This window comes from Sinohyriopsis cumingii, chromosome 12 (assembly GCF_028554795.1).
Source record: "Sinohyriopsis cumingii isolate HCF-2022 chromosome 12, ASM2855479v2, whole genome shotgun sequence".
Lineage (NCBI taxonomy): Eukaryota > Metazoa > Mollusca > Bivalvia > Unionida > Unionidae > Sinohyriopsis > Sinohyriopsis cumingii.
This window is the reverse complement of record NC_142972.1, coordinates 114,504,547-115,012,503: the sequence shown is the minus strand read 5'-3', so window position 1 is coordinate 115,012,503 and position 507,957 is coordinate 114,504,547. Positions and strand designations below refer to the sequence as shown.

At 36.1% G+C, this 507,957-nt stretch overlaps 5 protein-coding genes and 2 long non-coding RNA genes across 12 annotated transcripts; 4 read left to right on the top strand and 3 right to left on the bottom strand.

Moving 5' to 3' along the window:
* Positions 1-45,664: 45,664 nt before the first annotated feature.
* On the top strand, positions 45,665-129,068 carry LOC149787288 (protein NDRG3-like). 2 transcript variants are annotated; one of them, XM_089977824.1, is made up of 14 exons: positions 45,679-45,777; positions 67,940-68,007; positions 74,548-74,655; positions 78,219-78,318; positions 86,672-86,792; positions 87,033-87,095; positions 89,104-89,164; positions 93,701-93,787; positions 97,202-97,279; positions 105,210-105,310; positions 107,926-107,991; positions 110,203-110,302; positions 111,492-111,579; positions 123,710-129,068. In XM_089977824.1, exons 2-14 carry the CDS (start codon positions 67,969-67,971, stop codon positions 123,808-123,810), a joined length of 1,113 nt encoding a protein of 370 aa, XP_089833950.1. In that variant the 5' UTR covers positions 45,679-45,777; positions 67,940-67,968; the 3' UTR covers positions 123,811-129,068. The 2 variants fall into 2 exon arrangements, with proteins under 2 accessions (XP_089833951.1, XP_089833950.1); XM_089977825.1 differs by lacking the exon at positions 67,940-68,007 and having other exon boundaries at positions 45,665-45,777.
* Positions 129,069-142,780: 13,712 nt separating this feature from the next.
* Positions 142,781-188,475, bottom strand: LOC149787287 (uncharacterized). Its single transcript, XM_089977823.1, has 10 exons — positions 188,325-188,475; positions 186,857-187,052; positions 182,512-182,670; positions 181,692-181,829; positions 154,534-154,709; positions 152,680-152,791; positions 152,228-152,341; positions 150,560-150,694; positions 145,063-145,208; positions 142,781-143,321 (listed from the first exon to the last, which is right to left on the bottom strand). Exons 1-10 carry the CDS (start codon positions 188,327-188,329, stop codon positions 143,243-143,245), a joined length of 1,260 nt encoding a protein of 419 aa, XP_089833949.1. The 5' UTR covers positions 188,330-188,475; the 3' UTR covers positions 142,781-143,242.
* A 24,718-nt stretch (positions 188,476-213,193) lies between these two features.
* On the top strand, positions 213,194-231,605 carry LOC149787286 (uncharacterized). Its single transcript, XR_016425146.1, has 2 exons — positions 213,194-213,275; positions 226,226-231,605. It is a non-coding gene; the product is annotated as an uncharacterized LOC149787286 (long non-coding RNA).
* A 4,040-nt stretch (positions 231,606-235,645) lies between these two features.
* Positions 235,646-313,338, bottom strand: LOC149787283 (uncharacterized). Of its 4 annotated transcripts, none has more exons than XM_089977818.1 (10): positions 313,220-313,338; positions 311,534-311,729; positions 307,372-307,530; positions 306,545-306,682; positions 247,421-247,596; positions 245,573-245,684; positions 245,121-245,234; positions 243,710-243,844; positions 238,273-238,418; positions 235,646-236,186 (listed from the first exon to the last, which is right to left on the bottom strand). In XM_089977818.1, the coding sequence occupies exons 1-10, from the start codon at positions 313,222-313,224 to the stop codon at positions 236,108-236,110; spliced, it is 1,260 nt and encodes a 419-aa protein (XP_089833944.1). In that variant the 5' UTR covers positions 313,225-313,338; the 3' UTR covers positions 235,646-236,107. The 4 variants fall into 4 exon arrangements, with proteins under 4 accessions (XP_089833944.1, XP_089833948.1, XP_089833945.1 ...); XM_089977819.1 differs by lacking the exons at positions 235,646-236,186; positions 238,273-238,418; positions 243,710-243,844; ... (1 more) ...; positions 245,573-245,684; positions 247,421-247,596 and adding exons at positions 264,169-270,998; positions 273,361-273,506; positions 284,074-284,208; ... (1 more) ...; positions 286,991-287,102; positions 288,807-288,982; XM_089977822.1 differs by lacking the exon at positions 311,534-311,729 and having other exon boundaries at positions 313,220-313,328.
* On the top strand, positions 273,513-277,556 carry LOC149787285 (uncharacterized). Its single transcript, XM_089977817.1, has 2 exons — positions 273,513-275,731; positions 277,417-277,556. Exon 1 carries the CDS (start codon positions 274,332-274,334, stop codon positions 275,697-275,699), a length of 1,368 nt encoding a protein of 455 aa, XP_089833943.1. The 5' UTR covers positions 273,513-274,331; the 3' UTR covers positions 275,700-275,731; positions 277,417-277,556.
* LOC149787284 (uncharacterized) lies at positions 301,507-303,692 on the bottom strand. Its single transcript, XR_016425277.1, has 2 exons — positions 303,566-303,692; positions 301,507-303,481 (listed from the first exon to the last, which is right to left on the bottom strand). It is a non-coding gene; the product is annotated as an uncharacterized LOC149787284 (long non-coding RNA).
* Positions 313,339-320,585: 7,247 nt separating the features above from the next.
* Positions 320,586-496,588, top strand: LOC149787282 (NEDD8-activating enzyme E1 regulatory subunit-like). 2 transcript variants are annotated; one of them, XM_089977815.1, is made up of 20 exons: positions 320,586-320,670; positions 327,670-327,773; positions 350,796-350,856; positions 355,499-355,529; positions 358,072-358,143; positions 371,588-371,667; positions 379,151-379,260; positions 382,807-382,916; positions 393,766-393,828; positions 399,734-399,797; positions 404,587-404,678; positions 410,725-410,784; positions 413,833-413,893; positions 417,046-417,194; positions 465,508-465,588; positions 475,487-475,523; positions 482,058-482,144; positions 487,549-487,688; positions 491,313-491,383; positions 495,358-496,588. In XM_089977815.1, exons 1-20 carry the CDS (start codon positions 320,612-320,614, stop codon positions 495,515-495,517), a joined length of 1,692 nt encoding a protein of 563 aa, XP_089833941.1. In that variant the 5' UTR covers positions 320,586-320,611; the 3' UTR covers positions 495,518-496,588. The 2 variants fall into 2 exon arrangements, with proteins under 2 accessions (XP_089833941.1, XP_089833942.1); XM_089977816.1 differs by lacking the exon at positions 465,508-465,588.
* Positions 496,589-507,957: the final 11,369 nt, after the last annotated feature.

Genomic DNA, 507,957 nt, shown 5'->3' with positions numbered 1-507,957 from the left:
TTCGCAACTTCAAACATGCTACGAATGTATGCGGAGAACTTGCCATTCAAACCACCGAAACAAGACTAACAGAGAAATTGCGAATGCAACGAACTAACCGGTACCCTGTGTAATATTTGTATCAAATGCATCTTCGGTCTCATTGGACGTTTGTTTGGCGCATTTTTTTAAACCGACTATGACATATTAAAGAAAAAGACCGTTCCAGTGGCCTCGTGGTTAAAGCGTCCGCCCTGGATGCGAGAGGTCGTGGGTTCGAACCGCAGCCGAGTCATACCAAAGACTTTTTAAAAAATGGTTCTAACAGCTCCCTCGCTAGGCGCTCAGCATTAAGAGGTTAGTGTTAGGACTGGTCGGCCTTGTGTCAGGATAATGTGACTGGGTGGGACATCATGCTACATGGTTTGGGCATGATGCCCCATTACTGGACATCACTTTGAGCTACCACACTGCAGACATCGTAGCGATATGACTGGACATTTTTTTAAAGCTAAGTTAAAAATCTAAATCACACGCACAGAGAAAAACGATAATAGTTTTACGTTAAAGATGCAAATAAAACATACGTTTGTGGAAAGCATGCTTGTAAGATCTTGATAGAGATATTCAAGTAAATTCCTTGTGGCGTGTATACTGAACCGACACTACCGCCAACCCTTCATTTTCGACATGGAAAAGTCAATTTTTTAATATTTTCCTTTGACAAGGCGGCTCAGAAAATCAGTATGGACCGTATGCATGTTAAAAGTTCATTTGTATTATAACAAATCAGCAAACCTATCATCAGCCCTAAACCATCTCGATATGAGATACTGGACAAATTACACGCGAGGCTTTTCGTTCACCTTTAAAGGCCCTTGATATTCCGATTCGTCAATCTGTTTTTTTTTAAATAGTCTTTTTAAAATTATTGTTATTTTTTAACTAATGTGGAGATTGTTTTTCTCGTACTTGTTGAAAAATGTCTGAATTGGAATTTAAAAAAAAACAAACAAACAAAAAAGCTCAAACGCCGAAAATTCTGTGCAACTAGTTTCGCATTTATGCTTCTTCATGCGTGCTTTTTCAACAAGTACGATCACGATCCGATCGCACGTCATTGCTGGTCACGACAAATATTGCCGAGCAGTATGCCATTCGTATCCTAGGTTAATGGTGAATAAATTTCCTTCTGAATTATTTGTAAATTACGCCGACATATGTACGATGAATATGTTTGTCTCGCAGAAAATTACCGTTGTGGTCCGAATTCGTACAAATAGCTAAAGTAGTCCGAATAAAGTGCAGTTAATCTTTTCGCGAAGACATTTCTCGCCAACGAATCGTACAGGTTCTCTGCAAATAACTGGGTCTGCATACATTCTTTATATGTGGGCTTCCAGCTATATTAGTTGCTATGCCTTTGAGAAGTCCCCCTTCCCATACATTAGAGGCATATTTTTTCTCGCAGGAGGTCAGAATGGGTAATAGTGCAATGCACTGATACAGGCAGAGGTTCGTCAGATTGATTGCAATATCAGAGCGCTGTTCACATGACCAGTTTTTATGTATTTATTTCTCACACACATACACAAAACATTGATTTCAAAACATTTCGTGCCTGAAGAAGCATAAATGCGAAACTAGTTGCAAAGAATTTTCGGCGTTAGTAGTGAATGGGGATACTTTACGGACAATGGGAATTAGCATTAAAAACACCCCTGGGACACTTTACGGACAATGGAAATTTAACATGGCGAAAAATCGTGGGACACTTTACGGACAAGGGGAATTAACATGGGGAATAAATCGTGGGACACTCTACGGACAAGGGGAATTTAACATGGGAATAAATCGTGGGACAATCTACGGACAAGGGGAATTTAACATGGGATTTTTTTTTTTTAAATTTTTTAAAAAAAGGGGTAGGCAATGGAAAGGCTATCTCTTTTCGAGAAATATGGGGGCCCTGAAAAGGGCCTTTGGTTTATGTTAATATGCCCTTAACATAAAGGGCATTTGCGACATCTTCTTTTCCTCAAACTTCGTCTTACAGCAGGGCCATACATCAGAGTCCTCTTGAGGCAACCTTGTCTCTCTATATAGACTCTTCTTATCCACAGGCTGCTGTTGGTCCTGTGGACAACGGTCCACTTGGATCGGACATACATGAGCATGTCCGTCCTGAACATCATTGTTGACACAAGGGTTGAAGATTCAACGTCGGTCCACATGTTGAGGCTCCGAGTATAAGTGAATCAATGCAGTGAACGGCGCTTATTTATAGGGACAGGAAGGATTGAAACGGATTGAGTTCATTCACCAATCCGAACACGCGTTACAGAATTCAGTCAGCCCGCATCCAATCCGAAGAGAGTAGTCTGTGACGTCACGTAGTCTATATAGATTCGCTAGCGCTTGTGTGCAGTCAATCTATGCGACAGTGATTCAACATGACGGAAACTCAGAAAACGATCCATTGGGGTGCACCAGCAGGGGAGACTGCCCAAGGGAACTCGGTATTACTTTCAGAAGAGGTGAATTGGGATTTTGTGGATTTTCTCTCCTCGCAAGAATTTGTTCCGGAACCTTCGTTACCTTCTTCATTACCGCAAGTGGAAAATTTTAGACAGAGACAGAAAGAAGAATTGGAGAAATTTATACAACGACAAAAGGAAGCGGAACAGGGTTTTCTCCTACAGCAACAGCAACAAGAAGAAGAGGTAAGAAAAAAACAACAGCAGCAACAGCAAGAAGAAGTAGCAGCAAAGAAACAAGAGGGTGAAAATCAAACGGTCACGGTACTGTTGGACATTTTAGCGGAGTTAAGAAGTCTGAAACAAATGTATCAGACTTCTTTATCACGACCGAAGAGAATACGACCTTCCCGAGCTAAACACGTCAACCCTGTGACTAAGCCTACCGTACCACCCTTAGTGATTTCAACCCAATCATTATCAACATTACGCAGTCCAGAAGTAGGCCTTGGCCGTGGCAAAGGCATAAGGCAGCTAAAGTTGATTGCTTAAACTCACCCTTTCACCATGAAGAAAAAAGGCCCTTTTCAGGGCCACCCACATTTCTCGAAAAGAAATACAATTTCAATTTGCCAATAACTCAAAAAAAAAAAAAAAAAAAAAAAAAAAAAAAATAAACCCCACCCATTTTACCCTTATAGTACGTGTCTGTGTATGAGTGCGTGAGTGTACGTTCTTATTTTAAAATCACAACTCAAAGACACTTACCTTATATCATTCATTTATTCTTTTCTCCATTTTTTACAATCCAATTCACAATTCACAACACATCACTTTAATAAAAAGTTCATTGACTTCTTCTTTCTCCTTGTTTAGTCTCTCTGTTTTTTGAATTTCTTCACCGTCTTTTCCTCATTTTCTTCCCTTCTTCTTTTTTTCTTCTCCTGTTTCTTTGCCTCTTGTAAATAGAATTGTCTTTTTTCTTCCTCTTCTTCCTCTAAAGAATCCCTCTCTTCTTTCGAAGAATCCCTCTCTTCTTCTGAAGAATCCCTCTTTTCTTCTGACTCCTCTTGTTTCTTTTTTGGGCAATCTGGAGACCAATGTCCTTTTTCTTGACAATAATAACAGGTATCTTGACTTTTGTCTTTTTTAGTCCCTGTTTTTGTTCTTTTTTGACGGTCTGGACACTCTGAAGACCAATGCCCTTTCTTCTGACAGATATAGCAAGTATCTTGACTTTTATCTCTAAAGGAAGGAGAGTAGTCTGTCGGCTGGTCTGAAGAGAATTTTCTAATGACCCCTCGCAAAGCTCTGACGAAACGTTCCATCTGGTTAGTCTCTTCCATCGTTGTGCTCGGCTTGAGAGTGAAATGAATAGTGAAAGGACAAGACACACACCCTTTTATATACGCTGGTCTGCCATGACTATAAAGTAGTTTATGGTGTTTGAACTTGAGTCATTTGACTTTTTGCTTTCAAGATGAAACGATCCCATTCATTCGAGAAGAAAGAAGAAGAAAGAAGTAAGAGGCAGAAACGTGATCTATCGCCTCGTACCAGGGCTGAAATCTTGGCACAAATTCATGCCAGTGATTTTGAAGAGGACATGAGTGAACCAGAATCCGAACCCTCTAAACCAAGTCCACCACCCTTTGTCAACCCTGAAAAGTACTATTCCATTCGAGAGACGGAAAAGCGCTCCTCTAGAAAATTTAGAACCACGGCTTACAAATACACGGTGAAGTTTAAAGATTTCAAGGCTGAAGTACCGTTAGAGAAAGCAGAAGTGTTCATCACCGAGGTGTGGGATTCTTTGCTCACCGCACTCAAGCGACAATGTCAACCCAAAGAAGACGATCGCTTGAGACTTTCCATACAACACGACGGTTTGAAATCCCCTGTTTGGATCGAGTTTAGCACCCCTGCAGAATTGACTGCTTCCAAAGTCATGGACAAGATTCAACACGTACAACAATCTAATGATCAGTTTGACATCACCGATGGTAAAGCCACACTGGACATGACCCACGTCTCTCCTCCTCAAGGGACAGGACGCAAAAAGATGTTATTGGTGGACGACCTTCGCAACACCAAAAAGAGTCTCGTCCGAATTGACAACCCTCATGACCAGATGTGCTTAGCCCGTGCCATCGTGGTGGGACGAACCTATGCCAACAAGAACGACACGGTAGAATGGAAAAGAACCTGGGACACTATTCAACGTTCCGACCGAGCCAAACAACGAAATGAAGCAGAACTCCTGTTACAACAAGCCGGACTGCCCAAAGACACACCCTGCGGCATTCCTGAGATGCAAAAATTGCAAGATGTCCTAGCTCCACGATACACCTTAAAAGTGCACCCTCAAGAAATGCGCGGACCTCTATTGTTTCGAGGCCAAGATTTTAAGGACGGAAAATACATTCATGTTTATCATCACGATGACCATTTCGATACCATTACCAGTATCACCGGATTCCTAGTATACGGTTATTACTGTGAGAAATGTGACCATGGTTATAACAATCGAGAGCAACACAAGCATTGTGGATCGAAATGCACAGGATGTTTGGCCTCTTCACCCTGTCTGAGCGAAGAACCAGTGCCTTGTTCCACTTGTCTGCGCACGTTTGTCAGCCCTACCTGTTACCAACAACATTTGAAGACGCAAGGTTCACAGAAAAAATGCGCTTGTCAACTCCTGAGATTGTGCTCTACGTGTGGACAAGGCATACGTACCAATAGTGTCAAGGCACATGTATGTTCAGGAAAGAAAAAATGTCACATTTGTCACCACATCGTGGACTTGGAACACCAATGTTACGTGCAAAAATACCAACCCCCACCAGAGAAAGAGGACGGTCACAAGAAGAAAGGCAATTTCATCTTTTTCGATTTCGAATGCATGCAAGAGACTGGCATTCACATTCCTAATTTCTGCGTGGCTCATCGAGCGTGCGAGAAGTGCATTCAAGAACCTATCTTCAGTCATTGCCCTCACTGCAGCAAGATTCCTGGAGGGCGTGAAAAAATCTTTCGGGGACCGAACACGTTAGCCGATTTTGCCCAATGGGTCTTAGACCCCGTCGACAAGACGTGGAGCCAAGAGGACATCGAACGTTACGGAGATTGTCATCGTCATGCCACGGTGATGGCTCACAATTTCTCCGGATACGATGGACAGTTTCTTTTGAGGTACTATACGGAACAAGGCACCGAGCGTCCTAAAGTGACTTTGAACGGAGCCAAAATCATTTTCATGCAAGTGGGACAAGTACAGTTTAAAGATTCGATGAGCTATTTGGCCATGCCTTTGAGTCGAATGCCTAAAACGTTTGGAATGACAGAAATGGCTAAAGGGTACTTTCCACACTTTTTCAATACGGAAGCCAATCAACACGCCGTTCTACCCCATTTACCTGAGGCTCACTATTACGACCCCGACAACATGCGTACCGAACAACGAGAAGCTTTCTACGCTTGGTACCAGGCTCACGCCTCGGACCCTTTCGACTTTCAGGAAGAAATGCTAAAGTATTGTCGTTCCGACGTGGACATTTTACGGCGTTGCTGTGGAAATTTCGAGAACTGTTCATGGAACACGGAGGGGTCGATCCTTTGAAAGAAGCTTGCACCATTGCCAAAGCGTGTTCCTTAGTGTACCGCCAACGATTCATGCCTGAAAAGACCGTGGCTGTCATCAGTCCTCAAACGACCCACTTTGTCAAACGTCAATACTCGGTCAAAGCCCTACGTTGGTTACATTACTTGTGCGACAAGGAAGACAAGTGGATTCAGCATGCCCGCAACGGAGGGGGCGAAAAGACCATCGGAACGTATTCGGTCGATGGCTGGGACTTAGAAAACCCCAAGATCGTGTACGAGTTTAACGGTTGCTTATTTCACGGATGTCCCGTCTGTTACCCTGACCGTGGCACTAAAAATCAGTTTTTGCAACGAACCATGGAAGACTTGTACCAGGACACTTGTCAGCGTCGCCTAAAGTTAGAACAGCAAGGATACCAAGTGGTGGAAATGTGGGAACACGAGTACGATCACCGTATGAAAACCGATCCCGAGTTTAAACGTCTCGTGGAAAGTTACCAGTTCATGGACCCGCTGAACCCGAGGGATAGTTTGTACGGAGGAAGGACCAATGCCACCTGTTTGCTGTACCAAGCCGACGAAGAGAAAGGAGAAGAAATCAAATACTTGGACGTGTGTTCGCTGTATCCCTACGTGTGCAAATATTGTCGCTTTCCTGTAGGGCACCCGCAATTGCTGACGGAACACATCGACCTGGTCAACATTCGACAATACGAAGGCTTGATCAAGTGTAAAGTTTTGCCTCCCACGAACCTCTACCATCCCGTCTTACCTCACCATTGTCAAGGCAAACTGATGTTTCCCTTGTGCCGTACTTGTGCCGAAACGTGCAACCAAGACCAAGCTTGTCAGCACAGCCAGGAAGAACGGGCCTTGACGGGAACCTGGGTCAGCGTAGAATTGTTCAAAGCTTTGGACATGGGATACCAACTGTTAGAAGTGTACGAAATTTGTCACTTTCCCAAGACACAACAATACCACAAGGGTGACCCCAGTCAGAAAGGCATTTTCGCCGACTACGTGGATGCCTTTTTGAAACTGAAGCAAGAAGCCAGCGGCTATCCTTCCTGGTGTCACACTCCCGAAGACCAAATACAATTCAAAGAGAAATACTACGAACAAGAAGGCATCACTTTAGACCACATCGAGAAAAACGAAGGCAGGCGATCGTTTGCCAAAGTGATGTTAAATTGCTTGTGGGGTAAAATGGCACAACGACCGTGTTTACCCAAGACGGAATATTTGACAGAACCTTCCCGCTACTTCCAGATGATTCACGACAAAACCAAATACATGAAACACGTGGACGTCGTTCGAGAGAATTTGATCTTGGTCAATTACGAAGAAGATCTGGACTTTGTACAAGACGACCCTTTTGGAAATGTCATCATTGCGGCTTACGTGACAGCCCATGCTCGCTTAAAATTGTACGAAGCTTTAGAACTGTTAGGGGAACGCGTCCTGTACTTTGACACGGACAGCTGCATTTACATCCATCACCCGATTCAACATCACCCTAACATCGAAGGAGACCGTTTAGGAGCCTGGACAGACGAGCATCCCGACGACAAGATTTTAAGTTTCGTCAGTGGCGGTCCCAAAAATTACGGCTACGAATACCGTGACAAACAAGGAGAAGTGCACACGACGTGCAAAGTGAAAGGACTGACTCTGAATTATCGTACCAGTCGAGTGGTCAACTTTGGGGTATTGAAAGAAGCCTTGCAATCGGGAGAGGATGGAAACTTTAAAGTGACCACCTATCAACCGAACAAGATTGTACGTTTACCCACTCACCACATCGTCAGTCGACCCTTGGAAAAAATCTATCAAATTGTATACCAGAAGCGAGTTCGACTTCCCAATCATTTCACCTTACCGTACGGTCACGTCGGTATTGGTCTGTATATAAAAAAGGAACCCTAGGCAAGATCGATAGTTCATCGTGACTACCAAGACCGAGCGAACAAGATGAATACTTTGAAAGAGACATCGTTCCAGTTTGGGGATTGTAAAAAAGTTGTATCTTCCTCTAGTGTGACTAATATTGGATGGATAAGACCCATGCATTGCGACGGAAAATGTCCGGAAGGAAACTGCGATTGTCCATGTGGTTACCATTGTAATTGCGTAACGGAGTTTGCAGACGAGTGCGATTGTGAGCCTTGCGATGGATACGATGCTGTACCTTGTGACCTGAGCGATGCCGTAAAGCATCATGGGAACTTTAGTGCCCCTACCCCTATCATGGAAAGGGATGCTGTGCGTGTCAAACCTGTGGGATGCGAAAGCGATGCTGCTCGTCCTCTTGGACATTTTACTGGGTTTCGTTTTAAAGGGGAATGTTCACCTTCACGTCTACCCCCCTACGGATGTCATCCAGCCCTGAGCAAACTCCTGTTCCTGTCACCCAACCCTCATCGAAACGAACCTGTGAAAGACGAATATTCGTTTCCTGTGCGTTTGTCGGAATACTGCGACTTTGAAAATCGTCTTCAATCGTTCAAAGGAAAATGGCCTAAGTATCTGGGAGGACCGACCCTCGAAGAATTAGCCAGAGCCGGATTTTTCTACTTGGGCGAAGGAGATAAAGTCAAGTGCTTCAGTTGCGGTGTGTCACTTCACCACTGGGAACCGCAAGATTCGGCCTACGTTGAACATGCTCGATGGTCACCGAATTGTCATTACTTACCCTTAGTGGGACCGAGACATTGAAGTAACTTCTTACCATAATAATCTGTTCATGGATACTTTGCTAGAGAACATTCGTGCCTTGCCTGTGGAATTGAGAGAATGCATTTACCGAGAGCTGGTCAAAATACAAGTGAAACGTAAAGAACAATTGCATCCGTTACGTCACCGGTGTTTGAACCACTGGTACCTGAAGGCTATACAACTACTGATTGAGTTGAAAGTGTTCCATTGGACAGACATTGATCAACGACCTCCTGGTTATAAAAAGGAATGGTTTGGTATGGACGATTCTATCTACTACATTGTAAACGTACTGCATCGAATTCCAGAGGAAGAGTTAACGAATTACCAACATCTTTCACGCAATGTCAACTTGGTGAAAGAGGAAACTTCTGAACGAATTGTAATGTGTAGATTAGTGGTGAAACGATTTAGATTCGACAATGAATTAAAACCATGTTTGTGCAAAGAGTACATTTCTTGTGTCAGACCAAAGAGGATTTAGTATGACCTATTCATGGATACTTTACAAGAGAACATTCGTGCTTTGCCTGTGGAGTTGAGAGAACGCATTTACCGAGAGCTGGTCAAAATACAAGTCAAACGTAAAGAACAATTGCATCCGATACGTCACCAGATCTTTAACCACTGGTACCTGAATGGTATAAGAGAACTGATTCGTCAGAAATTCTTTCAATGGTCAGACATTGTTCAAAACTTTGAGGTCGCTAATGATCGACATGTTCATGATTATGGTTACTTCGAGATTCACCTAGTGCAACGCATTGAGGAAGACAAGTTAAAGGATTACAAACATATTTTACGTGGAATCTGCTTAGCGGAAGAGGAAACACCTAAACGAACTCTGACGTTTCGGTTACAGTATGCAAGATTTAGATTCCCTACTGGAGAACGAAGATCTCTGGCTAGAAAGTACGTGTATTGCATCCAAAAAAAAGAGAATATAAAAACAGGCTGCCATGCCACGGTTTATGTCACATGTCATCCAACAGATTCCGTGGAAGGAACTCAATGACCATATTCAAACCGTGGATCATTACCATCGATTATTACAAGAACTGTATCCATTCAATTTGGGACCACAAGTGGTGTGTTTCTTAGTCACTTGTTTTCTGGGATTTCGTTTACCAGCCGATTCTTTGTGGACTTTTTACGATCAGTACTTACCACCTCCATGGCCTTAAATGGTCACGAAAAACTCCTTTTGCTCAAAGCCTTGCGGTTTCATCTGGATACTTCTCGACCTCAACAGGAAAAAAAGATTCGTCAACTTTTAGCTACCCAAGACGTGTATGACGATGTGTGTGTAGCTTGTGACTTACACCCTCATTGGACAGATGTTCGTGACTGGAAAAAGGGGGGTTTTGAGGCTTGGACCCAAGAAGTGGCCCAGTATGCACAAGAGTTGTTCAAGGAAAAAAGTTACTTTTCAACCTGTGTTAGTGACGGTGCCAGAAGAACCCGTCACCGAGAACAACCACTCGATTCAGGACAGGACTGTCATGGACATTCCTGAAAGGTCATTCCGGGAGGACACTTGTGTGACAATACCTCATGTAGAGACTATAAGAACATTACACACTGTCCCTAGGACATCTTGGTTACCCAAAACATGTTGTACAGACACTTGTTTATATTCCACTTTGATCGCTTTGCTGTGTTTTATATTCCTGTACATCACTATTTGGGTTGTATGTATTTTTGTCTTTCGTGTTCATATTTGAAACATTCAATAAACGTGTTCTGAAAAAGTATATAAACTCTTGTCTTGTTTGTTTTTCGTGTCACAAGTGACATTTCTCACACCATGGCTACCTCTGCTGTCTCTGCTCCCTCTTCCTCTACTGTCAAAGTCATCGACGAACACTTAGATCGTGCCAGTTGGGAGGCTTTGTATCTTCGCCATCCCTTTAACATGCTCATTGCTGGACCTAGCGGTTCTGGAAAAACCGAATTCGTCAAACGTTTGATCGAACATAAACATCATTTGATCGATCGGCCCCCTCAACGGATCGTGTGGTGTTACAAAGAGTGGCAATCGGCGTACAGCCTCTTGCGAGAAAGTCAAGGCGATTCCATCGTGTTTGTGGAAGGCATTCCTAAAGAAGACGACGGCATCGTCTCTGACTCCCGTCAAACCCATTTGGTCATTTTCGACGACATGTTAGGAGAAGACGAAGAAGAAATTAAATTGTGGTTCACGCGCAAAGGGCATCACCGTAATGCCAGTGTCATTTACATCACCCAAAATTTGTTTCAACAAAGTAAAGCCCATCGCACCATCAGTCTCAATGCGCATTACGTGGTCTTGTTTAAAAGCCCTCGAGATAAATCGCAAGTGCAAGTCTTAGCCAAACAGTTAGGAACGCCTTGGCTGACTCAGGCGTACGACGATGCCACTCAAACACCACACGCCTATTTACTCGTCGATTTGAAACCTACGACCCCCGATGATTTGCGATTTCGTACCCACTTGTTTCACCACTGGTGCCAAGACGGAGGGCCTGTCCTGTACACGTCTCCGTCCTCGACTTCATTTCACTCCCCATGAAAAAAAAATCTATAAAAACCTCAGACCCTTTTTCGTCTGTCTCACACAGTGTGAACATGACGTCCCTTCAGTCGCATCTTCCCGTCAAATTGATTCGTGCCTTGTATGGCATCAGTCGAGAAAAAGATCCACAAACACGAGCCCGTGTCTTAGAAGCTAGTCTCAAAGAAGTCTTACGATGGTTCACGGTGACGGCACGTCAATTACTCCAAGGAATCATTCAGATTCCTCATCAAACCCAACGCTTTTTCGATCGAAACAAAGTCGCTTTGGTCCAACTGGCCGATCCCCGCATCGACACTCAAACCAAAAAACAAATCATTTTGAAACCTGGAGGGAGCGGTACTCTAGGAGGGGTCATCATTCGCTCACTCTTAAGATGGGATCCTAATGCCCCCAAAGTTATCCCCAAGACAAAAGTTCAACGAAGCCCCAAGAAGAAAAAGAAAAAGACCAAGTCCCCAAGAAGAATAACTTCTCCAGTGGCAGGACCCTCCTCTGACCAGACACCACCCCGGAAAAAGAAAAGAAGTCCCCAGAAAAAGAAACAGAGAAAAAGTCCCCAGAAAAAGAAAAGTCCACAGAAGAAGAAAACTAGTCGCAAGAGAGGCACTTCGGCCAGGACGCAACCTTACACTCGCAAACCACGACCTGCCACAGCGTCTCCGGCAGCCTCACGTTTGTCCACTTCTCCGTTGATGTCACCAGGAACTGAAGAGTACTTGGAGACGTTGATTACACCAAGAACTTCTCCGTTGATGACCCCCAAAAGAACTTCCCCAGTGGCAGGACATTCCCATTTAGCGGAAGTGGCTGCTGCTCACAAAGTACCTTCTCCCAAAATCAAAGTCCATGAAAGATCGGGCATGTTACAAAGTTTACTGGATTTGTCCAAGCAAGAACTGGCTCGATTTAGTCCGTTGCGTACCCCTGCACGACGTGTCATGCCTGTCCTCAAACTGATACGCCGTAAAGACAATCAGTGGCGACGCGTTCCAGTATAAAAAAGGCCTGTGACCGAGTAGGGTATCAGTGTTTTTAGGTGCTCCTAAAGACTCAAAGATGTCACCCTCCAGAAAACCCCAAGGAAAGAAAAGGAAAGGACTGCCACCACGTTTAGCCAAACATGGGGACCTGTTATCTGTCCTGTCCAAAGCTTCTCCACCCCTACGAAAAAAACTCATTCAAACGGCCTCCAAAGAGGTCATCGATACCGTGTGCGAATGTTGTTTGAACGTTTTGAAAGGCACGATCCCTTTGTCCAAACACCAGAAACAATGCTTAGGCAAACATCGTCACGTTCTTCGGAAAATGGTTCAAAAGAAAATTCCCATTCGTCAAAAAAAGAAGATGTTGGTCCAACGTGGAGGCATTTTACCTCTCTTGTTAGGCCCCATACTGAAAGGAGTCTTGGGAACCATGTTGGGAGGACTGGTGGGAGCAAGATAAAAAGGCCCTCGGAAGTCCCAAGATCTCAGAATTCACCCCTGACAACCCCATGGAAGGACGAAAACTAGCTTTAGTGCCTTACAAACGATGGATGGAATACCATCGGTGGCAAGAACAACGCACCCCGCATTTACCTCCCAATCCCAATTTGAGCGAGATGTCCCAGTTACAACACGAATTGCAATCCTTGATGGATCGCCAAGATTTGTCCGAAACAGAAAAATCGCAAAAGTACGGTCAACTCTTGCAACGACTGCAACTCTTTCACCAGAAAGCTTTAGACGAAACAGCTCTACCCACTCTGAAAGATTTTAAGACCTTGATGAAAAGTCCAGCACCATCACCAGTACCAGTACCAGTACCAGTGACCAAGACAGAAAAAGAAAAGAAGAAGAAGAAGGGTTTCAAACTCCACCAGAAAAAGTACGCAAGTTAACAACACCACCTACCTCCAGAATTGGATGGATTAAAAAGATGATGACCACCCCTTCTTCATCACAAGAGAAAAAGAAAGTGAAGACAGAAGTGAAGACAGAAGTGAAACAAGAACCGATATCCCCCGCTCAGACATCCTCCTCCTCTTCAACACCTATTGCCGGTCGCACACGCAAAGCATTGCAATCCAAGAACATACCCCAAGAGAAAAAGAGTAGCATCCTCCAAGAGTGAGTGCCTTATTAACACACCAACACAAAAAATGGAAAAAGTCTTAGCCAGCATTTACTACGATCCCTCCCATCCTGCAGGTTACGCAGGAGTTCAAAAATTGTATCGTGCTGCCAAAACGCGACTGAAAAGTCTCCGTTTACCTCAAGTGCAACGATGGTTACAAGAACAAGCTACCTACACTTTACACAAACCCATTCGACGCAAGTTTGCCAGAAGTCGCACCCGAGTGGAAGGCATCGATCATCAATGGCAAGCCGATTTAGCCGATGTCTCTCATTTGGCCAGCTACAATCGCGGCTACAAATATTTGTTTTGTGTCATCGACGTCTTTTCCAAATTTGCCTGGGTCGTGCCTTTGACTTCCAAATCGAGCAGCGAGTTAGTGCGAGCCCTGCAACGGGTGTTGAAACAAAGCGGTCGTCGCCCTCTTCGATGGCAAACGGACAAAGGCACCGAATTTCTGAACCAAGCTTTCCAAAAAGAATTAAAGAAACGTGACATTCATTTTTTTACCACCGAGAATCCCGAAACCAAAGCCAGCATCGTGGAACGTTTTCAACGCACTTTGAAAGAACGCATGTGGAAATATTTTACGCATCACCACACTCTGAAGTACATCGACATCTTACCGCACCTGGTGCAAGCGTACAACCAATCTTACCATCGAAGCATCGGACGTGCCCCGCAAGACGTGACTCCCGACAACGAAGTGCTGGTGTTTGAGCGCCTGTTCGGTACGTCCCCGACGAGGGCTGTCCCCAAGAAAAGTGGAGAGTTGGCCGTAGGAGATTGGGTGCGCACTGGCAAAACCAAACGCACTTTCGACAAAGGTTACTTACCTAACTGGACGACCGAACTGTTTCGCGTCACTGGACGAGTACATGGCCGTCATCCTGCTGTCTATAAATTGGAAGACATGAACGGAGAAGTACTCAAAGGAACGTTTTATTTGCCCGAGTTACAACGTGTCACCAAAAAAGAAGACGACGTGTACGACATCGAAAGCATTCTCGAACGCAGAACCCGTAAAGTGGGCAAACGACGTGTCAAAGAAGTCAAAGTACGTTGGAAAGGATATCCACCCAGTTTTGATTCTTGGATCGACGCTTCGCAAGTCATCGACTATAAAAAGAAGAAGTGACTATCATGCCCTTTCACACATCAGACGCAGCTACGTCGACCACTCCTTCTTCCCCTAGTTCTTCTGTGCAAGATTTACAAAAACAACCCTTGTGGGTGTGGTGTGGAGAACGTGTGCCTAAAACGCAAATCGTCTTTTTCTGCCAAATCTTCGTGGTGTATTGTGTCATCGGGGCAGCCATTGCCAATTTGAGTTTGCAACAAGGAGACAAACAATTGTGGACCATTTTATTGAGCAGTTGCATCGGTTACCTGCTTCCTAATCCCTCCCTGAAATTCTCCTCGAACGGAAACGTTGTGTCCAGTGCCAGTGCCAGTCACCACTCCAACAACCACAACCAGAACCCCATTTTGGGCGGAGACACGCCTCTGACGTCCACTAACCCCTCGGACAGCCACAGAACTCTGGAATTATGAGTCACGAAAACCAATTTTACTTAACCTTACCCAGTGACAGTTCCATGGAGGTGTTTCCCAACAACACGTTGTGCTGTTACACGGCTAAATTACCTCAGGCCATCCCCTTAGATCACGAAGCCCATTGGGAAGTGGCTTTAGTGGAAATCATTCACCCGACCCAAGTCCTCAATGTCCTTCCCAATCAAAATAAATTTGATGTGGAAGTTCATGACGTGCCATTGCAACAGGAATTGGATAAGAGAGCCATGTCTGACGTTAAAAAAACCTATAATGAGAAAACTCAAAAGTGGACCTACCACTTGTCCATTCTCCCAGGCTATTATTTCAGTGGTCATCATTTGGTCAGCGCCATAGCCTCCAAGTTTAATGGCATGTTTGGGAAAGCTTTTGAGCAGATCAAGAACAAAAGTGTCACCATGGAGTACCACAAAGTAGCTCGTCGCTTCTTGATGAAATTTGAGCAGAGTAAAATCGTGACCATTTTATTTTGTCCTGAATTGTTTGACATGTTGGGCGGAGACATGAACATGAGAATGGCCATGCTCAAGAAAAACGAATTACCAGTCATTCACGACAACACGACTTTTGCCCAGTATTTTCGTACCCCGGTAGAACTGAACCAAGGACTGAATTTGATCTTTGTGTATTCCGATGTGGTGGAATACAACGTGGTGGGACACACCTCCGTACCGTTACTGCGTGTCATTCCTTTCAAAGTGGATTCTGCCACGAACGCTGACGAGGAAGGTGGAAACACTTACCACGTCCACCGCGAATTTGTACATCCTCACTATTTACCGGTCAGCAAGTCGTATTTGGACACGGTCAACATTGCTATAAAAGGAGATTTGGGACAAGATATTCCATTCACCAAAGGAAAAGTCACGGTGAAACTCCATTTTCGAAAACGGTTCTCTCACGATTCGTAAGTAAGTCATGTATCCAGTGTACCAAGGGGTGGCTCGACAGCGAGGACACGGTTTAGGAGACATGTTAAAATCGGCCTTTCGTTCGGTGGCCCCGGTGTTGAAACCGATGGTGACACGCGGATTGCACGCCTTGAAAGATGCGTCACTGACGCAAGGCAAAGAATTTCTCCAAAATGTCATCATCGACAAACAAAACCCTAAAGAAGCCTTCATGAGGGCAGGCAAAAATGTCTTGCTGCAAACGGGCAAAGACATTTTGGGCCAACGAGAGACACCTATAAATGCCCTGCACGCTACCGAGTCTGGCATTCAGCAAGGACAAGGCAGAAAGAGACGACGAATAAGAAAACACCCTTTCACCAGACTTCAAGCGAGAAAGGCCAAGAAAAGAAGAACCGTTCGAGACTTAGACGTTTTCGATTATTGAAACACAGAACAAAATGATGCACCGAGAGTCTTGCGCCTGTTCCAAGACGGAACTGGATCTGTTTGCCATGCCCCCTACCATGATGACGATGCAAGAATCCCAATGGGTGGAATTTAATCCCGTCTCCTCATTGACCGATTCCGCTCCCATCGAGTTTGAAATCAAAGGACAGCCCGAAGATTACATCGATCTGAATAGCAGTTACTTGTACTTGAAAGTCCAAGTTCTAAAAAAAGAGGATAGTGGAGTAGATGACACTGACGAAATAGCTCCCGTCAACAATTTCATGCATTCCTTGTTCAGCTCAGTGGATTTGTACTTGAATAACAAACTAGTCAGCAGCAGCATGGATACATACCCTTACCGTGCCTACTTGGAAAATCTCTTGACGTACGGAATAGATGCCAAGGATAGTCATCTCAATGCCTGCGTGCTGTGGGTAGCTGACGAAGCGAACAAGTTCGAAAAAACAGATGGAAGCAATTCCGGCTTTGAGGCAAGAGAAGACAAAATCTTAAACAAGAAAAGTTTAGAACTGATGGATCGTTTGCATTTGGACATGTGGTTGCAAGAGAAATATTTGCTGAACGGGGTGAATGTCCGCTTGAGACTGAATCGCAGCAGTACCGCTTTCCATTTGATAGCTGCTGATGCTACTAAGGGTCCTAAAAGCACAATTTTAGAGGCCAAACTCTACGTACGACGCGTGGAAGTGTTACCCAAAGTGGGTAACGACATCAGTCAAACGTTGAGCAGAACGACCGCCAAGTATCCCATACGACGTGTGGAAGTGAAAACGTTCACCATTCCCGCTAACCAGCAATCCATAACCGAAGATCATCTGTTTCAAGGACAGCTACCCAAGCGTTTAATCCTTGGTATGGTCGAGAATTCAGCCTTCAACGGAGCTATCGCTAAAAATCCTTTCTACTTTCAACACTTCAACGTGAAGAAAATCGAAGTCAGTCGCGATGGCAAGACCTTGTGTACCCGACCTTTCGAACCTGACTTTGATCCCAAAAAAATGAATTACTTGAGATCGTACTTGTCCCTGTACGAAGCCACCGGCCAGTTAGGAGCCAACACCAGTCACGGCATTGAGTACGACGATTATGCAGGAGGCTATGCTTTGTGGGCTTTCGATTTCACTCCAGACCAAGGCAACGACGAGGGACATTTCCACCCTATAAAATCTGGCCAGATTCGTGTGGAACTTCAGTTTGCAGAAGCACTGAAACAGACAGTGAACGTCATCCTGTATGCCGAATTCGATAATACCATAGAAATCAACAGTTTGAGAGAAGTCATTCTAGATTATTAGAAGCTATGGAAGACTGTTATCCCTCTTTACCTAATGGAGAAACTTTGGAGATGGAATGTAAGGAGACCGTGAAAAAAGAAGAAGTGATCATGATGAAGTCGAGATGGCCAGAACAAGAAGCCCATTTAGTCTCCTGTTTTGCCAAACACTTGGTCGACAAAATGACGGAATTGATCAAGAAAAATTGCTATGGATGTCAAAACGATCATCCCAGTGAAATTCAACACGATAAATGCCTGATGTTAAGTCAAGAAGAAAAATTGGACGAGTATCTGGACGAAGCTTGGAGTCTCATCTCGAACAAAGACGTGTTGCACCAGTGGTATAAAGACTTGCGTGAACATTCTTGTCCACCATTAACCACTCAAGAGATCCATCGTATCGAAACTCTCCTGAATCAGAGTGAGGAAACAGAACGAATAACCGTTTATTCGTCAGACATTTTCAAGCAAAAAGTCAGGATCGAATTCACGACGTATTATTACCTGTGAAGAAGAAAAAAAACACACAAAACAATGGATACCTGGGAACTTTATTACCTTTTGAACCACAGTTCGTATACGGCTTCTTGGAATCCTGTCGTCTGTGCTAAAGATGAACTCCCTCATCGCAAACCTAAAGACCATCAAGCTTACGTGATCAACACGGACGACAGTCATCTCCCAGGAACCCACTGGGTAGCCGTCTACTTTCCTCAAGAAGGATGTGTGGAATATTTCGATTCGTACGGATTGCCCCCTTTGGAAGACGATATCATCGACTTTATGAGAAGAAATGCTCAAACCACCCGATTCAATAATGTGAAATTACAAGGCACAGATTCCTTGGTGTGTGGACAGTACTGTGTGTATTTTCTGCATCATCGCAGCCTGGGCTATTCCTTAGAACATTTAGTGACTCATTTCGATCCTCGTTCTTCTGCTAGAAACGATGTGAAAGTAGATCGATGGTTCTGTGACCATTATGCTTATCTTTTGTCTCAAGCTAGGAAACGTAGTGTCCATCAATGGCCTAATGATTTCCAACAGTGGAAATCACAATTTCATTCACAACGTTGTCAGCCCTGTTTAAAGTAAATTGTAGATTGAGAAAAAATGTTTGTGATTTGAAAAAATTGTTTGATGTTATAGTGTTGGATTATTGTTAAAAATGTTAGAAATGTTGTTGTTTAGTGTTAAGTGATTTTTGAATAAAAAAATGTTGTGTTTGGAAACAAAATGCCTTTGTCTTTTGTTTAGCTATAAGAATATTGGATTGATGCTCTTTGATTTCTTACTATCCCTCTCATGACACTCACTAAACGTTGCGGCTCGAAAACCGTGTGGGGATGTTTTCCTTCACGTCCGCGCTTTGACTTTAAGAACCGGTTTGTTCCCAGTCTAACCATCCATTGTCGACTCATCCTCCTAAGAAGATGTGCTCCAAACTAGCTAAGCTCAACGAAGCCTACGTGAATTTGCATAGGGTCAGACACAGTCTGATACCGAAGCCAGAAGAAATAGAGAATGTGAGAATGTTAAAAATCACTGAAGACCTGATAGAAGAGCTCTTCAGAGAAGAAATGAACAGGGAGAAAGAAGAATGGACAGAGAAGTACAGACTTCAGAGACAGCAGCAACAGCAGCAACAACAACAACAGCAGCAGCAACCTGAAGCTGACAGAGGCTTTGTCGATTGTCGTATCGAAACTAAAGAGTTCTTCTTCTCTTTCCGAAGAAGCAGACCTATCGCCAGAAAGTCTATCCTCAGAGGACATCGCATTCTTAGAAACTAAAAAAAGAATGCCATAGCAAAAACAAAAAAACAGCCCTTTTCAGGGCTACCCAATAGTCTAGAAAAGAAATAACGATCGATTTGCCAATGTGTGTAGGTAGAGTAGTGTGAAAATAAACACTAACTCTTTCTTAAAAAATGTGAGGGTATGTGTTAGTGTGTTTGTATGATTGTGTTTGTAAGTGATAAAGTAGGTTGGTGTGGATAGTAGATTAAAATGATGTTTGTTTTTTTTTTGGGCTGTTTGAGGTGTATATTTGGGGTTAGATTGGATTGCTTTGCGTATATGGATAGTCTATTGAAGTGATGGGTAGCATAAAAAAGTGAGTGAGTGTTTCTTTTAGGTCCGCGCGTTGTTGTTGATTTTGGTCATGATCTAGGTAAGATCCATTTTATGTTTTTTAGGGGGATGTTTTCCATCACGTCCGCACTTTCACTATAAATTGAAACTCGCTGGGCAGTCTAGCTACCCTTGTTGATTGATCAACACAGCCAGAAGAATGAATAGCAGAATAGTGAAACTGTTAGAACTCCAGATGCACCTGGAATATGCCAGGCGCATAGTAAACGAACTATCAGCGGAGGCTATCATAGAAGAAGCAAGAATGAAGAAAGAAGAGGAGGAGAGAAGAGAGAGGGAAGAAGAGGAAAAGAAAAGAGAAGAGAAGATGTCGTTCAATATTCCCGAAACAGAGGATTGGGGTGTTGAAGCGAATCATCCTCCCTCTGCGTTCCCCAGAAGAAAGGTGAAAGAAGACTGGGGAAGAAGATGCGTGTGCGGCGCCAGGCCAGGAAGGTGCAACCATTAGATAGGTGCATCAGGAGTTCAAAAAAACAGCCCTTTTCATGGCTACCCAATACTCTAGAAAAGAAATAACTATTAATTTGCCAATGTGTGTAGGTAGAGTAGTGTGAATATAAACACTAACTCTTTTTAAAAAATGTGAGGGTATGTGTTTGTGTGTTTGTGTGTTTGTGTTTGTAAGAGCTCAGGTATGTTAGTGTGAATAGTAGATTATGGGTTTCTTAGCGTATGTGAAGAGTATAGTTAGGGTTTTATTATATGAAATGAGAAAGTAGGGGGATGTTTTCCTTCACGTACGCGCGTTGTTGGGTCATGATCTAGGTAAGATTAATTTTATGTTTTTAGGGGATGTTTTCCATCACGTCCGCGCTTTCACTATAATAACCCACCACGTTCGTCGTTCGAACCATTCTACGGAATAATAAAAACGAAGATGGTGGTTGCAAGTGACTTGTTCAACAATTTGGTACATATATACAACTGGATAATAGATGGTATCTATGTAGTGGAGAGACTGGAAAAAGAATGGAAGATAGCAGAGTACCTGGACTACGCTAAATGTCTAAACATAGCAAAAGAAGTGATAGCAGGAATGATTGAAGAGGAGGAAAAAAGATTGAGAGGTATGATAAATCCCACCTATGTCAGAGTGGGAAGCCTAAAGGAAGCACTTGACAATGCAAGCAAAGTCAGGTGCTTTCTTGAAAAAATGTCACATGGGACAGAGTGCTCTTATGTGGAGAGAGGCCAGGAAAGACTGAGGAAAGGAGAGGAGTTGATGAGAAAAGTGATGGAGGTAGAAGTCAAGAAGATTAAAGAGAGATGGTATAAAGAAAGAAAAGAAGAAAATAGAAAAAAAAGGGATGAATTTGAAAGACTGAACACAAACTGGATGAAAATCCAAGAGAAGTTCCGGGCCATGGGCCACCCGGACTGGCTGCCGGAAACAGAAAAGAAAAAGAAGAAAGGAATGATGGACAAAATAAGAGGATGGTGGAAGAAGTTAAGAAGTTAAAAGAAGAAGAAGAAAAAACCCAAAGGGCCTTTTCAGGGCCCCCATATTTCTCGAAAAGAGATAGCCTTTCCATTGCCTACCCCTTTTTTTAAAAAATTTTAAAAAAAAAAATCCCATGTTAAATTCCCCTTGTCCGTAGATTGTCCCACGATTTATTCCCATGTTAAATTCCCCTTGTCCGTAGAGTGTCCCACGATTTATTCCCCATGTTAATTCCCCTTGTCCGTAAAGTGTCCCACGATTTTTCGCCATGTTAAATTTCCATTGTCCGTAAAGTGTCCCAGGGGTGTTTTTAATGCTAATTCCCATTGTCCGTAAAGTATCCCCATTCACTACTGGCGTTTTTGTTGTTTTATATATATATATGTATGTGTATATATATATATATATATATATATATATATATATATATATATATATATATATATATATATATATATATATATATATATATATATATATATATATATATATATATATATATCCCAGTTCTTATTTTTCGACAACATAATGGCATCAAATTATGATCCGCCGAGAGTAATGACGTCTTTGAAACATCAAACACTAAACATATCTGAAAAACAAATGAAAAGCAGCCTTCACGGCAGCTTCTTGAACAAATGTGTTGAGGAGGGGATCGTTCCATCAGGTTTACGACTGAAAATGAAAATATACATAGGAAGCGGAAATGAAGAATTTAAAAATTCTATTCACAGTTTGTTACATAAAGTCTCGCTAAACATATGCGAGGGATTAACAGAAGAACAACAAAAATTATCACTAAATGTAGGAAAACATGAAAATTTTAGTTATGAATTGAAGAAGAAACTAGATGGGCAAAGCCTTTTCAGTTTCGATCAAGAAGTATATCGGAAAACAGAATCACCAAAAATAATATACGTCTGAAGCAGAATGAAAACTAAACAATTTACGCAAGAGTAAAGAAAAAAAAAAGTCAATAATGGAGAACAGCATTTAATCCATAAACAACCGAAAAAGCAACGGCAGAAAAGCAGTAAATCATCGCAATAACAGAGTAATGAACAGCAAGAAAGGAATTATTAAAAACCCAAAGAAACGACAGCAAGGAACAGTAATACACATATAGCACATTCCAAAACATCAGTAAACCAAAGGGTCAACATAAATAGGAATTTTATAAATTCAAACAAGAATCAACATGATGAACAACAGCGAAAACATTTGACTCCCCAGGGCACAACAAAGAAGACATAATAATCATAATAATAATAATAATAATAATGAGGACTTTGTATAGCGCCTAATCTTTTGAAGCTCTAAGCGCTTTACAACATTAGACAACACCTATAAGATAAAAAAAAAAACATAATGATATGATTACAAAAACAAACACCATGAAATTAGAAAACATTAAAAGAACATGCTGAGAATATTTAAGGTAGGAAACATTATTAGGTCTTTAAGTTTGTTCTTGCAGTCGAAATAAGTGAGTTTTGAGAGCCCTCTTGAATGTGATCACTGTGTCTTTGTGTCTAAGTTCAGTTGCCAATTCATTCCACGTTGCTGGGCCCTGGTATGCAAAAGAACGCTGTCCATATGACTTTATTTTCATAGTGGGAATAATGAGTATACGATTGTCAGAAGAGAAGCGTAAGTATCTTGCAGGTGTGTACACATGGGTGAGGTCGGATAGGTATGTTGGACTAGAGTCCGACAGTGAAACGTAGCACAGAGAACAAATTTTGTGTTTGATTCTGGATCGAATGGATAGCCAGTGTAGGGCACAGAGCAGCGTGGAGGTGTGCTCTGATCGTGGTACTCTAAGTATGATCCGAGCAGCTGTGTTTTGAAGTTTCTGGAGCAGATATTGAGATGAACCAGACAGAATTGAGTTACAATAGTTCAGTCTTGAAAGTACTAATGAACACACAAGTGTTTTAGTGGCATCAACTGAAAGATACTTGCGAATTGAGCTGATGCGTCTCAGCTCAAGATATGCAGCCTTGCATATGTTCATGACATGTTGGTGCAATGTGAGAGTACTGTCCAGAGTAACACCTAGGTTTGGTACTGATTGTGTGAATTTAATGTTGGTGTTGCTGATATTTATTGTTTGAGGTAACGGATGTGAATGAGAAAGTCTTTGTGTTGTGATCAGAATGGCCTCAGTTTTATCATCATTCATCTGCAGCTTGTTACATGTTATCCATGATTTCACATCAGAAATGCACCTCTCTACACCTTGGATGGTAGCATCAACTTCAGTTGGGTGGCTAGATTTGTATATTTGGGTGTCATCAGTGTACAATTGGTGAGACACTGGATGATGATCTATGACACTTGATAGCGACTGAGTGTAAAGAATGAAGAGAACAGGCCCAAGAACAGACCCCTGTGGAACACCACAACATAGATCAACTGGGCTGGAGTGTATTCCATTTGCAGATACAATTTGTGTCCTGTTGACCAAGCAGGACTTTGAACCACAGTAAGGCTGTATCATGAATGCCAAATACATGCTGGAGACGGTGAAGTAATATATCATGGTCTATTGTGTCAAATGCTGCAGACAAATCAAGGAGGGTGAGGACTGTAATCTTTCCGCTATCCAACGCAGAGAGAATGTCATTAACTACTTTTGGAAGAGTAGTTTCAGTACTGTGGCAAGGGCGATATGCAGATTGTACATTGCTAAAAAAGACAGTTTGAATTTAGATGAGATACAAGCTTTGATAGAACAACCTTTTCTAAGATTTTTGAAATGAATGGGAGATTAGAAACTGGGCGGTAGTTCTTTAAATCGTTATGGTCTAGTGTTGGTTTTATTCAGCAGAGGCTTTACAATGGCAGTTCTGAAAATTTATGTAAACTCCCCTGATGAGAGAGAGGTATTAATAACATCAGTTAGTGAAGGCAATACTGGATCTAAGCACTCAAGCAGCAGTGATGTTGGAATTGGATCAAGTTCACATGACTTTGGTGTACTCTTCATCACGATTGTACGTACGAAATCCATGAGACAGGTTCAAATGCTGCTAATGGTTGCCACTCAAATTCTGTATCCCAACTGTATGGTGACGACGAGTCAATTGAAATTGTGGTGTCAAGCTTATCTCTAATGGTTTGTACTTTGTCACGGAAGAAATTTGCAAACATGTCCGGAAGGTCGACTGGAGAAAAGGTAGTTGGAAGTGGTGTAGATTTGTTCCTTGACATTAGCTTGTTAGTAATCTCGAAGAGCTCTTTGCAGCTGAAACTTTCCATGATCTTAGTAGTGTAGTGGGCTGATTTCGCTGCATGGACTATATTTGTGACATTCTTCTTTGCGGCTTCATAGAGTTGCTTATGAATAGTGAGTTTGGTGGAAAGCCAGAGCCTCTCAGCTTTACGGCGGTCTCTTTAGCAATGCGAAGCTGATCCCTAACACTGCTATACCATGGAGAACACTTTTGAATTGATACTCTGCACTTGGTAGCTGGGGAATGTTTGTCAAGCAATGAACGCAGACAGTTATCGAGTTGTTCTGTGGTAGGAGGTAAGCAAGTTGGTAGGTTAGCTTGGATGTCGTACATTAGTTTGGTTCTATTTATCATATGGAGGTTTCTTTTAGTAGCAGATAAAGGTGGACGGTTAGGGACTGATACGTCCAGATGGCATATAATGCAGAGGTGATCTGATGCAAGGTCATGGGATACCAGGGAGGACCGTAGAATGTTATCATCAGGTCTATGAAGAATCCAGTCTAAAATGTGACCATGTTTATGGGTGGGTTGGTTAACTGACTGTTTGAGGTTGAAAACATTAATAGACTCTATGAGTTACATTAATAGACTCTATGAGTTTTGATGTATTTGAGTTTCCAGGACAGTCAAAGTGAAAGTTGAAATCTCCAAGAATAATCAGGTTGCCACCTGTCGAATTTTCATAGTCCTGGAGATTCGGAAACTGCTCAACAAAATAAAATCAACAACAAAAAATACGCGGAAGCCGTAAAACGGAGGAATCAGAAAGAATGACCATGAAAAAGACACTGAACCTGATAAAGATTTTACAAGGGCTAATAGAGACGACATCACAAGACAAAACAAAAGGAGGTTCCACAGATTCAGACGTAGAGAGAGTGGAGAAAGAAAGAAAAAAAAGCGAAGAAAACAAAGAGAGGTAAAGAAACAGAGTTAAAGAAACAGTGTTAATCATCTCACGTAGAAAATTAACTGATACTGGCTATATACTGTTATGCAAAGGGCTAAAATTTTGTCCCAAACCAAAATGTCACATTAAAATTAAATTAGCTTAAGAAAGTTTTAATTTTTCTAGACGCCTAAAATTAAAATATTTTTTTTCTGATAAAGAATGCAACGATTCAGAGAGTAATTCGAATTATTTTCATTCTAAAAAAAATGATTATTTTGACATAATTAAATAATCGTTTACACCACCTAGTGGACGTGATTCATACTGAGATTTTTATATTGACGAGATCACAAAAGAGATATTAACTGGTAGTCATCAAAAGCAATATCAATAATATTTCTAAGGATGAAATTAAGTCTTTATATAATCTAATGAATGACGACAGTATAGTGATTAAAAAGGATGATAAGTCAAACACTATTATTATTATGAATCAAGAAGACTATTTTAAAGAAGTTGAACGTCAATTGAATGATGAAAAATACTACAAACACATTAACGAAGACTAATCAATAGAAATTAGATTAAAAAAATTCAACATGCATTAATGAGATCACTAAAAATAATAATTCCGTATACGAGGAATTTGATACTTTCCCTCTTAGCATACGTACACCTCAATTCTACAAATTACCCAAAGCTCATAAAAATCCTGACCATAATTTAACTTCAAATTATCCATGACGGCCCATTATGTCGGGTTGTAATTCAAATACTGAAAACCTATCCGAAGCTATTGATATTGTTTTACAATCTTTAATGAAATCACTTCCTTCATATGTTAAAGATACTACTGATTTAATTAAAATGTGAAAGTCTTTTCCACAGCTATCTTATAAGTCAATCCTGGTATCATTAGAGGTAACATCACTATGTATCAACATTCCGTATGCAGATGCTATTGAAGCGTGTAAATATTTTCTTGATAACAATCCTAATAATAGCACACTATCTAGTGAAGATAATTGTAAAATAATAAAACTTATATTGGAAAATAATTATTTTCAATTTAATAATACGAATTACATTCAAATAATGGGGACGGGAAGGTATAGTTCTATGGCTTTTTCATACGCTTCCCTTTTCATGGATAAATTAGAAAAAGATTTTCTTCAAAATGAAAAGTTTAATGCATCTACATGTTTCAGATTTTTAGATGACATATTTATGATCTGGAACCGTTCAAATGAATAAATAATTTATTGATCGCCTAAATCATCTTCACCCGACGATTAAATTTACTCATGCTGCATCTAGTACCCATGTTTAATTTTTAGATGTAAATGTAATAAAACATATTGATAACACTATCTCAACAAATATTCATGTCAAGGAAACTAATATCTAATATTCTTCATGTCGTCCCATGTCATGTAAAAACGGTATACCATATAGCCAGGCCAAAAGATACCGACACATTATTTCAGATGATTGTCAATTAGAAAATTCAGTGAATAAATTACAAACATTTTTCCAAAACAAAAATTATCCTACACATATAATTGATTCTGCGCTGAACAAAGCCCGTAATCTTACTCAACGTGAGGCTTTCAACACAGCAGAATGTAAAATAGAGAAAAATATAATTCCTTTCACAGCACAATATAATCCTTCATTACCTAATATAGATTGTATAATTAATAAATTTATCAAATAAAATCAGCATAAAATCACTCTACAAAAACTAAACCAATTCTCGCTTATAGAAGACCAAAAAATATGCAAGATTTTCTAATTAGAACTAAACAGACAGAAAATAAAAAAGACAATTTTCGTCATCTAAATGTAACAGACACTGGCGCTCTCAATGTACAAACATAAGAGAAAGTGCTTCTTCCAGTAGCGCTGATACAAAAGAGGTATTTTCACTACGTGATAAAACTAGCTGCATATCAACTGATGTGATTTATTTGATAACCTGTAAAAAAAATGTAACATGCAATATGTTGGACAAACACTTCAACAAGTTTCTAGGAAAATGAATAATCATTTCTTTCAATTAAAAAAAATATAGAGATCCTCTGCTTTCCTCTAATGATTCAACACACTGTAACACCAATAATCACTCTCTGCTCGATTTTTCTTTCATGCCAATAGATATTATGCATGGTGACATGAAAAGACTCATAACAGAAACTTATTGGGTTCGTAAGTAAGATACATCAGATCCTAATTGCTTTAATGACAATGCATTATATAAAATTGTATAATTATTTTTAATTGATATATTGTATATCGTTTATAATAACATAATTATATGCATGACCGTTTGTCTATATTTTATTTTATTATTTCACACACACACACACACACACACACACACACACAGTTGTTATTTATGCCAGAAAGGACGATTATAAAGTTAGTCCAGTTTCCAAAAACATATGTTAGTTCGGTTGCCCTTAATTTACATATTAAGTGTACTGTAGATTATTACAGTAAACAGATATCAGTCTGTGAGTTACTTTCTTGCGCTAGAATGTTGTTTTCTCACAAAATGAGGGAATCTAATCGGTCTACATCTTCCAAGTTGTTATTGGTCTAGTTCCCTGACATCTCTCTACTCCCTTTTGGTAGCGTTATACAGTTTCGCACTTTGCATAAGATTTTAAAGAAAAAGAATGTCCCCGGTTTTCCTCACTGGTTATACTGGCTATTTAAAAAAGACCTTGTATATCTTAGGTATAATTAAAAGAACCTTTAATTCCCTTTATTTTGATGTATGATTGATGGGTGTACTATGGGTTATAGAGTATACAGCTTGGCCTTACTTCAAATGTGAATCTTTCAAAAAAGTGCTAGCTCTACTTGGTCATTTTCACTTCCTGAACTTCAGAGGTAAATTGTATAAAAAAGAGCCGATAACTTTTTTTACATTTTACATATTTGGTAATTCATTCATTGCACATCCAGAAGATGGTATTGTCTAGTCTGGCAAAATTCATTTTCCCTATTTTAATAGCTGCTATGTATAGTGTACTTTAGACTAATTCAGGCTGATTTTTTAACACAAGGGAGCAATAATTTTAGTTAGCAGTGTGCTTAAATCATGTAAAATTTCCAAAAGTACAATATCCAAAGAAATATCATCCACATTACATTACTGTAGCATATAGGTATGCCAACATTCTCTCCATTGTGCATGTTTTAAATGCAGCAGCAGAGAAGGCGAACAGACCCAAGAATTCCGACAAAAAAAAAATAAAAAAAAAATAGAATCATCTCGTAGAAAGGTCCAGATTTTTACAAATAAACGTTTCCTTGAGATGTTTTATTTTTGTTGAAACCAACCCCATCAATAAAACCTTAGTTCGAAAAGGTAGCTGAAAAATAAAGTACTCTACGTGTTTATTTATTTTTTGTTTAATCTCCACGGACGACCAACGTTGGTAGGCGCCCTCTCTGCTGCTATATTAATTTTAAAAATCAAAAACGTTAAAAGATTTTATCAAGACCTACACGATATCTTTTTCTTGGATCATGTAAATTTATTGTTATATATCCATGCGGAGTAGCTTGCGCTTGTGAGAAGAAATTTCTGAATTTATTATAATCCATGTCACCACCACACCAAGTTTGATGAATATTTCTAAGTGTGTGTGTGTCTACACCATTAAACACAACTAAAATATTGCAGTTGTCTCTGATCACTTTCGGAATTTGTGTATACCGTTGAGTAACATAGATCACATCTGTATTTTTATGTCTACCACGAGAAAATATTCTGGCTGGATTTGATTGTTTATCTAGCATCACATCGTCGTATACAACTAAATTATTAATAAATCCGTCTAAAACATCTACGGATGGTGCTTCATCAATATCGGTTATAAACTCTATAACATCATTATCTTTGTCCAGTAATCTTGCGTTTTCATTGAAATCTTTAAGTACATCATAACACCTCTGATCATCGGCGGATGGTGCCACCAAATATAATTTATCCCATTTCAACCATCTCATTATCAAATTAAGTAATAATTGCGTCTTACCCGATCCAGATGGTCCTATGATAATCATTCTGATGGAATTGGGTAGCGCAGGATGATGCTTAACAGGTTCTCGTTTTCTTGTCGCTGAGAAATCAATTATATCCATATATTTTATAATATGAATTTATATTGTTTACGCTGTAGAGTTAAAACTCCAACTAATGATTTAGCTACGGTTACAACAAAAAATAAAAAAATAGCGTATGGTGGAAAATGTTCTGTGTGCGGTAGAAAGAAATTTTCGTTTTTACCTAATAAGCGCGGTGGTGATATTGCTAATTTGATGTCAAAGTTTCCAGGTGCCCCATGGGCTAAATACTCAGGAGAGAAACATCTACCAGGATATAAGTATTGCGGTCCTGGTACCAGACTTGATATCAGACTTGATAATCAGGATCAACCAAAACCAGGCGAGGAACCCATAAACGCTATTGATCGAGCTTGTCACGCTCATGATGTAGCTTATAAAAGTAAAAATCTACAAGATAGGCATATTGCAGATGTAAAATTAATTCATGCGCTAGATTCTATAAAAAATAAAAATATCAAAGAAAAATTAGCTAATTGGTTAGTAAGATCTGCGATGAAAGGTAAACTCGTATTAGGGTCTGGTAATATATAATGGAATTAATTTATTATTCACCAAGAGGATACTGGAGAGGCAGAGCAGCAATTGGTAAACTTGCTGATGCAGCAGCGGTTAAACATTCTACTGCTAAAGCGTGGTTATCCAAACAAGCAATATGGCAAATTTACCTACCACCACCGAAACGAATTCAGTATGCGTATTTCGATGTTAGTGTTCCTAATGAAGTTCATCAAGCAGATACTCTGTTTTTACCACATGATACTGTACGCAGAAAAACGTACAAGTACGCGCTAACCGTTGTTGATGTTGCAAGTAGGCATAAAGAGGCAGAGCCGCTATCAACGAAAACATCATCTGAAGTAGCCGATGCGTTTGAACGAATTTATCAACGAGGACTCAGACCACAAGGTGGTCTGCGATGGCCACAGCTGCTACAGGTTGATCCTGGTAAGGAATTTCTTGGTCCAGTATCATCGCTGATGAAACAACATAATACCAAAATACGACGAGGACATACTGCAATTCATCGTGATCAGGCAATTGTTGAGCGATTTAATCGAACACTTGCTGAGCGGTTATTTGGATATCAATACGCGAGGGAATTTATTCAAGATAAAAGATCTCGCGAATGGGTTGCAAGATTACCAAGCGTGATAGCTGCATTAAATAATGAGATTACACGAACAACCAACATGAAACCCATTAATGCAATTACAAAAAAAATATACCAACACAACGAAAAGATATTGAAAAGCAAAAAATATTGGGTGATATTACAGTTAGATATTTATATGAACCGGGTGAACTTGAAGGTGGTAAAGCGAGAGCGACTGATCCTATTTGGAGTGTTACCACACACAAAATATCCACTGTGACAAGATCCTCAGGTAGACCTGCAATCTACAGACTAGATTCGGCTGCTCCTCAACGTGGATTCACACGTGAACAACTACAAATAATTCCAGAGGATACACAACTACCACCGCGATCACTTAACTAGTGCCAGCACCCCGACGTCGATTACACTCGAGACAGGTCAACATGGTATTTTCTCGTGTATGACCGAGACTATTATCTTTTCTGTCTACGGTAAATTGTCTTGAATCATTACTCGAATACCTCCACAGCATTATACAATTACAACTTGCACAATGATTATTCTGCTGTTGTTTTAACTCAGTAATAAATTTAACATCAAGATCAGAGTCACGTTTATTTTTTTTATCAGATTGTTTGTATCCGATTAATTTTTTTCTTATTATATTATCATCGATGATGTTAAATTTATCAACGATTTCAGAAATTAAAATTCTCCGTAAGTGAGATATTTTTCTGACCCTCGATACCGCTAAATAAACTAAATTTGACCACTCGATGCGATCGTCTACAATCCAAACTCGTGTATCAGAAATAGTTAATCCCTGAGACGAGTGGATCGTCATAGCGTATCCCAAAACCCATGGAGATTTGTCAGCGTGTAATGCATCTTCGACCACACTGATATCAACGGCGACAATATCATTTAATACGAGATTCTGTTTTTCAGTCTGTCCTGGAATATCAACATTAATATTCTGTTTTCGTGTATCTGATGGTCTATAACACAACGGTACGGGTAATTCTGAGTATTTTTCTTTATGTAGTTGAAATAACTGCTGTTGTAAAGCGTCTCTGATTATTTTTCTGCTTGCTACTATGAAATCGGTGGGTCTCCATAAATTTAAAAAATCACTCATTGAGGTCTCTGAGATCACTCCGCGTATTATTTCACACTGAATTTTGTTTGATTGTAATCTGATTAATTTTTTAAATTCCTTTAAATTTTCATCGAGATCTCTATGATCATCATCTATTTCTTCGTAATAATCAACGAAATTTTTTAACCAATCATGTGGAGATGGTCCAACAAAAGGCGGCGGTTGACCATGATCGCGACACATTATTATAGCGGTATTTTTCGTCAGCAACCAATCAAGAAACGTTTCTAATGTATCCAATGACACCGTACATATCTCGTCCAAAATAATTATTTTAGGTATATATTTTTCTCCCATTCGTTCAGGAGTCCATGTATCCCCGCGCCACCGAAAGAAACTATGATACGTGCACGATTGTACTTGCCGTTGTTTCATCTCGTGTGCAAGTCTATGTGTGGGTGTCAGCACGATCATATCTGAATTTCTAAAAATATTAATTGCTCGAGTCGTTTTTCCGCATCCACCAGGTCCATTGAGATATAATGTCTTATATCTGGTTATTGGATCACTCACCGGCGGCGCTTTCGACATTTCTGATATTTTATTACCCTTACGATAAAAATCTCTCATTGGAACATCTGCTGATTCTGTATAATTGTGTAATAATTCTTTTTTTATTCTCCACGAACTCCATTGTTCATTATTACTTGTAAATTTCATAACAGATTCTAAATATTTACTCGAAATATAAAACGAATCTGTTGCGACTCTGACTGCGGTCTCAGGAAATCTATTAATCATCGATAATAAATTTATAGAAACATAAGCCAACATAGAAGATCTTAGATGAGTATACTGTGGGGAGACGTCATTTATGTAACTAACGATCGTACCCAATTTTGTTCCGTCGGATAAATAAACACCTTCTCGATTTACAAATATATTTCTCGCTGTTGTATCAGCAATTATAAAATCGTACTCGGCATCATCTAGAATTAATCGTGCGTGATGTCTTTTATGATCATATGCACCACCTTGAGTAAATTTACCTATAATTTTTCTACCGAGATCTTTTGCGGTTTTGAGTTTAATCTCGAGAATTTTAGGAACTTCTTTGATAATATCATCTTCGGAAACATCAGGACATTTTTCCTTAAATTCCTTAATAACTTCATCAAAACTGATAGAATCTGGCATGGGCAACCAAACTTCGGTCTGTGCGTGATATGATATAATTGCCTCACTAACCACCAGCGATGTCAGTATCGCACAATCTTGCATATATCGTAATAAAACTATAGGCACCCAACGTTTTTCACAAAAATGTCTGCCAAACCAAACATAACAAATCTTGTGAAGATTTTCGTTAAGCTCGAATGATTCAACACAAGCGAATCCAGTCAGATCAAAATCAGGTAATGGTCCATTAATTGCCACTCGCGTCATCTCGTTTGTGGGGTGACCGAATCTTTTAAAGTACACAGAACAATCTCCGTATCCTAGAAAACTTCCCGGATAACATGCAACCATATCAACCGAAATGATATCATTGTAATTATATTTGGTATTCCATAATCCGCAGTGTCCGTATTCACCGCAACTTGCGCGTACGTCCTCGAGTAAATCAAATCGTGTTGGTTTCCATGAATTTTTTTCTCTAGCGAAATGAGCCGCAACAGATGGAACGGTAAAGCAATTAGTTAGTAATTTGTCAGTATTTTCCGTGGAGTGCTTGCACTCTAAAAACTTCTCCGCAAGATTTCTCATCTCGTTATGGAGAGATTCTGTTCGATATATTTCACCATTTGGTCTGACAAACTGATCAAATCCACCTTCCTCATTACTTTTAAATAACCATACCGATACAGGATCGTTTTTACTTATTTCGTTGATAAAATCAAACATACTCATATCTGGGGGTAAAATCTAACAGTTCGATCACGTGGAAATATTGTTACTGCGCTAGTCCATGCATGCGCGTTATGATCAATAATATTTATTGGAGCTCCTTTCGATTTATATTTTGATTCGTACAGTACTTCTTCCGTTATTGTTGATACTGCTATTGGGAATTTTAATATTTTTCCTAATTCAGCAACATCTTTTATTGTAGCACCGTTATCCTTAACTGAATCAGCCCATGAGTTTATTTTTTCACGCCTTAGATCAGTTAATCCATTTCCACGCATCGCGTTTGTAAAGTGTTCTATTACTCGTTCGGCTACACAATTTAACCTTGAAAATTTCATTGGTGCCAGTTTATCAACGTTGGTTTTTTTTATATATCTCATAGATTCCATAAATAACTGCTGTTACAGGATACGCTCGCTCATAATACGGTTTGTCAATACCCGTCAACAGACCCGGTCTGGAATTTTTGCTTAATATGACAGCTTTATTATTACCAAGGACAGGATCATATTTGTCACGGATAATCCAACTACCTGTTTCTGTTAATACAATAAATTTTACTCTGAAGAAATATTTTTGATTGCCCTCGTACTCAGCGATGTAGTTAATGATAGTTGCCGCTCGATTGTCATTCATTGTGGCGTCCTTGACAGTATTGTGTATAATCTTGAACGTTGACCATGTATGAGATGCACCATCCGTGTAAAATTCTTTCTTGGCGTTGTGAATTTTCGAGATCAAACTTTTATTTTTCGGATCAACCAGATCTCGTACTGGTAAGTTAGGAGATAATCTGTCGAGATTAAATTTATATTTAGAAGGCCTAGTTTGGGATAATCTCTCAAACTCGTTCATATAATTAAAACAAATATTTAAATAAAGAATATTATATATACAATGTCTCAATGCAGATGGCTCATGATCGGTTCAGTAAATCGATGCAATAAATCCTGCAGAAAGGAATTTTGTTGGATGCACTTACAAAATATACGACGAGGAAGTCTAGGACCAATACCGTGTCTGCGATGTGGTGTTGGGGTGCGAGAAAAACAGAATTATGTGGAAAGTGCGGTGGAAAACGGTTCAGAGAACTTAAAAGATATTATGACAAAAAAAAATAATAATGGTGAAAACGCTATAAAATCCGTGGAGGATTATATATCAAGATTTCAGACAAACAATGATTTAAACAAATAATATTATTGTATAAATGGAGCAAAATATATTTGTCCCACATCCTGTCATTAAGAATTACGAATCAGATCGTAATGGCATGATTAGAAATTGCATGTTGAAGAGACCGGTTGGTACTGTTGATAATACTGGCTATCTTAGATTTACTGTTGGGAAGAAAAGACATCTCTGTCATCGATTTACGTACGAGTGTTTCTTCGGAGTGATCAAAGATGATCTTGTTATTGATCATGCTGACGGGAATCCACAAAATAACTCCCTATCCAATTTACAAGCTATCTCACAGAGTGAGAATATTATGCGTGGTAATACTAGAAGATGTAAGACAGTTTCTAGAAGGGTGATCAAGGCTACGAACACAGAAACTGGCGAAGAAATTATATTTTGTTCGATATGTTCTGCTGCGAAATACTTTAATATTCACCCATATTCAGTACAAAAAGTAGCAGAAAATATATATAAAACTGCTTTCTCCAAAAATATAAACAGAAAATTACATTCCAATATCAATAATTATCATCACTACCTTAAATTATATTATTATTTGAGGAGACCCAGTACTGTATAATCGTATACTACTGAATTTTTGATTATACAAAAGGGAGATTACTTTGTAATATATAGTTTTCTTTCTTAGATTTCTGATTTTTTTATGATCGTAATTAGTCAGTTTAACTAATTACGTCGTAATTAATTACTCGTAGAAGTATATTTATGGTTTTTAAATATATAAACATATTTTCCCATCATACAATATAGCGGATCCATTACGAGAAATCAGGGCAATGTACAACCGCTGTTATTGATCCGCAGGTAGCTGTGTATGCTGCATTTACAATCAGCTTAGAAACCGTTGTTATGGTACACAGGTGTATTTCACAATCCGCTATTGATTTCGCAGGTTTGTATTTGCAGTCTGCTTAGGAACTGCTGTTATAATACAGAAACCGTTATTTTAATGCAGAAACAGTTATTTAAGTGTAGAAACTATTATTATTCAGAAACCGTTGTTTTAGTGCAAATATATTTGAAATTAGTTCCTTTTCAGCTATTTATTAACTTCCGAAACATATGTTTGTAACAAGCTTCGATAGCTCAATCGGTATCGTATTGGACTGTGACGATCGCGGTCCAGGATCGAATCCCCATGGCTGACAACTGGTCGGTGGTGTGCGCATAATTGCGATTTTTATAATAATTGGGGGCACCGCAAAACCCCCTGCTCAGCAAAACTCAACCACATATCAACTGGTGGTTGATACATATTTTCGTATCACCCACGGGTTTGATTATTGTGGGTGGGGTTTTGCTGAGCGTATATGTTTGTATTGTCCTTCATTCATTATATGTTTGTAATGTTCTTCATTCATTGTATATACCCATTTCATTGTATATATTCATTTCATAATATATGTTGTGCCGTCCCATGCATAATCTGAGCTCGCTAATACACGCGATAGGGGCTCGTCATTCATTGTATATATCCATTTCATTGTATATATCCATAATCTGAGCTCGCTAATATACTCGATAGGGACTCGTCATTCATTGTATATATCCATTTCATTGTATATATCCATAATCTGAGCTCGCTAATACACTCGATAGGGGCTCGTCATTCATTGTATATATCCATTTGTATTTGTTGTGCCGTCCTTGAAACATCCCGACGAACTCGCTAAACACTCGATAGGGGTTCTATAGGGATAATTTTTTTTTATTTTAAAGATTTATATATTATATAATAAACCATGAAAATATCAAAGACATTATTTCTGCTATCAAAAAACTAGAAGAAAACGGAATTAATGTATCTGATAAACTAAATCCTGACAAAATAATATCTAATTTTGAAACGTTAGAAGAACTTAAAAATGAAAATACGTATGTTCTATCATCTCAATATAAGTTCATAAAGCGGATTCAGGCAGCTATGTTTCAGTCACTAGCTATGGTGAGCGATGATCAAGTAAAAGAATTTATTCCTCTTTCTGTCGCAGTAGAAAAGGTCAGATCGGGATTACGAAACGAAAAAAACAATCAGTACCCGCATAAGATACTTAAGAAAAATTATGTCAACAAGTAACGACCAAAGCAACCCTATCTGAATTATTATATATTTATTCTGAAATATTTTATTTATTCTGAGATTATATTTATTCTGAGATTATATCTATTCTGAAATATTATATATTTATTCTGAAATATTATATATTTATTCTGAAATATTTTATTATTTCTGAAATATTTTATTTTTTTGAAATATTAAAATTTTTTGAAATATTTTATTTTTTCTGAAATATTTTATTTTTTCTGAAACTGATGGGTTAGTTGGTACTCAGAATCATGCAAAATGATCAAATTTGTAATTTTGATGGGTTAGTTGGTACTCAGAATCATGCAAAATGATCAAATTTGTAATTTTGATGGGCTAGTTGGTACTCAATTTTATTCTGAATTATTATTTATTTATTCTGAATTATTATTTATTTATTCTGAATTATTTTATTTATTTTTTCTGAAATTGATGGGTTAGTTGGTACTCAGAATAATACAAACCGATCAAATTCATAACTTTGATGGGTTAGTTGGTACTCAGAATTATTTTTTTCTGAAACTGATTGGTTAGTTGGTACTCAGAATTATTATTTATTTATTTTTTCTGAATTATTTTATTTTTTCTGAATTATTTTATTTATTTTTTCTGAATTATTATTTTTTTCTGAAATGATGGGTTAGTTGGTACTCAGATTTATGTAAAATGATCAATTTCGTAATTTTGATGGGTTAGTTGGTACTCAGAATTATGTAAAATGATCAAATGTGCAATTTTGATGGGTTAGTTGGTACTGAGAATTATGTAAAATGATCAAAATTGCAATTTTGATGGGCTAGTTGGTACTCATATTTATTATTTATTTTATTTATTCTGAATTATTTTATTTATTCTGAATTATTTTATTTTTTCTGAATTATTATTTATTTTATTTTTCTGAATTATTTCATTTTTTCTGAATTATTATTTATTTATTCTGAATTTTGATGGGTTAGTTGGTACTCAGAATTATGTGAAATGATAAAATTTTCAGAAAAAAATAAAATATTTCAGAAAAGATGAATTTTTCAATACAATCACCTCATCAGATATTGTATATTTTGTACCAATATTTATTTATTTATTCTGGAATGTTATTTTTTTAAGTTGATCGACTTTAATACAGGAGTGTGCATAATTTAGAATCTGATCTCTGTTACAAATGATCTCGATAATACGTTTTTGACGGAGCTCATCTAACTGTTCTTGTGTTAATAAGAAATCCTCACTTCCGTATTCATCAATAACTAAATTAACATTAAATTGTTCTGTGTTTTGTGAAAACGCTGTTCTGATGGCGTTTTCAAGTACTTCTTTGTCATGTATAAAAACCCTCACGTGCTGGTACATTATATATATTTACTGTATCTTTAAAATCAAAGATCTATGATTTCACATACAGATTTATCACAAGCTCTTCTCCACGTATGTCAATTAAGCGATTAAGGTGATCTGTGAGCTTAAAATTTATTCGTGTTAACATAGTATTGTGACATCGCAGGTACACAGGATTAGTTGGTTCTTGCACGATTAAACTTCCAGGGGAAACTTGTGGCGTAAATGTATATAAAATATATCCTTGTTGAGCCTGATTTGATTTTCCGAGATCTAATTGATAGCTGCCATCGACTACGTCACAAACCAAATTGACCACGATCGTGCTGGTTATATTAACAATTCCCGGAGAAACGTGCCTGCCGCCGCCATGTGGATCATTATTATATCTTAAAACAGCTGAAGGTGGTGGCAGTTTTCTCCACGCATCGAGTATTTTAGGAACGTTTTCGTTGATAAGATCATTGAGATTTTTTTAGTTCAGTTGTGTCAAATTCTGGTAATGTAAATTTTAATAATTCCTCGGCGGTTTTTTTTTTGTAATGATTGGTAAATAGATCATTAAAAGAATAATTTAATCTTACACCTGTTAATTTACCTCCAGATGTAATTCTTGTGACCGATCTACCAACAATTACTGCATTATCATCACGAAAATATGATATAACTTTATTTAAATGTTGCATTGACTCAATTATTTGTTGTTTCACATCATCGCTGTAAAATTGTGTAATACTAGAAAATAAATTCTGTAAAATTTTAAATCGAGCTTGATATTCATCCTTAAATTTTTTACTTACTTATTGATTCAATTACTTCTTTGGTAATTATTTTATTGGAAATTTCATAATTAAAAATAATTCTACCAACGTGCTCATGAGCGGAGTTTCCATTAAGATAATTTAATCCGCTTGCATAATTACTCACATTCGTAAGAAAATCATTTAATTTCTTTTCTGGTGGTCCTTCATACACCGGGGGAACATCCGGCCAACCTAGTACGGATCTTATCGTGGATTGATAAATATCAACGGCATAATCGGGAGAATGTATCTCAACCGTCGAAGATAGCGTCGGCTCATGAACGTTAATCGATATTTTTGCTTCTTTTCCGGTTATTGATTTTATTCTACGTTGAAATTCTTCATTGATATCTTCAATCTCATAACTACCAGTGGGTATTCCAACATCTATCCAGTCAGGAGTACCATCTGGTTTGTTCTTGTTAGCAAATACAAGCAAATTATTTGCTGGTGTACCATTAAATGATTTTGATCTGATATTTGGTCAGCTGTAATATACTCTTAATTGCGCTAGTGCTATTTCCTTTACTGGAATTGCAGTAGGAAAGTTAATACTAAATTCAGGGTTAGTTGAACTTACCGAGATCATCGTTATCTTTGGCGGAGTTATGTTAGTCACGATCTGCTGGAGTAATTCTTTCATTATTAATACTTGTATCTTTAATACCAATACCTTCATGATATATTTTAGTCATCATTGAAAACTCAAAATCAGATATAATTCCATCACTGAGACTCGCTGATAACAACGAGGATAATTTCGAGTATGCTACCGTCGCTGTGTGTAATTTTATTATGTAATCGGATAATTTTTCGTTCGTGCAAGTACATATTTTTTTTGTGATGATATTAAACACACCTGCAATAGTTGTTGCTGCTGAAATCCAAATAGTTACGGCTACTGGTGCCATCATTGTCACCGCTGATAATATAACACCGGTTCTAGCAACAACAGCGGATACTGAATAAACAATCACATCAACGATAACTAATCGTCGTCGATATTTCTTTACTTTACTGTATACTGTTCGACTCGATCTTTCAACGCTGCCTGCCATTCATGCGCTTGATTGTATCTGTACTGTGCACCATCCGTATATTTTTATGCAGTAACCAATTGAGGTGTTTCAGCTACAAATTCCAAACACCACCAGTAAGATGTTGCAGTTAATTTCTTATCAGCTGCTTCCAAAATAAATATTTCTTCGGTTCCGCTATTTAATATAACAGATACAACCCCGGAAAACCTATCCGTTGAATGACGCCATGGATACGTTGTAAATATTTCAAATTTTGCAGCACTAAACACGCCAGTGACTGTTGCGGTATATTTGATAGTTTTATTTTGCTGCGACCACGTTGCAAATCCCGATGATACCATGTATACGATGTTTGTGATATGTCCGGGAGTTATTCCAGCTGGAATTTTAATCAAATTGGTTTTATTAACGATCTCAGGAATCCCCGCTACGATGTCTTGCTGTGTTCGTTTGATCGTGTCTAGGTTAGTTTTGATATCAACGAGTTTTATGTCAATAGTGTGCGGAGTGCCGAAGAATTCTTCTGTGGTTTTTTGAAAATTTCTGCGAAATCTTGCAAAAGCACCCACGTGAACGTCATACTCAGCCCGCAGCGTGAAAATTTACCATCTACGTTGTCGACGTATTTTTTTGTTGCTGCGTCTTCGTCGGATGTTGGATCTCTTAAAACTACTATTTTATTTCCGTTCATGCTGAGTTCACCTGTCATTGTGTCGCCGGTGTTTCTCACACGATTAGCAACGTTTCTTGCAAATTTCATCTCTGATGGTTGTAAACGATATACTTGAATCCCTGATTTTGCCGCTGTCAGTAAATACGGGGATATTATCCGTAACTGCGCCGAGTACTCGTCGAACTATATCATTCCATCTGATGTTGCTCGTTTTTAGTTTACCATATCGATCCTGAAAAATAACAACCTCATCTGGGTCAACTCCAGCAAGATTCATGATATCAGCAAGTTCATCTTTAGTTGCGTACTTCGACAGATCAACGTCGCCGGGTTTTTTCCCAACGCGTGAAGATCTTCTTCCGTAAATATCAACCATTATATTTTAAGATCCAAGATCTGTTTAAAACGCTTTACGCGCAACGAATCGGTTGCTTGTATAATCATGCACGACTTTATGTGGCGGTCTGGATGATTTTGATATAGCGTTAAGTACATTAATTACCCTACGGCCACATATTGGCGGATCTGTCATTGTTTGTGTGGGTAGCGTTGAATACCAAACTTTTGAACCAGAGGTTCTTGCGTGAAGTGGTGCGACGTACTTGATAAATTCAATAGGTGGAGCTAACCCGTATGAATCAAAATAAACGATTCCACGTGGATCAACCGCGTATGATACCCAATGAGTACCAGGTCCTGAATTTGAGTCGAGATTAATAATACCTGTTTCGAGTTTGTTTGGTCGGTCCGGCAATTGATCTCACATAAAAACACCTCTAAAGGCTTTTATTTTTAATTTTTTAGCAGCATCAAGTAAATCAAAATTTGATGCTGGAACGTCTAACGTGGAAGCCTCAGACCTCTTCCCCAGCGAGATCCCGGTATCTTAGACAGCGTCCCTTTTTTTGTATCCACTTCCTGTTGCTTTCTTTAGAGCCATTCCAGCAGCTGTTCCAACAGCACCTAACGCGGCTGCTTTTGCTACGGCTGGAGCATCAGCAGCTATTAACGCTGGAATAGCCGCAAGAAGTGGAAATATAACACCTATTTTAACCATGTCTTTGATGGCGCTCGGAGAAAGATGAAATTGAACTCCGGTTTTTGATTCTAGGGCTTTATTGAAATGTTTAATCTGATTATTTGTCAACGATAATTTGTTTGGACCACCACTAATCTGATCTCGTTTTAGTGATATTTTAGTTCCACATTTGTTGGCGGTTTTTGATTGAAGCTTTTTGACCTGACCAGGAGTCAGAGTAACATTAACATGACCATACGACATTTTTATATAAAATATATTTTTCTGAATAATTAAAGATTTTCCACTGGTGCATCAACGACTCTCATTCGACCACTACCACCTTCAAGGAACATAGGTTTATCGCTGAGTATGACCGCGATTGCTCTGTAGGTGCCGCGAATAAGAGGTGGACCAGCTATATCAGGAGGAGGGTTAGTAACACGAGCTCGAAAGTGTATATCAACGACAGATTGTTTGGATAAATCAAGATGTTCCAGTGAAAAATAATAAATCGGATATAATGTTGTAAAATCTAATTGTGATATTTGCAGCCCAGTATCGACGTTTTGATCACGTCCCATGAATGACATTTAACGATGATATGCACGCGCTACGTGATTTTGATCAAAATTTAACAATATATCTCAGCTGGTTCTTGATGTCCATTTATCCGCAAGGAAACTTCATTAACTCCAAGGTTGTCAAATATCATATGTGAACGTTCTTGATTATTTATCCTAGCATTATCTTGTAGCGCAATAAAAATATGTCGTGGTGCAGAAACACCTTGTTGTGATGCTATATGCCATGTAAATAAACCATTAACAGAACTTTGAATAGCATCTGTGGTTACTGTCAACCATGATAACAATGATTTACCGCCTGAATCCATAAAAGAGAGTAATTTTTGTTCTTCAGTAATTGATGGAGTCATTACTGGCATCCACAGTGAAAGTTTCGTTATATTTACTTTACCAGCATCAGCAGCACCAGCATCTCGCCAGATTGCATCATTATCATCACCTTTTCTTACGAGCACAACTGTGTGTTTAGCTCCAAAGATGACCTTTCTAACATTTCTGCAAAATCCAAGGATGTGAGATAATAGAATTGCACACGAAAAATTTCTATTATCCCCGACAACACCGCTCGACGTGTTGCAAATCCCAAGTTGAAAGTCGTATTAACACTTTTTATAATATCAAAATCGCCTGCTGGTCTTGGTTCACGATCGGGGTTGGCAGCTTCTGCCTGATTAGCAACTGCAGTATCCCGTGGTGTGAGTAACTTGGTATATTGATTATGGTTGGCGTTGTCGGTGATATCTTTAGCAAACATCATTGTTGGACCAGCTGATCTTGTAAAGTCGTCAGAATATCTCGCTAGACCAATTATTGTTGTAGCTACATCGACATCCTTCTGAACTGATTCAATATTTTTTCCGTCAATCATATATGTGGCGCTATCAAACAACGCCATAATCCCGTTGTTGACAAAACCAACACGCAAATTGTCACCATATGGCGTATCATTCCCCTTTACAAGTCTACCTTCTACTTCAATAAACGCCTCAGCGGTCAAGAAATATCTACTTGTATCCTGAACCTGTAATTCTATTCTCCCCCGCTGATTTGGTTGTATTGCATCATAGGAATAAAACTGATAATCACGTACCGATTCATACTTAAGGACAGGTGCCTCCATATCAAATGCTGTGTCCGATTCGCGCTTGAACATTTTATTATAATTACCATTTTTCCAAATGATGATCTAAATCATCGTCGACGAAGACCGCTTCCTGCTATTAAATTTGCTGTTATATTTTTTTCTGCTTCTTCAGATAATTCTGCTAATTTTTGATTTGCAGCATGATTTATTATTTTACTGACGTCTGCTGGCATCACCTCAGTACTTGGTAATTTTACTGGTTGTTGTTTTCGTCTTATTAATCGTGCTAGTCTATCTTTGATCGCCGAGAACGCCTTATCAGCAACTTTGACAATTGCACCAGGAGCTCTATCACGAACAATATCAATAGCTTTCATTGATAATTGTTTTGCAACGGGTGCTACTTTTGGAGCTATCCTGGTGAATAATCCCTGTATAACATCACCAAGTCCATCTCCGTAAGTAGCTCTGTAGATTGGTAATCGTGAGTTTACCGCTCTGACCTGTACAGGTTTGCGATGATTATTATGTATGATCATCTTATTTTATTTGTTATTTATCTAACAACTAGTCATCAACAAGTTCATCGATAAGCTCTCGGTAAACTCCGATATCCATAATACCGCCTTGAAATAATCGCCGACAAATATCAGCTGCTTCATTAATTATTTCTGGTGAATTATTTCCGGCACGTTTTCCTCCCATGAGAACTTCTAACCGTGACACATCATTAATAATATTATCAGGACATAAACCAGATCCTGTTTTAGGTTCATCTTGAGGTGTTTTAAATACTGATGGTTGCATTACCGGAGAAAGTACTTCAGTGGTGACCGGATATATGTCAGGTGAGTCACTTCTTCGAAATCCATGTGGTGAATCTACCGGTGAATATGTCATTGCCGGCGCAGAAATTTTTTTTACGTTGTAAAGGTGGAGGAAGTTGATACTGGGAGAGTTCTTCTTGTTTTTGTTGTCTTATTCTCTCTCTATGAAGTATTTCTACTTCTTCACGAAGAGTGTTGTATTTCGAATCATTATTTCTAGATTGTTTTTTGTTTGCATATATGCGATATATCCATTTAATAAGATTTTTATTATTTGTTTTTTCATAAGGGGGGTTTAAAATACCAGATTTGTTAGATATATAATCTAATATTTTTTCGGGTAATTTTTTTCTTTCAGTATTTCTAATTTCTTCAACAACCCCTTCTTTGAAATTTGCAATTAATTTTATATTTTCTTTTACTGGCCAGGGTTCAGGTGTATGTTCTTTTTCTACGCCTGTGACTTCAGTATAAAGTTTTCCAATATCTTTAAGTATTTCCTCACCTACAGGTGGAGGTTGAGCCGCAGCTATATCAACTGGAAGATCTCGTAAAATCTTCTTTGTTTGTTTAGTTCTTTTTGCTATTTTTTTAGTTTGTGCCGCAGTTTGTTCTAATACCGGAAAAATACCCTTTTTCCTCTTCTCATCTTCCTCCGCAATATCCCCCCATATAGTTTTTTCAACAGCTGCTGAAACTTTCTTAGTAGCTGCAGTAATAAGTTTAAACAGTTTTTTAGTATCTTCTTCGTACTCAACTTGTGCTTCTTGCTGCGCTTGTAGATTTTTTCTGAATGAGTCTCTGACAGGAAAAAATTTTTTTAATTGCTTCTAATCGTTCTCGTGCTATTCTTGCAGTATGAGATTCTGGATGTATCATTATTTTGATATAACAATTTTTTAATTAATAGCAGCAGAGAGGGCGCCTACCAACGTTGGTCGTCCGTGGAAATTAAACAAAAAGTAAATAAAGACGTAGAGTACTTTATTTTTCAGCTACCTTTTCGAACTAAGGTTTTATTGATGGGGTTGGTTTCAACAAAAATAAAACATCCCAAGGAAACGTTTATTTGTAAAAATCTGGACCTTTCTACGAGATGATTTTTTTTTTTTTTTGTTTATTTTTTTTGTCGGAATTCTTGTGTCTGTTCGCCCTCTCTGCTGCTAATGCAAACTACTTCACCTTATATACGTCACTCTCTCTAAAGTACATATTAATTGGTGAGCGCCCCCTTTAACAAAGAAGGGAACCATACTAAGGTTTTATTAGATCTTTACAGAAATAGCAGAGATTACTCCGAGTGTCGGTACTTCTGAAAGATTGTTAAACCTCGTTTTATTGGTGGGTTGAAAAAATTATATCCAATCAAAACTACTGTTAATATAGAAAATTTGCAAGTAAATAAATTGACATGAAAGTCACCTCGCATCAGTATTTCGCAGTTACCTTATAACTTTAGTTGTTAATTTCCTTTATAAGGGTAAGCATTTTAACTATGTATTAGAGATTGAAAATTAAGTGTACGTTAGATAAAACATGTTTGCATACAGACTTATCACCTTAAATTTGAAGCGACTGAAAAAATAAGGTTATTTGGCCTAGCCTTACAGTAGCTATCACGGGCTCGTTACAAAGAAAATCAAGTGATGGGGTTTCTATCCTGTAATAATATAACACTGTTACAGGTTAGAACCCCCATCCCTTGATTTTCTTTGTAACGAGCCCCTGTGGTAGCTATTATCGCAAAGGCTTTATGTTTTATAAGTGGCTGAGTGGTTAGCTTAGAAATTGTTTGCATTTTGTTTTAATAAATTATTCAGAATATTTATGGTGTACTTACATCAGGGTTCCTAAATTTTGTAATTTTTTAAGGTCATTCCCACCGGTTATGGATTTGCACAAGCCCTGCTTATATAGCTGATAAAAAAATTTGCAATGTCATTTTTTGTAGGTTGAAAATATGTTGTCTTATAGCTCAGAGTTCGTTAGGTAGATTAGCAGGATAGAGTTTTAGTATTCGCACACCCAGCTGTTTGTACTCACCCCACCCCTACCTCTGCACTGATTTAGAAACCAAAAGCACCAATGGAACATGAAAATCTAAAAGAAAAAGAGAATTTCAAAATTGGTGAAAGTCACCAAGATCAATTTAGATAACAGGGACATAGTGGCGGTGAAAAGGATTTCTGGTCAACAGGGACAGCCTTGGCTAGTGATTGTCAAATTCTGGGGTTTGGATTGTAGAATTTCAATTATCAGGAAGTGGAAAGATTTGCAGCACGCAAGGGAATTAGGCTGTTGGAGACTGTGACCAGGATGAACATTAAACTTGACAATAAATTAAGCAAACACTCAAAGATTGAAAGTGCATGGTACTTTAATGGTTACAAGTTTAGTAGGAAAAAAAATCAGGAAAAAGGATAAAATTTGACATTTATGATGAAATTGATGAAAAATTAGAATGTAAGTGTAATTTACAATGTTATGAGGTTATCAAATTGCCCAGACAGGTATGTGGGAGTTGCATTTCGCTGCATAATATTTTTGATTAATATTATTAATAGTTTTGCTTGTTTCATGGTAATCATTTTTTTTTTCTCCATTGGGGGTATATATTTACCAGTTTATTTATTTCCTGGTTAATTCATTCATTCATTATTTTCTTCATCAGCTCTGTCATCAATTCATGGATCCATTATATCCTCATTCACTCAGTCATGTTCTTCCTTAATCAAAACATTCACTAATTAATAAATCAAATTTCATTCATATGTATTTTGCTTAATCATTTATTGATCTTTTTCAAAAGTGCGCATCCACAATCAATTTCCAGTACCATCCTATGGCTCATTCCTTCTCCCTTCAACCACATCCACGTATACATATATACTCATTCATATCTGCCTTTTCTTCTTGTTTTTCCTCTTTTATTCCACTTGTTATTTATACTTGTATTTTCTGTGCATATTGGTGTGCTAAATTAATTTAGCTCTGGAAGGGTCTATTGAAGGGCAGGGATCGTCCTGGGCTTCGCCAATGTCGCAAATTGCGATTTTTTTTTCCTTATTGGCGACAAAAATATCCCATCTGGCGATTTTTTTGGCGACATACTTTTTGGTTATTTAATTTGTACATACAATCATGGATTTGGACTGAATAAATTTAAAGCCAGAACGAAAGGAAGCCACAAACTTGACTAAACAATGCATTGGAATCAATCTGTTACACAAACGATCCTTTGTTCTTATTGACAACCCTATCTTTACAGTGCATTGTTACATCATAATCTGCTTATGCTGACATCTGGGCTGAGTACTGTATGCTGTGATACAGTCAATCATGCTACCGCACTATACCTACAACTGACCGACTTCTGAAGACGCGAATAGAACAGATACAATTAATTGTATGGCTAATCCTTCTGTTTTTTTTAATACATATACCAATACAGTAGTTTTGCTGAACCTTCATAGAAAACTGATAACCTTTGAAGTACCGACTACTGTGTATAAATACAAAGCAAATGGAAAAAATCTCAATCACAATTACATCTGTCGCCAGTGCAGCATTATACTCATTGATCTTTTCCTTTTGCCATCAGTCCCGTGTTACGGCTGCAGAGACTTAAACTCCGCAACAAGAAATAGCAAAAAAAAAAAAAAACCACAGTTTTGCATAATTAATAATAATTATTTATCTCTCAAAATACAGGAGTGAAAGAATCCCTAAATTGGGTGTGAATTTACGCTTATATATACGGTCCAATATTGCCAGGTGTTGACTCGTGTAAGTTTCATTCGTGGGAATGGAGATCCTATTTTTCTTGTCGAGAAAATTGATACAGCATTCAGTGATCATTCTTGGGATTTAGGAAGCAATTTGCTACAAGCTTTGTGAAGCTAGCTATGAAAAGGGGGGGGGGCTGCTGAGAGGCTACTGGTGTCACATGTCAGCACTGAGGACTGTGAACGTGGATTCAGTAAGATGAACCTCATAAAAACTGACATCAGAAATAAGCTCTGCATCTCATCTCTCGAGAATTTAATGAGAATTAACATGTACAGATGTGAAAAATTAGACTTTGAAACTGCATTGAACAAGTGGGCAGCCCTAAAATCGCGACGGATCTTCATGTAACACTTTGTAACATTTTGTTAATGCTTGTTGTAATTAAAGTATTAACTAATCCATCTTTTGTAATTTTCATTGCCTGTTACATTAATAGACTAAATTAACACTTGGAAAAATGTACACTACTTTTTTTGGCGACACTTTTTGAAAATTGGCGACAAAATATTGAGGTTGGCGATTTTTTTGGCGACAGCTTTTTAAAAGCCAGGACCATCCCTGGAAGGGGCATACAAATGATCTAAGGTGGATTTGTTTCACTTGTCGTCCATTGCCCACTGTATTAATATATAACTGCCAAATCTACGGTATGTACTGTAACACCATGGATGGTTTTATGAATAGATGTTTGTATTGTGTGAGTGCCATGCATATGATAATACGATATATTCCGGCACAAGAATATGTACAAATAACATTTCTGATGTTTTTATGAATAAAAAGAATTTTTTTTATCTATGAATGTTAGAGGGATGCAAGGTTTAGTTTTTGAGCAAAGGGACATTTTCCAGTTTGTAAAACATGAGAATGTGTCTATTGTATGCATGCAAGAAACTCATAGTTCAAAGACTGATGAAAAATACTGGGCTACTGAATGAGGATACACATGTATATTTAGCCACTGCAGGAGTGTCAGTACTCTTTAGAAATTCTTTTGAATCTATGATCCGTAGAGAAAGATCTTACATTCAATGGAGATTTATTATGTTGGATATTATAATTAATGGAATTAGAACAATGCTCATAAATTTATATGGGTATAATGATCATAGGTCTCGCTAGGATTTTAAAACTTGGAGTCCATGACTCCCGTTTTGGTAAAAATAGGGGTCCCACCAGCAAAAGTTGCAGTCAACTTCCAGAAAAATTTGCAGATTAGAAAACTATTGGTTGCCACTGAGTTTAATTTCTACATTCTTTATAAGAATGACATATCTTGTTTGTCAATCAGAGTGAGACTGAATTTTGTCAATCAGAGTGAGACTGAATTTTGTCAATCAAAGGAACGGTCTTAGTCCAGAAACTAAGCCAGGCAGGACACACTTTCTCACACTTGGCTACTGTTTCGTCCAAACTATCAGTTATAGAAACTTTAGCACTCTTCTCAATTTCATCAATTGCCATTTAACTCCAAAATCCTTATCCAAATTTGTAAATGGCATTTTGTCCAAGTCTCAACATGTCTTGATTCTGAGGTCATGTGCACTACTTAATCAGCTACACTTGGAAATGAACACAACAATGAAATCTAAAGTTGTTTATTTGATTTACTCTTATACATGATCACATGTATATCTCTGAATTCAATCACTGTTAAATATCAGCACATTTTCCCACCCAGCAGCCAGTCAAAGTCTTTGAACTTGCAGCCCAGCTATTGCATCATAATATTTTGATGGACTCTTATAATGGCAACATGTACATCAATGTGTCATTCAGCCACTGAAATTTGTCATTGTAAATATCATCACAACTAATTGATAAACACATTTTCCCACTAAGCAGGTGGCTGAAGCAGGACTGGAAAGTCTTTGAAATTTCCACCCACCTATTACATGTGTACAGAGGACTCCGCATAAGTGATTTTCTGCATCACAGATAAAAAATTGTGTCCAAATAGGCATGATTAATTGATTCCGAAACCTCTGATGATGATAACCCAATTTTTTTTAGAAATCTAAAGGAAGAAATGTGAGCAATAGAGAACTAAAATGTGTGGAGACCGAAATACTGTTCAAGACCTAGATTTGGATACTTATATTTTACATGACAAAACACCAACAGTCTAGAACAGCAATCCAAGTCCTGAAGTAAAATTAAACTACCTGTGGAGAAATTCTAATCAAAACTTAAAGATGTATAACTTGATGCAAAAACTTCCTTTGAAACAAAATAGATTACTTTCTTGTATCTGATGATATTAAATGAATACATTTGATGCAGTTATCTTTCCAGGGTATAGAACTGATCATTCAACTATTGTTTTAAGTGTGACTTTTTCAGAGTGCCCAAGGGGAACATGATATTGGAAAGTAAATGCTCAGCTGTTGAGGGATAATAATTGCATTGACTTGATTAAAAAGTATATTGCTGACAATGTAAATCCATATTATGTATGGGAAAGTAAAGAGGACTCTCTTCATGTTTATATTTCCTGTAATGATCAAATGTTCTTTTGAAAATGAAAATAGGATCTGAAACTATGATTATTTTGTTAGGAGAATAAAAGAAAAATGGGACAAATTAAAGAAAATTGAACAGGAAATATTAGAAATTCACAGGGGATTGTTGGATTACATAGATGGGGAAGCTAAGGAAAATTGAGAAAAAAAGAAAGCAGAACTAGAGGAATCTAAGACAAAATACATAAATGGTGTTATATTAAGATCCAAAGCACAATGGTATGAGATGGGAGAGTATAGCATGAAATACTTTTTAAATCTTGAAAAAAGGAAGTATGTGAAAGATAATAAAGGAAATCATTTTAGATGATGCGACAAATATATCAGACCAAATAGATATCTTAGGAGCCAAAAAATAGTTCTGTATCAAATTATACATAAGTGGAATTGCTCTGCCTGATCTTAATGATATTGAAGAAAATTAAAAAAGATTTTATTTTAAAAAATAATCATGTGATGGTCTGCTGATAGTAACGAGTAGAGCAGGTCTCTAAAACAGATGGAAAATGGGAAAAGTCCTGACTCATGTGGCAGAATTCTTTAAATTCTTTTGGAAGACTATTATTGGGGGATTTCTTTGCTGACCAATGAATTATTGGATGCATGAAAGACAGATTTATTGGAGAAAATATCAGGCTATTATATGGTATCATGGATCAACCAGAGAATGAAAATAGAAATGGCTTATTGTTGTTTCAGCTCTTTTGTAATGATTAAGTGTTGTGTTATAAATAATGGAAATATGTCATCATTTTTTAGACTTGGAAGAAGGTGTCGTCAAGGGGATCCTCTTGCGTTTTATTTGTTTATTATCTGTGTTGAGATTTTAGCTATACTTTTAAAGCAAAATGTGAATTATGGAGACTTGTCTTTGATGTCAGTGAGTGTAAATTAGGTCAATATCCCGATGATGCTTTTATTCTTCTTGATGGATCTCAACATTCTATTAAAGCAACTATGAATATCTAGCAAGTCTTTTTTTCTCTTATCTGGACCTAAATCTATATATAAAAAAAATGCTTTTTTGATTGGGAACAAGAAAAATCAGTGAAAGAATATGTCCTGATATGGAACTAAACTGGTCTTCTTCCAACTTTACACTCCTTGGCATTTATTTTTCTTTAGACTTAGAATAAATGGTAGAAATTAATTAAAGAAAGAAAATAACAAAGGCAAAAAGAATTCTGGCAAGCTGGAGTCCAAGACATCCTTTAGTTGTAGGTAAAGTATTTGTTGTAAAAACTCTTGTTTATTCATTCATTTATATTCAGCAACAATTGAGGCATAACTATATCAGAACTTATTTAAGTTTGTAAGGGGTGGAAAAGTAGAGATAATTAAATGTGATATACTAGTAGCCCTGGAGAATGAGGGAGGATTAAATATGATACACATTTGTTCTTTCATTTAACTTTCATAAACAAGGTTTAACTTGCAAAATCCTTACATTTTTGCTTTTAAGTTAATAGTTTAAGCGCGTGAGAACATTGACAAATATACTGATAAGTTAAACAAAAAGAAAGACCAATTTCTTCAATAATGGGCCTTAATCATGAACATGTGCAATGTGGTAAACAGGAACCAGTACTGTAATATTGTGAAGTTTGTCACCTATACACTGTATACTTGTGTAAAAAGAGATTGTGTTATATGCATGTGTGCATGCATGTCATTTCTATTTTGTGCATTATATTTTTTGTCCTTCAGTTAATTGGTAACCAGAAACGTTTAATTGTAAGGTAACCTTGGGATGTTGTTCCTCGACCTGGTGGTCAACCTATTATGGGGATAATGTTTTAAAAAAATGTACACAATTTAGTCACTTCATCAATTTACATTTTCACTGTTGTCACTATGGGTCCCTAACACTTGTGACTTTTTGGCGCTTCAAACCAAACGGAAGCTCTCACTGTAAACAAGTACATTGCTCATTGTCCTGGACTGGTTTCTTTTTTGCAGAACAGTTCATTTCATTTAAAACTGTTTGTCTGCATCCAATATTTGCATTGTCTCATTTTAATATTTCTGAAAGAAATTGAACAAAGTAAAAAGGAAGAAGGGGCCCCGAGTGGACGATTGATCTAAAGTGCTCTCTGTTACGGATCACTGCCATTTCACCTCTGTCTGCGTGGGTTCGAGTCACCCATTCAGCCAATGTGGGTATGTGGAAAGCTTGTCAGTAGCTTCTCGTGGGTTGGTGGTTCTTTCCAGGGGGTTTCCGGGTTCTTCCTCCACCATTAATAATGGCCGCCATGTATAGCCTATCGTGTGCTGAAAAATAGCATTAAACCCTACAACAACCAAAAATAAATAAAAAGGAATAACTCTTTAAAGAAATTTAACTTCAAAATTTATGGAACTATTGAGATTATCAAAGATGGTGAACTACCATCACAAATGTTGCTTGAAAACAGAGACTCATTCAAGTAAATGTGGCAGCAATGTTAATAAAGAAACTCCTGTTTGATTCAAAACACTAACAAGTTGACAGAGTTTGGTACCCCTAGTTACAGTCAGGTTAGAAACAATCAAATGTTGAATTAAATGACTAAGTTTTGTGAATTTTTTTTATCCCTGATTCTTTTTGTTTGTAAATTTTTTATTGGGGTACAAACAAACAAACAGGAGGGAGTACGAATATTATAGCATTTGTTTTTTCTCTTTTTTTTCACAAGCCTTACGGGCGACATTTTGGCAATATGAAAGTGGCTCAATCTAAAGCTGTCGTGCAAGTCCAATAAGTCATGTAGGCATTTATTACCTACTATTTCAGGAATGGGTGTCTATTTTAGAATTTGATAAAACATACCTTATATGGCAAGTATTTACTTTATTTAAATCCTCACAGATCAATATGCCTTTGAAGGTCTTTACAAATGATGCTGATGGGTAATGGCTGATTTGGCCTAGACCTATTCAGACCAAATTACAGGATAATTTGGCCTTGGTTTATTCAGACCAAATTACAGGCTTTTTAGCCTAGGCCTAAATTACGGGCTGATTTAGATCATGTGAAATATAAGGTTTCATCTTAGATTCAAATGTAACATTTACAGTTATTTCAAGCATAATATTTGTCATTATTTACAGGTATATGGAGCAGTTCAAAACTGCATTCAAGGAAAGAAATCTTGTACAACTGTATACAAAATCAAATTAAATAATGTACGACAGTTTATCTTGCCAATTGACTAGCAAACTATTTTTAATGTTGCTTATTCACTTTCGTGCAAAATTGAAATAGTTCACTTTATTTAATTGAGTATGTAATAGTGTAATTAACAATGATATTTTGTTTGAAAACAGGACCAATACGGTATAAGCAATCATATACTGGTCTGAGTATATTGCTGCATTTATTAGATTTATGTAGAATTTATTTTTATCACGTATATTGTACTATATTTTGATAGTGCTAAATAAAACTTATATCTTAAAAATGAAACTGAATTACTTTCAAATCTATGATCTAATTCAATACAGTATCATACATCACTGATACAATATCATACATCACTTATTCAGTATCATATGACACTGATACAATATCAAAGTCATATTACTCTAACAAAAGTCCTGAAATAGCTCATGCAGTAAATGTTTCTTTGTCAATATATTCTGGTCTGAGTATGTTATGGATTTTGTTATATTTAGGCAGATTTTTTTGTACTATAACTGTTATGTCTCTATGGTCTTTAAGTAATAGAAGAACATGAAATCAACAAATTTAGTAAAAGTTGTCAAATAATTTATTCCCCAAGAATATAATGTGAAAATTTGAAAGGTACTTACAGTATTTTGAATTAAATTCCAAATGACCCTAAATGTTCTATCACAAGTCCAAAAGTATAGTGTTTCAAATGAATTCTAAGCCTTGAATATGCTGATGTACCAATAGAGTGAGCTGCTGTGCAAACAGTTTTGATGTATCACAGATATATAATCCAGAATGTCTTTTAATGAATTCACAATAATTCTGAAATAGTGTTTTAGTTCAAAAGTCTGTAAGTACATGATTCCAATAAATAATTTAAATTAATAAATTATTATGACTATGGTCTTGAACAAAATAATAGAAAGAGTGCAATCGAACAATTTTTATAAAATTGAACAAATAATTTATTTCCTAAGAATACAATGTGAAAATTTAAAAAGAACTTAAGTATTGCAAATTAAACCCCAAATAGTCCAGAAAGTTGATGTGTCTGTAGTCTTCAATGTACCAGGAGTCTGAATTGTGATGATGTACTAACAATCTTCCAATTAATCACAGTAATATTATCCAGGATGTCTGAATTCACTATAGTTCCAAATTAATGTTTATGTCCAAGAATATTATTTAAGATCACTTTGTATTTCCAGCGAATAAGAACCTGAATAAATTATTCCACCCAAATCAAATATGGAGCACAACAGTAAGACTGATTCCTGCTTCAGATGGTATTGCAGGAACAAGTAATTTCTCAAGTAAACTAGATTATAATATCCTCTACTTGACCAAGATCACAATTAGCAGTCTCAGGAAATGTTATGACTTAACACATTAATCCCTGGAGGTTTTTGTCATTTTTGCCTGAAATTCAAGTAGGAAACACATTTTGAAAGCTATTTCTGAATACGTCCTAATACATCAACTTCCAGGTAATTTTCCAATAACCTAATGCCTTGTTATGTTAGAATCATTGTTTTTTATTGGCTGTTTGGCTCGCGCATGAGCAGAAGGGTAAAAGTTGGAGTTCTTTTTTTTTTTTTTTTTTTTTTGCTTAACGGACCCATTATTTTCCTAAGGTTCATCGGCCTGTTTACAGTTCATACTGGTCTGCCTTAGATCTGAGACCAAAAAGTCTAAAATCCGGACACAAAATCGATTCTGACCATAGACAAATTTTGGGTGGAAAAAGTTGGGTCCAAAAAATGAGGTTTTTCCCTCTGTATTTTGTAGTGCAACTAGAAATTCCAGATTATTTGGCATCATTGTAGAGCTACATCTGTCTACCTTTCTATAATACCACCCACTTTAGTGTATCATACATGACCTTGACGCTACAGAGTTCAGCAGTAGGCTACTACCTCCTGCCACATGAAACTCGCCACCAGGGGATAATGTGTTAATGGAATCTTACATTCTAGAAGATTCTGAGTTTGCCAATAAAATCTGTTACTAAAATTATAATAAGGATGTGGTAAACATCAGGTTGTTGTTGTTGTTGTAGGGTTTAATGCCATTAAAACATCAGGTTGGCTAGGTATATTTATGTGGGAATTCCAGTAACCATGACCCAGAACCTAATAAATATGTTTGCTTTCATTGATAGGGATCCTAATATTAAACCCACACTCCTAAACAAACTATTAGCTATGTATTTTTTGTTTACCAAAATAAAACATAATCGGTCTCTCCAGTCAAGAACATAGTGAACTTGATTTTGGACAAGGTCAAGCACAAAATACATCTATATCTTATAATCAATAGAACATTGCACCATCTGCAAAAAAAGTGTGGTCAATTAAAGCACTTTAGTTGTAAATTTCCAATTTAGTCAATTTAATACCATTCAAGAACACTAAATATAATGCTGATTTTAAATAATTTTGTGATCTCATTTTATGGAAGGGTGATTATGTGTATTATAATAAAATCACATTTCTAAAATCAGACTCTAATAGATTTACTCTTTAAATGACATGTTGATTAATATTTGCAAAATTTTCAAAAGTTAGAATGAAATAAAGTTTATTTACTACTTCAAGAAGTCAACCACTAATCTATATTTTAATACTGTTACTGATCAACAAATCTTTAAATATGATATAAAACAAATATGATTCATATGAAAAAAATCAATAAAAACCATGTCCCAGTTTATAAAACATTACTCTTTTGATATTAAAAGTTGACCAAACTGATCTGTATTATAAAAAATTTCAAAGTATTTTTCACAGATATTAATTCAAAGAATAACTTTGTTTTCTTTTTATTATAAACATTAAAAATATTTTTGGGAGATGGGGTTAAAATGTCTAAATGTGATAGCTTATGTCTATTTGGTTCCAATTTTGGCTAGAAAATTATGAAGAAAGCTGAAAATCAACCTTTTACATTCTGTTATTATATTTGTGAAAGCAGTAATAACTACTAAAATAAATCGGGTATGGGTGTTCCATTGTTTTTTTTATGTTTCATATGGTTTGAATCAACCTGGCATTTGGTCTAAATCAGCCCATAATTAATCTGGTCTGAATCAGCCATAGTGCAAATCAGTCAGCATATGGTCTGATAGGCATGGAATATAGCCTTCACTGCTACAAATAGAAGAAATTTTTTTTAAGAGGATTTTTGGGGTGGGCTATAACTCCTAACATTTTAATCAAATGTAGCAGAAAGTATTATGTCCTATAGACCTTTCAAATGCTATCAAAAATCTTTGTATGAAATCCTTTTTTATTTTTGAAATGATGAAGAACTACTGCCCAATATTTCTGTTGCTAAAAATATAAAAAGTTGAAAATTATTTTTCAAAAATCATTCAGAACAATTGTTTATAATTTTCAGAGGGCCTGAAAATTTAGTACCAATGATGCTGATATATTGCCAAATACACTGAGGATAATGGGTAAACATCAGACAAATGTTTGGATTGATCACAGGGAATCAAGTCTGTCCATTTGTCTGGAGTTAGCACTTAGGGTAGTGTAAGTGTTTAGGACATTCTCTCAGACACTGTTGTCTGGAAATACATCTTGGGTTTGCTTCATCCATCATTGAAAAGTAGATCACTGTGGTCATATTTCATGTTATTTCTATTTTTCCATTTATGTTAAGGTCAGTTTCTGTAGGTTTTGGTTTATATTTAGCTCAGTTTCTCTGATACTGTTGTTAGTGGAATCATGTATAAATATCGGAAAAGAGATGTGTCATAAGGAGCACAGCTATGTGAAGTCAAAACTAGGGCACTGTGATCTATATTTCCCAAAACTGTTACTTGTATCAACCTTTATGTTTAGCTTAGTTTTTTTGTACACTTAACATGTTGGTATTAAATGCTTGGTGAGAACTGGTGCACATTTTAGTGTGGTAATTCACTATGATCAATAGCCCATGCTCCAGTGATCTGCATTACTCATTCTGTTTGCGTGGTTACTTTTCTTATTTGCTGTTATTGTGGAGTGTTGTAACAAGCACATCACCACTTAGCAAACAAAAATTCATACCTACATAGGCATTTATTTAGCAAGCAATATAACTTGTTGAAATTTGACAGGAAGCAACCTGCAAGTTAGCAGTAATACAATACCTGCCACTGTTGTAAGCCTAAAACTGTTGTAATACAGTGTATATGTCATTCAGCTGAGCAATTCCAGTGTTTTGTTAATCCATGGGATTTTACTTCAGTGGACATTATGCAAGCATTTCATATTAAAAAAATTCTTAACAAATCTGATGAAATAGGTTCTGGATATTAAAATATTTATGATAAAATTAGATACAGAATATAGATTTATTTTTTATTGCTGTTTTGACAGTGACAAGACAAGGTCCATAACTCTCTAAATTAAGGACATGATCTATACAATGACGGATTCATTGCTATGACAGAATGGCTGGAAATAAAGTTGGATTATTGTAATGTTAACTGTACAAATGGAATACAAAGCAGTATTTCATTTATATTTGGTTGGCGTTCACCTGAATCCTCAGAGTTGATTCTTACAACTTGCAAAAAATTTGCTTGTATTCAAAAAAAGGGGTGAGGCACTGAAATATTTTAGAGCAAACAGACATGATCTTTGTATATCTGAAAAAGTATTCTCATTGCGGGTAGGCTAATAATATTGTTGGGATCATACATCCTTTGCTTTTTGCAGTCTTTAGCAATCTTAGCATAATGGTAGACTTTTGTGGCAGAGATAAATGATACATTTATATGGAATAATTTATCTAGCGGTACATTTATAAGGAATAATGTGAGTATTTTGTGGTACATTGATATGTAATAATGTGAGTATCCTGTGGTCATTTCATTGGTCCATAAAGATTGGTGTGGCATCCGTATCATCCACATTTTACAAAATATGCATTTTTATTGATCAATTTTATTATCATGCTTCATGCCAAATATTCTTAACATTTAGATCTGAACAGTTATTGATATATTTCTGATGATAAATATAAAGATTCATTGCTCGGACCCTCCTCCATGGTCAAAACAGTGTATAATGGCCTCCCATTTGATTACCACAAAATGGTCATTATGAACAAATGTTTTTTTTATACAAGGTAAATATGCAGATGTGTTTAAACAGGACCTATTGTATTTGGCCTTTTTTACAGTGGTGTTGCAATATGTAGGTAGATGTGTCTCCCTTCCAAAGTGGGGGAGGACCTTTTGTCTGACTGTATGTTCATCACATACACGTTAAAGCAAAATACACTGTAGTCATAAAAAAATGTATTGAGCAAAACCAAGCTAAATTTAATGTTTACATAACTCTAATTGATCCCAAGATCTTGTTAGGTTCTGGTAACTGACCTTATTGTTTTCTTTTTTTAAAACATTTGTAAACTTGACAAAAACATTAAAAGCACATTTAAGCAGAAACTACTGGGGTTTGAAAAATAAAATTTGGTTGAATATTTGCATGATTGGATTTGATTTTAAAGTCATTTTAGTAAATTTTATGTTTATTTGTCAGATTAATACATTTTTTTTTAACCTAGATTTTCAGACCTATATTTTTTATATTTAAAAACTTTTTAGCCTGATTAAACAAAATGCACTTGAACTATACAAACTAAGTTTGGTAAACATATTTCCATTTCTATGTATTATTCAGGTTCAATTTTCATCCCATTACACCAGTCATGTTTTTTTAAAAATACTTTTTGACATTTTTGACACTTATTTTTTTTAGCACAACTCATTAGAGCCTGACCAAAAATATATTAGGCATGCATGTTTTCAGACACATGCATGTTTAACATATCCTAATTTTTACAAAGCTAAAGCTTTCTGTGTCAGTGAAATTGTATTCATTGCATTAAATTGACTTAACCATTTCATTCAGATGAGGGAAGTCTGAAATCTGGACTTAAAAATCAGGGACTTTCTGTATTGAAATTTGTATTGTCTATGATATATTTTTGCTTTCCTTCTGTTCATATCAGTGTCAAAGAATGACAGTAAATGATTAATTGTCATGGCCATATGTTGGGAGGTGAGAGATTTCCTGTTTTTTATTTTTGGGGGGTTGTACATTATATGATAGTTCTCTGCCTGTCCTCACTATTGTCTTGTGTTGAATTAGTGAATGGCTGTAGGAGATATTTCAGTGTCTGACCAGAGACATACATGTGTTTTGTTTGGCACATAGTCGCTACTCTGGTTGTGTCACAGACAGTGTGGACAAGTAGACCGAGCCATAATCTAGCTTTATGGTATGTTGTGTGCTGGTGACATGGTCCGTATATGTAATGCAATTACAACAGAGTCACGGAGAAAACATTTTAGTATTGACTCATATATGCAATAAAAGTGAGTGGATTTAACAGTTAAATACTGTTTTCATTAGAGGTTAGTGGATTTAATAGTTAAACACCGTTTTTATAAGAGGTGAGTGGATTCAACAATGCTGTTTTCATAAGAGGTTAGTGGATTTAACAGTTAATTACAATTTTCATATGGGGTGGATGGATATAACAGTTAAATAGTTTTCATATGAGGTAAGTAGATTTAAGAGTTAAATACTGTTTTCATATGAGGTGAGTGGATAGAGTAGTTAAATACTGTTTTCATATGATGTGAATGGATTTAACAGTTAAATACTGTTTTCATATGATGTGAGTGGATAGAGCAGTTAAATAATGTTTTCATATGATGTGAGTGGATAGAGCAGTTAAATATTGTTTTCATATGATGTGAATGGATTTAACAGTTAAATATGTTTTTATATGATGTGAGTGGATAAAGCAGTTAAATATTGTTTTCATATGATGTGAATGGATTTAACAGTTAAATAATGTTTTTATAAGAGATGAGATTATTTATTATAGGTATGCTGAAAGACTGCATCTGAATGACACTTGCTATACCTTTGGCAAACTTGAACCAATGCTTTTTCACAATAATTTATCACAATTTATTCTTTCTATTTTTTTTACAGTTTGTATTTAATTTTGTCAGAATTGTTTTTATTTGCTCTCAGTATGAATATTAAGGTTTGTCAAAAGTGTCATATAATATGTGCTAATATAATTGTTGTGTACATACTGTTACATTGATTTTTGTTTGTGAGCCTATGACTGTCTTGTAACAAGCATTTAAATGTAAACCTCCATAATCTAAGCCTGGTGTCTGGAAAATTTACTTGAAAATATTCACAATTCTGCAGACTGTTCATTCTTTTAAAATGTGAATTTCAAAAGGCTTAAGGTTTGGACTTTTCAGCTTATATGAAGAAAGAAAATGACATCACCGGAAATGCTGCTGTGTTATTATTGATACGTGATACATTGAAACCTGCATTAACAGAAGCTTGCATATTAAGGACAACAATCCCATATATTTATGATAATGTCTAAATCCTCATATAAAGGACATTTTCTTGGAAAATAGAAATATTTATGGTCCCAGTCAAAAATAAAACTTCTGATTTAAATACAGCTATACTATGGTAGTATTGAACCTAATTATGTTTTACAGTACGTTAATTTTTTTACATTTTCAATTAAAAACAAGAAAAGATTGATGTACAATCTTTTCATTTAAATTACAGCATTGGATAAAACCAGTTGTAACATAAATGATTTAGATATGAATGGGGAAATGGCTTAAAAGTGAATTTTTTTTTAAGCTGTAATTGGACAAATTAAAGTAGAATTAGTAAATGACTTGCTAATGTGTGCCACATTATCCAGTTGGGAATAACATATAACTTGGGTATACCTCTACTGCAACATGTGCTGGCATAACTGGGTTTATATTAATGGTGTGACAGTTAATCAGAATAATTAAAGATTGGTCAGTAAATTGACTGTAATTTTCATCAATTATAAAGGGTTATTTCATCTTCACTTTTTTAAACCTTTTAGTTTTAGTCCTCTGTATGAAATATTAAAATTTATATATCTTAAAGAATCACTAAATATTTTCCCAATATCTTGTGACTATGGCTGCTTTGACTAAGACTGTCCACAGGTGATGTTCGGCCCATCCCAGTTAGGCCAAGAAACAATCAGATTAAAATCGGGTCCCTACTGTCATACATGAAGATCTGACAGCGACTGCTTAGATGTCATGTTCTGGTGACCATTGAATTAGCCAATGGAAATGCAGCTTTCAGAAATCTGAAAGTGGATCAAATCATTTGGCACACATTGATGCTCTTCAGCCATACTACTCTGTCTCCCAAACGTAAAGATATAAAGACTGCATCTGATTGGCTGATAAAATTAGTGATTATGTTAATAACATAGGTCACCTAAACATGACCCCTAAGTGGTCACTACCAGATCTTCATGTAGGACATTGGAGATCTGACTTAAATCAGATTGGGCAAAAAAAGCAAAAAACGTGTTTCCTATTGCACTGGTTTTAAAATTAGGTAGATATTAGGTATTATTTTTTCAACATTATATATATTATAATTATTAGGATATATATAATATTCTAAGTTTATCAAGTACTGGGCTAAACCAGCTGAATTGGATGAACACATCAGTTTTGGAAAATTTATTTTTAAACCCTGGGGGGAAAAAGTGCTTGGGTCATCAATGAAGAATGGATGGTCGGCTGACTGGAAACACATATTTTCTTGGACCCTATATAGTCATCTTTGCTAACCAAACTTCCAAATATGATAACCCTATTTACAACTTGGTGTATCAAGCAGATATTTCTGTGCTTTGGGTCTGTGAATTTCATGGATGCGGTGGCAAGCCACCACATGAAACAAAATTAAGTTGTTCCAATTTGAACACTGTTCCTACATGATTGAGGCAAGGGGAGCATACAACTTTAATAGACTGATAAATAATCACTTTTCCACTGCCAGTCTATGTTTTTACAAATACATTTTACTCGAATATACCAGTTATGACTTCCCTCTGATATTACTAGTGATAATTTTGATGTTATGCTTACAAAGTTCATTTTTATGTCAGTTGCCTCCTACACTTTCAGCCAATGTACAATGCACCACTGTTACACGCTATTGGTTAGTTGGCATTACATACTAAGGGAGGCAACTCATGAAATCCAGTAGATGTCACTAGGACAAAGCACATAAATATGTTCGATCAGCCAAGGTGTACCCGGTAGAGAGGATCATCATATTGGAATCTTGGCTAGTGAAGATGCTATATGGTATGTGTTAAGTCTAAACTGACCCTTTCCACAAACTGGTTGTCATCATTGAATAAACTTTAAGAAGTAACTTTTGGCATATTTTTCATGAGTCATTTTGTTTATGAGCAAGTAAATTTGTAAGAATCTGAATTACGGAGAAGCAGACCAATGGCAGTTAAAAGTCTTACCAGTTTGAAAAAGTGCAATTATTCATTTTCTAATTGGTTTCTATACACCTATCAAGAATTGAATGGTCATACTTCATATATACATGTATTGCTTGATAAAGGATCCACCATATTTTTAAGTTTTAATCTATTTTATAATTACATAGATCTTTAGAGAAAAAAACAAATTTTTATAAGTACTTTGGGTTTGATTTTAGACTGTTTTTGATCCTTATTTATTATCTTTTGGTGCAAAAAAGTTCACTCCATATCACCTTTAAGGTGCATAAAAAGACCCAAGAAAATCAAGATAATAGATCATTGTCATTGACTTTAGACTGATCGAATGAATCAAGCACATAGTGAGCTTACTGAATATAGTGGACTTTTTTGCCAAAGAAGCACAATACAGTCAATTTCATTGGCTGACAGAAATGTCTTATTGATCTTGATTAGATTTGAGGCCATGTGGTCGGTGAGCATTCATAGAAATGTAAAGAAGAAAAGAAAAGATCTTCGGTCAAAACTTTGCTGCATTTTTTTTCCAAAGTGGCATATTAGGAGGGGGAAATGTCAGCACAACAATGTCCAAAATAAATTATAGTGGGCTGTAATTACTGGAGCATAAGGAATTCAGGATGGAAGGCTTGTGACTGGATTATAGTAGTTAGATGTGCTCGGGTCATAAATTTATTAATTACTGCAATAAATATTAACTGTTCCAGCATTATATAATTTGAATCTGTTGTAGTCAAGTCAGTGGTTTACTACAATTTATTTGTCCTTAAAAATGACCATGTTCTGAACAGTGAAGACAGTTATTTTAGTGGACATGTTATACTCTGAGTCTGTAACAATGAAGTCAAACCATATAAAGGGAAAGTTAATATTTATTGCAGAATGGGAAAGTTAATATTTGCTGCAGAATTTAATAAATCTTTGATGTCAGTGCCTGTGATAATAATTTGTGGCTGAATTTCTTTAAAAATAGGAAGTACATTTGTTACCTGACTTTTTTCTAAATAATCCCTTTTAGACCTAGTATGGGCGTTGAGGTCATTCTTTAGGGTCATAGCCAGAAATGTTTGTGAACTACTGGTCCACATGGTTGGCCATGGTAATCAGCATGCTTAAGTTATGATTGACACTGGTTATGATTTTTTAAACTCAAAATTTGAACATAAGAAGAAAATCTATAACTGCAACTGCTGAATGACAAGAGGAGAGTAGTAAATGGATGGTACATGTACATAATAATTTAGATGGAATGGAAGCTTTTGTCAATTAAGATCATGTATAAATGGTGTGTCACATCTCATGGCCATAACCCCAGCCTTAAGGTCAAGGTAAGAGCAATGGAAAATATAAATCCATGACTTGTATTTTTGTGAAGTGTTTAACTTTTGAACCACTGAAGATATTTTAAATTAGGTTTATGCCAATGTGAGATCAGATATGGGTGGTATATCATAGAGCATAACCAGAACCCTCAGGGTAAAGATCTTTGCAAGGGAAATATAAACTAATAATCTCAATCCATGTATGGATAGAACTGTTAAACTTATAAATCAATAAAGATATATATATATATATATATATATATATATATATATATATATATATATATATATATATATATACATATATGTGTGTGTGTATGTTTTTATGTAGGTAGGTACATAGGTGAGTATGTATGTTTGTACATAGGTACATATGTAGGTAGGTATGCATGTGTGTATGTATGCTAATGGATGATGTATGGATAACAATGCATGGTTATGAGTGATATGCAGTTCTTTATCCCTACTATCGTTTGTAGACGTAATCCATGACTAAAATGTAACAAAGTACATGTACATACATTTTAAAAGCCGATCAAAGAGGGTAGTGAGAATAACTGAATGTTATTTCAGCTTTATCCTTATCTCACCTGTAAATTCTAAGTATATGTTTGAGAATATTTAATTTGCACTTTGAGAAGAAATCATATTTACTTAATATTCCACACATACTTCATATGTAAGTCTTATGATGCTGCTGTCAAAGCAACAAATATACAACTGAGATACATATATCAGTATAAAGGAAATTGCTACAAAGAAAAAAAATTGAAAAAAATTATGTTATTGAGATTAATTTTAAGTAATGTTTTAAGTGTACCATAAATTCATTCACAGCACTTTTGAAGAAGAGCATGTACTATGCAGACTATACAATATAAATTTTCTTTCTTGCTCAATAAGCTAAACTAGATTCTTAGACCTTGTCTAATAAGAAATTCTGGTGTTTGCAATTTGATTTGACAGTGTGAATTCTGTGTAAGCCAGGTGCTTGCAGCTTGATTTCTATGTAAGCTAGATGCTGGCATCTGTAAATATTTTAGGTATTTTGGCTTCAGGGTATGGTGTATCTCAGTACTGTCAGATATTGAAGTACAATATCTCAGTATAGATATCAGAGTACAGTATCTCAATACAGACACCAAAGAACACAGCAGGTGATGCTATCAAACCTGAATGACTATTATTAAGTATGACAAAATCTATGTCATTGCACTTTCATTCTTAATTTTATCCACTTTTCAGAATTTAGACAGCAGCATATGATATAAACTCATTTTAATGATGACCTCATCAATTGACAATTGATCGTCCTGGGCTTCGCCCATGTCGCAAATTGCGATTTTTTTTCCTTATTGGCGACAAAAATATCCCATCTGGCGATTTTTTTGGCGACATACTTTTTGGTTATTTAATTTGTACATACAATTATGGATTTGGACTAGATAAATTAAAAGCGAGAACGAAAGGAAGCCACAAACTTGACTAAGCAATGCATTGGAATCAATCTGTTACACAAACGATCCTTTGTTCGTATTGACAACCCCATCTTTACAGTGCATTGTTACGTCATAATCTGCTTATGCTGACATCTGGGCTGAGTACTGTATGCTGTGATACAGTCAATCATGCTACCGCACTATACCTACAACTGACCGACTTCTGGAGACGCGAATAGAACAGTTACAATTAAATTGTATGGCTAATCCTTCTGTGTTTTTTTTTTGTTGTTTTTTTTATACATATACCAATACAATAGTTTTGCTAAACCTTCATAGAAAACTTATAACCTTTGAAGTACCGACTGTGCATAAATACAAAGCAAATGGAAAAAATCTCAATCACAATTATATCTGTCGCCAGTGCAGCATTTTACTCATTGATCTTTTCCTTTTGCCATCAATTCCGTGTTACGGCTGCAGAGACTTAAACTCCGCAACAAGAAATAGCAAAAAAAAGCAACAAAAGTTTTGCATAATTAATAATAATTATTTATTTCTCAAAATACAGGAGTGAAAGAATCCCTAAATTGGGTGTGAATTTATGCTTATATATACGGTCCAATATTGCCAGGTGTTGACTCGTGTAAGTTTCATTCGTGGGAATGGAGATCCTATTTTCCTTGTCGAGAAAATTTATACCGCATTCAGTGATCATTCTTGGGATTTAGGAAGCAATTCACTACAAGCATTGGGATGCTAGCTAAGGGGGGGGGGGGGGGGGCTGCTGAGAGACTACTGGTGTCACCTGTCAGCACTGTAGACTGTGAACGTGGATTCAGCAAGATGAACTTCATAAAAACTGACATCAGAAATAAGCTCTGCATCTCATCTCTCGAGAATTTAATGAGAATCAACATGTACAGATGTGAAAAATTAGACTTTGAAACTGCATTCAACAAGTGGGCAACTCTAAAATCGCGACAGATCTTCATGTAACAGTTTGTAACATTTTGTTAATGCTTGTTGTAATTAAAGTATTAACTAACACATCTTTTGTAATTTTCATTGCCTGTTACATTAATAGACTAAATTAACACTTGGAAAAATGTACACTACTTGTTTTGGCGACACTTTTTGAAAATTGGCGACAAAATATTGAGGTTGGCGATTTTTTTGGCGACAACTTTTTAAAAGCCAGGACCATCCCTGAATTGTACTGCATTTCTAAGTTCTGAATTTTTTAAACCCAAGGTTATAGAGTGTCTACTTAGTTTGGTCAACTATAATATAATTTTTATGTTCAGTCCATTTTTTAGACCTAGGTATTTGGAGTGTTATTTCATCTGAATGATCATATTCATTATTCATGAAAGCTGACATTTTTTGTGTTGCTGTCGGAAGATACTAACAATGTATACTGCTTTCAGGTCAAATTGTTTGCATCAGCATGAAATTGTTTTCAATTGAACAAAGAAACAGAATTTACCATGTTATATTCCTGTCCTTAATGATGACGCGTGCCAACTTTCTGATCTTGACCTACAAATGTTATGAAATTGTGTAATTTTTTTATATTACAAAAATGACCTGCTGATCTCCTAGTCCCACATCAGGGTTGATGATGTTAAAATCACATTAGGATGATAATGTTAAAATGAGATCAACAGATCACCACTTTCCAAACATATCCTCAGTCTTCAGACCTGTAACTTCAGTCCTGTAGCAGGACACATTCAGGCCTATATATATATATATATATATATATATATATATATGCTCTTTAATATTTGAAATATATCCCTAGATAGTCATTTAGTATCCTACATTTTAACGCTTCTGGCTATGTTTGGCTGGCCTGAATTACCTTTGAGTTGACATGTCATGCCATCTTGTTTTTTGTTTATGTTGATTTGCATTTACCTTTGTCCTTGTCAGAATACCAGATCCATTTATGTTAGCTTTCACTTCGTTCTTAGATATATTTACTGTGTTTGCATGTCAGTTTTAGTTAATTTTCTTATGGATTCCTTTTCAACAGGACTGTTTGAGCTTAGTGAACAGTACAGCATGGAGAATCAGCCTTTCTTGGGTTACCAGGATGGACAGGTTTGCATGAATATAGTACTTGATGTCTAGCAATGATACAGTTGTTGCCATAAGCAACAAAAATTAGTGCTTAGGCGTGAGTGACAGTTTTAAACCTGACATTATTTATAGCAGACTTGGGCAGAGCTGTTGCCCTGTTGAAGCAATTTGTGGATAACATTTATGCTTGTCATTCTTACTTGTTAGCATTATTATAAATTGGGAATCCCATGGCATTATGGCAAACCTAAATTTACCCAGTTTCTTTATGTGACAGAGTACAAAATATTGCTTATAATTTGTTTCTGGTAAATGTCATTAATGATTCTAATCTTTATTGTAAATCAAAAAATTTTCATGGCAAATATTTTTGGGACATTTAGTGACAATTTCATTTTGAAACAATTATTTTATATTGAGAGGATGTATGGCTATTCTGAATGAACTAATTGTAATAATTTTGAATTGAAAATGTCCTGAATTTATAGAACCCTTAACAAAGCTGGTTGACAGTACAGTCTGATGAAATAAGCTAGCTGGGATGTTTAGCCTTGGAGGCAAGACATTTAGTTTAGTCCACATGAAAGTGTCATTGTTTTATGTGTTAGACATCACCATCTTTACTTCTGAGTAGTAGGATAGATGATGATATTTCTGCTTTAATATCAATTCATGTTGAATGGTTTAACAGTATAAAATACAGAACTTAATGTGACTGGAAAACTAGTATCTATCTCCCTACTCCTTTAAATATTTGGGCTGCATGATAATAAAAAAGGTTCATATCCTTTTATAAACATTTGTAAGATGAAGATTTGCATGGCAGGGCATGCAGCATCTTTTGAGAACTTTTGAATTAATGAAGAAGAGAACCTAGAAAAATCATGCTGATAAAGTTGTAAAAGAATTGATGATAAACAGATAGTAAATATGTTCTAGTTCATGATTGAGTTGATATTTGTGAAAATTTGTGACAGTTAAATAATGGACTTAAAATCTGAGGAATTAACCAGCAGTTCATGCATGACACATGTGTAGGACTTAGAAGTTTCGATCTAAACTTATTTCATACATTTACCAGTGTTACCAAAAGTATATACAAGTTCATGAGATGTAGCTGTCTTATGTGGTATATATTTGGCAGTTTTGTCATTATATGCTTTCTTTATCATATGTTCTTCTTTGGTTGTTATTATATGTGATAGATTTATCATTATACAGTGTGCCATACTTTAGACATGTTTTATCATTTATTTATTGTACTTATTGTTTACTCTGATACATGTTTTGCATTTTCCTTTACACAAGTTATACTCTTTTTCTTTATATTCATTACTTATTTCATTATATGCTGTGCTTTTGTTATGAAGAGACTGATAACTTATAGATATTCAAGACCTGATTGCCATTGAGTTTATAATATTGTACAAGCAGGATTAAAGGACTCACACATCAAGTGCTTAATTTTTACTATATTGTACTTTTTTATTCCCTGCCTTTTTAACAAACAGCAGTATCCATAGTAATCTCATTTCTGTTGATCCCTTAGTCCATCTGTCAGCCACATTTTCATTTCCTGTCACCATTTGTCCATCTGTCGTCCACATTTGCACTTTCACTACTGCAACAATTATTTGAGATTAAGGGATGAACCTTTGGATACGTTTACATCATCATTGTTAGAAGGTGGGCTCATATTACATTGGGCCCTGTCTCCTAGTTAAAGGTCATAGGTCAGTATTTTATACGTCACCATCAGCAGGTGAGTTGTATACTACATTTAGGATCCTATATTCAAGGTCATGGGTACTATTACAGAAGCTTCTCTGTTCATTTATTTATGAACTGTCAAAAGTAAATGGATACAACTTAGTATACTTATATCAGATTGTTGCATTACACTTTTGGGGTCTTTAAGCTCAAGGTCACATGCCAATAGTTTCAGGTTTCATTAGATTCTGTATTCAGTCAAAAGTTGTTTGAAGTGGTGGGATCAGCCTTGGGACATTTAGGTTTCTTGATTTGATGGCATCTCATGTATGACAGCTAAATCTTCAAGATTCAGACCATTGATCAATTTCTTCCCTCATTCAGATGCTTGATCAATTTCTTCCCTCAATCAGATGCTTGATTAGATGAAACTTGACTACCTTCCATTGTCTGCCTGGTAACACTTTAGTTCCACTTCAAAAGTCAGTCAGATTTAATTCTGTAACTTGGTAGGCATGGAACAAAATTCATGGAATTTGCTTGTTATTTGCTGTCTGGGGCTAGAATTTTTATTCGAGTAAAGGTTGTTATTTCTAATTTTTGGATTTGGTTTTTTTATTCAAGTTAAGGTTGTTATTTTCTGTTTTGAGATGGGATTTTTTTAGAGTTAAGGTTGATGACTGGGATATATCAATATGCACTTGCATATGGAGAATTGCTCTTGTACTTTGAATTTTTCCTAACTACATGTAGGATGGCATCCAAATTCTTGCTTTTACAGTGATGGTCACATGTTTGTGCTGCAAATTTAAGGCAGGTTTTGCTGAATTTTGATGTAGGTACCTCTTACTAAGTTGATTTCTTGTTTTGCTTTTGTTTTGTCAGTACATGGTCCCAAATGAAAATAATCCAGACCATTTGTGGCCATCTTGAAAATCTTGTCTACTACTATTGGAGGGATGGCTTTAATGACATGGGTTTTCACTGAAACGCTTTTCACTATATACAGTATACTTGACTTGGCCTGAAACAAAAATGTGACAGTTGTGACTACCAAAATTTGAAAAATTCTTTTAATAGCTACTTTTCCAAAATGGATGGCCATATACAAATTTTTAAAAGGCTCTTTCTTGCAATACATGGCTATTACTGTATTGATCCAGATCTAACCTTTAAAATGGCTGCCTTGTTGGCCATTCTCAAAATCTTTATAAGGCTACTTCTCCAAAAGTTTTATCTGCATGGTTATTTTTGCTTAAATGCTATTATATCACTATACCTATTGCATGAATGATGGGATTTTCACTAAAAATACTCATTGCTGTATAAAGGTTATGAATGAAAATGTTTCCAATCTGATCACCAACATATCTGCACTTTTGTGAAGTAGTTTAGACCCTTATTGACCTTGGAGTCAGGTCAAAGGTCATTGGTTTAATTTTTTTTACTTTATTGAGCTGAAGAACACACTTGTAATTCAGTGAGCAGGTTGATAGTCAGAGCTCTGACATCAATTTTAAGGTCAAAGGGCATGACTTAAGTTTTGGGATCTGCTGGCATGGGAGCACGATAACACAATTATACAAGGGATTTTATATCAAAGTCAGTTTGTGGAATGACATTAATTTTGACTGCTCTATCTTGTGAACATGTTAGCTTGGGCACATAAGAAAATCTGTTTCTTACCAAACTTTGGTATGCTAGATTTCTCAAGAATGCCAGAGGTAGTTTTAGTACTCTGCTGTTGCAAGGAAGAAACAGTCTTGCCATAGATTCCTCGACTTTTTTTCAGGAGCAGGGCATCAGTCCATTTGAGGGACTCATTCTTTGTGTTCTTATTCAGTCTGAAAACTAGATCCGTCATTTATTAAATGATAGATACTAATAAAATGGTTGCTGGAGACTGGTTTGTTTACATCATGATATTAGATTATGTTTGTGTTTTGTAAATCTACCAGTTAGCAAGAGACTTGTTTTTACCACATTTTGTTTTGTCAGCGAGGTGAATTATACATTTTTGAATGAAAGATTTTGCTTTATGTAGAATCTTTGATTGTAAAAAGTGTTTATTTGTCAGAACTTGGGATGCCTTTCAGCATGGGTTGCTGGGTTTGGGAACACAGTTCTGTTTTAATGAAAACATAAATTGCAGCAGTTTTTTTTAGTTATACTTATAAGGCATTAACCTTCAGTGTATTGGTGTAGGAACTATCAAAATAGGATTAGATTGTGATAGAGACTTGAGATTGCCTGTTGTTTCTGAATACTGACAAACTAAGCAAGTACTTAGATATAATTGGTAACAATTTTATGGAAAAAAAGGAAAAGTTTGGAATTAAAGTTAAATCATTATTTTATGTAAATATTGAAAAATATTCTTCATTAAATCTTGCAGTAAAATTTGTTTTATATCAGCAACTAAAGTATGTCTCGTATTTGTTAATCATTTTAGTATTTGCAAAATAGAAATAACATATGGTGAAAAAGAAATTGAGGTTTGAGACCTGCAATCTGACTCCCTATGCAGTATTTGATTTTAGCAATACTCATTTGAATCCTGGAGATCTGTAAGTTACCTCTTCATCTTCATCATGAAAGCATAGCATAGAATGAAATACAAGTGTATTTAAAATATTTTGTTATAATTTTTGGTTTCTTCAAGCCTCTCAATGCACTACATTTAATGGCCATTGATAGACAAAATAATGTTTTATGAAATGATCTGTAGCTGCCATGCAGCATGAAAGGCACCTGCAGATACATGGATATGGGTGTGACATAACATTGGTAAATAACAGTGACATAAAGATGCCACTGTATGAAGACCATACTGTACAGTTGGTACTCATACGTTACTGCCTGATTGATATCAAGGCTGACTTGGATCAAGTTAATTAATATTGTTCACTGTCGTCATATCATACAATTTTGAGGTGATTTCATTGTTCTGAAGATAATCACAAATCCATTGAAGCTGATGCATGTTCTAGAAGATCATTGTCTGCAGTTGATTAGCAGTGGCTGTTGTAAAAGAAGCTATTGAGAATGCTATACACAGTGGAAGCTGTTGAGAATGCTATACACAGTGGAAGCTGTTAGGAATGCTATACAAAGTGGAAGCTATTGAGAATGCTATTCACAGTGGAAGCTATTGAGAATGCTATACACAATGGAAGCTTTTGAGAATGCTATACACAGTGGAAGCTGTTGAGAATGCTATACACAGTGGGTTGAGAATGCTATACACAGTGGAAGCTGTTGAGAATGCTATACACAGTGGAAGCTGTTAGGAATGCTATACACAGTGGAAGCTATTGAGATTGATGTACACAGTGGAAGCTATTGAGAATGCTATACACAGTGGAAGCTATTGAGAATGCTATACACAGTGGAAGCTATTGAGATTGATATACACAGTGGAAGCTATTGAGAATGCTATACACAGTGGAAGCTATTGAGAATGCTATACACAGTGGAAGCTATTGAGAATGCTATACACAGTGGAAGCTATTGAGAATGCTCTTACACAGTGAAAGGTATTTCCATTTATTCATCAGCCATTTTTAATATATTAGAGAATCATTTAAAGATCAAAGAGCTAAGTGCAAGATGTGTCCTGCATTTGTTCATAGCTTATTAAAACAGATACAGCTTGAAATCACCAAACAGCTGCTTGCCAAGTCTGAAAAAAGTGACCAGAGATGCTTGAATGGGATTATCACAGGTGATGAAAACATGGATTTATGTTTTTGAACCAAACTCAAGTGAAAATAATAAAGCTTGGGCCAGAAAAAGCGAGCAGCAACCATAGATGTCTTGATCAGACTTTCAAGACAATTACAGCTGCGTTATTTTTTAAACAATAGGTCTTTTTGTTCAGGTACCTGTGCTTGTTTCTACTTGTGTCATTGGCCATTTGTATACCTCCACAGTGTTGCCAAACCACCTATCTGAGAACCAGTACCCAAAGTGTCCATCTTCTTCATGACAGCACACAGGTTTATTAATCATGCTATCATGACAGACTTCATAAAATAGCACTTCATCCAGAATCATGCTGTCGTGACAGACTTCATAAAATAGCACTTCATCCAGAATCATGCTGTCATGACAGACTTCATAAAATAGCACTTCATCCAGAATCATGCTGTCATGACAGACTTCATAAATTAGCACTTCATCCAGAATCATGCTATCATGACAGACTTCATAAAATAGCACTTCATCCAGAATCATGCTATCATGACAGACTTAATAAAGGAGCACATCATCCAGAATCATGCTGTCATGACAAACTTAATAAAGGAGCACATAATCCAGAATCATGCTGTCATTCAGCACACAGATCTGATTTTATTTACCAGACATTGTTTCTTATCCTTGCCCCTTTGTCTACATGAATTCTTTTGAGATAATAATATAACCCGTATTTCAGTGTATGTGCCTTCCCAGTGTGTGGTGCATGGTTTAAACCTATCAGATAAGTCTGTTTTGGTTTGCTTCATAAGCATTTCTTATTCTGATATATAGAAGAGAATAATTTTAATGCCTATTTGTGTAACAATCCATTGATTAATTTTGCTTATGTTTCATTCATGGGCATTTAAAAATTCCTGAATGAGGCAAGGAGAAATTCCAAAGGCAGTTGTAAAATATATTGTATATTTGAAAAGCAAGATCTTGTTCTCTTTGAACTAGGTCTTATTTACTATGCATTTCAAACTTGTCAAATAAAATTTAGGAAAGATAAATATTTTGTCATATTTCACAAGTGCAATTTTCAATTCTATAAATACTTGACTAATTTTCAGCGTGCTAGTTCAATTCTATAAATATTTGACTGATTTTCAGCGTGCTAGTTCAATGGAGCAGATTACCAATATAGAGCTGTCCAGTATCCAGGTTCAGGAACCCAAACATCGTTCTTTCTTCAATGATGCCACCAATATTATAATTCAGGTATGTCTTCCCTGACCAGGTCACTGCTATATCTAATTTTAATCTTGTCTTTACTGAGATTCACTGGCTTAGTTTTATTTGGTCTTGCTTGCTGCTGATGTAGGCTTTTGTTGGCCACCATACTGGCTGCTAATTTTAACAAGCAATGAACCCCCCACCCCATTCACACCTTGCATGTGCACCTGGCGCTCAGGACCATCTCACACCATTCACACCTTGCATGTGCACCTGGCGCTCAGGACCGTCTCACACCATTCACACCTTGCATGTGCATCTGACACTCAGGACCATCTCACCCCATTCACACCTTGCATGTGCATCTGACACTCAAGACCATCTCACCCCATTCACACCTTGCATGTGCATCTGACACTCAGGACCATCTCACCCCATTCACACCTTGCATGTGCATCTGACACTCAGGACCATCTCACCCCATTCACACCTTGCATGTGCATCTGACACTCAGGACCATCTCACCCCATTCACACCTTGCATGTGCATCTGACACTCAGGACCATCTCACCCCATTCACACCTTGCATGTGCATCTGACACTCAGGACCATCTCACCCCATTCACACCTTGCATGTGCATCTGGCACTCAAGACCATCTCTTCAATCAAGACATGTAGGCATATACTACCCAATGCAACCTTTTTGGTAGATATAGATTCATACAAAGAAAGAAATCCATCTTGAATATGTGAGATGTACATTTTCAAAGTGTGTGCCATCAATCTTGGCAAAAGTGGTATACCAGCTTGATAGTATAGAAATTGTAGACTTTGACACAGACCAAAAATAAATGGTATACCACCTACATCTGTATAGAAATTCTACACTATGTGACACAGACCAAGAATAAATGGTAAACCATTAGGTCTGTATGACAATGTACACTATGTGACACATACCAAAAATAAATTATGTGGCCTTATTAGATGCATGTAATGGAATCAAAGAGAAAATAAATGATTCCCAGGTGTATTAAATTGAAAACAGAGAAAGATAATTTGCATATGATCTTCAGAGTTCTTAAAAGTGTAGAATGGGTTTATTAATTAGAACAAAAATAAAATATCTTACATGACATTTAATTTTCTCCTTTACTATTATCATTTTCTGTTTTTAGCAGGTGTTTTCTTCTGTCAGAAAATCATGTATAATGCAAGCAAATTATCAAAGATTAGGAACATTTTATTTTGGTTTGATTGTGACATTTATGTTAGAGAAACCATCATCTTGTCTAAAATATCTTAAGGATCCAGTCCTAATTCATTTGCATTCAGTCCTAATACACAAGGGAGCTGCATTAGCTCACCTGGACTAGCCGTAATGCACAAGGGAACTGCATTAGCTCACCCAGATTCAGTCATAATATATAAGGGAGCTGCATTAGCTATTTTTGTAAAGCATTGGACTTGAAAAAATCCTAATTTTAAGAATTTTGTAAAATATGATTTTATTCCATGCACATATTATTAGGCTGAAGATACCTATTATTTTTCACAATGGATTTGGAGAATGACAGTAAATTCCTAATTGATGATGCTTCTTTCTGGCATTGCTGTTAAGGGATAACAAACTGTGTGGCAGACCAGTTATTAAATGTACAGTATCTACATGGGCTAAAGTCATCGCCTTTGCCAATTGCTGCCATCTCATCTCTATCCACATGTGTTTGGGTCTCTGGTTTGACCAGTGTAGGTATGTGAGAAAGCTTGTCAGTAGTGTCCCATGGGTCAGTAGTTGTTCCAGGGGTTTTTCCAGGTTCTTTTCCACTAGTTATTCTGGGCACCATATATAGCCTATCATGTGATGAAAAATGGTGTTTATTACCATCACAACAACAACATGTACAGCATTTGGTATTTACATTTTAGCACTTTTGCAAGAATAATTCTGTTTCTTTCACACAGTTGATGACTTCCACAATGCACAAGATGTTGCCATATTTGTATGCATTTTGAAAGCAGTAATTATCCTTACCTGTGATATTCTCAAGTCTGTTCCAGTCATATAACAGGATGACAGTTGAAAGAGACTGAGATTTGATAGTTTTTAGAAAGTTTACATTCAAGTGGGATATATAATTTGATTTGATGTGAAAAGTATATGTCTTAGAAGCATCTTGGAATGTCATGATAACTTTTTGAGTTAATGTAGCAAATAATTTCTAATTATCATGCTATAGTAAATGTTTTAGGTTCTCAGAGTAGGTGGCACAAATTTGATAGCCTTAGAAATTGGTTCCAAAATCTGAATTGATCAGCTTTGATTATTGTATTGTTTAAAATTGTGCTTTTTAAATGCTTGACTGAGTGTATCATGTTATTATATCTATTTGTCTCTCTGTTCCTTATTTTGTTTCTACACAACAACTTGAGTTGTGTACCATCTACCATAACCAGAGTTTTGCAGATACTTGCATTTGGGGTAAGGAAGAGGAGTGCTGATTTCCTGGTCAAAAGGTCAAAGGTAAAGAAAAGTGTCACTGCAAGAAACAGAATGGCTTGCACATACTTACATTAGATAATCACAGACCAGGAGCAAAAATATGTGACTGGCTTGCACTTGTGGTAAAGACAAAGCCTGCTGTTTTGGAGTTCAAAAGGTCAAAATTAATAAGAATGTCATTGTGGATGAAAGAAGAAAATTGTTTGCTCACATTAATATTAGTTCTACCCCATAGACCTATACCACATTTTTGTGGATAGCATGTAAATGAAGAAAGGAACTAGCCTATTGGTTTTGGGGTCAGAAGGAGAAAGACCAATGGCACTGAGAAGAAAAATGGCTTGTGCACAATAACTTTACTTCAACATCACAAACTTTAGTGGACTGATTGCAGTTAGAGTATGATACAAGCCTGTTGATTTTAAGGTCAAAAGTTTTAATATCAAGGTCACTGACTGAAAAATGACAAATTTATTCTTTTTAAATTTTTTAAGTATTTTTAGTCATGTATCCTCAGCAAAATATGTGAATGGCTTACACTTAAGAAAATCTATTATTTTAGAGTCACAATGTCAAAGGTTAAGATCACTTGAGTTGATGGAAAAAAATGTTTTGCTTAATAACTTTTGTGCTAGACAACATATCTTGACCAAAGTTTGGAGGATTTGCACCTAAGGTAAGGAAGAGCTGTGTTGATTTGGGGGTCAAAAGGTCAAGGTCATTGTGAATTAATAAAATGTGTAAAATAGATTTTGTTGTGGCCTAAGTTCCTTGAGCAATCTTTGTGGATGTCTTGTATTTAGGGTAAGTAAGAAATCTATAGATTTTAGTGGCCAAAGGTGAAAGAACAAGGTCATAGTTATTTTAAGAAGAAAATAATGGTTTCTGCACAGCAAAATTGTTCAAGGTTGCATACCATGATCAAGGTCCAAGGTAACTGGGACTTTATGGTCAGGGATCTCCAGAGTAAACCACACCCTACTAGTGCCTACATTAAGGACTAAGATGCAGGTGTATTTAAAGCCATTGACGGTGCAGGTGAGCCTAGTTTGTTTTATTAAAAATGAATGATATGTTAAAATAATATTTTGTATTCTTTCACAGGAGGAAGATGTGGAAACACCACATGGCACTGTACATGTGGCTATCCAGGGAGACAGATCAAAGATAGCCATTTTCACCTACCATGATATAGGGCTGAACCGTATGTAGCTTACACATAATTAAGGTCTACCTCACATTCCAAAACACAAAATCTGTTCTATCTTCACAAAATCTTTGTAATCTGACACAAATGTTTTCCCATTAAGTTGGAAGATAAACGTGACACTTAGAATACAAAATTTGGGTCGTTGCCTCTTATATCAGTCCTTATCCACATACAAAATGGTTCACAAAAAATAAACTATTCTTTCTTCCTACATTCTTGGCAATGGTTTGGGTTGGTTTCATGACACCTGCCCTCTTGGGAATGGGCCAGGGATGCTAACTTTTGCATACATATACATTATTTATCCATTCTTGGTAAAGTTTTGACTGTAGTTATTGTTGGAAATAGTAACGGGAATGCATCTTGATTTGTATTACACCTTATCACAAAAGTATTTCACTGTGACCTACATTTTGCACTTAAATGACTGGTTACAGTTTGTGTTTTAGTTTGTTTTCAAGTACTGTACATGCTAGAATCATTTAACTATATGGTTGTATATATCTGTAATAGTACAACAACACTTATAACAAAAGATGGCCACTTTGGTGAACGATTAAAATTATTCTAGTTTAGGTTTGATTCATTTTGCCTTTAGTTGATTTTAAATATTACTCATCTACAGTTCTTGAAATTGATGAGAACCATATATTTTGAACCAGGGGGCTTTTCCTGCTGAGATGAGCAGTGTCTCTTGCCCCTCCCATCACTCATTAAAATCTCCCATTTACTAAAAATTATTATTTAAGAAATTCTGGAGCATATTTGTTTTTGTTTTTTTTTACCCACCTTGCTTTCAAAGTAGTAAAATTTCTTGTGATTGTATTACTGCAAACTCGCTAACCTTTCAAGCATGGCACTTTAATTGATAATTCAAGAGACAAAGACCTAAAAGTAATTTCTGGATTATTCTCTGTGTGATCAGTAGTAATTTAGAAAAGGTTACAGAAGTTAAATTAAAAATGATGGGACTGCTAATGAGCCCAAGCAATATAAACCAGCCAACATTACTTAGATTCTTTTGGAAGGGTCAGTCAGACCGCTCCAGTGGCCTAGTGGTTAGAGCTTCCGCTTTGGAAGGGTCAGTTTGGCTTTAAACTTTAAAGTTTGTGGAGATGGATCATACTAAACATGATCAGAAGTAGTTCAGATAGGATTAAAGACATTAATGGATTATATTTCAATTGGTCATTACTAAAAAAAACTAAATTGGCGTAAAACAGGTCCGTTAAGCTTCAAAATTTAAAGTTAGTTGATATAACCAAGCATGTGCTTTCTCCCAGTGCTAATACGCCAATATCTAAACAACTCAAATAAAACATGAAATTCAATAGTGGATTGAAACAGGACTTTTCATTTTATGGAATCGATTTCAAATGGACTTGAATATTCATTTTGCCATTCCTGTTCAGTTGATTTTAAAAACTTCCCAGATAACACCAGTCTTGAGCAGTTCTTGAAGGCACTCAGCAAGCAACAGGGCCTTATTTTGCACTTTATTGACTTTGGTTAAATTGGTTGTCAAAGTTAGTTTCTCAAGCACTTTCATTCCAGAATCATGAAACTTGTTAATATTGATCTCTGTTTGTACTACTTCCTTGAAATAAAAGAAGGTCACTGTTACCTGCATTTCACATTTATTAGCTTAGGTTCAGTTTATGCAATTAGCTCATGACCACATTTTTCTCTGCATACTGTGTGCAAATTATTCTGCCTAGAATAATGAAATTTTGTGAAGGGATACACCTTGATGAGTATTACTATATCCTGATTGCTAGAGTTGGATACTATTGACATTATTTTATGCTTCACCGACCTTGGCTATATTTTGTGTTCTATGTCAATTTCTCAGGTACTGTTCATGCTAGAATTATGAAACTTGATGATGATGTGCATTTTATATTTCATCTCTATTCTGGCATCAAGTCTTTTGTGTTTAGCTCATGACTGTGTACAGTTTTGTCATGCTGAGTTTTTTTTTACAATGGTGCAAAAAATCTTGATATGATTTGGTATCCTCTGTGATGAAATTCATGCCCAATTCTCCAGTTGGTGGCTGAGTATGGCAAAGCTGCATGCAGTCACAGTGTACAGTTGCCATTTTCCCTTTCTCACACATTTCACCTTGTATGTGACTTCACTCACTTTGGGTAAAGCCTCAATCACTCCCAGGGTTCTGTCAGAAGCTTGGGGACAAACCAGTCTTTTGTTAGGGACAAAATACATGCACCCTCTATTCAGTTTTGCATTCTTCCCATGGCAAATGGATGTTTTGATATTGCTTTAGTTGTGGCAATGTACCTTTTATATTTTGCCTTTCAAGAGCATGAGCTACTTCCTTCTGATCTCAGAGCTCCCATTCCAGGCTACACTCGGGCTTATGCTTCATACAGGTGGGGATTTGATACATGATATCCAGAAGGGTAGAAACATCGCTTCCCAGCATAATCATGTTTGAGGTATAGCTGGTTGGCTTGTGCTTAGCAGAACAGATATATATATGTATCCCAATCTCACTGAAGTATGCTTGAATAGCTACTAAGCATTATTTAAAAATTGCTGTTCAATCTTTTGACCATTTGATTTGATTGCAGATGAAAAGGAAGTGTTCTGGTTTTGTAGACATCAAGCAATCTGCAGACTTTGGTAAACAGACAGGTTTCAAATGGTCTGGGTGAATTAGTGATGGCACTACAAATCTAAAATTACTTTCTCTGCTTCTCTTTGTGTTTGTGATCACCAGCTAAATCTTAAAAGTGACAGAATCTGACCTTTTCTTTATATCTGTCTTGGAGAATAGCATTGAGAGATTCATAAGGGTGTTCAAACCATATAAATGCATCTGCTCAGCATCGCTATGACTAAGGGTACAGTGTCAAAGTCATAATTGGGGATTGTTTCAATCCAGCTTTCCATTTAACCATCTGGATCTTTGGTGTTAAGAAGCCAGCCTTAAGAAATATGACCAGTTCTAATTTGTAACCATAGATGGTAGTGCCTAAAGTTTTTACAAAATAAGCACAGCTAACAATTCTTTTCTTGTCACACAGTAGAGCCTTTCCTGCTTAGTGAATGACTGGCTCACATAGCAAATTGTTTAGTGAATGAGTGGCTTGCATAGATCATTTAGTGAATGGGTGGCTCACATAGCAAATTGTTTAGTGACTGGGTGGCTCACATAGCAAATTGTTTAGTGAATGACTGGCTCACATAGCAATCGTTTAGTGAATGAGTGGCTTGCATAGATCATTTAGTGAATGGGTGGCTCACATAGCAAATTGTTTAGTGACGGGGCGGCTTACATAGCAAATCATTTAGTGAATGAGTGACTCACATAGCAAACCATTTTCTCCTGTCTGTTGTTTCTTGCATTGTTCTGTAACTAATGTGGCTTGTTTTAATGTCAGATCAGCTGAGTGAATCTGACATTTTGAATGTTGCAATGTCGGTCTCTATCAGCAAGGCATCAAATGCAAGGCCGTATGGCTGGTTAATCAAGCACTGATATTTAATTTAAAAAACATTTTTAATTTAAAAAACAATTTTCTAATGATCTTCGTATCTAAATGAATAGCATCAGCCAATATATAATCAGCAGATAAACATACTCTTTCTCAAATGGCTTACCTGCAAACATTTAGTGATTAATACATTAAATTAGCATTAATAGTTGACTCTTTTGTATGGTGCAAAGATTAACATATTGTCAGCCCTAGTCTGTGTTGGGCATGTCAAGCGTTTTAACCTTGTATGCCCTTAGGGTATTTTCTGGGTCCATGTCTTGTAGATCAGACCATGATGGTACCTGATAGCCATAATTAATCTGTTCTCGCATCAGAAATTTAGCAGCTTAGAAAATAGCTCAAGGGCTGCACACAAAAAAAGAGCAATATCTGTTTCTTCTCAGTATGAGACCGCTCCGGTGGCCTAGTGGTTAGAGTGTCCGTCTTGGATGTGGGAGGTCGCAGGTTTGAACCCCGGCCAAATCATACCAAAGACTTACAAAAATGGTACTAACAGCTGCCTCGCTTGGCACTCAGCGTTAAGAGGTTAGTGTTTGGACTGGTCAGCCTGGTGTCAGGATAATGTGACTGAGTGGGACATCATGCTACATGTCTGCTGCATGATGCCCCAGTGCTAGACATCACTATAAGCTGTCACACTGCAGACGTCATAGCGATTTGACTGAAAAATTGTTAAACGCTAAGTTAAAAATCTAAATCACACACACACTTCTCCGTATGAGGTATTCAGTCTGCATCCCACTTAAGAATCTGTCACAAGTCCCACATGGGATGCCTCTCAGCATCTTCCATCCTCATGAAGATTTAGAAGACACTGTAAGGTCTTACATTTGGAATGAGAGACAATTCCAACCCAGAGTTAGAATCGTGCATACTCTCTCCAGTAAATAAGGCTATAATATTGAGAATGTCAATGACGAAACAGGACATTTTCAGGATCCCATTGAGGATAAGCCTTAACTCAACCTACAAAATGTGACCATCCGAAGTCAACTATCACCCTGCCTATGGGACATGAGGGTACCTAGTTGTATCTATCTGTGAGGCATGAATATACCATACACTGTCTGTGAACAACATCGTTCTTGCTGGATGTAAGGTATAATTTGTCTCATAAGGACAGCTTTACCAATTTGAGTTTTACAGATTGATGGACAGCTGGATGGATGACCACCATCATGGCATTTATCATCCACCATATATACAACTTCAGTGATCACGATACAGTCAGCTTGAACTGGTTAGCCTGCCAGTCAGCCATCAAAATATTTGGACAAGTGGTAGCTTATGCTGAACACAGTGAAACTATCGTCTGGACAAAACATTAAAATACCACATTATATTGAACTATCTTTCTTCACTGAGCGGGCCAGCCAAATCAAACCAGGCCATACCAGTAGAGATGTCAAAAGTTTAGAAAAGTCAATCGGGTACCCAACGATCCTGATGATTGGTTACCCAGGTACCTGATCAAAGAAAACTTACATTAAATGTGAACCTGAACTGCTTTTAAGTTCATATATGCCAGCCCCCTGAGAGGTATAATCGTAATTATTACTAATATAAGTGGGGGGAAAAGCGTAATCTGAGTATAAAAAGAGTGATATATATATGCCATGTGTTAATTACAGAAAACCATATGAAAAACATAAATTTATTTCTATTACTTTCCTGGATCTGCAGTTACATAAAATTCTTGTCACAAATCGGCTACATCCATGTGGATTAGTATGCGAATACAGGCACAAAACAAAATGATAAATTATTTATACACAAATTTCACTTTAATTAGTCTACATCAGTGTTTAACTTTAGCTCAGAGGTCGTAAAGTCTAGTCCACAAATTATGAATTTTGTAGAATTCTTGTCAACATTCGTAAAGCACTATTAATTTTTCCTTTTCCTGATGCAATATGTTCTTCAATTTAACAAAATCCCTCTCCCCTAACATTTTTCAGTCATAAACATCCACGAGTCACATCAATAAAGCCTGTTTCATTTGATAATATTTGGCACCATGTTTTTTTCAATATAGACTGGTATGCTACATATCAAACTATAATTATTCTGTGACAAAATGTTTCAAATTTAAGAACCCATCTTCAAAACATGTTATGTACATTTACTATAAATAGAATATTAGGAAATTGTTCGAGTACATAGCCAAATGGTCGCACACGGCGATGATATGAAGATCAGTAGATCGAGGTCTATGATGGATCAGTGTTACATGACATGAGCCTCAAACTGTACTTGTTATTTTGTCTTGCTCACTCGTGGCAGCGCCATATATAATCTTTGATCTGAACTTGGAAATAATGATGGTTTTGTTGGTTTTTTTAACATGCACTGTGAATGGATACCCTATAGCTAATTTTATTCTCTGGATAATTATGAACAGATGGGTACCTGAGTACCCAGATACTTGTTGACACCTTTACATACCAAACCTCGCATTCTAGAGTACTGCCATGGGAAAAATGTAGTACAGCATGATCATTCCCTTATGGAATGCTCTATCCATATACCCATGGTGTACAAAGGGTGGACAATCCCCATCTAAATAAAGGGGGGAAAAGGGAAATGCGTGAACCATCCAGTCATTCAGTGAAATGGGCAGAATTGAGCTTTAAGGCAGCTGTAGAAGAAATCTATTGTATGCTGCCACATATTATTACAGGATTGTCCCGCATCAAAAGCTTCCATCTCCAGTGGCAAGACAGGAAGTGGCTTAAAGTAGCAATACCCCTCAAAAACCATTAACTCAATATCACAATTTGTACAGATACCATTATGTCAGGTTGAAGAGCGTACTTGCTACTGGACATTACGACAGTCATTGGCAAGTGGATGTGTCAAGATATGGCTCTTCACATCAACGTTTTGGAAAGTAAGCCATTCTTAATGGATCCAACAATTGGTTAGAATGCTCATGTACACTTATGGTCCAAAAACTGTTGGATAATTTCAGTAGTGGTCACATACCTCCTAAAACATGGAGGAACAGTATCATAGGATGTTTGTGTCATGATACGGGATTAACTTCACAGGTGTGCCCAATACCGCCACATTCCAGAATGGGTCAGTATTTTAGCTGACTCATTGTCAAGGAGAGGACAACTACTTCTCACAGAGTGGTCTCCAGCATTCCAAATTCAATAGAGTTTGCACCCTATGGGGCTGCCCAATGATATATCTTTCTGCATATGAGGTGGAACAACAAATTGCTCACATTTGTCTCCCCTTTTCTGTACCCACAAATAACCCACCCTCATCTTCCTCTTTTATGGACCAAGAAACATGAGCCATCAATACTTTATCAGTCAAGCTGTTAGGGAATATGTGCCAACCCCTTTCTGTCTTAGTATGAAAGAACCAGTCCCCCTGCATTTCACATTAAATTCTTAGCATTGAGTAACAAGTCTCCTTACTTTAACATTAAATGCTTTGCATTGAGTAACAAGTCTCTCTACTTTCACACTAAATGCTTAGCATTGAGCAACAAGTCTCCTTACTTTCACATTAAATGATTAGTACTGAATAACAAGTCTCACTAATTTTCACATTAAATGTTTAGTATGGAACAAAAAATTCCCTTTCTTTTCATGTTAAATTCTTAAAGTGGATGAAATTTTAAAAAGTTAAGTAATTATGAATAATGTAACATCCTCCTGTTTATCTTTGTCTTTGTTTTTGTTTCAGTTTTCTCTTGCATGTCTATTATATAATATTTTGTATTTATTTATGTTTGACAGATGCATGTGTGTTCTTAGATGCATTAATTGATTGTTGGGTACATTTAATTTGGATTGTTTGTTTGTTTCTTTAATAGTTTTTTATTTTATTATATGCTGTTGGTAATGAAACATTTTATCAAGTGGCTGACCTTGTCCAAAATCAGTGAAAGTTTTGGTAAACAACATTGTTTTCTTCTTTTTCTCAGAGTAAGGATTATTGTCTTAAGCTGAGTTAAGGACATTATATTTTTTATAGCTAGATTTGTGATGATTGTCACATTTTTGGTGAGGGACTTTCTGATTATAACTAATGTCTTTCTGTTCCTTCTAGAATGATGTGCTTTTGACCCTCATCAGGGATTTTGTTTTTCATCTTTGTCATATAACATATGATTTTTCTGAAGGTCTGTCAATCATGCTTTAAGAACTATCAAAATCAATTTGTATTATTGTTGTGTCCAGTAGTTCATTTGGGCTGGAATTTATTTCTTCAAATTATTCAAGCGATTTTTCTCTGGAAACAAAAAAGTGCTCTGATAACATTCTTGGAAACAGAGACTTAGATTTATAGTGAAATACAAACAAAAGGATATAGTCTCGGGTTGTATGATTATGATCCAGCAAAAGACTGTTGGCACATTAGCATTATGAAGGTCATCACAGACAAATCAATGCTTTCAGCACTGGACTTAATTTGGATTTGTACTAAAGTTTATTCTGAACTTTAAATTATTATGACTTGTGTCTATAAATCTATAATTATTTTGGGAATTAATTTGCAATACCATAAGTCCTTTTTTTCTTTTTCACTCTATATTCTAGGGAAATAAATTAGTTGTTGATTTTTACAAAGCTTGTTGCATTTCATTCTTTTGTGTAACTTACTTTAGGAGCATAGACTCGTAACATTATGTTGATGTACTCTTGAAGAACCGTTTATTATGCTGTTTATTTTACATAATAGAAAACTTCAAGCTAGATTAGTTCTTTTCACTGAGTTACCCCCTCTAAATAAAGCCATTATTTTATTTTTATTATTATTATTATTATTATTATTATTATTATTATTATTATTAACTATTTCAGATGTAACATGTTTCCAAGGATTCTTTAGCTACATGGATATGCAACCAATTTTGCGACATTTTTGTGTCTATCATCTGAATGCCCCTGGACAGGAGGAATCATCACTTCATCTCAAACCTGAGTAAGACACGCACACACACAGAGACACACACACACACACACACAAAGAGACACACACATACACAGACACACATACATTAGCCCCAAATATAGGGTGCCAACAGTCCTAATTAGGTTAGGTAATTGGAAAATTGTACACCACCCTTTTTAATTTCATACCTTGAACAATAACATTTCAATACTTGTTGGTTTGTTTTATGGAAAAGAAATGCTTCAGTGGATTTCCTTTTGTATTTTTCAGTTTTATCTACCCAACTATGGATGAACTGGCAGAATCTGTGTTAACAGTTGTAGAATATTTTGGGTATGAACATTTTACTAATGATTATTATTATATATAATTACATATGTTTAGAATGTTTTATTTTTGCATTATATAGTGGTCACATGTTTGGAATGTGTGGACATATGTTTGTATATTTAGAAAATGCATATACTTGTGTTGATACATTTAGAATGTGTTACATGATCTTGATACATTTAGAATGTGTTTACATTTGTTTAGAATTTGCTTACCAATGTTTAGAATGTCTTACATAATGCTTATATGTTTAGAATGTGTGTTCATTTGTTTATGCATTTGCATTGTATGTACATATGTTTATATGTTTAGAATGTGTGTTCATTTGTTTATGCATTTGCATTGTATGTACATATGCTTATATGTTTAGAATGTGTGTTCATTTGTTTATGCATTTGCATTGTATGTACATATGTTTATATGTTTAAAATGCATATGTTTAGAATCTTTTGGTTAAATGTTTATGTTTTGAATGTGTATACATGTGTTTCTATGATTAGAATGTGTGTACAGATATTTATATATTCAGAATGTGTGTACATATGTTTATATATTCAGAATGTGTATACATGTGTTTCTGTTATTAGAATGTGTGTACATATGTTTATATATTCAGAATGTGTGTACATATGTTTATATATTCAGAATGTGTATACATGTGTTTCTATTATTAGAATGTTGTTGTTGTTGTTGTAGGGTTTAACGCCATTTTTCAGCACACGATAGGCCATATATGGCGGCCAGTATCAGTGGTGGAGGAAGAACCCGGGAAAACCCCGGAAAGAACCACCGACCCACGAGAAGCTACTGGCATTATTAGAATGTGTTTACATATGTTTATATATTCAGAATGTTTGTACATATGTTTATACAAAATGTGTGTACATATGTTTAGAATATGTTACATAATGTTAATATATACTGAATGTGTGTACATATGTTTATATATTAAAATGTGTGTACATATGTTTATATATTAAAATGTGTGTGCTATTGAGTGTCGATAAGTAGGACACATCAAAATGTACTGCTGTATATTAATGTCTTGATAATATTTTAGAATTGAAATTAGAATATTGGATGGAATTATGACAGAAATCCAGGCATTGAGACTTTAATAGGATGAAGAATATTGGATAGAATTATCACAAAAATCAGGCATTTTAATAGAATGTAGAATATTAGGTAGCATTATCACGGAAATCCAGGAATTCAGCCTTGAACAGAATAAAGAATATTTGAATGCAAATGTCTGTTTTCCAGTGTATAAAAGATTTAATAATTTTGTGAAATATTTGTCAGTTTATATTTTCATTCTTAATTTTTAAAATAGGTATTATTGAATTTTTTGTATTAAGATTTGTTGAACTATTGATCCCAAATTACCATTATTGGGCAATTGTTTTATGCAAGGGACAATCACTGGCAAAATACTGCTCCCATGTAAGAAATTGTGTGATCACCTTCTTCAGTATAATTATTGCTTCAGCATAAGAATTTATTATCATAGATAACATCACTATTAGATGGGCATTGAAATCATAAGTGGCATTAAGATTTACCTTAACTTCAGTGGAGCAGTCAGTAGTGTAAAGTACAGATTTTTTTATGATTGGATGAGTAGGGATATTTAAGACAACTAGAAAACATGGTGTTGTTACTGTATTGCTTGTAGGTTGAGTCTAGCTGCAAACTGCACAGACCCAGTATAATGTGCCAGCAGATCTTGGTCTATGCTGTTTATTGGGATTAATCAGTACAACAAACAAAATAAACCCTGGTCTGGTATATTATGTGATGGCAGATCAGGGTCTATGTTGTTTGCAGTTGGGCTTGACTTATAAGTGAGTACATATAGTATATTTTACATTGAGATTAAATTTTTGCTATCTTATTTTCAGGTAATGAATTTTTTTCAGAGTAATCCTATTTCTTTTGTGTGAAATTTGGTAAGTTTGAAGAACTGTACATTTTATGTTCATAGTTAATCAATGGTTCTTTCTATTTACAGTGTGAAAAGATTCATAGGTTTTGGTGTTGGTGCTGGAGCAAACATCCTTTCCAGGTTTGCTGTAAGTTTCCACAGACATAAAATTTAGAACCACGGTGTTATTCACACAATATTTCCTCTGTTTATTTGCCACACCAAAGGTACAGCTGGATATGGCGGTAATAATATTAATCCATAGACGAGGCAGTTTCTGCAACATATTTTTTTGTTGCCTAGTTCTAAAATCTGATGTATAGTTTATCCATGGGTACAGGCTGTGGCCTGTTAATTCTGGTGTTGCTAGGTCAAAGGTCAAGTCACTTAAACTGTAAATGTGATTTTTCCTTTAACATGACAAGCTGAGTTTCCTGAAAACAGTTTTCATGGTACTTCATGGATAGGCAACACTTGGACAAAGGCACCTCAATACTGATTGTCCAAATCAAAGGTCAAGGTAGCATGGTCTAAAATTGCCATTTTGGGTTCCACATCATGAGTTTAATTCAAGTTCATGAGCCATTTTGTATTAGTATTGTAGTTGTAATACATTTGAGATAGGGCATCTCAGTGTTGAATCTGCAGTTGATAGATCATAGGTCAAGGTCACCAGACATGCAATTGCAGAGTTATATTAAGTTTATGTTTATGATAGGTATGGTCAGTTAAGGATCCAGCAATTCTGAGGCTGTTTTTTTTATGTGTATGCATTAATCACTGGTACTATTAGGTAAATAATTACATATTTGCTATGTCAGGGCTTGTCATGCTAAACATGTAATTTTGGACTCCCAAACATGTGGACATGCTCAACATCCACACACATTAGTGATGAAACTGGTGAGTTATTGTCCAACTTTGCTATTGAACTCTTCTTCTGTGAACTGTTTTAAACTTTGTAAAATATTAGGAGATTATCAATAGTTTAGCTATCCATGCCAAAGCACAGAACTGATTTGAGTGCCATGTAGAATGTACCAAAGCACAGAACTAATTTAAGTGCCATGTAGAATGTAGCAAAGCACAGAACTGATTTGAGTGCCATGTAGAACGTAGCAAAGCACAGAACTGATTTGAGTGCCATGTAGAACGTAGCAAAGCACAGAACTGATTTGAGTGCCATGTAGAACGTAGCAAAGCACAGAACTAATTTGAGTGCCATGTAGAACGTAGCAAAGCACAGAACTGATTTGAGTGCCATGTAGAACGTAGCAAAGCACAGAACTGATTTGAGTGCCATGTAGAACGTAGCAAAGCACAGAACTAATTTGAGTGCCATGTAGAACGTAGCAAAGCACAGAACTGATTTGAGTGCCATGTAGAACGTAGCAAAGCACAGAACTGATTTGAGTGCCATGTAGAACGTAGCAAAGCACAGAACTGATTTAAGTGCCATGTAGAATGTAGCAAAGCACAGAACTGATTTGAGTGCCATGTAGAATGTAGCAAAGCACAGAACTGATTTGAGTGCCATGTAGAACGTAGCAAAGCACAGAACTTACCTGAGTGCCATGTAGAACGTAGCAAAGCATAGAACTGATTTAAGTGCCATGTAGAATGTAACAAAGCACAGAACTGATTTAAGTGCCATGTAGAATGTAGCAAAGCACAGAACTGATTTGAGTGCCATGTAGAACGTAGCAAAGCACAGAGCACAGAACTAATTTGAGTGCCCTGTAGAATGTAGCAAAGCACAGAACTAATTTGAGTGCCATGTAGAATGTAGCAAAGCACAGAACTGATTTGAGTGCCATGTAGAACGTAGCAAAGCACAGAACTAATTTGAGTGCCATGTAGAATGTAGCAAAGCACAGAACTGATTTGAGTGCCATGTAGAATGCAAAGAAACTTCCTTTAAATTTAAATCCATTCAGTAATAAAGAAATTTTGCTGAGATTATTAATTTATAACTAATAGTACTGGTATGGAAATGATATGAAGCTACCAAATCTGTAATTCCACTCATATGCCTTACATGGATACGGAAGTGATATGTAGCTACCAAATCTGTAATTCCATATATAGACTTAACTTGGATCTGGGAATGAGATATACATATACATTCTAGATAGTCACATAGGTACTTTAAACTTTTGTTTGCTATATTATTTATTCAGCAGATTTCGTAGAAGTTGACAAAATTTAAACATTGTTTCTGGCACCTCCAGCTGTTAGAAATGTCGTATGCTTTCATTTCCTTTCTCCTAGTGGTTAGAGCGTCTGCCTTGGATGCGGGAGGTCATGGGTTCGATCCCCGGCCGAGTCATACCAAAGACTTACAAAAACGGTACTAACAGCTGCCTCGCTTGGCGCTCAGCATTAAGAGGTTAGTGTTAGGACTGGTCGGCCGAGTGTCAGGATAATGTGACTGGGTGGGACATCATGCTACATGTCTGCGGCATGATGCCCCAGTGCTAGACATCACTATAAACTGCCACATTGCAGACATCATAGCGATATGACTGAAAAATTGTTAAAGCTACGTTAAAAATCCAAATCACATCACATCACATCCTTTCTCAGAAAATGAAATCTATTACCACTGTCAAGATGAGTAATAATTTATCCCTGATAGACTTTATTCTTTATGCAGTACTAGGATGTTTTGGTACTTACTTACTTACTTACTTACTGAAATCAAATTATACATTGTGTCTGAAATGAATAAAGTTGGACACCACAGAAAGCCTTATATATATTCACGCATATTAGTAAGGAACGTTCTATAAATATGTACAGTAATATATTGTTTCACAGGGATGGGGATTTTTGTGACACTTTAACTAAGAAACATTATATCCAAATTCATCGTTTATTTTTGAGAATGTTAATGTTCTTATCTATATTTATGTGCATGTCATTGATGACATGCATGTATGAGCAGATTTTACCATCCTTTGAAAGTGTCTGTATACATAGACCAGCCAGAAAGAAATTGTCAACATTCATATGTTTTTCAATTAGAGATTTTTTGTTGATATGTTTTTAGTGACAGGTTAATGCTCATAAAAAAAATACAATTTTGTCACTCAGAGTTTGTAGGTACACACTAATGCATGCTATGTAATATAAGACCTTGCTGGCTACAGGTTCAACAACTGCTATGAAGTCATCACCATCCTTGTCACTTCCAGTTGCAGAAAAAACAGTGGGACCCAGTGTAAGATGGAGGAATATTTTATTGTATGTTTTAGTCCAAAGGCCTAGTGAGCTTATGGCATTTTGTTTTCTAACTATCATGCATCATTCATCTGTTCATCACTGTTTGCTTGTGAATGTATTTGGTTTCATGTCAGATCTGATTTTGTTAAGATCTGCTATTTAAGATTATTTCACCAAGATCACAGGGGAGTTCAGTTATGGACAAGATTCACACATATTAATGAGGTGATCTGATTAGCTAGACTTGCGACTACTCTATAGACCCTATTTCTAACCAGATTTGGTGTGTAAGCTTATATCATTGCGAACTTGAATGAGTTTGACTGAGTAACATCAGTGAATATTAATGAGGTGATCTTATATCTGATTGGCTGAGTTTAGCGAATACTTGAGGGGCCAAATTTCTAGTATCATTATAGTGAGTTTAATTATAAGCAACATCCACATATATTACCGTAATGAAACTATCTGATTGTTTGACCTTATGAACACTGTAGAGGTCATTTTTTTTTATCAGATTTAGTATGTAACCTTATATTGTCAGGACCTTGGATGAGTTAGCAATGTGCAATATCCATGCATGTTAATGAAATGATTTTTCATTGGATTGGCTGAAGTAGTTAACACTCCAAAGGCTGTATTTCTGGTCAGATTTTGATCAGATTATTTTGGGTTAGCCTTTATCATCAGGATCTCACCAGAGTTCAGTTATGAGCTGGATCCACATATATTAGGATCCAGGCTGATCAGATGGTTGGAATCAAACCTACAGCCCTTTGGTCACTGCAGTCCATTGTGTACTTTAAGGGTGGGATTATGAATTTTTTTAAAAATTGAATTGTGTGCCTGGTCCCCAAGGCATATATATATGGTCTAGGAACAAAGAAAATTGAAACACACAAACATTAATAGACAATGTATTCTTCTGGCTTTCTCTACCCTTTACAGTTTCAATGTGTGTTAATTTTCACAAGCTGACTATGTCAGCTTTTCAAATGAATGATATCGGGCTGTAGTTAATAGTCTGTACATTGCCATATTTAAGGTATATGTGTTTGTATGTGATAATACATGTATTATGACTAGCTTTATTTGGTACAGCTTTATTTTGATAGCAGCTGGCCTCTTACAATGCTTGTGTGTGATAATACATGTATTGTGACTACCTTCATCTGGTACAGCTTTATTTTGATAGCAGCTGGCCTCTTACAATGCTTGTGTATGATAATACATGTATTGTGACTACCTTTATTTGGTACAGCTTTATTTTGATAGCAGCTGGCCTCTTACAATGCTTGTGTATGATAATGCATGTATTGTGACTACCTTTATTTGGTACAGCTTTATTTTGATAGCAGCTGGCCTCTTACAATGTTTGTATATGATAATACATGTATTGTGACTATCTTTATTTGTACATGTGGGAAAAGATAATTTAACTCCTAATTTTTTATTGTAGCTTGCTCATCCAGAGCATGTAGACTCTCTTGTTCTTGTGAACCCAACATCCACTCGACCAGGCTGGATAGAATGGGGATACCAGAAGGTATGTATTGGTCATTGTATATTGTTTATTAACATGCCATCTGTAGTTTTAGGACCTATCTAATCATTATGCTGAGAAGTGTTGTGTCTCAACCTTTGTCATGTATTTTTTTATAATGACATAAAAATATCAGGAATAAAGTAAAATTTGAATATTAACGATTAACGAAGAGTTGGTAGTTTTGGTCTAACCTAATTAATTTATCTGAAATTTTTCATTGCTCACTACACCACTTCCTCATTAACCCTGATCAGGATAACTTGCAAAACTGCTTATAATGTAATTGTTAACAAAAATAAAGAAATGAATAATAACAAAGTATTATTTGCATGAGCCACATCACACTAAACAGCTATTATAAACATACTTTAAATGTTTGATAATTGTTTAATATTAAAGGGGATTAAAAGAGAAATATATAGAAATCTATCAGATATATAAATGGTTATGCTAAAACTTAGTCCCAAGTAAAATGACTAACATCTTGACAATATTTACTGATGAAATAGATATAACAACAAGCATTTGCACACAAAAAATGTACTTTATGTGCTAACCAGACTGTATTTTGACTAGTTTGAGGGCCAAATATTTCTTTGACTTGGCTTTATTTTGTTATGCTTGAGGGCCCAATATTCCTTTGACCTGGTTTTATTTTGACTTGCTTGAGGGCCTAATATTCCTTTGACCTGGCTTTATTTTGACAAGTTTGAGTGCTTAATATTCCTTTGACATGGCATTATTTTGACATGCTTAATGGCCTAATATCCCTTTGACCTGGTGTTATTGTGATATGTTTGAGTGCTTAATATTCTTTTGCCATGGCCTTATTTTGACATGCTTGAGGGCCTAATATCCCTTTGACCTGGTATTATTGTGATTTGTTTGAGTGCTTAATATTCTTTTGACATGCTTGAGGGTCCAGTATTCAGTTGACAAAGCATTATTTTGACTAGTTTGATACTTAATATTCTTTGAGATTTCTTTATTTTGACAAGTTTGTGGGCTAAATATTCCTTTGACATACCTTTATTTTGACTAGTTTAAGGACCTAATGTTCTTTAACATTGGATTATTTTGACTAGATTGAGGACCTGATATTCCTTTGATAAGACTGTTTATGACTAGTTTGAGGACTTAATATTCTTTGACATGGCTGTATTTTGACTAGTTTGAAAACATAATATTCTTGGACATGACTTTATTTTGATTAGTTTGAGAACCTAATATACTTTGACCTAGCTTTATTTTTACTAGTTTGAGGACCTAATATTCTTTTTGACATGACTTTATTTTAACTAATTAGAGAGGGGGCCTAAAGTGACTGAGTGGTCCAAAGCGCTCACCATTACGGATCAATTCCATCTCACTTCTGACTGCATGGGTTTGAATCTCAGGTTCGGCCAATGTGGGTATGTGGGAAAGCTTGCCAGTAGCTTCTCGTGGGTCAGTGGTTCTTTCTGGAGTTTTCCTGTGTTCTTCCTCCACCATTTATACTGGCTGCCATGTAAAGCCTATCTTGTGCTGAAAAATAGCATTAAACCATACAACAACAGCAACTAATTAGAGGGCATAATATTCCTTGACATGGCTGTATTTTGAATAGTTTGAGGATGTAATATTCTTTGACATGACTTTATTTTGACTAGTCTAAGGACCTAATATTTTTTTGACATGACTTTATTTTGACTAGCTAGAGGGCAGAATATTCCTTTGACATGGCTGTATTTTGACTAGTTTGAGGATGTAATATTCTTTGACATTGACATAGCTTTTTTCTGACTAGTTCAAGGACCTAATATTTTTTCACGTGGCTTTATTTTGACTAGATGGAGGCCCTAGTATTCTTTGCCTTACTTTTAATTTAACTAGTTTGATGATCTAATAATCTTTAACAGGACTTTATTTTAAACATTTTTAGGGCCAAATATTCATTTGACATAGCTTTATTTTGACAAGTTTGATGACTTAGTATTCCTTTGACATGGATTTATTTTGAGTATTTTTAGGACTTAATATTCTTTTTGTCATGCTTTGTTTTGAGTAGTTTGAGGTCCTAATTTTCTTTGACATGGTTTTATATTGATGAGTTTCAGGGCCTAAGATTCATTTGACATAACTTATTTTTGACTAGTTTTGAACATAATGAATGAAAAGTCTTAAGGATATTAAAAAATAAGATAAGAATTCTTTATTTCAGACTGCATAGTCTATATGTCTAAATGAAAATATAAATATAACAAAAATATTTAAAGATAAAAGATAATATATATCTTATGTACCAATATACAGCACCAAACGTAGTCAATTAATTCATTCATCATTTCTAACCTGATTATTATCAGGTAGTCCCTAGCACTTGTTTTGTTTATGTTTCAAACCAAATGTGTGTTTCTTTTCTAACATGGCTGTCATATTTGCATGGATGAGTGTTTTTTTCAGACAACAGAAAGGGTTGTCATTCATCATCTTCATTGAGCTCTGAATAATCCCATAACTTTGAGTTTTGCATCCATTGGAACCCTTATACATAAGAATTAAACTGCTTGTTATTTTGTTCATTTCTTTCTTTTTTAAATATTAAAACTTGACATTGGAAATATTGATGCAAACGCTGTAGAGTATATGTAGTTCATGAATTCCACCCCTTCTTTACACAGAAAACTCCCATTTGGGTATAAAATACTACCTCATCTTTGCACGGACAACTCCTGTTTTGGTATGAAATTCCAACCCTTATCTGCACTGAAAACTCCCATTTGGGTATGAAATCCCACATCTTCTTTACACTGAACACTCCCGCTTGTGTATGAAATCCGACCATTTCTTTACACTGAAAACTCCTGTTTTTGTATAAAATCCCAACCCTTATTTGCTCTGAAAACTCCTATTTGAGTATGAAATCCCACCTCTTCTTAACACTGAAAACTCCCATTTTGGTATGAAACCTGAACAAGATGTCATAGTTAGGGATCTGCTTGTACAATCTGGTTAGAAATTATAAATTAGTGAAATGAAAAGTTTTGTTCATTCTTTTTTACATCCTTGCTGCTTGTATTTTTTTAAAATCACAGGGAATACAATTGCCATGCCAAATCATGAGTGGTGGTTGAGGGAGTAAACCCTATAGTTAAAGCCTTCAATAACAGTTGTCTTTGTCTGATAAATAGATTGTTCTGTGGAAATTGCAATGATATATTCAAAAAATAACCTGTAATTTCTAATGAAATGCACTAGTTTATACTGACATTAAATGCCACTGTCTTGGATCCATTTATCACTATTTGGATATTGATATAATGTCAATTAAGTCATTTAAAATGTCATTTAAAGTCGTTGTCTCGAGTCCATTTATCACTGTTTGGATAGGGATTATTAATTTTACTAAGGATCATTATCAACACTTTATTTCAGATGAACTCCTGGTATTTGTGGAGTGGCCAGGTCACCAATTTTACAGAGGAATACCTCCTTTGGCATTGGTTTGGATCGGTAGGATTTTTTGTTTATTAATGTTGTAGAATGTCCAACATGTCTTCCTTGAAAATAAAATATTAAGCATGTGTTGTAGATAAATAAACTTTCTTACTTGAAATTTTCAGGAAGCCATCAAAGTTAAGGTTTGTTGTTTCTCTTTAAAAGCTCCTGTGGACAAGTATTATCTGGTATTATAAAGATGTTCATCTTTAAAAGCTCCTGTGAACAAGTACTGTCTGGTGTTAATAGAGATGTTGTTTGTCTTTAAAAGCTCACTTTAGTAGAGTATGTTTGTCTTTAAATGCTGACTTGGACAAGTACTGTCTGGTATATAATGTGTGGCATAGTAGACTGTGGTGTTTGTCTTCAAAAGCTCATGTGGACAAATGCTATTCATTATAGAAGAGTATATTGATTGTTTTTAAAAACTGATGTGTACAAGAGCTATCTGGTATTTATAAAATATGTTTGTCTTTGAAAGCTCATTTGGCAAGTACTGTTTGGCATAGTAGAGATTGTTGATTGTTTTTAAAAGATCATTTAGACAATTATTGCCTGGCATATTAGAGTATGTTATTTGTCTTTAAAAACTCATTTAGACAAGTATTGCATGGCATAGTAGAGTATATTGTTTGTCATTCGCATAGCTCATTTGGACAAGTATTGCCTGGCATAGTAGAGTATGTTATTTGTCTTTAAAAACTCATTTAGACAAGTATTGCATGGCATAGTAGAGTATATTGTTTGTCATTCACAGAGCTCATTTAGACAAGTATTGCCTGGCATAGTAGAGGGTGTTATTTGTCATTCCCTGAGCTCATTTGGACAAGTATTGCCTGGCATAGTAGAGTATGTTGTTTGTCTTTAAAAGCTCATTTGGACAAGTACTGTCTGGTATAGTATAGTATGTTAATGATCATTATTTTGGCTTGAAAGTAGAAATGTGTAAATGAATGATAATCATAAATAGTATTCATAACAGATCTTGCAAATATTACCAAAGAGGATAATCATATTGGTATGTAATTGTATTGTCAGATATATATATTATAACACAATAGTTGGGGTCCATAGAACCCAGTAGTGTTATGTACTGAACCATGTTATAACCAGCCAGGTCAGTTACCTGAAGTTAATGAAACATGTCAAATAAAATTATTGGTGGTCACAGAGGGAAGTAATGAAAGTGAAAACAAAAATAAATGCTTTTGATTAGATGAAGAGAAAACTAGTCTGAAATACAGTTGTATATTGACAACTTACATTTTTGTGGTACAGTCCATAATGTGTTAAGTACTGTACATGTATATGAAAAATCCATGAATTTGAGTATACATTACATGTTATAAAATTCATGTATCAGTCACATCCTGTTAGAAAACAAAAATAACACAGATATATAAAATGGCAGTGTCGTTGGATCTATATGCTATTGTCAACTAACATGTCACTTAACAATTCATTATGATATTCATTGTCACCTGTTGTATGTGGCCATAGTTGGTTAAATTGGTTTAGTCATCTGGAGAGAGCTGTCTTGCCAAGACTTCCCATCGGATGAGGCTATTCATAGGAAAACTGAAAAGGTGAACAAATTAAAAAGATTTTACATACCTTTTTGTGAGATTCCCCACCTTCAATTAACCTGATTGCCATATATCTCTGATTTTAAAACATCGGAAATTTTATTTGCGTTTTATGCAGCTGTTGCTAGTGATCGTAGACATAAACTTTTTTCCTGCAAAAAGGAAACTTTCACAGTACAATAAATGTGTTCCAGTCACTTTCGAAAATGCAACAATCCATCAAATTCAGTTGCTTTTATTTAAGTTTGGACAAGACTTCCTTTGATGAAAGGTGCTTTGTTTCTATTGAAGATTGTAGTTGCCTCCTTTAATGAAGGTGCATGTGTTATTGAAGACACCACTATAATCCAACTTTAGTGGATCAAACAAATGAAAGGGTTGCCTCCTTGTTCTAGATAATTCATGACCATTAGTAATTTCCCATACTCATAGCATAAATATCTTCAGAGTTAGAAATTTTTGGCAATATCACACTGCCTTCATCAGTGACTGATGTTGATCATGTGACCAATAATGGTCACATGATACAAGGAAACTGGTCATACATGAACATTGTAGAAGTATGGGCCATTCCATCACCCCCTCTAAAATCAAGATGATCACAAGGTGATTGAAAAGGAGGGTGAAGGAGGCAATCAGAATATGACAGCGGATGCCAACACTAAACTGGGATGAGGGGCTTGAATTACCACCCATCTACAGCTGTCTTCTCGTATCACATGATCATTAGAGGTCTGGTGATCCACAGTAGTTGCTGATGAAGGCAGTTTGATATCTGTTTCTTATCTAGGAAATACATCTGCCCTTATCTATGTTATTCAGGCCTTTATTTCTGTATTTAGGCCTATTTAATTTGTATTCTGTTTCTTCCTTTCTCTTTCCATTCCAGTCTCTTCCCCCATCAAGATGAACAGATTCTAAATATGTCAAGACTTAGGCCACTAGTTTACATTTGTGATGACTTGCCTTCAAGATGTGACTAAAAACAAACTTTAAACAACTGAAAACATGTATTATTTTTTAATTAGTTTTCCACATGAATTATGCAAATTGTCAGTGATCAAAATTACATGACCTATTGTTACTGGATGTTCTGTGTCACTCACACAGTATTGTATACCTATTACACTCGGTGAAGGTGGGAGACATTTTTAGGAAACAGTGTTAGTTGAATAAAGCAGTAGCAGTTTTAACTGTTTCACAATGGAGAACCTGGGCATCAATGTGTGTTGATTACAAACTGAAATTAGGTGACAATTTGGGTGCAGCATCTGTTGCTGAACTAGACTGAAAGCTTGCCAGGGCCACATGAAAATACACATTTGAATGTAAAAATAAACAAATAATGAAAATCCTTATAAGTAAAATAACATTTGGTCAGATCTTATGTTTAAAGATATTACACTCTGAAGTTTGTTGCATATAGGCCGCTCTGTGATGTTGCTACAGTACCTCCACTCTAACAGTGTTTCTACAGTACCTCCACTCTAACAATGTTTCTACAGTACCTCCACTCTAACAATGTTTCTACAGTACCTCCACTCTAACAATGTTTCTACAGTACCTCCACTCTAACAATGTTTCTACAGTACCTCCACTCTAACATTGTTTCTACAGTACCTCCACTCTAACAATGTTCACTGTATGAATCAATGGAAGAATGCAAATGTGTTAATGAAAATACAAATCTGTTCATTTTTATATGAAGACAGTCATTAATTTGACAAAATAGACACTTTTAAGCATTATATGTACAGGCTAAATTTGCAGAAAGTCATAGTCCTTGCATTACTGTAAAATTTTGGATCTTCTTTTTATTGGTGCAGCCATTATTAGCATTGACACTGAATGGAGAAATGCGTCCATTAAAATAATTTGTCTTAAAAACCAAATTTTTATGAAAAAATGTACTTAAAAAAAAGTAGATATAAGGAAACCTTTCGCTGATAAAGTGGAAGCATTTTTTGTGTCACTTGTGGCTTCACCACTAATGACAGTACAGTGTTTCCACTTCACTCATGCATTATTTCCTTATACAATGTGGCTATGCTATAACGTACAAATTCCGATGTAACACTATTTTGGCGGCATAAAATGCAAATTAAATTTCCAATGTTTTGGAACTATGGCTTGGCTCCAGAAATTTAATACACATGTATTTTTATCATAGAAGAAATGTTTTTCTTTCTTAAAAGTACGAAAGGTAATGTGTGAAAAGTTTATTATCATTTTGGGGAAGACATCATGCATGAATTCTGATACAAGAAAACTGTGGCATGGTCCATACAGTTTCCTACGCATATATTTTTCTCGTTCACAGAAAAAGTTTTATCTTCTTAAAAGTATGAACATAATATATAAAATGTTTATTCAGGTGTCATGCTGGCTTCACAAATTTAGATTTATTTTCCTTGCTGGCAACAAAATATATCATCTGGCAAGTTTTTTGACATTGTTGGACATTTAAACTTGTACATACAACCTTGGGTTTGGAGTAATGACATTCAGAGGCACCATGAAAGAAAGGAGCTGCAAAATTGATATAAAATGCAGTGGATTTTATTTATTATTACATAAACAAATTCTTTGTTCATAAATGACAAACCATCTTAATGATGCATTGTTATATAATAATCCGCCTATTCTGACATCTGGCCTGAGTACTGTATGCTGTGAGATTTCCGTTCTTTTTTTTTTCTTTTGACATTTCTGGTAGCAGAGATCAACCATACCAGGCAATATTTCATAATAGATCTTTTGGAAGAAATATTGTCAGACTATTGGCCACTCGCTAGTAATTTAATATATTTATTTAGACTGACCTTTATAAGTGGTTGGTAAGTAAAATTCCTCTTCTTTTCACTCACAGAATTAAATCCTTCAGAATAAACATTTTCAGTTGTAATCTGTGTCAGAACAGAGCACCTGTTGGCCTTTTTTTTTTTTTAAATTTCTGATGCATGTGTGGAAGGTAGCATCACTCTGTTACCAGTTACGTAGATAAAAACTAATAAGAAACAAAAACACACAAAAAAAACAAAGTTACAATTAACCAAATCATGGCTAATTAGAAAAAATAGTTTTGCAGAAACTTCAAAGGAAACTGATTACCTTTGAAGCACCAATCATTCTGTGTAGATACCAAGCCAACGAAAACATGGTTAGAGCATCTGCCTTGGATACGGGAGGTCATGGGTTTGATCCCCGGCTGAGTCATACCAAAGACTTACAAAAATGGTACTAACAGTTGCCTTGCTTGGCGGGGCCCCGAGTGGCCGAGTGGTCTAAAGCGCTCTCCGTTACGGATCACTGCCATCTCACCTCTGTCTGCGTGTGTTCGAGTCTCGGATTCGGCTAATGTGGATATGTGAGAAAGCTTGCCGGTAGCTTCTCGTGGGTCGGTGGTTCTTTCCGGGTTTTTCCGGGTTCTTCCTCCACCATTAATACTGGCCGCCATGTATAGCCTATCATGTGCTGAAAAATGGCGTTAAACCCTACAACAACAACAACAAAAAAGCCTTGCTTGGCGCTCAGCATTGAGAGGTTAGTGTTAGGACTGGTTGGCCTGGTGTTAGGATAATGTGACTAGGTGGGACATCATGCTACATGTCTGCAGCATGATGCCCTAGTGCTAGACATCACTATAAACTGCCACATTGCAGACATCTTAGCAATATGACTGAAAAATTGTTAAAGCTACGTTAAAAATCCAAATCACATCACATCATCACAGAAAGCCGATTCCAATCTTTAGTAACAACAAAGAACCTTTCATCAGAGGAAGCCAGCACCAAATTTAAATAAAATCAATGGAATCTGATGGATTGTTGCATTTTCCAAAGTGACTGGAACACATTTATTATGCTGTGAAAAGTTTCATTTTTGGAGAAAAAATGTATGCTTTCAGTCGCTACCAATGGCGGCATAAAATGCAAATTAAATTTCCAAGGTTTTGGAACTATAGATATCTGGGCATCAAGTTAGTTCAGGAAAGGGTATCTTGCAAAGGTGCTTGTTCAGCTTTTTAATTTGTGCACATGTTTTCATTTCCTTATGAATTATTTCATCCCTAGGGTAACCTCGGCAAGATGATAGCTCTCTCCATCTGATCAAAATCTAGGCCAAATTAAGTACATGTACATGTAGCATGTAAACAACTATAGCAATGTGCTATTTGTGACAGATCTAGTGAATTGTTTAGTGACAAATGGTATAGATCAAAATGAGGACTACCAATTGTTTTTATACAGGTGTTATTTGTGTTTTCTAATGGGATGTGAGTCATACATTAATTTTATAAGATGTGATCTATAAATGAATTCATGGATTTATTATATACATGTACATGTATGGATGATGGTTTGTACTTCACATATATAAGTTGTCAATATATGGGTATTTTTCAAGACTAGTTTATCTTCATTTAATCAAAAGCACACATTTTTGCGCAAGCTTTTATTACACCCCCACCTACTCATAGACAGTTTGGTCTATAACACAGTCAGGTTCTATGGACCCCAACCCCTGTGTTAGCAGGGTCACACTGTATTTACTCAAAATATATCGATTTTCTCCATTTATTACTTCAGGAAGGAAGGGTATTCTGTAAGCTCATTCTTACTGTCTGATCATGGTTGATAAAATTTGAATCATAACACAGGGATACATAACATAGGTAATGGATTTTGGGTAATAACCACTGGGTAATGGTCATGGGTTGGGGAATATATAATGGATTTTGGGTAATAACTGCTGGGTACTGGTCATGGGTTGGGAATATATAATGGATTTTGGGTAATAACCACTGGGTACTGGTCATGGGTTGGGGAATATATAATGGATTTTGAGTAATAACCACTGGGTACTGGTCATGGGTTGGGGAATATATAATGGATTTTGGGTAATAACCACTGGGTACTGGTCATGGGTTGGGAATATATAATGGATTTTGGGTAATAACCACTGGGTACTGGTCATGGGTTGGGGAATATATAATGGATTTTGGGTAATAACCACTGGGTACTGGTCATGGGTTGGGGAATATATAATGGATTTTGGGTAATAACCACTGCTTACTGGTCATGGGTTGGGAATATATAATGGATTTTGGGTAATAACCACTGGGTACTGGTCATGGGTTGGGAATATATAATGGATTTAGGGTAATAACCACTGGGTACTGGTCATGGGTTGGGGAATATATAATGGATTTTGGGTAATAACCACTGGGTACTGGTCATGGGTTGGGGAATATATAATGGATTTTGGGTAATAACCACTGGGTACTGGTCATGGGTTGGGGAATATATAATAGGTTTTGGGTAATAACCACTGGGTACTGGTCACAAACTGCAGAATATATAATAGGTTCTGGAGTAGTAAGTTCTGGTCAGAGGTTGTGGAATATGTAATGGATTTGGGGTTACAACCTCTGGGGATGGGTCAAGGTTTTGGGGAATATGAAATGGGTTTAGTGTCTTTAAAGCTGGGTATTGATTAAGGGTTTGGGGAATATGTAATGTGTTTGGTGTTATAAAAGCTGAGTATTCATTAGGGGTTGGGAAATATGTTAACAGCTTTTGGGTTACATCCACTGAGTACAGGTTAGAGGTTGGGGAATATGTAATGGGTTTTGGGTTACAGCATCTGGATATTGGTCATGGGTTTGGAGAATATGTAATGGGTTTTGGGTTACATCCTCTGCTATTTGGTCAGAGGTTGGGGAATACATAATGGGTTTTGGGTTACAGCATCTGGATATTGGTCATGGGTTTGGAGAATATGTAATGGGTTTTGGGTTAGATCCTCTGGGATTTGGTCAGAGGTTGGAGAATATGTAATGGGTGTTGGGTTACAGCATCTGGATATTGGTCATGGGTTTGGAGAATATGTAATGGGTTTTGGGTTACATCATCTGGGTACTCGTTAATGGTTCAGGAATATTTAACAGATTTTTTTGGGTTACAGCTTCTGGACACTGGTCAGGTGTTGGGGAATACGTAATGAGTTTTGGGTCATAAACTCTGGGTATTGGTCCGGAGTATGGGAACATAAATTACATGTAATGGTGTTTTGAGTAATAAGCTCTCAGTCATGGGTTGGGGTATATGTTGTATTTATATTGGATTTTGGGCATTAAAAGTGGGGAGATTTTGTATGGCATGCCTTGAAAGTGATCTCATTAATTTTTTCTTTCAATTTGTGATTTGCAACAAACAACAAATTCTGGAAAATGTTAACTCCAACAAAAATAGTGAATTCACAATACATCAAGCATACAGCATCGACACTTGATTTACTAGCAGATAATAATTTGTTTGCAGGTTAATATACTGAGATAAATACTTATTATCCTTCAGAAAACTCGTTGGGACAACCATGATCTGATCACAGTCTACCAGGAGTACATCAAGGCAATCAACCCCCAGAATCTCTCACTCTTCATTGAGTCCTATCTCAAGTAAGAAGCTGATGCATCCTTCTTTTATTGCTGTTGCCATTTTTCCAATAATTGAAAAAATGCACGTGACTAAAATGACAGGACAGATCAGGAGACTTTTGAACTTTGGTCAGGAGTTTTTGACCTGAAAAGAAGGAATATTTTCAAAGACCCAATTTTTTGCTTGCATATGGACAAAAATTACAACTATTTACATTTTTTAAATATTAAAATATGTACTTCATCTCATCAAATCAGTCATTTCATGGTAACGTTTTATACTCTCTGTATTTGTACCATAAGCATTTTTAGCATTTCATAGGAGATCGTCGCCAGGATTATGTTTGTGGCAGTTCTCATCTTTGTTGATCTTAACACTTGGATGATGTACTGTGTTACTGGATCCTTGATTCCTCTGCAGTCAGCCTGAATTTTCCTCAGATTGGAAAATATCCTTTCACTGTCTACATTTGAATGTGGCAATGTTAGTACAAATTTACTGCATCCACCAAGAAATTTAGATTGTGCCTATGGGTAGATTGAAATTGCTGAATTCCTGCCAGAACAGCTAACTATTGGTACTGCCTGCATCCATATCGTCTTAATATCAGTAGTATTCTCCACATGTGGCACAAACTCATACAATATTCCATTACACCCTTTGTAACTTTAAGCTAATTTTCAGACACCTTTGTTGGCATCATCATTATCACTATCACCATTATTTAATAATGACAACCAAATCCAGAAAACAAATATCACTTGCTAGTATTATAGACAAAGACCTAATTCATCCCAGGCATTACAGATTACTAGGGCAACTAGTGACATGTAATTTGGTCTGGTTTACATTCATGTTTACAAAGGAGTAAATCATTTTCAGTGGTGTTTATATCAGTTTCTGTTATGTGTTCAGTCATAGTGTTAAAACATATTTTTTGTCTAAAAATCATGGTCACTGGTCACATTCTGCAGATGGTCGCTTACTACAGTGTTACAAATCTAGGTCTTAAATTATTTAACAGAAAGAAAGTGAAACCAACATTTTTAAGTAAAATCAACAAACAGTTTATTTTTCTTTAATAAAAAGTGCAAATTTAAGAGACACTTTCAGTATTGTGAATTAAACCTTAAATAATCTTTAATGTCTTTACATTCCAAATATATAGACTGTTCTTAATGAATTGCAGTAGTCTTGAATCTTCTGATGTTACATAATAATTATAAATATTTTAGTCATGGATGCAGATGTATGAACAGATGACGGAAAAGTGGTTGAAATTTAAATGTATAAATTTAACATGTCTTTTGAACCCTTCATCTACCATTTAATTTTCTATTTAAAATGTCAAAAAGTTTTGAAACTATTATGAGCTAGTGGGAAGAAATATAAGAAATATCATACAAATTATTGATCCCTTGATTTCATTGTACAGATTTCCTTACTAGTTTCCCTTTAAGTCAGAGTTTATGTTTTAAGTACACATAAAACATACGATATTTTTTACACCCACCTCACATGCATCCCTCATTTCTTCTATCTATTCTTCCATCTGGAACTTGTTTTTGCCACTAGTCCTGCAATTTTTCATGGATTGCTGTCAGATTTGGTAAATATTATGGTAATCACCTGAAAATGGTTTAGCAAATCTCTAATTTTTCTGTATTTTTACCTCACCTGGCAATGACTTTCAAGTGTGCTTATGGTATGGCCCTGTGTCTGTCAAGCAGCATCCATCATGCATTGTGCATCATGAAGCCATCCATCAACAATTGTGTCCACCCACTGGGTTTATATTATCAAAATCTTGGATGAGTTTAATAATGACATTAATAAGGTGAGCTTGCATTGATTTGGTTTTCCTTGTTACTACGCTGGAGGCCATATTTTGGATCTGATTTTTATCAAGCTTAAGATGTATGTTTATATCATTAAGTCCTTCAACAAGTTCAAGATCAGTTTATCACATGATGATCATGTGGCTGATTGAGCTGGTTACTGCTGTGGAAGCCATATTTCTGATTGGAGTTTGATCCAACTTGAAATATGAGTTTATATCATTTATTTCTTGAATGCCTTTGATAATAAGCAAGAATCATGCATATTAATGAGATAATTTTGCATCTGATTGGCTTACCTTCAAGATTCATGCATATTAATGAGATAATTTTGCATCTGATTGGCTTGCCTTCAAGATTCATGCATATTAATGAGATAATTTTGCATCTAATTGGCTCACCTTCAAGATTGATGCATATTAATGAGATTATTTTGCATCTCTTTGGCTTATCTTACTACCACTGTGGGTGTGTGGGCTGGGGGTCAAGTGTTCTAATGTACTTGCCTTTACAGATCACTCACACATCACATCTCTGTGTGAGTTGAGTCTCAGCTCTACCAGTCAATGTGTGTGTGAGAACATTTGCCAGTAACTTCCTGGGTAGCCTATCATGTGCTGAAAAATGGCATTAAATCCTAAAAGACTAAACTAGACCAATGGTACCTCTCTGGAGGCCAGATAGTTGTTTGCATGTTAAAGTAAGGTTATTGATATAAATAAAGATGACATTTTATTCTGTTATCATTGTGAATTGGGTAAGATAATTTAGTTTCTTATTATTATATCTTTTTCTAGGCGAACTGATCTGACTATTGTCCGTGAGCTGGATCCAATCAAGAAGAAATCTGCAAGAACTATAAAGTAAATGGACATTCTCTAACATTCTGTCTCTGTTTTAAAATGTTTATACAGATTAATTAATGTACATATTTGTAAAATGTACAACAGAAAGCATAACGCTATGTATGACAGTTTGAAGCACAGCTTAAGAATCCATTGGTCACTTAAATTCTCTTGTCAACACTGATGGAAGGAAAATACCTTAATACCCAACTCCTGACAAATTTCTTGCATTTTCAATGTTTATTGTTTGTGATGTGATATATCAGCAGGTCAGTAAGACATGAAGTCATAGATGATTTGCTCAGTGTTTTGCAGTCTTGCCTTCACCTGAAAAGTATCAAAATATTTCAAAAAGAGGTTGACCAAGTCTTTGGTGGGGTGAATTTGCTGTTTTGTTTATTGACTAAATATGGGATGCTACTAATTAATTAGAAATGCACCTGGGTTCATGCCTTTGCCTTACCTGGTTACGTTTTTAGCTCAATGGGCCAAGTGAGCTTACAGTATGTCCTTGCATCCATTGTGAATCGCTGTGATGCATCAGTGAACATTTGCTTTTTTTAACTTTTGATGAAAAACCACTTGACAGATTTTGAACTTAATATAGCAGAGATGATCCTGGCATGAAGTGCTTTAGACAAATTTTATCCTCCAGGTGCTTGTGGTCAACATAAAGCATCAACACATAGATTTCTCTCAGTTCTACACAGTTGATGCCTATCTGTTATAAAATGTGAACACACTTACTAAATACAGAAAAACCTTTAACTTATTCTCTCAAAGGTACCACAGCAGAACTGATACAGATATGGCAGAAAGGATTCTGGCATTGAGGACTTTCAAACAAGAAAGTCATCGTGATGAATAATAAAAAAAATGTTCTTCATCCTCAGGTTGGTTCTGATTGTCTGGTGAGGCAGAAGTTTTGTGAAGCTAGGTTGCCCAAATCTGAAATTTGGTTGTAACATGCTGCCAATCACCATATTTTAATATCAGTAATACAGAACCTGTTACTTTCACATTGCTGGTACTTTTCCAGCCAGAAAATACCAAGACATAATGAGATTTCATCCTCCCAGTTGAGTGAACCAGAAGATTCTAGAAATCAGATCACCCCTGGTCCACCCATCAGTAGGTAGCAGACCAAGGATTTTGTTTCACTGAGAGACACTGTGACATGTACATCTGAGTTTGCCCTGCACCTGAGGCTTTTTGACTTCTATTACTTAAATCTGAAGAACTCTTTATATTCTTTAGTTTCATATTTTAGTACAACTTTTCTTAAATAATATTATGACATAATATTCACCTTTGTTAGTGTCATGAGCTGACATCATGAAAATCACACTGTGACATAACACTAAGCAATTGCTCATGGCACTGCCAATGAGTAATCCTTGACTTTATATGCTACACCACCAACCAGTTGCATATAGCACTGTCAATGAGTAATCCTTTATATGCTACACCACCAACCAATTGCACATGGCACTGTCAATGAGTAATCCTTAACTTTATATGCTTCACCACCAACCAGTTGCATGTAGCAGTCGATGAGTAATCCTTAACTTTATATGCTACACCACCAACCAATTGCACATATCACTTTGAATGGGTAATCCTTTATATGCTACACCACCAACCAATTGCACATATCACTGTCAATGAGTTATCTGTAACTTTATATGCTGCACAGATTATTCAGCTTGTGTGTGTGTGTGATTTATATTTTTAACATAGCTTTAACAATTTTTCAGTCATATTGTACGATGTCTGAAGTGTGACAGTTTATAGTGATGTCTAGCATTGTTGCATCATGCCGCAGACATGTAGCATGATGTCCCACCCAGTCACATTATCCTGACACCAGGCTGACCAGTCCTAATACTAACCTCTTAATGCTGACCACCAAGCGAGGCAGCTGTTTGTACCATTTTTGTAAGTCTTTGGTGTGACTCAGCCGGGAATCAAACCCATGACCTTCCACTTCCGAGGTGGATGCTTTAACCACTAGGCCACCAGAGCAGTTTCAGCTTGTGTCAGTTGCACATGAAATTTATAAATCTTGTTAAATTATACATTTTTGCACATGAAATTTATAAAACTTTTGAATAATACATTATACCATTTGCTATAGGCAGTTCATGACACATTATTTATTCAGTCAGTTTAACAAATTTCATATTAAATAACACTCATGTAAAATCCTCAGTTTATCTTATTTTGTAGTTGCCGCACGCTTGTTCTGGTTGGAGATGACTCACCTCACATAGATGATGTAGTGAACATGAATGGTCGTATGGACCCACAGGAGACAGATTTTATGAAGGCAACAAACATGCATATACATATACACATGCATACAGCCTGCCTTAGATACTGAAACACTGTATTTCTAACGCATCTTCTGAACAACCTGAGAATGGCATATGTATCTTATAAAGCTATAGGGTGATCTGCCATTGAGACTTTAAGATATGTTCTGTATGGAATGGAGTTATAATTGAGTCTTCAAAAACAGGACATCTTTTTTCTCAGTAGGCATGGTGACAGTAGAGGTATATTTGTTTTAGTGTCATTATAGACACATGGAGAGACCAGTACTTATTGCATATACCTATATAGAGACAACTGGGCAGACAACTCTGTATGTTTGCTGTATACTTAATGTATTTATCTCACTGATTTGATTTATGCAAGAAATGTATTCTTGATTTTCATGATAGTCCCCTATGTAGGTCTTCAGTGTAACTATAAATATATATGGGCAAGCCTGTCAACAGATAACAACACAGCAACAATAGTGGATTCAACATTTGTTTTCAAAGGAAATAAAACTTATTTGCACAATTCAATACATTGAATAGTTTTCCTTTCATAGTAATAAAATGAAAATATTGATAGCAGACTTTTTTTAAAAAAAACACCAAAAAATAAATGCTATGTTTTGTTTTTTCAAAGAAGGTGAATCTTGCTAGAAAACTCTATAGGGAATTCCTGAGTAACGTGGAGGTTAACCTGTAATAGTCTTGTTTCCTGCAAGAGCAAGATATGTATGCCTGTTTTTGTTAATCCATACCAAAATATTCTGCCAACTAACAGAAGATTTTCTAGGCTGATTTAATTGGTCCTTTAACTTAAAGTATCTTTCCACTCAATTGAAAATACAGGTTTTCATATATATATATATATATATATATATAGTGAATAAATGAATGTAATCGTGATAATGATAATTTTTGTTACAATGAAACAGACACAGACATATATTTTTTTAATTCATTTAAATTTCTTGGTTCAAATTTTCATGATTTTATGAAAAATAATGTTTTAGTGATGACTTAATTTTGTAGGTTAGAGAAGGTTCCTTTCCTCCCACAAAAGGGTCGCTTTGCATCTTTAAATTTATTGTCTGCCCAAATGTCAAAATCCACAAAAAATGAGGAATTCATAGTTTATAATGAACAGCACAAAAGATAGATTTTTGATTTTTTTTTTCTTTCTTCCTTCTTTTCTAGATCCAGGATTGTGGTGGAATGCCTCTGGAAGAGCAGCCAGGAAAAGTGTGTGAGGCATTCCGACTCTTCTTACAAGGAATGGGCTATGGTAAGTATGATACATAGCCTGATGAAGTTTTATCCATACCAACCTTCGTATATTGTAAATATAACCTGCATTATCTTTTGAGATATTTTGCTGCATTATTATGTGTTAGCAACAAGGCAAGTTGACTTTTTCTAGTCACACTAATGTATACCCCTTCCTGCATTGAGAAAAGTTAACAAAATAAGAACACCTAACAAAACTTAAATATTTTTATATTAAATTTGTTGTGTTTAGTGTCAGTTTGGAAAAAACTTGATTCTCTGCTTGATAACTATGAGGATGAATCTGACTGTTACTGGTGGTTATTTATATCTCTCCATCCTCAGTTATGAAGTGGTATGGTTTACTGCTACATGTCCAAACAGTTAAAAGGGAGAGTTGGCAGGTGATTAGTTTGGTTTCCTCACTTTAAATTAACGTCTAGAAGATGGATTTGAATCAAACTTGAACATGTATTATCTCAGCCAAGGAAGAATCCTATAGATTTGAATCAAACTTGAACATGTATTATCTCAGCCAAGGAAGAATCCTATAGATTTGAATCAAACTTGAACATGTATTATCTCAGCCAAGGAAGAATCCTATAGATTTGAATCAAACTTGAACATGTATTATCTCAGCCAAGGAAGAATCCTATAGATTTGAATCAAACTTGAACATGTATTATCTCAGCCAAGGAAGAATCCTATAGATTTGAATCAAACTTGAACATGTATTATCTCAGCCAAGGAAGAATCCTATAGATTTGAATCAAACTTGAACATGTATTATCTCAGCCAAGGAAGAATCCTATAGATTTGAGGGTCAATAACGTAAGGGTCAAGGTCACTTTCACTGCTACTAAAATGAGATATTTTATTTAAATTTGATTTCTGTAATTAGTTTAAATTCAGGGGTTTGCATAATCTTGAAAAGTGCTTACATTTTGCTTGTTACCTTGTAAAGCGCTTGCATTTTGCTTTTTACCTTGAAAAGTGCTTACCTTTTGCTCATTACTTTGTAAAGTTATTGAATCTGAGGCTGGCTTCAAAAAAAGTGGAAGCTTTTAAATGCGCACATGAGATGAGCCTCAAACTGTAATCATTATTCTCTGTCTTGATCTGAACTTGGAAACACTTTTTTTTAAGGGGTACCCAGTTGTCCATTTTTGTACCCAGGTTATTATCAGTGGGCAGGTACCCAAGTAACCGGCTACCCTTTGGTATCTTTACATTGACACACATCCAGACAACATTGAAAACATTCCTGACAATTGAGATATTAATTTTCTTGACAAAATATTCCTGGAAATCAGTTGTCTGGAAATCGGGAGAAGTAATTCTTTTTTTAACGTCTGTATATTTGAGTCAATGACAGTACTTTCATAAAATATCTGTTTCTTGCAAGATAATTGAACAGGAAAGAAATGGACCTTTTACAGGAAAAAGAATCTTTCATTTATTTTCTTATCCTTTCCTCTTATCTATGCCACTCCGCAGTTCCTCATTGTACCAGTAGAGTAAGTAGCACAGTGTCTGTTCTCTGGTCTTTTTTTTTTTTTAAATCTGTTTGATTGTTCTCTTTGCATACCTTTCAATATTGTTCCCAGCCTTTTCATGAAAAGTGAGGAGTGTGGTATACACATTTCTGTCTGTGCCTAATGTTACTTTTTGTTCAATACTTTCAAGCCATTTGAGAATAAGCAATGATACATGGTATCCTTAAACATGATCATTAGAAGGTGTGTTACATACTGCGCTGGAGATACTTTTTAAAGATCAAGGCCATTGCTCAGTATTTAAAGTTTTCCATTACATTTTCCTTTCCACTCTGTAGCTTCCAAGCTGTTTAAGGAATGAAACTTTTTACACAGATACTCCATCTTTTGAATGTGTGTTGCATTTCCCATTGCAGGTCAATCAAGGTCACACTTCACTATTTTAAGAATTCCCAATTACTTTCCCTTTTTCTTTAAAACTTTAAAAGCTGTTTGACATTAAGAGATGGAACAATGTATGCTTGTAAATCATCACTAGAAGGTGTGTCATGTACTATATTGGAGTCCTATCTTCAGGGTCACTGTCTTGGTTTAAATGTGTTGTCACTTTCTTTTCCTCTCCTTAACTAAAGAGGCATTTGAGATTAAGGATTGAACTTGGTGTACTTATACTTCGTAGTGAACAGGTATGTGACATTGGGCATGATCGTGAACATGTATGTCATGTGACTTTTGGCATCATGTCTTCGATGATAAGCTCAATATTTAAGTTTTCTGTTAGACTATGCTTTCCACTCAGTAACTTTAGAGTTGTTTGAGATTAAAAGATGCAGCCTGGTATACTTACATATCACCAATAGCAAGTGTGTGGTGTTTAACATTGGGAATCCTATCATCAGAGTTAGTGTCACAGCTCAGTATTTTAAATTTTTTATCACACTTTAATTTCTACTTCTATAACTTCAGAACTGTTTGAGATTACAAGACGAAACTTGTAAATCATTGCTAGATGGAATGTTGCATACTACCTTCAAGGTCAAATCTTCAAGATCAGGGCCACTTTAGTATTTATGTTTCATACATCTTGTCCCATCAGCATTATAGCTTCGGAGATTTCTAAGATAAATAGATGAAGCATATCATTACTAGAAGTTTTATTCCACATTTGGGGTCTATTCCCAAAGGCACATGTTGCTAATGTTCTTAGGGTTCTTTTCTTTCTCCTTTATATTGTAAATAAAGGTATCATAGGCAATGAATGGTGAACCATGGTACACTTTTGCTTTTTAATTTGATGACATTTCATGTATCACAGTAGAGGGATGTTTCTTGAAGGTCAAAGTCAATGATACATTTATTCCCCCATTTCAGTTCTCTTTATTGCCTGTTGAAATAGGGCCATGAAATATAGTTAATTTCCATGCATCTGTCCAGAACCATTACAGCTGCTTCACAAGGAGGACAAGAAAAAGGCTGGGTGACAAAAATGCACCAACTTCTATTTATCAGTCATTTCTAGAAATTGGTGCCATAGAATTTATCAATGAATATTACTTTGACAGTATATTGTGTCCTTTTCTTGAGAACAGTATATTTATGACTTTGGTTCTTTGCATTCCCACTTAAAAACTTGTTGAGTCACTTTTTATCACCATCATGAAGTCATCACTTATAAAAATATTAAATTGTACACATGCACAGCCTCACTGCATATCAGCTGTTCTTTCTTTCTTGGTCCAAGGTATAAGTGGTCAATATGTTCTAACCCCTTTTGGAGAGGGTCCAGGGCGCTAACTTTATATATACGTTATTTGTACATTGTTTTTAGTTTTTGTGTCTGTTTTATAACCACATTGCATTTTTGTGCCATGTATGCATATTGTTATGATAGAAATCATGGAACTTAGAGAATACATCTTGATGTTATGCATCCTCATCATAAAAGTAGGTTGCTGTGACACACATTTCATGCTTTTCTAACTTATTTATTTTGGTTTTAAGTTCATATTGCATTCAGTGTTTTGGCTACTCTGTAGCCAGATAATTGTATGCATCAATATTATTGCCAAACACGTACTGCAGAGGAAGATAAGTGTGAGTTAGATTTCTTATTTTACTTGATGATGTTAAGTGTTCAGTTGATGACCACCTAGTATGTGTGGGTATGCATCTTGACTGATAAGTACTATACTTAGGTTTTTCTGGGAATCAGGCCTGCATGCATCATATTGTAAAGGAATGCGACCAATTGGGAACACTTGCAGAAACAAATTGGTCTAAAACATCTGCATCCTTATTGTAAAAATATGTCACAATAGCCCATATTTTATACTTGACTGACTTTAGTTAAATTTTAAGTTTATTTCCTAAGAATCAATAAACTAAATGATTGTATGCATCTGTATAAGTACGAAACCTTTACAACTAAAGGAGATCACTCTGACCAACACTTCACATTTTACTAGCATGCTTTTCATATTAGAATCATTAAACTAGATGAAAATTTCCATTTTTAGAAAGGAATCACCTCGGGATGGATCAGAAGCAATTTGCATGTACAAGTTTAACAGATACAGCTAATATAAGTTCAATTTTTAATGGGCTTCTGTATGATCAGTTCAAATAGGACACATTAGATTTTCTTGGTTGCCCCTGCAATTTTCAAACAATCGGGGTTTTTTCATTACTTTTGTATTGCTTTAAAGAAGAATGTGGACTAATGGCCCATCAGAAGGACTCTAGTTTTCAGAGCAGGGAAGATCCTTCATCTCTATTAGTACCACACACTTACAATAAAAAGGTCACTGTGAATGACCTTCAACATTTTACTGGCGAAAGTTTTTGTATATAGTTCATGACAACATATGTTGTTCTTTAAATACATTACCCAGGCATAATACCTTAGAAGAACTGCAACTACTTTGCAAAATCCAGCCTTCCCACCTACTTTCTAGGCTCTGCAGTTAGCACCCATCACATTTAAACATAATATTCCACCATCACTAGCACACAGTGCTATCATAGAAAAGAAGATATTGCACAAGTAGACCTGTCTGGTCTTCTGTTCATTTAATTTTCATCTGGTCAGTGGCACTAGACCTTTGCCCAGTTGGACTTTTCATGGGGATAACCTTGCTAAATAATACATTAATTGAACTGCTCTCTAGAGCTAAATTAGTTCACCTATCATACAAGTCATGCCTTCTCACTACTTTGGGAGTCTGCAGGAAAAGTCAGCAGCGCATTTCTTGGTGTACCTCTCTTCTTACAGTTCCAACATGATGGAACTCCCAACTGGCAATGGCATCATTGTCTCACCTTTCATACAGGACCTGCTTCCTAATTTGCATTAGTGATGGCAGGCAGACCAGCAAAATACATATCTATTGACCCATATAACAATCAGTTCTGACACAGTGGGTCAGTTTCACTCAGGAGAGTACCATCATTCTTTGCGAAGAACAGGCTCCCATCCATGTTTATCGAGACTTTTGTAATGAAATCACTGTCTGTTGCAGACACTTAAGCACAAGACCACCTACAAAATCCAGTATGAGCTTTGAAGTTGTATCTTTAAATGAGTTGTTGCATTGAGGGAATCATGTTTATTTTTACCTCTCAGACAGGGACAGGATCATATAACAGCACAGACCCTTCTGTCCTGGATTAAGTGGATTATTCACTCTATAGAGACTCCAGATCAATGAATTAGTTGTGCATTTTTTCTCACAAGGTTAGAGCAATTGGAACAAGCATAGACTTTGACCAGAACTGTTCTCTGACATTATCTATGCCTGGGAATGGAGATTTTAGTTCACATTCTCCAGTTTTTGCCTCCGAGATCCTTCATCCCAAAGGTCTCAGTTTGATCTGCTGGTGTCTGTAGCCATGGTACAATAGGTCACCTTTCCAGGTCATTCGACAGTTTCATAAAATATGGCTTCACGACTTCTGCTGGATTTGCAGGAAGAAAATGTTTCACTTTTGGAAGCTGCTCCATGACAGATGGATTATTCTCCTGTTAGGTTACCTAGAAGCTGTCTCACTTACCTTAGGGGACCAGAGGTGGCATTTCTGGGTAAGGGGATGCACCCTCCCTCCACTTTTTATGTATTCTCATAAAGTATTAAGTTGGGTAATGTATTCAAAAGCAGAAACTAATTGTTTTTAATAAAATGTTTTTATTCGTGAATAATTACCCAGTCATGATAAATACCCTCCCAGCCTCCTGCAGTTACATCCATATAGAGAGCATGCCTTCTAATTCAGTTCTAACTGATATATTCATGAGATTTGGCACCAATCCCTGTAGCAAGGGAATATCACTCAGCCCAACTGCCACTTAGGTGGACAGATAATTGTTAGCCTTTCATCTGAAAGTTTTTAACTAGGGAGGACTAGATTTGCAAGGCAGGTATAGTTTTCCTAAGGTATTATGATTGGCTAAGTATTTGCGAAAAAATCTATTTTACTAGAAAAAAATTTGGGGTTTTTTTGCATGCAGTGTACATACTATCCATCCCAGAATAATGAAAATTGGTGAATGAATGATAACTACATCATTTATTGTAATAATAGGTCTTAATGGCACATATTTTATGCTTCAGTTTGGTTAAATTTTGTGCGAGAACGGTTCATGCTAGAATTATAAAGTTTGAGGATGACATGTATCTCTGTTAATTCCACACTCTTTTAATAAATGTATGTTGCACACCTGCATTTCACGTTTTAGTAACATAATTTAAATATTTGTATTTACCCAATGACTTCATAGATTTTTGCATAATTAAAGATTTATATTATATGCCGTGATCACTTAGATTTCTTGCATGCTTTATATATTCTAACCAAAGCAGAAGACCCTTTCTGAACCATACAGTTGAAAGTAAGAATAAATATCGTTATTTAATTGTAAAAACTTCCCATATTAAAGCCTGTACATTGTGTATTGTGATAGGTTACTCTCTCTCTCAAAATGTTACTGAAGCGAAAGTCATGTTAACACTTGTTGTACTCACAAGAAGACTTTTTATGATGTTTACTTGGTCCCTAATGAAAATGGGGCAAATATGTTGTCCAGTATGTAGCCATCTTTGAAATCTTTTATTGCTGCTCCACCTGAATGGATGGTCATAGAAACATGGGGTTCTCATTAAAAGATTTTTGATGGCATATAGTTTGTACAAATGAAAACGTAACAGTATGATGGCCAGTGTGGCCACTACAGTGACCATCTTGGAAACCTGTTATCACTACTGTTCCTTTATGTAAAGTCATATGGCTAGGGGGTTTTCACTATAGGACTTCTAATAATGACTACTTAGTCCTAAATGACAATGCTGCTGCTCTGGTGACCTGTATGGCCATCTTGAAAGCCTTGTTATTATTATGCCATCCGAATGGAATCAACAGGGAGGTTTCACTTAAAGACTAGTATTAGTAATATATGTTATTTGTTATATACGTTGTTTAAATTTGATACAGGTGCATCAGAATTGAAAAGTTAGAAGATGAATAACCATGACAGAGACAGATATTGCATCACAATTTTCTTTCTGCCCCTTATGATCAAATAAAAATTATGCCCCATTATGAGAGAGAGAGAGATGTATTTACAATTGTACGGTAATCTTTTATTGTTCACTTACTTGATGACTGTGATCATACTCATGTACAAAAGTGCAGTACCATATTCCATTATCAATTGATACCACTAGGTAAGCAATTCCTTCTAGTTTTAGTTCTTGTCTCCATTGGTCACAAATCACGTGGCTTTGTAGTGGTATGAAGATGCTAATTAAATATGCTACATCTGTTGTCAGGTTTTCCAGAGTTGAGGTCAAGATTTTGCACACTAGATCAGATTAGTGAGGCTACCAATAGGGAAATGAGGCTAACCATGGGTATTATGAATATGGTACCACATAATAAAAGGAAATGGCAGGTGTTACTATTGTAAATTTCTCAACCATGACATCTTTTGAACTTGCTGATAGGACTGACAGCAATTTAAAGTAACATATAACATGAGCAAAGATCAAAAACAATTGCTGCCTAAGTACAGGAAGAGTACATGCACTTGAAAAAATAATCTTTTTTGTTGGGAATAGAGAAGTTATAATACTTGCAAAGAAAATTAGACATCATGCAAAATGATCATTCTTGGGTTTTAACCTAGTAAATGGAGTCTATATGGATATAACTACTGTGAATATTCAAACCCTGAAGGAGCATGGTATGTATTTTCATAGTTTACATTTACTATTTTTATATTTTCTCTCTTTGACAAAAGTTTTAGCTAAACAGGGGCAATAAGGTGAAGAAAACCCCCACAAAGACCTGGAATCTCTCCCTCTCTTATATATATATTGGGCCATATTTTATTTTGATCATGAGTGCAAGAAGAAAAATGTGAGGGAATAAATACGCATCTCTCTCTGTATCTCTCTTTCCCACCCAAAAAGAAAAATTTGGAAAAAGCATTTTAGCATCAATGATGCAATTTCCATATTGCTGGTAATCTGAAATAGCATATAGTGAAACTTTTAATATTTATGAAATCTGAAGTTATTTGAGTTTAATTCCACACAGCATCGCGAATTTTATCCTATCTGTAACTCAATTAATGTTCAGATCATCGTCATTATATATAGCTAAAAGTACATAATATATTTAAAATGCTTCTTGTGAAACCAATTAGGTGCTTTTAGTTAACATTTATTGATCCAGACGGGAAAGGTTATTGAGTTACAGATAGGATAAAATTTGCGATGCTGTGAGGAACAAAGTGAAAAAGACATTGCCAAGGTATCAATCTGGCCTTGTTGTATACTCAGCATCGACTTATATATGGATGAAGGATGGAAAATTTGCCAAATTTGCTCATTCGACTTATACTCCACATTGACTTAGTGGCTGGCAAATACGGTAGTTGGTTAAAATGAAAATGGTATCAATCTGATGTCCAGTTTGGCCACCATTGTGGCCATCTTGAAAATATTGTTATCACTAATCCCCTAGAATGGATGGCCATATCAATATGGTGTTTTTACTAAACAACTTTGTATGCTGTCTGGTTGGTCTTAGTGGTGCTATATCAGATATTCAGTATGCCTGCCTCTGTCGCTATCTTTAAAATCTTATCACTTTATCTCATGAATGAATGGTCATATCAGCATGGATGTTCTCAGAAAGACATCTTATGATGTCTAGTATGTTATAGATGAATGGTACCAATTCCCAATCTTTCTTCTGATATGACTGCCACCTGTAGCCATTTTGAAAATGTTGTTATTACTAATTCTAGACAGCTGGTCATATCGACAGTGTGCTTTAACTAAAGACTTCTTATGATGTCTGGTTGGTACTAAATAGAAATGGTGCTAATCTGATATCAAATCGGGCCATTGGTGCATCCATCTTAAAATTCTTGTTATCATTGCTCCTCCAAAAAGGAAAGTGATATCAAAGAGTGTGTTTGGTGATGCATATGTTAAAGATGTGTTGATGTTATGTACCAGTGTTTCTGCTATAATAGAGGCATGGTATCTCATAAGGATGTGCTGATGTTTTCTACCAGTCTGTCTGTTAAAATGGAGACACGGTGGCACATAAGGATGGTGTTGCCATTTTCTATAGCCTTTAATGTAGTAATAGTGGCTCATAAAGATGTGTTGATGTTGTCTACCAGTCTGTCTGCTAATATGGAGCCAATACAACATATTTCCCTTAGTTGTGACCCATTTAAACACCAGCCCAAGCCAACACAACATATTTTTCATAGTTGTGATCAGGTTAAACACCCACCCGAGCCAACACAACACATTTTCCATAGCTGTGATCGAGCTAAACACCAACCTATACCAATAAAACTTACTTTCCACAGTTGTGACCAAGTTAAACACCAAACCAACCGAACATGACTTATTTTCACAATTGTGACCAAGATAAAAGTCAGTCCAAGCCAGCATAACTTATTTTACATAGGTGTGATCAAGAAATATTTTTATATCAAAGAAGATTTGTTATTTGATAGATGAATGCTTTTTTCTTGACGAAATTGGAAAGATGGAAAATAACAAATAACATAACAATAAACTTTCTTTTGACATTTGCTTTCATATGTCTTATGCAAAGTAAAAATACAAAGTATTCAGCATCGTACATGAATGGGTGCCCACAGCATAGGTCATGGGGGGGGTGTGACCCCCCCCAGAAATCATACTGCAAATATATATATAAATGCTGACAAGTTTAAACATGCAAATGAAGCTGAAAATATGTCGCAAGATTCTGTTCAAAACACTTAGTAAATATTAGCTTTAGTTTCAGACTGCTTATGCATAGAACTATGCAACTAACTCTCCCAGCCATGACTGACTGACCCCACCCTGCAAAAAATCCTGCGTACGCCCATGCATACATGCAAGATTAGAAACATAGCTATGGCCAACGTATCACACATGGAAGATTATAAACATAGCTATGGCCAATGTATCACACATGCAAGATTAGAAACATAGCTATGGCCAATGTATCACATTTGCAAGATTAGAAACATAGCTATGGCCAATGTATCTTACATGTAAGATTAGAAACAGCTATGGCTAACATATCACACATGCAAGATTAGAAACATAGCTATGGCCAATGTATCATACATGCAAGATTAGAAACATTGCTATGGCCAATGTATCACACATGTAAGATTATAAACATAGCTATGGCCAATGTATCTTACATATAAGATTAGAAACAGCTATGGCTAACGTATCACACATGCAAGATTAGAAACATAGCTATGCCAATGTATCATACATGTGAAATTAGAAGCAAATATGGCCAATGTATCACACATGTAAGATTAGAAACAGCTATGGCCAATGTTGATTTGCAGAGACTACTAGCAACATATGGGACTTATTCCTTCCTTTAACAGTGACACCAAAAAGCACTCAAGACATTATCACCGAGTCAGATCCCTAATCTGCTTTATCATACTTTTCCATTTTCTGCCCTCCATTCCTTATGAAAAATTATACAGCATATTCTAGTCTTCTAAATCTGATTACATTTGATTCCATGTACAGTATTTAGTGAATACATGATCAGGTAGGTTTTTGGCCAGTTTTACGTCTGCCATTTTGTGACATTAGCCATACTCAAATATAATGATTACTCATTCTTCTTGAGCAAAGATTGTTATCTTTTTCTGAAAAAGAACACTTCATTTTTGTATGCATTTGGAATATTTACTAAATAATTGATGGTGGAAGTAAAATGATATTTGTTGGGCAGATTGGATTGAGATATGAATGACAGCTGTGATAGTTTACCATTTTGATTCAAATGAGATGTGAATTACGGCTGTGATAGTTTTTAATGACAGCTGTGATAGTGTTACCATTCTGATCGGAATGAGATATGTGTTACAGCTGTGATAGTGTTACCATTTTGAACAGAATGAAATACGAGTTACAGCTGTGATAGTGTTACCATTCTGATCAGAATGAAATATGAATTAGCTTTGATAGTTTTCAAATCTGATAGGAATGGGATATGAATTAGCTGTGATAGTTTACCAGTCTGATTGGAATGAAATATGAATCACTACAGCTGTGACAGTTTTACCATTCTGATCAGAATAAGATCTGATTTACAGGTGTGATAGTTCACTCAAGCCTGAATTCACAACAAAGGCTTATAATTCATTCTTTTGGATCTTTGTGTCAGCATTTTTTAATATGTACCTGTACATCATTATTAAGATAACTTATTTATTTTAACTAGTTATATTGCATGTCAGAGTGTAAACACTTTAACAATCCATTGATAAGCATATATATATATATATATATATATATATATATATATATATATATATATATATTGCCATTTCTTAGAAAACCCATCAGTAAATGGATATAGTTTTATTATTGCTGACCTTGTATAGGATATTGTCCATTTCTGCTGAGAAAATTGTAAATTTTATTTTATAATGTTGCTGACTTTGTATATTACATTGTCCTTTCAACTGAGATAATAGCTAATTATAGTTTACAATATTGTTGACTTTGCATAGGATATTGTCCTTTTCAGCTGAGAAAATAGCAAAATGTAGTTAACAATATTGCTGATTTGGATAGGATATTGTCCATTTCTGCTGAGAAATAGCTAATTATAGTTTACAATGTTGCTGACTTTGTATAGTATATTGTCCATTTCTGCTAAGAAAATAGCTGATTATAGTTTACAATATTGCTGATTTGGATAGGATATTGTTCATTTCTGCTGACAAAATAGCTAATTATAGTTTACAATGTTGCTGACTTTGGGTAAGATATTGTCCTTTTCAGCTGAGAACACAGCTAATTATAGTCTACAATTAACTTATTGCTGAACATAACCTTAATTACACATTAATGTTTTCATCATGTTACATCACTTATTTTCATTTCTTTATGCTCAATCTTTTATTTGATCTCAAAAGAAGGATGTAGTTGTATTCATATATGTGTGTATTAGTAACTGAAATTTAAAAGTGTTTGAATGTGATCCTTATATATTTGTTTTAAAAAAACAATCAAATTGGAAATGAAAATTGGAATAAGAGTTTCAGAATGATTTTAATAGGTCACCTTTTTTCCATTCCAGTGCCATCACTGAGGGGTCCCAGTCACCAGGCAGTCAGCCGACAGTCACATCAAGATAACGTCTTTGATCAGACTGAAATGGCATCCACAGCAGTGTGCTAGCTTAGTGTATTCTAACATTTTTATGTTGTATTTTACAAGCTGTTCTTTATAATAAGCTCTTGTTCGTCTGATTATACGCCACCAATACCGATGATTTTGTATTAACAGGATCCTATATAAAAAACTGAACATAAATAGAAATAGATGTTGATCAGTAATAAAAAGGTCCAGATTTTCCGGTGAATGTTGTTAAATGTGGATTGAACTTACTCGGATGGCCAGAATTATTTCAATCTCTGACGACGGAGAAAAGACGATGCACATAAAATGTTCTTCAAACATTGTTTCTGTTTATCACTAAAAATGTTTGTACTAAATGCTTGTTCATTGTATAATCAGAAAATTCCATTTATCTAAATTTTGTTATTTGTTTTTGATATTTACATCTTAGGACACAGAATTAGAAAATGTGGAAGATTTTCTAATATATATGATGATGACTTGGAATTTTAAATTGTGGATAAGCATATATATGATGCAAGTTTAGTGTTAGATACTTGAAAATCCAACACTGCAAGAGATTGCATTATAATTAAATACTTTATTCTTTTTAATTGTCAATAAGCATATATATATATATATATATATATATATATGATGCAAGTTTAGTGTTAGATACTTGAAAATCCACCATTGGAAGAGGCTGCATACTAATTTGATATTTTATTCTTTGTAGTGATATGGACATGATGGAAATGAGGTCTAAAACATTTTATTTCAAGACACCAGTAAAATTGTTGTTTTCAAATTTGACAACTTTTATCTTCGCCTTTAATATTGTAATAATATTGTTGATGTATTTGTATTTCTGCTTATGAAATAAGTGTACCATGGAGTAATTGGATACTTGTATCCTGTTCATCTGTCTGTCTGCTATCCTTTTTCATACATTAACTTTTGGTTCATCTACATTTACCAAACTTTGTGGATGGCTTGCACTTGGGATAATGAAGAAGCCTATGAATTATTGGGTCAATATGTGAAAGGTCAAGGTCATTGTGATTTAAAAGAAGAAAAATGGTTTCTATACAGTCTTATCATTAGTGCATTGTAAACCTGTATTATGAATAACTTGTACATTGGGTAAGAAAGAAGTGTAGTGATATTGGGATCTGATATCAGAGTACCTGTGAGTGAAAGAAGATAAATGATTTTCACATATTAACATTAGTTTTCACATACCTTGACCAAAGTTTGTGGAAAGTTTGCAGATAAGGTATGGAGGAGGCCTATTAATCTTGGGGTCAAATGGTCAAGGCCATTGTGACTGAAAGAAAAATATGTTTTGTACAAACAATAATATTGTTCCAGAGAACATTATATGACTAAACTTTGATATCTTACACTCTGGGTTAGAAAGAAATTTTTACCCTTTGGGGTTTGAAAGTCATGGTGAATCTGCTAAGAAAATAATGGTTTCCATACATAAGTTCATTTTAAGACTAAGGGTCAAGGTCAATAAGTCCTGTAGGTCAATAATCTCAAGAGTCAACTGTGCAATACTAAGGTTTGTTTGCTAATGAAATAATCCTGTTTCAGTTCAACAAAAGCATGATTTACCTTTTCTGGCGGTAAGAGCAATTTGAAATCATTAAAGCCCAAACTTAGACACATAATGTTTGCCTGTTTTGGAGGTGCTTGCTGTGATATTAGAGGCCAAGGCCAATTAAACTAGGGATATGAACCCTTCATGGTACTATCATCTTACAATGAACCATTCATGGTACATTCATCTTATAAGTAACCATTGATGGTACTATTGTCTTATGATAAACCATTCATGGTACTCTTGTCTTATAAAGAACCATTCATGGTACTCTTTTATAAGGAACCATTGAAGGTACTATTGTCTTATAAACCATTCATGGTACTCTTATGATGAACCATTCATAGTACTATTGTCTTATAATGAACCATTCATGGTACTATTTTCTTATGATGAACCATTCATGCTACTCTTGTCTTATGAACCATTCATTTTACTATTGTCTTATAATGAACCATTCATGATACTCTTGTGTTATGATGAACCATTCATGGTACTATTATCTTAGAATAAACTTCTAATGGTACTGTTGTCTTACAATTCATGGTACTATTGTACTTTTTTATTATACAGTACTGACCGCTCCAGTGGCCTAGTGGTTAGAGCATATGCCCTGGATGCAGGAGATCATGGGTTCGAACCCCGGCCAAGTCATACCAAAGACATCTAAAAATGGTACTAACAGCTGCCTCGCTAGGCGCTCAGCATTAAGAAGTTAGTGTTAGGACTGGTTGGCCTGGTGTCCGGATAATGTGACTGGGTGGGACATCATGATTCATGTCTGTGGCATGATGCCTTAGTGCTAGACACCACTTTAAACTGCCACACTGCAGACATTTTTGCAATATGACTGGAAAATTGTTAAGCTACGTTTTAAAATGTAAATAATAGACATACACACACACATTATACAGTACTGTAAAATCTGGATAATAAGCAAATACATGAAACATAAGCATGCATAGAAAATAAGCACGTATGGGAAATAAGCATGTATAAAAAAAAATAAGCCTGTATGGAAAATAAGCATTCATGGGAAATAAAGACCCATGAGCCATTGGTTCTTTATGTAGAAACATAAGTAAGTGTGTGTAATGTAAAGGATAAAAGAAAGTTTATGATATAAACTTTTATCTCTTGTCACTGTTGTCCTGTCCCTATTTAAGTGATTAGTGGGACTGTTTATCTGTATACATTCTTCTAATTTTAGCTTTTCATTTTTGTTTTGATACTATCTGGCCAGCTGTTCCCAGTTTCATTTCTTTGCTATAACTTGAGTTTGCTACCATCTTCATTTACCAAGCATTATAAATGGCATGTGCTTAGGGGGAGGGAAGAAGCTTATTGATTTTATAGTTGGTGTTCAAGGTTTCTGGATGACTTGCATGTTGGGCATGTGTGTGTGATTTGGATTTGTAACGTAGCTTTAACAATTTTTCAGTCATATCACTAGGATGTCTACAGTGTAGCAGTTTATAGTGATGTCTAGCACTGGGTCATCATGCTACAGACATATAGCATTCTTGTCCCACCCAGTCACATTATCTGACACCAGGCTGACCAGTCCTAACACTAACCTCTCAATGCTGAGTGCCAAGCAAGGCACCTGTTAGTACCATTTTTGTAAGTCTTTGATATGACTTGGCCAGGGATCAATCCCACGACCTTCCACATCTGAGGTGGATGTTCTAACCACTAGGATGCTGGAGCAGTTGCATGTTGGGTAAGAAAGAAGACTATTTAGTTTAAGGTTCAGGCTACTGACTGAAAGCAGAAAAATGTTTTTGCATAATAACTTCATTTGTAGACCACATACCTTGACCAAATTTTGGAGAAATTGCACAGAACATTTGATGAGGACTGTTGATTGTGAGATCAAGGTCATTGTGACTCAAAGAAAAATGGATCTGGGAAATTAATTTCTGTTCTAGAGTTAGTTCTTTCACCCAGCTTTGTGGATGGTTTGTGCTTAGGGGAATAAACCAACCTTTAATTATTGGTCAAAAGCTTAAAGTAAATCTAATAAGGAAATAATGGTTTCTACAGTCAAGTTTAGTTCAAGACTTCATACCTTGAGCAAAGGTCCAGGCTTTTGAGACCTGTTGGTCAATATTTGAAGACTCACCCTTGCCAAAGTAGTGCCTACATAGAAAACTATTTATACATGGGGTACATTTTGACATAAAATCAAGTTTTTCAAGAAAATACAATGCTTTATTGCTGTATTTTCTTAAGAAACAAATTGCTTTTGTTACAGTTCCATTTGTAGGTGTGATACAATGTGCCAATTTTGTTATTATTTGAAATTTGCAATAGGATAAAAATGACATGAACTGTATCATCTGCTTGTCTTTGTAAGTAGGTAATGGGTTCTGTGACACCTGTCCAAATTTATCTTGCTTGTTTGATATTTATTATTTGCCCCATGTTTGATAGAGCATATTATGCTACAACACTGTCTGCGTTTCCTTTACTGCACAATGACTACATTTCTCCAGCACCTATCTCTAAAGGCAAGTTCTTCTTGCAGAAAGAATGACAGCTATTGATCTTGAGGTCAGAAGGTCAGGGTCAATGTAACTGAAAGAGGAATAACAGTGTCTGTATCAAAGGTCAGGGTCATTGATACTTCAGGGTCAGTAATGTCCAGAGTAAGCAATGCACTACTAGTACCTACATATATGAATGATGAACGCAGTGATCATGCAATGTGCCAGTGGTTGATGGAGATGTTAAACATTCCATTTTATCTTAATTTCTGAAATACCACCATACATGTTTTAGAAGTGAGATGATTTTTCATTCCAGTGAAAATCAAGATTATTGTGAGAATTTCAATTTAGACTTCACACATTGTAAAGAAAGTGATGATTAGTTTATTAGATTGGCCTTCATGTTTGACTAGTCTGTTCTCAGAAATGTAAATGAATCCCTCACAAATAATACCTTTTGTTCCAAACTTAACATCCATTTTCCTTTAATTTGGTAGAAAACACTAGATATAAAGGCATATTAATTTTAAATAAATATGGATCTGCCATTTAATATAAGACTAGAGAATTAAAATGGAACAAGATTGAAATGACTTTTTCTGAGATAACAGAATTTGAAGAAATTTGTAAAGAAAGCACCCTAGTAGCCCATATGACATGCCAATTGCTCTTGCGTTTGGCTATTAGACATGTAACCAGAAGTTTGATCCAATACTCAAGGTTCTTGTTTGAGATAATTTTCATTTCATAATATTTAATATGTATGTAAACTTTACCTTTTCAAACTCAGAACAATAATTTCATCACTTGGTTGTAATTTTTTTTGCAGTAATCATTATTTACCTTCTTGCCTAGCTCACATTATTTTATGCATTTTTGTTGCCACATCAATTTATTTGTCCTTTGCCTCTTCTTTTTTTGTAAATATGTATGGTCCATCTAACTTTATGATGCCATAAAATTAGTACCTTGCAACATTTATTCATGTTCTGGCAATATTCTATTGTATCAATGAAAACTTTGTCTTTTCATGCTGTGTGGGGAGCAGTCTTTCATATCTAGACTTGTTCTGTTTGTGTTATGATGAACTATTAATTTTGTCTAATCATGGTGTTTATGGAGCCATCTTTCACACCTAGACTTTTGTTTATTGTGTGATCATGTACTATTATTTTGGCTGCTATTGCATTCCTCATATTATTAAAAGATTCATATGGGAATTTGTACTTTTTTGTATATGTGTGTTTGAGAGAGTTATTACTAAGTGGCCATTGAATGCTTTACAATGGATGCCATCACATACATACACCCTTGGCCAATGAATGCTTTAGAATAGATGCCATCACATACATCTTTGGCCATTGAATGCTTTACAATGGATGCCATCACATATATCTTGGGCCATTGAATGCTTTATAATGGATGAAATCACATACATACACCCTTGACCACTGAATGCTTTATAATGGATGCCATCATGTACACATTTGGCCATTGAATGTGTTAGAATGGATGCCATCATGTACATCCTTGGCCACTGGGTGCTTTAGAATGGATGCCATCATGTACACCCTTGGCCATTGAATGTTTAGAACAGATGCCATCACATACGTCTTTGGCCATTGAATGCTTTACAGTGGATGCCATCACATACATACACCCTTGGCCAATGAATGTTTAGAACAGATGCCATCACATACGTCTTTGGCCATTGAATGCTTTACAATGGATGCCATCACATATATCTTGGGCCATTGAATGCTTTATAATGGATGAAATCACATACACCCTTGACCACTGAATGCTTTATAATGGATGCCATCATGTACACATTTGGCCATTGAATGTGTTAGAATGGATGCCATCATGTACATCCTTGGCCACTGGGTGCTTTAGAATGGATGCCATCACATACATACACCCTTGGCCATTGAATGTTTAGAACAGATGCCATCACATACATCTTTGGCCATTGAATGCTTTATAATGTATGCCATCACATACATCTTTGGCCATTGAATGCTTTATAATGTATGCTATCACATACATACACCCTTGGCCATGGAATATTTTAGAATGGATGCCATCACATACACATTTGGCCATTAATTGCATTAGAATGGATACCATCACATGACACCCTTGGCGATTAATTGCATTAGAATGGATACCATCACATAACACCCTTGGTGATTGAATTCATACACCCTTGGCCATTGAACGCTTTAGAATTCAGATTATATTACCAACTCGAGTCTTTTTTTGTAGTCAAAACACAGCTAAATAGTGCAAAAAAAGTTGAAGAGAATATTTTATGCTATTTTTTTTTATCAACTTTTATGTTGATAAAATAGTTATGTCTGCAACAACAATACAATCCACGATATTGCCACCAAACATTTATACATGAAGCTTAAAGTGAAATTTTGTTCATTTTGTAACCAAAATCAGTAGCAAATTTTAATCCCAGGAGGTCTATAAAACTGATCGCTTGTAAAGGTAAGCAAGTTTATTTCATATTTCTTCATGTAAAGGAAAGAAAATGAGGCCTATGCCTTTTTATGGTTGCAACCTCTTTTCAAGTTTACTCTCTTTTACTTGCCCACATTGACATGGCCATTACAGGACAAGACTAGCCAATCCTACTCGCTCACATTGACATGGTCATTATAGGACAAGAAGACTAGCCAATCCTAAGGGCACATGTTGACATGGTCATTACAGGACGAGAAGATTAGCTAATTCTAATAAACCACATTGACATGGTCATTATAGGACTAGAAGACTAGTTAATCCTAATACATGTAGACCACATTGACATGGTCGTTATAGGACAAGAAGACTAGCCAATCCTAATAGCCCACATTGACATAGTCATTAAAGGACAAGAAGACTGGCCAATCCTAATCGCTCACATTGACATGGTCATTATAGGACTAGAAGACTAGCCAATCCTAATCGCCCACATTGACATGGTCATTATAGGACAAGAAGACTAGCCAATCCTAACAGCCCGCATTGACATGGTCATTTTAGGCCAAAAAGACTAGCCAATCCTAATAGCCCACATTGACATGGTCATTATACGACAAGAAGACTAGCCAATCCTAATAGCCCACATTGACATGGTCATTATAGGACAAGAAGACTAGTCAATCCTAATAGCCCACATTGACATGGTCATTATAGGACTAGAAGACTAGCCAATCCTAATAGCCCACATTGACATGGTCATTATAGGACAATAAGACTAGCCAATCCTAATAGCCCACATTGACGTGGTCATTAAAGGACAAGAAGACTACCAAGTTTACTGAATGTTTTGCTATGAGATTTAGGTGTAGATATAGTAATGGACAGCTGGATAGAAAGACGATGCTACAGACTCAGTACTAAAGACACTCCAGATACTGCTGTGTCTCTCATAAAGCTGATAGTCTTGAATTCCTAATCTGTTGGTTAGACATATTCTGTTATTGTAACAGCTTTTTTCACCTGATTTATTAGTTTTTTGGCAGTTGACAACAAGATTATAATGTGGATTCACTTTATATACATTTGTGTGTTTATAAACTAGCATAGCTGATTACACATTAGCCCTGTCTTTACCACATGTCAGTTTTGTTGTTCCAGTGAATACCATTAAAAAGTGTGAACACTGCACATCAACACACAAACACCAAAATACATCACTAGAGCAATGTGCTTCATCTACAACACATCACTTTGTGGCTTCAGTGTATGTTGTTGTAAAGAAGGAGCACTACATTGATACTAACACAAAATAAGTGAAATGTACAATTTTGTTTTATGAATAAATTAGGAAAGTTTGGAATTTACATGTCTGAATAAGGAACTGAATAAATTAGGAAAGCATGGAAAGTTGGGATTTACATGTGTGACTAAAGAATTTAATAAATTAAGAAAGTATGGAAGGTTGGGATTTACATGTGTGACTAAAGAATTAAATAAATTAAGAAAGCATGGGAAGTTAGGAATTTACATGTGTGTCTAAAAAATTGAATAAATTAGAAAAGCATGGAAAGTTAGGATTTACATGTGTGAATAAAGAATTTAACAAATGTGTGAATAAAGAATTTAATAAATTAGGAAAGCATGGAAAGTTAGGATTTACATGTGTGACTCAGGAATTGAATAAATTAGGAAAGTTAAGATTTACATGTGTGAATTAGGAATGGAGTAAATTAGAAAAGCATGGAAGGTTAGGATTTACATGTGTGAAAAAGGAATGGAATATATTAGGAAAGCATGGAAGGTTAGGATTTACATGTGTCAACAAGGAATGGAATATATTAGGAAAGCAAGGAAGGTTGGGATTTACATGTGTGAATAAGGAATGGAACAAATTAGAAAAGCATGGAAGGTTAGGATTTACATGTGTGAATAAGGAATGGAATATATTAGAAAAGCATGGAAGGTTAGAATTTACATGTGTGAATAAGGAACTGAATAAATTAGGAAAGCATGGAAAGTTGGGATTTACATGTGTGACTAAAGAATTTAATAAATTAAGAAAGTATGGAAGGTTGGGATTTACATGTGTGACTAAAGAATTAAATAAATTAAGAAAGCATGGGAAGTTAGGAATTTACATGTGTATCTAAAAAATTGAATAAATTAGAAAAGCATGGAAAGTTAGGATTTACATGTGTGAATAAAGAATTTAATAAATGTGTGAATAAAGAATTTAATAAATTAGGAAAGCATGGAAAGTTAGGATTTACATGTGTGACTCAGGAATTGAATAAATTAGGAAAGTTAAGATTTACATGTGTGAATTAGGAATGGAGTAAATTAGAAAAGCATGGAAGGTTAGGATTTACATGTGTGAAAAAGGAATGGAATATATTAGGAAAGCATGGAAGGTTAGGATTTACATGTGTCAACAAGGAATGGAATATATTAGGAAAGCAAGGAAGGTTGGGATTTACATGTGTGAATAAGGAATGGAACAAATTAGAAAAGCATGGAAGGTTAGGATTTACATGTGTGAATAAGGAATGGAATATATTAGAAAAGCATGGAAGGTTAGAATTTACATGTGTGAATAAGGAATGGAATATATTAGGAAAGCATGGAAGGTTAGGATTTACATGTGTGAATAAGGAATGGAATAAATTAGAAAAGCATGGAAGGTTAGGATTTCCATGTATGAATAAGGAATGGAATATATTAAAAAAGCATGGAAGGTTAGGATTTACATGTGTGAATAAGGAATGGAATATATTAGGAAAGCATGGAAAGTTAGAATTTACATGTGTTAATAAGGAATGGAATAAATTAGAAAAGCATGGAAAGTTAGAATTTACATGTGTTAATAAGGAATGGAATATATTAGGAAAGCATGGAAAGTTAGAATTTACATGTGTTAATAAGGAATGGAATATATTAGGAAAGCATGGAAAGTTAGAATTTACATGTATGAATAAGGAATGGAATAAATTAGAAAAGCATGGAAGGTTAGGATTTACATGTGTGAATAAGGAATGGAATAAATTAGAAAAGCATGGAAGGTTAGAATTTACATGTATGAATAAGGAATGGAATATATTAAAAAAGCATGGAAGGTTAGGATTTACATGTGTGAATAAGGAATGGAATATATTAGGAAAGCATGGAAGGTTAGGATTTACATGTGTGAATAAGGAATGGAATAAATTAGAAAAGCATGGAAGGTTAGGATTTACATGTGTGAATAAGGAATGGAATATATTAGGAAAACAAGGAAGGTTAGGATTTACATGTGTGAATAAGGAATGGAATAAATTAGAAAAGCATGGAAGGTTGGGATTTACATGTATGAATAAGGAATGGAATAAATTAGAAAAGCATGGAAGGTTAGAATTTACATGTGTGAATAAGGAATGGAATAAATTAAAAAAGCATGGAAGGTTAGGATTTACATGTGTGAATAAGGAATGGAACATATTAGGAAAGCATGGAAGGTTAGGATTTACATGTGTGAATAAGGAATGGAATAAATTAGAAAAGCATGGAAGGTTAGGATTTACATGTGTGAATAAGGAATGGAATATATTAGGAAAGCAAGGAAGGTTAGGATTTACATGTGTGAATAAGGAATGGAATAAATTAGAAAAGCATGGAAGGTTGGGATTTACATGTATGAATAAGGAATGGAATAAATTAGAAAAGCATGGAAGGTTAGAATTTACATGTGTGAATAAGGAATGGAATAAATTAGAAAAGCATGGAAGGTTAGAATTTACATGTGTGAATAACGAATGGAATATATTAGAAAAGCATGGAAGGTTAGAATTTACATGTGTGAATAAGGAATGGAATAAATTAGAAAAGCATGGAAGGTTAGAATTTACATGTGTGAATAAGGAATGGAATAAATTAGAAAAGCATGGAAGGTTAGAATTTACATGTGTGAATAAGGAATGGAATAAATTAGAAAAGCATGGAAGGTTAGAATTTACATGTGTGAATAAGGAATGGAATAAATTAGAAAAGCATGGAAGGTTAGGATTTACATGTATGAATAAGGAATGGAATATATTAAAAAAGCATGGAAGGTTAGGATTTACATGTGTGAATAAGGAATGGAATAAATTAGAAAAGCATGGAAGGTTAGAATTTACATGTATGAATAAGGAATGGAATAAATTAGAAAAGCATGGAAGGTTAGGATTTACATGTATGAATAAGGAATGGAATATACTAAAAAAGCATGGAAGGTTAGGATTTACATGTGTGAATAAGGAATGGAATAAATTAGAAAAGCATGGAAGGTTAGAATTTACATGTGTGAATAAGGAATGGAATAAATTAGAAAAGCATGGAAGGTTAGGATTTACATGTGTGAATAAGGAATGGAGTAAATTAGAAAAACATGGAAGGTTAGGATTTACATGTGTGAATAAGGAATGGAATATATTAGGAAAGCATGGAAGGTTAGGATTTACATGTGTGAATAAGGAATGGAATAAATTAGAAAAGCATGGAAGGTTAGGATTTACATGTGTGAATAAGGAATGGAGTAAATTAGAAAAGCATGGAAGGTTAGGATTTACATGTGTGAATAAGGAATGGAATATATTAGGAAAGCATGGAAGGTTAGGATTTACATGTGTGAATAAGGAATGGAATATATTAGGAAAGCATGGAAGGTTAGAATTTACATGTGTGAATAAGGAATGGAATATATTAAAAAAGCATGGAAGGTTAGGATTTACATGTGTGAATAAGGAATGGAATATATTAGGAAAGCATGGAAGGTTAGGATTTACATGTGTGAATAAGGAATGGAATATATTAGAAAAGCGTGGAAGGTTAGAATTTACATGTGTGAATAAGGAATGGAATAAATTAGAAAAGCATGGAAGGTTAGGATTTACATGTATGAATAAGGAATGGAATAAATTAGAAAAGCATGGAAGGTTAGAATTTACATGTGTGAATAAGGAATGGAATAAATTAGAAAAGCATGGAAGGTTAGAATTTACATGTGTGAATAAGGAATGGAATAAATTAGAAAAGCATGGAAGGTTTGGATTTACATGTGTGAATAAGGAATGGAATATATTAGAAAAGCATGGAAGGTTAGGATTTACATGTGTTAATAAGGAATGGAATAAATTAGAAAAGCATGGAAGGTTAGAATTTACATGTGTGAATAAGGAATGGAGTAAATTAGAAAAGCATGGAAGGTTAGGATTTACATGTGTGAATAAGGAATGGAATATATTAGAAAAGCATGGAAGGTTAGAATTTACATGTGTGAATAAGGAATGGAATAAATTAGAAAAGCATGGAAGGTTAGAATTTACATGTGTGAATAAGGAATGGAATAAATTAGAAAAGCATGGAAGGTTAGGATTTACATGTATGAATAAGGAATGGAATATATTAAAAAAGCATGGAAGGTTAGGATTTACATGTGTGAATAAGGAATGGAATAAATTAGAAAAGCATGGAAGGTTAGGATTTACATGTGTGAATAAGGAATGGAATAAATTAGAAAAGCATGGAAGGTTAGAATTTACATGTGTGAATAAGGAATGGAGTAAATTAGAAAAGCATGGAAGGTTAGGATTTACATGTGTGAATAAGGAATGGAATAAATTAGAAAAGCATGGAAGGTTAGAATTTACATGTGTGAATAAGGAATGGAATAAATTAGAAAAGCATGGAAGGTTAGAATTTACATGTGTGAATAAGGAATGGAATAAATTAGAAAAGCATGGAAGGTTAGGATTTACATGTATGAATAAGGAATGGAATATATTAAAAAAGCATGGAAGGTTAGGATTTACATGTGTGAATAAGGAATGGAATAAATTAGAAAAGCATGGAAGGTTAGGATTTACATGTATGAATAAGGAATGGAATATACTAAAAAAGCATGGAAGGTTAGGATTTACATGTGTGAATAAGGAATGGAATAAATTAGAAAAGCATGGAAGGTTAGGATTTACATGTGTGAATAAGGAATGGAATAAATTAGAAAAGCATGGAAGGTTAGGATTTACATGTGTGAATAAGGAATGGAGTAAATTAGAAAAACATGGAAGGTTAGGATTTACATGTGTGAATAAGGAATGGAATATATTAGGAAAGCATGGAAGGTTAGGATTTACATGTGTGAATAAGGAATGGAATAAATTAGAAAAGCATGGAAGGTTAGGATTTACATGTGTGAATAAGGAATGGAGTAAATTAGAAAAGCATGGAAGGTTAGGATTTACATGTGTGAATAAGGAATGGAATATATTAGGAAAGCATGGAAGGTTAGGATTTACATGTGTGAATAAGGAATGGAATATATTAGGAAAGCATGGAAGGTTAGAATTTACATGTGTGAATAAGGAATGGAATATATTAAAAAAGCATGGAAGGTTAGGATTTACATGTGTGAATAAGGAATGGAATATATTAGGAAAGCATGGAAGGTTAGGATTTACATGTGTGAATAAGGAATGGAATATATTAGAAAAGCGTGGAAGGTTAGAATTTACATGTGTGAATAAGGAATGGAATAAATTAGAAAAGCATGGAAGGTTAGGATTTACATGTATGAATAAGGAATGGAATAAATTAGAAAAGCATGGAAGGTTAGAATTTACATGTGTGAATAAGGAATGGAATAAATTAGAAAAGCATGGAAGGTTAGAATTTACATGTGTGAATAAGGAATGGAATAAATTAGAAAAGCATGGAAGGTTAGGATTTACATGTGTGAATAAGGAATGGAATATATTAGAAAAGCATGGAAGGTTAGGATTTACATGTGTTAATAAGGAATGGAATAAATTAGAAAAGCATGGAAGGTTAGAATTTACATGTGTGAATAAGGAATGGAGTAAATTAGAAAAGCATGGAAGGTTAGGATTTACATGTGTGAATAAGGAATGGAATATATTAGAAAAGCATGGAAGGTTAGAATTTACATGTGTGAATAAGGAATGGAATAAATTAGAAAAGCATGGAAGGTTAGGATTTACATGTGTGAATAAGGAATGGAATAAATTAGAAAAGCATGGAAGGTTGGGATTTACATGTATGAATAAGGAATGGAGTAAATTAGAAAAGCATGGAAGGTTAGGATTTACATGTGTGAATAAGGAATGGAATAAATTAGAAAAGCATGGAAGGTTAGAATTTACATGTGTGAATAAGGAATGGAGTAAATTAGAAAAGCATGGAAGGTTAGGATTTACATGTGTGAATAAGGAATGGAATAAATTAGAAAAGCATGGAAGGTTAGAATTTACATGTGTGAATAAGGAATGGAATAAATTAGAAAAGCATGGAAGGTTAGGATTTACATGTGTGAATAAGGAATGGAATAAATTAGAAAAGCATGGAAGGTTAGGATTTACATGTATGAATAAGGAATGGAATAAATTAAAAAAGCATGGAAGGTTAGGATTTACATGTGTGAATAAGGAATGGAATCTATTAGGAAAGCAAGGAAGGTTAGGATTTACATGTGTGAATAAGGAATGGAATAAATTAGAAAAGCATGGAAGGTTAGAATTTACATGTGTGAATAAGGAATGGAGTAAATTAGAAAAGCATGGAAGGTTAGGATTTACATGTGTGAATAAGGAATGGAATATATTAGAAAGGCATGGAAGGTTAGAATTTACATGTGTTAATAAGGAATGGAATAAATTAGAAAAGCATGGAAGGTTAGAATTTACATGTGTGAATAAGGAATGGAGTAAATTAGAAAAGCATGGAAGGTTAGGATTTACATGTGTGAATAAGGAATGGAATATATTAGAAAAGTATGGAAGGTTAGAATTTACATGTGTGAATAAGTAATGGAATAAATTAGAAAAGCATGGAAGGTTAGGATTTACATGTGTGAATAAGGAATGGAATAAATTAGAAAAGCATGGAAGGTTGGGATTTACATGTATGAATAAGGAATGGAGTAAATTAGAAAAGCATGGAAGGTTAGGATTTACATGTGTGAATAAGGAATGGAATAAATTAGAAAAGCATGGAAGGTTAGAATTTACATGTGTGAATAAAGAATGGAGTAAATTAGAAAAGCATGGAAGGTTAGGATTTACATGTGTGAATAAGGAATTGAATATATTAGGAAAGCAAGGAAGGTTAGGATTTACATGTGTGAATAAGGAATGGAATAAATTAGAAAAGCATGGAAGTTAGAATTTACATGTGTGAATAAGGAATGGAATATATTAGAAAAGCGTGGAAGCTTAGAATTTACATGTGTGAATAAGGAATGGAATAAATTAGAAAAGCATGGAAGGTTAGGATTTACATGTGTGAATAAGGAATGGAATAAATTAGAAAAGCATGGAAGGTTGGGATTTACATGTATGAATAAGGAATGGAATAAATTAGAAAAGTATGGAAGGTTAGGATTTACATGTTTGAATAAGGAATGGAATATATTAGGAAAGCAAGGAAGGTTAGGATTTACATGTGTGAATAAGGAATGGAATAAATTAGAAAAGCATGGAAGGTTAGGATTTACATGTGTGAATAAGGAATGGAATATATTAGGAAAGCAAGGAAGGTTAGGATTTACATGTGTGAATAAGGAATGGAATAAATTAGAAAAGCATGGAAGGTTAGGATTTACATGTATGAATAAGGAATGGAATAAATTAGAAAAGCATGGAAGGTTAGGATTTACATGTGTGAATAAGGATTGGAATATATTAGGAAAGCATGGAAGGTTAGAATTTACATGTATGAATAAGGAATGGAATATATTAGGAAAGCAAGGAAGGTTAGGATTTACATGTGTGAATAAGGAATGGAATAAATTAGAAAAGCATGGAAGGTTAGGATTTACATGTGTGAATAATGAATGGAATATATTAGGAAAGCATGGAAGGTTAGAATTTACATGCGTGAATAAGGAATGGAATATATTAGGAAAGCAAGGAAGGTTAGGATTTACATGTGTTAATAAGGAATGGAATATATTAGGAAAGCATGGAAAGTTAGGATTTACATGTATGAATAATTAATGGAATAAATTAGAAAAGCATGGAAGGTTAGGATTTACATGTATGAATAAGGAATGGAATAAATTAGAAAAGCATGGAAGGTTAGAATTTACATGTGTGAATAAGGAATGGAATAAATTAGAAAAGCATGGAAGGTTGGGATTTACATGTATGAATAAGGAATGGAGTAAATTAGAAAAGCATGGAAGGTTAGGATTTACATGTGTGAATAAGGAATGGAATAAATTAGAAAAGCATGGAAGGTTAGAATTTACATGTGTGAATAAGGAATGGAGTAAATTAGAAAAGCATGGAAGGTTAGGATTTACATGTGTGAATAAGGAATGGAATAAATTAGAAAAGCATGGAAGGTTAGAATTTACATGTGTGAATAAGGAATGGAATAAATTAGAAAAGCATGGAAGGTTAGGATTTACATGTGTGAATAAGGAATGGAATAAATTAGAAAAGCATGGAAGGTTAGGATTTACATGTATGAATAAGGAATGGAATAAATTAGAAAAGCATGGAAGGTTAGGATTTACATGTTTGAATAAGGAATGGAATATATTAGGAAAGCAAGGAAGGTTAGGATTTACATGTGTGAATAAGGAATGGAATAAATTAGAAAAGCATGGAAGGTTAGAATTTACATGTGTGAATAAGGAATGGAGTAAATTAGAAAAGCATGGAAGGTTAGGATTTACATGTGTGAATAAGGAATGGAATATATTAGAAAAGCATGGAAGGTTAGAATTTACATGTGTTAATAAGGAATGGAATAAATTAGAAAAGCATGGAAGGTTAGAATTTACATGTATGAATAAGGAATGGAGTAAATTAGAAAAGCATGGAAGGTTAGGATTTACATGTGTGAATAAGGAATGGAATATATTAGAAAAGCATGGAAGGTTAGAATTTACATGTGTGAATAAGGAATGGAATAAATTAGAAAAGCATGGAAGGTTAGGATTTACATGTGTGAATAAGGAATGGAATAAATTAGAAAAGCATGGAAGGTTGGGATTTACATGTATGAATAAGGAATGGAGTAAATTAGAAAAGCATGGAAGGTTAGGATTTACATGTGTGAATAAGGAATGGAATAAATTAGAAAAGCATGGAAGGTTAGAATTTACATGTGTGAATAAAGAATGGAGTAAATTAGAAAAGCATGGAAGGTTAGGATTTACATGTGTGAATAAGGAATTGAATATATTAGGAAAGCAAGGAAGGTTAGGATTTACATGTGTGAATAAGGAATGGAATAAATTAGTAAAGCATGGAAGTTAGAATTTACATGTGTGAATAAGGAATGGAATAAATTAGAGAAGCATGGAAGTTAGAATTTACATGTGTGAATAAGGAATGGAATATATTAGAAAGGCGTGGAAGGTTAGAATTTACATGTGTGAATAAGGAATGGAATAAATTAGAAAAGCATGGAAGGTTAGGATTTACATGTGTGAATAAGGAATGGAATAAATTAGAAAAGCATGGAAGGTTGAGATTTACATGTATGAATAAGGAATGGAATAAATTAGAAAAGCATGGAAGGTTAGGATTTACATGTTTGAATAAGGAATGGAATATATTAGGAAAGCAAGGAAGGTTAGGATTTACATGTGTGAATAAGGAATGGAATAAATTAGAAAAGCTTGGAAGGTTAGGATTTACATGTGTGAATAAGGAATGGAATATATTAGGAAAGCAAGGAAGGTTAGGATTTACATGTGTGAATAAGGAATGGAATAAATTAGAAAAGCATGGAAGGTTAGGATTTACATGTATGAATAAGGAATGGAATAAATTAGAAAAGCATGGAAGGTTAGGATTTACATGTGTGAATAAGGAATGAAATATATTAGGAAAGCAAGGAAGGTTAGGATTTACATGTGTGAATAAGGAATGGAATAAATTAGAAAAGCATGGAAGGTTAGGATTTACATGTGTGAATAAGGAATTGAATATATTAGGAAAGCAAGGAAGGTTAGGATTTACATGTGTGAATAAGGAATGGAATAAATTAGAAAAGCATGGAAGTTAGAATTTACATGTGTGAATAAGGAATGGAATAAATTAGGAAAGCATGGAAAGTTAGGATTTACATGTATGAATAAGGAATGGAATAAATTAGAAAAGCATGGAAGGTTAGGATTTACATGTGTGAATAAGGATTGGAATATATTAGGAAAGCATGGAAGGTTAGAATTTACATGTATGAATAAGGAATGGAATATATTAGGAAAGCAAGGAAGGTTAGGATTTACATGTGTGAATAAGGAATGGAATAAATTAGAAAAGCATGGAAGGTTAGGATTTACATGTGTGAATAATGAATGGAATATATTAGGAAAGCATGGAAGGTTAGAATTTACATGCGTGAATAAGGAATGGAATATATTAGGAAAGCAAGGAAGGTTAGGATTTACATGTGTTAATAAGGAATGGAATATATTAGGAAAGCATGGAAAGTTAGGATTTACATGTATGAATAATTAATGGAATAAATTAGAAAAGCATGGAAGGTTAGGATTTACATGTGTGAATAAGGAATGGAATATATTAGGAAAGCATGGAAGGTTAGAATTTACATGTGTGAATAAGGAATGGAATAAATTAGAAAAGCATGGAAGGTTAGAATTTACATGTGTGCATTTATGTGAAACGGATATAGAGCAGATCTGTAACAAATGCCATTACATGTCAAAAAATCAACACTGAACATTTTATATCATGACAATTGCATTCTGAATGGGAATCAGTTATCTCAGTTTCGGAACAGAATGTCTTAAATTAAAGGACAAGTAAATAAGTAATATATACTATAGTACAAATCACATGGGTCATGGATGCATATTTACTCATTTTAAATTAAATATAAATTGTTCTTTTAAAATTTAACACTACGGTAATTTCTTTAACCGAAGTCCATTCAATCCTGGTTTTTTAATGATCTGCACTTTAACTGTCATCAAGAAACTTCCAGACATAAATTATCAATCTCTATGGTCTTTTACAATGGTGGTCATGTACTTAACTTGGGTCAAAATAAGAGTGCATCGAGTGGAATCATCACAATTCAGGGTGGTATGAATTTGTTTATCAATATGTGTAGCTTTCATTTTGACATCACAGCATACAACATTCCATCCGGATTGTACTGGATCATACCTTTAGGTTCATTTCGTCAAAAATGTCTATGTATTTTAACACTGATTTTGCCATATGCACCTCTTGGGGCATCTAAATAATTACCTTCCATAGGAATGTGGATGTATACAAATCCAAATGAACTGAATACTTGCCATTTAAATGTATGTAGAATAATATTCTAAAAAATGACACACATTACTGAAATAGTTGGTGTTGAATGCCTACATGACCCATGTGACTTGTACTATAGTGTGTTAATTTTTTCAAATGTCTGGTTTAAAGAAGATAAAAACATGGATGTGCATGGACTTTATTTTCTCTATATTTGATCTCGAATAAAATATCCATGTAAACTTTATTTCCCATGCATATTGTACTGAAAATAAACTCCATGTAAACTTTATATCCCATGTGTAATATCTAGAATATAAACTCCACGTAAATGTTATTTCCCATGTATAAAATCTAGAATATAAAATCCACTCAAACTTTATTTCCCATGCATAAAATCTAGAATATAAAATCCACTCAAACTTTATTTCCCATGTGTAATATTTAGATACAAAATCATTTTAAAATTGATTTTCTCCACATTTTGTTGAAAATATTTTGATTTTTCAAATTCCAATATTCCAGATTCAGTTCTGGCACAAGATTAACATGACTTTTTTTTTGGCCATCTATTTTGCATGTCATGTCTTTCACATTTGTTAAAAAAAATTATTTGGAAAATATTATGTGCCAATTTTGGATAACAATTATTCCTGATCCACTTGGACTTTTTCCAGTGCTTGTGCAAGGTCTTTAATGAGATCATCAGGATCCTCTAGACCTATGCTGAAAGTATAGAAGTATAAATGAGGATATCAAGTAATGTGGTTTGTACAGAAATATAAATGAGGACATCAGGTAATGTGGTATGCATAGAAATATAAATGAGGATATCAAGTAATGTGGTATGTATAGAAATATAAATGAGGATATCAAGTAATGTGGTATGTATAGAAATATAAATGAGGATATTGGGTAATGTGGCATGAATAGAAATATCAATGAGGATATCAGGTAATGTGATATGTCTGTAAGGTAGGATAATATCACTGTGACTACAGTTAGGAACGTGATTATAGGCTGCATGTGTACAAGCCACTTTCTAAACATGTTGAAACCAAATCACAGCAATTAAAGGTAAAAATCAATATATTGAACCCAGTTTTCAGATAATGTCGGTTTGGACCCCTTGCAAAACAAGGTTTTCACATAATGTCAGTTTGGACCCCTTACAAAACAAGGTTCTCACATATCAGTCTGGACTTCTTACAAAACAAGGTTTTCACAGATTTTGATAGTTGAGCAGAAGAAGAAAATGACCAGTTTTCAACAGTTGAGCAGGAGAAGAAAATGGCCGATTTTCAACCATTGACCAGAAGAAGAAAATGTCCAATTCTAAATAGTTTAGTTCCTGAGACCAACCATCACATGAACAGAAATTAATTATTTTCTTGAATGCCACAGAACAAGAGCATAGACGAACCAAAAATAAACATGTAAGTAAATTTTAAGTTGATATAGACATGGAAGCAATACTTATACTTTTACTGTCTGTTGTAAGGGAAGAGTGTTTGCTATTGGTTTTACTCAATTTCTATTGCAAAGAAAGAGTACATGCTATTTGGTTTTGCTCAATGTCTGTTGCAAGGGAAGAGCACTTACTACTGGTTTTACTCAATGTCTGTTTTAAGGGGAGAGTACTTCCTATTGGTTTTACTCAATGTCTGTTGCAAGGGAAGAGTACTTGCTAGTGGGTTTTACTCATTGTTCATTGTAAGGAAAGAGTAGTTGCTAGTGGTTTTACCAGTGTCCATTGTAAGGAAAGAGTGGTTTCTAGTGGTTTTACTCAAGCCTTTCCTATTAATATGGGGAAGTAAAATCAGCTGATTACTAGTACTTTACATTCATGTTACTGGATACTCACTGAGCAGTTATCATCCCATACTCTATCACTTGATAATAATCATACCTTCTCATGTGTACCTTGTCATATGTTAAACCAAAAATTAGTTTGTTTTTTAATGATAATGTCATATTCAATGGAGTGGGTATATATCATTTTCTGTGTCCATCCTTCCTGTCCTGACACATCCCACCTTGTTTATCTACCCATTACAAATGTGTGTTTTTTCTGTGGAAGAACATTTTAAGGACTTCAATTACTGAAACTAAATCTGCTAAAGGAATTTCTTTAAAAGGCATTGGAAAATTCAGTTTTGAAAATTTTCTAAATTTTCTAACTAAATGTGATTGATCTATGACTCTGCTTCTATTAAAAACTTTCCCAAGCCTATTGAAGTTTTTTTCTTCAACTCTTCAATATTGCTTGGTCATAATGACACAGATTTAATTTTCATCATGTCTGATACATTTTATTTTACTTTCATTGTTGTTTTGATCCAGTAAGTCATAACATGACCAAGAAATTATTGACTATTTGTCACCGTGAACATAAATTGATAATATTTTTGTCTATCTTACAATCTTTCAAAGAGATATGTAATTCTGTCTTGATGTATCTATTTACCTGATTCTAACCAAGCCATCAGTTATATGGCCTTTCTTTCTCTCCTCATCTGACATTATCATAGGTCCATGGGTCATTGTGGCTGGGTGCTCTATCAGGCTCTCTACACCTCCCAGGGACACAGCTAGCTGAATCAGTCTCACATTCTGGGAATGCAGATGTCATTAATAAATTGGAATTGAAAATTCTAAATATTATAGTTGAAAAATAGAGCCATTCCAAGGTATGAAATTTGGGCTATATGTAATGAAAATAATATTGATAAACTACTGGTATATGTAATGATTGTATTTAAGTTGGTTACAATAAAATATTTATAATATAAACAAGCCATGACATGCATAAGTCAGCGTATAGTGGCAGGCATAAGTCAGTGTATAATGGCAGGCATAAGTCAGTGTATAGTTGCAGGCATAAGTCGGTGTATAGTGGCAGGCTTAAATCAGTGTATAGTGGCAGGCATAAGTCAATGTATAATGGCATACATAAGCCAGTGTATAGTTGCAGGCATAAGTCAGTGTATAATGGCAGGCATAAGTCAGTGTATAGTTGCAGGCATAAGTCGGTGTATAGTGGCAGGCTTAAATCAGTGTATACTGGCAGGCATAAGTCAGTGTATAATGGCATACATAAGCCAGTGTATAGTGGAATACACAAGTCAATGTATAGTGGCATGCACATGTCAGTATATAGTGACATACATACATCAGTGTATAGTGGCATACACAAGTCAGTGTTTAGTGGCATACACAAGTCAGTGTATTGTGACACACAAGTCAGTGTACAGTGGCATATAAAAGTCAGTGTATAGTGGCATACACAAGTCAGTCTAAAGTGGCATACACAAGTCAGTCTAAAGTGGCATACACAAGTTAGTGTATAGTGGCATGCATAATTTTCCTACAAAATGACTTTTTAGCTAGGATGACTATAAAGTCAAATGAATTTGTAGTATGTCCCTGCATCCATTGTGTGTCATAAGTCATCGGTCCCTAAACTGTAGCTATTTTTAACTTACCAATTTCAACCAAATGGCAGGGTGCATTCTGGCATCAATTCTGTTCAAATTTGTATAAATAATGCTGATCATCCATCAAATATGGCCACTGTTACTAAAATTAGAAAACTTTATGCAACTTTGCAAAATCTGCTCAACACAGTTTGACCAAATGTGTTAGAAAGCCTACTGTTGCAAGGTCTTTTATGTTGATACAAACAATGTCGATACTCTTTTATGTTGATACAAACAATGTTGATCCTCTTTTATGTTGATACAAACAATGCCAATCTTCTTTTATGTTGATACAAACAATGCCAATCCTCTTTTGTGCTGATACAAACAATGCTGATACAAAGAATGCTGATCCTCTGTTATGTTGATACAAAGAATGCTGATCCTCTTTTATGTTGATACAAACAGTGTTGATTCTCTATGTTGATACAAACAGTGTTGATTCTCTTATATGTTGATACAAACAATGCCAATCCTCATTTAGGTTGATACAAACAATGCCAATCTTCTTTTATGTTGATACAAACAATGTTGATTGTCTTTTATGTTGATACAAACAATGTTGATTGTCTTTTATGTTGAAACAAACCAATGCTGATCCCCTTTTATGTTGATACAAACAATGTTGATTTTCTTTTATGTGGATACAAACAATGCTGATCCTCTTTTATGTTGATACAAACAATGCCAATCTTCTTTTATGTTGATACAAACAATGCTTATCCTCTTTTATGCTGATATAAACAATGCTGATCCTCTTTGATGCTGATACAAACAATGCTGATCCTCTTTTATGCTGATACAAATAATGCCAGTTATCTTTTATGATGATACAAATAATCCCAATCCCTTTTATGTTGATACAAACAATGCCAGTCTTCTTTTATGTTGATACAAACAATGCTGATCCTCTTTTATGCTGATACAAACAATGCTGATCCTCTTTTATGCTGATACAAATAACGCCAGTCATCTTTTATGATGATACAAACAATCCCAATCCCTTTTATGTTAATACAAACAATGCCAATCCTATCTTCTGTTAATATAAACAATGACAATCCTCTTTTATGTTGATACAAACAATGCTGATCCTCTTTTATATTCATACAAACAATGTTGATCCTCTTTTATGTTGATACAAACAATGCCAATCCTCTTATGTTGATACAAACAATGCCAATCCTGTTTTATTTTGATACAAACAATGCTGATCCTCTTTTATGTTGATACAAACAATGCTGATCCTCTTTTAAGTTGACACAAACAATGCTGATCCTCTTTTATGTTGATACAAACAATGCCGATCCTCTTTTATGTTGATACAAACAATGCTGATCCTCTTTTATGTTGATACAAACAATGCCGATCCTCTTTTATGTTGATACAAGCAATGCTGATCCTCTTTTATGCTGATACACACAATGCCAATCCTCTTTTATGTTGACACAAACAATGCTGATCCTCTTTTATGTTGACACAAAAATGCCAATCCTCTTTTATGTTGACACAAACAATGTTGATCCTCTTTTATGTTGATACAAACAATGCCAATCTTCTTTTATGTTGATACAAACAATTCTGATCCTCTTTTATGTTGAGATAAACAATGTTGATCCTGTTTTATGTTGATACAAACAATGATGATCCTCTTTTATATTGATACAATGTTGATCATCTTTTATCTGATACAATTATGCTGATCCTCTTTTGCGCTGATACAGAGAATGCTGATCCTCTTTTCTGCTGATACAAACAATGCTGATCTTCTTTTACGTTGATACAAACAATGCCAATCCTCTTTTGTGCTGATACAAACAATGCTGATACAAAGAATACTGATCCTCTGTTATGTTGATACAAAGAATGCTGATCCTCTTTTATGTTGATACAAACAATGCCAATCCTCTTTTATGTTGACACAAACAATGCCAATCCTCTTTTATGTTGATACAAACAATGCCAATCCTCTTTTATGTTGAGATAAACAATGCTTATCTCCTTTCAAACAAAGCAATTATAATCCTTCTCAAAAACTGCTTCACACAATTGGCCATCATTTATCAGAGACCATCTTGACATCAAGACCATTCAAATTTCTGTACAAATGATGCTGTTAGTTATCTAAACTTTAGAAAACTTTCGATGGCATAAAACATTTTCAACAAATTTTCCACTTAGATTTTTCCTATGAAGATCTTTTAAATTTATACAAATTGTGTTCACAATTGTTTAAGATTTATGTCTTTAACCAATGTGCTAAATGTTATTTGTTGGAAGACGAAGTATTTTCAATGTAAAATCTGACTTAAGTTTTGTTTATGACTGAAACATTCTAGCTCTCGCTATCACATTCGCACTATATTTTTCATATATATGTATTTAGTATAGTGTTCTCTGTGTTATGTATATTTGATTTACTTGTATCTGATTTAATATATATTCTTTTAATTTAATTGTTTGTCAGTTTTAAAATTTTATTTTTCATTACATGATATTGTAATGTAAATTTATTCCCTAGAGATGATACTTTTTTAGAAAATAGTTTGACCTTGACTGTTAGTTTATAAACACCGGGTGTTGATCTAAATCCTGACCTTGTTTCAGAATTAGTAGCAACCTTCAAAAACAAGTTCTATTTTATTTTAAAATGATTGGTTGTTTTCAAGGTCATGATGGGACTTTGTCTTTAAGATGTAAACAATTTTTTTAATTTTTATTTAAAATGATTGGTTTTTGTCAGGATCACACTGGGTAAACGTGATCTGTAACAAGTACTTGCTTCTATACCCTTCGAGAAGATGATCACGTGACCCCTTGTTTATGTTTTAGAAAGACCATATAACCCATGTTTTAATCTCAGTAGAAGCTGGGCTGTTAAACTGTTAGTTGTATGTTGTGCTGTTTGGAGTTATTTCAGAGTACATGGTTTGGAGTTATTTCAAATTACTTGGATTCAAAAGGATTCATTCTGTTATTTTTCTGGAAAATACATGTGCTCATGTAATATTGTGGAACAAGAAAAGTTTTTTTTAAAACTTTATTCAGCTATCAGAAACTGGAGTGATAATTCCTGTTTCTACAAGGAACTGTAGACTTCAACACTACTGATGCAGCATACATCATCGTCTTCCATCTTGGATTCTTTGTTGGGATTCGAACGTGAAACAAGTAGAACATTTTGTTATTAGGACTACTAAAATTTTATTCTTGGGCCATTCTTGGATTATTTTTGGATTTGATTCTGTAAAACCTTAAGTTCATATTTTTTCATTTTTACAGAATTTTTCTAGGGAAATAAATTATTGTATTTTATCAAAGCTTATTGTTTTCACTCTTTCTTGTGTTACTGTTTATTCAAGTCTAAACAAATGACATAAGATCTGTTTTGATTTCATCTCATTTTATTTATTATAGTGTTCTCTGTTTTGATTTCATCTCTTTGTATTTATTATAGTGTTCTCTGTTTTGATTGCATCTCTTTGTATTTATTATAGTGTTCTCTGTTTTGATTGCATCTCTTTGTATTTAGTACATGTATAGTGTTCTCTTTTTTTATTTTCCCTATTTTTCATGCACTTCGATGAAATCTGAAGATACTACCATCTTTACAAAATTGTTTTAAAATATAGTTCATAATGTTATCTACATCCATACATCCATCCATCTGTCCATACATACATACATACATACACATGATAGCCAATTCATGATCTAAAATCTGCAAGTGTATTAGATAACAAATCGTATGTTTAAAAAAGTAATCTTAAAATTAATTGATATCAATATAGTTAATTCTGTCACTGTTTCTGTCCCTGTATGTTTGTCTGTATCTCATATATTTTCCCCTGTCTCATGTATTCATTTTCTTTCTTGTTGTTTAGTCTCCTGTATGGATATTAATGTTGTGTCATGCTCAATATTTTCACTCATGTACAGTTATTATCATATATTTCATTGGCATATCCCACAAGTGTTTTTCTCTTTCAATTTCGTTTATTAGATATTAAAAGGATTTTCAAAAAGGAACAATACTAAAGTTTATAACATTCTTTAGTAGAGATGCACAGATTGTATAAGTTTACAGAAATTATTTAATGAGACTTAAGTACTGCTTAATTCAAACCTCTGGGACAGGATGAGGGGTGTATGTGCCAGGGTTTCCAGACCCCCCAGAGTAAGCAAAATGTACACACACACAAGCATACAGTCACTTGTCACCTGAAATTTGATCATCGTTTTATTCTTGCATACATTTATTATTATTTATAATGCAGACTTTGAGTAAACAGACCCATAGACTTTTCCTCTGGTGCCCTTTTGAGGAAAGTCATGACCTTTTGAAATTTTCAAACCAAATCCCTGCCACAACACTCGACCTGATCCGACCCAGACATCAGTAACACCTCAACAAGTAAGTTTTTACTGGGTTCAATATTGAGGTCTAGCAGATTAAAGGATATGGAATATCAAAGTCATACACACCTCAACCAACGCCTTTCCTCCCTCAATCCCACCCTTGACCTCCACTGAGATCATCCCACTAAAACTTCTCATCTGCTTCTTGGCGATCTCGTGCTGAGGATGAGATTTCAGACCTGGATACATCACCTTCTTTATCTGAAATAGTAAAATGTCAAGTAGTTTGCACAGTTCATGCAAAAAGGATAATTACCTTATATATGTTTCAACTACAACCACTCATTCTTTGATTCAGACTCTGTCCAGTTGTGTCAGTTATTTCAATCTAATCTAGCTTTCATGGGTAAATTAACTTCATAGAACTAATGAGCCTTATTTAAATAGCTAAGTGAATCAAACTTCCAGGGTTGTTGATAGAACATAATGCCAATGATTATGAGATAATGGTCAGTGTAAAAGTCGTTTACTTATGTCATAAAGACAACAGTTAATTAAACCATCTGAGAAATTAATCCTTACATGAAACACATAAACATTGTATTATTACATCGCAGTGGCACACATATTTTGCATAAAAATCCTTACTTTTGTCCACAGTTATGGAAGATAATCCACGTTTAAAGAAAATCAATAAGGAAATCTAAGTATCACAAAGGATTCAGGTACTTATCATTTTCGTAGTATTTGTTATTCAACCAAAATTTATGCACTTTCAAATAATTTGTCCATGTTTCTGCAAATATGATGAAAATTGTACAATGTGAAAGTATGTTGATAAATAGTCTGGCTGTAACACACATACATAAATATGAGAAAGGTACCCAGACTGTAACACATACATAAATGTTAGAAAGGTACCCAGGCTGTAACACACATACATGAATATTAGAAAGGTACCTTAGTAGTCAGGCTGTAACACACATACATGTTAGAAAGGTACCCAGGCTGTAACACACAAAAATGAATATTAGAAAGGTACCCAAGTTGTAATACACAGACGTAATGTTAGAAAATTACCTCAGTAGTCAGGCTGCAACACACAAACACATGAATGTTAGAAAGGTACCCAGGCTGTAACACACATAAATGAATGATAGAAAGGTACATTATTGGTCAAGCTGTAACACACACAAATGCATGTTAGAAAGGTACCTTAGTAGTCAGTTGTTCTAGGGTTTAACGCCATTTTTCAGCACAAGATAGGCTATACATGGCGGCCAGTATTACTGGTGGAGGAAGAACCCTGGAAAACCCAGGTAAGAACCACCGACCCACGAGAAGCTACTGGCAGGCTTTCCCACGTACCCACGCTAGCCGAGCCTTGGACTCGAACCCACGCAGACAGAGGTGAGATGGCAGTGATCCGGAACGGTGAGCGCTTTAGACCACTCGGCCACTCGGGGCCCCTCTTAGTAGTCAGGCAGTAACATATAAGCATACTTGTCATAAAGGTGCCCAGGCTGTAACACACATACACGAATATTAGAAAGGTAACCAGACTGTAACGTAGATACATAAACGTTATAAGTGTACCTTAGTAGTCAGGCTGTAACACACATACATGAATGTTAGAAAGGTACACAGGCTGTAACACATAAATGAATGCTAGAAAAGGTACCTTATTAATCAGGATTTAACACACATACATATATGTTAAAATGGTACCCTGGCTGCAAAATGTTAGAAAGGTACCGAGGCTGTAACACACATACATGAATGTTAGAAATATACCTTAGGGTGTTGCTCCAGGAATGCAGCCACCTTCATGGCGTTGGATGAGTGTCTCTCCATCCTAACATGTAGGGTCTTGATGCCTCGCAATAAAAGGCTTGCATCATGTGGTGACTGCAATATGAAAATAACATTTAAAAAAAGGTCAGATGACAAAAGTGTGCATGTAGAACAATGCATCACTTTAGGGTGTAGATTATGTAATGCCAAGTAATTAGAAAGACAACATTATTGTTTTGCCTCACATAAATTTTTTTAGAAAAATTGTATAATTACTGTTGAAAATGGTTGCTAAATCAAAAAGTCCAAGCCATAATTTGATATTCTTGAGACTGTTTTGCTAATCCTCATACTTCATTCGTATTTCTAATTAATGTTGGATGATATAATATATATGGTATTAGTGTGTCCTGCCATTACTTGTTCCTCTTATATATTATGTTAAAGTTTACCAGCTGCACACCAAGCGATGTTTGGTATCTCTTCATATGTTTCCATAGAGACACCGTGCTGAAGGTCAGAGATCCCGCCGTTAGGTCGCTGTGACCGCCTAAATACTTCGTACTACAAATAAAAAGAATAAAACGCTTTGTCTTCAAGTTCTTTAATCAGATTATGGCACAGCCAACATAATCATTTTCAACATGGTATAACACATGTATTCAAGGATATGTGCAGGATAGGATATAAAAGAATCATAGGGGTATAATAGGTAACATAAATATATAAGGATAATAGATAAGATGGATATTACAAATATGTTAGGATAATATGAGCTGGATGAATAACATAAATGTTATGATAATAGGATGGATAACATAAATATATAAGGATAATGCAGGTAGGATGGATAACACAAATATGTTAGGATAATAGGGGCATGATGGACAACTCAATTATGTAAGGATAATACGGGAAGGACGGAGAACAGAAATATGTGAGTACAATAGGAGAAGGATGGATAACACAAAAAGGTTAGGATAATATGTGAAAGATGGATAACACAAGTATGTAAGGATAATATGGGAAGGATAGATCAGTGTGGGGGTCGGCAACCTGTTTTACATAGCATGCCACTTTTTTCTGGATTAATGACAAAATGAACGAGCAGGTGCCACCAGTAAGAGAGAGAGTAACACTTTTAAAATCAATATTTTTGCTGATTTTCATGTGCCACACAAAACCTCTTGAAGTGACACCTTGTGGCATGCATGCCGTAGGTGGCCAACCCCTGGATCAGTGTACAAGATAGGTAACCTTATGTAAAAAATATTCGGACCATGTGTATCTTAGTCTCTTTATCCATCTTTGCGAGTCTCATTGGCAGTTTTCTAAGCATATTCACTTGAAGGGTTCAAAGTCAATTATTAAAAAAATATTTTCATGACATTCAAAAAATGTTCTTGTACCTTTAATGACAACATTATGTTCAGCAGAAATAAAAGATACAAGAAGCAAAATCCTGAGTATGTAGAAAGTGGTTAGATAATGGCAGAAATAGCAACATCATATTCTTTAGAGAAAATGTTTTATTACTAAGTCTATCTGAATACCAGAAAAGGTTACTTGATTTTTTGTTTAAAGTGGTGGTGGAGGTGGTGGTGATGGGTACAACACTATAACATACATCTGAACTGAAATTTGATACAGATATTGTTTTGTTAATCTTGACATGTGTCCGTTAGTGAACCTGGAATTACATTTAAATCTATGGTGTCTTTTTTACTGATTTTTTGCACTGCATTTACCAGACTTAGAAAGGCATTCAAGCACATAATGGATAGAATAAAATACGATAATGCTGATGAAGCCCTATTGGTGTTTCTAAGTTATGTTTGTTGATTTGAATATCGAATTAAATCATGCACAACTAGTTTACATAACCAGTCATCAGTCATCGAGAAATCTGTAGAAATTTTTAAAAAAATAATAAAAACACTCTGCTCTGACACCAGTCAAAGAGAATAAAAAAAGAAAAAATTGCAAATACATGAACGGCAGGTAAAACAACATGTATATGTGGAATGAAATAATAGAAATCTCTCAAGCCAAAACAAAATAAAAAATGCATATATGGCCAAAGTCAAATTTTTTAGGTGACTATTGATTTAAAGGCAAGCTGGAAAGAAAATCAAAATTTCTAAGTGACTACTGATTTAAAGAGAAACTGGAAAGAAATTCAAATTTCTAGGTGAGTATTTATTTAAACTTAACTGGAAAGAAAATCTAACGTAAAATGCAGTATCATTACCAGGTACTAAAGGTAAACTGGAATGAAAATCTATCGTAAAATATAGTATCATTACCAGCTATTAAAGGAGATGTCAATGCCATATTTCATGGCTTGCTGCAGATATGGACTTGCAAAAGTGCCATCCACCATAGTTAGGACATTGTCCCCTAGGGATTTTCCCAGCTTTCCAAACTCTTCCAGGTCTAAAATAGCCATGGTTGGATTACAGGGGGTCTCCCCATATAGCAACTGTGTGAAAAAAATATATAGAATAACATAAATGGATACACCAAAGGATATGTGTTGAATCACACACACACACACACATACACACACACACACACAGCAGAAAGACAGATATACAAACAGACCGACCATATAAGAAGTATCAGTCCTTTCAAGTGTGCAACGGATCCAGCAGTGGTCTCTCATTATAGCAATGGACCGCTCCGGTGGCCTAGTGGTTAGAGCATCCGCCGTTCGATCCCCAGCCGAGTCATACCAGAGATTTACAAAAATGGTACTAACAGCTGCCTTGCTTGGTGTTCAGCATTAAGAAGTTAGTGTTTGGACTGCAACAATTTCACTCATACCGACTTTTACAACTTACACTCGGTTGTTGCACATCACCGAATTTTACAAAAAATGACACTCAGTAGTTGAATAATCAAAAGCAGAAATAATATATGTTAACCGATAAGTTAATAATTAATATGGCGTCTTGGAGAAAAAGATGTAGTTTTGACAAGGAATGGAATGATTGGTAACAAGAGTGTACGACGGAGACGTGTTCAAAATGGAAGTTGTACAATGGAGACATGTATTCGAAATGGAAGTTGTACGATAGAGACATGTATTCGAAATGGAAGTTGTACCATAGAGACATTTATTCTAAATGAAAGTTGTACAATGGAGACATGTATTCGAAACGGAAGTAGACAAAAAATTGCCACAATAAGTGGTACCTTATATGCAGTTAAAACCAAAATATATAAAAGCATAGATACAGTCAAAACTAATTGAACACATAAATGGATGCAAATAATATTGCGTTATCATATTAAATCATAATATTAAATAAGGAAATTTATAAATTCAAAACTGTGTTTGAAAGAAGAAAAAACAAATGCTGGGATTCTTTATGCCTTATGATTTTCTCATTGCTCGGAGCAATTTAAGGATGAGGAGTACTATCATGGCATTGTTTTAATTGATATTATTGATAACATTGTAATGATGATGGTATTATTTTAATGTTTAATTGATATTATTGATAACATTGTAATGATGACGGTATTATTTTAATTGATATTATTGATAACACTGTAATGATGATGGTATTGTTTTAATTGATATTACTGATAACATTGTAATGATGATGGTATTGTTTTAATGTTTTAACTGATATTACTGACAACATTGTAATAATGACAGTATTATTTTAATTGATATTATTAATAACACTGTAATGATGATGGCATTGTTTTAAATGATATTACTGATAACATTGTATTGATGACGGTATTGTTTTAATTGATATTACTGATAACATTGTATTGATGACGGTATTGTTTTAATTAATATTACTGATAACATTGTATTGATGACAGTATTGTTTTAATTGATATTACTGATAACATTGTAATGATGACGGTATTGTTTTAATGTTTTAAATGATATTGCTGATAACATTGTAATGATGGCAGTATTATTTTAATGATTTAAATGATATTTTTGATAACACTGTAATCATGATGGTACTGTTTTAGTTGATATTACTGATAACACTGTAATCATGACAGTATTATTTTAATGTTTTACTTGATATTACTGATGACACTGTAATGATGACAGTATTGTTATAATTGATATTATTGATAACATTGTAATGATGACGGTATTGTTTTAATGTTTTAATTGATATTACTGATGACACTGTAATGATGACAGTATTGTTATAATTGATATTATTGATAACATTGTAATGATGACTGTATTGTTTTAATGTTTTAATTGATATTATCGATAACACTGTAATGATGACTGTATTGTTTTGTTGTTTTAACTGATATTATTGATAACACTGTAATGATGATGGCATTGTTTTAATTGATATTATTGATAACACTATAATGATGACAGTATTGTTTTAATTGATATTATTGATAACTCTGTAATGATGATGTTATTATTTTAATGTTTTAATTGATATTACTGATAACATTGTAATGATGACGGTATTGTTTTAATGTTTTAATTGATATTACTGATGACACTGTAATGATGACAGTATTGTTATAATTGATATTATTGATAACATTGTAATCATGACGGCATTGTTTTAATGTTTTAATTGATATTACTGATGACACTGTAATGATGACAGTATTGTTATAATTGATATTATTGATAACATTGTAATGATGACTGTATTGTTTTAATGTTTTAATTGATATTATCGATAACACTGTAATGATGACTGTATTGTTTTATTGTTTTAACTGATATTATCGATAACACTGTAATGATGATGGCATTGTTTTAATTGATATTATTGATAACACTATAATGATGACAGTATTGTTTTAATTGATATTATTGATAACACTGTAATGATTACTGTATTATTTTAATGTTTTAATTGATATTATTGATAACACTGTAATGATTACTGTATTATTTTAATGTTTTAATTGATATTATTGATAACACTGTAATGATGACTGTATTGTTTTAAAGTTTGAAGTGATATTATTGATAACATTGTAATGATGACTGTATTGTTTTAATGTTTTAATTGATATTATTGATAACATTGTAATAATCACTGTATTGTTTTAATGTTTTAATTAATATTACTGACAACACTGTAATGATGAATGACGGTATTGTTTTAATGTTTGAAGTGATATTATTGATAACATTGTAATGATGACTGTATTGTTTTAATGTTTTAAATGATATTATTGATAACATTGTAATGATGACTGTATTGTTTTAATGTTTTAATTGATATTATTGATAACAATGTAATAATCACTGGATTATTTTAATGTTTTAATTAATATTACCGACAACACTGTAACGATGAATGACGGTATTGTTTTAATGTTTTAATTGATATTATTGATAACATTGTAATGATGACTGTAATGTTTTAATGCTTTAATTGATATTATTGATAACACTAATGATTATGGTATTGTTTATATGATATTATTGATAAGATTGTAATGATGACTGTATTGTTTTAATGTTTTAATTGATATTATTGATAAGATTGTAATGATGACTGTATTGGTTGAATGTTTTAATTGATATTATTGATAACACTGTCATGATGACTGTACTGTTTTAATGTTTAAATTGATATTATTGATAACACTGTCATGATGACGGTATTGTTGTAATGTTTTAATTGATATTATTGACAACACTGTGATGATGACGGTATTGTTTTAATGTTTAATTGATAATATTGATAGCACTGTAAAGATGACGGTATTGTTTTAATGTTTTAATTGATATTATTGGTAACACTGTAATGATCAAACTGGATGAAGAATTTCAAGAACTAAAATGATTGTTAGATATTTATAAGTATGAAACTACGATCCGCACATTACATAAAAGTTACCAGTTTCTACTAAGCTCTATTACGTTTGACTGCATCCGAGTTGCGTACAATAGATGTTTCATACGAATGTGACCTATCACGTTTGACTGCATCCGGGTTATATACCATAGATGTTTCATACCGATATGCCCTATCACCTTTGACTGCATCCAGGTTACGTACAATAGATGTTCCATGCCAATATGACCTATCACCTTTGATTGCATTCAGGTTACATACAATAGATGTTTCATACGAATATGACCTATCACGTTTGACTGCATCCGGGTTATATACCATAGATATTTCATATAGATATGCCCTATTACCTTTGATTGCATCCAGGTTACGTACAATAGATGCTTAATACTTTTATTACCTATCACGTTAAGAAACTCACATTTATGCACCATGTTTTAGCTTAAGTAGATTTTCATTACGATTTTTTCCAGCCGAAATTATAGATTTCATTCATACGATTATAGGTAAACAACCAACGTCTTATTTATTCGCTGGGCTTTAAAAACGAATGTGTCGATAAACTTAGCAATGTAAATCGACCACATACATACTATCTAACAGAGAAAAGTGTTTATTAATGAGCATGAAGTTTATAACATGGCCTACTAACTATACTCCAATATACAAATGAAAACTGGCAACGGTTTCAAATCTGGATTATACCTACAACAATTGCTACAGCAGCAGCAATATTGGAGATGCAATAACCGATGGTATACAAGTTCCTGAGCTATAGATTATTGTGTATGATAAGATAGTTTAGAACACCATTGAACTTTCCGATTCTTCGATACCAATTGCCACTGTTATCGGTGTTTTGCACGGTATTTAAATTTTCCCTGTTATCAGTATTTTGCACGGTATTTAAAATTTCCCAGTTATTTGTGTCAGTGTCCACGGTATTTCAATTTCCCCCTGTTAATTATACGTGTTCTCTTCCATGACATTTTAGATCGAACATAACGCTTGCAAAACAAAACGCTGCTGTGCTAGAAGATAAAAAAACGAACTCGAAAACTTTCGTCTCCAGTACGATACGATTACACCCTGAAGAATCAATCGATAAATAACGACTAGAGAAATGAAATTGCTCTTTTTATAGATCTTTACCGAATTTCACAACTGATTCTATTTGAATGATCTTGAATTATATTTTGATAATTTGTGACCAAAAAAAAAATACGTAAAGTAATCCAGAATGTTTTACAACCTAGCAATAGCAAAAATCCGAGTGACTACAGAAGAACTGCCAAACATGGCATATCCGCAGTGTTTTCAATAGATACGACGGTTGCACATTGTATACAGCCAGTGTTTTCATTGATACAACAGTTGCACATTGTATACAGCCAGTGTTTTTAATTGATACAACAGTTGCAAAAAGACACTAAGTATTTCTTTGATGAACAACGCAAGCACACAAAAGTCCCACAAGTTATTATCGCAAGTTTTAATACTCTTTATAAGGAAACAAACTGAATCTGGCTTGATTTAAGATGTACATTTCATAACAGATTACAGGGAAGATTCCTTTTAATACGTCGTTATCAGCTGTTCAACTTTTCTGTTCAATAAGACTTATGACATTTCTTCAACATAGGATAATTAAGATCGTTGTAGGTCGTGAGTATAAATTAGATAAGTGATTTGAACTGACATCTATAAAGGTATAAATGTTTCTGATAGATGACTGCAGCAATGTTGATGACGCAAAAGCGAAAGCAACTAACCTTACTAAAGTAGCTTTTAATTTGCGTCATTTTGTATATCATGAAAACGTTAGGCTCGTATAATACAACTGTTTAGGGTTTCCATGACACCATTAGGCTTATAAGTAGTAAATGGGGCCACCCTAGGGACAATGGGACTTAGCATTAAAAACACCCCTGGGCCACTCTAGGGACAATGGAAATTTAACATGGAGAAAAACGCTGGGCCACTCTAGGGACAATGGGAATTTAACATAGAGTTTGGGCTTGTCTAGGGACAAGGGGAATTGAACATGGGAATAGAGTTTGGGTTTGTCTAGGGACAAGGGGAATTGAATATGGGATTTATTTTTTTTAAAAAGTTTTTTTAAATTTAAATTTAAATTTAAATTTAAAAAAGGGTAGGCAATGGAAAGGCTATCTCTTTTCGAGAAATATGGCTGGCCCTGAAAAGGGCCTTTGGGTTTTCTTCTTCTTTATCTGCTTCTAATTTCTTCTTTTTCTCCACCAACTTCTTATTTTATCTCCAACACTCTTTCTCTTCTTTTCTTTCTTTTTTTTCTTCTCCTCTTCTTTCTTCTTCTCTTCCTCCTCTTCTTTCTTCCTCTTTTCATTTTCTTCTTTTTCAATTTTTTCATTCCATGCTCTCATCCTTATCCTTTCCTCTTCATCCTCCTTCTCCTCCTTTATCTCTTTCATTACACCACTTATCTTGTCCTTTACCTTTCTCAAGTTATTAATTTCCATCTTTACACGATGGGGACTATAGGAATAATGGTCTTCAACGAGTCTTATTAACATCTGTTCCATCATTCCTAAGTTGTCTAAAACGTCTTGCAATGTTTGTATTTTGTCCATTTGGTTAGAAGCCATCTTCTTTGTAGAATGGTTTGAACGACGAATACTGTGGGTTCTTATAGTGAAAGCGCGGACGTGAAGGAAAACATCCCCCTACTTTTCTCATTTCATATAATAAAACCCAAACTATACTCTCCACATACGCTAAGAAACAATAAACAAAATCCATAATCTACTATCCACACAATCGTACGTGATCGGTTACAAAACCCAAACTATACTCTCCACATACGCTAAGAAACAATAAACAAAATCCATAATCTACTATCCACACAATCGTACGTGATCGGTTACAAAACCCAAACTATACTCTCCACATACGCTAAGAAACAATAAACAAAATCCATAATCTACTATCCACACAATCGTACGTGATCTGTTACAAAACCCAAACTATACTCTCCACATACGCTAAGAAACAATAAACAAAATCCATAATCTACTATCCACACAATCGTACGTGATCTGTTACAAAACCCAAACTATACTCTCCACATACGCTAAGAAACAATAAACAAAATCCATAATCTACTATCCACACAATCGTACGTGAGCGGTTACAAAACCCAAACTATACTCTCCACATACGCTAAGAAACAATAAACAAAATCCATGATCTACTATCCACACAATCGTACGTGAGCAGTTACAAACACAAACACACAAACACATACCCTCGCACTATGAAAAAAGAGTTAGTGTTTATAATCACACTACTCTACCTACACACACAAACACACACACACACACATTGGCAAATCGATAGTTATTTCTTTTCTAGAGTATTGGGTAGCCCTTAAAAGGGCTGTTTTTTTTTTTGAACTCCAGATGCACCTATCTAATGGTTGCACCTTCCTGGCCTGGCGCCACACACGCATCTTCTTCCCCAGTCTCCTTTCACCTTTCTTCTGGGGAGCGCAGAGGGAGGATGATTCGCTTCAACACCCCAATCCTCTGTCTCGGGAATATTGTACGACATCCTCTCTTCTAGTTTCTTTTCCTCCTCTTCCCTCTGTCTTCTCTCCTCCTCTTCGTTCTTCATTCTTTCCTCTTCTACTATAGCCTCCGCGGCCAGTTCATTTAACAGGCGCCTGACATATTCCAGATGTATCTGGAGTTCAAGAAGTTTGCTTATTCTGCTATTCATTCTTGTGTTGATCAATCAACAAGGGTAGCTAGACTGCCCAGCGAGTTTCAATTTATAGTGAAAGCGCGGACATGATGGAAAACATCCCCCTAAAACATAAAATTGATCTTACCTAGATCATAACCAAAAACAACAACGCGCGGACCTAAAAGAAACACTCACTCACTTTTTTATGCTACCCATCACTATTTTAAAATTTTTTTTTTATAAATCACTTCAATAGACTATCCACATACGCAAAGCAATCCAATCTAACCCCAAATTTACACCTCAAACACCAAAAAAAAAAAGACATCATTTTAATCTACTATCCATACCAACTTACTTAACCACTTACAAACACAAACACATACCCTCACATTTTTTTAAAAAAGAGTTAGTGTTTATTTTCACACTACTCTACCTACACACATTGGCAAATGGATTGTTATTTCTTTTCTAGAGTATTGGGTAGCCCTGAAAAGGGCTGTTTTTTTGTTTGCTATGGCATTCTTTTTTAGTTTCTAAGAATGCGATGTCCTCTGAGGATAGACTTTCTGGCGATAGGTCTGCTTCTTCGAAAAGAGAAGAAGAACTCTTTGGTGTCGATACGACAATCGACAAAGCCTCTGTCAGCTTCAGGTTGCTGATGCTGTTGTTGTTGTTGCTGCTGTTGCTGCTGTCTCTGAAGTCTGTACTTCTCTGTCCATTCTTCTTTTTCCCTGTTCATTTCTTCTCTGAAGAGCTCTTCTATCAGGTCTTCAGTGATTTTTAACATTCTCACATTCTCTATTTCTTCTGGCTTCGGTATCAGACTGTGTCTGACCCTATGCAAATTCACGTAGGTTTCGTTGAGCTTAGCTAGTTTGGAACACATCTTCGTAGGAGGATGAGTCAACAATGGATGGTTAGACTGGAAACAACCCCGGTTCTTAAAGTCAAGGCGCGGACGTGAAGGAAAACATCCCCCACACGGTTTTTGAGTCGCAACGTTTAGTGAGTGTCATGAGAGGGATAGTAAGAAATGAAAGAGCATCAATCCAACATTCTTATAGCTAAACATACCACAAAGGCATTTTTTTCAAAACACAACATTTTTTATTCAAAAATCACTTAACACTAAACAACAACTCTAACATTTTTAACAATAATCCAACAATATAACATCAAACAATTTTTTCAAAACACAACATTTTTTATTCAAAAATCACTTAACACTAAACAACAACAACTCTAACATTTTTTAACAATAATCCAACACTAAAAGTTTCTCCACTAGGTAAAGAGGGATAACAGTCTTCCATGGTTTCTAGTAATCTAGGATGACTTCTCTCAAACTGTTGATTTCTATGGTATTATCGAAGTCTGCATACAGGATGACGTTCACCGTTTCATCAGGGTCTCGGTCTTTAAACTGAATTTCCACACGAATCTGGCCGGATTTTATAGGGTGGAAATGTCCCTCGTCGCTGCCTTGGTCTGGAGTGAAATCGAAAGCCCACAAAGCGTAGCCTCCTGCATAATCCTCGTACGTAATACCGTGACTGGTATTGGTTCCTAACTGTCCGGTGGCTTCGTACAGGGACAAGTACGATCTCAAGTAATTCTTCTTGGTAAAGTCAGGTTCGAAAGGTCGGGTACACAAGGTCTTGCCATCGCGACTGACTTCGATTTTGGACACGTCAAAGTGTTGAAAGTAGAAAGGATTTTTTTCGGCAGCTCCGTTGAAGGCTGTATTCTCGACGATACCAACGATCAAACGTTTGGGTAACTGTCCTTGGAACAGATGATCTTCGATCATGGATCGCTGTCCCTTGGGAATGGTGAAGGTTTTCACTTCCACGCGTCGTATGGGATACTTGGCGGTCGTTCTGCTCAACGTCTGACTGATGTCGTTTCCCACTTTAGGTAACACTTCCACACGGCGTACGTAGAGTCTGGCTTCTAGGATTTTGGTTTTGTAACCGTCACTATCAGCCATCAAATGGAAAGCGGCACTGCTACGATTCAGTCTCAGGCGGACATCCACCCCGTTCAGCAAATACTTTTCTTGCAACCACATGTCCAAATGCAAACGATCCATCAGTTCTAAACTTGTGTCGGCTCCCGTGATTCTCTTTCTTCGTTCTAGAAATCCATCATTGTTGTCTTTCTTTTCATCAGTTTCCAATATTTCAAACTTGGTAGTTCGTCAGCTTCCCATACCACACAGGCATTGAGATGAGTGTTCTTGGCATCTATTCCGTACGTCAAGAGATTTTCCAGGTAGGCACGATAAGGGTAAGTATCCATGCTGCTACTGACCAGTTTGTTATTCAAGTACAAGTCCACTCCACTGAACAAGGAATGCATGAAATTGTTGACGGGAGCTACTGCTTTATCGTCTATAGCACCTCCAGTCTTATCTAGAATTTTGACTTTCAGGTACAAGTAACTGCTATTCAGATCGATGTAATCTTCGGGCTGTCCTTTGATTTCAAACTCGATGGGAGCGGAATCGGTCAGTGAGGAGACGGGGTGAAATTCCACCCACTGGGATTCTTGCATCGTCATCATCGTGGGGGGCATGGCAAACAGATACAGTTCCGTCTTGGAACAAGCGCAAGATTCTCGGTGCATCATTTTTTTGTCTCTTTTCTCAATAATCGAAAACGTCTAAGTCTCGAACGGTTCTTCTTTTCTTGGCCTTTATAGCTTGAAGTCTGGTGAAAGGGTGTTTTCTTCGTCGTCTCTTTCTGCCTTGTCCTTGCTGAATGCCTGGCTCGGTAGCGTGCAGGGCATTTATAGGTGTTTCTCGGTGACCCAAAATGTCTTTGCCCGTTTGCAGCAAGACATTTTTGCCTGCCCTCATGAAGGCTTCTTTAGAGTTTTGTTTGTCGATGATGACATTTTGGAGAAATTCTTTGCCTTGCGTCAGTGCCGCATCTTTCAATGCGTGCAATCCGCGTGTCACCATCGGTTTCAACACCGGGGCCACCGAACGAAAGGCCGATTTTAACATATCTCCTAAACCGTGTCCTCGCTGTCGAGCAACCCCTCGGTACACTGGATACATGACTTACAAATCGTGAGAAAACCGTTTTCGAAAATGGAGTTTCACCGTGACTTTTCCTTTGGTGAATGGAATATTTTGTCCCAAATCTCCTTTTATAGTAATGTTGACCGTGTCCAAATAGGACTTACTGACAGGCAAATAGTGAGGATGTACAAATTCGCGGTGGACGTGGTAAGTGTTTCCACCTTCCTCGTCAGTGTTCGTGGCAGAATCCACTTTGAAAGGAATGACACGCAGTAACGGTACGGAGGTGTGTCCCACCACGTTATACTCCACCACATCGGAGTACACAAACATCAAATTCAGTCCTTGGTTCAGTTCTACCGGGGCACGAAATAACTTGCTAAAAGACTCGTTGTCGTAAACGATGGGTAATTCGCTTTTCTTCATCATGCTCATTCTCAGGTTCATGTCTCCGCCCAACATGTCATACAATTCAGGACAAAATAAAATGGACAGGATTTTACTCCGTTCAAATTTCGTCAAGAAGCGACGAGCTGTTTTGTGGTACTCCATGGTGACACTTTTGTTAACATGCTCCAAAGCTTTCAGAAACACGGCATTAAACCTGGAGGCTATGGTGCTGACCAAATGTTGACCACTAAAATAATAGCCTGGGGAAATGAACAAGTGATAGGTGGTGTACTTTTGTGTACGGGTTTTCTTGTCATATTTGACATTGCTATCCATCCACTGTTGCAATTGTTTGTCATGAACTTCCACATCAAAAAAAATTTGATTGGGAAGGACATTGAGGACTTGGGTCGGGTGAATCATTTCTACTAAAGCCACTTCCCAATGGGCTTCGTGATCTAAGGGGATGGCTTGAGGTAATTTGGCCGTGTAACAGCACAACGTGTTCTTGGGAAACACCTCCATGGAACTGTCACTGGGTAAGGTTAAGTAAAATTGGTTTTGGTGACTCATAATTCCAGAGTTCTGTGGCTGTCCGAGGGGTTAGTGGACGTCAGAGGCGTGTCTCCGCCCAAAATGGGGTTCTGGTTGTGGTTGGAGTGGTGACTGGCACTGGCACTGGACACAAGGTTCCCGTGGTTCCCGTTCGAGGTGAATTTCAGGGAGGGATTAGGAAGCAGGTAACCGATGCAACTGCTCAATAAAATGGTCCACAATTGTTTGTCTCCTTGTTGCAAACTCAAATTGGCGATGGCTGCCCCGATGACACAATACACCACGAAGATTTGGCAGAAAAAGACGATTTGCGTTTTAGGCACACGTTCTCCACACCACACCCACAAGGGTTGTTTTTGTAAATCTTGCACAGAAGAACTGGGTGAAGGAGGAGTGGTCGACGTAGCTGCGTCTGTGTGAAAAGGCATGATGGTCACTTCTTTTTATAGTCGATGACTTGCGAAGCGTCGATCCAAGAATCAAAACTGGGTGGATATCCTTTCCAACGTACTTTGACTTCTTTGACACGTCGTTTGCCCACTTTACGGGTTCTGCGTTCGAGAATGCTTTCGATGTAGTACACGTCGTCTTCTTTTTTGGTGACACGTTGTAACTCGGGCAAATAAAACGTTCCTTTGAGCACTTCTCCGTTCATGTCTTCCAATTTATAGACGGCAGGATGACGGCCATGCACTCGTCCAGTGACGCGAAACAATTCGGTCGTCCAGTTAGGTAAGTAACCTTTGTCGAAAGTGCGTTTGGTTTTGCCAATGCGCACCCAATCTCCTACGGCCAACATTCCACTTTTCTCGGGGACAGCCCTCGTCGGGGACGTACCAAACAGACGCTCAAACACCAGCACTTCGTTGTCGGGAGTCACGTCTTGCGGGGCACGTCCCATGCTTCGATGGTAAGATTGGTTGTACGCTTGCACCAGGTGTGGTAAGATGTCGATGTACTTCAGAGTGTGGTAATGCGTAAAATATTTCCACATGCGTTCTTTCAAAGTGCGTTGAAAACGTTCCACGATGCTGGCTTTGGTTTCGGGATTCTCGGTGGCAAAAAAATTAATGTCACGTTTCTTTAATTCTTTTTGGAAAGCTTGGTTCAGAAATTCGGTGCCTTTGTCCGTTTGCCATCGAAGAGGGTTACGACCACTTTGTTTCAACACCCGTTGCAGGGCTCGCACTAACTCGCTGCTCGATTTGGAAGTCAAGGGCACGACCCAGGCAAATTTGGAAAAGACGTCGATGACACAAAACAAATATTTGTAGCCACGATTGTAGCTGGCCAAATGAGATACATCGGCTAAATCGGCTTGCCATTGATGATCGATGCCTTCCACTCGGGTGCGACTTCTGGAAAACTTGCGTCGAATGGGTTTGTGTAAAGTGTAGGTAGCTTGTTCTTGTAACCATCGTTGCACTTGAGGTAAACGGAGACTTTTCAGTCGAGTTTTGGCAGCACGATACAATTTTTGAACTCCTGCGTAACCTGCAGGATGGGAGGGATCGTAGTAAATGCTGGCTAACACTTTTTCCATTTTTATTTTTTGTGTTAATAAGACACCCACTCTTGGAGGATGCTACTCTTTTTCTCTTGGGGTACTTTCTTGGATTGCAATGCTTTGCGTGTGCGACCGGCAATAGGTGTCGAAGAGAAGGATGTCTGAGCGGGGGATATCGGTTCTTGTTTCACTTCTGTCTTCACTTCTGTCTTCACTTTCTTTTTCTCTTGTGATGAAGAAGGGGTGGCCATCATCTTTTTAATCCATCCAATTATGGAGGTAGGTGGTGTTGTTAACTTGCGTACTTTTTCTGGTGGAGTTTGAAACCCTTCCTCTTCTTCTTCTCCTTTTTCTGTCTTGGTCACTGGTACTGGTGGTACTGGTACTGGTACTGGTGATGGTGCTGGACTTTTCATCAAGGTCTTAAAATCTTTCAGAGTGGGTAGAGCTGTTTCGTCTAAAGCTTTCTGGTGAAAGAGTTGCAGTCGTTGCAAGAGTTGACCGTACTTTTGCGATTTTTCTGTTTCGGACAAATCTTGGCGATCCATCAAGGACTGCAATTCGTGTTGTAACTGGGACATCTCGCTCAAATTGGGATTGGGAGGTAAATGCGGGGTGCGTTGTTCTTGCCACCGATGGTATTCCATCCATCGTTTGTAAGGCACTAAAGCTAGTTTTCGTCCTTCCATGGGGTTGTCAGGGGTCGATTCTGAGATCTTGGGACTTCCGAGGCCTTTTTATCTTGCTCCCACCAGTCCTCCCAACATGGTTCCCAAGACTCCTTTCAGTATGGGACCTAACAAGAGAGGTAAAATGCCTCCACGTTGGACCAACATCTTCTTTTTTTGACGAATGGGAATTTTCTTTCGAACCATTTGGCGAAGAACGTGACGATGCTTGCTTAAGCATTGTTTCTGGTGTTTGGACAAAGGGATCGTGCCTTTCAAAACGTTCAAACAACATTCGCACACGGTATCGATGATCTCTTTGGAGGCTGTTTGAATGAGTTTTTTTCGTAGGGGTGGAGAAGCTTTGGACAGGACAGATAACATGTCCCCATGTTTGGCTAAACGTGGTGGCAGTCCTTTCCTTTTCTTTCCTTGGGGTTTTCTGGAGGGTGACATCTTTGAGTCTTCAGGAGCACCAAAAAAACATTGATACCCTACTTGGTCACAGGTCTTTTTTATACTGGAACGCGTCGCCACTGATTGTCTTTACGTCGTATCAGTTTGAGGACAGGCATGACACGTCGTGCAGGGGTACGCAACGGACTAAATCGAGCCAGTTCTTGCTTGGACAAATCCAGTAAACTTTGTAACATGCCCGATCTTTCATGGACTTTGATTTTGGGAGAAGGTACTTTGTGAGCAGCAGCCACTGCCACTAAATTGGAGGGTCCTGCCACTGGGGAAGTTCTTTTGGGGGTCATTAACGGAGAAGTTCTTGGTGTGATCAACGTCTCCAAGTACTCTTCAGTTCCTGGTGTCATCAACGGAGAAGTGGATAAACGTGAGGATGCCGGAGACGCAGTCACTGCCGTGGCAGATCGTGGTTTGCGAGTGTAAGGTTGCGTCCTGGCCGAAGTGCCTCTCTTGCGACTAGTTTTCTTCTGTGGACTTTTCTTTTTCTGGGGACTTTTTCTCTGTTTCTTTTTCTGGGGGCTTCTTTTCTTTTTCCGGGGTGGTGGTGTCTGGTCAGAGGAGGGTCCTGCCACTGGAGAAGTTCTCCTTGGGGACCTGGTCTTTTTCTTCTTGGGGCTTCGTTGGACTTTTGTCTTGGGTATAACTTTGGGGGCATTAGGATCCCATCTTAAGAGTGAGCGAATGATGACCCCTCCTAGAGTACCGCTCCCTCCAGGTTTCAAAATGATTTGTTTTTTGGTTTGAGTGTCGATGCGGGGATCGGCCAGTTGGACCAAAGCGACTTTGTTTCGATCAAAAAAGCGTTTGGTTTGATGAGGAATCTGAATGATTCCTTGGAGTAATTGACGTGCCGTCACCGTGAACCATCGTAAGACTTCTTTGAGACTAGCTTCTAAGACACGAGCTCGTGTTTGTGGATCTTTTTCTCGACTGATGCCATACAAGGCACGAATCAATTTGACGGGAAGATGCGACTGAAGGGACGTCATGTTCACACTGTGTGAGACAGACGAAAAGGGTCTGAGGTTTTTTATAGATTTTTTATGGGGAGTGAAATGAAGTCGAGGACGGAGACGTGTACAGGACAGGCCCTCCGTCTTGGCACCAGTGGTGAAACAAGTGGGTACGAAATCGCAAATCCTCGGGAGTCGTAGGTTTCAAATCGACGAGTAAATAGGCGTGTGGCGTTTGAGTGGCATCGTCGTACGCCTGAGTCAGCCAAGGCGTTCCTAACTGTTTGGCTAAGACTTGCACTTGCGATTTATCTCGAGGGCTTTTAAACAAGACCACGTAATGCGCATTGAGACTGATGGTGCGATGGGCTTTACTTTGTTGAAACAAATTTTGGGTGATGTAAACGACACTGGCATTACGGTGATGCCCTTTGCGCGTAAACCACAGTTTAATTTCTTCTTCGTCTTCTCCTAACATGTCGTCGAAAATGACCAAATGGGTTTGACGGGAGTCAGAGACGATACCGTCGTCTTCTTTAGGAATGCCTTCCACAAACACGATGGAATCGCCTTGACTTTCTCGCAAGAGGCTGTACGCCGATTGCCACTCTTTGTAACACCACACGATCCGTTGAGGTGGCCGATCGATCAAATGATGTTTATGTTCGATCAAACGTTTGACGAATTCGGTTTTGCCTGAACCGCTAGGTCCAGCAATGAGCATGTTAAAGGGATGGCGAAGATACAAAGCCTCCCAACTGGCACGATCTGAGTGTTCGTCGATGACTTTGACAGTAGAGGAAGAGGGAGCAGAGACAGCAGAGGTAGCCATAGTGTGAGAAATGTCACTTGTGACACGAAAACAAACAAGACAAGAGTTTATATACTTTTTCAGAACACGTTTATTGAATGTTTCAAACATGAATACGAAAGACAAAAATACATAAAGCCAAAGGCTTAAGTACAAGAATAAAAGGCACATGATAACCATGAACGTGGAATAAAAACAAGTGTCTGTACAACAACCACATGTTTTGGGTAAAGTTCTAACCAGTTCTATAGTAGGGGGTAAGGTCACACAAGTGTCCTCCCGAAAGGGTCTTTCAGGCCTGTCCACGACAGTCCTGTCCTGGGTGACGGGTTCTTCTGGCACCGTCACTAACACAGGTTGAAAAGTAACTTTTTTCCTTGAATAACTCTCGTGCATACTGGGCCACCTCTTGTGTCCAAGCCTCAAAACCCTGGTCTCGGTGATGTCCAACATTTGACTCCTAACCAATCTGGTTTCTTCTTCGTCAACGACATGGTAAGTTACTTCAATGAACAATGAACTATCGATCTTGCCTAGGGTTCCTTTTTATATACAGACCAATACCGACGTGACCGTACGGCAACGTAAAGTGATTGGGAAGTCGCAGTCGCTTCTGGTATACAATTTGATAGACTTTTTCCAAGGGTCGACTGACGATGTGGTGAGTGGGTAAACGTACAATCTTGTTCGGTTGATAGGTGGTCACTTTAAAGTTTCCATCCTCTCCCGATTGCAAGGCTTCTTTCAATACCCCAAAGTTGACCACTCGACTGGTACGATGATTCAGAGTCAGTCCTTTCACTTTGCACGTCGCGTGCACTTCTCCTTGTTTGTCCCGGTATTCGTAGCCGTAATTTTTGGGACCGCCACTGACGAAACTTAGAATCTTGTCGTCGGGATGCTCGTCTGTCCAGGCTCCTAAACGGTCTCCTTCGATGTCAGGGTGATGTTGAATCGGGTGATGGATGTAAATGCAACTGTCCGTGTCAAAGTACAGGACGCGTTCTTCTAACAGTTCTAAAGCTTCGTACAATTTTAAGCGAGCATGGGCTGTCACGTAAGCCGCAATGATGACATTTCCAAAAGGGTCGTCTTGTACAAAGTCCAGATCTTCTTCGTAATTGACCAAGACCAAATCCTCTCGAACGACGTCCACGTGTTTCATGTATTTGGTTTTGTCGTGAATCATCTGGAAGTAGCGGGAAGGTTCTGTCAAATATTCCGTCTTGGGTAAACACGGTCGTTGTGCCATTTTACCCCACAAGCAATTTAACATCACTTTGGCAAACGATCGCCTGCCTTCGTTTTTTTCGATGTGGTCTAAAGAGATGCCTTCTTGTTCGTAGTATTTCTCTTTGAATTGTATTTGGTCTTCGGGAGTGTGACACCAGGAAGGATAGCCGCTGGCTTCTTGTTTCAGTTTCAAAAAGGCATCCACGTAGTCGGCGAAAATGCCTTTCTGAGTAGGGTCACCCTTGTGGTACTGTTGTGTCTTGGGAAAGTGGCAAATTTCGTACACTTCTAACAGTTGGTATCCCATGTCCAGAGCTTTGAACAATTCCACGCTGACCCAGGTTCCCGTCAAGGCCCGTTCTTCCTGGCTGTGATGGCAAGGTTGGTCCTGGTTGCACGTTTCGGCACAAGTACGGCACAAGGGAAACATCAGTTTGCCTTGACAATGGTGAGGTAAGACGGGATGGTATAGGTTCGTGGGAGGCAAAACTTTACACTTGATCAAGCCTTCGTATTGTCGAATGTTTTTCAGGTCGATGTGTTCCGTCAGCAATCGCGGGTGCCCTACAGGAAAGCGACAATATTTGCACACGTAGGGATACAGCGAACACACATCCAAGTATTTGATTTCTTCTCCTTTCTCTTCGTCGGCTTGGTACAGCAAACAGGTGGCATTGGTCCTTCCTCCGTACAAACTATCCCTCGGGTTCAGGGGGTCCATGAACTGGTAACTTTCCACGAGGCGTTTAAACTCGGGATCAGTTTTCATACGGTGATCGTACTCGTGTTCCCACATTTCCACCACTTGGTATCCTTGCTGTTCTAACTTTAGGCGTCGCTGACAAGTGTCCTGGTACAAGTCTTCCATGGTTCGTTGTAAAAACTGATTTTTAGTGCTACGGTCAGGGTAACAGACGGGACATCCGTGAAATAAGCAGCCGTTAAACTCGTACACGATCTTGGGGTTTTCTAAGTCCCAGCCATCGACCGAATACGTTCCGATGGTCTTTTCACCCCCTCCGTTGCGGGCATGCTGAATCCATTTGTCTTCCTTGTCGCACAAGTAATGTAACCAGCGTAGGGCTTTGACCGAGTATTGACGCTTGACATAGTGGGTCGTTTGAGGGCTGATGACAGCTACGGTGTTTTCAGGCATGAATCGTTGTCGATACACTAAGGAACACGCTTTGGCAATGGTGCAAGCTTCTTTCAAAGAATCGACCCCTACGTGTTCCATGAACAGTTCTCGAAATTTTCCACAGCAACGTCGTAAAATGTCCACGTCGGAACGACAATACTTTAGCATTTCTTCCTGAAAGTCGAAAGGGTCCGAGGCGTGAGCCTGGTACCAAGCGTAGAAAGCTTCTCGTTGTTCGGTACGCATGTTGTCGGGGTCGTAATAGTGAGCCTCAGGCAAATGGGGTAGAACGGCGTGTTGATTGGCTTCCATATTGAAAAAGTGTGGAAAGTACCCTTTAGCCATTTCTGTCATTCCAAACGTTTTAGGCATTCGACTCAAAGGCATGGCCAAGTAACTCATCGAATCTTTAAACTGTACTTGTCCCACTTGCATGAAAATGATTTTGGCTCCGTTCAAAGTCACTTTAGGACGTTCGGTGCCTTGTTCCGTATAGTATCTCAAAAGAAACTGTCCATCGTATCCGGAGAAATTGTGAGCCATCACTGTGGCATGACGATGACAATCTCCGTAACGTTCGATGTCCTCTTGGCTCCACGTCTTGTCGATGGGGTCTAAGACCCATTGGGCAAAATCGGCTAACGTGTTCGGTCCCCGAAAGATTTTTTCACGTCCTCCAGGAATCTTGCTGCAGTGAGGGCAATGACTGAAGATAGGTTCTTGAATGCACTTCTCGCACGCTCTATGAGCCACGCAGAAATTAGGAATGTGAATGCCGGTCTCTTGCATGCATTCGAAATCGAAAAAGATGAAATTGCCTTTCTTCTTGTGACCGTCCTCTTTCTCTGGTTGGGGTTGGTATTTTTGCACGTAGCATTCGTGTTCCAAGTCCACGATGTGGTGACAAATGTGACATTTTTTCTTTCCTCGACATACGTGTGCCTTGGTACTGTTGGTACGTATGCCTTGTCTACACGTAGGGCACAATCTCAGGAGTTGACAAGCACATTTCTTCTGTGAACCTTGTGTTTTCAAATGTTGTTGATAACAGGTAGGGCTGACAAACGTGCGCAGACAAGTCGAACAAGGCACTGGTTCTTCGCTCAGACAGGGTGGAGAGGCCAAACATCCTGGGCATTTCCATCCACAATGCTTGTGTTGCTCTCGATTATTATAACCATAGTCACATTTCTCACAGTAATATCTGTATCCCAGGAATCCGGTGATACTGGTAATGGTATCGAAATGGTCATCGTGATGATAAACATGAATGTATTTTCCGTCCTTAAAGTCTTGGCCTCGAAACAACAGAGGTCCGCACATTTCTTGAGGGTGTACTTTCAAGGTGTAGCGTGGAGCTAGGGCATCTTGCAATTTTTGCATCTCAGGAATGCCACAGGGTGTGTCTTTGGACAGGCCAGCTTGTTGCAACAGGAGTTCTGCTTCGTTTCGTTGCTTGGTTCGGTTCGATTTTCGAATGTTCTCCCAGGTTCTTTTCCATTCTACCGTGTCGATCTTGTTGGCATAGGTTCGTCCCACCACGATGGCACGGGCTAAGCACATCTGGTCATGAGGGTTGTTAATTCGGACGAGACTTGTTTTGGTGTTGCGAAGGTCGTCCACCAATAACATCTTTTTGCGTCCTGTCCCTTGAGGAAGAGAGACGTGAGCCATTTTCAGTGTGGCTTTACCATCGGTGATGTCAAACTGGTCATTAGATTGTTGTACGTGTTGAATCTTGTCCATGACTTTGGAAGGGGTTAGTTCTGCGGGTCTGCTAAACTCGATCCAAACAGGGGATTTCAAACCGTCGTGATCTATGGATAGTGTCAAGCGATCGTCTTCTTTGGGTTGACATTGTCGCTTGAGTGAGGTGAGCAAAGAATCCCACATCTCGGTGATAAACCCTTCTGCTTTCTCCAAGGGTACGTCGGCCTTGAAATCTTTAAACTTCACCGTGTAGGTGTAAGCCGTGGTTCTAAATTTTCTAGAGGAGCGCTTTTCCGTCTCTCGAATGGAATAGTACTTTTCAGGGTTGACTAAGGGTGGTGAACTTGGTTTAGAGGGTTCGGATTCTGGTTCACTCATGTCCTCTTCAAAATCACTGGCATGAATTTGTGCCAAGATTTCAGCCCTGGTACGAGGCGATAGATCACGTTTCTGCCTCTTACTTTCTTCTTCGTCTTCTTTCTTCTCGAATGAATAGGATCGTTTCATCTTGAGTGCAAAACGTCAAATGACTCAAGTTTAAACACCATAGACTAATTTATAGTCCTGACAAACCAGCGTATATAAAAGGGTGTGTGTCTTGTCCTTTCACTATTCATTTCACTCTCAAACCGAGCAAAACGATGGAAGAGACTACCCAGATGGAACGTTTCGTCAGAGCTTTGCGAGGGGTCATTAGAAAATTCTCTTCAGACCTGCCTACGGACTACTCTCCTTCCTTTCGAGACAAAAGTCAGGATACTTGCTATATCTGTCAGAAGAAAGGGCATTGGTCTTCAGAGTGTCCAGACCGTCAAAAAAGAAAAAAAACAGGGGCTAAAAAAGACAAAAGTCAAGATACCTGTTATTATTGTAAAGAAAAAGGACATTGGTCTCCAGATTGCCCAAAAAAGAAACAAGAGGAGTCAGAAGAAAAGAAGGATTCTTCAGAAGAAGAGAGGGATTCTTCGGAAGAAGAGAGGGATTCTTCGAAAGAGGAGAGGGATTCTTCAGAGGAAGAAGAGGAAGAAAGAAGACAATTCTATTTAAAAGAGGCAAAGAAACAGGAGAAGAAAAGAAGAAGGGAAGAAAATGAGGAAAAAACGGTGAAGATTTTCAAAAAACAGAGAGACTAAATAATGAGAAAGAAGAAGTGTACGAACTTTTTAAAGTGTTCTGTGGTGAATTGTGAATTGGATTGTAAAAAATGGATAAAAGAATACATGAATGATATAAGGTAAGTGTCTTTGAGTTTTGATTTTAAAATAAGAAGCTACACTCACGCACTCATACACAGACACGTACTATAAGGGTAAAATGGGTGGGTTTTTTTTTTTTTTTTTTTTTTTTTTGAGTTATTGGCAAATTGAAATTGTATTTCTTTTCGAGAAATGTGGGTGGCCCTGAAAAGGGCCTTTTTTCTTTATGGTGTAGGAGTGAGTTTAACCAATCAACTTTAACTGCCTTAAGCCTTTGCCACGGCCAAGGCCTACTTCTGATGATTGGGTTGAAATCACTAAGGGTGGTGCGACAGGCTTAGTCACAGGGTTGGCGTGTTTAGCTCGGGAAGGTCGTATTCTCTTCGGTCGTGATAAAGAAGTCTGATACATTTGTTTCAGACTTCTTAACTCCGCTAAAATGTCCAACAGTACCGTAGCCGTTTGATTTTCACCCTCTTGTTTCTTTGCTGCTACTTCTTCTTGCTGTTGTTGCTGTTGTTTTTTTCTTACCTCTTCTTGTTGCTGTTGCTGTTGCTGTAGGAGAAAAGCTTGTTCCGCTTCCTTTTGTCGTTGCATAAATTTCTCCAATTCTTCTTTCTGTCTCTGTCTAAAATTCTCCACTTGCGGTAATGAAAAAGGTAACGAAGGTTCCGGAACAAATTCTTGCGAGGTAAGAAAATCCACAAAATCCCAATGTACCTCTTCTGAAAGTAAGTCCGGGTTCCCTGGGGCGGTCTCCCCTGCTGGTGCACCACAATGGATCGTTTTCTGAATTTCCGTCATGTTGAATCGCTGTCGCATAGATTGACTGCACACAAGCGCTAGCGAATCTATATAGACCAACTGACGTCACAGACTAATCTCTTCGGATTGGATGCGGGCTGACTGAATTTTGTAACGCGTGTTTGGATTGGAGAATGAACTCAATCCGTTTCAATCCTACCTCTACCTATAAATAAGCGCAGTTCAGTGCATTGATTCACCTGTTCTCGTCGCTTCAAGATGTGGACCGATGTGCAATCTTCTACGCTTGTGTCTTCCATGATGTTCCGGACGGACATACCCATGTATGTCCGATCCAAGTGGACCGTTGTCCACAGGACAAACACCAGTCTGTGGATACGTAGGATCTACGTAGAAAGACAAGGATGCCTGAAAAGAGTCCTGATTTACGGTCCTACAGTGAAACGTAGCCTAAGGACAAGAAGAAGACCAATGCGGTACCCTTTATGTTAATGGATACATTAACATAAACCCAAAGGCCCTTTTCAGGGCCAGCCATATTTCTCGAAAAGAGATAGCCTTTCCATTGCCTACCCTTTTTTAAATTTAAATTTAAATTTAAATTTAAAAAAACTTTTTTTTAAAAAAAATAATCCCATATTCAATTCCCCTTGTCCCTAGACAAACCCAAACTCTATTCCCATGTTCAATTCCCCTTGTCCCTAGACAAGCCCAAACTCTATGTTAAATTCCCATTGTCCCTAGAGTGGCCCAGCGTTTTTCTCCATGTTAAATTTCCATTGTCCCTAGAGTGGCCCAGGGGTGTTTTTAATGCTAAGTCCCATTGTCCCTAGGGTGGCCCCATTTACTACTCTTATATAATGCAACCGTTTGGGGCTTCCGTGACACCATTAGGCTCATATAATGTAACCGTTTGTGGCTTCGTGACACAATTAGGCTCATATAATGCAACCGTTTGGGGCTTCCGTGACACCATTAGGCTTTTATAATACAACCGTTTGGGGCTTCCGTGACACCATTAGACTTATATAATACAACCGTTTGGGGCTTCCGTGACACAATTAGTCCTATATAATGCAACTGTTTGGGGCTTCTGTGACACCATTAGGCTTATATAATACAACCGTTTGTGGCTTCCGTGACACCATTAGGCTTATATAATACAACCGTTTGGGGCTTCTGTGACACCATTAGGCCTATATAATGCAACTGTTTGGGGCTTCCGTGACACAATTAGGCTTATATAATACAACCGTTTGTGGCTTCCGTGACACCATTAGGCTTGAATAATGCAACCGTTTGCGGCTTCCGTGCCACCATTAGGCCTATATAATACAACCGTTTGTGGCTTCCGTGACACCATTAGGCTTATATAATACAACCGTTTGGGGCTTCCGTGACACCATTAGGCCTATATAATGTAACTGTTTGGGGCTTTCGTGACACAATTAGGCTTATATAATACAACCGTTTGTGGCTTCCGTGACACCATTAGGCTTATATAATGCAACTGTTTGTGGCTTCTGTGACACCATTAGGCCTATATAATGCACCTGTTTGGGGCTTCCGTGACACCATTAGGCCTATATAATGCAACTGTTTGGGGCTTCCGTGACACCATTAGGCTTATATAATGCAACTGTTTGGGGCTTCCTTGACTCTATTAAGATTACTGTTATGTTCTGCTATTGAGGCAACAAGAGTACAGAGCATTTGTAACGTAAAATTACTTTATATCAGGGAAAGGAGGAATTGTAAAAATATTGAAACAGAAAATAAGGAATTAACTAAGATTGTCTCGCTTAAGTATCCGTTTGGCTATATAGTGTCCACGTGTCAATGAGATAATATGTTGAGGTTACATTGTCAACCAAAAATACTTACCGTCATACATAGACAATACTGCCATCTTCATTTTGATGTTATGCATTTCGTACTTATAAGACATAGTAACTTATGTTATTCGTACTTATAAGACCCACGCAAATTCAATTTTTGTACATACTTTTTGCATACGATCTTATTCCCCTTACCATAATTTTTGCTTTTTCTTCTAATCAGTCCTGGATGAATAATGTTTTGAAATTAACTAACGGAACTCTCTAACTGCAGCACCATTTAACTTATCCTTCAAAAGCCGTGGAATTTTCTCGTGTATATGTTTTATGTCTCAACATGGAATCATAAAGGATATCTATCAGTGTAATATTAGAGGTCTTATTCTATCATTCAATTTCTTGTCTGAGCCTGTAATATAATTCGTACATCAACTTCTTGCTGAACTCACGACAGTAAATTCACCTTAAATTGGTTTAGTTAATTATATTTTCTTGTTTATCTAACCAATGTTAAGTCGTCGTCATAAATGATAGATCTGCCTGACACTTGTAAAATGCATTTTCATCTACATATATTTTTTACTTTTGTTCTGTTCTTGAGATCTCCAATATGTGTGCCTATTACAACATTATTCATCAATCTGAACCTGGTTTTCTCGAAAACATTGTTTTCTTTTTGTGTCTGGTGAGTATTTAGTTCTATATAAAGATCGTGATCCTTTCTTTTGTTCAATCAAGACAATTATGTGTCTATTTTTTGTTATAAATATAACTGTATGCAAAGTTTAAATTTTGTGTAGTGAATTGCTATTTGTTTTTGTATGTCGATATATATATATATATATATATATATATATATATATATATATATATATATATATATATATATATATATATATATATATAGGAGCATTTAGTTTTGTACCCCCCGCCTCGGATGCGGAAGGTCGTGGGTCCGATCCCCGGCCGACTAATACTAAAGACTTATACAAATGGTACTAACAGCTGCCTCGCTTGGCGCTCAGCATTAAGAGGTTAGTGTTAGGACTGGTCGGCCTAGTTTCAGAATAATGTGACCGGGTGGGACATCATGCTACATGATGATGCCCCAGTGCTAGACATCACTATAAACTGCCACACTGCAGACATCGTAGCTATACGACTGGAAAATTGTAAAAACTACGTTAAAAATTCAGATCACACACACACACACACACACACACACACACACACACACACACACACACACACTTTTGTACCCTGTAATCATTTATCAACTTCTTTTGCAAGGGAGATAAATCATCTTCATCTGGAATTAAATTCTCTTGCGACTCATGGATAGTCCTTGAAATGGCCACGCATATGCAATGGAATCTCCAAGTTCACTTTTAAAATGCAACCAGTATCAAAGTCATATGGTATTTCAAAACAAATTTTCTGCTCATTAGATGTCCATATTTTTTCCAGCATGCATTGACTCACGTACCATTCGTAATGGTTTGTGTAATGCCGGTATATGACGAATGACCTTGATTTCGACCTTTGCAACTCAACATTGCATTTCACTTTACCATCATTGTCCTAGTAGTATAGTTTATTTGGTGTATCTATGCAGTGTCATGCTAATTTACCCCTAATTAAGTCTTAATCATAGAGAACATATGGAAGTCTTTCAAACGTTATAAACCAGATATCTTGAATCATGCATCATGACCTAGTCCTAGTCCACTAAAATAGAGAACAGGGGTCCACTTTGTAATTACTAATACGAGCATTCCTAAAATTTTAAAAATATAACATAACATAACCGCACTGGGTGACACCAACCCGAGTGACGCCACTGTATGATAATTTTAATCACTTAAACTAAAATAAAACTTTTCTTTGGGTCATATTGATATTTAAATAACTTTTAAATATTTTTTAATGAATCAGTACTTTAGTTTTAATATACACGGTGATATATTAGTGGTCACCTGATTCCATCACGTCACAGATTCGTTCTCAAGAATGAAATTCAAAATTGCTGCGACAGCGATACAGCTGAATTTTTTTATATGGAAAAGGCGCAAGCTGACATGATTGATGATCCTCAAGTACGGTCCACTGTCACTGAAACATTCAGGCATTTACCTTGCTCTTCAATGGATCTCAAAGTCGTTCAGTTAAATATATATATTTAAACTGTGTCTATTTACGGTCAGTAAATCATTTCTACTTTTCATACTTCTTAATGGTAGTTGTAATTATTTTCTAACTTGTTTCTTATTGGTTTATTTCGTAGAGAAATCTTCATTTTGATTTATTTAAATATTTCAATATATAGCTGTAAATATTTTGGATTTGTGAAGAAAATATTGTGTATTTAACCTTTGTTTTACATTTGTGCAAAAGCACATCTACATTCTCTAATGTATCAATTCATGGGGGCAGCCAACTCTGGACTTTTTGTCCACCTGACCCTTCCCAGGGGTTAGACCCATCGCTCTTTCTTACAGTGCATTTGGAGAGTTGTCGCATTGTTGTTTTCCTTTTTTTTGTTTTTTTGTTTTAAAGTCAAATTGACAGGGGTATCGCTGAAACACTTTAGGTTTCATGGCATGTAGAACCTCTCCAGACATTTTAAGCTGTGTAATCTGAAGTATCATCAACTAAAATACTTTGCAGAGATCTCATGTCACGCTTCGTTGGCTCAATACCTATGATACAATTACTCTGTCATACTTTATTTAATTGTAAAGAATATTTCTTAAAAATTCATACGATAGCAAAAGTCAAACGGATGTTTCCTGGTCTTGAAATGCAGCGTTTGAAAATTCTTTTTTTTTTTTTTGTTTCACTGTTCTAGCACTAATAACCTGTCAACTTTAATTTTTTTTAGTTCTTATTGTGTACCTGCTCTTTTTCGGCTCGAATTAATTTACTAGTCCAACTGCAACACTACGATAGTAATGGCTGCAAGGACAGTACTTTAATTCATTTCTCAGTGTGGTCATTTCATTTCTCTGTGTGGTCATTTCATTTCTCAGTGTGGTCATTTCATTTCTTTGGAGTGGGCAAAGCCTATGCAAAATACATCTTGCAGCTGTAATGAAAGTCACTTTTGGTCCTAGAGTTATACAGTTATTACTAATAGCAAAAAACAACCAATTAGACTTAGCAATTATTTGATGTAATACATGGGATGTGTATGAATGATCACACAGCAATAACGTGCATTAATGATGAGTCATAGTATGTTTGACCTAGAATTTCTGTGATCATTTTTATTGGGAAAGCGATCATACTAATTTTAAATTTTAGGAATGTGAAAACTTTACAGTTTTGATAGAGTAGATAGATATAAATAATGTTGGAACTAGCATTTATAATGTAATCATTTATTTTTTTATTTTTTGTGGGTAGGTGATGGCCCACGAGAAAAGAATCGTACTAATTTAAAGTCTGCAACAGTGCTAGCTCGGTATCTGTGCTAGTGTAAATACACACAGCCATGGCTTGAATACGATTTAACAATGTATTCATTTTGTCTTCCATTCGTTGCTAGTGAGTGAAGTCCACCCAAAAAAGACAGTACTAATCTAAATCAAGCTGCGGCTTATCTACTTATGTACCCTATCTGGGGTGAAAAAAGATATTCCTACCCTTGTATTTTCTTTGACGCTTTTCCTGTACTCCTCGACCGAACATCCAGAGGGTACCCACGAAACCTCCACTCCAAACTTGGTCATTATTTTGTCGAAGAGATCAAACGCGGCACTATAGCAAGGATAGCAAACAACCTTTGCGACAAAAGATAAAGTTGTAACGGATTAATATAACATTAACAAATATCGTCGTCGACATGAAATATTAAATTATACTCGTTCGTAATATTATTCAAATATACATAGCATTAATGTTAATCAACTTCACTAATCAAAACGTTGTTGCTTCTTTGCAAATTTTATAATGTTGGATGAACAATAGGGCATTTCAGGAAGAATACATTTCTATCATACGTGTTGAAATATTTATTCGGCTCTCGCAGGCATGCAAAACGACATGTAATTAGTTGGGAATATTTGTTTCTTGTTCTACAAACACGGATATATATCAAGATATGTGAAAGATAAACAAGCACGTAGTTTTGAAATAATGATGGCCATAATGAACAGTTTTGAAATGTCAATCATATCATTGATATCTGTATATAAAAATTTGGGAGTAAACCATTTTAGCGACTTGCAAAAGTTAGACTTTATTTATTGGAAATTTGATGCAATCCCTACTGCAATTCATCACTTTGTAATTCGATCCCCGCTGTAATTCACCACGCTGTAAATCGACTTCATTTATTGGAAATTGTATTTCACTATGGCTAGCATTCCTTAACTAGCTTTTATTAGCAACAATTATTTGACCACAATGACAGGTTGCGGAGACTGGCAATTCGTAGAATGTCTTTCTCTTGGATTAACATACCACGTGATCTCCTGCTTTAAGTAGTCCAGTCATGGCGGCGCTGACAGCCGACATTCCCGCCGAGAAGACAAGTGTTCCCGCCCCTTGTTCGATGGCGTTAATAGCTGTCTCCACTGCATCGGAATTCATGTGACCCAGGCGGGAGTAAATATAGCCACCCTAAAACGGCAGAACAGATAAAGCTTACAAGTGCGCAGATTTTCTTGTTCATTAATTTGTGTTTCTTGCCTGTTAGGCCTTATTACGTCCTGCTTGAGATGTCAAAGTAATATTTTAAATATAAAAACTGTAATAGACTATATTAATGAAATAGGTACGAAGGGGGCTATGATACTCTTCGACCAAGAAAAAGCCTCTGACCGATTAGAACACAACTATATACAAAAAGTATTAGAAAAATTTAGTTTCGGAGAAAACTTCCGAAAATGGACTGAAATCCTATACACAGGAATAACCTCATGTGTACAGGTAATGGGAAATGTACGAAAGAATTGTATATACAACGATCTGTGAGGCAAGGTTGTCCACTATCAATGTTATTATACGTAATAGCAATTGAAATTCTAAGTCACAAAATAAGAAAAAACGCAGGAATACAAGGTATACAAATTCCAAACCTAAAAGAGGAATTTAATATGCTCCGGCATGCTGATGATTGTACGAACTTTATAAGAGATGCAAAATTCATTACACACTTATAGAAATAATTTGAAAATTTCGGGAAAGCGTCAGGCTCAAAAATAAATCATGATAAGGCCGAAATTCTAAAAATAGGAAACTGGAGAGGGAACCATCCTGGGTTACCTTCCCACCTACTAAAAGATACAGTGAAAGCTCGAGGGGTATACTTTGGAAAAAAAGACATCATAGAAAACTACAAACACATAATCCAAAAAATCAGAGAAAATGCACACATCTGGGCCCTAACGCCACTATGTATAATGGAGCGGCCCAAGTGGCTAAAACCTATTTGTATTCTAATATAAATTACATAATTAGATCCAATGATATGGAAAACAAAATTTTAAGTAAGTTAGATAATACAATTATTGACTATATATGGAATTACAAGACCCATTATATAATAAAAGAGACTCTGTGTAGAGCAAAAAGGAGAGGGGGATTGGGACTGCCAAGCCCCCTACTACTAAAATTATCAAACATAATAAATAGAATGAAAAACGTGCAACTCTGTGCGGGGACAGCATGGAATGCACTATATATCTACTGGTTCGGCTTCACCATGAAGAACCGACCAGAGATATATAAAAATAATAAACTTATGAAGAAACTTGTAGTGCCAAGGAAATTTAGAAATATAAATGAAATACTTCTAAAATATAGAGATAAAACAGAGCTATGGCAACTAGATATAGGAAACACGTATGAGTGGTTAAGAGAAGATGTAACAAAAAGAATAAAATGTAAAGTAGAACAGAAGAACTGGGGGATAAACTGGGAAAGAACTTGGAAAAGCTGGGAAAAAATAAGATCTGTCAAAATTCAAAGTATAATTTTTAAATATCTGCACAACGCCGGGCTCACACGTGAAGAAGCTGTTAGAGTTCGTATGGTTAGAATAACGCCGAAATGCCCTTTTATGTAAAGCAGCAAAGGTTATAAAACTCCATACGATTGCCCAATGTGACAAAACCAAAAACAATAGACTTATGTTGATAATGGAAATATGTAAGAAGTATAATTATCACACAAACAATATTTTATACATAGATGTAAATTTCGAAAATAAGGTAGTTTTAAAAATAATATACTATATTACCACAGTTATGCTATCCTGTGGCCAGGTAATAGAAATTAAAAGATAAATATGTTTTTTTTATGGTTCTTACGGATGTATTAAAACATTACATAATTAATATAAATTTTCTATATAACACCAAAGCAGGGGGGAGAGATGGGGAGGAGGCCCCGGTTTACCGTCCACGTAGGGGGGTGTACCGTCAAGCACGGGCTGGAACCTCAATTTCATCTCTCACCTCATGGAAGTTACAAAAAATTAAACTAAATTATTTTTATTATAAAACAATGTGTTTTAAATACTTAGACAAACAACATGACATAGTATGACACTATACCAGGGGAGGGGGAGATGGGGAGGTGGCTCCGGTTTACCGCCTGCGTAGGGGTGTGTATCGTCAAGTACGGGCTGGAGCCTTGGTGTCATCTCTCATCTCATGGACACTATCAAACAAAACGAACGGACAAACGAAACATAAAAAAAGAAAGGGCAAAAAAGAGGAAGAATAAACCCCAGCCATCCTCTCATCCCCCAACCCGAGAAACACAGATTACCAAAATTCTATCTGAAAAATCTTATATTGTCTTATGGATCTCCCTTATTTTTTTTATTTTTTTTATATAGAGATTTCACTGAAAAACTTTGAAAAAAAGACGAAAAAATTGAAATTTGGAGAACTAAGTGGATACCCAATAAAATAATGGATAATATTATAAAAATCTGCTTTTGAACAATAAACGGTTTTTATATAAAATATTTCCCCCATTTTTATTTATTTTTTCTTCTTCTTCTCGACTTCCCCCTTCAAGTTTTTTTTTTTTATATAGGAAAGATATAGGGATACAGGGACCTGCATGTTGGAGAAGTAAGAGACGCAGACGTCGCAGGTCTATACCACAAGGCGTCACGCGAAGTGGCCAGGCCTGTGAAAGAACCTCAGAAAATCCAATATGCAGGAAGTGGACAAACATAACACACCAATGGGAAATAGGGAGAAAAAAAAGAAAAGAAAAAAGTGCCATGGGGTATCTACTGTAATGTAAAGGGCAAATACAGCCCTGATATATCTAGCCAATAACAAACAATAGACTAGATGTACTAATCATGTATTACAAACTTTATGTCTTTACCTTTGGAAGAGAAATATACCGATTGTGGTAGTAAATACAAGGCTATGTTCTACGATAAGAGAAGCATGCATAAAGAAATAAAGACCATGTGGCTTCTTATAGAATATATCCGTGTAACTTCAAAATTTTAATCAAGAGGAAAAAGAGAATCGTCACATCATAAGTGCATACATAAAAACAATAGGTTTTATTTATTTTCTATATAAAGTACCGATTCTCTTTAGAACTCATTGATTTCAAAATTCAAGATTCCAAACTCTAACATAAATAAATAACTCAACAAAAACTCCTTTTCTCAATAAACTGAATATAGATGGAAACTTGAGAAGAGATTTGACTCAGATGTTGTCCAAACATATATATCTATAGCACACATACAATATAGAAAATATTCGCATAGCATACACAGAACGTAGGGGACCCTTGGCAAAGGTCACTACTACTAATCAAGGGAAGAGACTACGACCAGGCTAAACTTAGATCGGACGAACAACCCTTTAGAGAACACTAAGGAAGAAAAAAATACCCTATCAAAAATTTGCTGATAAATAAATTTTTGGTAAAAATTGTTTTATGTAAAAGAATACAAACACAGGCACCTTCGGGGAAAACACAAATACATAAAAACACTTTTTTGGTTGGGGGGGGGGGCATCTGTCTGGTGCCCTCCCCCCCCCCAAGAGATGTCATCAGTGGCAAAAGAAATTCTCAAGCGATTCATCTTACACAGGGTTTACTGAACAACAACAACAATGCTTAATAATAAAACAAACAAGTGATTCTCGCGACTGATAATACTACAACAACATTACCGTGTGACTGATAATCCAACAACATTACCGTGTAATTAATTAACAACGCACGAGAACAGAAAAGCTAGGGGCCCCGAGTGGCCGAGTGGTCTAAAGCGCTCACCGTTACGGATCATTGCCATCTCACCGCTGTCTGCGTGAGTTCGAGTCTCAGGCTCGTCTAACGTGGGTATGTGAGAAAGCCTGCCAGTAGATTCTCGTGGGTCGGTGGTTCTTCCCGGGGTCTTCCAGGGTTCTTCCTCCACCAATTACACTGGCCGCCATGTATAGCCTATCTTGTGCTGAAAAATGGCGTTAAACCCTACAACAACAACAACAACAACAGAAAAGCTAAAGAACACATTTTAAGTTGGCGATGTTGGTTGTATTTCAAGAATCCTTTCTTCCTCATATCATTACAATTTGTTAACACTTTGCAAATATAATATGTTACGGTAAAATGTTTCTAATAATGTAAAACAGAATCGTTCTATAGCTGTTCTGAACAAGTAAGCCCTTTGGAGAGGGAACGAAACCGTCGTTAGAGTCGTTTTCAAGGGCCGCAGAATGCGAGAGTAAGGGGAGCAAACAACAATTCGGGTAATTAAGTAATTTTATTAGATAACTAAAGAACATCCTTTTTGTAAAACTTTGGATGTAAGTACCTCTTGAAGAATGCGTATGTAATCATCCACACTTTTGATCTTGTAAGTGGAGGAGATTTGGATGGGTGGTACCAGCGGTTCCGTATCATAACCAATGTGTCGTGATGACGTCACTCTCGAGTCAAGAGAAACGTCGTTAACATGAAGGCCATCTACACCCTTGTCCAGCACGGACATGGCGGGATTCCAATGGCGGCTGGAAGAAAGAAAGAAAAATATGCCTTACAGATTTAGTGGAGTGTCTCTTCTATAAAAGGTTAACCAAACAAATAGGCTAAATTAAATTTCACTGATGCATCTGCTATCAGAATTAAAATAATTTTCAACTTTAAATGTGCGACCACATTCCGTTGTAATTGCTGGAAGCGGTGTTTGAACTCGAGACCGCATAGGTGCAAAACAATGACTTTATCACTGAGCAATCTAGTCAGAAATCGAATCGACCCTGATACACAAATGCTCAATTGCAGCATTCGTTCTATTTGTATTACTCGGCGTAAATCATTCTCTCTCTCTCTCTCTCTCTCTCTCTCAACACTTCGTCTTCCAATAATGTAGATTCAGAAAAATTTCTAAATTGTCAATGGAGACGGTAGAGGCACATGGACACATACAATTAACCATACGACCTCTTTGCTATCTCGACGTGAGATAGCATATCATCGGTGGAGTATCGTACATACGTTAAGAAAGCTAAGATTTAAAGCATTCCATGTCAGTCGTGATGAATGTACATGTCATAAAGGACAGACTACAATGATTTCACGTGTATATAGAGGAAACTCAACAGGCAAATAAATCAAGAAAACCAAGCAATAACTATAGCTAAGGATTATATACTGATTTAAATTAAGACACTGATAAATAATCAGTAATTAATTTACTATTACATAATTGATTAATAATTAATAACTTGTAACTCATCCACCCCTTGTCGAGAATGGATTCTCATGTAGCTTATCACAGAGAAGGGGGCGGGGGGGCGACCAACGGCTTACGCAACATTTTGATAAATGGCGAAAACTTCCAAAGGTCTGGCTTCAAATTTACCAAATTATTTCAAATGTTATCTTCAAGTACTTAGTCAACGAAAATAGTATTCCCGAAATTTACATTTACATCGTTCCCCTTTCATGTCAAAGAATCTGCTGTTAGTGCAATTCAGGAAAAGTAACGAGAGAGAAGTGTTAAAATAATGAGTTTGCTATATTTTTTAGAATATCATAAACGTACAGACTCTAATTTTAGAGAGATTTATAATTTCAGCCTTCACCTTTAAGTTGGACATGGTTAAGTTACATGTGTATACTGGCTCAGCCCCTCTCTATCGCAGTAATAGCTGGTGATATACTGCATGTACCAACACAAATAAATACTCTGCAACTAATTATAGTGTTTTCCATCAGAAATGGAAACTGTCACAAAAACTTCTGCTAAAAAAACACACCCAAAAAAAAATGATGCATACCTCATCTTGCGGATAGGAAGAAGCTTGAAGCAGAAGTGAACAACGCCAACGAAGACTTGAAAATTCACTCTATGGCAGACGTGTACAAACGTTCTGTAAAATTGAATCACACTTGTGGAGGTAATAAAACAGCTTGATGTTTTGTCCGAGCTAACTACTTGAAATTTAGTGAGACCCTTCACAACCACTTTAAAATGTCAATCAAAAGTTAAGAATGGCTTTTGAAATGTGTTCTCTTTAAGAAATGGCAAGGAAGTTAGTTTAAAATAGTTAGTGAAATGTGTTCATTAGTCATCAATTCGCTCCTATGCAATATGCACTGAAAAGTGGAATAAAGTATTTATGAAGGGTGTGAAAAATGACCAGCCATGCAGAAGTTCGGCTTTCTAGTGACAGTAAATATATGCTTACATGTAGTAGCAATAAAATGTGGGTCAAATGATTCACGACATGTATGCATTTATTGCTCCTTTTTACAATACCTGAGAAAACAAATATCACCAGAAAAATGTTCAAACGGTACTTACACGGCAAAAGCAAATGTCCAAACAGTGCAGACACAGCAAAAGCAAATGTCCAAACGATTTTTAAGCAACAAAAGTAAAGGTCCAAAAGGTGTTTTACATGGTCAAAGCAAAGTTCCAAACGGTGTTTGCACGGCAAATACAAAGGTCTAAACAATGTTTACGCGGCCAAAGCAAAGGTCCACACGATGTCTACACGGCCAAAGCAAATGTCCAAACGGTGTTTACATCACAAAAGCAAAGGTCAAAACGGTGTTTACACGGCAAAAGCAAATGTCCAAACGGTGTTTACACTGCAAAAGCAAAGGTCCAAACGGTGTTTACATGGCAGAAGCAAATGTCCAAATGGTGTTCATGGCAAAAACAAATGTCCAAACATTTACTCTACAGAGCTGCGTGCTTTTTGCGTACATCACAACATTTACTCTACAACATTACATGCTTACTTAGTATGACAAATTTACTCTAGAGCATTACATGCTTACTGAGTACAACACAAACTTTACTCTACAGCACTGCATGCTTACCGAATACGACACATTTACTTTAAAGCATTACATGGTTACTGAGTACAACACATTTACTCTACAGCACAAAGTGATTACTGAGTATGACATTTTATCTACAGCATTACATGCTTACTGAGCATTAAACATTTACTCTACAGCATTGTATGATTACTGAGTTCAGCAACATTTACTCTTTAACATAAAGTGATTATTGAGTATGACAGTTACTATACAGCATTGCTTGCTTACTGAGTACAACACAACATTTACTCTAAACCATTTCATGCTTACTGAGTACGAAACAACATTTTGCGTTAAGATGGAAGAGCTCTATAAACAATTACTCAATGCTGAAACAAAAAATTTCATGAATAAATATAAAAACGTCTAATTTAGGATTTGACTAAATCAGATTACATAACTTTTAATTCTGAAAAAAGGTTATACGGTGGAACAATATTAGAAGCTGTTGTTTTTATTATCTTGATCGTGTAAACTTTTTTTTTTTTTGGTGGTTTTACAGCAATAGAGAAATCGATCTTCATCACGATCTCTTCCAGCTGAAATATAAATAAACAGTTGACATCAGTATTCAGTGGCTTCTAGGATTTATATAGCACCAGTCTCATGACACATATCTATACGTTCAAATACTCGGAGTATGGTATAAAAATGAGTCTTCACTTAGAAATTGAACAATCAATTTTGGAAATACTGCAAAATTATCTGTTCCAAAATCACCACCGTGGTTATCAAAAGCCCCAAATATATTAGATCTTTACCATTAAAAAATTCATCAACAATTCCTCTCCTTATTCAGAATGAATTCAATGAAATCAGAACTCCTGTTGTGACCCTACGCACATATATATGGTCATTTCGAGGAACTGGAAACTTGCAACATCCCATGGCACCATCTCGAGCCGTATATCAGATAAAGCCCCAATATGTACCGAATAAATTAAAGACGGACAAAAAATCTACGAAATACATTTAGTATCTTCAAAAGAAGTATATTTTCTAATTTCCTTTCTGCACCGAAAGGCTTCCAAGACCATAGACTTCACATTCTGTTTAATATCACAAATCGTACATAAATAAGTTTTTCTCAAACAATTTTATCAAATTTACTTTCTTTTCAATTCTATAAGGACCAACGATTTTGGCCCGAAGAGCCCTTTTTTGTGGTAGCTGTGGTAAATGCACAAGCAGGATACAAATAAGGGATTTCAATCTCAACAGGATTAACAGTTGCAATAGAATTAACCAAAAAACTCTATCCAGCTAAGTCCTTGCCTAGTAATAAATAATTACCACCAACAGGTAAAGAATTCATTGCTCCAATTATCACGGGTTCAGAGACTAGGTCTGATGACACATGGAAGAGGAAAATGACCAAAGTCGCAATCTACTCCCTGAAGAATAACATTTTTACTAGAAGAAGACCTCTCAGATAAAGACGATGCACCTGATAACAAAATACTCTGAGAAGCCCCTGTGTCGCTTAATATTTGAATAGGAATATGCTTGGCAGAATCACCAACAAGCGATATAGAACCTTTCAACTTGATTCTGTCATAATTCTCCAAAATAGAACCAGACTGGGGTCTGCTTAAATGAGGCAAAGTATTGATTTCAATACAAAACCCTGACTTTCATCGCTTTAATATAAGAGCATTTGGAATAACTCTGTATTGGTTCTGTTGCTCATTTTTCAATCTGTAGCAATCAGAAATTACGTGACCTTTCTTCTTACAATAGGTACAGGTAGGAAGAGATAAGGATTTCTTGTCAGTCTTATCTCACGCCTGATTTCTAAAAGTTGTTCCAGACTGAGATTTGGAAGTACTTGTATGCAACTTAGAGATGATTTTGTACCCAAAAAACCTGCTGAGAGGAAGGATTACCGACAAATTAAACTTTGTGAGTCGAGGAATAATTATCAGCTATACAAGCAACACTTTCTAAGGTTTTGACCTCTTGCTCATTCAGATAGGTCTTGACGTCAGTATTGATATAATTTAAGAACTCTAGCTAATAAGATCTTCCAGAAATGATCGTAATGTTTAATGGGAATTAGCATTACAGACCCCCCCCCCCGGGTCACTCTAGCGTCAAGGGAAAATTAACATGGAGAAAAATCGTGGGTCACTCTAGCGTCAAGGGGAATTTAACATGGAGAAAAAACCCTGGGTCACTCTAGCGTCAAGAGGAATTGAATATGGAGAAAAAATCTTGGGACTGTCTAGCGTCAAGGGAAATTGAATATGGGATTTATTTTTTTTTAAAAAATAAAAATTTTTTAAAAAAAAAAGGGGTAGGCAATTGAAAGTCATTCTCTTTTCGATAAATATGGGTGGCCCTGAAAAGGGCCTTTGGGTTTATGTTAATGTATCCATTAACATAAAGGGCATCTGCGGCATCTTCTAGTCCTCAAGCTGCGTCTTACTCGAAGGCCATAAATCAGTGTCCTCTTGAGGCAACCTTGTCTTTCTACGTACACTCTTCGTATCCACAGACTGGTGTCTGACTTGTCGACAACGGTCCACTTGGACCGGACATACATAAGCATGTCCGTCCTAAACATCATGGAAGACACAAGGGTGGATGATTCGACTGTGGTCCACGTCTTGAAGCGACGAGAACAGGTGAATCAATGCACTGAACTGCGCTTATTTATAGGTAGAGGAAGGATTGAAACGGATTGAGTTCATTCACCAATCCGAACACGCGTGACAAAATTCAGTCAGCCCGCATCCAATCCGAAGAGAGCAGTCTGTGACGTCACGTGGTCTATATAGATTCGCTAGCGCTTGTGTACAGTCAATCTATACGACAGTGATTCAACATGACGGAAACTCAGAAAACGATCCATTGGGGTGCACCAGCAGGGGAGACCGCCCAAGGGAACCCGGACTTACTTTCAGAAGAGGTGAATTGGGATTTTGTGGATTTTCTTACCTCGCAAGAATTTGTTCCGGAACCTTCGTTACCTTTTTCATTACCGCAAGTGGAGAATTTTAGACAGAGACAGAAAGAAGAATTGGAGAAATTTATACAACGACAAAAGGAAGCGGAACAAGCTTTTCTCCTACAGCAGCAGCAAGAAGAAGAGGTAAGAAAAAAACAACAGCAACAACAGCAAGAAGAAGTAGCAGCAAAGAAACAAGAGGGTGAAAATCAAACGGTTACGGTACTGTTGGACATTTTAGCGGAGTTAAGAAGTCTGAAACAAATGTATCAGACTTCTTTATTACGACCGAAGAGAATACGACCTTCCCGAGCTAAACACGTTAACCCTGTGACTAAGCCTACCGTACCATCCTTAGTGATTTCAACCCAATCATCATCAACATTACGCAGTCCAGAAGTAGGCCTTGGCCGTGGCAAAGGCTTAAGGCAGTTAAAGTTGATTGCTTAAACTCACCCCTACACCAAAAAAGGCCCTTTTCAGGGCCACCCACGTCTCTCGAAAAGAGATACACTTTCAATTGCCAATAACTAAAAAAAAAAAACAACCCATTTTACCCCTATAGTACGTGCTTTTGTATGAGCGCGTGAGTGTACGTTCTTATTTTAAAATCAAAACTCAAAGACACTTACCTTATATAATTAATTTATTCTTTTATCCATTGTTACAATCCAATTCACAATTCACAACAGAACACTTTAATATAAAGTTCATTTACTTCTTCTTTCTCCTTGTTCAGTCTCTGTTTTTTTTAATTTCTTCACCGTCTTTTCCTCTTCTTTCTCCTCATTTTCTTCCCTTCTTCTTTTCTTCTCCTGTTTCTTTGCCTCTTGTAAATAGAATTGTCTTCTTTCTTCCTCTTCTTCCTCTGAAGAAACCCTCTCTTCCTCTGAAGAATCCCTCTCTTCTTCTGAAGAATCCCTCTCTTCTTCTGACTCCTCTTGTTTCTTTTTTGGGCAATCTGGAGACCAATGTCCTTTTTCTTTACAATAATAACAGGTATCTTGATTTCTGTCTTTTTTAGCCCTTTTTTTTTCTTTTTTGACGGTCTGGACACTCTGAAGACCAATGCCCTTTCTTCTGACAGATATAGCAAGTATCTTGACTTTTATCTCGAAAGGAAGGAGAATAGTCCGTGGGCTGGTCTGAAGAGAATTTTCTAATGACCCCTCGCAAAGCTCTGACGAAACGTTCGATTTGGCTAGTCTCTTCCATCGTTGTGCTCGGCTTGAGAGTGAAATGAATAGTGAAAGGACAAGACACACACCCTTTTATATACGCTGGTCTGCCATGACTATAAATTAGTCTATGGTGTTTAAACTTGAGTCATTTGACGTTTTTCACTCAAGATGAAACGATCCTATTCATTCGAGAAGAAAGAAGAAGAAAGTAAGAGGCAGAAACGTGATCTATCGCCTCGTACCAGGGCTGAAATCTTGGCACAAATTCATGCCAGTGATTTCGAAGAGGACATGAGTGAACCAGAATCCGAACCCTCTAAACCAAGTTTGCCACCCTTAGTCAACCCTGAAAAATACTATTCCATTCGAGAGACGGAAAAGCGCTCCTCTAGAAAATTTAGAACCACGGCTTACAAATACACGGTGAAGTTTAAAGATTTCAAGGCTGAAGTGCCGTTAGAGAAAGCAGAAGTGTTCATCACTGGGGTGTGGGATTCTTTGCTCACCACACTCAAGCGACAATGTCAACCCAAAGAAGACGATCGCTTGAGACTTTCCATACAACACGACGGTTTGAAATCCCCTGTTTGGATCGAGTTTAGCACCCCTGCAGAATTGACCGCTTCCAAAGTCATGGACAAGATTCAACACGTACAACAATCTAATGACCAGTTTGACATCACCGATGGAAAAGCCACACTGGACATGACCCACGTCTCTCCTCCTCAAGGGACCGGACGCAAAAAGATGTTATTGGTGGACGACCTTCGCAACACCAAAACAAGTCTCGTCCGAATTAACAACCCTCATGACCAGATGTGTTTAGCCCGTGCCATCGTGGTGGGACGAACCTATGCCAACAAGAACGACACGGTAGAATGGAAAAGAACCTGGAGAACTATTCAACAATCCGACCGAGCCAAACAACGAAACGAAGCAGAACTCCTGTTACAACAAGCCGGACTGTCCAAAAACACACCCTGTGGCATTCCTGAGATGAAAAATTGCAAGATGTCCTAGCTCCTCGCTACACCTTGAAAGTGCACCCTCAAGAAATGCGTGGGCCTCTGTTGTTTCGAGGCCAAGATTTTAAGGATGGAAAATACATTCATGTTTATTATCACGATGACCATTTCGATACCATTACCACCATTACCGGATTCCTGGGATATGTTTATTATTGTGAGAAATGTGACCGTGGTTATAATAATCGAGAGCAACACAAACATTGTGGATCGAAATGCCCAGGATGTTTGGCCTCTCCACCCTGTCTGAGCGAAAGACCAGTGCCTTGTTCAACTTGTCTGCGCACGTTTGTCAGCCCTACCTGTTACCAACAGCATTTGAAGACGCAAGGTTCACAGAAGAAATGTGCTTGTCAACTCCTGAGATTGTGCCCTACGTGTCGACAAGGCATACTTACCAATAATGCCAAGGCACACGTATGTCGAGGAAAGAAAAAGTGTCACATTTGTCACCACATCGTGGACTTGGAACACCAATGCTACGTGCAAAAATACCAACCCCAACCAGAGAAAGAGGACGGTCACAAGAAGAAAGGCAATTTCATCTTTTTCGATTTCGAATGCATGCAAGAGACCGGCATTCATATTCCTAATTTCTGCGTGGCTCATCGAGCGTGCGAGAAGTGCATTCAAGAACCTATCTTCAGTCATTGCCCTCACTGCAGCAAGATTCCTGGAGGGCGTGAAAAAATCTTTCGGGGACCGAACACACTAGCCGATTTTGCCCAATGGGTCTTAGACCCCGTCGACAAGACGTGGAGCCAAGAGGACATCGAACGTTACGGAGATTGTCATCGTCATGCCACGGTGATGGCTCACAATTTCTCCGGATACGATAGACAGTTTCTTTTGAGATACTATACGGAACAAGGCACCGAACGTCCTAAAGTGACTTTGAACGGAGCCAAAATCGTTTTCATGCAAGTGGGACAAGTACAGTTTAAAGATTCGATGAGTTACTTGGCCATGCCTTTGAGTCGAATGCCTAAAACGTTTGGAATGACAGAAATGGCTAAAGGGTACTTTCCACACTTTTTCAATACGGAAGCCAATCAACACGCCGTTCTACCCCATTACCTGAGGCTCACTATTACGACCCCGACAACATGCGTACCGAACAACGAGAAGCTTTCTACGCTTGGTACCAGGCTCACGCCTCGGACCCTTTCGACTTTCAGGAAGAAATGCTAAAGTATTGTCGTTCCGACGTGGACATTTTACGGCGTTGCTGTGGAAAATTTCGAGAACTGTTCATGGAACACGGAAGGGTCGATCCTTTGAAAGAAGCTTGCACCATTGCGAAAGCGTGTTCCTTAGTGTACCGGCAACGATTCATGCCTGAAAACACCGTAGCTGTCATCAGCCTTCAAACGACCCACTTTGTCAAACGTCAATACTCGGTCAAAGCCCTACGTTGGTTACATTACTTGTGCGACAAGGAAGACAAATGGATTCAGCATGCCCGCAACGGAGGGGGTGAAAAGACCATCGGAACGTATTCGGTAGATGGCTGGGACTTAGAAAACCCAAAGATCGTGTACGAGCTTAACGGTTGCTTATTTCACGGATGTCCCGTCTGTTACCCTGATCGTAGCACTAAAAATCAGTTTTTACAACGAACCATGGAAGACTTGTACCAGGACACTTGTCAGCGGCGCCTAAAGTTGGAACAGGAAGGATACCAAGTGGTGGAAATGTGGGAACACGAGTACGATCACCGTATGAAAACCGATCCCGAGTTTAAACGCCTCGTGGAAAGTTACCAGTTCATGGACCCGCTGAACCCGAGGGATAGTTTGTACGGAGGAAGGACCAATGCCACCTGTTTGCTGTACCAAGCCGACGAAGAGAAAGGAGAAGAAATCAAATACTTGGACGTGTGTTCGCTGTATCCCTACGTGTGCAAATATTGTCGCTTTCCTGTAGGGCACCCGCAATTGTTAACGGAACACATCGACCTGAAAAACATTCGACAATACGAAGGCTTGATCAAGTGTAAAGTTTTGCCTCCCACGAACCTATACCATCCCGTCTTACCTCACCATTGTCAAGGCAAACTGATGTTTCCCTTCTGCCGTACTTGTGCCGAAACGTGCAACCAAGATCAGCCTTGTCAGCACAGCCAGGAAGAACGGGCCTTGACGGGAGCCTGGGTCAGCGTAGAATTGTTCAAAGCTCTGGACATGGGATACCAACTGTTAGAAGTGTACGAAATTTGCCACTTTCCCAAGACACAACAATACCACAAGAGTGATCCCAGTCAGAAAGGCATTTTCGCCGACTACGTGGATGCCTTTTTGAAACTGAAACAAGAAGCCAGCAGCTATCCTTCCTGGTGTCACACTCCCGAAGACCAAATACAATTCAAAGAGAAATACTATGAACAAGAAGGCATCTCTTTAGACCACATCGAGAAAAACGGAGGCAGGCGATCGTTTGCCAAAGTGATGTTAAATTGCTTGTGGGGTAAAATGGCACAACGACCGTGTTTACCCAAGACGGAGTATTTGACAGAACCTTCCCGCTACTTCCAGATGATTCACGACAAAACCAAATACATGAAACACGTGGACGTCGTTCGTGAGGATTTGATCTTGGTCAATTACGAAGAAGATCTGGACTTTGTACAAGACGACCCTTTTGGAAATGTCATCATTGCGGCTTACGTGACAGCCCATGCTCGCTTAAAATTGTACGAAGCTTTAGAACTGTTAGGGGAACGCGTCCTGTACTTTGACACGGACAGTTGCATTTACATCGATCACCCGAGTCAACAGCACCCTAACATCGAAGGAGACCGTTTAGGAGCCTGGACAGACGAGCATCCCGACGACAAGATTCTAAGTTTCGTCAGTGGCGGTCCCAAAAATTACGGCTACGAATCCCGGGACAAACAAGGAGAAGTGCACACGACGTGCAAAGTGAAAGGACTGACTCTGAATTATCGTACCAGTCGTGTGGTGAACTTTGGGGTATTGAAAGAAGCCTTGCAATCGGGAGAGGATGAACACTTTAAAGTGACCACCTATCAACCGAACAAGATTGTACGTTTACCCACTCACCACATCGTCAGTCGGCCCTTGGAAAAAGTCTATCAAATCGTGTACCAGAAGCGAGTTCGACTTCCCAATCATTTCACCTTACCGTATGGACACGTTGGTATAAAACATTGGTTGTAAGAGGATAGTCACCCGCTAGAAGGATGACTTCGCCACAGCAAGAATCGAGTGAGAAACCCGATGAGAACTCCAAGTTCAAACCTTACCATTTTCCAGTCTTCTTACCTGACTATTGTGATTGTGCCCGTCGATTGGACACGTTTCAGAAATGGCCTACGGATAGGGAAGGATTACCTTCTTCGCATGTTTTAGCTAGAACAGGATTTGTCTACTTGGGACCTGAGTCAGGATTGGGATACGAGGTACAGTGTTTCGCTTGCGGACTGAAGTTACGAATGGATCTATGTATCTATAAAGATTCAGCTATTCTGGAACATACTCGATGGTCTCCGCACTGCCCTTACCTTTCTATGGCCTTTCCACCCATCACACTACGGTACAATTATGACGGTACCTTAGAGACGGTACCTTCCAAAACAAGACATAAAAAACATAAAAAAGGAAAGATGTACAAGCTGGAGACTGCATTGCGACTAGTATAAAAAGGGGCTATGGTCAAGATCGATAGTTCATTGTGACTACCAAGACCGAGCGAACAAGATGAATACTTTCAGAGAAACACAAAACAAGTTGTTTTGAAAGGCACAATTCAAGTGTGGGGCTTCTGAAGTGGAATGCGATTGTGAGCCTTGCGATGGGTACGATGCTGTACGTTGTGACCTTAGCGATGCCGTAAAGCATCATGGGAACTTTAGTGTCACTACCCCTATCATGGAAAGTGATGCTGTGCTTGTCAAACCTGAGGGATGCGAAAGTGATGCCGCTCGTCCTCTTGGACATTTTACTGGGTTTCGTTTTAAAGGGGAATGTTCACCTTCACGTCTACCCCCCTACGGATGTCATCCAGCCCTGAGCAAACTCCTGCCCATGTCACTCATCCCTCATCGAAACGAACCTGTGAAAGACGAATATTCGTTCCCTATGCGTTTGTCGGAATACTGCGACTTTGAAAATCGTCTTCAATCGTTCAAAGGAAAATCGCCTAAGTATCTGGGAGGACCGACCCCCGAAGAATTAGCCAGAGCCGGATTTTTCTACTTGGGCGAAGGAGATAAAGTCAAGTGCTTCAGTTGCGGTGTGTCACTTCACCACTGGGAACCGCAAGATTCAGCCTACGTAGCACATGCTCGATGGTCACCGAATTGTTATTACTTACCCTTAGTGGGACCGAGACATTGAAGTAACTTACTATAATCTGTTCATGAATACTTTACACGAGAACATTCGTGCTTTGCCTGTGGAGTTGAGAGAACGCATTTACCGCGAGCTGGTCAAAATACAAGTGAAACGTAAAGAACAATTGCATCCGTTACGTCACCGGTGTTTGAACCACTGGTACTTGAATGCTATAAAAGGACTGATTCAGTTGAAAGTGTTCCATTGGACAGACATTGATCAACGATCCCCTAGTTTGAAAAAGGATTGGTTTGCTCTGGATGATTCTATCTACTACATTGTAAACGTACTGCATCGAATTCCAGAGGAAGAGTTAACGAATTACCGACATCTTGTTCACAATGTCAACTTAGTGAAAGAGGAAACTTCTGAACGAATTGTAATGTGTAAATTAGAAACTAAACGATTTAAATTCGACACTGAAGTAAAACCATGTCTGTGCAAACGGTACATTTCTTGTGTCAGACAAAAGAGGATTTAGTATGACCTATTCATGGATACTTTGCTAGAGAACATTCGTGCCTTGCCTGTGGAGTTGAGAGAACGCATTTACCGAGAACTGATCAAAATACAAGTGAAACGCAAACGCAAAGTTATTGAACCGTTTTTAAATTATGCTCTGTTCCAAAGTATAAGAAGACTGATTATGAGTGGATATTACATCAGGCACAAAGGTAAACGAGGCTATTGGCCTCCACTCAAGGATTCCAAAAACAGTGTATATACTTATGGATACTTTACAAGAGAAAATTTAGGGCTTGCCTGAGGAGTTGAGAGAAAGGATTTACCGAGAGCTGGTGAAAATACAAGTCAAACGTAAAGAACAATTGCATCCGTTACGTCACCAGATCTTTAACCACTGGTACCTGAATGGTATAAGAGAACTGATTCGTCAGAAATTGTTTCAATGGTCAGACATTGTTCAAAACTTTGAGGTCGCTAATAATCGACATGTTCATAATTATGGTTACTTCGAGATTCACCTAGTGCAACGCATTGAGGAAGACAAGTTAAAGGATTACCAACATTTGTTACGTGGAATATACTTAGCGGAAGAGGAAACTTCTAAACGAACTCTGACGTTTCGGTTACAGTATGCAAGATTTAGATTCCCTACTGGAGAACGAAGATCTCTGGCTAGAAAGTACGTGTATTGCATCCGAAAAAAAGAGAATATAAAAACAGGCTGCCATGCCACGGCTTATGTCACATGTCATTGAACAGATTCCGTGGAAGGAACTCAATGACCATATTCAAACCGTGGATCATTACCATTGATTATTACAAGAACTGTATCCATTCAATTTGGGTCGACAAGTGGTGTGTGTCTTAGTGACTTGTTTTCTGGGATTTCGTTTACCAGCCAATTCTTTGTGGACTCTTTACGATCAGTACTTACCACCTCAATGGCCTTAAATGGTCACGAAAAACTCCTTTTGCTCAAAGCCTTCCGTTTTCATCTGGATACTCCTCGACCTCAACAGGAAAAAAAGATTCGTCAACATTTAGCTACCCAAGACGTGTATGACGATGTGTGTGTAGCTTGTGACTTACATCCCCATTGGACAGATGTCCGTGCCTGGAAAGAATGGGATTTTGAGGCTTGGACCTAAGAAGTGGCCCAGTATGCACGAGAGTTTTTCAAGGAAAAAAGTTACTTTTCAACCCGTGTTAGTGACGGTGCCAGAAGAACCCGTCACCCAGGACGGGACTGTCGTGGACAGGCCTGAAAGACCCTTTCGGGAGGACACTTGTGTGACCTTACCCCCTACTATAGAACTGGTTAGAACATTACCCAAAACATGTTGTACAGACACTTATGTTTATTCCACGTTCATGGTTATCATGTGCCTTTTATCCTTGTACTTAAGCCTTTGGCTTTTATGTATTTTTGTCTTTCGTATTCATGTTTGAAACATTCAATAAACGTGTTCTGAAAAAAGTATATAAACTCTTGTCTTGTTTGTTTTCGTGTCACAAGTGACATTTCTCACACTATGGCTACCTCTGCTGTCTCTGCTCCCTCTTCCTCTACTGTCAAAGTCATCGACGAACACTTAGATCGTGCCAGTTGGGAGGTTTTGTATCTTCGCCATCCCTTTAACATGCTCATTGCTGGACCTAGCGGTTCAGGCAAAATCGAATTCGTCAAACGTTTGATCGAACATAAACATCATTTGATCGATCGGCCACCTCAGCGGATCGTGTGGTGTTACAAAGAGTGGCAATCGGCGTACAGCCTCTTGCGAGAAAGTCAAGGCGATTCCATCGTGTTTGTGGAAGGCATTCCTAAAGAAGACGATGGCATCGTCTCTGACTCCCGTCAAACCCATTTGGTCATTTTTGACGACATGTTAGGAGAAGACGAAGAAGAAATTAAACTGTGGTTCACGCGCAAAGGGCATCACCGTAATGCCAGTGTCGAATACATCACCCAAAATTTGTTTCAACAAAGTAAAGCCCATCGCACCATCAGTCTCAATGCGCATTACGTGGTCTTGTTTAAAAGTCCTCGAGATAAATCGCAAGTGCAAGTCTTAGCCAAACAGTTAGGAACGCCTTGGCTGACTCCGGCGTACGACGATGCCACTCAAACTCCACACGCCTATTTACTCGTCGATTTGAAACCTACAACCCCCGAGGATTTGCGATTTCGTACCCACTTGTTTCACCACTGGTGCCAAGACGGAGGGCCTGTCCTGTACACGTCTCCGTCCTCGACTTAATTTCACTCCACATAAAAAAATCTATAAAAACCTCAGACCCTTTTCGTCTGTCTCACACACATTTTGAACATGACGTCCCTTCAGTCGCATCTTCCCGTCAAATTGATTCGTGCCTTGTATGGCATCAGTCGAGAAAAAAATCCACAAATACGAGCTCGTGTCTAAGAAGCTAGTCTCAAAGAAGTCTTACGATGGTTCACGGTGACGGCACGTCAATTACTCCAATGAATCATTCAGATTCCTCATCAAACCAAACGCTTTTTTGATCGAAACAAAGTCGATTTGGTCCAACTGGCCGATCCCCGCATCGACACTCAAACCAAAAAACAAATCATTTTGAAACCTGGAGGGTGCGGTACTCTAGGAGGGGTCATCATTCGCTCTCTCTTATGATGGGATCCTAATGCCCCCAAACTTCTCCCCAAGAAAAATGTCAAACGAAGCCCCAAGAAGAAGAAAAAGACCAGGTCCCCAAGAAGAATAACTTCTCCAGTGGCGGGACCCTCCTCTTACCAGACACCACCCCGGAAAAAGAAAAGAAGCCCCCAGAAAAAGAAACAGAGAGAAAGTCCCAAGAAAAAGAAAAGCCCACAGAAGAAAACTAGTCGCAAGAGAGGCACTTCGGCCAGGACGCAACCTTACACTCGCAAACCACGACTTGCCACGGCGGTGACTGCGTCTCCGGCAGCCTCAAGTTCATCCACTTCTCCTTTGATGACACCAAGAACTGAAGAGTACTTGGAGACGTTGATCACACCAAGAACTTCTCCGTTGATGACCCCAAAAAGAACTTCCCCAGTGGCAGGACCCTCCAATTTAGTGGCAGTGGCTGCTGCTCACAAAGTACCTTCTCCCAAAATCAAAGTCCAAGAAAGATCGGGCATGTTACAAAGTTTACTGGATTTGTCCAAGCAAGAACTGGCTCGATTTAGTCCGTTACGTACCCCTGCACGACGTGTCATGCCTGTCCTCAAACTAATACGACGTAAAGACAATCAGTGGCGACGCGTTCCAGTATAAAAAAAGGCCTGTGACCAAGTCTGGGTATCAGTGTTTTTGGTGCTCCTGAAGACTCAAAGATGTCACCCTCCAGAAAACCCCAAGGAAAGAAAAGGAAAGGACTACCACCACGTTTAGTCATCATGGGGACATGTTATCTGTCCTGTCCAAAGCTTCTCCACCTCTAGGAAAAAAACTCATTCAATCGGCCTCCAAAGAGGTCATCGATACCGTGTGCGAATGTTGTTTGAACGTCTTGAAAGGCACGATCCCTTTGTCCAAACACCAGAAACAATGCTTAGGCAAACATCGTCACGTTCTTCGCCAAATGGTTCAAAAGAAAATTCCCATTCGTCAAAAGAAGAAGATGTTGGTCCAACGTGGAGGCATTTTACCTCTCTTGTTAGGCCCCTTACTGAAAGGAGTCTTGGGAACCATGTTGGGAGGACTGGTGGGAGCAAGATAAAAAGACCCTCGGAAGTCCCAAGATCTCAGAATCGACCCCTGACAACCCCATGGAAGGACGAAAACTAGCTTTAGTGCCTTACAAACGATGGATGGAATACCATCGTTGGCAAGAACAACGCACCCCGCATTTACCTCCCAATCCCAATTTGAGCGAGATGTCCCAGTTACAACACGAATTGCAGTCCTTGATGGATCGCCAAGATTTGTCCGAAACAGAAAAATCGCAAAAGTACGGTCAACTCTTGCAACGACTGCAACTCTTTCACCAGAAAGCTTTAGACGAAACAGCTCTACCCACTCTGAAAGATTTTAAGACCTTGATGAAAAGTCCAGCACCAGTACCAGTACCAGTACCAGTACCACCAGTACCAGTGACCAAGACAGAAAAAGGAGAAGAAGAAGAAGGGTTTCAAACTCCACCAGAAAAAGTACGCAAGTTAACAACACCACCTACATCCAGAATTGGATGGATTAAAAAGATGATGGCCACCCCTTCTTCATCACAAGAGAAAAAGAAAGTGAAGACAGAAGTGAAGACAGAAGTGAAACAAGAACCGATATACCCCTCTCAGACATCCTCCTCTTCAACACCTATTGCCGGTCGCACACGCAAAGCATTGCAGTCCAAGAAAGTACCCCAAGAGAAAAAGAGTAGCATCCTCCAAGAGTGCGTGTCTTATTAACATACGAACACCAAAAAAATGGAAAAAGTGTTAGCCAGCATTTACTACGATCCCTCCCATCCTGCAGGTTACGCAGGAGTTCAAAAATTGTATCGTGCTGCCAAAACTCGACTGAAAAGTCTCGTTTACCTCAAGTGCAACGATGGTTACAAGAACAAGCTACCTACACTTTACACAAACCCATTCGACGCAAGTTTTCCAGAAGTCGCACCCGAGTGGAAGGCATCGATCATCAATGGCAAGCCGATTTAGCCGATGTCTCTCATTTGGCCAGCTACAATCGTGGCTACAAATATTTGTTTTGTGTCATCGACGTCTTTTCCAAATTTGCCTGGGTCGTACCCTTGACTTCCAAATCGAGCAGCGAGTTAGTGCGACCCCTGCAACGGGTGTTGAAACAAGGCGGTCGTAACCCTCTTCGATGGCAAACGGACAAAGGCACCGAATTTCTGAACCAAGCTTTCCAAAAAGAATTAAAGAAACGTGACATTCATTATTTTACCACCGAGAATCCTGAAACCAAAGCCAGCATCGTGGAACGTTTTCAACGCACTTTGAAAGAACGCATGTGGAAATATTTTACGCATCACCACACTCTGAAGTACATCGACATCTTACCGCACCTGGTGCAAGCGTACAACCAATCTTACCATCGAAGCATCGGACGTGCCCCGCAAGAAGTGACTCCCGACAACGAAGTGCTGGTGTTTGAGCGTCTGTTTGGTGCGTCCCCGACGAGGGCTGTCCCCAAGAAAAGTGGAGAGTTGACCGTAGGAGATTGGGTGCGCATTGGCAAAACCAAACGCACTTTTGACAAAGGTTACTTACCTAACTGGACGACCGAATTGTTTCGCGTCACTGGACGAGTGCATGGCCGTCATCCTGCCGTCTATAAATTGGAAGACATGAACGGAGAAGTGCTCAAAGGAACGTTTTATTTGCCCGAGTTACAACGTGTCACCAAAAAAGAAGACGACGTGTACGACATCGAAAGCATTCTCGAACGCAGAACCCGTAAAGTGGGCAAACGACGTGTCAAAGAAGTCAAAGTACGTTGGAAAGGATATCCACCCAGTTTTGATTCTTGGATCGACGCTTCGCAAGTCATCGACTATAAAAAGAAGTGACCATCATGCCCTTTCACACAGACGCAGCTACGTCGACCACTCCTTCACCTAGTTCTTCTGTGCAAGATTTACAAAAACAACCCTTGTGGGTGTGGTGTGGAGAACGTGTGCCTAAAACGCAAATCGTCTTTTTCTGCCAAATCTTCGTGGTGTATTGTGTCATCGGAGCAGCCATTGCCAATTTGAGTTTGCAACAAGGAGACAAACAATTGTGGACCATTTTATTGAGCAGTTGCATCGGTTACCTGCTTCCCAATCCCTCCCTGAAATTCTCTTCCAACGGGAACCACGGGAACCTTGTGTCCAGTGCTAGTGCCAGTCACCACTCCAATAACAACAACAACCCCATTTTGGGCGGAGACACGCCTCTGACATCTAGTAACCCCTCGGACAGCCACAGAACTCTGGAATCATGAGTCACCAAAACCAATTTTACTTAACCTTACCCAGTGACAGTTCCATGGAGGTGTTTCCCAACAACATGTTGTGCTGTTACACGGCCAAATTACCTCAGGCCATCCAGTTAGATCACGAAGCCCATTGGGAAGTGGCTTTAGTGGAAATGATTCACCCTACACAAATCCAAAACATCACTGAAAAGCAAAACACTTTTGAGGTCGAAATCCTGAACCGACAATTGCAAGAAACCATGAATGAAATGGGGTTTTCAGGGGACACAAGACCATCCATCAATTCACCCTTCAATATCTACACCTTGAAAATTCCGGCAGGGTTTTATTTTAGTGGCCAACATTTGGTGGACACCATTGCTTCCAGGTTGGAGTTAGCCTTTGGCAAAGCCCTGAACAGAATCAAAAAAAGTGTCACCCTGGAGTACCATAAAGTGTCTCGTCGCTTACTGATGAAATTTCAGGATACCCAAATGTTGTCCATCAGTTTTAATCGTGACTTGTTTGACATTTTAGGTGGAGACACAAAAATGGCTCCAAATTTTAAACCGAAGATCAACAGCAATACGGAATTTTACAAGTTTTTTCGATTCCCTGTAGAACTGAACCAAGGACTGAATTTGATGTTCGTGTACTCCGATGTGGTGGAGTATAACGTGGTGGGACACACCTCTGTGCCGTTACTGCGTGTCATTCCTTTCAAAGTGGATAGTACCACGACCAGTGACCAGGAAGGTGGGAACACTTATCATGTCCACCGCGAATTTGTACACCCTCACTATTTGCCCGTCAGTAAGTCTTATTTGGACACGGTCAACATTGCTATAAAAGGAGATCTAGGACAAAATATTCCATTCACCAAAGGAAAAGTCACGGTGAAACTCCATTTTCGAAAACGGTTCTCTCACGACTCGTAAATCATGAATCCAGTGTATCGAGGGGTTGCTCGGCAGCGCGGACACGGTTTAGGAGATATGTTAAAATCGGAATTTCGTTCGGTGGCCCCAGTCTTGAAACCGATGGTGACACGCGGATTGCACGCCTTGAAAGATGCGGCACTGACGCAAGGCAAAGAATTTCTCCAAAATGTCATTATCGACAAACAAAACCCTAAAGAAGCCTTCATGACGGCAGGCAAAAATGTCTTGCTGCAAACGGGCAAAGACATTTTGGGCCGCCGAGAAACACCTATAAATGCCCTGCACGCTACCGAGCCAGGCATTCAGCAAGGACAAGGCAGAAAGAGACGACGAAGAAAACACCCTTTCACCAGACTTCACACGTCTAAAGCTAGAAAGACAAAGAAAAGAAGAACCGTTCGAGACTTAGACGTTTTCGATTATTTAGAAAGAGAAAAAAATGATGCACCGAGAGTCTTGCGCTTGTTCCAAGTCGGAACTGGATCTGTTTGCCATGCCCCCCAAGATGATGACCATGCAAGAATCCCAGTGGGTGGAATTTCATCCCGTCTCCTCATTGACCGATTCCGCTCCCATCGAGTTTGAAATCAAAGGACAGCCCTAAGATTACATCGATCTGAATAGCAGTTACTTGTACTTGAAAGTCAAAGTTCAAGATAAGGATGGAAATGCTATAGACACTGAGCCAGTAGCTCCCGTCAACAATTTCATGCATTCCTTGTTTAGCGGAGTGGACTTGTACTTGAATAACAAACTAGTCAGTAGCAGCATGGATACTTACCCTTATCGTGCCTACCTGGAAAATCTCTTGACGTACGGAATAGACGCCAAGAACACTCATCTTAATGCCTGTGTGGTATGGGAAGCTGACGATGCAGGCGAATTTGAAACATTCAAAACTGATACAGCCAAAGACCACAATGCGGGATTTGTAGAACGAAGAGACAGAATCAAAGACGGACACAGTTTAGAACTGATGGATCGTTTGCATTTGGACATGTGGTTGCAAGAAAAGTATTTGCTGAACGGGGTGGATGTCCGCCTGAGACTGAATCGCAGCAGTACCGCTTTCCATTTAATAGCTGATAGTGACGATAATTACAAAACCAAAATCCAAGAAGCCAGACTCTACGTACGCCGTGTGGAAGTGTTACCTAAAGTGGGAAACGACATCACTCAGACGTTGAGCAGAGCGACCGCCAAGTATCCGATCCGACGTGTGGAAGTGAAAACCTTCACCATTCCTAGGGGACAGCGATCCATGATCGAAGATCATCTGTTCCAAGGACAGTTACCCAAACGTTTAATCGTTGGTATGGTCGAGAATACAGCCTTCAACAGAGCTATCGCTAAAAATCCTTTCTACTTTCAACACTTTGGCGTGTCCAAGATCGAAGTCAGTCGCGATGGCAAGACCTTGTGTACCCGACCTTTCGAACCTAACTTTGACAAGAAGAATTACTTGAGGTCGTACTTGTCGCTGTACGAAGCCACGGGACAGTTAGGAACCAACACCAGTGACGGCATTACGTACGAGGATTATGCAGGAGGCTACGCTTTGTGGGCTTTCGATTTCACTCCAGACCAAGGCAGCGACGAGTGACATTTCCACCCTATAAAATCTGGCCAGATTCGTGTGGAACTTCAGTTTGCAAAGCCACTGGACGAGACAGTGAACGTCATCCTGTATGCAGAATTCGATAATACCATAGAAATCAACAGTTTGAGAGAAGTCATTCTAGACTATTAGAAGCTATGGAAGACTGTTATCCCTCTTTACCTAGTGGAGAAACTTTGGAGATGGAATGTGAGAAGACCATGGAAAAAGAAGAAGTGATCATGATGAAGTCAAGATGGTCAGAACAAGAAGCCCATTTAGTCTCCTGTTTTGCCAAACACTTGGTCGAAAAAATGACGGAATTGATCAAGAAAGATTGCTATGGATGTCATAACGATCATCCCAGTCAAATTCAACACGATAAATGCCTGATGCTGAGTCAAGAAGAAAAATTGGACGAGTATCTGGACGATGCTTGAAGTCTCAACTCGGACGAAGACGTGTTGCATCAGTGGTATAAAGACTTGCGTGAACATTCTTGTCCACCATTAACCACTCAAGAGATCGATCGCATCGAAGCTCTCCTGAATCAGAGTGAGGAGACGACACGAAGAAACGGTTATTTGTCAGACATTTTCAAGCAAAAAGTCAGGATCGAATTGATGACTTATTATTACCTGTGAAGAAGAAAAAAAACCACACAAAACATGGATACCTGGGAACTTTATTACCTTTTGAACCACAGTTCGTATACGGCTTCTTGGAATCCTGTCGTCTGTGCTAAAGATGAACTCCCTGATCGCAAACCTCAAGACCATCTGGCTTACGTGATCAACACGGACGACAGTCATCTCCCAGGAACCCACTGGGTAGCCGTCTACTTTCCTCAAGAAGGATGTGTGGAATATTTCGATTCGTACGGATTGCCCCCTTTGGAAGACGATATCATCGACTTTATGAGAAGAAATGCTCAGACCACCCGATTCAATAATGTGAAATTACAAGGTACAGATTCCTTGGTGTGTGGACAATATTGCGTGTATTTTCTGCATCATCGCAGCCTGGGCTATTCCTTAGAACATTTAGTGACTCATTTTGATCCTCGTTCTTCTTCAAGAAATGATGTGAAAGTAGATCGATGGTTCTGTGACCATTATGCTTATCTTTTGTCTCAAGCTAGGAAACGTAGTGTCCATCAATGGCCTAATGACTTCCAACAGTGGAAATCACAATTTCATTCACAACGTTGTCAACCCTGTTTAAAGTAGAGTGTGAATTGAAAAAAAATGTTTGTGATTAGAAAAAAAATGTTTGTGATTTGAAAAAAAATGTTTGATGTTATATTGTTGGATTATTGTTAAAAATGTTAGAGTTGTTGGTTAGTGTTAAGTGATTTTTGAATAAAAAATGTTGTGTTTTGAAAAAATGCCTTTGTCGTTTGTTTGGCTATAAGAATGTTGATTCATGCTCTTTGACTTCTTACTATCCCTCTCATGTCACTCATTGAACGTTCCGGCTCGAAAACCGTGGAGGGATGTTTTCCTTCACGTCCGCGCTTTGACTTTAAGAACCGGGGAAGTTTCCAGTCTAACCATCCATTGTCGACTCATCCTCCTACGAAGATGTGCTCCAAACTAGCTAAGCTCAACGAAGCCTACGTGAATTTGCATAGGGTCAGACACAGTCTGATACCGAAAGCTGAAGAGATAGAGAATGTGAGAATGTTAAAAGTCACTGAAGACCTAATAGAAGAGCTCTTCAGAGAAAAAGTTAACAGGGAGAAAGAAGAATGGACAGAGAAGTACAGACTTCAGAGACAGCAGCAACAGCAACAACAACAACAGCATCAGCAGCAGGAACCTGAACCTGACAGAGGCTTTGTCGATTGTCGTATCGACACCAAAGAGTTCTTCTTCTCTTTCCGAAGAAGCAGACCTATCGCCAGAAAGTCTATCCTCAGAGGACATCGCATTCTTAGAAACTAAAAGATTGCCATAGCAAACAAAAAAATACCCAGCCCTTTTCAGGGCTACCCAATACTCAAGAAAAGAAATAACCATTAATTTGCCAATGTGTGTAGGTAGAGTAGTGTGAATATAAACACTAACTCTTTTTTATAGTGTGAGGGTATGTGTTTGTGTATAGGATTGTGCGTTAGTAAGTGCTCACGTACGTTGGTGTGGATAGTAGATTAAGATCATGTCTTTCTTTTGGTGTTTGAGGTGTGGGGAGAGTAGATTTAAGGTTAGATTACTTTGCGTATGTGGATAGTATATTGAAGTGATTAATGAAAAAAATTTAGAATAGTGATGGGAAGTATAAAAAAAAGTGAGTGAGTGTTTCTTTTAGGTCCGCGCGTTGTTTTTTGGCCATGATCTAGGTAAGATCAATTTTATGTTTTTAGGGGGATGTTTTCCTTCACGTCCGCGCTTTCACTATAAATTGAAACTCGTTCGGCAGTCCAGCTACCCTTGTTGATTGATCAACACGAGAATGAACACCAGACTAACGAAACTGTTGGAACTTCATGTGCATCTGGAATATGCCAGGCGCCTGTTGAACGAACTGGCCGCGGAGGCCATTGTCGAAGAGGGAAGGATGAGAGAGGAGGAGGGAAGAAGAAACAAAGAAGAGGAGGAGAGAAGATACAAAGAAGAGGTGGAGAGAAGATACAAAGAAGAGGAAGAGGAGAGAAGAAACAAAGAAGAGGAGGAAAAGGAGAGAAGAAATTTCAGAATCCCAGAAACAGAAAATTGGGATTCTGAAGCTATTTATCCTCCCTCTGCTCTCTCCCCAAAAAAAGTAAAAAGCAACTGGAGAACAAGATGTGTATGTGGCGCCAGGCCTGGAAGGTGTCATCATTAACCAGGTGTCCATGAAGTTCCAAAAAAACAGCCCTTTTCAGGGCTACCCAATACTCTAGAAAAGAAATAACATTCAATTTGCCAATGTGTGTAGGTAGAGTAGTGTGAATATAAACACTGACTCTTTTTTAATAATGTGAGTGTATGTGTTTGTGTGTTTGTGTTTGTAACTACTCACGTAAGTTTGTGTGAATAGTAGATTATGGGTTAGTTTAATGTTTCTTAGCGTATGTGGAGAGTATAGTTTGGGTTTTATTATATGAAATGAGAAAGTAGGGGGATGTTTTCCTTCACGTCCGCGCGTTGTTTGGTCATGATCTAGGTAATATCAATTTTATGTTTTGGGGGATGTTTTCCTTCACGTCCGCGCTTTTCGTATAAGAACACACAGTATTCGTCGTTCAAACCATTCTACAAAGAATAAAAAAGAAGATGGCTTCGAACCACCTTGACAAAATGCAAAAATTACAAGACGTTTTGGACAATTTAGGAATGATGGAGCAGATGTTAGTGAGACTCAATGAAGTCCACTATTCCTATAGTCCCCATCGAGTAAAGATGGAGATCAATAATTTAAGAAAAGTAAAGGACATAATAAGTGGTGTCATGAAAGAGATAAAGGAGGAGAAGGAGGATGAAGAGGAAAGGATAAGGATAAGAGAATGGAATGAAAAAATTGAAAAAGAAGAAGAAAATGAGAAGAGGAAGAAAGAAGAGGAGGAAGAGAAGAAGAAAGAAGAGGAGGAGAAAGAAAAGAAGAGAAAGAGTGTAGGAGAGAAAATAAGAAGTTGGTTGAGAAAAAGAAGAAATTAGAAGCAGAAGAAGAAGAAAAACCAAAGGCCCTTTTCAGGGCGACCCATATTTATCGAAAAGAGAATGACTTTCAATTGCCTACCCCTTTTTTTAAAAAAAAAATTTTTATTTTTGAAAAAAAAAAAATCCCATATTCAATTTCCCTTGACGCTAGACAGTCCCAAGATTTTTTCTCCATATTCAATTCCTCTTGACGCTAGAGTGACCCAGGGTTTTTTCTCCATGTTAAATTCCCCTTGACGCTAGAGTGACCCACGATTTTTCTCCATGTTAATTTTCCCTTGACGCTAGAGTGACCCGGGGGGGGGGGGGGTCTGTAATGCTAATTCCCATTGACGCTAGGGTGACCCACTTCACTACTGACATGAGTTTGTCCATTTTTTCTACAACTCTTAACCTTTGTCGATATACCTCGGATACCAACTCATAATCTTCTAAGTTACAGTCCTTAACCACATCACAATCAGCAATTTGTTGTACTGAAACAAACATGTAGAATTCGCAAGCTTTCTGTAATTTCAAAATCCAATACTCCCTTGGTCATTTCAAGCTTTCAGCAATCTAATGAGGAAAGTATTAATCTACTTCTTTTTTTAAGAGGGCAATAACATTATATTAATGTACCTGAAATTGTAAGGTGTGTGTGTGTGTGTGTGTGTGTGTGTGTGTGTGATTCGCCTTCCAGGTTTAATTCATTTCATATATATTGTATTATCCTTTCTTATCCCCACATTTGTATTTTTATTTCCCTCTCATCCGTTCTATCTGCATCTGCGTCTCCCTTTCATCTCTCTCTCTCTCTCTCTCTCTCTCTCTCTCTCTCTCTGCATTTGCCTCTCTTTTTCCTCTTTCTAAATTTGATTTTCTTTCTGAAGCTGAAGTTTTGTTAATTCCAATTCCATCTGGTTTATTAACCATAATTCCTTTAATTTTCTATCAAAACAAAAAACAGACTTACTAATCAAACCCAAAGCACTATCATTCAAAATGTTATTGCCCACCAAATACTGTACCAAAATGATCTTTAAATTTCCAGCTATGTTAAAGATGCTTTTTCTTCCAAAATATCATAATGTCTAACAAGCTCACACAACTCGTCCTTTTCATAGACTCGAACCCCTTCTGGATAGGATCTGAAACGAAGTTCTCGAAATTAGACGACATTGTGAATGTTTGTTTATTTAACCAAAGATTTATTCGATGTGTGAAATTGAAATGGATTTAAATTTCGAAAATAATTTTTTATGTCTCTGAGATATTTTTAAAAATTCGTATTCCGGACGAGCCCCCAATTTCAGTTACCACTCTATGGTCCTAAACTATGTAAAAGATAAGAAGTGAAACTAACAATGTAAATAAAATTCAACAATAATTTGTTCGCTAGAAAACAAAGTGAAAATTAAAAAAAAAAAACTTCAGCGAATAATTTTACTTTCATTCATGAGAATTAAATTATTTGTTAAATTATTATTTAGGAGTCGGATCTCACGTGATTCCTCCCCCCTCCCCGAAAATTAAATGGTCAGTCTTTTTTAGGTGCATTATTTTAAATGTTTCCTGTGCCTGAAATGCTTTTTTTTAATGGTGTTTACTATATGCTTCACGTATTGTGTAGACTTTTGATGTAATAATGACATATTAATACTGATTTTAACAAATTAGTACAACAATTATAACTATTGTTATCCATGTTGTAACGTAACACGAAGAGTAGAAACTCGGACAGGTTAGGGTTACGTCCCTTGAATCTTTGAACACTATGGAAGGGAAAGGCAAAACTAATGTTGACAAAAACAACAAATACGATAGGCAGTTAAGGTATTAATGGCTTTAGTTTTTCATTGGGTGGAGAAAATAATGCATTTATTACTAAATAAATAGTGAAAAATTATATTAAAATAGTCTGCTATGGTCTATTAGTGCAAATGAGGTTGGGTGATTCGAACGTGCAGGGAAACGATAAAAGCACTGTGTCATTTAAAATCCCACGCGAACTATTTCATCTACATCTATCTTGATCCTCTATATGGTTTAAACATTACGCGTGACACCACAAAATGTCATTAGGTGATTAAAGTTTTGCTAATATTTGTAAAGATGAAATCCCACCTCCAACCCCCAATTAAAAAAAAATTAGGTGTAGAGGCACCACACCATTTTTACATTCGTTGCTGTTCGTCGTAGGCAGACGGTTCGCGGTAGTAAGAAAGTTAAGCATTGAAGTGTGAAGAAAACTTTTGTCTGCTAGTATTAGAAATATTGCATATAATATAGAAGAAATAAACCTATTGCTGCTGCAGCTGGATTCATGCGGCAACTTCTGTAAACTTTCAATGTGTCCTGACAGAGACGTCCAGTTGTTGCAAAAAATTTATTTTCAAAGTACATAATAGCCATGTCAAAGTACGTAATAGCCATGCCCAGAAAAACAAGAGCTTATGTAGCAGAACAGAAATGAGCACCAATTTTCAGACTCGGAGAGGATTTTAATAAAATAAGATAAGAATTCTTTATTTCAGACTACAAAGTCCATACATCTAAATTAAATATAGATATAAGGTAAAAGTATTGCTAACATAAAAGATCATATATATATATATATATATATATATATATATATATATATATATATATATATATATTATGTACAAGTATGCAGACACATCTACATGTTCTACATTTTTAAGAATGAAATTAGGCAGCAAAGTTTTCCATCTGCTAATAATTATGAGAATTCAAACAAATGTCATAGTTCCACAGAGATTTCAATATACAATTAGATATTTTTGTCATCATTGAGAATACATACTTTCTCATTACTTCATCAAAACTAAATACATTATAATGTACAAACATGCTGGAGGCACTGTTCCATTGTTGTTGTTGTTGTTCTAGGGTTTAGCGCCATTTTTCAGCACAAGATAGGCTATACATGGCAGCCAGTATAACTGGTGGAGGAAGAACCCTGGAAAACCCAGGGAAGAACCACCGACCCACGAGAAGCTACTGGCAGGCTTTCCCACGTACCCACGCTAGCCGAGCCTTGGACTCGAACACACGCAGACAGAGGTGAGATGGCAGTGATCTGGAATGGTGAGCACTTTAGACCACTCAGCCACTCGGGGCCCCCCACTGTTCCGTCTTGAAAGGCCTAATAGAAAATGAAGACTATTATTATAACCAATTATTAGTTTTCTTTTCATACATTCACTAAAGTTTGTCCACAGAGGAGCACAATACATTGTGCAGCAATAAGATTTGAATAATTTAATTTTGATTTTCAATGAACAATTCTTAAATTTATGTAGAAGCATAAGATGTACAGGGGGAGGAGATGGTAATTTGAAAGACGTTTACAGAAAGAATACGGGGGAGGAGATGGTAATTTGAAAGAAGTTTACTGAATGAATACAGGGGGAGGAGATGGTAATTTGAAAGACGTTTACTGAATGAATACAGGGGGAGGAGATGGTAATTTGAAAGACGTTTACTGAATGAATACAGGGGGAGGAGATGGTAATTTGAAAGACGTTTACTGAATGAATACAGGGGGAGGAGATGGTAATTTGAAAGACGTTTACTGAATGAATACAGGGGGAGGAGATGGTAATTTGAAAGACGTTTACTGAATGAATACAGGGGGAGGAGATGGTAATTTGAAAGACGTTTACTGAATGAATACAGGGGGAGGAGATGGTAATTTGAAAGACGTTTACAGAAAGAATACGGGGGAGGAGATGGTAATTTGAAAGAAGTTTACTGAATGAATACAGGGGGAGGAGATGGTAATTTGAAAGACGTTTACTGAATGAATACAGGGGGAGGAGATGGTAATTTGAAAGACGTTTACTGAATGAATACAGGGGGAGGAGATGGTAATTTGAAAGACGTTTACTGAATGAATACAGGGGGAGGAGATGGTAATTTGAAAGACGTTTACAGAAAGAATACGGGGGAGGAGATGGTAATTTGAAAGAAGTTTACTGAATGAATACAGGGGGAGGAGATGGTAATTTGAAAGACGTTTACTGAATGAATACAGGGGGAGGAGATGGTAATTTGAAAGACGTTTACTGAATGAATACAGGGGGAGGAGATGGTAATTTGAAAGACGTTTACTGAATGAATACAGGGGGAGGAGATGGTAATTTGAAAGACGTTTACTGAATGAATACAGGGGGAGGAGATGGTAATTTGAAAGACGTTTACTGAATGAATACAGGGGGAGGAGATGGTAATTTGAAAGACGTTTACTGAATGAATACAGGGGGAGGAGATGGTAATTTGAAAGACGTTTACTGAATGAATACAGGGGGAGGAGATGGTAATTTGAAAGACGTTTACAGAAAGAATACGGGGGAGGAGATGGTAATTTGAAAGAAGTTTACTGAATGAATACAGGGGGAGGAGATGGTAATTTGAAAGACGTTTACTGAATGAATACAGGGGGAGGAGATGGTAATTTGAAAGACGTTTACTGAATGAATACAGGGGGAGGAGATGGTAATTTGAAAGACGTTTACTGAATGAATACAGGGGGAGGAGATGGTAATTTGAAAGACGTTTACTGAATGAATACAGGGGGAGGAGATGGTAATTTGAAAGACGTTTACTGAATGAATACAGGGGGAGGAGATGGTAATTTGAAAGACGTTTACTGAATGAATACAGGGGGAGGAGATGGTAATTTGAAAGACGTTTACTGAATGAATACAGGGGGAGGAGATGGTAATTTGAAAGACGTTTACAGAAAGAATACGGGGGAGGAGATGGTAATTTGAAAGAAGTTTACTGAATGAATACAGGGGGAGGAGATGGTAATTTGAAAGACGTTTACTGAATGAATACAGGGGGAGGAGATGGTAATTTGAAAGACGTTTACTGAATGAATACAGGGGGAGGAGATGGTAATTTGAAAGACGTTTACTGAATGAATACAGGGGGAGGAGATGGTAATTTGAAAGACGTTTACTGAATGAATACAGGGGGAGGAGATGGTAATTTGAAAGACGTTTACTGAAAGACCATGCATACTGATAATATTTGTTGATGTTAATAAAGCTAGCAGATTAATCCTTTTTTTTGTTGTTTAAAAATATAATTTGGTGCTTAATGATACCCTTCACTCCCTGCCAAGCTTCATCTAGTTAAAGGATATTTTAGGGGTCTTGAGTAAATATTTTTATTTTGGATTCAGACAAAATGTCAGTTAAATGTAGGAGTTATTGTCTCAGTTTCTTTTCAAACTCAGTATGTACATAAATATTCATCTGGTGCTGAATATAGGCTTTAGGCAAAGAAGGGCAGACACTTGATTACATGTTCAGCTAAATATGGGAACTATCTAAAAAATTTATGTGGAAAGTTATTTGTTCACAAAAATAATCACTCACACATGTGGCTAAATTAAGTTCATTACAGTTGTGTATGTTGATTCCAGATCTTCAGAATTTGTAATATATGCTGGATATGTGTGACTGACATTTTGACCAATTATAAAATGCCCAAATTGGACAATGGGAGTTTCCTCTGTAACACAGGAGGAGAGACATATTGGAACTATCATGGTCAGACACCTAGTTTGTATCACACCCGGGCAGACATACCACTAGACTCAAAGAAGGTTCAGACCAGCCAGTAGGTGGCCTCATGTAACTCCTCCTACTTTACTTGGACAGTCATTTTGGAAGTTGCCCAGATTTACATCTCAATAGCACTTTAACCGCATTCCCAACCTGGCAACCAGCTTCTTGAGTCACATGACCCACTAAATGTAATGGGAGGGGAGACAAAATCTAACTATCATGGTCTTAAGTCGAACCTCGTTCATCAGTCTCACAGGTAGGTGTATGTACCTTGAAATAAAAAGGCCAGGACCATTTAGGCTGGTTTGTAAGTGTCCTCATATTCTTAGATTTCTACACTTCTAATCTTTAAGAAGCTCAATTTAAAGGGGCCCCTGCCCCCTTAAGGAAAATTGATAATTTTTTGATGGTGCAGTCAGCCACATCTATTATACTTTTCTGTTTCTTTGTGTATATTTAAGTAATTTTTATGCATTAGATTCATTATATTTCCTTCCATTTTCCATATATCACATAGTGTTGTATGTAATGCTCTTTGGAGAGGGAGGTAACTGTGTTTTGTACCTCCATGTGAGAACTGTTTACATCATGACAAAGTAGCATATTTTGGACTTTAACTTACTAAATATGGGAACAAAATGGTAACCATAATATATTGTCTTGCACTTTCTGTAGCTGTCAAGGTTTGCACCCCTATTTTTATGAATAATATTCACATTTCAATACAGCACACCTAAACAATTGCATAGCATGTCAACATGCATTCTTTAAAGTAATTTAACTCCACAGGAGCAGATAGAATTCAGAGGAATCATACATAAACATACTGTTGTGAATATTGAATGTCACCAGTGGAACGGTCTTAGAAATAATGATGCATATGGCATATTGATTGCTATATTTTGGTGAGAAGAATGAAAGTTTTAGCACACCAACATAGTTTCTACCTTCATGACCCCACTCTGACGTTGACATAAGAGATTCATATCTCACTCTTGGGTGATAATAGAAAATGTTTCAATGTTATCTATATATTTTGAAATTTCTAGGTTCAGTTAACAAAGGGGGAAAAGCTTAAAATTAAGTGGCAGCTTCATGCATTTGACAATACACATACAGTTTCTCCTCTGAAAGTCTTATGTTTTCACTGAATGTTAAAAGTACATCAATATCAATTGTTTCTTTTCTTTTTGGAGGTCTCAGTTTGCATGTTAAGAGATTAGGATTAATCGGTTAGTCATGCTGAAGGAAACAATAGCTTCAATCTCATCCAGATACTCATTCTGATCTAAGTGTACAAGAGAGTGACTTTGACAGACAAATTTAGCTTCTGCAGGAGTTGTTTTATGGTATATGCTTATCAAAGGCCAAGCTGGTGAAATGCTTTTTACCTTGAACTGAATTTTCCACTGTAAATATTTGTTCTATACCGTATCTTATTATTTACTGTGATTTTGTAAACTCCAGAAAACATTAAAGTCAATTGTAAGTAAATTGGTGTCTGAGAAGAAATTTCTATATTAAATTGTATTGAGTAATTTGTATATGTATGGTCAATTTCATTGTCTATGTATCAATGAATTTATCTGATATGTCACTTTGTAAGTTTTAGGGTCCCACACATCAGTATATCAATATTCCAGCATTGTCTAGTGTTAATTGATTAAACTTTGACTTTTCCAGACTAGCTAGACTTGTGTTGCGATTACCCCCCCTCCCCCCACAACACACACTGACACAACACTGATGCTGCTATTAGCATCTCCAGAATGATAATGAAAAGTTAGGAACCGCTTCTTTCATATCAGTCTAAGAGTACTTCTAAAGCACATGATTTACTTAAATGTGTGATTTCTTTAAGTTTGCTAGAAGTGTTTATAGAAACTTTTCACTTCTGTCACTGACAAGTAACATATCATTTCTGTCATTCCCTCCTAAAATTATAACTTCCAGATCTCTTCTTGACATTCATGAAACATTGTAAAGGAATTTTGATTTTGTACTGATGCTGTGGTGGTAAACAAAGACCAAAAGCATTGTAGGTTGCAAACAATATGAAATCTTTCAAGAAATGCAGTCAGTCATAATTCACAATATAAATAATGCAGTGCTTTTTGCCAGAAAGAGGTAACTTTTTTAAAAGCATAATACCATTTTTAGTTTTGTGCACAAAAAGCTTTCCTTTATACCATTGTACTAGATAATGTCTAAATATGTGATATGTATACAACTTTTGACATAAACCATTTTCAGCCAAATTCTTTAGGTGGCAGGGTCCAGTTTCGTAAATTGGCCCCTGGCAAATTTCTTAACTTAAGGCTATGGTGTGACTTTTGCAGCTATTATTGTTTACTATTTATAGTTATGGATATATATGTGAACTGGGTGTTTCGGGCTTGTGTTGTTCTTGAAATTGATATCAGGCATGTACACCTTCCATAGTTACTCTGCAGTATGTTGATAGTGAAATACCAGTAGTTGGCTAGGAAGAAGAGCTAGCCTCCCATAGCAGTAGACAGGTGGGTTCAAGGCAAGTAGAGTATCTCAAAAACGGCTTGGATGACAACTATTCTGAATTGCATCAGACTATTTAGTAGACAAAGTTTTTCAAAATTTTCATCCAGGGAAAGAGCTTGCGTTTCCACTGTGAGCACCACATGCTGTCAAAAATGGCATTTGGATGTGAAAAATGCATGTATAAAATAGGGGTTGGGGTTCATAAACTTCTTTTGTTATGAACTGCCATTAACTTCTCTGCTCAAGTGAATACTATTCTTATGCTTTGTTTTAATATAGGTATCTAAAAATATGGACCTTTTTGACCTTACTTGTGTATTTGATTTTTTATGATTTTTTGTACTAGGTCGCTGATTGCGGCATTAAATTTGTACATAAAAACTGGCCCCTGCCCCCTTAGTAATAGGAAGCTGACATTTGCAATACTAACATTAAAGGGTAGAAGGATTTTTTGATTTGAAGCATATTGGTAATTCCAAGGCTGTTTTACAACTTCAAAACTTGAAGTAAAGATTAAATGTGGAAAAACATTGGAGTTAACTTTCCAATGTCAGATGATGGGTAGGGGTTAGGGTTGGGATGGGAATACATTGGAGTTACCAGTAACTTTTTTAATGTAAGTTGGTGGGATGGGGTTGAAGGTTCAGATGGGAATACATTGGATTAACTTTTTAAGGTAGCTTGATGGGAAAGGAGATAGGATTAGGATGGGAATACATTAGAGTTAACTTTTAATGTCAGATCATGGGATGGGTTAGGGTTCTAAGGATGGGAATACATTGGAGTTAACTTTCCAATGGTAAATTATGGGATAGGGGTAAGGGTTGGGATGAGAATACATTGGAGTTGACTTTTCCAGTATAAGATGATGGGGTGGGTTTAAGGTTAGGATTTGAATACATTGGAATTAACTTTTTAATATAAGACGCTGGAATACACTGGAGTTAACTTTCCAATGACAGATGATGGGATGGGGTTAGGATGGAAATAGATTGGAGTTACCTTTATAATATAAGATGATGGGGTAGGTTTAGGGTCACGATGGGAATACACTGGAGTTGATTTTTTAATGTTACCTGATGGCATAGGGCATAGGATTAGGGTTAGTATGGGAATACATTGGAGTTATGGCATGTTGATATTATTAATATGCAGGATTGACTGCTTCTTCTGGAATAAATGTCTGACACAGGTTTGCAAATTTTGTTTGAACTCTTGGTGAGTGATACGTAAAGTTTTTCTTAACATTGACATATTGTTCTATGCCATGTAAAGTTTTTCTTAACATTGACATATTGTTCTATGCCATGTAAAGTCTTTCTTTACATTTACATATTGTTCTGTGCCATGTGAAGTTTTTCTTGACATTGACATATTGTTCTATGCCATGTAAAGTTTTTCTTTACATTTACATATTGTTCTATGCCATGTAAAGGTTTTCTTGACATTGACATATTGTTCTGTGCCATGTAAAGTTTTTCTTTACAGTTAAATATTGTTCTTTTTTCTTTACATTTACATATTGTTCTGTGTCATGATTTTAATCAGCTTGAATATTGAAAATTATGTTTTCATGGGTGTCTGAATGACAATAATTTGGAGCAATATGACAATTCAGAATTTTGACATTATGATTGCTTGTCATATGACAGGTTTGAAGTTGTTCCTTTTGAAAACTAATTCAGCATTTCATAGTTGAAAATGCTGCCAAACTTGTTAGGTAAACAAGATGAACACAGAAATATAAAGCCACACTGTGTTGAAGTAATAATGAAACTATTTTTTAGAAGTTGGTGGAAAGATGAATAGATGTAAATTCTTGATCAGCGGGTAATGTCAACAGTAGATATATGTATTACAGTAGTGTTTTATAGCACCTCAGCACAATGGTACTATATGGTGCCAACTTAAGGCAAAAAAAGTTAAAAAATGTAAAGAAGAAAAGTTGCACAGATATGTTAAAAAATAAACCCTTCCAGATATGTGCCAGTTTGTGCTCTGAACAATACTTGTGTTCGAGTTCAAGACCCAGCCTTTGTTATGACCTTAGGAGAATCTGGAAATGAGTTGTTCACAGTTTGGGGTAATTCTCCATTAAGACCATGGAGTTTTTTTCAGAAAAGGTTATTATGAATAGGTCAAGTTAGGATGTATGTATGGTTATTTACATCAAAATTATTCATTCCTATATTTACACCTGCCTAATAGAATCACATTTAGTTGTGTTCAGTTATAATTTGAGAGGAATTATTGATTCAAATTATTCATTGGAATTAGAAAGTGCTCATTAACCTTCTGAATGAAGACATTAGTTTGGGATTATTGAGGACTCATTGTGGATAATATCATGGTGATACATCAAGACTGTTGGAACATTGGTACAGTTGAGTCTGTTGGTTCATCAGCACATTCAAAACCTGGAATTCATTTGGAACACTGTACTTTTGGACTTGTGATAGAACTTTTAGGATTATATGGGATTTAATTCACAATGCTGTAAGTTCCTTTTAAATTTTCATTTTGTATTCTAGGAAAATAAAATATTTGTTAAATTTTGCTAAACTTCAACACATATTAAGAGAGAGATACATTTTTGAAAGTGAATGAAAACATTCACGTGTAAAACAAATGCCTGCTGAAAAATGTTGGAGTAATTGACTGGATGAAATAATTGCATATTTAAACAGAGCATTATGTTGGTAATTGGATTTTCTACTGGAAATTTCCAGAAGAACAATTTCATCTAGCTAATGATACTAACTGTTATAGAGAAAAATTTTATTCCGACTTAAAACTACAAAGCTGGAAGCTCACAAATGGCACAGAAACTGACTGAACTCTTCCAGTCAGTATGGACTTGGGCAACTATATCCCTGTGACCAAGTTAAACACCAAACCAAGCGAACATGACTTATTTTTCATAATTGTGACCATGTTAAAAATCAGCCCAAGCCAACACAACTTATTTTACGTAGGTGTGATCAAGAAATATTTTTATATTAAAGAAGATTTATTATTTGATAGATGAATGCTTTATTTCCTGACGAAATTGGAAAGATAGAAAATAACAAACAACATAACAATAAACTTTCTTCTGACATTTGCTTTAATATGTCTTATGCAAAGTAAAAATACAAAGTATTCAGCATCATACATGCATGGGCACCTGCAGCATAGGTCGGGGGGGGGGGTCACGTGACCCCCCTGGAAATCATACTGCAAATATATATATAAAAATTCCGACAAGTTTAATCATGCAAATGAAGCTGAAAATATGTCACAAGATTGTGTTTAAACACTTAGTAAATATTAGCTTTAGTTTCAGACCACTTACGCACAGAACTACGCAACTAACTCTCCCGGCCATGACTGACTGACCCCACCCTGCAAAAAATCCTGCGGGCGACCATGCATACATGCAAGATTAGAAACATAGCTATGGCCAATATATCACACATGTAAGATTAAAAACATAGCTATGGCCAGCATATCACACATGTAAGATTAGAAACATAGCTATGGCCAATGTATCGCACATGCAAGATTAGAAACAGAGCTATGGCAAACGTATCACACATGCAAGATTAGAAACAGAGCAGTGGCCAACATATCACACATGCGAGATTAGAAACAGAGCTATGGCCAACATATCACACATGCAAGATTAGAAACATAGCTATGGCTAACATATATATGCAAGATTAGAAACATAGCTATGGCCAACGTATCACACATGCGAGATTAGAAACAGAGCTATGGCCAATGTATCACATATGCAAGATTAGAAACATAGCTATGGCCAATATATCACACATGTAAGATTAAAAACATAGCTCTGGCCAGCATATCACACATGTAAGATTAGAAACATAGCTATGGCCAATGTATCGCACATGCAAGATTAGAAACAGAGCTATGGCAAACGTATCACACATGCAAGATTAGAAACAGAGCAGTGGCCAACATATCACACATGCGAGATTAGAAACAGAGCTATGGCCAACATATCACACATGCAAGATTAGAAACATAGCTATGGCTAACATATATATGCAAGATTAGAAACATAGCTATGGCCAACGTATCACACATGCGAGATTAGAAACAGAGCTATGGCCAATGTATCACATATGCAAGATTAGAAACATAGCTATGGCCAATGTATCACACATGCAAGATTAGAAACATAGCTGTGGCCAATGTATCACACATGTAAGATTAGAAACATAGCTATGGCCAATGTATCACACATGCAAGATTAGAAACATAGCTGTAGCCAATGTATCATACATGTAAGATTAGAAACATAGCTATGGCCAATGTATCACACATGCAAGATTAGAAACATAGCTGTAGCCAATGTATCATACATGTAAGATTAGAAACATATCTATGGCCAATGTATCATATATGCAAGTTTAGAAACATAACTATGGCCAAAGTATTACACATGTAAGATTAGAAACAGCTATAGCCAACACTGATATGCAGAGACTACTAGCAACATATAGGACTTATTCCTTCCTTTAACAGTGACACCAAAAAGCACTCAAGACATTATCACCAAGTCAAATCCCTAATCTGATTATCATACTTTTCCATTTTCTGCCCTCCAGTCCTTATGAAAATTTATACAGCATATTCTAGTCTTCTAAATCTGATTACAGTTGATTCCATGTACAGTATTTAGTGTATACATGATCAGGTAGGTTTTTGGCCAATTTTACATCTGCCATTTTGTGACATCAGCCATACTCAAATATAATGATTTTTTAAAATGTTTACTCATTCTTCTTGCGCAAAGATTGTTATGTTTTTTTGAAAAAGTTTACTTCATTTTTATATGCATTTGGAATATTTAATAAATATATGATGGTGGAAGTAAAATTATATTTTTTCGGGGGACATTGCAAAGATTTTTAAAGGTTGGTTTCACATTCTTCCCTCCGTTGCACATGGCAATAATGGCTGCATTACTGTCAGGTCAGAATACTTTTTAACCAATACCCTATTCATCTTCACATGAAAATCAAAGCAGACATAGATGTGATTCATGAGGTGAAACTTCTGTAATTTTTGCACTTTATATTCTGTAACACTTCCAGATTCCCATGTGAGCCACAACCTGATCTGTCAGCAGTTAAGATCTATGCCTCCTGCTGAGAATTTTCTGGAAAACTAGTTTAACTTGCTGCTTATTTTCGTGCAAAACTTTGTTTTCTATCTTTACAGATGACAGTTTTACTTCTTCAGATTGGATTGAGATATGACTGACAGCTGTGATAGTTTACCATTTTGATTTGAATGAGATGTAAATTACAGCTGTGATAGTTTTTAATGACAGCTATGATAATGTTACCATTCTGATTGGAATGAGATATGAGTTACAGCTGTGATAGTGTTACCATTCTGATCAGAATGAAATATGAATTAGCTTTGATAGTTTTCAAATCTGATAGGAATGGAATATGAATTAGCTGTGATAGTTTACCATTCTGATTGGAATGAAATATGAATCACTGTACAGCTGTGACAGTTTTACCATTCTGATCAGAATGAGATCTGATTTACAGGTGTGATAGTTCACTCAAGCCTGAATTCACAACAAAGGCTTATAATTCATTCTTTTGGATCTTTGTGTCAGCATTTTTTTAATATGTACCTGTACACCATTATTAAGATAACATATTTATTTTTACTAGTTATATTGCATGTCAGAGTGTAAACACTTTAACAATCCATTGATAAGCATATATATATATATATATATTGCCATTTCTTAGAAAACCCATCAGTAAATGTAGTTTTATTATTGCTGACCTTGTATAGGATAATGACCATTTCTGCTGAGAAAATAGTAAATCATATTTTGTAATGTTGCTGACTTTGTATATTACATTGTCCTTTTCAGCTGAGAGAACAGCTAATTATAGTTTACAATGTTGCTGACTGTATAGGATATTGTTCATTTCAACTGAGAAAATTGCTAATTATAGTTTACAATGTTGCTGACTTTGTATATGATATTGTCCTTTTCAGCTGAGAAAATAGCTAATTATAGTGTACAATGTTGCTGACTTTGTATAGGTTATTGTCCATTGTTACTGATAAAATAGCTAATTATAGTTTACAATGTTGCTGACTGTATAGGATATTGTCCTTTTCACTGAGAAAATAGCTAATTACAGTTTACAATGTTGCTGACTTTGTATAGGATGTTGTCCATTTCTACTGAGAAAATAGCTAATTATAGTTTACAATGTTGCTGATTTGGATAGTATATTGTCTATTTATGCTGAGAAAATAGCTAATTATGGTTAACAATGTTGCTGACTTTGGATAAGATATTGTCCTTTTCAGCTGAGAAAATGGCAATTAATAGTCTACAATTAACTTATTGCTGAACATAACCTTTAACTACACATTCATGTTTTCATCATGTTACATCACTTATTTTCATTTCTCTATGCTCAATCTTTTAGTTGATCTCAAAAGAAGGATGAAGTTGAATTCATATATGTGTGTATTAGTAACTGAAATTTAAAAGTGTTTGAATATGATCCTTATATATTTTTATTAAAAAAAACAAACAATCAAATTGGAAATGAAAATTGGAATAAGAGTTTCAGAATGATTTTAATAGGTCACCTTTTTTTTCCATTCCAGTGCCATCACTGAAGAGTCCCAGTCACCAGGCAGTCAGCCGACAGTCACATCAAGATAACGTCTTTGATCAGACTGAAATGGCATCCACAGCAGTGTGCTAGCTTAGTGTATTCTAACATTTTTATGTTGTATTTTACAAGCTGTTCTTTATAATAAGCTCTCGTTCATCTGATTATGTGCCACCAATACCGATGATTTTGTATTAACAGGGTCATATAAAAAAAAACTGAACATAAATAGAAATAGATGTTGATCAGTTATGAAAAGGTCCAGATTTTCCGGTGAATGTTGTTAAATGTGGATTGAACTTACTCGGATGGCCAGAATTATTTCAATCTCTGACGACGGAGAAAAGACGATGCACATAAAATGTTCTTCAAACATTGGTTCTGTTTATCACTAAAAATGTTTGTACTAAACACTTGTTCATTGTATAATCAGAAACTTCCATTTATCTAAATTTTGTTATTTGTTTTTTATATTTATTTACATATTAGTACACAGAATTAGAAATTGTGGAAGATTTTCTAATATATATGATGATTTGGAATTTTAAATTGTGGATAAGCATATATATGATGCAAGTTTAGTGTTAGATACTTGAAAATCCAACACTGGAAGAGATTGCTTACTAATTAAATACTTTACTCTTTTTAATTGTCAATGCGCACAATATATATATATATATATATATATATATATATATATATATATATATATATATATATATATATATATGATGCAAGCTTAGTGTTAGATACTTGAAAATCCACCGTTGGAAGAGACTGCATACTAATTTGATATTTTATTCTTTGTAGTGATATGGACGTGATGGAAATGTGGTCTAAAACATTTTATTTCAAGACACCAGTAAAATTGTTGTTTTCAAATTTAACAACTTTTATCTTTGCCTTTAATATTGTAATAATATTGTTGATGTATTTGTATTTCTGCTTATGAAATAAGTGTACCATGGAGTAATTGGATACTTGTATCCTGTTCATCTGTCTGTCTGCTATCCTTTTTCATACATTAACTTTTGGTTCATCTACATTTACCAAACTTTGTGGATGGCTTGCACTTGGGATAATGAAGAAGCCTATGAATTTTTGGGTCAATATGTCAAAGGTCAAGGTCATTGTGATTTAAAAGAAGAAAAATGGTTTCTATACAGTCTTATCATTAGTGCATTGTAAACCTGTATTATGAATAACTTGTACATTGGGTAAGAAAGAAGTGTAGTGATATTGGGATCTGATATCAGAGTACCTGTGAGTGAAAGAAGATAAATGATTTTCGCATATGAACATTAGTTTTCACATACCTTGACCAAAGTTTGTGGAAAGTTTGCAGATAAGGTATGGAGGAGGCCTATTAATCTTGGGGTCAGATGGTCAAGGCCATTGTGACTGAAAGAAAAATATGTTTTGTACAAATAATAATATTGTTCCAGAGAACATTATATGACTAAACTTTGATATCTTACACTCTGGGTTAGAAAGAAATTTTTACCCTTTGGGGTTTGAAGGTCATGGTGAATCTGCTAAGAAAATAATGGTTTCCATACATAAGTTCATTTTAAGACTAAGGGTCAAGGTCAATAAGTCCTGTAGGTCAATAATCTCAAGAGTCAACTGTGCAATACTAAGGTTTGTTTGCTAATGAAATAATCCTGTTTCAGTTCAACAAAAGCATGATTTACCTTTTCTGGCGGTAAGAGCGATTTGAAATCATTAAAGCCCAAACTTAGACACATAATGTTTGCCTGTTTTGGAGGTGCTTGCTGTCATATTAGAGGCCAAGGCCAATTAAACTAGGGATATGAACCCTTCATGGTACTATCATCTTACAATGAACCATTCATGGTACATTCATCTTATAAGTAACCATTGATGGTACTATTGTCTTATGATAAACCATTCATGGTACTCTTGTCTTATAAAGAACCATTCATGGTACTCTTTTATAAGGAACCATTGAAGGTACTATTGTCTTATAAACCATTCATGGTACTCTTATGATGAACCATTCATAGTACTATTGTCTTATAATGAACCATTCATGGTACTCTTGGCTTATGATGAACCATTCATGCTACTCTTGTCTTATGAACCATTCATTTTACTATTGTCTTATAATGAACCATTCATGCTACTCTTGTCTTATGATGAACCATTCATGGTACTATTATCTTAGAATAAACTTCTAATGGTACTATTGTCTTACAATTCATGGTACTATTGTCCTTTTTTATTATACAGTACTGACCGCTCCAGTGGCCTAGTGGTTAGAGCATCTGCCCTGGATGCAGGAGATCATGGGTTCGAACCCCAGCCAAGTCATACCAAAGACATCTAAAAATGGTACTAACAGCTGCCTCGCTAGGCGCTCAGCATTAAGAGGTTAGTGTTAAGACTGGTTGGCCTGGTGTCCGGATAACGTGACTGGGTGGGACATCATGATTCATGTCTGTGGCATGATGCCTTAGTGCTAGACATCACTTTAAACTGCCACACTGCAGAAATTTTTGCAATATGACTGGAAAATTGTTAAGCTACGTTTAAAATGTAAATAATAGACATACACACACACATTATACAGTACTGTAAAATCTGGATAATAAGCAAATACATGAAACATAAGCATGCATAGAAAATAAGCACATATAAAAAAAATAAGCCTGTATGGAAAATAAGCATTCATGGGAAATAAAGACTCATGAGCCATTGGTTCTTTATGTAGAAACATAAGTAAGTGTGTGTAATGTAAAGGATAAAAGAAAGTTTATGATATAAACTTTTATCTCTCGTCACTGTTGTCCTGTCCCTATTTAAGTGATTAGTGGGACTGTTTATCTGTATACATTCTTATAATTTTAGCTTTTCATTTTTGTTTTGATACTATCTGGCCAGCTGTTCCCAGTTTCATTTCTTTGCTATAACTTGAGTTTGCTACCATCTTCATTTACCAGGCATTATAAATGGCATGTGCTTAGGGGGAGGGAAGAAGCTTATTGATTTTATAGTCAGTGTTCAAGGTTTCTGGATGACTTGCATGTTGGGCATGTGTGTGTGATTTGGATTTGTAACGTAGCTTTAACAATTTTTCAGTCATATCACTAGGATGTCTGCAGTGTCGCAGTTTATAGTGATGTCTAGCACTGGGTCATCATGCTGCAGACATGTAGCATTCTTGTCCCACCCAGTCACATTAACTGACACCAGGCTGACCAGTCCTAACACTAACCTCTCAATGCTGAGTGCCAAGCAAGGCACCTGTTAGTACCATTTTTGTAAGTCTTTGATATGACTTGGCCAGGGATCAATCCCATGACCTTCCGCATCTGAGGCGGATGTTCTAACCACCAGGCCGCTGGAGCAGTTGCATGTTGGGTAAGAAAGAAGACTATTTAGTTTAAGGTTCAGGTTACTGACTGAAAGCAGAAAAATGTTTTTGCATAATAACTTCATTTGTAGACCACATACCTTGACCAAATTTTGGAGAGATTGCACAGAACATTTGATGAGGACTGTTGATTGTGAGATCAAGGTCATTGTGACTCAAAGAAAAATGGATCTGGGAAATTAATTTCTGTTCTAGAGTTAGGTCTTTCACCCAGCTTTGTGGATGGTTTGTGCTTAGGGGAATAAACCAACCTTTAATTATTGGTCAAAAGCTTAAAGTAAATCTAATAAAGAAATAATGGTTTCTACAGTCAAGTTTAGTTCAAGACTTCATACCTTGAGCAAAGGTCCAGGCTATTGAGACCTGTCGGTCAATATTTGAAGACTCAGCCTTGCCAAAGTAGTGCCTACATAGAAAACTATTTATACATGGGGTACATTTTGACATAAAATCAAGTTTTTCAAGAAAATACAATGATTTATTGTTGTATTTTCTTAAGAAACAAATTGCTTTTGTTACAGTTCCATTTGTAGGTGTGATACAATGTGCCAATTTTGTTATTATTTGAAATTTGCAATAAGATAAAAATGACATGAACTGTATCATCTGCTTGTCTTTGTAAGTAGGTAATGGGTTCTGTGACACCTGTCAAAATTTATCTTGCATGTTTGATATTTATTATTTGCCTCTTATTTGATAGAGCATATTATGCTACAACACTGTCTGCGTTTCCTTTACTGCACAATGACTTCATTTCTGCAGCACATATCTTTAAAGGCAAGTTCTTCTTGCAGAAAGAATGACAGCTATTGATCTTGAGGTCAGAAGGTCAGGATCAATGTAACTGAAAGAGGAATAACAGAGTCTGTATCAAAGGTCAGGGTCATTGATACTTCAGGGTCAGTAATGTCCAGAGTAAGCAATGCACTACTAGTGCCTACATATATGAATGATGAACGCAGTGATCATGCAATGTGCCAGTGGTTGATGGAGATGTTAAACATTCCATTTTATCTTAATTTCTGAAATACCACCATACATGTTTTAGAAGTGAGATGATTTTTCATTCCAATGAAAATTAAGATTATTGTGAGAATTTCAATTTAGACTTCACACATTGTAAAGAAAGTGATGATTAGTTTATTAGATTGGCCTTCATGTTTGACTAGTCTGTTCTCAGAAATGTAAATAAATCCCTCACAAATAATACCTTTTGTTCCAAACTTAACATCCATTTTCCTTTAATTTGGTAGAAAACACTAGATATAAAGGCATATTAATTTTAAATAAATATGGATCTGCCATTTAATATAAGACTAGAGAATTAAAATGGAACAAGATTGAAATGACTTTTTCTGAGATAACAGAATTTGAAGAAATTTGTAAAGAAAGCACCCTAGTAGCCCGTATGACATGCCAATTGCTCTTGCGTTTGGCTATTAGACATGTAACCAGAAGTTTGATCCAATACTCAAGGTTCTTGTTTGAGATAATTTTCATTTCATAATATTTAATATGTATGTAAACTTTACCTTTTCAAACTCAGAACAATAATTTCATCACATGGTTGTAATTTTTTTTGCAGTAATCATTATTTACCTTCTTGCCTAGCTCACATTATTTTATGCATTTTTGTTGCCACATCATTTTATTTGTCCTTTGCCTGTTCTTTTTTGTAAATATGTATGGTCCATCTAACTTTATGATGCCATAAAATTAGTACCTTGCAACATTTATTCATGTTCTGGCAATATTCTATTGTATCAATGAAAACTTTGTCTTTTCATGCTGTGTGGGGAGCAGTCTTTCATATCTAGACTTGTTCTGTTTGTGTTATGATGAACTATTAATTTTGTCTAATCATGGTGTTTATGGAGCCATCTTTCACACCTAGACTTTTGTTTATTGTGTGATCATGTACTATTATTTTGGCTGCTATTGCATTCCTCATATTATTAAAAGATTCATATGGGAATTTGTACTTTTTTGTATATGTGTGTTTGAGAGAGTTATTACTAAGTGGCCATTGAATATTTTAGAATGGATGCCATCACATACATACACCCTTGGCCAATGAATGTTTAGAACAGATGCCATCACATACGTCTTTGGCCATTGAATGCTTTACAATGGATGCCATCACATATATCTTGGGCCATTGAATGCTTTAGACTGGATGCCATCACATACACCCTTGAACACTGAATGCTTTATAATGGATGCCATCATGTACACATTTGGCCATTGAATGTGTTAGAATGGATGCCGTCACATACACCCTTGGCCACTGGATGCTTTAGAATGGATGCCATCACATACATCTTTGGCCATTGAATGCTTTATAATGTATGCTATCACATACATACACCCTTGGCCATGGAATATTTTAGAATGGATGCCATCACATACACATTTGGCCATTAATTGCATTAGAATGGATACCATCACATAACACCCTTGGTGATTGAATGCTTTAGAATAGATGCAATCACATACATTCATACACCCTTGGCCATTGAATGCTTTAGAATTCAGATTATATTACCAACTCAAGTCTTTTTTTGTAGTCAAAACACAGTGTTAAATAGTGCAAAAAAAGTTGAAGAGAATATTTTATGCTATTTTTTTTATCAACTTTTATGTTGATAAAATAATTATGTCTGCAACAACAATACAATCCATGATATTGCCACCAAACATTTATACATGAAGCTTAAAGTGAAATTTTGTTCATTTTGTAACCAAAATCAGTAGCAAATTTTAATCCCAGGAGGTCTATAAAACTGATCGCTTGTAAAGGTAAGCAAGTTTATTTCATATTTCTTCATGTAAAGGAAAGAAAATGAGGCCTATGCCTTTTTATGGTTGCAACCTCTTTTCAAGGTTACTCTCTTTTACTTGCCCACATTGACATGGCCATTACAGGACAAGACTAGCCAATCCTACTCGCCCACATTGACATGGTCTTTACAGGACAAGAAGACTAGCCAATCCTAAGAGCACATGTTGACATGGTCATTACAGGACGAGAAGATTAGCTAATTCTAATAAACCACATTGACATGGTCATTATAGGACTAGAAGACTAGTTAATCCTAATAGACCATATTGACATGGTCGTTATAGGACAAGAAGACTAGCCAATCCTAATAGCCCACATTGACATAGTCATTAAAGGACAAGAAGACTAGCCAGTCCTAATCGCTCACATTGACATGGTCATTATAGGACTAGAAGACTAGCCAATCCTAATCGCCCACATTGACATGGTCATTATAGGACAAGAAGACTAGCCAATCCTAACAGCCCGCATTTACATGGTCATTTTAGGACAAAAAGACTAGCCAATCCTAATAGCCCACATTGACATGGTCATTATACGACAAGAAGACTAGCCAATCCTAATAGCCCACATTGACATGGTCATTATAGGACAAGAAGACTAGTCAATCCTAATAGCCCACATTGACATGGTCATTATAGGACTAGAAGACTAGCCAATCCTAATAGCCCACATTGACATGGTCATTATAGGACTAGAAGACTAGCCAATCCTAATAGCCCACATTGACATGGTCATTATACAACAAGAAGACTAGCCAATCCTAATAGCCCACATTGACGTGGTCATTAAAGGACAAGAAGACTACCAAGTTTACTGAATGTTTTGCTATGAGATTTAGGAGTAGATATAGTAATGGACAGCTGGATAGAAAGACGATGCTACAGACTCAGTACTAAAGACACTCCAGATACTGCTGTGTCTCTCATAAAGCTGATAGTCTTGAATTCCTAATCTGTTGGTTAGACTAATATTATTGTAACAACTTTTTTCACCTGATTTATTAGTTTTTGGCAGTTGACAACAAGATTATAATGTGGATTCACTTTATATACATTTGTGTGTTTATAAACTAGCATAGCTGATTACACATTAGCCCTGTCTTTACCACAAGTCGGTTTTGTTGTTCCAGTGAATACCATTAAAACGTTGGAACACTGCACATCAACACACGAACACCAAAATACATCATTAGAGTAATGTGCCTCATCAACAACACATCACTTTGTGGCTTCAGTGTATGTTGTTGTAAAGAAGGAGCACTACATTGATACTAACACAAAATAAGTGAAATGTACAAGTTTGTCTTATGAATAAATTAGGAAAGTTTGGAATTTACATGTGTGAATAAGGAACTGAATAAATTAGGAAAGCATGGAAGGTTGGGATTTACATGTGTGACTAAAGAATTTAATAAATTAAGAAAGTATGGAAGGTTGGGATTTACATGTGTGACTCAAGAATTAAATTAAGAAAGCATGGGAAGTTAGGAATTTACATGTGTGTCTAAAAAATTGAATAAATTAGAAAGCATGGAAAGTTAGGATTTACATGTGTGAATAAAGAATTTAATAAATGTGTGAATAAAGAATTTAATAGGAAAGCATGGAAAGTATGGAAAGTTAGGATTTACATGTGTGACTCGGGAATTGAATAAATTAGGAAAGTTAAGATTTACATGTGTGAATTAGGAATGGAGTAAATTAGAAAAGCATGGTTAGGATTTACATGTGTGAAAAAGGAATGGAATATATTAGGAAAGCATGGAAGGTTAGAATTTACATGTGTGAATAAGGAATGGAATATATTAGGAAAGCATGGAAGGTTAGGATTTACATGTGTGAATAAGGAATGGAATAAATTAGGAAAGCATGGAAAGTTAGAATTTACATGTGTGAATAAGGAATGGAATAAATTAGAAAAGCATGGAAAGTTAGAATTTACATGTGTTAATAAGGAATGGAATATATTAGGAAAGCATGGAAAGTTAGAATTTACATGTGTGAATAAGGAATGGAATATATTAGGAAAGCATGGAAAGTTAGAATTTACATGTGTTAATAAGGAATGGAATATATTAGGAAAGCAAGGAAGGTTAGGATTTACATGTGTGAATAAGGAATGGAATAAATTAGAAAAGCATGGAAGGTTGGGATTTACATGTATGAATAAGGAATGGAATAAATTAGAAAAGTATGGAAGGTTAGGATTTACATGTGTGAATAAGGAATGGAATATATTAGGAAAGCATGGAAGGTTAGAATTTACATGTGTGAATAAGGAATGGAATATATTAGGAAAGCATGGAAGGTTAGAATTTACATGTGTGAATAAGGAATGGAATATATTAGGAAAGCATGGAAGGTTAGAATTTACATGTGTGCATTTATGTGAAACGGATATAGAGCAGATCTGTAACAAAGGCCATTACACGTTAAAGTCAACACTGAACATTTTATATTATGACAATTGCATTCTGAATGGGAATCAGTTATCTCAGTTTCGGAACAGAATGTCTTAAAGGACAAGTAAATAAGTAATATATACTATAGTACAAGTCACGTGGGTCATGGATGTGTATTTACTCATTTTAAATTAAATATAAATTGTTCTTTTAAAATTCAACACTACGGTAATTTCTTTAACCGAAGTCCATTCAATCCTGGTTTTTTAATGATCTGCACTTTAACTGTCATCAAGAAACTTCCAGACATAAATTATCGATCTCTATGGTCTTTTACAATGGTGGTCATGTACTTAACTTGGGTCAAAATAAGAGTGCATCGAGTGGAATCATCACAATTCAGGGTGGTATGAATTTGTTTATCAATATGCGTAGCTTTCATTTTGACATCACAGCGTACAACATTCCATCCAGATTGTACTGGATCATACCTTTAGGTTCATTTCGTCAAAAATGTCTATGTATTTTAACACTGATTTTGCCATATGCACCTCTTGGGGCATCTAAATAATTACCTTCCATAGGAATGTGGATGTATACAAATCCAAATGAACTGAATACTTGCCATTTAAATGTATGTAGATTAATATTCTAAAAAATGACACACATTACTGAAATAGTTGGTGTTGAATGCCTACACAACCCATGTGACTTGTACTATAGTGTGTTAATTTTTTCAAATGTCTGGTTTAAAGAAGATAAAAACATGGATGTGCATGGACTTTATTTTCTCTATATTTGATCTTGAATAAAATATCCATGTAAACTTTATTTCCCATGCATATTGTATTGAAAATAAACTCCATGTAAACTTTATATCCCATGTGTAATATCTAGAATATAAACTCCACGTAAATGTTATTTCCCATGTATAAAATCTAGAATATAAAATCCACTCAAACTTTATTTCCCATGCATAAAATCTAGAATATAAAATCCACTCAAACTTTATTTCCCATGTGTAATATTTAGATACAAAATCATTTTAAAATTGATTTTCTCCACATTTTGTTGAAAATATTTTGATTTTTCAAATTCCAATATTCCAGATTCAGTTCTGGCACAAGATTAACATGACTTTTTCTTTGGCCTACTATTTTGCATGTCATGTCTTTCACATTTGTTAAAAAAAATTATTTGGAAAATATTATGTGCCAATTTTGGATAACAATTATTCCTGATCCACTTGGACTTTTTCCAGTGCTTGTGCAAGGTCTTTAATGAGATCATCAGGATCCTCTAGACCTATGCTGAAAGTATAGAAGTATAAATGAGGATATCAAGTAATGTGGTTTGTACAGAAATATAAATGAGGATATCAGGTAATGTGGTATGCATAGAAATATAAATGAGGATATCAAGTTATGTGGTATGTATAGAAATATAAATGAGGATATCAAGTAATGTATGTCTAGAATTATAAATGGGGATATCAAGTAAAGTGGTATGTATAGAAATATAAATGAGGATATCAGGTAATGTGGTATGCATATAAATATAAATGAGGATATCAAGTAATGTGGTGTGTATAGAAATATAAATGAGGATATCAAGTAATGTGGTATGTATAGAAATATAAATGAGGATATTGGGTAATGTGGCATGAATAGAAATATCAATGAGGATATCAGGTAATGTGGTATATCTGTAAGGTAGGATAATATCACTGTGACTACAGTTAGGAACGTGATTATAGGCTGCATCTGTACAAGCCACTTTCTAAACATGCTGAAACCAAATCACAGCAATTAAAGGTAAAAATCAATATATTGAACCCAGTTTTCAGATAATGTCGGTTTGGACCCCTTGCAAAACAAGGTTTTCACATAATGTCAGTTTGGACCCCTTACAAAACAAAGTTCTCACATATCAGTCTGGACATCTTACAAAACAAGGTTTTCACAGATTTTGATAGTTGAGCAGAAGAAGAAAATGACCAGTTTTCAATAGTTGAGCAGGAGAAGAAAATGGCCGATTTTCAACCATTGACCAGAAGAAGAAAATGGCCAATTCTAAATAGTTTAGTTCCTGAGACCAACCATCACATGAACAGAAATTAATTATTTTCTTGAATCCCACAGAATAAGAGCATAGACAAACCAAAAATAAACATGTAAGTAAATTGTAAGTTGATATAAACATGGAAGCAATACTTATACTTTTACTGTCTGTTGTAAGGGAAGAGTGTTTGCTATTGGTTTTACTCAATGCCTAGTGCAAAGAAAGAGTACTTGCTATTTGGTTTTGCTCAATGTCTGTTGTAAGAGAAGAGCACTTACTACTGGTTTTACTCAATGTCTGTTTTAAGGGGAGAGTACTTCCTATTGGTTTTACTCAATGTGGTACTTGCTTTTGGTTTTGCTCAATGTCTGTTGTAAAGAGAGAGTATTTCCTAATGATTTTACTCCATGTCTTTTGCAAGGGAAGAGTACTTCATAGTGATTTTACTCAATATCTTTGGTACTTGCTATTGGTTTTGCTCAATGTCTGTTGTAAGGAGAGAGAGCACTTCCTATAGGTTTTACTCACTGTCTGTTGTTACGGAAGAGTACTTGCTAGTAGTTTTACTCATTGTCCATTGTAAGGAAAGAGTAGTTGCTAGTGGTTTTACCAGTGTCCATTGTAAGGAAAGAGTAGTTTCTAATGGTTTTACTCAAACCTTTCCTATTAATATGGGAAAGTAAAATCAGCTGATTACTAATACTTTACATTTATGTTACTGGATACTCACTGAGCAGGTATCATCCCATACTCTATCACTTGATAATAATCATACCTTCTCATGTGTACCTTGTCATATGTTAAACCAAAAATTAGTTTGTTTTTTAATGATAATGTCATATTCAATGGAGTAGGTATATATCATTTTCTGTGTCCATCCTTTCTGTCCTGACACATCCCACCTTGTTTATCTACCCATTACAAATTTATTTTTTCTGTGGAAGAACATTTTAAGGACTTAAATTACTGAAACTAAATCTGCTAAAGGAATTTCTTTAAAAGACATTGGAAAATTCAGTTTTGAAAATTTTCTAAATTTTCTAACTAAATGTGATTGATCTATGACTCTGCTTCTATTAAAAACTTTCCCAAGCCTATTGAAGTTTTTTTTCTTCAACTCCTCAATATTGGTTGGTCATAATGACACAGATTTAGTTTTCATCATGTCTGATACATTTTGTCATTTTACTTTCATTGTTGTTTTGATCCAGTAAGTCATAACATGACCAAGAAATTATTGACTATTTGTCCCTGAGAACATAAATTGATAATATTTTTGTCTGTCTTACAATCTTTCAAAGAGATATGTAATTCTGTCTTGATGTGTCTATTTACCTGATTCTAACCAAGCCATCAGTTATATGGCCTTTCTTCCTCTCCTCATCTGACATTATCATAGGTCCATGGGTCATTGTGGCTGGGTGCTCTATCAGGCTCTCTACACCTCCCAGGGACACAGCTAGCTGAATCAGTCTCACATTCTGGGAATGCAGATATCATTAATACATTGGAATTGAAAATTCTAAATATTACAGTTGAAAAATAGAGCCATTCCAAGGTACGAAATTTGGGCTATATGTAATGATAATAATATTGATAAACTACTGGTATATGTAATGATTGTATTTAAGTTGGTTACAATAAACTATTTATAATACAAACAAGCCATGACGTGCTTAAGTCAGTGTATAGTGGCAGGCATAAGTCAGTGTATAGTTGCGGCATAAGTCGGTGCATAGTGGCAGACTTAAATCAGTGTATAGTGGCAGGCATAAGTCAGTGTATAATGGCATACATAAGCCAGTGTATAGTGGAATACACAAGTCAATGCATAGTGGCATGCACATGTCAGTATATAGTGACATACATACATCAGTGTATAGTGGCATACACAAGTCAGTGTTTAGTGGCATACGCAAGTCAGTGTATAGTGACACACAAGTCAGTGTACAGTGGCATATAAAAGTCAGTGTATAGTGACATACACAAATCAGTCTAAAGTGGCATACACAAGTTAGTCTAAAGTGGCATACACAAGTTAGTGTATAGTGGCATACACAAGTCAGTGTTTAGTGGCATACACAAGTCAGTGTATAGTGACACACAAGTCAGTGTACAGTGGCATATAAAAGTCAGTGTATAGTGGCATACACAAGTCAGTCTAAAGTGGCATACACAAGTCAGTCTAAAGTGGCATACACAAGTTAGTGTATAGTGGCATACACAAGTCAGTGTTAGTGGCATACACAAGTCAGTGTATAGTGACATACATACATCAGTGTATAGTGGCATATAAAAGTCAGTGTATAGTGACATACGCAAGTCAGTCTAAAGTGGCATACACAAGTTAGTGTATAGTGGCATGCATAATTTTCCTACAAAATGACTTTTTAGCTAGGATGACTATAAAGTCAAATGAATTTGTAGTTAGAAAGCCTACTGTTGCAAGGTCTTTTATGTTAATACAAACAATGTCGATACTCTTTTATGTTGATACAAACAATGTTGATCCTCTTTTATGTTGATACAAACAATGCCAATCTTTTATGTTGATACAAACAATACTGATTCTCTTTTATGTTGATACAAACAATACTGATTCTCTTTTATATTGATACAATGTTGATCATCTTTTATCTGATACAATTATGCTGATCCTCTTTTTGCACTGATACAGAGAATGCTGATCCTATTTTCTGCTGATACAAACAATGCTGATCTTCTTTTACGTTGATACAAACAATGCCAATCCTCTTTTGTGCTGATACAAACAATGCTGATACAAAGAATGCTGATCCTCTGTTATGTTGATACAAAGAATGCTGATCTTCTTTTATGTTGATACAAACAGTGTTGATTTTCTATGTTGATACAAACAGTGTTGATTCTCTTATATGTTGATACAAACAATGCCAATCCTCAGTTAGGTTGATACAAACAATGCCAATCTTCTTTTATGTTGATACAAACAATGTTGATTGTCTTTTATGTTGAAACAAACCAATGCTGATCCTCTTTTATGTTGATACAAACAATGATGATTTTCTTTTATGTGGTTACAAACAATGCTGATCCTCTTTTATGTTGATACAATCAATGCCAATCTTCTTTTATGTTGATACAAACAATGCTAATCCTCTTTTATGCTGATATAAACAATGCTGATCCTCTTTTATGCTGATACAAATAATGCCAGTCATCTTTTATGATGATACAAACAATCCCAATCCCTTTTATGTTGATACAAACAATGCCAATCTTCTTTTATGTTGATACAAACAATGCTGATCCTCTTTTATGCTGATACAAACAATGCTGATCCTCTTTTATGCTGATACAAATAATGCCAGTCATCTTTTATAATGATACAAACAATCCCAATCCCTTTTATGTTAATACAAACAATGCCAATCCTATCTTCTGTTAATATAAACAATGACAATCCTCTTTTATGTTGATACAAACAATGCTGATCCTCTTTTATGCTAATATAAACAATGCTGATCCTCTTTTATGCTGATACAAACAATGCTGATCCTCTTTTATGCTGATACAAATAATGCCAGCCATCTTTGATGATGATACAAACAATCCCAATCCCTTTTATGTTGATACAAACAATGCCAATCTTCTCTTATGTTGATACAAACAATGCTGATCCTCTTTTATGCTGATACAAACAATGCTGATCCTCTTTTATGCTAATACAAATAATGCCAGTCATCTTTTATGATGATACAAACAATCCCAATCCCTTTTATGTTAATACAAACAATGCCAATCCTATCTTCTGTTAATATAAACAATGACAATCCTCTTTTATGTTGATACAAACAATGCTGATCCTCTTTTATATTCATACAAACAATGTTGATCCTCTTTTATGTTGATACAAACAATGCCAATCCTCTTATGTTGATACAAACAATGCCAATCCTGTTTTATTTTGATACAAACAATGCTGATCCTCTTTTATGTTGATACAAACAATGCTGATCCTCTTTTATGTTGACACAAACAATGCTGATCCTCTTTTATGTTGATACAAACAATGCTGATCCTCTTTTATGTTGACACAAACAATGCTGCTCCTCTTTTATGTTGATATAAACAATGCCAATCCTCTTTTATGTTGACACAAACAATGCCAATCCTCTTTTATGTTGATACAAACAATGCCAATCCTCTTTTATGTTGATACAAACAATGCCAATCCTCTTTTATGTTGACACAAACAATGCTGATCCTCTTTTATGTTGATACAAACAATGCCAATCCTCTTTTATGTTGATACAAACAATGCCAATCCTCTTTTATGTTGATATAAACAATGTCTATCTCCTTTCAAACAAAGAAATTATAATCCTTCTCAAAAACTGCTTCACACAATTGGCCATCATTTATCAGAGACCATCTTGACATCAAGAGCATTCAAATTTCTGTACAAATTATGCTGTTAGTTATCTAAACTTTAGAAAACTTTTGATGGCATAAAACATTTTCAACAAATTTTGCACTAAGATTTTTCTTATGAAGATCTTTTAAATTTATACAAAATGTGTTCACAATTGTTTAAGATTTGTGACTTTAACCAATGTGCTAAATGTTATTTGCTGGAAGACCAAGTATTTTCAATGTAAAATGTGACTTAAGTTTTGTTTATGACTGAAACATTCTCTCACTATCACATTCGCACTATATTTTTCATATATATGTATTTAGTATAGCGTTCTCTGTGTTATGTATATTTGATTTACTTGTATCTGATTTAATATATATTCTTTTAATTTAATTGTTTGTCAGTTTTAAAAATTTTATTTTTCATTACATGATATTGTAATGTAAATTTATTCCCTAGAGATGATACTTTTTTCAGAAAATAGTTTGACCTTGACTGTTAGTTTATAAACACCGGGTGTTGATCTAAATCCTGACCTTGTTTCAGAATTAGTAGCAACCTTCAAAAACAAGTTCTATTTTATTTTAAAACGATTGGTTGTTTTCAAGGACATGATGGGACTTTGTCTTTAAGATGTAAACAATTTTTTTAATTTTTATTTAAAATGATTGGTTTTTGTCAGGATCACACTGGGTAAACGTGATCTGTAACAAGTACTTGCTTCTATACCCTTCGAGAAGATGATCATGTGACCCCTTGTTTATGTTTTAGAAAGACCATATAACCCATGTTTTAATCTCAGTAGAAGCTGGGCTGTTAAACTGTTAGTTGTATGTTGTGCTGTTTGGAGTTATTTCAGAGTACATGGTTTGGAGTTATTTCAAATTACTTGGATTCAAAAGGATTAATTCTGTTATTTTTCTGGAAAATACATGTGCTCATGTAATATTGTGGAACAAGAACAGTTTTTTTTTAAACTTTATTCAGCTATCAGAAACTGGAGTGATAATTCCTGTTTCTACAAGGAAATGTAGACTTCAACACTATGGATGCAGCATACATCATCGTCTTCCATCTTGGATTCTTCATTGGGATTCGAACGTGAAACAAGTAGAATATTTTGTTATTAGGACTACTAAAATTTTATTCTTGAACTATTCTTGGATTATTTTTGGATTTGATTCTGTAAAACCTTAAGTTCATATTTTTTCATTTTTACAGAATTTTTCTAAGGAAATAAATTATTGTATTTTATCAAAGCCTATTGTTTTCACTCTTTCTTGTGTTACTGTTTATTCAAGTCTAAACAAATGACATAAGATCTGTTTTGATTTCATCTCATTTTATTTATTATAGTGTTCTCTGTTTTGATTTCATCTCTTTGTATTTATTATAGTGTTCTCTGTTTTGATTGCATCTCCTTGTATTTAGTACATGCATAGTGTTCTCTTTTTTTTATTTTCCCTATTTTTCATGCACTTCGATGAAATCTGAAGATACTACCATCTTTACAAAATTGTTTTAAAATATAGTTCATAATGTTATCTACATCTATACACCCATCCATCCATACATACATACACATAATAGCCAATTCATGATCTAAAATCTGCAAGTGTATTAGATAACAAATTGTATGTTTAAAAAGGTAATCTTAAAATTAAGTGATATCAATATAGTTAATTCTGTCACTGTTTCTGTCCCTGTATGTTTGTCCATATCTCATATATTTTCCCCTGTCTCACATATTCATTTTCTTTCTTGTTGTTTAGTCTCCTGTAAGGATATTGATGTTGTGTCCTGTTCAATATTTTCACACATGTACAGTTATTATCATATATTCCATTGGCATATCCCACAAGTGTTTTCCTCTTTCAATTTCGTTTATTAGATATTAAAAGGATTTTCAAAAAGGAACAATACTAAAGTTTATAACATTCTTTAGTAGAGTTACACAGATTGTATAAGTTTACAGAAATTATTTAATGAGACTTAAGTACTGCTTAATTCAAGCCTCTGGGACAGGATGAGGGGTGTATGTGCCAGGGTTTCCAGACCCCCCAGAGTAAACAAAATGTACACACACACAAGCATACAGTCACTTGTCACCTGAAATTTGATCATCGTTTTATTCTTGCACACATTTATTGTTATTTATAATGCAGACTTTGAGTAAACAGACCCATAGACTTTTCCTCTGGTGCCCTTTTGAGGAAAGTCATGACCTTTTGAAATTTTCAAACCAAATCCCTGCCACAACACTTGACCTGATCTGACCCAGACATCAGTAACACTTCAACGAGTAAGTTTTTACTGGGTTCAATATTGAGGTCTAGCAGATTAAAGGATATGGAATATCAAAGTCATACACACCTCAACCAACGCCTTTCCTCCCTCAATCCCACCCTTGACCTCCACTGAGATCATCCCACTAAAACTTCTCATCTGCTTCTTGGCGATCTCGTGCTGAGGATGAGATTTCAGACCTGGATACATCACCTTCTTTATCTGAAATAGTAAAATGTCAAGTAGTTTGCACAGTTCATGCAAAAATGATAATTACCTTATATATGTTTCAACTACAACCACTCATTCTTTGATTCAGACTCTGTCCAGTTGTGTCAGTTATTTCAATCTAATCTAGCTTTCATGGGTAAATTAACTTCATAGAACTAATGAGCCTTATTTAAATAGCTAAGTGAATCAAACTTCCAGGGTTGTTGATAGAACATAATGCCAATGATTATGAGATAATGGTCAGTGTAAAAGTCGTTTACTTATGTCATAAAGACAACAGTTAATTAAACCATCTGAGAAATTAATCCTTACATGAAACACATAAACATTGTATTATTACATCGCAGTGGCACACATATTTTGCATAAAAATCCTTACTTTTGTCCACAGTTATGGAAGATAATCCACGTTTAAAGAAAATCAATAAGGAAATCTAAGTATCACAAAGGATTCAGGTACTTATCATTTTCGTAGTATTTGTTATTCAACCAAAATTTATGCACTTTCAAATAATTTGTCCATGTTTCTGCAAATATGATGAAAATTGTACAATGTGAAAGTATGTTGATAAATAGTCTGGCTGTAACACACATACATAAATATGAGAAAGGTACCCAGACTGTAACACATACATAAATGTTAGAAAGGTACCCAGGCTGTAACACACATACATGAATATTAGAAAGGTACCTTAGTAGTCAGGCTGTAACACACATACATGTTAGAAAGGTACCCAGGCTGTAACACACAAAAATGAATATTAGAAAGGTACCCAAGTTGTAATACACAGACGTAATGTTAGAAAATTACCTCAGTAGTCAGGCTGCAACACACAAACACATGAATGTTAGAAAGGTACCCAGGCTGTAACACACATAAATGAATGATAGAAAGGTACATTATTGGTCAAGCTGTAACACACACAAATGCATGTTAGAAAGGTACCTTACTAGTCAGGCAGTAACATATAAGCATACTTGTCATAAAGGTGCCCAGGCTGTAACACACATACACGAATATTTGAAAGGTAACCAGACTGTAACGTAGATACATAAACGTTATAAGTGTACCTTAGTAGTCAGGCTGTAACACACATACATGAATGTTAGAAAGGTACACAGGCTGTAACACATAAATGAATGCTAGAAAGGTACCTTATTAATCAGGATTTAACACACATACATATATGTTAAAATGGTACCCTGGCTGCAAAATGTTAGAAAGGTACCCAGGCTGTAACACACATACATGAATGTTAGAAATATACCTTAGGGTGTTGCTCCAGGAATGCAGCCACCTTCATGGCGTTGGATGAGTGTCTCTCCATCCTAACATGTAGGGTCTTGATGCCTCGCAATAAAAGGCTTGCATCATGTGGTGACTGCAATATGAAAATAACATTTAAAAAAAGGTCAGATGACAAAAGTGTGCATGTGGAACAATGCATCACTTTAGGGTGTAGATTATGTAATGCCAAGTAATTAGAAAGACAAAATTATTGTTTTGCCTCACATAAATTTTTTTAGAAAAATTGTATAATTACTGTTGAAAATGGTTGCTAAATCAAAAAATTCTAGCCATAATTTGATATTCTTGAGACTGTTTTGCTAATCCTCATACTTCATTCATATTTCTAATTAATGTTGGATGATAAAATATATATGGTATTAGTGTGTCCTGCCATTACTTGTTCCTCTTATATATTAAGTTAAAGTTTACCAGCTGCACACCAAGCGATGTTTGGTATCTCTTCATATGTTTCCATAGAGACACCGTGCTGAAGGTCAGAGATCCCGCCGTTAGGTCACTGTGACCGCCTAAATACTTTGTACTACAAATAAAAAGAATAAAACGCTTTGTCCTCAAGTTCTTTAATCAGATTATGGCACAGCCAACATAATCATTTTCAACATGGTATAACACATGTATTCAAGGATATGTGTAGGATAGGATATAAAAGAATCATAGGGGTATAATAGGTAACATAAATATATAAGGATATCAGATAAGATGGATAATACAAATATGTTAGGATAATATGAGCTGGATGGATAACATAAATGTTACAATAATAGGATGGATAACATAAATATATAAGGATAATGCAGGTAGGATGGATAACACAAATATGTTAGGATAATAGGGGCATGATGGACAACTCAATTATGTAAGGATAATACAGGAAGGACGGAGAACAGAAATATGTGAGCACAATAGGAGAAGGATGGATAACACAAAGAGGTTAGGATAATATGGGAAAGATGGATAACACAAGTATGTAAGGATAATATGGGAAGGGTAGATCAGTGTGGGGGTCGGCAACCTGTTTTACATAGCATGACACTTTTTTCTGGATTAATGACAAAATGAACGAGCGGGTGCCACCAGTAAGAGAGAGAGAGTAACACTTGTAAAATCAATGTTTTTGCTGATTTTCATGTGCCACACAAAACCTCTTGAAGTGACACCTTGTGGCATGCATGCCGTAGGTGGCCAACCCCTGGATCAGTGTACAAGATAGGTAACCTTATGTAAAAAATATTCGGACCATGTGTATCTTAGTCTCTTTATCCATCTTTGCGAGTCTCATTGGCAGTTTTCTAAGCATATTCACTTGAAGGGTTCAAAGTCAATTACTAAAAAAATATTTTCATGACATTCAAAAAATGTTCTTGTACCTTTAATGACAACATTATGTTCAGCAGAAATAAAAGATACAAGAAGCAAAATCCTGAGTATGTAGAAAGTGGTTAGATAATGGCAGAAATGGCAACATCATATTCTTTAGAGAAAATGTTTTATTACTAAGTCTATCTGAATACCAGAAAAGGTTACTTGATTTTTTGTTTAAAGTGGTGGTGGAGGTGGTGGTGATGGGTACAACACTATAACATACATTTGAACTGAAATTTGATACAGATATTGTTTTGTTAATCTTTGTCCGTTAGTGAACCTGGAATTACATTTAAATCTATGGTGTCTTTTTTATTGATTTTTTGCACTGCATTTACCAGACTTAGAAAGGCATTCAAGCACATAATGGATAGAATAAAATATGATAATGCTGATGAAGCCCTATTGGTGTTTCTAAGTTATGTTTGCTGATTTGAATATCGAAGTAAATCATGCACAACTAGTTTACATAACCAGTCATCATTCATCGAGAAATCTGTAGAAATTTTTTAAAAAATAATAAAAACACTCTGCTCTGACACCGGTCAAAAAGAAAAAAAAAAGAAAACATTGCAAATACATGAACAGCAGGTAAAACACATGTATATGTGGAATGAAATAATAGAAATCTCTCAAGCCAAAACAAAATAAAAAATGCATATATGGCCAAAGTCAAATTTTTTAGGCGACTATTGATTTAAAGGCAAACTGGAAAGAAAATCAAATTTCTAAGTGACTGCTGATTTAAAGAGAAACTGGAAAGAAATTCAAATTTCTAGGTGAGTATTTATTTAAACTTAACTGGAAAGAAAATCTTTCGTAAAATACAGTATCATTACCAGGTACTTAAGGTAAACTGGAATGAAAATCTATCATAAAATATAGTATCATTACCAGCTATTAAAGGAGATGTCAATGCCATATTTCATGGCTTGCTGCAGATATGGACTTGCAAACGTGCCATCCACCATAGTTAGGACATTGTCCCCTAGGGATTTTCCCAGCTTTCCAAACTCTTCCAGGTCTAAAATAGCCATGGTTGGATTACAGGGGGTCTCCCCATATAGCAACTGTGTGAAATAAATATATAGAATAACATAAATGGATACACCAAAGGATATGTGTTGAATCACACACACACACACACACACATACACACACACACACACAGCAGAAAGACAGATATACAAACAGACTGACCATATAAGAAGTAGCGGTGCAATGTATCCAGCAGTGGTCTCTCATTATAGCAATGGACCGCTCCGGTGGCCTAGTGGTTAGAGCATCCGCCGTTCGATCCCCGGCCGAGTCATACCAGAGACTTACAAAAATGGTACTAACAGCTGCCTTGCTTGGTGTTCAGCATTAAGAAGTTAGTGTTTGGACTGCAACAATTTCACTCATACCGACTTTTACAACTTACACTCAGTTGTTGCACATCACCGAATTTTACAAAAAATGACACTCAGTAGTTGAATAATCAAAAGCAGAAATAGTATATGTTAACCGATAAGTTAATAATTAATATGGCATCTTGGAGAAAAAGATGTAGTTTTGACAAGGAATGGAATGATTGGTAACAAGAGTGTACGATGGTGACGTGTTCAAAATGGAAGTTGTACGATAGAGACATGTATTCGAAATGGAAGTTGTACCATAGAGACATTTATTCTAAATGAAAGTTGTACGATAGAGACATGTATTCGAAATGGAAGTAGACAAAAAATTGCCACAATAAGTGGTACCTTATATGCAGTTAAAACCAAAATATATAAAAGCATAGATACACTCAAAATTAATTGAACACATAAATGGATGTAAATAATATTGCGTTATCATATTGAATCATAATATTAAATAAAGAAATTTATAAATTCAAAATTGTGTTTGAAAAAAGAAAAAACAAATGCCGGGATTCTTTATGCCTGATGATTTTCTCATTGCTCGGAGTAATTTAAGGATAACTATCATGGTATTGTTTTAATTGATATTGTTGATAACATTGTAATGATGATGGTATTATTTTAATGTTTAATTGATATTATTGATAACACTGTAATAACAAAAGTATTATTTTAATGTTTTAATTGATATTATTGATAACATTGTAATGATGACGGTATTATTTTAATTGATATTATTGATAACACTGTAATGATGATGGTATTGTTTTAATTGATATTACTGATAACATTGTAATGATGATGGTATTGTTTTAATGTTTTAACTGATATTACGACAACATTGTAATAATGACAGTATTATTTTAATTGATATTATTGATAACACTATAATGATGATGGTATTGTTTTAAATGATATTACTGATAACATTGTATTGATGATGGTATTGTTTTAATTGATATTACTGATAACATTGTATTGATGACGGTATTGTTTTAATTAATATTACTGATAACATTGTACTGATGACAGTATTGTTTTAATTGATATTACTGATAACATTGTAATGATGACAGTATTGTTTTAATGTTTTAAATGATATTGCTGATAACATTGTAATGATGGCAGTATTATTTTAATGATTTAAATGATATTATTGACAACACTGTAATCATGACGGTATTATTTTAATGTTTTAATTGATATTACTGATGACACTGTAATGATCACAGTATTGTTATAATTGATATTACTGATAACATTGTAATGATGACTGTATTGTTTTAATGTTTTAATTGATATTATCGATAACACTGTAATGATGACTGTATTGTTTTATTGTTTTAATTGATATTATTGATAACACTGTAATGATGATGGCATTGTTTTAATTGATATTATTGATAACACTATAATGATGACAGCATTGTTTTAATTGATATTACTGATAACACTGTAATGATGATGATATTATTTTAATGTTTTAATTGATATTATTGATAACACTGTAATGATGACTGTATTGTTTTAATGTTTGAAGTGATATTATTGATAACATTGTAATGATGACTATTGTTTTAATGTTTTAATTGATATTACTGATAACATTGTAGTGCTGACTTTGTATAGGATGTTGTCCATTTCTACTGAGAAAATAGCTAATTATAGTTTACAATGTTGCTGATTTGGATAGTATATTGTCTATTTATGCTGAGAAAATAGCTAATTATGGTTAACAATGTTGCTGACTTTGGATAAGATATTGTCCTTTTCAGCTGAGAAAATGGCAATTAATAGTCTACAATTAACTTATTGCTGAACATAACCTTTAACTACACATTCATGTTTTCATCATGTTACATCACTTATTTTCATTTCTCTATGCTCAATCTTTTAGTTGATCTCAAAAGAAGGATGAAGTTGAATTCATATATGTGTGTATTAGTAACTGAAATTTAAAAGTGTTTGAATATGATCCTTATATATTTTTATTAAAAAAAACAAACAATCAAATTGGAAATGAAAATTGGAATAAGAGTTTCAGAATGATTTTAATAGGTCACCTTTTTTTTCCATTCCAGTGCCATCACTGAAGAGTCCCAGTCACCAGGCAGTCAGCCGACAGTCACATCAAGATAACGTCTTTGATCAGACTGAAATGGCATCCACAGCAGTGTGCTAGCTTAGTGTATTCTAACATTTTTATGTTGTATTTTACAAGCTGTTCTTTATAATAAGCTCTTGTTCGTCTGATTATACGCCACCAATACCGATGATTTTGTATTAACAGGGTCATATAAAAAAAACTGAACATAAATAGAAATAGATGTTGATCAGTTATGAAAAGGTCCAGATTTTCCGGTGAATGTTGTTAAATGTGGATTGAACTTACTCGGATGGCCAGAATTATTTCAATCTCTGACGACGGAGAAAAGACGATGCACATAAAATGTTCTTCAAACATTGGTTCTGTTTATCACTAAAAATGTTTGTACTAAATGCTTGTTCATTGTATAATCAGAAACTTCCATTTATCTAAAATTTGTTATTTGTTTTTTATATTTATTTACATATTAGTACACAGAATTAGAAAATGTGGAAGATTTTCTAATATATATGATGATTTGGAATTTTAAATTGTGGATAAGCATATATATGATGCAAGTTTAGTGTTAGATACTTGAAAATCCAACACTGCAAGAGATTGCATTATAATTAAATACTTTATTCTTTTTAATTGTCAATAAGCATATATATATATATATATATATATATATATATATATATATATATATATATATATATATATATATATATATATGATGCAAGTTTAGTGTTAGATACTTGAAAATCCACCATTGGAAGAGGCTGCATACTAATTTGATATTTTATTCTTTGTAGTGATATGGATATGATGGAAATGAGGTCTAAAACATTTTATTTCAAGACACCAGTAAAATTGTTGTTTTCAAATTTGACAACTTTTATCTTCGCCTTTCATATTGTAAGAATATTATTGATGTATTCGTCTTTCTGCTTATGAAATAAGTGTACCATGGAGTAATTGGATAATTGTATCCTGTTCATCTGTCTGTCTGCTATCCTTTTTCATACATTAACTTTGGTTCATCTACATTTACCAAACTTTGTGGATGGCTTGCACTTGGGGTAATGAAGAAACCTATGAATTTTTGGGTCAAAATGTCAAAGGTCAAGGTCATTGTGATGAAATAGAAGAAAAATGGTTTCTGTACAGTGTTATCATTAGTGCATTGTAAACCTGTACTATTAATAACTTGTACTTTGGGTAAGAAAGAAGTGTAGTGATTTTGGGGTCTGATATCAGAGTACCTGTGAGTGAAAGAAGATAAATGATTTTCACATATTAACATTAGTTTTCACATATCTTGACCAAAGTGTGAGGAAAGTTTGCAGATAAGGTATGGAGGAGGCCTATTAATCTTGGGGTCAAATGTTCAAGGCCATTGTGACTGAAAGAAAAAAATGTTTTGTACAAACATTAATATTGTTCCAGAGAACATTATATGACTAAACTTTGATATGTCTTACACTCTGGGTTAGAAAGAAACTTTTACCCTTTGGGGTTTGAAGGTCATGGTGAATCTACTAAGAAAATAATGGTTTCCATACATAAGTTCATTTGAAGACTAAGGGTCAAGGTCAATAAGTTCTGTAGGTCACTAATCTCAAGAGTCAACTGTGCAATACTAAGGGTTTGTTTGCTAATGAAATAATCCTGTTTCAGTTCAACAAAAGCTTGATTTACCTTCTCTGGAGGTAAGAGTGATTTGAAATCATTAAAGCTCAAACTTAGACACATAATGTTTGCCTGTTTTGGAGGTGCTTGCTGTCATATTAGAGGCCAATTAAACTTGGGATGTGAACCCTTCATGGTACTATCATCTTACAATGAACCATTCATGGTACTATTGTCTTATGATAAACCATTCATGGTACTCTTGTCTTACAATGAACAATTCATGGTACTGTTGTCTTATAATGAACCATTCGTGGTACTCTTTTATAAGGAACCATTGAAGATACTATTGTCTTCGGATAAACCATTCATGATACTCTTGTCTTATGATGAAGCATTCATGTTACTGTTGTCATATAATGAACCATTCATGGTACTATTGTCTTATAATGAACCATTCATGGTACTCTTTTATAAGGAACCATTGAAGGTACTATTGTCTTATGATAAACCATTCATGGTACTCTTGTCTTATGATGAACCATTCATAGTACTATTGTCTTATAATGAACCATTCATGGTACTCTTGTCTTATGATGAACCATTCATGGTACTATTTTCTTATAATGAACCATTCATGGTACTATTGTCTTATGATGAACCATTCATGCTACTCTTGTCTTATGAACCATTCATGGTACCATTGTCTTCTAATAAACCATTCATGATACTCTTGTCTTGTGATGAACCATTCATGGTACTACTATCTTAGAATAATCTATTAATGGTACTGTTTTCTTACAATTCATGGTACTATTGTCCTTTTTTATTATACAGTACTGACCACTCAAGTGGTCTAGTAGTTATAGCATCTGCCATGGATGCGGGAGGTCGTGGGTTTGAACCCCGGTCGAGTCATACCAAAGACATCTAAAAATGGTACTAACAGCTGCCTCACTAGGTGCTCAGCATTAAGAGGTTAGGGTTAGAACTGGTCGGCCTGGTGTCAGGATAATGTGACTTGGTGGGACATCATGCTTCAAGTCTGCAGCATGATACCTTAGTGCTAGACATCACTTTAAACTGCCACACTGCAGACATTTTAGCAATATGACTGGAAAATTGTTAAGCTACGTTTAAAATGTAAATCATAGACACACACACACATTATATAGTACTGTAAAATCTGGATAATAAGCAAATACATGAAACATAAGCATGCATAGAAAATAAGCACGTATGGGAAATAAGCATGTATTACAAAAAATAAGCCTGTATGTGAAATGAACATTCATGGGAAATAAAGACACGTGAGCCATTGGTTCTTTATGTAGAAACATAAGTAAGTGTGTGTAATGTAAAGGATAAAAGAAAGTTTACGATACAAACTTTTATCTCTTGTCACTGTTGTCCTGTCCCTATTTAAGTGATTAGTGGGACTGTTTATCTGTATACATTCTTCTAATTTTAGCTTTTCATTTTTGTTTTGATACTAGCTGGCCAGCTGTTCCCAGTTTCATTTCTTTGCTATAACTTGACTTTGCTACAGTCTTCATTTACCAAGCATTATAAATGGCATGTGCTTAGGGGGAGGGAAGAAGCTTATTGATTTTATAGTTGGTGTTCAAGGTTTCTGGATGACTTGCATGTTGGGCATGTGTGTGTGATTTGGATTTGTAACGTAGCTTTAACAATTTTTCAGTCATATCACTAGGATGACTGCAGTGTAGCAGTTTATAGTGATGTCTAGCACTGGGTCATCATGCTGCAGACATGTAGCATTCTTGTCCCACCCAGTCACATTATTTGACACCAGGCTGACCAGTCCTAACACTAACCTCTCAATGCTGAGTGCCAAGCGAGGCAGCTGTTAGTACCATTTTTGTAAGTCTTTGATATGACTCAGCCATAGATCGATCCCACGACCTCCTGCATCCGAGGCAGATGTTCTAACCACCAGGCCGCCAGAGTGGTTGCATGTTGGGTAAGAAAGAAGACTATTTAGCTTCAGGTTCAGGTTAGTGACTGAAAGCAGAAAAGTGTTTTGCATAATAACTTTATTTTTAGACCATATACCTTGACCAAATTTTGGAGAGATTGCGCAGAACATTTGATGAGGACTGTTGATTGTGAGATCGTGGTCATTGTGACTCAAAGAAAAATGGATTTGGGAAATTAATTTCTGTTCTAGAGTTAGTTCTTTCACCCAACTTTATGGATGGCTTGTGCTTAGGGAATAAACCAACCTTTGATTATTCGTCAAAAGCTTAAAGTAAATCTAATAAGAAAATAATAGTTTCTACATTAAAATTAAGTTCAAGACTTCATACCCTTAGCAAAGGTCCAGGATGTTGAGACCTGTTGGTCTGTATTTGAAGACTCAGCCTTGCTAAAGTAGTACCTACATAGAAAACTATTTATACATGGGGTACATTGTGACATAAAATCAAGTTTTTCAAGAAAATACATAATGCTTTATAGCTGTATTTTCTTAAGAAACAAATTGCTTTTGTTACAGTTCCATTTGTAGGTGTGATACAGTGTGTCAATTTTGTTATTATTTATAATTTGCAAAAAGATGATAAAAAAAAATGACATGAACTGTATCATCTGCTTGTCTTTGTAAGTAGGTAATGGGTTCTGTGACACCTGTCCAAATTTATCTTGCATGTTTGATATTTATTATTTGCCCCATGTTTGATAGAGCATATTATGCTACAACACTGTCTGCTTTTCCTTTACTGCACAATGACTTCATTTCTCCAGCACCTATCTCTAAAGGCAAGTTCTTCTTGCAGAAAGAATGACATCTATTGATCATGAGGTCAGAAGGTCAGGGTCAATGTAACTGAAAGAGGAATAACAGTTTCTGTATCAAAGGTCAGGGTCATTGATACTTCAGGGTCAGTAATGTCCAGAGTAAGCAATGCACTACTAGTGCCTACTTATAGGAATGATGAACACAGTGAGCATGCAGTGTGCCAGTTATTGTACTCTGGTTGATGGAGATGTTCCACATTCCATTTTATCTTAATTTCTGAAATACCACCATACATGTTTTAGAAGTGAGATGATTTTTCTTTCCAGTGAAAATCAAGATTATTGTGAGAATTTCAATTTAGACTTCACACATTGTAAAGAAAGTGATGATTAGTATATTAGATTGGCCTTCATGTTTGACTAGTCTGTTCTCAGAAATGTAAATAAATCCCTCACAAATAATACCTTTTGTTCCAATTTGGTAGAAAACACTCGATATAAAGGCATATTAATTTTAAATAAATATGGATCTGCCATTTAATATAAGACTAGAGAATTAAAATGGAACAAGATTGAAATGACTTTTTCTGAGATAACAGAATTTGAAGAAATTTGTAAAGAAAGCACCCAGTAGCCTGTATGATCTTGCATTTGGCTATTAGATATGTAACCAGAAGTTTGATCTAGTACTCAAGGTTCTTGTTTGAGATAATTTTCATTTCATAATATTTAATATGTGTGTAAACTTAGTACCTTTTCAAACTCAGTACAATAATTTCATTACTTGGTTGTAATTATTTTGCAGTAATCATTATTTACCTTCTTGTCTAGCTCACATTATTTTATGCATTTTTGTTGCCACATCAATTTATTTGCCCTTTGCCTGTTCTTTTTTTTGTAAATATATATGGTCCATCTAACTTTATGGTGCCATAAAATTAGTACCTTGCAACATTTAATCATGTTCTGGCAATATTCTATTGTATCAATGAAAATTTTGTCTATTCATGCTGTGTGGGGAGCAGTCTTTCATATCTAGACTTGTTCTGTTTGTGTTATCATGAACTATTATTTTGTCTAATCATGGTGTTTGTGGAGCGATCTTTCACACCTAGACTTTTGTTTATTGTGTGATCATGTACTATTATTTTGGCTGCTATTGCATTCCTCATATTATTAAAAGATTCATATGGGAATTTGTACTTTTTTGTATATGTGTGTTTGAGAGAGTTATTACTAAGTGGCCATTGAATGCTTTACAATGGATGCCATCACATACATCTTGGGCCATTGAATGCTTTAGACTGGATGCCATCACATATGTCTTTGGCCATTGAATGCTTTAGACTGGATGCCATCACATATGTCTTTGGCCATTGAATGCTTTAGACTGGATGCCATCACATATGTCTTTGGCCATTGAATGCTTTAGACTGGATGCCATCACATATGTCTTGGGCCATTGAATGCTTTATAATGGATGCCATCACATACACCCTTGACCACTGAATGCTTTATAATGGATGCCATCATGTACACATTTGGCCACTGGATGCTTTAGAACAGATGCCATCACATACATCTTTGGCCATTGAATGCTTTATAATGTATGCTATCACATACATACACCCTTGGCCATGGAATATTTTAGAATGGATGCCATCACATACACATTTGGCCATTAATTGCATTAGAATGGATACCATCACATAACACCCTTGGCGATTGAATGCTTTAGAATAGATGCCATCACATACATACACCCTTGGCCATTGAATGCTTTAGAATTCAGATTATATTACCAACTCTTTTTTTTTTTGTTGTCGTCAAAACATAGTGTAAAATAGTGCAAAAAAAGTTGTAGAGAATATTGTATGCTATTTTTTATCAACTTTTATGTTGATATAATTATTATGTCTGCAACGACAATTCAATCCACGATATTGCCACTAAACATTTATACATGAAGCTTAAAGTGAAATTTTGTTCATTTTGTAACCAAAATCAGTAGCAAATTTTATTCTCAGGAGATTTATAGAGCTGATTGCATGTAAAGGTAACCAAATTTGTTTCATATTTCTTCTTGTAAAAGAAAGAAAATGAGACCCATGCCTTTTTATGGTTGCAGCCTATTTTCAAGGTTACTCTCTTTTACAGAAGTTAAGTCATACAACAGTTTTGCCAAATCATCTGAGAAAAATATAAATATCCTCATAAGGTTTACTGTGCATTTTTTTTTGTTATGTGGCTGAAAGGTTTGAGTAAAATATCTGTTTTTAGAAACTATTTTGAACATTCTACAATTTTACCACACTACACCCAGATCTCCCTATCTTCCTATGACTTTGATATGTTCTTATTGGCAGAGTTAAGTCACTTCACCCTAAAATTCAAGTCCAGCATAGACCACAGCCATACATAGGTTTAAACATAGACCATAACTTTAGGATTAATTCACATCCAGTATAGACCATAACTTTAGGGTTTAATTCACATCCAGTATAGACCATAACTTTAGGGTTAATTCACATTCAGTATAGACCATAACTTTAGGGTTAATTCACATCCAGTATAGACCATAACTTTAGGGTTAATTCACATCCAGTATAGACCATAACTTTAGGCTTAATTCACATCCAGTATAGACCATAACTTTAGGGTTTAATTCACATTCAGTATAGACCATAACTGTAGGGTTAATTCAATCCAGTATAGACTATAATTTTAGGGTTAATTCAATCCAGTATAGACCATGACTTTGGGTTTAATTCACATCCAGTATAGACCATAACTTTAGGGTTAATTCACATCCAGTATAGACCATGGCCATACATAGGTTTAATTGAGTCTAGCGTAGACCATGGCCATAGATAGGTTTAATTGAGTCTAGCATAGTCCATAAACCTTGGCCATACATAGATTTAATTGAGCCTAGCATAGATCATGGCGATACATAGGTTTAATTGAATCTAGCATAAACCCTAGACCTTGGCCATACATGGGTTTAACTGAACCTTGCATAGATCATGGCCATACATAGGTTTAATTGAATCTAGCATAGATCATGGCCATACTTAGATTTAATTGAGTCTAGCATAAACCCTAGACCATGGCCATACATGGTTTTAACTGAACCTTGCATAGATCATGGCCATACATAGGTTTAATTGAGTCTAGCATAGACCCTAGACCTTGACCATACGTAGGTTTAATTGAGCCTAGCATAGATCATGGCCATACATAGGTTTAATTGAGTCTAGCATAAACCCTAGACCATGGCCATACATAGGTTTAATTGAGTCTAGCATAGACCATAGACCATGGCCATACATAGGTTCAATTAAGCCTAGCATAGATCATGGACATACGTAGGTTTAATTGAGCCTAGCATAGACCATGGCCATACATAGGATTAATTGAGTCAAGCATAGACAATAGACCTTGGCCATATAAATGTTTAGCTGAGTTCAGCATAGACCCTAGACCATGGCCATATGTATGTTTAATTGAGCCTAGCATATATCATGGCCATACATGGGCTTAATTGAGTCTAGCTTAGATCATGGCCATACATAGGCTTAATTGAGTCTAGCTTAGATCATGGCCATACATAGGCTTATTTGAGTCCAGCATAGACCCTAGACCATGGCCATACATAGGTTTAATTGAGCCTAGAATAGATCATGGCCATACATGGGTTTAACTGAGTCTAGCATACACCATAGACCATGGCCATACATAGGATTAATTGAGTCTAGCTTAGACCATAGACCATGGCCATACATAGATTCAATTGAGTCTAGCATAGACTATAGACCATGGCGATACATAGGTTTAATTGAGTCTAGCATAGACCCTAGACCATGGCCATACATAGGATTAATTGAGTCTAGCATAGATCATGGCCATACACAGGTTTAATTGAGTCTAGTATACACCATAGACCATGGCCATAGGTTTAATTGAGTCTAGCATACACCATAGACCATGGCCATACATAGGGTTAATTGAGTCTAGCATAGATCATGGCCATACATAGGTTTATTTGAGTCGAGCATAGACCATAGACCATGGCCATACATAGGTTTAATTGAGCCTAGCATAGATCATGGCCATGCATAGGTTTAATTGAGTCTAGTATACACCATAGACCATGGCCATAGGTTTAATTGAGTCTAGCATACACCATAGACCATGGCCATACATAGGTTTAATTGAGTCTAGCATAGATCATGGCCATACATAGGTTTATTTGAGTCGAGCATAGACCATAGACCATGGCCATACATAGGTTTAATTGAGCCTAGCATAGATCATGGCCATGCATAGGTTTAATTGAGTCTAGCTTAGACCATAGACCATGGCCATACATAGATTCAATTGAGTCTAGCCTAGATCATGGCCATAGGTTTAATTCAAGTCCATAAATTCATTTCCAGCATAGACCATAACTTTATGTTTAATTCTAGTCTAGCATAGACCATAGCCATACATCAGTCTAATTCAAGTTCAGCAGAGACTATAGCGATACCCAAGTCTAATTCACATCCAGCATCGACCCTAGCCACACGTACATCTAATTCATGTCCAGCATCGACCCTAGCCATACATACATCAAATTCACGTTATGCATCGACCCTAGCCATACGTACATCTAATTTATGTCAAGCATCGACCGTATTCTCATTGACCTGGTCATTATAGGACAAGAAGACTAGTCAATCCTACTAGCCCACATTGACCTGGTCATTATAGGACAAGAAGACTAGTCAATCCTAATAGCCCACATTGACATGGTCATTATAGGACAAGAAGACTAGTCAATCCTAATAGCCCACATTGACATGGTCATTACAGGACAAGAAGACTAGCCAATCCTAATAGTCTACATTGACATGATCATTATAGGACAAGAAGACTAGCGAATCCTAATAGCCCACATTGACATGACCATTATAGGACAATAAGACTAGTCAATCCTAATAGCCCACATTGATGTTGTCATTATAGGACAAGAAGACTAGCCAATCCTAATAGCCCACATTGACATGGTCATTATAGGACTAGAAGACTAGTTAATCCTAAAAGACCACATTGACATAGTCATTACAGGACTAGAAGACTAGCCAATCCTACCAGTATACATTGATATGGTCATTATAGGACAAGAAGACTAGCCAATCCTAACAGACCACACTGACATGGCCATTATAGGACTAGAAGACTAGTTAATACTAAAAGACTACATTGACATGGTCATTACAGGACAATAAGACTAGTAAATCCTACTAGTATACATTGATATGGTCATTATAGGACAAGAAGACTAGCCAATCTTAATAGCACATGCTGACATGGTCATTGCTGGACAAGAAGACTAGCCAATCCTAATAGACCACATTGACATGGTCATTATAGGACTAGAATAGTTAATCCTAAAAGGTCACATTGACATGGTCATTACAGGATTAGAAGACTAGCCAATCCTAATAGCCCACAATGACATGGTATTATAGGACCAGAAGACTAGTTAATCCTAAAAGACCATATTGACCTGGTCATTATAGGACAAGAAGACTAGCCAATCCTAATAGTCTACATTGACATGATCATTATAGGACAAGAAGACTAGCGAATCCTAATAGTCCACATTGACATGACCATTATAGGACAATAAGACTAGTCAATCCTAATAGCCCACATTGATGTTATCATTATAGGACAAGAAGACTAGCCAATCCTAATAGCCCACATTGACATGGCCATTATAGGACAAGAAGACTAGCCAATCCTAATAGCGCACATTGACATAGTCATTATAGGACAAGAAGACTAACCAATCCTGATAGTACACATTGACATGGTTATCATAGGACAATAAGACTAGTCAATCCTAATAGCCCACATTGACCTGGTCATTATAGGACAAGAAGACAAGCCAATCCTAACAGCCCACATTGACATGGCCATTATAGGACAAGAAGACTAGCCAATCCTAATAGCCCACATTGACATGGCCTTTATAGGACAATAAGATTAGTCAATCCTAATAGCCCACATTGATGTTGTCATTATAGGACAAGAAGACTGGCGAATGCTAATAGCCCACATTGACATGATTATTACAGGACAATAAGACTAGCCAATCCTACTAGTATGCATTGATATGGTCATTATAGGACAATAAGACTAGCCAATCCTAATAGTCCACATTGACATGGCCATTATAGGACAAGAAGACTAGCCAGTCCTAATAGCCCACATTGACATGGTCATTACAGGACAAGAAGACTAGCCAATCCTAATAGTCCACATTGACATGATCATTATAGGACAAGAAGACTAGCAAATCCTAATAGCTCTCATTGACATGGCCATTATAGGACAATAAGACTAGTCAATCCTAATAGCCCACATTGATGTTGTCATTATAGGACAAGAAGACTAGCCAATCCTGATAGCCCACATTGACATGATTATTACAGGACAATAAGACTCGCATATCCTACTAGTATACATTGATATGGTCATTATAGGACAAGAAGACTAGCCAATCCTAATAGACCACATTGACATGGCCATTATAGGACTAGAAGACTAGTTAATCCTAAAAGACCACATTGACATGGTCATTACAGGACAATAAGACTAGCCAATCCTACTAGTATACATTGATATGGTCATTATAGGACAAGACTAGTCAATCTTAATAGCACATGCTGACATGGTCATTACTGGACAAGAAGACTAGCCAATCCTAATAGCCCACAATGACATGGTCATTATAGGACCAGAAGACTAGTTAATCCTAAAAGACCACATTGACATGGTCATTACAGGACAAGAAGACCAGCCAATCCTAATAGTACACATTGACATGGTCATTATAGGACTAAAAGACTAGTTAATCCTAAAAGACCACAATGACATGGTCATTATAGGACAAGAAGACTAGCAAATCCTAATAGCCCACATTGATGTTGTCATTATAGGACAAGAAAACTAGCCAATCATAATAGTACACATTGACATGGTCATTACAGGACAAGATGACTAGCCAATCCTAATAGACCACACAGACATGGTCATTATAGGACTAGAAGACTAGTTAATCCTAACAGACCACACTGACATGGTCATTATAGGACTAGAAGACTAGTCAATCCTAATAGCTCACAATGACCTGGTCATTATAGGACTAGAAGACTAGCCAATCCTAATAGCCCACATTGACATGACCATTATAGGACAAGAAGACTAGCCAATCCTAATAGCCCACACTGACATGGTCATTATAGGGCTAGAAGACTAGTTAGTCCTAAAAGACCACATTGACATGGTCATTACAGGACTGGAAGACTAGCCAATCCTACTAGCATACATTGATATGGCCATTATAGGACAAGAAGACTAGCCAATCCTAATAGACCACATTGACATGGTCATTATAGGACTGGAAGACTAGTTAATCCTAAAAGATCAAACTGAGATGGTCATTAGAGGACTAGAAGACTAGCCAATCCTAATAGCCCACAATGACATGGTCATTATAGGACCAGAAGACTAGTTAATCCTAAAAGACCACATTGACATGGTCATTACAGGACAAGAAGACTAGCCACAATCCTAATAGTACACATTGACATGGTCATTATAGGACTAGAAGACTAGTCAATCCTAAAAGACCACAATGACATGGTCATTATAGGACAAGAAGACTAGCAAATCCTAATAGCCCACATTGACATGGTCATTATAGGACAAGAAGACTAGCTAATCCTAATAGTACACATTGACATGGTCATCATAGGACAAGAAGACTAGCCAATCCTAATAGCACATTTTGACATGATCATTACAGGACAAGACGACTAGCCACTCCTAACAGACCACACAGACATGGTCATTATAGGACTAGAAGACTAGTTAATCCTAACAGACCACACTGACATGGTCATTATAGGACAATAAGACTAGTCAATCCTAATAGCTCACATTGACCTGGTCATTTTAGGACTAGAAGACTAGCCAATCCTAATAGCCCACATTGACATGACCATTATAGGACAAGAAGACTAGCCAATCCTAATAGCCCACATTGACATGGTCATTATAGGACTAGAAGACTAGCCTGTCCTAATGGCCCACAATTGACATGGTCATTAAAGGACAAGAAGTCTACCAAGTTTACTGAATGTTTTGCTATGAGATTTAGGAGTAGATATAGTAATGGACAGCTGGATAGAAAGACAATGCTACAGACTCAGTACTAAAGTCACTCCAGATACTGCTGTGTCTCTCATAAAGCTGATAGTCTTGAATTCCTAATCTGTTGGTTAGACTTCTATTATTGTAACAGCTTTTTTCACCTGATTTATTAGTTTTTGGCAGTTGACAACAAGATTATAATGTGGATTCACTTTATATACATTTGTGTGTTTATAAACTAGCATAGCTGATTACACATTAGCCCTGTCTTTACCACATGTCGGTTTTGTTGTTCCAGTGAATACAATTAAAAAGTGTGAACACTGCACATCAACACACGAACACCAAAATACATCACTAGAGCAATGTGCTTCATCTACAACACATCACTTTGTGGCTTCAGTGTATGTTGTTGTAAAGAAGGAGCACTACAATGATACTAACACAAAACAAGTGAAATGTACAAGTTTATGTCTTATGAATAAATTAGGAAAGCATGGAAGTTTGGAATTTACATGTGTGAATAAGGAACTGAATAAATTAGGAAAGCATGGAAGGTTAGGATTTACATGTGTGACTAAAGAATTTAATAAATTAAGAAAGTATGGAAGGTTGGGATTTACATGTGTGACTCAGGAATTGAATAAATTAGGAAAGTTAGGATTTACATGTGTGAATTAGGAATGGAATAAATTAGGGCTGTTCCAGTAAAACATATAGCCCCCGGGGGCAAGGCACTTTCAAATTCAACCAACCCACAACAGAAGCAGTTTAAAAAAATTATGATCCACCGTCAAATGTTTTAATCGAAAAACACTGCCCACTACAGAAGCATATTTATTTAGCATACTGTAATTTCTGGCTATGGGTTAATGGGCAGTAGAAGCGATTTTAATATTGGGTTGGAGACAGAAGCGATTTAAATGACAGGCAGCTGGAGGTAATCTACTGAATACTTATAGATCATATAATCTACTGCACATTTTTATTTGTATTCATTCATTATAATCAATCTTTTGTTTGTTTGTCTGTCAGCCGTGTATGTCTCTGATACTGTGAAATCACAAATTTTCATGGTGGCTTATTATTTGTATATGTCATTGATCAGTTTCTTAATGCCTACTAATTTAACGTCCATGAATATAGATTTTGTAATAGAGATTTCTAATACAGAAATCATGAATTTGTATCCATACTAAACTCTGTGTTTTCTAAAGTGATCACTATATTTTGCTATTTTTCTTTGTTCTCAGGCATGCTGCTTTTCATTTGAATAATAGTTAAATCTTGTATTGCTTTAACTGTATTGTCAGATGCTATGATTCCTTGTTATTATGTTTTTCAATAAATGTTTTGGTAAATTTATATTTCATGATTTGTCAGAAGAAAGAAAACCATTAATGCCTGTGGAAGTGATGTTGCATTATTTCTGCCTACTTTTACACTATATCATTTCTTCGTTTCTTGTAAGAACATATATTTCAGTTACTGATGTCTTATTTTTATGCTTGTTGCAAGACTAATATAAAGTTTAAAAAAACTAAAGAAATATAGCAAGTCAAACATTTTTATATCATTAATTAGATTTTTAAAAATGGATGAAAGTCAAGGAATCATTTTCCCCAGAGTACTTATAAAATCAATGTCATTGCAGTTAACTGTATTGTCAACAGCATCATCATCATCATTGATGGCCTAGCAGTAACATTCTACACTTTCAATCCAGTTGTCACAGGTTCTATCTCCCACTTCTAGTCTTTCATATGAGAATTATACCTATGGCCTGAGGGGCTTTCATGGCAGAGTGGTATTAGATGCTTGTCTTGTGATACAGATCTGAAGGACTTCCCTGACCGAGTAGTACAAGATGCTTGTCATGTGATTACTTGCCTCCAATGTGTAAATGAGAATGTTGTCAGTTACTTGTGGAAGGTCAGTGGTTCTACATAAGTGGTGTTTGGTGTCTCAAAAGTACTTGGATTTTCTTCAGCAGTAAAACTGGCTGCCATATATAGTCTCTTCATCTGAAAATGGTGTAAAGGCCATAATGATCTACCGAAACCTGAGATCTCATGTCTAAATGACTTCGGCTGTTGGAGATAAACATCAAATCAACAGAGACTCCATGTTCCTAAGTGTACTAAGGTGCTTGCTTTTACATCACTTGCACATCTCACAGAGTGAGTTTTTGTCACAGATCAACCAATTTGGGTTGGTGGTCTTTCGGGGTTCTTCCTCCACCCAATATATTGTTACCCCCCACCACCACCACCACCCAAAAAAAACCCCAAACCAAACCAAACTAAATCAACCAACTAATCAACTGTGGCAACAGCAGTAAAGATACTAGTCCATCATTTTTGCCACAGCTGTATGTGTTTATAAATTTTGACTCTAGTAATTTCTGTAGACCTTGGGATATCATTAGTTATGCCTTTCTGACAGTTACCAAAAAGTCATCATCAGTTTGTACAAATGGATTTTTCTTGGTGAGCATATGAGAAGTCTTAAGCAATCCTGCATCATGTGCTGCTGAAAAGTTTACATTTTAGCTCACTTAAAGTTTCTCTAACAATGTCCATTGTTCCAACTAGAACGGTTATAACTTATTCAAGCTATATTCACCAATATCTGGAGATACGTATCTGTAATAAATATTTGTAAGAAAGTATGAGAATGCATCAGTGATTTTCAATGTTGCATTTGAATTGAGCAACAACCAGAATCAACAAACCAAGAAATAAAATTATTCACATCTCTCAGGCAGAAGTACAGTGTATACCGGTAATCATATTCTGCCAAATTTGCCAAAAACATTTCCAACCATACTGATTCGATGGACATAATCACCAGAATGGACAGAAACAGACCAGAGCAGATATAACCAGAAGGTCAAAATTGATTTGATACATCTTTTAAGTAACAAAATTCACATTGGTTTAGTTAACTGTACACCCTTTATTGTCTTCCCTTTGATGTAATTTCTTACTGAAGCTGAGAAAATAATGTTGCACACATCAAAAAAGAGGCACACTTCTACTCATTATTGTTTTTATTATTCTTCTCCATTCCAGCCTGTTCTTCTGATCTTGTCCCCCACCACACACACACACACACAACACTGTCTTGTTTATGATATGCATCTAAATTTGTCAATTACTTTTCCTACTACTATACCAAATGTTTGAGAATATGCATATCAATGTGAAATGCAACGGGGAAACTAAATCCAAAATGAAATGTGTGCTTTCAATACTGCACCAAGAGCCAGCTGCTGATTTTGGTAAAGAGTCTTCCAAACTCAGGTCTGTAAAGGGACGGAAATTATGTTAATAAAACAATGTCCCTCACTTTTTTCAGTTACAAGTAGGACAAGATTCTTTTTACTAAAATCTTACTTTATCAACCAATCAGGGACAGTCAAACTCATATTTACTCTATTTTATCTTCACCGATTTATAGTATGGTTCTCGTTCTTTCATATCTGTAGTAATGCGAGTCCTTCAACGACTCTCAATGGTTGCAAGCCTTTTTCAACCATGCTGACTGGACACACTTTAAGATAATGTTCAAGTAACAGAAATACCATGGGATAACCAGAGACCAATAGAATCAAATAAAAGTTATCTACCCTGCAGGGATGCTGCCAGGATTTCAGGAAGTTTTGTGTGTGTGTGTGATCTCCAATGAGGAAGTGGTGGCGGGAGGAATAGCCATTGTTAAATATCTCCCTAGCACTTAAATATCTGTCACTCTTTCTTACTGTTCCACTCTGTTAAGGCTCTACTGAAATCAAAATACTCAAAGAGATGTCATCCCTAGTTGTATAGCAATTATTACTGTGATGTCATTGGGCAAGGTCACGTGGTTGTGGTGGGGTCTTGGTTGGGGTGGCAGAAAGACCAGAGGCTTACTCCATATTTGACAGCTAATTAAGATGCTATCAAAAGAATTTAAAAAACTCTAACAATTCAGTTGGACTCGGATTATATACTTGATTCATAGTCGATGGACAGGTTCTAAAATGGATGTGTTTATTCTGGAGCCATGTTCCTCCATTACATTCAAGATTTGAATATACCAAAGATGACATTAGTACAGTTGCATTCTAAATTACTATCGTGGCTACCTCAAATGTTATTTAATGTGAGACTTTAATGCTAGAACTCATAGCTTCAGTGATTTTTGAGTTAGAAAAATGAATTTCTTCTCAAACAACTCAATTTGGTGCAGATTACATTGTTTTTTTAATGATACTGTGAAACTTCTTGATGTGTAAAAATTGCACAAGAAAAGTACAACATCAGATCAGAAAAATTAATACCAATGGGAAAATACTGATAGGAATATGCAGAAATAATATTATTATTTAAATGGAATATGTGGTGACAATACGAGTGCTGGTTCTACAATTTTGCAAAATACATCTTGTACAAATATTCTTTTGTTTCTAACAACACTGTAATATGGCAATAATTTCTACACACATAAAGTTGACCCAATTTTTACTTTAGTCCCTTGCTAATTAATAGTTTTAGATTTTACAACAAAACTAAGCACATTTTACCTTTTGACAATAATACACGATTACAAATATTTAGATTGCAAGAAAATAGAAGTTACAATTTTATTAAAAGTACTGGTACCAGTAAAACTAAAGGAGATGGTAAAAAAGAATCAGGATGAACAGATTAGTAGTGTAGTAAAGAATCCATATATGAAAATGACATCAAGTATTTTTTCATCAATTTCATCATTAATGATGACATTGCTTCAAAATGTTGTGTACTAAATAATAGTAATCCAATTTTAATACAAATACCAAATGATGGCTTGGAACTAAGTGCCAAAAGGTCTGCAGAAAATATCACCATGATCAAAATATACATAGGAAGAAGTTAGAACTGAACACAAACAGGACAAATTTTATCCATCTTGCTTTGAGTTTACACAGATCAGTCAGTCTCTTATGTGTAATGTCATTTCATTTTTGCACATAGAGAGCATGTACTTCATTTGGTAATACATCTGCATGATATAAAAGTTTGTCACGTTATTCTTTTGTTGCCACAGGGGTTCTGCCAACTAGAGATCTACACATATGTAATTATGTTGTATGGGGATTCTCTGATGTTCCCTATGAGCATTAATCTGTTAATTGTTTCTGAATTTAATATGATCCGCCTCCTCTGTGTATGAATATTATTCTGTGCTGAGAACTCCTTTCATTGCCTACTGTCTGAAACACATATGCATAACTAGCTTGAACAAGTTACTGTTCTTTATGGTTGTGCGATTTTCAACATCTCACAGGTATGGCCCCATGGGTATTCTCTCTTGGATATCTCTGTTCCAAAACGAAAAGTTTTCCAGAGGTCTCGCTAGGATTTTAAAACTAGGAGTCCAGGACTCCCATTTTGGTTAAAATAGGAGTCCCACTAGCAAAAGTTGCAGTCCCCTCCCAGAAAACTATGCAGATTATAAGAACTATTCGTTGCCATTGAGTTTAATTTCTACATTCTTTATAACACTGACATAGCTTTTGTTTGTCCATCAGAGTGAGTCTGAATTTTGTCAATCCAAGGAAGGTCTTATTCAAAGCAATAAGCTAGGCATCACACACTTTCTTACACGTGGCTACTGTCACATCCAAACTATCAGTTCTAGCAACTTTAACACTCTCCTGAATCTCTTTACAATCTTCGTCAGTTTGCCGTTGAACCCCAAAATACTCATTCAACTCTAAGTCTCAACATGTCATGATTCCGAGGTTATTTGCACTGCTTATTCCGCTACACTCGGAAATTAACACAATAATTTAAGTTAATGTTGTTTATTTGACGTACTGTTATAAATGACCACATGTACATATCTGGGTCTTTCTGCCTCTGAATTCAAGCACTGTAAATATCAGTAGATTTTCCCACCCAGCTTCCAGTCAAAGCCTTTGCTCTTGCCGCCCAGCAATATTGCAGCATGTTCCTTTGATGTACTCATAATGGTGACATGTACATGGGAGGGGGGGACTTTCAGCCACTAAATTCTGTTGTTGTAAATATCAGCACAGCTAATTGATCTACACATTTTCCCACTAAGCAGGTTGCTGAAGCAGGACTGGCAAGTCTTTGAATTTTGCCGCCCACCTATTACATGCATACGAAGGACTCTCGCCTACGTGATCTTCTGCGTCCCCAATAAAAATAATTGGCAACAAAATACTTGTGATTGAGTATTTCCAAGACCTCTTGAGTTTTCACTAACATGAACTCTGGCAAAGATTTACTTCCTTGTATCGGTGCTTTGCTGCCTCTTATACCCGATTTTTTCTCTGCTATAATGCTGTATTAGGGTTTTGAGTCCAACATTCCCATAGTCTGCTTCTTCAGACATGGGTATCTTAAATAAATGGTATCTTGAATAAATATAACCGGCATATTGTCCATCCAACTCGTACATCGGACTCGCACTTAACATCAATTTTGGGCTCAAAATCCACACTGGTATTTCCAGTGACATTTTCCCAATGTCCAACAGACCGATATACATTATGAATAAGGAATGGAATATGTTAGAAAAGCGTGGAAGGTTAGGATTTACATGTATGAATAAGGAATGAGATAAATTAGAAAAGCATGGAAGGTTAGAATTTACATGTGTGAATATGGAATGGAATATGGAATAAATTAGAAAGGCATAGAAGGTTAGAATTTACATGTGTGAATAATGAATTTAATAAATTAGAAAAGCATGGAAGGTTAGGATTTACATGTGTGAATAATGAATGGAATATATTAGGAAAGCATGGAAGGTTAGGATTTACATGTGTGATTAAGGAATGGAATAAATTAGAAAAGCATGGAAGGTTAGAATTTACATGTGTGAATAAGGAATGGAATAAATTAGAAAAGCATGGAAGGTTAGAATTTACATGTGTTAATAAGGAATGGAATATATTAGAAAAGCATGGAAGTTAGAACTTACATGTGTTAATAAGGAATGGAATATATTAAAAAAGCATGGAAGGTTAGGATTTACATGTGTGCATTTATGTGAAACGGATATAGAGCAGATCTGTAATAAAGGCCATTACACGTTAAAGTCAACACTGAACATTTTATGTTATGACAATTGCATTCTGAATGGGAATCAGTTATCTCAGTTTCGGAACAGAATGTCTTAAATTAAAGGACAAGTAAATAAGTAATATATACTATAGTACAAGTCACGTGGGTCATGGATGTGTATTTACTCATTTTAAATTAAATATAAATTGTTCTTTTAAAATTCAACACTAATTATCTTTAACCGAAGTCTATTCAATCCTGGTTTTCTAATGGTCTGCACCTTACCTATCATCAAGAAACTTCCCGACATAAATTATCGATCTCAACAATCCTTTACAATGGTGGTCATGTACTTAACTTTGGTCAAAATAAGAGTGCATCGAGTGGAATCATCACAATTCAGGGTGGTACGAATTTGTTTATCAATATGCGTAGCTTTCATTTTGACATCACAGCGCACAACATTCCATCCAGATTGTACTGGATCATACCTTTAGGTTCATTTCGTCAAAAATGTCTATGTATTTTAACACTGATTTTACCATATGTACCTCTCAGGGCATCTAAATAATTACCTTCCATAGGAATGTGGATGTATACAAATCCAAATGAACTGAATACTTGCCACTTAAAGGTATGTAGAATAAAATTCTAAAAAATGACACACATTACTGAAATAGTCGACGTTGAATGCCTACACGACCAGTGTGACTTGTACTATAGTGTGTTAATTTTTTCAAATGTCTGGTTTAAAGAAGGTAAATATATGGATGTGCATGGACTTTATTTTCTCTATATTTTATCTCGAATAAAAAAATCCATGTAAACTTTATATCCTATATGTAATATCGAGAATATAAACTCCAAGTAAATGTTATTTCCCATGTATAATATCTAGAATATAAATTCCACTCAAACTTTATTTCCCATGTATAAAATCTAGAATATAATATCCACTCAAACTTTATTTCCCATGTATAAAATTTAGAATATAAAATCCACTAAAATTTTATTTCCCATGCATAAAATCTAGAATATAAAATCCACTCAAACTTTATTTCCCATGTGTAATATCTAGAACATAAAATCATTTTAAAATTGATTTTCTCTACATTTTGTTGAAAATATTTTGAACTTTGAAAGTCCAATATTCCAGATTTGAGCTTTTGGCACAAGATTAACATGACTTTTTCTTTGGCCTACTATTTGGAAAATAATATGTGCCCATTTTGGATAACAATTATTCCTGATCCACTTGGACTTTTTCCAGTGCTTGTGCAAGGTCTTTAATGAGATCATCAGGATCCTCTAGTCCTATGCTGAAAGTATAGAAGTATAAATGAGGATATCAAGTAATGTGGTATGTATAGAAATATAAATGAGGATATCAGGTAATGTGGTATGCATACAAATATAAATGAGGATATCAAGCTATGTGGTATGTATAGAAATATAAATGAGGATATCAAGTAATGTGGTATGTATAGAAATATAAATGAGGATATCAGGTAATGTGGTATGCAAAGAAATATAAATGAGGATATCAGGTAATGTGGTATGCATAGAAATATAAATGAGGATATTAAGTAATGTGGTATGTATAGAAATATAAATGAGGATATCAGGTAATGTGGTATGCATAGAAATATAAATGAGGATATCAAGTTATGTGGTATGTATAGACATATAAATGAGGATATCAAGTAATGTGGTATGTATAGAAATATAAATGAGGATATCAGGTAATGTGGTATGCAAAGAAATATAAATGAGGATATCAAGTAATGTATGTATATAATTATAAAATGAGGATATCAAGTAATGTGGTATGTATAGAAAAATAAATGAGGATATTGGGTAATGTGGCATGAATAGCAATATCAATGAGGATATCAAGTAATGTGGTATGTCTGTAAGGTAGGATAATATCACTGTGACTACAGTCAGGAATGTGATTATAGGCTGCATGTGTACAAGCCACTTTCTAAACATGTTGAAACCAAATCACAGCAATTAAAAGTAAAACTCAATATATGGAACCCAGTTTTCACATAATGCTAGTTTGGACCCCTTAAAAACAAGGTTTTCACAAAATGTTGGTTTGGACCCCTTACAAAACAAGGTTTTCACATAATGTCAGTTTGGACCTCTTACAAAACAAGGGTTTCACATAATGTCAGTTTGGACCCCTTACAAAACAAGGTTTTCACATAATGTCGGTTTGGACCCCTTACAAAACAAGGTTTTCACAGATTTTGATAGTTGAGCAGAAGAAGAAAACGACCAAACTTCAACAGTTGACCTGAAGAAGAAACTGACCAGTTCTCAATAGTTGAGCAGGAGAAGAAAATGGCCAATTTTCAACCATTGACCAGAAGAAGAAACTGACCAATTCTAAATAGTTTAGTTCCTGAGACCTACCATTACATGAACAGAAATTAATTATTTTCTAAACTATAGAATGCCACAGAACAAGAGCATAGACGAACCAAAAATAAACATGTAAGTAAATTTTAAGTTGGTATAAACATGGAAGAAATACTTATACTTTTACTGTCTGTTGTAAGGGAAGAGTGTTTGCTATTGGTTTTACTCAATTTCTATTGCAAAGAAAGAGTACGTGCTATTTGGTTTTGCTCAATGTCTGTTGCAAGGGAAGAGCACTTGCTATTGGTTTTGCTCAATGTCTATTGTAAGGCAAGAGAACTTGCTAGTGGTTTTTCTCCATGTCTATTGTAAGGGAAGAGTACTTACTATTGGTTTTGCTCAATGTCTGTTTTAAAGGTAGAGTACTTCCTATTGGTTTTACTCAATGTCTATTGCAAGGGAAGAGTACTTGCTAGTGGTTTTACTCATTATCTATGGTACTTGCTTTTGGTTTTGCTCAATGTCTGTTGTAAGGAGAGAATATTTCCTAATGGTTTTACTCACTGTCTGTTGCAAGGGAAGAGTGCTTGCTAGTGGCTTTACTCAGTGTCCATTGTAAGTAAAAAGTAGTTGCAAGTGGTTTTACTCAAGCCTTTTCTATTAATATGGGAAAGTAAAATCAGCTGATTACTAGTACTTTACATTCATGTTACTGGATACTCACTGAGCAATTATCATCCCATATTCTATCACTTATTAATAATCATGCCTTCTCATGTGTACCTTGTCATATGTTAAACCAAAAATTAGTTTGTTTTTCAATGATAATGTCATATTCAACGGAGTGGGTATATATCATTTTCTGTGTCCATCCTTCCTGTCCTGACACATCCCACCTTGTTTATCTACCCATTACAAATTTATTTTTTCTGTGGAAGAATATTTTAAGGACTTCAATGACTGAAACTAAATCTGCTAAAGTAATTTCTTTAAAAGACATTGGAAAATTCATTTTTGAAAATTTTCTAACTAAATGTGATTGATCTATGACTCTGCTTCTATTAGAAACTTTCCCAAGCCTATTGAAGTTTTTTTCTTCAACTCTTCAATATTGCTTGGTCATAATGACACAGATTTAATTTTCATCATGTCTGATACATTTTATTTTACTTTCATTGTTGTTGATCCAGTAAGTCATAACATGACCAAGAAATTATTGACTATTTGTCACTGTGAACATAAATTGATAATATTTTTGTCTGTCTTACAGTCTTTCAAAGAGATATGTAATTCTGTCTTGATGTATCCATTTACCTGATTCTAACCAAGCCATCAGTTATATGGCCTTTCTTCCTCTCCTCATCTGACATTATCATAGGTCCATGGGTCATTGTGGCTGGGTGTTCTATCAGGCTCTCTACACCTCCCAGGGACACAGCTAGCTGAATCAGTCTCACATTCTGGGAATGCAGATGTCATTAATACATTGGAATTGAAAATTCTAAGTATTATAGTTGAAGAATAGAGTCATTCCAAGGTATGAAATTTGGGCTATATGTAATGATACTAATATTGATAAACTACTGGTATATGTAATGATTGTACATGTATTTAAGTTGGTTACAATAAACTATTTATGATATATACAAACCATGACATGCATAAGACAGTGTATAGTGGTATGCACAAGTCACTGAATAGTGGCAGGCATAAGTCAGTATATAGTGGCAGGCTTAAATCAGTGTATAGTGGCAGGCATAAGTCAGTATATAGTGGCATACATAAGCCAGTGTATAGTGGAATACACAAGTCAATGTATAGTGGTATGCACATGTCAGTATATAGTGACATACATACATCAGTGTATAGTGGCATACATAAAACAGTGAATAGGGACATACACAAGTCATTGTTGTTATGTTATGTGTTTAGGTGCGAATAAACAGTAACACAAGAAAGAGTGAAAACAACAAGCTTTGAAAAATATATTATTTCACTTCCCCCATAAGTGCCTCGTGATCCCATGAGATGAGATGACGCTGGTCACGTGGTTGGTCAGAGAACAACGGTTGCATGAAGAGTACAGTTTGGGAGCAAATTAAAGAAGAAAACACCAAAAATTAACAGCGTAATATACGACTGCGGGAGAAAAGTTTGGCAGTCATCGGGTTTGTGCATTCCGAAGCACTAATTTCCGCAAACTGGGTTGCACCTTTGCAGAGGCAAAGTGTTGCAGATAGTTTCCCAACTTTTGCGAGTTTTCAGTGAACTTCAGTGTCAAGAAAATGGAGGGTGCGGACCACCCAAGGCAGTTCCCAGAGGGGACAGGCTTAATGAGTGAAATACTCAAAAATTGTCGCAAACGCAAAGGAAACGTCACAGATGATGTGAGTACGGTTTCCGGTACGGGTCTGATGGGGAAACGAATGCATTCGCCATCAGCAACTGCCACCATAGGTATGAGGTCTAGTGGGGCACATGTTGGGCAGCTGGGGAAAGCTACATTAAGTCGACCATTACGACAAGAAGACATGACGTCATTGTCTGATACTGGCGCAAGTCACGTGATTTCCGCCCAAACAATCAATATGGCTACCCTGGATAAAGAATTGGCCATGCAATGTCAGTTGTGGACACAAAACGCGGATGTTGTGTCCAAAATGCATGCGCGCATGACAAAAATGGAACAGATCTTGGCGAGTGTTTCTAATCAAACCCAAATGCCAAACACATCAACTGCGGTTTCTGCAGGATCGGCACACCTAGGGCAGTTTGAAAAGGATTTGGACACTGTGCACGATAAAGGGGACGTCGACTCGGATGTGGATGTTGCAGGTTTAATTATGCCAGATGCAGATTCAGAGGTCAGTGCAAATGATGATGATGATTTGTTTACGGACTTGGAAAGTTTTGTCCTGGAACATCAAAAAGCTGGTCCAAATGTGGATGACAAATTAGCGGAAGTCCTCAATAAAGGACTACGTTCTGTGTTAACCTCCGACAAGCTAAAACCCTTGCAGGAGAAGTATCCCAGACCAGGCAATTGTGACAATTTAAAGGTGCCAAGAGTCAATATTGAGGTCTGGAATGCAATGTCAAAACAGGCAAAGAGTGTGGATATACTACTGCAAAAGTTGCAAACTCAGTTAGGGCAAATTTTGGTCCCTACCTTAAGGGCATTGGAATTGTTCAAAAAGCATAGAAACAATCTTCGAGAATTGCCGTTAGATTCAGTTAGGGACCTTGTCATGGATACTTTTAAAATGTCATCGTTTTTGTTCAGCGACTTCAGTTTTAAGCGTCGTGACTTAATAAAACCTGAGCTAACCGACATGTATCAGCCCATCTGTGCTGCATCGAATCCCATCACAGACTGGCTTTTTGGAGATAACCTGAATGGGCAGGTAACTAAGCTAAATGAATCCCAGAAGGCTGGGACTCAGCTGCTGGGAAAAAAGCAACAAGAAGCAGCAAAACGTCAGGTGGCATCAAATTTTAAAAGCAATGTACCTTTTTTAGGACGTTCTTATTCACGGACCGGACACCTCCGGCACCGAAATTATCAGGGGCAGCAAAATCATCGCTGGAGACAGGGTTTCAAAAAAGTCCAGAAACAAGGAACTGGATTTCTCAAACATCGGAAGGATCAGTAAGATCTTCCCAGGCTATTTGTATGCAGCCTCATGTAAGTACATATGTTTCTTGTATGATCAATACACCTGACAATTTTGTTGCTGGGAAAATTTCAGCATGGTTTGATGCATGGCAGAATATTACTTCAGATCCTTGGATTCTGAATACTGTGAAAGGCTATGAAATAGAGTTTGAACAGCAACCTGTGCAAACGTGTATACCTAACCAACTTAAAGTCTCAATAACTGAAGAGAAACTGATAAATGCTGAAATTAATAATTTTCTTGCAAAAGGTATTATTCGTAAAGTTTATTCAAAACCTGGACAGTATTTTTCAAACATTTTTATTAGACCTAAAAAAGATGGGTCTATGAGACTTATTTTGAATTTAAAACAATTCAATACAAATGTTGAGAAGATACATTTTAAAATGGAAACTTTGAAAACAGCTGTTAATGCCATGAGAAAAAATTGTTTCTTTGCATCTGTTGATTTGAAGGATGCCTACTATTCTGTTCCTGTGGCTCAGATACATAGGAAATATTTGCGTTTTCAGTGGTTTGGGAATATATATGAATTTACCTGTTTGCCAAATGGTTTGGCATCTGCACCACGCGTTTTCACCAAGCTACTGAAGCCAGTTTTTGCATCATTGAGACAAAAAGGGTTCACAAATGTGGCATACATTGACGATAGTTGTTTGTTAGGGGCATCTTATGATCAGTGTAGGCAAAATGTTATGGAAACAGTTCGTACATTTGATGGCTTGGGCTTAACCGTTCACCCCAGAAAATCTGTGTTTGAACCCACCCAAAAAATAGTATTTGTTGGATTTTTGCTAGACTCTGTCACAATGACTGTCCGACTAACTCAAGATAAAGCAGACAGTATCGTTGCTCATTGTTCTGACATATTGCGGAAACGGAACATCACTATTCGTGAATTAGCTCAACTTGTGGGAATGCTTGTTGCTTGCGAACCAGGCGTAGAGTATGCACCTTTATATTATAAAGATCTAGAACATGAAAAAGATAAATACTTAAAGATACATAAAGGTAATTTCGATGCTTATTTGTCTCTTTCGGAAGAGAGCCGACAGTGTATATCTTGGTGGATATCTAATGTGTCCGCCAGTTATAAAGTGGTTTCACATGGTGAACCACAAGTTGTCTTGACCAGTGACAGCTCCCTTGTTGGTTGGGGGGGAGTAAATCATACAACCAAAGCTGAAACAGGTGGTCATTGGGATCAAGAGGAACAACTGTATCATATTAATTTCTTGGAACTGAAAGCATGTTTTTTGACATTACAATCTTTTTGTTCCAAAGTGACGAACACACATGTGCGCATCTACATGGATAACTCTGTAGCAGTTTCATATGTGAAAAAAATGGGGGGCCGCATTTCTAAACTGCATAAATTATCACGTGATATCTGGCTGTGGTGTACAGTTAGGGGTATCTGGTTAAGTGTTTCTCATTTGCCGGGAACACTAAATTGTGATGCAGATAGATTGTCTAGAAACATAAATGATGATTCTGAATGGAAGTTAAGTGCTACAGTCTTCAATGCAATCATTAAAGTGTATGGGCACATAGATGTGGATTTATTTGCTTCCAGGCTAAATCACCAAGTTCCGAGTTATGTTTCATACCGACCTGACCCAAAAGCTATAGCAGTTGATGCTTTTTCTTTAAAATGGAATTACAATCGTCATTATTGTTTTCCACCTTTCAGTATGTTGGGAGCAGTGCTGCAAAAAATGGCCCAAGACGAAGCAGATGTTATTTTGGTGGCACCACTATGGACAACGCAACCCTGGTTTCCGAGTCTCCTGCATGCTGTAGTCGGTCCTTGTTTTCTACTGCCACGTCCACAAGACATTCTACACTTGGCACACAATCCACAACGACGACACCCCCTCCAAAAATTGAAGATGGGTGTTTTTCACTTATCAGGACAGCACTCAAAAGTCAAGGATTATCAGAGAGGGCTGCCTGCCTCATCATCAATTCATGGAGAACATCAACTAAAAAACAGTATTGGGGTCATCTCCAAAAGTGGATGCTATTTTCAAATCAGCGACAGATTAATCCATTTGACCCACCTGTGACTATTGTTATAGAGTTTTTAACAGAATTAGTAGATAGAGGTTTAGGTTATAGTTCTGTAAATACAGCTAGATCTGCAATTTCATCATTAGTTAGTCTTACTTCTAAATCCAGACTCGGCAAGAATATTTTACTTAAGAGATTTATGAGAGGAGTGTTCATTGCAAAGCCTTCATTTCCAAAATACACTTTTGTGTGGGATGTGCGGCTTGTGTTTAACTATTTTCTCTCTTTACAAGGCAATGACCAATTATCGTTACAGGAACTTACTATGAAGTTAGTCATGCTGCTTGCTTTGTTGACAGGACAGAGATGTCAGACACTTCACCTTATGCAGACAAATGGCATTAAATTTGGTGTAAACAGTGTACAAATACACATTTCTTCATTGCTGAAACAATCTAAACCAGGTAAACACCTGGAACCTTTTGTTTTTGAATCTTATCCTTTTGACAAAAAATTGTGTGTTGTTTCTTGTTTACAGTGTTATTTGCAACGGACTAAGCTTTTGAGAAATTCTGAAACACAGTTATTTATCAGCACACAATCTCCACATAAAAAAGTTGCCAAAAGCACAATATCAAACTGGATAAAGACTGTTATGAGAAAGTCTGGTATTGATACCACAGTTTTCCAGGCTCATAGCACAAGGGCTGCATCTGTTTCTGCAGCCTGTGAAAAAGGGGTACCATTGGGTACAATTTTGAAGGCAGCTGGCTGGGCTAGTGCCTGTACTTTCAGGAAATTTTATAAGAAGCCTGTTACAGACCAGACTGAATTCAGTACAAAGGTTTTGTCTGCATCCAGAATTGTATAATGGTAATGAAATGTACATCTTAATTTTGGGTTGTCTGCTTTGATATCAACATATAAAATTTCTTCTTTTTCGGGTTTTACTTGTTGTTAATCAATTCCATAAATGGAAGCCTCGCTCTGAAATCTCATGGGATCACGAGGCACTTATGGGGGAAGTGAAATTGATAAATTAAACAAGACTTACCAAGTCGAAGTTTGATTGTAATTTCATGAACCCCATAAGTGCCTTAGTGATCACATGCCCACCCTTAATACTTCCCACCCAATAACACATTGAGGCTTCCATTTCTTTTGCTCTCAAGACTGACCAACCACGTGACCAGCGTCATCTCATCTCATGTGATCACTAAGGCACTTATGGGGTTCATGAAATTACAATCAAACTTCGACTTGGTAAGTCTTGTTTAATTTATCAACTTTATTTCCCTGGGAAAATTCTGTAAAAATAAAAAAATATGAACTTAATGTTTTAAGAATCAAATCCAAAAATAATCCAAGAATAATCCATGAATAAAAATTTTGAAATCCTAATAACAAAATGTTCTACTGATTTCAAGTTTGAGTCCTGATGAATAATCCAGGATGGAAGCGATGATGTATGCTGTAATCTGTAGTGTTAAAGTCTACAGTTTCTTGAACAAACAAGAAATATCACTCCAGTTTTGGAAATATGAATAAATATTTATAAAAGCTGTCTTTGTTCAACAATTTCATATGAGCACACATATTTTCTAGGACAAAAGAATTAATCCTTTTGAATCTAAGTAATTTGAAATAACTCCAAACAGCACAACATACATCTTCCAGTGTAAAGAAGCCCAACTAATGAGAATATCTGTCCAAAACAAAGGTTATACCATATTCTAAAACACAAAAAGGGGGTCACGTGATCATGTTCCAGAACCTCGTCGAAATTATTTACTTGTTAAAGATCATGTGCACCCAGTGTGGCCTTGATGAAAACCAACCATTTTACTCGAAGAAATAATTTTTTTGAAAAATTGCTTACATCTTAAACACAGTCCCATCATGACTTCGACAATAACCAATCATTTTAAAATAAAAATAGAACTTATTTACGTGGTTGCTACTAATTTTTTTAATCATGGTCAGGATCTAGATCAACACCTGGTGTTTACTATTATTTACAGCCAAGGTCAAACTATTTTCTGGAAAAGGTATCATCTCTATTGAATAAATTTACATTGCAATAGCATGTAATGAAAAATATAAAAAAAATTATAACTGACAAACAAACAATTAAATTGAAATAAATATATATTAGATCAGATATAAATAAAGCAAATATACGTAATAGTGTATGGTGGTATATAAAAGTCTATAGTGGCATACATAAGTCAATGTATAGTGGCATACACAAGTCATTCTAAAGTGGCATACACACATCATGTATAGTGGCATACATTATTGTATAGTGGCATGCATAATTTCCCTATAAAATGACTTTTTAGCTAGAATGACCATAAAGTCAAATGAATTTGTGGTATGTCCCTGCATCCATTTTGTTCATAAATCAACAGTCACTAAACTGTAGCTATTTTTAACTTACCAATTTCAACCAAATGGCAGGGTGCATTCTGGCATCACATCTGTTCAAATTTATATAGATAATGCTGATCAGCCATCAAATATGGCCGTTGTTACTAAAATTAGAAAACTTTATGCAACTTTGCAAAATCTGCTCAACACAGTTTGACCAAATGTGTTAGAAAGCCTACTGTTGCAAGGTCTTTTATATTGATACAAACAATGTCGATACTCTTTTATGTTGATACAAACAATGTTGATCCTCTTTTATGTTGATACAAACAATGCCAATCTTCTTTTATGTTGATACAAACAATACTGATTCTCTTTTATATTGATACAATGTTGATCCTCTTTTATCTGATACAATTATGCTGATCCTCTTTTGCACTGATACAGAGAATACTGATCCTCTTTTATGTTGACACAAACAATGCTGATCCTCTTTTATGTTAATACAAACAATGTTTATCCTCTTTTATGTTCATGCAAACAATGCAGATCCTCTTTATACGGATACAAACAATGCTGATGATCTTTTGCATTGTTACAAACAATTCCAATCTTCTTTAATGTTGATACAAACAATATTGATCCTCTTTTATCTTGATATAAACAATGTTGATCCTCTTTTATGCTGATGCAAACAATATTGATCCTCATTTATGTTGATACAAACAATGCTGATCCTCTTTTATGTTGACACAAACAATGCTAATCCTCTTTAATGTTGATACAAATAATGCTGATCCTCTTTTATATTAATATAAGCAATATTGAGCCTCTTTTATGTTGATACAAACAATGTAGATCCTCTTTTATGTTGACACAAGCAATATTGATCCTCTTTTGTGTTGTTACAAACAATGTTGATCCTCTTTTATCTTAATATAAACAATGTTGATCCTCTTTTATGTTAATATAAACAATACACAATCCTCATTTATGTTGATACAAACAATGTTGATCCTTTTTATGTTGATGTAAACAATGCTTATCTTCTTTTATGTTAATATAAACAATGTTGATCCTCCTTTATATTGATACAAACAATGCTGATACTCTTTTATGTTGACACAAACAATGTTAATCCTCTTTTATGTTGATACAAGCAATGCCAATCCTCTTTTATGTTAATATAAACAATGTTGGCCCTCTTTTATGTTGATATAAACAATATTGATCCTCTTTTATGTTGATACAAAAAATGTTGATTCTCTTTTGTGTTGATACAAACAATGCCAATCTTCTTGTATGTTGATGCAAACAATGTTGATCGTCTTTCATGTTGACATGAACAATGTTGATCATCGTTTATTTTGATACAAACAATGCTGATCCTCTTTTATGTTGATACAAATAATGTCAATCATCTTTTATGTTGATACAAACAATACTGATTCTCTTTTATGTTGATACAAACAACACTGATTCTCTTTTATATTGATACAATGTTGATCATCTTTTATCTGATACAATTATGCTGATCCTCTTTTGCACTGATACAGAGAATACTGATCCTCTTTTCTGCTGATACAAACAATGCTGATCTTCTTTTACATTGATACAAACAATGCCAATCCTCCTTTGTGCTGATACAAAGAATGCTGATACAAAGAATGCTGATACAAAGAATGCTGATCCTCTGTTATGTTGATACAAAGAATGCTGATCCTCTTTTATGTTGATACAAACAGTGTTGATTCTCTATGTTGATACAAACAGTGTTGATTCTCTTATATGTTGATACAAACAATGCCAATCCTCATTTAGGTTGATACAAACAATGCCAATCTTCTTTTATGTTGATACAAACAATGTTGATTGTCTTTTATGTTGAAACAAACCAATGCTGATCCCTTTTATGTTAATACAAACAATGCCAATCCTATCTTCTGTTAATATAAACAATGACAATCCTCTATTATGTTGATACAAACAATGCTGATCCTCTTTTATATTCATACAAACAATGTTGATCCTCTTTTATGTTGATACAAACAATGCCAATCCTCTTATGTTGATACAAACAATGCCAATCCTGTTTTATTTTGATACAAACAATGCTGATCCTCTTTTTATGTTGATAGAAACAATGCTGATCTCCTTTCAAATATTGCAATCATAATTCTTCTCAAAAACTGCTTCACACAATTGGCCATCATTTATCATAGACCATCTTGACATCAAGACCATACAAATTTCTATACAAATGATGCTGTTAGTTATCTAAACTTTAGAAAACTTTAGATGGCATAAAACATTTTCAAAAAATCTTGCACTAAGATTTTTCCTATGAAGACCTTTTAAATTTACACAAAATGTGTCTACACATTTTTAAGATTTGTGTATTTGACCATTTGTGATAAAAATCAATTGATGGAAGACCAAGTATTTTCAGCGTAAAATCTGAGTTAAGTTTTGTTTATGACTGAAACAGTCTAACTCTCGCTATCGCAATTGCACTACAATTTTCATATATATGTATTCTGGAAAATATGTATGCTCATGCAATATTGTGGAAAAAGAACAGATTTTTATAAAAATTTATTCAGATATCAGAAATCAGAGTGATAATTCTTGTTTCTAGAAGGAACTGTAGACTTCAACTCTACGGATTGCAGCATACGTCATCATCTTCCATCTTGGATTCTTCGTCGGGATTCGAACATGAAATCAGTAGAACATTTTGTTATTAGGACTAATACAATTTTATTTTTGGATTATTCTTGGATTATTTTTGGATTTGATTCTATAAAACCGTAAGTTCATATTTTTTTCATTTATACAGAAGTTTTCCAGGGAAATAAATTATTGCATTTTTTCAAAGCTTGTTGGTTTCACTCTTTCTTGTGTTACTGTTTAATCGAACCTAGACAAGTGACATAAGATTTGTTTTGATTTTAGTGTTCTCTTTTTTATTTTCCCCCTTTTTCATGCACTTCGATGAAATCTGAAGATACTACCATCTTTACGAAACTGTTTTAAAATATAGTTCATAATGTTATCTACATCCATACATCCATCCATCTGTCCATACATACATACATACATACACATGATAGCCAATTCATGATCTAAAATCTGCAAGTGTATTAGATAACAAATCGTATGTTTAAAAAAGTAATCTTAAAATTAATTGATATCAATATAGTTAATTCTGTCACTGTTTCTGTCCCTGTATGTTTGTCTGTATCTCATATATTCTCCTCTGTCTCACGTATTCATTTTCTTTCTTGTTGTTTGGTCTCCTGTATGGATATTAATGTTGTGTCATGCTCAATATTTTCACTCATGTACAGTTATTATCATATATTTCATTGGGATATCCCACAAGTCTTTTCCTCTTTCAATTTCGTTTAAAAGATATAAAAAGGATTATCAAAAATGAACAATACCAAAGTTTATAACATTCTTAAGTAGAGTCGTACGGATTGTATAAGTTCACAGAAATTATTTAATGAGACTTGATGTTTTCCTGATTCCCGGTGTTATCATGTGTAGTTAAAAGCTTCCATTTTGTACATTATTACTGCAGAAAAAGTGCTGCTTAATTGAAACCTGTAGGACAGGATGAGGGGTGTATGTGCCAGGGTTTCTGGACTCCCCTCAGGGTAAGCAAAATGTACACACACACAAGTGTACAGCCACTTGTCACTTGAAATTTGACCATCATTTTATTCTTGCACACGCTTTTTGGGTATTATGCAGACTTTGACTAAACATACCCATAGACTTTTCCTCTGGTGCCCTTTTGAAGAAAGTCATGACCTTTTGAAATTTTGGAACCAAATCCCCACCACAACACTTGACCTGATCCGACCCAGGCATCAGTAACACCTCAACGAGTAAGTTTTTACTGGGTTCAATATTGAGGTCTAGCAGATAAGAGGATATGGAATATCAAAGTCATACACACCTCAACCAATGCCTTTCCTCCCTCAATCCCACCCTTGACCTCCACTGAGATCATCCCACTAAAACTTCTCATCTGCTTCTTGGCGATCTCGTGCTGAGGATGAGATTTCAGACCTGGATACATCACCTTCTTTATCTGAAATAGTAACATTTCAAGTAGTTTGCACAGTTCATGCAAAAAGAATAATTGCCTTATATATGTTTCAACTACAACCACTCGTGCTTTGATTCAGACTCTGTCCAGTTGTGTCAGTTATTTCAATCTAATCTAGCTTTCATGGGTAAATTAATTTCATAGACCTAATCAGCCTTATTCAAATAGCTAAGAGAATCAAACTTCCAGGGTTGTTGATAGAACGTAATGCCAATGGTTCTGAGTTAATGGTCAGTGTAAAAGTCGTTTACTAATGTCATAAAGACAACAATTAATTAAACCATTTGAGAAGTTAATCCTTACATGAAAGACATAAACACTGTATTATTACATCGCAGTGACACACATATTTTGCATAAAAATCCTTACTTTTGTCCACAGTTATGGAAGACAATCCACGTTTAAAGAAAATCAGTAAGGAAATCTAAGTATCACAAAGGATTCAGGTACTTATCATTTTTGTAGTATTTGTTATTCAACCAAAATTTATGCACTTTCGAGTAATTTGTCCACGTTTCTGCAAATATGATGAAAATTGTTACAGTGTGAAAGTAAGTTGATAAATAGTCCGGCTGTAACACACATACATAAATATTAGAAAGGTACCCAGGCTGCAACACATACATGAATGTTCGAAAGGTACCCAGGCTGAAACACACATACATGAATATTAGAAAGGTACATAGGCAGTATTACACATAAATTAATATTTGAAAGGTACCCAGGATGTAACACACATACATGAATATTAGAAAGGTACCTTAGTAGTCAGGCTGTAACACACATACATGTTAGAAAGGTACCCAGGCTGTAACACACATAAATGAATATTAGAAAGGTACCCAAGTTGTAACACACATACATAATGTTAGAAAATTACCTTAGCAGTCAGGCTGCAACACACAAACACATGAATGTTAGAAAGGTACCCAGGCTGTAACACACATAAATGAATGTTAGAAAGGTACCTTATCAGTCAAGCTGTAACACACACAAATGCATGTTAGAAAGGTACCTTAATAGTTAGGCAGTAACATACATTCATACATGTTAGAAAGGTGCCCAGGCTGCAAAATGTTAAAAAGGTACCCAGGCTGTAACACACATACATAAATGTTAGAAATATACCTTAGGGTGTTGCTCCAGGAATTCGGCCACCTTCAGTCAGGCTGTAACACACATACATGTTAGAAAAGTACCCAGGCTGTAACACACATAAATGAATATTAGAAAGGTACCCAAGTTGTAACACACATACATAATGTTAGAAAATTACCTTAGTAGTCAGGCTGTAACACACATACATGTTAGAAAGGTACACAGGATGTAACACACATACATGAATATTAGAAGGGTACCTTAGCATTCAGGCTGTACCACACATACATGTTAGAAAGGTACCCAGGCTGTAACACACATAAATGAATATTAGTAAGGTACCTTAGTAATCAGGCTTTAACACACATACATATATGTTAGAATGGTACACTGGCTGCAAAATGTTAGAAAGGTATACAGGCTGTAACACACATACATAAATGTTAGAAATATACCTTAGGGTGTTGCTTCAGGAATTCGGCCACTTTCAGTCAGGCTGTAACACACATACATGTTAGAAAGGTACCCAGGCTGTAACACACATAAATGAATATTAGAAAGGTACCCAAGTTGTAACACACATAAATAATGTTAGAAAATTGACTTAGTAGTCAGGCTGCAACACACAAACACATGAATGTTAGAAAGGTACCCAGGCTGTAACACACATAAATGAATGTCAGAAAGGTACCTTATTGGTCAAGCTGTAACACACACAAATGCATGTTAGAAAGGTACCTTACTAGTCAGGCAGTAACATACATGCAAACATGTTAGAAAGGTGCCCAGGCTGTAACACACATACATGAATATTAGAAAGGTAACCAGACTGTAACATAGATACATGAATGTTAGAAAGTATACCTTAGTAGTCAGTCTGTAACACATATACATGAATGTTAGAAAGGTATATAGGCAGTAATACACATAAATTAATATTAGAAAGGTACCCATGATGTAACACACATACATGAATATTAGAAAGGTACCTTAGTAGTCAGGCTGTAACACACATACATGTTAGAAAGGTATCCAGGCTGTAACACACATACATGTTAGAAAGGTACCCAGGCTGTAACACATAAATGAATGCTAGAAAGGTACCTTAGTAATCAGGATTTAACACACATACATATATGTTAGAATGGTACCCTGGCTACAGAATGTTAGAAAGGTATCCAGGCTGTAACACACATACATAAATGTTAGAAATATACCTTAGGGTGTTGCTCCAGGAATTCGGCCACCTTCATGGCATTGGACGAGTGTCTCTCCATCCTAACATGTAGGGTCTTGATGCCTCGCAATAAAAGACTTGCGTCGTGTGGCGACTGCAATATGAAAATAATATAAAAAAGGTCAGATGACAAAAGTGTGCATGTAAAACAATGCATCCTTTATGGTGTAGATTTTGTACTGCTGAGTAATTAGAAAGACAAAATTATTGTTTTGCCTCACATAAAACCAAATTAGAAAAATTGTATAATTACTGTTATAAATGGTTGCTAAATCAAAATGTCCAAGCCATAATTTGATATTCTTGAGACTGTTTTGCTAATCCTCATACTTCATTCGTATTTCTAATTAATGTTGGATGATATAATATATATGGTATTAGTGTGTCTTGCCATTACTTGTTCCTCTTATATATTATGTTAAAGTTTACCAGCTGCACACCAAGCGATGTTTGGTATCTCTTCATATGTTTCCATAGAGACACCGTGCTGAAGGTCAGAGATCCCGCCGTAAGGTCACTGTGACCGCCTAAATACTTTGTACTACAAATAAAAAGAATAAAACGTTTTGTCTTCAAGTTCTTTAATTAGATATGGCACAGCCAACATAATCATTTTCAACATGATATAACACATGTATTCAAGGATATGTGTAGGATAGGATATAAAAGAATCATAGGGGTATAATAGGTAACATAAATATATAAGGATAATAGATAGGATGGATAATACAAATATTTTAGGATAATACGAGTTGGATGGATAACATAAATGTTATAATAATAGGATGGATAACATAAATATATAAGGATAACTCAGGTAGGATGGATAACACAAATATGTTAGGATAATAGGGGCATGATGGACAACTCAATTATGTAAGGATAATACAGGAAGGACGGAGAACAGAAATATGTGAGTACAATAGGAGAAGGATGGATAACACAAAGAGGTTAGAATAATACGGGAAAGATGGATAACACAACTATGTAAGGATAATATGGGAAGGATAGATCAGTGCGGGGGTCGGCAACCTGTTTTACATAGCGTGCCACTTGTTCCGGATTAATGACAAAATGAACGAGCGGGTGCCACCAGTATGAGAGTAACACTGTTAAAATCGATATTTTTGCCTGATTTTCATGTCCACACAAAACTTCTTGAAGTGACACCTTGTGGCATGCGTGCCGTAGGTGGCCAACCCCTGGATCAGTGGACGAGATAGGTGACCTTATGTAAAAAAAATTTGGACCATGTGTATCTTAGTCTCTTTATCCATCTTTGCGAGTCTCATTGGCAGTTTTCCAAGTACATTCACTTGAAGGGTTCAAAGTCAATTATTAAAAAAATATATTCGTGACATTCAAAAAATGTTCTTAGAGCCTTTAATGACAACATTATGTTCAGCAGAAATAAAAGACAAAATTTGTAAATACTAAGTCTGTTTGAATACCAGAAAATGTTACTCGATTTTTTTTTAAAGTGGTGGTGGAGGTGGTGGTGATGGGTACAACACTATAACATACATTTGAACTGATTTGGTACAGATATTGTTTTGTTAATCTTGACATGTGTCCGTTAGTGAACCTGGAATTATTTAAATCTATGGTGTCTTTTTTACTGATTTTTTGCACTGCATTTACCAGACTTAGAAAGGTTTTCAAGCACATAATGGATATAATAAAATACGATAATGATGATGAAGCCCTATTGGTGTTTCTAAGTTATGTTTGCTGATTTGAATATCGAATTAAATCATGCACAACTAGTTTACATAACCAGTCATCAGTCATCGAGAAATCTGTAGAAATTTAAAAAATAATAATAAAAACACTCTGCTCTGACACCGGTCAAAAAGAAACAAAAGAAAAAAATTGCAAATACATGAACGGCAGGTAAAACAATATGTATATGTGGAATGAAATAAGAGAAATCTCTCAAGCCTAAACATAATTAAAAAAACGTATATGGCCAAAGTCAATTTTTTTAGGTGACTATTGATTTAAAGGCAAACTGGAAAGAAAATCAAATTTCTAAGTGACCATTGATTTAAAGGGAAACTGGAAAGAAAATCAAAATTTCTAAGTGACTATTGATTTAAAGAGAAACTGTAAAGAAATTCAAATTTCTAGGTGAGTATTTATTTTAACTTAACTGGAAAGAAAATCTATCGTAAAATACAGTATCATTACCAGGTACTAAAGGTAAACTGGAATGAAAATATGTCGTAAAATATAGTATCATTACCAGCTATTAAAGGAGATGTCAATGCCATATTTCATGGCTTGCTGCAGATATGGACTTGCAAAAGTGCCATCCACCATAGTTAGGACATTGTCCCCAAGGGATTTTCCCAGCTTTCCAAACTCTTCCAGGTCTAAAATAGCCATGGTTGGATTACAGGGGGTCTCCCCGTATAGCAACTGTGTGAAACAAATATATAGAATAACATAAATGGATACACCAAAGGATATGTGTTGAAACACACACACACACACACACACACATATATATATATATATATATATATATATATATATATATATATATATATATATATATATATATATATATATATATATATACAGAGAGAGCAGAAAGACAGACATCCAAAAAGACCGACCATATAAGAAGTAATGGTCCTTTCAAGTGAGCAACGGATCCAGCAATGGTCTCTCATTGTAGCAATGGAAACAAGGTCTCTCATTATAACAATGGAAAGATTAGGTCTCTCATTATAGGAATAGAAACAAGGTATCTCATTATAGGAATAGAAACAAGGTATCTCATTATAGCAATAGAAACAAGGTATCTCATTATAGCAATGGATACAAGATCTCTTTATAGCAATGGAAACAATGTATCTCATTATAGCAATGGAAACACGGTCTAATTATAACAATAGAAACAATGTCTTTCATTACAACACTAGAAACAGCATCTCTCATTATAACAATGGAAACAAGGTATCTCATTATAACAATGGAAATATGGTCTCTCGTTATAACAATGGAAACAAGGTCTCATTATTACAACAGAAACAAGGTCTCTCATTATAACAATTGAAACAAGGTCTCTTTTTACAGCAATATAAGCAAGGTCTCTCAATATAACAACAGAAACAAGGTGTCTCATTATAGCAATAGAAACAAGGTCTCTCAAATCTGGAAAAATCCATTGCATAAAGCAGTCATTTTCATTTCAAAGATTTGTGTCATGTTTTTGTCAGACATCGATACCTTCAAACTAGATTCTTAGTTCATGCTTGCAATCCACATTTCAGAAAGTAAATATGATCTAAACTGATGCCAATAATGTTACTTGCATATAATTGTATTTCTTTTCAATTGGAAAAAATGCAGAAATGCAAGACTACTCTTCAAACTTAAAAGTGCAATTTTATCAAATGTAGATACCATATATCCATTAGAACAGCAACTAACTAAATTGACGAAACTTTACAATTCAGATGTGTACATTGAATATTCAATAAATCCTCTTGAGTAGATTGATATTGTTGAATGTAGCAAGGTCATAAGCTTTAAATTAATAAAAAATTTTCGTCGGCTTCACTCACGCACAGTACATGAAAAACAATATAAACACACTTATAAATTATAATTCCATCTCCATATATATATATATATATATATATATATATATATATATATATATATATATATATATATATATATGGTATAATTGTTACAAAGCTTTAACACTTGTACAATTTACTTTAGCATGATACATTTACACTTAGAAATTCTAATTCTATCTATATCTATATTTGTCTACTCTAGAACAGCTGCTGAGTATCGAGCGGAGCAAAAGTGCAGCAAACTTAAAATAAAATGAACCATTTGTTATACATCATAAATAATGGCACAAAGATATGTTGTGATAAAATCAACTGTTTTAGAGAGAAGAAAGTAATAGGATAAAGCTGTGGACCAAACTAATTGTGTTACAAATAACATATTTGAAAACGAATCTCTTGAACTTTTTAAGTTCCACATACAATTATGTCCTAAGATGTTTTAGACAAAATGCAGAGTTACAAATTCTACTTAACAATGAATGCAATGAAATAAGCAGCACCAACCATGATAACAAAGAGGAAAATAGTGCACTAAAAAGTATGTATGTATGTATGTATGTATGTGCATGTGTGTGCATGCGTGCGTGCGTGCGTGCATGCATGCATGTATGTATGTATGCATGTATGTATGTATGTATGGATGTATGTATGTGTATCTATGTATGTATGTGTGTATGTTTGTATACATGTGTGTATGTGTGTATGTATGTATGTATGTATGTATTATGTACGTATGTATGTGTGTGTATATGTATGTATGTGTGTGTATGTATGTATGTTCTATGTGTGTGTATGTTTGCATGTATGTTCTATGCGTGTGTATGTTTGTATGTATGTTCTATGTATGTATGTATGCATGCATGTATGTATGTATGTCTGCTGTATGTATGTATGTATGTATGTATGTATGTACGTATGTATGTGTGTGTATGTATGTATGTGTGTATGTTTGTATATATGTATGTGTGTATGTGTGTGTATTTATGTATGTATGTATGTATGCATGTATGTATGTATGTGTGTGTATAAATGTATGTATGTATGTATGCATGTATGTATGTATGTAAACTATGTATGTATGTACGTATGCATGTATGTGTGTGTATGTATGTGTGTGTATGTATGCATGTATCTATGTATGTATGTGTGTGTATGTATGTATGTATGTATGTATGTATGTAGGAATGTAAACTATGTATGTATGTATATATGTGTGTATGTGTGTATGCATGTATGTATGTGTGTGTATGTATGTATGTATGTATGTATGTATATATGTATGTATGTATGTATGTATGTATGTATGTATGTGTGTGTATAAATGTATGTATGTATGCATGTATGTATGTATGTATGTAAACTATGTATGTATGTATGTACGTATGCATGTATGTGTGTGTATGTATGTGTGTGTATGCATGTATGTATGTATGTATGTAGGATTGTAAACTATGTATGTATATATGTATGTATGTATGTATATATGTGTGTATGTGTGTATGCATGTATGCATGTGTGTATGTATGTATGTGTGTATGTATGTGTATGTGTATGTGTGTGTATGTATGTATGTATGTATGTATGTATGTATGTATGTATACATCGCTGAATTGATCGTACAATTTAAAGATCTAGTAAATTTGCAAGATCAATCTATAACGATTGGACGAAACCAGAAGTAGAAGTTATGCAAAACAAAGATCTGTTTTAAGCAGCACAAGGTGATTCAGAATATGATGCACCTTTGGCACAATCATAAAGATGGCATGGTGATACTGGATAAGGCACATGGCAAAGTCAGTCATAAAGATGGCATGGTGATACTGGATATGGCACATGGCAAAGTCAATCATAAAGATGGCATGGTGATACTGGATATGGCACTTGGCAAAGTCAATCATAAAGATGGCATGGTGTTACTGAATATGGCACATGGCAAAGTCAATCATAAAGATGGCATGGTGATACTGGATATGGCACTTGGCAAAGTCAATAATAAAGATGGCATGGTGATACTGGATATGGCACTTGGCAAAGTCAATCATAAAGATGGCATGGTGATAATGGATACGGCAAATGGCAAAGTCAATCATAAAGACGGCATAGTGATACTGGATATATAATTTGGCAAAGTCAATCATAAAGACAGCATGGTGATACTGGATATGTTGTTGTTGTTGTTGTTGTAGGGTTTAACGCCATTTTTCAGCACACGATAGGCTATACATGGCGGCCAGTATTAATGGTGGAGGAAGAACCCGGGAAATCCCTGGAAAGAACCACCGACCCTCGAGAAGCTACTGGAAAGCTTTCTCACATACCCACATTGGCCGAATCCGAGACTCAAACCTACGCAGACAGAGGTGAGATGGCAGTGATCCGTAACGGAGAGCGCTTTAGACCACTCGGCCACTCGGGACCCCGATACTGGACATACAATTTGGCAAAGTCAATCATAAAGACGGCAGGGTTATACTTGATATGGCATTTGGCAACGTCAATCATAAAGACGGCATGGTGATACTGGATATATCATCTGGCAAAGTCAATCATAAAGATGGCATGGTGATACTAGATATGGCATTTGGCAAAATCAGTCTTAAAGATGGCATGGTGACACTCGATATGGCATTTGGCAAAGTCAATCATAAAGACGGCATGGCGATACTGGATATGGCATATGGCAGAGTTACGCAAAGTAAAGATCTATTTTAAGCAGTACAAGGCGTTCGGGATATGAAGCACCTTTGGCACAGTCAATCATAAAGACGCCATGGTGATACCGGGTATATTATTTTGCAGTCAATCATAAAGATGGCATGGTGATACTGGATATGGCATTTGGCAAAGTCAATCATAAAGATGGCATGGTGGCACTGGATATAACATTTATCAGTCAATCATAAAAACGGCATGGTGATACTAGATATATCATTTTGCAGTAAATCATAAAGACGGCATGGTCATACTGGATACATCATTTTGCAGTCAATCATAATGACGGCATGGTGACACTGGATATAGCATTTGGCAAAGTCAATCATAAAGATGGCATGGTGGCACTGGATATAGCATTTAGCAGTCAATCATAAAGACGACATGGTGATACTGGATATGATATTAAGCAAAGTGAATCGTAAAGATGGCATGGTGATACTGGATATATCATTTTGCAGTAAATCATAAAGACGGCATGGTGATACTAGATACAGCAATTGGCAAAGTCATTAAAGATGGCATGGTGACAGTGGATATGACATTTGTCAAAGTCAGTCATAAAGACGGCATGGTGATACTGGATATGACATTTGTCAAAGTCAATCATAAAGACGTCATGGTGATACTGGATATGGTATATGACAGAGTTATGCAAAATAACGATCTATTTTTTAAGCAGCACAAGGCGTTCGGGATATGAAGCACCTTTGGCAAAGTGAATCATAAAGACGGCATGGTGATACTGGATATGGCATTTGGCAGTCAATCATAAAGATGGCTTGGTGATACTGGATATAGCATTTGGCAAAGTTAATCATAAAAATGGCTTGGTGATACTGGATATAGCATTTGGCAAAGTCAATCACAGAGACGGCATGGTGATACTGGATTTGGTATTTGGCAAAGTCAATCATAAAGACGGCATGTTGATACTAGATATTGCATTTGGCAGTCAGTCATAGAGACAGTATGGTGAAACTGGATGTGGCATTTGGCAGTCAATCATAGAGACACATGGCAATACTGTATATGGCATATGGCAGAGTCAATCATAGAGACAGCATGGTGATACTGTATATGACATTTGGGAGTCAATCATACGGGCAGTATGGTGATACAGGATATGGCATATGGCAGAGTCAGTCATAGGGATGGCCTGGTGATACTGGATATAGCATTTGGCAGTCAATCAAAGGAACAGCATGGCAATAGTGGATATGGCATATGGAAGAATCATTCATAGGGATAGCAGAATTTGAACTAGATCTGAAATCATTCATATACTAGAAAGTGTTGATAATAACTTGCAAATTGTTGACAATAAAACTATCGATTGTAGATGGATGTCCTGTTTGCTTATGGATGACACAATAAGACATAAATCTACCGGCTGTATATGGATGTCCTCTTGGCTTATTGCCTTATTCACGACACCATGTGACAATTAAACGACTGGCTGTAGATGGATGTCCTCTCGAAGTGTTGACAACACCATACAACATAAAACTACCAGCTGTAGATGCATGTCCTGTTGGCTTATTGACAACACCATATAACATAAATCTACCAGTTGTAGATGGATGTCCTTTTGGCTTGTTGATGACACCATACAACATAAAACTACCGGTTCGTAGATGGATGTCTTGTTGTCCTACTGATAACACCATGCAGCATAAAACTAATGGTTGTAGATGGATATCCTGCTGGCTTACTGACAACATCATGCGACATAAAAATGGATGTCATGTTGGCTTATTGATGACATCATATGACATAAATCTATCGGTTGTAGATGGATGTCCTGTTGGCTTATTGACGACACCATACGAGATAAAACTACCCGTTATAGATTGATATCCTGTTGGCTTATTGTCTTATTGATGACACCAAGTGACAATAAATCTACCAGATGTAGATGGGTGTCCTGTTGGCTTATCCATGACACCAGTTGACGTAAAACTACCGGTTGTAGATGGATGACCTAGGAGTTTTAGTATCCTGTGCGTCTCCTAAATTGTTTCAATATCCAGTGAGTCTACTGCATTGTGAACACGAGTTTCAATGTTCTGTGCATCTACTACATCGTGAACAGGAGTTTGAATATTCCACCAGAATCAATCAATCTAGCATATCTAAAGTAAACTAAACAGAAAATAACTTTGGAGGATATCAAAAGACTCAGAGAAAACAGGGACAAGAAATGAAATGCTACTGAAGAGAGTATTAATATAAAATCTAAAACTATAATGGAAGACTGATGAGAACAGGGTATGATTCTAAAAGCTGGTAGCTTGTTTAGACATAGTCCGATAAATCAACCCCCCAATCTGTGTTGATACTGATGGACGATATGTGGGTCTGATGTCACCAGTTCATTAAAATATGCAATGTTGCTGCATGCAAATCATTCCGGAACAATCCTGCATACATTTTAGACACATACCGGTAATTGGCAACAGCCATATCTAGCGTGAAATTTAAAATGGCCACAGGACGGATGGTTGTACTATCCCATGTCGATTTTCAAGTCACCAAACATATAATTTTCTCTGGAAATATAATGTACATGTCACCAAAAGAAACCTTCAGCCGATGGTAGCTCCACAGACATGAGACATACAGGTAAGTGTATAAAATGTACACCAATGTGTGCAGACAAAAGTGACTGCGAATAATTGAGGCTTTCAATGATTAGGTGATATCAGCCCCTAACCCGAAAATCAACATCATCACGGGTGAGGGGCTGATTTATCAGCCTAGTTTAGACAGAGATTCGGTACCTTGTCTACTGTTACTCAATCCATATGAATAGCAAAAGAAAAACCTGGAGAGAGACTAAACACCCAACAGTATTTACAAACTATTCAGCAGAGGATAACTACTGGAATAGAAGCTTTAGAAAATGACATGGACGAGGAACAAGTCATATGAGGGTTATGATATTCATAAGTCTAGTCAAAACTAATTAAAGACACTTGAATAAAGAAAATCAAACAAATCGATGCAAACAGATGTAATCAAAAGGAGAGAGAACGAAGAAATGTCCTAACATATGTAATCAAAAGGAGAAACGAGAAAGAAATGTCCTAACAGATATAATCAAAAGGAGAGACAAAAAAGAAATGTCTTAACAGATGTAATCAAAAGGAAAGATGAGAAAGAAATGTCTTAGTAGATGTAATCAAAAGGAGAGATGACAAAGAAATGTCTTAACAGATGTAATCAAAAGGAAAGACGAAAAAGAAATGTCTTAGCATATGTAATCAAAAGGAGAGATGACAAAGAAATGTCCTAACAGATGTAATGAAAAGGAGAGACGACAAAGAAATGTCCTAACAGATATGATCAAAGGAGAGACAAAAAAATAATGTCTTAACAGAGGTAATCAAAAGGAGAGATGACAAAGAATTGTCCTAACAGGTGTAATCAAAAGGAAAGACGACAAAGAAGTGTCTTAACAGAAATGTCCTAACAGATATAATCAAAAGGAGAGACAAAAAAGAAATGTCTTAACAGATGTAATCAAAAGGAAAGATGAGAAAGAAATGTCTTAGTAGATGTAATCAAAAGGAGAGATGACAAAGAAATGTCTTAACAGATGTAATCAAAAGGAAAGACGAAAAAGAAATGTCTTAGCATATGTAATCAAAAGGAGAGATGACAAAGAAATGTCCTAACAGATGTAATGAAAAGGAGAGACGACAAAGAAATGTCCTAACAGATATGATCAAAGGAGAGACAAAAAAATAATGTCTTAACAGAGGTAATCAAAAGGAGAGATGACAAAGAATTGTCCTAACAGGTGTAATCAAAAGGAAAGACGACAAAGAAGTGTCTTAACAGATGTGATCAAAAGGAGAGACGACAAAGAAATATCTTAACAGATGTAATCAAAAGGAGAGACGACGAAGAAATTTCTTAACAGATGTAATCAAAAGGAGAGATGACAAAGAAATGTCTTAACAGATGTAATCAAAAGAAGAGACGACAAAGAAATGTCTTAACATGTGTAATCAAAAGGAGAGATGACAAAGAAATGTCCTAACAGGTGTAATCAAAAGGAAGGAGGACAAAGAAATGTCTTAACAGATGTAACCAAAAGGAGAGACGACAAAGAATTGTCTTAATAGATGTAATCAAAAGGAGAGACGACAAAGAAATGTCCTAACAGATATGATCAAAGGAGAGACAATAAAGAAATGTCTTAACAGATGTAATCAAAAGGAGAGATGACAAAGAAATGTCTTAGATGAAATTTAAAGGAGAGACTACAAAGAAATGGCCTAATTGATATAATCAAAAGGAGAGACGACAAAGAAATGTTTTAACTGATGTAATCAAAAGGAGAGACGACAAATGTCTTAACAGATGTAATCAATAGGAGAGACGATAAAGAACTGTCCTAACATGTGTAATCAAAAGGAAAGAGGACACAGAAATGTTTTAACAGATGTAATCAAAAGGAGAGACGACAAAAAATTGTCTTAACAGATGTAATCAAAAGGAGAGACGACAAAGAAATGGCCTAACATATGTAATCAAAAGGAGAGATGACAAAGAAATGTCCTAACAGATGTAATCAAAAGGAGAGACGACAAAAGAAATGTCCTAATAGATATATTTAAAAGGAGAGATGAAAAAGAAATGTCTTAACATGTAATCAAAAGGAAAGACGACAAAGAAATGTCTTAACAGATGTAATCAAAAGGAAAGACGAAAAAGAAATGTCCTAGCATATGTAATCAAAAGGAGAGATGACAAAGAAATGTCCTAACAGATGTAATAGAAAGGAGAGACGACAAAAAATTAATTTCCTAACAGATGTAATTAAAAGGAGAGACGACGACTAAAATATAAGTATTAGTTAAAGTAGGGTTTGATCTAAGGAAATAACTCAGGATTAGATATGCATATTTGAACGGTAAGATCAAAACAGTAGCAGATGTTACACATATAGAATTTTGCAACAAATTGCACTTGGTGGTTACACATACCGAATTTTGCAATAAATTTCACTCTGTGGTTACGCATACCGACTTTTACAACTTACACTCGGTTGTTGCACATAACTGAATTTTGCAAAAAATTACACTCAGTAGTTGAATAATCAAAAGCAGAAATAATATATGTTAACCGATAAGTTAATAATTAATATGGCGTCTTGGAAAAAAAGATGTAGTTTTGAAAATGAATGGAATGATTGATAACAAGAGTGTACGATGAAGACATGTGTTCGAAACGGAAGTTGTACGATGGAGACATGTATTCGAAACAGAATTTGTACAATGGAGACATGTATTCGAAATGGAAGTTGTACCATAGAGATTTTTATTCAAAATGGAAGTTGTACGATGGAGATAATGTATTCGAAAAGGAGGCAGACCAAGAACTGCCACATTAGGTGGTACCTTATATGCAGTTAAAACCAAAAAATATAAAAGCATAGATACTGTCAAAATTAATTGAACACATAAATGGATGCAAATAATATTGCATCATCCTATTGTATCATAATATTAAAAAAGGAAATTTATAAATTCAAATTTCTGTTTGAAGAAGAAAAAACAAATGCCTGGATTCTAAATGCCTTATGATTTTCTCATTGTTCTGAGTAATTTAAGGATAAGGAGTACTCTCATGGTATTGTTTTAATTGATATTACTGATAATATTGTAATGATCACGGTATTATTTTAATGTTTTAAATGATAGTTTTGATAACACTGTAATCATGACGGTATTGTTTTAGTTGATATTATTGATAACACTGTAACCATGACGGTATTATTTTAATGTTTTAATTGATATTACTGATGACACTATAATGATGATAGTATTGTTATAATTGATATTATTGATAACATCATAATGATGACGGCATTGTTTTAATGTTTTAATTGATATTATTGATAACACTGTGATGATGATGGTATTGTTTTAATTTATATTATTAATAACTTTGTAATGATGACGGCATTGTTTTAATTGACATTATTGATAACATTGTAATGATGACGGCATTGTTTTAAATTATATTATTGATAACACTGTAATGATGACAGTATTGTTTTAATTGATATTATTGATAACACTGTAAGGATGACGGTATTGTTTAATGTTTTAAATTATATTATGGATAACATTGTAATGATGACGGTACTGTTTTAGTTGATATTATTGACAACACTGTCATCATGACAGTATTGTTTTAATGTTTTAATTGATATTTTTGATAACACTCTAATGATGACGGTATTGTTTTATTGTTTTAAATAATATTTTTGATAACACTGTAATGATGATGGTATTGTTTTAATGTTTTAATTGATATTATTGATAACACTATAATGATGACGTTATTGTTTTAATTGATATTATCGATAACACTGTAATGATGATGGCATTGCTTTAATGTTTTAATTGATATTATTGATAACATTGTAATGATGAATGACTGTATTGTTTAAGTGTTTTAATTGATATTATTGACAACACTGTGATCATGACGGTATTGTTTAATGTTTTAATTGATATTATTGATAACACTGTAATGATGAATGACGGTATTGTTTTAATGTTTTAAAGGATATTATTGATAACACTGTAATGAAGACTGTATTGTTTTAATGTTTTAATTGATATTATTGATAACACTGTAATGATGACTGTAGTGTTTTAACATTTTAATTGATATTATTGATAACACTGTAATGATGACTGTATTGTTTTAATATTTGTATTGATATTATTGATAACACTGTAATGATGACGGTATCGTGTTAATATTTTAATTGATATTACTGATAACACTGTAATGATGACAGTATTATTTTAATTGATATTATTGATAACACTGTAATGATGACGGTATTGTTTTAATGTTTTAATTGATATTATTGGTAACACTGTAACGATCAAACTGGATGAAGAATTTCAAGAATTAAAATGATTGCCAGATATTTATAAGTATGAAACTACGATCCGTACATTACATAAAAGTTACCAGTTTCTACTAAGCTCTATCACGTTTGATTGCATCCAGGTGAAGTACAATAGATGTTCCATGCCAATATGACCTATCACCTTTGATTGCATCCAGGTTGCGTACAATAGATGTTCCATGCCAATATGACCTATCACCTTTGACTGCATCCGGGTTATGTACCATAGATGTTTCATACCGATATGCCCTATCACCTTTGACTGCATCCGAGTTACGTACAATAAATGTTCCATGCCAATATGACCTATCACCTTTGATTGCATCCAGGTTACGTACAATAGATGCTTAATACTTATATGACCTATCACGTTAAGAAACTCACATTTATGCACCATGTTTTAGCTTAAGTAGATATTCATTACGATCTTTTCCTGCCGAAATTATAGATTTCATTCATACGATTATAGGTAAACAACCAACGTCTTATTTATTCGCTGGGCTTTAAAAACGAATGTGTCGATAAACTTAGCAATGTAAATCAACCACATACATACTAACAGAGAAAAGTGTTTATTAATGAGCATAAAGTTTATAACATGGCCTACTAAGTATACTCCAATATACAAATGAAAACTGGCAACGGTTTCAAATCTGGATTATACCTACAACAATTGCTACAGCAGCAGCAATATTGGAGATGCAATAACCGATGGTATACAAGTTCCTGAGCTATAGATTATTGTGTTTGAGAAGATAATTTAGAAAACCATTGAACTTTCCGATTCTTCGATACCAATTGCCACTGTTATCGGTGTTTTGCACTGTATTTCAATTTTCCCTGTTATCAGTATTTTGCACTGTATTTCAATTTTCCCTGTTATCAGTATTTTGCACTGTATTTCAATTTTTCCTGTTATCAGTATTTTGCACGGTATTTAAATTTTCCAAGTTATTGGTGTCAGTGTCCATTGTATTTCAATTTCCCCTGTTAATTATAGATGTTCTCTTCCACGACATTTTAGATTGAACATAACGCTTGCAAAAAACAAAAAAAAAACGCTGCTGTACTAGAAGATGAGAACCACGAACAGGAAAACTTTCGTCTCCAGTACGATAAGATCACACCCTGAAGAATCTCTCAATCGATAAATAACGACTAGAGAAATGAAATTGGTCTTTTTAACGAAACCGTAGCTAAATAGACCTTTACCGAATTTCACAACTGATTCTATTTTAATGATCTTGAAGGATATTTTGATAATTTGTGGAAAAAAAGTTACGTAAAGTAATCCAGAATGTTTGCAACCTAGCAATATAAAAAATCCGAGTGGCTACACAAGAACTGCCAAACATGGTATATCCGCAGTGTTTTCAATAGATACGACGGTTGCACATTGTATACAACCAGTGTTTTCATTGATACAACAGTTGCATATGGTAAACCAGCAGTGTTTTTAATTGATACAACAGTTGCAAAAAGGCACTATTTCTTTGATGAACAATGCAAGCATACAAAAGTCACACAAGTTATTAACGCAAGTTTTAATACTGCTGCTTATAAGGAAACAAACTGAATCTGGCTTGATTTAAGATGTACATTTCATAACAGATTACAGGGAAGCAGCCTTACCTTAGCTAACGTGTAACAAGGAATTCAGTTTCGAATCAACAGAAAAGAAAATGCAGATGCTTACAAAATGTATATTTATTTCACTTAACATAGTCAGGTAAATATTACAAACAATTAACTCGAATCAATTATGTTTTAATAAATTTAATGAAGGGAACATAATAACATGATAATTTGTGGATTTACTAAACCGTACCTGCACTAAATGTTTTAGACTAAATACAGAAACATTTTTACTACGTCATTATCATCTGTTCCACTTTTCTGTTCAATAAGACTTATGACATTTCTTCAACATAGGATAATTAAGATCGTTGTAGATCGTGATTATAAATTAGATAAGTGGTTTGAGCTGACATCTATAAAGGTATAAATGTTTCTGATAGATGACTGCAGCAATGTTGATGACGCAAAAGCGAAAGCTGCTAACCTTACTAAAGTAGCTTTTAATTTGTTGCATATTTTTGTATATCATGAAAACGTTAGGCTTATATAATACAACAGTTTGTAGCTTCCGTGACACCAATAGGCTTATATAATGCAACCGTTTGTGGCTTCCGTGACACCATTAGGCTTATATAATACAGCCGTTTGGGGCTTCCGTGACACCATTAGGCTTATATAATACAACCGTTTGGGGTTTCCATGACACCAGTAGGCTTATATAATGTAACCGTTTGGGGCTTGCGTGACACCATTAGGCTTATATATAAAAAACGTTAGTGGCTTCCGTGACACCATTAGGCTTATATAATGCAACCATTTGTGGCTTCCGTGACACCATTAGGCTTATATAATACAGCCGTTTGGGGCTTCCGTGACACCATTAGGCTTATATAATACAACCGTTTGGGGCTTCCATGACACCAGTAGGCTTATATAATGCAACCGTTTGGGGCTTGAGTGACACCATTAGGCTATATAATACAAACGTTTGTGGCTTCCGTGACACCATTAGGCTTATATAATACAGCCGTTTGGGGTTACCATGACACCATTAGGCTTATATAATGCAACCGTTTGGGGCTTCCATGACACTGTTAAGATTACTGTTATGTTCTGCTATTGAGGCAACAAGAGTACAGAGCATTTGTAACGTAAATTACTTTATATCAGGGAAAGGAGGAATTGTAAAAATATTGAAACAGAAAATAAGGAATTAACTTAGAATGTCTCGCTTAAGTATCCGTTTGGTTATATAGTGTCCACGTGTCAATGAGATAATATGTTGAGGTTACATTGTCAACCAAGAATACTTACCGTCATACATAGAAAATACTACCATCTTCATTTTGATGTTATGCACTTCGTACTGATAAGACCTATAGTAACTTATGTTATTCGTACTGATAAGACCTATGGTAATTTAGTTATTCGTACTGATTAAGACCTATGGTAATTTAGTTATTCGTACTGATAAGACCTATAGTAATTTATGTCATTCGTACTTATAAGACCCACGCAAATTCAATTTTTGTACATCCTTTTTGCATACGATCTTATTCCCCTTACCATAATTTTTGCTTTTTCTTCTAATCAGTCCTGGATGAATAATGTTTTGAAATTAACTAACGGAACTCTCTAACTGCAGCAGCATTTAATTTATCCTTCAAAGGCCATGTAACTTTCTCGTTCATTAGTGGGATACGCTGTCATTTTGATAGTCATTGGTGTCACAGAAATAAAGTTATCTTTCATGTCAGTGTATATGTTTTATGTCTCAACATGGAATCATAAAGGATATCTATCAGTGTAATATTAGAGGACTTATTCTATCATTCAGTTTCTTGGCTGAGCTTGTAATATAACTCGTACATCAACCTCTTGCTGAACTCACGACATAAATTCACCTTAAATTGGTTTAGTTAATTAAATTTTCCTGTTTATCTAACCAGTGCTAAGTCGTCGTCATAAATGATAGATCTGTCTGACACTTGAAAAATGCATTTTCGTCTACATATATTTTTTACTTTTGTTCTGTTCTTGAGATATCCAATCTGTGTGCCTATTACAACATTATTCATCAATCTGAACCTGGTTTGTGTGCCTATTACAACATTATTCATCAATCTGAACCTGGTTTGTGTGCCTATTACAACATTATTCATCAATCTGAACCTGGTTTTCTCGAAAACATTGTTTGCTTTTAGTCTCAGGTTAGTAGTTAGCTCTATATAAAGATCGTGATCCTTTCTTTTGTTCAATCAAGACAATTATGTGTATATTTTTTGTTATAAATGTAACTGTATGCAAAGTTTAATTTTGTGTAGTTAATTACCTATTTGTTTTGCATGTCTATATATATATATATATATATATATATATATATATATATATATATATATATATATATATATATATATATATATATATATATATATATTGGAACATTTAGTTTTGTACCCCCGCCTCGGATGCGGAAGGTCGTGGGTTCGATCCACGGACGAGTTATACTAAAGACTTATAAAAATGATACTAACAGCTGCCTCGCTTGGCGCTCAGCATTGAGAGGTTAGTGTTAGGGCTTGTCGGCCTGATGTCAGGATAATGTGACCGGGTGGGACATCATGCTACATGTCTGCGGCATGATGGCCAAGTGCTAGACATCACTATAAACTGACACACAGCAGACATCGTAGCGATATGACTGGAAAATTGTTAAAGCTACGTTAAAAATTCAAATCACACACACACACACACGCACACAGTTTAAGCTCATTTATAGCTCATTTATAGCATCACAGTACCCTGTAATCATTTATCAACTTCTTTTGCAAGGGAGATAAATCATCTTCATCTGAAATTAAATTCTCTTGCACCTCATGGATAGTCTTTGAAATGGCCACGCATGGAATCTCCAAGTTCACTTTTAAAATGCAACCAGTATCAAAGTCATATGGTATTTCAAAACAAATTTTCTGTTCATTAGGTGTCCATATTTTTTCCAGCATGGATTGACTCGCGTACCATTCGTAATGGTTTGTGTAATGCCGGTATATGACGAATGACCTTGATTTCGACCTTTGTAACTCAACATTGCATTTCACTTTACCATCATTGTCCTAGTCGTATAGGTGATTTGCCGTATCTCTGCAGCGTCATGCTAATTTACCCCTAATAAAGTCTTAATCATAGAGAACATATGGAAGTCTTTCAAACGTTATAAACCAGATATCTTTAATCATGCATCATGACCTAGTCCTAGTATACTAAAATATAGAACAGGGGTCTCCTTTGTAATTACTAATACGAGTATTCCTAAAATTTTAAAAATATAACATAACATAACCGCATTGGGTGACACCAACCCGAGTGACGCCACTGTATGATAAATTTTAATCACTTAAACCAAAATAAAACTTTTCTTTGGGTCGTATTGATATTTAAATAACTTTTAAATATTTTTTAATGAATCAGTACTTTAGTTTTAATACACACAGTGATGTATATTATTGGTCACCTGATTCCATCACGTCACAGATTCGTTCTCAAGAATGAATTTCAAAATTGCTGCGACAGCGATACAGCTGGATTTTTTTTTATATGGAAAAGGTGCAAGATGACTCGATTGATGATTCTCAAGTACGGTCCACTGTCACTGAAAATTTCAGACATATTTTCATTTTTGCCATCGTAAAATCTATAAGCATTTACCTTGCTATTAAATTGGATCTCGAAGTCGTTCAGTTAAATATATATATTTAAACTGTGTCTATTTACGGTCAGTAAATCTTTTCTACTTTTCATACGTATTAATGGTAGTTGTAATTATTTTCTAACTTGTTTCTTATTGGTTTATTTCGTAGAGAAATCTTCATTTTGATTTATTTAAATATAAATATTTCAATATATAACTGTAAATATTTTGGATTTGTGAAGAAAATATTGTGTATTTAACCTTTGTTTTACATTTTCGCAAAAGCACATCTGCATTCTCTAATGCATCAATTCATGGGGGCAGCCAACTCTGGACTTTTTGTCCACCTGGCCCTTCCCAGGGGTTAGACCCATCACTCTTTCTTATAGTGCATTTGGAGAGTTGTCGCTTTGTTTGTTTTTTAAAATAAAGTCAAATCGACAGGGGTATCGCCGAATCACTTTAGATTTGATGGCATGTAGAACCTCTCCAGACATTTTAAGCTGTGTAATCTGAAGTATTATCAACTAAAATACTTTGCAGAGATCTCGTGTCACGCTTCGTTGGCTCAATACCTATGATACAATTACTCTGTCATACTTTATTTAATTATAAAGAATATTTACAAAAATTCATACGATAGCAAAAGTCAAACGGATATTTCCTGGTCTTGAAATGCAGCGTTTGAAAATCCTTTTTTTTTTCTTTCTTGCTGAACTGTTCTAGCACTAATAACCTGTCAAATTTAATACTTTTAATTTTTTTTAGTTCTTATTGTGTATCTGCGGTTTTTCAGCTTTAATTAATTTATTAGTACGACTGCAACACTACGATAGTAATGGCTGCAAGGACAGTACTTAAATTCATTTTTCATTGTGGTCATTTCACTTCTCAGTGTGGTCATTTCATTTCTTGGGCGTGGGCAAAGCCTATGCAAAATACAACTTGCAGCTGTAATGAAAGTCACTTTTGGTCCTAGAGCTATACAGTTATTACATGGGATGTGTATGAATGATCACAAAGCAATAACGTGCATTAATGATGAGTCATAGTATGTTTGACCTAGAATTTCTGTGATCATTTTTATTGGGAAAGCGATCGTACTAAATTTAAAATTTTATAAATGTGAAAACTCTACAGTTGTGATAGAGTAGATAGATATAAATAACCCGGGAACTAGCATTTATAATGTAATCATTTATTTTTTTATTTTTTGTGGGTAGGTGATGGTCCACGAGAAAAGAATCGTACTAATTTAAAATCTGCAACAGTGCTAGCTCGGTATCTGTGCTAGTGTAAATACACACAGCCAAGGCTTGAATACGATTTAACAATGTATTCATTTTGTCTTCCATTCGTTGCTAGTGAGTGAAGTCCACCCAAAAAGGACAGTACCAATCTAAACCAAGCTGCGGCTTATCTACTTATGTACTCCACTGGAGTGAAAAAGAGATTCCTACCCTTGTATTTTCTTTGACGCTTTTCCTGTACTCCTCGACCGAACATCCAGAGGGTACCCACGAAACCTCCACTCCAAACTTGGTCATTATTTTGTCAAAGAGATCAAAAGCGGCACTAAAGCAAGGATAGCAAACAACCTTTGTGACAAAAGATAAAGTTGTAACGGATTAATATAACATTAACAAATATCGTCGTCGACATGAAATATTAAATTATACTTGTTCGTAATATTATTAAAATATACACAGTATTAATGTTAATCAACTTCACTAAACAAAACGTTGCTGTGTCTTTGCAAATTTTAAAATGCTGGATGAACAATAGGGCATTTCAGGAAGAATAAATTTCTATCATATGTGCTGAACTACTTATTCGGCTCTCGCATGCATGCAAAACGACACGTAATTAGTTGGGTATATTTGTTTCTTGTTCTACAAACATGGATATATATCAAGATATGTGAAAGATAAACAAGCAAGTAGTTTTGAAATAATGATGGCCATAATGAACAGTTTTGAAATGTCAATCATATCATTGATATCTGTATAAATTTTTTTGGGAGTAAATCATTTTAGCGACTTGCAAAAGTTAGACTTTATTTATTGGAAATTTGATGCAATCCCTACTGCAATTCATCACTCTGTAATTCGATCCCCGCTGTAATTCACCACGCTGTAAATCGACTTTATTTATTGGAAATTGTATTTCACCATGGCTAGCATTCCTTAACTAGCTTTTATTAGCAACAATTATTTGATATTTGACGACAATGACAGTTTGCGGAGACTGGCAATTCGCAGAATGTCTATCTCTTGGATTAACATACCACGTGATCTCCTGCTTTAAGTAGTCCAATCATGGCGGCGCTGACAGCCGACATTCCCGCCGGGAAGACAAGTGTTCCCGCCCCTTGTTCGATGGCGTTAATAGCTGCCTCCACTGCATCGGAATTCATGTGACCCAGGCGGGAGTAAATATAGCCACCCTAAAACAGCAGAACATATAAAGCGTACAAGTGCGCAGATTTTCTTGTTCATTAATTTGTGTTTCTTGCCTGTCAGATCTTCTTACGTCCTGCCTGAGATGTGAAAGTAATATTTTAAATATAAAAACTGTAATAGACTATATTAATGAAACAGGTACGAAGGGGGCTATGATACTCTTTGACCAAGAAAAAGCCTTTGACCGATTAGAACACAGCTATATACAAAAAGTATTAGAATAATTTAGTTTCGGAGAAAACTTCCGAAAATGGGCTGAAATCCTATACACAGGAATAACCGCATGTGCACAGGTAAATGGGAAATGCACGAAAGAATTTGATTTATAACTATCTGTGAGGCAAGGTTGCCCACTATCAATGTTATTATACGTAATAGCAATTGAAATTCTAAGCCACAAAATAAGAAAGAAAAAAAAAACAGTAATACAAGGTATACAAATTCCAAACCTAAAAGAGGAATTTAAAATAATCCAGAATGCTGATGATTGTACGAACTTTATAAGAGATGCAAAATCTTTTACACACTTAGAGAAAGAATTTGAAAATTTTGGGAAAGCGTCAGGCTCAAAAATAAATCAAGATAAGACCAAAGTTCTAAAAATAAGAAACTGGAGAGGGAACCATCCTCGGTTACCTCCCCACCTACTAAAAGATACAGTGAAATCTCTAGGGGTATACTTTGGGAAAAAAGACATCATAGAAAACTACAAACACATAATCCAAAAAATCAGAGAAAATGCACACATCTGGGCCCTAACGCCACTATGTATAATGGAGCGGGCCCAAGTGGCTAAAACATACTTGTATTCTAATATAAATTACATAATTAGATCCAGTGATATGGAAAACAAAATTTTAAATAAGTTAGATAATGAAATTATTGACTATATATGGAATTACAAGACCCATAATATAATAAAAGAGACTCTGTATAGAGCAAAAAGTAGAGGGGGATTGGGACTGCCAAGTCCCCATCTACTAAAATAATCAGACATAATAAAGAAAATGAAAAAAGTGCAACCCTGTACAGGGACAGCATGGGAGGCACTATATATCTACTGGTTCGGCTTCACCATGAAGAACCGACCAGAGATATATAGAAATAATAAACTTATGAAGAAACTTGAAGTGCCAAGGAAATTTAGAAATATAAAGGAAATACTTCTAAAATATAGAGATAAAACAGAGCTATGGCAACTAGATATAGGAAACACGTATGAGTGGTTAAGAGAGGATGTAACAAAAAGAATAAAATGTAAAGTAGAACAGAAGAACTGGGGGATAAACTGGGAAAGAACTTGGAAAAACTGGGGAAAAATAAGATCTGTCAAAATTCAAAGTATAATTTTTAAATATCTGCACAACGCCTGACTCGCATGCATAGAAGCTGTTAGACGTCGTATGGTTAGAATAATACCGAAATGCCTTTTATGTAAAGCAGCAAATGTTACAAAACTCCATATGATTACCCAATGTGACAAAACCAAAAATAATAGACTTATGTTGATAATAGAAATATATAAAAAGTATAAATATCACAGAAATAATATTTTATACATAGGTGTAAATTTCGTAAATAAGGTAGTTTTAAAAATAATAGACTATATTACCACAGTTATGCTATCCTGTGGCCAGGTAATAAGAATTAAAAAATAAATATGGTTTTCTTTAATGGTTCTTACAGATGTCTTAAAACATTAAATAATTAATATAAATTCTCTATTAAACACCAAACCAGGGGGGAGAGATGGGGAGGAGGCTCCGGTTTACCGCCCACGTAGGGGTGTGTACCGTTAAGCACGGGCTGGAACCTCAATTTCATCGCTCACCTCATGGAAGTTATTAAAAAAAATTAAACTAAATTATATGTATTACAAAACAATGTGTTTTAAATACTTAGATAAATAACATGACATAGTATGACACTATACAAGGGAAGGGGAGATGGGTAGGTGGCTCCGGTTTACCGCCTGCGTAGGGGTGTGCACCGTTAAGTATGGGCTGGAACCTCGGTCTCATCTCATATCATGGAAACTGTCAAACAAAATGAACGGACAAACAAAACAAAAAAAGAAAGGGAAAAATAGAGGGAAAAAAATAGCCATACTCTCATCCCCCCAACCCGAGAAACACAGATTACCAAAATTATTTCTGAAATAACTTACAGGGTCTTATGGATGTCCCTGAGGGTTGGGGGGTTTTTTGGTTGGCTCTTTTGCGTTAGAGATTATACTGAAAAACTTTGAATAAAAGAAGAAGAAAAAGTTTAAATTTGGAAAACTAAGTGGTCACCCGATAAAATAATGGATAATATCATATAAACCCGCTTTTGAACAATAAACGGTTTTTATATAAAATATTTCCCCCTGTCTTTTTTCTGTTTTTTTCTTCTTCTTCTTCTTCTCGACTTCCCAATCCAGTTTTTTTAAAGGAAAGATATAGGGATACAGGGACCTGCATGTTGGAGAAATAAGAGACACAGACGTCGCAGGGCTATACCACAAGGCGCCACGCGAAGTGGCCAGGCCTGCGAAAGAGCCTCAGAAAATCCAACATGCAGGAAATGGACAAACATAACACACGATTGGGAAATAGGGAAAAGAAAAAAATAAAAAATAAAAAGTACCATAGGGTATCTACTGTAATTTAAAGGGCAAATAGAGCCCTGATATATCTGGCCAATAACAAACAATAGACTAGATGTACTAATCATGTATTACAAACGTTATGTCTTTACCTTTGGAAGAGAAATATGCTGATTGTGGTAGTAAATACAAGGCTATGTTCTACGATAAGAGAAGCATGCATAAAGAAATAAAGACAATGTGGCTTCTTATAGAATATATCCGTGTAACTTCAAAATTTTAATCAAGAGGAAAAAGAGAATCGTCACATCATAAGTGCATACATAAAAACAATAGGTTTTATTAAAAGAGAATCGTCACATCATAAGTGCATACATAAAAACAATAGGTTTTATTTATTTTCTATATAAAGTATCGATTCTCTTTAGAACTCATTGATTTCAAAATTCAAGATTCCAAACTCTAACATAAATAACTCAACAAAAACTCCTTTTTTCAATAAACTGAATATAGATGAAAATTTGAGAAGAGATTTGACTCAGATGCTGTCCAAACATATTATCTATAGCACACATACAATATAGAAAATATTCGCATAGCATACACAGAACGTAGGGGACCCTTGGCAAAGGTCACTACTACCAAACAAGGGAAGAGGCTCCGAATAGGGTAAACTTAGATCGGACGAAGAATCCATTACAGAACACAAGGGGGAAAAAAATACCCCATCCAAATATTTGCTGATAAATAAATTTTTGGTAAAACTTCTTTCATATAAAAGAATACAAACACACGCACCTTCGGGGGAAACACAAACACATAAAAACACTTATTTTTGGGGGGAAATTGGGGGGGGGGGGCATCTGTCTGGTGCCCCCCCCCCCCAAGAGATGTCATCAGTGGCAAAAGAAATTCTCACGCGATTCATCTTACACAGGGCTTACTGAACAACAACAACAACAGTGCTTAAAATTAAAACAAACAAGTGTTTCTCGCGACTGATAATACTACAATAACATTACCGTGTAACTAATAATCCAACAACATTACCGTGGAATTAATTAACAACGCACGAGATCAGAAAAGCTAAAGAACACATTTTCAGTTGGCGATGTTGGTTGTATTTCAAGAATCCTTTCTTCCTCATGTCGTTACACTTTGTTAACACTATGCAAACATAATATGTTACGGTAAAATGTTTCTAATAAGGTAAAACAGAATGGTTCTATAGCTGTTCTGAACAAGTAAGCCCTTTGGAGAGGGAACGAAACCGTCGTTAGAGTCGTTTTCAAGGGCCGCAGAATGCGAGAGTAAGGGGAGCAAACAACAATTCGGGTAATTAAGTAATTTTATTGGATAACTAAAGAACATCCTCTTTGTAAAACGTTGGATGTAAGTACCTCCTGAAGAATGCGTTTGTAATCATCCACACCTTTGATCTTGTAAGTGGAGGAGATTTGGATGGGTGGTACCAACGGTTCCGTATCATAACCATTGTATCGTGATGACGTCACTCTCGAGTCAAGAGAAACGTCGTTAACATGAAGGCCATTTACACCCTTGTCCAGCACGGACATGGCGGGATTCCAATGGCGGCTGGAAGAAAGAAATAAAAATATGCCTTACAGATTTAGTGGACTCTGCCCCTTCCATAAAAGGTTAACCAAACATATAGGCTAACTTAAATTTCACTGATGCATCTGCTACCAGAATTAAAATAATTTTAAACTTTAAATATTCGACCACATTCTCTTGTAACTGTTGTAACTGCTGGAAGCCGTGTTTGAACTCGAGACCGCATAGGTGCAAAACAATGACTTTATCACTGCGCAATCGAGTCAGAAATCGAATCGACCTGATACACAAATGCTCAATTGCAGCATTCGTTCTATTTGTATTACACTCCGTAAATCATTCTCTCTCTCTCTCTCTCTCTCTCAACACTTCGTCTTCCAATAATGTAGATTTCAGAAAAATTTCTAAATTATCAATAGTGATGGTAGAGGCACATGGACACATACAATTAACCATACGACCTCTTTGCTATCTCGACGTGAGATAGCATATCATCGGTGGAGTATCGTACATACGTTAAGAAAACTAAGACGGCAAGCATTCCATGTCAGTCGTGGTGAATGTACGTGTCACAAAGGACAGACTACAATGATTTCATGTGCATATAGAGGAAATTCAACAGGCAAATAAAACAAGAAAACCGAGCATTAACTATAGCTAAGGAATATATACTGATTTAAATTAAGACACTGATAAATAATCAGTAATTAATTTACTATTACATAATTGATTAATAATTAATAACTTTTAACTCATCCACCCCTTGTCGAGAATGGATTCTCATGTAACTTCTTATCACAGAGAAGGGGGCGGGGTGGCAAACAACGGTTTACGCAACATTTTGATAAATGGCGAAAACTTCCAAAGGTCTGGCTTTAAATTTACCAAATTATTTCAGATGTTATCTTCGAATACTTGGGGGCCGTTACGGATCACTGCCATCTCACCACTGTCTGCGTGGGTTCGAGTCTCGGATTTAGCCAATGTGGGTATGTGAGAAAGCTTGCCAGTAGCTTCTCCTGGGTCGGTGGTTCTTTTCGGGGTTTTCCTGGGTTCTTCCTCCACCATTAATACTGGCCGCCATGTATAGCCTATCGTGTGCTGAAAAATGGCTTTAAACCCTACAATAACAACAACAACAACAACAACAACAATCTTCGAATACTTAGTCAACGAAAATAGTATTCCCGAAATTTACATTTATGTCGTTCCTCTTTCATGTCAAAGAATCTGCTGTTAATGCAATTCAGGAAAAGTAACGAGAGAGAAGTGTTAAAATAATGAGTTTGCTATATTTTTTTAGAGAGATTTATAATTTCAGCCTTCACCTTTAAGTAGGACATCGTTAAGTTACATGTGTATACTGGCTCAGCCCCTCTCTATCGCAGTAGTAGCTAATGATATACTACATGTACCAACACAAATAAATACTCTGCAACTAATTATAGTGTTTTTCATCTGAAATGGAAACTGTCACAAAGACTTCTGCAGAAAAAAAAAAAGATGCATACCTCATCTCGCGGATAGGAAGAAGCTTAAAGCAGAAGTGAACAACACCAATGAAGACTTGAACAGTCACTCTATCGTAGTTGTGTACTGGACACACGGTACTAATTATACTGAAGAACTGTGAATCAGTCTAGAAATAACAAATAATAGAGTATATACGGGTTTGGTGGTCCATAGTTGGTTAATAATGAAAATTAAAATTTTAGCAAAAATATCTTTTGAGAGCTTATCCTATCAGTAATTTTTTTTTAAAAATATAGACAAAATTCTATTGATGCAATTTTAGTATTTTTACAGGCTTGACTTAGGAGTACTCAGTAATGAAAGTATCACCTGATTCATTTGGTGCAGAATCAATAACATGTGCTTCATGAACATGTAGATTAAAAAAATGCCGCGGGTCATATGGTGTTCTCCACACAGAAGCTTGCACCAAGGATAGTTGTGCACGGAGAAATATAAGTCTAATCATCAGCACCCAGAAATTTTAAGTCATTGAATTTCTAATATGATGGTGTTTCCATATGTTTACTATGGGAGTTGAATTAGTACCGTGTCTCCTACAAACGTTCTCTAAAATTGAATCACACTTGTGGAGGTAATGCGACAGTTTGATGTTTTGTCCGAGCTAACTACTTGAAATTTAGTGAGACCCTTCACAACCACTTTAAAATGTCAATCAAAAGTTAAGAATGACTTTTGAAATGTGTTCTCTTTAAGAAACGGCAAGGAAGTTAGTTTAAAATAGTGAAATGTGTTCTTTAGTCATCATTTCGCTCCTATGCATTATGCACTGAAAAGTGGAATAAAGTATTTGTGAAGGGCGTGAAAAATGACCAGCCATGCCGAAGTTCGGCTTTCTAGTGACAGTAAATATACGTTTGTATGTTGTAGCAATAATTTGTGTATCAAATGTTTCAAGACATGTATGCATTTATTGCTACTTTTTACAATACCGGAGAAAAAAAATAACACCAGAAAAATGTTCAAACGGTACTTACACGGCAAAAGCAAATGTCCAAAAAGTGCAGACACAGCAAAAGCAAATGTCCAGACGATGTTTACGCGGCAAAAGCAAAGGTCCAAACGGTGTTTTACATGGTCAAAGCGAAGTTCAAAATGGTGTTTACACGGCAAATGCAAAGGTCCAAACAATGTTTACGCGGCCAAAGCAAAGGTCCACACGGTGTCTACACGGCCAAAGCAAATGTCCAAACGGTGTTTACACTGCAAAAGCAAAGGTCCAAACGGTGTTTACATGGCAAAAGCAAATGTCCAAATGGTGTTCATGGCAAAAGCAAATGTCCAAACATTTACTCTACAGCGTTGCATGCTTACTGCGTACAACACAACATTTACTCTACAACACTACATGCTTACTTAGTATGACAAATTCACTCTAGAGCATTACATGCTTGCTGAGTACGACACAACCTTTACTCTACAGCACTGCATGCTTACTGAATACGACACAACATTTACTCTAAAGCATTACATACTTACTGAGTACGACAAAACATTTACTCTACAGCATTACATGCTTACTGAGTACAACACAACACTTACTCTACAGCATTACATGCTTACTGAGTACAACACAACATTTACTCTAAAGCATTACATGCTTACTGAGTACGAAACAACATTTGGCGTTAACATGGAAGAGCTCTGTAAACAATTACTCAATGCTGAAACAAAAAATTTCATGAATAAATATAGAAACGTCTAATTTAGGATTAGACTAAATCAGATTACATAACATTTAGTTCTGAAAAAAAAGTTTTACGGTGGAACAATATTAGAAGTTGCTGTTTTTATTATCTTGATCGTGTAAACATGTTTTTTTTTTTTGTGGTTTTACAGCAATAGAGAAATCGATCTTCATCACGATCTCTTCCAGCTGAAATATAAATAAACAGTTGACATCAGTATTCAGTGGCTTCTAGGATTTATATAGCACCAGTCTCATGACACATATCTATACGTTCAAATACTCGGAGTATGGTATAAAAATGAATCTTCACTTAGAAATAGAACAATCAATTTTGGAAATACTGCAAAATTATCTGTTCCAAAATCACCACCGTGGTTATCAAAAGCCCCAAATAATATTAGATCTTTACCATTAAAAAATTCATCAACAATTCCTCTCCTTATTCACAATGAATTCAATGAAATCAGAACTCCTGTTGTGACCCTACGCACATATGTATAGTCGTTTCGAGAAAACGGAAACTTGCAACATCCCATGGCACCATCTCGAGCAGTATACCAGATAAAGCCATAATATGTACCGAATAAATTAAAGACGGACAAAAAATCTATGAAATACATTTAGCATCTCCAAAAGAAATGTATTTTCTAATTTCCTTTCTGCACCTAAAGGCTTCCAAGACCATACATTTCACATTCTGTTTAATATCACAAATCTTACATAAAAATGCTTTTCTCAAACAATTTTATCAAATTTACTTTCTTTTCAACTCTATAAGGACCATACATTTTGGTCCGAAGAGGATGGTAAGATTTATCACCAGGCTGAAAACTCATTTCCTTTGTATTTCTGTCCTAACTTAATTTCATTTTTCACGGAGTAGAATGAAGATTGGTTCCTGCTACATCATAAGCCTTTGACAACCTGTATTTGAAATCAGAGAGATGGTCAAGAAGATTAGTCTTGGAATCTTCATTTGTAAGAAGTTTATCTTTTAATAACTTCAATGATCCACTGACAGTATATCCAAAAGCTAAGGACTAAAACCTAATCATTCTTGAACTGATTCCCTAACATTAAACAACAGCGTATGAATACATTAATCCCAATCATTTCCTGTATCAAAGCAATATGGCCGAATCATATTCCTCAATGTTTTTTTTTTTTAAATCTTTCTAGAGGCATGTGTTTTTAAGGATGATAAGCAGAAGATTTAAACTGTTGGATGCCTAATTCATGCATTCTTTGTTAGAAATTCCAGACATCAAATTTGAACCATAACAGTCTGGACAGATTTGGCAAGGCTAAAAAGTGTTTTAAAAAAAAACAACAACAACAAAATATCTTTATAAAGCTTTTAGTATGGTTTAAGTTTTAATATTTCTCACCTCTGGAAATCACATTATGGCCAACAAGTATTGGTTGCCCGATTTGATCTTACGTAAAGGACCGACATAGTTTAAAATTATTCCACTACCTGGTTCTTCAAATGCAGATGAGCCTTGGGTATCTTCTTATTAGGTTTTCCTATCATTTGACAAGTATAAAAAGATTTACAGTATTGACAAACATCATATTTGATTTGTGGAAAATAAAAATCTTTCAAGATCTTGTGATAAATTTTATTGACTCCTAAATGACCAGCCAAGTAAGTTTCATGGGCTAAACACAGAATTCCTGTCGATATGACCTGAAGACGAAAATCTGATAGCTCACTGACCACTCGTCACCAGCAGGTACCTTGGTGGTCTCTGTTTTCTCATCAGGACCCCATTTCTCGCAAAATAACAAATTGGTACTTGTATGGTTTCAATTTTGCTAATAGCACTCTGAAACTAGAAAGAAATCTCAAGATCTTGTTCCTGTTCGACAATGAGTGATTGTCGTTTGTCACCATGATTAGAGTAGAAGGGAATGAGAAGTTATTAGAGGTGCACTGTGATTAATATCTATTAGTTGATCACGAATAGGAGCAGACGTGACCTCATCAAAAGATTGACCGACAAACGTGTCAGCTAAAGCAATAATTTTCTCATTAAGATAATTTTCAAGAGCTCTTTTGTGGTAGCTCTGGTAAATGCACATGCAGGATACAAATCAGGGATTTCAATAACTACAGGATCAACAGTTACAATATAATTAACCACAAAACTCTATCCAGCTAAGTCCTTGCCTAGTAATAAATAATTACCACCAACAGGTAAAGAATTCATCGCTCCAGTTATCACGGGTTCAGAGACTAGGTCTGATGACACTTGGGAGAGGAACATTACCAAAGTCGCAATCTACTCCCTGAAGAATAACATTTTTACTAGAAGAAGACCTCTCAGATAAAGACAATGCACCTGATAACAAAAGACTCTCAGAAGCTCCTGTGTCGCTTAATATTGAATAGGAATATGCTTGGCAGAATCAACAACAAGTGATAAAGAACCTTTCAACGTGATTCTTTCATAATTCTCCAAAATAGAATCAGACTGGGGTCTGCTTGAATGAGGCACAGTATTGATTTCAATACAAAACCATGACATGGACCGCTTTAATATAAGAGCATTTGGAATAACTCTGTATTGGTTCTTTTGCTTATTTTTCAATATGTAGCTATAAAAAGTATGTGACCGTTCTTCTTACTATAGGTACAAGTAGGAAGAGAGAAGGACTTCTAATCAGTCTTATCTCACGCCTGATTCCTAAAAGTTGTTCCAGACTGAGATTTGGAAGTACTTGTATGCGACTGAGATGATTTTGTACCCAAAAAACCTGGTGAGAGGAAGGATTACCGATAAATTAAACTTTGTGAGTCGAGGAATAATTATCAGCTATACAAGCAACACTTTCTAAAGTTTTGACCTCTTGCTCATTCGGATAGGCCTTAACGTCAGTATGGATAGAATCTGAGAACTCTAGCTATTAAGATCTCCCCGAAATGATCGTAATGTTCATCAACTTTTGTGACTGAGCAACATCCTGCCAAACAGTTGTTCTTGTCCATTGAAAATTCGACATGAGTTTGTCCATTTTTTTTTTCTACAACTATTAACCTTTGTCGATATGCCTCGGATACCAACTCATAATCCTCTAAGTTACAGTCCTTAACCACATCACAATCAGCAATTTGTTGTACTGAAACAAACGTGTAGAATTCGCAAGCTTTTTGTAATTTCAAAATCCAATACTCCTTTGGTCATTTCAACCTTTCAGCAATCTAACGAGGAAAGTATTAATCTACTTCTTTTTTAAAGAGGGCAATAACATTATATTAATGTACCTGGAATTGTAAGGGGTGTGTGTGCTTCGCCTGCCAGATCTAATTCATTTAATATATATTGTATTATCCTTTCTTATTCCCACATTTGAATTTTTATTTCCCTCTCATCCGTTTCTCTCTGCATCTGTCTATCCCTTTCATCTCTCTGAATCTGAACACCACCACCTTTTCTCTCTCTCTCTCTCTCTCTGCATTTGCCTCTCCTTTTCCTTTTTCTAAATTTTATTTTCTTTCTGAAGCTGAAGTTTTGTTAATTCCAATTCTATCTGGTTTGTTAACCATAATTCCTTTAATTTCCTATCAAAACAAGAAACTGACTTACTAATCAAACCCAAAGCACTAACATTCAAAATGTTATTGCCCACCAAATACCGTACCAAAATGGTCTTTAAATTTCCAGCTATGTTAAAGATGCTTTTTCTTCCAAAATGTCATAATGTCTAACAAGCTCACACAACTCGTCCTTTTCATAGGCTCGAACAACTTCTGGATAGGATTTGAAACAAAGTTCTCAAAATTAGACAACATTGTGAATGTTTGTTTATTTAACTAAAGATTTATTAGATGTATGAAATTGAAATGAATTAAAATTTTGAAAACAATTTTTGATGTCTCTGAAATATTTTTTAAAAATTCATATTCCGGACGAGCCCCCAATTTCAGTTACCACTTTATGGTCTTAAACTATGTGAAAGATAAGAAGTGAAACTAACAATGTATGTAAAATTCAACAATAATTTATTCGCTAGAAAACAAAGTGAAAATAAATAAAAAAAAAACATATAAAAGACTTGTAGTAAATTCCAAATAATCCTAGATGTCCTATCACAAGTCCAAAAGTATAGAATGTTCCGAATGAATTCGAACAGTCTCGAATGCCCTGATGTACGTATCAAAGTGATATTACACATAATGTGTTTGAATGATTTATCAATAATCCCAAAGTTGTGTTTAAGTTTATAAAAAAAGCCAAAGAATACTTTGCAATTCCAATGAATAATTTAAACAAATAATTCCTCTAAATTTATATCTAAAAACATGTGCAAACTCTGATCACAGATTCTTAAATATTGATATGAAATAGGAATAAATAATTGTTTAATAAATCCTCTTTATATACTAATGCCCACTTCACCTACATTGTCATAGCCGTATCATTTTTCAACCTGGAAATGGCCTATAATACTTTACAATTTAACATTACATGTCCCGCAAGCATTCAAGTTTCATTTTAATGTTAAACCTATGGAGATTTTTGACATACGATTTTGTATAGAACTCTTAAGTGTCATCAAATGTAAACCAAGTACCAGATTAAGGCTTTAGCTGGCCCGTGGCACTTAAGATGGAGAGGGAGCTTATAAATCTACAAATACACTTTGAAAGCCGTCTTTTAGATTGATATCTATATTTATTTTGTGTTGTTTGTTAGTTTTGTTCTCCATGATTATATAATATCTAATATTGTATTTTGGAATTGACATTGTTCAAAATAAAGTTCACGGTGTGACTGACTAGGTCGTTTTGATTTTGGTAAACAAATAATACATAGTTAATATTTCTCTATGAGAGTGGGATAAATATTAGTATCATTATCAATAGAGGTAAACATGTTATTTGAGTCTGGGTCTGGGTGTAGGTTATTGGAATTCCCCATGAAGAACCTGTTGTACCTGATGTTTACCGCATTCTTTATTATAATATTCTTTATTTTAATTTTAGCAACATATTTTATCTGTTTACAACTTTGAATTTTCTAGTCATGAACTTTGGGCCCAGAGGTTTGCTTTTCTTTCGTGTCTTAGTTTTATTAAAAATATAATCTTGTTTATTTGAAAAATTATTCATTCTTACTTTAACAACTTGTATGAGAATGAGTCTCATTGTTGTGTTCAGCATTTAATTTGGGTGTAATTATTTATTAAAATTATTATTCACTGGAAATACACAGTGCTCTTCATTATTTCTTTGGACAGAAGCATTAACTTTAAATTATAGTGAATTCTATTATTACTACTCTACTGTCGTAAACAAAGTAATAGAAAAGAACGAAAACCAACAAGTTTTGTAAACTTCAACGAATAATTTTACTTTCATTCATGAGAACTAAATTATTTGTTGAATTTTTATTTAGGAGTCGGGTCTCACGTGATTCCCCCTCCCCCCAAAGTAAATGGTCAGTCTTTTTTAGGTTCATCATCTTAAATGTCCTCTGTGCATTAAATGTTGTTTTTATTGTGTTTACTATATTCTTCACGTATTGTGTAGACTTTTGATGTAATAATGACATATTAATACTGATTTTAACAAATAAGTACAACAATTATCAGTGTTGTTATTCATGTTGTAACGTAACATGAAGAGTAGAAACTCGGACAGTTTAGGGTTACGTCCCTTGAATCTGTAAACACTATGGAAGGAAAAGGCAAAACTAATGTTGACAAAAACAACAAATACGATAGGCAGTTAAGGTATTAATGGCTTTAGTTTTTCAATGGGTGGAGAAAATACTGCATTTATTACTAAATAAATAGTGAAAATTATATTAACATGGTCTGCTATGGTCTATTAGTGCAAAAGAGGGTGGGTGATTCGAACGTGCAGGGAAACGATGAAAGCACCGTGTAATTTAAAATTCCACGCGAAATATTTCATCTACATCTATCTTGATCCTTGGTATGGTTTAAACATTAGACGTGACACCACAAAATTTAATTAGGTGATTAAAGTTTTGCTAATAGTTGAAAAAATGAAATCCCGCATCGAATCCCCAATTTAAAAAAAAGAAAATTAGGCCTAGAGGCACCACACCATTTTTACATTCGTTGCCGGTCGTCGTAGGCAGACGGTTCATGGTAGTAAGAAAGTTAAGCATTGAAGTGCGAAGAGCACTTTTGTCTGCTAGTATTAGAAATATTGCATATAATCTAGAAGAAATAAACCTATTGCTGCTGCAGCTGGATTTACGCGGCAGCTGATGTAAACTCTCAATGTGTCCTGGCAGAGACGTCCAGTTGTTGCCAAAATTTCATTTTCAAAGTACATAATAGCCATGTCAAAGTACATAATAGCCATGTCAAAGTACATAGCCATGCCCAAAAAAACAAGAGCTTATGTCGTAGAACAGAAATGAGTACCAGTTTTCAGACTCGGAGAGGATTTTAATAAAATAAGATAAGAATTCTTTATTTCAGATTACAATCTAAATTAAATATAGATATAAGGTAAAAGTATTCCTAACATTAAAGATCATATTCATATATATATACAAGTATGCAGACACATCTACAACAATGGACTGTGTCCTGCATTGTTAAGAATGGAATTAGGCAGGAAAATTTTTCCGTGTACTAATAATTATGAGAATTTAAACAAATGTCATTGTTCCACAGAGATTTCGATATACAGTTCTTACAATTAGATATTCTTGTCATCATTGAAAATACATACTTTCTCATTACTTCATCAAAACTAAATACATTATAATTTACAAACATGTTGGAGGCACTGTTCCGTCTTGAAAGGCCTAATAGAAAATAAAGACTATTATTATAACCAATAACTAGTTTTCTTTTCATACACTCAATAAAGTGAGTCCACAGAGGAGCACAATACATTGTGCAGCAATTAGATTTGAATAATTTAATTTGATTTTCAATGAACAGTTCTTAAATTTATGTAGAAGCATGTTTGAGTACACAAAAATGAGTAATGGAGTAATGTCTCATCATCTGATTTTAAAAAATGAAACAAATACATCTGACTGTTGACATATGTAAGAGCATGGCATTTAAGATGTGGAGGGGGAGGAGATGGTAATTTGAAAGAAGTTTACTGAAAGACCATGCATACTGATAATATTTGTTGATGTTAATAAAGCTAGCAGATCAATCCAATTTTTTGGGGTTTAAAAATATAATTTGATAAATAATGACACCCTTCACTCCCTGCCAAGCTTCATCTAGTTAAATTATATTTTAGGGGTCTTGAGTAAATGTTTTGTTTTGGATTCAGACTAAATATCAGTTGAATGTAGGAGTTATTGTCCCTGTTTCTTTTCAAACTCAGTATGTACATAAATATTCATCTGGTGCTGAATATAGGCTTTAGGTAGAGAAGGGCAGACACTTGATTACATGTTCAGCAAGATATGGGAACTATCTAACAAATTTATATGGAAAGTTATTTGTTCACGAAAATAATCACTCACACATGTGGCTAAATTAAGTTTATTACAGTTATGTATGTTGATTCCAGATCTTCAGAATTTGTAATATATAATATATGCTGGATATGTGTGACGTTTTGACCAATTATAAAATGCCTAAATTGGACAATGGGAGTTTCCTCTGTAACACAGGAGGGGAGACATATTGGAACTATCGTGGTCAGACAACTAGTTTGTATCACAGTCGGGCAAACATACCACTAGATTCAAATAAGGTTCAGACCAGCCAGTAGGTGGCTTCGTGTAGTTCCTCCTACTTTACTTGGACAGTCATTTTCGAAGTTGCCCAGATTTACCTCTCAATAGCAGTTTAACCGCATTCCCAACCTGGCAACCATCTTCTTATTGTCACATGAGCCACTAAATGTAATGGGAGGGGAGACAAAATCTAACTATCATGGTCTTAAGTTGAACCTCGCTCATCAGTCTCACAGGTAGGTGTATGTACCTTGAAATAAAAAGGCTGGGACCATTTAGGCTGGTTTGTAAGTGTCCTCATATTCTTAGACTTCTACTCTTCTAATCTTTAAGAAGCTCATATTTAAACTTGGCATACAATCTTTTTTTTTTCCCCAGTATAGAGTAAAATATGGGTTGATATGACATTGTACTAAATGCACATGTAAAGCAGAGTAGATAGCATTTCTGTAAAGAATAAATTCATTCACCCCTTCAACTTCAATGGTTCTGTTCCTGAGTCGTGTCAGCTGAACATGTTAGTAATAGGAAGCTGACATTTGCAATACTAACTTTAAAGGGTAGAAGGATTCTTTCAGATTTGAAGTATATTGTTAATTCCAAGGCTGTTTTAAAACTTCAAAACTTGAATCAAAGATTAAATGTGGAGATAAATTGGAGTTAACTTTCCAATGTCAGATGATGGGTAGGGATTAGGGTTGAGATGGGAATACATTGGAGTTAACTTTTTTAATGTAAGTTGGTGGGATGGGGTTGAAGGTTCACATGGGAATACATTAGATTAACTTTTTAAGGTAGCTTGATGGGAAAGGAGATAGAATTTGGATGGGAATACATTAGAGTTAACTTTTAATGTCAGATCATGGGATGGGTTAGGGTTCTAAGGATGGGAATACACTGGAGTTAACTTTCCAGTGGTAAATTATGGGATGGGGTAAGGGTTGGGATGAGAATACATTGGAGTTGACTCTTCCAGTATAAGATGATGGGATGGGTTTAGGGTTAGGATGGGAATGCATTGGAATTAACTTTTTAATACAAGATGCTGGAATGTTGGTTAGGGATAGGATGGAATACATTGGAGTTAACTTTCCAATGGCAGATGATGGGATGGGGTTAGGATGGAAATAGATTGGAGTTACCTTTACAATATAAGATGATGGGGTGGGTTTAGGGTTACGATGGGAATACACTGGAGTTGATTTTTTAATGTTACCTGATGGCATAGGGCATAGGGTTAGGCTTAGGATGGGAATACATTGGAGTGAACTTTCCGTGTCAGATGATGGGATATGCATGTTGATATTATTAATATGCAGGATTGATTGCTTCTTCTGGAATAAATGTCTGACATAAGTTTGCAAATTTTGTTTGAACTCATGGTGAGTGATATGTGAAGTTTTTCTTAACATTGACATATTGTTCTATGCCATGTAAAGTTTTTCTTTACATTGACATATTGTTCTATGCCATGTAAAGTTTTTCTTTACATTTACATATTGTTCTATGCCATGTAAAGTTTTTCTTTACATTTACATATTGTTCTATGCCATGTAAAGTTTTTCTTTACATTTACATATTGTTCTATGCCATGTAAAGTCTTTCTTTACATTTACATATTGTTCTATGCCATGAAAAGGTTTTCTTGACATTGACATTTTTGTTCTGTGTCATGATTTTAATCAACTTGAATATTGAACATTATGTTTTCATGAGTGTCTGAATGACAATAAATTGGAGCAATATGACAATTCAGAATTTGGACATTATGGTTACTTGTCATGCGATTGGTTTGAAGTTGCTCCTTTTGAAAACTAATTCAGCATTTCATAGTTGAAAATGCTGCCAAACTTGTTAAGTAAACAAGATGAACACAGAAATATAAAGCCACACTGTGTTGAAGTAATAATGAAACTATTTTTTAGACGTTGGTACAAAGATAAATAGATGTAAAATCTTGATCAGTGGGTAATGTCAACAGTAGATATATGTATTACAGTAGTGTTTTATTGTACCTTAGCACAATGGTACTGTATGGTGCCAACTTAAGGCAAAATAAGCTAAAAAATGTAAAGATGAAAAGTTGCACAGATATGTTAAAAAATAAACCCTTCCATATATGTGCCAGTTTGTGCTCTGAACAATACTTGGGCTCGAGTTCAATACCCAGCCTTTGTTATGACCTTAGGAGAACCTGGAAATGAGTTTGTTCACAGTTTGGGGTAATTCTCCATTAAGACCATGGAGTTTTTTTCAGAAAAGGATATTATGAACAGGTCAAGTTAGGATGTATATACGATTGTTTACATCAAATTATTAATTCCTATATTTACACCGGTCTAATAGAATCACATTTAGTTGTGTTCAGTTATAATTTGAGAGGAATTATTTATTCATATTATTCATTGGAATTAGAAAGTGCACATTAACCTTCTGGACTACGACATTAGTTTGGGATTATTGAGGACTCATTGTGGATGATATCATGGTGATACATCAAGACTGTTGGAACATTAGCCCAATCGAGTCAATTGGTTCATCAGCACATTCAAAACCTGCAATTCATTCGGAACACTTTACTTTCGGACTTGTGATAGAACTTTTAGGATCATTTGGGATTTAATTCACAATGCTGTAAGTTCCTTTAAATTTTCACATTGTATTTGTTAAAATATTTGTTAAATTTTGCTAAACTTCAGCACATATTATGAGAGAGATAAATTTTTGAAAGTGAATGAAGACATTCATGTGTAAAACATATGACTGCTGAAAAATGTTGGAGTAATTGACTGGATGAAATAGGTGCATATTTAAACAGAGCATTATGTTGGTAATTGGATTATCTACTGGAAATTTCCAGAAGAACAATTTGATCTAGCTAATGATACCGACTGTTATAGTGAAAATTTTTATTCTGACTTAAAACTACAAAGCTGGAAGCTCACACATGGCACAGAAACTGACTGAACTCTTCCAGTCAGTATGGACTTGGGCAACTATATCTTAGGAGTACAAGGATGCATCCATTGTCCACTTGTACAAGTGGAAAGGCAACAGGCAATCCTGAGACAACCAATGGCGAATATCCTAACTGTCAATATTTGACAAAATCCTTGCCAGAATTCTTCTGAATCAGTTTGTGCATAACATTGATCAAGGGCTCCAGCCCGAGATTTAGCCTGGCGTCGGGAAAGGACAAGGTACCACAGAGATGGTGTGTGCAGCTCATCAACTCCAGGAGAAATGCGAGGAACAGAACTCAAATCCATACATAACATTCATCGAGCTGACAAAAGCCTTTGACATAGTCAGCCATGGAGGTCTTTGGAAGATCATGGTAAAATTTGGTTGCCCAGAAAAATTGATAGTTTGGCAATTCCATGATGGCATGCTCATTCATGACTTAGATGATGTGTCGAATCATCTGAACCATTCCCAGTCACCAGTTTTGTCAAGCAGGGCTGTATATTGGTCCCAACCCTCTTCAGTATGATTTTCTTTGCCATGCTTACAGATGCCTTCTGTGACTACGACACTGGGGTAGACATCAGATGGCAGACTGACAGTAAGATCTTCAATCTGAGTAGGCTACAGGTAAAGACGAAGTTACAGGAAGTGACTGTTCATGATCTCCAATTTGCTGACATGCAACAGATTATGACTCATTTGTCTTCAGCTTCTGACAATATCGGTCTCACAAATGGAATCAAGAAGAAAGGTACCAGGACAGCCCTGCATTGACCCTACAATCACAGTAATTGGCCAAACCCATCTGGCAGCAAACTGGTTCACCGATCTTGGCAGTACACTGTTATGTGCAGACCACGTCGATGATACCAATGCCAGAATTTCTAAAGCTTGTGTGGCCTTTGGCAGACTATGCACAAACGTTTGGGAGCTGAGACGAATTAGTCTGGAAACAAAACTTCAGATTTACAAAGCTGTTGTGTTGCTGACACTGCTGTATGCATGCAAAACCTGGATTATGTACAGACGCCATGCCAAGAAGCTGAACCATTTTCACATGGGCTGCCGGAGGACAGTGAACAGAATAAGATGGCAGGACAGGGTCCCAGACACTGAGGTTCTCACACAGACAGGCATTCCAAGCATCCAGACTCTGCTGATGTATTCACAGTTGAGATGGGCAGGTCAAATCACTATGATGTCAAAAAGAGCAACTGCCAGAGAAGATCTTTTTTAAGTAGCTGAAGGAAGGAAAGCAATCTCAGGATGGTCAGAGGAAATGGTTCAAAGATTCCCTCAAGTCATCCTTGAAATAAGTATTTCAGTAGATAATATAAATAATCTAAGATTCAGTTATATCAATAACAGTATTTATTTATTTGTTTGTTTATTATACTTTGAAACACCAGAAGAGCTTATGGGATTGAGGGTCATCTCTCCATTGTCTGTCCACCCACTAGCACAGCTCTGTTATCATTACTTTTTAGAACTATTTGGAGGATTGGCATAAAACTTTTTACACACACATTCATCCCATCTTGTTCTTGATTCCAATTGAAAATGCTGCTTCTTGGACCTCCAGTGTAGCTGCCACATTGGACATAACTGTATCTTGGTCCTTACTCTGGTGTCTGCCATACCATCAATAAACACTGGTCCTTACTCAAGCATCTGTCATAACATCGCATTACCTTGGTCCTTAGTACTTACTCTATTGGAAAGACCATAAGTGTTCAAATGTTTAGAGACCATCTCAGTCATGTGTTAACATACAAAGTCTCTATTTTAAATTTTTTAGAGGTGTCCCATAAATTTTCATGTGGATCCTCAGATTGAAGGCACTGTTATAGGATATCTTTTTTTCTACAAGCATTTCGGAATGTGTGTGTGTGGGCTAATAAGGGAAATCTTTTGAAAAAACTTAAGTGAGAAATTAAGAAAAGGTCATGGAAGCAGAGATTTGACCCTCAGAACAAATGGATTACAGTGTTAAGAAAAAAAGTTCACATTACATAGTTTTCCAGAACCCTGAAATAAAGTAATTATTTTATAGTTTAGTCTTGTTTTGTATTTTTAGGTTGTGGGGTGACCATGGACAAGCAGCACTGGAAATAGCCAGAGTTTGTCTCATCAATGCTACAGCCACAGGCACAGAAATAATGAAGAACTTAATACTGCCAGGTAATAGGTACTTCATTATTCACACTGGAATATAAAATGGGATATACTGTGAATTAAAGCAGTTTTGTCACTTTAATTTTTTTGCAGATCTGCATAAAATTGTTTGTATCAGGGTCCATGTTAAACTTGATGTTTTGGGCTATTGCTCTTCTTTAATGCTACAGAGTTAATTGGTGGGAAAATAGGGAAAAGTTACTGGGCAAAGAGCGGTTATTGTACAGAGTTAATTGGTGGGAAAATAGGGAGAAATCATTGGGCAAACAGTGGTTATTGTACAGTTAATTGGTGGGAAAATAGGGAAAAGTCATTGGGCAAACAGTGGTTATTGTACAGGGTTAATTGGTGGGAAAATAGGGAGAAATCATTGGGCAAAGAGTGGTTATTGTACAGAGTTAAGAGGTGAAAATAGGGAGAAATCATTGGGCAAACAGTGGTTATTGTACAGTTAATGGGTGGGAAATAGGGAGAAATCATTGGGCAAACAGTGGTTATTGTACAGTTAATTGTTGGGAAAATAGGGAAAAGTCATTGGGCTAACAGTGGTTATTGTACAGAGTTAAGTGGTGGGAAAATGGGGAGAAATCATTGGGGAAGAGTGGTAAAAATTTATTAATGGTAGCTTAAAACAGCTCTTTTATGTGGCAACCTGAATTAATATTTATTTAAAAGATGCTAGATATTGCATAAACTATGTAAGAGATCTTGTATGTTTTATAAAATATTTAATACATTTCATAAGATATATTCTAAGTTTTTATGAGATATTTAATAAATTTTATAAGATATCTTATACAATTCTTTAGTGTATAAAAAATATATTTTATAAACCTTATTAGATAATTTATTGACTTTGTAAGAAATGTGCAATTTTAATTTAGATATGTTATAAATTTATAAGCTATTTAATATAACTTCAAAGTTATTGGAGTTAGTTCTATAAGATATATTTATCTTTATTTGATATATTCAAAAAAATGTACGTTAGCTCTGAAAGATACATGTATCCTTTCTTGATAAGGTATCATATAAAATGTATGAGTTATCTTAATTAACAATATGAATAAGTAATTTCTTTGTTTAGTCAAATATAGAATTTTTATTTGCATTATGTACCCTTCCCCAGAGTCTTGATCCCTCATAATTCATATAATGTTGTAGGGTTATCCTGGATAGATCATCTGATTTTATGTCAGGCTGCCTGTCTGTACTACAATTGTTTTTATGTAAATGATGTGTAAATTAGGGGTGAAATAATTAATAGATATATGAATATGTTTGTCTGTATCAATGCTCATATTGATACAAGAGGTGAAGAATCAATACAAAACAATATTTACCCTATATAAGTTGCTTTAATCTTTAGTCAGTTGCAAATAATTGTGAGTCATTTGCTTTTCAATTCATTACATTGAGAATTCACCTGAAACAGTGTTGGTAGGCACACACATATATTTATGTTAGTAACAAAGACAAATTATTGATAATTCCACTCACCTTCTGCTATTAGGTATATTTAATTTGTATAATTTGTTGGCCTTTCTTAGTGATTATATGTTTATGCACAACAAAATAATACTGAATTGTACAAGAAATGATTTAATACACGCATTGTAAGAAATATAGTATATACATTTATCTCTCACTCACTCACTCTCCTTTTCTCGCAAACATGCCATTGTTCATTATTACCAATGTTCTACAGCATCAAACTCATAACAAAAATAACATCAATACTTAATTTAAATATTTAAAAATATTTGGCTGTCTCTGTGGGGGCTACTCACGGGCTAGAATCTGAATGTAAAGGACTGATTTCCAATCAGTGCTGGGCTGATCCCAGCATTACATTGTATTCTGGGCTGATTCCAGCTCAAGTAAAATTGGCGCTAGGCTGATCTCAGCTCAAGTAAAATCTGTGCTAGGCTGATCCCAGCATTCAAGTATATTCTGGGCTGATCCCATCTTCAAGTAAATCTGTGCTAGGCTGATCCCAGCATTTATGTGTATTCTGGGCTGATCCCAGCTCAAGGATAATTGGTGCTAGGCTGATCCCAGCATTAAAGTGTAATCTGGGCTGATCCCAGCTTCCATATACTGTGCTAGGCTGATCCCAGCACAGGTAAAATCTGTGTTAGGCTGATCCCAGCATTCAAGTCCCAGCTTAATGAAAAAGATTGATTCCCAATTGTTGCTGGGCTGATCCTAGCATTACAGTGTATTCTGAGCTGATTCCAGCTCAAGTAGAATCAGTGCTAGGCTGATCCCAACTCAAGTAAAATCTGTGCTAGGCTGATCCCAGCATTCAAGTATATTCTGGGCTATCCCATCTTCAAGTAAATCTATGCTAGGCTGATCCCAGCATTATTGTGTATTCTGGACTGATCCCAGCTCAAGAATAGTTGGTACTAAGCTGATCCTAGCATTAAAGTTTAATCTGGGCTGATCCCAGCTTAAGTGGACAGTGTGCTAGGCTGATCCCAGCTCAAGTAAAATCTGCTAGGCTTATCCCAGCATTCAAGTGTATTCTGGGCTGATCCCAGCTTAAGTAGACAATGTGCAAGGCTGATCTCAGCATACTAATGTATTCTGGGCTTATCACACATAAGAGAGTATTCTGGGTTGATCCCAGATTCGTAGAATAGAGCTAGGCTGATCCTAGCATGAAGAAAATGTTCTTATATTTTTAACTATTTAAAACCGTAAAAGAAATGTATTTAGTGGGCATGACTTTTACATTATTAGTACAGCTTATGAGTATCCGATTGGGGAAAAATGCCAAATTGAATTTGATATTAAATATATCAAATGACAGCCCCCAAGAGGATGCCAGTTTGGAATGTAAAAAACCATTTGGATGGACAGGTGCCCAAAGCACATGATATTAAATGTACATACACAACTATTCCTGGGCAGAAAGAAGTCAGTTAGGGTGAACTCTGATGTAGCGTGTATAACACGACGATGACTAGTGTCCTAAACTTCTGATTAGAAGTTCTAATTAGATGGTCCTCCATACCAACTGCAGCTGCAGTTATGGCTGCTCAAATACGAAACGAATGACCAGAAAAGTTGTGCTCATCATAGCCCATGAATACCAGCAGGAGCTTTAAGTATGACAGAAAAAGTTCCCTACTAAAAGGACGGCCCATGGAATCCACAAATAAAGAAGTATTCAGCTAAAGCACCTTGCCACTGTTGACTCAAATACTGCTCCATGCAGGAGACATGGCACAACCGCGAGTTCCAAAAGAATGAAATCTTGACACCAGCAGCAGGGAGGGCGAATCATACAAAGTTTTCAGGCAAAAAAACCTTTCTATCAATAATTTTTACAAAACTAACTCTTATTTTGGAAAACAAACCCTTATTTTAGCAAACACGACAATAAAGATGTCTAATCATTAAAATAACAGGTTTAAACGTTTAATCTAGTCTTGGAAACGTTATTGCTGCACAGATTACATAATAAAACCAACTTGGGTTAGCGCCCTCCCAGCTGCTCTTAACAAAATAACGTATCAGTGGAATAAAAAATTCGGGTTAACAATAATGGCCAACATCGGAGAAGCACATTCCGCTAGACTAGCTCGAGAGCGATTAGAAGCAATAAAAAAATTTCTTCCTGTTTGTGATAGTGTCAGAGAAAAATTACAACAACGACAGCTAGCACAAGTTGAATTTGCAACAGGTGCAGAACAATTATTTAAACCCGTTACAACAGCCACTGAAAAAGCTGCGGTGGCCACTGAGCGAGCTTTACTGGGAGAACCCAAGACTTTTGAAGAGGTGGCGGATGTTGTGGAACGGGAGCGGAGGCTGCGAAAACAAGAAGAACAACGAAAACAAGGTATTCTTCCAACGATAAAACAAACTGCTGCGTGAACTGAAAAAATTGCTAGAAGAACCAAACAAATAAAAAAGATTTTACGAGATCCAACAACTCAACCTCCATCCGCCGTCGGAGAAATACTTGAAGGTATTGGGGAAATTCGTACTGAACTCGCGTCCAAACCAAAATAGCGGAAAATGCTGGACTGATTGCAAAATTTAGAGAAGGGTTTGTTGAAGATATTAGAAATACTCCAAGAAGAGAATTGCCCAGAAAAATATTAATTGGTATGTTTAATAAATCTAGTATCTTAAAACCCGGTTTTGAAACCGTGAATGATGATAATTTTATTAAATGGATATATCGTATATATAAAAACAAAAAACAAGCCAGAGATGATGATTTAGAATACAGAGGTCTCCTTGAAGAAGTAAGAGAAGCTTATAACGAACATGTAAAACAACTAGAATTCCCGCAACAGATAGAACAACAACGGTTTCCTTCACCGCAGCAAAGGTTGTTTTCGGAACTTGAAAGGACTGAGGATTTACTTAAGCAAGCAAAGAAAACTACTGGTAGTGGTCTTAGTGGTCACATTACTTGTCCTGATAATATCATCAATGATGTATCTCGGTTGGAAGTTCTCATCGGAGGAAAACGTGCCGGAAATAACTCTCCGGAAATAATTAATGAAGCTGCTGATATCTGTCAGCGACTATTTCGCGGCGGCATCATGGATTCTCACATCTATCGAGAAGTTATTAACGAACTCGCAGACGGTTATTACAGCGACTAATAATTTTAGTTAGAGAAACAATAATTAAATAAAATGATACTACACGATTCTTTTCGCAGACCAAGAATGGTTAGAGTAGTAAACTCACGATTACCAGAATACGAGGTTGTTTACGGAGATGGAGTCGGTGATGTTGTCAGAGATTTAGTCACAAGGATTGCTCCAAAGGCAGGACCGTTAGCAAAACAATTCGCAATGAAAGCTGTTGATGTTGTCAAGGATAAATCCATTGGCGCTGTTGGTAATCTTGCCGGGAAAGCATTTCAATCAATCAAAGATAGAATAGCACAACTGATACGAAGAAAACCACGTGTGGTTCGACCGCCAGTAAAACTACCATCCACCGAAGCTATGCCGGCAAATGTTAGTAGCATAGTAAATAAGGCTGTAAATCAGAAATTAACTGAGCTCGCAACAACGGGAATTACCTCCAAAGCGCTGCAAGATAGTTTAACCGCTAATTTGATAGCCGGTAGTGGTTTCCGACGATGACAACATTTTTTATTTAGACCGTTGTATTCATAATAAAATGTTTGCACACAAATCCAATGACGCGTTTGATATGTCCAAACCAGTACTTAAGGATGATTCTTTACGTGATTTTCAATATTATTCTTATGATGCTCGTACTCCTGATCAGCGTGGGCGAATTGAACTGCAAGTCCAGGATACAAGTAGATATTTCTTACCCGGTGAGGCTTTCATAGAAGTCGAAGGTAGATTAACAAAAAATGATAACACCCTTTATGACACAGCTGATAAAGTTGGTTTTGTTAACAACGGCATCATGGCGTTATTTAAAAGCGCCATATACGTGATAGATGGAAAAGAAATTGAAACAATTCATGATAATATCGACGTTGCCACAACAATTATCGGTTTAGCAAGATATTCAGATGATTATACTAGATCAGCTGGACCGTCAATGATGTTTGCAAAGGATGCCAGGGACGTTCCTGATCAAAGTCCTTATATTTTTAGACAACCACGCAACAATCTTGGAGTCGCCGATGCTGATGTTGAAGATTTATATTTTCCAAACCCGAATCATAATCTAGGATTTGCAGCGCATAAAGCTATGCTAAATGTTGCTGGTCAGTTCTCATGTGTGATTCCACTGTCTCATATATTTGGATTTTGCAGAGATGTCCGTAAGGTTATATTCGGCTCCAAACACACAGTTGTACTTGTACGAAAAGGTGGTGATGATGATGCTATCTGGCGAAATGCTGGTGTTGCTGACGCTGGTAAAGTGACGTTAACTAAATTATCGCTGTGGATGCCAGTGATGTCTCCATCAATCGCTGAAGAACAACGACTACTTTCTTTTATGGATACAGGTGGTAAAACACTACTGTCCTGGAAAACGACAACCACAGACACTCTTCAGGGCGATAATACTGGATCGTTCACGTGGCATATTTCATCGCAACGTGGATTAGCAGCACCACGACATATCTTTATCGCATTTCAGAATAATAATAGATTAAACAGTCAGCAAGAAAATCTGATGGTATTTGACAATCTTAATGTCTCTGAAGTCTCGTTGAGAATAAATGGACATCAAGAACCATCCGAGGATATATTAATAGATTACGATGGTAATCGTGTTGCGCGTGCGTATCATCGTTTAATGTCATTTATGGGACGCTACCTTAACGTGGATACTGGTCTGCAAATATCACAAAAAGATTTTACAACGTTGTATCCGATATATTACTTTTCGTTGGAACATCTTGATCTTGTTAAACAATCTGTTGTTGATTTACATTTCAAAGCTCGTATAGGCGGTCCTATACTAGCTGGTGGTTTTAGAGTGATCGCTGTCATACTTTCCGATAAGGCAGTGTTGCTTGAGGGTGTTGGCGGCCGAATGAGAGTCATCGATGCACCAGTGGAAAACTTGTAAACAATTAGATCAATATCGTATTAAATAAAATGTCATACAGTTATGTTAATGTCACTCTGACTCCTGGTCAGACGAAGAAATTACAATCGAAAAACGCGAGCACATGTGGGACATCAATAACGTTAAAACATGATCAGCTAGCAGGCGGTCCAAACAAACTGTCATTGACCAAAACTCAGCTAAAACATTTCAATAGCGCGAAGCAGGGCACGACTGGAGTTCGACTTGATCTCTCTCCGGCCGCGGTCAAAGATATGGTTAAAAAGGGAGGTATATTTCCTCTTCTTGCAGCAATACCAGCACTGATAGCTGCTGCTGCTCCCACAGTCGCAAAGGCAGCCGCGTTAGGAGCAGTAGGAACCGCTGCTGGAATGGCACTAAAGAATGCCACCGGGAAAGGATACAAAAAAAAGGGATCCGGTCTAAGACTACCGGGAACTCCGGCGTCATGGTACCCAAAAAGGTTTTGAAAACACTTCCAGCATTGAAGCTTCCAGCTTCTAATTTTGATTTACTTAATGCTGCTAAACAATTACGCATAAAATCCTTCAGAGGTGTATTTATGCGAGATGAATTACCAGCACGACCAAACAGCACAGAAACAGGAATTATTAATCTCGACAACAAGGAAGGCCCTGGAACTCACTGGGTTGCTTACGCGATCGATCCACGCAGAATTATCTATTTCGATTCGTACGGGCTAGCACCGCCAGTTGAATTTCTCAGGTACGTCCAAAGATTTTCAATTCCAGTTTGGCAGTCAACGTTACCAACACAAACACTAACCGATCCTCCGATATGTGGTCAGCAGGTATTGAATGTTCTTGATGCGATCTCAAAATCAGTGATTCCTCCTCACAAAGTCGTGCACGAATACACGTTGAAAAACCATCAATGATTTCCAAATTTAAACAACCCCATAACAGATAATGGTTGATATTTACGGAAGATCAAGCAGATCCAAGGAGCGCCGCGAAGACGTCGATTTGTCGAAGTATGCGACCAAAGATGAAATTGATGATCTTTTAAATCTGACCGGGATAGACCCAGATGAGGTCGTTATTTTTCAGGACAGGCACGGCAAGCTAAGAACCAGTAACATTAAGTGGAATGACATAATTCGCAGGGTTATTGGAGCTGTCACGGACAACATCGTTGTATTCACTGACAGCGGCAGAATCAGAGATTCGTCGATATCAATTGCGATGCTGCGAGATGATGCACGAAAAGTCGCAGCGACGCGTGTAGCAAAATCCGGTGACACAATGACAGGTGAACTCAGCATGAACAGCAACAAAATAACCGTTCTAAAAAATCCGGAAGGTCCCGAAGATGCCGCAAACAAACAATACGTAGACACCGTTGACGGTAAACTAGCCACGTTGCGGGCAGAGTATGATGTTCACGTGGGCGCGTTTACAAGATTTCGCAGAAATTATCAAAAAACCGACTAGACCTTGGATAAGTTCTTTGGAGCTCCTTTGGTCGTCGATATGAAGCTTTCTGAAATCAAAACCAACATTGACACGATCAAACAAACACAGCAGGATATCGTATTGGGTATTCCTGAGATCGTTAACAAAACCAGTCTGATTAAAGTCCCCACTGGAGTTACCCCCGGGCATATCACCAACATCGTATATACGGTATCATCTGGATTCGCAACATGGTCCCGACAAAATAATACTATTAAATACACAGCAACAGCCACTGGCATGTACAGGTTGTCTGTGTTTTCAGCTGCTAAATTTGAAATCTTCACAACATATCCCTGGAGACATTCCACCGACAGGTTTTCCGGGGTTGTAACTGTAATACTAAACAGCGGAACCGAAGAAATATTTATACTTGAAGCTGCAGACAAGAAATTAACCGCAACATCTTACTGGTGGTGTTTGGAATTCGTCGCAGAAATGCCTCAATTGGTTACCGCGTAATTGAATAATGAAATCATCATCAACGACAACACTGTCATTAAGCGCTCAACAATATCGATATGATCAGGTACGCGAATGGCAATCAACGTTGAAAAACACCATTGACAGATGCGCAACAAAAAAAAAAAAATACAAACGCTGCGTGACCGCGCTGGACATAACAGTGTATTCGGTATCCGCGGTGGTTGCATCCACGGGTGTGCTATTGTCTGCGTTAACTCCGGTAATGACCGCAATCGCTATCACAATCACAATTTCTGCCTCAACGACGATTGAGGGAGACGCCAACATCATCGCAAAAAAATATCCTCGTGCGCGACAACAAAATTACACGAGTATCAACAACTAGCCAACGCGGCCAACAGCGCCTACTTGAAATTGTCCTCATTGATATCATCCAGCGTAGACGACAACAACATATCAGATTCTGAATTCACGCTGATGTCCGGTATATATAACGACTATGAGCGCGCGGTAAATACTGAAACCGCAAACGGTTTTCATTTGAAAACCAACAATAACAATAACGATGGAGATAATTCAGCGCCAAGCGTTGCTCGACATAGCCGTGAATACAACTCCGGTAAGGACCACAATGATATCAATATCGTCGACGCAACCAGAGTTCAGCATTAATTTTCCAACTGCAATTCCAGTTACCGAAATCGCGTTGGCACAATTACGAGTATATCACAGTTGGCCCAATATCAGGTCGACATCATTTCACAGACAATCGCCGAATAACTCATTTGTATTTTCATATCAGAATAACGCTGATGGAACCCCAGATTGGAATACTATTACACTTCCCACTGGGAGTTATCAGATAGAGGAAATCAACAAAGAAATACAGCGTCAAATAAAACGTATCACCGGAAAGGAAGCAAAAATATCAATCACTGCACACAAGCCAACGTTGTCAACGGTCATCGAAATCTCAACGCCGGGTTACACCATTGATATCTATAACAGTTCAATCAGAACAATATTAGGATGGCCTCGAAATCCACCACCGGCGCCACCGATACCACCCCCTGCACCCGAAAAATCCGATTATATCACTGACGCGAAGTCATATCACGGAATTACACCCGGTTATAGGCCGCATCTGGATGATATAAAAGGTGCAACGGTGGATAGGTGGATCCCGCCTCTTAGTGACGGCGGCGATATTGTGTTGACTTTTACTCGTGCAACATATTCAACGGGGGTGGGAGGATTAGGATTTCGTGTTTATCTGAGCGAAATTACTGAATTTTTTAAAACTATTAATGTGGCGCACCGCACGCAACTAGCGCATCTACGGCAACGCTTCCAAGAACATCTTTCTGATGTAACAGGTTCACGTGGAGAAATTATTAAGCAAGTCGAAATATTAAATCAGATTGCCGCAGATATGGAATATATTAACCAACGAATGATTCAGATAGTAACTAACAGTAGCTCCATCATTAAAACAACAATTTTTGGATAAGTACTCGCTGACCGAAGCTGAACTGCCGAATTTTAAATTACCAGGATATGTTTCCCCGGCCACGCTGTGAAAATTCGTCACTGATATCGTTGATGAATACTTCGATGACATACTTGCACAACACAAACGAATACTACCAGAACCCGTTATCTTGGCACACAATAATTCCACCAGCGGTGATGGCCGGCACATCTCTCCGGGAATAGTAAATATAACCGATGTCGTCGCGGTCAATCTTGTATGTGATGTCATCGATGGCAGTTACAGCATAACCACGACAACATCGGATCAGGCCCAGCAAGGGTTTATATTGTATTCGTTTACTCCTACACAACCACCTGGATTTTTGATTGTGCAAGAGCCAATTAATCCAGTATTTCTGCGGTGTTTGAATCCGACGCTGACAAGGATAAATTTTAAAGTCACCGACCAGCAACAGCGACTGTTGGACCTGCGTGGGGAAACAATTAGCGTAAACTTGCTAGTGAAATCGTGAAAAATCTTCGATTTTTTCAATTAGCGATATCCATAACATAATAACATCGTGCAGTGATTTCACCGACAGTGATTTTATTGTTAGTGAAACTGAATCTGAATTCGAATCTGAATTCGAATCTGAATCCGAATCTGAATCACTTCGTGATTTCAGCGATTTCAGTGATTCCAGCGATTCCAGTGATATCAGCGATTCCGATGATAGCCCGGTCGGAAACGCTAACATTTCAATCAACAACAGCAATGTCGTGATAAATTATGTTAAATAAACACAATAAATATAATGACTGAAAGATTTTACCAGCATGTTCGCGTGCACATACTTGACCAAAAAGAACTTGCCGATGCGATCAGAGCCGCATTTACGCGAAATGAAAATGATCGATACCAGCTGAAAGATACCCGGATACGGGTGGGAAATGCTGGCACCGATAAAATATTGCTGAGCAGTGACGATATCGAGCGACTGCGTGACAGCGATTACATTTATGTGTTCTTCAGCGATGACGAAATTTTGAACTATGCACATTCTTGTTTGACCAGGGAGCAGTTAGTTGACGTTCTCGCGGGCGGAAATATTCCTTGATATCACATTTAAACACATATATTCAGGCAAATATAGCGTGATGAGATTTTCACGTTTCATAGACGATCGCTGTCCGACCCGATATCGCAGCAACAAAACGATATTTGATATTGGAACCAAATACTTGTCGGTGTTTGAAAATATTAAATATTCCCCTCTTCATCACCCCATTTGGGATATTTTTCCACAACTTCGTGTATCTCCGCTGTCGTTGCCGCTGAAGTTTTACTGCGATGGTCTTCTAGAAGAGTATAAAGATCGTAAAAAAATTTTCTTCTTCAAAATCATGTACGGGTACAATAGCCGCCATAGATCCCATGAAGACTACCACGAATACAACACCCGCGGACAACCGATACACGGCATTGAAGCGCTTAAATTTATTGAACGAATTATGATAATCGTGTTATCAAGTTAATCCCTTGTGTTTCCGGGCAATCTTTTTTTTTACCGTGGGTTTCGACGGACCGTAAAAAAAATTTTACTGTGAAAATTATCGAAATAATAATTATTATTACTCGTCGATGAGTAATTTATCGAGTTTATCAGAAAGAACCTTTGAGAGTTTTTCTTGCTCGAAGATCTTTCCGATGTCGTCAAGGATCCTTTTTATAGTCCGAGCTACCGGCACAAAGGTCTTAATTTGGTCTCGGTGTTGACAGATAATTTTGTATCTGAGTTCATCATTTAGTAGCTTTACAGTTCTGTATTCTCACTTATGAGTTTTATAACCTTGTGCGCGAGCTTCTGAAATGCTATCGTACTGATCCTGCAGCCACGCTGAATTAAAAATTTCGCTCGATGTTGTGAATTTCCTTACGGCGTTGATTTCTTCGGTGAGTGTTGCAACTGTTTCCTCGTTCATTATACCTAAAGCGGCTTTGTCTCTCTAATATAATGTCAAACTTAAACAGGCTCATAAAAAGATATAAGCGCATCATACTTTTTCGAGTATACAAATTTTGTTATAAGATTAATATTACGGTGGATTGATGCCGGTTTTATCTCAAAATATTTAGCGGCGGAATTCATCGACGGGAATTCTATTTCATCTGAGTCCATGATGGCAACGACCGGTTTTGAAGGAATCCTTTGAGTAGCTCTTGTTGAGTTACGGTTATTTTCACTCTGAGTAACTGCTCTCAAGTTTTCTATGCGATTATCCAATTTATCTCTGTTAATGTGGTCGATAACTAATCCCGCAGGAATCGGACCGTAATGGCACTCGAAAACAAACCTATGAATACGATAAGTTTTTCCTTCGCCAGGTTTATAGACCCTAATTTGTTTATAACCATGTTTATCAATATTTCCGAGTGGAATTTTTAGTTTACAGTTTCTAACTGCTCCGTCTGCTGAGGCTTCGTAGTTATCGTAGATGGGATGTCTTCTGAATTCCATTTGTCTATACTAGATGGCATTTGTTTGTCTAAATAGTAGATTGGGTGGTTGTTGATATACTCTTGTTCCGTAAATACGCGATTGTGTTTGCGCCGATAATATCGGGCGAGCTCGCGAAATCTTTTACCACTGCAACTTGAGCACAATTTTGTTTTTCCGCGGACTGCAACGTTGCACACCGCGCAGGTAACCCCGCCGTTAGACCCTCGCTTGAAATTTTGATTATGAGAAGCACAATATTCTCCGACACATTTTCGTTGACAGCGTTTTTTGGTCCTGGCAATTTTCCAATTTTTCTGTTATTGTGTTGTTACGATATATGCTTGACAGTGGCATACTAACATCGCTGACTGTCGGCGAAGCAATCATATGCTATCACCGGCAAACTACAGTTTGGTTACCAACGCCAATTATTGATGAGGAGCTCATGACGGGGTGGACTCCCAAAATGATCAAGGACTATATTAGCTGCAGAGAGAGTGCAGCGAAAGATCTCGGATGAAGGTTAATAGGGAAGTTTACTCAGGGCGCAGCATTTGATCACAAAATACATCACAGCAGATTAATCCTTGATGATGCCGAATTGAATTTTATAATAGCTGACGCCGCCGCAAGAAATATATTTTGTCACCGCGAAGACGCGATGTTGTCGAACAGGAAAAAATTGGGAACAATTGTTAGTTACCTCGACGGGGAATCACGCCAGTTTACACACTTGAGATCATCGATGTTGTCTTATGTTTCTGTGAATTTGCTGTCGATGGTAAACAGATTTCCCAGCACCGCAGTGAGAGTTGCGACGGACTCATTTTATATAGCAAGAAAATACCTACCATTGGTAAATAGCATCATACCAGAATCAACATCGTGGGGGTGCTGGAGAGTGAAAAATGAAAGATTACACGAATACTGTGAATCAGCTGATGTTGAAATTAAAGACACTCATCGTGATATGACTGAAATACCTTCGACAGCGTCAACGTTACCGTCGGTATACGATCCTGTTACAAGACACAGAACTGTTTATCTGAATGGACCAGGTGGCTGTGGTAAGACAACTCGAGTGATTGAGTTATTTCGAAACTCTGACATGATAGTGTTAACGCCCACACATAGACTTGCCAGGGAAATGAAACAGCGCGGAGTTAACGCCTGTACTTATCACAGCTTTTTCAAATACAGTGGCGGCGAGTGGACTCCTGAGCGTATGGGCACAAAATATATTCCTGAGAAAATTATGTGGGATGAAGCAGACACTGTACCGCTGGATACACTAAAAAGGTTCCTTGAGTGGTTGTTGACAAAAAATACTGCGGTTATTCTATGTGGTGACCACGGCCAACCACCGCCGTTCACAGGCGAATCTCCACATGATTGGTTGAAGAATTTTGTTGATTATTACGAAGAAATCGATGACGACATCAGAGCACTTGATGATCGACTAAAGAAGTTTAAAAAGCTGATTAGGTTGCAGAATAATAAAACTCAGTGCGTGGTTATGCGCAAGGTGATTCCGAGGACATCAATGAAAGACTTCCTGGAAACGTGGACCCCAAGTGATCTCATAGTGGCAAGTAGAAAAGTAGTCAGAGACACACTTCAGCAGCGATTACTTCAGCTGCACAAAGAAAAATTCCCAACGCTGCCGGTACTGTTATGTTATAGACCAACAGATACACGACTACAAAATATCGATGTTGATATCCCCGGGAAATCAACGAAGCAACAGTTAGTGTTAAATGATATTGTGTTAGTTGATATCGATGTTGTCGACGCTGCACTTGCCGCGAATAAAACCCCATGGATGTTAGGATACGCTATGACAGTTCATTCTGCGCAGGGATTAACCATCGAAGACACAAAAGTCTGGATCGTTGATGATCGCATCGAGTGGTCAAATTTAGTTTACTTGGCTGTGTCAAGAGTGCGAAGAATATCACAGCTGGGAAGAATTGTGTTAGATACGTCAACGGCATCGGCCGCCGATAAGTCAGTGTTGATCGACACTATAAGAAAAAAATTAACCAATTGCAAACACAGCGACAAAAAAAATAATCGGGAGTTTGATCCCAAACAAAGTTTGGATGTTGAATTTGTAGTCGAGCTGCGACGACAACAACATAATCACTGCGTGAATTGCAATTGTGTAATGTTATGGAGATATCCGAAAAATGACCCAAGACAGTTTACGTTAGACAGAAAAAATAGCAACCTTGGCCACACACGTGAAAATATTATGTTGACCTGTCTTGAGTGTAATAGACGCAGGGGAGCCGCTGCAGCTATTTAAGTGTGGATCAATTCAGTGATTTGGGTGGTAATTGTGTATCATCAGGAATCACCTGAAGTTGCTCACGGGTGAATCCGCGTTGAGGAGCAGTTGAATCTAATATATAGATTGCTGGTCTGCCAGTGGATCTTGTCACGGTGGATATCTTATGTGTGGTAACACTCCAAATGGGATCAGTCGCTCTTCGTTTACCACCTTCAAGTTCGCCTGGTTCGTATAAAGATCTAACTGCAACATTACCCAACATTGGCTGTGTTGAAATATTATTTCGTTGTATTTGTATATATTTTTGAAAAACACCTTGTGTTTTCGTGATCGCGATGGAAGGTTTCACGTTGGTGGCTCAGGCGATCTCGTTATTTAGCGCAGTTATCACACTTGGTAATCTTGCAACCCATTCGCGCAATCTCGCATCTTGAATGAATTCTTTCGTGTATTGATATCCAAATAATCTTTCGGCGAGTGTTTGATTAAATCTCTCAACGATTGCCTGATCACGATGAATTTCAGTGTGTCCTCGTCGTATGGTAACGTTATGTTGCTTCATCAGTGATGATACTGCACCTTGAAATTCTTTGCCAGAATCAACTTGTAGCAGATGTGGCCATCGTAGAGGTCCTCGCTGATAAATTCGTTTAAATGCATCGGCTACTTCAGACGCCGTTTTAGTTGTCAACGGCGTTGCTTCCTTGTATCTGCTTGCAACATCAACTACTGTTAACGCGTATTTGTACGTTTTCTGACGAACAACATCGTGAGGCAGGAATAGTATGTCGGCCTGATGAACTTCGTTGGGCACACTAACATCAAAATGTGCAAAGTTGATTTGGCTGGGCGGTGGTAGATAAATTTGCCATATTGCCTGTTTCGATAGCCAATTTTTAGCAGTAACCGCCGTAACTCCTGCTGCGCTAGCGAGTTTACTGATTGCCGCGTTACCTCTCCAGTATCCGATCGGGGAATAATAAATCGTCTCCATTGGAGATGCTTGCATTGTTATTAATTACTAGCGCCTAATACTAGTTTAGATTTCATTGCGGATTTTATTAACCAGTTAGCGAGTGATTCTCTGAGGGATTTATTTTTGATGGCGTTTAGTGAATGAATTAATTTTACGTCTGCGATATGTCGTTGTTGCAAATCAGGGTTTTTATAAGCTACATCATGAATATGACAAGCTGCATCGATAGCATTTATCGGATACTCACCAGGGTTGGGCTGATTGTCACTGTCAAGTCTTATGTCAAGTCTGGTTCCAGGACCGCAGTAGTTGTATCCAGGAAGATGTTTTTCCCCGGGATACTTTGCCCAGGGAGCTCCAGGGAGTTTTCCAAGTTGGGCTGCGATGTCGCCTCCGCTAAACATTTTGTTTGAAATCTAAATTTTTTTGTGCCACATCGAGCACATATTCCTGTGAGCACCTGGCGATTGTTTTTTGTCGTAATTGTTGTTAAGTCGTTTGTTGGGGTTCGTGCCTTGCACTTCACACAATATAAATCCATAATATTATTCATTTGTATACAAATGGAAGTTACTGACTTTTCCGCAACGAAGACAAAAGAACCGGTAAAGCATAATAGTGTGTTACCAAATTCAATCAGAATGATTATCATAGGTCCATCTGGGTCGGGTAAAACACAGCTGTTGTTGAATCTGATAATGAGGTGGATGATATGGGATAAACTATATTTGGTAGCACCATCTGTGGACGATCAGCGATGCTACGACGTGATAAAAGATTTCAATGAGAGTGCAAAAGCGGCCATTGGAAACGACGACGACATAGTTGATTTTATATCTGATATCAATGATGCACCTGGCATTGATAGCATTGATGGATCAATTAACAACTTAGTTGTGTACGATGATGTTATGCTGGATAAGCAAGTAAACCCTGCAAGAATATTTTCTCTTGGGCGTCATAAAAACACAGATGTGATTTATGTAACTCAACGTTACACACAAATTCCAAAAGTGATCAGAGATAACTGTAACGTTCTCGCGGTGTTCAACGGAGTTGATGTGCACACGCTACGAAATATCCATCAGACTTGGTGCAGCGAAGATATGGATCTAAATAAATTAAAAAATTTCTTTAGTCATGCTCAACGAAAACCACACGGGTTTGTGACGATAAATTTACACTACCCCAGGACACGATATCGAGTTGGACTTGATACGTTATTTTGTTAACAGCAGCAGGGAGGGCGCTAACCCAAGTTGGTTTTATTATGTAACCGGTGCAGCAATAACGTTTCCAAGACTAGATTACACGTTTAAACCTGTTATTTTGGTAAATAGACACCTTTATTGTCATTGTTGCCAAAATAAGGGTTTGTTTTCCAAAATAAGACTTATTTTTTGTAAATGGATTGATAGAGATGATTTCAGGCGGAAAAAACTTGTATGATTCGCCCTCCCTGCTGCTACACCAGCACAAAATGTGTCCATTTTTGAAGATGGCAAGGTCAGTGAAAACAGATTTATGTGTTGAAAATGTCACATCTCAAATCTCTCTGGTACTTGCCTGAAGAAATGCTCTGCAATGATCAAACTGAATTTGCCATATCACAAGAATTTTAAAAAAAAGCCACCAGACACATGCACTGCAGCGACAAAGGACAATTCCATGTTTGGTGAAAATACTTCCTCGCTTAACATAGCCGAAAACTGCACCACCATCCTGTATGTAATAGGAAATCTCTGCCTACTATTTAAAATGTTGTTCCTTTTTATCCCACGAATTATACACTGCAGCCTGTTGGACTCATGGAAAGGGATACTATACCCTGCCTGTAGGTAATAGAATCCAAACCCTGCAAGGTACAGCTTAATTGTTGTTGTTCTAGGGTTTAATGCCATTTTTCAGCACAAGATAGGCCATACATGGCGGCCAGTATAACTGGTGGAGGAAGAACCCTGGAAAATCCAGGGAATAACCACCGACCCACAAGAAGCTACTGGCAGGCTTTCCCATGTACCCATGCTAGCCGAGCCTTGGACTCGAACCCATGCAGTGGTGAGATGGCAGTGATCTGGAAAGGTGAGCGCTTTAAACCACTCAGCCACTCAGGACCCCATAGCTTAATTGTGGAATACTGCAGTTGCAGTATGGTGTGACAGTTTATGACGAAATAAATCAAGACATTTTCTGAAAGTACGGGCAAAGAGTAAGCATGTGCAACAACACCAGACATGGCCGAAAAATTCACCAAACGATGGAAGCCATTTCTGTACACTGACCTAGTATTATTGGACACAGATAAACACCACAAGTCCTGCACACATTGTGTCAAAATAGCATCAACTCTGTAGCTGGGGGCACACAGCTGGAGTTTGATCTGCTTGGGGAACCAAGTGTTGGAACTTCTCATTCTGAAATCGAGAAATACCATCAGCTGTAACATTATCCCTACCAGGTATATGGCGAGCCTGAATAACTAATTGTCCTTTGGCAGTACACCATATTAGTCTTCGAACAAATTTTATTATAAGAGGTATTGTGGATTGGCCTTTGTTAATGATTTCAGCAGTTGCAGAATTGTCACAGTTCACCAGAATTCTTTTCTTGGTCCACTGATTTCCCCATTAACACCACCAGTCCTGGACATGTGCCAAAATGGCTCACAATATCCAGAAATCTTTATATTTAATGCCACTGAAATACAGTAAAAGAATGATGTAAGATGGTCACGCCTTCAATGAACCCATATGAAGTGCTCTTCATTAAATCTGTAGGAAGAGCAGTGTCATATGATGTAGACGGCTGTATCAGTCTGCACGCACGAGACTGCTGAGCTTTGAACACACTATCCAAAACATGCTTGTATTTCCCTGTCACAGAATGCCAATGGAAGATTTTTGTTGTTGTTGTTGTTGTTGTGGGGTTTAACGCCATTTTTCAGCACACGATAGACTATGCATGGCGGCCAGTATTAATGATGGAGGAAGAACCTGGGAAAACCCCAGGAAAAACCACCGACCCACGAGAAGCTACTGGCAAGCTTTCTCACATACCCACATTAGCCGAATCCTAGACTCAAACTCACGCAGACAGAGGTGAGATGGCAGTGATCCGTTACGGAGAGCGCTTTAGACCACTCGGCCACTTGGGGCCCCGCCAGTGGAAGAATGACGTGTTGTAAGATGGTCATGTCTTGCATGTACCCATATACCCAAATATTACTGTCTGATAGTCAGTGCTTAGCACCCTGAGTCAGCCCCAATCCTAAAAGTATGAGTTTGGAATAAACAAGGATTAAAAGCACATAGCAAGAACGATGTGTGAAAGGCTTGGTTGAACGCCTGCCTAGTTATAGGAGAATCCAAAAGCCACCCCAGTAGTTGTAAATAGTACACAGTGCATGGACAGGACACTGGTCTTGTACTTTTTGGGCATGACACTTAGGCAAAACGGGTACCCTTGGAGTGTTTGTAATGTGTAAACTCAACAACTAAACCAGCGTCACTGATCTGAATGCATGAGAACTGAAGCAGGTTGTCTAAAATTTCCCCTTACTGCAAGAATGCATGAAGTGCCCGGAGAAACTTGGACTTAAATAGAGCCACACAGATGGCATTGTGAGTGAATCTAGGCATGTCTGTACCTTTGAAAAGCCAGAGAGGTGAAACTCTACATTCATTGTCTGTACCTTTGAAAAACCAGAGAAGTGACTGATCAGATGGTACTCTATATGATCATGCAATATTACATAAGATTATTTAATTTGGTTGGCTCTTTGAATTCTGCTGCCAGTGCCAACCAATAGGAATAGTTCTGCTCATGCCTCCCCCCATGTGATCCTCCAACAAGCCCCATGAAGACAGCAAGTAAGAGGCTAATAACAGTCTATTGCATAATTCCCTGTCTGCCTCTCAATTTCAAGGTACAGTACATGGACAACACCCCTATCTAAGTGTTAGCCACTGATTAAGCCTTATATTTCGACATTACCTCATCTTACTACACAAACAATTCATCCCTTAATGGTCATTATCAGACAAACTCCATTGCAGCACTGGCATTGTGTACCTACAATAACTCAAGCTCATCAAGTTGTGCATAAACTAAAATTTAATAAATTATCATTTATATACATTTGTATTTTGTACTTCACCTTGCCCAAAATCAAGTACATAGTGTACTTGACCAGTGACACTTATTTTGTAAACAATAGAATACATAACTAAAATGTTCTCTATGATTATGGATTCAATATTCAGATCATTATTAATATAAACATGTTTATTTTGATTTGAGTTAAAGGTACAGTCTTGATTCTGACCTTAAAATCTTCTAGAATGGAAAATTCCATTGTGACAGTATTTTTCCGAAAATTGTAATTGAGACCTTGAGTCAAGTAAAAGGGTATATGATTTTATTTATCTAAACATTACTCATTGTTGCCTTAGCATGCGAAGCAGAATCAATCTTATTGTAGTGTTCAGTTTTTCGTTTGAGTGGATTAATTTATTCAGATTTTTATTCACTGGAATTACAAAGTGCTAAATAATATTTTTGGACTGGAACATTAAATTGGAGTTATAGTGAATTCATTCAGGCAAGGTTATTTTTGGATTAAACTATTGTGATAAGATCCAAAGACTGTTAGTACATCATCACAAGCCAGGCCACTGGCACATTAACACATTAAAGACTATACACACACAACACATTCAATATTGGACTTATTTGGAATACCACTGGAATTCATTTGGAACTTCATACATATGGACATGTTAACATTTAGGACTGTTTGGGATTTAATTCACAATAATGTAAGTTCTTTTTTAATTTTCACTTTATATTCTTGGAAAATAAATTATTTGCTGAATTGTACAAATCTTGTTGTTGTTGTTGTTGTTGTTGTGGGGTTTAACGCCATTTTTCAGCACACGATAGGCTATACATGGCGGCCAGTATTAATGATGGAGGAAGAACCCGGGAAAACCCCGGAAAGAACCACCGACCCACGAGAAGCTACTGGCAAGCTTTCTCACATACCCACATTGGCTGAATCTTAGACTCGAACCGCCGCAGTACAAATCTTGTTGGTTTTTGCTCTTTTATGTCACTTGGTTTAAGATCAGAGAGTCATAACACAACAAACTGGTAAATACAAGGTGGTTAATTCACATAGTTTGAAATCGACCAGCCTCCTCTCCAATTCCATGCCAATTATTTTATCCCATCAGTATGCTCAGCCATTGATAGCATGTCAACATAAAGGCAAAATTCCAGATTTGCTTATCATATATAATTTAAGTACTTTTCAGATCATTTAATAGCCACTTTTACAAAATGTGAAGCTACACTGTTGTTTCACATTTTGTTTACTTTTTATTGAATATGAGGGTTTCACTTACGGTATGTCACACATATTACATTCGAGTCTGGTTGGTGGCTGTTGTTTGTTCAAGTCCAGAGAAAAACTATAACCACCAGTCAGAACTAACTGTAGCTTATTCACTGTTTGACACCCCAGAAGTATTGGCATAGGAACCCAATAAAACTAGATACAAAGCAACATGGAAACTTTGTAACTGTTAAATGATCTGTTAAAGTGTTTACATGGGAAACAAATCTAAGATGTTTCCTTTATGTGGATATAATTAATTAGCAACTGTGCCTTCAGGATTTTACAATATTAGCATGAAATCGGCAAGAGGGCAGATTCCAAACCATATGAGTTGCAGTCGCCTTGTTAATTTGTAAAAGGGGTGTGGGTACTTTTAATAATTTCCATTTTCACTCACAGAGATGAGTGTTTGTGTTGGCAGCATTTATTTGAATTGGTTAAGTGCAGTGTGAAGGATATGGTTGTTAGTCATCTCCACTCCTATACTTGACCTTGTTCTAGATAAGATTTTCCTTGCATGAGGAAATTGAACTATTTGTTTTGTTTTGAAGATAACATCATAATGCCTTATAAATTTAAGTGAAGACATGAAATTGGTAATAAAGTGTTTTGAAAGTATTCCTGCAGTGCAAAACAAAGGACATGGTGACCAAGATAAGCCCTGCATCTGATCAAATGGAGAAGCCTGAAATGGCCTTAAAGGTTGAATAAAAATCACTGACATCTAACAGGTAGTCAGTGTCATTTTTTTTTATCTTGACAAGGATGAGAATGGCATATGAATAGATACTAAATCAATGTTAGTCTGTAATATGCATACAAGATATACAGCTAATATGTAAACACTTAAAATGGCCTTACTCTACAACTTGAGATACCTTAAAAACATGAATAGACCTTCAAGTTGATATGTGTATCGATAATGGATATTGTCTTTGGCTGTGTCTTGTGAACAGAGGTGTGTCATTTCACCCCTAGTTTAAATGTTTTGGTCTTATTTAGATTTTTTTTTTTTTTACTACTTTTGTTATTTGTTGATCCTTCTTAAATAAATACTATTAATAATTATTACAAAGATACAGTAGTCACAATTGTAAAATCCTGTGTGTTAGCATTAAAATATAGATGAATCTCCAAGATGAATATATATTGTGGCATCTGGATGAAAATCTAGTAGGTTTTTATTTATCAGAGATTTCCAGAAACAAGGACAAGACAATAGGATAAAAAAAATAATGTCCCAGTTACAGTTAATAATACAAGTGAATGAGTGCCCAGAGCTTACAGTAAATAATTTTGTTGTTGTTGTTGTTCTAGGGTTTAACGCCATTTTTCAGCACAATATAGGCTATACATGGTGGCCAGTATAATGTGAAGGAAGAACCCAGTAAATAATACAAGTGACTAAATACCTAGAGATTACAGTAAATAATACAAGTGAAAGAATACCCAGAGATTACAGTAAATAGTACAAGTGACTGAATACCCAGAGGTTACAGTAAATAGTACAAGTGAAAGAATACCCAGAGGTTACAGTAAATAGTACAAATGACTGAGTACCCAGAGATTGCAGTAAATAGTACAAGTGACTGAATACCTAGAGATTACAGTCAATTGTACAAGTGACTGAATACCCAGAGATTACAGTAAATAGTATAAGTTACTAAATGCTTAGAGATTGCAGTAAATAGAACAAGTGACTGAATACCTAGAGATTATGGTAAATAGTACAAGTGACTGAATACCTAGAGATTAGTCAATTGTACAAGTGACTGAATATCCAGAGATTACAGTAAATATTACAAATGACTGAGTACCCAGAGATTACAGTAAGTAGTACAAGTGACTGAATACACTGAGACATGATCAGCTGTCCAGTAAAAGGAAAAATAGCATTCTTTGCATGTCAAAAGATTGATGTTATAATTTTTTTTATTCCTTCACAGGTATTGGGTCTTTCACAGTTGTGGATGGTAACAAAGTTTTGGGGGAAGATGCTGGGAACAAGTAAGCAAACGGGAATCCATTATTGAGTCCTTATTCATCATTATACTTACCATGAGATAATTTTGAGACAATTTTGCAACTATTAAGTTCCACAGTTGTCTTTATGATAACCACATTTCTCTTATTAAGCCTATCCCTAAATTTAGCAAACCGAAAGCAAATTTTTACAAAAGCTTTGCCAATTTTTAAGTTCATCCCTCAATTTGTTAAAAATTTACAACCATCTGGCCATATCATGGGAGAAATATGGTAAATCTATTCATCATCTCTGTGTTGTACATCCTAGTAAGCCAAGTGGGCTTGTTGTATGGTACTGTATCTGTCATCCATTATCTCTGTGTTATACATCCTTGTAAGCAAAGTCAGCTTCTAGTATGGTACTGCATCTGTCATCCATCTTCTGTGTTGTACATCTTTGTAAGCCAAGTGGGCTTGTAGTATGGTACTGCATCTGTCATCCATCATCTGTTTAGTACATCTTTGTAAGCCAAGTGGACTTGTAGTATGGTACTGCATCTGTCATCATCATCTGTCTAGTACATCTTTGTAAGCCAAGTGGGCTTGTAGTATGGTACTGCATCTGTCATCCATCATCTGTTTAGTACATCTTTGTAAGCCAAGTGGACTTGTAGTATGGTACTGCATCTGTCATCATCATCTGTCTAGTACATCTTTGTAAGCCAAGTGGGCTTGTAGTATGGTACTGCATCTGTCATCCATCATCTGTTTAGTACATCTTTGTAAGCCAAGTGGGCTTGTAGTATGGTACTGCATGTGTCATCATCATCTGTCTAGTACATCTTTGTAAGCCAAGTGGACTTGTAGTATGGTACTGCATCTGTCAGCCATCTTCTGTGTTGTACATCCTTGTAAGCCAAGTGAGCTTGTTGTATGGTACTGCATCTGTCAGCCATCTTCTGTGTTGTACATCCTTGTAAGCCAAGTGAGCTTGTTGTATGGTACTGCATCTGTCATCCATCATCTGTTTAGTACATCTTTGTAAGCCATGTGGACTTGTAGTATGGTACTGCATCTGTCAGCCATCTTCTGTGTTGTACATCCTTGTAAGCCAAGTGAGCTTGTTGTATAGTACTGCATCTGTCATCATCATCTGTTTAGTACATCTTTGTAAGCCAAGTGGACTTGTAGTATGGTACTGCATCTGTCAGCCATCTTCTGTGTTGTACATCCTTGTAAGCCAAGTGAGCTTGTAGTATGGTACTGCATCTGTCATCATCATCTGTTTAGTACATCTTTGTAAGCCAAGTGGACTTGTAGTATGGTACTGCATCTGTCAGCCATCTTCTGTGTTGTACATCCTTGTAAGCCAAGTGAGCTTGTTGTATGGTACTGCATCTGTCAGCCATCATCTGTTTAGTACATCTTTGTAAGCCAAGTGGACTTGTAGTATGGTACTGCATCTGTCATCATCATCTGTCTAGTACATCTTTGTAAGCCAAGTGGACTTGTAGTATGGTACTGCATCTGTCATCATCATCTGTCTAGTACATCTTTGTAAGCCAAGTGGGCTTGTAGTATGGTACTGCATGTGTCATCCATCATCTGTTTAGTACATCTTTGTAAGCCAAGTGGACTTGTAGTATGGTACTGCATCTGTCATCCATCTTCTCTGTGTTGTACATCATTCAACATTTCCAAGTTATCACTCTGGAGGCCATGTGTCTGATTCAGTTTTGATCAAATGTGGAATATAGGTTTATATTGTCAGTATGTCAGACAAGTTTGAATATTGTCGAGATCCATGCATCATAATGAAGTGATCTTGCATATGTTTGATTTAGCTTGTTTTCATGCTGAATGCCATATTTCTGATTTGGTTGTAATCAAGTTTGGAACATAGGCCTATATGATCGAGATTTTGCATGAACTCGGAACATGAGCCATGAAGTAATCTTGTCCTGATTGGCTAAGCATGCAGTCAGTCTGAATGCTGTGTTTCTGATCCAGGCTTGGAATATAGGCTTATATGATGAAAATCTTGCATGAGTCTGATAATAAATATGATCCATGCGTATTAATAGGGTGATTTTGTGTGTAATTGGCTGAGATTGTTACCACAATGAAGACTATAATTCTGATCTGGTTTTGATAAAACTTGGAACTTGGGTTTACTTGATCAATTTCTGATCCGATTTGTTTAACAGTTTTGGTAAATGGTTTAATATCATCAAGATGTTAACTGATTTTTATTCTGAGCGAGATTTATGAATATTTATGAGCTGATCTTGCATTTGATCAGTTTTTTTATATTAAGAAGACTGATTATGCTTAGTGAATAGTCTTGTGTCATCAGGATTCTATTGAGTATACTTATGAGGGACAGCCATACATATTAATGATGTGATCTTGTATTTGGTCATCAGGATTCTGTTGAGTATACTTATGAGGGACAGCCATAGATATTAATGATGTGATCTTGTATTTGGTCATCAGGATTCTGTTGAGTATACTTATGAGGGACAGCCATACATATTAATGATGTGATCTTGTATTTGGTCATCAGGATTCTGTTGAGTATACTTATGAGGGACAGCCATAGATGTTAATGTTGTGATCTTGTATTTGGTCATCAGGATTCTGTTGAGTATACTTATGAGGGACAGCCATAGATATTAATGATGCGATCTTGTATTTGGTTGTCAGGATTCTGTTGAGTATACTTATGAGGGACAGCGATAGATGTTAATGATGTGATCTTGTATTTGGTCATCAGGATTCTGTTGAGTATACTTATGAGGGACAGCCTTACATGTTAATGATGTGATCTTGTATTTGGTCATCAGGATTCTGTTAAGTATACTAATGAGGGACAGCGATAGATGTTAATGATGTGATCTTGTATTTGGTCATCAGGATTCTGTTGAGTATACTTATGAGGGACAGCCATGCATGTTAATGATGTGATCTGTATTTGGTCATCAGGATTCTGTTGAGTATACTTATGAGGGACAGCCATACATATTAATGATGTGATCTTGTATTTGGTCATCAGGATTCTGTTGAGTATACTTATGAGGGACAGCCATAGATATTAATGATGTGATCTTGTATTTGGTCATCAGGATTCTGTTGAGTATACTTATGAGGGACAGCCATACATATTAATGATGTTATATTGTATTTGAGTGGCTGAGCTTATCAACACTATTAACTTTATTTATTACCAGATTTTGACAGATCTTGTTGAATAATCTTTATTGCCTGATGTGGGAGGAAATTATTTATTACCTAATCTTGTAACTGATTAGCTGAGATTGGCCTCACTCATGATTTAGAGACTTTATTTTTAATCTGTTTTGGGTACACATGGCAAACAGGTTTATAATTGTCACAATTTTGGATGAATACTGACTATACATAATAACTATGCTTGTAGCTTTGGAAAGAATTTTTTCTGACTATAGTAAAATTTGTTTGATGTGATATAGTGTTATAGATGTAGAATGTATTTTTCAGTGCTAAGTGCTACATAAGTCAACTTAGTGAAATCATAAACTGTTCAGATATGTAACCAGGTGAACACCATCAACTGTTAAGATATGTAAGCTAGGTGAACACCATCAACTGTTAAGCTATGTAAGTTAGGTGAACACCATCAACTGGTAAGATATATAACTAGGTGAACACCATCAACTGTTCAGATACATAACTAGGTGAACACCATCAACTGTTAAGATGTGTAAGCTTGGTTAACACCATCAACTGTTCAGATGTGTAACCAGGTGAACACCATCAACTGTTAAGATATGTAAGCTAGGTGAACACCATCAACTGTATAGATGTGTAAGATAGGTGAATACCATCAACTGTTAAGATATGTAACTAGGTGAACACCATCAGGTCCTTGTGGTCTTTTAAAATAAATCTCATGAACAATTTTTCACTGTTGTGGTTGAAAATATTAACTTCCTCTTTATGTCACATTGAGCACTGTGGGGTTTATAGCAGCAGTGTTTACCAAGTACTGTAGAATATTATATTGAGCATTGTGGAGTTTACATAGAGGCAGTGTTTAGTGTGCACTATAGAATATTACATTGAGTATTGTGGGGTTTACATAGAGTTAGTGTTTAATGAGTACTATCAAATATTATATTGAGTATTATGGGGTTTACATAGAGGTGGTGTTTAGTGAGTACTGTATAATATTATATTTAGTATTGTGGGGTTTACATAGAGGTAGTGTTTAATGAGTACTATCAAATATATTGAGTATTATGGGGTTTACATAGAGGCGGTGTTTAGTGAGTACTGTAGAATATTATATTGAGTATTCTGGGGTTTACATAGAGGTAGTTTTTAGTGAGTACTGTAGAATATTGAGTATTGTGGGGGTTACATAGAGGTAGTGTTTAGTGAGTACTATAGAATATATTGGGTATTGTGGGGTTTACATAGAAGTGTTGTTTAGTGAGTACTATAGAACAGGCTAATCTTCTATCAGTATATACTATATATTTTTCTGGCATATTTTTTTTTTTGATTTAATGATTTTATGCTTCATTTTACATTTTAAAACATTTAGAATGTTTTTCACAGATCACATCAATTAAAACAAAATATATCATCCCTATCCTTATGCCCCTAAAACTCTGATTTTTTTTCCCTTTTTCTTTTTCAGCTTCTTTTTAACAAAAGATTCAATAGGAAAGGTAAGTTTGAACTTGATTAAACTCAACCTAGAACATCTTGCCCAACCCCTGAAGCCCTGAACCATGACCTGCTCGTTTCTTCACAGAATCTGTCACATAAATAATGGGACTTAATGTCGTGTTTGATTATCTATAAAGTTTTGCACAAAACGTTTAAAAAGCAGTATAATTTAATAGAAAAAACACCTGAACTTTTGACTCCATATAGGGATCCGGTTACGGGTGCCAAAAATAAATACACTCTCTTGTAGATGATTAATTTCAAGTCAAGTATTATAGCAAGTTGGTGAAATTCGGTCATGGGCAAGTGATATACCAAGTTGGTAAAATTCAATTATGGGCAAGCAATATACCAAATTGGTGAAATTCAGTTATGGACAAGTAATATACCAGATTGCTAAAATTCAGTTGTGGGCAAGCAATATACCAAGTTGGTGGAATTCAGTTGTGGGCAAGCAATATACCAAGTTGTTGAAATTCAGTTATGGACAAGTGATACAGTAAGTTGGTAAAATTCAATTATGGGCAAGCAATATACGAAGTTGTTGAAATTCAATTATGGACAAGTGATACAGCAAGTTAGTGAAATTCAATTATGGGCAAGTGATATACCAAGTTGGTGAAATTCAATTATGGGCAAGTACTATAGCAAGTTGGTGAAATTCAATTATGGGCAAGCAATATACCAAGTTGGTGAAATTCAATTATAGACAAGTGATACAGCAAGTTGGTGAAATTCAATCATGGACAAGTGATATACCAAGTTCATGAAATTCAATTATGGGCAAGTAGTATTGCAAGTTGGTGAAATTCAATTATGGGCAAGCAATATACCAAGTTGGTATAATTCAATTATGGGCAAGCAATATACCAAGTTGGTGAAATTCATTTATGGACAGGTGGTATAGGAAGTTGGTAAAATTCAAATATGGGCAAGCAGTCTAACAAATTGGTGAAATTCAATTATGGGCAAGCAGTATGCCAAGTTGGTGGAATTCAGTTATAGGCAAGCAATATACCAAGTTGGTGAAATTCAACTTGGTAGATTAGAAGGAGAAAGTGTAATGGACAGATTGATGGTGTGTATGACAACCTCCCAGCACTTTCTAAAATAACATGGGGATTACTAGATTTGTTATCTATTGAACAATGAACATTTTCTTGCAGCTAAATAATGTTTGCTAGGAGATGAAGCCATGGTAATATGTCCATTGCAACAAATTTGGATCTTTCAAAGTGTTTCCAAGATTAATTTTTATAGAAAGACCACCCTGTCTTTCAGTTGTGTAATATGTTTGAATACCAAAAAATGTATTGGGGTGGTTGGGTTTGGAAAGTAGCAAACAATGAATGTGTTTTTCGTTGTTAATTATATAATCTTTAGTTGTTAAGTGTTTGTACTCTGTCAGACATTAAGAGTTCAGTGTTTGTATTCTGTCAGACATTAAGAGTTTAGTGTTTGTACTCATTCAGTCATTAGGAGTTAAGTGTTTGTAACTTGTCAGACATTAAGAGTTAGGTGTTTGTACTCCGTCAGTCATTAGGAGTTAAGTGTGTGTACTCTTATCAGGCAATAGAAGTTAAGTGTTTGTACTCTGTTAGACATTAGAATTTAAGTGTTTGTACTCTGTCAGACATTAAGAGTTTGGTGTTTGTACTCTGTCAAACATTAAGAGTTTGGTGTTTGTACTCAGTCGGTCATTAAGAATTTGGAAATTATTTTTATTAACTTCGGTATGTTGGTAATTCTGTATACATTGTGCGCTTAACTTTTCGTCCATGATGTAGATTGTAATGGTTATTTGCATATAGCATTATGTAGGTAACTTTTGCCCATGATTGTAGATTATATTTTAAGCTATTGATCATTTGTAAATAACTTGTTTACTTGGATTTGAGTTCAGGACATTGGTTTTTCCATGTGAAAAACAATGGCCTACTGGATGGTCGCCATGTTTTTTTAAATTAAAATTTAAGTTAAAGACCTGATCTTGTTTACAATCTAGACTTTCTTGGAAACAAACTTTTGACCCACATCCTGGTCACCTTATTGTGACTTAGTTCTCTATATTACGTTATTTACGTCAAAATGAGTCATTCAGATTATATTATCAATCTAGTGGAATCAGTCTCTTAGTTGTGTTGAGTTATAATGTGAGAGGATTTATTTATTTAAATTATTCATTGGAATTACAAAGTTTTTATTGACTTTTGGACTAAAACACTATTTGGGGATTATTGTGTATTCATTCAGAGACATTCTGGATTATGTCATTATGAAACAGCTAGACTATTGGCACATCAAAACATTCAATACTAGAATTCATTTGGGACACTATACTTTTGGTCATGTGATGGAACTTATAGGACTATTTGGGAATTAAATTCACAGTACTTTAAGTTCCTTTTAAATTTTCACTTTGTATTCTAGTGAAATTATTTGTTGAATTTGTCTAAATTTGTTGGTTATGCTTTCTCTGTTATTTAGTTTAATACCACAGGAGTTGTAACAATGTATGTATATTTTATTAATTTATTTTAGTCTCGAGCCAAGGTAGCTACAGATTTATTAGCTGAGCTTAATGAAGATGTAAACGGTGACTTTCTAGAAGAGGTAAGAAATGAAATTACCATTTGGAAGGGTATGCCCATGAACAGTTTATGAGATTACAAGGAAATGTTGTAGATGACATTTATCATGGCCTTTACACAAACCCAATTTAGGCTTATCTTGTATAGATGAATTTGCAAATACATATACATCACTCCCTCAGTATTGGATTCTTTATTGTAACTTAGGTTACAACATTTAACAAAATTTCTAAATGTGTACATGATCATCAGTAACCAGAATAGAGCCATTTAATCGACATGATTAAAGACTAATTCCCCCCCATTAGGCGTACTGAACAGCTGGTCTCACACAACATGCAATTCTTTGATTTCTTTTGTCTTTTACCTCTTATTATGACAGAAGCCAGTTTATGAGACAAGTCTTTAATATATATGTCTGACAAATTATGTCAGACATGCCTCGCATTGTTGTGGTATTGATTTCTACTTATTTATATATATATATATATATATATATATATATATATATATATATATATATATATATATATATATAGTTAGATAATGAAAATAAATTGATGGAGCCAGACATACCATGTGGATGTGTGCATGGAAGACTTTTCTAGGATGGTGGAGCCAGACATACCATGTGGATGTTTGCATTGGAGGCTTTTATAGGATGGTGGAGCCAGACATACCATGTGGATGTGTGCATGGAAGGCTTTTCTAGGATGGTAGAGCCAGACATACCATGTGGATGTGTACATGGAAGACTTTTCTAGGATGGTGGAGCCAGACATACCATGTGGATGTGTACATGGAAGGCTTTTCTAGGATGGTGGAGCCAGACATACCATGTGGATGTGTGCATGGAAGGCTTTTCTAAGATGGTGGAGCCAGACATACCATGTGGATGTGTGCATGGAAGGTTTTTCTAGGATGGTGGAGCCAGACATACCATGTGGATGTGTACATGGAAGACTTTTCTAGGATGGTGGAGCCAGACATACCATATGGATGTTTGCATTGGAGGCCTTTATAGGATGGTGGAGCCAGACATACCATGTGGATGTGTGCATGGAAGGCTTTTCTAGGATGGTAGAGCCAGACATACAATGTGGATGTGTACAAGGAAGACTTTTCTAGGATGGTGGAGCCAGACATACCATGTGGATGTGTACATGGAAGGCTTTTCTAGGATGGTGGAACCAGACATACCATGTGGATGTGTGCATGGAAGGCTTTTCTAGGATGGTGGAGCCAGACATACCATGTGGATGTGTGCATGGAAGGTTTTTCTAGGATGGTGGAGCCAGACATACCATGTGGATGTGTGCATTGGAGGCCTTTATAGGATGGTGGAGCCAGACATACCATGTGGATGTTTGCATTGGAGGCCTTTATAGGATGGTGGAGCCAGACATACCATGTGGATGTGTGCATGGAAGGCTTTTCTAGGATGTTGGAGCCAGACATACCATGTGGATGTGTACATGGAAGACTTTTCTAGGATGGTGGAGCCAGATATACCATGTGAATGTGTACATGGAAGGCTTTTCTAGGATGGTGGAGCCAGACATACCATGTGGATGTGTGCATGGAAGGCTTTTCTAGGATGGTGGAGCCAGACATACCATGTGGATGTTTGCATTGGAGGCCTTTATAGGATGGTGGAGCCAGACATACCATGTGGATGTTTGCATTGGAGGCCTTTATAGGATGGTGGAGCCAGACATACCATGTGGATGTTTGCATTGGAGGCCTTTATAGGATGGTGGAGCCAGGTGTACCATGTGGATGTGTGCATTGGAGGCCTTTATAGGATGTTGGAGCCAGACATACCATGTGGATGTTTGCATTGGAGGCCTTTATAGGATGGTGGAGCCAGACATACCATGTTGATGTTTGCATTGGAGGCCTTTATAGGATTAACAATGAAACTGTGCAGTGGCTTAAAAACTTGAAATAGTGTTTCTTATAAATAAAATGTTGCAAATCAAATGTTCTTTGATAAAACATAACATAGTAAAAGGAAAATTTTATCGACGATATCAGAAAATACAATGCTGTGTAATGTGTGTTACAACCAATTCTCATTGGGTTTTCCTAGTAATGCCACATTAGATGTGAAAATCATACTTGCCACAAGAAAGGAAGTAACAGATAAATCGTATCAAACAATGCTTTTAAAAAGAGATTTGGAAATATTATTTAATTAAAAGGGATAGTTTCTGCATCACTGACAACCACATGCATGTTTGCATGTTTACTGACTTTGTAAACGTTTACAGGCAGTAAACTAAATTTGGCCATTTACACATGTAACGATTGTAGCCTTAATTATGACACATCCTTTTATAAGATGGACAGTGTTATAATGAGGGAGTGTTATGTACAGGGATGCCATCTTATCCAGAGTTATGTTATAAACAAAACTTTGTTATAATGGGATGTACACAGTATCACAAATAGTAAATTAAATGAACAGCAATTATTAAGCAAATTAAAGCATTTTATTTGGTTCCATGACTATACCCACATTATTTTGAGGTATGCAATAAACTTTTTAATTGGATCAATGACTATACCTACATTATTTTGAGGCATACAGTAAACGTTTTAATTGGTTCCATGACTATACCCACATTATTTTGAGGTATACAATAAACACTTTAATTGATTCCATGACAATACCTGCATTATTCGGAGGTATACAATAAACACTTTAATTGGATCCATAACTATACCTACATTATTTTGAGGTACAGACTAAACACTTTAATTGAATCAATGACTACACCTACATTATTATGAAGTATTTGCTGAACTGAAGGCTTTTATACCTTGATTGAAATAGTGTTAATTTTGCTATCAAGCATCCATCAATGAGCCGAGATATGTCAACCTTCTCATTTATTCATTGCACACAATGTCTGTTGTGCCAGTCTCCACCCTCTTGTAGATTTTCTCAATGTGACTGCTTTCTCCTCACTACAGTGTACACAATGATTAAATTTAAGAAAGAATTGGTTTGGTCGAAATTGTGTTACTATAATATCTAAGACCAAATGTTGCAAAGATAAGTACTCTATATATTTCCACAGTTGTACTTTATAACTGAGTAGCTGAAGGACTTGACCATTTTGGTGCTATAATCAAAATAAATGTAGAATCCAGGCAAGCTCAGATACACAAAATTTTCACTTTCTGTGAGTATTGACAGTTAAGTTTGTAATTATCATATGGTTAATATAATTACTGCACATAAACAGTTAAGTTTGTAATTATCATATAGTTAATATAATTACTGCACATAAACAGTTAAGTTTGTAATTATCATATAGTTAATATAATTACTGCACATAAACAGTTAAGTTTGTAATTATCATATAGTTAATATAATTACTGCACATAAACAGTTAAGTTTGTAATTATCATATAGTTAATATAATTACTGCACATAAACAGTGAAATTGACATTGCTACTTCAAAACATAATGTGAAAACTGCTTTCTTCAGTCTGTTTTTTAAAATATCATTAGAAAAGAAACACAAATACATAGGAAATATGATTGCTTTTTATGTGAATGTCTACATCCTGTCACCAGAGATAGTACCATACCTGGATGATGTAATGTTATAGTCTCAGCTCATGCTCATTTTTGCCTCTAATAGTTTCGTTGTTTGTTCATTGTTGTTGTTCAAGAGATTGAGTGAGATTTTAAAGTTGGATTAAATTTAATTAATAATAGAGGAATGCAGCTATTTTTCACTGTGTTCACAATATAGTTACTTATGATAGAGTGCAAACTTGACCAAAGAAAAAAGAGAGAGAGAGAAATAATATCTTCCAGTTTATTGTATCACAGTATTTCAAACTGACATGCCATACATAGAGAGAGTAAAATAATCTTTGGTATAGATTTCAGCAAGATATGGGAGAAAAATGTCTCTGCATTTGCACAATAATACTGGAATTTTCAATTTCCGTGTCCATAATGCAAGCTCATTTTATATTTGTGTACAACCATGAATTAAGTTATTGGACATCTGATGAAATACTAAATTGGTTAGATGTTTTATAAAGCAGATAAATTCAACTCCATGGGAATATTTTTGGTACACTAAATTCATCCTCCAGTCGTTAAATATAGGACTTGTAGCTTCTGTTCACACACACACATCCATCCATCCATCCATCCACACACACACACACACACACACACATATATTGGCTGCTTAGATTGGGGCTTTTATCAGCAAGCAGACATCAGTTATCAAGTATGCAGTCTTATTTATTATCAGGAAGTGAACGGAGTAAATCCTTTATTCAGCTTTCTAAGCTATTGACTGTTGAAGAGTAATCTCAGGTTCAGCAGGCAGTGAGTATGGTATGATTGATCCATAACTCGTGGTAGCTTGTTCTGAGACAATGTATGGATTGAAGTGTGTTCCTGAGCTATTGACTATTAATAAGTAGCATCTGGCTGTGAAATGATTGATCCAAAGCTCAGCATAACTTCTTTGAGACCAATCGGATTAACACATGGATGGAAACAAAGAGAAGGTTGATGCATCCCCAATCAAATTAACACATGGATCGAAACAGAGAGAAAGTTGATGCATCCCCAATCAGATTTACACATGGATGGAAACAAAGAGAAGGTTGATAAATCCCCATTTGGATTAACACATTGATAGAAACAAGGAGAAGGTTGATGCATCCCCAATTGGATTGACACATGGATGGAAACAAAGAGTGCATCCTATGTCTTTGTTGAGTTAACACAAATTTTTTTACTCTGGCTTATAGTTAAGGACCAATGTAATCTGTTATATACTCACTAAATAGATCATAAAATAAAAATTGGTTATAGTCACTGAGGGTTTATGTGGGAAAATTTATGTAAAACTTGAGAGTTCTTTGTTAGTCTAAAATGTATCAGCATGCTTCTTTATTTTGATCCCAAAGTTTGAGTCTTTTTGCTGCCCGAGGGTCAAAGGTCAACTGGGTATATGCATTTGATTTTTCATACCCAGCAAACTTGTCAAGAACAGCTACTTATGGGAAAAGGCTCAACTGGCCTTCATACACAGGTGACCTCTAAATGCAAGTTTGTCTTTCAAACTTGGCTCTTGAATGAATAACTTGTGTGGACTACCATTATTATCATTGTTATTAAAAAAATTATTCAGGCAATTGACATAACTTCCTATTTTAAGAATTCATTTATTGATAAATTCTGGTGGAAAAAGATTTCATTGATATATTTTTTTTTCAAACTTATTCTCTGGCTAGTTTTCATGTATGTTTTGGACTTCAGGCCTTAGTTCTAGTTTTCATGTAGTATGTTTTGGACTACAGGCATTAGTTCTAGATTTCATGTATGATTTGGAGTCCAGGCATTAGCTTTATTTTTCATGTAGTTTGGTTTGGACTCCAGACATTAGCTTTATTTTTCATGTAGGATGTTTTGGACTACAGGCATTAGTTCTAGATTTCATGTATGTTTTGGAGTCCAGGCATTAACTTTATTTTTCATATAGTATGTTTTGGTCTCCATGCATTAGTTTTAGTTTTCATGTAGTATGTTTTGGACTCAGGCATTAGTTGTAGATTGCATGTAGTATGTTTTTTTCTCCAGGCATTAGTTGTAGATTGCATGTAGTATGTTTTTTTCTCCAGGCATTAGTTCTAGTTTTCATGTAGTATATTTTGGACTCCAGGCATTAGTTCTAGTTTTCATTTAGTATGTTTTGGACTCCATGCATTAGTTTTAGCTTTCATGTAGTATGTTTTGGACTCAGGCATTAGTTGTAGATTGCATGTAGTATGTTTTTTTGTCCAGGCGTTAGTTCTAGTTTTCATGTAGTATATTTTGGACTCCAGGCATTAGTTCTAGTTTTCATTTAGTATGTTTTGGACTCCAGGCATTAGTTCTAGTTTTCATGTAGTATGTTTTGGACTCCAGGCATTAGTTGTAGTTTTCTTGTAGTATGTTTTGGACTCCAGGCATTAGTTCTAGTTTTCATGTAGTATATTTTGGACTCCAGGCATTAGTTCTAGTTTTCATGTAGTATGCTTTTTTCTCCAGGTATTAGTTCTACTTTTCATTTAGTATGTTTTGGACTCCAGGCATTAGTTCTAGTTTTCATGTAGTATGTTTTGGACTCCAGGCATTAGTTCTAGTTTTCATGTAGTATGTTTTGGACTCCAGGCATTAGTTCTAGTTTTCATGTAGTATGTTTTGGACTCCAGGCATTAGTCCTAGATTTCATGTAGTATGCTTTGGACTCGAGGCAGTAGTTCTAGTTTTCATGTAGTATGTTCTAGACTCCAGGAGTTAGCACTGTTTTTCATTTAGTATGTTTAGGACTCCAGGAGTTAGCTCTATTTTTCATGTATGTTCTTGACTCCAGGCATTAGCTCTATCTTTCATGCAGTATGTTTTGGACTCCATGTGTTATCTCTGTTTTTCATGTAGTATATTTTTTACTTCCGGAGTTAGCTCTATTTTTCATGTATGTTTTTGACTCCAGGCATTAGCTCTATTTTTCATGTAGTATGTTATGTACTCCAGGAGTTAGTTTTCATGTAGTATGTTTTGGACTCCAGGAGTTACCTATCTTGGTTGCATATAATATTGCAGCTGGAGTTGGCTGCCTCAAAATTAACAAATTCGAACTATAGGATGTGTCAACCCAATGACTGACAGGGTCACCTTTGTTTAAAGACTTGTGATGCTTTTCAAGTTGAAACACTGTTCTCATCATATATTTGTCATCAAATATGCATGAGTTTTTGTCCTAAGTTTTATGTTCTTGCAGAAAATGGCATATCATTACTTGAAACTTTTAACTAAGATAAGATCCTATATGAAATATTCACTGTAATGTTGGTCCATTATCGATTATTGGAGTAAAAAGAATAACTTGATGATAAAATGTTCTTCTCAAATATGGATGGATATTTCATTCAGATCTGGTATGTACTTTGTGACTCTGTTTTTACTAGGGGCATAATATGTTTTGCACAAACTGTATTTATATATGCTGACTTTTGCATGCTATTATAATCCTTAATCAGTTTTTTTGGCATAAGGCCAAGTGAGCTTTTGTTATGGCACTAAGATTATTGTGTAGCAGTCTGTCAAACAGTTGCTTGTTACTACTCTGGAGTCCATGTTTCTGATCTTCTTTCTATCAAACTTAGAATGTGGGTGTATATGATGAGTTTCATAATGATAATGATCCATGCATATTAATGAGGTGAAATAGCATCTGAATGGTTAATCTTCTTACTACTTAAAAATGTCATACTTCTGCACTGATTTTGATAAGATGTGGAAAATGTGCTATAACGACTCCATGGTCTTAAACTAAGTAACACAAAAGATTGATAACCAGCAAGTTTAATAAAATTCAACAATAATTTGTTTCCCTAGAATACAAAGTGAAAATTTAAAAAGAGTTTATCATGAATTAAATCCCAAATAGTTCTATAAGTTCTGTCGTAAGTCCAGAAGTATAGAGTATTCCAAATATTATCTGTTACTATATTCAGAGAAAATAGTTCAGATTATGCCACAGTTTAGTGGGCTAAACTACCATTATAAAAGCTGACTTGAATAACTGATGAAATGGAGAAAAATACACAACAAACACATTTACTCAATAATGAACTGCCTTACTATGACACAATTCAAAAGATGAAGCTAGACTCTCTCATAAACACATTCATCAAACGATATCACTATACTGTGAATATTTTATTAAACAAACAATTAGTATGGTTCATATAATCATATGCTGTTATTATAAAAATGAGAATGGTTTATAGAACCATATGAACTGAAAATTCAAAGTCACAATTCAAGGTCTTATTACACAGTTCAAAATTCACATCCATGATGCCATAGAGTTATTCTTCTATTAGCTATGAGGCTATATGCAACCATCTAAGCTACCATGCTGCCATATATGCTGTCTTACTGCCAGCTATGCTGCTACACTAACAACTATGCTGCCACACTGCCAACCCTATCAAACTGCCAGCCTTGTTCTGCCACACTGTCAGCCCTTTGCTGTAACATTACTTGCCCTATCATCCTTCTAGCTCTTTGCTGCCACACTGCCAGCCCTATCATACTGCCAACCCTGTGGTGCCACACTGCTTGCCCTATTATACTGCCAGCCCTGTGCTGCCAGGTTGCCAGTCCTATTAGCTACAAATAGACCAAACTGGCTTATTTATTATATTAATAAATATCTTTAATAATAAAATATATAAATCCCATGAGTCATGAAGAGCATATAAAAATAGACTTGTAATTATTCCAAAAGCCATTAAAATGCTACCTTTATTTTCTATTTCACAAAAAAGACCTTAATGATAAAATACATGAAAGTGACTATTCTTCATACCCAAACACACAGTGTTCTGAATTTTTTAATGAAGAATAAAAGAAAAAATGTACATCCCCATAGGACATTTAAAGTAAGGATACAATTAAAAATAAAAGTTTGTAAAGTAAACTACTACTCAGCCCTATGGCTGTAGTAAATTGTCTAAAGTAGACACTACCTGATCAGATCTTGAGATTACTGTACTCACCCCTATGGCTGTAGTAAATTGTCTAAAGTAGACACTACCTGATAAGATCTTGGGATTGTTGTACTCACCCCTATGGCTGTAGTAAATTGTCTAAAGTAGTCACTACCTGATAAGATCTTGAGATTACTGTACTCACCCCTGTGGCTGTAGTAAATTGTCTAAAATAGACATTACCTGATAAGATCTTGGGATTACTGTACTCACCCCTATGGCTGTAGTAAATTGTCTAAAGTAGACACTACCTGATACGGTCTGGGGATTATTGTACTCAACCTTATAGCTGTAATAAATTGTCAAAAGTAGACACTACCTGATCAGATCTTGGGATTATTGTACTCAACCTTATAGCTGTAATAAATTGTCAAAAGTAGACACTACCTGATCAGCTCTTGAGATTACCGTGCCCACACCTAGCATATGCTTCCTATAAGTACTAAACAGTTGTACAAGACCCAAGGGTAAAACGCCTGTGTACATCATGAAATATGGGTAACTAGCTATGACCGACAATGGGATGCACCTATTACTCAGTTACTATTTGTCGAGGTTTTACATTGAAAGCATTTAAAATTTAAAAAAATAATGTTAAATTAAAAAAATTAGCAAACCAATACACCTCAGGGATTAAATTGAATAATCTATAATTTGAAGATGAAGAAAATACATGAAATAAAAACATATATGTAAAATAAATAATTAAAAAATTAGATTGTTTTAAGTTGACTAATTTTTTATATATATCATTGGAAATTAATTTGCTTATAACATAAAACTAAAAAAAAAAGAAATCATAAGTAAACTAATAGATATAAGGAATTAATTTGATGTGTTATGTTTAAAAACCAGGTAAGTAATGTTTGTGTGTTTCTGATTAACACCAGTAACCACATTGCCCATCAAGACTTAAAAGTCACTAGCACCCTACAATGGTATTGCTATGTTAAGATGTCAGAAATACTTGTTGTTTTTCTGCTGTCACAAGTACATTTCATATTTTATTGCATTCATATTTTACATATAATTAGTCAAGCATATTATTATGTGCTTGTCTCCAGAATTACTTCCAAATTACAGTAATTAACCTAAATTGACAGATTCTGCAATATCCTAGATGCCAACCCTATACATTTTCTGACCATGAATCAGAATTTAAAAAAACAGCTAAGAAACAAATGTAAGATTTTTTAAACATTTTGACCATACCACATTTAATTCATTTATAGATAACAGTAATAGAGATGATGCATGTGTTGATTTTCACTTTTTGCCCACTAATTTTGGTGCCTCTTGAACACAGACTCCTGTAAACATGATTTTATAATGGCTACTTTGCATACCATTTGCTAATCATGGTTGGTTGAAATTGATAGTAGGTTATTTAAGTAATTATATAGAGGGTGTGTGTATGTCTAACTATCAAAAAACTTCATGTTATTGAGTAATACTGGTAAGTTATTTTTACAAAGAAATAAAATTGGGTCACGTAATTATGATTCAGTTTAGGTTAATGGAGGAGGAAAATTAGTTTTAAACATTAATCAATCCAATGTTCCTAACAGAGAATATAGCAATTAAGTCCTCCAATCATTTTTTTCTCACCCCACAGTTTCACTACATGTTTAAATTTGGTTTCGCAAGTATTCATTTCTTACTTACCTAGGTGAGTGATATTAAGCTCATTTGGGTCTCTTGTTTTTGACTTATAATAATTCCTGTCCACTTAAAGAAAGAAATGAAGAACAGCAGTAGCACAGTTGGTAGATCATCAAACTCATAATCCAAAGGTCACAGGTCAGATACCTCCCCAAGCTATCCCAGATTGTCTACCTCCATGGGTCTTTGGGAAGGTCACTAAACCCCCATTTCCTGATGTAGCCATTAGTCTGTTAAAAGTGACATTAAAACAAGCAACACAACAGCCATAAACAGTGTTGAAAACTGAATTTGATATTTAGTATAATGAACATTAGTACATAGGAAGGGCTTACTTTTTTGCAGGATACATCTTGCTATTGACCACAAAAGCAGGTGACCATTTAATTCATGACTAATGACAAGAAAATTATCACAGGGTGAGATAGGAATGGCTATGGAGCCCAGGCAGGTTTCACTTAACCTCTCAAAATTTCTTCCTTGAATTGAGATTATTTTGTTTAATCTTTCTTATTTATAAGTTTGTCAACAATGCTTTTTGCACAGAACATTCAGTTTGTATCTGGAATTAAGTTCATCTTCATCATCATCAATCCCTTAACCCAAGAGGTCGTTGGGGCACCACAGTTGACTTTACATCTTTCGCTATTCTCTACTGCCCTATGATTATGGGAATGTTGGTATCTTTCCATATTGGTCTCAACCTTGTTATTGCTGCTGTTGTCAGGGCAATCCTGCTGTTGTCTGGCAATCCTGCAAAGTAGTTCTGTTTTGGAGCCCTCATCTGTGGTAATGGATCCCAAGTACTTGAAGCTTGTGACTGTTTCCAGCTTCTGTCCACTGACCTTTTATTCTGCACTGATGCTGTTGGTATTGTTTGTCAATAGTTTGGTTTTCTCTGCTCTAGTCTCCATACCATATGCTGTGGAGGTTGTGTTGAGGCACTCAGTCATGTCATCCAGTTCTTTTCATCTCCTGCTAAACCATCAATATCATCTGCAAAGCGAGGGTAGGTGATTGTTCTTCCTCCAATGCTGACAGTACCCTTGTGGTCATGCAAGGCATCCTCCATGATCCTTTCCAGGAAAATGTTGAAGAGTGTAGGTGACAGTATAGATCCCTGTCTGACTTCAACTGTTGTTCGAAACCAATCTCCTCTGCTGCCATTGATGAGGACATCACTTGTGACTTTGTCATAGAGGTGCTCAACAACCTGCACCAGGTTTGAGCTGATGTTTTACTTCCTCATAGCTGCCCATACGGCTGCATGCCATACCCTATCAAAGGCCTTTTTGAAATCTATAAAGTCATGGTATAGATTCTGCTGATGCTGAAGGTATTTCTTGCAAAGGAATCTGAGATTGAAGATTTGTTTTCTGGTGCTCCTTCCTGCTTGGAAGCCTGCCTGCTCTTCAGCAATAATTTTCTCTGCCTGAGGCTTTTGTCTGTTGAGAATTATCTTCAACTTGACTTTGTTCTGTCGACTGATCAGACTGATGGTTCATTAGTTTTGACATAGCTGTAAGTTTTCTTTCTTGGGAAGTACAATGACCAAGGATTGAATCCATGTGGTGGGCCATTCTCCTGTTTGCCATATCTTGTTGCAGATTGTTGTCAGGACTGTGACTATCTCTTCTCCTCCTGCTTGAATGAGCTCTGCTGGTATGTTGTCAACACCGGCTGACTTTCCATTCTTCAGTGACCTAACTGCAATTTCTACTTCATGAAGAATGAGGTTGTCATCATGTTCTTCTGCCTGAGGGCAATTTAGTACTGCTGGATCTCCTTGGGTCTTATGATTGTACAATTCAGAGCAGTATTCTGTCCATCGTTTGAGAATCTCTTGATCTTCTTTGAGGCATTTTCCTGATTTGTCTTGGATGGTGGTAGTTTTCCCTTGTTTATGGGTTGTGAGATCTTTCACCAGTTGATAGGCCACTTTGCTGTCATTTCTACTCAGACTGTCTTCAGTTTTGCAGCATTGTCTTTCTATGCAGGATTCCTTTGCCGTTTTCATGCTTTTCCTGATCATGTTGTTTATCTCTCTGTATTTTCTAGCTCCTTCACGATTCCTTTTGCCCTTCTTCAGCCAATGGTTTCGCTAGCTGTGCTAGTCACAGTTGTGTTGAATGTGGTTGTTAAGGACTCAAGGAAGGTGTCTTGGTTGTCTTGGCTGTGCTAGTCACAGTTGTGTTGAATGTGGTTGTTAAGGACTCAAGGAAGGTGTCTTGGTTGTCCAGGTCTTATTAAAGGTGCACATTTACCACCTATCATTTGTGTTGAATGTGGTTGTCAATGTGGGAATTAAGTTACCCTCATATAACCGTTAATTGTCCTCTTGTCATATTTTTGAGGAAATATTTTAGATTTCTATAAAATGTGATAATTTCCTGAACTCTTTTTTCAAGGTTAACAAGATTTCTCTGTCTTAAGTTCTAAAATTAAAAAGGCAATTTGACTTTCACTATATATTCCTCAGACATAAAATACAGGCGTTATCTGGAGAATAATAAGCAAAATAAAATCTCAATTCGAGGAAAAACATTGAGAATTTTAGTGAAACCAGGGCCAGGTGACTAGTGTATAAAGACAATCACTAAGGTTGGTTGCTCTGTTCATGGTTATTTGGTGGGGATATGGAAAGTTTTAAAGATATGGTTAAGTTCCTTTGGGGTAAGGATGTACCCTGGAGTCAACAGTAGTTGCATTAATAAAAATTTATTTTTTCATGTCCAGTAAGTATATATATGGTTATCAGGTGGAGTTTCAGTAGTTACCAAGGTAGGACCAAGAGGCAAAGTCTTCTCAAGTAGAGATGGTCCTAACGGTCAAAGTTGATTGTATGTATGAATTTGAATTTTCATGTCCAGTAAGTATATGTATGGTTATCAGGTGGGGTTTCAGTAGTTACCAAGGTAGGACCAAGAGGCAAAGTCTTCTCGAGTAGAGATGGTCCTAAAGGTCAAAGTTGATTGTATGTATGAATTTGAATCTTCATGTCCAGTAAGTATATGTATGGTTATATGGGGGTATCTCAATATTTTCTAAGTTATGCCCCATGGGTCAAGTCCTGGAGTTAGGGGTTACCACGAGGGTCAATGTCAGTTTCATTTATAAATTTATCTGTCCAGTAAGTGTATTTATGGTTATAGGGTAGTTGCTTGTAAATCAGCCATAGTTGACAATTAAATATTCATCAGCATGATGTCTTTTCCAGGATGCTGAGAAATTGCTTGATTCCAACCCAGATTTCTTCTCTCAGTTTTCTATAGTTGTGGCCACCAACTTGTGTGAAAGGTATTTGCTTCGTTTAGAAATTCATAACTTATTTCTTGGATCCTTGTGAAAAACTCTTTTAACCCATACATTACAAAAAATTTCATGTTTTGAATCACTTTATTTACATAAATCACATCTGGATAGTTTGCACATATATTCTAAAACGAGTAGTGTAACTTTCAAGCCTATTTTTCTGCCATGGCATTATTATGGCCTTGCATCAAGTTGCTATAATAAGCTATAATAATCAACTTTTCTCTCCATCTTTCTGTCCATCTGTCATTCCAACCATTCAAACTTCTTTTAACCATAATAGCTCTGCAATACTAAGTGGATGATATTTGGTCTTTTTAGGTCCAATTTTGACAGTGAGAGTTATTGCCTAACTTCTATCAGTTTTAAATCTCTATTACATCAGATGTAGTTACGGAGCCATTCATCATATTTGATGCAATTTCGTACATACATTTTCTTTGAGACCTAAATATGCCAGTCATGACTTTTAACTTCATTGCTGGAGATAGTTAGGACAATTAATTTCATAGCTTTACATTGGATGTTGCTTGTAATCTATCTCTATATCTATAAATATATTGACATGGTCAAACTTGACTGATAAACCATGGGTGGCATGTGGTCAAGAATATTGGAAGGAAGGTAGTGATGGGACAGGTAGAATAGTAATGATAGGAAAGGCAGAAGTAAGTAAAAGAGTATCTTGTCTACATTTTCATCCCTTTATACTAAGACCAATCTGGCTACCATGGCGGCAATGATATACATGAACCTCAACTGGCATAACTCAGAGAATCATTAGGTCTTACTTGTAACTTAACAGCGGATTATAATGTGATGTTGGAAATCAATATAGTTCATAATCATTCAACATATTTGGATGGAATTTGATAAGAACATTGTACCTAGATGTGCTATTCATGCGTTTTGTCCCATCTGCATGTTGGATAGAATTATAGCCCTTGTTGATTAAAATCTTTGTTTAGGCTGTGACTCGTAATTGGCATAGCTCATAATCCATTCAACATGTTCTAATTCAATTTAATGTTAACTCAGTTGTGCCTTTTATGGCTTTTGCCCTGATTACAGTAGTTATGGCACATAATTTCCCATCCTACATACTTTGGTTTATGTAGCATAACTTTACTTAGATTTTTTTTTACTTCAGCCAAATGTGGCATTTTGATGGCGTCTTTAATAAGTTTGCTTTTCTGCCTTCCATGACATGATTTGTATGAGTTATGTCCCCTGATTGCACATCCTCCTGATTTTGTTTTCTGACACATACATTTTCAGGGGACTTTAATCATGTACTTTTATGTTGTTGAGAGCTTGAATGAGTTTCATTTTTAGCACTCCACAGTGTCATGTACATAAGTTGTGGCCCCGATGGGTCTCCTGAATTTTGTCTCTGAAGCATTAGTTTAACAAGCATTGTTGGATTGCTATCAAAAATTCATCTTGCAGCTTTATATTTGTGAGAATTCTCCAAGTATAATTTAAGGCATTTCAGACCAAGTATAATTTAAGGCATTTTAGACCAAGTATAATTTAATTTAAGGCATTTCAGACCAAGTATAATTTAAGGCATTTCAGACCAAGTATAATTTAAGACATTTCAGGCCAAGTATAATTTAAGGCATTTCAGACCACCATTTAGAGGAGATAAGGCCCCTGGTTGCCCATCCTCCCAGCTTTGTCACAACTTTACTGCAGAATGCTGGAATTACACCAGATTTATGAATACCTATATGATTCAGCTTGGTGCATCTTGATGTGTACTACACACTCATCACAAAATTTGGTCACTGTGATTGATCTTTAATGCCTATATGATTGTCTAAATGTTGTGTTTAAATTTAGTTTCAAGCTGTCTATTCATGCTAGAATCACCAAACTAGATGATTATATGTACTTCTATTAGTACTACATGTTTGCAACAAAAGAATGCCACTTTGACTTATATTTTACAATTTACTGGCTTAGTTTTTGCATTTTTCTCATTACCCATTATTGTTTTTTTCTTTGTATATATACATATACTCATGACATTTGGTAAGGGGATGCATCCTAATGAGTGCTACACTTTGTTACAAAGTTTGGTCACTTTGACACATATTTCATGCTTCACTACTTGTTAAATTTGGTGTTTTAAGTATATAGTTCTCAAGCTCTGTTAATGAGTCATTGAAGTAGATTACTTTATGCATCTCTATTAGTACCACTCCCATGCAACAAAAGGTCACTGTGACCTACTTTTAACATTTGTCTGGTTTAAGTTAGTTTTAGCTCATGATTTGATAGATCTTTTGCCTCCTATATAATACTGTTATACCTGGAGTCGTGAAACTTAGTGAGAAGATGCATTTGATCAGTCCTAAACTCTCACCTTAAAAGTAGGTCACTGTGACCAACAATTAAGTTTCAGTGACTTAAGTTAAATTTTGTGTTTTATTTTTTCATGCTTGAATCATTAAACATCACAGTTGCATACATTTGTTTTAGTACTACACACATACAAAACATTAGCAGTCTCATTTCACATTTTAATGGCACAATTTATGGTTTGGCACTCAAGTCATAACCATATATGTGTCCTGCATGCTACATACATATTGTACTAACCAGTTTAAGAAACATGATGCTTGGTGAGGGAATGCATCCTGATATGAGCAATTCTTTATTTCAGTTGTAGATCTGTTTGGCTCATATTTTATGCATTACTGACTGGGTTTACATTCTGTGTTTTATGTTTATTTCTTTAAAACTTTTAATACTAACATCATGAAATTGATGCTGATATGCATATTTTCTTCCACAATCTTATAACAAAAGAAGCTCATTGTGACCTATATTTAATCTTTTTCTGGCTTTTTTAAGTATTTGCATTTAGCTCCTGACCAACCAAGTTTTTGGCATGCTCTATACATTCTGTCCTATTGCTTATGATGAAACTTGGTGAGTGGATGCTTTTTGATAGGTTCTACATCCATCCTACCTAGAATTGTGAAGCTAGCTGAGTGGATGCATTTTTGATAGGTTCTGCATCCACCTTACTTAGAATGATGAAGCTTGGTGAGTGGATGCATTTTGATAGGTTTAACATCCACCTTACTTAGAATGATGCAGCTTAGTGAGTGGATGCATTTTGGATAGGTTCAACATCCACCTTAGAATGATGAAGCTAGTGAGTGGATGCATTTTAATAGGTTCTACATCCACCTTACTTAGAATGATGAAGCTTTGTGAGTGGATGCATTTTTATAGGTTCTACATCCCTGTTGCAAAAAGTAATGTGTCCGTTGTTTCATGCTTAACAGACTTTGTTTATAAAATTCATTTTTTTGGTTCTTTTCATGTTCTGATCATAAATCTTGACTGTTGGATGCATTTCTGTTAGTACTATACCTTTACAACCAAGGACTGTCACTGTGCACTCCATGTTATGCTTTCATTCTATGTACATTCTAGCCTACTTGGAATCTGTAGTTGTAGTTGGAAGTTGGAATAAATGTATTTATTAGTTGGCACATGTTCCAAATTAATGACTCTACATGGTATATTGTGATCAAGTCAGCAACATTTACAAATATAAACAGTTTAGGTTACAAAATTGGTAACTGTGTAAACATACACAGACATGGCTGTCAGTGATGCAGTAATTGTCAGTTACAATTAATTAATATATGTCTACATTTCTGCTTAAGAGGACTGTTTTGTAAGATTTGTCTGGTCTTTTCTTAAAATTGGATTAGGATCATATTGAATGTTGCATTTCTAGGAAAAGCTGAACTTGACGCAAATTGGTTGAACCGCACATTAAACTTAAGTTGATTTACTTTCCTGACAAAATTTTCTTTGAATCATTTATTTTAACCACTGCAAAACATGTTCATTAACATAACTTTTGATGAGTAACATTTTATTTTTAAAGAAACAGGATTTATAGTTTATGAGCCTCTGCATTGTTTTATAATCATGGTAGATTCTACAAAAGCATATCATGCACATGTCTGCACAGTGTCATCTGATTGCGTGATGGTTTTTTACCATGCACATATATGATGAAGTATCAGAAAGTATCATGATGAACCTGCAGATGTTTTACATAAATTTAACAAGGTCAGGTCTTAAAAACTCAATCTTGTCAAAATAAGAGGTAAATGACATACAACAAATGAAACATTTGTATGTATGCAGAATGGTTTACATGTAAACAGTCATCACTTGCATCAGCTCTAAGTCTAATGTACAGGTCGGGGTTAAGCTTGAGTTTCTGATCATTTTGGTTAAACAGCATTGTTTTCGTTGTGCGTGGACATTGTAGCCTTAATTACGATAAGTTACCATCACTCTGTATTGTGCATGCGAATGAGTATAGGAATTTGATTTTCATGTGAGGCCTTATCAGTACTGGCTAATCAAGCAAATTATTGATGCATGAACTATACTTGTACTTCTGCCTGACACTCCAGGCTTACTCAAAACCTGTAAATTTCACCCAGTTGAATCTGAATTCTAGGGATAAATGTTCACCCAATCAAATCGGAATTCTAGGAGTAGACAGTGAATTCCATCCAGTAAAATATGAATTCTAGGAGTGGATAGTGAATTTCATCCAGTAAGTTATGAATTCTAGGAGTGGATAGTGAATTTCATCCAGTAAGATATGAATTCTAGGAGTGGATAGTGAATTTCATCCAGTAAAATATGAAATCTAGGAGTGGATAGTGAATTTCATCCAGTAAAATATGAATTCCAGGAGTGGATAGTGAATTTCATCCAGTAAAATATGAATTCTAGAAGTGGATAGTGATTATAATATCTACTTAAGCAGCTTTTAAGAACAGTGATTAAAAACCATAATAAAATTTGCTTTATGTCTTTTATTCCCTATTAGAATAAATGTGCAGGTTGGTTAGATGGCACGTCAGCACAATACTGGCTATATAGTTCCAGTTGAAAGTTAAACTTATTAATTTAAAGAAGATTAAAAGTTAAAATGTAATGAAAAAATTTGCAAAACAAACCCATTAATTACAAAACTTCTAACATTTCATTATCAGGATCATTTTAGTCTTAATTTTGGAATGATGATTAATGTTTACACTGGTTAATGGGGCCTGCTGAAAGGTGTAATCATTGATAATTTACTGTAGAACTTTATTTAATGTTTATCCCCAGGAGAGGAGGCAGTTGGGGTCAACAGTAACATTTTCATAGGGAATATGGACTCTTTGTTGTACCTGGAACACTGTTTAAACCGTAAGTCCTGAGTGGAGACTCGGGGATATAAAAATTTATGGCTGAATGGCTTGCTTTACCAGCAACATGTTGTTTTGAGCAGGTACATGAATGTCAGTTTCTGTTTGAAGTCTAATTTATAGCAGATGGCAGTAGACATGGAAATTCCTGTAAACATTTGCTGTTATTGCAAGTCATTTTGGGTCATTTCTGCAAGGCATTATTGGTTAAATTGGTACAGTTATACTTTTACTAGTTCACCACCTATATCAATAACACATTTTGTAAAGGAAAACCTACCAGTTATTGCAGAAAATTACCCATAGTGACTGGCAAAAATAGACAATCAGCACAGGAATTCCTGCATCTGTTTTCATCTGCTATTTACTTTACTTGTGAAACTGACATTCATTTAACTGCTCAAAATAACTGAATATTTTGTGTTATCCAGGTAAGAAGTCATTTTTCATTTGTTGAAGAATTATTTTGTAAAATGGGAAGATTACATCATTAGACCATGTTGAAGTAGACTATGAAGGTTGCTGTGTCCATGATTAGGCTGGTTAAGTTACAAATGCACCTGTATGTTCAGTTAAAGTTGTCAGATGGCTGGTTGCCATGTCCATGATTAGGCTAGTTAAGTTACAAATGCACCTGTATGTTCAGTTAAAGTTGTCAGATGGCTGGTTGCCCTGTCCATGATTAGGCTGGTTAAGTTACAAATGCACCTGTATGTTCAGTTAAAGTTGTCAGATGGCTGGTTGCCCTGTCCATGATTAGCCTACAAATGTTACAAATGCAATTGTATGTTCAGTTAAAGTCATCAGATAGCTGGTTGCCATGTCCATGATTAGGCTGGTTAAGTTACAAATGCAATTGTATGTTCAGTTAAAGTTGTCAGCTGGTTGCTGTGTCTATGATTAGGCTGGTTAAGTTACAAATGCACCTGTATGTTCAGTTAAAGTTGTCAGATGGCTGGTTGCCCTGTCCATGATTAGCCTACAAATGTTACAAATGCACCTGTATGTTCAGTTAAAGTTGTCAGATGGCTGGTTGCTGTGTTCATGATTAGGCTGGTTAAGTTACAAATGCACCTGTATGTTCAGTTAAAGTTGTCAGATGGCTGGTTGCCCTGTCCATGATTAGCCTACAAATGTTACAAATGCACCTGTATGTTCAGTTAAAGTTGTCAGATGGCTGGTTGCCCTCTCCATGATTAGCCTACAAATGTTACAAATGCACCTGTATGTTCAGTCAAAGTTGTCAGATGGCTGGTTGCCCTGTCCATGATTAGCCTACAAATGTTACAAATGCACCTGTATGTTCAGTTAAAGTTGTCAGATGGCTGGTTGCCCTGTCCATGATTAGCCTACAAATGTTACAAATGCACGTGTATGTTCAGTTAAAGTTGTCAGATGGCTGGTTGCCCTGTCCATGATTAGCCTGGTTAAGTTACATATGCACCTGTATGTTCAGTTAAAGTTGTCAGATAGCTGGTTGCTGTGTCCATGATTAGGCTGGTTAAGTTACAAATGCACCTGTATGTTCAGTTAAAGTTGTCAGATGGCTGGTTGCCCTGTCCATGATTAGCCTACAAATGTTACAAATGCACCTGTATGTTCAGTTAAAGTTGTCAGATAGCTGGTTGCTGTTTCCATGATTAGCCTGGTTAAGTTACATATGCACCTGTATGTTCAGTTAAAGTTGTCAGATAGCTGGTTGCTGTGTTCATGATTAGGCTGGTTAAGTTACAGATGCACCTGTATGTTCAGTTAAAGTTGTCAGATGGCTGGTTGCCCTGTCCATGATTAGCCTACAAATGTTACAAATGCACCTGTATGTTCAGTTAAAGTTGTCAGATGGCTGGTTGCCCTGTCCATGATTAGCCTGGTTAAGTTACATATGCACCTGTATGTTCAGTTAAAGTTGTCAGATAGCTGGTTGCTGTGTCCATGATTAGGCTGGTTAAGTTACAAATGCACCTGTATGTTCAGTTAAAGTTGTCAGATGGCTGGTTGCCATGTCCATGATTAGGCTGGTTAAGTTACAAATGCACCTGTATGTTCAGTTAAAGTTGTCAGATAGCTGGTTGCCATGTCCATGATTAGGCTGGTTAAGTTACGAATGCAATCGTATGTTCAGTTAAAGTTGTCAGATAGCTAGAAAAAAAAAAAACATTTTTTTCAAGCTTTGTATAGTCAGATCAGGTGCTCAACCATTCATTTATGTTTTCATATTTCAGAGCATTATCAAAGTTATCGAATCACCTTTGGAGCAAAAATATACCACTTCTTGTATGCCGTTGCTATGGTTTCATTGGCTACATGAGATTATTCATCAAGGAACATACAGGTAAAAGCCCATCTCATAATTGAAAGTAAGTTACATTTATTCTTGAGCTAACGTTGAAGAACTTTAACATTACAATTACTTTAGTATCAGTGTCCATTGCCATCTGTCTGTATGTAGATCAAAATGTATGTCAACACCCTAGATTAACTTCAGTGTTAAAATTTGTTTCTTTCCTCTTTGTTCAATTTCATTTTATCCCACACTTTTGGGATTTGGAATATAGCTTCAGTATGTACTCATCTTTATCTAGTTATCATTGTGGCCATTAACTTTATCTAGGTATATGGGTCTCTGTCAAGTCTCATCTTGCTCTGTGGCCAGTGACTTAATCTAGGTATATAGGTCTATGTCAAGTCTCTTTTTACTATGTGGCCAATGGCTTGATCTAGGTGTATGGGTCTATGTCAATTCTCATGTTACTATGTGGCCAATGACTTGATCTAGGTATATGGGTCTATGTCAGTTCTCATGTTGCTATGTGGCCAATGACTTGATCTAGGTGTATGGGTCTATGTCAATTCTCATGTTACTGTGTGGCCAATGACTTGATCTAGGTGTATGGGTCTATGTCAATTCTCATGTTACTATGTGGCCAATGGCTTGATCTAGGTGTATGGGTCTATGGCAATTCTCATGTTACTATGTGGCCAATGACTTGATCTAGGTATATGGGTCTATGGTAATTCTCATGTTACTGTGTGGCCAATGACTTGATTTAGGTGTATGGGTCTATGACAGTTCTCATGTTACTAGGTGGCCAATGACTTGATCTAGGTATATGGGTCTGTGTCAATTCTCATGTTACTATGTGGCCAATGACTTGATCTAGGTATATGGGTCTGTGTCAGTTCTCATGTTACTATGTGGCAAATGACATGATCTAGGTATATGGGTCTGTGTCAATTCTCATGTTACTATGTGGCCAATGACTTGATCAAGGCATATGGGTCTGTGTCAAGTCTCATGTTACTTTGTGGCCATTGTCTTGATCAAGGCATATGGGTCTGTGTCAGTTCTCATGTTACTATGTGGCCAATGACTTGATCTAGGTATATGGGTCTCTGTCAAGTCTCATCTTGCTATGTGGTCATTGACTTTATCTAGGTATATGGGTCTATGTCAATTCTCGTGTTACTATGTGGCCAATGGCTTGCTCTAGGTATATGGGTCTATGTCAATTCTCATGTTACTATGTGGTCAATGACTTGATCTAGGTATATGGGTCTATGTCAAGTCTCATGTTACTATGTGGCCAATGACTTGATCTAGGTATATGGGTCTATGTCAATTCTCATGTTACTATGTGGCCAATGACTTGATCTAGGTATATGGGTCTATGTCAAGTCTCATGTTACTATGTGGCCAATGACTTGATCAAGGTATATGGGTCTATGTCAAGTCTCATGTTACTATGTGGTCAGTGACTTGATCTAGGTATATGGGTCTATGTCAAGTCTCATGTTACTATGTGGCCAATGACTTGATCTAGGTATATGGGTCTATGTCAAGTCTCATGTTACTATGTGGTCAATGACTTGATCTAGGTATATGGGTCTATGTCAAGTCTCATGTTACTATGTGGCCAATAACTTGATCAAGGCATATGGGTCTATGTCAAGTCTCATGTTACTATGTGGCCAATGACTTGATCAAGGTATATGGGTCTGTGTCAGTTCTCATGTTACTATGTGGCCAATGACCTGATCAAGGTATATGGGTCTGTGTCAGTTCTCATGTTGCTATGCGGCCAATGACTTGATCAAGGTATATGGGTCTGTGTCAGTTCTCATATTAGTGTGTGGCCAATGACTTGATCTAGGTGTATCGGTCTATGTCGATTCTCATGTTACTATGTGGCCAATGACTTGATCTAGGTATATGGGTCAGTGTCAGTTCACATGTTACTATGTGGCCAATGACTTGATCTAAGTATATGGGTCTATGTCAATTCTCTTGTTACTATGTGGTCAATGACTTGATCTAGGTATATGGGTCTATGTCAATTCTCATGTTACTATGTGGCCAATGACTTGGTCTAGGTATATGGGTCTTTGTCAGTTCTCATGTTACTATGTGGCCAATGACTTGATCAAGGTATATGGATCTATGTCAGTTCTCATGTTACTGTGTGGCCAATGACTTTATCTAGGTATATGGGTCTATGTCAATTCTCATGTTACTTTGTGGCCAATGACTTGATCTAGGTGTATGGGTCTATGTCAATTCTCATGTTACTATGTGGCCAATGACTTGATCTAGGTATATGGGTCTGTGTCAGTTCTCATGTTACTATGTGGCCAATGGCTTGATCTAGGTGTATGGGTCTATGTCAAGGAGATCAGGATGGATTTTTATATTGTCTGAGATCAGGATGAATCTTTATATGTTTAGCATTCATGCTCAGTCCCGTCAGTTTCCATCATGCGATGATTCATTGGGCAAGTACAAACTTTTGACCATTGACTAATCAAAGAGCTCTTTACAGCAATCATCTGTTACATAATATACAGAACAAATACTTATTAGAAAGCTCATTGCGGAATGGGACTGAATAGAGCATTATAAAAAAAAATGTTTTGGAGAAGATGTTAAAAAAATGTCCATATCGAGGAAAATCAGATTCATGTCAGGAGAAAAGCGAAATTCTGCATAGAAACTTGAAATGACTTCTCCAAAACCATTGAACATATAAAAATAGGAAAGCATTTAAAAGATCTCAAATGCGCATAACAGAATTTGATCAAATTTAGAAAAAGCATTGTGGCATAAAGACTTTCAACTTTGTTCAAATGATGCTGATTCACTATCAAATTTGGCCTCCATTGCTAAAAAAAAATCCATGATAATTTTTTCTTCCAAAAACAAGTAAGCAGAATTTGACCAAATTTGATAGTAAGCTGATAAATTGTGCAGATTACAGCAGGTAGGAAACCTTTAGCTCACTTCTCACACATCCTTCAGACCTGAGAAACTTCAGCACAACTGCACCAACTGCATATTAAATGAAATTCGATAGACATGTTTATATGCCTCTAAAAATGACCAGATTCAATTTTATGCCATTGCAGTAATTTTTTCAAATACTTTTTTTAACATTTAGGACTTGAAGTTATTTTTCATACATGACTTGTTAGTGCAATTATGCACAAAGACCACCAGATGTAGACAACCATGGCATATTTTTGAACTTATGTATATGTAGACAGACATGGCATATTTTTGTATATATGTAGATGAACTTTCTATTCTTTCTTGCCATGAAATCAATTTTTCAGCTGTTGGGCCTTTTTAAATCTTGTTGAACTTCCATGTAGCTTTTGGGCAAGAAATTCTGTAGCAATTTCAGGATGAAAATTCTACAGACAGAAAAGGCCAAATCTGAATTAAAAATATACCTATAAAGTTATCAATTTTATTTATTGGTCAGTATATTTGAATCAAATTTTTTTTGAGATTTAGACATTTTATGTAAATCTGGTCATTATTATGGTGAACAAATATTCTTCCCTCATCAGTTACATTTTTCTTTTTTGAATTCTACTTCAGTTGTTGAATCTCATCCAGACAACACACATGAAGATCTTCGCCTGGATCGACCATTTCCAGCTCTTGTCCAATACTGTGACTCACTTCATCTGGAAACTATGAACAGTAAAGTAAGCCATATATATGCAATCCTACAACTTGGGGTATTCTTGATGAAATCTGCCTTTTTCTTATGAATTCAGTATCCATTGAAGTTCGTACTATGGATATATGCAGTAAAATGTTTCTAAACTTGACATGTTTTGGCTGTTGTATAAAGCTTTACAGCATTAGACTGGCCATATTGGGAACAAACTACATGCCCCAGTCTATCGAAAGCGGCATGTTACAGATGTGTATTTAGCATTAGACTGGCCATATTGGGAACAAACTACATGCCCCAGTCTATCGAAAGCGGCATGTTACAGATGCGTATTTAGCATTAGACTGGCCATATTGGGAACAAACTACATGCCCAGTCTACAGAAGAGGGCATGCTATAGATATATATATGTGTGTGTGATTAGGATTTTTAATGTAGCTTTAACAGTTTTTCAGTCATATTGCTATGATGTCTGCAGTGTGGCAGTTTATAGTGATGTCTAGCACTGGGGCATCATGCCGCAGACATGTAGCATTAGCACGGGGGCATCATGCTGCAGACATGTAGCATGATGTCCCACCCAGTCACATTATCCTGACACCAGTCCAACCAGTCCTAACACTAACCTCTTAATGCTGAGTGCCTAGCGAGGCAGCTGTTAGTACCATTTTTGTAAGTCTTTGGTATGACTCTGCTGAGGTTTGAACCCACGACCTCCCACTTCCGAGGCGGACGCTTTAACCACTAGGCCACCGGAGCGGTCCTGCTACAGATATATATTTAGCATTAGAATGGTCTTATTGGAAACAAACTATGTGCCCAGTCAATAGAAGGGGGCATGCTACAGAAGATTCAGTTTAGAGAAGTCTCACTGCATTACCTGGCCACCATGGTGAATAGGTGTAATGGCCACCATGATGAATAGGTGTAATGCTCATCTGCCAGTCACCATTAAATATTAAAGCAGCAGTTGGAGGCTAACTTGAATATCCTTAATTCATGTAAATAAGTTCATTTTAGTTTTTCCTTCAGTCATTCATATTTGTTTCTTGAATTTCTTTTTTTCTTTCTTTTTTCCTTCTGTGACAGTTTTTGATGAATAACTTACATTGTTATATATCCAAAAGATCTGAATTGGCTTCAAAATAACCCTGAAACCAATTAATTTTTAAATACTGTTATTTCAGATGATTGCTTACATTTATCATTATCTAGCTCAGTTCTTGTTTATCATTCCACTGTTTACTAAAGTTTATTAGTAGTTTTTTTTACTAGAGAGAGAGAGAGCAAACAGAGAAAAGCTTTAAGAATGGCCTTACAGAGAAAAAAATTGGAGGCAGTGGTGCCTTTTGGAGCTGTTCCTTCGCATCTCTGCCTGTGTTCAGCTGCTGGATTTGAAATGTCATATACACATTTACTTTTTTCTTAAATCTTAAACTGTACATTCATGTTTCATATGTTCTTATGGATCAGCAGAATCGGGCATGATGGTTGACCACAGCTACTACATTTTTTTTCAAATTGTAAATGATTAGATTGATTGCTGTCCTCAGCGATGGTACAAAATTCTCCTTATCTTTGATTAAACAGTTTCTTTCAAAAAAGTCCCAATATCGCAGGATCTGTATGTTTTATATTTGTGCGTGTACATATATGTGTGTGCCCATCCAGGCATGTATCCAAATGGATAAATGTATATAAATTCTTGTTATGTACATTTACTCCATATTGGTGCACATGTAAGATATTTTTGACATTTTTCACACCTGAAATGTTGCTGATTTCCCTGTTTATTGGTTTATTCTAGCATTGTTAAAAGGTGCACATCTATTCAAGGTTTAGTTATGTTCACATGCTTACAAATATTACCCTGTCGGTTTGAAATTCAGTTCCATTTGACATTATATTTAGTACAAAGGTTTTGAAGTATAAACTACATGCTAGAAAGAGAAATTGATCTGTTATATATCAGGATATTCATAATTGGCCATTCTTAATTTCCAAATCTTGATATAAAATTTAAAAACTTGGGAAATAAATGCATAAATTTAGCTCTAACTTTTCCAAAAAACAATCTTGTATTATTCTTTGATTATATTAAACACTTAATATATAGAAGTATAATGGATAAATACTAAGTATTTTTTTAAAAAATTCAGTGAGATAATGTTGAGTTCTAATTAGTTATATCACAGTAATGACATTGATGGTACAAATTTTCAGGGGGTACAGGTCAGTGCATACAGGAACAGATACATTTGTATTAATTTTTCCTACTCTGGGTTTTTATTTTTATGTTTTAAAATTCCCTACATTCTGGAGGCTGATATATCAAGCAAGAAACCAGAACCTGTTCACTCATTGTCTTGAAAATGAATTATATCAAAATTTGGTTGGGGAAGGAATAAAACAGTCCTGTATACATGTATACGGCACAGGTGCCTTACATGCTGTATGTTTTAAAGTGTTTGTACTCATAAAATATTTTTAAAATTCTCAAATTTTAGGATAATACTTTTCAATTTTATTGAATTATTAACAACGAAGTGATCTTTTCTCCAGAATGATACATTCATAAAACAACTTTGGTTGCTGATGTTCTGAACATTTTTGATTCTTCTCTTTACATTGTAGCAACATTTTGCTATTACTGAAGTCAGATTATTTGATTGTAATTTTTGTGAAGAAAATCATTAAGGATATATAAAATGTCTATTTTTTGAGAAATATATAAATTATCAATTGTTAAATGAAAAAAGAAAGCGGTGTCATAATTAATCTGCTGAACTTAGTGGAAATATTCACGTCATTTATTAATAATTTTTGAAAAATAAAAATCAAGTTTGATACAGCTTATCATTGACTGATACGCATTTTGTGTGCAAATATTTGAATTAGGATATTTATTTTTTTCTGCAATAAATGTGCTAGAGGCTTTTTATCAATATCTGTAATCCATAAAAACAGGTGCCACAGCAGAGGAGAAAACTGTTTTTAATGGTTGCTTTCATTTATTAATAGCAGTTGTGGATAAAAATGAAATTCATATTAAAGGAAGAGAGAAGGGCCACTTTTTACCTTTCATTCAGTTTACACTATTGCCCAGTCCCTGGCAAAAATTGTCTTTTTAGTGTATGCAGAATAATGCTGGACTGCACAACACTATCTTTAGGACAGATGGAAAATAAATTCTTCACCATTCATTGAGCAAAAAAAACAAAGGACTAATCATGAAATTGGATTATGCCATTGACACACCATTCAGCTGCATTAGAGAAAATTATACCTTCTGTGCTGTTTATTTAATCTGGATCATTTGCTGGGGTTTATCGTGTGCTCGTTAATACTTGATAGCAGTGAAATAGTTTATGGTTGTGTCTAGTTACGGAATTCTACTTAATGATCAAGAACTCTTGAGTTTATTTATAATCCAGTTGTATCAGAGATTGCCTGTATCAGGAAGCATGAAACATTTTACTATCTATAGCCTTTGTGGAGTCATTTTAACTATGCCTACTTAAAACATAGACTATTGAACGTTTTCACTGAGTGACATAGAAGGCTGTCTCCTTGACTACTGAAGCACTCTCACCGAATGAAATAGAGAACTGTCTCCTAGACTACTGAAGCATTCTCACTGAGTGAAATAGAGGACTGTCTCCTAGACTACTGAAGCCTTCTCACTGAATGAAATAGAGGACTGTCTCCTAGACTACTGAAGCTTTCTTACTGAACGAAATAGAGGACTGTCCCCACATGCTTTTTATATCCCTGATTCTGTAGAGTTTGGTATATAGAGTAAACATCTTGTCCATCCACCTTCCATCATGCACTCATGCAGCTGGTACTGCAGTTTATGATGGATTGCCATGAACGTGGTAAATATTTCAGTCATCACTTGAAGATGCAAATATTTACAAATAAATTTGCTTCTTTGTTTTGTTAGTTATTTCCCATTTGGTCTTGTGGTGGTATTTTCAGTATATTGCTTTACCATGTTATTTTTTTCCAGTGGTACATACCACAGTACTTTTTCATTGCACTAGTATTGAAGTAGTTGAATGTATGGAAATTCCGGAGTAATCTTGTTACAGATTTAATGCTCTTAACATGTTTCAAAATAATTCAAGAAATTACTATTATATTTTTATGCAGCAATTGTATTTGTCACCAATTAATTTTGAATATTACAAATATAATTATATTCATGAGCCTTTAATCACATGTTTGATATGAGCCACATATGCCAACATGGTGGCCAAATGGGATTTGTGAAATATATTTGGTTCAAATTCACATTTTTTCAGATTAAAAAATAATGTCACTATTTTGTAGATATTTACTGGTGTATGTTAATGTGTTAAGGACATATATTCCTTTGTAAGACAGCGAATGATTTTAAGTCCTAAATATGTTCTCATTTGTTCTGTTAGTTTGTTTTATGTTTACTGGTCCTCTCTGATAAATATCTTGCCTGGTTATTGGCATCCCACTCAAAGTTTTCCTGTAAATCATATCAATATTGTGGCTTGTAAATTGTAGTCTCTGTGTCAGGATTTCCTATTTTTATTAATAAGCTCACTGAAGTCAGCATAATGTTTGTACAGGGTGTAAGCTTAAAAAACTCGCTTTAGTTACTGTTGTTAGATTGCAAGTTATACAACTATTAACAACTATTATTTTTTTTTCAGATGATATAATTTGGTATAAATCAGAGCATGATATATTTTTCCAGCTTTAGACAGATGGAACTTTTCCTTAACATAGAACATTAAACTGTTGGCTCCTATTATAATTGCAGAATACTGTGGAATGTATCTCACTATGTTCAGAATTGGGATAAAAAAGAACACAAACATTTAAAATTCTGTGCAACTAGTTTTGCATTTGTGCTTCTTCAGGCACGAAATGTTGTGAAAGAAACTAATGACGTCACTTATTTTAAAATAACAATTACTTCATTACGTAGCGTCGTAAATTATATGCATTGTCATAACAATTTTATACTCTAGTAGAGAGTGATTATTGGGGTTAAAGTGTGTTGAAATATTAGAGGAAAACGGAAGATCTCTATAATTTTTTATATGAAAGCAATGATTATTCATTCTCTTAGAAACTTGTTGAAGTGTTTGTCCAACATATTGCATGCTACATTTTGGACAGGTTATCAAATAAATCACATCAGTTGATATGCACGTAGAGAAAATACCTCTTTTGTATTAGCACTACTGAAAAAAGTACTTTCTCTTATATTTACACATTGAGAACACCAGTGTCTATTACATTTAGATGACAAAAATTGTCTTTTTTTATTTTCTGTCTGTTGCAAATTCTTGGGTTTTCTATAAGCGAGAATTGGTTTATTTTTGTAAAGTGATTTTATACTGGTTTTATTTGATAAATTTAGGAGACTATAATATTTATTAATTATACGACCTATATTAGGTAATGAAGGACTATATTGTATTGTGAAAGGAATTATATTTTTCTCTATTTTACATTTTGCTGTGTTTAAGGCCTTATGTTGAGTAAGATTATGGGTTTTGTTCAGTGCAGAATCAATTATTTGTGTAGGATAATTTCTATTTTGGAAATATGTTTGTAATTATTTCAACAAATTTTGTAATTGACAGTCGTCTGAAATAATGCGTCGGTATCTTTTAGCCTGGCTATATGTTATACCATTTTTACATGACATGGGATGACATGAAGAATATTCCACATATTGGAGGATATTAGTTTCTTTAATCTGAATATTCGTAGAGATATGATAATACACATCTCTATGTTCAGAAATACAAAATTTTTCATGTTACCCACCTGTAGCAACTAGTGCTGGAATTTTTTATTCTGTGCCATGAAACTTGGTAGGGTCATGATCTGAACATGTGCATTTCAACATATCACAAAGCTGCCATGGTTTTGTTCCAAGTTATTGGCCATTTTGTCTTGTATATTAAAAGCCTTGTTAGCACAATTAGTCCTGCAGGTTTTAGCTGCCCTATCTGGTAGGAAAGTATAGCTTATGGCATGACCCAGTCATTTTTTTTCATCATTCATTATGTCCTTCAAAAATTCTGTTAAACTCCTCATAAACCACTGTACAGATTTTGACATGATTTGAAACAGATCATTTTGGCGTGACAATCTTTCAAGTTTTGTTACAAATGAAGGTTTCTCTTCACAACAAATTAATCTTTTGCTTTGGTTTCTGTACGTAGTGAAGGACCATTTCAGAAGTCAACAATGACCGAGAGCCTTGTTGGCCAAATACTATAAGATGACTCAGCTCAACCAAAAATGAGTAAAAAAAGAAATCTTTTTCCAGACAACCAATCCGATATTTTTTAGTATTAAGCCAGAAACATACATATTATTTTTATTGAATTAATAGACAATATGGCAGATAAATACAAGTATGAGTTTTCTTTCACAAACTTGCACTTGGGCCTCCTGTTGATAGATTGCCTTGCATTATTTTGGTCATCACCTGAAGATATGCATGTAGACAAATCACTTGCTACCCGTTTTTATTGGTGTTGCAACCATTTTTGTTTGTTAGCTTAATGTAGTATATGACACAATCTAGTCATGGATCTTGTCTTCCAGCTTTTTTTAAAGATTGATGTGAAAATGTAAATATTATCGTCATTACCTACACATACTGACAGCTCTTTGTGCTATCATGATTTTTGTGAGAGTTATTTCCCTTGCTGATCTACATCTGGATGCTACCTATGACAGAACTTTGTCAATGTAACTACTCCAGCAGTTTTTGTGGATTGTTTTCTGAAACCTGGTACATGATATGGGCATCATAAATAAATATACATGTTGTCAATTCTGTTATTTATGTCTATCTTATGTGTGTTAATTTTCATGATTATGTATTGTAAGGATTATTTTTGAACACATTACATAGCTGGGTTTGTACTTTAAGATGAGGTCATTTCGGTTGAGTATTACATGTTATTATGACCTTTTCACCATGGATACTGTAAAAGAAATATTTTTGACTAATTTGATTCATGTGATTCCATCTTGGAAAACCAGCTGACCTAATTTCTCTGAGCTTGTTGACAAGTTGAAACAGGGTTGCCACGCTACCGGGAAATTTGGAAAAAGTTGTGAGAAATGTTGATTTTTTTCCAGACCATGAAAAGTCCTGGAATTTCGCAAATATTGATAAAAGTCTGGGAAAACCCGGGAATTTTCTGCCACCACTTGACACCCGAAACAATCATGTAATTGAGTCGAAACTAAACTGATCATGAGTTAAATTTATTGAGTTCTAACCAGAATATTCAGAGGGTGCAGTATGGATTATTTCGTTGCTTGCAATAAACATATATGCTGAGTCAATCCAAATGCTCAGTTGATTATATTTGTCTCGTAGACTTTTATTTTCAAAGTCAGCGTGATATCCGTATCTTTCCTTACATGGAAGGTATGAAAACCAATCTAGCATTACAAGACGCCAACATGGTGGTGGCAAAGCATAGCCGCATACCAGAGGGCCTTGCAAATTTTAAAACATTGCTAGATCGAATGATACATGCATGAAATCGATATGAAAATTACTTATTTTCTTAGAAATGGTGAGTAGTAAAATCGTTATGTCTTTAATCTGCTAAAAGACAAGATAAAACTATATGATGAAATGTGACCTGGTGCTCGCAATTTGCATTGCTAGTCACATGAGTACTGTACACGAATCTAACAACCCACCTTTTCAAATGTTGTAGAGAAAAAAAAAATTTTAAAAATATTAAATGAAAGTTGTATACTGGTTGTAATAAAAATACAAAAATGAAAGAACATAAAATTCTCCATATTTATATATTCCAAGAACAACTTTTGGAGTATTGTTGTATCACATGACCACCACGTTGACATGTGATCTCTGCTTGATAAATCAGACTGGCCAGATTGCTGGATTTTACAAAAAGTATCTGACTTTCATTTAATATAATTGAATTCTGTACAACAACATTATAAAGAAGTTTGTTGTTGATATCACGTGAATATTTGACTTCCGATGTCCTCATTTGAGATTTGTGAAATCATGTGACTAGTAATGCAGATGGCAAGTACTGGGTCAGGTTTCATCTATGCCATAGTTTCATCTTGTTTGACTGCGGATTAACAACATAATGATTGTAATACTTGCCATTTCTGAGAAAATAATGGTGAAAATAAAGGTTAATTCGCTGGATTGGAGTCATGCGATGGTTGTCCGAGAGTTATGCGTTGGTATGTCACTGTCTTTTGAATGTATATTTGTAGTTTTCCAGTCTTCTTGCGATTCTGAAGTGATAAAAGATGCGTGAGAAAAGTAGAATCGAGCGGAGGGTTGTGGTCACGCTTGCACTCCTTGTGTTCATTTACATTATGATAAGGTGATTTCACGTTGTCAGAGATTTCACCTTACTTTATTGATAAAACATCAGACGCCTGTGCTTGAACCTGTAACCCTGAAAATCCTATTTACTATGTATCTGTTAGAATCATACAAATAACTACATTTTATAAAAGATGGAAATGTGTACATAAAACAAATTATGCATCTTAATCAAAGTTTCCAATTTTGCAAGAAGTTGTCCCACACGTACAAAGTCATCTGCTGCCCAACATGTCAGCTTGCCACTAGGATGGGATTCTCACAAAATTTCCTGGCATATGGTCTGTTTCTCAATTCTTAAGTATTTTTTCCCCAGAAGCAAGACGTTGTAAACATATTACACCCTATTCATTGTTGTTTCTTTTCCACATAATAACTTTTTTTTTTTTAAATTGAATTTTACTAAAATTTTACAAGATTGGTTTAGTTGGCATAATATTGCTTGCCATTTATTGGCATTGTTACATTGAATTTTTTAAAGCTAGCTATAAACCTGATCAAATTACTCGACTGAACTGCTGACAGAAACAGTCCAGAGTAATGTATTTCATTTCTATAGCTCGATGGATAAACATTACATCTTTTCAAAGCTGTGTGAAGAATTGGCCGACATATTGCAAGTCATGAAAACACGGTGGTGGTATCCTTTGTGTCCAAAATTAATATTAATTTGAACAAAATATTGTGGTGACAATTGCCTCTTTTCAAATGGTAAGCATTACAGTATTTTATTTTCATCAGTCGGTCAAATTCGGTATCCGTTTTACTTCAGTATTGGAGATGGAAACCTTAGGTGCACAGAAATGCCCGAGAGCTTTGTATATATTAAAAAATTATACAAGCTCCTATATCAATCCATGTTTGGGGACTGGTTTCACAAATTACAAAAAGACAAGTTGATTTTACAGAAAATTCAGTCTTTGTTTATACTACAGTATATAATTTTGAAGGTCTTTTGTCAAAATTTAAATCAACCCTTTTGAAAATGTTTTTTAAATGATGGGTTTTAACCAGATCGTCTTAAGGAGATTAGGTTGATTGAAAAATCTTGCTTGGGATTTTATTGGCACAGATAATTTCATGCTTAAACTTTAATTGTTACAAGGCAAGATTCGCATACTGTAATAGGAAATGTTACTTTCTATGAGATGCATATATGTATTGCTTTAGAATTCTCAAGAATTAAAGGTTTGAAAGGAAACAAAACATAATTTATGTTTATTATGTTGTTCTGACTTAGCAACATAATGCAGCAAAATAAAGTTAGAATTTGTATTCTGTACATTGAAATGACTTTACATGCTAATTTATAGAAATATAATCATGTTTTGTGTGATACGTTTTGTGGTTTTATACATGATCAACTTTTCTGACTTCGATGTTTTGGGAGAGTCATGAAAGAGAAACATCTTTAGATTTAGAAAATGCATGTTTTATAATCTAAAATGTTCTTTAGTTCCATTCATTAATAGTCATACGTGAACCTTGAAAAAAAGTAATTTCAACCTGGAAAAAACCCTGGAAATGACCAGGAAATTTATCTTTAGAAAAGTGTGGGAACCATGTAGAAAATTCTGAAAATGATTATTCAACCCATGTTCTGGTTAAGAAACTGTGTCTTAATTTGTCCTGTAGGGGATGTTTACCTGAAAATTAGTTATTCCCACATTAAATATAAGTCTTAGTGGAGTCATTTTGTTGGGTTCAGTTGAGAGGATATAAATTGTTTATTTTAATTATTCTTTGGAATTACAAGGTGCTCATAATTTTTTTTATTAAGTACATGTAGCTCTGTTGGAATTAGTTTGAATTCATATCAAGACATTTTGGATTGTACATTGTGTTAAAATCAAGACTATTAGAACATTGAACTATTCAGACTATTGGGACACCAGCACATTAGATTACAGTTCATTCCAAACACCACTGAACTCATTTGAAATACTGATTTGGGCTTGTAATAGAACTTTTAAGACTATTTAGGATTTTGTTCACCATACTGTAGATTATTTTTAATTGTTCACTTTGTATTCTCGGGAAGTAAATTATTTGTTTCATTTTACAAAACTTGTTTTGGTTTTCAATCTTTTATGTTACTTTGTTTAAGACCATCGAGTTGTAACATTTTACTGTACTCCCACTATTTACATCAGAATTAAACACTATTTTCTATAGACTCAGTCATGTAGGGATGTGATGCAGGAGTGCACATGGGAATATTTAGATGAGCAAGGTAGTTTTTTTATACTTTTACAAAATGATAAAATATTTGACCATTTTCATGTCAGCAGATAATATTTTCACAATCTCAATCTGAGACCTGCTCAATCACTAACCTCTTCCTCATTAAAATAACCTGATATATGGAATTATTCTTTTTATTATTATTATTATTTTTATTATTATTGTTGCTGTTGTTGTTATAACTTTTGATAGAATTCTGGATGTATCTAATTTTTTCTTACATGTTTTTCAGGATCATTCCCACACACCATGGTTAGTCATTCTCTACAAATATCTTCAGGAATGGAAGAAACAGGTGGGCTTTAAAGGAAGATAATTCCTAAAAATATTAATAAGGTTTCTTGATAAAGATCAGAAAATTTGTCCTGTAAGCACTAGTTTTGGTCATAGAAAAGCTTATGTGATGGCGCATTGTCCATCATCCTTTGTCTGTCATCATTCATCCATTGGCTATCGGTCTATATCAACAGTCATTTTTACCTCCTCTTTTACTTGTAGAATTGTAATGAAATCTTACAAATACATTCACCCCAAGGTCTATTTTGTCTTAAATAAAAATGATGCCACATGGACATCCATTATAAGATGGCCGCTATCACTTAACCAGCATGAAGCAGCTGTTTTGTTTTTTTGTGCCATTTTTCATGATATATGTGCTTGTTGCCTGTCTTCATCTACGTTATTGTGTTCATCATGCATTGGCTGTTCAATTCGTATGTGTTTCTTCATCTTCTTGTTTTGGAAACGAGAACAATTAGACTTCTTCTCAGCTGTCTTGCTCCACTGCTACAACTTCCTTTGATGTTGAACAAACCGCCATCACATGATACTCGCCAGTCAACCTGTTTATGCTATGATGGACCCTCATTAATTGCTTTAAATGACCACTCCTTGGCTCTCCACACAACATTATGCTCTAGACTAAACAAACTGGGACTACATTCATCAGTACTTAAATGTAAACACAAGCGGAAAAAAAAAGAGAAAAAACTTGTTTCTCAGCTGGCCAGCGTAGAACAGGACGAAAAATATCCAGTTATCTCCCTTATGCCCTTTCCGGCTCAACAATTTAAAAATTAAACCATTAATTTAGATAACCTCATTCAAATCCCTATTAAATTGTCAACTTTTGTGTCAACTATCCAAGAGATACCTCTGCGTATTGGATTATTCAATGCCCAATCAGTAGGACCACCAGAAAAGCAAACATAAATAGTTAATTTTATCAACAATCAGAATATCGATGTCTTTTTCCTGACAGAAACATGGCTAAAAACATCAGGCGATGAGCCAAAGTGCGCGGAACCAACACCCACTGGTTACTCCATCAAGTTGTTCCCCCGCCACTCTCACGGAGGTGGAATTGCTGTCATCACAAAGAACTCCATGATCAAACGTCTTAATCACACCAAAACTTTCAATTTCTACCACACATCGTTGTAACTAGTCCAAACCACACTTACACTGGAACAAAGGTCAATCCATTTTTTCTGCCTATACCGCTCTCCTCCTAGTAGAAAAAACAAGCTGACCGAATCTCTCTTTTTTTGGAGCAGTTTCCGAATCTTCTGGAGTATGGAAATTCAATAGGTGGCAACCTGATTATTCTTGGAGATTTCAACTTTCACTTTGACTGTCCCAGAAACCCAAACACATCAAAACTCCTAGATTCCATTAATGTTTTCAACCTCAGTCAGTTAACCAACCCACCCATAAACATGGTCACATTTTAGACTGGATTCTTCATAGGCCTGATGATAACATTCTACAGTCCTCTCTGGTATCCCATGAACTTACATCAGATCACCTCTGCATTATATGCCATCTCGATGTATCAGTCCCTAACCCTCCACCTTTATCTGCTACTAAGAGAAACCTCTGTATGCCAAACTAATGCATGACGTCCAAGCAAACCTAACAACTTGCCTACCTCCAACAGCAGAACAACTCGATAACTGCCTGCGTTCATTGCTCAACAAACATGCCCCAGCCACCAAGTGCAGTGTATCAATTCAGAAGTGTTCTTCATGGTATAGCAGTGTTAGGGACCAGCTTTACACTGCTAAAAGAGACTGCCGTAAAGCTGAGAGGCTTTAGCTTTCCACCAGTCTCACTATTCATAAGCAAACCTATGAAGCCGCTAAGAAGAACATCACAAACATAGTCCATGCAGCGAAATCAGCTCACTACAGTAATAAGATCATGGAAAGTTCCAGCTGCAAAGAGTTCTTGAGATTACTAACAAGCTAATGTCAAGGAACAAATGTACACCACTTCCAACTACCTTCTCTCCAGTCAACCTTCCGGACCAGTTTGCAAATTTCTTCCGTGGTAAAGTAAAAACCATTAGAGATAAGCTTGACAATACAATTTCAATTGACTCGTCGTCACCGTACAGTTGGGATACAGAACCATTAGCAGCATATGAACCTGTCTCTATGGATTTAGTATGTACAGTTGTGATGAAGAATGCACCAAAGTCATGACAACTTGATCCAATTCCAACATCACTGCTGCTTGAGTGCTTAGATCCAGTATTGCCTTCACTAACTGATGTTATTAATACCTCTCTCTCATCCAGGGAATTCCCATCATTTGTCAAAACTGCCATTGTAAAGCCTCTGATGAAAAAACCAACACTCGACCATAACAATTTAAAGAACTACCGCCCAGTTTCTAATCTCCCATTCATATAAAAAATCTTAGAAAAGGTTGTTCTATCCCAGCTTGTATCTCATCTGGATTCAAAACAGTATTTTTAGCCATGTACAATCTGCATATCGCCCTTGCCACAGTACTGAAACTACTCTTCGAAAAGTAGTTAATGACATTCTCTATGCTTTGGATAGTGGAAAGATTACAGTCCTCACCCTCCTTGTTTTGTCTGCAGCATTTGACACAATAGACCATGATATATTACTTCACCATCTCCAGCATGTATTTGGCATTCATGATACAGCCTTACTGTGGTTCAAGTCCTACTTGGTCAGAAGATCACAAATTGTGTCTGCAAATGGAATACAATCCAGCCCAGATAATCTATGTTGTGGTGTTCCACAGGGGTCTGTTCTTGGACCTGTTCTCTTCATTCTGTACACTCAGTCGCTCTCAAGTGTCATAGATCATCATCCAGTGTCTCACCAACTGTACGCTGATGACACCCAAATATACAAAGCTAGCCACCCAACTGAAGTTGATGCTACCATCCAAGGTGTAGAGAGGTGCATTTCTGATGTGAAATCATGGATGACATGTAACAAGCTGCAGATGAATGATGATAAAACTGAGGCCATTCTAATCACAACACAAAGAATTTCTTTCACATCCTTTACCTCAAACAATAAATATCAGTAACACCAATATTAAATTCACACAGTCAGTATGAAACCTAGTTGTCACTCTGGACTGTACTGTCATGTTGCACCAACATGTCATGAACATATGCAAGGCTGCATATCTTGAGCTGAGATGCATCAGCTCCATTCACAAATATCTTTCAGTTGATGCCACTAAAACACTTGTGTGTTCATTAGTAATTTCAAGACTGGACTATTATAACTCAGTTCTGTCTGGTTCATCTCAATATCTACTTCAGAAACTTCAAAAAGTTCAAAACACAGCTGCTCGGATCATACTTAGAGTACCATGATCAGAGCACACCTCCCACTGCACTGTACCCTACACTGGCTATCCATTCGATCCAGAATCAAACACAAAATTTGTTCTCTGTGCTACGTTTCACTGAAGATTACAGAAATGAACACCATGAAATTGCAAAACAAAAACATGCTGACAGTAGTTAAGGAAGTAAACATTAAGTGTTTGAGTTAGTTTTTATGGTTGAAATGGCTGAGTTATAAGTGCACTCTTAAATAAGATCACAGTGTCCTTGTGTCTAAGCTAATGGGAAATTTGTTCTATATAGCTGGGCTCTGGTACACCAAAGAATGTTGTCCTTACTGCGGAGAGTGACACCTAGGTTTCATATTGACTGTTTGAATTTAAGGTTGTTATTGCTGATACTTATTATTTGAGGTAAAGGATGTGAATTAGAAAGTCTGTGTGGCAACCAGGATGGCTTCAGTTTTATCATCTTTCATCATTCAGCTTGTTACATGTCATCCTCTTCACATCAGAAATATACCTCTCTGAGCCTTGGATGGTAGCATCAACTTCAGTTGGGTAGTTAGATTTTGTATATTTGATGGTCATCAGCAAACAATGTGTGACTCTATGAGAATATCAAGACATAGATCGACTAGGCTGGAATGTTTTCCAGTTGTGGACACAATTTTTTATCTTGTTGACTAAACAGGACTTGAAACATAGTAAGGCTGTATTGTGAATACAAAAATAAATAGATGATGAAGTCATATATCATGGTCTGTTGTTTCAAATGATGCATACTGTCAAGCTAATGAACACAGGGACAGATCCAAGTGAATTTTGACTATTTGTTTTGTGTTCAGTAGACTTATTGATAGTCAGCACCATGACATTATTTTCAAGGTCAGAAGTCTTGACTTGGGTTTTTAACTGTACTGACCTGTGCGCATGATAACAGAGATAAGTATAAATGGATTTTTACTCAACCCACTTTGTGGATAAATCTGAAGAAGACATTGAATAATGCCAAGTAACGTTTTGGGGGTTTGAAAAAGATATCAGGTATAGATTTAATCAAACATTGCACATGGGCATATCTTGACATGTTCAGAGACAAGTTCAGTGATTTTCTATCCTGTTATTAAATTCAAGGTTAAATGTCACGATGAAAGATTCATCACTTATTCTTACAGGTGTCATAATGAAAGATTCATCAACTATACTTACAGGTGTATTAATGAAAGATTCATCAACTATACTTACAGGTGTATTAATGAAAGATTCATCAACTATACTTACAGGTGTATTAATGAAAGATTCATCAACTATACTTACAGGTGTATTAATGAAAGATTCATCAACAATACTTACAGGTGTCTTGTGATAATGCTAATTCAGACATGTAAGAAAATTATTTTAACTGCACAATTTGATAAATTGGAGTTTCTTGAGAATATTAGAGATGGCTTCAGTAGTCAGCAGTTAAAGGATGGGCAGAAGAAATGGACTTCTTTTGGATTTATGGATGTTCTTTCCTGCTTGTAGAGCATCCATCCCTTCCTCTTGTTGCCTTATTTTTTCTGTTCAGTAATTTTCCATGACATATCAACATGTCATGACGAAAGATTCATCAGCTGTACTTGCAGGTGTCAATGAACGATTCATCAGCTGTACTTACAGGTGTCATAATGAAAAATTCATCAGCTGTACTTACAGGTGTCATAATGAAAGATTCATCAACTATACTTACAGGTGTCATAATGAAAGATTCAGCAACTGTACTTACAGGTGTCAGGGCCCCGAGTGTCCGAGTGGTCTAAAGCACTATCTGTCACGGATCACTGCCATCTCACCTCTGTCTGCATGGGTTCAAGTCTCAGGCTCGGAGAATGTGGATATGTGAGAAAGCTTGCCGGTAGCTTCTCGTGGGTCGGTGGTTCTGTCCAGGGGTTTTCCCATGTTCTTCCTCCACCATTAATACTGGCTGCCATGTATAGCCTATCTTGTGCTGAAAATGGCGTTAAACCCTATAACAACAACAACTTACAGGTGTCATGATGAAAGATTCATCAACTGTATTTATAGGTGTCATAATGAAAGATTCATTAACTGTACTTACAGGTGTCATGTGATAACGCTGATTCTGACATGTAAGAAAATTATTTTAACTGCACAGTTTGATAATTTGGAGTTTCTTGAGAATATTAGAAATGGCTTCAGTAGTCAGCAGTTAAAAGAAGGGCAGAGCAAATGGAATTCTTTTGGATTTATGGATGTTTTTTTCTGCTAGCATCCATCCCTTCCTCTTGTTACATTATTTTTCCTGTTCATTAATTTTCCATGACATTTAAACATTAGAACAAAAATGTCATCCTGGGCAACAGAATTTTTAGTGAAAATAAATCGCTGAAAAATGAAAGACAAAAATATAACCAAGACATGTTATGTCATAGATAACAGGTCATAGATGTGTGTTTTCTTGACATACATTATATAAGTAGGCATATATATGTTTCAATGACAGTCTCAAAACTAAGATTATGGACCAGATTAGAATTTGCATTAATAGACTGGTTTAATATTATAAATTGCAGCATAATGGCGAAGCACCGAAGGATTACAAGGAGAGAAACCAGCTGAAGGAAATGTTGAAAAAAGGTTAGTTCAGCATATGTTACTGAATATATTGTAATTCTCAAAATATAAATTAATCTGAAAATGCATTCCTCAAGCAGTGGTTATCAATTACATTAATACAACAGTCATAATGTGGTGTTGAGTATGGAGTATGATGCTGTCACCTTTATTTTAGATTTCACAAACTGTACATTGTTGTTTCTCAAACAGTACTCTTTTGTTGGAGATTGGTATGAATCTTTACATGTCTGAGATTGGAATGAATCTTTATACATCTGAGATCAGGATGAATCTATATGTTTGAGATCGGGATGAATCTTTATATGATTGAGATCTGGATGAGTCTTTATATATATGAGATCAGGATGAATCTTTATATGTCTGAGATCTGGATGAATCTTTATATTTTCTGAGATCAGGATGAATCTTTATATTGTTTGAGATCAGGATGAATCTTTATGTGTCTGAGATTGGGATGAATCTTTATATGTCTGAGGTCTGGATGAATCTTTATATTGCATGAGATCAGGATGAATCTTTATATTGTCTGAGATCAGGATGAATATTTATGTCTGAGTTCAGGATGAATTTTTATATTGTCTGAGATCAGGATGAATCTATATGTCTGAGATCTGGTTGAATCTTTATATTGTCTGAGATTGGGATGAAATTTTATATGTCTGAGATTGGAATTAATCTTTATATGTCTGAGATCAAGATGAATCTTTAGATGTCTGATATTTGGATGAATCTTTATATTGTCTGAGACCAGGATGAATCTTTCTGTCTGAGATCAGGATGAATTTTTATATTGTCTTAGATCAGGATGAATCTTTATATGTCTGAGATCTCGATGAGTCTTTATATGTCTGAGTTCAGAATTAATCTTTATATGTCTGAGATATGGTTGAATCTTTATATTATCTGATATTTGGATGAATCTTTAGATGTCTGAGATCTGGATGAATCTTTATATTGTCTGAAACTGGGATAAATCTTTATATGTCTGAGATTGGGATGAATCATTATATGTCTGAGACCTGGATGAATCTTTATATTGTCTGAGATCTGGATGAATCTTTGTATGTCTGAGATTGAGATGAATCTTTGTATATCTGAGATCTGGACGAATCTTTGTATGTCTGAGATCTGGATGAATTTTTTGTGTGGGTATTAGGATTAAGATTGCTTAAGTCATCATATCAGGTCAACTTTTTATCTTATTCATGAAATGTTTTGTTAGGTACAGTTGTATATTTTCATGCAACCCCTAAACTATAGATCACTGTAAAACTGTATCTTAATTTAGCATTTTAACAACATAACTAAGAAAATATGATCCAAAATAAAAATAACAGACCTTTGAGTAGTCTTTTACCTTCATTAATGGCTATATATGTAGTATAAAGTCATTATGATTGTTGTGTTTTTTTCTTTTTTGAAGAGTGACTTTGCTGTTTTGAACAAATGTTTTAATGTTGACTTGGCATGAGAGTAACACCAAGTTTAGACTAGATTTATGATAACATTTCAGAGAATTGTAAAAGGTTATAAATAACAACCATTCTATTTTTTTCTCACCATTATAATGCCTATTCAACACAAGAAATGTTTTAAACTGTCATTGGAACATAGAAGACTAAAGGACCCATCTATTTTCTCCTGTGTTATCTGTATATTTAGTATAAAGAAACTAAAATACACAGCAGATTTACAATGACAATTACTATATCATGAAAGCACTATCGTCAAACAGCACTTCAAGTTGTGACTAAAATGCTTAAATTTTATCTAAAAATTCAGAATTGGCACACAGAAATTATCATCTGATCACCCTTTGTCAACCTTTAGAATCACAATGTAGCAACTTGAAAATGACATCAGCACTTTCTGATTACAAGCATATGCCACATTTTACGCTAACAATATTTGGCATATGCAGTTTAATTCACAACATAATCCCTTTTTGTTACTTGCCAGTTGCTGCGTTAAGTTGCCATCTTTACATGTTCCTAGTTTGGCTTTCAGCCTCTGAGTCACAAGCTTAATACATGCTCTGTAAAGTCAACCTCAGACACTGGTACAGATCTGTAAAGTCAACCTCAGCCACTGGTACAGATCTGGAATGTCAACCTCAGCCACCTGTACAGATCTGGAAAGTCAACCTCAGCCACTGGTACAGATCTGGAAAAATGCAGACATGAAGACAAATACAGAATATTTTCTTGGCACTAAAATTACTTTCAGTGGAACTATCATAAATGCTGATATGGCTGAGGCATTATTATTTTAGAAACTATCATCAGAAGAAAATGAAGGTTTAAGACCTTCACCAGTGACCTTGAAGTCAGTCATTATGTAGAAAGATGGATTAAAATATTCCAAAATAAAGAAAGTTAATGATTGGCTTGAAATTGAAGTAAATAATGTCTCAGAGAGGCTGCCAGGCCATGTGATTGAAGATTTCTTGCAAAAATTATACATTGTCTTGCAATTTTTAGAACCCAATGGGGGAAAGATCACAAGCTACCTGTGGTTCTCTTCATTTATTGTACCCAATGTGCAAATTTTATTGATTTTTGTCTGGTTTGCCTTTTCTCCATGATCACAATTTAATCTTTCTTTAATTTATCAAAGACCTTCCACTCCTTACTTAGCACACAAATATGGATATGTTTGCAGATGATGCAGCAATTTCTCCATTAAGTAGCAAATGTCTATACCCTGTAATGTTTACTAAATTCAGACCTTACATCAACTGAGGAGTGATCAAAACAAAATAAGATGGTAATAAGTGAATCTAAGAAAGAATGCATGCTTATGGAAACATCTCATAAAATTGCTGAGTTAAAGAAGAAAGATATATCAATTTACATTTATAATAAGGTAGTTGAAAAACAAGTAGACCATGTCTGTTGGTCCCTGATATATAAAGTTTCATTGCTTAGTAGAATAAAAAAGTAGCCGACAAAAGACTCTAGACATTTTTACTATAATCTTACATGCTTCCAATGAATGACCACTGCTCAGCAATATAGAGAAATTGTACCAGTTCCCAATTAGACAGAATTCACAAGCTTCAAAAACAAGCGGCTTGGCTGATTCTTAATGTTGCCATGGATGCATCATCATTAGACGTATTGACAGAATTAAAATGATTAAAAATAGATGAGATAATAAATTTTCTGAAAGCAGTTCTGTTTTTTTAAATGTATCAAAGGAGATGTTCCAGAGTATATGTTATTCTACAAAATGTCTTTTCTCTATAATCAAAGCTCAAATTTTAACAGCAATTTAGAATTACCAAAACCTCTCATTGAACAATTCAAAGGAAGCCTACATAATTCAGGGGCTCAAATATGGAACTCACTTCCTGCTCATGTTTGATCTGCTCATTCAGTTAATTATTTTTAAAGATAATCTGTTATGGACAAAATTAAGGAGGATTAAAGATAATCTGTTAAGGACAAAATTAAGGAGAATGAAATATTTGATGATTTGCTGCTAATTGAACATGGTATAGAAAGCAGTATACAGTAACAACTGTAATAAATACAGTAATAACTATAATAAATACAGTAATACCCGCATGATGTTGTTTACTTTGGTTTAGGCCCTCCTGATAATCAGATACATCAACAGAAATAAGCAAAGAATAATATGCATGAATTGTTGAAAATTTTGTTTTTTATTTATATCTTGAAAACCAGTTTCCGAATCTATTCAGACTTGCCATAATTGCAGTGGTTTGGCCTTTTAAAAAGCTGATGTGTAAAAGGGGATTCAGTTCGCAAAGCAAAGTTCACATTACATCGAGGAATAGGCTAACAACAGGCCTTTGAAACTCTATGGCTGTAGTAAGAAAATGTCACATTATCAGAAAAAAATGGAACAAAATCCTACACGGACATATAATTTGGATTATTGTATATATTTATAAACAGTTTTATAATATATATTTTATAAAAAAAGATATTCTGACATTTTCTTACTACATTGATAGAATTTCAAAGGTCTGTGGACCAACATCTGAAACTGTAAATAAACTGATGATGATACAGATATATGTGTCTGTATTGACCAATAAATGATTTTCAGTTTTCAGATACATTGTACAATTTATTGTCAAAGAAGTGATACAAAGTCATTAAATGCTTTTTTTAAGTTACGTGTTTCTAAACCATTTATTAATGTTGTAACATACCAGCTACCATTTGGCATAGTTTACTGATGTCCCTACCCTGCCCCACCTCCTGATGATCGGATCCACCTTTCCTGAAGGTGGAAATGGGGACCTTCCTCTCTCAAGAAAGTTTCTGGCAGCACCTTTGAAGTTTCTGATAAATATGTCTGACAGCTGGATATGCTATTAAAAGTAATTTGATTCTCTTTCAGAATTACTTGTTAATTTGCCTTAACTAAACCCATGTCATCTGCTACCATTAATTGCCCTCTCAGTTCATTCTCCTCTCATTGTTAATGGCTTAGTGACCTTGAATTTAATATAGCCTCTAAAATGTATGGTTTATAAAGTTTGAAAGGTTCTTGAAACAGTCAGAGTAAAATTACTTGGATATGTATTTTGCACTGCAGAAATTAAAAATATTTCCTTTTGTGCCAACTGTTTTTTTTGTTGTTTCCAGTTGATGTATGAATGGTTTTCACATATTTTTAATGTGATGAACAGATTAAATCATTCTTATCTATCATGATGACCTTACACTATGAAATGATAGGGTAGTTAATTACAAGCCATGTTGTTAACTGGAATTATATCTTATTGATGCTTTTGGACTTGAAATATTTTCAGGTATGCATAGAAATGAGGAGGGTGTATTGGAAGATGAAGAGAATTTTGAAGAGGCAATAAGGAGTATCAATACGGCACTTGTCCCTTCAAAGGTAATAATTGTAAAAATATTACAGTGCAAAACTGTCTTTTTAATCAAGCCAAATTGCTTCCATCTCTCATTAAGTCTTTGTAAAAGGCAAAATTACAAAACAGAGTCAAATAAAACAAATAATAAACATCTATAAAAAGATTGAAGTTACAAAACTGTACATAATTGTGTATCAGATGGAAGTATTATTTCAAAATTTTTTGATTTTCAGTAACATGCAAATAACATAAAATGTATTAAAATTGTTTTGATCTGTTTAGAGCCATCTTCTTTGCAATTTGTATATCTTGATTTTCAATTGAATTCAAGTTTTTATAAAGGTTTAAATTCCTAAATTTGTATAAAGTTAATTTTTATATTTATCACTGTTTAGCTGAGGTGCCATAAAAAAAATGTACGCATGCATACATACATACATACATATGTATGTGTATGCATGCATGCATGCATGCATACGTACATATATACACATACATACATTGGCCGAGTGGTCTAAAGCACTCTCCGTTACGGATCACTGCCATCTCACGTCTGTTTGCGTCGGTTCGAGTCTCGGATTCAGCCAATGTGGGTATGTGAGAAAGCTTGCCAGTAGCTTCTCGTGGGTCAGTGGTTCTTTCTGGGGTTTTCCTAGGTTCTTCCTCAACCATTAATACTGGCCGCCATGTAATGCCTATCATGTGCTGAAAAATGGTGTTAAACCCCACAACAACAAAAACAACAACTTACATACATACATACTATGAAATATGGTATTTTAAATACTGCCTTAAGTTTGGCAAATAGTACGTTTTGCACAATATAAAATAGATGGAATAATGGACAGCTGGACTAAGAACTGGAACCGCCAAGTCGCTCAATACCCATGCTAAATGGACTGACAGGCAGGTGAACTGTAAATAAGATATATTACAGCATAAGAAGAAATAACAGAAGAAGTCAATACAAAAATGTATTACACAACTATTTTATGATAATTAAACAGTACATATTTATTTATCTTTGGCATTCATTGGGTCTTACTCTCATCTGCATGAGGTAAGCTGCGATAAGATGGTAAGAACTATGCAGTATCTATGAGTCCTACAAGAAAAAAACCAACAATTTTGTATAATTTAAAAATATAATTTATTTGCATAAAATACAAAGTGAAAGAATCTACAGTATGGTAGATAAATTCCTAAAGTTCTAAATGTTCTAACACTTCCAGAAGTAATCTTAATGAGTTTCAAAGGTATTCCAAATGATGGTCTCAAAATGAATTCACAGCAACTCCAATACAGCTATAAATCCAAATGATGGTCTCAAAATGAATTCACAGCAACTCCAATACAGCTATAAATCTAAATGTCTTTGAATGAATTCACAGTAATACAGTACATGTATTACATATCCAGATAGTATTTCAATGAATGTTAGAGCACTATAATTCCAATGAATGATTAAATTAAATAAATTCCTCTGAATGAATAACTTATTCAAAACTGATAGTACTACTAAGAATGTCTAATTCTCTTATATAGGTTGCTAATATGAAATACTGAGAATTCAGTAGTTTTAATTCTGGCTAATCAGAAATTAGGTCACCCAGGCCTTTTATCGGAACTCGTGTCCTTGTTGGATCACATAATGATTACTTGTACTTAATACTACTCAACCTTGAAACCCATGAATGAAACATTTTATACGCTGTACATGACTCATCTTTAAAATGCAAACTATGATCTTATCATGTTAGTATTAAAAATGTCATCAACTAATGACCCTTACAAAAACAATTTTTATGAACATAATACACACAATATAGATATACATAATATGAGGCAGAATCCCCAGTACTACTGAATAACAGAAAGTCAAATAGCCTACTTGCACTATCTGTGATGATGGATTGCAAGTATGACTGACTGACAACTATTAAAGTAGAATTGCTGCTGTATTGAGACAGAGTTACCATAACTTTTATGTCTGTAAGTCAAGTGAATTGGGGACAGATTGCACAAATGATGATGCATGCTGAAAAGGGGAACAACTGGAGTGGTATGCAGCAGAGAGCCCCAAGAAACGGACTTGTATGGGAGGAGAAGTACCCGCAGTTCTGTTAATATTAGAATGAAAATAAAAAATATAAGCAAACTAGGAAAGATGAAGTCATACCATATGAAGGTACATACATCATCCAGTGTGAATGAGTCATACCACCTGAAGGTACATATATCATCCAGTGTGAAGGAGTCATACCACCCGAAGGTACATATATCATTCATTGTGAATGAGTCATACCACCTGAAGGTACATATATCATTCATTGTGAATTAGTCATACCACCTGAAGGTACATACATCATCCAGTGTGAATGAGTCATACCACCTGAAGGTACATACATCATCCAGTGTGAATGAGTCATACCACCTGAAGGTACATACATCATCCAGTGTGAATGAGTCATACCACCTGAAGGTACATATATCATCCAGTGTGAATGAGTCATACCACCTGAAGGTACATACATCATCCAGTGTGAATGAGTCATACCACCTGAAGGTGCATACATCATCCAGTGTGAATGAGTCATACCACCTGAAGGTACATACATCATCCAGTGTGAATGAGTCACCTGAAGGTATATACATCATCCAGTGTGAATGAGTCATACCACCTGAAGGTACATACATCATCCAGTGTGAATGAGTCATACCACCTGAAGGTACATATATCATTCATTGTGAATGAGTCATACCACCTGAAGGTACATATATCATCCAGTGTGAATGAGTCATACCATATGAAGGTACATACATCATCCAGTGTGAATGAGTCATACCACCTGAAGGTACATATATCATCCAGTGTGAAGGAGTCATACCACCCGAAGGTACATATATCATTCATTGTGAATGAGTCATACCACCTGAAGGTACATATATCATTCATTGTGAATTAGTCATACCACCTGAAGGTACATACATCATCCAGTGTGAATGAGTCATACCACCTGAAGGTACATACATCATCCAGTGTGAATGAGTCATACCACCTGAAGGTACATACATCATCCAGTGTGAATGAGTCATACCACCTGAAGGTACATATATCATCCAGTGTGAATGAGTCATACCACCTGAAGGTACATATATCATCCAGTGTGAAGGAGTCATACCACCTGAAGGTACATATATCATTCATTGTGAATGAAAAGAAATTAATAGTACTGTTATGATACTTACCATGATGATAACTGAGTTTTCACGGGTCATGCCTAAATGATGGCAGTTGTGGGTGAAAACCAGACTATAATCACTATGTAATTATATAGCATTTACAGCAAGTGATGTGGTGCAATAATCTGCAAGAAACTCGTAAATGAAAGAACAGCAACTAAACATGTACATTTTTAACTGCAGATGATGTTCATTGCTTTTTCCATTGCAAATCAACCAAAGGCATGGTAAGCTAGATGTTTTAAAAGCATACACGCATTGCAAATCTAAGGGTGTGGTCAGCGAGCATACATGCAATGCAAATCAAAGGGTGTGGTCAGCAAGATGTTTTAAAAGCATACATGCAGTGCAAATCAAAGGGTGTGGTCAGCAGGATGTTTTAAAAGTATATATGCAGTGCAAATCCAAGGATGTGGGTAGCAAGATGTTTTAAAAGCTTATATGCAATTCAAATAACCAAGGGCATGGTCAGCAAGATGTTTTAAAAGCATACATGCAGTGCAAATCAAAGGGTGTGGTCAGCAAGATGTTTTAAAAGCATATATGCAGTGCAGATCAAAGGGCATGGTCAGCAAGATGTTTTAAAAGCATACATGCAGTGCAAATCAAAGGGTGTGGTCAGCAAGATGTCTTTAAAGCATACATGCAGTGCAAATCAAAGGGCATGGTCAGCAAGATGTCTTAAAAGCATACATGCAGTGCAAATCAGAGGGTGTGGTGAGCAAAATGTTTTAAAAGCATCTGTGCAGTGCAAATCAAAGGGCATGGTCAGCAAGATGTTTTATAAGTATCTATGCAGTGCAAATTAAAGGCATGGTGAAAGATGTTTTAAAACCATACATGCAGTGCAAATCAACAAAAAGTATGGTGAGCAAGACGAGTCCTGAATCTGATCAAATGGAGCAGCCAAAATAAAAGATTGAACAAAAATCACTGACACCTTCCAGAAAGTTTGTTTGAAACTTTATTTTTTTGTCTTGTAAATGATGAAAATGGCTTATGAACAGATGATAAGTCTACGTCTGTATGTAATCAGCATACTATAAATACTACCAGTATGTCAGCACATATAAAATGGCACCAACCTGGCACTGAGAGACCTAAAGATGAAATGACCATCAAATTCACATTTGTATCAATAACGTATTATATCATAGGCTGACTATTGTGAATAATATTGATACGTAGCAAATGTGTATTGTTGTATTAATGCATAGGTGACTATTGTGAATAATACTGATATGTAGCAGATGTGTATTGTTGTAATAATGCATAGGCTGAATATTGAATTGTAAATAATATTGATATGTAGCAGATGTGTATTGTTGTATTAATGCATAGGTGACTATTGTGAATAATACTGATATGTAGCAGATGTGTATTGTTGTAATAATGCATAGGCTGAATATTGAATTGTAAATAATATTGATATGTAGCAGATGTGTATTGTTGTATTAATGCATAGGTGTCTATTGTGAATAATATTGATACGTAGCAGATGTGTATTGTTGTATTAATGCATAGGCTGACTGTTGTGAATAATATGGATATGTAGCAGAGGTGTCTTGTATTAATGCATAGGCTGACTATTGTGAATAATATGAATACGTAGCAGATGTGTATTGTTGTATTAATGCATTGGCTGACTATTGTGAATAATGTGGATACGTAGCAGAGGTGTCTTGTTGTATTTATGCATAGGCTGACTATTGTGAATAATATTGATACGTAGCAGATGTGTATTGTTGTATTCATGCATTGGCTGACTATTGTGAATAATATGGATACGTAGCAGAGGTGTCTTGTTGTATTAATGCATAGGCTGACTATTGTGAATAATATTGATACGTAGCAGAGGTGTCTTGTTGTATTAATACATAGGTGACTGTTGTGAATAATATTGATATATAGCAGATGTGTATTGTTGTATTAATGCATAGGTGACTATTGTGAATAATATGGATACGTAGCAGATGTGTATTGTTGTAATAATGCATAGGCTGAATATTGTGAATAATATTGATATGTAGCAGATGTGTATTGTTGTATTAATGCATAGGTGACTATTGTGAATAATATTGATATGTAGCAGATGTGTATTGTTGTATTAATGCATAGGCTGACTGTTGTGAATAATATGGATATGTAGCAGAGGTGTCTTGTATTAATGCATAGGCTGAATATTGTGAATAATATTGATATGTAGCAGATGTGTATTGTTGTATTCATGCATAGGTGACTATTGCGAATAATATGGATATGTAGCAGATGTGTATTGTTGTAATAATGCATTGGCTGAATATTGTGAATAATATTGATACGTAGCAGATGTGTATTGTTGTATTCATGCATAGGTGACTATTGCGAATAATATGGATATGTAGCAGATGTGTATTGTTGTAATAATGCATAGGCTGAATATTGTGAATAATATTGATACGTAGCAGAGGTGTATTGTTGTATTAATGCATAGGTGACTATTGCGAATAATATGGATATGTAGCAGATGTGTATTGTTGTATTCATGCATAGGTGACTATTGCAAATAATATGGATATGTAGCAGATGTGTATTGTTGTATTAATGCATAGGTGACTATTGTGACAAATATGGATATGTAGCAGATGTGTATTGTTGTAATAATGCATTGGCTGAATATTGTGAATAATATTGATACGTAGCAGAGGTGTATCGTGTCACCACTGACACTTAATGTTAAAATAAGTATACTAAATGTTAAGCATTGCAGTTTCTGAAATATACATTAGCATGGTCTAATATAAGTGTACTGAGTAGAGTATGTAGTGAATTCTTTATTTTTCTCAGGTCCCAAGTGAAGTTGAGAAGATCTTCAGTGATCCAGACTGTGTGAATCTTCATTCAGAGGTATTGTACACCAACCAATAAAGAGAAAAATGTCTGCAAAATCTGATTAATATGTGCAGAAATTTAAAAAAAGCCTGCCTAAGTTTTCATGCTTTCTTGTCTCAAAAATATATGTGTATTACCATAATTAAGCAAAATATGACAGAAATTTGGCACGCATCTTTTGAACTTTGCCTGTACAGTGGTAACACCCTTAAGGGGATGCCCTCTAGAGAGGCTATCTGTTTTGTAAGGCCCATTTGCTCAAAGCTAAAATAGTGTATTTTAAAAATGTTGCTCCCCCCATCTGAGAGGACCCTATTTTTATTATGCTACCTTATTACTGAAGAATAGGCAACCATATAAGAGGGGGATTACTGTATTTGTATCATTGATATTTGTAAAGTTTGCACACAACTCTTCACTGGAGTGGAAAAGAGAAAAGTAAACTAAAGGCAAATGAATAATAATAATAATGTGTAGCTAGTACAACTCCTAATATTTAGAAGCTGGTGGTGCTTTTCAGTATTAGATAACACATAAAAACATAAACAATGATTAAGATTACAAAAACAAACACCATGAAATTACAGAACTAAAACATACTGACATTAATTAAGGAAGTTAACATTATTAAGTCTTTAAGTCTCTAGATAGGTGTGGGTGAATTTAGTGAATTCTGACATGAGTATTGTGTCAGTATAAATATTGCTATAGTTGATTATAATACGAATTCTTTATCATTGAAAATAATTGTGCTTCTGTTGAACTGTTTGGGACCACGCTCAAGATGAATAGGTTATAATACCAGTCACAAGATGAATAGGTTATAATACCAGTCACAAGATGAATAGGTTATAATACCAGTTGCAAGATGAATGGGTTATAATACTAGTCACAAGATGAATATGTTATAATACCAGTCGCAAGATGAATAGGTTATAATACCAGTTGCAAGATGAATAGGTTATAATACCAGTCGCAAGATGAATAGGTTATAATACCAGTTGCAAGATGAATAGGTTATAATACCAGTCACAAGATAAATTGGTTATAATACCAATATAAAGATGAGTAAGTTTTAATACCAGCCCCAAGATGGATAGGTTACTTTACCAGTCTAAAGTTGAAAGGTTACAATACCAGTCTAAAGATGAATAGGTCATAATACAACCTGTCTTCACACAAAAAAAGCATTTTAACTGGTGGTATGGTGAGCACATATCAATAACTAGTGCACATGACTTTCATTAACTTGAAAAATAAGCATATATTTCTATTATCCTGATTGTACTGTTAATTTACAGTCTAACTTTTTTTGTTTGTGCACATTGTTTAATTCTGAAAAAAGCTTGAAAATTTTAGAATTTTTATAAGCAATGAAAATGTACAATGCTTGAAATTGAAATATATGCAGCTTTTTATAATTCTTGAAGTGTTGATCATTCATTGCTGATTTGTTTTCAGAATATAAAACGAATGGGCCATATTTGTCTTATGATTGTGAAAATTTGCTCATTTGATATTAAGACTAGTTTAGTATACATGTTCCAAGTAGATGAAAGTTATATATATATATGTATAATATGTATGCTGTATCGATGATATACCATGAGATATATACATTTTTCATTAAAAGGAAACAAGGCTTGCTGAGTTCCCATTTAATGAAAAAATTATACAAGTGGTATATAATTGATACAGCATAGATACTATATATATATTTTATTTATATCACATACGGTTACACATATTTGCCCTTTGAATGGAGTTAAGGTATGCTCCAGGCAACTGTGTATTGACCGAGTGAATGAACTCCTCACATCCCTGCAAGTGTGTCTGCTACAAAATGTAGTTCTGTGCCTTTTCTTGTTGTTCACAATCACATTGGTAAATTGATAAGTTGATTGATTTCTTTTTAAGTTTCTATTTTTATTCACATTGATTGAATGACTATGATTTAAACATGAAAGATTTTTTATGAAGAAAGTAGAGCACTATGAACACGTTAGCTTTTTGTACACACTGAAAGCTCAGACATTAATGTACTGGCATATGCAAATTAGCATGGAATAGAAATTAAGCAAAATGACAAACCAACAAGAGGTAATTAAAACATTTTAATATATTCACATTTGATCTAAGTTGTTATTCTGCTTTAATTAACATTACTACTGACCATAACATTCTCTGTTTGTCTGTCTCTCTACTTTTCCTTTGGACAGTTTGACTTAACTTTACCATCATTCATAGGTCCAGAGACATCGTCATATGACATAAGTGAAAATCCCCAATGCTCATATTTTCATGTATTTTCACCCATATCTTGCTACATTGGTACAGAAAGAGAGAGTGAGAGGGTGGTGGACATTTTCATATTTAATTAATAATAATAAATTTTTAGAACATCATAATTGGTTTAAGAAACAACAACAATAAAGCATTAAATATGTTCAGTATGTGTGCCTCACAACTGACAGATTTAACTTATAGTGTCGACAGGCTATTGCAACTATGTATCATTGATATTATGAACATTATAGATAGATCCCAAGGAAAGTGTAAACATACCATTACGATGAATCATATTCTTTTAGGTTACTTTTTGCAAGTTCAGTTTTAAGGTTTTCATCCAATCCAAATTGTTTTCTTCTCTCACGCCATTTTTCTGCATATGTTGCCCTTATGCATGATAGGGTAGAGGTGAACAGAAAAAAGAAAAGATTGTGATGAAATTGTGTACCACATTAAATTCATTTAGAAAACAGGATTATTAATACTTTTTTTGTTATTTTCATTTGACATTAGCAATTAATGACTGGAAGTTCATCATTGATCTGTAGGCCTGCAGTTGAAAGAATGTTTATATGTTTGTATTATTGCACCATGGGAAGATCACAATTTGTTATACCAGTAGTATCGGTATATCAATTTGCTTTATACAAACACTTTAAATGCCATGTTATTTTTTATTTTTATATATATCACATGCATTAAAAATAACACGGCATTTAAAGTGTTTGTATAAAGCAAATTATATATATATATACACCTTTATCTTTTGGACAGAGTTCAGCATTCTGGATAATGGCAAGAGCTGTGAAAGACTTTGTGGAGAATGAGGGAGAAGGTGTGTATATCAATGTGATAATAAAGCATTTCATTTTTTTTACTCAAGTAATAAGGCATTTGGGAGAGGGGGCATGCAAGCGTGTGTGTGACATAGTGAGCATGTTCCTAACTTATATATACAAAGCTAATACGTATTGTTGATGTATAAACAAATGTGAAATTGGGATATACATACCAGTTTCTCTTTTGGAATGTTAGCATGAATTGTTTCAAGGTTGCCACATAGGGGAATAGTGATTACTATGAAAAGTAAGGGGGAAGAGTGTGTCTTTGTGTGTGCATGCGTGCATGTGTGCTTGCATGTGATATACGGAACATGTCCCTGCTAGTATGTATTATTTATGGTTCATCTATACAGGGAGAGCTAGAAATAAATGACACAGATGCTGGTTTCCCTTTTGGAATTGAAGAGTTAATTATATTCAGGTTTCTCTAAAAACAAACTAAAATTGTTTCCATAAAAGTAAATAATATGGTGCAGTGAATTTTATTATGAAAGTTAATTTTTGTCTAAGCTATGAATGCAAATAATGGTTGTCTGGTACCTATGGTATCAGTAGCAGTGTTGTTGGCATCATGATGTTAAAATCTTGCAGGCAAGACATTATTCATCTTAAGGGGAATTGGTACTTATGATGATTACATGTCAATCTACAGCATTGATCTTCAGTACTTACTATAATTACAGAAATATCAATCTACAGCATTGATCTTCATTGCTTACCATAATTACAGAAATATCAATCTACAGCATTGATCTTCATTGCTTACCATAATTACAGAAAAATCAATCTACAGCATTGATCTTCATTGCTTACCATAATTACAGAAATATCAATCTACAGCATTGACCATTAGTGTTTATGATAATTACAGAGACCTTCAGATATACAACTGGATTATTAAGAAGAATTTGAAATCAATATTACAGGACAGGTTTTTATCTATAATAAATTTTAAAATGTTTTCTCTTATAAAAAGGAAAAATACTAGCAATACTTCAAAGACCCAATTATCACTAGAAAAGTATTTTTTTTAAAAAATAGGTATGTACCACTTGAGAAGATGACATTTATTTGACAAAAATTGGTCAATTTATTGTTCTTCTTCAAATATGTTACCTGATCATAATACCATAGAAGTACAGCAGAACTCAGATGTGGACACAAATGTTATAAATGCAGAGATATTATTTACTGAGTACTTAATAGAACATGGACTATTCGTAGTGGTAACAGACCACATTGGCCCTTTGTTCAAATGGATGTTTCCTGATTCCAAATTGCAGAAAATATGCCTGTGCAAGAACAAAAACTCATCAAATATTGTTCAGTCTTTAGCTGAAATATAGAAGCCATGAAAATTGGGCTGTTTAGTATTGCCACATAGGGTAGTAGTGGTTATGATGACAAAAAGTTGTACTGTGTCAGATACTTTGACAAGAAAAGGGCAAAGTCAGAGTGTTCTTTGATTACCAGAATTAACAGTAGATTCCACTGGATAGAACACTTTTGATTTGCGTGATTATGCTTTGAAGAAACATGAGATAAGTTAGCAGAGCTGTATGGGGTTTTCAGTTGATAAAGCATCAGTGATGACTGCAATTCATAAAGGAGTTGCATCCTATATTTTGAAAATGTCTCCATCAGTGTACATAACAGGTTGTCCTTGTCATTTGATGCACCTTGCTGCAGAAAAGGTCATTGATAAATTAGAAGAAGAACTCCTGAAGAATCATTCTACCTGACAATGTACTTCATGCAGATAGAGTTGATGTGCAATGGTGCCTTATTTCCAGCTAGAAGTCCCAATCACTGGAAGATATAAATTTTCCTCTTCTTTGTCAATTTATGAAGGAATATTGGTTCTTTACCATTCTAATGCTGACTGTGAGAGATTGTTCAGCATTGTTAACAAAAATAAAACTGAATTCAGATCCAGGCTTACTAACCCAGTACTTTGTGCTCAACTGGTGTGCAAAACATTAATGGTCTTAGATGGTACAAAGTGTTTTAGAATGCAACATGAAAATCTGTTGCTTTCTAAAGCTAAAATTGCTACAAATGAAAACTTGAAGCATGAAATGATGTTAAAAGACCAAAGGGGTAAATAAATCATTTTATACAAATGTTCATTGACATTTTAAGCATTTTATTTGTGGATTACTCTTTTTGTCCACTTGGATTACACTTTTTCCTTGCCAGGGGTTGGCATGTATGTACTAGTGAAATATTAAGTGAGTCTTTGTAACTACTGACTACACTGCTCTGGTGGCCTAGTGGTTAGAGCATGTGCCTTGTATGCAGGAGGTTGCAGGTTCGCAAACCCAGCCAAGTCATACCAAAGACTTTAAAAAATGGTACTAACAGATGCCCCAGTGCTAGACATCACTATAAACTGTCACACTGCAGACATTGTAGTAATTTTCTTTTAAAGCTATGTTAAAAATCCAAATCACACACAACTACTGACTAGCTCTTTATTGTTTAACTTTGTTGGAGTAGATGGCATCAGCTTTACTCTACATGAAGTCCTGAAATTGGACAACTCTTATAGGACTGTATGGATAGGATGTAATTATAACAGGCCATTTGGGTAATGGACAGCTCTTACAAGACTGCATATAATTGTATGTAATTAATACAGGCCATTTGGGTAATGGACAACTCATATAGGACTGTACGGATAGGATGTAATTATAACAGGTCATTTGGGTAATGGACAACTTGTATAGGACTGTATGGATAGGACATAATTATAACAGGCCATTTGGGTAATGGACAACTCGTATAGGACTGTATGGATAGGATGTAATTATAACAGGCCATTTGGGTAATGGACAACTCTTGCAAGACTGCATATAATTGTATGTAATTAATACAGGCAATCTGTGTTATCATTCCTAATAGATTTGTACTAAAAAACAAAGGTCATTTTAGAGTTTTGATTCCCCTAATCTTTGCTTAACACAAATCACTAATCATTCATTTATTTTATTTACCAAACATGTATTTTTAGGCTTAGGTAATATAAAACTGTCATTTATACCCTGGTTTTGTTATGTGGAAATTTAATATAGAACTATCAGTTATACCCAGTTTTGTAATGTGGAAACTTTCTTTGAAGGATTGATTTACTCATTTTCTGTAGGATCTTTGCCAGTGAGGGGAACGATTCCTGACATGACAGCAGATTCAGAAAGGTATATTCAGCTGCAGCAGGTCTACAGAAACAAAGCTAGAGAAGATGCAAGCATAGTCTCACAGAGAGTTCAGCATCTTCTTCAAAGTGTTGGCAAGGTTGTATATAATTTCTTTTTGCTTTGGTGTACTTATTTATATGTTGTTTGCAATAATTGGTGTCAATACAGAGTTTGATCGATCTATGTGTTTGTAAATATTTTTTTATTAATTTAATAAGTGAAGAAAGGTTCCTTATTGAGATAGTTTCATATGAGATCATTATTGAGACAGTTTCAAATGAGATTATTGAAAGAGTTTCATATGAGATCAAGAAATTGTTTCAAGAATTTTAAAAGGTAAAGTAGTCTCATGGGCATCTGGGTGTGGGAAGGGTTGATATCTAATGCTCTTCCAACTAGTTGTATGGGAAGGGTTGATATCTAAAGCTCTTTCAACTAGTTGTATGGGAAGGGTTGATATCTAATGCTCTGTCAACTAGTTGTATGGGAAGGGTTGATATCTAATGCTCTTCCAACAAGTTGTATGGGAAGGGTTGATATCTAATGCTCTTCCAACTAGTTGTATGGGAAGGGTTGATATCTAATGCTCTTCTAACTAGTTGTATGGGAAGGGTTGATATCCAATGCTCTTCCAACTAGTTGTATGGGAAGGGTTGATATCTAATGCTCTTTCAACTAGTTGTATGGGAAGGGTTGATATATAATGCTCTTCTAACTAGTTGTGTGGAAAGAGTTGATATCCAATGCTCTTCCAACTAGTTGTATGGGAAGGGTTGATATCTAATGCTCTTTCAACTAGTTGTATGGGAAGGGTTGATATGTAATGCTCTTTCAACTAGTTGTATGGGAAGGGTTGATATCTAATGCTCTTCCAACAAGTTGTATGGGAAGGGTTGATATATAATGCTCTTCTAACTAGTTGTATGGGAAGGGTTGATATCCAATGCTCTTCCAACAAGTTGTATGGGAAGGGATGATATCTAATGCTCTTTCAACTAGTTGTATGGGAAGGGTTGATATCTAATGCTCTTCCAACTAGTTGTATGGGAAGGGTTGATATCTAATGCTCTTCCAACTAGTTTATATGGGAAGGGTTGATATCTAATGCTCTTTCAACTAGTTTAATTGGGAAGGGTTGATATATAATGCTCTTCAAACTAGTTGTATGGGAAGGGTTGATATCTAATGCTCTTCCAACTAGCTGTATGGGAAGGGTTGATATCTAATGCTCTTTTAACTAGCTGTATGGGAAGGGTTGATATCTAATGCTCTTTCAACTAGTTGTATGGGAAGGGTTGATATATAATGCTCTTCTAACTAGTTGTATGGGAAGGGTTGATATCTAATGCTCTTTCAACTAGTTTTATTGGAAGGGTAGATATGTAATGCTCTTTCAACTAGTTGTATGGGAAGGGTTGATATTTAATGCTCTTCCAACAAGTTCTATGGGAAGGGTTGATATCTAATGCTCTTCCAACTAGTTGTATGGGAAGGGTTGATATATAATGCTGTTCTAACTAGTTGTATGGGAAGGGTTGATATCCAATGCTCTTCCAACTAGTTGTATGGGAAGGGTTGATATCTAATGCTCTTTCAACTAGTTGTATGGGAAGGGTTGATATGTAATGCTCTTTCAACTAGTTGTATGGGAAGGGTTGATATCTAATGCTCTTCCAACAAGTTGTATGGGAAGGGTTGATATATAATGGTCTTCTAACTAGTTGTATGGAAAGGGTTGATATCCAATGCTCTTCCAACTAGTTGTATGGGAAGGGTTGATATCTAATGCTCTTTCAACTAGCTGTATGGGAAGGGTTGATATCTAATGCTCTTCCAACAAGTTGTATGGGAAGGGTTGATATCTAATGCTCTTCCAACTAGTTTATATGGGAAGGGTTGATATCTAATGCTCTTTCAACTAGTTTAATTGGGAAGGGTTGATATATAATGCTCTTCAAACTAGTTGTATGGGAAGGGTTGATATCTAATGCTCTTCCAACTAGCTGTATGGGAAGGGTTGATATTTAATGCTCTTTTAACTAGCTGTATGGGAAGGGTTGATATCTAATGCTCTTTCAACTAGTTGTATGGGAAGGGTTGACATATAATGCTCTTCCAACTAGTTGTATGGGAAGGGTTGATATCTAATGCTCTTCCAACTAGTTTATATGGGAAGGGTTGGCATCCAATGCTCTTTCAACTAGTTTATTTGGGAAGGGTTGATATATAATGCTCTTCCAACTAGTTGTATGGGAAGGGTTGATATCTAATGCTCTTCCAACTAGCTGTATGGGAAGGGTTGATATCTAATGCTCTTTCAACTAGTTGTATGGGAACGGTTGATATCTAATGCTCTTCCAACTGGTTTGTATGGGAAGGGTTGATATGTAATGCTCTTTCAACTAGTTGTATGGGAAAGGTTGATATATAATGCTCTTCCAACTAGTTGTATGGGAAGGGTTGATAGCAAATGCTCTTCCAACTAGTTGTATGGGAAGGGTTGATATCTAATGCTCTTCCAACTAGTTATATGGGAAGGGTTGATAGCAAACGCTCTTCCAATTAATTGTTCGGGAAGGTGGATAGCTAAAGCTCTTCCAACTAGTCGTATGGGAATGGTTGATAGCAAATGCTCTTCCAATTAATTGTATGGGAAGGGTTGATATCTAATGCTCTTTCAACTAGATGTATGGGAAGGGTTGATATATAATGCTCTTCCAACTAGTTGTATGGGAACGGTTGATAGCAAATGCTCTTCCAACTAGTTATATGGGAAGGGTTGATATCTAATGCTCTTTTAACTAGTTGTATGGGAAGGGTTGATATATAATGCTCTTTCAACTAGTTGTATGGGAAGGGTTGATATCTAATGCTCTTCCAACAAGTTATATGGGAAGGGTTGATAGCAAACGCTCTTCCAATTAATTGTTCGGGAAGGTGGATAGCTAAAGCTCTTCCAACTAGTCGTATGGGAATGGTTGATAGCAAATGCTCTTCCAATTAATTGTATGGGAAGGTTTGATATCTAATGCTCTTCCAACAAGTTGTATGGGAAGGGTTGATATCTAATGCTCTTTCAACTAGTTGTATGGGAAGGGTTGATATATAATGCTCTTCCAACTAGTTGTATGGGAAGGGTTGATAGCAAATGCTCTTCCAATTAATTGTATGGGATGGGTTGATAGCAAATGCTCCTCCAATTAATTGTTTGGGAATGGCTGATAGCAGATGCAGCAGCAGGGAGGGCGAATCCTACAAGGGTCTAGAGACCACCAAATGATAAAATAAGCCTTAAAAAAAGCTAATCCTACAACAGCACCGAGACAAAAAAACGCGACCCCCCCCCTCAACTTGTTGTCGCCCGCCGGGGGCTGCTCTCTTCGAGTTTCTCACGTTAACCATACAGTGTATCAAGTCCGATACGGTATCGTGTCCGCGGGTCGTGTAAATTTATTGTCACAAATCCATGAGGCTTTCTTTGAGCGCGACTAAAGAAATTTTTAAATTTATTAAAATCCATATCGCCACCACACCAGGTTTGATGAATATTTCTCAGCGTATGAACATCAACTCCATTGAATATCGCAAGAAGATTACAGTTATCCCTGATTACCTTTGGTATTTGTGTGTAACGTTGAGTAACATAAATGACATCGGTGTTTTTATGACGACCCCGGGAGAATATTCTTGCAGGATTTTTTTGCTTGTCCAGCATCACATCATCATACACTACTAGGTTATTTTTTTCCCCGTCGAGGTCCTCAACGCTGGGAGCTTCTTCGATATCAGTGATAAATTCAACTACATCCTCGTCACTCAGCGCTTTTGCACTCTCATTAAAATCTTTTATAACATTATAGCATCGCTGATCGTCTACAGATGGTGCTACCAAATACAGCTTATCCCACTTCATCCACTTCATAATCAGGTTCAGCAACAACTGCGTTTTACCCGATCCTGACGGTCCAATGATAATCATTCTGATAGAATTTGGCAACACCGAATTATGCTTGATTGGCTCCCTTCGCCGCGTCGCAGAAAAGTCTGTAATTTCCATTTGTATACAAAGAATAATAATTATGGATCTATATTGTGTGAAGTGTCGGGCACGAACCCCTACGAATGATCTAACAACGGTTACAACAAAAAATAACAGACTAGCAACTTCAGGTACGTGTACGCGATGTGGCACAAAAAAATTTAAATTTCAAAAAAAAAGCCTGACAAAGTCAGCGGAGGTGACATTGCAGCCGCCCTCGGACGACTTCCAGGTACCCCTTGGGCTAAATATCCCGGAGAAAAACATCTCCCAGGATACAATTACTGCGGTCCGGGAACACGACTAGATATCAGGCTTGACAGCAACGATCAGCCCAAACCCGGCGAGTATCCGATAAACGCTATCGACGCAGCGTGTCACATACATGATATTGCTTATCGAAGTAAAGATCTGCAAGACAGGCATATCGCGGATGTGAAATTAATTCATGCACTAAGCGCCATAAAAAATAAATCATTTAGGGAGTCACTCGCTAATTGGTTAGTAAGATCAGCGATGAAATCTAAATTAGTAATCGGGGCTGGATAATTAATAACGATGCAGACAAGTCCAAGGACTTCCAACGCTAGTGTTTCCATGCAAGCGATTTATTATTCCCCGGCCGGATACTGGAGAGGTAATGCAGCAATTAATAAACTCGCCAACGCGGCATCAGTAACACGCGAGGTTGCCAAAAAATGGCTGTCAAAACAAGCAATATGGCAAATCTACTTACCACCACCTCGACAAATCAACTTTGCACATTTTGATGTTAGTACCCCCAATGAAGTTCATCAGGCTGACATACTATTCCTGCCTCATGATACTGTCCGCAGAAAAATATACAAATACGCGCTAACAGTAGTTGATGTTGCTAGTAGATACAAAGAAGCAGAACCGTTAGCGACTAAAACAGCGTCCGAAGTCGCCTCTGCGTTTTCGCGAATTTATCAGCGAGGACCTCTAAACTGGCCACGATTATTACAAGTTGATCCTGGTAAAGAATTTCAGGGCGCGGTGTCATCACTGACAAAGCAGCATAACGTTACCATACGACGAGGACATACTGAAATTCATCGGGATCAGGCAATTGTTGAGCGATTTAATAGAACACTCGCTGAGAGATTATTCGGATACCAGTACGCGAGGGAATTCATTTACGATACACGATCTCGTGAATGGGTTGCAAGACTGCCAAACGTGATCCACGCACTGAATAATGAAATTACCAGAACAACAAACATGAAACCTGTAAATGCAATCACAAAAAAATATATACCCCCGATCACTAAAGTGATTCACGGACATGTTTCAACGCAGCCAACGACGCTAGCGGGTAATGTCACCGTTAGGTATTTATACGAACCCGGCGAACTCGAAGGAGGAAAAAAAAGAGCAACCGATCCCACATGGAGTGTTACCACACACAAGATATCCAGCATAACCAGATCAACTGGGAGAAACGCAATCTACAGATTAGATTCGACTGCTCCTCAGCGTGGATTCACACGCGAGCAACTTCAGGTGATTCCCGCGGATACACAATTACCACCTCGATCACTTAAATAACTGCAGCAACACCTCTGCGTCGATTACACTCAAGACAGGTCAACATTACATTTTCACGCGTATGACCGAGATTGCTGTCTATTCTATCCACGGTAAATTGTCTTGGGTCGTTTTTCGGATACTGCCACAGCAATAAACAATTACAACTCGCACAGTGATTATTCTGACGCTCACGTAACGACAACACAGCGTTGATATCCAGGTTAAACTCTCTATTATTTTTCTTGTCACTTTGTCGGTAACTGTCTAATTTTTTTCTTATTTGATCTTTTTGCGTTAACTCAACAACGGCTGACTTCGTTGACGTATCTAATACAATTCTTCGTAACTGAGCCATCTTTCTTACTCTGGACACGGCTAAATAAACTAAATTTGACCATTCGATGCGGTCATCAACGATCCAAACAGTTGTATCAGAAATAGTTAATCCTTGTGCTGAATGAATCGTCATAGCATATCCTAGTGTCCACGGTGATTTATTTATTGCTAATGCATCTTCGACCGCATCGACGTTAACTGTTACTATATCATTCAATACTAAATTTTGTTTCTCTGGTTTTCCGGGAATATCAACATCAGTATTCTGCAATCGTGTATCATCTGGTCTGTAACATAACGGCACTTCCAACGTTGGAAATTTCTGCCGCTGTAACTGAAATAGTCGCCGCTGAAGTGTATCTCTGACTGATTTTCTACTTGCAACAATTAAATCATCTGGTTTCCACGCCGTTAAAAAGTTATCAAATGAAGTCTCTGGAATTATTTCACGCATTATTTCACATTGGACTTTATTGGTTTGTAGCCTAATTAGTTTTTTAAACTCCTTTAATGTGTCATCAAGCGCTCTGATGTCATCACGCATTTCCTCGTAATAATCAACAAACCCTCGTAACCATTCGTGGGGAGATTCGCCGACAAATGGTGGTGGTTGACCATGATCGCCGCACATCACAACTGCGGTATTTTTCGTTAACAACCACGTCAGGAACCGTTGTAATGTATCCAGCGGCACAGTGTCTATTTCATCCCAGATGATTTTCTCCGGGATATACTTCGTTCCCATTCGCGTAGGAGTCCATGTACCGCCGCTGTATTTGAAAAAGCCGTGATAAGTGCAGGCCTTTACTCCGCGTTGTATCATTTCTCTGGCAAGTCTGTGTGTTGGTGTTAGCACGACCAAATCAGAACCGCGAAATAGTTCGATTGCACGAGTTGTCTTACCACAGCCTCCAGGTCCGTTCAAATAAACTGTTCTGTGTCTAGCAATTGGATCGTGCACAGAAGGTCCCGATGAAGGTGTCCATGACATCCCTGTTGATTTCCGATATTCATCTTTAATTTCGACATCAGCTGATGCGCAGTACGAGTGTAATTCTTCTTTTTTTACTCGCCATGTTCCCCATTGACCATCAGATTCTGGCAAATCTAACGCTGTTAAATCGTCTTCGTGAATATAAAACGAATCTGTCGCAACTCTTGCCACGAAGGGAACTCTATTCACCATCGACAATAAATTTATAGAAACATAAGCCAGCATAGAGGATCTCAAATGAGTGTACTGAGCTGAATCACCGTCGATATAACTAACAACTGTTCCTAATCGTTTTCCAGGCATCCCCGGCAATGATATTATTATATCCTCGCGGCTACAAAATGTATCTTTCGCAGTAGTATCAGCGATAATGAAATTTAATTCTTCTTCATCCATAATTAATCGACTGTGATGTCGTTTATGATCATATGCTCCACCTTGAGTAAATTTACCTATCAATCTTCGGCCGAGATCTTTACAGTTGCGCTCATCATGTTTATACGCCAGTGTGCGTAATTCTTCTTCAGACGCTGTAGGATAATTTAATTTTAAGTCAGAATAACACGCAGTATCAGTTGGAGTTGGTAACCAAACTGAGGTTTGTTTTGAGTAACAAATAATCCCCTCACTGACAACAACAGATGTTAGTATTGTTTTGTCAACCATAAACCGCAACAACGGAAACGGCACCCACTTCCTTTCGTGGAAATGTCTGCCAAACCAAGCATAATTAATAGGATGTAACCGTGTTGCAAATTCGAACGATTCCACGCGAGCAAATCCAGTCAGGTCAAAATCAGGTAAAGGTCCGTTAATAGCTACTCTTGTCATTAAATTTGTGGGATGTCCAAACCGCGCAAAGTATTCAGCGCATTCACCACGGCCAAGAAAACTTCCTGGATAGCACGCAATCATATCCACCGATACCATATTATCACTAACAAATACACTATTCCATAAACCGCCGTGTCCGTATTCGATGCAACTCTGCTGAACATTCTCGAGAAAACTCTTCATGGTTGGTTTCCAATTATTTTTTTGTCGTGCTATATGTGCGGCAACACTTGGAACAGTAAAACAATTAGTTAGTAATTGATCAACTTGCTCAGTTGAATATTTTTCTGTGAGCGCTTTCATTTCATTTTGTAACTCCGCAGTTCTATATATTTCTCCGTTCGGGGTCACGAACTGGTCATAATCACCAACTTCAGAACTTCTAAACAACCATACCGATACCGGATCGGTTTTACTCATTTGATAAATACAATCAAACATACCCGCGGAATAATACCTTATAACACGATCGCGTGGAAATATTTTAACTGATTCCGTCCAGGCGTGGCTGTTATGATCAATAATTGTTATTGAAGCTCCACTACGGTTGTATTTCGATTTATACAATTCCTCGCCTGTTAGCGATAATACCGTTATAGGAAATCTTAATAATTTTTCTAGCGCGGCAACATCCTTAATTGACGCCCCTACATCTTTGACTCGATTAGCCCATGTTGTTATTTTATTTTTTCTGATCTCAGTTAGACCATTTCCACGTGCTGCGTTTTTAAAATGTTCCATTACTCGCTCAGCTACACAATTTAACACCACTGATGTTTTCATTGGCGTGAGTTTATCTACGCTTGGTTTCTTTATCGGATATATTCCGTAAACGACTGCAGTTACTGGATACGATCTGGCGTAATACGGTATATCAACCCCCGTCAACATTCCTGGTCTAGAATTATTGCTCAACAAAATAGTTTTCCTTTTAATGTCAAGGATAGGATCATTTTTATCACGGATAATCCACGTGTCATCGTCGTTTTCGTTGACCACTTTGACAATAAATTTTATCTGTATGAAATATCTTCTATCGTCGAGATACCCAATTATGTTACGCGCGATTGTATCGTTCATGGTAGCATCAATGATAACGCTCGCGTGAGAAACGCTAGCGTTTCCAGCGATGCTAGCATCGCCAAAAACTCTTCGAGTTTCGGGGATAATTTTATATGTCGACCACACATGTGCGGCACCATCACGACGAAACTCTTCCTTGGCATTCTTGATAACACCAAGCAGTTCCTTTAACTCTCTTCGTCGTACATCACCGGTTAACCGGTCAAGATCGAATCGACCTCGGGGAAATTGGAGATTTCCAGGTTTTATTCTGGATAGTCTTTTAAAACTCATTATTATAATTAAGACAAGTATTTAAATAGACAAATATATTATATGCACCAATGCAAGTGGATTAAACTAAATTCATCAGCGCCGTGTAGCAAACCATGCAGACACGAATACTGTGGACAACATGCTCAACAGGTCCGCGGTGGGAGTCTAGGACCGATACCGTGTATCAGATGCGGCATTGGAGTACGAGGAAAAACTCAATTATGTTCAGCGTGTGGGGGAAAACGCTATCGAGAACTAAAACGGTATTATGATAAAAAAAATCCAGCCTCGAACACGTTCTCGGAGCGTGATTACATAAATAAGTTTTCAGACAAATTATGAATTAGACAAATGATTTGCTTATAGTATAATGAATCAAGAATTCGTCCCCGAACAAGAATTTGTTCCCGAACAAGAATTTGTTGCACATCCAACTATTCCAAATTATGAGGCAAACCGAGATGGCATAGTACGACACTGCACGCGAAGACAACCAGTTGGTACAGTTGATAATGCTGGTTATTTAAGATTTACTGTTACCAAAGGGAGGTATTTATGTCATCGTTTTATTTACGAATGTTTCTTTGGAGTGATCCCTAAGGGTTTTGTCATTGATCACATTAACGGTAACACACTTGATAACTCTATAAACAATCTTCGCGTGGTCACTCAGAGCAAGAACTGCCTACTGGGTAACACAGGGCGTTGTAAAACAGTTGCAAGAAGAGCTATCAAATCCATAAACGCAACCGGTGAAGAAATTGTATTCCAGTCAATAAACGCCGCCGGTAGGTATTTCGGTATTTGTCCACCTTCTGTACAGCATGTCGCAAATGGGATCCACAAAACAGCATTTTCAAAGAAGCTCAAACAGAAGATTTCATTCTGCTATATAACTCTTATCGCTGACACAAACGACGATAACTCCTCCACGAGTGTGTAACGCTTTGCAGAGTTGTCGTCGTCAGAGGATTTACTTCCCCTGAGAAAGCCACCTTGATAAAATATTTTATCGAGTTCATAACATGTAATCATTTATTTACCGTAGAATATATATTTTTTTACAAACAATATCCTCGTTTTACTGAATATATCCGACTGTTTTGCTCTTCTGTGCTTGTTATATGACCGCGCTCAAGAAAACATACAATTAAAATATTTTAAACAAGTCCCGCCCACTACTAGAGCGAATTTGGATCTCGCAAGTAACAGTTGGGTTATATACGAAATCGCTCCCTAAGACCTTTGGGTCGATCGAAAGTCAGCAGCGCAAGCAAAACCATAAATTTAATCCGCCAATGGCGGGTGTCTTTTGTGCACCATCCAATGGTCGATTCAATGGATGGTTTTGCTCTGCTGCTGACCGTAGAAAATGACCCCCCCTGCATGTTTGTGTCGTCTTAGGATAAGTTAGGATAAGATTACATGTTCATTGTGCCTTTGCCTGCTATGACACTCGAATCAGAGGTAAAGGTTGTTTGTGTTGTCAAATAAATGTTTGCCGGGCTTGCTAGAAAACTCGATCCTAGAAGCCAGGATGTCTCGTTTTGTTTTTTGGCGATGCTAGTATTTTTCATGCATTTAAAAATATGAAAATATATAATAATATGAATCACGAAAATATAAATACCATACTTGTTGAAATTAAAGAATTACAACAGCGAGGTTTTAATATTTTACTAGACACTGAAACAATTATGTCAGATTTTGAATCCTTGAATGAGCTATCACGGCAGGGAAAGAACAATCTCTCTGCGAGATATAGGTTCATTAAGGGTTTGCAAGATCGCATTTACAGATCACTTGCCACGATAACTGAAAATCAGGTATCTGAATTTATTCCACTGTGCCGTGCAGTTGAGAAGATTCGTCTTGTATTGTCAAGCGAGTATGAGACTCGAAAATTAATTAGCACCAGGGTGAGGCAGTTAAAAGGTTATATAAAGGACACGGAAATGCCTGAAAATACTAGTATTTGTGACTACGAGGCCGACAAGGAAGTATAAACCGCCGCGTGTGACTCACAGCACAAAGTGAAAGTAGAACCTGAGCTAGCGTGGAAACTCAAAGCGGAAGCGAAAATGCAGAGCATTTCACAAGCACATTTCACGGGTAAAAAAAAAGTGTATTATTTTTTTTGCCCGAGCGTGGAAACTCTTCGAGTTTTACATGAGAAATGCTTTGCATTTCCAGAGAAGTCCTTAGACTTCCAGGATTTGCTTAAGCGTTTCAACATCAATACAACAATGAGAATAGTTCATAATCTGTTCTCGTTGACACCAAACTGTGATTGTATTATTTTGCTGTAGCTGTGTTAATTGTGACGACGTTAACAAGAAGTCTTCGTCGCCGTACACGTCAACGATTATTTTAACGGGGAAATACTGTTCTGGGAATGTCTGTATTTGAAATGCGGTTTTTATTGCCTCGTGAAGAATTTGCTTATCATGAATATGAACTCGTGCGTGAATGTATTCACACATTATACACAACCATTTTTTTAAATGCGCGCCTGCGTGCTAAGCACTCGCATGAGAAGTCCTTTGGACGAGAAATGCAAAGCATTTCCAGAGAAACTCTTCCAGAAATGCTTTGCATTTCCAACGATGCCGGTTTTGATGGGGTATTTGCACGCGATGACGAAAGTGGACCACTGCAGAAAAAAAACTATTATTATGGATCCGTTGACTTGTCCTTGTCCTCGAAGAGTTTCAGGACTTCACCAGTAAGTTCACGGAGACAGTCTCGCCACGCAGGTCCAACAACCCCCCCCGTTGGTCGGTGAGTTTAAAATTTATCGTTGACAACCACGGATTATTACACCGCAGATAGACCACATTGATTGGTTCTTGCACAATCAGAAAACCAGGGGGGTCTTTTGGTGTGAACGTATACAGGATAAACCCCTGTTGGGCCGTCGTTGTGTCTGCGCTGTAGCTACCGTCAATGACGTCACATACAAGATTGACCGCAATAACATCTGTGATATTTACGATCCCCGGAGATACGTGTCTGCCATCGGATGCTGTACTGTTGTCGTGTCTTAAAATAACAGGTTGTGGTTTTATTTTCGCATACGCGGCAAGAATATCTTTGAAAGATTCCTCGATGAGATCCTGGACTGATTTTCTCAGTGTGTGCGCGTTATATCCAGGAAGTTTAAAATCTGAAATATCCTTCACGGGAATACCAAATAGGGTTGCAAAATTCGATCTTTTTTGGTTTCCATAATCGCCCTTGAGATCCAGTAGATGTTGAATTACTTTTTGATTCATAAATTCCATCGTGGATGCGAGTTTGTTTAGTTTTTCTATGGTGGTGATAATGTTCGTGCGAGAACTGCTTGCAGTTCCAGGTTTTGTTATATCAGAGATATAATCTTGGAAATGTCCCCGCAACAGGTCTAGCTGTTGTTTATGTGCTTGTTTGATCGGATTAAAAAAATGAGCTTCTATGTCTTCTGGCCGGTAATTCCGGAATCTCCCGTCTTCGAAACCTACCCCTATTATATCCAAGGGGAGTCTATCTGATGTTGAAAACCGGGCTTGGTCTGATCGTAATTGATCTGGAAATAATAAATGCTCACCGTACACGAGGTCGTGTAGTTCTTCCTTCGTGGTCTCGAAATCCGACTTCGATGGTGGCGGTGGACCCGGTTCGACCTCGGGTCGTTCTCGTGGCCATCCTAATACGGTTCTGATTGAGCTGTTATAAATATCCACGGCGTATCCCGGTGTTGAGATTTCAATGACCGCAGACAGCGTTGGTTCGTGCGCGGCTATAGATATTTTGGATTCCTTGCCGGTGATTCGTTTTATTTGGCGTTGTATCTCATTGTTGATTTCTTCGATCTGATAACTCCCAGTGGGTAGCGTAATTGTATCCCAGTCGAATTCGTCAGAGTCGGCTTTGGTTTTCCACGAAAACACAAACGAATTATTCGGCTGCTGACCGGAAAATGATGCTGACCTGATATTGGGCCAGCTGTGATACGCACTGAGCTTCGACAACGCGATTTCGTTCACGGCAATTGGAGTTCGAAAATTAATGCTGAATTCTGGTGTCGTCGAGGACACTGATATCATCGTTGTTTTTACCGGCGTTGTGTTTGTGACTATTTGCTGAAGCAGTTCCTGTGGCGTTGCCATCAGTGACATTATTTATTTGTTTAGTTTTCAAATAGTCATTGTACACATCTGACATTAGTTTGAATTCAGAATCTGATATCAACGCGGCGTCGCTGGATTGCGCGTCTAACGATGATGATATCAGCGATGATAATTTCTGGTATGCGGTCGTGGCTGTATTTAATTTTGTCGTGTAATCGTGTAATTTTGTGACCGCGCACGAGGATATTTTTTTTGCTATGATGCCGAAAACTCCTGCTGTTGCTGTAGCAGCGGAAACAGAGATCGTGGCAGCGACTACTGCAGTCACTGGAGTGACCGCTGATAGTATTACTCCCGCGGATGCAACAACGGCAGATACTGAATAAACCATAACGTCTAACACTGTTATGCGGCGCTTGTATTTTTTTACTTTTTGACTGGTTACTTCGATGACAGTTTTTAACTCAGATTGCCACTCACGGACTTGATTATATCGATATTGTTGAGCATCTGGAAATGTTTCAGATTTCAACGTTGACATTATTATTTAAAATCGCTGCCGATTTTCAATTACGCGGTGACCAATTGAGGTGTTGAAGCGACGAATTCCAAACAAAACCAGTAAGATGTTGCTGTTAAAGTATCGTCCTCGGCTTCAAGCATAAATGTTTCCTCGGTTCCGCTGTTTAGTATTACAGTGCAAACCCCCGAATACTTATCGGTGGAATATCTCCAGGGAAACGTTGTGAAGATTTCAAATTTAGCGGCTGAAAACACAGACAACCTGTAAACACCGGTGGCTGTTGCTGTATATTTGATAGTGTTATTTTGTCGTGACCATGTTCCGAATCCCGATGATACCGTGAATACGATGTTGGTGATATGCCCGGGAGTAACTCCAGTGGGAACTTTAATCAAACTGGTTTTGTTAACGATCTCAGGAATACCCGATACTATATTCTGCTGTGTTTGTTTGATCGTGTTAATGTTATTTTCTATTATCTGAATTTGATCTGAAAAACTTTTTTCCGTTCTGACTACACCTAACCGGGTATTAATCTTATTGATATCGTTGGCGTTATTAGTAAGATTTGGTATGATTTCAGAAAGTTTCGTGTCGACGACTGGAGGATCCCCAAAGAACTTATCCACGGCCTCATCAGTTTTTGAGAAGTTTCTTCGAAGTCTTGTAAACGCGCCCACGTGAACATCATACTCTGCACGCAGCGTATTTAGTTTACCGTTGACGATGTCCACGTATTGTTTGTTTGACGCATCCTGGTCGGATTCGGGATTTGCTAACGCGGTTATTTTGTTGCCGCTCATGTCAAGTCCGCCGGTCATTACGTCGCCGGATTTTGTTACTTTATCGCTGATTAGGTCAACAACGAGTTTGTACTGCGCGTCGACGTATTGTTTATTTGCGGCATCTTCGAGACCTTCCGGATTTTTTAGAACGGTTATTTTGTTTCCATTCATGCTGAGTTCGCCGGTCATTACGTCGCCGGTTTTTTTCACACATTTATCAACGCCGCTATCAATACTGTCTTTGATGCTTGCGATTGATATATTCGAGTCCTTGATCCGGCCGCCATCACTAAATGCGGCGAAGTTATCCTTGGTAGCTCCAAGAACTCTGCGAATTATGTCATTCCACCTAATGTTGCTCGTTCTTAGTTTTCCCTGCTTGTCCTGAAAAATAGCAACTTCATCTGGGTCAACTCCAGCTATATTCAAAAGATTATCGACTTCATCTCGGGTCGCATATTTTGAGAGATCAGCATCTGTGCCAGGTTTGACTTTTCTTGTGAAAGGTCTTCCGTAAATATCCACCATTATTCTTATTGCTGTTTTTCAAATGCGTGAGAAGTCCTCAGAAATCGGAGATTTCCAGGGACTTCCAGAAATGCTAAGCATTGGAAATGCTAAGCGTTTCTCGATGCGGTATATTCATACACTACTCGATGCGGAGACGTTGCTGGATTTCTTGAGATTGCATCAAGAACATTTAAAACCTCGTTTCCACAAATGGGCGGATCAATTAATGTTTGTGTTGGTAGCGTCGACTGCCACACTGGAACATTAGAAAATCCTTTGGATTTCTTAGAAAATCTGCTGTTGAGAGTGCGAGGCACTCCGCGGACATACCTGAGAAACTCAACTGGCGGTGCTAAACCGTACGAATCGAAATAGATAATTCCACGTGGATCGATCGCGTAAGCAACCCAGTGAGTTCCCGGACCGTCTTTGTTGTCGAGATTGATAATGCCAGTTTCCGGATTCCGCGGCCGCGTCGGTAATTGATCTCGCATAAATACTCCTCTGAAATGTTTTATACGCAATTTTTTAACAGCATCGAGTAAATCAAAATTGCTCAACGGCGTTAGAATTTTTTTGGATACCATGATGGTGGAGTTCCTGGTAGTCTTAGACCGCGTCCCTTTTTTTTCTTGTATCCTTTTCCCGTTGCCTTTTTTAGTGCCATTCCAGCTAACGGTCCAAGTGCACCGAGTGCTATCGCCTGTGCTGCCGCTGGTGATGGAGTTCCCGATAATCTTAGACCGACGCGCCCCCCCTTATACCCGTTTCCGGTTGCCTTCTTTAGTGCCATTCCAGCTGCGGTTCCAACTGCACCTAACGCTGCAGCTTTTGCCGCTGCGCCAAGTAATCCTGGAATTGCAGCAGCTAGTATTGGGATGAGGGGAAATATTCCACCGGTTTTAGTCATGTCCTTGATAGCTGCAGCAGAGAAATCAAGGCGGATACCGGTTTTTGCTGTTAGTGCCTTATTAAAATGTTTAATCTGAGTATTAGTCAACGACAGCTTGTTTGGACCACCAGTAATCTGATCTCGTTTTAGTGTTATTGATGTCCCGCACGTGCCTGCGTTCTTCGATTGCAATTTCTTCGTTTGACCGGAAGTCAAGGTGACGTTAACATGACTGTATGACATTATATTTCAGAGATTGATCTAATTGTTACATGTTTTTGGAAAACATCACATGTTTTCTACGGGAGCGTCAATAACTCTCATTCGACCACCAACACCTTCAAGTAGCATTGCTTTATCGGAAAGTATAACTGCGACAGCTCTGAAACCACCAATGGGAAACTCACCAACGTTAGCCTTGAGGTGTATATCAACGACAGATTGTTTTGTTAGATCCAAATGTTCCAGCGAAAAGTAATAAATCGGATACAGCGTTGTAAAATCCAGTTGTGATATCTGCAACCCGGTATCAATATTTTGATCGCGTCCCATAAATGTCATTAGATTGTGATACGCACGGGCGACTTGATTACTTGTAAAATCTATCACTATATCCTCGGATGGTTCTTGATGCCCGTTTATTCGCAGCGAAACCCCGCTGACCCGAAGGTGGTCAAATATCATATGCGAACGTATTTGACTATTTACTCTCGCGTTAGCCTGGAGTGCTATAAAAATATGTCGTGGTGCTGACACCCCCTGCTGTGATGCGATGTGCCACGTAAACTGTCCAATACCGGCACCTTGAATAGAATCTGTTGTTGTTGTCAACCATGATATCAGTGATTTACCACCTGTGTCCATAAAAGAGAGTAACCGTTGCTCTTCAGCGAGTGATGGAGACATTACTGGCATCCACAACGCAAGTTTGAGTAATATTACTTTGCCCTGATCAGCAGCAGGACCAACACCTTCTCGCCAGATAGCGTCGTTGTCATCACCTTTTCGTACAAGTACAACTGCATGCTTGGCTCCAAAAATAACCTTTCTGACATTTCTGCAGAACCCAAAGATGTGAGACAATGGAATTGCGCATGAGAATTGTCTATCTGCGCCGGATAACATTAATTTACGCGTAGCAAAACCTAAATTGTAATTAGGGTTGGGAAATGGTAAATTCTCTATTGTATCAATAGCAACAGGAGGAGCAGCACGGTTGGTTGGTTGTCTTATAATGCTAGATCTATGATCCGGATGATCAGAATTATCCTTAGCGAACATCATAGTCGGACCAGCTGATCTAGTGTAATCATCTGAGTATCTCGCTAATCCCACGATTGTTGTAGCAACGTCAACATTATCCTGAATCGTTTCAATTTCTCTCCCGTCAATGCTGTATGAAGCACTTCTGAATAGTGCCATGATACCGTTGTTGACAAGACCAGCTCGGAAATCAGCTCCATATGCTACATTAGCGTCAACATCTGTTACAATTTTCCCCGTGACTTCAAGAAATGCTTCAGCGGGCAAGAAATATCTACTTGTGTCCTGAACTTGTAATTCAATTCGTCCTCGCTGATTGGGATTTCTTGCTTCGTAAGAATAATACTGATAATCGCGAACAGATTCATCTTTGAGCGTTGGTGCTTCCATATCAAATGCTGGATCAGATACGCGTTTAAACATTTTATATAAAATTATTGTCGTCTAAAACGAAGACCACTTCGGGAAATTCCGCTTCCTGATATCAGGCTTGTATTTATTTGTTCGGGTATTTGGGTTACAAGCTCTGCAAGTTTTTGATTGGCAGCCTGATTTATTACTTTACTGACGTCCGCGGGCATAAGTTCAGTACTGGCCAGTTTCACCGGTGGTGGTTTTTTTGATCTGCGAATTAACCGTGACAGTCTGTCCTTGATTGACGCGAATGCTTTCCCGGCGAGATCACCAACAGATCCAAGGGCTTTATCCTTAATGACATCAATAGCTTTCATCGACAATTGTTTTGCAATCGGTAATGCCTTAGGGGCTATTCTTGAAAACAAACCAGTAATTGTATCACCGAGACCATCCCCGTAGGTTGCTCTGTAAACTGGTAATCGCGAGTTCACTACGCGGACTTGTAGCACGCGGCCGTGTCCAGGTTGAGAATTGTGCACGATCATTTTATTTAATTATTGTTTCTCTAACTAAATTCACTAGTCGCTGTGGTAACCATCCGCGAGTTCATCAATGAGTCCCCGGTAGATGCCGATATCCATGATGCCACGCTGAAATAGTCTCTGACAGATATCTGCGGCTTCATTTATAATTTCCGGAGAGTTGTTTCCGGCACGTCTTCCTCCGATGAGAACTTCCAACCGTGATACGTCATTGACGATATTATCAGGACAAATAAAATTATTTCCCAGACCACTACCAGTAGCGGCTGGTGCGTCGTGAAATTCTTCCTCTGGAGATTGCGGTCGAAGTTGTGGCTGCGGTGGTGGAGGTTGTTTTTTCCGCTGCCGAGTTTGTTTCTGCTGCTGCTGCGGTGGTGGAGAAGAAGATTGCTGTTGTTCTATTTGTTGCAGAGGTGGAGGAAGTTGATGCCCGACGGGTTGTTTTTGTTTTAGTTGTTTCATTTGCTCGTTATAAAGTTTTTTTACTTCTTCATCAAGAATTCTATACTCTAAATCATCATCTCTAGCCTGCGGTTTGTCTGCGCGTATTCGATATATCCATTTGATAAGATTATCATCAGTTACTTTATCATGGGGGGGGTTTAAAATTTTAGATTTATTAAATATACTAGATAATATTTTTTTAACTAATTCTTCTGGTTTAGAATTTTTAATATCTTCGACAACACCTTTCTTAAATCTTGCAGCTAATTCTACGTTTTCTTTTACTGGTTTTGGTTTTTCTTCCCCGGCGGCGACGTCAGTACCCTCAGGTATTTCTTCACCGACAGGTGGAGGTTGAGCCGCAGCGATATCAGCTGGAAGTGTTCGTAAAATCTTCTTTGTCTGTTTAGTTCTTCTTGCTATTTTTTCAGCCTGCGTCTCAGTTTGTTTTGATACCGGAAGAAGATCTTCTTTGATGACAGTTGTAACTTTCTCAGTAGCTGCAGTGACGGGTTTAAATAATTCCTCCGCGGATTCTGCAAAGACTTCCCGCGCTTGCTGTCTTAGTTGTAATTTTTGTCTGACACTATCACGGACAGGAAGAAATTTCTGAATTGCTTCGAGACGTTCTCGAGCTAATCTAGTAGTAAGTGCTTCTCCAATATTTGCCATTATTTATTTGTCAATGATTTAATTTCCCCGCACGGATTTGTGACAATAAATTTACACGACCCGCGGACACGATACCGTATCGGACTTGATACACTGTATGGTTAACGTGAGAAACTCGAAGAGAGCAGCCCCCGGCGGGCGACAACAAGTTGAGGGGGGGGGTCGCGTTTTTTTGTCTCGGTGCTGTTGTAGGATTAGCTTTTTTTAAGGCTTATTTTATCATTTGGTGGTCTCTAGACCCTTGTAGGATTCGCCCTCCCTGCTGCTGATGCTCTTCCAATTAATTGTATGGGAAGGGTTGATATCTAATGCTCTTTCAATTAATTATATGGGAAGGGTTGATATCTAATGCTCTTCCAACTAGCTGTATGGCAACAGGTTGATAAGTTATTGAGAAAAGACAAAACAAGGACATGGATGTTTTTTAGTTATTTGTTGTGATTAAAGTAGTAAGTGCCATACAGTTTAAGAATGTTCTAATTTTGTCTTTTTTTGAATTTTTCAAGAATGTTGTGATGTTGTACACTGGTTTTGCACAAATCTTCTTTCTTTAATTCTGTCTGACATTTTTATGGTATTCATCTTTTGATGCCTGAAAGAGTAAAACTGTTATGGAATAGTGCTGCCCCTCTTCAACAAAAATCTCCTTTGCTATTACTAAAGATATGTAAAAATTTACATTCAAGTGCAGGTGACTCCAATGCAGATAAGTTGTTATGTACTATTCAAGTAATTGCATATTTAGTGTGAAAATAGTTTTTATATCTGGTGTTCTAACCACTTGTCTCTAGGATTTAGTACTTTTTGTATGCCGTCTATGCTTAGCAATGAAAGCATTGCCAAAGTAGTCATGCACAGTCTGTCTGGTAAAGCTTGTATATTTTTCTTCCTGTACATAGTCTTTTCATTGTTAGCTTCCCTGTTTAATTAGGTGGATTGAGTGTCTGGTTTGGCTCTGCATCCATTGTTTGTCACGCATCCATAAACAGATGTAGGCCATATTTTTGATCTTACTTTAAATTTGCAATGTTTACCAAAATGCTAGAAGTGTACACAGTTTAAAAACAGCTGGAAGGATACCATTTAATTGAAGTGAATAGGAACTCAACTTTACCCCATTTGCCCGCTAGGCTTACTAACAGCTGACAGCTATTGTAATGTATATGCCATGCCTCACTCAACTTGTCATTGTTTCATTTGCTCTATGTCCTTATCTCATGACAGGATTCAGTTTATGACATGACTTTGTTAAATAAATCTAATAGTGTTAGAAAAATATCCCTAGGATTGTAGTGGTACAGTGTGACCCCACTATAGCGTGCTCCGTTATAACACGAATTTGGATATAACACAGTTGTGGCATGGCTCCCGAAATTTCATATACATGTATTTTTCTTGTGCACAAAAAATTTTTTCTTAAAAAGTACAAAAAAAACCTGTAAAAAGTTTATCAGTTTGGGGAAGAGATCGTGTATGAATAATACAAGATGATCCTGGCTTGGCTGCTGAAATTTTGTATGTATTTTTCTCGTACTCAAAAAAGTATTTTTTTCTTCTTAAAAGGAAAAAGAAAACCACATAAAAAGTTTATTCTGGGATTGCGTAGGTCTTCGCCAATGTCGCAAACTTGGAATGTGTTTCCTTATTGGCTGCAAAACATACCATGTAGCTTCTTTTTTTTATTGGTGACATTGTTGGCTGTTTAAACTTTTATATACAACCACTGGTTTGGAGTGCAGAAATTCAGAGGCCCCATGAAAGGAAGCCGCAAACTGGATATAAAATGCACTGAAATTTATCTATTGTTACATAAACAAATTCTTTGTCCATATTGACAAACTATCTATACAGTGCATTGTTATATCATAATCCGCTTACCGTATTTTCCGGCGTATAAGTCGATACTTTTTGACTTGAAAGTTCGGTCTTCGTCTTATACTCCGAATCGACTTATATATGGATTGTGTCATTGAAATTGCATCGACTTATATATGGATTACAGTATCCGGTATGCTATTGACATTGCTCTATAATCGGCATAATCGAAAACAGGTCACATAGAAGTACAAATTCATGTTAAATTACTATGTCAATAAATTGTCATAAACTAATATGATTGTGTTTATATTTGTAAGTTTTGTCATTATTTATTTTGCATTCTGCGTGTTTTTTCTTATTTCTCAAACATAAAATAAAAGAAAACAATTTACCGTACCGGTAAAAACTTCACCAGGCCGCATAGCACTTACGGTCTATACTCTATAGTGTACTGTACTAATTCAAAGCATATTGTTTGTTCCCAAAAAAAAAGATATGAAATAACTGGTCCATTAATATTTGATTTTCCAGTATAATGTTGGACACACGTGAGCAATTACCGGCATAGCTTTTTGATTGATCCAATTGATCCTACAAAGGGATGTAATCCATATTAACTCGAGTGTTCTGTGATTATTTATAAAATAATGTAGATCATGCATTCTACTGAATCCTCCAAATCATATGTTTCTAATTGTATTTGACAAAGTTTCTCAAATAAATTAGGTTTAAACTACACTAAAATCAGATATATAGATGGACTACCAGTACTCATAGATCATCAGTGATCCATGATTTTTAGTTTCGCAGTTCAGTTTAAAGCAAATTGTAATGTCAACACTTCACCTATATTCATTCTTAACCAGCTGACGATTCGGTGTCTCGCTTTGATTATACCGGTTGTTGATAAATTGGTCTTTGGTTTCCAACAACAATCAAAGCCAGTTGCCGCAATTGTTTAGACCTTGATATTGGCTTTAGCTACCGATACTAGTTACCATATTGCCGGTACCCCATTGTTCTTTATCATTAATCCGCATCAATTACACTACCCGTTTTTAATATCAATGGAATTAAGTACAACAGGAAATGATGCCCATTCCCTTCTCTAGATGTAAATAATGAATTTAGCTATGGGCATTGTTTTCATTGCTATAGTATGGGCACATTTTAATGAGTTCGGTATATTTTGATCAATCTTTTCAGTCATAATCATTCATATAAATATCCCCGTACAAATCATACAACTTATCTCACAATGCCTCCCATCAAATCACGCAAGTCTTACACAGCGGCTTTTAAGCTGGAACTTGTAAAGTTCTCATCTGTTGAATCTTGCACTCAAGACTGGTTTCAACTGGAAGGAATAATCATAGCATGCACAGCCACATGGCTCTTGTTGCAATGGATATCATAATTAAAACAAATATGGTTTAAACTAAACTAAAATCAGATATATTGTGAGCGTGCGCGTGCGTGTGTGTGTGCGCACGAGAGAGAGAGAGAGTGAGAGATGAAAAAATTGTCCGTGTACAAGATCATTCTTTTATTCAGGGCGGTTTTTATTTGTAGCTTTTGCAAAGAGAAAAAAGACGGTATTTTGAGTTACCTGACGATTGTGATAATCCTCATGTATTACGAGCATACTATATTCCATTATCAATAAACACCTCTAAATCAACAATTCATTCTTGTTTTAATTACGATGTACATTGTCACAACAACCACATGGCTATGCAGTGTTATTTACACGGTAATTAAACATGCTTAGCGCTTTGGCTATAACTGAAACCAGATTGAGGGCAAGAATCGACAGAATAGGTCAAATCAGCGAGGCTGCCAGTAGGGAAATGAGCATTTTTTTAGGGAAATGAAAATCTGTCAACATTTTATTGAAGTCATTGTCCATACAAAATTTGTTATAAGGACAAGAGATCATACCCATTACTTTGTATTCGAACACGCCGATAAAGATAATAGTGGGGTATATCATTGAATAGATTAGTAATAAAATGTTAATTATATCCAAGTCCAAACAGAACAAACACTTAAAAAATAGTGTGTATATATATATATATATATATATATATATATATATATATATATATATATATATATATATATATATATATATGTATATACGAATCGATTTAACGGAGTCTGTGACTTTCAAACTTACGATAGAAAATGACAAGTTTGTATAAGTTACGTTCGTAACTACAGGTAATAAAATGAACTACAACATGGATGTGCTTTCAATTATAATAAATCAAGCATGGTCTGTTTATTCAGCTGTGTCAATTGATAACAAAATATAGCAGTTCAGAAGTAAAATCACAAGCATGTTAGCATCAGTAATGCAATTTCACAATTGCCGGTAATATGGAATATCATACAACAATACCATTAATATTCATGCAACCGGAAGTTACTAGTATAAAATACAAAGCCAAGTTATTGACATGGCCTCGTCTTATACTTCGAATCGACTTATATATGGACGAAGGATGGAAAATTTACAAAATTGGTCAATTCAACTTATACTCCGCATCGACTTGTAGGCCGGAAAATACGGTATCTTGACATCTAGCATGAGTTCTGTATGTTCTGAAATATCCGCTTTTTTGTTGTTGACATTTCTGGTAATGGAGATCAACCAGACGAGGCATTGTCTCGTAATCTATCTTTCATCGGATTTTCTGCTGCTCGCTTGTAATTAATATATTTACATAAAGACTGACATTTGTATGTGGATGGTAAGTAAAATTCCTCTTCTTTTCACTCAGAATTAAATCCTTCAGAACACTCACATTTTCTGTAATAAGCCCTGTCATCAGAACACCTGCTTCTCTATTGTCTGTTGACCCTTTGTTAATTTTCAGATGCATGCGTGGAAGACAGCATCACACTGCTACCACAAATGTAAAAAAAAATACATCTTGCTTATTGGTTTATTCAATAGGCATGGAAGGACAGAATAGTATAAACAACGGCCAATTCCTTTTTAAAAACGTACCCAGATAAAATAGTTTGCTGAAATTTCAAAGGAAACAGATTACCTTTGAACCACTGACTGTTATGAAAACATACTCAACAAATGGAAAAAATACCAGTTTCAGTCATGCAGTACAATAAGAAATGGGCATTTGTTTGGTTCTCCAAAGCTGTCCTTTAGCGGTGACTTCAATAGTGCATGCACCCTTCATCAAAGAAAGCTGACTACAATCTTTCAATAACAGCAAAGAACTTTTCTTCAGAGGAAGTCAGTACCAAACTTAAATAAAAGTGATGGAATCTGATGGATTTTTGCATTCTCCAACATGATTGGAATATGTTAACTGTGCTGTGAAAGTTTCCTTTTTGTAGGAAAAAAGTTTATGTTTACAAACGCTACCAACAGCGGCTTAAAACGCAAACTAACTTTCACCGACTTGGAATGTACTGAAAAGTAAATGTACTTCGTCATTCAGTTTGACCTGTTACAAAATTATTAAAATTTTGAAGCTGTGTGTGTGCATATTTTCAATGGAATCACTTGTATTGTGGATTCAATGTATATGATGAGGTTCACGGGTGAGTAAATGGTGTTGATACTCTGTTCATGCAATACATTAGCCATTTATATATAAACAGGATTCATGTATATGTACCAATTCATGGTTCTCTAAATAAAGTAAACTATTATATATGTCTTGTCTGTTTTCACTACAGGTGTATTTCTCATTTAATATGCATCAATTTAATATGGTAAATGTGCCAATGAAGCACATATTTTACTGCCCACATTTATTACCTACACCCCACCACAATTTTTTGGGGTACATTTTCTTCAGCTAACTGACCTGGTTGCTTATAACACAGTTCGGTCTATAATGCAGTCGAGTTCTATGGTTCCCAATTACCGTGTTATAGCGGGGTCACACTGTTTTGTTTTCTACTGTTTCTTCTTTAAATACATAACACAATCATAATACCTTAGGATAACTACTACTGTCTCACATATCCAGCCCTCCCAAATACTAAAGATAGCCTAAATGTGGTCTGCCGACCTAAATGTGGTCTAGCAAAATGATTTCACCATAGGTATAAGAACTGGTGGCAAAGCCCATGAACTTCTCAGTTACTACTTCTGCCTGTGCCAGGAAGCATGCTTTCATCATGAGATACCTTGCAAAAGCGATAATCTACATGCATTACAAGTTGGGTGAGTTTTTCACTTTTAAGGAAAGTATACTTAATCTATATTTCTATCTTTTTCTCTTCCTCTACCCACAAAGTTTTGCCTTTACAATTTGCTAACACTTTGTCGTCATCACAAATTTAGGTACTTGCATGGGGAGCCTAAGCAACTTAACATTTAAGTTCAGGCTATAATTATTTTGTGTACATGCAAGCCACTAGCACTTACAAAATACTCCTAATATATATGTAATTCCATTATGAATGGGTACTTATCAGTGAGTTTCTATTCCAATGCATTTGTAGCATCTGTGAGCCAACTTGAATAATTTTATTTGTAGAGGGTGGTCTGTGGGCCTTTTTCCTCACAGGTACTTGCCTCCTAATGGATATTGTCGCACATATTTTGTACGCATATATAATGATGCCTCAGTACTCTTTCGTGTGAAGTTTTTTGTAATATAGACACTTGTGTAATTTCTATCTTGCTTCTGCTCTGGTTGTACATGTACAGGTAAGCTTTCTATATATGGTTCACTCAGTTGCATCTTGCTCATGCATGTTTTATAGGTGATATTTGAGTGATGTTTATCTGCATAAGCATTCCATCCTATTTAAAGAGCACTTAGTCACTCACACGGGTAGCCCATGCAACTTCATAAGTTTAGGCTACAATATTTATATGCGTGCGTGTCTTTATGACCGTAACCATTTACGTCATGGAAGCACCTTTGGACACATCTACTCCATTCTCATAGAAGCACCTTTGGTCGCCTCAACCCAATTCACGTGGAAGTGCCTCTTGGACACCTCTACACTATTCCTCTTGAAGCTTGTTTGGATGCCTGCTGTAAACATCAGCCATTTTGATCTGGTTTTCGTAATGCCACCTTCAGGGAAACTCTCCATTTAGATGCTACATTCATTCATGTGAATAACCATTATGTCAGATTACCCTACATTTATTTATGTGAATGACCATTGCATCAGATCACCCTACAGTCATTCATGTGAATGACCATTACATAAAATTACCTTACATTCATTCATGTGAGTGACCATTATGTCAGATTACCCTACATTCATTCATGTGAATGACCATTGCATCAGATCACCCTACATTCATTCATGTGAATGACCATTACATCAAATTACCTTACATTCATTCATGTGAGTGACCATTATGTCAGATTACCCTACATTCATTCATGAGAATGACCATTACATCAGATCACCCTACATTCATTCATGTGAGTGACCATTATGTCAGATTACCCTACATTCATTCATGAGAATGACCATTATGTCAGATTACCCTACATTCATTCATGTGAATGACCATTGCATCAGATTACCCTACATTCATTCATGAGAATGACCATTATGTCAGATTACCCTACATTCATTCATGAGAATGACCATTACATCAGATCACCCTACATTCATTCATGTGAGTGACCATTATGTCAGATTACCCTACATTCATTCATGAGAATGACCATTATGTCAGATTACCCTACATTCATTCATGAGAATGACCATTATGTCAGATTACCCTACATTCATGTGAATGACCATTGCGTCAGATCACCCTACAGTCATTCATGTGAATGACCATTACATCAGATCACCCTACAGTCATTCATGTGAATGACCAGATCACCCTTCATTCATTCACGTGAATGACCATTATGTCAGATCACCCTACATTCATGTGAATGACCATTGCGTCAGATCACCCTACAGTCATTCATGTGAATGACCATTACATCAGATCACCCTACAGTCATTCATGTGAATGACCAGATCACCCTTCATTCATTCACGTGAATGACCATTATGTCAGATCACCCTACATTCATTCACATGAATGACCATTACATCAGATCACCCTATAGTCATTCATGTGAGTGACTATTACATCAGATCACCCTACGTTCATTCACGTGAATGACCATTATGTCAGATCACCCTACATTCATTCACGTGAATGACCATTACATCAGATCACCCTATAGTCATTCATGTGAGTGACCATTACATCAGATCACCCTACATTCATTCATGTGAAGGACCATTATGTCGGTTCACATGGTCACTGTTTAGCTCTGGAGGCTGCAAATATTGTTCAGTACTTTTTGGAGTTTTTACGATTAGAATCAGTACTAGGAAAGCTTCAGTAACTTAGGTAAGGGCTCTGATATTGATGTAGGCAACACTGAGTTTTTATAATTTATCAAATTCAGATGATTTAGCGATGTAGATGTAGACAAAGAACTGGTACATTTCAAGTATGAGAAACGGCAGCTATGGTTGGTTACACAGCTTCTCTGGCATGATGGTGAACGAGTTCTCTTTTAAAGAACATAAAACAATGCTTTGGTGAAAAATAATTATACACCTGTAATGATTAGATTTTGGTCTTAAATCTTTCTATACATAAGACATGTGTCCCAGAATTGTAAAATGGTTCAAATTCATGTTGAATGTAGCATATATTACACTGCTGTAACAGTTAACAGGCAGGCCTATGTGTATGTGGTCAGATGTGTAGATGTTCTGTTTATGGCAGGCCTATGTGTATGTGGTCAGATGTGCAGGAGATGCTCTGTCTATGGCAGGCCTATGTGTATGTGGTCAAATATGTAGGAGATGTTCTGTCTATGGCAGGCCTATGTATATGTGGTCAAATATGTAGGAGATGTTCTGTCTATGGCCGGCCTATGTGTATGTGGTCAGATGAGTAGGAGATGTTCTGTCTATGGCAGGCCTATGTGTATGTGGTCAAATATGTAGGAGATGTTCTGTCTACGGCAGGCCTATGTGTATGTGGTCAAATATGTAGGAGATGTTCTGTCTATGGCAGGCCTATGTGTATGTGGTCGAATATGTAGGAGATGTTCTGTATATGGCAGGCCTATGTGTATGTGGACAAATATGTAGGAGATGTTCTGTCTATGGCAGGCCTATGTGTATGTGGTCAAATATGTAGGAGATGTTCTGTCTATGGCAGGCCTATGTGTATGTGGTCAAATATGTAGGAGATGTTCTGTCTATAGTGCATTGCACTGTGTAGCTTTGTTACATGTATATCAACTGCCTTAAAATCCATACACTCTGTAAGGTAAAGGGTTAAATATGTATTGCTCTGCACCCACTCTGTATTCTAATAACACATGTGCAGGCCCACAGGTTTATATACTTCTCCATACAGGTGGTATTGTCATTATATTTTTTACCTATATGCTTCATTACTTTATTAGACTGTCTATTATAAATTTTTGGTTTAACTTTTTAAGATTTAGCTCTGTACTGACATTGCATTCTAAAGACAGTTGCAGGGCTACAGTTTCATATGTTTTGCTCTAGTTGTCTTACAGATTAGTGTGTGTGATTTGGATTTTTAATGTCGCTTTAACAATTTTTCAGTCATGTCGCTACGATGTCTGCAGTGTGGCAGTTTATAGTGATGCCTAGCATTGGGGCATCATGCCGCAGACATGTAGCATGATGTCCCACCCAGTCACATTATCCTGACACCAGGCTGATCAGTCCTAACACTAACCTCTTAATGCTGAGCGCCAAGTGCGGCAGCTGTTAGTACCATTTTTGCAAGTCTTTTGTATGACTCAGCCGGGGATCGAACCCATGACCTCCCGCATCCAAGGCGGACGCTCTAACCACTAGGCAACTGGAGCAGTCTCTTACAGATTAGAACTTAGGGCAAAGTGCAGAAATGCACAGCTAAGGACAAATATGTCACCAGTCTGCATGCTGACATTTCCTCAGTATGAGAATTTCTGGTGGACAAGGGACACAAGTCAACTCAAATCATTCAGCAACAAAATGTCAGACATTGACATGCTTGAAACAGCCCTGGCACCCAAGTCACCACCACGGGACTCCCTCTACTTAGCGCCCTCGTGGTTTGACTCTATTCCTATTGCATAACAATGAGAGACAGAGCTAAACAAACGGCTTATGTTCCGTCACACTCAGCAGACATACAGACTTGTTACTTGGATCAGACATCCCGTAACCTGATGATTTTGATGATATCCCCCAACACGTATGGCCTATTTCTGTTGCAACCAACCTAGGTCAAGTACTAGGGATCACAAAGGGCCAAACCAACAATATTATATGCTTAATCGCTAACAGCCTGGCTTCTAGTACATTGAACCTGACTTTTGCAGACACGGACCAGCTTACTGCCTCAAGACACTCATTTAGCACAATGTCAAGATTAGCTCCTCATCTTTAAACAGATGTCACTTTACAACCTGTCTACACTCTGTCACAAGAAGAGATTTAATCAGTGACTGTCTCAAAGTCACGGTTTCTAATTCAGGGCATTTTACAAGTTTAGTGAGTGCCAGCTATGTCTCATGCCTCAAGAAGAATTTGCTTGTTCGCAAGTGATGTCATCAGTTCTAGACTATCTAATGTTACAGGAAGATTCATCCTTTCGAGCCTCAGTGGAGGACGTTTTCCAATTTTGAGCCCTGGAGTTTTGCCCTCCTGTTCCTACTCATTCAACAACCTGGACCAGAGCTCCAGCATCTCTTGATCTTATGATAAAATTGAAGTCCAGCTTCAATTACTTCCATAGTCTGGGCGAGTTACAGACATTGACCTGCCTTCATCATCAGTTCATCAGTGGTTCCACCTTGGCCACACAGTATTTCTTTTGGAACACCAGCAGTGTAACATAATTGTAACCGAGTGGGTTTTGGTTTAAATGAACAACGCAAACACAATGTGATGGACGATGGAAATTTATAAAATGAATTAATAAAAATGTATATATATTATAAATACAATGATTCTCTCACGCTCTCAACATGCGATTGATCCAGTCGCTCTACACAAACATTCACAAATTGAAAAACGAAAATATGATTAATGTAATCTTAGGTATGGAAAGTGAGATTCGAATAATCTCAAATATGTTGTAAATAATATTATGCCATATAAGAGATTCACATACTATCACGTATGGAATACGATTAAGATTCAAATACTCTCAAGGAATTCAAATATGTTTCAAATAATATTATGCACTGTAAGTGAGATTCATAATCTCCTATTTTATGCAATGTAAGTGAGATTTCACAGAATCTCCTATAATACAAATAAGATTCAAAATAATTTCATGTAATTGAAAATTTACTCAATTGAAACATCATTTGGAACAAACATATGCCTCTTGACACTTGTACAGTTGTATGATTCATAAACTGATGAACCGCACAGTTTCACCGAATCCTTGGGTTGGCCCACACTTTTATCGGCCGCTCATACCCTTCATGGATCTACCACATGTACATACGTACAGACAGCATACAGGACCCATGTATTGGTTACATCTACAGTCGTGGCTCCACCACATGTACAGACACGTATACACATACGTATAGACAGCATGCAGCACTAAACAGCTAGTCAGCCCTACACAGCTACAGTCAGCCCTAAACAGCTACCATCAGCCCTACACATATTCAGTCAGCTCTAAACAGCCCTGAACAGCTACAATAAAACCAAACTGGTCATAATAATGGGTTCTGACAAATCTTTAGATATATGCTAATAAATTAAACTCTAATAGCAACTTGTAATTCAATGTTCACAACCTATCAAGTCTGCATAGTAGTAAATGCATCATTACATGATATGACATTAAAACCTGAATAAGCTTCACATATCAAATAAAATATGAAATATACACTTACCCCTATGGCTGGAGAACACTATGGATAACGTTCACTCCTTGACAAGATCAAAAATGACCAGTGTGGCTTAGAAATGGAATCTACCTTAAATCCATAGGGGAGTGAGTAATAGTCAGGGTAAAATACCAGTATATACCGTGCTATTAGTGTCTCTCGCCGCAAGTAATTTGCGACGAGATACATGCTAGTACAGTCGCTTACCTGGAAAAACAATTATTCACCCTAGAAAACGTTGTACACATGTACAATGAAAAATGGTCAAATCGTTCTAAGGCAAAACCAAGTTAGTTCTTGCCTTATTCTGTGACAAGCAGTCAAAAGTGATATCGCCGCTTTGGGGATGACAAAGCCACACTCCATACATATGGATAATAATAATAATGCTTTATTTATAGAGGGTGACTCATTAGTCAAGGACTATTCTCCCTTGAGGCCCTCTTAAGGAGAGTATAACAATGCACATTATATTAAGGTAGCAATAATTACTGCGTATTTTAACATGTTTAGTATTAAAATACTAAATTCCATTATCTATTAGAAACACATACATGCTCATGATATATTTTCTTAAATAATCTAATATTTTCAGCAGATTTTACATGTAGTGGAAGCTTGCTCCACATAACTGATCCAGAGTATTGGAAGCTCTTTTTAAATTGTTCTGTTCATAGTTTTGGTGGTAGAAGGTTTCCATGTGATATTGATCTCAACTGGTATTGTTTTGAAAAAGGCCTGAATAAGTCCTGAAGAAAATGGATCAGATGGCCTTTGATGACAGTTGACAGGGTGCACTATTGTTGCCATGGCTTCAATATTACCTTTGTGTCTATGGCTGCCTTCAAACAGGCAGAACATAGCTTATCTTCTCCCACTCTGAATACCTGAGGGCATGCATTGGAGTTGGTCTCAAGAATGGCCTGAGTACTGAACAGAGCCACTCAACATACTTTGGCTAATTTCATAACTGCAGCTATAATTTATGATTGCCAGTACATGACTCTGTGCTCTCTGCCTGCACTTTCCTGTAGGACCACCATAAGGCCAAGCTAAGAGTGCAGCCTTTGTCCTCTAACCTTTTGTTTAATGGCCAGATTGAAGAAGCCCACAAGCTGGCCACTGAGGAGACCAATTTGCTTCTCCCATAACCACGGCATCAATACAGGGGTAGTACAGGAAATCAACAGTAAGATCCAAGGGCCACACATATGAAACAAACCTCTGTAAACCATCCTGTCAAAGCTTCACCCAGCAAAAGTCACAGTTATCGCAAGCAAAAGCGTACAGAGCACCAGGAGGGTCCTATAATTTGTTCCATTTCTCGGGGGTTTTATCCCAGATTGTCACTCTGCCTCCAATCTTTGACCTAAATTACCTCAATAAACTCATTCATGCCCCTTGGTTCTCAGTGGAAACACCACAGCACATTTTAAATGCCATCCAATAGGGTGGCATCACCATCAGTATGGACTTAAAAGACACATACCTTTATTCACAAGGTTTTCTGGACATTCCTATGATTCTCCTACATCGTATACCAGTTCAGGACACTTCCATTGGGACTCAACATCAGTGCTAGGTTTTCACTCATATGATGAATCAAGTAATGGCACATGTCCGAATAATTTCTATGGTAGCAACATCAAATTACGTGGACGACATTCTGCAGAAACATCAGGTGAGCTATATCTAAACATGACATGATAACCCTTTTTACAATGCTTACCAATCTAGGCTTTTCATCAGCAAGGAAAAAAATCTAACCTATTACCATCTCAACAATTTGTTCACCTAGGTATGGAGTTCAATACACATAGTTCGTCTCCCACAGGATCAGGCATTGAAAATCCAAGCCACATTTTCTTCTTTACTTCTGAGGAAACTTCTACCTGCACAGGAATTCCTTCGTCTACTAGGCTTGCTCAATGTGGCAGTGGACATTATTGTCCTAGGTCGCCTTTTTATGTTCCCATGCAAATGATTCTTCTGTCCCAATGGAGCAGTGTTTCCCTTTACTTACATTTGTGCGTCAGGGACACACGCTGGAGAAAATTGATGCACACATCTTGTTTCCGTGCGTTTTTTTGACACAAGGGATTCACATAATGCCACAAGGGATTCGCATAATGCGATCAGGATTTAGTTAATATCCAATGCATTGGACGAAAGGTGGCATGGCATCGTGTATACTTTGAGCATAGGCATTGACTGGTTCCCCGCTTTGTCTACTCCCTGTGTTGGGCTTCTCTATTCATATAGCGGAGTGGAACGCAGGGAACATACAAAATAGGAACCAGACTAGCATAGGCAATGTTATGACGGAGTAGCTTCCCCTAATCTCGCAAGCTCTTACGCGATATCCATTGAGCTCAGCAAGATGTCATCTTGATGTTTAACCTCAATGTTTGTTGCACTAGAAAGTGATCTCCAGATTAAAACAACTCGCACTAAAAATCATTAGCGAAGAAAGTGAAAGAAGCAGAACACAAAAGATTAACTATGGCTCTAACTTTAATGAAGAATGGAGAAAATAATTCCCTTGACTGGAATATGGCACATCCATTAGGATTACCGGTGTGACTTCTGATAGCGTGATTGTGAAGACTGCAAAAGTGAATAATCCTTTTGTGACAGGGTTTAAGAATTTTAACAAATCTGCCCTTGTTCGCCACAAGATATCTGGAGAACACATTATAACCCAAGACATTCTTTCACAACAAAGAAATCAGTAAACTTTCCGAGACAAATACGTTTATTTGGATTACACAGTCAGGGGGTCATTACAGATTTTGTTTGTTTTTAACTTTGCTGCAGTAAAAGAAAGACCTTAAAGTTCAAGTGTAACTTATTAGAAACAAGATGAATCATTAGCCTCCTTGAATTTTGGATGAATTTGTTCTAGGACGAAGTACCATGAAACCGATGATAGTACACATTTTATGACAGGCAGTAAATTGACTGCCATTCGATTAAAAAGATTTATTAGGCTTTTTGTATTGGCTTGTATGTAATATGTTAGTCTATAATATTGCTTCAAAAAGATTATAAGGAGACTGTTAAAAGTATGATTTTAAAAGAAAAATGAACTAATAAAATTATTCTTTGAATGGACAATGCATTTGTTTGTTAATTGTGCATGTTGGTTTATTTGTATGTTTAAAGAGAGAGAGAGTATGTTGTGCAACTTGCAGTATCCTATTTCAAGCTGAAAAAGTACAAGTGGGATGAAAATTTGTCAGTATATTTTTGACCCCCACATTTTTTATTTGACCCCCAGTTATGACACCAAGTTTTTTTTTTACCCTCACTTTTACACCCCTGGGGGATACACTGCAATGGAGGCCAAAAGTTTGCCCAGGGGACCAATCTCACCCCATCTTCACACAATTAAACTCAGAATTGGATCATCCTAACTTGGCTCACAGTGGGTATACCTCTGCAAGTGCATCTGTCCAAGATTACATTCTGTACTAATACATGTATGGAAGGCTAGGAAGCCCACCTACTGCCATCATTTTGGGAAGCCAGCGATGCATGGTCTCCCCAGGAATGACACTGCAGAATAATATTTTGGAGATGATGGCCATTGTGAAAGCCTTTCACTGGTGGCAGGAATATTCTAATGGCAAGGGAGTTCTCTTTCTCTCTAATAACTTTACAGTGATGACTTATCTCAAACAAAAGGAGGAAACAAGTCCCCAGATCATTCTATCCAGGTGTGGGACTTTCAACAGTGGCGAGTCTTTGCCCTGGAACAGTCAACTAACACAGACAGAATGGTCGCTTCATCCCATGGTTTTTACTCATAGATATACCCAGTGGGACTGATCATTAGTGGACCTGTTTATGACAAGGTGGAATACCAAACTTCCAACCTTTTGAATCTCAGTCCTGGACTCAAAAGCTGGGCAGGTGATCCTCTGTCAGTAGATTGGAATGGTCTTTTTCCAAAGTGATACAGAAAGCAAGAGAATCTGAGTGTTGCCTTACCCTCATTGCACTTCACAGATGACAGAAGTCATGGATCAGTGACCTCATCAATCTTACAATAGAAATGCCTTAGAAAATTTGAACCTGCATATCTGAATCATATTAAAAAGGCCCACAGAAATAAACAATTCTCACAACCAGTCATAGAGAGAATCACTTTAGCAAGAAGGCCTTTTTGCTCTGTAAACATACGAAGGTAAATAACACATTTTCACCTAGTGGTGCACAAATGAACACATGATACCTCTCCAGGCACCTATAATGTAAATAGCTAACTTCCTCTGACTCTTCAAAGAGAGAAAGTTCTTACTGAGTATAATAAAAGGTTACAACTCCACAATTGCTGACACTTTTCATCACTGTGGAAGAGAGGACATGAGATAAAATCATGACTTATCTGACCTTCTCTCCTTCTTGGAGTATCCACAGCCAAAAAATGGTTGTACTGTGCCCAAAGCTGAACCTATCTTGTGTATTAACCTGGCTGCACACAACACCTCTTAATCCACTCTCAAAGGCATTTCTGACACACCTTTCATACAAGACCTGCTTCCTTATGGCATTAGCAAATACATGTCCTATCAGCAGACCCGAATTACATGTAGTTCCAACAAGACAGGTCAGTCTTACTCGTGATGGCATCCCCTTACATCACCAAGAACTGCATTCCTCCCACGGGTAACCAGACTTTCGTCATGAAACCTCTGTCAAGTCTGGACACATCAGCTCAAGACCACCTACAAGACCTAGTTTAGGCTTTGAAGTGGTACCTTAATAGAACCGAGCTGCTGCATCAAGGGATATCATGCCTGTTTTTACCTCAAGAACAGGAGGATACATCGACACAGACTATCTCATCCTATTAAGTGGGATATTCGCCCTGCATATCAAGAAATAACCCCACCTCAAAGGAACCTATTTTGCATTTCGACGCCACCATCATAACATTCAGCTGGAACTGTTCCCTAGACGACATAATTCAAACTGTGGGATGGAGACTGGAGCCCACATTCTCTAGCTTTTATTTCGGATATCAGTTATCCCAAAGGGTCCAATTCAATCTGGTGTGACCTATATCCGCAGCTGAACAGGTCACCCTTCCAGGTTGATTAACAGCTTCTTAAGATACAGCTTCATGACTTCCACTGGATTTGATGGAGAAACATTTTCCCTATTTCACGCCGCACCCCAACAGATGAAGTCCCCTCCAGTCTGGTTTTCTAGAAGCTGCTTCTCATACCTTACGGGGGCTGGAGATGATATCTCTCAGTAAGGAGATGAACCTTCCTCCAGCTCTTACCTATTCTTCTAAGGTATTATGATTGGTTAGCTTATTTAAGGAAGAAGCCACTTTTTCCTTGTAAAATGTTTCTTTAAGAAAACTTATCCAATCATAACATGCATACACCCTCAAAGCCATCCTGCAGTTATATCCATAGAGAGCATCCTTCCATACCAGTAGTAGCTGACAGGTTCATGAGTTTTGCGCAGTTCTTATACCTAAAGGGACACTGCCTGACTGCCATCTAGTTGGTAGACAACTTTTAACTCCCTTTTTGCTAAAGGTACCATAATTGCCGGCTTTAACTCGATGCGGAATATGTTGAATCAGCATATTTGCTAAATTTTCAATCCTTCATCCATATACAAGTTGATGCTGAATGCAAGACTAGGCCAGATCAATACCTCAGATGTGTTTTTCACTTCATTCCACACAGCATCACAAATTTTAGCCTATCCGTAACTAACCTTTCCAGTCAGGATCATTAAATGAACTAAAAGTACCTAATTTGTTCCACACAAAGTATTTTTTGGGGCCCTGAGTGGTTTAAAGCACTCTCCATTATGGATCACTGCCATCTCATCTCTGTCTGTGTGAGTTCAAGTCTCAGGCTCAGCTAACGTTGTTTCATGATAAAGCCTGCCAGTAGCTTATATCGTGGGTCGGTGGTTCTTCCTGGGGTTTTCCAGGGTTCTTCCTCCACCAATTATACTGGCCGCCATGTATGGCCTATCTTGGGCTGAAAAATGGCATTAAACCCAACAACAACAACAACAACAACAAAGTATTTTAAATGTATTATGTACTTTTAGCTACATATAATGATGCTGACCCGAAAATTTATTGAGTTACAGATAGGATAAAACTCGCAATGCTGTGTGGAATCAAATTATAATAACTTCCGGTTTCATAAATATTAAAGTATCACTGGATGCTATTTCAGATTACCAGCAATAGGGAAATTGCAATATTGATGCTAAATTGCTTTCTCCCACTTTTTTGGGGTGTGTGTGTGAGATACAGAGATAAGGATACATATGTGTTCCATCACATTTTTCTTCTTACACCTCGTGATCAAAAATAAAATATGGTCTGATATAAGAGAGAGAGTGAGAGTGTGTGTATTTAGCTCTTCAGCATTTTTTTGTTGTTGACCTTATTGCCTCCATGTTGGTGAAGCTTTTGTCAAAGAGAGAAAACATAAATAAATGAAACAGTAAATGTAAACAATGAGAAAACACATACCATACTTCTTCAGGGTTTAAGTATTCACAATAATTTTACCGGTATGGTCTCCATTAGGTTAAATCCAGAGAATGACCATTTTACATGCTGTCTAAAATTTTCTTTGCAAGTATAACAACCTCTCCATTCACAACAAATAAGATTTTATTTAAAGTGCATGTACTCTTCCAGTACTTAGGTGGCAATTGTTTTTGGTCTTTGCTTATGCTAGATGTACTTTAAATTGCTGTTGGTTCTGTCTGCATGTTCAAAAATGTCACTGGCTGAGAAATTTACAATAGTAACCACCTGGCATTTCCTTTAACTATATGGTACAGTATTTATAATATCCATGAGTAGTCTCATTTCCCTATTATTATCCTTGCTAATCTGATCTGTTCTGCCAAATCTTGACTTCAGACAGGTGTTAGCTTGGAATGACTGAATACAGCTGTAGCCTATTTAATTAGCACGTAAATACCACTACAAAGCCATGTGATTCTTATAATAATGGAAATTGCAACAAAAACTACGAGGAATTGCTTACTTAGTGGTATTAATTGATAATGGAATATAGTACTGCACTTGTACATGAGTAAGATGAGTCATCAGGTAAGTAAATACAAATTTACAAATGTGAAGACATGTCTGTCTGTCTCTATCTCTCTCTCTCTCTCTCTCTCTCTCAATGGGGCATGCATTTTATTTGATCATTAGGTGCAAGAAGAAAATTGTGATGGAATATGTCTTTGTCATGGTTATTCATTTTCTAACTTGTAAATTCTAATGTACATATATGTACTCAGATTTAAACAACGTATATTACAGAAGGCATACATTACTGGTGCATGCTGCATTAGTGCAAATTCATCTGATCTATTTTAATTTTTTATACTAATGATCATGTAATTGTTGAAAATGCTCAATGTGGAATCCTATATTTTTTCATACACAATCTCTTCACCAAAAGGAAATATTTTTTACACATTGATTTTCATACTAATGGAGAATTATTTTCCGTACGAAAAATATGATAAAGCGATTCAGCTGACATAATCCAAATATAAGTCAATTCAGAGTATAAGATGAAGATAAGATTTTCTGGTCAAAAAGTATCGTCTTATAGGCTGGCAAATATGGTAGTATATGGGAAGGTGGGATTTGTGAGGTAGTAGTAGTTCTAAGGTATTATGACTGGGAAAGTATTCTTGAAGAAACATTTTACTAGGAAAAATTGGTTACTTGCATGTACATGATGTAACCAGCTGTACTGCCTGGAAATGCACAAGAGATGCTTATTTTGGATCTATAATGACTTAGAAACTATGCAGTTACTTACAAATCTTGAAATGGTCTTTCTTAAATATGTTACTCATCAAAGGTTCTGTTAAGAAATGTATATTTCAAAGCTAAATTTTGTAGTTTAAATAAATTTTAGGTGCATTATCGGTGAATCAACCTGACGTGTAATGTTGTGTACTGTGTGATACAACCAATTCCTGTCAGCATTTTTCATCTTTTCTAGTAATGCCATATTTACAGATTTTATCAACTTTTAATGGTGGTAAACTAAACTAATGCTACATTTACAAATTTTGTCAACTTTTAATGGTGGTAAACTAAACTAAGCCCTTTACACATGTTACAGCCTTATCTGATTTGGATCTGACTTGCAATGTGTATCAACTAGATCTTAGATGAGTTTAGTAATGACAGTAACAAAGTGATCTTCATATCAGGTTGGCTAAACTTGTTACTGCCTGGATGCCATGTTTGTTTTCTCCTTTTCAATCTTGGATGAGTTTGATAATGTGTGAGATCCATGCATATTAATTATTTGAGCTTGCTTCTGATTGGCTGTGCTTGTTACCACTCTGGATGCCACTTTTGATAGATATGAAATATATCCTTCTATCATCAAGATCCTGGATGATTTCAGTAATTAGTGAGATCCATGGATTGAAATAACTGAGCTTTTATCACTGTGGAGACCATATTTCTTATTCAGTTATGAAAAGATTTTGAATGAATTCTTGTGTTATTAAGATCACACTTGAATTAGGGCATGAGCAAGTTCCATGAGTGTGAGTGCAGGGATTTTGGATCTGATTGTCTGAGCTTGTTAACATTCAAGAGACTGTATTTCTGATTTGATCAGAATTGGTAAGTAAACCTGTATCTTCAAGAGACTATTTCTGATTTGATCAGAACTGGTAAATAAGCCTGTGTCTTCAAGAGACTGTATTTCTGATTTGATCAGAATTAGTAAATAAGCCTGTGTCTTCCAGAGACTATTTATGATCTGATCAGAATTGGTAAATAAGCATGTGTCTTCAAGAGACTATTTCTGATTTGATCAGAATTTGTAAATAAGCCTGTGTCTTCAAGAGACTATTTCTGATTTGATCAGAATTGGTAAATAAGCCTGTGTCTTTAAGAGACTATTTCTGATTTGATCAGAATTGGTAAATAAGCCTGTGTCTTCAAGAGACTGTATTTCTGATTTGATCAGAATTAGTAAATAAGCCTGTGTCTTCAAGAGACTATATTTCTGATTTGATCAGAATTGGTAAATAAGCCTGTGTCTTCAAGAGACTATTTCTGATTTGATCAGAATTGGTAAATAAGCCTGTGTCTTCAAGAGACTATATTTCTGATTTGATCAGAATTGGTAAATAAGCCTGTGTCTTCAAGAGACTGTATTTCTGATTTGATCAGAATTGGTAAATAAGCCTGTGTCTTCAAGAGACTATATTTCTGATTTGATCAGAATTGGTAAATAAGCCTGTGTCTTCAAGAGACTATTTCTGATTTGATCAGAATTAGTAAATAAGCCTGTGTCTTCAAGAGACTATTTCTGATTTGATCAGAATTGGTAAATAAGCCTGTGTCTTCAAGAGACTATATTTCTGATTTGATCAGAATTGGTAAATAAGCCTGTGTCTTCAAGAGACTATATTTCTGATTTGATCAGAATTGGTAAATAAGCCTGTGTCTTCAAGAGACTATATTTCTGATTTGATCAGAATTGGTAAATAAGCCTGTGTCTTCAAGAGACTATATTTCTGATTTGATCAGAATTGGTAAATAAGCCTGTGTCTTCCAGAGACTATATTTCTGATTTGATCAGAATTGGTAAATAAGCCTGTCTTCAAGAGACTGTATTTCTGATTTGATCAGAATTAGTAAATAAGCCTGTGTCTTCAAGAGACTATATTTCTGATTTGATCAGAATTGGTAAATAAGCCTGTATCTTCAAGAGACTATTTCTGATTTGATCAGAATTGGTAAATAAGCCTGTATCTTCAAGAGACTGTATTTCTGATTTGATCAGAATTGGTAAATAAGCCTGTGTCTTCCAGAGACTATATTTCTGATTTGATCAGAATTGGTAAATAAGCCTGTGTCTTCAAGAGACTATTTCTGATTTGATCAGAATTAGTAAATAAGCCTGTGTCTTCAAGAGACTATATTTCTGATTTGATCAGAATTGGTAAATAAGCCTGTGTCTTCAAGAGACTATATTTCTGATTTGATCAGAATTGGTAAATAAGTCTGTGTCTTCAAGAGACTATATTTCTGATTTGATCAGAATTGGTAAATAAGCCTGTGTCTTCAAGAGACTATATTTCTGATTTGATCAGAATTGGTAAATAAGCCTGTGTCTTCCAGAGACTATATTTCTGATTTGATCAGAATTGGTAAATAAGCCTGTGTCTTTAAGAGACTATTTCTGATTTGATCAGAATTGGTAAATAAGCCTGTGTCTTCAAGAGACTGTATTTCTGATTTGATCAGAATTAGTAAATAAGCCTGTGTCTTCAAGAGACTATTTCTGATTTGATCAGAATTGGTAAATAAGCCTGTATCTTCAAGAGACTATTTCTGATTTGAACAGAATTGGTAAATAAGCCTGTATCTTCAAGAGACTGTATTTCTGATTTGATCAGAATTGGTAAATAAGCCTGTGTCTTCAAGAGACTATATTTCTGATTTGATCAGAATTGGTAAATAAGCCTGTATCTTCAAGAGACTATATTTCTGATTTGATCAGAATTGGTAAATAAGCCTGTGTCTTCAAGAGACTATTTCTGATTTGATCAGAATTAGTAAATAAGCCTGTGTCTTCAAGAGACTATATTTCTGATTTGATCAGAATTGGTAAATAAGCCTGTGTCTTCCAGAGACTATATTTCTGATTTGATCAGAATTGGTAAATAAGCCTGTGTCTTCAAGAGACTATATTTCTGATTTGATCAGAATTGGTAAATAAGCCTGTGTCTTCCAGAGACTATATTTCTGATTTGATCAGAATTGGTAAATAAGCCTGTGTCTTCAAGAGACTGTATTTCTGATTTGATCAGAATTAGTAAATAAGCCTGTGTCTTCAAGAGACTATTTCTGATTTGATCAGAATTAGTAAATAAGCCTGTGTCTTCAAGAGACTATTTCTGATTTGATCAGAATTGGTAAATAAGCCTGTATCTTCAAGAGACTATTTCTGATTTGATCAGAATTGGTAAATAAGCCTGTATCTTCAAGAGACTATTTCTGATTTGATCAGAATTGGTAAATAAGCCTGTATCTTCAAGAGACTGTATTTCTGATTTGATCAGAATTGGTAAATAAGCCTGTGTCTTCCAGAGAATGTATTTCTGATTGGATAGCTCAGTTGCTAAATCTAGATCATTGTATTGACATGAATAGCTCAGTTTCTAAATCTGGATCTTTGTATTGAAATGGATAGCTCAGTTACTGAATCTGGATCATTGTATTGACATGGATAGCTCAGTTGCTAAATCTGGATCTTTGTATTGACATGGATAACTCAGTTGCTAAATCTGGATCTTTGTATTGACATGGATAGCTCAGTTGCTAAATCTGCATCATTGTATTGACATGGATAGCTCAGTTACTAAATCTGCATCACTGTATTGACATGGATAGCTCAGTTGCTAAATCTGGATCTTTGTATTGACATGGATAGCTCAGTTGCTAAATCTGGATCTTTGTATTGACATGGATAGCTCAGTTGCTAAATCTGTATCTTTGTATTGACATGGATAGCTCAGTTGCTAAATCTGGATCTTTGTATTGACATGGATAGCTCAGTTGCTAAATCTGGATCATTGTATTGACATAGATAGCTCAGTTGCTAAATCTGGATCATTGTATTGACATGGATAGCTTTGAGTTTCTAAATCTGGATCATTGTATTGACATGGATAGTTCGATTGCTAAATCTGGATCATTGTATTGACATGGATAGCTTTGACTTGCTAACTCTGCATCATTGTATTGATATGGATGGCTTTGAGTTGCTAAATCTGGATCATTGTATTGACATGGATAGCTTTGAGTTGCTAAATCTGGATCATTGTATTGACATGGATAGCTCAGTTGCTAAATCTGGATCATTGTATTGACATGGATAGCTTAGTTGCTAAATCTGGATCATTGTATTTGCATGGATAGCTTAGTTGCTAAATCTGGATCATTGTATTTGCATGGATAGCTTAGTTGCTAAATCTGGATCATTTTATTTACATGGATAGCTGAGTTACTAAATCTGGATGATTGTATTGACATGGATAGCTCAGTTACTAAATCCGGATCCTTGTATTGAAATGGATTGCTCAATTGCTAAATCTGGATCATTGTATTGACATAGATAGCTCAGTTTCTAAATCTCAATCATTGTATTGGCATGGATAGCTTAGTTGCTAAATCAGGATCATTGTATTGACATGGATAGCTTTGAGTTTCTAAATCAGGATCGTTGTATTGATATGGCTGCTTTTAATGAAAGTTTCCTTTGCTTGCAACTGATTGTTAGCTTTAAAGGTGACCAGGAGAGCTTACGGGTTGTCATCTTGTCCATCATATGTAGTACTACCATCAGTGAGAGAAATTCGCTACTCCTAAACTACTTGGAGAATTGAAATGAAATTTTACACAAACATTCATCCCTTGAACATTCTGGTTCAAAATTAAAATGGTGCTGCCACCACAGGGGCAATAATGAAAATCATTTTATAATTATTCCTCAATAAATGGTCAAATTAACATGATGTTTTCACTAAAAAGACTTTATGATGTCAGAATGGTCATTAAATAAAATGGGGCTGATCTCACATCCACTATAAAAATGACACAGCCATCTTGAAACACTTCTCCTGAATGTAAATTCATATCAACATGGGGTTTTCAACGAAAGACTTTTATGATGTCTAGTTGGTTCTAAATGAAAATGGCGCTGATCTGATGTCCAATATGGCCACCGCCATGGCTATCTTGAAACTCTTATTACTGCTACTCATGAAAGTCATATTGACATATGGTTTTCACCAGAAGACTTCTTATCAGTATTATAGGTTCTGAATGAAAATAGTATACATCTGAACTCCAGTATGGCCACCACAGAGGCCATCTTGAAATCTTGTTATAACTACTAGATGAGTGGTCATATCGATATTGTGCTTCCACCAAATGACATCATTGGTGTCTGGTTAGTCATAAATGAAAATGGTGCCAATCTGATTTCCAATATGGCAGCTGTCTTGAAAATCTTGTTATTGCTAGACATCCAGAATGGAAGGTCATATCTACATGGACTTTCATCACGAGACTTCTTAGGATCTTTAGTTGGCTTTAAATCCCCAATGCTACCGTTTCATGCAAAAAGTCATATATGCTGTTATGTATATTTAATTTGCATGTTTGTTGGTCTTTTTATTCATTATATGCAATAGATAATTGCATTTTGGACTTCACCTTGTCCAAAATCCTGTTCACTTTCTAATTGACCTGAATCATTGATTCGGTTTTGTAAGCAACATGTTTATCTCAATCTGAGTCCACAGCATGGGAAATTCCCCACGAAATGCTGGGTCTACCAGTTCTTAATCACATTTTATAGTATAATTTTAGTAACTGACCTTCCAGTTATAACTAAGATTTTATCTTGTAAACATTTGGAACCTTCCAAATTAAAATTTTCCATTAGGTAATAGTTTCTTTATTTAGAAAATGCTAATTGTGACCTGTAGTCAAGTAGAGGACTAAATAATCTCATTTTCTAGAAATTATTCATGCAGGCTGTAAAATCTGAGCAGAATCAGTTTTATTATTGCAGTGTCCAGTATTTCATTTGGGATGGAATTTATTTATTCAAAATATTGAATTCAAGTTATTCTTCTTTGGAAATACAATGTGCTCAGAATTAACATTTTCTGGAAGTAGAAACTTGGATTTATTGTGAAATTCAAATAAGGACATATTCTTGAATTGTATTATTGTGATTCAACAATAAACTGTGCACATTTTAATATGATACAGGCACATCAACACTTACAGCATTTATTTTGGAATACTGCAAAAGTTTATTCATAACTTTAATCATTATTACTTGTGTTAGAAATTCTAGAATTATTTGGCATTTATTTTGCATTTATTTATTTAATTTTTTTAATTTTCACTTTGTGCTTTTGGGAAATAAATTATTTGTTGAATATTTCAAAACTTGTTCATTTTCATTCTATTCTATTACTTTATTTAAGACCATAGAGTCATGCTAGAAAATTGGGGGCTCATCTGGGATATGAATTCCTCTAAAATACATCAGAAAACTTTGTTTCACCCAAAGACTTCCTATGATACCTGGTTGGTCATCAATGAAAATGTCTGCCATGATGGCCATTGTGAAAATCTTGTTGCTGCTGCACCTCCTGAATGAATGGTTTTATTGACATAGTGTTGTCACCAAAAGATGTCTAATGATGTCTGCTCATCCTGAATGAATGGTTTTATTGACATAGTGTTGTCACCAAAAGACTTCTAATGATGTCTGCTCATCCTGAATGAATGGTTTTATTGACATAGTGTTGTCACTAAAAGACTTGTAATGATGTCTGCTCATCCTGAATGAAAATAGTGTCAAGCTGTAATGCATACTGTGTCCTGTTCAGCAGCTAATTTGAAAAGCTTACTGCTACTGAAGAATATCAGAGATGGTTTCAACACACAGCAATTAAAAGGAAGAAATTGTTATATATATACTTACTTAAGACTTTTCCAAAACATTTCATTGTTATATGCCTTTCTAGAATCAGTGACAAGCCATACATTAGCTGGGAGCAATGCCACTTAATTACTTAATTGTGAGTGCATTTACCTGTGTACAACATGCTCCCTGTTACAAACAGACTGGTTCCAGATCTTGCATTTGTATAACGTACAGCTGGTTTGATTACACTATTTGCAGTGGGGCATTCTTTACACACAAAGAAATGTGGTATTTGTCTTATGCTTCACCACAACAATATGTACAGTCCCGTCCTTGTCCTTCTATCCATACATCTGTCTGTTGCACCTGGATTAAATTTTGTATAAGGTACAATGATGGGGATCTGTGTTCAATTAATATATTTCAAGTTCACAACTGTATTGCATTCAGAACAGTCATAAAACCCACTAGTACTAAAAAAAGTCTTCCCTGACCTGCAGCATAAGATGGCTACATTTGATGTTGAAATGGTTGAATCACATTCCAAAGATCACTTAAAAACTGAGATTAATGCAACTTGTATCTTCCAAGCCCTGGTATTATATAACATACATAAAACAGTAATTTTCTGCCTGTTGTGTATGAATTGCTGCAGAAGTACTGAGTAGCTTATTATTTGGCATGAATAATCAGACTCCGATATTTCAGCCAGGATGCATCATTGCCGGATTTGTCCACAATAGATACCATGTGCCACAAACAAGAAGATTAAATGTGCCAGTAGCGATGCAGTAAAAATAAACAAGGTCCATTTTTTTATACCCTTGGTGCTAGCCAATCATTAGGATTCCTCCATTGGCCTAAGTGATTATAGCATCCACCTTGGATGAAGGAGGTTGCAGATTTGAATCTGCCCAAGTCATACGAAAGATTGACAAAAATGGTACAAGCATCTGCGTTGCTTGGTGCCAGCATTAAGAGGTTAGTGTTAGGTCTAGTCAACCTGGTTTCAGGATAATGTGACTGGGTGGGATATGATACTACATGTCTGCAGCATGATGACCGAGTGCTAGACTCACTATAAAGTGCCACACTGCAGACATTATAGCAATGTGACTGGATATTTTTTGAAGCTAAATTAAAAAATCCCAATCCAGCCAATCATTACATGGCCTAATTGCTCAAAGGTCGTTTTCATGAAAATGAACCAAATCCATATTTTACATTTGGATTAGTTGTTTGTCGTATTTGTTTTACTGCCCTTCTGCAAATCCATTAGATAGTCATACTTGGAATCATCAAGAATTAATCATGTGGTCAGTATATTGCATAATGTCTCTTGCTGAGAATACGTTCAGCATGCTACTAAATTGTTAATAGACAAAACTCATACATACAAGTCAAGACAAAACTCAAACACACAAAAGTCAAAACAAAACTCAAACACACAAAAGTCAAGACAAAACTCAAAAACACAAAAGTCAAGACAAAACTCAAACACACAAGTCAAGACAAATCTCAATCACACAAGTCAAGACTAAACTCAAACACAAGTCAAGACAAAACACAAACACACTCAAGTCAAGACTAAACTCAAACACACAAAAGTCAAGACAAAACTCAAACACAGAAAAGTCAAGACAAAACTCAAACACACAAGTCAAGACTAAACTCAAACACAAAAGTCAAGTCAAAACTCAAGCACACAAAAGTCAAGACTAAACTCAAACACACAAACATTGAGACTAAACTCAAAGACACAAGTCAAGACTAAGCTCAAACATACAAAAGCCAAGACTAAACTCAAACACACAAGTCAAGACAAAGCTCAAACACTCAAGTCAAGACTAAACTCAAAAACACAAAAGCTAAGACAAAAGTCAAACACACAAAAACCAAGACAGAAACTTAAACACACAAAAGCCAAGACAAAAGTCAAACATGCAAAAGCCAAAAGTCAAACTGTCAGAGACACAAACATCAAACACAAAAGTCAATGACACAAGAGCAAAGACAAAAGCCATCAAACAAAAGCAAGACAAAAGTCAAGCACACACAAGAAGTTTTTTTAAAAAGTAACAACTTTCAGCAAAGAATTGGAATCTAAAATAATGGAACCAATGAGGAAAAACATTCACACATCTGAAAGAAATTGTTTCAGATCTTAACTTTGCAAATACTGATGACTGATGATAGAGGGGAATAAAATACTGATGACATCTGTTAGTGGAGCATAAAATGATGATGACTGCTGTTAGTGTGACATAAAATGATGATGACTACTGTTAGTGGGGCAAAAAATACTGATGACTTTTGCTAGAGGGGCATTAAATACTGATGACTACTGTTAGTCGATTATAAAATGATGATTACTGCTAGAGGGGTGTAAAATGATGATGACTACTGCTAGAGGGGCATAAAATACTGTAAACTACTGCTAGAGGGGCATAAAATTGTGGACTAATGACTTCTGTGAGAGGGACATAAAATTGAAGACGTTTGCTTCTGTGCTGCTGTATTAGGGTTGGAGACACCAGATAGGAGAATCTTTATTTAAAGGAGCAGATTTATTTGGTTTTTCATGCAGTTAGTAAGGAAAATAGAATTGATAAATTATGTCTCATTTTATTATGAGGTGGACCAATTATGATAACATCACTGGCCCACTTTTTCAAAGTTGACCCCTTTTTTCTCAAACCTGGCTGAAACATTGCAATTCATCTGCACCAGGAGGAAAAACTTGTATTGAATCAATTTAAATGCAATTCTTTGTCAATATTGACTTGTCTTCTCAGTGAGTTTTTTAAATTAAATTATTTGTGAACATGCATTTATAAAAGCATGTCCATATAATTGTTGTCTCTTCTTTCCTTCCTGTCATATGTCTTGGCTACATATTACATCCATCATGCAATTGGCCTTCATATGCTCATCTTTGGAGCTATTATAGCTAATACAGAGATTTTAGTGACTAAGCGCCTTTTATCCTTGTAGGGTGCTGACGATCAAGTCGAGCCCCTCCGACCAATCATGCCAAGTCTCTCATCTGGTGGCCACACGAGTTTGTTCAGCTCAGTTATGGAGTTTTCTTATTAGATTTGTTTAACGCTCACCCCTTCTGACTTTCTAACACCAATGCTTACATCCAAGTACTCTTTGCATATAATGCTGCAGCTTTGAGTTTGGCTTCAGAAATGTATAGTTTGAGACTGCCAGCCATGTTTTCACTTATTTACATCAATTTTGGAATGCTTAACAACGAAGTAGGAGACTTTGTACACAAGTATTCTACATTATCATGATTACTGGTGTCAGTATAAAGTTAGACTACATTCTGATTGTTATGTTTGGGGTTCTTGTATTCTGGCATATGCACTGCACTTTCACCTTTAAAGGGTTTCTAAAAGTTTATATTCAGAAATAAAACTGGTTACAAGAAATACCTAGAGTTATCATCTTTGTTTTTTAACATTTAATACTGTAAAGTGTATTACATGATGTTCTGTTAGGATTAGCTAATTACTATAATTTATTTGAAAGTATCTTGTACAACTTTTGTTGTGGAGGTCCATCATAGTTGTAGGAAAATATAATTTGACATGGGACTACATAGTCTCATGCAGAACCATTAAGTTAAGAAAGATTTATTGAAGTACTAAAGATTTTGATATAGTATATCAAGATTTGTTTGTCAGAAGTGTTACTTGGAATATAGTTCTCTTCCCAACAATGTCCCATCATTCAGTTGCATTGAGAGAATAGGTTTGTCAGATGAAGGCATTAATATTAATAATTAATGTGTATTTATTTTCATGCATTGTTCGGAAGTCACTTCAAATGAGTGGACTTAATATCTTTTCTCTCTGGCATTGGCACAACTCCTTGTTTGTACTTGTTTATAATCATAGGCTGCTTTCCTTAAAGTATTTTCTAGTCAGATAAACCAGTATTATGCAATTGTCAAAATGTCCATGTAGTCCTGTACAGCTTATGCTGTTGTTCTCACTGTTAGCAGATGTTAGTACAGTAGTATATGTTTAAGACTTTATTTTATAGGCATACAGTATTGTCTATATAGTCAAGAAACTTGATTAGTGTATGTTATAAGCAGTACAAAAAATTCATCTTATATTTAGGTCATATTCTTGTGGTAGTGTTCAGTTATTTGGGTCATAGTCTTGTGATAGTGTTTAATTGTTTGTTGGCTTAGGTATTTGTGATACTGTTCATTTTTTTATTTGGGTCATAGTCTTGAGATAGTGTTCAGTTCTTATTTGGGTCAATGACTTGTAATAGTGTTCAGTTGTTATTTGGGTCATAGTCTTGTGATAGTGTTCAATTATTATTTATGTCATAGTCTTGTGCTAGTGTTCAATTGTTGTTTGTGTCATAGTCTTGTCATAGTGTTCAGTTGTTATTTGTGTCATACTAATGTGTTAGTGTTCAGTTTTTATTTGTGTCAGTCTTGTGATAGTGTTCAATTGTTATTCGTGTCATAGTCTTGTGCTAGTGTTCAAGTGTTGTTTGTGTCATAGTCTTGTCATAGTGTTCAATTGTTATTTGTGTCATAGTCTTGTCATAGTGTTCAATTGTTGTTTGTGTCATAGTCTTGTGATAGTGTTCAATTGTTGTTTGTGTCATAGTCTTGTGAGTGTTCAATTGTTATTTGTGTCATACTCTTGTCATAGTGTTCAATTGTTATTTGTGTCATACTAATGTGTTAGTGTTCAGTTTTTATTTGTGTCAGTTTTTTGATAGTGTTCAATTGTTATTTGTGTCATAGTCTTGTGATAGTGTTTGTTATTTGTGTTATAGTCTTGTATAGTGTTCAGTTGTTATTTGTGTCGTCTTGTGAAAGTGTTCAATTCTTATTTGGATCGTAGACTTGTGATAGTTTTCAATTGTTATTTGTGTTATATTTTTGTGATAGTGTTTAATTATTTGTGTTATAGTCTTGTATAGTGTTTAATTGTTATTTGTGTCGTAGTCTTGTGATAGTGTTCAGTTGTTATTTGTGTCATAGTCTTGTGATAGTGTTCAATTCTTATTTGGGTCATAGACTTGTGATAGTTTTCAGTTGTTATTTGTGTTATAATCTTGTTTAGCGTTTTATTGTTATTTGTGTCGTAGTCTTGTGATAGTGTTCAGTTGTTATATGTGTCATAGTCTTGTGATAGTGTTCAGTTGTTATTTGTGTCATAGTCTTGTGATAGTGTTCAATTCTTATTTGGGTCATAAACTTGTGATAGTGTTCAGTTGTTATTTGGGTTATAGACTTGTGATATAGTTCAATTCTTATTTGGGTCATAGACTTGTGATAGTGTTCAATTCTTATTTGGGTGATAGTCTTGTGATAGTGTTCAGTTGTTATGTATGTCATAGTCTTGTGATAGTGTTCAGTTGTTAGGTATGTCATAGTCTTGTGATAGTGTTCAGTTGTTATGTATGTCATAGTCTTGTGATAGTGTTCAGTTGTTATGTATGTCATAGTCTTGTGATAGTGTTCAGTTGTTATGTATGTCATAGTCTTGTGATAGTGTTCAGTTGTTAGGTATGTCATAGTCTTGTGATATTGTTCAATTGTTATTTATGTCATAGTCTTGTGATAATGTTTAATTGTTATCTATGTCATAGTCTTGTGATATTGTTCAGTTGTTATGTATGTCATAGTGTTGTGATATTGTTCAATTGTTATTTATGTCATAGACTTGTGATAGTGTTCAATTCTTATTTGGGTGATAGACTTGTGATAGTGTTCAGTTGTTATGTATGTCATAGTCTTGTGATAGTGTTCAATTGTTATTTGGGTCATAGACTTGTGATAGTGTTCAATTGTTATTTGGGTCATAGTCTTGTGATAATATTCAGTTGTTGCTTGGAAGTATGCATGTAATGCAGCTGAGATTTTTTTTTTACATGCATGCATCCTGAAAACGTTACATTTTCAGAATAAAAAATGTAATTTTGACTTCATTATTGCCCCCATGCAGGATAATCTTTTATCTTTTGAAAAGTCCATGAAAGTGACCTCATTGAAAGTGTTTGATCTGTGAATTTACAAAATCTAATCTATTGTCAAGTTTAAATTATCAATACACTATCTGACCATGCAAAATTACAGCCATTTTAAATAATAGCATTTCCTTAATCTGACCCTGCAAAATTCACAGCCAGTCATGGTAAATAATAACATTTTCTTAATCTGACCCTGCAAAATTCACAGCCAGTCGTGGTAAATAATAACATTTTCTTAATCTGACCATGCAAAATTCACAGCCAATCCTGATAAATAGTAACATTTCCATAATCAGACCATAGAAAATTGACAGCCATTCATGATAAATAGTAACATTTTAGTAATCTAACCATCAAAAATTGACAGCCATTCATGATAAATAGTAAAATTTCCTTAATCTGACCATGGAAAATTGACAGTCATTCATGATAAATAGTAATATTTCCTTAATCTGACCATGGAAATTTGACAGCCATTTATGACAAATAGTAAAATTTCCTTAATCTTACCCTGCAAAATTGACAGCCATTCATGATTAATAGTAACATTTCCTTTATCTGACCATGGAAAATTGACAGCCATTCATGATAAATAGTAAAATTTCTTTAATCTGACCATGCAGACTTGACAACCATTCATAATAAATAGTAAAATTTCCTTAATCTGGCCATGGAAAATGACAACCATTTATGATAAATAGTAATATTTCCTTAATCTGACCATGCAAAATTGACATCCATTCATGATTAATAGTAACAATTCCTTAATCTGACCATGGAAAATTGACAACCATTCATGATAAATAGTAATATTTCCATAATTTGACCATGCTAGATTGACAAAATCAGGTTTGTCTGATGTCAGCATTTACAAATGTGAAATATGAATTTTTTTTAAATGATAAAAGTCAGGGATGTTTTTTTAATGGACAAAATCAGGGATACCTGATGTCAACATTTACCAAAGTGAAATACTCAAAGGCAGTATCAAGCTATGCAGCCTAACATGGATCTTTGCAGATAGATGATCTTCAGTTCTAAAAAACAGTATTAGTCTGTTTAGGTACCAGAGGGTAGGGCAGCATCGGGCACATCTTATCTAACACATTTTTTAGGTACAGTTGTCATTGACCTATTATGAACAGGACATTTCTTTGAGTTGGACAATTTAGCTACAGTATATCAGATATAGGTAATTTCATATCACTTAAAACTTTGAAAATAAATATTCATAAATCTAAAACTATCCATAAGTTTTTGTTCTAAAACCACAAAGAAAACTGACCATACAGAGGTATTTATTGAACAGGAAAACTCAAATGAGTTTAATTCATGAGTGTATCTCCAGTTAACACATTAACCCCTAGCGACGAGTTAACGTGGCAGGAGGTAGTAGCCTACTGCCGAGCTCTGTAGCATGGTCATGCATGATGCACTAAAGTGAGTGGTATTATAGAAAGGTAGACAGATGTAGTTCTACAATGATACCAAATAATCTGGAATTTCTAGTTGCACTACAAAATACAGTGGGAAAAACCTCATTTTTTGGACCCAATTTATTTCTACCCAAAATTTGTCCGTGGTCAGAGTCTGATTTTGTGTCTGGATTTTAGACTTTTTGGTCTCAGATCTAAGGTAAACCGGTATGAACTGCAAACAGACAGAAGAACCTTTGCAAAAAGTAGGATAAGGAGGGCATTTGGAATAAAGAGTGGTCTTGATACAAAAATAACGGCTCCGTTTAGCAAAAAAAAAAAAGAAAAAAGAACTCCAACTTTTACCCTTCTGCTCATACTCAAGCCAAATAGCCAGTGAAAAGTGATGTTTCTAACAGAACTAGGCAGTGTGTTATTGAAAGATCACCTGCGATTTGGTGTTTTCAGGTCTATTCAGAAATAGCTTTCAAAATGTGTTTCCTACTCGAATTTCAGGCGAAAACAACAAAAACCTCCAGGGGTTGATGTGTTAATATGATTTGGCAAATTAAATATAATGATAACAAGACAAGTATTAACAGTATACATAAGTATAAACATTCCTCACTTACCCACATGTGTTTACAGTAGCAGTCATGCAAAGGGAGACAAATCTGGGTCAATTATGGCATCTGCAAAGCGTTGTGTTGGCACCTCTCAGGCTTATATCCTTTCACATTAATGTAATTGCATGTGTTTATGTTACCGCTGTTGTTGTTGTTGCTATTATATTATTATTATTATTATTATTATTATTATTATTATTATTATTATTATTATTATTATTAGAATATTCCATTTCTGCATGACGTAGCATTTTGGGATATTGTGATACCCTCCATTTGATAATTCATTCTTCTTTCCATCCATCTGTCTGTCTGTCCAAAACATTGATTACTCCAAACCATGTGCAAATAGAGTACAATGTTTGATTTTCTTCCTGTTGTCAATGGGAGGAGAGAATGAAGGTCAGATGTATTATTATTTTAATTGAAAATTACTATTTCAAATATTTTTTTACTATGAAGTTTGGGTTGAAATCTGTCGCTCAGTCTGCTGGGAAGGGAGGGTGTAGAGGGTAATGAAGAGCATGGGGATGTTTTTGCACTGGTGAACCATCAAAGTTGCTGTAGTTATTATAAATGTCAAAATATATGCAAACTCGTCCTGCTAGTGTTTAGCCACTATTTTAAGTTACAACTTTAGGTCACAACAAAATAGAACAAAAGGACAGAAAACGTATCTAATGGTAAGAAACTGTATTCTTTGCATGCATTTACTCAAGTTTTATTTTGTTCTGCATGTTTTCAGGTTTCTGCAAAGTGACACAACAAAAATGCCACCCTTTACCCACCCCCACCCTCAAGTGGTAAAAAATATATTTGTGGTGCTTTGTCATGTTTGTATCAATAATCTACCCCCATCCCCTTTGTCAATGGGTCAGAGTGTAAAAAAAACAGCTGACCATGTTAGATTGGCTGTAATATTAATAATTATTAATTAATATGATTGGCTGCCATATATTTTACAACCATTACAGCAAAAATGATTGCTGCCATATACAACCATTACAGCAAAGTGAATGTATTGATATTTATAATTTATAAAATTCATTTTGTTCTATAAACTGATCTCCAAATATTTACACTATTGGTATTTATAATTTATAAAATTCATTTTGTCCTACAAACTGACCTTCAAATATTTACAAGGTATTTCATCATGCTGTTTGTGCTAAATGTGTTTTTCATGCAAACTATTGACATAAATGTGAAAATAATAGTTACGAAAAGGTGCATGAATTTAAGTTTTGTTCAGTCCTAAAATTTGCATTTTTGTGCAAAAAGAAATGTCATAATGCAGTTTGTTTTTGGTTATGTTAAAGTCAGAATTGATTTAGAAAGGCTGAGACTATCCAGCAGGCAATGATTCAAAACTTGTCATGGCTGTTATTTCGTACAAGTACTGTATATATTATATATTCCAAAATAGCTTTATTTGCTGGATATGACTGATGAGAGGTCCCAAAATAGCTGTATTTGCTGGATATGACTGATGAGAGGTCCCAAAATAGCTGTATTTGCTAGATATGACTGATGAGAGGTCTCAAAATAGCTGTATTTGCTAGATATGACTGATGAGAGGTCCCAAAATAGCTGTATTTGCTAGATATGACTGATGAGAGGTCCCAAAATAGCTGTATTTGCTAGATATGACTGATGAGAGGTCCCAAAATAGCTGTATTTGCTAGTCATAACTGACAGATGAGCTCAAAATGACAGTTTTCTAATTTGACATATCAGACTTTGAACAAGGTTGCTTGTAGTTGTTTGGTCATTATTTTTTCTCAGTTATTCAAAGTCTGACCTTAAAGCATACAAAAAAAGAAGTTAACAATAGAGGTATGTAACCATTCCTTTGCAACCAATCAAAACCCTTAAACATTTGCCCTAGCTTCTGTAAGCTGGAGCTTGGCATTAAATAGTGTTTTCATAGTTTCTGTATTGTAACCTGTATGTAACATTATATGCAGTGTATGATTAAACACTGTTACATCAGACTATTCTGGGTCTTTACTTACAGTAATTACAACAGTTCCTCATACAGTTTACTCTTTAACAGTAATTACATCAATCCCTCATACAGTGTACTCTTTTACAGTAGTTACATCAGTACCTCATACAGTGTACTCTTTTACAGTAATTACATCAATCTCTCATACAGTGTACTCTTTTACAGTAATTAAATCAATCCTTCATACAGTGTACTCTTTTACAGTAGTTACATCAATACCTCATACAGTGTACTCTTTTACAGTAATTACATCAATCCCTCATACAGTGTACTCTTTTACAGTAATTACATCAATCCCTCATACAGTGTACTCTTTAACTATATATTCTTGCAGACTGTCAGTACCTATCATCTCTTTAGAACAAAACATGTAGCCTTGGCCCTAATTGAAAGAAAAAATATACTTGCAAATGCAGCTATTATCATTATCCTCCAAGGCTAGTCTGAGGACCTGATCAAATAAAACTAAACAGTTGGGCTTGACAAGAGAGGTCTGTCATTTAAGTGGTATGTATTTTCAGGGTAGTAAGTTTGTTGTCAGGTAATAATTAACTTTTAAAAGCAGTAAAGTGGAATAATATACTGTTGTTGAATGAATCAGTGAAGCTTGGAAGAATAATACTGAAGTTAAAGTGGTAACAAATACAGAACTGAAAGTTACACATTTTCCAACACCTATAATCATTGGATATGTAGTTCATTCTTACAACTCTCCTCCTTTAAATTGTCTGGCAAAAGCCAATATAATTTCAGGACCACACACACACACACACACACACACAGATATATATATATATATATATATATATATATATATATATATATATATATATATATATATATATATATATATATATATATATATATATATATATATATATAGACACACATAGAGTAATCCTTCACTTTACCCTATTACAGCAGTTGAGTTAACATGTTTTCATATAATATACCCAGTATTAGTTTACCTCACCTATATCATGGTTCTCATGTATATCCTTTAGACAGTGTTAGGGTTAGGGGCCACTGTTTATATACAGCCATTACATAATGCCTTGGCACATCTGGGTTGGTGGTGTATACAGTTTTAGAAATGTTAGAAATATTGATGGAAAAAAGAGCTGTATGTATTAAGTGATTTAAAAATATCCATTTTTAAGTTGTGTCTATCCACACTGTCTTGGACAAAGATCTCCAAAAATGTTGTTTAAACTAGTACTGGATATATCTATTTTCTGTATGCTTTCATGTTATGACATTGTCTGTCCACCATTCATTCATCTGTTCCCAATTTCATTTCTAACGACTGGAGTTCTGATCCACCGTCTCCCATTACAAAACATTTTAAAAAGCTTTCATTTTGGGGTAAGGAAGAAACCTATCAATTATGGGGTCAAAAGGTCAAGGACACTGAAAGAAGCTAAAGGGTTTGCACACAATAACATCAGTTGTACATCAAAGACATGATGAAAATTTTGCAACTGGCTTGCACAAGCAGTAAGGATTATGGGGATCAAAGGGTCAATAATCAAAGTCACTGAAAATGAAAGAAGAAAACTTGTTTCTGTGCGATAATTTTGCTTCTTCAGTACAGATCTGGACTAAACATTTGTGAATGGTTTCTGCTTGGAGAACAGTAGAAGGCTTTTGATACGGGGGTCAAAAGGTCAAGGACATTGTAGCTGAAAAATGAAAAATGGTTTCTGCACACAAAATTAGATTTTGACCATGTACCTTCACCAAAGTTTTAGAATGGCATGCACATTGTGTAAGGAAGACATCTACTGGTTTTGGCATCAAAATGTAAATAGTCAAGATCTTTGACAGAAAGATGGTGAAAGATTAAGGTCACTGTGACTGAAAGATGGTGAAAGATTAGGGTCATTGTGAAAGAAAGAAAAATTTGTACTTCATAGAATAACTTAATTTTGTCCAAACAATATGGATGACTTGCATATAAGAAATAAATTTGTGGTCTAAAGTGCATGCTAAGTCTAAAAGGTAAATAATAGTGTCTGCACAAGTTTAGTTAAAGACTGCATACCTTGACCAAAGGTCCAGGTCCTTGGGACCCATTGGTAAACAATCTACCAGGTCAGCCATGCCCTGCTAGTGTCCATAGGACAAATATGCACATAGCATGCATGTAGTACTTTGTTCATGGCACTATTGTTTGAGGTATGAAAGCAATACACTTTACTCAGTGTATGTTCTATTATTGTCTAATACACTATACTCAGTGAATGTTCCATTATTATCTAATATGCTATACCAATGTATGTTCTATTATTATCAGATATGCTATACTCAGTGTATGTTCCATTATTATCTGATACACTATATTCACTGATGTCCCATTATTATCTAATACACTCCACTCAGTGTATGTTCATTATTATCTAATACGCTATACTCAGTGTATGTCCCATTACTATCTAATATGCTATACTCAATTTATGCCCTGTTATTATCTAATACACTACTCAGTGTTTTTCCCATTATTATCTAATACACTATACTCTGTGTATGCCCCGTTATTATCTAATACACTGTACTCAGTGTATTTCCCATTATTATTGAATACACTGTACTCAGTGTATGTCCCATTATTATCTAATACACTCTATTCATTGTATGTGTCATTATTATCATATACAATATATTCAGTGTATGTCACATTATTATCTGATAATTATAATAATCTCTTAAATGTTAATTTCATCTCAGATTGTGTGTGTGTGTGTGTGTGTGTGTGTGTGTGTGTATATATATATATATATATATATATATATATATATATATATATATATATATATATATATATATTCAAGAAAGATACTGAATTATATTTTGAATATTATGACAACAGTTATTTGTTCACTCTTTATTTCTTTATTTCCATATTTCAGGTTGGATTGATATCAGAGCATGAAATCAAAACGTTTTGTAAGTATAATTTCTTTTAAAATGGGTATTAGACTTGGGGAAATTCAGATTTACAGAATATTTCTCTTAAAATGGGCATTTGACTTGGGGAAATTCTGATTTACAGAATATTTCTCTTAAAATGGGCATTTGACTTGGGGAAATTCTGATTGACAGAATATTTCTCTTAAAATGGGCATTTGACTTGCGGAAATTCTGATTGACAGAAAATAATTTCTTTTGATCTTGGGCATATACATGTAGACAGAAATTTGTACAAACGTAGAGAGATATGGTCCTAAAGCTGTATTATTCCTACCTTGTATTTAATTTATTTAAAACCCCTCCCCATTGCACATGTATTCAGAAGTGTCCTCACCCCCAAAAGTCCACCTCTAACATACCTGCCAACCTTCCTGATGATGTACTTGGATTTTTTAGCTTCCATGGCTGGTTATGCTCATTACCTAAATAAATGGAATTGTAAAATTCCAAATAAGTTATCAGTTTGTAAAAGCCTATACAAAAAATGATGGGATATTCAAATTTTAAGATGGAAAATAAATTAAGTTTTATTTGAAGTATTTAATACACTTCCAAACATAAACAAGCCGGAGGATTTTTTTGTTGTTGTTGTAGGGTTTAACACCGTTTTTCAGCACACAATAGGTTATACATGGTGGCCAGTATTAATGGTGGAGGAAGAACCTGGGAAAACCCTGGAAAGAACCACTGACCCACAAGAAGCTATTGGCAAGCTTTCTCACACACCCGCATTGGCTGAATCCAAGACTTGAACCCACGCAGACAGAGGTGAGATGGAAGTGATCCGTAACGGAGAGCACTTTAGACCACTCAGCTACTTGGGGCCCCGAGCTGGAAGACTTGACATTGTTAAAATATCAACACACACACGTGTGTGCTCACTTGCATAATCACAACCTCATAGAAATGAAATAAAACAAGATGTAATTTTTGTGTCTAAAATCCATTGGACTGTGTAGTTACTGACTTTGCAGTTCTCAATATTTTTTGGCATGTTTGAAGGTGATGCAGGTGTCATTACTATTTATTTTTGAATGTGTTACCTCATGAATCGTACTGTACCATTCCAACTACTGAACCAATCACATTTTGTGTATGGAATAAAATAGTGCTAAGAAAAATATTACTGCTGGTCACAAACTAACCAATGTTCCCTCAGTAAAGGTTGCTTAAAGATTTTAGTATGAGGGTAGTGAAGTGTGTTAACTTTTGTTTTGTTAGCACACATCTCTGACTTGCTGAACTGAGTTGTTTCACTTCATGTGCTTTACCTATACATGTACAAATTGGCCAGATGGGCTCTCCTACATCAAAGTGCTACCAAGCACAAAATCACCTTATCTATTTTCAGTCAGTAAAGTAAAGTGGTGGATGTTTATAATTGCCTCCAGGCTGGTTGGGTATTCAAATTGTCCACAGGTAATGCAGCAAGAATGGAGCTATACTGATCATGGTTGCTTAATGTTTATCAGGGTGACAGGTTACAGACACATAACTTGGAGTATATAGCCATGGTAGGGGTCATTTTGAAAATCTTGTTATTGCTGATCATATGCCGTGGGATTTTCACTGAAAGAATTTTTTTATGGACTTAAATGAAATTCGTGCTGATCTGACATTCAAATTTTATCTCAACCCGTGATTGGATGATCACATTAACAAAGGGTTTTCACTTACAGACTTGTAGATGGTCATAAATGAAATTCTGGCATCCAGGATGGTAAATGTCATTTTGGTCATCTTGAAAATCTTGTTATTGCAACTTGTGTTAAATTGATGGTGATATTGACCTGGAATTGTTTTTAAAAATCTCCTTCTGACTTGCAGATGGTCCTAAATGAAAATTTTGCTGAGTCCGTGTGGTCAAATGGTGGCCAGCTTGAAAATCTTATTATTGCATATATGTATCAAGACATCAAGTTTTCATGAAAAGACTTATTGAAACATGCAGATTGTCCTAAATGCCTGTAAATATGAAGTGCCCTTGCCTAGCAACCAAAGAGCTGCAAGCATCTAGACCTGACAGTGTCTATAACAAGTCATTGCCTCATTCTCTCTATGATATCTACTTTTGTGTTATTTTAGGCATTCATGGCACAGTTAATGTTATGGAGGCACCATTGGTAAAATATATTAAACTCTTTAGCAATCAATGATGTGAGATTTTCACTTAAAGGATTTTTTTGGTATGATATGTACTTGATGCATAATGAAAATGATACAGATTTTACATGTCTACCATAGTGACAATCATCAAAATTATACAGATTTGAGTGCCCAATATGTCTACCACAGTGGTTGTTGTGAAAGTGATACATATTTGACTGACCAATATGTCTACTATTGCGGTTGTTGTGAAAATGATACAGATTTGACTGCCAATATGTCTACTACAGTGGCTGTTGTGAAAATGATACCAATTTGACTGCCCAATATGTCTACTATTGCGGTTGTTGTGAAAATGATACAGATTTGACTGCCAATATGTCTACTACAGTGACTGTTGTGAAAATGATACCGATTTGACTGCCCAATATGTCTACTATTGCGGTTGTTGTGAAAATGATACAGATTTGACTGCCAATATGTCTAGTACAGTGGCTGTTGTGAAAATGATACCAATTTGACTGCCCAATATGTCTACTGTTGTGGTTGTTGTGAATATGATACAGATTTGACTGCCCAATATGTCTGCTACAGTGGCCATTGTTACACATTTGACTGCCCAATATGTATACCACAGTGGATATCATACAAATGTTTGTATGACTACTCCTGAATATCAACATGGGGGTTTCAGTAAAATACTTCTATCATTGTTCACCATGGATTAAAATGCTGCGGCTCCAAACTTCAGAATGGTTACCTTGGTGGACATCTTGAAAATCTTGTGGCTACCTCTCTTGAATGGATGGTTGTGTCAAGTTGGGTTTTTCCTCTAAAACACTAACTGTATGTGTCATGTCTTGACTAAAATGATGCTAATCTAACCTCCGACATGGCAACCATAGTGCCTATCTAAAACAAATCTTGTTATCCCCTCCTTCTGAAAAAATGGTTATGTTAACATGGGGTTCTCACAAGAAAACCTTTTGCAATATTGAATTGGTCCTAAATGAAATTTTGCAGATCTGACCACCAAAATGAGTGAACTCTTGTGAAACAGTACATATACTACCAGCACTGTGAGTGAACTCTTTTAAAATGGTACAGATCTGACCACCAACATGAGTGAACTCTTGTGAAACAGTACAGATATTACCACCATCATCAGTGAGCTCTTGTGAAATGGTACAGATATTATGACAAATGTGAGTGAACTCTTGTGAAATGGTACAAATATTACCACCAACATGGGGGGGGCCTGAGTGATCTAGTGGTCTAAAGTGCTCACCATTATGGATCACTGCCATCTCACCTCTGTCTGTATGGGTTCGAGTCTTGGATTCGGCCAATGTGGTTATGTGAGAAAGCTTGTCAATAGCTTCTCATGGATCCGTGGTTCTTTCTGAGTTTTCCCGGGTTCGTCCTCCACCATTTATACTGGCTGCCATGTATAGCCTATCTTGTGCTGAAAAATGGCATTAAACCCTACAATGACAACAACAGCAACCATCAACATGAGTGAACTCTTGTGAAATGGTACAGATAAAACCACCAATGTAAGTGAATTCTTGTGAAATGATATAGATCACCAAAGATTGAATTCTTGTTTTTCAAATAAACAAGTTGATAGTCAGCACTGCCATCGATTTCAAAATCAGAGGTCTGTACTTAGTTTTTTTTTCTGTGATCAAACAAACAAGTGTGAATGGATTTATCTCAGACTAGTTTTTAGCTATATATTTATTGTTTTGTATCCTTCAGGTTCAAAGATGACCATGATATCACTAATTGGTTTGGTTTTAATTACATTAGTGGCTGATCAGGCCAGTCTGAACTTTCTGTGCCACAGTGGACAGGATATGTCACTTGGTATTGTTTGATCAATTGAAGACATGCTGCAGTTCTAAGATCTATGCTGCTTGCACTTCTGCACTACCTCTGCAATTCTCCCCATTTCAGAGTTGGGACCCAGGTGGCTGAGTGCTCTAAAGTGCTTGCCTTTACCGATCACTGCCTCTGTCTCTGTGGTTTTGAATCTCATGCTCAGACAGTTTGGGTATGTGAGAAAGATGCCAGTAGCTTCCCATGGGTCAGTGGATCTTAGTGGGGATTCCCCCTGGGTTCTTTCTTCCCCAATTATAGTGGCTGCCATGTATAAGCTATCTTATGCTGAGACAACAACAACAATTCAAAATTCTGTAAATACAGTATGGATGAAACTGGAGTGATCTAGTGCAAGATCTTGCCAAGACTCTGGTCTGTGTCCAGATGTTTCAGGGATGACTTGAGGGAATCTTTCAAGCATTTCTTCTGACCACCAAGAGATTGCTTTCCCTTCTTGAACTCATAATAGAAGATCTTTGGTAGTCGCTCTTCATCCATGTGACATGGCCTGTCCATCTCATCTGTAATTTCATCAGCAGAGTGTGGATGTTTGGAGTGCCTACCGATGTGAGAACCTCAGTGTCTGGGACCCTGTCCTGCCATTTTATCCTCATCACTGTCCTCCGGCAGCCCATGTGAAAATGGTTCAGCTTCTTGGTATGGTGTCTGAACACTGTCCAGGCTTCTCATGCATACAGCAAAGTCAGCATCACATTGGTTTTGTAGACCTTTGGGGTCTTTTTGCAGACTGTGCTCCTTAATGTAGCAATCCCTGTGATTGTTTCATCATCAACATGAACTGAATGTAGACTGTGTGCTGCTGAGATGGGTGAACTTGTTCACTGCCAGGAGCATTTGGTCATTTACTGTGATGGTAGGCTTAAATACATGGGAAAATGTAAGGGTGTTGAATAACTTTAGAAGAATAATCATTGTGTATTTAACCAAACTGAACATGTGTGTATATTGTGACATTGTAAGAGATGAGTTCATTGATCTGCTATCAGGTTTAGCTATATGTGATATCAGATTTTTCTATCTGTAATACCAGGTTTTGCTACCTGTGATATCAGATTTTGCTGTCTGTGATACCAGATTTTGCTACCTGTGATAACAGATTTTCCTATTAGTAATATCAATTTTAAGGTCAAAGTCAATGAAAACTACTTTATACTGTCTGAATTTGTCAACTCAAACATTCAATAAAATATTTTTATAAAAAATTTGGTATGGAGTTTCTCAAGAACATTTTAGATGATTTCATTACTCAGCATTAAGAAAAGATAAAAGGAGGAAGAAACAAACTTTTTTGTGAATTTTCCTTTTACTCAGTCTGTTTGAGGAACTGTTATGGATGAATCTGTAATGCATGTGCAGAAGTAGAACAAAATTTTTAATACTTTGCTATTTTGTGTGTAGATATACTTCATCAGGATGAGACATTTTTAAAAATCAGTATGGCTTACTATGAGAGAGTTTTCAAAAGATGTTTGGCTTCTAACAAGCTAGTTTTCAAAATCTGTATGGCCTGTTTTGAGAGAGTTTTAAAAATGTGTTTTTCTTTTTATGAGAGTATTTTCAAAATATGTATGGCTTATTAGGCCAATATAAAATGTGTTTCCTGTTGGCCAACCATCCCTGTTTCTCATTGCTGACCCTAGCACTTTTTTTCTCATGGTTAAAACAAAATCCCCCAAAATCATTAAATATATATAATGTTTAAAACAAACAATTGTGCCTACCCTAATTTTAAAACCAGTGCAATAAGAAACACAAATTTTTGGGGGACAGTTTTCAAGATATGTTTGGCTTATTGTTATAGTTTTTTCAAAATATTTTATGGTTTATTATGAAAGTTTTTAAAATATGCATGGCTTGTTATGAGAGTTTTCATAATATGTATGGCTTCTTACAAGAGTTTTCAGAATAAGTATGGCTTATTATGAGTGAGTTTTCAAAATGTGGCTTAAAATGAGTGAGTTTTCAAAATGTGGCTTATTATGAGTGAGTTTTCAAAATGTGGCTTAAAATGAGTGAGTTTTCAAACCATGTTTGATTTATTTTGAAACATTTTTAAGATAGACAAGTATATTCAATTTCTAACTTGTATATTAGTAATTTTTGAAGCTGGGGGCATGTTCCAGTAATCATCTGTTGATTTTTTGGACATGGTAATAATAAATATCATGAGATTCAGTTTGAAATTACCATTTGCTTGCCACAAACACATGACTTTCACATTGTTAAAATTCAGGGGTGGGGGTCAGAATGTCAGTTATTATGTAATTTATAAATTTCAGAGAAATAATTTATCATGAATGTAGTTGAATTCTTTATCTTATTCATTAAATGAATAATTATTAAGGGTAACCACAATTTATAATACAGTTGATCCATGCATCACCATGTGATCTTTGAAGACAGGTGGTCTTAAAAAACAATATTCTTTCAGGTTTTACTGTATATCAACATGGACCCTATTGGTGAATATCACTTACATATTTGCTTGTGTTTTTATAGGTAGGAACACAGCTTTTGTGCGGGTGGTGCGATGTAGGAGTCTGGAGGAGGAGTATGACAGCAAGTCCATCAAGCTGCAGGAACTCAGTGAGTAGAACCACAAATAACATCATCTAGCCTGGATTTCACCAACACAACATATATTTGGACTGAAAATTTAGTATGGAATACAGCCATCTAATTTGTTGAAATTCAAGTCAGACTTACAATTACCTAATCCAATATTCTAACACATGTGTAAATGTAACACACTTTCTGATTGGTTGAACATAAAATTCATAGCACAAAAGCCATAATATACTGCTATAAACTTAGATTTCAATTTGTGTAATCATGGCTTTACTAATGTAACATGGTGGCAAATTTATTAAGCTGAATTTTCAGCTATTTTGGAAGAACTTGCCAGTGCCTTGTGTCCATAACTGGTCCAGTAGAGTTGCTTGAATTACATTTTTGATGATCAGCTATTTTGGAAGAACTTGTCAGTGCCTTGTGTCCATAACTGGTCAGAAGAAAAGCTTGGATTACAGTTTTGATGATCAGCTATTTTGGAAGAACTTGTCAGTGCCTTGTGTCCATAGCTGGTCCAGTAGAGTTGCTTGAATTACATTTTTGATGATCAGCTATAGTATTTAAATACCTATGCCAGAATTTTTGCCCACTGTTTTGAGGCAGTGTTTTTGATGCCAAAACTTTATTTTCTTTTTTATGTCCAAAACCTTAGGGACAAAGAAGATGATTCCCAACAAAATTGTCTTAAAAATTATGGTTGAAGTGGGGCAAGATCAATATGAGTAATAGATGACCAGTTGTATTTGCACAACTTATTCTTTTCTGGATGAAAAATACCCTTGACCATATGACAAGAATTCATCCTCCTTCTCCCATGGAGTGAGTCCATAATGTTATGGAGTCCAGCCCATAGCTTCTTTGCCCATGCACACTAGCAATCATTTTTTTCAATCAAGCCACCAATTTAAAGACAGTTTTAATTACTCTTTTTAGAGTGATGGCTACATTTTGAGATTACATAATGATTTGAGCATTTTTGTTTAATCCAACACTCTGCTTAGCATTGCTGACCTTTTGTATCAAAACATCAGTGGGTGTTTTAATTCTTTATTTGGATAACACCTAGAAAGGATAAGTTCTTGCTGTTTTTATTAGCACTGACTAATTCCATGCACAAAAACATTACAATTTTACATAACACTTACATAGAGGTTGTTTTGCTAATTATTGTTTTCAGCTCTTTCATGCAGCATTGTGTAAGCAGGGAGTGGGGAGGAGTGGGTTCCAGAAAGTCCCTTGGGATATAACCCCACCTTGCTGAATGCAGACAAATTTAAAAAGGATGGAAAAATGTGCCTTCATCTTCTTCTTCTTATGTTCCTTGGGTCTCAGAGGAGGATCAGTAAGCTCTCTTGAGAGATGTTTCAGGTTCATAGGGAGGACATAAGAAGGTGGAGAGTGCATCATGCCTTCCCATGAGGGGGGAGAAGCACCCTCTCCTTTATGGTAGGACAGAATGAGTTGCACCCCACCCATGATGGAGGAGCAGCACCCTCTTCCATCATGGGTGTCAGAGTGAATCACCTAACCCCTCCCGTCAGGTCAGTGTTGGCTGAGAGTGAGTCATGGTTCCCTCTCTTCCCCAAAATGATAGTGGGAAACCATCCTTATCAGCTGCAAGTCAAAAAGGGAAGTAACTCAGATCTGAAAAAGGAACTTCCTACAGATTGGAGTCACCTGACTTGGATAGCATAAGGCAGAGGTCTTGAACTTAAATCACCATCACCCTGAGGGCTGCATGAGGGCATTTTCGATGGCCCAAGGGTTGTGAAACCTTTGTTATCTCTTATGACACCTTGAGATGCCAATCATAAGTGGGCCCAGGAGTTATCAGGGTGCGAGTTATCGAGGGAGTGGTATACATTGAACCAACAATTATACCAGTGAGAATAAATCCACTTACCCAACAGAGGTACTGCCTTGCTCCTTAAGAATATAGACTTATAAAAGGGGTTAGGCATGAACATAGTCATGAAACACAGCAGTGTCTGCATGGAAAACAGATTTGTTGCCATGTTTGTAATGAACTAGGACATAAACAAAATTTGTGCACATACCAGTACATTGAAGGCATTGATGTACAGACCTGTACAACACATATCCAGCAACCAAATGCATTAGATTATGTGTGTACTTTTCAATGTAATAATTATAATTCTATAAACAGGATTTAGGCACTATCTGATTTGTGTACAAAGTGCAGCTTGTTAACATGTAAACAACTATGTGATACTGTTAAAGTTACTTCTTCCTCTGAGGCTCCTCAAGTGTCTAATGTACATAATGCAAATCAGTCTCATATTGAACATTCTCATATATCCAGCTCTACTACATGTGATCATGGTACAACAGCTGGATTTTGTATGTTATCTTCTTCATGTGTTTATGTAAATAATCAAGGTGATGAAAAGAAATCTTTTAAGTCTAAAAACAATACATTGCATACTACCATGTCTGAAAATCAATCCTCTGATCAAAATAGTCCTGTGTTTGGCCTCCTCGAAAGAGGTCTGCATGTAGTCAACTTAAATGTTCAACACATCCTCCCTAAACTGAATGAGAATAAATTATTATCACAGCAAACTAGATCAGTCAGTATTCTAGGTCAATGTGAAACCTTTCTTTCTAATGATACTGATGATTTGGCTTTCCAAATACAGGGGTTTAACTTTAAAAGAAAAGATAGGGAATCCATGGGGGGTGGGGTATTCTCTGTGTAGACAGTTCCATTAGTTCTAACAGACATGTTGATCTAGAGACTGTTGGGGTGGAGAGTATCTGGATTGAAGTAACCTGTGCCCAATGAAAGCCAAAACTCTTACCAGTATGTTCAGTTTATAGGCCACCTATTTCCACAGCTGATTGGATTGATAGATTTGAGGTGCAAATTCAAAAAGAATTACTAAAGGAAGATTTAAAAACTATCATATTAGGTTATTTTAATAGTGACTACATGAAAACTCCACCATTAACATGGATAAGTAACTTAACAACTTTCTTAATTAATTAAGATCCCAACTAGAGTAACAGATAAAAGTGCAGCTATCATTGATCATGTTTAACCTAAAAAACCTGAAAACATAAGTGAAATTAATGTGCCAGTGTATGCAGTGAGTGATCCTTATCCAGTCTGAATAACTCTACATGTTCCCAAATCATCTAAAAATGGTCAACACATTGAAATATCAATACAGGGACTTGAAACAGTTTCATGAGGAAAAGTTCTTAAATGATTTACTTTGCGAACCCTTCCACTCAGTCTGCAATATAGCTGATGTCAACACTGCCTTAGAAATATATCGACCAGCTTCTTTTTTTATAATTCCTGAATTTTTGCCGATAAGCCTCAGGGCTTAACTCATAATGCTTGAAGATGCATTCTTTAACCAGATCATAGTCAGCACTCTGCTGTACTGAAAGGGAAGCATAAATGTATCTGGCTTTGCCAAAAAGTGCACTTTGTAATAATAGAGTCCAATGCTCCCTTAGCCACTTTGAATTTTCAGCAATTGTTTCAAAATGATAAAAATATTTGTCTAACTCTTTTTCTTTAAAAGGGGGCACTAACTTAATATTCTTAGTAACATCAAAATTTGAATTTGTATGGGATTAATTGCCATCGATTTAAAGTCACTGGGGATTCCTATCCTCCAGTATGTAGACAATTGGTTGATCCACAGCTAGAGTCCCGCAGACTAGATCACTCTTACTGTTGATCCACAGTAACTTCAGTAGGCTGGGTCATTTACCCAAGCAGGAGAAACTGGAGCTTGCTCTGTCTCAAGATTTTATGTATCTGGAGATGAAGTTCTTCATGAATAGAGGCTTATTCTATGTCTGACTGGACAGAGTAAACAAGATCCTGACCCTGTCATGCTCAGGGTGCTGAGAGCCAAGACCATGTTGATGGCTTGTCTGTTTCCTTTCTCTTCTGAGGACCTTTGAACTCAACAGCAGGCTTGATGCCCCTAGGCAGACTGCACTTGTGTTCTCTCCAGTTTCTCCTTGTGGCAAAAGGGAAATTGCACTGGGTCCGTCAGAAATGCTCAGATTTCTCAAAGTCTGGATTTCCACCATCATCTGATTTGGTGCACCAGTTTCTGGCCAGAGTCCCCATGCATGCCTCCAAACCATACTGCTCTCTGTTCACAGGTGCATCAGATTCCAGGTGGGGTGCTCATCTGGAGTCAGAAGGACTAATTCTTCAAGCTTCATGGTCCTGGGAAGAAACTAATCTCCACTTTGGAAATGAAAGTAGTGTTAGCAATTATGGGTGCATTGACAAAATAAGAGGTCACTGAGTGATGGTCTCTTCCAATATGTCAGTGGTGTACCTCAGGTAACAAGGGGCACACATGCCACATCTCTCTGCATGGATGTTTGGAACCTCCTTTGCTGAACAACCTCAAAAGGGACTACCCTCTGAGTTTTCCATATTCCTGGATTCCTTTGTAAGACATTTTAAGATTCAAAAATTACATTGACAGTGCAACATCTGAGAATGCCCATCTTAGAGTCCCAGCATGGCTTACACAGAATACATTCAGAGATTTCCATTTGTCTGTCTATGCATTAGTCCATGTTTCTGTCTGCTACTGTCTTCTAGTCTGGTGTTATTAACTTTTTAATGGTTATAGAGATTTTCCTAAACTGTGCCCAAGTATATATCATGATTAAATATTGTGTCACAATACCATAGCCATGCTGCCCTCAGTCTCAAGGTTAAGGTCATGGCAAGAAAACTATAAATCAGTAACCATTATCCATGTACTCTTGAACCAATGAAGATATTTAATTTTCATGAAATTTTAGTCTTTTATATACTTGACTTGAAACCATTTAACATATTCAGTCATACCTTTATGATCAATTTTCACAGCAAGGAACAATGTAAGGCAGTGGTCTGTTTCCTTTTCTGGGCTGTCACATCAAGCAATGCTAAATTAATTGCACCTGAAGCATTTCCTTGCAAAGAACTTTAAACACATCTCATTTCCTGTTAAAGTGCAAGTCTTACACAGACTGTCCATATTTCAATCTGTCAGACTGAATGAATCAATTACAGCCCATCCACAATATTGAATGGAATTTATTATAAATGTAAAGTCTGGTATTCTGCCTTCTTTACTACATTTGTATTGTACTGATGCAGGTAGGGTTCCAGACTACTGATAGGTAGGTTCATAATGAACATGCTGAGTCCACCCAGTTGTTCATATAGAGACTAAGTTGTACAGGTAGCTGATAACACTTTAAATTAAACAGTAATAGTCAATTTGTTAAAGTAGTTATTAAGCCTTGCACAGTTCAGGCTTCCAAACTGTAATCATTATTAGCAGAAAGTCACTGCATGGAACTCTATATTTCAGAAATTGTCTGTTTCTACAAACAATGACTTGTATAATGAATGTTTTTCCAGTCCTGCATCTCGATGATGAGGAACCAGATGATGCAGTGTTCTATGTATTACTACGTGCTGTAGACAGGTTTTACGAGGAGTACAATGCCTACCCAGGATGGTATAATGATCAGGTAGAGACAGATGTCTCCAAACTTAAGGTAAGCCTGATGTTACTTATAAAACTGTTTCTTTTTTCAGCATATCTCAGCAAAGTAGAGGAGTGCTGTTGAACTATGACACTACTCTCTGCATAGGCACCATCACAGATTAAAGCATATACAGATGTACAGCCTGTCTGTATAGACACCAGCACAGATTAAAGCATATACAGATGTACAACCTCTCTGTATATTCACCAGCACAGATTAAAGCATATACAGATGTACAGCCTGTCTGTATAGGCACCAGCACAGATTAAAACATATACAGATGTACAACCTCTCTGTATAGGCACCAGCACAGATTAAAGCATATACAGATGTACAGCCTGTCTGTATAGGCACCAGCACAGATTAAAACATATACAGATGTACAACCTCTCTGTATAGGCACCAGCATAGATTAAAGCATACACAGATGTACAGCCTCTCTGCATAGGCACCAGCACAGATTAAAGCATATACAGATGTACAGCCTCTCTGCATAGGCACCAGCACAGATTAAAGCATATACAGATGTACAGCCTGTCTTTATAGACACCAGCACAGATTAAAGCATATACAGATGTACAACCTCTCTGCATAGGCACCAGCACAGATTAAAACTTATACAGATGTACAACCTCTCTGTATAGGCACCAGCATAGATTAAAGCATATACAGATGTACAGCCTCTCTGCATAGGCACCAGCACAGATTAAAGCATATACAGATGTTAAACCTCTCTGCATAGGCACCAGCACAGATTAAAATATATACAGATGTACAGCCTCTCTGCATAGTCACCAACACAGATCAAAGCATATACAGATGTACAACCTCTCTGCACAGGCACCAGCACAGATTAAAATATATTTACAGATGTACAGCCTCTCTGCATAGTCACCAACGCAGTTTAAAGCATATACAGATGTACAGCCTCATTGCATCTCAACCATTTTTCATTCCTAGGTTCTAGGCAACAGTTTGGAGTTGGTTTCATAGGAAAGTGGCTAACTTTGTACATCATGTATATTATTGACACATTCTTTGTTAAGTTTTTGCATTTAGCTAATGAGGAAATAGGATTTATTTGTCCTGTGTAAATTCTGTGAACTTTATTTTATACTTCAGTGTTCAAAGTTCATTTCTAGCATGCAGCTATGTTGGAACTACATCCTCACTGTGACATACATTTTACAATTAACTTATTTATTATAAGTATTTGTGTTTAGTTCATGACCAGATAGATTTGTACCTGTTATGTCTCTTCTGGCCTACTCAGATGGCCCTTTCTGACCAGCACCTTTGAAAGTAGGAATAAATGTTTATTTCATGGTTAGACTTTCCATATTTAGTGATACATTATATATTATAATAGGTTACTCTCAGCAGGCTAACTGTGTATTGTACATGTGAATGAGTGGGCATTAAAGATTGGACTAATACATTTTATGAGAAGCCTTACCTTAGTGGTTATTGAAGGTAATTGCTGATACATAAACTATGCTTGTAATAGTGATGACTGTCACTCCATGCAGTATTGATGACTCTCACTGTGTAATTGCAATGACTGTCACTCCATGTAATATTGATGACTCTTACTGTGTAATTGCAATGACTGTCACTCCATGTAATATTGATGACGGCCACTCCTTTTAATTGTGATGACTGTACTTCTGTAATAGTGATGACTGTCACTCCATGTAATATTGATGAATACCACTCCATTTAATTGTGATGACTGTCACTTTGTACTAATGATGACTGTCACTCTTTGTACTAGTAGTGACTCACTTGGTGTAATAGTAATGACTTTCAGTCTGTGTAATAGAGATGACTCACTCCATGTAATAGTGATGACCATCACTCCATGTAATAGTGATGTCTCCATGTAATGATGATTGTCATTCAGTGTAATAGTGATGTCTGTCACTTCATGTAATAGTGATGAATGTCACTGTGTAATAGTGATGACTATCACTCCATGTAATAGTGATGTCTCCATGTAATGATGATTGTCATTCACTGTAATAGTGATGTCTGTCACTCCATGTAATAGTGATGAATGTCACTGTGTAATAGTGATGACTATCACTCCATGTAATAGTGATGTCTCCATGTAATGATGATTGTCATTCAGTGTAATAGTGATGTCTGTCACTCCATGTAATAGTGATGACTCCATGTAATAGTGATGACTGTCACTTTGTGTGATAGTGTTGACTATCACTCTGAGGTTATTCTGTGACTTTAAGCCAGTAAAATATGTGGACAGTGATAATAGTGCAAAAAGCCATTTTATGAACAATGATTTGACAACAGTGAATTATTTGTACATCAACTAATTACAGTACCTCTGCTTTGATACAAAAGAATCTTACTTTGTTATTGTTGTCTTTGTGTCAAAGAGGCCAACATTTCATAGGTCAAGATTACTATAGTCTGAATTTATTTTTGTTCACAATGGCTTCTAGAGACTACTACAGGCTGTTTAGAGCCATATCATGGCTTTTGGAAACTAATAGAAGCTGTGTAGAGCTATGCAATGGCTTCTGGAGACTTATACAAACCATGTAGAGCCATACAGTGGCTTCTAGAGACTAATACAAGTTGTGTAGAGCCATGAAGTAGCTTCTGGAGACTACTACAAACTGTTTAGAGCCATACAGTGGTTTCTAGAGACTAATACAAGCTGTGTAGAGCTATGCAATGGCTTCTGGAGACTAATACAAACCATGCAGAGCCATACAGTGGCTTCTAGAGACTACCACTGGCTGTTTTAGAGCCCTGCAATGGCTTCTGAAGACTAATATAAGCCATGTAGAGCCATTCAAAGGGTTCTAAAGACTGTTACTGACTGTTTAAAGAGACTATTACTGACTGTTTACAGCCATACAATAAATTCTAGAGTCAAACAATGACTTCTGGAAACTATTACAAGCTGTGTAGAACCGTGCAGTGGCTTCTGGAGACTACTACTAAATATTATATATTGATTTAAATCGATTGTTGTCATCCACAAATATTATATCTGATTTAAAGTAATTGCTATCATCCAAAACTATTATATACTGATTTAAAGTCATTGCTATCATCCAGAACTATTATATACTGATTTAAAGTCATTGCTATCATCCAAAACTATTATATACTGATTTAAAGTCATTGCTATCATCCAAAACTATTATATACTGATTTAAAGTCATTGCTATCATCCAAAACTATTATATACTGATTTAAAGTCATTGCTATCATCCAAAACTATTATATACTGATTTAAAGTCATTGCTATCATCCAAAACTATTATATACTGATTTAAAGTCATTGCTATCATCCAAAACTATTATATACTGATTTAAAGTCATTGTTGTCATCCAAAACTATTATATACTGATTTAAAGTCATTGTTGTCATCCAAAACTATTATATACCGATTTAAAGTCATTGCTATCACATAAAACTATTATATACTGATTTAAAGTCATTGCTATCACCCAAAACAATTATATACTGATTTAAAGTCATTGTTGTCATCCAAAACTATTATATACTGATTTAAAGTCATTGCTAATATCCAAAATATTATATGTGATTTAAAGTTTTAGGCTTTATTTGGCATTTTACAAATTTTTTTTTTCCAGGTATGTTTGACCAAACTCTTACAAGACTGGGGCCTGTCCTTAAAAATTAAAGATGACTATATCCATGAGATGTTAGTATATATGTGTGTGTGTGCATATATGTGCATTTGTGTGTGTATATAAATTGTCAAACCAGTATGGCAGTAAGATAATAAAAAGAGAAAGAAATTTTGATCATTACTTGTACCTTCAAAAATACATTGGCATCAGTATCTGCATAAACATAGACCTTGCCCAATTGACCACTGAAAATGTCCAGTAACAGACTTGTGAAACTATTTTACAATATACAGCTTAATTGGTCAGACACATAAACATATACTTTTCATTTATGGATTTGGAAAAGCCATGTCCAACCATGATTTGTGTAATTAATTATTTTTATTCATGCAAGCATGTATTGATGTTGATATATGTACGTGGAGAATGAGGGAATTATATAGCATGACTTTGTAAAGAACTATATATGGATATTATTGAAAACTATTGTACATTGACATTTTGGTAAATTAAAATGCAGTTGTTTGTTCAAGTCTTTGAATAAATACAGGAAGTTATGGTGGTACACCTTACAATGAAAGAACATCGTTTGCAACTCACATCTGGAGTCTAAACGTCATTTTTAATTTCAACATCAATTATATTTACCAAAATATTTGCATTTACAACCTTCTGAAGATAAACCTTTTTATCAGCAGTTTATGTTACATTCAGAATGTACATGGCATCCATCTAAATAGTGAAAAGAATTTTTGGATGACAAACACTGTGCATTATTTTCTGCAGTTTACATCTTCACAACTCACTATCCCGCTGTGTTTATAAATGCTGTATATTTTTTGTTTTGTGATTTAGGCCACATTGGCCTACTCTACTTAAAGATATACTTATTTATATGACAGTCCCTACTACAGAGAAATATATACACTCTTTTAAACAAGTAGCAACTGAATTAATTCATGTTACATATTATACATTTTTATAATATATATATATATATATATATATATATATATATATATATATATATATATATATATATATATATATATATATATATATGTGCCATCTCTCACTTGACAAACTTGCCTTTGCATTTTATAGTGTCTGAACAAACCTTATTTTTTAAGTATGTAATATTAAACCTTTGTGATTTGACATGTTTCTTCGTATGTTGGATTATTTTTGTGTAAATGGTATGTTGTAAGTTTTTTTGAAAGGTACATTGCAGAATGTAAAGGTCAGGCTTGTATTATGAAAGGTACATTGCAGAATGTAAAAGTTAAACTTGTATAATGAAAGTACATTGCAGAATGTAAAAGTTAAGCTTGTATAATGAAAGGTACACTGCAGAATGTAAAAGTTAAACTTGTATAATGAAAGTGCATTGCAGAATGTAAAAGTTAAACTTGTATAATGAAAGTACATTGCAGAATGTAAAAGTTAAGCTTGTATAATGAAAGGTACACTGCAGAATGTAAAAGTTAAACTTGTATAATGAAAGTACATTGCAGAATGTAAAAGTTAAACTTGTATAATGAAAGTACATTGCAGAATGTAAAAGTTAAACTTGTATAATGAAAGTACATTGCAGAATGTAAAAGTTAAACTTGTATAATGAAAGTACATTGCAGAATGTAAAAGTTAAGCTTGTATAATGAAAGGTACACTGCAGAATGTAAAAGTTAAACTTGTATAATGAAAGTACATTGCAGAATGTAAAAGTTAAGCTTGTATAATGAAAGGTACACTGCAGAATGTAAAAGTTAAACTTGTATAATGAAAGTACATTGCAGAATATAAAAGTTAAACTTGTATAATGAAAGTACATTGCAGAATGTAAAAGTTAAACTTGTATAATGAAAGTACATTGCAGAATGTAAAAGTTAAGCTTGTATAATGAAAGGTACACTGCAGAATGTAAAAGTTAAACTTGTATAATGAAAGTACATTGCAGAATGTAAAAGTTAAACTTGTATAATGAAAGTACATTGCAGAATGTAAAAGTTAAGCTTGTATAATGAAAGGTACACTGCAGAATGTAAAAGTTAAACCTGTATAATGAAAGGTACATTGCGGAATGTAAAAGTTAAACTTGTATAATGAAAGTTACATTGCAGAATGTAAAAGTTAAGCTTGTATAATGAAAGTACATTGCAGAATGTAAAAGTTAAACTTGTATAATGAAAGTACATTGCAGAATGTAAAAGTTAAACTTGTATAATGAAAGGTACACTGCAGAATGTAAATGTTAAACTTGTATAATGAAAGTACATTGCAGAATGTAAAAGTTAAACTTGTATAATGAAAGTACATTGCAGAATGTAAAAGTTAAGCTTGTATAATGAAAGGTACACTGCAGAATGTAAAAGTTAAACTTGTATAATGAAAGTACATTGCAGAATGTAAAAGTTAAACTTGTATAATGAAAGTACATTGCAGAATGTAAAAGTTAAACTTGTATAATGAAAGTACATTGCAGAATGTAAAAGTTAAGCTTGTATAATGAAAGGTACACTGCAGAATGTAAAAGTTAAACTTGTATAATGAAAGTACATTGCAGAATGTAAAAGTTAAACTTGTATAATGAAAGTTACATTGCAGAATGTAAAAGTTAAACTTGTATAATGAAAGTACATTGCAGAATGTAAAAGTTAAGCTTGTATAATGAAAGTACATTGCAGAATGTAAAAGTTAAACTTGTATAATGAAAGTACATTGCAGAATGTAAAAGTTAAACTTGTATAATGAAAGTACATTGCAGAATGTAAAAGTTAAACTTGTATAATGAAAGTACACTGCAGAATGTAAAAGTTAAACTTGTATAATGAAAGTACATTGCAGAATGTAAAAGTTAAACTTGTATAATGAAAGTACATTGCAGAATGTAAAAGTTAAACTTGTAATGAAAGTACATTGCAGAATGTAAAAGTTAAGCTTGTATAATGAAAGTACATTGCAGAATGTAAATGTTAAGCTTGTATAATGAAAGTACATTGCAGAATGTAAAAGTTAAACTTGTATAATGAAAGTACATTGCAGAATGTAAAAGTTAAACTTGTATAATGAAAGTACATTGCAGAATGTAAAAGTTAAACTTGTATAATGAAAGTACATTGCAGAATGTAAAAGTTAAACTTGTATAATGAAAGTACATTGCAGAATGTAAAAGTTAAACTTGTATAATGAAAGGTACACTGCAGAATGTAAAAGTTAAACTTGTATAATGAAAGGTACATTGCAGAATGTAAATGTTAAGCTTGTATAATGAAAGGTACACTGCAGAATGTAAAAGTTAAACTTGTATAATGAAAGGTACACTGCAGAATGTAAAAGTTAAACTTGTATAATGAAAGGTACACTGCAGAATGTAAAAGTTAAACTTGTATAATGAAAGGTACACTGCAGAATGTAAATGTTAAACTTGTATAATGAAAGTACATTGCAGAATGTAAAAGTTAAACTTGTATAATGAAAGTACATTGCAGAATGTAAAAGTTAAGCTTGTATAATGAAAGGTACACTGCAGAATGTAAAAGTTAAACTTATATAATGAAAGTACATTGCAGAATGTAAAAGTTAAGCTTGTATAATGAAAGTACATTGCAGAATGTAAAAGTTAAACTTGTATAATGAAAGTACATTGCAGAATGTAAAAGTTAAGCTTGTATAATGAAAGGTACACTGCAGAATGTAAATGTTAAACTTGTATAATGAAAGGTACATTGCAGAATGTGAAAGTTAAACTAGTATAATGAAAGGTACATTGCAGAATGTAAAAGTTAAACTTGTGTAATGAAAGGTACATTGCATAATGTGAAAGTTAAGCTTGTATAATGAAAGGTACATTGCATAATGTAAAAGTTAAACTTGTTTAATGAAAGGTACATTGCATAATGTAAAAGTTAAGCTTGTATAATGAAAGGTACATTGCAGAATGTGAAAGTCAAGGTTGTATAATGAAAGGTACATTGCAGAATGTAAAAGTCAGACTTGTATAATGAAAGGTCAGTTGCTGATAATCTTATTGCTTGTCTGATTTCAGTTGTCGTTTTGGGGCGGCAGAATTACACACAGTTTCAGCTTTTATTGGTGGAGTAGCTGCACAAGAGATCATCAAGGTCATCACACGGCAATTTGTGCCTTTTAACAACACATACATATATAATGCCATGAAACAAACCTCCATCACCCTAGAATTATGATGTAAATTCTATTGGATGAATGGGTGTGCTCTCAATGTTCCGGTGGAATTCTTTCAGGATTTGTATATGTTAATTCTCTAGAATATAAAAGTGTTTTAATTATATCAATAGCAACCAGTTACAATGACAGAAAAGAAGGTTAATGTTTTAAAAAATTGTGCTCTAGAATAATACATAAAGCTATGTTACCAATAATACACATGAGTAGGAATAAATATTTAAAGACTGGTAAGTTGCTTTTCTGTATGTAATACAGCAGTGTTTGGATTCTTTGCATGACAGTTTCTTTGTAATGAACAAATCTGTATTTGTTGTATTTACTTATATATCCATAATTTTGCATATGGTGATTGGTCATATGTGTCCACCAGTCTGTGTGTTCTTAAATATATGCAAGTGCCAGCCTATCAGTCTGTAACTCATTTCATCTTATAGCCTGAACTCCATTTGTCCATAATTCATTTCATCTTGTAACTTTTCAGCCATCCATTACAGTCACTCCTACAAACAATAGAAAAATGCATTTATTTTAGCAAGCCAGTACAGCCAGCCACTCATACAGACAATAGAAAAACATTCAGTATCTTGATATCATCTGACCCAAATATAAATAATGCATTTTGGCCATCCAATACAGCCATTTGTTCACAGAATAGAAAAAAATCTTTGATACCTGGACAAAATTTACATAAAGCATCTCAATATGGAAGCCTTCAATTTTATACAAATAATGTCAAGCAGCTATCAAATATGGCTGCAAATACTAAAAAGAGAAGAAAAAACCTTGAAATACTTTTTGTCTTAAGCAATTATGCTTCAGAAATGTATATATTCATAGTTTCATTGACTGCAAATTGCTGTAGCTGGTAACAATCTTTTTGATTTAGTATGTATTTGCATGTTTGTATAAATACTTGATCTTGTACATCATAAGAAGTAAAGTACATTGATAACATTAAGCATATTGTCAATATAAACGTTCAAGATAAAGTCATTTTTAAAAACGCAAAAAATAAAAAATTGTAAGCCAGATATATATGTGATTTTTGGTAATAAAATTATTCAGTTTAATGCTTCCGAGTTTTTCCATGTGTTGCCAAGAATGATTTGCAGGAGTGACATTAATTTGTAATGTTTTTTTTTTTATACACCTGTCATAAAGCAGAGTGCATAATGTCACGATGTTCTTCATCTGTCTATTTGTCTGTTACTAATTTGTAACTGTACTAGTCATAGACCAGAAAAGCTTATAGGATGGCCTGTGTCCGGTTGTCTGATGTCCATTCAGTAGCACAAGTTTGATACCACTCCTTCTCCTAAAACTACTTCAAAGATTGCCATGACCTTTACAAATATATTCATCCCAAGGTCTAGTTGGTCCAAAATGAAATAAGAGTGCTCAGACATCCACTATGTCCCCGACAGTGGCCATCTTCAAATTCTTGTTATTGCTACTCCTCCTGAATGGAAAGTCTAGTTGGAAAAAAAAAATGAAAATGGTGTCGACCTGACATCCAGTATGTTCACCCCAGCAGCCATCTTGAAAATCTTATCACTAGTTCTTCCAGACAGAAAGTCATATCTACATTGGGTTTTCACCAGGAGACTTCTTATGGTGTCTACTTGTCCTTTATGAAACTGAATGTGATCTGACATCTAGTATGGCCATCATGGTGTCTACTTGTCCTGAATGAAAATGAATGTGATCTGACATCCAGTATGGCCATCTTGGTGGCTATACCAAAAATCTTGTTATCACTACTCCTCCAAAGTTACTGGTCAAATCAACATTGGGTTTTCATCAAAATGCTTCTTATTATATCTAGTTGATTCTAAATGACACTTGTGCTATGCAGACTTCCAGTGGCTGCCACAATGAACATTTTGAAGATCATGTTACTAATTCTCCTGCATAGATGGTCATAATGGCACCTAGTTTTTACCAAAGTCTTCAAATGGTGTCTAGTTTGTCCACAATGAAATGTTGCTGCCACTGCATTTAGCTCAATAATATCAGAGGTTTCAGTGCTCAGCAGTTTTAAAAAAATGGTCTTGTGTTGAATTCCTGAAAATTCTTTTCAGATAGTATATTGTCTGTCTGCTCGAGGGACTTTTGTGTAAAACTGTCTTGGTTTATCTCCCTTCAGTAAGCAGAAAATAACAACTTGTCTCTGATTGAAGGCTGTTGTTTGTCATTCATAAGCTTCATTAGTTGGTCTCAAAATGAAATATTTTAAATCATTCCCAGAATTGATAGCTGATATATCTAATCTGGTGATCTGTCATATTTCATATTTTTTAAGTCCGCTAAGTAATTCACCAAATTGGTTTTCTCTGTCCAAAGAGTTGGATTGCTTTTAATTCTGTTAATTTATTAATCATGTTAATAATTGGTGCAAGTCTACATCTAAAATGTCTTGTGATGTTGAATAGAGGTCGCAAGTCTACATCTAAAATGTCTTGTGATGTTGAATAGATGTTGCAAGTCTACATCTAAAATGTCTTGTGATGTTGAATAGAGGTTGCAAGTCTACATCTAAAATGTCTTGTGATGTTGAATAGAGGTATCAAGTCTGCATCTAAAATGTCTTGTGATGTTGAATAGATGTTGCAAGTCTACATCTAAAATGTCTTGTGATGTTGAACAGAGGTTGCAAGTCTACATCTAAAATGTCCTGTGAGGTTGAATAGAGGTTGCTTTAGAAAGAACTAATTTCATAAGGAATTTGATTTGATCTAATAAAATATTTCTTTCTGAGGTTTATACTCAGACTGCTAATAGTTTTATTTATAAATTTTTAATTCTCTATGGCACAAATATATTTTAAAAAGTATTTGATGGTTTTTCACCCACTTTCATATGCTGGACTCTGCTTCTAATGGCATATCCTTCTGTTTTAAAATTATTGGTCTGGTTCTTTTTTCTTCACTTTCTCAGTTTGTATGAAAGTCATTTGCTAACACATCAATTAGAGTAACAAGTAGTTTTTACCTATTTCTCTCTATCATTTTTGTTATTGATAGCGACTGAGACACTTGTGACTCTTATTTCCATTATTAACTTCAAGAAACAGGTCATTATCAATTATAAATTTCTTTAAACAGACCATTCTCAATTATTAATTGAATATCTGCCATGTTTATAGCATTTAATTTTTCAAGATTATAAACAGGTGATGCATACTTTTTTCTTCATTGTATCCTTCACTTTTGTAAAATAGTCTTGATCCTTTTAAAAGAATTTTATTAAATATCCAAAAACCTGTTTTATATGTAAAGGTATTAAGTTGCAATGAAAGCGCAATATCTGAGTGATCCAAACTGTACCCTGATGTAATTTTTCATTAACTTTTTTGGAATTTGTTAGACATTCAGAAATATACAAAATATCTAATCTTTTATGTTTTGGTTCTTCGTTTGCCAAGTTTATTCTCTTTGATTTGGATTAAAAGCTCTAGTCAAATATATTATGATCACAAGGAGTTTTTTAAAAATTTTCTTTCACTTTGGTATTATTGTCATTTACATACCTTCCTAAATCCAAGGTCGGATCCACTACTTATTTGAAGTCACCAAATATTCATTAGATTAAATTTATCTCTTCAGTTATTACTTCCACTCTGTCCAAAAACAATTGCCATCTGAATTACAAAGTTAATAATTAATTATTCTGTTGATTTATTCAAGTCTTTTCCCAGTAAATTACCACATCTCTTTTCTTTCTGTATGTAATCTAAATTTAAAACTATTGCTAAACATAATACTTTGCCATTTTGAATTTCACTCACATGAGTTAAAAATACATTTATGAATTTGACTCGTGAGTTGAAAATACATCAAAGTGCCCATTGTGTCTCAATATATTTATTTTCCTTTTAGATGTCAAATGAGTATCACATATGCACACAATGCTATAATTTCTTCTTCAAATACATTGCCCAATTATAATACCTTAGAACTATTACTACCTCACAATCCAGACTCACAGATTTAAAACTTTGTAGCTAAAATGCTAAATGTTATCTGCCCACCTAGGTGGCAGTTAGAGTGATCTCCTCTTGATACCATGATTGGCAACAATTCCCTTAAAATTGCAGTTACTACTTACGCTCATGCCAGGTAGCATAGAGAGGCCTCGCAAAATCCATGTAAGCAATTTGGAAGTTCTGTACCTTTAAAAAAAATTGAAGAAGTTTCATCTTCAAAGGAAATTATACCCTTTTTATAAATTTCCAACTTGTCTGTTCTTTCCATCATTGACAGCATAATTTCACATTTTTCAGTGTTATCACTTTGCCATCTTCACACACTATGGTGCCTTTTGGTACATACCAGCACAGGTCATGATAGTGTCCTATCACATTGCCGTAACCATATTAATAAGTGCCTGTCTGGTGTATGATACAGAAACCTCATTTAAAATTGCTGTATAATTTCTGCTGTATCCAGATGCATACAGGTAAGTTTCTGTATTGTCTTAGCATCCTCTTCACAGTTATATACATGATGCTTTGTTGATTTTTACCCATATAAAATGTCATTGGGCCATTCCTACTGCTAACAATGTATCACAATGGATATTGTAGCTTATTCTTCATAAGTATCAATAATGAAGCTTCATTGCTATTTTTATGTGCAGGTTTTGTGAGTACTGTACAAAACTAATTTATATTCCTGTATAGCTTCCACTGTTGTCAGATACATACAGGTAAGTTTTCTATGCTTGGTTTACTCCTTGTGCCCACTTCATACATGTAGTTACTATAAGTAACACTTCAGTGATTTTACCTGTTTAGGCAGTCAAAAAATTTACCCTTTAACAGGGTAACTTGTTACTAGAATTTATAGCAAAACTCTAATTCTCCACCTGTATGGGCCATGTGCACCCTTTTACAAGTATTTATCATAGTATGTAACTCTTCACAGACACTCCTAAGTTCATAAAGCAGGATTTGTGCTGCACTCCATGAAGATATTGTCTACTCTATTTTGTCCTACAGATTTAGACCATAGGCAAGACCAGTCTGACAACAACTCTACATGTGTAGTTGTCTCTGATTGTCATTCTTAGAATATGTCAGACATGCATATTATGAACAGTAATCAATAGGTGGCAATTCTATGGGTACTAAAAGGGAAGGCACACAAGCATACCTTGAAGGATGAAAACATTAGTTTGCACATAAGGGTTCGAAACCATGTCATTTACTGGGGAGGAAGATGGAGAGAAAGAACAACCTCTGAGTCAGTTGCAGTCTCACATATCAGAATTACGGACTGGCTACTTGGATCAGTATCCCTTACCCTGTCCCAACCTTAGGAACTGGACAATGTCATGCCAGCCAAGATGACCATGTTCCTTCTTGACCAGATTCAGTGATACAACTCTGATCATAATGGCCCATGACCACAATTGATCTTACATCATCATCTTACTGCTAGTATAGTGAGCCACCCTCCTTGACCTTCTCCAACTATTTCACAGGTTGCACGAGACATCAGCTTCGCTACCTTGATCCAAAATGGTGAAAACTGGCTCTTAAGTTCCATCGTCATTATTTGGTCCTAACTGTCGCTACCTTAATCCAGAAATGGTGAAAACTGGCTCTTAAGTTCCATCGTCATTGTTAGGTCTTATTACCTTTACCTTAATCCAGAAATGATGAAACTGGCTCTTAAGTTCCATCGTCATTATTAGGTCTTATTACCTTTACCTTAATCCAGAAATGATGAAACTGGCTCTTAAGTTCCATCCTCATTATTAGGTCTTATTGCCTTTGCCTTAATCCAGAAATGATGAAAACTGGCTCTTAAGTTCCATCCTCATTATTAGGTCTTATTGCCTTTACCTTAATCCAGAAATGATGAAAACTGGCTCTTAAGTTCCATCCTCATTATTAGGTCTTATTGCCTTTACCTTAATCCAGAAATGGTGAAAACTGGCCCTCAAAATCCCTCATCATTATTAAGTCTTACTGTGATGAGTGAGAACACAGCCGTACAGGCTTGGACAACTTTTACACCCACTCCCATTGAAATTCTGCCCTTCTCATTCCTCTACGTAATGGTTTATGGTTCCAACATCAGGTCATCATTAACAATGAAAGAATCTCCACAATCCGACATAGTTTCTGACATTTTGGGCTGCTTACAATGCCAGTTACAAGTCCCAAGCATCTATAGGTGGCGCTCTACAGTTTCATATTTTGCATAGGGTTAGGATTTTAAAGAAAAAGAATTTCCCTGGCTTTCCTCACTGGTTATACTGGCTATTTAAAAAAGACCTTGCATATCTTAGGTATAATTCAAAGAACCTTTAATTCCCTTTATTTTGGTATATGATGGATGGGTGTAATATGGGTTACAGAGTATACAGCTTGGCCTTACTCCAGATGTGCACCTTTCAAATAAGTGCTAGCTCCACTTGGTCATTTTCACTTCCTGAACTTCAGAGGTAAATTGTATAAAAAAGAGCTGATAACTTTTTTTACATTTTATATATTTGGTAATTCATTCATTGCGCTTTCAGAAGCTGGTATTGTCTAGTCTGGCAAAATTCATTTTCCTTATTTTAATAGCTGCTGTGGATAGTGTACTTTAGACTAATTCAGGCTGATTTTTTAGCACAAGGGAGCATTCATTTTAGTTAGCAGTGTGTTTAAATCGTGTGCAATTTCCAAAAGTACAATATCCAAAGAAATATTATCCACATTACATTAATGTAGCATAGAGGTATGCCAACATTCTCTCCATTGTGCATGTTTTAAAGCAAACAACTTCACCTTACATACGTCACTCTTTCAAAAGTACATAATAACTGGTGAGCGACCCCATAGATGTTTTTTTTCTCACAGATGCCTTCCTTCAAATTGTTGGCAGTGGTTCCAAGAGCCCTGCACACCAGTTTTCCATTTGGATATTCATCATTTGATTCATGATCTTGACCATGGGGTCAATGTTGCATGTAATATTTATAGCATCTTCTAGTAGGTGGAACATTGCTTACCATCTCCCACCATGAATCTCACTGGACGTACATGGGAGCCTGCTTATAGAATGGACCACTTTGTAAACATAGTGGCCTATCATACTATGGCCATGGCCATTACAGGAGCTATAAACTTAACAGGTAGAACAAGATGCATAATGCTAAGGTTGATAGAATTTGCAATAAGTCACCAAGGATATATTCTTTTCATCCTTCATTGGAGGAATTTGTAAGGCAACCAATAAAAGGTCACAGGGACATCCCTAGAGCAGTGGTCACTGGGAAGCAGTCCTACCAAATTTACAACCATCGAAAAGCAAAGTTCTCACAAACTAAGGTGGAAAGAGGCAAAAGGATGGTGATCGTTTTTGCCAGCATTTCTATAAGACTCTCCCTATCTCAAGGACACATCCCCTTTATCACAGATCCCAGTAGGTGGAAGGCTCCAATTTTTTTTTGCCCAATAGGGAAGATTTGCATTCATCACTTGATTTTCAACATTGGTAAGCACATTAAATTAACTCTTTTAAACTATCAGGTTCATGATGGCATGCAGTAATGGTTTCTAAATGCCATCTATTGGGGAGACTGAGCAATTAGTGTGGATTGCAAGAGGTATGATTCCCACTCACACAGCTTCCAGAAGTTCTGTGATTTGATTACAAAAACAACAAACAAAAACAAAACAGTTATATTTTGAGCAAGACATGGTATCAGTTGTTACCCTCCTCATTCTCAGTCGCCTTGTCCACATCTCTGACCTCATACCCTTTGGAAATTTTGATCAGCTAGATCTGGAACTCAACATTCAAGTAAACAGAGTATATGAGCCCTAGGAATGTAAATTGGATTAGTGCAGTGGTGGATTCCTTGCCTTTACAGAACAATCCATCTGCCAGAAATTTCATTTACCTGTTGTGTTTTGCTCAGTGCAGCAGCAAACATCTTAGTCCTAAGTTGCCTTTTTGAGCTTCTATTACAATGGTTCTATGGTCCAAATGAACCTTTGACCACTGGACCAAAATTCATACTCAGTACAAGGTTGCATCTCAAAGGCTGGGGAACATCAGTGGACTTAAGTCAGGGATACCTCTGCAAGAACAACCTCCAGCAATTATGACCGTACAGGTGCAAGCACAGAAGACTGGGAGGAGCAATTCTCCTACCATTTCAGGTTGCCAGAGGAGTGTTGCCTCCACAGGATCATTAATTACATATCAACATTCTCAAGATGAAAACCATTTTGGAAAGCTTTCACTGGTGGTTAGAGAACCTACATGGGAATGGATTTCTCATTCTGTACAACATCTCCAATGTTTTGAATTATCTTAAACAGCAAGGGAGATCACTTTGTCACCTAGGTGGGCAGAGAACTTTTAACATTTTTAGCTAAAAGGTTTTAATCAGAGGGCTGGATTTGTGAGGTACTAGTAATTTTCCTAAAGTATTATGATTGGTAAGTATTGTCGAAGAAACATATTACATATTTTACTAGAAAAAAAAAGGTTTTTACCTTTTGAATAAATTCAAGACATTTTTTAGATTGCTCTGGTGGCCTAGCTGTTAGAGTGTCCACCTTGAAAGTGGGAGTTCTTGGGTTCGAACCCTGGCCAAGTCATATGAGAGACTTGTAAAAATGGTACCAGCAGCTGCCTCGCTTGGCGCTTTTCATTAAGAGGTTAGTGCTAGGACTGGTCTGCCTGATGTCTGGATAATGTGACTGGGTGGGACATGATGCTACATGTCTGTGGTATGATGACCTGTGCTAAACTGTCGCACTGCAGACATCATAGCAATGTGATTGAAATATTGTTGAACCTACATTAAAAGTCCAAATCACATACACACACACATCATCTTTTCCCTTGGTGGTATTTCCCAGTCCCTTTGTGTTCTTTCCCAGTCCCTTTTGGTCTTTCCCAGTCCTTTGTGGTCATTCCCAGTCCCTGAGAGTTTGCAGATGCTGTTTTTATTTCATGATCCATCATTATAATTTATTAAAGATTTGCCTTGTTCAACATGCTGTATGCATTTCAAACATGGATTTCCCTTTGAAATGGCTTGCTATATTTGAACATTTCAAACATGGATTTCCCTTTGAAATGGCTTGCTATATTTGAACATGATATGTTGAGCCATTACACTTCATAAATGTAAGTCACAAATAACCAATGTTGTTGTTTTGGTTGTTTCTAAATTAATGTATACATAAAAGTCAAAGACATTAAATCTCTGATGTATGCAGTATGACTTTATATTGATCTTGAATCTTGAATGTTCATCAAGGTTTAGCAGGATAATCTATATATATAATTCTTTTTAAGTATTTCAATTGCAATATAGAACGCTGCACAATAATCAAAGGAAACAACCCAAAGGCCAAATATAGAACCCTGAACTTGAATCAAAGCTTTTGGCTAATATTCTGTGGCTGTCAGTCAGGCTGATTTGGACCTCTATTTGCGGGGGGGAATGTTTGGAAAGAAATCCCTAATATGGCTTTAACAAATTCTGTGTGATTTGAATGGAAGCATCATTTTGAAAAGTGTAGTGAGAAATCTCCAATATTGTTTTACCAAATTGATTATGTTTTGAATAGAAGTATCATTGCTTTGGATGTTTAGGTAGGAATCCTAAATATGGTTTTACCAAATTCTTTGATTAGAATGGAAATGTCATTGCTTTAGATCATAAGGGAGAAATCCCAAACAGGGTCTGACCAAATTCTTTATGACTTGAATGGAAGCATAATTTTGAAATGTGTCGGGAGAAATCCCAAATATCGTTTGACCAAATTCTTTATGACTTGAATGGAAGCATCATTTTCAGGGTATTGATTATGCCTTGTCTAAACTGTTACTATAACAACTAGTAAAAGAATTGTTTGGCAGTTAATGGACTATTGGCATGAAAATTTAGCTGTTATTATAACATTGAAAAAATGAAGTGTTTGGCAGTGACTAGGTTATTGGAATGAAAATTAAACTTTACTGACCATAATGGTTACGAAACCCTTGAAATCATACAAAATTTAGATATGGCCTTAATGAAATCATTCAAGAGACAAAACCTCTTGAAATTTAAATAATATTTTAGCTGAAAACACAAGCAGAATAATTTGAAAGTTAGGTGAGGCCTTAGAAATTTAGATAGGACTTAGATGAAATCATACAAGAGGCAAACATTCTTGAAATTTTTGAGGCCTTAGATGAAATCATACAAGAGGCAAAACTTGAAATATAGATGCATCCTTAGACTACATCATACAAGAGGCAAAATAACTTAAAATTTAAAAAGAGCTTTAGATGAAATCTTATAAGAGTCAAAACAAATTGAAATTTAGATAAAGTCTTAGATGAAATTATACAAGAGGCAAAAGAACTTAAAATTTAGATGAGGCCTTAGATGAAATCATGCAAGAGGGAAAACTACTTGAAAATTTAGATAAGGCCTTAGATGAAATCATGCAAGAGGGAAAACTAGAAACTTTAGATAAGGCCTTAGATGAAATACAAGATGCAAAACTACTTGAAATTTAGATGAGGCCTTAGATGAAATACAAGAGGCAAAACTACTTGAAATTTAGATAAGGCCTTAGATGAAATACAAGAGGCAAAACAACTTAAAATTTGGATAAGGCCTTAGATGGAGTTATACAAGGGGCAGAACAACATGATACTCAGATAAGGCAGTAAATATAAATATATTAATCCTTTATGAAGTCTCTTTATTAAGTTCTCATCTTGTTTCTTGCATCTCCTAACTGTTCTCGGTATCTGTGTCTTAAGTTCCCCAGCTTGTATGTCTCTTATTCTGACTATTCTCTTCTTATATCTGTAAATATATAAATATATATATATTACTGATGTTGTCAAGAGTCAACCATACTTTGGTCCAAAATTAAAATGGTGTCCCATGGACATACAATTTTTCAGCCATCTTAAAAATCCTGTTATCACTACTTTTCCTGATCGGATGGACATATCAACATATGGACATATCAACATAAGGACATATCAACATTAATTTTTCACTGACTACTTATAATGTTTAGCTGGTCCAAATTTAAAAATGGTGCTGACCTGATATACAATGGCTGCCATGATAGCTACCTTACAAATCTTGTTATTGCTGTTGACATTGGGATTTTACTAAAAGACCTCTTATGATATCTTGATTGTTCTAAAGAAATTGAGGCCCTCAGATATCCAATATGTCTGTCTGCCATGGAGGCTATGTAAGAGACTTCTTCTGATCTCTAGTCCTAAATGGAAATGGTACCAGTCTGACATCCAACATGGTGGCCGTTTGGAAAAATCTTATCACAAATCCTCCTGAATGGATGGTCATCCTGACACGAACGAGTTCTTATGATTTCTAGTCCTAAATGAAAATGGTGCACATCAGATTTAAAAAATGGCTGTCATGATATTGAAAACTTTTTTTTTATCGCTACCAAATGGAATTTCAAGATAGGGTTTTCACTAATAGATTTCTTTTGTTGTCTAGTTGATCTTAAGTGGAAATGGTATTGTTGGACATGCCATCAAATACCCTGTATAGCTGTTATCATGGCTATGTTGAAAATCTTATCGCTCCATATCCTGAATGGATTACCATATTGACGTGTGCTTTTCAAAAAAATAATTGATATGATATTAAGCTGGACATAAATGAAAATGATACCAGTCTGTCATTAAGTATGAGTGCCATAAAAAACATCTTACTGTTATTCCTTCTAAAACAAAAATTCATGTGTACATGAGGTTTTGACTAAAAATGTGATGTGATGTGATTTGGATTTTTAATGTAACTTTAACAATTTTTTAGTCATATCACTACTTTGTCTGCAATGTGGCAGCTTATAGTGATGTCTAGCACTGGGGCATCATGCCGCAGACATGTGGCATGATGTCCCACCCAGTCATATTATCCTGACACCAGGCTGACCAGTCCTAACACTAACCTCTTAATGCTGAACGCCAAGTGTGAGGCAGGTGTTAGTACCATTTTTATAAGTCTTTGGTATGACTCTGCTGGGGATCAAACCCATGACCTCCCGCATCCGAGGCAGATGCTCTGACCACTAGGCCATCAGTGCGGTTATTTGACTAAAAGACTTTTATAAATGTCAAGCTTGTTGTACATTCAGTAATAATGATAATAATAATAATGTATAGATGAGGTTTTACTACAAGACTTTTATGTATAGCTGGTCATACATCTAATATAGTAATAATATTAGTAGTATTAATAATAATAATAATATTGATTTAGTACAGTGCCTTACCTTCAGAAGTTCCAAATGCTTTACAGTATTAGATAAGACATAAAAACAATGACAAGATAACAATAAGAAGCCGACAATAATTAAGGAAACAAGCATCATTAAGTCTTGAAGTCTGTTCTTGTAGTCAAAATCTGTGAGTTTTTAAGAGTACTCATAAATGAT

Bases quoted from the DNA above. Each gene is read 5' to 3' on its own strand.
- LOC149787282 (XM_089977815.1), top strand. From the start codon at position 320,612: ATGGAAGGAAAAGGCAAAACTAATGTTGACAAAAACAACAAATACGAT. The intron at 327,774-350,795 runs GTAATAGGTACT...ATTCCTTCACAG, and splicing joins GAAGAACTTAATACTGCCAG to GTATTGGGTCTTTCACAGTT. The intron at 404,679-410,724 runs GTAATAATTGTA...TATTTTTCTCAG, and splicing joins CGGCACTTGTCCCTTCAAAG to GTCCCAAGTGAAGTTGAGAA.
- LOC149787288 (XM_089977824.1), top strand. From the start codon at position 67,969: ATGGAGAATCAGCCTTTCTTGGGTTACCAGGATGGACAG. The intron at 86,793-87,032 runs GTAAGACACGCA...TGTATTTTTCAG, and splicing joins TCACTTCATCTCAAACCTGA to TTTTATCTACCCAACTATGG. The intron at 97,280-105,209 runs GTAGGATTTTTT...ATTATCCTTCAG, and splicing joins TTTGGCATTGGTTTGGATCG to AAAACTCGTTGGGACAACCA.
- LOC149787283 (XM_089977818.1), bottom strand. The intron at 307,531-311,533 runs GTACTTACATCC...CTGCTGTTTTAG, and splicing joins ACAAACGCATTCTTCAGGAG to GGTGGCTATATTTACTCCCG. The intron at 238,419-243,709 runs GTGTGTATGACT...CTGCATTCCCAG, and splicing joins GAGGAAAGGCGTTGGTTGAG to AATGTGAGACTGATTCAGCT.
- LOC149787285 (XM_089977817.1), top strand. From the start codon at position 274,332: ATGGAGGGTGCGGACCACCCAAGGCAGTTCCCAGAGGGGACAGGCTTA.
- LOC149787287 (XM_089977823.1), bottom strand. The intron at 181,830-182,511 runs GTATGTTAATCC...TTTGTCGCAAAG, and splicing joins TTAAAGCAGGAGATCACGTG to GTTGTTTGCTATCCTTGCTA. The intron at 143,322-145,062 runs GTAAATAGATAC...CTATACTTTCAG, and splicing joins GATGGCTTGGTTAGAATCAG to CATAGGTCTAGAGGATCCTG.